Source organism: Sorex fumeus, unplaced genomic scaffold (assembly GCF_029834395.1).
Source record: "Sorex fumeus unplaced genomic scaffold, SorFum_2.1 ptg000072l, whole genome shotgun sequence".
Lineage (NCBI taxonomy): Eukaryota > Metazoa > Chordata > Mammalia > Eulipotyphla > Soricidae > Sorex > Sorex fumeus.
Genome location: NW_026606129.1, coordinates 36,255,445 through 36,832,160, shown reverse-complemented (window position 1 = coordinate 36,832,160; position 576,716 = coordinate 36,255,445). Strand labels below are relative to the sequence as shown.

Here is a 576,716-nt window from a genome sequence, read left to right as displayed (position 1 = left end):
ACCATCCATTTAACAATTCAAGAAAATGTCCTAGCACTGAAAGATTTGCATTTTCTCTTGCACTAAGTACTTTGTAAATATTTCAAAGTGAAACACAGATCTTTCAGGAGAAGAAAATTGAAGCAATGGCCAATGAGACAGAGAATTCCAAGAATAAATTCATACAACAGTAGAAGAATTTTAAGTTAAAACAAAAAAATGTCTGGGGCCAGAGAGATAATACAGAGATATTCCCCATGCACTGCCAGGAGTGATTCCTGGGTGCTGAACCAGAAGTAACTGCCGAGCATCACAGGTGTGGCCCAAAAACAAAAGCAAAAGACCCAAACTGTAATTTCTAGGCAGATCTCCCTCTTATCACTGGGATTCGGTGGACTTGGGCCGCTCCCCCACCTGGGGTGGCCCATGCCATGGGCAGATGAAGGAGGAAACAAGGGTCACGCTGGTTGATGATCAGTTGCCTTTTATTCCATTCTCCCCACGTGCCTATCCCAGTCTCTCTAAACTCTCCATTCTAGTCTCACACCGCCCCTCATTCCCATCTCCTCCTGTTTCTCCAGCTCATCTCTCCATTTTCCTCTCGCAGCCTTCCCTAGTCTCTCCACGCACCTGCACCTGCATTCTTTCCCTACAGTCTTCTCCCTCTGTCCCCCTGGCTAATCTCTCAGTGCTCCATCTTGCTGCCCTGGTCTCTCTTTCCTCTCTCCAACTCCCCATTCGGGGTAGACACCACACACCTTCCTTAGCAAAATCAACATAAGAAAGCCCTTCCTTTGCTCACAGGCAAAATACCACTTAAGGTGTTTTTCTCCTTTCTTTAGTCCAACAACTTAATTAACATCTTAATTCTACTTCTTAATATTAGTTATTAGTATGAAAACAGTAAGAGATACATTGAGCTTGTAGGGTGACTCTCCTGGGGACATCTTGCCACAGACTCAGACTACAGTGTTCAGGCCTGATTAATCTTTCCTAACTCTAGCAGAGTCCAAATCTAGTTATTACTTTTTGAATCATGACAGAATTTGTCCATTACCATGCTCTTAACTTATAGTTAAGTGTTATGGCACTTTGGCCAGCCCATTTTGATGCCAGGATAGCTCACTGCTTGCCCTGGGTCCATCCAGTCCCTCATTGGGACCCTGCTTTCAGGGTGCTAGGAAGTAAGGGTAACTGAGGCTTAAGTCAAGAGAACAGAAGCCCTGGAGTGAATATCATTCGGAGTCAATTAACTCCAAGTTACAAAAGATAGCATTAACTGTCTTCCTGTGTCCATACAAAAAAGGACATTGCTCTGAATTAACTATGCAACGGACTTAAGGAGAAGAGAAAAACTATTTACAAGGCAACAGAGCACAAAAGAAGAGATTACAAATAAACACAGAGGAATGGGAGTATTGTGATGGGAGTAACCCAGTAAACCTAAACTCCCTGTGGCAAGGCAGAAAGAACAAACCAATGTTATCCTACACCAAACAAAAAAAAAAAAAGAACTTTCAGTTGAATTGGTGATAAAAATACATATATATATAATTTTTTAATTATACACTGCTGGTGATTCTTCACTGGTATAGAATTTAGGAGGTAAAACTTGCAGTGTTTAGTGAATCTAAATAATTTTCATATTTTGAAAGCCACCATTCTCACTTATGATGAACACAGTCTTGCGAAGTTCTCACTGGGAGGCACATCTACAGTATTATCTGTGGTGGTAAATAATTCCAAACAGTTTGTATAATCACAAATTAAGAAATGGATTAAATGTGGAAATATGCAGGATGAAATTTTATGCAGCAAGCACAATAAATGAACTAGAAACATATAGAAATATGAATGTATCTCCAAACTTAAGTTGAATAAAAAATGTTGAGAACAGAGTAGATCTATAACACTGGTAAGTTTAGGAAGGGGTAGGAAAGGGTAATATTATCAAAATGGCATGAGCTTCAAAGGAGCACATTTCATGGGCAGGAGAGAAAATATCTAGGAGAAGTACACACCTACTCCCCATCCTGACTTTTAGACAGTTAGTGTGCAAGTTTAAAAAAAAAAACAGTCTTCGTTTAGGACAATCCAAGGATAATCAGGTTTCAATTAGAGAAAAGGGACAGAAATTTTCAGGAAAGAAAGTAGAGATGAGTCCCCTAATGACACTGCCAGAGGGCATAATGGAAGCTAGTGAACATTATATTGGAGTAGCAGTTTTCAATCAGAATCAATGTCCCTTCAGAAACATAACAGAAATTGTCTGGAGACATTTTTGGTGGTCATAACTAAAAGCCTATTAATGGCAGCCAAAGGTAAAGTCCAGAGAGATTGCTAAATAGAAACTCAATAGCCCCCTATAACAAAGAGTTCTCTAAGCTGGAAATGTCAGTAGTGCCAGAAACTCTGTTGAGAAATCCTGAGATAGAGGAAAATCAGAACCAGAGGGGATAAAAGTCTAATTTAAGATAGAATGTCAGAGAGTTTAGATATTTAGAAGCCACTGAAACAAACTAGGTGATGAGATAAGTTCTGATGACTGTTGGGATGGAAATGGGAATCCACACCTGAGATTCTATTTGAATTCTGCATGGATCATGGTATATCAGTGTCCCAAGGCAGCTCCCTCTCGTGCCATGGAGATCCTGGGCAGCAGCTTCTCTAAACTAGTCTAGTGTAGTGCACTGCTCAGGGGGAAGATCATGGATATTTGACTTGACCAGTTTCTCAGAATTCTCCAGATTGAAATAACTGAGCATCCTGTTCTGGGAACTGAGAAATCCTTGAACAACACTAATGTTCAATATGACTTGGGCCCTCTTAGTTGCCATATTGTTTACATCATTTCTTCTGTCACTTCTTTTGTAGTTTTGTTTTTGTTTAGAGCAGAGAGGGAGGGTGTTATACCTGGATATGCTCAGGATAACTTCTGTCTCTACACTCAGGAATTATGCCTGGTAAGGTTCAGAGTAAAATATGGGATATGAGGTGCTGAGGATCTATCACTTGCCAAGAGCCAAATGCCCTACCTGCTATACTCTTTCTCTTTCTCTCTCTCTCTCTCTCTCTCTCTCTCTCTCTCTCTCTCTCTTTCTCTCACTCACTCTCTCTCACCACTTCTGTTATTCTTTTAACAAAATGTCAATATAGTAAAGTCATAGCATTCTTGACTTTAAACTATCTTCCTTAAGGATATATATCAATGAAGCACACAACTAACATGTATAGAACACTTTAGGTATCTGGTATTGTACAGGACATATAAAAGCCCTATGGGTAAGGGATTTGGAAACCACTTATAGAGACAAGAAATATAAGACTTCAGAGATTTGTGAGCTTTGAAGATTGTGCAACATAAATTAATTGTCAGGTCAATGTGATATTAAAGTCTGAGATTTCCACCCTGATATGTGGCTCTAAGTACCATACCTGGCATGTGTAGGCATAGTAAATATTGGATGGATGGATGGATGGATGGATGGATGGATGGATGGATGGATAGGTTGACAGGTATGTAGGTGGATGATATGTAAAAGGATCAAGAGACTGTTGATAGTCAAATCACCTGCATGGTTCATTTGCATTGTTTTCCTGCTATATTGTTCCTAGTAGTGGATTTTGGGTTTGCTTTGTCTTGCATTTTTTAATGATCAATCTCTGATTGCCCAAGATAATAGAAGAGATAGATAATATCAATAATTAAAAACAGAATATAAAATAGAAATAATTTTAATTTAGTCTGGGGATTTTATTCATGCACTTTTGAACAACAGATTTACCAACCTAATTATATTTTACCTTGCCAAATATTAAAATTATTTTTCATTCCTTAAACACACACCAACTGGTGATAAGTAAGGTAAAACTAGACTCAAGTTAGACAGCAGAAAAAGGCAGGCCAGGATATGTAACTTCAGAGAAGATTATAATGCAGCTTTACTACCTTTGAGTGAGTGAAAAATTTATTCATAACCTCAAAAGAAGCCCTTTAACTTTCCTAAGAAATAATGAGTCATTTCTCTCTGGATGTTTTTCTATAGTATAAGCAGTAAAGATAACCTATTCAGGATCTCTTTAGAAAGATTTTTACTTTCCTGTTTCTTTCATACTAGGTCTTAGTTCAATCTTTGGGTGAACATATAAGATTATGAAAGGAGTCAAGTTATCTTTTGGGTCTACTGGTCAATCTTATTTAAGCAAGCCTCCTGCTGACATTTCCACTTTCCCTCACTCTGTAGTTCAAGTTTGAAGTCTCTCCACTTTCCTAAATGAAAAGCCAGTAAAATGCAGTAAGATCTAGAAGACAAAAGCTAGAATATCTTCCTCTTTGTGGACAGACTCTATGGATAGTTGTGCAGAAGCCCTCAAGTGTACTTAAGTAATGCTATAAATGAGGTGCAGTATGATGGAATTGAAAGGCTGGAAGGCAGACAAATGAACCACCAGTGCTAAGGAACTGTAATCCCTGAAAAAGCAGTGAGGCTCATCCTCTAGAACAAGGCAGATGATGCTGATCTGGGTTCTGAAGGTTGCTGTAAAGTCCAGAAGGCAGAGTAGTCACTGCTCTATTGTCCACACTACCCCAGAGAACTCTCACAATTTCTTTCCCAGCACCTCTGCTTGAAACATGGAAAATTCCGTGTTACATACTCTACTTTTGTGACTGCTTTGGATGTGATCCCTGGCAGAAATGAGCTAATGGGACCCACGGGAGAGGATTTTGGTCTTGAAGGTGAGATACTCCCTAATTTATTCTCCAGTAAATGGAGGAAGGGAGAACCTGCAAGCTCCCAGAGGCAGGCAGTTACGCTCTGGTAAAGTAAGCCTAGAGAGAACCATTATAAGGGCTTGGGAACTCCAAGAGGCCCAGGGAATAAACAGAGGTAGAGAGAGACCACAGAGAATTTAACATTTCAGTCAAACAGGAAGGAGGATATACACCAATATGATAGTTAATCCTGTTACTTTCCAGATCTCTTGCAGCAAAATCTGCCTCTTACCAGGAACAGCAATTCTGAGGGTTATTGATGGCAAAACAGTGACCATCACCCTATCCAGCAGCCATCCCTTAGTAAAATAGATGCTTCATTGAAAGAAAGGTAACAGACAAAAATGAGGCCAGCTCCACCCAGAAATGGACTGTTGATATCATCATCCACATTGGCACTTGTGTTTCAAGCCCCACAATCCCTAGATCACTTGTTTGTCTTATTTTTCAGGATGGTAGAAGAGTCCAACACATCCATATTCCTGCTTTATTTGGATCCTTGTTTCTCTAAATGTGTCACTTCTTCCACTGGCTTCTCTGATGCTTCCCCTTTCATCATGACCTGAGTTTAAGTAACACAGTCCCGAGTGTGACTGCCCCATAAAAGGGGCAGGACAAAGGGATCCTTCTGAAGATGACTCTGTGGGGAGTCAGCATGGAGGCAGGGCAGGAGTGAAAATTTAGAGTTGGAAGATCTATATTAGATTCTCCCATATGCTGGCTCTGTGAACCTGGAAAATCCCTGTGCTGACTTCTTGAGGCCTTGTTTCCTTATTTGTAAACTGGAGATAATAATGCCCAGGAGCAGGTAACATCCTGCAGGCACCTGAAAGGCTGGACTGAATTATAAAACCAATAAATAATGTATGAGGTCAGTTGTATAAATGGCACCTCTGAGACAAAAAAAAATTTCCTGTGCCATCTGCAAAAAGAAAAACAAATTAACTTCATTTGTGTCTGTGGCATTAATTCAGAGCATCAACGACATCAACAAAAGAAGCAGCAATCAGGAGGGAGAGTGAGCTCCACTTAGAATCTAGAAGTGACAGAGAGCAACCTCCAACAGCCCTCTTCACAACAAACCAGGGGACACTGACCCAAATTGCTTCCCGGTCCAGCTGTGACCCAGCAAACATTAGCAGCTCCATCCTGCTCCTCACAAATGTATTTAATTTCTAGAATTTCATCTTGCATGGTTCTTGCCCTGTCTCCTAATATGTCCCTATGCACTGTGTATGATGTTGAACCAGGGTCAGGAAGAGCGAACAGTAGGACCCTTCTGAGTTTATCAGACCCCTTCCTTCCCCTGACTTCCTTCCCATCATTTTCTCCTAACTTACTTTCCAAAATAGTCATATAAACCTAGCCTGAGTGTAAGATGTTTGGGGGTGGAGCAAGGGGCAGACAATAAGTTCACCAGCTTCTCAGGTTGTTAGCACCTGAATAACCCTGTTTCTCTTGCACCAACTCATCTCATATATTGGTTTTCAACTGGTGAATACCTAAACTTGGATTAGTTATCACAATGACTGCACTTCTATTGGGGTCTCAGTAGCTGGCCTTAGACTTTGACTTAATTCCCTGCCCCTCAAAGAAAGAGCCAGCCCTGTTTACAGGGGTCCAGGGACTTGCTCCAGTACTCCACATATGTAGTCACTCCGGTTAAGGATGAGGGATATAACAGTTACCATCTACCTGAACTAATACACCTGGCCCTGAAAGCAGGACATGTAAATCATTAACTAACATCTGTATAGAGCCTGACAAGGTAAATGTGATACATGCGTGGAGTGCCCCCTGAAATAGATGTATAAAAACCCCTGTGTGAGAGCTAATAAACAGATTGCTGCTTGACCACCAGCATTCCCCCGCTCTGCGTGGTTCTTTGTCGGTGGTGGCAGGAGTCTGCAGTGTGCGGAGGGCCAGGGCAGAGGTTTCTTTCTTTCCCACTCCCTCTCCTATAGGGAGTAAGTCTGGCGCCAGGGGGATCATACTCCAGAGTGCCGGGGTCGACTGGCTGAACCCCGACACACTTCTATTCCCCTTACATCATTAGACACTAGAACTGTGGTCCAAGGTTACTAGGAAAAACTGGAGTAATGTGATTACCACATGGTTTCAAGTGATCTGTCTGATCTGCCTTGATAATTTCACTCCCAAGATTCATTGTAAGGCACAAATAAAACCCCAGGAGAGAGTCCTTTACAAACTGCCCACTACACTGTGTTGCCTTAACATCCTATTTCACTGTTTACAATCCACTTAGTGGCTGCTTCACCAAGCCACTGTAACAACTGTGACTACCAGGTTTATCTATCAGCAGGATATCAGGGCCCAATCAACTTGTTCCTATAGAAAGCCAAGCGCCACAGTGAATCCTGATAGTCAAGAAATGCAGAAGAAAGTTGGTGAGTCAAGTTCTTCTGGACACAAGAAATGTCATCTCTACCCACCTTTCCTGTTTACCCCATGTCATTCTCTCTCTCTCTCTGTGTCTGTCTCTCTCTCACTCTCTCTCTTTCCCTCCCTCCCTCCCTCTCCTCTCCTCTTTCTAGCTCTCTCACCCTTTCTTTGCTTTGTGTATCTCTCTCTCTCTGACTCTGTTTTTCTGTCAATCAGGTAAAGTTGGTTTACAAGACTGTAAATGTTTATGGTTCGGGGGTATGTAACCTTACACTATTTCCACCTAAATGCCGTTTTTCTTCAACCACAAGTCATTAAACCCCTGCTCCCAGCTCTTTCTGCCTCCTTTACAATTTTGGCAACTCTAGTTCTGTAGTCAGAATCGAAAACTGAGTTTTTGTTTGCCCATGCTCTCCTAATCCATTATGACAATGGCACAGTCAGTCCATCTCCCCTTGAGTTAGTCCTTGCCTGTAGCTTTAGTTCCATTCTTCTCTATGAAACAGAAGTCTGATTAAAAATTCTGCCAACAGCTACCTTTCTACCTTATAAATGCTATTTAAGTATTTTCTCAAGTGTGTAGAAGACTCTCTTACAACTCTATAATCTTTCTTCCTAGGTTCTGGCATTCTCATTTTGTAGACATCCTTTTGAAGTAATAAAATCTGCTTTGTAGTCTATGAAAACAATTGACAAAATTCCATATCTTCTTTTTTTTCTTTGCTTTTTGGGTTACACCCAGTGATGCACAGGGTTACTGCTGGATCTGCACTCAGGAATTACTCCTGGTGGTGCTCAGGGGACCATATGGGATGCTGGGAATCGAACCTGGGTCAGTCACGTGAAAGGCAAAAGCCCTATCCACTGTGCTATCGCTCCAACCCCCAGCTCCATATCTTCTTTTTGGGCATGTGTCTAACTTCTTTATCTCTCTTCCATGATTAAATATAATTCAGCCTTATTTAACCACATGGTAATATATTTATTAATATATTCTGTGACTCAGATAAACCTTGCTTAGATTCCTCACCCATGGGAACCACAAATTATCCTAAGTATATTTATTGCTTAGAGCTGAGGCAAGACTCAAGCTTTATCGTGAGTCTGTTCGTTTGTTCATTTAGCTCTTATTCAATCCCTACTATGCTCTTATGCATTAAACCTGTGCTAAACTGTAAGAACAAATACATGAGGATGTGATCTCTTATCATAAGATTTTAGAGCCTGTTAACCAGGACCCAAATCCTATTAGTGATGGGCCTTCTATGTCTCTATTTAGTTAACATTTCTCAGCCTCAGAATGGATATGAAAACATTATCTCTGCAATAATAGCTGTATGGGAAAGGTCTTATCAAAGTGCCTGCTACATAGTATACACTCAGTAAATGTCAACCATAAATACCATTTGTGCTCAACAGTTTCTGATCGGAGTCCTGGGGTCGTCTTCTCTTAGTAATCATGACCTTGTGTACCTTTATCCCTTTGGAACATGTTGTCCTTACGACTTATCATAACCAACAGAAACAGCAAAAAAAGGTGATAGGATGTCATTTTTGTGGTTCAACTTCAAAGGAACTATCATGTTCTCTTCCGACAAGTTCTTTTCCTCACTCTCAATCCACTTTCTCAGTCTTATTTCCTGTTCTCTTTGACCAGAGGTCCATGAGACAAGGAACTGAAGACAATCTCTTAGTCCAAGAGCCAACAAAGAGCTGAATCCAAGAGTGAACCATAACTGTCAAACAACCACATGGATGAGCTCAGATGTAGGTCAGTTGAACCTTGAGGTCATCACAATTTCTGCCAACATCTTGATTATTGTCTTGCAATAGGACAGATCCAGAGCAAAGTATAAAGGGAAAAATTTTAAAAAAAGGTTTAAAACAATGGTGGAGGGAAACAAACACTCTAGTGGAAATGTGGTGTTGATTCAAATGTTATATATGCACAAAACCCTCTTATTAGCAATATTGTAAATGATGGTGCCACCAATAAAATGTTAAATAAAGAAAAGAAAAGGTCTGGAAAAGATGAGACTTCAGCAGTTAGTTTCCTCTTAGATATTTGGAACTTCTCCAAGAGACAATAAGAAATAATAAAATGTTCTGTAAGCAAAATGGAATGCTATTTCTTCTTAAATAATAAGACAAGTAGAGAATCAGAAACAAAATAACTTTCACAAGATTGAGTCAAAAATGACTTCTTGAACACACATATTATTCAAAAATAATATTATAAAACTTCCAAAGAACTGAGTTTTTTTTATTTTTAGCTTTTCAGCTATTAGACAAGTCAGTTTGGGATTCATATCACCAAGTTTAATGGTGAAGAAAAGAAATGAAAGTGAAGTTACTGAAATAAACAATTTCATTAACTTCAAAATCAGTGAGTTCAAAATCAATTAAATTTGTAATACCCTTATTGAGGACACAAGTAGTGAATTAATAACAGTGAAAATTAGTTTTTAGACATACAAAAGGAGTGAGACTTTTATAAATAACTTTTGACATTATAGTTTGCTAAATCAATGAAGATACAAAATATTTTTCAAGCACACCTCTTTTCAAGTATTCAAGAATTTTCATATACTCTTGGACTGGTCCCATAAATCAGTTTGAATTTGACCCAGTTTTTGCACATGGGCCATAATCGCCATATATCTAGGTCTTGTAATGACAAGGTACTGAAATTAAAATATGATTTATAAAATAAATTCAAGAAAATATTTCTGAATCATTTAAAGAACTACTCAAAATCAAAGAAGAAGGAACAGGGAATAAGGAATTTGGTATAGAAGAACTACTACTAATGAGATCCACAGACGAATCTTGGGTATGACTATTAGAAGACCCTAGAAGAATTATCTCATATAATTTCATATTCATTTCCTTAACTCACATTTGTTGAGCATCTACTATGTGCTGGTTTCAGATAACTTCCTAATTAACACTGGTATTAGAAATCTATAGATCTTTATTTTCATTTCCATTGAAGGTACAAATAGATCTAGTAGAGGAGGAAACAGTTAAAAGTGATCTGCCTAACTATTAATTTGCCAAATTGTTCAGTTCATCTCACCATCTAGAATGAAGTTAGAATTGACTACCTATAAAATTGTCTTTAAAATTTCAGAATCATTAACCTCATGAATATTTTTATTCAGCTCATTCTCAAACTGCAAGAAAAGCCTAGGGAGTTCAAGACTGAAAAAAAAAAAAGCTCTCTAGCTCACCATCTTCAAGCCTGCTTTTTAAAAAAGTGAATAACAATATCTCCAGGAGCATTCTGAATATGTTCTCTCACCAATGTTTGGCACTGCTCAAGTAATCTCATAAGCTTCTTGCTCAGTCCAGCTGCTGATAGAGAAAACACTTGTAAGTGGAGGATCCAAAACCAGAAGAGAAACTCCCTACTCTAATCTAAAGACAAGTTAAGTGTCTTGGATCCAAGGATCCAAGGATCCAAGGACCCAAGGATCATGGACCTATACCAGTGGATCTGCCTTCAGTCATTTCAATCACAGGCTTGACTTTCCATCATATCCCTGATCTAGGCTTGACCTAAAACATCTCTCAAGATAATGCCATATCTGATGACTACACCACCTAACAAATGGAGTCAATATTCAACAAAATGTCAATATTCCAGAACCATGAAAATTTAGTATCTACAAACTACTTGCTCCTTCTTACTTCACAGAAAGGAAAATCAAGTTCATGGGAGTCAATTTATGGGATATGCAACAACATATCAAGAGCAGGAATGCAGTACTCAGTCCATGACTACTGTCTTCCAAATCTTGATCATCCCAGAGTCATCTACTGAGTGCCCCTTATGTGCCCAATGTGATTCTGGTGCTACAACCAAACTTAGACCAAGATACTGAGATGAAACCTCTCATTCTGTTTAACAGCTAGTCTGGAAGAATCCAGCCCATGCTCTAAAACTGACTCTCAGAAAATTTCCAGTGGGAAATCTGAATAGTGAGAGAAAATGACAATAACAAAAGGCCACATCTATTCCTTTTATATCCCAAGTAATAATTTCCAAAAGTTGAAGACTCCTTATCCTAGGTTTTAGCTTTATCCTTCAAGTATTTTTTCATAGCAACAGGTCAAATTTAATCTCAGAAGATTCATCCAAGGGAAGTAGCTGAAGAGAAGAGTAATATCAGCTGATGAGCTAAAATTAGTTAAACTGATTCCTTGGGTGTGTAGTGAACCTTACTAAATCATAGATAATTAATTCCATGGAGAGGACATGGAGGGAAGGGGGAAATAAGTACACAGACCAAATAGACTTCAAGGAAGGCAAGGGAAATTCAAAGAAAGCTTACCTTAGAAACAGTCTCTTGCAGTGACTGGACAAAGAGGAATACCAGGCTTCAAGACTTCCCTAACTGACAGAAGTCTCTCCTGACTATTCTCTCTACTCACATCTCCTACACCCTTGCAAAGACTTTTAGCACAACTAAATGTCTCACTAGTATCAGCATTAGATGCAGTCCGTAGAAAAGCCCCACTTTACAAAGGGAGCAAGGACTAGGTTACTGACAAGTCATTTGTCTGTTATATTCCCTGTAGTTATTTATTACTGTGAGTGATTAGAACTGCTCTGTCTCAGAAAATACTGGAGAGGAGAGCATGTGCTGAGTGACCTCAAGAGGAAACTTTGAAATACCAATATGGTAATATTGAAGTTGTAAATTCTTCAACAGACAGTAAAGAATTCTCTCTTCTACTTGAAGAGAAACCACACTGGGGATTCATTGCTAGTGAACCAATTAGGGAAGAAACAATGCCATGTGGTTTCAGAGGGAAGGTCTTAAAAAGCGTGTCTTCCACTAGGCTTCCACTCTTAGGCTAGTTCTGGGAGTAGCCAGTTACCATGTCTCAGGGACACAAGCAGCCTGTGCAAACAGAGGTCCACCTGGGGAGGATGTCACTTCCCACCAAGAGCGAGCACCATCTTGCCAGACAGATACACCTTAGAGATGAATTTACAGCCTTGATGTAACCTCAGCCTCAGAAAACAACTAATAGATACTTCATAGAAAGCCCTGGTCTGGAACTCTCCACCTTGACCACTCCTCAATGCCTGAACCACAGGAAATCATAAAAGATAAAAAATGTTGTAGGATGACATTGCTTTGTCCTTTCTCCCTTTCTCCACAAGGAGTTTAGGTTTATCAGGTTAACCCATCACAGTGCTCCCAAGTCACTCTCATTCCTTCATTTATCTGTAACCACTTCTCTATGCTCTCTTTCCCAACCAGTTACTCAGCTTCCACCCCCCCTAATCAGTATCTGTTCATTTGTAAGGTCAGATCCTTCTAGGACACTGTAATTGTATTGTAAGTTTATATTGCCTTTCTCCTCTCCTTATGTCTTTTGAATAGTTTACATTAAAGCAAAGCTTTTTAAAAGCATGCCCTTTTTATATAGATACAGAGAGACTGTTAACATTATGCTTTGTACCTTAGGATTTAATTGGCTTTGAATATTATTCACTCCTGGGCATCGACTTAAGCCTCAGTTGCCCTTAGTTCCTAACACCCCAAAAGCAGGGTCCCGACGAGGGACTGAATGGACCCAGGGCAAGCAGTGAGCTACCCTAGCATTGAAATAGGCCAGGTCAAATTGCCAAGATTGTTAACTATAAGTTAAGAGCTTGATCATAGACAAATGCTGTAATGATTTATAAGTAACGATGAGAGTAGGACCCTTCTAGGGATAGGAAAGACTATCTGGCCTGAGCACTGTAGTCTGAGATAGAGATGGCCCTAGGAGAGCAATTCTATAAGTTTAAGGCATTTCTTACTGTATCCATACAAAATGACTTATATTATGAATGCTTATATGTTTGTTGGACAAAGAGAGGAGTGTAGGATAACACTGTTCTGTCCTTCCTGCATAACCTCAGGAATAGTTGATAGTTTATTGGACTGAGGAAAAGAGAAAAACACCTTAAGAGGTATCTTGCCCTTGAGCAGTCAGGAAGGGCTTTCTTATATTGATTTGGCTACCTGACTGGTTTGAGTGTCAGCCCAGACTAGAAGGGAGCTGAAGGAGAGAGCAGGGCTGAAAAGATGGACTACCGAGAGACTAGCAAGGGGAACATGTGCTTGAGAGAACCTAGGCCCTCCATAACATAAGTTCTTCTATGGGATAAACTTCCTTGTAATAAACTGCCACTAGGATCAACCGGCCTGGCCCTTGTCTCTTCCTTCGTCTGCCCTTGGCCAAGAGCCATTCCGATCCAGGCCACACACAGCGGCTCTAGAGCACCGAACGTGGGAAGTGAGATAGAGCCGTCCAGAGAGCCCATGAACACACAACCTTCAGCGTGCATAGTTTTCTACAGAGGAGAATCACACCCATGGGATTCCACTCTAGGGTGGGTCGTCCTGCTGAGAGACTACCTGTCCTGAAGTGGCTTTCCCCGAGGGAAAGAATTTTACCCCAATTGATTGTGACCACACCTATGTGTAATTGTTAGTTACCCCAACCCCTCATGCTTTGGGATTTAACTGTACTGTAAGAGTGAGCTGGGGGATCAGAATCGAGACTCCAGAGAAGAAGAAAGGGGATCAGAATCCAGACTCCAGAAGTAGGAGAAGGGGGATCAAGAAGGGGAATGAAGTAGCATGGGGGAGGAAGAAGCAGGAGAGGCAGAGGAGAGAGACAGGAATGAATGGAGAGAGGATTGGAATAAACTGCAACTAAGACCAACCAGCCTGGCCCTCGTTTCCTTCCTTCGCCTGCCCATCGCCACCGACCTCCCCGGGGTGGGGGTGAGACTACTGAACGCAGGCGATGGGAGAGATAGAGCCACCACTGCTGCTGTCTTTTTTGAGTTTACACAAAATGTGTATTATTAGGTCACAAATTTTGTGAATTATTTTCTCAGAGCAATAGACAATTAATACAGTAGATTGACCTGACTCATTCACAACTTAGGAAGGGGTCACATGTAAGATGAGCAAAGAATCAAGAGAGGTTTGGGTATAAAATATAAGTAGAAGAGTCGGGGAAATAGTCCAAGTGGTAGAGCGCACACCTGGTAGTTGCAAGTCTTGAATTCAATTCACTGCCTCATGGGCCTTTCAGTATCACCTGGTATAGCTCTGATAACTCCTAAACACTGAAGAACAGGGCCCTGATGATCCCCAAGCACAACCATTACCAGAGTACCACTGGCCCATGCCAGCTCTCATTCTGCTAGGTGTGTCCTCAGGTTCCCCAAAACTGCTGGGCATGGTCCTTATAAAAATAATAAAACAGACCAGAGAGATGGCACAGAGATTACGGCACTTATCTTGCATACATTCAACCCTGGTTCTATCCCAAGAACCTCATATGGTCTCCCAAGCTCCACCAAGACTAAGATCCCTGAACACAGAGACAAAAGTAAGATCTGAACACCATCAGGTAGGGCCCAATAAATAATGTAAAGGGCTGGATAGATAATAAATAAGGTAAGGCACTTGCCTTCCCATTGCCAAGCATTCCTGAGTACAGAACCAGGAATAGTTCCTGAGCACCACTGAGTGTTGTCCCAAATCCAAACAAATATAAAATATATATATATAATTAAATGCATAAATATACAATAAATATTAATCAATATGTAAATAGTATATAAAGTATTCATATATAAAAATGAGGAAAGAGAAAATATGAAAAAGCAAGGAGAGAGGAAGAAAAGGTGTATCTTCAATATCTTTTCCTTCTCTGAATTTCTGTCCCTTCCATGAAGCTATGATCTTGCAGATTACCATGTGTACAAGTTTTCTCTCATCATCTAGAAACTGCCTTCTTAAGCAGAGCTCATAGTTCTTCTATGTTGCTCATAATGCCCATTGTTGTCTTGTTCAAAGTGGATCAAGGCAAAGGGATAAAACTGATAAGACCATTCTGACTCAGTATCAGTATCAAAAGGTAGGACATTCTGATAGAGTTTGGCAAGAAGGTGGTGGTGAAAAATTTCAGATGGGGGTTGTGCCATGAACCATATTTCGTTTACTATTGTTGCAAAGCAGATTCTCAGAGTAGGTAGAAAACTGCTACTTTCACTTCGGAGGCTCCCAATATTTACGTTTTTGCATAACCCCATACCACAATATCTCTGAAACATGTGACTACTTTTGTCTATTGGATGTTAGCAAACCTGGGAGAATACAGGCTTGATAAGTACTTGGTAATTCAGGTTTCATATTAGAATCCAGATGCCAAACTGTGAAGAAGCCATGTAGAGAGGCCCACATAAAAAAGAACCAAAGGATCCTGAACCCCAACTGATCTTTTAATAAAGAGGCAACACCAATTCTCAGCCAATCTTAGTGACACCATTTGGAACCTAATCACCACCATCATTCTAGTTAACAGCATATTAGCTTATACTATATGGAAAAAGAACAACTGCCTTGGCTACACAGCAATGGATAACCAAAACAAAGATACTTGCTCAGATGTGACTCAAAATAACCCCAAACAAGAATGTGCCTACTTAAAAAACTTAATTCTTCTGATCTATTCACTGCTTCTGAAATCATTGAATATTAAAAAGTTTTGCAAATTGCAAAGTGCCCTGCAGACTCACTGGTCCAGATATCAAGAGTTGATATTGTGTTGTTAATGTTTCTGCCTCTAACTTTTATATTGTCTTGCCTTTTTTCTTCTATTTCTCCATCTCCCTTGCTAAGATACCTCAACTTCCAAATGCACTTACCAGAATCATTAAAGATTGAAGCTGTCTTCTTACCCAAGCTTGATTTCTGAGCTCCAGGAATAACCATAATAACCATAGTCTTGGGAAAAGTTACTCTCTCCCAACTATAGTCTAAGAATCACAATCTGCCTTGGGCCTTGGGTGAGTCTTGATATTTCAAGAAAAATGATAGCAAGCACAACCAACAACTGGGCATAGGCTAACTAGATAGGATTTCTTACCGCTCCTCCTATTCTCCTTTAGCTAATTATCTATGAAGCATTTCTCCTTACTAGTACCTCTACCAAACAAGACTCAATCAGCTCAAATCTCCTCACTGAACCAAGAAACAAGAAAGCTTTAACTCTAGATAAAATAAAATTTGAAGTTTTGTTGTGAATTTAGATAATAAACCACTCTATTATAATACTAGGTCCTCTCCTCTTTCCAGAAAAAAAAGGTATTCATTTTCCAGGCCTCCAGAACACAAGTAAACAGAAATTCCCTTTCACTCAAAAGACAGAAGATCTTTTGTGATAAAATAATAATGAGAGAAGAGAAAGATGCAACTAATAAGAAATGTATTCATAATAATCTATATTATGAATATATATGTATATTTATATCTCAGCAGGCCTTGCAGAGTTACAGATGAGCTAATTAAAATACTTATGCTTTTAACAATGATGTTTATTGAAATCATTTCATAACCATCGAAACTGAGGTTTGTTTTCAGCTGTAATGTATGCTACCTGGTATATTCTAACCTAAATTATTTATGCACCTAAGAATAGATTGCCTCTCATTACTGACTTTGTGGGTTTATCTCAGGATGTAAAATTTTTGGTGAGCTAAATGACTCCTACAAGCTTTCCCTGCCTCTTTTGTGCCTACTAAGATAGGGGCCACTCAGACAAGTACAGGAAGAAGGCCTGGAAAGGGACATGCACCATGCTGAATTAACACTCTGGGAATAGTAGGAACTGTTTGGATGTTCCAGAATATAAAAGAACTATTGGCAACACAATAGAAATTTAAATTGATAAGGTTCTTTCTGGATTGAGAGTCTCAACCTTGAATTTGTCCCCTTCCCTCTGTCCCCACTATAGAAGCGGCATATCTCTCCTGGACTTCTAAGAAGTCCTCTAAGCAGTGCTACTTCCATTTTGTACCTCTAGTCTAGTCTCCAAACTGCAGTTAGAGAATTCATTTTACTTCCAGGTTTAAAACTTTGAAAGACAGCACACTTTGGTCAAACCCAACACCCTACATCTTAAGGTTCATCATAATCTGGTCTCTGCTTCCCTCTTCCATCTCATCAACGGATAACTCCACTGAACTCTCTAGGCTCCTTTAGATTAAGGTCAAACTTATTTTGGTCATATGGTCTTCACACATGTCGTTTCCTTCAGTTGGGAAGCTTTTCCTGCTTCCACTCCTCTCTCTCTCTCTCTCTCTCTCTCTCTCTCTCTCTCTCTCTCTCTATTATAACTCCTTTTCATCCGTCAAGTCTTAGCTTAAACCATCACCTTTTGCATGGCCAGCTGCCTGCATTAGCTTCATGTATATTATTTTTTATGGTGTTTGTTCTTTGCCTTTATAGTTCCTATTATAGCTATATCCAGCTCCTGTGTTTGGCTCTGATCCTCTGACTGAAATCTTCAAACCAGATTAGGATTTGTGTTAGTTGTTTGCTAGAGTCAGTTTACAAGAGTTCATTGTGTGGCATTCAATAACTTTAATAGCTTGAAATCTGCCAAGATGAAAATATTTATGCCACATATTAGAGACTTTCTTCTTGGAAAACCAGTTTACCAGTTCACTCTCTGTGTATTCCTTAGGCTCGATATGGAGGGGGAAAAAGGAGTTAATTATCAATTATTTTTAAGTGAGTAATATTTACTGTTATTGATATTGGGTTTTTAGAGTAATTGTGTAATATAAAGTGGGAATTTTCCAATCCTAAATTTACAAATGATTAAACTGATGTTCAAGTTTCCCAAAGTCACCTATATAAACACAATGCTTAGGTTATAACTAAACCTAAATATATATAACAGATTGATTCATAATTTAGTACTGTTTCATTATACCTTACTAAAACAAATGCATGAATATGTTGGAAATGCAAAAATAAGAAATCCTAGGGTTACAGAAACATGTCTTGAGAAGAAAGCAGATTCCTTAAACCCAGCTGATAAATAATATTTCTATGGTCTACACAAAAGTCAGATCAAAATAGATTAAAGACCTCAACATCAGACTAGAATCCATAAGGTACATTGAAGAAAAGGTTGGCAAAACCCGCCACAACATTGAAGCTAAAGGAGTCTTCAAAGATGAAATGCCACTGACCAAGCAAGTGGAAGCAGAAATAAACAAAGGGGACTATCTTAAACTAAAAAGCTTCTGCACCTCAAAAGAAACAGTGACCAGGATACAAAGACAGCCTGTGGAATGGGAAACGATATTCCCAATACTCTTCTGATAAGAAAGAGTATATAAGGATATAGAAGGAGCTATATAAATGTATAGAAGGCTCTAGTTGAACTCTACAAGAAGAAAACATCCAATCCCATCAGAAAAGGGGGAGATGAAATAAACAGAAATTCTCTCAAAGGAGAAATTCGAATAGCCAAAAGGCACATGAAAAAATGCTCTTCATCACTAATCAGGGAGATGCAAATCAAAATAACAATGAGATATCGTCTCACACCACAGAGACTGGCACATATCCAAAAGAATAAAAGTAACCATTGTTGGAGTGGATGTGGGGGGAAAAGGGACTCTCCTTCATTGTTAGTGGGAATGATGACTGGTCTAGCCTTTTTGGAAAACAATATGGACGTTTCTCAAAAAACTAGGATGGGGGTGGGAGGGATACTGGGACCCGTGGTGGTGGAAAATGGGCACTGGTGGAGGGATGGGTATTTGATCATTGTATAATTGAAATCCAAGCACAAAAATTTGTAAGTCTACAACTGTACCTCATGGTGTTTCACTAATAAAAATTAATTTTAAAAAAACTAGAACTTGAGTTTTCATTTGACCCAAAAATACTACTTCTGGGAATATATCTCAAGGGTGCAAAAATGCACAGATAGAGAAGGGATCACTAAATCAATGATGGTTGGAGGGATGGCTCGGGATGGGAGATGTGTGCTGAAAGTAGATAAAGGATCAAACATGATGGCCTCTTACTATCTGTATTGCAAACCATAATGCCCATAAGTAGAGGGATAGTAAGAGGGAAATTGTCTACCATAGAGGCAGGGGGAGGGGTGGGACGAGGTGAGGGGAAGGGATACTTGGGGCATAGGTTGTGGAAAATGTTCACTGGTGGAGGTCCAAGTGAAAGTTTTGTAACTGTAGCTCACACGTGATTCAATTTAAAAAAATTGTTTTAACTAAAAAAGGATTTCTATGGTCACCACATAACCATTTCATATTTTACACCAAACTTTTTGCCAAAAATTTTGGTGTTGCTATTGTGTTAAGCTTTTAAAAAGTCACGATCACGATCATCCTGTTGTTTGTCAATTGCCTCGAGCATGCACCAGTAACATCTCCTTCTCCTAGCCCTGAGATTTTAAAGTGCCATATTCAAGGCTATTTCAGGGTTAGGAGAATGAGACCCATCTTTGTTACTGGTATTTGGCATATTGGGTACACCATGGGGAGTTTGCCAGACTCTGCCGTGTGGGCAGGTTACATTCGGTAGGTAAGATAAGACATCTTATTATCTTATTATCTCATTCTGACTTTGGACAGCCTGAAAGGCTGCCAAACTTTTAAAAATTCTTCTAAAATTACTGAAAAACCAGGATACAACAACTATGGAGTGAAATACAGTAACTCATTACATTGATTCTCTATTAATTCATAGAAAGAACTCTTCATGCTATGCCTAAAAATCAGTCTACATTTAAAGATGCAGAAACCCTTAGACATTTCAAAGCTGAAACACATTTAATGTGTTGCATTTGAGTCACTTAACAAACATCATAAGAGCTGGAGAGTCAGAGACTGCAAGGATACCACAAAACCACTGAGGTCAATGACATACCACTGAAAGAGATACTCAAAGATCAGGAAGCTACTGCTGCCACCTTCACTTATCCTGCCTTTAAAAGATACCGAAATACTGAGTCCAACTGCCATAAATGACTCTAAGTAAGCATAAATTTATGGCCCTTATTGCCAGAAACCATAACAATAGAAAATTAACTCTGAATCACTTTCAACTTGGAAGGGTTCAGTGAATTTCCAGATGCTGAAAAACATGAAGTGAAATGGTAAGAAGGGAACCAATTCACTGTTACCCACCTTAGTATATATCACCCAAGTACACCATTCTATAATATAATAATAACAGTTTTTAAAAAAAAAACATGCATTTCTATGTTCAATTCAGTGCTATTTTCAACAGTAAAATTTGGAAACAACATTAAGTGTCCACTGATGGACAAATGGTTAAATGCTGTATATGTGCACAAAGGAGTATTACTCAGCTATGTAAAATAGTCATGAGATGTTGGCATTTGCAACAATATGGATGGGTCTTAAGATACTATACAACTTAAACTAAATAAAAGTATACAAATACTTATTGATTTTACTCCTATATGGTAGACAACTAAATGAAACAAATATCATTGAAATATTATATGCCTAAAATTCAACTATTGATAACTTTGTAAATCTCAGTTCTTTAATAAATAATCACTTAATCACTTAATCACTTAATCCCCGTTATTCATCGATTTATTCGAGCGAGTGCCAGTAACGTCTCCATTCATCCCGGTTGCGTGCTAGCGTAGCCCAATGGTATCTGTTCATTTTAGGAACATGTAGAGCCTCAAACCGATCATTTAGGGTCTTGACAAAGAAGTCTGACCATCTTATAGGTGGGCGTCCACGTGATCTTTTGATGTCTCGTGGAATCCAATCAGTAATGGCTCTAGTCCAGCGGTTGTCTGTAAACCTCATTATGTGTCCAGCCCATCTGATTTTTGATGTCTTGGCAAATGAGACAGCGTCCCTGATTCTTGAGCGTTGATGAAGATCAGAACTCCGGATTCTATCTCTCATTTGAGTGAATCGTGATATTCCAAGCATAGTTCTTTCGATTCCTCTTTGAGAGACCCGAATAGTGTTCTCATCCTGTTTTCGTAGGGTCCAGGTCTCTGAGGCATATGTTAATGCAGGAAGAATAGTGGAATCAAAGAGATGTGCTCGTAGCTGGAGTTTCTTTGTCCTTTTAGTTATTTCTTCAATGCTCTTGAAGGCATTCCAAGCCGCTCTCTTCCTCCTGCTCAACTCAGGTGCCAGGTCATTCATCATGTTGATTTCTCGACCTAGGTATATATAACTGTTGCATTCAGAGATGGTGGATCCGTTGAGAGCGAATGGAGCGTCAGGAACAAGGCTGTTTCTCATAAACATTGTCTTCGCAAGATTTAGCTGTAGTCCGACCTTTCCACATTCACGGTCAAAGTCGTTCAGCATTTGTGCCGCTTGGTTGATGTTTGGTGTTATTAGAACGATGTCATCAGCAAAGCGGAGGTGGTGTAGTTGCCGACCATCTATCTTCACTCCCATGTTTTCCCATTCCAGCCGTCGCATGATGTTCTCGAGGGTGGCACTGAAAAGTTTTGGTGAAATGGTATCACCCTGCCGAACCCCTCTCTTGATATGGATGATTACTTCTTTGTAGAATGGTGAGATCTTGGTAGTGAATCCGCAATAGAGCTCACGAAGGATCCTGATGTATTGAGTTTGTACGCCCTGATTGGCTAGGGCTTCTATGACCGTTTCCGTCTCAACAGAATCAAAGGCCTTCTTTAAATCAATGAACGTTAGACAGAGTGGCATCTTGAACTACCGAGATACCTCAATGAGCTTGGTTACTGTGTGGATATGGTCGATGGTACTGAATCCTTTTTGGAATCCAGCTTGTTCACATGGTTGTCCTTCATCTAGTGTTCTGTTAATCCTATTCAGGATGACTCGAGTGAATAGTTTGTAGATGACAGACAATAGGCAGATTGGGCGATAGTTGCCAATGTCGTGGATGTCTCCTTTCTTGTATAGTAGTACAGTCTTGCTGGTTTTCCATTGGGATGGAACCTTGCATTCAGACAGGTAGCGTGTGAAGAGTCGAGCCAATGTATTGATGAGTACTGATGGTAAGTTCTTCAGGTGTTCAGGTCTGATCTTGTCTGGGCCAGGTGCTCTTTGTTTCTTTACCGACGAGATGGCATGTTGGATTTCGGAAGGGAGAACATTGGGAACGACATATCCATCATGTGGTATGTGGTATGTGGGCAAGTGGATGTGGCTATTAAAGAGATCTGAGTAGAAGTCATGAATAATCTTCTCCATTGCCCTTCTGGAAGATGTGATAGATCCATCATGATGTCGGAGGGCAGTCATCTTGGTTTTGTAGTTGGTGAAGGACAGGCGGGCATTACGAATGTTTTTCCCAGCTTCTGCTGCATCTACCAGTACTGCTGCTCTCCTGTTTTTGAGGTCATCCTTGATGGCTTCTCTGCACTGTTTTGCCAGTTCGGACGTTTGCTTGTGGTTGCCTGAGGCACGTGCCAAGCCACGTTGGCGAATAAGTTCAAGAGTGTTTGAAGAAAGACGGTTTTTTGTGGTTATCTCTCTCTTGGCATTCCTTGCACAATCATGGAGGTGCTGAATCATTCGATCGTATTCCTCATCAATGTTGTCAATGACGGCATCTTCCCATGTTGCCGCAACAGAGCCAAAGAGTTCCCAGTTGGTGGTTGTTCTGGGAGTCCTCTTCTTAAACCTTGCATTCTTTTCTCCTCGTTCTGTGAGGTAGAATTTTGTACGAAGAAGACGGTGGTCTGATCCCGTTTGGAATTTTGGGACAACAGCAACATTGGTTAGGCAAAACCGCCGATTGAATATGATGTGGTCTATTTCATTGTGGAACCGTCCATCGGGAGACTCCCATGTCCAACGTTTAGATTCAGCCTTTTGGAACTGTGAGTTACCATGGAAGGTTTTGGTTGACATGATGAACTCAGACAGTCTGTCACCCTGTTCGTTCCATTCCAGGCCATGGGTTCCAATGTGGAGTTCATCGACTGATCTTCTTGGTCCTATCTTGGCATTAAAATCACCGACAATGATCTTGTAGAAGGTGTGATCTTCTTTATAGAATTTCTCCAGCTCCATGTAGAATTTCTCAGTTTCTCTTTCACCATAACTGGATGTTGGTGCATAGACAACAAAGATAGAAACTGCTGGTAGTGAGCCACATTTATTCAAGTGTAATCGTCCGATTCGGGTTGTTAGGCATTCAAATGAATCAATGCTCGTGACTAAGTTTGTGTTGACAAGGATACCGACACCACCGACGCCTCTTTTATCACATGTTCCAAGGAACAGTTCTTCTCCAGTGTCGAAAATAGCATGATGGAATTGATGTCTTCTCGTTTCGGTCAGACCAATGATGTCGTACTTGATCTTTCGTGCTTGTACCATAAGGTCTTCAATGGATGCAGCAGATGCCAGGGTACGAGCATTAAAAGTACAGACAATCATTTTTGTTTTTCTGCGTTTTGGTAGCCTATGTCTGCCTTGGTGTTTTATCAGCCTCTCCTTCCATATCCTTCTCGACTCTGCATATTCAGGGTTAGGGAAATGAGATCCATTTATTACTGGATTTGGCATATCAATTTGGTCTATTTGGCATAGACCATGGATAGCTTGCCAGGCTCTGCCATGCGGGTTGGATATTTAAGGATATTTAAGGTACCCTGAAAATAAAAAAAAAAATTTGACTTTAATAAATAAATTTTTAAAAATAGAAACTTCAAAAAATGAAAAGAACAACCTCAATAAAAACTAACTCTTGGACTGTAAGTACATAATAGTGTCTGCCAAGAGGAAAGAAGAGATCTGGGTAAATCCAGTGACAGGGCTCAATTGAAATTGGAGAATGAAAAGTTGATTTTTGATGGCAATCTCTATACACAGGTATCAGAAACCAACATCATATTATAAACCAATGTTACTGTACTTTCTAAATTAATTCAGGTTTGCTCTTCAAGCCCGTGTTCTCCCTTGAGCATATATCTCATACGCATCACACTTGCTTGTCTCTATGCCTCTTTGATTGCTTTTTCCACTCTGGGGAAGCCTGTGTTCACTCTTGAACAAGTACTTACTCTTTTTCTCTCTCCTCACATAGTTCTATGTAAGTTTTGTTCAATAAAACTATTTCGCTTCACACACACACAAAAAACTAATTTAGAACACCAGCACTGGCCAGAGAGCTAGAACAGAACATAAGGAACTCGCCTTGCACAGTCAACTCCAGTTCTCTCCTTGGTACCATATATGGTCCCTCAAACCCTGATCTTTGAGCACCACTGGGCATGGCCATAAAAATAAATCAAACAAATAAGCAGACAAAAAGTGAAAACCAGCATTGACTCTAGTAGGTTATTTTCAACCAGACAGAAAAAGGAAATAAAAGATTAAGGTCTCTATACCATGACTGATATAGACAGCTGACTGCTTGCAAATTCACCAAGGAAGCAACTGTCTACAAAATTCATTTATAAGAGTGTGTCCTCTATTGGAAGAAACCTTACTTTTACCAGCTCAGGAATACCACACTCCAGGAAATTAGGTATTAGCAGAAGCTTAGAAAACTCTGACTCAAATTTTCCTTTCAGCATGTGGTGTGAAAACTTGCTCAGGGACTTCAAAAATTATCTGTATTTTCAGAACTCTGCTATTATGTTTTTGCAGTAAAAAAGTGAGTTTTGTATGGTTGACCATATTGAAGACACCAATCTGTGTGTTATTTAGACAAATGTGTAATGATTGTACCAAAAGACATCCAGTTAGCACACCAATAACTATAGAACCTGACTAAGAATCTACCCTGGATGCTCTTAGACATTTTGGTGGCAATGGAGGCACAGTAACTTTGTACAACAAAACCATAAACGCCAATACTATTTTAACCATGTTACCTAAACTATAATTTAATATAATATAATTTTTAAAAGGAATCTTGGGAGCTAATGAGATAGTACAGAGGACAAGGCTCTCGCCCTGTATGTGCAGACTTGGGTTTGATTCCTGGCACCCAAGCATCTCCAGGAGTGACCTCTGAGCACAGAGCCAGGAGTAAGTCCTGAAAACAGCTAGGTGTGGCCCAAAAAATACACACACACACACACATACACACATACACACAAATAATCTACTTGATGGGAAACACCGCATTCTAAAAAATGGGAATAGGGTTAAGCTTAGGAAATGAAAATAAAGAAATAAAATTCTTTCTGTTATTAGTTGCTCAAACTTTAGGTATTTTATCATAGAATCAAATGTGCCTAAATTGAAAGCAAATAGAAAAATAGGAGAAAGAGTATCAAAAATAGACAATTTTCCCATTTTCATGTATATGAATTTATAATATGAATGTAGAAACAAATATTAAAAAATCTTTTGTTTTTTAATTAAAGCTTAAAAATAAAGCAAGTCAAAATATTTCAGTGGACAAGTTTCAGCAGTTCAACTTCATAGCAATTATAAATAAACCAATTAAATTTCTAGACAATTCTTGCATTTGCATTTTTAAAAGCAAGAAAATTTCTTATAGATAACAACACTAAATGGTGTTTGTAGCATTTTTATCATATAGCAGAGTTCTTTCATTCACTCTTCTTATCTAAGTTGTTTTATATGCCCATTTTTAATTTTTATTTATTTTTATTTTTTTATTGAATCACTGTGAGAGAGACCCTTACAAAGCTGTTCATAATTAGGTTTCAGTCATACAGTGTTCCAACACCCATCCTTCCATCAGTGTATATTTCCCAGCACCAGTGTCCCCAGTTCCCTCCCATTACCCCTCACCCTACACCCTCCAACCTGCCTCTCTGTCTATCTCTCTGTCTCTCTGTATCTCTGTCTCTGTCTCTGTATCCCTCCCCTTCCTCCCCACATCTCACTCCTTACCATTAGGGCATTGTGGCTTGCAATACAAATACTGAAAGCTTATCAGGAATATTTCTTTACCTACTTTTAACACTCAGTTCTTGTCCAACAGGATCATTTCCGGCTATTATTGTCATACTGCTGCATTCTCTATCTTACCTACCCTCTGCCCACACACACTTGTGGTTGATTCTAACCAATGACCAGTCCTCCTAGCCCCTGTTTTTCCTGGCCATGGATATTAGTCTTCATAGATAGATAGATAGATAGATAGATAGAGATAGAGATATAGATATCACAAATGATTGCATTATAAATGCAGTCATTCTATATCTGTCCCTCTCCTTCTGATTCATTTCACTCAGCAAATATACCCTCAGGGTATATTTCAGAAGTGGTCAAATGGGAGCTCAATTTCTAGTTTTTTGAGGAATATCCATATTGTTTTCCCAAAAAGCTTGACTAGTCAGCATTCCCACCAACAATGAAGGAAAGCCCCTTTCTCCCCACATCCATGCCAGCACTGGTTGATCTGTGATATGAGGTGACATCTCATAGTTGTTCTGACTTGCATCTCCCTGATGATTAGTGATGACAAGCATTTTCTCATGTGTCTTTTAGCCGTTCAACTTTCTTTTTTTTTGAGAAAGTTTTTGTTCATTTTATTGTCCCATTTTTTGATGGGGTTGAATTTTTTTTCTTGTAGAGCTCAACCAGTACCTTGTGTATTTTGATATTAATTCCTTATCAGAAGGGTATTGGGTAAATAACCTTCCCATTTTGTAGGCTGTCTTTGTATCTTGGTCACTGTTTCTTTTGAGGACATACAATTGTTTTTAATGTTGTCTGTACTCTATGCTATTCCTGTCAGTGTGTTATGAAATATAGTAAAATTAAAATAACAAAATATATTAGATCTATTTTTTAAATCAATAAACATTAGACAGAGTGGCATCTTGAACTCCCGAGAAACCTCAATGAGCTTGGTTATCATGTGGATATGGTCGATGGTGCTAAATCCTTTTCAGAAACTGGCTTGCTCGCATGGTTTTCCTTCATCTAGTGTTCTGCCAATCCTATTCAGGATGACTCGAGTGAACAGCTTGTAGATGACAGACAACAGGCAGATCAGGAAATAGTTGCCAATGTCGTGGATGTCTACCTTCTTGTACAGTAGTACAGTCCTACTGGTTTTCCATTGGGATGGAAACTTGCATTCAGACAGGTAGCGTGTGAAAAGCCGAGCCAGTGTATTGATGAGTACTGATGGCAAGTTCTCCGGGTGTTCGGGTCTGACCTTGTCTTTACTGACGAAATGGTGTGTCAGATTTTAGAAGGGAGAACTTTGGGAACGACATATCCATCCTGTGAAATTTGGTATGTGACAACTGGAATGGGAAGGAATGGGACATGACTATCGAAGAGATCCAAGTAGAAGTCATGGATAATCTTCTCCATTGCCCTTCTGGAAGATGTGATAGATCCATCAGGACGTCAGAGGGCAGTCATCTTGGTCTTGTAGTTGGTGAAAGACTGGCGGGCATTGCAAATGCTTTTCCCAGCTTCTGCCGCATCTGCCAGCACTGCTGCTCTTCTTTCTTTGAGGTCTTCTTTTATCGCTTCTCTGCACTGCTTTGTGAGCTCAGACATTCACTTGTGGCTGCCTGAGGCTTCCACCAAGCCATGTTGGCGAATGAGCTCAAGAGTTTTCAAAGTTAGGCGTCTTTTTGTGGCTATCTCTCTCTCGGCATTCTTCACACAATCATGAAGGTGCTGAACCAGTCGATCATATTCCTCGTCAATGTTTTCAACGATGGAATCTTCCCATGTTGCTGCAATAATGCCAAAGAACTCCCAGTTGGTGGTTGTTCTGAGAGTTCTCTTCTTAAACTTTGCAGCCCTTTCTCCCCGCTCTGTAAAGTAGAATTATGCATGAAGGAGACGGTGGTCCGATCCCATTTGGAATTTTGGGACAACAGCAACATCAGTCAGGCAAAACTGTCGATTGAATATGATGTGATCAATTTCACTGTGGAACTGTCCACTGGGAGACTCCCATGTCGAACGTTTAGATTCGGCCTTCTGGAATTGTGAGTTACCATGGATGATCTTGGTTGACATGACGAACTCGGACAGTGTCTCACCCTGTTCGTTCCATTCTAGGTCATGGGTCCCAATGTGGAGTTCTTTGGCTGATCTTCTCGGTCCTGTCTTGGCATTAAAAACACTGACAATGATCTTGTAGAAGGTGTGGTCTTCTTTATAGAACTTCTCCAGCTCCATATAGAACTTCTCAAGTTCTTCTTCATCATAATTGGCTGTTGGCTGCGTGCAAGGCAAACACCCTACCGCTGTGCTATTGCTCCAGCTGTTAAGGGCTGGAGCGACAGCATAGCAATAGGGTGTTTGCCTTGCACGCAGCCAACATGGCCAACTCGAGTTCGATTCCTCCGCCCCTCTTGGAGAGCCTGGCAAGCTCCCCGTGTCGTATTCAATATGCCAGACACAGTAACAACAAAGTCTCCAATGGAGACGTTACTGGGCCCGCTCGAGCAAATCGATGATCAACGGGAGGGCCTTTACTTTACTTTTACTTTACTTATAATTGGCTGTTGGTGCATAGACAACAAAGATAGAAACTGCTGGCAGTGAGCCACATCTATTCAAGTATAATCGTCCGATTTGGGTTGTTAGGCATTCGAATGAATCAATGTTTATGGCCAAGTTCGTGTTGACAAGGACACAGACACCACTGATGCCTCTCTTATCGCATGTTCTGAGGAAGAGTTCTTCCCCACTGTCAAAAATGGCATGATGTGATTGATGCCTTCTGTCAGACCAATGATATATGTCATACTTGATCTTTTGTGCTTGCACAATCAAGTCCTCAATGGATGCATCCAATACCAGCGTACATGCATTTAAAGAAGGCCTTTGATTCTATTGAGACTGAAGTGGTTATTGAGGCCCTAGCCAAACAGGGCGTTCAATGTCAATACATCAGGATCCTCCGTGAGCTATATTGTGGATTCACTTCCAGGATCTCACCATTCTACAGGGAGGTGATCATTGACGTCAAGAGAGGAGTTCGAGAGGGTGATACCATTTCACCAAACCTCTTCAGTTCCACCCTCAAGAACGTCATGCAACAACTGGAATGGGAAGGAATGGGAGTGAAGATAGATGGTCGGCAACTACACCACCTCCACTTTGCTGATGACATCGTTCTTATAACACCAAACATCAGCCAAGCAGCACAAATGCTGGCCAACTTCAACAGTGAGTGTGGGGGTCGTATTACAGCTGAATCTCACAAAGACAATGTTTATGAGAAACAGTCTTGTTCCTGACGTTCCATTCACTCTCAACAGGACAAACATCTCTGAATGCAACAGTTATGTGTACGTAAGTCTAGAAGTCAACATGAAGAATGACCTGGCTCCTGAGTTGTGCAGGAGGAAGAGAGTGGCTTGGAACACCTTCAAGAACGTCGAAGAAATAGCTAAGAGGACGAAGAACCTCCAGCTCCAGGCACATCTCTTCGATTCCACTGTTCTTCCTGCATTAACATATGCCTCAGAGACCTGGGCTCTACAAAAACAGGATGAGAACACTATTCAGTTCTCCCAAAGAGAAATCGAAAGAGTTATGCTTGGAGTATCACACTTCACTCAAATGAAAGAAAGAATCTAGAGTTCTGACCTTCATCGACGATCAAGAATCAGGGACACTGTCTCGTTTGCCAAGGCATCGAAAATCAGATGGGCTGGACACGTAATGAAATTTGGAGACAACCGCTGGACTAGAGCCATTACCAACTGGATTCCATGGGACGTCAAAGGATCATGTGGCTGCCCACCTATGAGATCGTCAGACTTCTTCGTTAAGACCCTGAATGATCGGTTTGAGGGTCTTTGTGTTCCTAGAACAAGCAGACATCATTGGGCTACATTAGCACACGACAGGGATGAATGGAGATGTTACTGGCACCCGTTCGAACAAATTAATAAGTAACAGGATGTCAAGTGATCAAATCTATTTTTAATGTGACCTTCTAAACATGTCTAAGCTTACTAGCACCAATAAACATTACTTAGCTTACTAGTGACAATAAACATTAGCAACTATCATACAAACAGAAACATTTCACCTCTCCAAAAAGGAAAGACCCTAAATCTCACAAGTTATGGACAGATTTTCATTCATCCTCCAGTTCTGCAACATTCATACTTTGGAAGACTATAATCAAATGATAAAATAGCACAATGGAACACTACTTGACATCTTGAAATAATAAAGGGGGAAGTAAAAAGTGCATTAATTTCCACATATAAATATATCCATAAGAGAGCAAAAAATTATAATAGAGGATGCTGAGATAATCTTGTACCTACAACTGTTCATAAAATCAGAGACGAACTTTTAACTTCTTTCCTGCTCTCTCTAGCCCATGTTTTCTTCAATTTAAGTCAGACCAGTTGCTTTATCTGCTGTGATGGCTCTATTGCAAAATATAAATAAAATGTATGTGCAGGGGCTGGAGCAATAGCACAGCAGATAGGGTGTTTGCCTTGCATGTGGCCAACCCAAGTTTGATTCCCAGTATCCCATATGGTCCCCAGAGCATCTCCAGGAGTAATCCTGAGTGCATGAGCCAGGAGTAACCTCATGAGCATCGCTGAGGGTGACCCAAAAAGAAAAAAGAAAAGAAAAAGAAAGAAAAAATACATGTGCACATACATATGCATACATGCTTACATATGTAATATTACATATAGGCATAAAATGTTTTCTTTATCTGTTATGTGCATGTTTTAATGTATTAATCTCTGGACCAAAATACTACAAAGTCCCTCTCCCCCAAGAATATCCTAGGACAAGACAGAGCATATCTGTCCTGTCCCCATTAGGTAGCGACAATGTTGCACACCCCCCAAAAAAAAAACTGAACCAAACATCTGTCACTCTACTTTCTTAATTTTTGAACTATTTTTAAAAGAGTTTATCAAACTCACCTTCTTGCAGCTAGGCAAGTGGAACAGTAGGGGTTTAAGGGCTGCATGGAATGTAGGCTCTCTTGTGATACCTGAAATTCTGCCATTAGGAAACAGCTTTTTTTAAGTCCTTAGTCATAAACTTTTCAACATAAACAGCTTCTAAAAAAGAATGGCTTTGTAACCACAGGGATCCTTCAAACTACTGGGTCCAAACCTAGGAATGGCTTTCCACTGCTACCCAGGAGAATGCAGAGTACAGTTGGATGTCCTTTGGGGCAGAAGCCCATGAGTGGAATAATAGATGTCAAGAGTGTATAAGGGCATAAGAAATCCTTCTCTTTATTTCCCTGGAGACAGCAGCTCAGAAGCCTGGAATTAAAGGTGACAAATCCAGGTGTCAGGTGGCAGATTAGCTTTGTTCGAGGCATCCAGCAGGACTAAGGGATTTACACAGAATGACAGTTCGTAAGCAGTGACTGGTACCACATGCTCCCTAGAGCTTTCGCTATCTTAAAGGCAAACTCCAGGGAAAAACCTGCAGCAGGAAGACTGGACAACAATAATGACCATCATCATAAATTATAGTAGAGTAGGTCTCCTGTGAGTCCCTCATGTTTGGAAAGCTTATCATACATTCACAGTCTGAACAGAAATGCCAATTCCACTGGCCAAAGTCACTTTTCAACCAAATCCTCAAAACCTGAAAATTATTTCCTGATTAAGATTTTGTTTGGCAGATGCAATTCACTGACATCTTAGTGAGAAAGGTGACAGTCCTGGTCAACTTATCATATGTAGAGATTCATTTATCATATGTAGAGAATATAACCAACAGGTTCACTTTCTCTCTTGGTCCCTTGCCCAATTATTCTCTTGCCAAGGGAAACAGAAACTGTCCTGCATGTCATGATAAGCGGAGCTTCACAATGCCTACAAAGCTTTTATTGCTAACTGTAGCTGGCCCAGGTTCTGCTAGGCACTCTGCACTAGATCAACACTCCAACACAACCCTACCTTTCTGGACTGTAAAGCAAAAGTGCAAAGCAGAGCTGAACCACTTCCATAATTCTACATTTTATTGAAGTATCTCCATACATATTCTCAATGCCCCTTCCCTCACAAGGTATATTCATCTATCCTCCCTTCTAAAAACATGTTATCTGACCCTTTCAGAAACATAACATAGGAGAAGATCCATACTTAAATCTGGTAAGCTTCTTACCTTTGGCAAAGTTAATATGAGAAATAGTCCATGGCAGCAAATTAGGGCACTACTTAATGGCCTGGAATTCCAATTAAAGGAAGGCGCTTTTATGAGGCTGCCTGACAGTGGGGAGGAGTGTATGACCTAATCTTGGTTCCCAGAAAGACCACCTTAAGAGAGAAAGCAATTGCCCATCAGATTTGCTGTGGATGAACGGAAGTCATAAACTACAGGGAGACTGGACTCGTTAAAATGGTAATGCTCCTGTCTCTACCATGAAATCACTCCCTGGACACCTTGAGAAATGAAATTTGGAACAATCAGAACACCAAGCATTTCCTCCTCTCATCCAATCTAATTATTACCATTTTATGTATCAATGTGCAATGAGGTCCATTAAATCTGAACTCAACATTTCAGAGTGCCTGTCACACTTCACAGGTACCTGCAGGAAAACAAAAGACCTAGAATCTCAGACTATAAGCAATTAGGTGTTAGTGTCAGAGAGTTATCAACAGATCTTATTCCAGCTGACACTATCTTGTCGTTCATCTGAGAAGAGCCTGAAACATCAGCCACTACAGTAAAACCAAACTATGTGTTCTGGGTGGCAAAGAGAATAGTCAGGGTATGAAAAGAGGGCATAGAATTAAGGTTAAGAAGAAAGCATGGAATCAGCAATAAATATATATATATATAGATGAGAAACCTATATGCCTAAATTCATCATTTTTCCCACAATGTCCATTATCTAATCAATATCCAAGATCAGAATTGTGATAGTCACTCTGGGTTTATTTTGTCTGGCACTGTTTGTGTCTCCTGGATCATGAACAAACATCCCTTACCAGTTTGGGAAAGTGCTTAGGTATTATTTATTCCACCAACAGTTTTTCACCTTGCTCTCCTTTCTTTCTAGAACTACTCTGATGTGGAGGTTGTTCCTCTTGAGTTGTAAAAATATATCTCTTAAATTTTATATGTTTTAAAATCCCTTTTCTATAACTTCTTTATTGTATGTCTTGTCTTCGAGGCCACTGATTTTATTTTTTAGTCTTTTCCTTTCTGCTGCTGAATCCTACTACTGTGTTCTTTTGCTCCTTCATTTCTGTTTGACTCCATTCTTCCATTTTTTCCATCCATATTCTCCATCCATGTCCTCAACCTCCCTTTCCTCACAAGGTATATTCATCTATTATCCCTTCTAAAAATATGTATCTGACCCTTTTAGGAACATAACATAGGAGAAGATGCATGCTTAAATCTGATATTCAACAATTTTTTTCAAATGTATTGATTACTCTTTCAATGATTTCCTCAGCTTCCATCAGGAAGAATTGATTCTTCCATCAGGAGAAGTGATGCTCTGAGTCATCCCTGGGCAGTTTTTTTTTAATTCTGATGTAATTGGGGATTTTCCTGGGCTTCCATCCCAATCCATCTATATGAGTGAATTTCTTCATTTTTTCACTGTTCCTGGTGGTTCGTGGAAGAAAGAGTGAAGTTCCACGTTCTAGTTGATATGAGCAGTGACCCAGTGTGCCTGTTCAAAATATTACTTTGCTACCTGTAACTACTGATTTCTGGCAGCCACAGTTTCCTCATGAGAACTTCTCAGATATTTACAAGTTGAATTGGTGGCACTGTCTTGTATACATCTGGAAGACTACAAGAGTGTTGTGTCCCTATAACCACTAGGTACCAAGATCCATCTGGCCTGGCCTATGGCCCAGGGGTCACAGATGCAAGTATCTGGTAGTTGATGCAGCCTCACAATGCAATTTGGGCAATGACTAGAGAGTGTGGTCACAGGAACCCAATCATATCTGTTCAGCAAGCTAATCTTTGTAACTATCAGGGAATTTTTTACTTACTTTTTGGATCACACCCAGCGATGCTAAGGGGTTACTCCTGGCTCTGCACTCAGGAATTATTCCTGGATGTGTTTGGGGGACCACATAGAGTGCCAGCGATTAAACCCAGGTCGACCACGTGCAGGGCAAATGGCCTCCCTGCTTACTATCACTCCAATCCCTATCGGGATTTTTGCAACTGCTAGTACCATTTGGGGGATGGGTGCTTTGAGCCACAGACAAATGAATGAGGCTCCATTCTACGATGTCTGTACCTGTTGTAGCCTCTAGAATGCCAGCTCTCGACTACGGTCTCAGAAATAACTGCTCCATCTGTGTCCTGGGAACAACTGTATACTGTTTGTGTCAGGTACTACCAATTCATGGTCTTCTTTCTTCCTCTCCTTTCTTTCATTCTTTTTTTATTTGTTTGTTTTGTTTTGTTTTGGTGCCATGTTTGGAAATACTCAGGGCTTCCTCCTAGCTCTCCCTACTCAACAATCACTCCTAGCAGTTCAGAGGACCATATGGAATGCTATGGATCGAACCCAGGTTAGCTATATATAAGGCAAATACTTGCTGTACTTTCTGTCACTCTAGTCCCTCTCTGTCTCTTTCTGACACAGTAGGTGTGAGCACAGAGACTTTCTGTAGAGACTTTGTGCTCAGTGCCTTCTTTCTTAGATTAAAGATTAAGTCTGGTGTACTGAGCACTGGGTAGCTACTCCCAGTACACACCAGGAGCAGCCACTCACTGTACTGGAATCAATAAGACCTGAGGATGTTTTCAAATCAGCAAATGAAACTCTAGTACAAAGCTATAGTCCAGTAAATCTTTTCCATGTATACATTCAGCACCCTTTCATCTTAGTTTCAGGTCCGGTACCAATTTGCCGGTTTTTTACTTTCAGTCTCTGCTTCTCCCCTATGCCCAACCAGGGAAAGTGCTTCTTAGCTCTGAACTTCTCCACAATTTTGTGTTCTGCAGCATCACATCTCCTTGAAATTGTGGTTTTGTTGTCCAGTGAATTTTCTCAGTGAGGTCTCACATGGGAATTTGAATTCTGTTTTTATGTGTTCTTTCTGCTGGTGCCATAAGAACATTACAGAACTATTTCTTTTGGTCCTCTTCCTCTAGTAGTCACCCTTGATGTTTTCAATGTTTTTATTCACTCATTCATTCATTCATTACTCAAAAAGTATTCACTGATCACTCATCATGTGCCAGCCACTGTACAAAACAACGACAGAGGTAAGGACAGAAGGGAAGTGACAAAAGTTAACATTCCTCTCTGTTCTGTATACAGATCCCATTGATATCAGCCTTATATTGGGTTCTCAGAATTATATTCTTAAGTAGTTGCATACAAAAGATTTACCAAGGACAACTGTCCAGAAATACACCTAAAAGGAGGGGGGGTGACAGCATTTGGCAGAGAGAGAAGCTGACCCACAACACAGTTGCAACTGTGGCCTCAGCAAATCCCACTTGAAGTTTTTGAATCGTACTTCAATAATATCCTAAACAGAGATCTTTGTATTCCCCCCATCACCAGTCATTAGCCATGAGGGGATCCTAAACATGGGTATAATCTTTGGAAAAGTAGTTTTCTATTACTAAGGGTAATTCCTCGAGGACACAGCTGAGAACCATGAATACTAGATATGCCTGGAAGATACACAACTTAGGGGTGGTAGAGCACCAACATAGTCCCTAAAATGCCCACAGCCTTCCCCCTGAGCATAATCACTATTGATCTTTAAGTATATGCTATATCCAACTTCTCATTCCACTCTGCCCTTAGTCTGGTCCTTCTCGTGGTGATCATCCAGTCTTGTCATTTGAATTACCCTAAATACCCGAAACACTTTTCTGGATAATATTTGACTTTCCAGATGGACACTATGGTGGTCTTTAGACAAAGTTAAACTTCAAAATCTTTCTAACAATATTTCTTTCTTTTTAATGACATTTATTTTCCAAACATAATTATATTCCTGGATCATCTGTATTTCCACTTTAAAACCAAGGACTGTCCTGAAATTTTAGTGCCCATATTTTCATGATGCCTTGGGGCCAAATGAAGGTTGAAGTACTTCACATCACTTCTCAAATTAAGGGTTTTTTCCATGTTAAATAGGGGGGAAAATGTGAATGGTTGAGTCACTTCAGATACATAATACAAGTAGGTCAAATTCATAATAATCTACCTGGTAGCTCTGTCACTGTAATTTAGAGTAGCAATTTTGGTTCCCAATATAACTTGATCTGAGTCAATTATTATTCAATTCTGCTTTATGTTCATATTGCAGTTTCTTTGAATACAATTTATAAATTTGCTTTGGTTTCATAATTGTCTGAGGGATATATCTATTTGACACTAGTCAAATATCTATATATTTGACATTAGTGAGTGTTACAGTTATATATATTCAAATAAAATTGTAATGAAATCATTTAAGTCAACACCAAGAGGTTCTGAGAAGTCTATATCAAAAGATAAAGTTGGCAAGTGCCATAAATTACTCAAGTCAAAAACACTATCTAAAGTCTTTCATAAGCCTCTGTGGCTTTTCATGGTCTGGTCCAAGCTTACCTATGAAACATCTTTCTCTTCACAACATTTTCACAGATAGAAAAGAAATAAAATTGTTTATAATTACCTAAATTGATTCAGCCATGGGAGGGGGCAAACAAGAGCAGCATTCATTATAAAATAAAGAACGAGGGATTTATTCTATCTATCCCAGTTCACCAAAATGAAAGCTAGGAAATAATGGAAAGGATTATAATTTCAAAGAACTTCCTATATCTTTTTTTCATAAGTTAGATTTCAATAACAGGCTACTGATTTCCTAGAGAAGACCTGATAATACAGTATGGCCACGTAGCTTTTATTCTTTCATTCTAGTAATATGGCACATCACATTAATCAATTTGCATAAACTGAACCATCCTTGAATCTTAGAGATGAATACCACTTGATCATAGTGAATATGCTATTTAATAAGCTGTTGGATTCAGTTTCCTAATATTTTGTTGTGAATTTATATCTCTATTCAGCAGGCATATTGGCTCATGACCGGCTGTGATAACAGTGGGTGTTAAAAGTTTCCTATTATGTTGCTAATAGATGACATCCTTTAGCTCTGTCTGTCATTGCTTTATATATTTGATGCGCCTTCATTCCTTCATTGTTGCATATATATATATATATATATATAAATGAATGGTGTCTTCTCAATGAACTGATTCTTTGATCTTACAAGAAAACTGTCTCTATCTCTGTTTCTTTTTTTTATTTATTTTTTTTTTTGCTTTTTTGGGTCACATCTGGCATTGCACAGGGGTTACTCCTGGCTCTGCACTCAGGAATTACTCCTGATTATTTCTGGCTGTGCTCAGGGGACCATATGGGGAGCTGAAAATCGAACCCGGGTTGGCCGCGTGCAAGGCAAATGCGCTACCCGCTGTGCTATCACTCAAGCCCCTGTCCCTGTTTCTTGATACCATATTTTAGCTTTAAGTCTATTTTTATCTAATATATATTAGATATATACATCTCTAATATATATGATTGTTTCAATAAGTTTTGGTATTGTTTATTTGGGGAAAAGGGAGGTATGATTCATACCTGGCAGTATGCTCAGGGTTTACTCCTGACTCTGCATTCAGAGATTACTCCTGTTGGGCTCAGTGTACCATATGTGGTGCTGGGAATCAAATTCAGGTCAGCTGAATGCAAGGCAAGCACCTTACCTGTTGAACTATCACTCCCACTCCTGTTCCTGCATTTTTAAGCTACTATTCTCTTATAGAATTGTTTTTCCAACCTTCTATTTTAAACCTGTTTACCTTTGTATTTCATGTTTTTCTAGTAGAAAGCAAAATGTTGGAGTATGTCTTTTGATCTAACCAGCTACTCTGGTTTTTCTCTTTTTATTTGTGTGTTGAGTTCATTGATATTTAAGGAAGATTGTTGATATAAAGTTGGGGGGGGGTAGGAGGAATACTGGGACCATGGTGGTGGAAAATGGGCACTGGTGGAGGGATGGGTATTTGATTATTGTATAATCGAAACCCAAGCACAAAAATTTGTAAGTCTACAACTGTACCTCATGGTGTTTCACTAATAAAAATTAAATTAAAAAATTATCTATTAAACTTTGACTATTAAACACTTACGTTAAGTTTCTTATACATATGTTCTTGTGTATTCTCTCAAACCTATCTTTGTGTGATGTTTTGATTCTATTTTTTTCTTCATTTTTGCTGTTTCTAAAAGTTTTTTGTTTGTTTGTTTGTGTCACACCAAGCAATGCTCAGGGCATACCTCTGAATCTGCTCAGGAATCACTCTTGATGGGCTCAAGGGATGATATGGGATTTCAGGGATCAAACTTGGGACTTCTAGGCATTTTTGTTGTGAAATACATCTTCAGGTTTACACAGAAAGTTCTAGGTCTATTACTTATTTAAAATTGAAAGCAAGTTGATGCCAGTCTCACTCTAAGAATCACCATTATTACTCTCCTCTTCCTCCTCTTTATCTCATGTTTGAAAACTGAAGTGTCACTTCTGGGAAGGGTTTTGTTTCGTTCTACTGAAGGTAGTTCAGTGGAAATGAATTTCTTTTAACTGACATTTGTCTTTAAAGTTCTTTATCACCCACTAAACCCTGGAAGATAACCCAGCTGAGAACAATATTCTTGGCCACAAATCTTTTTCATTCAGTATTTTGAATACATCATGCCATTCTCTACTGACTGTGGAGTTTATACTGAGAAATCTGCTAAAAGTCTTATGGGAATTTCTAGATATGTGACTGCATTTCTCTTGTTGCTTCTTGGCTTTATTTTTATCTTTGATTTTTGACATTTTAGTTATATCTTAGAGTACAACTGTTAGTATTTATTTTATTTATAATGCTTTGAGCCTCTCAAAGAGATTTACATAAGTTTGCCTCCCCATTTTGGTTTAGCTTTATGTTAATATTTCCTCTAAATAAGGTTTCTGTCCCCCTCTTTCTCTTTTCCTTTTAGAATCCCTATAGAGCAGATGTTATTTCTCTTAATTATATCCCATAAGTCTCTTACATTCTTATGTTATCTTTTATTTCTTTTGTTGTTTTTTTTTTTACACTTTCAGGGGTCAAACCCATGGCTCACATATCCAAGGCAGATGCTCTACAACTGAACTACATTCCCCATCAGTGGCACTTCTTTTTAAAAACTTCTTCTTCAGAAACCTGAATGCCCAAGAACAGATGACTGGTTAAAGAAACTTTGGTACATCTACACAATGGAGTACTATGTAGCTCTTAGAAAAGATGAAGTCATGAAATTTACATACAAGTGGTACAATATGGAAAGTATCATGCTAAGCGAAATGAGTCAGAAAGAGAGGGATAGACATAGAAAGATTGCATTCATCTGGGGGATATAAAGTAACAAAGTATGAGATTAATACCCAAGAATAGCTGAGATCAGCACCAGGAGGATTACTCCATAACTTAGAGGCCAGCCGGGTATCCTAGAGGAAAGGGCTATTCAGATAGAGAAGGGAGCACCAAATAAAGGATGTTTGGAGGATCCTCCCAGGAGGGGAGATGCATGTCGAAAGTAGACTATGGACTGAACATGTTTGCCACTCAATGCCTCTTTTGCAGACCACAACACCCAAAAGGAGAGAGAGAACACAGGGGATTGCCCTGCCACAGAGACGGGGGGATGGGGGGATGGGGGTGGGAGGGATATTATCCATGGTGGTGGAAAATGGGCACTGGTGGAGGGATGGGTATCTGATCATTGTATAATTGAAACCAAAGCACAAAAAATTGTAAATCTAAACTTTAAAAAAAATAAAATAAAATAAAGGGGAAAAAAAAAAACAAAAAAAAAAAACAAAACAAAAAAAAAACTTCTTCTTCATTTTAGATGGTTTGGGGGATGCTTCCTATTATCCTATCTTTCAGTTCGCTTGTTAGCTTTTTACCTTTGGCCAGTCTCTCATAGATTTCTTCTATTGTGTTTTTAAGTTCTACTAGTATAGTCTTTATCTCTGAACTTTTATCATATTTTACCTATCCTGTTGAAGGTCTCATTTTGTTCAACCTTTGTCTTCGAATTTCAGTGAGCATCTGTGTAACTGTTGCTTTGGAGTCTTTAAATTGCTTAAGTTATACTACATTAGAACCATTTCCCAACATTTTGTCTTGATCCATAAATTGGACTGAATGTTTCTGTCTCCTCATTATATTTGGTGCTCCTTTTTATTTCTGTAAATAGAATCAATAGTTTTCCTTCTCTGACATAAGTTCTGACATAAATAGTCTTGTTTTGGAGGTGACGGCTGCAAGGAATTGGTCTAAAGTGTTGATCTTGGATGCTGTGTTTTCTGTTTTTGTAAAGACCAAACCACATGTCACCCTATATAATAACTGTAGATTCTATATAATCACCCTATAGAATAAAATTCTGGAACCTGTGCAGTTTAACAACCCAACTGGCCTACCTGTATAGATGAGGACCGCAGAGATGAGACACAAGGGGATTCCTGCTCCAGACTGTCTATGGAACAGAGATTACCTAGGGATTATGACTGCTTAACCTGAGGTGGGTTTTGTCTTCACTATCTGCTCAGGAACAGACTCAGCAAGCTGAGTTTTCACATATGTCTCAGGCTGCATCTGATCCCTTGGTTGCAATCTAACTCTGAACTAATCAGGTTTTGTACATAGAACTTCCCCTATGACCAGGTTCAAGGGAAGCAACAGAGAAGCCATCAGGTACCACTGACAACTGCAGACCTGGTACAATCTGAGTAGCCCTCAAACACTCTAGTCTTCACCAGCTATGGAGTGGACATTTTTTGGGTTCTTGGGGTTCTACTAAGAGAACCGCCAGGTGAGAGTTTTTGCTTCCACCTGCTCTTAGCAGGTTTCCAGCCCTTCCTGAGGCTAGAGGTAATCTGGAAGGCCAACAGTGCCCAGAGTAGAAGGAGCAGGGTTTGCTTGGAACCAAAGTCATCACTGGCTGAAATCTGCTTCACCCCATGAGGACAGAGAAGAAACAGATATTCCAAGCTGAGAGAAAATCCATGGGATGCTGCCATCACCGCTACTGGCTTTCCCCAGCTTCCACAGAATGATAATTCACTGCTTTGGTTTCTCCTGTGGCATCTTTGGAGCAAGCACCCCAGACAGACCATGAGCACACAACTGGACAGGGAAATGGCAGATAATTCTCTGAACCTCGGGTTAGACCCTGGGTATGTATTATGGTAGATGTCTCCAGAGGCATTGTGGTGTTTTGCCCTCTCCTCCAGCTAACTATAGTCATCTGCCCAGAAAGAAACAGTGTGGGAGTGGCTGTGTCCCCCACATCGTGTTGAGCCTAAAAGAATGTCCTAGCCCTGCACCCCGCACTGGGAGGCCGCACCTTCCTTCTGCTCTGACCATCAATGCACTAACTGTCCAACTCTTTAGTGTCCCTGTGCCCCTTTTGTGCTGCTTTCTAGTGTAAATTGCCTGTTTTTCCCATGCCCCATTGTGCCTTATCCCCTCTCCAGTGCCCCTCAAGCACTGGTATGTCTAACTCAGGGATAAAGCCCTGTAACTCTGAGCAATTCATGTCCTGAGATGGGATTGTGCTTTGGTCATTCCTATACTTCTGGATATTTTCTGTCACTCCCTTCTATGGACTCTAAATCTATTAGAAAAGGAATAAAGCCCAATAAAGACTAAAGACACCAGTGGTTTTCCTTTGTGAAGAGAGACTGGGGTCTAAATAAGTCTCCATCTTGTGCATGCTCTGGGCTTTTATTTGTTGAAAGATTTCTTGACTCATTAATCACTGGAGCGATAGCACAGCGGGTAGGGCGTTCGCCTTACACGCGGCCAACATGGCCGACCTGAGTTCGATTCCTCCGCCCCTCTCGGAGAGCCCGGCAAGCTACCAAGAGTATTCGATATGCCAGACACAGTAACAACAAAGTCTCCAATGAAGACGTTACTGGGCCCGCTCGAGCAAATCGACGATCAACGGGAGGGCCTTTACCTTTTACCTTATTAATCACTAATAAAGTTCTCAAAAGTAATCTCCTTGGTCATTAGTGGTAGATAGAAATTTTCTATTTATTTTTAATTTTGAATACTGGTTTTGGCATATTGAATATGCCATGGACAGCTTGCCAGGCTCTGCCATGTGGGCAGGATACTCTCGGTAGCTTGCCATGCTCTCCAAGAGGGATAGAGGCTTTTAGGGCAGCATCCAATCTCCCTTGCAGGTGTTCCCATGGTTCAAACCATATTTGAACCCTATCAAATATGGTGCTGTAAACCTACAAGATGGGTATTAAATGTCTTATGATGTGTTGCACAGACGTTTCATGGCTGCGCAGTCTGGAAAGTGTCCTGGAGCATGGCGGTGGCTGGGTAGTGGAGGTAGTGAAGGTAGTGGAGGTCTGCCAGTGAGTATTTATCTGGTACTGGTAGGGTGGTTCTTCTGTGTGGAAACCCTGGGTCATGGTTGGTGGAAGCAGACAAGGCAGGGTAGGGTGGGGCTCCTGATTTTAATCCCTTAGTCACCTGAGATTGGTTGTTGACTGGGCTCTTCACACACTACCTGTCTGAATGTAAGGTTCCATCCCGATGGAAAACCAGCAGGACTGTACTACTGTACAAGAAGGGAGACATCCATGACATTGGCAACTATCGCCTGATCTGCCTATTGTCTGTCATCTACAAACTGTTCACTAGAGTCATCCTGAATAGGATTGGCAGAACACTAGACGAAAGGACAACCATGCGAGCAAGCTGGGTTCCGAAAAGGATTCAGCACCATCGACCATATCCACATGATAACCAAGCTCATTGAGGTTTCTCAGGAGTTCAAGATGCCACTCTACCTAACGTTCATTTATTTACAGAAGGCCTTTGATTCTGTTGAGAAAGAAGCAGTCATCAAAGCCCTAACCAAACATGGTGTTCAAACTCAATACATCAGGATCCTCCATGAGCTGTATTACAGATTCACTACCAGGATCTCACCATTCTACAGGAAAGTGATCATTGAGTCAAGAGAGGGGTTCAGCAGGGCAATACCATTTCATTGAAACTCTTCAGTGCCACCCTCGAGAACGTCATGAGATGACTAGAATGAGAAGGAATGGGAGTGAAGATAGATGGTCAGCAACTACACCACCTCCGCTTCACTGATGACATCATTCTAATAACACCAAATATTAGCCAAGCAGCACAAATGCTGGCCGCCTTTGACCGTGAGTGTGGAAAGGTCGGAACTACATCTTAATCTCACGAAGACAATGTTTATGAGAAATAGTTTCATTCCTGACGTTCCATTCACTCTCAATGGAACGAGCATCTCTGAATGCAACAGTTATGTGTACGTAGGTCTAGAAGTCAACATGAAGAATGACCTGGCACCTGAGTTGCGCAAGAGGAAGAGAGTGGCTTGGAATTCCTTCAAGAACGTTGAAGAAATAGCTAAGAACCTCCGGCTCCAGGCACATCTCTTCGATTCCACTGTTCTTCCTGCATTAACATACACCTCAGAGACCTGGGCCCCACAAAAACAGGATGAGAACACTATTCAGGTCTCCCAAAGAGGAATAGAAAGAGCTATGCTTGGAGTATCACGTTTCACTCAAATGAGAGAAAGAATCCGGAGTTTTGAACTCTATCAACGGTCAAGAATCAGGGACGCTGTCTCATTTGCCAAGGTGTCGAAAATCAGATGGGCTGGACACATAATGAAATTTGGAGACGATGACTGGACTAAAGCCGTTACCAAATGGATTCCACAGGATGTCAAAAGATCGCGTGGCCTCCCACCCATGAGATAGACTTCTTCTTCAAGACTGTGAACGATCAGTTTGAGGCTCTTCATGTTCCTAGAATGAGCAGACGCCATTGAGCTACACTAGCATGCGACAGGGACAAATGAAGACGTTACTGGTACCCACTCAAGCAAGTCAATGAATAACGGGGTGTCAAGTGATCAAGTGATTTTTAATTTCATAAAAGCACTGTGAAATTTTTCTATTTATTTTTTCAGGATTCAGTTGTGATAGACTTTATAATTCCTGAAATGCATTCATTTCTTCTAGGTTATCCAACTTTTTATGTAAAATCATAGTGGTCTCAATTCATGGTAGTCTGATGATTCAGTTTTATTCATTTGGTTTCTGTTTAATGTTTCCTCTGTCTTTATGTTTTATATATTTAGAAGTCATTTTGAACAACCACTGCTGACATGGATGCAGGGAAAAGGGCACCCTCATTCACCACTGGTGGGAATGTTGACTGGTCCAACCTTTATGGAAACTGATATAGACATGACCACATCTGGGGCCAGGAAGATGGTATAGTGGTTAGGCACTTGCCTTGCACACAGCTGAACTGGGTTCAATCCCTGGAATTCTATATGGTCACCTGGGCTCAACAGAAATGATCCCTGAGCACAGAGCCAGGAGTAAGGCTTGAACACTGTCAAGTGGGCTAAAAAACAAAGCAAAATACTGACCACATCTAATTTATAAAGCAAATATTAACAAATACCAAGGAATAATTATCTTTCTAATGATTCCTGACAACAGTTTAATAAAATTAGAAAACAGAAGCCAAATATAAAAAAAAACTACTAGAAATTTTTAAATGTCATCTATTATATGGATGACACCCTATCAGTAACATTTTTTTAAACCATAGCTCCCCAAAAAAGAAAAAAGAAAAAATACCCTGCCATAGAATAGAGGCAGGTAGGAGTCAAGAGGGAGGAAAACTGGGGCATTGGTACAGTAATAAAAATAAATGATAATTTAAATTATAAAATACTTAGAAATTAATAATAATAAAGTATTATTTACAAATTAATGAATTGAAAATAAAGTCAGAGGTAGAAACAAATTCATTGCCATGTATCTAATTGAAGGCAGAATTATTTTACTCAATCCTAGTTACACGTATATATATGGTTCAGTTACATACTTTAGAAACCTTTCACATTTCAGTCAAATTCTCTATATGCTATGTGTCCCTACACTGAAATATAAAGAATGTGAGATTAAATGTTGCTGTTTTCCCATTTGTTTTCCAATAAGTAATGCTGTAGTGCCAACACATAGTTAGCACTCAATTCATATTTGTTCATTGAAAGTAAAGACAGACATTAGATTAAAGTCATTTGTTAGTTCCTGGAAAAGATAGATATTCCAAGACAACACAAAGAATTCATGACAAAAAAAGTATTATCAAGATACTTTTTACTGATATTATCAACAGAAGTAATACCATTATAAAGCTACAATGAGACACACAGACAAATAGAAAACAGCTTCCTTTTATTCCCCCACACACACTTATTTTTTTGCTTTTGGGTCACACCCGGCAAGCACAGGGGTTACTCCTGGCTCATGCACTCCGAAATTACTCCTGATGGTTCTTGGGGGACCATATGGGATTCTGAGAATCAACCCAGGGTCGGCCACTTGTAAGGCAAATGCCCTACCTGCTATGCTATCGCTCCAGCCCCTTATTTCCCTTTAAAGTCACTAAAGTCCTCTATAGTGGAGATAAGAGAGTGCCAAGAGTCTGACTGACATTCAAAAACACAACTCTTTTTTATTTTGGAGAGGGGGGCATATATTATTTTAGTCATTTTAATTCAATACTGTCAATGGTAAGGTTTCATGCGTACAACATTCCAATACCATACTTACCTCCAGAGTACCTGTTTTCCTCCACCAGTTTCTCAGGGTCACTCATCCCACCCCACCTCCACCCAAGTCTCTACAAAGTCAAGGAAATTTCCCTACTAGGACAATAGACTGTGAAATCCTTAGAGGAAGCAAGGCCCCTTCTGATCCTGGTTGTTCTTCTTCCTCCACTTGGGACAACAAGCAGTCTACCCATGTCCTATCTATAGTTACAAGTTGATCCATGAACTCATTGACCCTCCTTAATAAAATCTAAACTTTCACCTTAATTACTGTTGACGTTGGTCTTGCTCTTTTTATCATCTTTCTTTACTCCAATGTCAGACTCTGGGCTGTTTACCTGGTTTGTTTTTTTAACCTTTTTGGACAGGCTGTTTAACCACCTGTCCACTGGGGTTTTTTAACTAGGAAGCAAGTATCAAGAACCCCAAGGGACTGCTCAAGTTGCCTCTCTCAGTCTCCCCACACTCACTCTCACCCAGAGGAGTGGGAAAATGCCAGAGTATTCATCATCTCTCTTCACAGATATTATCTCACTCAACTTTTGTAAAATGCAATCATGTTTTATTCTCAAGCTGAGGGTTGATTAAGGATTATAACACCGATTCCCAATTACCTCCTTCACAACACCGCATAGGTGGTCTAGCACCTCATTTCATAAAGTAGGTATGCATCTATTACTCTGTGATTAGATTTTGCAGCCGCCACTGAAACTAAGATAGAACGAATGCTATTTTAACACCCTGTTAGCAGAAGTGTAAATTCTATAAAACCTGGGTAGAAATTGAGTAACAGAAGGCCAACCTCTATAATTAAATAGCAGATGATTTCAGAAGACCTAAGATCCCTTGCTTTAACTCAAGATGAGAATTGTTTCTAGGAGAACATGAGTGTGTATCATGAACTGTCAGCATAAGGACTGCATCAGATCATCTGGAAAAAGAAAATTATACTAACTGATGGTGGGATGGTGAATGGAAAAGGGATCATTTGAGCAGAAGGTAATTTGCTACTGAGCTGAAAAGGAGGCACCAATATGGCATATAGGCAACAAGATCTCAACATATAAGCAGTACTTCTACATACAAAGTGGCTTCTAATTATGCAAAAAAAAGTGTAGAACGAGATTTATAGAAAAGTTTGGGGTAAAGAAATAAAAATAAGCTTGGAAAAGTATGTTCACTATATCCTAAAGGAACAAGTTTAAACAACAGATGTTCTTCTGCACAATAAATAAAATAAAATAAAGAAATTGAACTTTATATGATCACTAGCACACAACCTTACCCACTGGAATAAACAAAACTTGAATTTCTTGGACTATTCATATTTTATTAATGAATATATTGTAAATATGTTCATTAATGAAAACTTTCCACAGTTCCCAGGAACTATTCAGATTTATTTTTGAGAGTCATCACACACAAACTTGTGTGTGATCAAATCTGAATTTCAAAGTTCAAGAACAGGAGCAAAAGACATTTATCTTCATTTTCTCTATTTCTGATTGATTTTTTTCATTGATGTTACAGGAATTATATTTCCAGTAAGACACTTTTGTTCAATTCTTTATGTTTTCAAAAAGAGACAGGAGTTTCACTAAAACTAATGGATGCTTTTATCAAAGAATTGTAAACTAGCCAGAATCTGAGAATTGTAGCTCAGTTCTCATCATTTTGTAATTTAGATCATCATATCATTTTATAAGCCATAAAAAAGTGACTTATCCAGGAATATAACCTCTTTGCATACCAAATTTGCCTTGGGTGGTTTTTTTGTTTGGCTGGCTGGGTTTTTTGTTTGTTTGGTTGGTTGGTTGGTTTGGGGTTTTTTTTTTTGTTTGGTGGGGTGGAGGGGCGACAAAGAGTAAAAATGCCTGCTTAAAACAACTCCATCTTTTCCTGTGTTTCTCTTATAGCAGCAGAAAGATAAAAGAGGATGCAAAGTTTATACACTTGGCCCTGCTATTGTGTGGTGCCTGAAAGTGACACACATAATTTCTATAAATTCACTTAGGATAGAACTGGTGAAGTTAGGTTTACAAATATAACAAGGACTGAGACAAGAATTTATGTCCAAATGATTCATTGCATTTAAAAGAAACAGAAGAAATCAGAATTAAGATGAGGCAGAAATTCAGTAAGAATGAGACATCCTTAAGTCACCTCAAATCGGTCAGAAAGGCATAAATGGTACTTCCAAAGACTGTCCTATCTTTAAGACAAAAGAAAGGGGATTTGTTTTTGAATGCTTGGGCTGTTCCCAAATTTGGCCTATTGTGAATAGTGATGTAACAAACATATGAGTGTAAATGTCTGTTTTGGAAAGAGTTTTTGAGCCATTGAGATAAATACCAAGATGCAGAATTGCTGGATCATATGGGAGATCGATTACTAGTTTTTTTTGAGAAGTGCCCACATCTTTTTCCAAAAAGTCTGGACCAGTCAACATTCCCACATGGTGGAAGGAAGCTGACACTCTGGTGGAGGGTGTAGTATTGGCACATTCTTTTCATGAGTGTTTTTTTTCTTTCCCTGCCAGTCTCAGTGTTATAAATAACAGTGCCAAATTATTGTTTTTTTAATTTTTAAAAAGAACCCTCCACCAACCCCCAACAGAATGTCATTTCTGCATGCTGCCCTAGCATATAGTGCATATAATTCCACTGCATTGCTGGTGAGACTCCTGTCAGTTGAAATTCTCTGGGGGAAACTGCTACTGTGAGCCATTAGCAGCTTTACCCAGAACAGCTGGGGATAGGCAAACCAAACTAGTAAAATGGAACTCAGGGAATCTGGAGCAGAAAACCATCTTCATACAGATGAGTGAGTGACTCAACTGTGGGCTAAGAGTGTGTGCCACGGCGCCACTCTCATAAAGAGATCATCAAAAGTCTGTTCATTATTAAGAGAGTCACTAATTTAAAATCCCTATGTCAGATAGACTCACCTCTCTGCTCTTCTTCATATCCAGATAACTACATATGGGTAAGGTCATTCTGACCCTGATATTCCATCCTAATTGCTTAGTTGACAGCGGAGCGCTTTAGATGGGAAATTCAGTGAAAAGTGGGATGAATTTTGCCTGTGGGCAGTCACAGAGGATTAGCCTCTATCGCAGAGCTGTGCTGAGGGATGATATTTTGAGAGAATGCCTTGAATTGATACCTCAAAGGGCTTCTTTCAAAGGAATGATTTATACATCACAAGACAAAGAGGATTTATATTAAAGAAAATGGATTCCTTTTCTGAACTGTTTTGAGGAAGATGGATAGCTTCCTGTAAACTGCAGTTCCATGTCTGTGAGCTGAGTGTTTCCAGAAAATTACTAAGGTAATGCTGCCTCTGGGACCCACTACATTGTCCCTGCCACCACCCACACTGTGAGTGTGTGTGTGTGTGTGTGTGTGTGTGTGTGTGTGTCAGCCATACAAAACTGTTTCCTAACTAACCCTCTAAATAGATGGTCCTTTAGAGAAAACTCATACTATCTGACTTAAACATGAATTGTTGATAGCAATAATGAAGGGAATTTTTAGCCTAGGAGGAAGAGAGTGTTTATTATTGTTGTTTACATATTTGCTCACCCAATTCTTTCTGCAGAAACACTGATCTTTTCTTTGAATAACCTCACTATATGAGCCATTTTCTACATTTTACAAAGCTCTCGTGGATTCTCATATAATTGTAGACCAGCTTTGTGCACATGTGACAGAAAAAAATTCAACTGTCCAAGATCTACCCAAATGTAAGTAAGGTAAAGGTTTATCATTATTTCTAAGGCCTCAGATCTCTGACCACCAGAATAAATGGAGATTCTTAAAAGAGACAAGAGGATCATAAAGGAGCCAGAGATATAATATAGTGGGTTTTGATGCTGGCCTTGCACAGGGCTGAACCAGGTTCAATCCCCAGCATCACATGCGGTCCCCAAGCATTGTTAGGTGTGATTCCTGAGCACAGAGCTAAGAGGAATAAGCCTTGAGCACCACTGGGGATGACCAAAAAAAAATTATAGAGTTAGTGAAAAAAAATTTTTTCCTGAGAATTGAAAACAACTTCATGAGTGACATAAAAATCTATCTGCCATCCAAGTACTAACCAGGCCCGACCCTGCTTAGCTTCCAAGATCAGACGAGATCGGGCACATTCAAGGTGGTATGGCTGTAGACTAAAAATCTATCTGAAGGGCCCTAAAAGCCAAGACACCTGCTTTTAGAAAACAATAACTACAATTACCCTTCATTGAGGACCAAATACAGAGTCTGTGATTTCATTTTACTAAGAGCAACTCTCATCCAGTATAGGTAAGCTAGGTCTGATTGGAGGAGAGAGGAGGAAAAGCTCCAGTTTGAAGTGTGATTGCTGGATTCTGTAGTGTAAATCCTCTTAATACAGTCAATTAGAAGTTACCAACATGATGTCTGTCACTCATCAGGGACTTTAGACCTGACTACTGTGCAACCTGTCCTCATAGGCAAATAAACTGACTCTAGATAAGCACAATGAGAGGCCAAAAATATGGCAAGTTGGACTGAGGAGCTGTATGAAAACATGTGTTCCTGCCTTTGTATCTTTTTTACAGGTATATAAAGTACCAAAAGGAAACATGTTTAAATAAATTGCCTTGTGTACAAAACAGTTGTATCACTACAAGTGGGTTTTTCCAGAATGCATTGAATATAATACACCATATTTGTTTAGCATAGGGAAAAGCTCCTTGAGAGTGGAAGCTATGTGTTATTTAGGTCTGCAAAACTTATTTTTGCTTTGCATTTTATCATTGTTTTCTTCATTTAAAATCTTCAAAATGGTTCGGTTAAGTTATGTATATTTTGACACAATAAAAGGATAAATAAAAAGTGTCTTAGAAGTAGACTTGAACCATCTCAGATTTTCTCCCATAATAACCAAACTTTCATAAAGTTAATATGCTTCTTTAAGATTCTATAAGCATTAATCATACACTAAGTACTCAAAAAATATTATTTTCCTCCACCAATGCTATGCACTTTCTAGTCTCTTTTTTTATTTATTTATTTTTTTTTTATAATTTATTTCTTTATTGAATCACTGTGGGAAAAGTTACAGAGCTTTCGGGTTTAGGTCTCAGTCATGTAAGTATCACACACATTTCCCTTTACCAATACTTATTTTTAACTGTGAACCCCAATAGAACCCCACCTCCCACCCCTCCCAATTCCTGTGAGGCAGATGAGTTCTAGTTAATACTCTATCTACTTTGACTAGATACATTGTTTCGATAGAAGATGCACAATTATTGTTTAGAGTTTACGACCCCCCCCCCAATCAGATATGCTGAAACAGCGTTGTGAAATGATTTGCTTTCTACAGCTTGGTTTAAGAATAAAATGATGTCGCATGGCTGCTATCGAGGCCGCGCGGTTTTGGATTTCTGCTGTTTTACTTATTAACCCTGGAAGTATTTCTATTAAAAGTTAGATAGTTAAGAGATTGGTTTCTGTGCTCTGGAGTCGTGGCCGTGCCGAAGAGCCGCTCGTGGGGGGCAGCTGGTGACCTCGGTCGGGCGTGAAGGATGGCCCAGAACGACCCCCTTCCCATGAGGCCACTGCCGCCCCCCCCCCCCCGCCCCCGGCTCAAACCTGCTGTCCACAAGGCTCCCGTGCAGCCGCCATCTTTCTTTCCAGAGAGGAGCAGGCGAGCGGGACAACACCCTTTCCCCTCCGGGCAGGCATGGTGGCGCGGTTTAACACATAGTCCATTTGCTTTTCTGCTCCAAGCGGGTGGCTCTCTGTGCTAAATCCTTGTGCCTCCGGGGCCGTGGCCGTGCCAGAGAGCCGCTCGTGGCGGGCAGCTGGTCTAGTCTCTTTTTTTAAAGAGAAAAGACCATTGTTTTCCATTTAACTAATTTCTTTCACCACTATTTTCATCAAAATTCTGTAATAATATTAAAATATTTCTGACAACTGTTATCAATCTCCATTTTCTTTCACCACCATAGTCTGAATTCTATATATACCCTCCTAGACCTCTGTGAATATTTTTCTTTGGGTGTATTAATAACAATAGTAGAATTTTTTTTTCCTTTCACTGGGTCACACCCAGCAACACTCAGGGATTACTCCTGTCTCTAAACTCAGGAATTACTCCTGGCAGTGCTTAGGGAACCATATTGGATGCTGGGAATTGAACCTAGGTCAGCCGCATACAAGGCAAATGCCCTACCTGCTGTTCTATCGCTCCGGTTCCCAACAATAGTAGAATCTTTGAAAATTTCTTGGAAAAGGAAAACAACATTATTATTATAGCATCACAGAAGTGAAGTTAAAAGCTCATACTAAGGACTCTTCAAATAAGGAAACAATCTGTGTTATGGGGTAAATTTAAATCTTACCCATCTACTAGCTGGTACAATTATGTGTCTGCTCAACACATTGATCTCACTTGTAACAAAGAAAAACCACCATCATCCATTCAGCATTATATGATATAAAGATGAACCAGCCTGTGTGAAAGCCCTTAGAATATACAGGTACTTAGTACTTGTTCTTAATTCCATGCTATTTTCTGATTCCCTGTTTCCTCTACTGCATACGTTTCCACTTAATCCCAGAATCCCTACTCCAAAGTAGTAAAGAATACTTCTAGCAACCTTCAAAAGACTTCTCTCTAGCCCTCATCTCTTCAGTCTGTCTCTCTCTCAAGCAATAGTTTAATGAGATCTAAAGCCTAGAAGAAACTTCTTAGTGACCTTATTGTTTCCAGCTGTCAGCCAGGATTGTGAGTGTGAGAAGACAGTAGGAGAAGGGGGGGGGGGGGGGCTTAAGCGATCCAAGTATTTCCCTAAAACACTTTTGCTCTCTGCTCTCAAATTCTTCGGTTCCCTAATTCACTGGTTTTATACCTCAATCCATCTTATTTTTTTCTTTTTGAATCACACCCAGTGATTCTCAGGGGTTACTCCTGGCTCCGCACTCAGGAATTATTCCTGGCAGTGCTTTGGGGACTATATGGGATGCCAAGGATCAAACCTGGGTGGGCTGAGTGCAAGGCAAATGCCCTATCCACTGTACTATGGCTCCGACCCCTCAATCCATCATTCCTGAGTCACCCTTCATGTGTAAATTTTATTTTAATCTTGTCTTATTTTTTTCTTAGAAAACTTCATCCTGATGCCTAAAAGTATTAAAAACACTTTTAAGAACTGGAGAGAAAGCTGAAGGGTTAGGGGCACATTTTTGTACTGGAGCCTGATTTTGATCCCAGCACCACATCCCCAAGCCAGAACGGTTGAGTATAGTCCTGGTGGCTACAGAGCATCACCAGACTGGCTTGGTAGTCCCTGGAACCACAGGGTCCTAACATTGAACCAGCCAGCCTGGTTGTTCCACTATACTCAAGAATGGCCACTAGACTCCCTGAGCACTGCTTAGGAAGCCCCCCAAAATACTTTATTTTTTCCACTCACTATCTTTAAGCAAAAACAATAATCATTTTTACCATAATTCCAATAGTTCTGTAGTGACAATGATTTTTAAGCTCCATAATTATTCTCATCTTCTCATCTTTCCAATGACTCCTATCTTTTGTTTGCTTGTATTTTTTTTGTTTGTTTGTTTGGGGGCCATACCCAGAAATGTTCACCTGGCACCCAGGAATTGCTCCTGGCAGTGCTGTGAGGTTCATGTGGGTTGCTGGGATCGAACCTGGGTCAGCCGCTTGCAAGACAAATGCCCGACCCACCATATTGACGTGCTGGCCCCTTTTTCTCATCTTTTTACAGTAAAGTTCAGATGACCTCCCTAGCCTTTATTTTCTTCACCTCTATAACACACTTATTTTTTTTGCACATTACTTTTTTTAAACTTGTCTTATTTTGCAACTAGGTTTTCTTTACGATTGATTAATACTTTATAATTTACTTCTTAGTAACTTCTTAACAACACACATAGCACTACATTTAATATGCCAAATGAAGATATTAAATAAAATGATAATGCTCTTAGATGACTCTATTAATAGAAAACTTGATAAATATCTTAGCAACAATCAGACAACAGATGAATTATAGAAATATAAGATTGGATTCCTCTCAAACACTTAATATTGTTATTCTCATTCTCTTTATAGGTAAACATCAGGGATTTGAATCATTTGATTTCAGTTAATGTTGTGCCTTTCAGAATTTATTGTTAAGGCCTAGTCCCTAATATGATGGTATTTGGATATGGATGCCTTTGGGAATTTCTTAGGTCATAGTCTTTCTAAAAGAAACTCTGGAGAGTTACAAGACTTTTTTTTACCTAAAGGAAAGTCTTGGAGATCTCGGCCCCAGAACCTGTGTGGCTTTGTCCCTCTGCCAGTACCTTCATGTGTGCGGAGAGTGGTCTCAGCATGGTGGTGGCTGGTCCTGGAGGTCTTCGGCTGCCGGAGCCCTGGTCGGGGCGGGGAGGAAAGCTCAACCCGCTTCCCTCCAAGGGGCTCCGGCGAGGAACAGCCAGGCACGTGGGCAGGAGACTGCACTGGTCTCGTATTGGAGTCGAGCATCCTCCACCAAGATCCTCCAAATTCCAGTAGGCGGGGGTCACACCCACCACCTGGCCCCCTGGCGCCGTGTAATCCCATCAACGGCCAAGACTCAGAGACTATAAAATCCAGCTCCCGGAACCGCGAGGCCGCATTCACGGCCACGCGACATCTTATCAGGACATCTTTTTATGACATCTTATTATCTCATTCCTACTTTGGACAAACTTGCAGGCTATCGAATGTTGCCTGCCCACAGGGCAGAGTCTGGCAAAGTCCCCCTGGCGTACTAACATACTTATTTTTATTTTTGATGATGATGATGATGATAATGATGATAATTTAAATAGTTTTTTGATCATATTCTCCCTTCCAGAAAAGCAAAAAAGAATTTGTATGGAAGTTCTTCTGGCCATGAAGCATATTAAAATATATTCAAGGGAACCTGATAGCCATCATTGGAAGGAACAAGCAAAATAGTTGTATTGAGAACAAATTGAGAAGGGCAGTTTAGTTACTAAATTTGGTAAATGTCAGGGGACTAAACCCACCCCAGGAATAACAATATGCCCAAACACAAACATCAAATCAGAACATTCTGTGTCTTTGCATTCTACTATGCATTTTCTTTTTTTTTTTCTTTTTGGGTCACACCTGGCATTGCACAGGGGTTACTCCTGGCTCATGAACTCAGGAATTAATCCTGGCAGCACTTGGGGGACCATATGTATGCTGGGAATCGAACCTGGGTTGGCCACATGCAAGGCAAATGCCCTACCCGCTGTACTATGACGCCAGTCCAACTGCTATTCATCTTCATGTACTATCTCCTTCCATTTCTCTCCCCAAACACTGTATAATCTGATTTTTTACATAAATTTTATAGAAGATAAAACTAAAACTTTTGTTTGTTTTTGTTTGGGGCCACATCCAGCAGTGCTCAGGGCTTACTTCTGGCTCTAAATTCAGGATCACTCCTGGCAAACTTCTGGGAATATATGAGGTGTCAGGGATCAAACACAGGTCAGTTGTGTGCAAGGTGCCTACCTACAGTACTATCACTCTGGTCTTGAGAAAAGTAAAACTTTGAGAAACAAATTAACTTGCCAAGAATGTAATGAACCCAAGACACTAATTCCGGGACTAGAGATGTAGCATAGGGCTTTCACTTTGCACATGGTCAACTGAGTTTGATCCCTGACACTTAATATAGTCTTCCGTGCCTGCCAAAAGTAATACCTGAGCACAGAGCCAGGAGTAAACCCTGAGCACCTCTAAGTATGGACTAAAAACAAGCAAACAAAAAAAGAAAAACACTGCGTCAAATCAAGCTGACTCAAGCCCTCTAGCTCAGTGCACTTTGTAACTACAAATAACCAAGATCTTTCCATAATTTCAGAAATTATTCAGGATTATTCAGGAAAATCAGAAATTTTATAGAAATCTTTTTGCCATTGTAAACTAGTAACTGCAAGTCTCTTACTTGTAGAGAAAAAGAGTAATTTCACCTTATTAGGTGCAAGAATCTGTCAACAAAGCAATTTTGGGTACCAAAAAATGTATTACTGCTGCATCAAAAGAGTTTTTGAATTATAAAATATGACCATTCCAGTTGATATGAAAGTGATGCAAAGATTTAACAGAGTAGATTCTCCAAGAGTAGAATCCATAAAATTTTTATTACTTATTTAAATGCCTCTTCTACCACCATTACCACCCCCAAAAAATAAACAAATAAAGTTGGTTTGTAATCCAGATCAACTAAAATGATAAACAACAAATACCATAAATTTTTCTCCAGGCACTGTAAACTCCTACAGCAAAAGAACTCAGCTTATTCCTGAATACACAGTTATTTTTTTATTATCTGAAACCACACAAGTGTGGGGTCAGGTAGGAAGAATTGACAAGACTATCAACTGTGCTCATGCTCCACAAGGAATTCCTGAGGACAAAAACACAAAAAAGGTATAACTAAGTCACAAACAGCACCAAGATCAAAGGTAGCTTATACTCAGCCAGCCTGGAAATCCTTGCATCCAGCTGTCATTAGGGACACGTAAGTGAAGGAGCACTATCAACTCTATGTCTATCCTTTCTATGCCTCTCCAAACTAAAAGTCATCAGAGTAATGGTGGTGAATATAGGACACATGTCACATTGCCCACTTTGCAATAAAGTTTCTGCTTTGCAATAAAGTTCCTAAAGTGTTTTTATGGGAAATTTCCTTTTTTCCATTGCTTTTCTTTCATCTTCATAATCTCAGTGGTGACATGTTATGAAAGGGCTGGATGCACTGCTAATAAAAGCATAGCTTCTCTGACGTTTGAGTGACTGCAGTTGTCTCCAGGCTGCTGGCGGGTTAATGCGACACAATTCTAACACAGCCTGGGAAAATAACAATAATGTGATTTAGATCTATTGTCATTAAACTTTATTAGCTGAATGATCTCATGAAAATCCATAATTAACTAGAAAAAAACAAGAAGAAAGATGTTTTGCCAGGAAGTTGAGAGACCCTAGTCTTCTGCTAGGTTGTTTTTCTTCCCACCTAAGGGTCGAAGGAAGCAACTACGCATCTCTCTTCCTATCCACCTACCTCTGCCAAACAACATCCCTAATATGACTCATCTATGATGGAGTCATAACCATTTTTTCATAAGGAACTGGAGAAAAAAGGAAATGCAATACCTTTAGGTGTGTTGAAGTTTATCATAGAGAACGTGACGAGCCCTGAAACACAGAACCAGCAGCACAAACCAATTCTTTGTGGCCACTCTGATGTTCCCTGAGCTAGTGGCTCAAAACCAGGGATGATATTGTCACCCTAGTGAATATTTGACAATGTCTGAAGACATTTTTAGTTGTTACATCTGGAGAGAGTGCTACTGTCATCTAGTGGATAGGGGCCAGGGCTGCTACTAAAAATCCCACAATGACCTTGTCGGCGCCGGGGGCAGTTGGTGGGTGTAACGCATCCATACTGGAAGATGGGGGATCTGGGTGGAGAAGGCCCCAGTCCCAATCTGACCACGCTTGGAGATCTACGCCCTGGGTTCCACACACCTGGGTTCCTTTGACAGTTCCTTCATGCTTGAGGCTCGTTGGAATGTGTGGAGAGTGGTCTTAAGCATGGCTGTGGCTGGAACCGGAGGTCTTCAACTGCTGGGGCTCTGTTCAGGGTGGGGAGGGAGACTCAACCCACCCTCCTCCAAGGGACCCCGGTGAGGACAGTCCATCAACGGCCAAGACCTAGAGACTATAAAACCCTGCTCCCAGAAGAGAACAGCACAGAGTCTCCTGCCTCCATGCCTGGCTGTCCTCACCGGGGCCCATTGGAGGAGGGTGGGTTGAATCTCCCTCTCCACCCTGAGCGGAGCCCCAGCAGCTGAAGACCTCCCATTCCAGCCACAGCCATGCTTAAGACCACTCTCCACACATTCAGATGAGCCTCACGCATGAAGGAACCGGCAGAGGAACTCAGGTGTGCGGGACCCGGGGCGTAGATCTCCAAGCCTGCTCGGATTGGGACTGGGGCCTCCTCCACCCAGATCCCCCATCTTCCAGTCTGTAGGCGTTATACCCACCAACTGCCCCCAGCACCATGTAATTCCATCAACGGCCAAGACCCAGAGACTATAAAACCCAGCTCCCAGAAGCATGCAGCCGCGAATGACATCTTATTATCTAGTTCTTACTCTGGAGAACCTGGCAGGCTACCAAAAGTATCCTGCCTACATGGCAGAGTCTGGCAAACTCCTCGTGGTGTATTCAATATGCCAAAAACCAGTAACAATGATGGGTCTCATACTCCTGACCCTGAAAGAGCCTCGAATGTGGCACTTTTGAAAATCTCAGGGCTAGGACAAAGGAGATTTTACTGGGGCCTGCTCGAGGCAATCGATGAACAACAGGATGACAGTGACAGTGACAGTGGCCTGGTAACTTCTCAAGTGGGAACATCCTCTGGTGCAGAGTAGCTGAATCTCCACACCGGGGAGTCTGGTCTCAGGTCCCCACCTCAGCTCTGTGCTGCACATATTGTATTGAGGAGAGAGGGCTAATTTAGAAAAGTAAACAGTATTCAGTAACCCTGAGAAGACCCTAAAAGAGTCCTTACTCTTAGAGAGTTCTAGAAAACATGCATTCAAACTTCAGGTACAGCAGTCCTTGTGGCTGAAAACTCCAAACCTTCTTAGAGTTGGGATGAACAACTTCCCCTAACCTCCCTCTACTTCCAGAAGCCCTGGCAGTTACACCCACATTCCCACCACTGTTGCAGTATAAGCTCATCTACTGGCCCTGTTCGAGAGACTCAAATAAATCTCAAAAGAGAAAAAAAAGAAAAAGAAAATATACTTTCTATGAGAGCCCCTCCTTCTTATGGCCATAGTTATGGAGTCATAACCTCTCCAATAACACCTGCTTAGTTCCTGGGGAACGTGAATTTCCAGCACGTTCTTCCTCTAGCATCTTATTTAGCTCAGGCCATGAAGAGCAAGTGAAGGGCAAGAAACTACAGATCAAATAATAGGAGACTGGGTTCCACTCACAGATTTTTATACAAGTGTTTGATACTAGTAACCTTTAGCACCAAGGTTTCTCACACACACTAAAATAAGGTTGCCTTATAATCTTTCTGTCTCACAGGGACAATTCAGAGAAGTGAGAAGAGAAATAACTTCCAAAACCCTGTTAATATATTAGGTATAATCACACACAATGGCCATTTTTATAGGCTAAACTTGGTGGATCACTGGCATTTTCATTTGATTCAACCTAATTATATCACTCAAGGGTCTCCAGAGAAGCAAAACCAATAGAACACAGGAAAGAGAAAAGAGAAAGAGAAAGAGAAAGAGAAAGAGAAAGAGAAAGAGAAAGAGAAAGATATATTATAGCTCATGTGATTCCCGGGACTGGGAAATCTGGAGAAATTGTTGACCACTGCAAGCTGGAGGCCAAAAGTCTATGATGCAGAGTCAGTCCAAGTCCAAGATAGGAGAATCAAGTGAACCAAGACCCCAAGTCCCAATCCTTTTCTGTAGAGCAGAGAACCAGGAGTCATGTCCCAGAGCATGGTAAAGAGATGTCCCAGCTCAAATAAAGGCAGTTAATTCATGTCTTCCACAGATTATATGACACCCACACACAATGTTACTGAAGAGCCTCTTTATTAGACCTATGCTAATCTCAGAAAACAGACTCACAGATAAGCCCAGAATGACTGTTCAACTAGCTCTCTGGCCATCCCTTAGCCCAGTTAAGTTGACTCACAAAATTAACTGTCACACTGACATTATAATTTTTTGGAGAACATTATGGCACTACGCATTGTCCCTAACTCAGTTCTATGCTACATAGGACTCCAGCCACCCTCTGAGAGACTCATTCACTTCAACTACCATTCTCATTTTATAAATGAGAATGCAGAAACCCGTACAGCATAGTTAGCATGCAGTCGAACTGGGACTCAAACACTGAGACTTCGGATCCTAATTTTTTATACTGGCTGCTGACCCCAAAGCAAGTACACCCCACTCCATCTACTATTTGATGAAACCATTTCACTCTGTGCAAGAAAAGGCTTTACACATGTGACTGGGATAAAAGTCAAGAAGAGTTGACTTTACTCTCCTCTGAGGGCCCTTGCCAAAAGGAAAAAGAGGTCAGGACCAGGTTCATGGGTTCATTCAAAAGTAGCATTAATTAAGAAGAAAAGGGAAGCATAGATTAGCTTTTGAGAGAGAGAGAGAGAGAGAGAGAGAAAGAGAGAGAGAGAGAGCTCTGCAACCAGCAATAGTCTCCTCACTTCCTCAAGCCCTGAAGCCCAACACACTCTCCTTTTCCTGCCGCTCAAACCCACAGATGCACAAACACATTCTTAATGAGCTTGGTGTCAAACAGCAAGCCTCATGGGAGCAGGGTCCTGGTTTCTGATCAATGCGAGCAATATTTAGCATTCCCCCAGCCCTGCCGGTTGCCCTCGCCCGTTCAGCAGTTCTGCAGTGTTATTTTTAGCGTGTTAAGTTAATAGAGATCCCTGGAGTGATGTAGAAAGAGGAAAGTCACTGGAGGAACACTGCTAAATTCATAACCTGAGAGAGGCCTGAAGCTACATGGTTCCTGGAGAAGCCCAGAGTGGATAGGGGAGCTGAGGACAGTGCCCTGTCTGTTTATATCTCCATGGAGGGGGGTTATTTAAGGCTGCTCAGTGCCAGGTGGGAGATCACCCCAATTCTCCTTCTGCCTCAGTGGTCAAGTAAACAAAAGAACAATAAAATGATACTAATGACAGTATTCAGGGAGGAAAATAAGCCAGTGAGTTTATGTTACATTAAAATACATGTTAGGAAATAAAAATCATTCACTCTTAACTGATGTCAAACCTTCGGTTTCATGTTTTAATAACCTCTACACTAACATTCCCTCTGAAAAACTGTCAGTGTAATTAGAACTGTAACAAAGGACATACAGATTTACCAGGAAAGAAAATTATGACAGGCTGGATCAAAATTACCCTATAAATATCACTTTACTGTTTTAACTACCATGTTTTAGTTCTGGGGCCATGAAAATAAGTCATATGCTTCCAAAGTAGCCCCACAGTTAAAATTTGATTCATCCCTTTTAAGATGACCACACATATGGGAGCATCTTACATAGCCCACTGAGAGACTCACCCTGAGATTAATGCACACGAGGTCCCTACTAGGAATGGCCCGTAAATGTGCAAGTTATACTAAACGAAAGCCAGAGGGGAACACAAAAGAAACCAAGAACTTTTTCTCCACCCTCTGCTTACTAACCCATAAACATCGAAGGTGAGCTTTTTTCAGCCACAGAGACAGCTAAGTAAGGAGTCGTTCCCTATCATGGAATAAATCATGATAGCTTTTGCTTTGGGGATTGGTGTTCACCAAATTTGAAAACTACCCAAAAGGAATACAAGTCAATTTGGGGGGAGGAAGGAGGTGAATAAGGGAAGAAAGAGAACAGAAAATACATTCTTCTTGAAACAACAGTTTGGCTAATGAATATTTTCAAATGATGGAGTTTCTATCTTATCATTTTTGTCTTTTATTGAACTTCACTATAAAGGTTGACGTTACAAAGGAAATGTTTTATCAAGAAAAAAATGGCTTATTTTCATCATAAAACAAAATGAAGAAAGCATCCACTAGATTGTTTCATATAAACATGAATCGTTTTTACCTTGTTTCTGAACACTGTCATAGATCACTTCCTCTAGACATGGGAATCAGAGACTATGAACCTATCCATTGAAGCGGGACTTGATTTTGACTGACTTGCCACAGGAAAACATGAAATTTTTCATCTCTCTGCCTCTGGTGCAGAGGGGAGGGATGTTAGACTTTCATAAAAACATTTTGGTTTGTAATGCGATTATTAATCAAATTAAGATGTTTTTAAGATTTCTAATTTCTCACTTATAAATGAATGGACATAGAGAGTATCATGCTGAATGAAATGGATCAGAGAGAGAGATAGAGAGAGACAGACATAGAATGACTGCACTCAAGACTGCACTCATTTGTGGAACATAAAAAACATAGTATGACACTTATACCTGAGAATAGTAGAAACAAGGGCCAGGAGGACTGGTCCACACTTGGAAGCTTGCCACAAGTGGGGTAGGGGAGAACAGTTAGGATACAGAAGTGACCACTATGACTGTGATGTTGGAAATTATCACTCTGGACAAGAATTGAGTCACTCTAGACAAGAACTGAGTGCTGAAAGTAGGTAAAGGGACAAACATGATGACCTTTCAATACCTGTACTGCAAACCATAATGCCCAAAAGGACAGTGGGAGAGAGACAGAGACAGAGACAGAAACAGAGACAGAGAGACAGAGACAGAGAAAGACAAACAGAGACAGAGACAGAGAAGGAAAAAAGAAAAGTGCCTCTATAAAAGCAGGTGGGTGGGGTCGGGGAGCAGTGGTGGGAGGAAATCTGGGGACAGTAGTGAGAAATGTACACTGGTGAAGGGATAGATGTTGAAACATTATATGACTGAAACCCAATCGTGAAAAATTTGTAACTGTGTATCTCAGAGTATTTCAATTTTTAATTTTAATTAAAAAAATAAATAAAAGATTTTTAATTTCTAGAACCACTGGCTCAAAAAATTTTAGAATATGGCAATTCACTTTAAATGTCTTTCAGGTTTATTTTATTTCTACAGAAATCTCCCATTCAATTTCTTGTTATTATGTGTAATTTGGAGATCTTAAGGAACAGACAAGCCAAGTGATTCAGTTCTTGTCCAGAGTGACTCAGTTCTTGTCCAGAGTGATCATTTTCAACATCATTGTCAGACAAGCCAAAAATGTCCCAGAATGCCTTTGTCATGTCCATTCAGCCTCATCAGCTCAGGGAGGAGCTGCTTTTAAAACTGGCTTCCCAAAGGAGGAAGAAAATGCAAGGTGCTATGATAACATTCTCAGGCAAAGATATCGGCTAGAGGCGATTGAACTCTGGCCCTACAGAGACTCCATGGGCAGGACCCTGACCAACATCCTCCATCAGCTGGAATTACAGTCATGCTATGCCTTTGCTCTCACACAGTAGCCAAGCACCAACTCCTACTAGTACTCCCACTAGACTGTCTATCTTCTCTGTTTCCATTATGAAAAGGCATTTTGGTTACTGCCTTTAATTTTTAAAAAGACACTAATTTTTCCCCAATTATCATTTTATCGATCTCATTAGAAACCATATCTGAAGCCCAATAGCTAATGAACACTCATTCTTACAGAATAAAATAGGTAACTGCTTTTATCACTGAGTACTCATTGAGTCCTTTTGCCCCAGTGAAGCCATCTCTCAAGAGAAAAATCTTGAGAATCCATGACTATTCTGGGCTTTTACTAGCCTCTCAGCATCCGTTATGCTCATGTGTCAGTGGGCTATGCTCAAATCCACCCGTGGTGATTTCAAACCTTCCAGGTTCCACTCATCTAATGAGGTCTCATATAACAGGTAGCTTGAATTCTCCCGACTGCAATTTATACCTGGTCCCTCTTGTCCTCTCCTACTTCCCCACTGAACCACAAACACAGAAAATACAACCACAGCTGGTCAGACGATTATCTGACCTTGGGCATTTCATTTTCACATTTCTGTCTAAATCTTCACTCCAACTGAGGGTGGGGGAGAAGCAAGCATTAGATTAATAAGATTCACAGGGAAATAATGATTACCTAATTTAGCAGTGAAGAGAGAATGGGAACAACCTTCAAATGTCATCATCCGAGGCAGTGTTGAAATGCCTCCTTTTTCTGACACAATTCTGTCAATTAGCTGAGCAGAGCAATTACCATTCCTTTCTCTTTTTTATTTGCAAAGAACCAAAACTTTCTAAGGATGATAAATGACTCCCTGGAAAATTCAATGCTAGTTCTGCTAAATTTGCACTTTTGTGTTGTAAGGATTTGGGTGGACTTTTTTTCCTAGTTATTTCTCATAATCAATGGGGTGAATAGGGTGGGGAAAAAAAGAAAACACACCACGTAGAATTCAGCTATGTGGCCCTATGAGCAACTAGATCCACTCAGATCTGTCCAAATGACTAGCAGATGAATACATATCTCAGTGTAATTAGTACAGTTGAGAATGTTGTTAGCCAAATGATGAAGTAAATTTCATTTTAATTGTTTTGAATTCTATCCCCATTCCCTTAAAAAGAAGAAAAGGAAATGTATTCAGATTATGACCTTTGAGAATTCTGGACTCATTAGCGTTTCATATAACACAGAGCAGAATTAAAGCGGGAAATGGATCCACAATGTTCCCCTAACTGCAGCATGTACATCATTAATGGCACGTAATTAAGGAGGTGTCACCATTGGTCCCGGGTCTCCATTGACAATGGTTCACAAACAGCATTTTCAATCCAATATAATAGCCAGCTTATAGTGGCTAAACCAATTCATTTAAAAGGAGAGAGAGAGAAAAAAAGAGACAAAGAACCTAATTTTGTCCCAATGCTAAGATTGGGGACAAAGAGAATGGCAGTGGGCAATGATGCATGCCATAAGCCAGGTTTCAGAATTTTCTGTAAACTTGAGTCTTTCCCCACAGCTATAGCACAGGAAAAGGCAGAAAGGACATGAGGAAAATCAGGCACAGATATATACCATTATAGGAAGGGTGAAAGGGAAAATTAGAAAGGGAGTCATGGAGGAAGAGGAGACAGCATGGGTGACTGTCGGCTGGTGCCACCTGAACCCTGAGACTATCTTCAAGGTTGTCCCCAGGACTATAACTGAAATAAAAGAAAAGGTAGAGTAACAAATAATAATCCTATGGCAGTGTGAATCTAAGACATCTGTTTGGGAAACTCTCCACCAAAGGTCTAAGAATAGCAATATCCACAAACCAACCAAAAGCTTAAGTCAACAACACCCTACGATGTGAGCAGACTGAGATCTGCTTGTGCGGTGACCACAACCAGTGATTTGGGTGGAAACTCAGTTGGGACTGAAAATACCTAGATTATTTCTCATCACATAGGGAGTTGCTCTGTGTGACTTGTCACTGTGAAGTGGTTTTTCATGACCTCCCACAGCATAGCAGCCAGCTTCCAAGAGTACAAACTCTACAGTACAAGCTCTCATCCAACCTCAGTTTGCTTTGGATTTACTGGTGTGTCACTGCAACCTAAGTCACCTGGCCCAGACCAGGGTCAGCCCGAGAGGGATAATCCAGAGGTAAGCGCACCACAGTCCAAGATTCACTGGAGAACACAACAGCACCAACCTTCTTAGAATCAAATTCTTTACTCTTTCTTCTAAGGATACTTTTTGTAGCATTTTCAGTGATTTTTCATAACAAACAAAACAAAATATATTACTTGAGTTCTGCTTTGGTGCAGGGATGGGGGTTCAGGATGGAAACATCCGAAATACAGTGGTGGGAAGGTGTAATGGTGGTGGGATTGGTGCTTGAATATTAAATGTCATCAAATATTATGAACTACTTTATAAAATAAAAAAAAAATTTTAAATAATCGAAGTTTTTTTGACAGGTATTGCTTCTTTCCACAGAGAAGTGGAAGGCACCAAACAGAATAATTCTGCAGAAACTGCAACAGAAATACACACACACATAAACACACACACAAACACAAACACACACACTCCTCCAGTGTTTCTTTACTCTGTGAAATAGTACCACTTCAATTTCAGCGTGCCAGTCAGAACCCTGAGATCTCCTTTGATTCCTAACCATCTTCTCCTCACACCCTCAATGCAGCCTATTAACAGGTCTGTCTATTTGTCATCCCAAATTGCTCTTTTTTCCCCCCAACTTTATTTAAACACCAAAGTTGTTTACAAAGTTGTTAATGATGATTTGTTACAGGCATTTAATATTCCAACACCAATCCCACCACCACTGTCACTTTTTCTCCACCACTGTCACCTTCTCTCCACTGTCTCCATTTTCCTAACTACCTCTCAAGCCTGTTTTCATAGCAGACCCACAATAATTTATTTTATGTTGCTTTTTACCAGTAAATGGCTAACAATGATGAAAACATATTTACGTAGAAGAAAATTTGTCTCTCACCATGGGGACATTAAGTCCTTGTCTGAGGTTTACTGAGCTGTTGCTGCAAGTTAAGCCTTCTGTGTTAATACTTTTGTTAATTGACATTGGTTGGCCTCTATGTTGCATCCCATCCAATTTGGTTTGCTACTACTGGGATGCATTGTTGTAGAGCTTGGAGATGTCACTCCAGAAAACCCAGGATATATCAATGGGCAGTTAGAGGGAGGCTTTGGGGTGTGGGAGTGGCTGCCTGGGCTTTATTTGGGCAGGAGCTGGTCCGACCCACTCCGAGATAGCCCTGGAGATCCCAGCCTGGAACACATGTGTCCAATAGATTTTTTCAGCTAGTTTATCTCTTTGGCTAGTTGATCTCTTTTGATATTTACCAAATAACTCTTGAGCCTGGACTCTTCCCAGCATCTCTCGGCATGCTCGTCAAACAACCACAACCATTTCCTGAGTGGGTTTTTGCCACAAGGCATTTGCCACACTGTGACTGACATGAATACAAATCAATTTTCTAATGCCTTTCTTCCATTTTTCCCCTTCAAAGCTTTTCCACAACTCAAGATAATGAGGAGGGTCCTTGTGCAGCTTACAAAGCTCCAGATCTCCTGGTTCCCTTTATTCTGACTCTGGGATGCTACAACAGAGATCCACAAATGGGGTGTCCTAAAACAAGAGGAATTTCTCTTTCACAGTACAGAAAGCCAAAATCAGGGCAGTCAGCAGAGTTGATTCCTTTTGAGAGCTCAGAATCTATTCTAGACTTTCCTGCAGCTGTGTAATCTGTGATTACCAGAAATCCTTGGGGTTCTTTGGCTTGAAAAGCACCAATCCAAACACTGTGTACACAGAGGTTGTCTTCTCTGTATGTCTTTCTTTCCAAGTCTCTCCTCTTATAAGGACACCAATCCTACTTAATTAAGAGCCCGGCCTACCCCAGTATGACCCATTCTCACTTTATTCTGCAATGACCCCATTTCCAAATTAGCCCATATTTCGACGGTCAGGGAAAAACATCTGTTTGGGGAAGACACTATCCAACACTGTTTGATTCATACTTGGGGTATCAGTCTAAATGGGAGAGTAATGAAGGAACAAATTAGTAAATGAACAGACAAGTACAGGAGGGAACAGTGTTAACAGGTGAACAAGAGGCCATCACTTGCCAAAGCCACCAAGAGACCTTCCAGAGTCACAGGAACAGTGCTATGATCTGGAGAAAGACTGTATCTACCTTAGTGTTCCTAGCCTCTCCATCTGAAAGGAAATTCAAAACAGTTTTATTCAGGGCCAAAGAGATAGGACAGTGGGTAGGGCATTTGCAATGCACACAACCAACTGGGTTCAATCCCCAGCATCCTGTATGGTTCCCAGAGCACCTTCAGGAGTGATCTCTGAGTGCAAAGCCAGGAGTAACTCCTGAGCATTGCCAGGTGTGATCCAAAAACAAACCAAGAAAACATAGTCTTTTTCAAACCTTTCCAGAAAGCATGAAAACAACTCCCAGAGTGAAAAGGCAGCAATGCTAAAATAGTGGACTTCCAGACATCACTGGAGAGTGGGGGGTTCAAAGCAACCAGTATTTCTGACAAGTGACCAACCTTCTGGTGCCTGATACCCCCAAACTTCATTTTCCCAGGCTATAGTTTTTCATAATTAGGTCTGAATCTAGATCCAACCAGCATAATGACAAGTACCCAGAGAGGACAAATCTTATTTCCCTGCACAGCCCTCATTAGAAGTCTCAGCTGATGGGCTGCTGAGTCCTGACACTGCACATTTATTTAGAATTGCAAACACCTGTGCACGAGAAAACCAGGCCAGCAGAATGCCTTGCCTTCTCGTTCCCCTACTGCCATCCCAGCAGCTTCTATTCTCAGGGGCACTCATGGTGATTCATGCAGGGAATGAAGGCAAAGCCCCCTCACCCACACCCTAGGACCCAGAACATTCTCATTAAGCTTTTCCGGAAATGCAATCCCAGTCCACACTAAGGTGCCATCCCACCAAGGGTTAAAGAAATAATTACTGCAGCGCTGGGAAACTCAGTAAATAGCATTAGCCTAAGGAGGAAGCAGATTTCCTGAGCCCAGCTGAGAAATACAATTAAGTTGTAATATTTTGTCAGGGCTTTTTCCTCCTCCTTACTGTTTATCAGTGTTAAGAGACAATTTATACTTTACAATTCTCTGGGATGGTGAGTATACCTCACAGCAGGCAGGTAAGATTAAACTGTCTGTCACCAGGCACTGGCCTTCCCATGTTGCTACATACACACAGCTGAGGAGATTAGAGCCTTGGGCACTGGAGAATCTGCTGACTTCCAACTCAACAACCGGGAGCAGGACACACCATCACCTCCCAGGTCTTAAATGTTGCTGGGAAACTGGGATCTGTGCCAAGAAGATTCCAGAGCCCCATCCACAGCAGGAGTGGAGCAGCCTATGAGACTTTGTGCAACAAAGAAGATGAGATTTCTTTAACTTTTCTCCCAAGCATCTCTTGTCCCCAAACAAGTCAAAATTAGGGTCCTTTGAGAACTCCCCTTGCTACAAGGACATCTGTGACGAAGATAACGGCACCTTAAATAACTCATTTCCTCACACGACCTCCTGTGATGAACAAATGAGATAATGCATTTCAGAGAGCACACAATTACCTCGTCGAATCCAGTCAGGTCTGGAATTCTCTCTCTGCTGTAAAAGGTTTCATCACATTGAATGACTGAAAATCTGTTGACTCTCCTTATCAATGTTTTGCTCACTTAAAAATGAACACTGAGGGCTGGAGCAATAGCACAGCAGGTAGGGTGTTTGCCTTGCACGCGGCCAACCCGAGTTTGATTCCCAGCATCCCATATAGTCCCCTGAGCACCACCAGGGGTAATTCCTGAGTGCAGAGCCAGGAGTAACCTCTGAGCATCGCCAGGTGTGACCCAAAACGCCAAAAAAAAAAAAACTGTGTCTACAAAAAAATACTTGCTCATGAATATTCATTGTCATATTCAAAATAGCCAAAAATTAGTAACAACCTAAATGTCCGTCAACAGTAGAAACAAACTGCATATTCATAAAAATGGAACACCGCTCATTAATGAGGACAAGTCATTAATGAATGCAATGGCATGACTATTCTCACAGGAATATGTTGAGTGGAATAAGTTAGAGCCTAAAAAGTACACAGTCTGATACCATTTGTAGAAAGTACACAATGAAGCAGACCAGTTTTCGTAATACATCAGAATAGTAACTAACTCCAGTACTAACTGGAAGGGTGTTTCAGGGATGATGTAAATGTCCTGCTGATCACATCGATAAATATAAGTATATTTTTTATATTTTTTTAAATATACTTATAAAAAAGTGATCAATCAAGCCATAAGACTTGTCCTTTTAGGGGCCAGAGTGACAGCCCAATGGGCAGGGCACTTGCCTTACATGCTGCTGACCAGGGTTTTATCTTTAGTACCCCAAATTGTCCCCAGAGCCCAGCCAAGAATGCAGTCAGGAGTAAGCCCTGAGTTCTCCCAGGTATGCCTCAAAAATGTACTGTCATTTTACTCCTATATAAAAATTAATCTTGGGTCCAGAGCAACAGTACAGCAGGTAGGGTGTTTGCCTTGCACGTGACCGACCCGGGTTCAATTCCCGGCATCCCATATTGTCCCCAAGCACCACCAGGAGTAATTCCTGAGTGCAGAGCCAGGTGTAACCCCAGAGCATCAATGGGAATGACCCAAAAAGAAAAAAATTAATCCTTGATAAAGAACTTTGAAAATTCATTAATTAGGTCACTTAATTACATTTATATCCCCCATCTTTAGTCTTCCAGACTGTTCCAGACTTCTAGAAAGGTGTTTAAAATAAACTTTAACACTCTTGGGCGGTTGACTCCTGCTCAAGATTTAAACTCCCAGTTTGTTCTAAGGCCCTCCAGTGTTCAAGGGTTCACTAGGTAGTTATCTGAATGACTGGGAGTAGGGATGGAAGAGTTGGGGGTGGGGGGGGATAGATAGTTGGACCAGTAGATGGGTGGGTGGGTGGATGGATGGATGGATGGATGGATGGATGGATGGATGGATGGGAGAGAAACAAGATACATTCACCATGCCTCCAACATAGAAGGAATACCAAAACAATAGAGAATTGTTCTTTTTCAAAAAGTGTTATATCTATTTTCATTCAATCACCCTCCATCACCTCATCTTCTGTGGAATAAATGGTGTTTCAGTACACCTCTGGGAGCAACCAACCAGAGTTAGGTTATGATGATATGACAGACTTAAGCTAATGAGTCCACACGATGATGGGAATATCCATTCCATTTATCTGAGTTACCAAGAATGCCTGCTTGTAAACTGACTAAGGAAAATACTAATTTGGATAACACTAACTGAATCCAGAAATGACCTGCATGAGTCCTGAAAACTGCTACCTACATGTTTAGTTCGAGATTTTCGTACTTGCTAAATAGTTGCAATGAACAGGAAGTACACCAAATTAGCTAAGGAGATTGCAAACTGGGGAAAGACTTTTATAGGCAATTAACAGTTGAGAATCTAGTTGCAGAGCAAATACTGTTACTCTTTAAGTCTCCATTATTGGGACTATTTTGTTTCAAGTAAAACCTGTGTCAGGAATCATGTTTCTGCTTTAAACCAAATATCTGTCTCTATCTTTTTAACTCAGAATGTATGCACAAGATTCTTTCCTCAAAAGGACAAGTCAAAAATCTGGCTATAAAATACATTTTCAATTACTAGAGAAAAGTATGTATATGGCAGGTAGGGGAGGAGGTAGACACTCAGATTCCAAGGGCGGCCACACACAGGGTAGAGACAGTACTCAATTGCTTAAAAGAGAGACTCTATTAACCATTTAGTGATACAAACACTTGAGCAGAAGCAAATTAAGTTTACTAATGTAAAAATAATGTGTTGAAGTTTTAAAGGTTAAAAGTACTCAGATAATATGGAATTTTTTTAAAGACAAACAGTAAACTAAATTTAATACCCATTTCTCTCTACTTCCTTAGTCTGATATTTGGGGTCCAACTAATCAGACTGTCAAAATGATATTTTCCTATATTTTGTAATTTTTGCTTTGTCTTGGGGCCACACCTGGAGTTGCTGAAGGCTTACTCCTGGCTCTATGCACAGGGTTCACTCCTATAGGTGCTCAGGGGACCATCTGGAGTGGTGGACTCAAACCCTAGTCAACTGCATATAAGGCAAGTGCCCTACCTATTATACTATCTCTTACCCTCAAAATTATATTTTTCTTTGAATCCACAAAGCACACATCTGTTGTACATTATGCCATTATACTTCCAGAGCTCTGAGCCTGATGGGCTGTCACATATGATGGTTCATTAGAGTAACCTCCACAGATCACTGTCCTTAAACAGCCAGGGACTCACAGCCTACAGGTGCCAGGGTCAAGCAGGAGATTACGTTAATAATTTTCTTAGACAAAATCAGACACATGTAGAAGAGTATGCACATAAACAAAATCACACACACACATACATACACACACACACACACCACAACACCTTCCCTATCCTACCAGTATCCCATGACAAGGAATGAGAAAGTTCCTACCAGTAGCAGATTCTCTTGGTCTAGTTATCTATCTATCCCACAAAGAGTTTAGGAAAAGAGCTTAAGCTCAGAGCTCCAAACTGCAAGTTCATTTTCTCACAAAGCCTTCTTCCCCACACCAAAATAAAAATAGCCAGAGTCTGTCTCTGTCTTTTGCACAACTACCTAGAAAAACTTCCTGTCCTCAACCTGCATAATATTGGAACCTGAATAATACGGGACCTGAAAAGATCTGAAGCCAATGTTAAGGAACGAAAGTAGTTAGTGTTGTGGTAGCTTTGTGGAGGAAGCTAAGTCCAGTACTAGAAGTGGAAGTTTAGGTGGTGATGGTCCAAAGGAAAAGGAGGCCTAGAGACAGCTCCTGTGGTCAGGGGCATATGATATGAGCTCAAACCCCAGAACGGCATAGTCTCCCGAACTCTAGCAACACCACAGAGTCCAAGTGGGTTCTTCATCCCTGGTCCCATTGGCTGAATATCTTGGGGAATCCCCTGAGCACTGCATGGGAGAACAAAAAATAAATAAATAAAGCTAAATGAAAGCAAAAGGAATGGGACAGGAGAATAAGAAGTCTGGAGTTCCTGGTAAGCCAGAGGAAGAAATCACATTCAAAATGAAAAAAGCCCAAACTAAATTCCTGCGGTTCTGCCTCCTATTGTTTCCTTTGGGGTTGAGAGGGACCTCGCAGATAGTGTTCACAGGCCCCAGGGGTCACTCCTCATGGTATTCAGCCAAATAGGACAGCCATTCAAAGCCTGGCCCAGCAATGCTCAAGAGCCAGGAGGTGTCAGGCATTGAACTTGATGCCCTGCTTTTGTAAGGCATGTACCCCAACCCTGAGCTATCTCGCTGGCCCATCTTCTTTGTCCCATTCATATCTGAAACTGAAAGTGCCAACTTGCTGCCCTGTCCCAGGGCTGCCAGCACTTCATAAACTTGCCCTTCTGCATGTCTTTGTTGTCAGATGCACGCCCACTTCCTCCTCCTCCTCCTCCCCTTGCCAGACCCCTTCCCCAGTCTGCTCCTTCCTGAACAGCAGCTACTTACACTAATAAGGATGATTTTGTTCCCCCTAAGAAATCTATCCTGTTTAAGGTTTCCTAAAAAACCCTCAATGTTTAAGGATTGATGCATGCCTTCTGCGCTCTTGCCAAACATTTGTGGAAGGCAGATAACATAAAAAGAGGAAACACTGAAGGCAGAGATTAGCTGGGAATAAAGAAAACAAGTGGGGGGTGGGGGGGTGGAGGGAATATTGTGATTAAACCACTTCTATATCCTAGTTTCTGCAATTAAAGTTTAGATGACTGAAACTTCCCCAATACCCAGAAACCCTGCACCTTAGCTCACATGTTTCCACCCCATGCATTTCAGAAATATCTTCATGCAGAGAGTGCTAGAAGGTTCCGTAAGGTGTAAGCAGATACCACCTACAACCAGGCTTCAAGAGTTTCTAGACACCCTGGGTTTTCACATTCCCATCTTCACGATCCTCCTTACTATACTTCCCTAATCTACTTTCACTTCACTCCTTTCAGAAGCACAACTTCACCTGTATCCTTATTCTTAATTTCCACTGGGTACATATCTCTGAACTCAGGCAGTTTTTCCTCACTATATTAGAAAAGGAGAGTTTAAACATTCAATTTCACACACACACAAACACAACATACACACACATTAACTGACATAACAGGTGTGGTTATTTAGTTGACCCAGAAAGTTGAAAGTTCCTCTCCATGTCATAAGTGCAATAGTACCACAAATAGCAGAGACAATAAACAACCAAGCAATTTAAAAGTAAAGAGTGGTGGGAGCAAAGGGTGGTAGGAGAAAAGCATAATCATTTGGAAGCATTTAGTGTAAGATGAGTGCAATTTCTCAAAATGGCCCCAAGCGAAGCCATAGGAGACAGAGCTAAACCTCAGAATGATACAGGCTTCATCCTATTCAGACAACAAATGATGTATTACATACTTAAATTCCCTGTTATGTCTCAAATCTTTCTCAAAAATGAGTATTTTCCATTTCTTTGCATCCATTAATAATGACTTCATTTTTAAGGTGGGGGAGAGCAACTACCAAAGCACAATGTAACACTCTATTTATTAGAAATGAAAAACCTGAAATCTCAGTCATCCAGAAACAGCCTTTGAATGATCAAACCAAACACAATAGTAAGAACCAGTGGGGAAGGTATTCTCAAATCCTCTGCAGTCCTACTTTAAGACATAATGTGTGTATATTTTTCCAAACTAAATTTAGGAGACAAATAGGAAGAGTTCTTCTAATTCTTGTAAAGTCAAGGATACAGAGAAGAGAAATTCACTGAAGCAGGGATATAGATTAGACATACTATACATGCACTCACTCACACACACACACACACACACACACACACACACACACATACACACAATTCATGCTGATGACCTTAGGTCAGCATAAATTTGATGAGTTTAAATAAACTCGGTGGAAGTCAGGCATAACCATAAAACAAAGTTGTCAAGAGTTGACTGACTATTGTTGAGGTGGCTACGAGATCCATAAGATTTATTACATGCTTCTTTCCCAATTACATATACTTGAAATGTCCATAATAAAAAATATCTATATTTAGGGATTGGAGATAATGCAGTGGGGAAGGCATTTGCCTTGCATGGCCTCTGAGTTCCATCTACAGCATTCCATATGGTCCCCAAGTCTCACTAAGATTGATGTTTAAGTACAGAGTCAGAAGTAAGTAAGCTCTGACTACTGCCAGGTATGGTCCAAAACCCAAAACAGAATAAACAATACATTTAAAGGTAAATTGATCTTAGGGGCTGGAGCGATAGCACAGCGGATAGGGCATTTGCCTTGCACGCGGCCGACCCAGATTCAATTCCCAGAATCCCATATGGTTCCCTGAGCACCGCCAGGAGTAATTCCTGAGTGCAGAGCCAGGAGTAACCCCTACGCATTCCGGGTGTGACCCAAAAAGCAAAAAATAAATAAATAAGTAAAAAATAAAGGTAAATTGATCTTAGAGAATTTTGGCTTACAAAGATTCTAAAACTGTTTCTTTCAAAACCAGCTCAACATGTTCTCTCTTATACATGGGATATAAAGCTGCACAGTAAAGTGATAAACGGAACTGAGGGGGCAGTGGATGAGAGGGATATCCATTGGCCTATTGATTGAAGGAAAGTGGGCATTCTGCTGGTAGATAAGATGCTTGGACAATGTATGCATAAGACAATGATTAAGAGCTTTGTAAAGCACAGTACCTCAATAAAATGCAGTTTAAAAGGGAGGAACAACTCAACAAAAAAATTTAAAGGTGCTTTCAAGGATAACTCTAGAAATACACACATTTCTTTAAAATACTTCATTTTGGGCAACACCTTCTTTAGGTTGGGGAGGGTACTGTTGTGGGGACAGTGGCAGTATCAAATTTATGTCAAACTCTCTGCCATGACCTAAATCTCTTCCTTCTATACCGATAATGTCTCTTTCTATAAGAACAGCCAACCAAGGAGAGATGCCCTCCCAGGATGCCCCCAGGAGCGTGGAACCTGGTGTCTAGGTGCTGTTAGCTGCCTGGGTTGACTAGTGAATGGAATCCAGATCATGCAGGATGTAGGTTTAGAGATTTAGGCTCAGGCGTCACCATTTGCCCCTTCCTGGAATCTGAAGGATTTCACTTTATCTAAGAAATAACTTTTTTAAATGTTCCTATCAGAGAGGCAGGTTGGGGGCTGGGAGGGAAACTGAGGACATTGATGGAGGAAAGTGGATGTTGGGGAAGGGATTGATGTTGGAATATTGTATGCCTGAAACTCAATCATGAATTACTTTGTAATTCACAGTGATTCCATTTTTTTAATTATCTTACTGATTATAAATCATAAATTTATTTTCAAACAAAGAAATTTTTTAAGTCTGATCCCAATGAAGTCAATACCCCCAGTTTAAGAAACTAGGTTACCGCACAATGTGCTTGCTCAGATTGAAAATAGGTTGTAGGGAAAACAAACAACTGGGTCTGAGCAGGATTCAATCGCTGATTCCAGAGCATGTTAATTTGTTCTTCATTTGTTCACATCAATGGTGTCTCAATGGTTTGAGCCTGACAGCCCAAGGCTGGGGAAAGCAGCCAGCCTTGGCATTTCAGGAAGTGTCCTTTAGAGGATCCAAATTATATTCTGCTTGTGAGCTCTTGGAACTGCCAGCCTTCTCTGTATGTTTCTGTCAAGGACCATTTGAGGTGATTATTCTCGAGAAAACAGTGCGTCAAGATAGTTAATGACTTATGGACAGACAGTCACTCGAGGCTGCAGTGGCCTTTTACTATATGTGAATCTCCATCGAACAAAATGGCATCATAAACTATCTGATTACTCAAAGCAGACCCAGCCCAGAAAATATCCTCTGTGCCATCTCCATTTCCAGTACTCTGATACTTAGATACTTCCCAGTCCATCCAATGTTTACTTTTCCCGACCGTGCCCAAACCTACTCTTACTTCCTTAAGTGTATTGATATCAGAGAAAAAGCTCAAAATGAAACCAATAAAAGGAAGAAGACATCTGCCCTCCAGATAGGAAAGTTTCAGGAGGAACTTGACATACAGAAAATCATTCTCTCCGTCTGTCTCAGCAGCTCGCTCAACCCATGACCCAAATATGGAACCAATAAGACCCAGCATTCCTGAGGGATTGTCCCTGAAAGCCATTCCAAGTGGGAAACAGAAAATCAAAAGTGGAGGTGCCCAGAGAAAGGTTGTGGACCTTAGAGCACCTTCCTTGCAGACGTCCAATTCCGATCCATGTGTCCTGCATGCAGACCTCCAATTCCAATCCATATGTCCTGCATGCACTAAACACCATCTTGGGGCTCTGCTGGTTGAGCTTGGGAAGCACACTGTAGCTATGTGGGTATAAGAAGGCTTTATGCTCCTCACCATAAGGCTACCATTGCCAGGAGGTACCACCGCCAGAAAGCACCATAGCTAAAATGTATGCAAGCACCACAGTCAGGCACGTGAGCCAAACCCAGTTATTGCAACAACATCAACAACAATGAAGGGAAGGAGAGAGAGAGGAGGGATATTAAAAAATAGAAGAAAAAATAAAATCAAAATTTCTATTCCAAGAAGCATGAGCAGGGAATTGGGGAACCCAGTTAAGAATTTAGCATGGGGCCAGAGACACTGAACAGTATGTAAGACATTTGTCTTACACTTGACTGATTCTGAGTTCGATCCCCCACACCACATGATTCCGAGAACACTACCAGAAATTACCCCAAAGCACAAAGCCATGCGCCACCAAGCCAGGTTTATCCCCTAAGCACCACCAAGAAGGACCAAATAGCAACAAAAAGAAGAGGGATTTAATATGGGAGAGCACAGAGGGCTGAACACATGTTTTGCATGGAGGAGACTGGGATTCAGATTCCAGTACTATATAGTCCCATGATTACCAATGAGAGTAACCCCCAAGCACAAAACCATGAATATCCCCTGAGCATCAGTGTAAGTGGGGGAAGGAAGGAAGGAAGGAAGGAAGGAAGGAAGGAAGGAAGGAAGGAAGGAAGGAGAAGGGAAGGGAAGGGAAGGGAAGGGAAGGGAAGGGAAGGGAAGGGAAGGGAAGGGAAGGGAAGGGAAGGGAAGGGGAGGGGAGGGGAGGGGAGGGGGAGGGGGAGGGAGAGAGGGAGGGAGAGAGGGAGAGAGGGAGGGAGGGAGGGAGGGAGGGAGGGAGGGAGAAGGGAGGGAGGGAGGGAGGGAGGGAGGGAGGCAGAGGGGGACTGAATGAGGAAAGATGGGAGGAAGAGAAGGAGTAAGAGAGAGAGGGAGGGAGGTAGGAGGGAGGGAGAGAGGGAGAAACAAATTGGTCCAGGGTTACTGTGATAAAAATAAATTGATAGTTGTATCTTCTAACAAGTCAGGCTGGCTTCATGTGAAACTCATTCCAATCTGTAAGAGACTCTAAATGGTTGTTTTTTGACCTCACCAAAAGCAGAGCTTTGGGGTTTGGTTTGTTCTTTTGTGTTTTGTTTTTGTTTGTTTGTTTTGTTTTGTTTTGTTTTTTCGGTATTTCTCAACATAGGATGAAAAGCCCTTAGCTAGAATCCTCCCCCTTTCCTCCAGGTCCCTCCACTCTGGTCACTAGGACACCTCATCTAATTCCATCATTTCTGAATCCTCAAAGCCCTTGATTTTTTTTTTTTAGCTCTGTAACACAGGCCAAAATGGCAGCCAGAAGGCCAAGAGGAGCACACTCTAGGATATAGGACACTTTTCTCCCTGACCCAGCAGCTCTAGAGCAGTCAAAAACGGGAGGTGGAAGCTGAAGCAGGAATTCCTGATCCATTCTGGAGGAAGGAAACAGAGAGCTAAGCAATGGATCTGTGGGCAAGCCCTTTTCCAGGAAGACCACTCACTCCTGAACTCATGCTCGCTCGCTCCTTTGTTCATCTGTTGCTGTCACATTCCTAGAACGAAACTCGTGGTTGACCAGGCTCCTTTGCTATTTCTTTAGCCCCATTACTTACATCTCTCTTCTTTATCTGGCCTCCTGTCTGTTCTCTATGCAGGGCACATAACCTGGGACCTCAGAACTAGGCACATGTTAGGATGACCCCTTTGGGTCACCTTCCAGCAGGCTGGTTTGGACTCTCTTAGGGGGCAATGAAGCAACATTTCTGTGAGAAAGAGATAAGTCCACATTTCAAGTCCACCTTTCAAGTCCTTGGCCAAGAACTGGCACTTGGTCACATCTGCCACATGCTGCTGACCCAAGCAAGGCACAGGACAAGCCTGGATTCAAGGTATGGGGAACAAGAGCAAATTCTTGACAAGAGATGTTTTTAAGGTCACAGGACAAAGAGGTGTGGCTGGAGAGCAGAAGTAGGACTATGGCCATCTTGGTGACCTACAGTTCAGCACTGCTTTCCTGTAAGCAGACCATGAGGTATCTTAGGGAAGGAAGATAAGCTCTTCATGACTGCTTTCTTATCTCTTTTGAAATTTTAACCCACTGACAATTTTTAAAAATAACTTTGACTAAAAACAAAATTTATTGACAAGTATGAGAGGCTATGAAAACTTTAGCCAAAGAAAATCAGGGATTTCATGATTCCCATTCAAGCTGGTGGATAACCATCTAGGGTTAGTTCTCTATATCCAACAGATCAATTTGTTGACTCTTTAAATGTTAGTCCTCTCTAAAACTTTTTGCTTAAGGTCTGAAGTGGCTGGCAGTGTCACATGATGTTATGCTCCAGTGCCCTGAAGTCACATATCTGTGGGTATGAGGCCTAGTAATGCTGTCTACTGTCTGTTAGATCTCAGGCCACTTGACATCCTGGTGTTACTCCTTCTATGACTTCAATTACTGTTAGAATTTGAGTAAGAATAGGAGGAAAGAGATGCACAATACCTACACAGAGAAAAGTCTCACCCATAATAGAAGCAACAAATGGTAGGTGTACTTAAAATGTAGAAACTTGCATTTCCTTTCCACAAGCCATTTCCTACAGCTAGTGCTCCCACAGGAAACCTGCTAGCCAACCCTGAAAAAAAAAAAAAGGCACAGCAAGCTTCTTATCAGTTATAACTTTCAAAACCCAGATCTACTTACGGTAACGTGTCTGTGTTGATCACTGTCACTTAGAAAGCAAGCCTAAATTTCAATTCATTCAAAGCACCTATCAAAAACTATGAGGTATATTTTTATACCTACCCATGAGTCGGATGTCCAGAAACCCAGAGGCTAAGACCAATCCAGAGAGAAGTAACCTGTCTCTGAATAAAGTGTGGGAGCTGAAAAAAATGACTCTCATTTAGAATTTAAATGGCTAATAAGAGAACAGCATGATGCTGCCTGTTTCAGGAAGCATTCCCATAAACCCCCAAGAAATGAGGTTCAGGTCGACAAGATGCCTCCTAGGATTTGGACAGATAACTGGAATGGATCAAGTGGATTATCACGGCTTTAACTAGGCTGATTGCATCCTTGCCAGCTTAATCACAAAGGCACTTCTCTGGAAGGGCCAGGCTCCACACTTGCTCAGAGCTTAGAAACAGAAAGCTGATGACATCTGGGCAGCGAGGTCAATGCTGCGGGGAAACTAAAGTGGAGCTACACCGCACAGGAAGCCTGCTGGGGGGTTGAAGACTGCAGACATTCGCTTCCCAAAGACCAGCCCCAGCTCACACATTTAGATTTCTTACCCAAACACTGTCTGAGAAGCAAAAATTTTTATGTCTTTGACAAAGAGCATTTTGAACCAGGCATTTACAATGACCACGAAACAACAGAAAGATGTAGTCCTTTGCATCTGAGCAGTGCAGCAGTCTGAGAAATGATTTTCACTGCATTCCTTGAGGGCATTCATCAGAATTACAATGAGAGACTGGAAACTTCCAAATTGGAAGAACTGGGGCTGGCAGAAAGTGAAGAGGTGCTCTTCAGCACTTCCTGCTTGTTCTTTCCTCCCAGAGAACCTGACCCTGGATAAGCCCCTAATTCATCTCTTACCTCCCTGTCTCTCTGTCACTCTCTCCCTTAACTTCTACAGTGACCCTGGGAAATGAACTAATTCTGAATCGGTTCAATTTTCCTGAAAAGAGCTAGACAGTGAAATATTTTAGGCTTTTCAGGGTAGTCTGTTGCCATTGCTCCACCCTTCCACTATGTTGCAAAAATAGCCAAAGGCAACAGGTCAATGAGAGCATAATGTGTTCTATAAACATTTTATTTATGGTCATAGGAATTTGGATTTTGTGTCATTGTCCTGTGCCATGAAACAGTCTTCTTTGATTTTTTTTTTGACGACTAAAAATCAAAAAGAGAAACTGCCATTTGAAACAATCTGGAGAGCCAAGGAATTGTTTAGTAAAATAAATCATATGAAGAAAGAAAAACTATATGACTTACAGAAATGTGGTATATAAAGGGGAAAGATAAGTGAGCTAAAAGAAACAAAAGAAATTTTTAGAATCTGAAACCAAATTAGTGGTTACCAAGAAGGAAGTGGGGCAGAAATAAATTGGGGAAGAAAGTCACTTATTTGGCAAATGATAGAATTGGACTCTTAGTGGTACACTTAATGCTGTATATGCAGATATTTATTTATGGACTAGGACATAGCCCAAAGGGCTGAGTATATGCTTTATAAAAAGGAAGCCCAGGTTCCATTCCTGGCATTGTACGGCTCTCTAAGCACAAGGTGGTGCAGCCCCGAAACAAAATAAAGAGTTATTTATAACAGTACATGCCTGAAACTTATATAGTAATGCAGTGTTACTTCAATTTTGAAAAATAATAAACTAAAATAACAAAGCCAAACAATAACAACAACAAAGCAGTGATAGTGCTTGGGCAAAAGTGTTCTGAGTCCTGATCTCACCTATTCATTTTCTGTAGAGTTAATGACTACTGAGGTGGAAAACCCAGCCTCTTCCAGGATGAGTTGCATATACAGAAATCAAATTAATCTGTTCACTAATGGTTGTTGTTCAACTAAATAGCACAGGGAGTAAGGTGCTTGCCTTGCACACAGCTGACCCAAGTATGGTTCCCCCCACAAGAGAAGTTGTTGAGTACATCCAGATGTGACCCAAAATACAAAATACATAGTTATCAAGTGTCTTTCAGGAGCTCAGCACCATATTGGATGCTGAAGTGCCCTGGGTGATGAAATTTTTTTTTAAATGACCCAATCCCCAAACTCCTATAGTTTGCTGAGAGGTACTTTACTCAATATTCCTTGAACATATAGTTAAGACATGGAAGAGGAGAGTTTAGAATGTCTGGGATAAGACCAGGATGGATAATACCATCACGAAGCCCAAGAGAGAACCTCTGACAAGCACAAAGGCTAAGCAGGTCCAAGAGAGCCCAGCTGTTTCCAGGTGGGCAGCTTTAGGCTACAGAGCTAAGGAAGCTACATCCACTCTGTGCAGTGCCTAAGATTTTGGGGCTCCAACTGCTGGCACATGCAAAAACAGATGTCTTTTGTTGGGATGTTGGCGGGCCTGACAGAGCTAAAGGGACAGAATCAGAGAATTAATAAAATGGCATTACGGCTCAAACCAAAATGATGTTATTAGCATCTGTTTGCAGGCAAATTTACCAATGGAAAGTTAGAACATCACATTTTCAGGTTAAAGAGACTCAAATTTACACAGAGCATTTGAAAATTCTGTTGTTCTCTCTCCCTGGCCTGAGAAGGGCGCAGAATACAATCTGCACTTGCTTATTTTGTATCTAAGCAACTGTCAGATTCCATATCTACTAATAAGAAAGGGTATAATTATACCCTGGTATTTTAATTAGTAGCAGATGCCCGTGTTTGTGAATAAAAATGTAAGATTTTCAAAAAGCCAGAAGCTCGATTCTATGCAAACTTCAGGTGCCTGGTATTGGAGTCTCCAATACTTGCCTTTGGTCAGTAAAGACACAGAGACCCAGACAGGCCGCTACCAGATGGGCCTCTGTAGAGGAACAGGGGTCACGGGGCAGAAAGTTTTCCATGTCACTGCATCTCACTGCCTAATAGGCCCAGAAAATCTCTAGTACTTTTCCAGTTATGGTTGGTAACATCTTTATTTTTAACTCACCATGATGTTGTACTCAGTAATAAACCCTGAGAAAGAAGTGAGGTAAGAACTTGGAGAATTAGGGCAGCCTACTATCAACGATGCTTGGGACAGCCTCAACTACAAGTATTTTTGAGCTTTCTCTATGAGCAGAGGTGTGTTTCCTTAGGCAAAAATGCAGGAGGTTGGCAGGGGGCTTGGGGGGAGCCTTTGGGTTTGCTAGTAAGGTTTATTTTCTTCTCTTAGAACTCAAGGCAAGTTCCTATAAATAAAAAATAAATAAAATGTGCTTCCTCGTGTATGAAAGCACTCTCCCTGGTATTGAGATCTTTGGGGAAGGACAAAATGATCAAGCATGTCCTTGGAGTCCTTAATATTGCAGCTTCCTCACTTCTGCCTGGTACTTACAAAACCCTCGAGGGATTCAAAATCTTCAGAATTGTCTTTTATAAGAAAGAGAAAGAAATGGCAGAAGGTTGGGAGGGAGGGAAAGAGGAAGGGGAAGAAAGAGGCAGGGAGGGAGCAAGGAAGAAGCAAAGACGGGGGGGAAAGAAGATGGGGAGGAAAGTCAGCAGCAAGAGAGAGGAGGAAGGGATGGAATGACAAGGCAGGCATAGAAGGGAGGCGAAGGGGCTAGAGGAGAAAAAGAGGAAGTGATAAGGGTAGGATAGAGGAAGATAGGAAGGAGGGGGAGAATGAGAGAAAGAGGGAGGGAAGGAGCAAGAGAGGAGGGGAGAAGTAGGAGGAAAGCATAAAGAAGAGGAGGGAAGAGGAGGAAGGAGGGAGGAGGGAGAAAAGGCTAGGAGGGAGTGATGAGGGGGGAGAGAGAAAGAGGGAGGAGAAATGAAGAGGAAGAGGGGAGGTGAGAGAGGAGAGGAATAGGGAGGGTGGAAGTGAGGAAGGACAGGAGAAATGAGGAGAGAGTTGAAGAAGGAAGGGAAAGAGGAACCATCCTGTATCTATGTACTTCACTCACCCACGGGGTGAGTTATTAGCAAGGTGATCCATTAATTGATCAGCAATCCATAATAGAGACTGTGTTTCATTTCCTTGCACACCTCAGCCCCTGACAGAGTGCTTGGCACAGAGAAGGCAATCACCAGAGCGTTTCTTATACAGGGAATTCTCTGGGCCTCAATTTTCCCATCTGTCAAGAGAAACAAGACAATCTCCCATCCATTCACTAATTCTACAACCTTGCTAACAAGAGGCTGGACCACCACCACCGGGGTCTGCTCTCTAGTCAGCCCAAATAAATAGTCACAAACGAGCCCTACATGCCATGCTCCTTGAAGAAGAAATCTCTAAAAAGAATGTGTCTGCACCCACCTGACAAGACTCCCCAGCGGTTCCAGAAGGCGTTCCCACCAGACAGCCAGGAAAGCATGGCGGCTTCAGAATGGAGTTCCAGGAAAGTTCCTCATCTGTGGGGTCCACCGACACAATGAGGACGTTCTGCTGGAACCAACCACTCCTGGACGGCAGAGGAAGCATTTTATGAAGTGGTCTCACATATTGGGAGGGTTCATGAGACCCTTTGCTTTGTTCTCTCAGAAGTCAAGTTCCTCAAGTCCAAGATGGACCCCAACCTCTCCAACATGGACATCAAAGAGCTTAGTCCTAGGAAAATTATAGATGATAGGAACCCAGGAAGTTCTGCATATTCTTTTCCCAGGCTGGATTGAACCAAACAACTGGACACAGGGAAGCAGGGCTGAACTCTGATCCAAAGTCTCGCCTTTGACCCTCCAGAGCTGAGCAGATGTGGCCAAAGCCCCCGAGCAGCTCATGGCCCTATGCTGGAACAGGGTGCATGCTGGGAAATGACGCTCTTGTTCCCTGCAGACTGGCTTTACCTCGCCCATGCCGCAGACTGGCTTCAGGGAGCAGACGCAGTAAATTGGGAACTTTGTGCCCACCACGGTTAATTCCCTTCAGCTTCACCATACCCAGCTGCTGACATCCTTTCCATGAGGGGACTGTGTATATTTAACACAGCTCCAGGAAAAGGTGGGGGGAAAAAGCAGCAATTACTCTTGCCCAAATCTTTCCTTCCACAAAACAGACTTGCGGGTGAAGTCTCATTTTCTTTAATATCATCCCAGCAATTTCCTTTCAGGACCCCACTGCATGAAGCAACACCACCCCCTTGCCCTCACGTTTTTATCATCTCCTCCTGACCCTTGGCAGGGCTGGAGCTGAGCGTGCTTCCTGCCAAAGCCCGTCCATCCATTGCCACCTAGTGTCTGCTCAGTGTCAGGTCGCCTAAGTCTCAGGCAGCTGCTGAGAGCCTTTCTTGGTGCATCCTTCCGTCCCCCTGGAAAGCAGTCTTAGGAGAGTGGGTCTGGCTATGTCCCCTTCTTGCTGGGAATTTCCGGTCCTGACACCTCACTCCAACACGGAGCTTCTTTTTGGGAGCTCAGTCCAGCTTCACAATCAAGGAAGCCCCAGACCTAGCTCGCTTTCCTTTCGTTTAGGAAGACAGCAGCGAGCAGGCTGCAACTTCTCAAATTTCACTGCGCCTTCTAGCGCAAGCGAGTCTCGCTAAAATGTAGCTTCAGAAGCAGCCGGAGACTCTGCATGTCTAAGAAGCTTCCAAAGCATGTGGTGCTGTTGTTCCAGAAGCTATACAGGGAAGTAGGGAGGCAAACTGAACATCGGGCTTGCTGGGAACAGTGCACAGAAGGAGCCTCGGGACAAACTCGAATTGCTGGGGCCTCCCCAAACACAGCCCAAGGACACCCCTGCTGGTCCGCGCATACAGAGTCGATGGTCAACTAGCCCCCTGGTGGGCAGATTGGAGATCTGACTCTCCCGGAGAGTATGGCCTGGGAAAGGGCTCTCCACCTTTCTTGTCCCCGGTTTTCTGAGAACCAGATCACCCTTTTCAAAACGATATACATAAAGCAACAATAATGAGCCCCTGGCTTGTGCCAAATGGCTCAATATGCTTCAGTGTTAGAAAATCACCGGGTTCTCTTTCTTGCCGCCCCTCGACTATCATGAATGATAATGAGGAGAGTTAGCAGTTTCCCCAAGGCAAAAGAGCTGACCCAGGTAGGCAGAGAGCTGGGAGGGAGAGAGGAAGGACGTGAGGAGCAGAGGTCATGCCAATTGCCACTTTCTGATTTCTGTCAAAGTCTCTGGAACCTGCCCTGCTAGTTGACTGGGTGAAAACGGCTCCCTGGAGTACCGGAATTCGAGCACAGACTAGCCAGCTCAGGCTGTCACGGGCCTGAGCACACTTTCTGCAGGGTGATGCCTTGTAGTTCTGCACAACTCATCCCACCACGCACAAGGCATGGGGAGAGGCAGGTTGTCAGTCCTTGCCTGGACACTGGCAATCTCTAATGAAGTTAGAAGTGACTCTAATGAAGTTAGAGTCACTCCCAGGACAGGTGAGTGTTGGGCAATCCTTCACAGTTCCCAAACGGAAGCCCCAAATTGTCAACAGTCTGAGGAAGTCAGGAGACTGTGTGTTCTAGATGACCCTGTGGACCAATTAACATCAGATTCTTGCAGTGAGGAGCCCGAAGAAATAGTATAACAAGTAAAGTGCTTGCCTTGCATGTGGCTGACCCAGGTTCAATCCCCGCATTCCATTTGGTCCCCCTAGCACAGGTAGGAGTAATTCCTGAGTGCAGAGCCAGAAATAATCCCTAAGCTTCACCAGGTGTGGCCCCAAAACAAAGAAAAAAGAAAAAAATCTTGCCATGAGAAAAATAACAAACTTGGTTTGGTTATTTTATTGTTGTTTGGTTTTGAAAGGGGTAGGGCCGCAAAGTATAAAGTACATGAAAGTTCAATACACTAAAAATCAAAGAAGGGGCCTATGAAAGGTACTATCAAAGAGTGACAGTATAGTGGGTAGGACATATGCCTTACACATGGCCGACCTGGGTTCAATCCCTGGCACCCCATATGATCCTCTGAGTCTGCCAGGACTAATCTCTGAGCACAGAGTAAGGAGTAAGCTCTGAGAACTGCCAGATATGCCCCTCCAAAAAAAAGTTTAAGAAGAGGACTAGGGCTGGAAAGAAAGATGGCGGCCGCACGGGAGCCTTGTGGATAGCAGGTTTGAGCCGGGGGCGGGGGGCAGCAGGGGCCTCATGGGAAGGGGGGCGTTCTGGGCCGTCCTTCATGCCTGACCGAGGTCACCAGCTGCCCCCCACGAGCGGCTCTCCGGCACGGCCACGACTCCAGAGCACAGAAACCAATCTCTTAACTATCTAACTTCTAATAGAAATACTTCCAGGGTTAATAAGTGAAACAGCAGAAATCCAAAACCATGCAGCCGCGACATCATTTTATTCTTGAACCAAGCTGTAGAAAGCAAATCATTTCACAACACTGTTTCAGCATATCTGATTGGGGGGGGGGGGGTCGTAAACTCTAAACAATAATTGTGCATCTTCTATCGAAACAATGTATCTAGTCAAAGTAGATAGAGTGTTAGCTAGAGCTCATCTGCCTCACAGGAATTGGGGGGGTGGGAGGTGGGGTTCTGGTGGGGTTCACGGTTGGAAATGAGTGTTGGTAAAGGGAAATGTGTTTGATGCTTACATGACTGAGACCTGAGCCCGAAAGCTCTGTAACTTTTCCCACAGTGATTCAATAAAGAAATAAACTATTTAAAAAAAAAAAAAGAAGAAGAGGACTAGGGAGCTAAAGAACTGGAGGGAAACCTTTGCATATAGGAGCCCCAGCCGGAGGTTCCAGCTCCAGACCCTTCTGATTTCCTGAGAACTATCTAGTATAATTACCAACCCAAAAAGTGTTAAATAAGAATTTTTTTTTGCTTTTTGGGTGACACCTGGCGATGCACAGGGGTTACTACTGGCTCATGCACTCAGGAATTACTCCTGGCAGTGCTCAGGGGACCATATGGGATGCTGGGAATCGAACCTGGGTTGGTCACATGCTAGGCAAACGCCCTACCCGCTGTACTATCACTCCAGCTCCTAAATAAGAATTATTTTTTTTTATTAAAAAAATTTTTAATAGTGAGACATCATGAGGTACAGTTGCAGACTTACACATTTTTGTGCTTGGGTGTCAATTATACAATGATCAAATACCCATAAATAAGAATTCTTAATAATGACAAAAGAAATATCATGAGCAGGTCTGCTTAAATTACCATGTGGAGGGACCAAAGAGATAGCACAGGGGTTACGACACAAATGGCCAACTGACTGCACACAGTTCAATACCTGGCACCACATATGTTCTCCTGAGTACTGCCAAGAGTAACAGGTAAGCAGAGCCTGATGTGGCCTCCGGCCCCAAAATTTTAATTATCATGTGGAGTCTAAAGAAGATTATGCCCCAGAGATTTAGACACAGCCAGGATCACTGAGGTCACTTAAAGAAGGACGAGTCAGAGAAAAAAACAAGTTTGAGCCTGAATCTCAGTTTCCCATCCTGTGTAGTACTTTCAAGAGATCTGGGATCCCTCAGAAGAAATGGACAGGTTTCCGAGAAAGGGAAGAAACCCTCTTACCTGAAAGATATTACTCAATCCCGGACAACTTCTGGGGGTTCCCCCTCAAAAACTATGCCCCCACCGCCACTCTCTACAGGGGGGTCTTAGTGATGCATTCAGAGAATGCCAATCACACAGGAACACCAACTGCATGCTCCATGTATGTTTGGTTTCAAGGACCATGAGCTTCCTTTCGCCGATCTGCTTTAGTCCTGACTCTACCAACAGCTGAGCCCCATTGTAAGTTTTCAAACTAAATTAGAGAGCATAGCTAGTGAGCAGACCTGTCTTTTCACTCACTGCTTGGTGTACATCTTGCATTCATAGGTAGCTCTTCCCCGCCCTGCAAGGTTCAATAAGTCACTGCTCGGCATGGCGCTGCTGTGTGGAAGTCTGCAGATTTGAGCAGGCGTCATGCTCAGGGAGGAGGAAGACAATCATCCATTGAAATGTACAGCCACCAAAATAGCGAAATGGTGAGTCATGAAAATGCCAACCCTGAGCATTCTGACAGTGATATCATCATAAAGAAGAAAAAAGACTGAGAGGAAATATGCTCAAGTTCCTCTCCTTAAAAGAGTTGAAATATGAAATGGGTGTGGGAGAGAGCAGTAAATTGCCCTCAGTGATGAACGAGACAGGCTCTTACTTCCTACCAGCTCTCTCATACCCACTTCAGGGGCCAAAGAGGGGCTCCTGCCACCCTAAAGGAAATGTCTGAGATGACTCACTCAGCAGTCTATTTTTTCCTACTTATTCTGTGCCCAAAACTGATATTCCAGTGAGACAAGTCAGCGTCTGACACAAAGTTCAGATCCCCTCAACTCTGACTTCAAAACTTCTGCTAACAATCTTATCTCTTGACTGATTTTTTTCCTAAACCAACGTGAGAATGAGCTATTGTGCGAAAATCACTCCTACTCAACTCAGACTCCAAAACTCATTCATTCCTTGGAAGAATCAGTCACACATCCTGTTCATGACCACACTTCCTTGGAGCTGTGAGGTAAGAGAGTATTCCCCAAACCAGAAGTCTGTAAGCTGGCACAATTCTGCACACTTTGGCAGGCAGTGAGGGGAGTGTACTCCACCTCCACTTCAGCAACCCTCTCCTCAAGGGGTCAAGACAGCAAAAGACAAAACCTGTTGCCACTGTGGAGGCTCTGTAGAGCTAAGAAGTGACCTTTCTCAGGAAGGCAGTCCCCACATCACAACCCACATTCTAGGCTTTAGCTTCCTCTAGATGTTAATCAACTAAATGAATGAATCTAATAAGCCCTTGATGCTTTTTCACTCTCGATCTGTATGTGTGATATTTTGAAAATTATAATTTGACAAATCTAACTGCATTTGACAGTAGCTAACTTCCTGTTTAGGCTTAAGGTCATTTGGAAGATATCTGGCAGTAATCTTTTGTGGAAGAGTGTTGGGGCGAGGGTGACGCAGCTTATATACATGGGGAAGAGGGTCTTGAATAGCAGCAGCCACTCAATAGAGTTAGGGTGTCACACATCAGGTCCTACTAAGCTCCTTTTATTTGTAATTCTTTTTTTTAAATTTCTTCCTCAGCTGCAGCCATCTCAGTGCATTCTCTCTCACAAGAAAACTTCCTGTAAGATCCTGCCCTATTTTCACTAAAGAGAAAGAAGCAACCTTGTTTTCTAGTTGGAGATTTATCCAGAAATCCCAGAAAACAACATTCAACCCCAATATCAATCAAAGCCTCAAACAATGAGATGAATCAGACTGCAAGGCTAAAGCCCGCAGAGTCCTGTCAACCTTCTGGCGAGAAGAGACGGAGGCCGGTGGGGGATGAAGCAGCCAGAGAACCCCACCTGAGGTAACCTGGCCCCTCACTCTGAAGCTGGTGTGCCCCACGCAGTCGCTTCTTTCCCAGGGTCTTTCTCTTCATGGCGATATGAAACTTCTTAAACTTTCTCTGATTCATGGTTTTCAGTCTTTTCTCACCACTTTTCCCTCAGATGCAATGTCAGTGGTGAAAAGTGGGGAGCTGTGAATGTGCTTATTTTAAATAAGCTGAGGACAGCCTTCGTAGGTTGTCAAAGACTAGCAATTAGTAGCTAAGTGTTGTGCCTTCCTCTGTCATTTTCTTCAACTTGGTAACGAATAAGTTGGGTTGCATTAGGATTTTCCTTTTTTCATTTGAAATTGCAAGTAGCTGCAGCTGAAAATGTCACAAATACAAAAATAACATCTCTTTACATTTGGCGGCTTAAAGGCATTTCACAAGAGAACTATATGTTCTGTTTCCCTATGATTGTTTCACTTACATCATTCGTTCCCATCCTTGTGCTACTGGTAAAATCCCAGATTTCTCTCCTGCCTCTGGTTTTGCTTAATTTCTCATTGTGGATCTTTCTTTCACTTGCTCTCTCTCTCTCCTCTCTCTCTCCTCTCTCTCTCTCTCTCTCTCTCTCTCTCAAGTTCCCTCTCTCCTCTAGTTTCTAAACCCAACCATCTATCTCACCCGCACCCATCTCCTGCACAGTGTCTAGCGAAGGACAGTCCACCACCATCTTATACACAGGATCTGGTTTCCTTCCATGACGGTGTCTTTCTTCCTGTGTTTCCTCACTCACCAGGCTAATTCCTGATCTTGGAACTTGGAACAGGTGACTGCCAACCTGATCTCAGCTCCAGTGATATCACTTCTTATTTGACCAATGCCTTTGATAATGATGCTTTATCAATGCAAGGTGAGTGGTGATTGCTCCAGCACTGTAGTGAGGTTGGAGCGGGGGCCAATAAAATGGTTTAGGAGAAAGCTCAAAGGATCTGGAACACACGAAACAGATGAGAACTCTAGTATTCTTTCACCAAATGTCTGGCCATGATTTCTCCCATTTCTCCTGCTGCGTTTTTCTAAGACAATCCATCAAGAAACCTGCTCCCAGAACAGGAAGATAGCCCTGGCTGGCACCTAAAGGACTTAGTCCTCTTAGCAGCTATGGAGTTGGAGCAAATGTTAAATCTGTTTCCCAGCATCTCGGTTTCTTCACATGAGGTAGGGGGTAGCAATTTCACCCACTCTCCTACACAAGTTATCAGGAGGACCAAATGAGCATATTTTTTTGTAATCATAAATTTTATAGAAATCAAAAGTGCTGTCTCTTAATTTGTAAATGACAGAACTGTGCTCGGTTTCTGATCACATTTACATTTTATTCCTCCAGTCTTCCCTTGGAGAAAAAAAATGACTCTTGGAAGGTTTCGCCTAGAAGGTTTATTCATTCATTCATTTATTCATCATATTCAACCAAAAATAATTTCCTGCAATCTGCCAAGATCCTCTGCCAAGTTTAGGACATCGAAATTGAATAGGAGAGAGGACTTGCTAGCAAGGCCATCACCAGTGGGAGAGACAGACAAATGCCAGGTGAGCTTCAGGGAGCTTCAGAAAGCAGGTCAGCTCTGTCAGGGTGATGGGGGGTGGAGGAGGTAGGGGGAGGAGGGGGATGGCGCTGCACCCTTCTCAGTAACTGCTGAGGCATCATCAGTGGACTGTAGAAGGCTCTCACCTGAAAAATTAGGTACTTGAAGTAGAAAAGCTCTTAAATACATAAAAACATCTACTGAAAAATCTTATTTTTAAAGAAAAATTATGAAAAAATAAGGAATTGTAAGCCCTGGGAGTTCTACATGTTTTCATCAAATTTACAGAGTACACAAAAATATTCTCCCTCTCTTCCATTGTTTTTCTCTCTCCCCCTTTCTTTTTTCTCTTCCCCTCTTTCTCCTCCCTTTCTCTCATGCACACACAACATACATACATACGTGAAGGCACAGCCCTCTCAGCACTTTGATGAACTTTGGCACATAAATTGTAACCAGTCAGTCTTCAACTCCCTTACAAACACACACACACACACACACACACACACACACACACACACAAGGTGATGCTGAGAAGCATCACAGAGACTTTCTGGTTGCAACCGGGGCCAATCCAAGCTGCATTCTAGCCTGGCACAGAGCTGCTGAAGTTAAATGGATGACAGAGCAGCTCAGGAGGCAGTTGGAAACTTCTGGAGCTATTTAGAGACGTTTCAATATGCAGGTCTGATGCTTTACACTCTCTGTTTACCCTCAGAGGTTTCACTGTCAGATTAATTTCCCAGTTCCCTGGGGAAGGCTGCCCTTACCTAACCCCATTAGACCATTTTCTTTGGTGGTTCAGTTCTCGGTATGTTTAAAAAAAAATAGATTAAAATCTTACCTGATACTTCTTAAGCCAGGAAAGTGAAAAAAAGTTTCTGAATTCTAAGAATCCTGATAACCCTTCCATAGACACTATTCAGGTCAGACAAACCCCCCTGTGAATATGCAGTTAGGAGAAAGTATCCATGATCCATTGTAAGCGGGGGTTTTACAATGGCAATAGGCATAACTTTATGGAAGTATTTACTTACTGTAATAAAAACTGTAGATGTTACCTATATTTCTAGCTCTCCTCCTCCTCTCTGCATGACCTTTAGGTATAGCTATCACACAACTTATCATGAGGCTCAAATGAACACTTTTTTGCATTCAGAAACTACATGTGCAAAGTAAGACAGTTGAACTAAAACACAGTTGCAAAATATTTAGCATGAAATTTTCTCTTCAAATGAGATTGGACAGGTGTACCGTATATATACTCAATATGTACACATATGTTTGTGCATATATGAATATCGTTTACAAATAGTTTAAAATATGGAATATGTTATATATTGAGCAGCTGTACAATAACATTTTATTATCACATATAGGATATCATATGCTATACGTATGTGTGTACATAAATATATATAAGACATTCTTATATAAATATATATAAGACATTCACTGGAGATGTACCAGTGAACCCTTGTGAATCCCAAATTGCACCCAATTCACCTTTCTTACTCCCACCCTGGGTCCCTCAGGGCTGCTTAAGAAACAACTTGGAACCCCTAACACACAGATTAAAATCCCTTGAACTGTATAAGAGGTGGTTTATTTTATTTTATTTTTTTGCTTTGGGGCCATAGCCAGCTGCCCTCAGGACTTACTACTGGCTCTGTACTCACTCCTCATAGAACTCAGAGGGTTCCTATGAGAGTTACCAGAGAGTGAACCTAAATTGACTGCATAAAAAGCAAGCACCTTTCCCACCGTCCTATCTCTACAGCACCAATTGTGTGAGTTTTCAGTCCTCACCCAAAACCAAGTTGTGTTCTTTACATCGTAGCCTCCACTAACCCAGCCACTATCTTGATGCTGGTGATATCAGAACAGAGAAACCCTCCTGACGCAAACTCAATTCTGCTGGAAGAGAGTACACTTAACTCAGCTCTCTCAATCTCACAGCACTATAGTCTGGGGAGGGAACAACCAAGATATGTTTCCCCACTTCTCAAAAAGATACCAGGAAAGGAGACTGGATGTCGTGATACCTAGAGTGATCATCCAGACCTGCCTGCATCCCACAGACCACATCTCGAGTACATGGGCCCACTTGCCTGCTGCCTACCAGGCACTGGGAAGGAATGCAGACACCACCATTGAAAGATAATCAGCCCTGCATCTGAAGGACCCAATAGGAGCATCACAGCTGAAGAGCAAAGAGCGAATGGCAGACCCTATTCCCCAGGTGGGGAGGACTCACCTAACCCCCATCCAAAAGGCATGGTACATAAAAGGGTACTTCAGGTCCCTGGGGGCTCCTTAACCTCTGGAGAGGAACCACAGATTCCATTGCCCTTGATCAAGAAATTGATTTGGGGGTTACTTGTGTGGGGCCGCTAATGCTGATTCAGGGGAAGTGCTCTTTGGCCTGAACTTACTGTTACTTTTAGATTAGGGTTTTATTGATTCTTGTGTTCATCATTATTTTTGTGAGTTTGGGGTTATGCTGATTGGAGTAGGGGCTAATGGACTATTGGCCCAATGTGTTTGGGTAGCCAGGCTGCCCTTGTGAGAGTTCAATATTGGAGGCCAAGACGTGGGCCCACTGCACAAAGGAAAGGGAGAGTAACTGCGTGGAAGCCACGTCACCCCCGCCATTGGTCTACCTGAAGGGGGAGGGGCCAATCATTGGTGAGGATCCTGGAGTCACAGTCCAATTCCCATTGCTAAATCTGTACTTCTAAAGACACAGGAGTTTTCCCCTCTCACCTAGGCACTTCTCTGGGCACTTGTGGCTGCGTATCATGAGTCAGAAGAATAGAGACAGATAAAGAATAACTGCATTCATTTGTGAGATATAAAAAAATTAAAAAATAGTATGCGATTAATGTTCAAGGACAAGGAAAATAGGGGCCAGGAGGACTGGTCAATGGTTAAAAATTAACATAAGTGTGGGGGGTGGAGGATAGATTAAAAATAGAGGAGGGTCCAATATGACAATAATAGTTGAAAATGATCACTCTGAACAAGAACTGAGTGTTGAAAGTAGGTAAAGGAATATAAATCCTGCACTGCACTGCACTGTCCTCCCATTGTTCATCGATTTGCTCGAGCAGGCACCTGTAACGTCTCCATAGTGAGATTTGTTGTTACTGCTTTTGGCATATCGAATATGTCATGGGTAGCTTTCCAGGTTTTGCCGTGCAGGTGGAATACTCTCGGTAGCTTGTCAGGCTCTCTGAGAGGGGCAGAGGAATGCTCAGCTCAGCTGCATGAAATGCAAACGCCCTACCCGCCCTACCTGCTATGCTAACACTCCAGCCCAAAGGGATATACATAGTAACCAAATTTTTTTTATTTTTAAAAGTGTCTGCAGACACACTGTTCCTCAGGTTCCTTGGGTCTCTCATAGTATCTTATGAGGAAAGAGAGCAACTTGCCCTTTCCCTGGATGTACTGGATGCCTACTATGTGTCCCAAGATGCACCAGCAATAAGATAATAAATGAGACAAATATAAGCCCTGTATAGCCACCAAACCCAACAGACATCTATCCACCTTCGTGTTGTAGAGCTTTCCAGCATCTGACCAATTGAGCTTCCTGTTTTAGGATTGCTTGACTCCCCTGACTTGATGGAAAAAAATTCTCGTTTTTCTACCTTCCTCTCAGGTCTCACTTCTGCCTGTAGGCAGCAAACCTTTGTACCCTTCTCCTCCGCTTGGCTTAAAACTATGTCCTAGTAACCTAAGCACTCTCTTCCTCCCACTCCAGACCAAGTCTCTTAACCTGAAGTCTCCAGACAGGTTCAGTGAACTTAAAAATTAAAAGCATCTATATTTATTTTCTCTTACCTCTTTACTAAAACATAGCAGTACTTTCAATTACGAATGTAGGCAACAAAACTTAGCGATAGGAGCAGGACCTGGCTTGGTCTGCAATTATAGTTCCCTGCACTCTGTGTGTTACAAGATCTTTGTAGACAGCTCAGCAGACTGAGTGGATGCTTTGCAGGCAAGAGCTACAGATTTGAGCTCTGGCACCACATGGCCCTCTGAGCACCACAGGGAGTAACCCTTGAGCACTGAGCTAGGAGTACCCCAGAGCATCGCCAAGTATGGTCCTAAAACCACACGCACATATAGACACACACACACACACACACACACACACATACACTATATATATATATATATATATATACATATATATATGTTGCAGAGGCCTCAAAATCTATATTCATCAGAACTTTAAATTTATAGGAATTGTTGCAAAACTAAAATGAGTAATATAGAAAAAATTATTTTGTACATGAAAAATGTTCATGAGAGGAAGAATAAAGACCCTACAGTCACTGATAACCTGTGAATGTTTTGGCATGCATTCTTTAAGATTTCCTGTGTATATAAAATGACAACTTGAGACAAAACGAAATTTGTCAGTCACAAAAAAAAAAATCCAGGAATCATTAAAACTGTCACTGGGTACAATTTACTTAAAGGGCTAAAAAAGAAACATTATATATTACACAAATTTGATTTTTAATACTTTGATAACATTTCAACTGCTTCAACAACTGCTTCTCATTGTCATACATTTTATGTACACTCTGAAGAACATAAGCAGAGGCATTCCCAAGGTACTAAAAGAATCCAAAGGGGAAAAGAATGATGAAGGGCCACTACCTCCCTGAGGACATTCACGGATGATTATGCACGTAGTTATCACCTGTTCACACATTTGCATCTTGAACTCAAACCTACCCTTGAAATTTCCAAACCCGAATACTCAGTTACCTGCTACTGAAGAATCTTTAATGATCTCAGTTACCTCAAACTTTGCATGTAGGAGTTCATGAAAGCCCCTTTCCAAAATCCTCCATCTGGCAGAGAATTCCCTGTATGATACAGCCCTGCCTGACTCCCAGCCTCACATTGTACTTATTTCCTCCCCATCACCACACTCCCTGCATCCCAACCTCCTCCTCGGGTCCTTAAAATTTCACATTCTTCCTCTCCCCAGGGATCTGCTCCTTCCACACTCTCCACCCTCTGTTCTCAGCTAGTTCACATTTACTTTCCATATCTCAGCTCTCACCAAAGCCTTTCCTGCCCTCCTACTTTTCTGTCTGACCAGAGAACTCACGGCATCCCATAATAAGATGAAGAGTTTCACTGCAACTTTTGTCTTGGTAATGATTTCTATGTTCTCTTTTCCTTTTCCCTTCTCTTTGTTGTTGTTCAAAAATGAGGGATATTACTCTTGGTTATGATGCTCATATATATTTGGTTTCAGGGCACTAAGATCAGAGGACTTTGCTGTGGCACCAGAGACCACCATAACAGTAATTCTGAGATCAAACTTAACATGGGCGAAAAAGTTGGCATGGAATAGGTATCTACTGCAAGACAAGTATTTACTATTGAGCCTGATTCTGAATTCTTAAAGAAAATAACTGGATCTGTTTTTTAACCACTATATTCTCAGCACCTTTGCTGAGAATAATGCCTGGCACATAACTGGCATTCAATAAACATTTGTTAAATATATGGCTAATTAATTAAAGCCTGTGGGATGTATAGTCAAGGAGTAAACATATTAAACAAACATTTAGAATAATTATTATTTCATTTCATCTGTCAAGTGCTACTAAGAAAAAAAGTAATGTGGAAAAAAAAGAGAGGAGTAGAAAATGTAGTCCATTCAGAGTCATCAACAAATGTTCCCAAAGAAACACCATGTGACCCATAAACAAATCTCAAAAGAGATCAAAAGCCACAGTCTTGGACCTGCTCAAGGCTGAGCAGATCAGGGTAAATTGGAGGGGGGGATGGGGCAGGCAGGTTACAGACACCCAAGCAGAGTGCCCGGGAGCCACTCCAAAAATCACCACCAAAATCCAAAATCACCAGCATGACCCCTGCCAGACTCCACCACCTTATGACGAACTTCACCAAGATATAATCTGCTGAAAATGTGGGTGTGTGGGTTTTGTGACTGAGGCTTTCTCGGGGTCTGGAAGGGCTACCTCCCCCCACCTCCCTGTACTTCCAGAAGCCTCAACAGTCACATCCACACCCCAAAGCTGCCACCCAGTTATAAAAAGCTACTCCAGCCTTATCTTCCCTATAAAATGACTGAATGCTCTGAACAAATATGATGACCTCTTAGTACCTCTATTGCAAACCATAATGCACAAACAGAGAGAGAGAAAGAAGAAAAGTGCCTGTCATGAGACAGGCAGTTGATGGGGGCAGTGTTGGGGGATGGTGGGAGAGAAACAAGGGATATTGATTGTGGGAAATATACATTGGTGGAGTGATGGGTTGTTGTATCACTGTATGACTGAAAATCATGAATAGCTCTATCTCATGGATATTCACCAACAGCAATAGCACAGCGGGTAGGGCATTCGCCTTACAAGTGGCCAACATGGCCAACCCGAGTTCGATTCCTCCGCCCCTCTCGGAGAGCCTGGCAAGCTACCGAGAGTATCTTGCCCGTACAGCAGAGCCTGGCAAGCTCCCCGTGATGTATTCGATATGCCAGACACAGTAACAACAAAGTCTCCAATGGAGACGTTACTGGGCCCGCTAGAGCAACAACAACAAAAAAATTCAAAAAAGAAATGGTATGTAAGCTGAAACCTGAAAGATGAGGATAACTGTCTCCCTCTCCCCAGAGAGGTGAGTTGGCAGCAAGGTGGCAGCATTGACCTCAGTGGGCTCAAGGGGATTGAGTGCTGAGGACAGAAGAGCAGGTAGCATGGGATTAACGCTGAAATCAGGGACCAAATAACAAAAAAATCGTTTAGAGACCAGAGTTTGGAACTGTGACATATCACAAAAATGGCTAAGAGTTTCTCTCTCTCTCTCTCTCTCTCTCTCTCTCTCTCTCTCTCTCTCTCTGTCTAACCCATTTCCCTGTCCCTTCCATCTGAGCTGGCCTTATCTCCTGTCTGAGACTAAAGAAATCAGAGGAAATGTTGGGTCTCTTCTGGGTCAGGAGAGACCCTAAATGCTAAATTCCTTTGCTTTCCCTGAGAACTTTTTCCAAATCCTGACTCAGAGACATAAGGTGGAGCACAGCTCAGGCCCCCGCTCACCTCCCAGAATCACAGGGAGACCAAGTCCAAAAGCACCTGGGTGAGTTCAGGCCAAGTTACCAACTAGAGGCCATCGTTGCCCATGACCAATAGAGCCTGAGCTTGGAATATTGTGTTAAACATCAAAGCTGCTGATAATATGGCTTTTTCTTGAGACTCATGGGAGGCCATTCTAGGAAGATCAAAATGACTGAGTAATGGGGGATGATGTGTCTTTGGAAGGATTACTACAACTGCTATGTGAACAATGTGTGTAAGGGGGAGAAGACTAGACCAGAGACAGGTTAGTCGGGATGGCTACTACCAGAGGAGGTGACAGTGGATGTGCTGAGAAGAGGTAAGTCATGGAAGTAATGACAACAGGAGTTGGGGACTCATTCAGTGCTGGGGGTGAAGAGAAGGAGGTATCCATCATGATTCCTCAGTGTCCAGGAAAGCAACATGGGGACTAGTGCTGCCAGTTACTGAGATAGAGAGTCTGGGGCTAAAATGACAAACTCAAAAAGCTCAAGACTCAGAGGGTAGCTGGTGTCTGGTCAAACCCCGGGCACCTGGGGAACCTTAAGCCGGGGCGGGGGCGGGGGGGATGGTTTCTGACACCATTGCAGCTTCTTCCTCATTAACCCAAAGAATGACCTTAGCAACAAATCAGGCACTAAAGACACCCAACAAAGCAGATGGCACAAATAGACATTGATGATCCAGTTGAGGACAAAATGGAATTAGAGGAGAATGGAGCTCCAGGGACAGAGGAGATCTGGGGTTTCCTTTCACAAGCAGCCTCTTAATGCTGCTGGGGAGTTTTTCTAGTAGGATTCTGATGCCATGACCCAGCTGTCTAATTGCCCATGGGCCAGTGCACTGCTTCCAAAACCTTTCAAGGTTGGGAGTCCCTCCTCTACCCACCTGTCAGGACACACCTGTCTGTATCACTCCATCTTTCCAGGAAAGGGGCATGGTTAAGAGCATGGACTTCACCTGAAGGATGGCTGGGAATAAATCTTGAGCCAACAGCTATGACTTCTCTCCTTAGGCTAGACAGTTAACCATTCCCAGCTTCCTCATCTGTGATAGGGTCACAAAACAGGGCAAACTTGCATGTGCTGAGAATTAACTGAAATAATGCCTGGTGTCTAGAGTACAAAAATGTCAACTTTATTGCTATAGCTATTATCTTTTTATCATTTTTTATTTAGCCACTGTGATTCAATATTGTTAATAGCAATGTTTCAGGCATACAGTGTTGCTATTCCATATTTATCACCGGAGTACGAGTGTCCCTCCACCACTATCTCTACAATACCTCTCAACTTCTTCCTCTACCTCTTCCACCTTCTCCTCCTCCTCCTCCTCCCGGCCCTGAGCAACGCAGTTTTACAGGCCCACTCTCATTACAATTGGTCATTGTTTATTCCCAAGCTAAGTTTCTTTATGCATATGACTGCAGTTATTCAGTATTTTTCCTTCTCCCTTTGCCTCTGCTTCACTCAGCATGAGATCTCCACTTTCACCACGTTATTGCTATCATCTTTATCGGTGCTGTGGACTTTAAAGTTCAACTGGCCTACTGCTTAGTAACTGTGAATCTTGGATAAGTCCCTTAATCTCCCTGTGCCCCTGCTCCTGAACTATAAAATGAAACAAGAATAGTTCTGACCTCTCGTGGGTATTGTGAGTACTGGAGGCGACAAGGCAGTGAAAATGCTAAACCCGTTCCCCGGCGCTTGGTAAATAAGCGATACATTTTAGCCTCGAGTAGGGTAGAGGTGAGGCAATTCTCCAAAGACACCATGCTCTGTGGTATCTCTGGTGTGGTACCTGAGCTTATCTGCTCAGAGTACCTTGTTCATCGGCCAAAATCCCACTCCTATTGTGAAGCCTGCCCCTGCCCTAACTCCAATAAGCCCTTCCCAACACCCAGACCCACCCATACTCGCCTCGGCACCACTGCACCCAAGGCTGTGCCACTGACATTGCCTGTGTCACTTCACCTTGAGGGTATTCACTCATGTGCCTGATCCCCATGAGTGGCCTGGACACTGTCCCACATCCATATCAGGAACCCAGCAGGAGTCTATGGAATGCTAATGACGCAGAACCAACCTGCCAAAAGAATACGGGTCTCCTAGGAGGGGTTCTAGCGACCAAGCCAGAGCACCCCCACACTGGCTCCCTGCCGAAGTCACAGGAGAAACTCCGAGAATCAGGACACAAACCCTATGCCCTATCTTCCTCCCACCACCCTGCCCTCCAAACCCCCACCCCCGCTTCCCCTTTTGCTAGAGAGTCAGAGAGAAGCCGTGAAGAAGACCTGCAGGAGGGGCCATGGCCTTGATCTACTTCTCCAGCTAACTGGCACAAGAATGTAGCCTTCCCAAGGCTTGAGCACAGTCTTTAATGAGTTGGGGGGGGTGGGGGGGGGGAAGGTCCTTAGCCCAGTTTGCTGCTCCTGTCTGAGTCCAAAAATGCTAAATGCTAATCTCCCTGCTCTGAAAGGCAGGAAGGTCGGTCTCACTGGACCTGCCAGGGGAGATAACACTCTAGCAGGCAGGAACTCATGTGAACCAGAGGGCATTGAGTCTCTGCCACCCACACTCCAGGTAATTGTCCAGGTCTCACCAAGCAGCCCTGGGCCCACGCTAATGGCCCCCAGAGCCTGGCAGCAGCCTTCTGCACTTTGCCCGGTGCTGTTGCACAGACTCTAGTGTACTCTGCCACCGTTCTAAGTTCCTCATGTCCCCGCCACTGGCAGGAGCTGAGCCTGGAGGCTGAGCCTGCACACCAGCAGCAGCTGCCAATCTTGGAAACTCTCATCACAACTGGGCTGGCACTGATGGAAGGAACGGATGGAGGAATCTGAGAGACGTCCTCCATTTGCCCTTAGAAATCTTGCACAAAATGGAAACTGCATATTCCTTCATGTATTCTTTAGAAAAGAACTACTCTGTGCCCCGTATAAGCTGAGCTCAATGGTAGAGACTAAACTCACCGTGATGAGCAGAAAGACATGGTCCTATACTCTTTCATCTAGGGGGGGAAGGAGAATGGTATTTGGATACAGCAGGAGGAGATGTATTAGTAAGGCTACACTCTGGCCAGAAATGAGTCAAGGAGCGACACTAATAAAAGCTCAACTATTAACCAAATTAATAGTGCTGGCTACCAGAGTGATTTACTATATCGGACTCTAGAATAAGAGGCCCAGACCTAGCCAGAGGCTAGAGATTCGGGGAAGGCAGACTTGACTGAGGGAGGTACCTGGTGCCAAAACAGGAAATGGGCAACAATAACCTGCCAAGGGAGGGGACAGAAAAGGGAAGCATGAGGTGTGGGCAGAGCTCTGTGTTGGGGCAAGCAGAGTCCATGATGGACAGCAGAAGATTCAGAAGGTGGAGAAGAAGATGGGGCACACCCAAGAGATGAGCAGCCCTGAGAAACAACAAATAAAAGGTGAATCTAGACATAATTCACTGCCACCGTGCGCGTGACCTCCATACCCAAAAGGCAGCACGAGGTCACTTCCCAATAGAGACACAAGATCAGCAGAGGCCATGCTCTAGGGTTCTAAGAGGTTTCCCTGCAACCCCTACATGACGCATATGTGTGTATGTACAGACATGTGTGTGTTTGACTGCTAAGCTGGAAGCTAAGGCTAGTTCCAGAACAATCCCCTGGAAATGTGCTAGTAACAGGGGTGTCCACCAGCTTTTGAGGAGAACACCCTCTTTGTCCTAAAAGTGTAAAAAACCAAGCTGTGGAGTACAGAGATGGTGCCACGAAAAATGTGTCTGATGACAATTCCAGTGCCACCAGGCTCTGGGATATAGGACACTCGCAAGTCAGTTCACAAGAGAACCCAGGTGATCTGACAAACTCAAGCCTCTTACCTAAACAGGATGCATGCAGGAGAGAGACACCTCCAAAAATTTGCCTCTAAAATTTTTTACTGTGGCCAAGTAGCAAGCATACAAATACTATTTAGTTAAGTTTTTTCCTTTATAAAAAGAAACATGTATATGGATTAAAGTCTCAGAAGCAATGACTTCTTTTAGTCAGGATAGGAAAAGAGGAGATTTGATTTAATCAGCTAATATTCAATGGGTATTTATAATATTACCAAAAACTGGGGTCATTGCATGAGCATCATGGAATCAGAATCAAACCATACAGCAATAAAAATATGTAAAGTACAGAGACATAACAAAGTAGATGGATTTCACAGATATTATGAGCAAAAAAATACAGACACAAAAGAAAATATACTGTAGGATTCTTTATCAAGGAAATCAAAGAACAAGCAAAACAGGTCGATGGTGATGGACATTCAAACATTGAGGGGAGGAATAGAGACTAGGATGGGTACAGGAGAGGACCCTAGAGAACTGGAAATGCTCTAGATCTTAATACAGACAGGTATTGCACTAGGTATATATTATGTACACTTGAAAAGTGGGAATTCTCTACATTTTAATACATATGGGTATCGCCCTTGTTGTATACTGTGAGCTGTACACTTGGCATTGGTACATCCATATACTGAGTACGTTATACCTCAATTTTAAAAAGATAAGTTAAATTTGATTATTCCTTTCAGGCTTTGCTTGAAACCCAGACTTCAAACCCAGTCTTCAGCTCAGCAGTTTCACTTCCCTACATCCCTCTCCATGGTCAAAACACCAAGAACATGTCGCTATGCCCTGAATCCATGATGTCTTTCTGCCCTATCTCCTCTATTCTGTTCCCCATCTGCAGTTCCACCTTGAAAATTTCATCATTCATTCACTCCACTAATATCTATTGAGTTATGAGTGAATGACTGTCTTTCACATAACTTTGCTCCCAAACTTACTTTAAGACTCCACTCTTTCATCCTTACCTCAGAGAAGTGTCTCCCAACTCTCCGAGATCCAACCCTTTGCAGAAACATCCATGACACCTATTCCAACTTTGTTGCATATGTTTCTGTGGAGATCCTCTCTTTTCCAGACTGATCATCAGTGAGTTTTTCATCTCTGTTTCTCAGTACCTGTCACTGAAGGAGTGTTCACTCTGGGCATGGGTGAGCAACGATTGAGCTCTTGGTAGAGAAATGAACACAGGCACAGATGACAGTAACACAAGGCTGACATATTCCACATAAGATGCCACAAAAGGGCTCAAGACACAGGTTACAGAAGCCACAGAAACCACAATGTCCTTTCTACATTCTAGAAACTATACAAGCTCAGAATTCGAAATTCTTTGCCATCCCTTTCATCCCCAGAGGACTACAGCTTTACAGACCAGGCAGAGCATACCATTAAGGCACAAAAGAAAGGAAAAAAACCACTATGATCCAGTATCACTTGGAAATAGCATTGCAAGAACTCTTAGATATTAAGGAACAGGCTGTAAGAACAAATTAAAAGGTTTCAATGACATTACCAAGTAGAGCTTATTCTAGGAATGCAAATTTTTTATCAATACTTAAAAATTCACAACTATTTAATGATTCTAAAATATATGAATTTAATAAAATTACACACATCCTTGAGGAGCATTCCATTGTTAATATAAATATGAACCATATTATAGAATGTCTTACAGATCTTTAGGAATTTTCCCCTCAGTATTCCTCTTTTTCTTCTACATTAATTGAACATCATTGAATACAATCTAGGTACTAGGATGCCTAGAATCAAAACTACATTTTTCACCGAGGTATGAATAGCTATTGAATTTCAGACAGTAGGATTCAGGAAAAATGATACAAAAAATTCCTGGGCCTATACTTTTATAGGGAGAATGTTCATTGTTTTTTCCATTACAAGAGCGGGAAAATGGTCATGACTCTTGTGCTGGAGCAGTACCTCGGACCACAAATAAGAATCAAGTAACTTCAAAAATGATGGAACAATTCACTCTAACTAAACAGAATTTCATTTGCACTGCTTGGAGAGCCTTAAGTAGCAAAGTATAAATTGTGACACTGTCCAAGTAGAATTTGTGGGAGAGAAGATGGCAAGGATGCAAATGTGACATTTCATCATATCTCTGATGTCTATTTTTTGACATTTTTACATTTCTAAAACTGATTTGCATCTTATAATTGAGTGTTTATAGCCATGGGTCATCTTTTGTATTTTAACATTATTGATGTTAAATGTGTGATATATCATTCACTAATATTTTATATAGAATATGGTCTCTTCCTCCACCTCAAGGATCAGTGCAGGCTCTGGTTCAAATATTGCAAAAACATGTTGGTCAGCTGCGGCAGGTTCTCATTATTGGGATGCATTTTGGTGTAGGAAATAAACGATCGGTTTGAGGCTCTTTGTGTTCCTAGAACGAGCAGATGCCATTGGGCTACACTAGCTTGTGACAGGGACAAACTGGAGACATTACTGGTGCCCACTCGAGCAAATCGATTAGTAATGGGATGTCAAGAGATCAAGTGATCTTTTGGGATCAGGCAGGTGGCTCAAAGAGCTAGAGCTCATGCAGGAGTCCCAGGTTCATTCCCTGGCACCATATGACCCCCAAAGTACTTCAATAAGAAGCATCCAAACACTACCATGTGCAGTCTTTTAAAAGAAGAAAAGATTATGTTCTACTGGAACTAAGGAGATGGCTGAAAGGTCTAGGGTGCATAAGTTGCATGTCTGAGACCTCATATTCATTCCCTGGCATGACAGGATTAGTGGTAAAGCACAAGTTTAGCATGGATAAGTCCCTGAGGTCACTTTTAGCACTAAAAGATAGAGGAAAGATCAGATCAAAGGGAAGTCTATCTTGATCTGATAGAACAATATACCCACAGTGGTCCTGACCTTTGGCCCCCAGATGAGTCCCAGATGGGCTTGCTTTTCGATAAGGAGTGGGGATGAGTATATAGTCCCTAAAGCAAAGATACACACAATTCCAGGGATATAACTTAATGGGAGATAGCATGTGTGAGTCCCTGTATTAGACTCTTCAACATGTAAAAAATAAATGTTTTATCTATATAAATAAGCATCATTTTCTGTAAAGGCTCCATAGCAGAGGTTTCTGTGATTATGGATATTTTCCTAATGTGATAAATTATATATATCCAAGCCTTATTAATCAGCTTTATTTATTTGGGGGGAGCACACCCAGCAGGGTTCAGGGCTTACTGCTGGCTCTGCACCCAGAGATCACTTCTGGCAAGACTCAGGGAACATATGTGCTGCCAAGGATCAAACCTTAATAGGAAAATGCAAGGAGAATTCCTGTTAAAGTCAAGACTGAAACAAAAGTATCCACAATCAGCTTTATTGCTTCACATCATTCTGGAAATATTAACCAATGTCATGAAAAATAAATGTCAAGTACAAAAATGCATTATATAAATAGAAATATAAAGTAAAAACATTGTTTAAGTGGTAGCAAAGTTATCAGTAATTGAACTGGTATGACTGACAACCAATAAAAGTCAAAGAGAATTAAATGAAATTCTATCTCAAACAAAAAATGTTGAATAAATTCAAAATAATTTTGAGAATTTAATAGACAGTTAGAAGGCACTGTGGAAGATAATATCTCACTTGTAATAATCAGAAAAGGTAAAACTTAAACAAATAACCTAAGACATGCAAGATTTATGTGAGAAAAATTAACTAACCCAAAAAGATAGCACAAAAAAGAGACTAGGAATGTTATTACAGTCCTAAATAGAAAATACCTTGTGTGGAAAGACTAAATTTTCCAAGAAAAGTCTGGGGAAGGGGCAGGGAAGGGGTGTCCACACCTGGTGGTGCACCAGGGCCTCTTCTGTGCAAGATACATGCCTCATTCATGTCTTATATCTCCAGACCTAGGAAATGAGCTTTTTTTAAAGCAATATGATGGTACACTCTTCATCTTGAGGATCCCTTTCTGGAAAATATCTCTCCTCTCTCCCTCCCTCCCTCTCTTCTCTCTCTCTGTGTGTGTGTCTCTCTCACACACATTCCCCTCTCTCATTCTCTCTCTGTGTATGTCTCTCTCACACACACTCCTCTCTCTCTTTCTCTCTTTCTGTGTGTCACTCTCTCACACACACCCTTCCCCCACTCTCTCTCTCCTCTCTGTATCTCTTTCTCGCTTTCGCTCTCTCTCTCACTCTTCCCTGTCTCTCACTCTTGCTCACCCTCTCGCCCTCCCACATTCTCATTCTCTCACTGTCTGGCTCTCTAGCTGTCACTGTCACTCTTTCCACCCCTCACTTTCTCTCAAAACTCTCTCACTAGCTTTCTTCCTCTCCATCTTGGTCTCTTGCTCAGTCTTACTCTTTCACTAGCTCTTTTGCTCTCTCCTGCTACCTCAGTCTCTCACTCTTTTATCCACTCACTTTCACTCTCACTCACTCTTACTCTTGCTCTCACTCTCTCCTGTGCCTTGTTTCTAACTCTCCCTTTCTCCTTGTGCCGTGTCTCACTCTATAACTCTCCCATTCTCACTCTTCTCTTGTCCTCTCTCTCACTCTTGTTCTGTCTCTCGCTCTTCTGCTCTTTCTCTCTCTCTCTCTGTTTTTCTCCATCACACTCTTGTCCTTGGTCCCACTCTTGCTCTTCTCACTTTCTCTATCTTGCTCCCTCGCTTGCTCACTTCTCACACTCACTCTTACTCTCACTGTCTCTCCCATTCTCTGTCTTACTCTTTCTTGCTCTCTTTACCTTCTTGCACTCTCACTGTTCACTCTCTCTTGCTCTTACTCTCTGAAAAATAGACAAATAAATAAAAGCAACATGAGAAGGTCAGAGAACAGCTTTAGCAGTTAAACACCTGCCTTATATGTGTGAGGCCCTCAGTTATGTTCCTTATAACCACAAAATAATGAATCAACAAGATAACAGCAATGTGATAGGACTGCCAGATATGAAAATGCATAATAGCACAATGGTAATTAAGATAGAAACTTCCCACCCAAAGGTACAGAATTCCTGTTAAATCGTTCCTATATCAAATGGAATAAAGCAAAGAAACAATTACTTTTATACAAAAAAATGTGTAAAAGGGAAGTGTGGGAGGAGACTGGGTGGGATGGGTGTTGGAACACTGTATGACTGAAACCAAACCATAAATGGTTTTGTATTGGTCTATCTCACAGTGATTAAATACATTTTTTAAAGAAAAAATATTTGAGCAATTTTTTTGTTAGCAAAAACAGGTACTAATATAGGTCTTTCATAAAAGCTAAGTGGTATAGGACTAAATTTGAAAAATGAGGGAGAGAGATAGTAACAGCAAGGGATTAAGGTTCTTGCAGTCCTTCCTGATTCAGTCTCCAGGATCACTTGATTTCCCACGAACTCCCAGGAGCAACTCTCAATGACCAGCTGAGCACCATAGCTGTGGCCTCGAAACCACCCATAGAAAAGAGAATGAAAAGCAGGAGTTACCTGTAGTATGGGACTATCCCTGAAAGCATAGGCAGATCACAGACACAGAGTTTAAGGTCCAAAAAAAATCATGAGTAAAATGTGTGTATAGTGTGTGTGTATCTATGAGTGTGTATACATATATATATATATATATATATATATACGTGTCATATAACGAGGATATTTTTAATCACTAAGAGAAAAATTGCTTCAACAAAATAATGTTGGGAAAATTAAAGAACCCAATAGCAAGGCTACCACATTACAAATACTGTTTCCCAATTTGTTGTTGGTTTTTTTACAAACTGCATATGGTGTTTTTGCTATGCAGGTGTTTCTTTATTTGTTTGGAGTGATAGCACAGCGGTAGGGCGTTTGCCTTGCACGCAGTCAACATGGCCAACCTGAGTTCGATTCCTCCGCCCCTCTCGGAGAGCCCAGCAAGCTACCGAGAGTATCTCGCCCGCCCGCACCGCAGAGTCTGGCAAGCTCCCTGTGATGTATTCGATATGCCAAACACAGTAACAACAAAGTCTCCAATGGAGACGTTACTGGGCCCGCTCGAGCAAATCGATGATCAATGAGAGGGCCTTTACTTTACTTTTACAGAATAAAATATACCTATCTCTTTCACTTCTAGGTTTGTATCACTTAGAAAAGTCATGCTCAATTCGAGATGAACATGATTCTCATCCTTTATACACTTTTTTTTTTTTTGCTTTTTGGGTCACACCTAGCAATGCACAGGAGTTACTCCTGGTTCATGCATTCAGAAATTACTTCTAGCAGTGCTCAGGGGACCATATGCGATGCTGGGAATCGAACCTAGGTCGGCTGCGTGCAAGGCAAAGGCCCTACCCACTGTGCTATTGCTCCAGCCCCTATCCTTTATACACACTTTAACTTTATCTTTTTAATACCTAAATCTTTGACGTAGTTGGACTTCCATCTTGTCGGGAGATATGAGAAAAGACCAATTTTACTTCTCCTAATGTGATTTTACAGGTGTCCTCAGAGAAGGAAAGTGGTTCTTCCTCTGGTTCTGGAAGCTGGGCCCACTCTCAGCTACAGAGAATCAAACAGCCTGCACTGACCACTGTCCCTCTCTCTTCAGAGCCCACACCAAGAATATACACAACATGTAGAATCATCAGTGACCCTGCATAGCCTCCAAGATAAAGAAAAAGTCAGGTTGACAGCATGTAGGACCTGCCCATCTCCCCCCACAATCTCACTGGTTTGCTCTCACCCTCAGGGCACTCGGGTTATCTAGGATAAAATGTCTAGGCTTGCTAGAATCCACTCTTCATCACATTAGTTCCCTGGCTAATTCATTTTACAAATCTATATCCTTTGCCTCGGGGCTGCCTTTTCTTGCACAACACAACACACACATATTTCCCATCCACCTCTTTCCTCTGGACCATAACACCTACCCACAGCCCCTCCAGATATACTACTGCCAAAATAGAAATCATATTCCATAGCAGAGAAGATTGCCTATCTTCCCTGTTGGACTCCACACACATGTATCTACTATTCCTCCACCTAGTACAGAGAGATACTGCATAAATGATTCCTGAATGAGAAACTTCCAATTCTGCTCCACTAGTAAGCATTTCCTAATACTAAGAAATGTTTCTTTCTAACAAACGAACATTCAACCAGTTCTGATATGCAATAGCAATGTTTGTTGGGGGCGGGGGGGGGGGGGGTGGAACGGGTTTTGTTTGCAAAAAAAAAAAAGGCAGTTGTTGGGGCTGGAGCAATGGGACAGCAGGAAGAGCAAATTGTCTTACAAATGGTCAACCCAAGTTCAACCCCCCGCATCCCATATGATCCACTGAACCTGCCAGGAAAAATCCCTGAGCACAGAAACATGAAAAACTCTTGAGCATTGCTGGGTATGGCTCAAAAACAAAACCACAGAATGGCAACAATCAATTTCTCCCTGTATCAATACCTCTCTTTAGTGTGGTTTTTCTGCCCTCCATCCAGAAGTAGAATCTATTTATTTATCCTTGAGTCTCACCTTGGGATTTGCTTCTAGCCTTGCATGCTTTGGTTTGTTTACTTGGAACTTCTCCCAGCCAGGCAAAAAGCCCCTAAACTAGTCCTCTGAATATTATAATACGTATTACCATGACACCACACCACATCCCCCGCATCCCACCAAGTAATCCTGCAATAACTAGAAGCAGATTATATAACTGACCAGTAGCAGAACAACATAGGCCTATGAGCCTAGTCAAGACCAGAATAATCACCCAACTGACTCCTGTGCAAATTCCCAACCCACAAACTCATGTACAAAATATGTCCCCTTTTTAAAAGGTTCTAATCTTGGGGCTGGAGTGATAGCACAGCAGGTAGGGCGTTTGCCTTGCACACGGCGGACCCGGGTTCGATTCCCAGCGTCCCATATGGTCCCCTGAGCATTGCCAGGAGTAACTCCTGTGCATCGCTCAGTGTGACCCAAAAAGTAAAAAAAAAGAAAAAGGTTCTAATCTTATAGGAAAATGATGGGTCCCTTGTGTGCTGATTTTGTAACCTTACACTTTAATGTTTTGGTCTATTATTTCTGAGTTTTATTGTAGAATCTTTGGAACTTTCTTTGTATCATGCCATCTGCATAAACAGAGAATTTAACTTCCTCCTTTCCAATCTGCCACTGTCACTGTTCTCCCATTGCTCATTGATTTGCTCGAGCGGGCCCATGCTATTAATATCTCTTTCTTGCCTAATTGGTATGGCAAGGACTTCCTATATCATGTTGAATAATAGTGGTAAAAGTGGACAACCTTGACTTGTGACTGATTTTAGAGGAAAAGTTTTCAACTTTTCAACTTTTCACCATTGGGTATAATATTTACTGTGGTATTATAATAAATGGCTTTGACTATGCTAAAGAAAGTTTCTTCCATCCCCATTTTATTGGGCACTTTTATCATGAATGCATGTTGGATTTTGCCAACTGCTTATGTGCATACTTACAAAGAGGAAAGTTAAAATTATAAAAGCAAGAAATTGGTGTTTTTATTCTAAGTTATTTTGATGCATAATACAGAAAAACACATTTTTCCAAGTAGAATTTATATTGTAATTTTTTTTATTTTTTGCTTTTTGGCTCACACCCAGAGATGCACAGGGATTACTCCTGGCTCATGCACTCAGGAATTACTCCTGGCGGTGCTCGGGGGACCATATGGGATGCTGGGACTTGAACCCAGGTCAGCTGCATGCAAGGCAAACACCCTACACGCTCCAGCCCTTGTTGTTGTTATTTTGAGGCCATACCTGGTGGTGTTCAGGAATATATATTGTAATTGAGGGATCTTTGCATTGGGTATAATGCATTGGGAAATAATAATATGTTTTCTGAGGGCAATATATCCTGCATGTCTATTTAAATTTCTAGTCTATTAAAGGCAAAAATTTTAGATCAATGTGTTCTAGAATGGATCGTATACTCATTTAGGCAAATATTTTCGATTGTGAATAGCTTTGCTTCATCAACTTCTCTCCATCTCAACATGAAGGGTCCTGTTAAAGCAAATTCATCCCACACACATTTTTCTGATACAACATTTAGAGAGTGAGTATTCAATAGAGCAGAATCTCTCTCTATGCATCGCCATATTCACTGCAGTATTCTTCAAACAGCCAAGAGGTTGAAAGCTAAGCGCCCACCACCAAATGATGAATAAGGAAGATGTAGATGAACATTGCTCAGCTCTAAGACATGGGGCCAGGGCAGTGGCTTAAAGGACTGGAGAGTATGCTCGCATGCCCCAGCCTTGAGTTGGGACCCTAGCACACATATTCCTTACCCCGGTGTCTTTGGGAGGGGTTCCGAAGCAACAATGAGCCCTGCATATATGAAGGACTGTCATTTTCAACAGTATGGATTCGTCCCAGAGGGTCTTATGCTCAGTAAATAAATCAAGGACAAACACCAGATTATTTCACTCATTTGTAGACTAGAGAAACCAAAGAAACAAATATACTAAATAAGACAAAAATCAGCATTCTTATTTGACTGGAAAACAAATTAGAGATTATCAGATGGAAAAGAGAAGGGCTAGAGGATGATGTAAAAGGTTCAGTTGTATGCTGAGGGGTAGGGTCAGTCTTGCAATGGGGAATTATGTATCTACACATGTGATTTTAAAATAATGCGCACCAGAAACTTATATAATCTGTGGGGCAATGTTACTTCTATTTTTCATTTTAATAAATAACTAACATAACATTTTTCTCCATCATTCCATGTATTTTTGTTATTTTTGTGCTCTAACTTGCAGTCTATTCAGAACAACATTTCACTGTGCACTTCTCTCTTCCTGTGCTTCTTGGCTTGTCTCGCTATTGCTCTTGCATAAGACCATTGATTCCCTGGGTTGAAAATATAGTTCAAGAGCTAAAGTGCTTACCTTGCATGCATCAAGCCTCAGTTCTATCCCTGCACATCACAGGGGCATTCCTGAGCACAGAGTCAGTCAGTAAGAGCCCAGGACTCATGTGGGTGTGACTCGCTGCAAACCCACCATCCCCATCACCGCCACAAGTTCTGCATACACACGCACACAAACACACGCACACACACGTAAATATATATAATTTGGGGAGGTTTTTTTTGTTTGGGGGCCACACCTGGCCATGCTCAGGGCTCACTCCTGGCTCTGAGCTCAGAATCACTCCTGGTGTGCTCAGAGGACCCTATTGGGAGAGCAGGGATAGAAGCCGGTGGGTCATATGCAAGACGAACATCCTACCTGCTGTATATCACTCCGACCCCCAACATATTTTTTTCTATTTCTGTAGACACGGGTCTATGTCTCCCCCAGGCTGGAGTTGGTCCCTACATGCGCCAGAAGCCCGTTCCCACTGCAGCCCGCACGGGCAGCTGAGAAATTCCACACACAGCACCAGAGCGTGGACAGCGCCGCCGCCACCCCCGGCCCAGCTCAGGGGGAGGCAGAGGAGGCGTGGGTTCGAGAGCCACGGGGAGCCCAGTGCGGCAGAGCCTACTTGGCATTTTTGCATTTTTGCCTTCTGTGCGTCTCGGAACTTCGCACAGCTGCCTTCCCTGCTGCTCACTCGCGGGGGCTGCCGCTTCCCCTGACAGTCCTGTGTCCCTTTATTGAAAGACCAAGATTGCAACCGCAGGCAAATAACTGGAGCACAAGTTAATGAGCGGATGGCATGGAGATCCTGCACCAGAGGCGAGGAAGGCAGGGTCCCAGGATTTAAATCGCCTCGGTAAAACATCTGGAACCCGGAACCGGACAGACGAAGCTACTAGGGTAGTCACCGCGCGTGATTAGCCGTTTGCAGCAGCAGCCTGGACCAGCTGAGTGCGATCCTCCCTAAAGTTTGCCCCTTGGCTGCTTTTTTTCTTCTTCTTCTTCCTCTTTTTTCTATTTACACACTTTGGGTTGAAGACAAGCTGCCCTGGCCCATTCCCTCACCACCGTGCACACCTGGCAGAGGGATGGCAGGCCCTCATCAAAGGCATTCTGGAAGAATCGACTGCAGCTCTTAGCTTCTGCTCAAACACACTGAATGTGGAGCAAGACAAAACACACACCAAAAAAGATGGGGAGGAAGAGGGGTGGCCCTCACTAGGCAGTGCTCAGGAGTCACCCCTGGGAGTGCTCCAAGATGGATATATGCAGGGCCTGGAATCAACCCTGGGCTGAAGGGATGCAAGGCAAGCACGCTCCCTCCCTATGCCCTGCACGATCTCTCCAGCCCCTGGTGCCAAATATATATATATTTGACAAATATATATATATATATATATATATATATATATATATTTGGACTCCGCGCCAAGCTGTGGGGCGGGTGAGAGCCCTCCCCACCCCAAAGGACCCAGCCCAGGCAGCCGACCTCCACTGCCCAACCATCGTCATGGTCCAGGCCACTTTCTGGACACATTATAAGACACTTCCTGGGGCCAGAGCAATAGTATGGCGGGTAGGGTGTTTGCCTTGCACCCGGCCGACCTGGGTTCAAACCCAGGATCCCATATGGTCCCCCAAGCACATCCAGGAGTAATTCCTGAGTGCAAAGTCAGGAGTAACCCCTGAGCATTGCTGGGTGTGGCTCAAAAAGCAAAAATAAATAAGTAAAAGTAAATAAATAAATAAAAATAAGACACTTCCTACCCATGTATGCCTCTTGGAGAGCCCGGCAAGCTGCCAAGAGTATCCCGTCCACACGGGCAGAGCCTGGCAAGCTCCTTGTGGTGTATTCGATATGCCAAATACAGTAACGACAATAGAGCTCATTCTCCTGATCCTGAAAGAGCCTCCAATCGTTGGGAAAGGATGAGTAAGAAAAATCTCAGGGCTGGGAGGAATAGAGATGTTACTGGCGCCTACTCGAGTAAATCACAGATCAACGGGATGACAGTGATACAGTAATATATATATATATGTATATATATATATATATATAAAATTGTAAATAACCAGAAGCAACAGCTTAGGGTATGGTTGTTTGTGTTTTGTTTTGTTTTTCACTTTTTCCCAGCACACAGTCCCCTCTGTTTCAAACGCAACATCCTGTTCCCTCTCTTGCTCCTGCTCTGCTGCCCCCTCCACTCAGCACCTCCCCTTGCCCCACCAGGACAATTAGGGTCACAGACAAATTCATAGCAGAGAAGGCGCCCAGTATGACTCCCTCCCTGAAAAAGAGAAGAAAGCACTTTTCTTGTCATCTCTTTTTCCAGAGCTGAGGAGAGGTTGAAAGATAACAAAATGGCCTTTTTTTTTTAACCAAAAAAAAAAATTTAATTCCACCAGCTACTGTCAGGATTGTAACTAGATGGTTTCTCAATGGTTTAAGAAACATGTGACCTGGAGAATCACCTCAATTTTGTCACCGGTGAAGCAAGATTCTTTCATCTGACCCTGACATCAAAGGGATGTTATAAGAAACATTTGTACAGTCTCTTTAAAGTGCTCCTGGTTTCTCTGAGAAAGAAATGGAGAATGAGGCGAGACGATAAAAGAAAGTGCAGGCAGGCCCGACAATGAATGAAGTAACTTCTTAGACCACATGCTGAAATTGACTTTCACTTAGAATTCTGGCATAGCTCCGGCTGCTCATGGTCAACGGGGCACATTCAGGGTCCTAAAGAGTAAACTCTGTGACAGAGCATGCTGGAACCAGGGCCACGACTCATTGCTGAAGTTGGCACCAACTCCTAACCTAAGTTCTGGCAAACATGGACTACAAGGAGTGAGAGAAAAGAGCAGGTTCTCTGCCTTCCCGCTGCCAGCACTCACCATCCCACCATGCTGTTCCCCCATCACTGCATCAGCACCAGTCAGGCCGTCAGCAACCACCCTCTACCCCACCAGCACCCATTCATCCTCACCCACCAGTACCCCCCACCCCCTACCCACTAACCACACTACATGCCTGCTCCTTGTCACTCGTTACTGCAGTGTGTCAAGAAAACTGGGTCCAGGAACATGAGACCACTGGTTTATACTAGCTAATCAATTCAAGTCACCCTTTAAATTTGCCACCAGAAAGTCTTTTCAACGCCGCTTAGGGTGATAGCAAGAATATTAATCAGAGGTCATTTTGAGTGCTTCCTAGGTCCCAGGAAAGTGCTTTTCTGATGTGAATGAGCAGCGTTGTGCAAAAGTGCAGCACTCAGACCAGGGCAGCTGTGGCTGAAGGAAGGACGCAGGCTGGACACATGCTTTGCATATGGGTTAAATCCAGGCCACCACATGGTCCATGAGCATCGCCAGGAGTGACCTCAAAACACTGACTCAGTAGTGGCCCCTGAACACCACTAGGTGTGGCTCCCAAAAATACTAAAAACACACCCCTGCGAGGCTTCAGCACAAACAGACTCTGTACCTCTCCAGTCACTGCAAGTCAGACCTGGGATTCCTTAGCTCAGACCTTCCGGAGCCACAGCGGCTCATCCCCTGACCACCTTGTCACACTGTCGCCTCACAAAACAACTATAAACGCACTAAAATTTCCCTTATGGGGGGGTCTGAGGTACCAGCAAGGTCATAAAATGAAGCAGGGTGCTCCAGTAGGCCTCAGTTTGCCTACTCATATTTGCCAGACCCTTACCCCAACCCCATGGACAGGAAAGCATACTATGATGCAGAGCTGGGGCCAGGCCTGTGTCCACTTTGGTTCTTTTCTACCTTAGAAAGGTACTTGTCCCCTTTCATAAATGAGGAAACCGAGGGTAAACTGCTCACCCCACAGTCATGCAGTCAAGCCTTCAGAAGGAGCTCTATTGGAAGAGCCGTGACTGGTGTGGGGGCTCCCCCCGGGTTCTCAGTATCAGGGTTGGAGTCTCTGAGGAGGGCAATGACCAGAGGTGAAGACACTCAAGGGAGGGTGAGCTCCTAATTAAAGCTAAGGACCAACGATCCTTAAGGGCGACGGAAGCCCATAACTTATCAACAAATGCTCATCTTTGAGTCTCTGCTCAGCTGAACTAGCTCCCCGACCCAGGGCGGGGGAGCTGCCCAGCTCACAGACTTTCTGCTGAGCTTCTTTCGGCCTGACCTACTTCTGGGAGCAAGGGTTTGCTGAGCTGTCCCTGGGCTCACTTGGGAAAGTGCTGCTGCCCTTCGCGGACCTCTTCTCTGTGCTCTTAAATATACACAATGACCCGTGTGCTGATGCGAGCAAGGGACACAAGAGAATAAGGAGCCGGGGAAACTGTTCCCATTAAAATCAGCCCTGGGGGGTGCTTCTGCAGGAGCAGAAGCCGGTGGAAGGCCTGGCTTGGTCCTCAGGTTTTCGTTAGAGGACCTTTGCCGCCCTGGAAAGTTCCTATCAGCCTCTCTCCCTCACCACCTCCTGCCTCTTCCCGGTACCCACCACCCCCTCCCCATACACAGGCAGAAAAACACCTTCCAGCAGCCTCTGAATTGATAAAGCAGCTTCAGCTGTTTCTATACTGCAAGAGAGTCTGTTGTTGACCAGAATAGCAAACCGAGAATCCTCTCTGCTTTACAAGGCTGGTATGGGAGCAGGGGGCGTGGGGGGGTGCGGGAGGGGGAGACGTGGGGGGCATGGAGGGGACACTACAAACAAGTTGTGGGAACTGAACTAAAGAGGTGTTAAATTTTTACTCGTAGAGAATCACTTTTTTTGTATCACATCTTCTAGGATTCAGAAGACAAGAATGCTTCCATTCTTGGTTGGGTAGCAGCTATAGAGCTCCATGACAGGGCTGCAATTATACTGCTAGCTGTAAAGAGGAAACTTGAACCAATTTTAGAACAAGAGTTAGGAGAGAATTTTAAAAAAAAAAAAAAAAAACCACCTCGCTAGGCGCTTTTAAAGCCATTAGTTGGAAAACACTGCTCTCTTGTGGTAGATTTAGAAATTGCCGTTCTTACCTAGAAAATTTTCAAATTTAGGTGAGAAAGTTTTTGTGTTACTGACAATAGGATTAAAATTATAAATAACATAAATTATATCTGTTTATTTTAAGTTATTAAGCAATACTGGTGTATCATTATATGTGGTTCTTTAACACAATGTCAAGATCTAGTAGCAAGTCTAATTACCAGAAATAGAGATGAACATAAATGGGATTCTGAGAAACTGTCAACTGTATGATAGGCAAATAACTGGGAAATATGCAATGACAAGGTCACGGATTCTAATAATATGTCATGATTTGACCTTTCGTTGCTATTTGTAATAGCAATAAATTTAGGAAGTCCTAGATTTCTGCTTAAATAAAAAATGAACTATTTAGACTTTAAGACTAATGAGTGGACCCCATAAGGGCAGCAGGCAAGGGTGCAGGGGGCAAAAAGAATCAATTGTATGAAACATAAAACTGGGTTCCCAGTGGGAGCTTAATGTGCTATAGATACATAAATATATACATATATATAATGTTTGTAATGTTATATAAACCTTCGGACTCTGCGCCAGGCTGTGGGGCAGGTGAGAGCCCTCCCCACCCCAAGGGACCCAGCCCCAGCAGCCAACCTCCACTGCCCAATCACCGCCATGCTCCAGGCCGCTTTCTGGACTGCACAGCTGCAAAGCGGCCTCGTGACACATTAAAAGACACTTCCTGCCCATTTATGCCTCTCAGAGAGCCCAGGAAGCTACCAAGAGTATCCTGCCCCCACAGGCAGAGCCTGGCAAGCTCCCCGTGTGGAGTATTGGATATGCCAAATACAGTAACAATAGGTCTCATTCCCCTGACCCTGAAAGAGCCTCCAAATGTTGGGAAAAGAAGAGTAAGAAGAGGCTGCTAAAATCTCAGGACTGGGAGGAATAGAGATGTTACTGGCACCTGCTCGAGTAAATAGAAGATCAAAGGGATGACAGTGATACAGTGATACTTAACCTTAACTTGGCATATATCTAAAACTTTAGTGGTATAATACAACATGACTTCAATAAAATGAAGTGGAAAAGATTATCTAGCTGAGGATACAATTTTTAAATGACAATGAGGTCTAGAGAGATCGTGCATCAGGTAAAGTGCTTGCCTTGTATCTGGCTGACCCTGGTTAACCCCTGGCCCCTGAGCACTTCAAAGAGTTATCCCTGAGCACAAAGCCAGGAGTTAAGACCTGAGAACCACTGGGTGCAGTCAAAATGAAAAATCAAACCCCAAAAATGACAATGAGTTAACTAAAAACTTTTACAAAGAGGGTCATCAGGAAATAGTGCCAAAGGCTGCACATATCCTTGCATACACAAGTTTTATCCCCAGCACTGCATGATCCCTGAGCCAGCTGGGGGGTAGCCTGGAGACTTCCCTTATCCTTCTCCCCCACCAAACCCACCAAAGGGCCCAGTTAGTATCAAGACATCACTGGGCTGAGCCATGACATCTCCAGCCTAGCTGACTAAGTATCAACAGGAGTGACGCCTAGGCTACTGAGCACTGCTTAAAAACTGTCACTGTCACTGTCACTATCCTCCCGTTGTTCATCGATTTGCTCAAGCGGGCCCTGTAATGTCGCCATTGTGACAATTGTTACTGTGTTTGGCATATGGAATACGTCACAGGGAGCTTGCCAGGCTTTGCCATGCAGGCAAGATACTCTCTGTAGCTTGTTGGGCTCTCTGACAGGGGCGAAGGAATCAAACCCAGGTTGGCCTCGTGCAAGGCTAACGCCTTGCCCATTGTGCTATCACGAAAGCACAAAATAATAATAGACACAAAGTTCCAATCTTCTCATTTTAGTACGGTGTCTCCGGAATTCTGTCCATGGGATGGAGCCCTTAGGGGGTCATCCTCTCCTAGTCCACTGCACTCTAACCACTGAGTAGTTCTCCACGGATGGGAAGGAGGGTGTCAACAAACGCTGCACTAGTTCAAGGGTGGGAAAAACTACTTTGAGTGCCAAGGTGCATGACAACTTGACAATCTGGATTTAAAAGGCCAATCAGAGATATTCATTGTCCTGAGGTAACGACTAGGAGTTCACCTCTGCACAGGGGTCTGTAAATCCCATCCTGATGAATAGAAGCAAGTTTCAGCAAGATAAAGTGCACATAAGACTCATGCCACGAGGTCCAGCACACCCTCACCAGTGCCATCTCCCACTGCTGGTGGTGGAGGGGGGTCTCACTTGTTTTGGGGAGCAAGAAGCTGATTCTCCTAGTCAAGGTTTAGCCTGACAAGCCTCCTCGTGTGAAGCCCACAGAGTGAGGGGCAGGCAGGAGAGAGTAAAGCAGTTAGGGCCATGGCTAGCATACAGCTGACCCCAGTAGGACCCCTAGCACCACATAGACACACAAGCACCGGTGCAGCTCTGGGGTGACCGAGATATCCCTGGAACCACAGGGCCTGAGCAGTGTAGCATTTCCGGCCCTTGCCTTGAACCTCCAGCATGGTTGGCTGAGAATCATCAGTGGGCTCCCCGCCCCCAGCCCTCTTGAGCGCTGCTTGAGAATGTCCCCACACACAGGGAAAAATTAAAAAGTTCCTCTAAAGTCACTTCACTTTTATGAAACACTTAAGTTCTCTCAGGTTTCAGAGTCCAAAGGAATCCAGATGTTCACTTGTACAACAAAATTTTTAGACTCTACCTTTTGCTATAAGAGTGAGACAGGGCTCACAAGGGAAACTCGAGATACAGATGCTAGAAAATGTACACTGTGGAGAAATGGGTGTTGGAACACTGTATGACTGAAAGCTAATCACAAACAGCTTTGTAAGGGTCTATCTCACAGTGATTCAATTAAAAAAATTAATTAATAATAAAATACTAACTAGGCCCGACCCTGCTTAGCTTCCGAGATCAGACGAGATCAAGTGTGTTCTGAGTGGTATGTCACTAGCACAGTGAGTAGGGCATTTGCCTTGCACATGGCCAACCCAGGTTCAATTCCTCTGTCCCTCTCAGAGAGCCTGGCAAGCTACTGAGAGTGTCCCGCCCGTATGGCAGAGTCTAGCAAACTCCCCGTGGAGTATTCGATATGCCAAAAACAGTAACAACAAGTCTTACAATGGAGCCGTTACTGGTGTCCGCTCAAGCAAACCGATGAACAGTGGAAGGGCAGTGACAGGACACTGCAATAATAAAATACAATTTAAGGACACAAAAAGAACCCTCTGGTAAAGAATCTGGCAAATTTCCACAAGCCTCTGATCCTCCACCAAGTCCTCTGCTCATCTGAAGGGTTTTTCTCCCTGTGGGATACTCACCTCCGACAGCACCACTCCACCAGGCTCCCAGGCCTCTCACCCACTGCCCTTTCGAGTCTTAGCAGTACCCCACACATGGCATCTATGCAAAGTTCACTGCCAAGCACACAGCAGAAGCTCCTGACTCAACAGAGAGAGGACATTTCTAACCTTCCCATCAACACACAACCAGAAGAAATACCAGTGGCGTCGCATTGGCCATATACCCATCCTGGATTCTTGATCCCCACCAGCCCTCCCTGGTAAATTCTCATGGCTAGAGGACCACTCCTCAGGATCTGTCTCTCTGAGGTACACTTGCCTCTCCCCCAGCTCTACTTTCACTCTCAGAGTCCGAGTGCCACAGCCCAGTCCAAGGCAAGAGACAAACCCCCACGCGTGGGCCTGAGTGATAGACGCTAGGCTGGAGCCTCTCATTCTGCTGTCCAGGCCTAGCCTTTCAAGACCGACTAGCAGAAGGTATGAGGTAAGACCTGTCAGGGACAGGGTAGGCAGCTCATGGATGTGTCCAGATTTGACCCAAAACCCTGAGGAAAGGCCCTCTGCACCCACTGCCCACATCTCGGCTAAGTGTAACTTCCTTTCACGGCAGTCTATGGGCTCAGGTCGGTTGCAATCCCCTCCCCTCCTCCACCACCACCACCACCACCTCCACCCCTCCCCAAAAAAGTCTACCCTGAAGTTCTGAAGGGTTCAGTCCTAGTCACTGAAGTTTCCTTGATGCTGAGAAACCCAAAAGCCTGAGGGCCCACCCTGGGGGTTCATTAACTCACAGGTTCTCAGTGCATAATAGAAGGCGAAAGGGTGGGTAGTGTTTCCAGCATTACCAAACAATGAAATTGGTCTTCAGCACTAATGGGAGCCACAGAGCTACAGAAAGGATGAGGAGGGCCAGAGAAGACAGCACAGGAAGTACTTGCTTCCTTCCACACTGTATTTTCCTTCTGAAAACTCCATGTTGTGAAAGAAAGAAACTGATGTGGAAAGGGACTAACAAAAAGATCCTTTCGAGACAACAAAGTACAAAATAACAAAGTGACTCTGCCTTTAGGAAGTATGTAGTCTCTCACTAAAAGAAAATAGTGAAACCTAGATGTTCTCTGAGGAGTAACCAGCAGAGTACCTTCAGTATAACTGCCTGAGCTGAGCAAGGGGACTATTTAATAAAGCGAATTTTGTAATTCCTTTGCTATTGTTGTCATAAGCTGTCCCAGTGACTTCAAACATCAGATCACCTGACACTTCCGGAGATCAGCTGGGACTCACTGATGTGGTGCAGAGGTGGGGTGCATGCCTTTTGTGTAAATGACTTGAGCAGGGTATTCAGCACCACAAAAATTAAAAAGTGGGGGCGGGGGTTGTCCTAACATCAAGGTTTCCACAGGACTGTGTTCCTTCTGAAGACTAGGCAAGAGACCCAACATACCACCCCTTCTCAGAAAAATCACTCAGCAGTGAAATCCTCCTTTAACCAAAAAACTTGACCCCCAATTGTACCCAAAGCTACCATCTTCCTTGGGCTGTCTGAACTATTTGGGGGACAGTATTGCTCACTTTGAGAAACTGCTTTGTGAAGAAAACTTGCCTTTTACCTACCTCGGCGTATTGAGTTTGAGCAGCCACCCTTCTCCGGCTCATGACCTCATTCTTCCAGTCAGAGCCAACTAGCAGACTAGTCTCTTCTGGCTCTTTCTCCCACTTCAAACACCTCTTCAGATAAACTACTTTAGGTCAGCTGATTTGCAAACTTAATTCTCTTTTGCCACATAACCTGACATAAAGTCACAGAGAACAGGTCAGAGATGTATTGGGGAAGCCATCATTCTGCCTACCATAACGTCAAAATAAAATGTGCCGGTGCTGTTCTCTCTCCTAACTACAATGATTGATTTAATGTTTAAAGTTTTCTTGTTGAAAGAATACTTATCAGTCTGAAGTGTAAATCTAAGACCTATGAAACATGCTCTAGATATTATGGAAAATCATGAAGCATAGCAGAATTAAGAGACCACTTATCAACACATGGTATTAGTGTTAATAATGTCAAGTATACTTGAACTGAAAATAAGTTTACAGCTAAAAATGACGTCTTTGTCCTGGAAAGGTAATAAAGGGATTAGGGCACTTGTTTTATTCACAGCTAACCCCAGCCACTGCATGTAGTCCCCTAAGCAACACCAGGAGTAAACCCTAAGTACTGCTTGGATGTGCCCTCCCCAATTTCAGGACCCCATGCCCTAAAATTGCGATCTTTGGTCTCCAGGAAAGGAAAAACCAGTTTGCTTTTAGATCCAACTGTCATAATTTACTAATCTTTCCACAGATCACAATTCATGTGCTGTTAAAAATTGGTAAGCCTGAATACTTCCTGAATCCTGTGTGTACTGGTTGCAGATAGCTCCAATGGCAGGAACTGGGTCAACACTTTTTGTCACACATTTTCACCTTTTGAAATGCATACCATGTTCACATTTCTTATTCCAAATGTTTAATCCTTTTAAAGAAACTTACTGTGCTGGCTCTAACAGTGGGAAGGGATGGTTGAAAGGTTCTTCCTCCCCTTTCAGGTTCTAGTAGAAGGCATTGGTCCCAGAGGGGGTTTCCCTTCTGGATTCACCAATGCTTAATGGACCAGAGGAGCCCACTGAGCTGGGGACACCAGAGGTTTGATGTACGAGACAGGGACATCAAGCCTTCTGGAGGCTCGAAAGACGCCCCAAGAAGGGAAAAGGAGGCTCAGCTATAATCATTAATTCAGTAATATAAAACTAAATTTAAAAAACTGAAGCAAGGATCAACAATTCCAATTTTAAAAGACCTAATGTTAAGGGCCACAGTGATAGTACAGCAGGTAGGGTATTTGCTTTGCATGTAGCCTACATGAGTTCAATCCCCTGCACCTCCTAGGGTTTCTTAAGTATCACCAGGAGTGATTCCTATGCTCAAAGCCAGGAGTAACACCAGAGCATTGCAGGCGTGGCCCAAAACAAAACAAGTAATAACCAGGTTAGAACTAAACCATATTTTTTAAAACATATTTGTGGGGACTTTGGAGGTGGGTACACTAATAATGGCTGGGGGAAAGTGATATTGGGATTATACACATGTAAAATTATCATTAACAGTACGGTAAATCAGCACAATTCATGAAGATTTTAAATCTTGTGAATAAACAATTTTTTAAAATTGGCTGAGAATTAGAGAAAAATAAAAATATTAATGCTTTCAAGAATTACAGATAATGACTGCTGCTCTAAATAACGACAACAAAAAAAAAACAAAAAACATAATCCAAGCAATGGCAGGACAAAATATTTACATCAGACAAAATGTAAAAAGGTCACATAATTTTAAGTATTTAAATGAAACGTTCCAATTACCACCTCCAAAAATCCAACTGAATCATATCACTAGGTCTACGGTAGAATTAGAAAATTTGCTGGTGCAAAAAAATATAGTAAAATATTAATGACAAATTACAGGGTTAAAAAGAAATAGGTCACTTCATGTCAGAACAAAGAAGTAACTGGCATGAGTCACATGGATTCAAAAGGTATATTTCATCAATTAAAGGTAAAGGTAAAGGTAAATGCCCTCCCGTTGATCGTCGATTTGCTCGAGCGGGCCCAGTAACGTCTCCATTGGAGACCTTGTTGTTACTGTGTCTGGCATATCGAATACTCTCGGTAGCTTGCCGGGCTCTCCGAGAGGGGCGGAGGAATCGAACTCGGGTCGGCCATGTTGGCCGCTTGTAAGGCGAACGCCCTACCGCTGTGCTATCGCTCCAGCCCTTCATCAATTAAAATACAGGAAATTTTTGAAATCAAAATAGACTGAACTTATTTACCTGCATCACTTGCTGCTCACTGAACAACTGAGAATCAAAAACCTGACAGCAATCAAAGTGGACAATTTTGGTATACCCTATAACTTAGCAGCAGCAAGAAGGCAAATGCCCTGACTGACCTGCAGTTCTCTGGTGTGCAGGATCTAGGCAGGTTCAAGCCCACTCCCAGGCACATCCTGAGCCAATTCTACCCTGCTAGATGCTAAAGCAGCCCAAATATACATTTCTTAATCGGTTTCCTGATGACTACAGCAGAATCCCAAGTTCCAGGAAGGTCTCTGATCCCCTCTTTCTCCCATTCTAGACCTACAGCTTCCCAAGTCTCTCAGTATTAAGTCTGTATTCTCCAACCCAGATTTCAAATTAGTGAAAAACATAGATTTAACTGTACCAAATTTATCCTTAAAATATATTAATAGGAATACATTCCAGGAGCTAGCACTTGCAGCTTCAGCAATTTGAAAGACTTACAAAGACAACATACTTTCTGATAGTATTCTGAGCTACATATTTAAACAGCTATACCTGGTCCCAAAATATAGGAGAACTAAGGGGGAAAATCAAGATGAATTTATTTCACCATCTCCACTGCCCCCACCCCAACCAAATAAATAACAGTATTTTCCGAAACACTTCCCAAAAATAATCAAAGAACTGACAATTTCTTTTCAATTTCTTCAAGTGAAGAAACTGAGTTCATCTGGAGAAAAACAAAGGCAAGTTATAATGAAAAATCACTGATGTTACAGAACTGACATTAATAAACACTGTCTGCCTTATAGTCCAATGCATCATGTCCAAGTGGATACTTATTTCCCAGCTTACCATTTGTCAAAGAAACTACAGAAACTAGAAAGCTGAAGGATAAACACTTAAAATAAGAATTCATACTCCAAGTAAGTAAGAATCTTTCAACTTTTATTTCTAGGATACATTCATCTGGAACCTTTTTCTTTACAATTTTCCCCCTAAGATAAATGAATACAATAAAAATATAATCCAACTACCAGCAATGTCTGTAACCAGAAAAGAATCTAAAATCTCTGGTGTGATAATATAGGAATTTTTAAAAAATATAAACTTCATACCAGAAATAAAGCCTGAATATTCTCTTTTTCTTTAAAAATATAATTTTTCCTTCATTGCTCTTCCATGTAAATCTTATAATCAATCATTTAGTTCTAAAATCTATTTTTAAAGTAGCAATTATAACACTATAGTTCTGGGGTGTTTAGTTTTGTTCCTATTTTGTGTTCCTATTTTGTGTTCTTTACAGTAAATCAACTAATAATTACTGGAGTGTTTTTAAAAATGTGGTATCACTAAATTGTTGCAAGATTCTTCAAGATGTAATTTTTAAAAAAGGGTTTTGTCAGTAGCAAGCTGAAATCCAATTGCATTTTCATGTTATGAAATTAGAAAATGTGTATAAAGCACTTTTGCAAACTATAAAGTTCTAATGAAATACTTTTTTTTAATTTTGGACTAAAAAGGCTGCTGACTGGGAAAGAAACAGGGACATAAGGTAAAATCTTGTTATTCTCTGTACCTACTAAGACTTATGGAGGTGAAAATTTACAAACTGCAAAGAAGTTGGAAGTATTGGTACAGGAATCTCACAAAGATTGGCTGATTTGCAGCAATACCAATTTCTCTTAACTGAAATGAAGACCAAGGGTCTGGTAATCCAATACTTTCTCAGTTTCAGAAGCCAGGTAATTTGTCTCCAGTTCGGAAAAAATTAAGTTAGGTTTGTCCTCACTTCTGAATAGATTCTCCTGACTTTAACTTTAACTGAACAGAACTTCCTGACATTAAGTAGAACTCATTTTAAAATAGCATTCCAAAGCCCAGAATAAATGGTCTGTGAATGCTTCCCTTTCCTGAATTTAGGAAGATAATCAAAAGTCTAACAAAACCATAGGTAAAACAAACCTGAACTGAAGACTACCTCTAAGTAAACAGCATTATACATTACTTTCTAGGTTATTTTGTAGAATGCAGGAAGCAAAGAATTTGTGTTTGATAACAAAATGTTACCAGAAAGGCGTCCTTGTCTGTTAGAAGGCAAAATATACTTGAGAAACTTTTCCACATGAGACACCTTAGTAAAACTAAATTGCCTATAAAGACAGACCCGGCAAGGAAGATTTTATCTGTATCAACAGTATACAGAAGGCAGATGGTCATCTGTACACACAGCTGACCAAAAGAAAGCATACATAATCATCTAGCTAAAGGACAAGTGAACTAACAAGAAGTAATGGGTCTTGGTTGCTGCATGAAAAAAGATTTTGCTAATAGAGCTAACATCAGGCATGCTGAAAGAGGCTGCCAGAAGGAACCATGGGCTTCCTTCCTAGCATTCCTGAACAATCTTCCTATAGCTCTGACAGCAGGCCTGGCTTAGCATGGGGAAAGGGCTAAATGACCTTATCACTACTTTTTTGGCCCTCAGATGCACTTACTCTTTTCTTAGTGTCATATTTCCCCAAGAGAATATTCAGGCCAATTTTTTTGTCTTTTTTTCTGCGTTGGTAAGAATTGTAAGTTAGCAATTCTGGAATATGCCTGAGTATCTTATGCTACTATATGGTATCGTGAGTAATGTGAATGGAAAACTTAAATATCATGTACACAAGAGTCAAATAAGCCCATGTCACACTTTGATGATTCAACATTAAACAACTTAGCTTTCTCTATAAAACCTTCTGTGGAGGTTTTGACTATTAGACTTCAAGCCAATTTCAGTATTCCATGTAAATGGTCATTTATATTAAAGTAACATGCCTTCATGTCTTCTACATACAACAAACTAAGATTTTTTAAAATTATACATATTTTGAACCAATCTACTCCCTTTTTACAATCACACTTTCAGTCCAACATTTAAAGTATTAACCCGAACTGTTAATGAGCTAACAGTTGACCAAGTAACAGCAATTTTAAGTGAAACAATAATGTAAAAGAATTAACTTTAGAAAACACTCGTCATCTGCTCAGATGTTTATGTGTTGAGAAACAAAACACACAGAACAGATCTCACTGTAATATTCCCATTTTCTTACTCCATGATACATGTTCTCATTACTTTTACTCATTTATACAATGATTAGTTATTCTCAACAGCAGAGATTAGTATCGAATACACAACCTATTTCAGAAGTGGCATATGCTCCGTACAACTATTTTGTGTGGTCCCTGAATTATAAATCCAATTTTTTAGGAGCATAAATACAAAAGGGCTAGCTCTACTCATGTACATTGTACATTAAATGTTACGAAGACAGTAAGATGGAAAAAAGAAATGGAGAGTACAGTTTTTTAAAAAACAGTATCATTACATTAGACAATATTGTCAATGACATGTATTTTAACCAGATAATGAAAAAAATTTACCAGAATTTGTACTAATTTCTTGAGGACGCTAATAATAAAACATTACATATACATATTTATTTGTAGATTTATTTGAAGATTCTTTGGTAGCGATTGTGTTTCTTCCACATTACTGGATTTTTCAAAATAAATGTTCAAAATTAATTCACTAATTAGCCAATGAAAGATAAATTATGTTACCATTCTTTTGGCTTTCCTATAAAATTTACTTGAGCCTGACTATTAACTTGCACGAAACATGCACTTAAACACAGTAACCATTTAACTTATATACATATAAAATGAAATTAATAGCAGAAAGAAATTAGACAGTAATGAGAATCAATGACAAAACATAACAATGACAACTGTTCTTAAGTAATTTATTTTTAAATTATAAGATTTACAATGCTTTGATTAAGCAAAATTGCATAATAAAAATTAAACCAAATGAGTAAGCCAAAACAGAAAAAAAAAAAACTTAGCTTTCTTGAGTATCAGTACTTAAACCATCATTAAAAGCATCTGATGTCCACATCTTATGTAGTCATAAGTATAAGTGTTCCAACTTTTTCACTTATGGGTTTAATTTGTTTTCAACTTTTATGAACTGTATGCAATTTATTTAAAATCCTGTATACCTAGAGTTTATACTGCAACAGCAGTAAGTCTCACATGTGCAATCAAATGTAGAACCGGGGAACAGATTTCAGCTTTTAAAACCGCAGACAGAAATTATACAGTGTTTTCAGTACAGCAGAGTACATTATTTAACCAGAAAGTAGAGTTTAGTACACTTATTGCAGGGTTGGTATTTCTTTCCCTTTGAACTGAACCTGATGAACTTCTGAGCTGACATACTACTGCTGTGGATAGTAAGACTGCTGTGGGGGTTGAGGAAAAGGATATGAAGGCTGCTGGGGTCCTGGGTATGGAGCCTGTCCCGGGCTCTGTTGATACATTGGCGGATATTGCATATTATACTGGCCATATGCATAAGGATTAAAACCCATGGGCATAGGCATGTGGCAATACCTAATAAGAAAAAGAATACAAAAGAACTGGATTGGTAAATCAAATACTAGACAAGGAAACAATATTCTAAAACCAAACATTTTCAATAGTCATTTTCCTATTTCTTAGTCTGTCATAAAACAATGGAGAGATAAACAGCTATTTTGAGATTTTTAACCAGAGAAAGGTTGCTATTCTATTTATTAAAATGAAAGAGTATCAAGAGTTTAATGCTGTGCATAAAAGTGATGGGAAATAAGACTAAATAGTCAATCATCAATGGCGATAAAAGGAAGTCTTCATTTTAAAGGGTCACGCTAAGTATACTGCTGTTTTTCAAAATTCGACATTCACTATAATGTACATAAATTTAATGTTTATATGCCATGAATGTGGCCAACCCTGGTTCTATCCCCATCACTGCATATGGTCCTCTGAGTACTGCCAGGAATGATCCCTGAGCACAGAACCAGAACTAAGTCCTGAGCACAGCCAGATATAACCCCCCCAAAAAAAAAAAATATATATATATATATATAGAGAGAGAGAGAGTGTGTGTTTATAAAATGTTAGTATTTGTAGGACTTAATATATTTACTTAAAAAAACTGAGAAAAAAATTGAAGCTTATCTTTTAAAGATTAAACAGCTTAGCAAAGAAAGTTTATCTTTAAGAAGGCTCATTCCACAAAGAGAAAGAATTATATGCAATAGCTCATCAGAACACCAACATTTCAAAGTATAGATATATAAATAAAGTCTTATCAATCTTTTAAGCTCAGAAAAATTTGCTAAATTCTGCTTATTGCCTAACTGGAGATCAAAACATCTTTGGTCTTTATTTCTTCAGTCTTCTGAGTTTGGAATTTAATACAAAAGAGATATAGTTAGTATAAGTCCTCTGTGAAAAGCAAAAAAATAAATAAGCCTGGGAAATAGCTAATTATCAACTACTTAAATAAGCAACATTACTTTAACATATGCATAATCTGACAGTGTAACCTATTCACTTAAGACATTCACCGAAGGAAAAGGAGTGACCCTGTTTTAAAAGTTTACAGAAAGCTACAAACAGTAACCATTCATTGTAATATGTACTTCAGCCTTACCCAGGATATCCTGGATAGGTGGGATAGGGGGGTCCCTGGGCCTGTGGTGGAGGAGCTGAACCAGGAGTTTGTGATGGAGCTGGAAGAGTGCTTGCAGCCCCCACTGCAGCTGGAGCAGTAGCAGGAGCTCTGTTTGCTGGAAGCACTGGAGGTGGAGGCCGGGCAGGGGGCTGGGGTTTAGCAGGCTGTAAGAAAAAAATTTTATTGACTACAAAATGTTTTTTGTTTTCTCAAACTGCAATCAGTTCAATACATGAGGGCATACAAGGAAACTCTAGGAATAAGCAAGTAGATTTCTAATTCCCACTCTTAAAAAGTTGATTATGCTATAAATTATCACAGCTGAGGAAGAAATCTCCAACTTGTAGATACTCCAAAGCCACTGCTTAATCATTTACAGTTCACTACTGTTGCCAGCAATGGCAGGAAATAAGAGGTGGAAAAAAAGAGCAGTTTACCTAATGCTTATTACTGTGAACTAACATTTTCTGGTCCTAACATTTTTATATGAAAATTTTCAATCATGGGCTGGAAAGATACTTCAGTGGGTAGAGTGCCTGCCTTACACACAGCCAACCCAGGTTCAATTCCAAGTATCACATATAGTCCCCACGCACTCGCAGGAGTAATCCTTGAGTGTAGAATCAGCCGTAACCCTTGAGCATTGCGAGGTGTGGCCCAAAAATTTAAAAAAAAAAAGTTTAAAAAGGGAAAATTTCAAACACTAGAAAATTTAAAGACTGTAAAATAAACAATCACGTATTTATCAATTCCATTTAGTAACTACTAACACTTGACCACATTTGCTTTACTATGGCTATAATATTTATTGTCCTATATCTGCAAACGCATTTTTAAGTTGCAAACCTCATCACAATAACTCCAAAGATTTAAGAGCTAATTATTAAAACAAAAACCAAGAAACTTTTTAAGGTACCTTTATGAGCCAAGATTCAAGAATTACATTTGGTTATTAGGAATCTCACCTCTACTTTAATCTAGAATATGCCCTTCCCTATATTTCTTTTACTATGACAACAACCACTTTTGAACAAGAAAAAGACAACCATCTCATAGAATGTCCCAGTTCTCAATTTTTCCAATTATTTCTAGTACAATTTAACCAACTTTATCACTGTTTTTGTTGTAAGGGGTGTGTGGGGAGGGGGGCGGAGGACGGTGATTATAAGGGTTTTGTGTGTGTGTGTGTGTAGGAAGAGATCAAGAGAGTAGACTGGAGAGTATTTTTATTTTTAAAAATAAAAAAATTGATTGGTTGCCAATTAAACATTTTGTGCTTACAAATTATTCTATTTCGCTGAGAGCCAGAGAAATAGTTTGGGGATAATACAATGGCTTACACACAGCAGACCCACATTTAATCCCAAGCACCTAAAACCCACCAGGAGTGATCCCTGAGCACAGAATAGGAAGCATGGTTCCCCCAATCATTGTGAGGAACGACTCCCAAGAATTATTTATTAGTGAAGCACCATGAGGTACAGTTGTAGATTTATAAATCTTTGTGCTTGGGTCAATAATAATTAAAAAAAAAAAAAAAGAGTAGTTCCCCAAGCACCACTAGTAGCACTGTAGCACTGTCCTCCCGTTGTTCATCAATTTGCTTGAGCGGGCACCAGTAATGTCTCCATTATGAGACTTGTGGTTACTGTTTTTGGCATATCAAATACGCCACAGGGAGCTTGTCAGGCTCTGCCGTGCGGGCGGGATACTCTCGGTAGCTTGCTGGGCTGTCTGAGAGGGGCGAAGGAATCAAACCTGGGTTGGCTGCTTACAAGGCAAATGCCCTACCCACTGTGCTATTGCTCCGCCCAAGCACCACTAATATGACCCAAAAACCAAAATTAAAAATAAAAAATTAGTTGGTTGCCAATTAAACATTTTGTGCTTACAAATTATTCATACTGCGAAATATCAGACTGGTCACCTAACAATCATGATCATCAAACTTTTTCAATGTAAAGTTTATCATTTACAGCAGCAAGCAAGCTGTCACTAAGCTACATCTTTTTTTTTTTTTTAAATGTTTCTGCAGGCAGAGAGATCGTACTGAAGTTTAGGCACTTGCCTTGTAAACTTGCCAACCCTGGTTCAAATGCCTGGCACCACATACCAGGAGTAATCCCTGAACATCACTGGGTAAGGCTAACAAATAAATGAATCACTACTTTTGCTTACTGACCGGTATGGTTCTTGGTGCTGGAGTAGGAGGAGCTGGCGTATGGCCCCCTGAAGGAGCGGACTGATAGGCAGGCGTAGGAATTGAAGGAGCGCTAGGTTCTCTTGCAATGCTTTGCTGCAAGTCTCTATATTAAAGACAAAACATTAAAAATTAACAAAGAAAGCGAACACTGAAAATACTAGTTTTTTTATTTTCCTTCACATATTTAACAAAAATAAAGACTCAACCCAGGTTCAATCCCCAGCTACCCATGTGGTTCCCATGAGCACTGTCAAGAGTGACCCCCAAGCACAGAGCCATGAGCATTATCAGATACAGACCAAAAACAAACAGAAAGAGAATGGGAATTTCTTCATTAGCTAGAGTTAGTAACACATCAAAATGGGCAAATGCTCCAAAAAAAAAAAAATCACCTACTCTTAATAGGAGCTTGTTCACAGTGTGAAATTCCTAACATAAAAACCTATCTAAAAGTTATCAGAAAACTGCAACTGCTCATAGTCATCTAGCTAGTATTTTAATTACTATATACTTATAGAAAACAAAGTAACAGAAAAGCTAATCTGTTAAAAAAAAAACATTACATAAACTTCTTTATTTAAAGCTTTTTGAAGATACTCCAGAAATGGAGCACTGGGAGTTCATACTGAAACCTGTCTCACAATCTATTACTAAATTAACAGGCAGGAATCACCACTGCCTTACACTTGACTGTGGTTTTACTGACACAACAGCAGCACTGGTGTCAATGTGTTACTGAGAAACAGATAAAAAGAGGATTAAAACACAGCCATAAAATTAGGAATCTAGGGGCTGGAGCGATAGCACAATGGGTAGGGCGTCTGCCTTGCAATCAAGGCCAATTAATTTATATTCTTCTTAGAGAATGTCAGGTTTCCCTGGCAACACCCTGGTTCCCAGATGCACTCCCAGCGACCTCCAGTGGTCCAAGGGTTGTGCCAGGGAGAACTCCCACAGAAGGGGACAGGTCAGTCCAATAGCCACCCAAACAGAGCCCCAACAGCTGCCTGCTCACACTCCAAAATCACTGCCATGCCTCCAGCTGGAGTCCATCATCTCAGGACAAACCTCACCAACAAATTAACCTGTCGAAAATTCAGGTATTTGGGTCTCTGTCACTGAGATCTCCAGGCTTTCTCCAAGTCAGGATGAGCTACCTCTCCCTACCTCCCTGTACTTCCAGAAGCCCTGGCAGTCAAGTCCACAACCCAAAGCCACAGCCTAGCTAAAACTTTAACTTCAGTTGTACCATCTAGTTAAAAATTCTGAATTTCCTTGGTCATCTTCAAACTATACAACACTGATAATCCAGTAGTAGCACACCAGATTGGATGGGATTTAACAAAGTAACAAATCTTGACTAACAAAACATAAAGAAGGCTTAACCTGTAACAACATATTAGTAATCCCTCATACAAGGACTTAATGTCTCCATGGTGAGGTACGACAATTTACACAAATTTTCTTCTTAGGAAATAGTTTTTGATCATTCTGTCAGCAAATTATTAATAACAAGCAATATAAAATAAATTATTATGAGCCTGCTACAGAGGTAGGCTTGAGGGGTATCTGGGAAAACTGGACACAATGGTGAAGGGAAGGTGATAATGGTGGTGGGATTGGGGCTGGAATATTGAATGCCTATAAGAAATCATCTTGAACAACATTGTCAGCCACATTGTTTGTAGAAAGTACAGGGGGAAAATTTTAGATATGCTTACCTTTTTCATGTAAACTCCAAAATATATTAGCACAAAATTTCTTTGAAAGTTTTATTAATGACAGGTAAAACACAATTATTATCATAATAAGAGCCAAGTATAAAAAATGCAACCTACTTTAAATTCCAAAGTTGAAAACTTATTTTTGCAATGAGAACCGGCATTTTATTATATTATTTTAATTTTCTTATTTACATAAGTTAAAATCATATAGCAACCACAAATTAGCTCTTACTGATCACTGTAAAATAGCCAAAAGGAAGGAAATTGCTATGTCATATTACAGTAAACTGCAAAAGGTGCATGTGATTTTTTTAAATTATTTCCGCTAAGGGCTAAAGGATCAAAGGGTGCATGCTCTACTTGCACAAGAAGGTGAAATCAATTCCCAGCACCATAAAACACCCCATCCCAGCACTTCCATATGGAGTACTGGCTGCCCCCAAGAACTGCAAAGGTGACTGTGGTTGTCCATGGCACATGCCAGGATAAGGGAATTACTTTAAATAAGACGCACGCACGCGCGCGCGCGCGCGCACACACACACACACACACACACACACACATATATCAAAAACCAAAAAACAAACTTACTTTAACAGTTCATCTCTTTCTGTTTTCCGTGCAAACACTATATCACTGCATTTATTCTGGAATCTGACTAGGATTTCTGTCAGCTCATTGTAAAACTATAAGCAAAGAGCAAATATTAACACTTATCTAAAGCACAATTGTCAACATGGTTATACCCAAAGAATTAAAATCCTCTGCAAAAGATCGTCATACTATTTAAGTCCAAGAGTGTAATAGTAAATATGACCTATATTAGCTTCTTAAAAAAAAAAAAAACTTTAAAATCATTTTCAGAGAACAATGTCACCAAATTTAGTTATTTAAGAGTTTCAGGCTGGAGAAATTAATACAGTAAGTAAGGCTCTTGCCTTATATGCAGCAGATTCAATCCCAAGTACCACACAGGGTCCCCAAAGCCCAGTCAGGAGTAAGCCTTTATTACCGCCAGGTGTGGCCCAAAAACAAAAACAAAATTGAAAGTTTTAAGCTCTCTAATATGTACCCAACGTCCAGAGGAAAGTCACTATTTAATAAAGATACTGAACCTATTTCTTTGCAAGGATTAGACTTGCACATTCACTTCAGAAATGAAAGCATCATTTTAGAAACCTTTCAAACAATTTCCAAAAGCTCTCAGGAGAGTTTTCTCAACTTAATCTCCTTCAACAAAACAATTTAAACCAAATTAAAACACTATTTTACTCTGCTTTTTATTTGGAGGCTTTCCAGTATTTATACCCACTCTTCAGAGGGTTTTATATTAAAACCTACTATATTACACCAAGAAACTTTGTTCAGGAACCAAAGAGACAGTGCGGAAGGCAGGGCACTTGCCTTGTACTCAACTAACCCATGTTCCATCTCCAGCACCCCAAGTCCACCTGGAGCCCACCCAGAGTGATCCTGTGCACAGAGCCAGGAGTAGTCCTGAGCACTGCTAGGTGTGACCCAAAAACTTGAAAAAGAAAGAAAATTTTATATATTATTATGTGTGTAAAGTACCAAAAGGAATCATGCATCTGAAAAATTTATCACCATCAAACCATCATCACAGAAGATACAAGCCAGACCCTCCCACTCCTCACTACAGAACAGCTTGGACCGTTCCTGTTGCCACTTGATTCATGTAAGTTGGTTAACTTCAATGTCACAGAATTCTGACATCTTTTAGTTCCTGCTACCTGGAATGCATAGTAGATGCATCCAGTCTGGTGAAATCTATAATTCACCATTCAAAATTCTCCTAAGCACTGTCACCTTCTTTAAGTTGTCTTCCTCTTGTACCAAACCTTTCAAAAGGCATTAAAATAACTAAAAATTCAACATGAAAATAATTTGGTCCAAAGCACAGATTAATCCCCAACTATATTTTCACAACTTTACTGCCTGCTTATTGTTTCTTTCATGTATCATACCTTTGTGCCCTCTTTCAAATTAGCTACAAGTTCAACAAAGTTGTCATAGGCAGTAGCTAAATTCTTCAAAACTTCTTCTCTTAAATTAGCTTCATTGTTACTTTGTTTCATTTTTGAAAATTCCTGGTGCGAGACCTTGTTAAAAGAAAAATTTATTTACATTTACCAAAGTAGTATCTCAGCATTTTTATACCTACTTTTCCAACTAAGAAACTCATATAACACTATATACATTTAGGAATAACTTGAAATTTAATTGGTATTTCTTTGGGAGTAGAATTTAAAGCTTTCCTTAAGTAATAATCCCACTTTCAGTAGGTGGCAAACAATAATATTTATAAATTTCTAAAAATATATAACACTTGTAAATATCACAATCCTAAATAGACAAATATCTAGTCCAAGTTTTTCCTTTTTGTGATTTTTCTTAAAAACACAAGTAGTATTACAGTATATACACTTCACCTGTATATTTTTAAGAAGTCCTTCTTGTTTCTTTAAAGATTCTTGAACTTTAGTAGTAAGACCTCCATAGATTCGATCCAATTCAGTAACAGAAAGAGCTTCTTCATTTATCACACCATCCTGAGCCAATGCAGTCAAAAATTTGCTTGTCATATCAAAGCTCACTGATTTCAGGTCATTCTCCAGACCCTCTCTTTCCTTCTTTACTTCATCAAGACTTGCCAATAAAGATTTTAAGACATTTACAACCTAAATAATTTTAAACAGAAACACACAAGAATAAAGAAAATACTTGTTTAACTGCTCAAGGCAATAGGAAGGAATTGTAAACAATAGTTCATCCACTGTCAGGTACACATAATTTCTCAAAGAGCAATGTTTAAATTGTGTGTCAGGATTATTTAGTAGACATTTTATCTTTAAGTGAACTTAGACTTTAAGAGAAAGTAGCAATAATAACCGTAGGAAGATCTTTAATGTACTGAATACTCACTATGTATCAGGCACTATCCTGAATACTTAACATATATAAATATAAATCTTAAATAACCCATGAGGTATATATTTTATTGCCATAATTCTACAGATAGGGAAACTGAGTCTCAGTGACATTAGGTAACATCCAAACCTAATTTCTTAAGCACTACACTGCCTCCATCAGACTTTGAGGTAAGAGGTTAGGTTTTTGTCAAGTAAATACTGTTTTGCCAATATAGAGTGAGAGTCTATATATAAATACACACACACACACACACACACACACACACACACACACACACACACACCCATAACAGAAAAAAATTATGAGATAATATTCAGAAAGGAAAGCCACAAATAGTTTATTTTTCACACTGGAAGAGAAAGAGGGAGCTGGGTCTTACGCTTCTCTTTCTATTCTTTCTTAAGTTTGACTACGCTGAGCACCGCTGGTGTGACCCAAAAAGCAAAAATAATAATAATAATAAAACTAAGAAGAAATTGCCTAGCCCTGAAGTAGCCTAAAGGTATGAGGGATACACCCCTTTGAGATGCAAATACTGAGTTTGGTGCAAATGTAGAAACTGAGGGTGGGCCCTCTCAAAAAAGGACAGTCTATAGGGAAATCTAAGGGTCCTAATAAAAATATAAAAGGATTCAGAGTCAAGGTCTGAGTCCAGAGAGATAGTACAGCAGGTCAGGCCCTTGCCTTGCACTCAACTGACCTCTATTTGATTCCCAGCATTCCATAAGGTTCCTGGAGTTGACTAAGAGTGATCACTAAGTGAAGGGTCAGGAGTAATCCTTGAGCACTAGCAGGTGTGGCTTAAAAACAAATAAGAGTCCAAAGTACTTACCCTTTGACAACCCCTAAGTTCCCTGTGTAAAATTTCTGCTTTAGGGTGAAGAAAGGTAGGCCACATCTGGCAAAGCTCATGACGTACTCCTGCCCTGCACTCAAGAATCACTCCTGGCAGGGCTCAGGGACATGCAGAGCACCTGGGATCAAAACTGAGTGGGTGAACTTAGGCAGGGAAAGGTGTAACTGCCTTACCCTCTATACTTTCGCTCTGACCCCACTTGCTCATTGTATTGTGCACTACTCTGTTCTTCCAATGTCTTACTTCTGGACCGATATATAGTACAAGAGATAAGGTATCTTACATGTAGCCAATTTGGGTCAGTCCTGGCACCACGTAATAGAAGTGATTCCAGAAATGATTCCTGAGCACACAACCTGGGGTAAGCCTTGAGCACAGGAGTGTGGTTCAAAAACAATGGATTAATTCTTAGGAAACTTTCTACGGTCCAGGAAGATAGCTCCAGGAACTGGAGCACTTATTTCACAAGAAAGAGGACTAGGTTCTATCCTTGGCATTGACCCTGGACACCACACTGCCCCCTTCCCCACTCCTACTCCCTCAGTAGAGTGATCACTGAACAGGAAGGCAGAAGTAGGCTCTGAGTACTATTGGGGTAGACAAAACGAAGAGGAACTTGAAAGAGAAACTCCAGAATGCTGAATGTAAATATTTAACAATCTGAATCCTCACAGCACACAGCAAAATTATTATTTTCTACACTATACTAGTTATCCTTGGATGTAAAATCTTTCATACTGGGTTATCAATTAAAGGCAATGACTGTGTATATAATTACTTTGTTAAAGATTCAAAGTACCTAAGTAAAGAGATTTTCACAGAGTAAGTCTTAGACTAATAAGTATTCCTATGGAGAGATAAATATGGAACACACTAGAAATTCTTGAGACCTATTATCAGGAAATTTACCTTTTCAAGAATGTTTCAGTGACATATCACCTGGCTTGTTTTCCTGTGCTTCTATTTTACCTGATATATCACCCTATCCCACAGTCAAATTATCCTTGTCCTTTCTCCTCTTCGAGGACTTTTCAAATAAAACGCTATTATTTTCTCCTTTCTGACACCAATAAAAATGCCATGTTGCTGCTATCTTTTTATAAACACGCAGACCTTATCAATATTCGCTCAGAGTTCATGCCAATGGACTATGGAATAACATAGAGTACAGAATAATGTAAGAAACAGACTCTGTGGTCAAAAGAGTATCTACCCAAACCTCTATCTTTTACTTCAGCTAAGTTTCTGTATTTCCAAGCCACCTTCTTTTATGAGTTAAATACTGTAAACATATAAAGTACCTTCATTCAGTATAATCACCTATTATAGTTTATTTATACCACTTTAAATATAAAACCCTTAGTTTCCTTCCATACCTCTAAAAGGATACCAATCTGAAAGGGATTGACAATTCATCACAAACAATGGTATGAATATTATCTTCATAAGCAAATAAACACACTGGCAAGCATCTCTCACCTCACTGCCCTGCATGGTCTTTGCTGGGTTAGCAGAAGGGATGGCAGCATTCAGTTCAGGCTCTGGTCTACATAGAAGTGCAATGGTGTCACGATGAGAATGATAACGTTCTTTCACTTGTCCATCTGCTTGCACTGCTTTATCCAAAACTGTTCTGAAGTTGTTTCCCTCTGGGGAGCAAAAAAACATTACCAGTAATAGTTACAGGAGAGCAATACTTTTAGTTCTGTTCTACTACTTTATTTCTCCCTTCAATAAATGCCAATTTACTAAGCATAAAAGCTCAACTCTTATGCATCTTTTCCCCTCTGTGATGCTGGGGATCAAATCCAGGTCTTCCACACACAAGTCATGAGGTTCACCACTGTGCCACACCCCTGCCTTACTTGCCTATGAACACTGTGTTAGACAGATAGCTCAACAGACAAAAACGAATGCTGTGCATGTGGAAGGCCTGAGTTTGATCTGGGTGTATGGCTCCCCCAAGCACTGGAAGCAACTCTCCAAGCACAGACCCAGTAGTCCCCAAGAACCACCAGAAATGACACACACACAAAAAAATCATTAAAACTTACAAAAATAAACATAGATTACCTCATTTTTTTTAATCTTACAGCAAATTAAGGAAAACATTTGGGTCTTATTAAGGAAAAAATGATACTCTTTGACAGTCTCAGAAAGGAGTCAGTTGTATTAATGAGAACCAAGAGTCAACCTAACTGCCACAGGAAAGTGGACTCAACTGGTCAGTAGAGTTTTCTGATCAGCTCCAATGAGATAATCTTTCCAATTTCCAAAAGGAAACACAAAGTCTTTACACAATCTTTTTCCATTCCCCACAAGCTAAATTGCGTAAGTCTGAAACAACTATTTTTCATTTATATATTCCTTGTGCTAACTCAAGGGATTTTCTGTACCCCCTTGGTGATCTCTCCCCTTGCTGGGAGGGGTTATGTATAATTCATGAATCATTTAATACAGCCAATCATATCCTTAAAATTTACTCATTTGGATTTTCATTATGTAAATTTTCATAATAGTTTCAGTATTTAACAAAGGTTTACAAACAACGCTAATTTAATCAAGCAAAATTATGTCTTCAAATTGAAAATTTATTAGCATAAAAATAATTCATGCATATTTTTACCTGCTCTTAAAGGCTTATAGAGTTCATTGGATGGTGTTCTTTGCCAGCGTTCTTTGAATTTTGCTCTTAAATCATTGTCAGTGGCTTCCTCTTCATCCAAAAATCGTAATGACTTTTTTAAAAGGCAATGCAACAAAGAGATATTACTCCTGGTCTACAACACTTTCATTATTTTTACATGGCTATAGCTATATAAATGAGCATTAGTGAAACTGAAATATGTCTATATTACCAGTAAGAATATAAACTGATTTATTTGTTGCAGAAACATAAGTTACAATGCAGTCAAAAGGACTTGGAAGATTTAATGCTAGGTTAGTCATTACCTTCTCAGTAAAATTAGAAAGAAAAAATGAGACGCCAGAGAGGTAGTATTGGGGTGCCTGCCTTGCACGTAGCTAACCCTGGCTCATTTCCTAAAACCACATAAGGTTCACTAAGCACTGCCAAAAAAGTGTCTCAAGCCCAGTGCCAGGAGTAAACCCCAAGTACTGCTGGTTGTAACCCTATAAAACAAAGCAATGAGAGTAACATCCATATGAAAATACTAAACAAAGACATTTTTAAACACTGAGATAAACTTTAAGCCCTTAAAACTAGAAACAAAACTTATCACTGACAACAAAGAATAGAGATCTATAAACTTTCCTGGCAAACACCAGAGTAAATATTTCAGTCTTTGTGGGCACATACAATTTGTTATCTATTCATTTTCTGTTTAAAACCCTCTAAAAGTATAAAACTTTTCACCTCTAAAAATGGTTACATACTGGGATTGGTGGGGGTGGAGAATGGGCACTGGTGGTGGGATGGGTACTTGATAATTGTATAACTGAAACCCAAGCACAACAACTTGTAAGTCTACAACTGTACCTCATGGTGTTTCACTAATAAAAAAATAATAAAAAATAAAAATGGTTACAATCATCACTTACTAGTGAATCATACAAAAATATCCTCCCAAAACCAGAATTGGACCGCTTAATTAATCACTATTGGCTTAGAAAATAAATCTAACAGAACATGACAACTAATCAAGAGTAAGCATTCTTCCAAAAGGCACTATCCTCCCCCGAACAGGGACATATTCTAATGAGCAACATGCAGTACACACAAATAGCAACATTATTTAAAAGAGTTGAAAAGTAGAGATCACCCAATAGCTTTCACTGATGAATGCATAGACAAAATGTAGTCTATCCATACAGTAAAGTGTAACTGAGTTGTAAAAAATATTGTTACATGCTACAAAATGGATGAACATGAGAAAAAAAATGCTAAATGAAAAGAAGCCCAACTCAATACAGTATTAGTAGGAATATAAAATGGTGAGGCTAGTCTGGAACACAGTTGAATAGCTAAGTAATGAGTTGGAAGGCTGGGTGGAGAAAATATCCCAAAAAGAACAAGAAAGAGACATGTAAGAAGTATAAAGAACCAATTCAGAGCAGTCATACCCACATCCCATAGCCGCTTTCACGTAACAGATTCACAACTAATCTTGGAAGACATACTAAGACAACACAGGTCTTTGGGCTGAAAACTCTGGGGTCTCTCAGGGAAGGGAAGGGGGCAAGCCAAGTTCCTGCCCTGCCAAAACCCCAGAAGCCATCCCACATCCTATAGCCCCCACCATACAAACGGTCCAACTTCTACTTCACAACTTATCTCTAATCTCTGAAGAAATGCCAAGCCAATGAAACTCCCAGGAACCCAGCTTTTAAGCTGAAAACTCTGGGGTCGCCTCAGAGGGGGGGCAGCTAGTCCCCCCATCCCCATACTATCAGAAACTCCAGAAGCTACACCCAACAGCTCACAGCTGCTGCCATGTAAATGACCCAGCTTCACAATCTCAGAAGAGAGGCCAAGTCAAGCCGATGAAACTCACAGCTACACCAGTCTTCAGGCTGAAACTCTGGGGCTTTCAGGAAGGAGATAGGCTCATACTTAACACAATTCTACATCTGGGCACTTCTGGAGCACACAGCCACATGTGCCAAATTTCACAATACTGATAGCCCAGTACTGGCACAACTGTGGCACTGTACTGTCCTCCCGTTGTTCATCGATTTGCTCAAGCAAGCCCAGTAACGTCTCCATTGTGAGACTTCTTGTTACTGTTTTTGGCATATCAAATATGCCCAAGGGTAGCTTGCTTTATGATAATTCCACTTACCAACTTCCTGTAATAAGCAATATAAAATAGATTATTTTATGCCTGCTAAGGGGGCAGGCTTGGGGAATGGATGGGAAACTGGGGACAATGGTGGAGGGAAGGTAATACTGATGGTGGAACTGGTGTTAGAACACTGAAAACCTGAAATAACTGCAACATAAACTTGGTAAAACAGTACTAAAAAAAATTTTTTTAAATGATCTGTCTTTAGCACCCCTTCATTATAACCCCATCCATGAAATTATAAAAGAGATCATAAAGGCCCAGGAATATGGCTCAAAGGTAAAGCACCTGTGTCTCAGATATGAGGCCAAGTGGTAAATTCCCAACACCACCTCACATACCAAATGCAAAAAGCTAAGAAAGAAGCCAGATCCCAGCAATACTACACTGTGATCTCCAGTGCCAAAACAAAGCGTGCAATCTCACATACATAATCAAAAGGTACAAGCACTAGAACCAAGTGTATGATCCTCCCATCCAACACTTACTGTGAGCACCAAAGCTAAGTGTACAAGCACTGGAACTTTGTTAATCCACACTCTAGTCACCGCAACAACAAAAAAAAGGAAGGAAAGGAAGGAAAAAGATAACTGAGATCATAAAGAACAGGAATAAAAAGGAAGAACTTAAGTCTGTAAGAAAAGAACTAAAGACTAAAAGTATCCAAGATACCAAGTAGAATAAATTTACTATTTTTAAAAAGTGAGTATCTTAAAAGTTAAAACCCTCCCCCAAGCATACGAGCATCTAATCTTCGATAAGGGGGCAAGAAAAGTGAAGTGGAGCAGGGAAAGCCTCTTTAACAAATTTTGCTGGCAAAACTGGACGGCTATATGCAAAAAAATGGGCTCAGATCTCTGCCTAACTCCATGTACAAAAGTAAGATCTAAGTGGATTAAAGACCTCAACATCAGACCGGAATCTATAAGATACATTGAGGAAAATGTTGGCAAAACCCTTCATGACATAGAAGCTAATAGTGTCTTCAAAGATGTCACATGCTGGCCAAGCAAGTGAAAACAGAGATAGATAAATGGGACTATCTTAAACTAAGAAGCTTCTGCACCTCAAAAGAAACAGTGACCAAAATACAAAGACAGTCAACTGAATGGGAAAGGATATTCGCCAACTACACATCTGATGGGTTAATTTCAAGGATATACAAAATACTGGTTCAACTCCACAAAAAGAAAACATTCAACCCCATCAAAAAAAATGGGGAGATGAAATGAATAGAAACTTTGACAAAGAAGAAATTCGAATGGCTAAAAGACACATGAGAAAATGTTCCACATCATTAATCATCAGGGAGATGCAGATCAAAACCACAATGAGGTATCACCTCACAGCACAGAGACTGGCCCATATCCACAAGAACAAAAGCAACCGGTGCTGGCGCGGATGTGGTGAGAAAGGGACACTCCTTCACTGTTGGTGGGAATGCCAACTGGTTCAGCCCTTTTGGAAAACAGTATGGATGATTCTCAAGAAATTAGAAATTGAGCTCCCATTTGACCCAGCAATACCACTCCTGGGAATATATCCCAGAGAGGCAAAAAAGTATAGCCGAAGTGACATCTGCAATTGTCTGTTTATTGCAGCACTCTTTACAATAGCCAGAATCTGGAAAAAACCTGAGTGCCTGAGAACAGATGACTGGTTGAAGAAACTCTGGCACATTTACACAATGGAGTACTATGTAGCTGTTAGAAAAGACGAAGTCATGAAGTTTACATACAAGTGGTACTACATGGAAAGTATCATGTTAAGCGAAATGGCTCAGAAAGAAAGGGATAGACATAGAAAGATTGAATGCATCTGGGGAACATAAAGTAACAAAATAGGAAACTAACACTCAAGTATGGCAGAGATTAGTACCAGGAATTTTACTCAATGACCCGGAGGACAACCACACATGTTAGGGGAAGGGGGAGCTCAGAAAGAGAAGGGAACACCAAATAAAGGGTGTTGGGAGGATCCGCCCACGATGGGAGAGCATGCTGAGGGTAGACTGTCGACCAAGCATGATTGCCACTCAATGCCTCTTTTGCAGACATGGCACTCAAAAGGAGAGAGAGGGAAGTGCCCTGCCACAGAGGCAGGGTGGGATGGGGGCTGGGGGGGGAGGGGATGCTGGGATCCGTGGTGGTGGGAAATGCGCACTGGTGGAGGGATGGGTGTTTGATCATTGTATAATCGAAACCCAAGCACAAAAATGTGTAAGTCTACAACTGTACCTCATGGTGCCTCACTATTAAAAAATAAATAAATTTAAAAAAAAAAGACCAAATACACAAATATTAATTCATTTTTAATTTAATATAAAAAAAGATAGTTTTTATTGAAATGTATTTCAAAAGGTCTGAGGGGAGAGAAAAGAAAAAGTATGAGTTTGAGAGAGAATGCAGGCTTCTCCAGAGTGGAAATAATCAAGCAAAGAACCCTGGAGACAGCAAGTGAGAACATGGGCTTGAAGAGCCATATTTAGGATATCTTATGTAATTCAGAGATGGTGCACATATCCCTGTGCTTAATTTCACAGAATAATGTTAACATTTCCCATTATTTCTACATGAATAAATTATAACTTAATCCATTAAAAAAAAAGTTAAAACCAAAACTAAATTGCTAAAATCTACCGAAGAGAAACATTCCAAAAGATGAACTTATAAATTAGTATTAATAAGTGACAATAAAAATGACTAATTCACAAGGTTATAAAGACAGACAAAAGTACTTTATAGGGGCTGGACACAAAGCCTAACAGACTGGTGCATGCTTGGCTTGCATTAGGCCTGGTTCAATTCCCAGTACAACATGGTTCCCCAATACTGCTGGAAGCAATCCCCAAGCAAAGCTGAGAATTGAACAAGCTGGGTATAGTCCAAAACAAAAAAAAAGTATCTCACACTAAGACAGGGAAACAACAAACATTTCATTCATGCTAATTATGCCAGTATTTTCTTAATTAAAAAAACAATTCTAGTGTCCATTCCAATTATGAAATAAAAATTTATTTTACTCTCTACTGAAAAACATATACAGTAAACTTGCAGAACATTTGCTGACCTAATTTCCTTCATCTAATCCCAAAGAAACCCAATCTTCCATAGAAAGATAAATATGATAAATTATTATACTTAACAGTTTGTGACAATAATTTCTTACAGTATACAAGTTTTATGCAATGTTCTGTAAGTTTCATTAATGTGCAATACTCTATCCTTTAGACATGAGGGCATTACATTCTCACAAAATCAAGATTTCTCTTGAGACAAAAAAAAAGTGCGCGCATGCGCGCGCACACACTAAATTCACCACAATGGGGAATCCGATGGTCAGAATTCTGCAGTCCTAATTTCATATAAAAACAAAAGAGTCAAAGTATTTTTATTTGTAAAGCAAAGCACTTAGAACAAACCTCATCTAGGATTTCTCTATTTCTTTGCAGTAGTTCAGGTAGTTCTTTGATCAACTGGTCAACAGTCTGGATGCCTCCCTGTTCAATTACTGATGTGGATTTTGTTAATATAGACTGAGGTACAGTATCTCCAGATACATCTTCAATAGCTGCTGGAAGATTAAGGGATGCTAACACCCTGAAATAAAATAAGACACTGTATAATCTAGAAGTCTAAGTCACCTTAAAAACATTAATGACCTATATTCAAAACAAGACCATCAGAATTGGAAGGTCAAAATTATGGTAAGTCCTATCAATAGAAAAACAAAGAATAAAACAGAAAGGCAATGATTAAAACTATAACAAATCAACTAGAACAATTTAGGTTTACAGTTTAAAATTTAAAAAAACTTGAAAAACTTAGGTTCAGACTTCAAAGATGCCTCTCAAGATGGCAGGGTAGGGCTAGAAATGGGGAGGGAAGAGGGAATCAGAGAACACTGATGGAGGGAAAGTGACACTAGTGGTAGATCAGTAATGGAACTCTATGTCAAAAGCCAAACTATGAATAACAGTGCAACTCAATAAAATAAAATTTGGGGAGAAAAAATCTTACAAGGCTACCCTTGTAAGATAACAAATAAAACTAACTTCTTTCAAAGTAATTTAAAATCAAGAATTCTAGATAATGCATATATACACATCTATATGCGCACGCACACACACACAAATGCACAAACACACACTCAGGACTCCAACACCTCATGCCCCCAGAACACCATCAGAAACAACACTCCACCACAAGCAGCACTCAGTCAAAAGTAGCTCCTGAACATCACAGGATAAGGCCCCAAAATTTGAAAAAAAGAAAAATTTTTAGAAGATAAATGGTCAATAAACACCTGGAATTGTTCAACATCATTAGTAATTAGGAGAATATAATTAAACCACAAAAAGATGCTGTTAAGTATACAGTAAAATGGTGAAAATTAAAAGGACCGGCAATACTGAGCAGTAATGAGGATACACAGCAACTGCATTTCTCAAACAATGCAGGTTGGAATATATGCTGCAACATCCACTTCAAGAAATGAAACAATCTTTTTCATGTGACATTAAAATATATACTAATCATACAACTCAGCAGTTCCACTCCTGGGCATTTCCTCAAGAAAGTAAAACATACAATAATTTGTACACAGCTACTGAAAAGCCAATTATCATGTGAATAATTAAAAACTGCTATTGTATCAATACAAATATCAAAAATACAGTACACAGTGTAACATCTATCTATATTGCTCTAGCTGGCCCAGTAACGTCTCCATTGGAGACTTTGTTGTTACTGTGTCTGGCAACTCGGTAGCTTGCTGCGGGCTCTCCGAGAGGGGTGGAGGAATCGAACTCGGGTCGGCCATGTTGGCTGCGTGCAAGGCAGATGCCCTACCCGCTGTGCTATCGATTAAACTATATAAAATGTCCAACAGGCGGATAAAGAGAAAGCGCAAAGTGATGAAGCACAAAATGTTTTGCATGCTGGAGGCCCAGATTCAATTTCTAACACCACATGGTCCCCCAAGCATTAAGCAGGGAGCAGCACCTAAGCAGTGTGGTTCCAAAAGAGAAAAAAGAGGAAAGGGGTGAAAAGTGAAGAAAGGAGGGAAATGAAAGGGGAAGAGGGGGACAGAGACAAAAGAAAAATGTTAAGTCAAGCTTATAGTCATAGGGAAAAAAAATAGGCAATGGTTAAGAAGTCAGGTGAAGAAATACTAAAGGGAAAGAGGCATCAAAGACTTTTTCAGTGATGGGAATGCTCTCTGTAATAGTGGTGGTATTTTACAAGGGTATACACATTTATCAAAAAATTAAGCTATGGGGGCTGGAGAAATAAGGTAGGGCATTTGCCTTGCACGCGACTGACCCGATTTTGATTCCCAGCATCCCATATGGTCCCTTGAGCACCACCAGGAGTAATTCCTGAGTGCAGAGCCAAGAGTTAACCCCCCAGCATTGCCAGGTATGACCCAAAAAGAAAAAAAAATGAAGTTATGCACACCACAGACACTAGCACAGAAAACAATCTCAGAAAACAAAAATGTACATCAAACTACTTAAAGAACAAATCAAACAGATAACAACCAATCTTAACAAGTAAATTTCTGACCTTGTGTGTGTTTGTGTGTGTGTGTGTCCGTACACACATATTTAGTTTTATTTTTAAGCACTACCTACCCATTTGCCAAAGTGGTAGCTTCTCTCATTTGAGCAATTGATCTGTTAACTAAATCAGCCTTCCTCTGATTATAAGCAGCCAAAGCCTGCTGCACTGACACAGGAACCATTTTCTCAAACAGATCTAAAATTAGAGGTAGAAATTTTGGCAAAATGTTAAAACAAATATTCAACTATGAAGAATTTTCTATTTTTCCCAATGTACATGTAAAAACACTGTAAATATTTAAATCAGAATTAAATCAGTACTAAAAGCACAAGAGTCTCTTAGGTTATTACATTAACAGTAACAACAAAAAATATTTTTCCTTTGAACTTAGTTTTCATAATTTTTTAAAATGGATGTCAAATTAAAGAATCTTTGATGAAGAGAATACACAGCCAAAGTTCACTGTTGACTAAAATAGTATCAGGATTTGATTTTCAGCTGCGTCACTGCCTAGCTGCTCACTTGGTCAAATTTCAATACATCAGTATCTTTGTGACTCAAATGGAGCTAATAATAGCACCTATTTCCTTGGGTTTTAGAAATAACTGAGCTATACCAGAGGATAGGGCGTTTGCCTTGCACGCGGCCGACCCGGGTTCGATCCCCGGCATCCCAAATGGTCCCCCAAAGTACCACCAGGAGTAATTCCTGAGTGCAAAGCCAGGAGTAACCCCGAGCATTGCTGGGTGTAACCCAAAAAAGAAAAAAATAAATAAATTGGCTTAAGAAAGAAAGAAAAGAAAGAAAGAAAGAAAGAAAGAAAGAAAGAAAGAAAGAAAGAAAGGGAGAAGAGAAGAGAAGAGAAGAGAAGAGAAGAGAAGAGAAGAGAAGAGAAGAGAAGAGAAGAGAAGAGAAGAGAAGAGAAGAGAAGAGAAGAGAAGAGAAAAGAAAAAAGAAGTAACAGTGCTGGGGACCAGAGACAGTATAGCGCTATAGCTGGGGACCAGAGAGATAGTACAGCAAGTACACAGGCAGGGTGCTTGCCCTGCATGTGGCTAATCTGCACCCCATCTGGTCCCTCATCTACCAGAAATGGTCCCTGAGCATGAAACCAGAAGTATGGAGCCTGAGTATAGCCAGGTGTTGACTACCCCAGCACAAAAAAAAAAGTAAGAACCCAATATTTGTAAAGGCACATGGTAGGCGCTTTGTGTTGGCTAAATAGAAATAAGTAGTTAACCTTTCCCAATAAGGTTAAGATTATCCTTGAAATATCAGGCAACCACGTATTTCACATATTTACAATATCCAAGCATATCGTATCATTTTTCTAAGAACATTTCAAAGTTTACCTTTGTATAATGTTTATGTGTTTAGTTTTAATGACAGTCTAATAAATGTGAACAAAATAAGTGCTTATTTAAAATTTTCATCAAATTTGAAGCTTTGTCTTTTGCTTATGCTTTATTACCATTTACTTCCCTTCTTCAAAATATTATATAGTAAACTATATATTTTTATTCTCATGTTCATTACAAACAAGAATACACTATTTTAAAACATATAGTAGTAACTATATAAGCACAGCTTTAAATAAACATTAAACTGGACGAAAGAGGAGTAAGATTAAAGTGCAACTGAATACAAGACATACCAGTGAATTTCTGACTGATAGGTACATTAACTGGGGTAGACTTCACAAGTGTGGCTTTGCCAATAGGATCTAGATCTTTAAGATCTGGCACTCGATCATGATAAATGAAGTCATTATCCTTCTTTGCCGCAGTTAGAGCACGATTGATTTTGTCAGAAAAGTCCTTCACACTGACATATTCATCATAGCGAGAGGCCACTGTTTTAATTAATTCTGCTGCATGCTAAAAAGAAAAATGTGAAGACAGTAGTAACGTTTTCTTTTACTCAACCAAGCAACTAAATACTTTTTAAAAAATGAAAAAGTTTTGAGAACTTACCTTTCCAACAATGCAGTTGACAATAAACTAACCTAGAAACTTTTCCATCATAAAAGGAGTACTTCCAGAATGAAGATTAATACAAGCTAATAAGCAAATAAATTGACAGAGAAGAAGGTTGGCTTTTCAGGTATTTCTGTAACTCAAAGGATCTATTTGACTCTAATAGTTTCAGAAATCACATAAAATTAACACTAAACTTCTGGTAGTTTTAAATTTGCTAACCTGAAAGAAATCTAGCCACAGAAATGCCTTTCAATTCAAGTAATTAAACAAAATAGAGGTACTCGTCAGGAATTTTGTCTTCACCTTTAAAGGACGTATTTCTCAGATTTTGTCAGTCTGAAGTTTAATACAGGTATACATTTACTTTGGGGGGGGGGGGGGGAGAGGGTATATCCCCCAGGGGCCACATCTTCCACTGTGCAAAAGATCTATAGTTGGCTTTGTGCTCAGGGACACTCTGGGCAGTGTTTGGGAGACCGAACATGGTGATAGGAATTAAACCAGGGTAAGCTGCATACAAGACAAATAAAAATATTTATTCTTTTTTTTTAAAAAAAAGAAAAAGATGAGAGATCACATGTCCTGCTCTCCCATAAGGAGCATAATGTGACACTCGCCATAACCATGCCACTGGACCCGGAGCCAGGATGTTTCACTCAGGGTGCCCCAGAGGGGGGGCGGTTGAAACCTCTACCTGCTCCAAGGGACGCAGCCCCGGCAGTTGAAAACCTCCAGAACTCAATCACTGCCACGTGCATGGCCATTCTCCACATGCTCACCCACGAGTGAATCCCCAGAAAACCCAGGTATGTAGGACTTTGTAACTGAGAACCCTGGGTTCAACGGGACAGGGAAAGGGAATCCTCCACCCATATCCCTTGTCTCCTGCAACTCAGTAGTCACGCCCATAAGCCACCTCTGGCTGGTGCCAGATAATCTCATCACTGGCCACCATCCAGATCGCATGTCCTTCTCTCCTGGGAGGGAGCATAACATGACACACACACACAAAAAAAAAAAAACCAAAAAATAATTAAAACTTCTAAAATTAAACATAGATTACCTTTTATTTCATTTAAACATAGATTACCTTGTTTAATTTTACAATAAATTAAGGGAAAATATTTGGGTCTTAGGGAAAAAATGACACTCTTTGACAGTCTCAGAATGGAATTAATTGTATTAATGAGAACCTATTCCTGGATCGTGCAACACTTCATACCACACACCCTACTCATATTCCAAGAGCACCGCAACACATTTGGTGCGGTTCAAAGTAGGAAGCATCCAATCTTAGAGGGAAATATCTTTTTTTTACAGATATACATATAAAAGCACACAAGCTCAACCTTTAACAACATGTTAGTGATCTCTTATAGAAGGGCTTAATGGCCCCTGTGTGAAATACAACATTCTTCACATCCTTCCCTTTAAGGATACTTTTTTGTAGCATTTTCAGTGTTTTTTTTTATAACACTGTAGCACTGTCCTCCCATTGTTCATCAATTTGCTCCAGCAGGCACCAGTAACATCTCACAACAAATTGTGAGACTTGCTGTTACTGTTTTTGGCATACATCAGGTAGCTTGCCCTGCTTTGCCATGCCGCTCAGTAGCTTGCCGGGCTCTCCAAGAGGGGCGGAGGAATCAAATCTGGGTCCGCGGTGTGCAAGGCAAACGCCCTACCTGCTGTGCTATCGTTCCAGCCCTTTTTATAACACACAATACAAAATACATTATTTCGGTTCTGCTTTGGGCAGGGATTTAGATTCAAGATGGAAACATCTAAAATATGGCATGCGGAAGGTGTGATGGTGGTGGGATTGGTGTTTGAATATTAAATGTAATCAAATATTGTGAAGTACTTTATAAAATATTTTTTTTAAAAAAAAGGATTTCTCAAGAAGACTACTGTGAATTTCCTAAGTGATACTACCACAGCAATTTCTAATACCCAGTCCATATTACAATTTCCTTAATTCTCTTCCTACCCTCTGATCATACAATACAAACAATTCATATAAAAAGCTCTTGGTCCTGCTGAAAATTGTATGTATTGGTTTACCACAGCAAATGTACAAGTTAAAAAATGTACACTGTCCTGGGGTATGATCATTTAGACCTCTTTATGTAATAACCGATATGGATAAATAGGAAAACAGTGCCAACTTGGCATAATTTTTAAATATAAAACACAACACTTCAAAAGCACTTAGTAAATCTTAAAGATAAAAACAAACTGGAAGGGGATATGGTGCTGCCAGCAGGTCAACCTGTACTTGTGAGGTGAGTGCATCAACAGCCTTATGATGCCTTCAGACTTCCAAATAGCCCAAAATTGCTGCTGTGCCTTTGGCTAGACTCCAACAACTTGGGGCCAAGTTTACCAAGAAATTAAACGGCCAAAAATTAGGTATGTGGGAGACACACCCACAAACCACCTCTGGCTCAGCTATATAAGCTCATTTATTGGCCTTATTTCAGAGACCCATAAATCTCAAAAGAGATCAAAAGATGCAGTTAGGGCCCATAGCGCGGAGATAGGCGCGAACCCATGGCAGACATCTCCAGGCCCACTTCGATCAAGACAGGGCCTCCTCCCCCCAGATCCCCAGTTTTCCAGTAGCTTGGCAGTCACACCACAAACTGCCCCCGGCGCCATGTAATCTCATCAACAGCCAAGACCCAGGTCCTATAAACTAAAGCTCCAGGTAGACCAGAGAATGTCCTGATCCCGCACCAGGCTGTCTTCACAGGGGAATCTCAGAGCTGGGTGGGTTGAGTTTTCCTCCCAACCCCAAACAGAACCCCAAAAGCCGAAAACTTCTAGAACCCAAACGCCGCCATGCTTACAGCCACTCTCCACATGCCCGGACGAGCCTCTCCCAAGAGGGGATGAGCCTCACCCAAGACAGGATGAACCTCACCAAAAAGCAGATCAGCAGGAAAACCCAAGTATATGGGAACTCATGACTGAGATCTCCAAGCCCACTTGGATCGGGACTGGCCCTCCTCCCGCCAGGTCCCCAGTTTTCCAGAAGATTGGCAGTCACACCCACAACTTGCCCCCAGCACCATGTAATCTCATCAATAGCCAAGACCCAGAGACTATAAACTAAAGCTTCCAGAAGAGATTGACACAAAATATTCTGGACATTATATTCTATCCATAACAAGCAATACAAAACAAATTGTCTAGTATTGCCTTTTCGGCAGGTTTAAGTGGTGATGGGACTGGTATCGAAATATCGAATGCAACCATTTTTATTTTTTGCAATTTTTACAGATTCTATTTTCATAAAGTAGTTCACAATATTACAGATAATATTCAAATACCCACCCCACCAGCAAGCATCTTCCCACCACAATAAGAGGAAAGTATGTGAAGGTTGTTGTATTTCATTCTGGAGCCATTTAAGCCCATATAAAAGAGAATACAAGCAATATGTTAAAACCAAACAAATGTGTGCTACTTTTAAGTACATCAGTGGCTCTAGAGTATAAGAGGTCATGCAGCGGGCCACACACTCCAAGCAATACTGCAATCTTCCGGGAGCTTTAGTTTATATATAGTCTCTGGGTCTTGGCTATTGATGAAATTACATAGCACCAGGGGCGGTTTGTGGGTGTGACTGCCAAGTTACTGGGAAACTGGGGAGCTGGGTGGAGGAGGCCCAGTCTCTATCTGAGCAGGCTTGGAGTTCTCAGCCACGGGTCTCGCATACCTAGGTTCCTCTGTCAGTTCCCTGACAGGTGAGGTTCATCCAAGTGTGCAGAGAGCAGCCTTGAGCATGGCTGTGGATGGGTTCTGGGGGTTTTTGGCTGCCGGAGTTCTGCTTGGGACCGGGAGGGAAACTCAACACCGCCCCCCACAACCCCGAGATGCCCTGGTGAAGACAGCCTGTTGCAAGGTCAAGATATTCTGCCCTAATGTAACCAAAGTAGAGAAAGAGTAATGGGGAAACTGTCTGCCACTCCAGCAGGGGAAGGGTTGGAACAGAGGTGGTGGGGGGAATACTGGGGATTTTGGTGGTAGAAAATGTGCACTAGTGAAGGGATGAGTGTTTGATGATTATATGACCAAAGCTCAGACATGAAAGCTTTGTAACTATTCTCGCAGTGAATCAAAAAATAAGGGGGGGGGGGGGGGGGACAATAAAATAATAAAATTAACATTATGAATTTAAAAAGTAATGTGGACTTCATGCCCAATTCAATCAGCTTAATCAATGGCTGAATAAATAGCAGTACTTCTATATTATTTAAAAAAAAAAAACTGGAAAGAATACACTGGGGTAACATGTTTGTCTTGCATGTGGCCAACCCCAGCACTACTTACTGTCCACCAAGCACTATAAGAATTACTCTTGAATATAAAGCTATTGTGACACAAAAACAAAACAAAACAAGAAGACAAAAACAATCACTTGTCGATATCAATGAAGACAATGAAAAATTTTTAGAAACTAATTTGGGAATCTCACTAAGAAAATAAAAAGATATTTATTTCCAAGAGACTCACCTGTAACCTTGCAATCTCTTCTCCAAATTTCTTCTGCTGCTTTGCCAGGATAGACTGATGGTACTCAGCATTGGCCTGCATGATACAGTGCTTTGCAGCCAAGACAGGAAACACCTCCTGGAAATAAAAATACTGACCAGGGGAGAGTCCAACCACACAAACCACCACAGACAACATGGGATGCAGGAAGAAAAAGGAAAAGGAGACAGAAATTAGAATCACCCCATTAATGGTTTAGAGATAGGTTAGTCATCAGGTGTAAACAGAAAAGACCACATGATTTTGTGTGAACTGGACTGAATGAATTCAATTTTTTCCAATTAAAATGAAGGTTTTATAAAACTTGTAAGTGAAGCCAATTTAAGTTTTAATAGTTTACTGTAGAAGATTCATGAAGTCAACATTTTGTTTACAAAGAAGAAAGAATAGCATGCATTAGAAAGAAGTAGAAAGGACATTCAGAGGAATACTAAGCACAGGGCTTTAGAAGCTTTCTTATGAGCCCTTACCCAGCCCCTGGAGTTAACTAAACCATCATTACTCACATATACTAATGAAATTGCTCTATAGTTGTTTCATCATGTTTAAAAGACAAAAGACAGTAAAGTAAGTTCCCACTTAAGTGTATATCCTATGAAAGATGATTTTTGCCATATACACACTACGATATAAACACTAATGTCTCAATATTGCATACACAAAACAATTAGCAAATAGAAAATTACACTAAATCAATGACTGATATAACTGTGTGGTTTTGAACAAATTTTTGAAAAAAAATCCCATCAAAATTAATTTTAAAAGATGCAAAAATATGAGCCAGAAAAGCAATTACACATTGGTAGTGGTTCTTGCAAAATATCAAGTTTTAGCCTGCCATCTTTTGATTTTTACAAAATACATGCCATATAAAATCCATGAAATAGTAGGCAACCACTGTCTAGAACACACAAAAAAAAATAAGAAATCAAAAACTGAATTACTACCTTGTGTGCTTTCCTGTCTCCCAGTGAATTATTTCCTAGCTTCCTGGATCACTACTTGCAGATATTCCAGTTTTATAACTAGAATATGAAAATACCTTATGAGCTTTATTAGTAAAAAGGCAAAAATAAAAGACATCTAAATCTCAAATTGCACTCATGCCATTTCTCAAGATAAGGCTAGAGCAACTTGGTACTTAAACAGGAGATTTTCAAAGAATACCAGGAACGTTGCAGAGGTAGTTTCCAAGTCTTTGTAGGTGACATTCTTCTCTCCGTGACAGGACTGAACTAATGGCCCAACAGGAGGTAACGGTACACTTTGCAGTTGAACATGAACTCTTTCAGATGAGAAAAAGGTGAGAGGAGATCCCAAGTCTCTTTATAAGAGTAACACTATTAATACTCAGGAGTCCTGGGCAAACCCAAATTCCTACCTATCTCGTGCCATACTTTAAATCTCTAGGCATCTTCACAATAAATCCTTAAAATTTTTTAATAATATGTACAACGGATGCACTTACTTGCTTTATTTTTTAAACTTTACCACCAAAAAGTCTCAACTTTATAATTTACAAAGCTTCCTGAACGACTTGTGAATAATTTTGCTTCCAACATGGAAATAAATTTTGAAAAATTATGTAACCAACACTATATAGATGAAGCTAATTACATGAACATTTCTAATAACTGAAATGTACACACCAATCTATTAATTTTCTTTACCAACCATCCTAAATTTTAATGTAATTTGTTATCTTCACTAACAAGTAATCAGCACTGATTTTTTTTTCCCCAAAAAAGTTTATATTAAAACAATACTTCTTGGTTTAAGATGGTTTTCCTTAGCTATCAATAGCAGACCAATTTTCTATCCCTGTTGAAAAAAATTTTAAAGTACTGCGTTTGTTATTTTTCTTTTCCTTTTTTTCCTTACGTCTGTTTTGCACTGTCAGACTCATCTTTAAGAGAACAGGACAATAATTAAAGTGTGAAAAATCAACACTTTTAAATATTCATGCTTGCACTAAATCACCGATTCAGAAATAATCATGCTGTAAGTTTAAAAAATTGTTCAGAGATGTTCAAAAATGTCCAGAAATATTTTTAGCTTTAATAAAGTGAGTTCAGTGAAGAGCAGAGGCAAAGACACCCCTAAATAGAAAATAAATTTTCATGCAACTTAAATAAAATGTATTTCTGTATCTTCTTCAAATGCCACTTCTAAAACTTCAAATTCCTTTATGAAAAACTATCTTCAACTTGTCTCCCATACACAAAATATTCAAATAGTTCAACATGCAAAATATGTTTACAAGAACAATAACTAACCTTGGGGAGGGTATCTTTATACTGACACTGTTTGAAAGCATCACCAAAATAATCTGCAGCCTGGTTAGCCAATTTTGCTATGATGGCATCTTTCATTTTATCTGAAACAAAATGTGAAATAAATTATTATAAATAAAAATGAGAAAAATAAAAATGAGTTGGTTCAGCATAGACAATGAGATCACAAACTTGTACATTCCTCTAAAAAATAATCTTACTGAAAAAACAATTCTGCATAAAATTTATTTTATATGAAAATTCAAAGAATTTGAAAATACATTAATGGTTGTCAGGGATTGAGAGAAAAGTAACATGAAGAGTGACTGCTAGTAAAAACAGGACTTCTTTTTAAGATGAAAATATTCATAAGACAGAAGGGAAATTGAAGATAGTAATGATTGCGAAACTTTATATATTAAAAGCCAAAGAACTGTACACCTTAAAAGGGTAATTTGGGGCCAGAGAAAGAGTTCAAAGGGCTAGATTGAATTTCTTGTATGAGCAAGACCAAAAGTTCAATCCCCAGCACCACATGTAGCCCTGCTAGTCCTCATTACCATCACACTGAGTATAGCTGGGAAGGTTCAAGAAAATAAAAATATAAATTTCATAGTGTATGAATTCTATCTCAATATAAGCTATTTTGCTTTAAGGAAAAATACTTCAACTGTTGTTTCTACATGTTGTGTTCCTTTTTTCCATTTCTTAGCACTTACAAACTTGACTATATTTAAATCTAACTTACATGTCTTGCAATAACTGTTTTTATACCTCACTCATAAGGCCAGCGACAGCTCCATCTTATCAATTAGGCCTAATTAAAACAAGACCTCAAAGAAATTCTTCTTGACTAACAAATCTAAAATTAGCACGAATCCCAGCATCCTTACTCCACATTCAGACCACTAGTCATTATCATATAACCCATCTTATTTTCTTTATAGCAATTATTCTTTTTAAAATTACCTTCATTAATTTATTACTGTCATCTCCCTCATCCTAAACATTCGGTCACGGTCACGGTCCTCCCGTTGTTCATCGATTTGCTCGAGCAGGCCCAGTAACGTCTCCATTGGAGACTTTGTTGTTACTGTGTTTGGCATACGAATACATCACGGGTAGCTTGCCAGGCTCTGCCGTGCGGGCGAGATACTCTCGGTAGCTTGCTGGGCTCTCCGAGAGGGGCAGAGGAATCCAACTCGGGTCGGCTATGTTGGCTACCTGCAAGGCAAACGCCCTACCGCTGTGCTATTTAGGACAGGAAATGAAAAGACTGTCCTAAACATTAGTTTTCTGAAAATAGAAAGCTTGTTTATCTTCCAATTCTATTTTTCAAGAACCTAAAAAAGTAAATAGCACACTATAGGTAACCACACATAAATGCTATTCCATAGTTTTGCATTTGGGCCAGAGAGATAGTAGAGGAGATAAGGCGCTAGACTTGCACACAGTCAACCCAAATTCTATTCCCAGCATCCCCCATATAATTCCCAGAACACCATCAGGAGTGATTCCTGAGTACAGAGTCAAGAGTAATCACTAAACATTGCCAAAGTATGGCTCAAAAACAAAATAACCAAAAAACAAAAAACAAAACAAAAAATTTTTTTTTCTAAATGTTCTGGTGACCAGGTACAGTCACATTTGAACCCAGGGCCTTTACCATTTGAGTTGCATCCCTGGTCCCATAATCAATACAGGTTTTGATCCTTACCTACCCAACAATGCCTGGTACAATTCCCAGCAGTGGTCATGGGACCATGCAGTGCCCAGGAATTGAGGTCAAGCCTTCAGCCAGAAAAAGCAAGCATTCCAGCCCTCAGCGTCATCTCCCTAATCCCAGCCAACATTCTCAACTGTGTATTTGTACCATCTTAAATTCACAAAAGGAAAGCTTAAATTTTTCATTAATCCATGTGTCAAGTTATAACAGGTATGCTCTACAATATGTGATAATAATCATCTTAAAAACCTATGATTTCTTTTCACATTCGAGAAAACAAAACAAATTAAAATTACCTCTTGTGGCTTTTAAAAAAAATACTTCTTGAGCTTGCGCCAGCATTATAAGACTGAGGGTCCCAACAGTATCAGGAGAGATGTCCACAGTAGGCTCTCGACTTAAGGCAGATAGAACCGTCTCTTTAATATGTAAAAAGGCACCACTAGCAAACTGGAAGGAAGTAAAAAACAGTTTCTTTAAACTCTACAGGAACTTGAATAAGATTTAAATTTTCTGTTACAGGCAAAATCAGTTCAAATGTTAATCCAGTTGAAGCTAAATAAATATAAAATATTTATCACTGTATTACTGTCATCCTGTTCATCCATTTGCTCAAGTGAGCACCAGTAACGTCTCCATTCGTCCCAGCCCTGAGATTTTAGCAGCCTCTCCTTACTCGTCCTTCCCAACGGTGCCATATTGGAGGCTCTTTCAGGGTCAGGGGAATGAGACGCATTATTGTTACTGTTTTTGGCATATCAAATATGCCACGGGAAGCTTGCCAGGCTCTGGCATGCAGGCGGGATATTCTCGGTAGCTTGCCGGGCTCTCCGAGAGGGACGGAGAATGTATATAAGAGAATACAAGCAAGTATGATAAAATATTTATAGTACACAAAATGCACAAGGCAAATATATTACGTTTGTGGTCATGAAGTCCTGTTGAACTAGAATACCTCCAAGCTGACCTTGATTAGTAAACTAACAGAAACAGAGACTAGAAAAATAAGGAATACAGTCTCTAAAGCACAAATATAGAAGTGGAGACCTAAGAAGTAAATAATTTACCCAAAGGCACACAGCTTTTTGGTGACAGTCTAACTAAAGACATAGAAACTCCCAAGCTGAGTCAACCAACCCCTTTCAGAAAAAAATAACTCAGCAACTACTGAAAATCTACCTTCTTTTTAAGTGTGAACAGAAAGTGCCCCCAATAGCACTTGAGGCTACTACTGCCTACTGGATGATCCCAGTTCAATCCCAGGTGCCACATGATCCCCCAAGTACTACATGCTTCCCCAGCACCATCAGGAGAAACTCCTAAGCACAGAGCCAGTAGTAGCCTCCAAGCACCACTGGGTATGGTATAATATTCCCCCAAAATCTTGCCCATATAAAAAAACTGCAAGAAACAAATTAGAGCACAGAGTTTCTTCAAACATATTTCCGACTGGGAACAAGGAGACTGTACAACAAGCAGGGTGCTTGTCTTGCAAGCAGCCAACCTAGGTTTGATCTCTAGTACCCTATTTGGTCCCCCAAACAGTCCAGGAATGATTACTCAGTGCAGAACCAGAAGTAACCCTTAAGAACTACAGATGCGGCTAAAACCCCCAAAAAAAGAAGTAAAAAAATGTGTTTTATACACACACACACACACACATATGTATACACACATAGAGAAAGAGTGCAAGCACACCTCTTCTTCCTTAAACAAAATAAACCAGTTCTAAAACAAACTCCACATCCACAGAAAACAATGGAAACACATAGAATTCCATAAAATTTGGAATCAGAACATCTGATATTCCCAATTAGAACATAAATAATGCTTAAGACATTATCTTTAAAATAAGAATGACATTATATAACATGCACCTCAAGACTTATCTGAAAGTTAAATAGACATCAAAAAGCACTTCATAAGTTATAAAATATTTCAAATCCTGAAAACATGATTATTTCATTTACTGATAGACTAAAGCAAAAAGTAAAAAATTACTGCAAATTAAAATGCTCTATTAGTAAATGTTAGTATCTAAAAATTATAAGACAACTTGAGAACATTATAGATCTGAGACAAGTCTCAAGTGGTAAATTTTTCTGGCCAACAAGTTTTAATTTTTGAGGGGCCAAAACAATACTACAGTAAGTAGGGTGCTTGTCTTATATACAGCCAAGCCAGGTTTGATCTCCAGCACCTCATCTGGTCCTCCACACCCCACCAAGAGTGATCCCTAAGCACTACTGCATGTGGCCCAAAATTTGGGAAAAAAACCTTTAATTTTTGCAACACTTGATAAAATGTTGGATGTATCTCCTACTAAGAAAAAATATATAAAATCAAAGGGGGATAGGGAGAGAAACTAAGAACAGAGGTGGAGTGAAGGTCACACTGATGATGGGATTGGTGTTGAAACACTGTTTGCATGAAACAACTATTATAAATAGCTTCATAAATCACGGTGATTTAATAAACATAAATTTTTAAATAATTCTTAAAAATATATAAAACTAATGTACACGTTTCATACCGTCATTAATTTAAAAGGGATTTACCAAGAATTTCATCTGCCACATCAAAATTACTGAGCCTTTACTATGTCAGACACTGTGCCAGGGGTATGTATAAATAGTTGGGGGGGAGGGGCTGTTCTGTAGGTAATTTACCTACAGGCTTCAAAAATATGAGACAATTAAAAAAAAAAGCATTATTATTTTCAAAAATATGCACATAGAAAGATCCAGAAACTTCATCACAAATTATTTTTAATTTAATGCAACTTACTGTCGATAATTACCTAGTAACTACTGTTCGCATACCTGATAATGTTTAGCAGCAATTTTCAATCCTTCATCATTATCCAGGTTCTGTTCTGCTGCAATCTGGCTGGCTAAAGCTGCGCAATTGAACAGCACACAGCTCTTTTCATACCCTAAGCTTGCAAGAGCTGTAAAAAATTAAGAAAGGAAATATGTATCAGATTTTTTTTCCCTAAGGTTAATGTTTCTAAGAGAATATAATGACCTCTATTCCACTGGTTCAACAAAAACAAGCTTCCAGACTTTTTTTTTCCACACAACTATGTTCAAATGTTTCTAGCTATGCTATCAAGCATTTTTCCCCAAGACAATGGCTATAACCTAAAAATCAAAAGAACTATTAAAAAATATAAAATTATTTCCTTTCCTTTACATTCACTATACTAGTCACACTCAATTAAGTCATTCTGACATGACTTAAATTCAAATACTTTCTTTTCACTTCTCCATCATCTCTTTCAAAAGTTATTATCAGGGAAGGCACCACTATGACAATGATAAAGAGAAGTGATCACTACAGATGATGACTGTGCTGAAAGGGAGGTCAAGTGATATGCATGACACTCTTAGTAACAGTACTGTAAACCAGTGTGCCTAGCAGAGAAAAGAAACATCACACTATGGGAGCAGGAGGGAAACCAGGGACACTGATGGGGCAAAGTGGACACTGAAAAAGGCATTTGTCCTAGAACATTGTATGCCTAAAATTCAATCATGAATAATTCTAACTGTGTAATCCACAGTGACCCAGAAAAAAAAGTAATAAAGCTTTTAAATTATTCTCTTCCTATCACGCAGCCAACATGGCCGACCCGAGTTCGATTCCTCCGCCCCTCTCGGAGAGCCCGGCAAGCTACCGAGAGTATTCGATATGCCAGACACAGTAACAACAAAGTCTCCAATGGAGACGTTACTGGGCCCGCTCGAGCAAATCGATGATCAACAGGAGGGCCTTTACTTTACTTTACTTTACAGTTAACTTATCTAACTGAAGTAAGTTCTCTTGTCATCTGCTCCTCACTTTGTTTACCAATTCACTTGTCACAGCAGCACTATAAGTCCTTTCCTGACCTTGCCTCCCTCCTCTGAGCATAATGCTCCCTTTGTTCCCAAACATTTATTGCAAATATTCTGAAATGGATAACCTATATTTGCTGTTTCCATTTCCCCACTTCTAACACATCTCCTCAGTCAGCAAAGATGCAATCTGGCTTCTTCAGCATACCCTTGAGACACATCTCTCATTGCCAAATCCAGCAATTTCCCCAACCTTACATGTCTTGACCTCAACCACATTGACTATCACATGATGTTCTAAGCTGGATGAACAGTTTGATATATTTTTTCTTTTTTACTCTCTGGTTTTTGTTGTTTTGTTTTTTGGTCTATACCCAGTGGCACTGGGGACCAAACCCAGGCCTCCTACACACAAAGCATGGACTTAACTGATTGAACACTCTCTTTAACCCCTAGAGGTATTTTCAAAATACTAATCCCAGTGTCCTATTTGGCATTCTGTACCTTTAACATTTGCCCCAAGTAATTCTAATGCATAGGAAGGTCTGGCATCAATGGCCTACATGATCCATGAAATTCTTCTGCCATTAACGCCATTTCTTTATTTTCCTAATTTTCTCCAGTAGCTGAAATATTTCTCTGAACCTCATTCCCATAAACTTCTTCCTCTATTTTTCCTGATTGTTATATTCCCTAGTTTTGGCTTTCACACTTTTCCCAATCTACAGAGGGGATAAATTTATTATAATTTAATTATCTCTACCTCGTGAGCTTTACATCCATTATTTCCAAATGTTACCCAGAAATTTATACCCAGACACAATGAAGTCAAACTCAGTCTACTGCTAGGAATTAATTTAATAGGCCAAACCAAGTTACACATTTTGAACAATCCCCAGCTTCTATTCATCTTTCAGATACAGTTAACAGATAAGTCAATTTTACTCTGAAATCTCTCTCAAACCAATTCCTTTTCCTATGATTCATATATACTCTTTATATTCCTTGTCTAATTGCATCTCACATCAGTTTCCTAAGTAATCTACTTCTCTCTAGTATTCTGAATTAAGTTTTCTGGATTCCTATCTGACTTCATTAAATCTTTGCCTTATACTAAGAAATTGCTCAAATACAGTAGTGCCTTTCCTCACTGGGCTACCAGGGAATTCAGTAAGATAGTAATACTATGCAGCTGTTAGAAAAGATGAAGTCATGAAATTTTCATATAGGTGGATCAACATGGAAAGTATCTGTTAAGTGAAATGAGTCAGAAAGAGAAGAACAGGCACAGAAAGACTGCACTCATTTGTGGAATATAAAATAACTGAATGGGAGACTAACACCCAAGAATAGTAGAGAGAAGTACCAGGAGGATTACTCCACAGCACAGAAGTCAGCCTCGAATCCTGGGGGAAAAAGCAGCTCAAACAGAAAAGGGACCACCAAGTAAAGGGTGCTAGGACGGCCCGCTCGGGATGGGAGATGCAGGCTGAAAGTAGACTATAGACCGAACATGATGGCCACCTAATACCTCTATTACAAACCACAACACCCAAAAGGAGAGAGAGACCAAAAGGGAATGCCCTGCCACAGAGGCGGGGTAGGGTGAAGGGGACGGAGTGGGGATGGTGGGAGGGATGCTGGGACCATTGGTGGTGGAAAATGGGCACTGGTGGAGGGATGGGTACTCGAACATTGTATGACTGAAATGCAAGCACAAAAGTTTATAAGTCTGTAATTGTACCTAACGGTGATTCACTAATAAAAAACAAAAATAAATAAATAAAAGCATGTGTAAAGCCCTTTCACAATGTCTTACTGGACAACAGTCCTCTCTCATCTGCAGATGTATTCATGGGGAGGCCTGCAAGGTAAATCTTCTTACACCTGCAAAATAAATCTACTTTCAAATGTCTTGTCCCATCATAATCCCAATGCAACCTAAAGCTTCAAATCTTAAAAAAAAAAATTAGTGTGTATGATACATAATTTACCTGTATAGTACTTTATAATCCATAACACACATATACAATGAACTACAATAATGATTACAAATATTATTCACTGTGGCTAATATTTATTGAAGTCTTTTAAGGATTTAATATATTTTTCGCTTAATTTAATTCACACAAAAACCCAACGGGAGGAATAGTATTAGGGATACTAGTACTTTGGTAGGGGGAATGTGGAGTAACATTGTATGCCTACACTATTAATACTATTGTGAAAGATGATACCTCAATTTTTTTACATTAATGATTAAAAAAAGATAAACAGTACTTCAAAATACTATTCCTCACTTTCTATAGGTGAGAAAATTAACTTTCAAAACAGGTAGATCAGAAGATTTCAATCTTCTCACCTTGTAATAATGCTATTTTCTACCAGCAAAAAGCATTCTTCCTTCTTAGTCTAACGCAGACACTGCTTGCTTTCAACTGGCAGAATTAACATCTTCTCTTCCCTTAAGTCTGCTCATATATTAATTTACTATCTACTATATTTTAAAATAATTAGGTCTTCCCAGACAAACACTGTAGCATTGTCCTCCCACTGTCCATCGATTGTCTCGAGTGGGCACCAGTAACGTCTCCATTGTGAGACTTGTTGTTACTGTTTTTGGCATATTGAATATGCCACGGGGAGCTTGCCAAGCTCTGCCATGCGGGTGGGATAGTCTTGGTAGCTTGCCAGGCTCTCCGAGAGGGATGGAGGAATCGAACCTGGGTCAGCTGCATGCAAGGCAAATGCCTTACCCACTGTGCTATCGCTCCTTCGCAGACAAGAGTACAACAATATTACTCATTTTTATAAGTAGAACAGAAACTGGCAAAGCATAGGTTCTCTACAATCATTTGGAAACTGCACTAAAAACTGAAGCTTAAAAAATAAAATGAAGGGGCTGAAGAGAGTACAGCAGGTAGGTTGCCTGTCTTGTATACAGCTGACCCAGGTTCAATCCCTAGCACCCCATGGGGCCTCCGAGCTCAAAAGGAGTGCAATCTCTAAGTGAAGAGCCAGAAGTAAGCCCTAAGCCTGCCAGGCGTTTTCCACAAAACAAACAAAAATTAAATGACTTTTTTTTTAACAATAAAATGTAAAAATTGTCGTCAGTGTAGTTGCTGAATTTGGGTAACTTCTGGCAGTATCCAGGTTGAAGATGCAGTACCAGGGACCAAACCTCTCTACCAAACACAACTCTTTTAAATCAGTTCCCCGATCAAAAAGATCTTTACTATACACAATAAATAGTTAGAAGAGCAATTTTTAAGACCTGAACAACAAGTTTCCTTTCAGTTTTATAAATAAATTACATACCCAATTTTACTGATCCTCCAAATAGTGAACCTTTGTCAAAAGCATCTTTCCAGGTAAATGTCAGGCAGATCTTGAAAGAGAGAAAGTAAAAAATTATTACTTACTGTACCTTGAGCAAAGGATGAAAATTTGAAACTGCCTAAAACATTACTTTTCTCCAATCACTCAACTCCTTTCTGTTCCAGGACCATAACTATTTTTAAATAAAATACTGGCAGTGTATTTCAAATATCATCTGACTCTGTAACTATACAAATGTAATTTTCTCCAGAAAATACTGTACCTTTACAAATAGGTACTTAGTAGATAATTATCACACAGGACAGGAGAAGCAAGAGCAACAAAATACTATCGCTTTTAAGAAGATAAAATATAAAATTGTTCTATCATGACAAACGTAGAAAAGTCACCTCTGAATAATGGATTGAGACTTATTTCTTGAATTGGTTACTGATTATACAAGTATATATTCACTGTGAAGATCAGCTATATGTGAGATATGGAGCAATAGCACAGCAAGCAGGGCGTTTCCTCTGCACGCAGCCAACCCAGGTTTGATTCCTCCGCCCCTCTCGGAGAGTCTGGTAAGCTACCGAGAGTATCTAGTCTGCACAGCAAAGCCTGGCAAGCTACCTGTGACGTATTCGATATGCCAAACATAGTAACAAGTGTCACAATGGAGACATTACTGGGCCCACTTGAGCAAATCGATGAACAACGAAAGAACAGTGACAGTAACAGTTCACTTTATAAGACACATTACATGACACTTTCGACCCATTTTCCACAATTACTACACCTTATCTGATGGGATTCAGACAGTAGGCAACAAATCATAGAGAGAAATATATAAATATTTGCCTCTCGGATATATAAATATATGCCTCTCAGAGAGCCCGGCAAGCTACTGAGAGTATCCCGCAGGCATGGGCAGAGCCTGGCAAGCTCCCCGTGGCATATTAAATATGCCAAATTCACTAACGACAACAGGTCTCATTCCCCTGACCCTGAAAGAGCCTCCAATCATTGGGAAAAGAGGAGTAAGAAGCTGCTGCTGAAATCTCAGGGCTGGGAGGAATAGAGACATTGCTGGCGCCCGCTCGAGGAATTCAAAAATCAACGGAGTGACAGTGACAATAGTGATGTTCACTTTTATATATATGTTATAAATAGTACAGCAGCACTGTAACACTGCCCTACCGTTGTTCATCGATTTGCTCGAGCAGGCACCAGTAGGCTCCACTGTGATACTTCGTTACTGTTTTTGGCACATCGAATATGCCACAGGGAGCTTGCCAGGCTCTGCCATGTGGGCGGGATACCCTCAGTAGCTTGCCTGGCTTTCCGAGAGAGACGGAGGAATCAAACCCGGGTCGGCCACGTGCAAGGCAGACGCCCTACCCGCTGTGCTATTGCTCCAAGTATGTAATAAATATCCAAGTATGTTATAAATAAGCATTCATAATTTTAAAAAAAAGTCTCTTGGGGCTGGAGAGACAGTACAGCGGACAGGATGCTCGCCTTGCACATAGCCAACCTGGGTTCAATCCTGGGCATCACAAATGTTCTCCAGAGACCATCAGGAGTGATTCCTAGCTGCAGAGCCAGAAGCCTAGTACCACTGGGTATGGTACAAGAATAAACAAAAATAACTGCATCTTAACTCTGCTTCTAAAATATCCACATTAGAGGGTTGAAAAGAACTTAGCCTTTTTAAAATTACATACTGCAATCCAACTTTAAAAAAAAAAAACTTTTTTAATGCTGTATTACAAAAATTCTCTAAAGACAAAAAAATACTAATAATAATATAATGAAGCTCCATATACCTCATATGACCAATTTATTATGTTTGTCTTTCTCGGTTTATCCACTACCCATCTTACACTCCCTCCCACACCTTTTTCCAGGTTGGGGAGGGGAACTTCAGACACACATAGCAATATTAGGGACTATTCCTGGTTCTGTCTCAGTGGTCACTCCTTCTGGGGCTGAGAAGACCAAATACAGTGACATGAATAGAATCTATGTCAATCATATGGAAGGCAAGTAATTCTTCTTGTACCATTTCTCTAGCCACCACACATTTTTTTTCCTGGCGTATTTTTAAGCAAATCTTACTATGTAAAGATAAGACTTTATAGATAAAATATTACATATAAAAGCTTCAGTAAAGAAATGTTTGAAGTGTTCTTCATAGTTCAACTATTTTAAAATTATTAGAAACTTTTAACAAGTCTCCCTAGTAAAAGTACAAAATCTTACCAGTATTTTCAATATCTAGCATCTGCTTTATATAATTTGAGCCAGTAATTCTAAAATTTTCTGAATTATACAACTTTCCTAGCTCTCTGAGCGCTACATGGAAGAAAACCACAGTGTACATCAGTCAATAAATCATATTAATAAAAATATGCAGTTTAAAATACTGAATGCCAATGCTGCATATGAACTACATAAAGTGACAAAAATTACAATTCCAGGGACTTCAAAAGAATACTGATTTACATAAAATGGGACAGAAAGCTTCCATTTGTATAAAATCTCATGAAAACCTGAAACAGGCCAGAGAGAACAGGGATTAAGATGCTCCCCCAGGGGTTGGAGAGATAGCACAGCAGGTAGGGCATTTGCCTTGCACACAGCCGACCCAGGTTCGATTCCCAGCATCCCATATGGTCCCCTGTGCACCACCCGGAATAATTCCTGAGTGCATGAGCCAGGAGTAACCCCTGAGCAACACCAGGTGTGAAAAAGGATGCTTGCCCGGGGGGCTAAAGCCATATTATAGCAGGTAGGGTGCTTGCCCTGACGCAGTCGGCTATGGGTTTGATCACTGGCACTCCATATGTTCCCCCCAATCTTGCCAGAGTGATCCGTCAGCACAGAGCCATCTCCACCAGGTGTGGCCCAAAAACAAAACAAAAAACAAAACAAGAAATTTAAAAAGATGCTTGTCTTGCATTGACAACACCCCAGCACCACATATGGTCCTCTGAGCATGGCTAAGGGAAGCCCCAGAACACACCAACTGTCACCCAAAATACCAAACCCCTCCAAATAAACAAATACCTAAAGAAAGCAAAGACTATTTTATTTTATTTTAAAGAACAAAAGCAACCGGTGCTGGCGTGGTGGGAATGCTGAATGGTTCAGCCCTTCTGGAAAACAGTATGGACGTTTCTCAAAAAATTAGAAATTGAGCTACCACTTGACCTAGCAATACCACTTCTGGGAATATACCCCAGAGATGAAAAAAAGTATAGTAGAGATGACATCTGCACTCATAAGTTCATTGCAGTGCTGTTTACAACAGCCAGAATCTGAAAAAAACCCGAGTGCCCGAGTACAGATAACTGGCTATAAAGAAATTTTGGTACATCTACACAATGGAATACTATGCAGCTGTTAGAAAAGATGAAGTCATGAAATTTGCATATAAGTAGATTAATATGGAGATTATCATGCTAAATGAAATGAGCCAGAAAGAGGGGAACAGACATAGGAAGACTGCACTCATTTTGGAATACAAAGTAACAAAATAGGAGACTAACATCCAAGGATAGTAGAGAAAAGGACCAGGAGGATTGCTCCACAGCTGGAAGCCGGCCTCACAGAAAAGGCAGCTCAGATACAGAAGGGACCACCAAGTAAAGGATGCTTGGAGGACCCGCTTGGGATGAGAGATGTGAGCTGAAAGTAGATTATAGACCAAACATGATGGCCACTTAACGCCTTCATTGCAGACCACAATACCCTAAAGGAGAGAGAGAGTAAAAGGGAATCTGCCTGCCACAGTGGGGGAGGAGGAGGGGGAGGAATTCTAGGAACAATTGTGGTAGAGAATGGACACTGGTGGAGGGATGGGGACTGGATCATTGTATGACTGAAACGTAAGCACTAAAGTTTGTAAGTCTGTATCTCACAGTGATTCATTAAAGAATATTTTTTTTAGAAAAAGACTATTTTACTTAATAAAATAATACCATGGGTGGAAGGAAATGTATGATTTACCATTATCATATAAATTTTAAACAAATTGAAAGTAATGACTTACCTGATTTTCAGAAAATGGAAATTTGGGTTCAATGGAACAGATCTGATCATAATATCTAAAAAATGGGGGAAAAAAGTTAAAATTATCAGACCAAAATATTACACATATCTATATAAATATAAAACACATACTAAAATTATTTATACTTGCTTTGATGGGCCCAAAAGTCAAGTTAAATCTTTTTTTTTTCTTTTTGGGTCACACCCAGCAATGCACAGAGGTTACTCCTGGCTTTGCACTCAGGAATTATTCCTGGCGGTGCTCAGGGGACCATCTGGGATGCTGGGAATTGAACCCGTGTTGGCCACATGCAAGACAAACGCCCTACCCACTGTGCTATTGCTCCAGCCCCAAGTTAAATGATTTTAAAGTAAATAAACAGGCTGTAAAGGTATAAACTATTAAAATGCATACCACTATGCTGCCTGAGCATATGTGTTGCTGAGCATATATATGTGTCACCCGCATCTCCCCTCCTAAGATATGTACTTCTCAAATCCAATGCTGGGATGTATACTGGGACTCTCTCCACCTTTGGAGAAGCCCACAATCTCTTTTCAGTGCATTACTCTGTCGTCCTCTCTCTCCCTCCCCTTCCTTAAAATTTTTTTGCTTTATTTATTTATTTATACATTTTACTGGTTTTGGGATCAAAACCTGGTGTTACTCCTGGCTCTATGCTCTGTGCTCAGAAATTATGCCTGGCAGTCTTCAGGGACCATATGAGATGAAAGGCAAATGCCCAACCCACTATACTGTATCCGGGCCCCCTTTCTCAAATTTTCTAAATAAACTTGTTTTTACTTCAAAAGAAAAAAAAGATACCACAAGTACTAAGGGGTATATAAAATATATATATAGTAGAAGAATATCCATGGCCAGGGAAACAGAGTTTAGAAGGACTGGTCAATGGTTGAAACTAACCACAAGTGTGTGGGGGGCTGAGAGTAGGTAAGATAGAAGAAAGACTGCTATGACAATAGCTGCGCATCATCACACTGGACATGATCTGAGGGTTAATAGTAGGTAAGGGATATTCCTGATAACCTTTCAGTGTCAATATTGCCAATATTGCAAACCACAATGTCCAAAAGGGGAGAGAAAGGGAGGGGGGAGAGAGAGCGAGAGAGCGAGAAAGAGCGAGAGAGCAAGAAAGAGCGAGAGAGAGCGAGAGAGAGCACGAGAGAGAGAGAGAGAGAGAGAGAGAGAGAGAGAGAGAAGCGCAAGGGAGGGGGAGGTGATGGGAGGGAACCTGAGGGCACTGGTGCTGGGAAATGTACACTGGTGGAGAGATGGGTGTTGGAATACTGTATGACTGAAATCCAATCATGAACAGCTTTGTAATGGTCAATCTCACAGTGATTCAATAAAAAAAAAAACTGTTAAACAAAAGTACTAAGGAAAAACTAATACTTATCACCAAAGAAAAGTATTTATTCACTATTTTTTAACAGTAAACTAACATCTCCCCAGAAAACCACAGTTTTTTTAGTTGGTTGGCTTTGGAACCAAACCTGGTAATGATGGGAGGTTGCTCTCAGCGGTGCTTCTGGAACATAAGGGTACCATGGACTGAACCCAGGGCTTCCACATGCAAAGCATGGACTCCAGTCCTTTGGACTCCCCAGTGTTCTTGGGTATAGGACTGGTGAATGTGGTATCCTGGTATCCTGGCAGCATCACAAGCTTGGGCCCTTGAGCTTAAGCAACTGCCCAGTTGGCCAAAAAACCCCAGCAGAGGGCCGAAGAGATAGTGTAGCAGGTAGGGTGCTTGCTTTGCACAAGGCCAACCCAGGTTCAATTCCCAGCATCCAGCATGGTGCCTGAACATCCCAGGAGTAAATCTTGAGTGCAGAGTTAGGAGTAACTCCCGGAAATCACCAGGTTACTCCAGGAGCATCTCCTCCACCCCCCAAAAAAAGAAAAAGAAAAGAATTCCTAGAGGGATCCCAAGACCACTTTAGCACTGCTAGGGAGATCTCCCCAGATGACAATTGTCTACAGTCACTAGACAAATTATATCTCTGGCAAAATATTGGTTTAAACAGGTTTACCAGGGCTGGAACGATACTATAGCAGGTAGTGTGTTTGCCTTATACGCGGCTGACCCGGGTATAATTCCCAGCATCCCAGATGGTACCCTGAGCACCGCCAGGAGTAATTCCTGAGTGCAAAGTCAGGAGTAACCCCTCTGCATTGCCAGGTGTGACCCAAAAAGCCAAAATAAATAAATAAATAAAACAGGTTTATCATGGCTGAAGCAATTAGTACAGTGTGTAGACTGCCTTGCATACCATCAACGCAGGTTCAATACCCAGCATCACAATTCATCCCTTGGGCCCACCAGGAATAATTCCAAACAGCAAAGTCAGGAGTAAACCATGAGCATCACCAGGCGTGCCCCAAAATACAAAAAAAAAAAAAAAACAGGTTTACCAGCTTCACATTGAGAATACAGCAGATAGGGTGCTTGCCTTGCATATGGTCAACCCAGGTTCAATCCTTGAGCACTACATGACTGCGTAAGCACTGCCAGAAATGCTCCCTGAGCACAAAGTCAGGAGTAAACCCTTAGGTAATACCAGGAATGACTCCAAAAGCAAAAATAAAAAATAAAAACAGATATACCAACTTTTTAGTGTGTTAACGTCTCTCTCCAACACAACTAGTTTCTCAAGGCTGTCTGTCATCCTCTCTCTCAAACAATCCAAATTTCCAAATCAAGCTCCTTGTCTTCATTTCTCCTTCACTTTTCTATCTATCATCCATACAGCAGCCAGAATGATCACTGAAAAGCAGTCTACCCTCTCACCAGGCTGAACTTAAGGCTAGCAAGGGATGGATATAAGCATGTGTGTGTTTCATACGTGGAGCACCCAGAAGCTTAACACCTCAGTAGCAATAAGCACACCTAATGCTCAGATCAACATTGGTTCTGTATCAGAAAGAAGCAGAGCTCCTTCAAGAAATTGCTGACTCCATAGCTGAACTGAAACAATTCAAGATTTAAGTCTGAACCATCCAGATAAGCATTTGAGGGGCAGGAGCAAGTAGAGTGTTTACCTTGCACACAGACAGGAATAAGCACTGAGCACCAGCAGGTATTACCCAAAAATAAGGAAAACCAGAAAGCACATGAAAATGTGGACATATCAAAAAGAAAACAGAAACTAGTTTTATAGAGTTCCTACTAGGCATGTCAAGAACAATAAGTAGGGGCTGGAGCAATAGCACGGCGGGTAAGGCATCTGTCTTGCATGCGGTCAACCCGGGTTTGACTGATTCCCAGCATCCCAGATGGTCCCCTGAGCACCACTAAGAGCAATTCCTAAATGCAGAGCCAGGAGTAACCCCTGTGCATCACCAGGTGTGACCCCAAATGAAAAAAAAGTAAATAAGTTACAAATCCAAATCTACTGAGTAAAATAAGAAACAAAGTAACAAGAAAAACAGGGCTCCACCATACCTTAAATTGCAAACTAGTACACAGGAATAGGAAAAACCACATTTTGTCAAAGTGCATTATCAGATTCAAGAAAGATACATAAGCAATAACAAAAATTAAAAAATTGATGGAATAGGATATTATATATTCTCAAATATTTCCTCACAAAACACTAATACATTAGTCAATTACAAAGAAACCTGTCAGATAACATCTTAACCAACTATAAGTGATAACACTACCACCAATGGGATGAATTAACATATTCTTTCTCACAGGTGCTAAAATAAAGAACACAGCAATTCATCTGGTAGTACTACTGGCACAAGACATCACAGGAAAACAAACCCTCACTGAAGAAGATTCTACAAAGCAACTAGCTTGTACTCTCCAAAATGTCCAGGGCTGGGAGGCTAGCTCCAGCGGCAGAGTGCATGCCAAGCATACACAAAGCTCTAAATCTGATTCCTGATAGGTACATCATGGTGCCCTGAACTCTGACATGAAGAGCCCCCATGGCTTCTATGCAATGCAGGGTGTGTCCTGAGTGACTTCCAAGCACCACCAGCCTAAGCAGCACCAGGTCTGACTCTGCTGGTTGGTGCCAGGCTCTCAGAGAAGTGTGGCAGCTATGTTGTTGTTGTTGTTGTTGTTGTTCAATGATCAGGCCACAGAAGACAAGAATATTTGAGGGAACAGAGTTCAGGCTTTTAAGTCAGACAACCCTTAATCTGAATCCACTCCCACCCCAATACAGTGTAGCCCAAAATACAAATAAAAATTTAATATATTGTGGTATACTTATAAGCTTACCCTAATCCCACTAGAAAAGTGCAGAGAGAGAGAGAGAAAGTTGTATGTTCTAAGAGAGGATAAAACAGATGATTAAAGATATATGGTTGGTTTCTGAATCACAGATTGAAGTTTGGGGTACAGACAATCTCTTCAACAGCCTGAGTTCCCAGAACAGTTTTCCCATTTATGCCTAAGGAAACAGGAAACGAACAAGTAAATGAAGTTCAAAAGTCCACGGCAGAACACCATCAGAATCACACCCCACTTGTCTATGTGCCCTGTGGTGGCATTTATTAAAGTGGGTTCGTTCTAAATAACAACTGAGTATTCCTAGATTAGCCTCAAAAGAGGTTTATAATGAGTATCAAACTAATCAGCACTGCAATTTGGGGGCTGAGAGGTAGTACAGCGGGGAGAGTGTTTGCCTTGCACACGGACGACTGGGGTTCGATCCCCAGCTTCCCAAATGAAGCACCGCCAGAGTAATTCCTTAGCTCAGAGCCTGGAGTAACCCCTGAGCATCTCCAAGTGTGACCCAAAAAAAAGCAGAAAGTAAATTTAAAAAAAAAAAATCGTTGCAACCCATTTCACCTAAACGAATCTTGACATCAAGGGGGTCGAGGCTGGAGCAATAGCACAGCAGGTTGGGCGTTTGCCTTGCATGCGGCCGACCCAGGTTCGATTCCCAGCATCCCATATGGTCACTGAGCACCGCCAGGGGTGATTCCTGAGTGCACAGCCAGAAGTAACCCCTGTGCATTGCCAGGTGTGATCCAGAAAGAAAAAAAAAAAAGACATCAAGGGGGTCATTCATCAACCTAGTAAAGGGTTGCAGGGCCCTTGTTTGTGGGGAATCAACCCTTGTTGTGCTCTCTGGGGGGCGTGTGTGGGGAGGGGGCAGGGGGGAGAAGTGGATGGAAAAGTTAAAAGTCAGCGAAGTCACTCACACCAGGCCCCATTTCTCTCCTCCACCAACGGCAAGAGGCCAGCGGGAATCAGAGCCCTGCCCATGGGCCTTGCCCCAGCTCCAGGAAGAAAACGCCCTCGAGCGAGCCAGGTTCCCGGAGCAGGATCCCCTGAGCAGTGCCGCCGCCAGGGTCCACCCCCCTCCCGCGAGGCAAGAGTCCAGCCTTGACACCCTGGCAAAATAGGCGGGTCTCCACTGACCCGCTCCTAGGAAAGGGGTGCAAAACTCTCTCGAGCAGCCTAGGACTCCCCCGCCCCCCACCCCGGCTAATGAAGAGACCCCGTAGGAGGAAACGGGGCCCCTCCCTCCCTCGGGGCGCACGGGGTGTGGGGGGTGGGGAGTCACCCGGGAATGCACTCAGGTGTCCTTGCGGCCTCCGCCCCTCGCTCTCCCCGCCCCCGCCCCGTCATTACACCAAACGGGCGCTCAGGAAGCCGACGCTGGGGGCCCCCGTTGGGTGAAACGTAGACACGCGCGACGCCGACGCCCCCCCCCCCCCCCGCCCCACCAAACCCCGACGGCTCCCTGGGGCGTCGCTCGCCCAGTCCTGCGAGCTCGGCAACTTCGGAAGGTGACTCAGGGCCGGGCCCACACGGCCCCGGACGGCAGTTCCGGGACCACACACTCACACCCACGCCCACACACACACACACACTCCTTCTCTCTCTCCCTCACCCAGCCGCTCCCTCCGCAGGGGGTGGGGAAGGTCCTGCGGCAGCGCCGGGGCGGGGGCGACCCGGGTGGGCAGGGCCGGCGGGCGGGCGGCAGGCGCCCTCTCCCCGCAGCCCTGCCCGGCCGGCCACACCTACGCGCCCGGCCGACTCAGGGCGGCGGCGGCCCCGGGGTGTGGGTGCGGGGACGGTACCGGGGCACGCCGCACCCCCCCCCCCGCAACACACACACACACACACAGACACACACACCCGGCCCGCGCCCACCTCAGCAGCGTCTCTAGCGCGCCCTCGTGCTTGTCCAGCGGCCGGCCGAGCGCGGCGCGGCGCAGCTTGCTGAGCTCCTCGGCCGCGCGGCAGTACTGGGCCTGCTCCTCCCCGCCGCTCGGGTAGGTCTGCTGGATGAACTTCACCAGCGGCTTGGCCAGGTCCACCTCCGACGTCTTCTTCAGCTGGACCGAGATGAACGTCGCCATGGCGAGCGCCGCAGACGGGGGGACCCCCGCTTCGGGCCCGAGGAGACGGCGGGACGGCGACGAGAACCCGGACGGCGCGCCGGTGCCGGGGGTGGGGGAGTGCGGGGGGGGAGGGGGAGCGCGCTGACTAAACCCGCGGACCGGCGGACCGACGGGCTGACGGACGTGGACTCTTGCCTGCGCTCTCTGTCCGGTCACTTCCGGGAGCTCCTGCGCAGGCGCCCCGGCCGCCCGGCGCACGCGCGGCCCGGCGTCACGTGACGGGGCGGGGCGCCGAGCGGCTCACCTTGTTGCGGCCCGGCCAGCCCCTGCAGGCTGCCTGGCTGCGGACATCTCCCGGGCATCCTGTCGTGTGGACCAATTGCTCTCCGATCAAAGTTAACTATTTACCCCATTCGAACGACTTGCTCGTGGAGTATATTTTTCCGTCCCCAGCAAGGGTTTGCGGGCATCTGGCAAGACCGTGCTGCCGGAGTATTACGTCCTATGGCTTTTTTGCAACTGACCGCGGTGTTCAGTTACTGGTGCCCAGTGAGCCCGGCAGGCACTGTCCGTGTGTCTTTGTGCGGTTTACAGCCAGGTAAGAACAGGGATACGAAGATGCACAGGAAAAGTAGAATGGTGAAGAAGAAAATAACTGGGTGCTTGGGATGTCGGTTATTACAACCGGTTGGGGAAAAAAAACCTCAGATAAGGTTCTTTTCTACGAAGATGAACTTAAAATGTTACCTGCGAATTGAGAAAATTACATAGAAAAGTGGAAAAGGGGGAACTTCTCAAACATGGGTAGCAGGTGCCTGGCGCTTAGAGTGAAGTATGTCTCATGCTCAGGGAGTTAAAACAGTGGTACAGAACAAGTACAGCAGTGAAATTAAACTTGGAAGAGTAAGCAGACATCGGATCATTCAGAATCTTGGGAAATCAAGTTAAAGAATAGTGTTGAGCAACTCCAAGTGAAGCTATAAATGGCACCTGAGCATTACTGACATGATAAAATCAGTCTGGTCCAAAATCTTGATGGGATGAGGTATGAAATATGCATTATCTTTTGCGATATGTCCCAGCCCAAAAAAATAAAATTAAAAACACAAAAAAGTTTTACTTGATCTGAAACTGGCAAGCAGGTGGTTTCCTTAATAATGAATTTCAACTGAATTTTTAAAAGAAAATTAAAAATCAGTAGGCTCAAGCCCATCAAGGCACACTAAGGGGAGATCCAGCCACCCTTCCTTAACACTCCAGCAATGGACCAAAGGCAGAATCAACTTGGAAAAGCCCTAAAAGACCAGCTTCGGGGAAGCATGGCAGTGTCCTCCATCCTGCGTGGGAGCTGCCCTCACCTTCTCTGTTTCCCTTTTTATATGACACACATTTCATCTTGGAAGTATCCCACAGTCCACTACTCAGGGTGTGTCTTCTTTGTCTCTAAGTTTATGGGGTGCATTCTATTCCTGGGAGTGGCCTGCATGCCAGCTTAATGTGTGAAACTGCTTTGAGGTACTTCTTTTTCTCTTTCTCCTCTCCTTTCTCCCTCTCCCTCTCCCCCATCTCTCTGTCTTTGTCTCTGTCTCTGTCTGTCTGTCTCTCTCTCTCTCTCTCTCTCTTCCTCCTTCCCTCCTTTCCTCTCTCTCCCCTGAAATAAAATGTCTTTACTTCACTACTAGTCTTCCCTGAAATTCTTAACTGCAAAAATAGACAGCAAGCCAGTACTGGGTGGAGACCAGGATTTACTGTCTACACAGGCACAGAGCCCCAGCAGGCTTCTGTGAGTCCTGACCTCACCATGCACCACACCAGTGAGCATAGCAGGAAGGTGTTCGTAGCATAGTCTCAGCACCTTACTTTCTCACTTTGTGGCACCCCAAGCACCTACTGGCAATAAATTGTCAAATTTTTGCATCTCACACAATTTCTAAGAAATGTGGGAGCTAGAGAAGGAAATTAAATGATACAGGAAGAAATAACCAAGCAAATCCAGAAAGGGGAGTGTTTTGTAGAAAAATGGGTATTATCTCTTCAACAGTTTGTTTGAGGGTTTTTTAGGGGATGGAACACACACAGTCCATGCAAGAGGCCCAAAGTCAGTCATCCTCAACACCAAATGATTCCCAAGAGCCCTTGTTTACTGCCAAGTGTGCCACCTCCACTAGCCACCCAATAAAAAAGGTCACTACTCTATGAAAGGAAACTTAAGGGACAGACATGATAGCATAAGTAATGGGGTTTATTCCTGGCTTGAACAAACCTGTGAAATGCCTTTTCAGGGACTAGAGCTCTAGTACAGTGGGTTTGGGGTTTTAGTTTTGGTTTTTGCTTTGCATGCAGCTGACCCATGTTTGATCCCCAGCACCACATCTGATCCCCCAAAGCCTGCCAGGAGTTATCCCTGAGCACAAAGACAGAAGCAAGCCCTAAGCAATTGGCAATTGGGTGTGGCCAGAAAATAGAAACTAAAATGTGTTTTTAGGGACCCAAAATGGCTGTGGCAAGAAGTGCCTGCTTTGTAGCAATGAGACCTTGAGTTCCCAGACCCGGGGGGGGGGGGGGGGGGGGGCGGGGAAGGGGGGAATGTAGATTAACTCACAAAGGAAAACCTAAACGTGATAAATTATATAGATTGTTCCTTTCCATCTATGACTTTTCAGTATGTAGATCTTCCCATCAAATGCTGGAGTCTATTTTGTTCACCCCTTTAGTCTGATTTGTTGATATAAATTGTTTTGGTCAATGGGAAATTAGCAACTCTGTGACAAGCAGACACTTCACTTATCAGAGCTTGTCACCTCTTGCTGCACTGGAAACTCACGAAAGACATGTAGTCAAGTCATTCCCCTAATCCTAGCCAATAGCCAACTAATTGTTAAGCCCCCAATTGATGTATAACACCTGAATAAATTCATCAAAGATCATATGCACCAGTCCAAACCACAAATGCCTAGCCAACCAACAGAACCATGAGCAAAGTGATTGACTCAAGTATAAGGAGGTAGTACAGGGGGTAAGGCACTTGTATTGCATGCAGTCAACTCTAGTACCACACAGTTGTTTTTCCAAGCACCACCAGGTATGACCCATACATTCCCACTCCAAATAATAAAATAAATGGTTCTTGTTTAAACAACTACATACTGGTGTGGTTGGTTATGCAACAAAAACAAAATGCCAACATTGCACACACGCCCAATATACCCAAAAATGATTTTTATACCAGACAAGTGAAAACAATAAGAATGGAGAGGTAAGAGAGGGATAGACAAAGAAAGATTGCATTCATCTGGGGAACATAAAGTAACAAAATAGGAGACTAACACCCAAGAGTGGCCGGGATTAGTACCAGGAGGTTTGCTCCATGGCTTGGAGGCCAACCACACATGCTAGGGGAAAAGGGAGCTCAGATAGAGAAAGGAGCACCAAATAAAGGATGTTGGGAGGATCCTCCCAGGATGGGAGAAGTATGCTGAAAGTAGACTATAGACCAAACATGATTGCCGCCCATTGCCTCTTTCGCAAACCACAACACCCAATAAGAGAGAACAAAAGGGAATGCCCTGCCACAGAGGCACGGTGGGATGGGGGGGATGAGGGGTGGGAGGGATACTAGGATTCGTGGTGGTGGGAAATGGGCACTGGTGGAGGGATGGGTATTTGATCATTGTATAATTGAAACCCAAGCACAAAAATTTGTAAGTCTACAACTGTACCTCATGGTGTCTCAATAATAAAAATTTTTAAAAAAAGAATAGAGAGGTGGTTTCATTGATATCAAACAATTCAAGCCCAAAAGATTTAAATATGATTAATGATACATCATAATGCTGTAGCACTGTAACACTGTTCTCCCGTTGTTCATCGATTTGCCCGAGCGGGCCCAGTAACGTCTCCATTTTGAGACTTCTTGTTGTTACTGTGATTGGCATATTGACTATGTCCCAGGTAGCTTGCCAGGCTTTGCCATGCAGGCGAGATACTCTCAGTAGCTTGCCGGGCTCTCCAAGAGGGGCAAAGAAATTGAAACTGGCTCAGCCGCGCTGGCTGCGCGCAAGGCAAACGCCCTACCGCTGTGCTATCACTCTATCCAGAAAGGGCCAGGGATATGGCTCAGTGGTAGAATATATATCTTGCTTGTATTGGTCCTGGGTTTGAGCCCCAATATTGCCCCCAAAAAAATATACTGAAAAAAAATGTAACTACTTGCTAAAATTAAATTTTTTGAGGGCCTGAGAGACAGCTCAGGTATCAGAGGTACATCTTACATGGGCAAAGGTGGGGGTTTGATCCCCAACACCACACCACCAGTCCTAGCATTAAACCTGGCTAGCAGAATATCACAGGGAGTGGCTCCATGCCCCCCCATGAGTACTACTTGGGAGACCTTCCCCAAAAATAACATTTTGAGATCTATGTATTGGCTAACCCAAAATATCTATGCAGCAAATAATCTCAATCTCTCTCTCTCTCTCTCTCTCTCTCTCTCTCTCTCTCTCTCTCTCTCTCTCTCTCACACACACACACACACACACACACACTACAGGATTAAATGTCCAAGTAATAACTTCAGATCTTTAATCACACCTATGAGTAGCTAAAAGAGTAAAAAGGAATATTGCTCAGGGATGATCCAAGATGATACATTTGGAAACAAGGTAGTTAGATTAAGTCTGCTGTGTATAATAATGATGTGTAAAACTAACATCATTCTCAGAGGTGTAGCCTCTTGCAAATTATAGGGCAGATGAAAGTGTAGCTGTCTTCCATTTTGTGGTTAGACTATACTCTAGGAAAATTAATACTTGCCTTAGGGAGTTGGTGATTCAACAGCCAACTGTAGCCCCAGTAATAGAACAGGGAGCCATTAACATAGTAGATGTGGTGAGCTTCTTCATCTCCCTTGTAATTTTTGAGGGACCTGGACAGTCAAGAGTCCCCTACTTTGAGTTTGAGAGGATTCCACTGTCCTTACCCACCATACTCTCCCCCACAGTATTCATCTAACCCTGTGATTCTTAACCAGTGATAATTTTGCTCCTAGGAGATAGTTAGCAATGTCTGGAAATACTGTTGATTGTTGCAACTTACGGGAGGGAGGAATGGGACTAGGTACTAGTCTCTAGAAGGAAGGAGCATAAGGCTTCTCCCCACAATAGCAACTTGTGGCTCTCCAAAATGTCAATAAAGGATGAGATTCACTCTTTTTTTTTTTCATGTTTTATAATTTTATTTATTGAATCACGGTGAGAGCAGTTACAAAGCTTTCGGGTCTAAGTCTCGGTCATACAATGAAACAGCCATACCTTCACCAGTGCCCATTCTCCACCACCAAAAACCTCAGTATACCCCCATCCCACACCCACCCTCTACCTGTGGGGCAGATGATTTCCACATTTCTCTCTCTCTCTCTCTCTCTCTCTCTCTCTCTCTCTCTCTCTCTCTCTATTTTGATCACATTCAATATTTTGACACCAGACACACCATTATTATTTGAGATTTTACCCCAACACTCAGATCTGCTGAAAAGACAACAGTAGACAATTTGTGTTCTATTGCTGGTTATGAATAATATATGATGTTGCGTGGCTGCAGTAGGGCCATATGATTTTGAAATTCCAAAATTTTCACACTTAAATCTGAGAGATTTCTGCCAAAAGCCACTGGGTTTCGAGATTTGTTCCTAAGTCTCTGGGATCATGGCCGTTGAGCAACTTGATCAGGAGCCAGAGAGGCCATTCATGGGCAATGACTTGGGGTCTCGTTGGGGTGGGGAGGATAATCCCTGCTCCACCCCCATCCAATGAGGCCCTGTGTGTCTCATTACTGGGGACCCAAACTTGACTGTCTAGTGGCCTCTGAAGGATGGCAGCCACTGGGCCGCCGGGGGAAACAGGCCAAGGCACAAAACCTATTCCCACCTGGGTTGGCCCAGCACAGGTAACCTACTGCAGGGACCAGACACAATTCTGCCAAAGGCTGCTGGGTTTCGAGATTCGTTTCTGAGTCTGTGGGATCATGGCCATTAAGCAGTTCAATCAGGAACAAGAGAGGCCATGCCTCCAATTATATACCTGAGCCGAGGTGGTTTGTGGGTATGTTTTCCATGTATCTAACTTTTGGCTGTTTACTTTCTTGGTAAACTTTGCTCCAAGTTTTTGGGGTCTGGCCAAAGGCACAGCAGCAATTTTGGGGTATCTGGAAGTCTGAAGGCACCATCAGGCTGCTGATGCACTCGCCTCACAGGTACAGATTGACCTGCTGGTGGCACCAAGATTCACTCTTGAGAAGCACACTGCTCAGAATTGTTTCCAAATTTAAGAGGCAGGGCTTGGGAGGGATGGAAGGGCAGAGCAGACCAGGGGACAGTCTAATACTTTGGAGGAGTTGTTACAAAAAATGATAGGTGAGATGGAAGCATTGTTGCCAAGAGATCTTTAATGCCTCCAAAAAGAAAGAGTGGGGCTGGAGCGATAGCACAGCAGGTAGGGCTTTCGCCTTGCACAGGGCCGACCCAGGTTCAATTCCCAGCATCCCATATCGTCCCCTGAGCACTGCCAGGAGTAATTCCTGAGTGCAGACTCAGGAGTAACCCCTGTTCATCGCTGGTATGACCCAAAAAGCAAAAAATTTTAAAAAAATAGAGCAAGATTAGAAATTACAAGAAGGATTCAATTTCTGGAGAATTTTTCCACAAACTAAGATAAAAATCATTGCTCAGCCCTTATTAAAGGAATCACAGTCATGGTCATGGTCCTCCCGTTGTTCATCGATTTGCTAGAGCAGGCCCAGTAACGTCTCCATTGGAGATTTTGTTGTTACTGTGTTTGGCATATCGAATACATCACAGGTGGCTTGCCAGGCTTTGCCGTGCAGGCGAGGTACTCTCAGTAGCTTGCCGGGCTCTCCGAGAGGGGCGGAGGAATCGAACTCGAGTCAGCCATGTTGGCTGCGTGCAAGGCAAACACCCTACCGCTGTGCTATCTATGAAAGAACAAAGCAGAGAATATGACTGACCCCACATTCAAACCTCTACTGACCCCATAGTTATGAAATTTATCCTGAGGACTGGCCAGTGGATCCAAGTAGTGAGCAACAGCAGCATGTGGTGGTTAATGCAGAAATGGGAACAATGAAGTCACGGTCCTCCCGTTGTTCATCGATTTGCTCAAGCGGGCCCAGTAATGTCTCCATCATGAGACTTGTTGTTACTGTGTTTGGCATATCAAATACATCACGGGTAGCTTGCTAGGCTCTGCCATGCGGGCGAGATACTCTCGGTAGCTTGCCGGGCTCTCCAAGAGGGGCAGAGGAATCGAACTCGAGTCAGCCATGTTGGCTGCGTGCAAGGCAAACGCCCTACCGCTGTGCTATCGCTCTAGCCCGGGAACAATGAAAATGAATACAAATGTGAAGAGCAAGTCAGTTACTCTGCCGTCTTATTACCCCCCATATACCCATGCGCATCCACATCCTAATCCTCACCATGGGGTCCCCAGTGTGTTCTCTTTGGTCTGTCTTAACCTTAAAGGATGTGGTTTAGGCTTTAAATCATGTGTAGTTCCATCAGCAAGCCACTCAGGGGTGGGATTTGAGTGGAATGTGACACCATCCTGGCTATTAAAATACAAAAAAAGGTTTGCTTGCTAGAGGTCTCAGAAAAGAAAATTATTTTGCCCTTTTTGGAGAATTTCTAGAGGTGATCTTTCTTTGCCTGGATTTGGACAGGAAAATATAATGTCAGACTTCTTACTAGTGCACAATTGAAATGAGTTATATGTAATTTGAACGGGAGTGGGAGGGGCAGAGAAACATTGAAGAGAATGAGGGAGTTTACAGAATCTCTTGGAAAGGCCAGAGATCTGGCTGCAGAACCACACAACAGAATATATCCTATAACATCAGATGGAATGTCTCTCCTACACCACTAAACACAAGCACCCCATTGGCAAAGAGCACAGGATGCTTGTGCTTCTCTACCTGAATCTCTGCATTTAGCTGCCTGGATTAACTAATTAATTAACTGCTCCTGCAAGTAGTACTGCCACCCTGCCTGAAGACTGAGTGTCTCTGCAAGAGAAACAAGTTTCTGAATTCCACACTGGTGAAGGAAAGACTCATAAGAGGAGAATTGTGGGTTGGAGCAGTCATACAGCAGGTAGGGCACTTGCCATGCACGCAGCTGACCCAGGTTGGATGACCATCTTTTATGGTCTCCTGAGCAGAGCAAGGAGTAATTTCTGAGTGCCAAGCCAGCATGACCCCTGAACATTGCCCGGTTCTGGCCCCCCAAAACCCAAAACAAATGGAGATTTTCCCTTAGCCCTCCACTGGCCACAAATGTTTTCAAAGCTGCCTTGGGTTCATTTGCATATGTCCTCCACACTAGGCAGCTGTTCGCAGCCTTCTTGACATTAACCAGAATTCTTTAAACTTCAGTCCAAACTTTCATGCCAGAGGCAGAGAAAAAGAAAGAAACAAAGATATTGATGATATCAGTGCCAAGCTGATTCAAACCAGAGCTGAAAACTACCTTGTTTCCGCTATCAGGGTCAGTGGCCAAATACATCTTTGCTGTTTGCACATGTTTGAATTGGATTTTCTGTTACTTACGAATGAATACATTTGGAATGACACAATATATGAAAACCCAATTCTTTAGACACACCTTCGTTTCCCTTGTTGTTTTAGCCATGACCAGGATTCAACACACTTTGTGGCAGTGCTCAGGGTTGTGGTCCTCTCAGGGATACACTAAAGATTTTACACTTTGTCACTGCACAACCCTTGGGATCACAAATAACAGTGTTGCTGGGATCGCAATCTGCAAGTGAGGCAGTGCCAATGACCAGTTGCAGCCTGCCACCTGCATGACAAATGCTCACCTACTGAGCTGTCCTCGGGTCCCCAAAAGCAAAATTCTTAAAAGTGAAATTACTAGGTTTCTTGGCATACACTTTAAATTTAGATAAATGAAATAGTACAGGAGAAATAGTACAGGAGGTTAAGGCACTTGTCTTGCATGCTACCTAACCCAGTTAGATTCCCCAGCACTGCACATGGTCCCAAGCATCACCAAAAGTTATCCCTGAAACAGGCTCAGAAATAAGCCCTGAGCATTGTCAAAAACTTAAAAAATTTTAATTTTTAATTTTAATTTCCTAAAAATTTAAAACTAAATAAAAACTTAGGTAAATTTTATTAAAATTACTTTCCAAATTTTACAGTGTATTTTTTCTGTTTGGGCTAGAGCAATAGCACGGCGGGTAGGGTGTTTGCCTTGCATGTGGCCAACCCAGCCAACCCAGGTTCAATTCCTTCGTCCCTCTCCGAGAGCCCGGCAAGCTACCGAGAGTATCTTGCCCACACGGCAAAGCCTGGCAAGCTACCCGTGATGTATTCGATATCCCAAATACAGTAACAACAAGTCTCACAACAGAGACATTACTGGGCCCGCTCGAACAAATTGATGAACAATGGGAAGACAGTGCTACAATGCCGTGCTATTTTTTCTGCTTATAGTTTATGAAAACTTCTTCACTAACCTCCTTATTATCACTAATTTTTCCTAGCTTTTAATATTTATGTTTCAAATGAAAATGGCTTATTGTGCTTCTAATTTTGTGTCCAATAAATGAAAAAATTGTGAATTAAACCAAAATTCTTTTTAAATGTTTATATTTGTGTCTTAATTGCTTATTTTTATCTTTTGGTCATTTTCTAGTGTATAACTCTTCTGTTTTTTTCTTCCTGATTTATATGTATTTTTTCTTAAGATAGTCATTCTTTTATTGTATATTTTGCATTACCATTTTGCTATTTATCTTTTGGTGTTTTTTTTTAAACATTCATATTAAATATCTGCCTCTGGCCATACAAACCCTAATGTACCTGTCCTCCAAAGCTAAATATAATCACTTTTATTTGGATTAAAAACACACACACACACACATAAGCACACACCTAGTACTGGAGGCTGTATGTGTGTATAGAAAATAGGTGTATGCAGTGCATCATAAATATTGCACATTTTTGTAATGTCATAGGCTCAGAAAGACTTCAAAGAACCAATCTTTCTTATGACACATAATTTACTTAGCAAAATCAGTTCCATATGTATTCCCTAACATAAACAACTGGAAAGGAAAATTAATAAAATGGTCCCAGGAACTCAGGTGGCTTAGTGGCTCAAAGTGCCTGCCTCTTAAGCATGGGACTGTGAGTTCTGGCCCTGTGCTGTGACATCCACACCCTGGTCCTGAAGTGCTGCTGTGTGTACCTCACAGTTCTGCTATTCCTGATCCCCAGCACTGCAGTGATGTCCAGCCCCTGCACAGCCAGATGTCTGCCAGCACTGTAACGAAAGGGTGCAGTGGCCCCAGGTGAGCACCACAAATGGAAAAACGGTGTACGTGTGTTGCAACCAGGAATATGAAACCTGGCAAGGAACTGTGTGAGCATCCCATGGACCCCTGAGGAACACTTACTATTAGAATGTGCTAGAGCAATGCAGCAATAAGAGCACAACCCCTGCAATCACCAAGGTGAGCAAAATGGGTAAGCCAAGCAAACTGATGCGCAGCCCCTGGTGAGAGCCACAACTAAGTGTGCACAACTAAGCACATGTGTAATCCCTAGTCATTTAAACAACAACATTGAGAGAGGGGAAAGGGAAGCCCACTCACAGTAACAAAGTACTAACAAAGTACTTGGAGGGCCAGGAGATACCTCAAAAGACTAAAGGATATGATTTGCATGCAGGAGCTCAGGGTTTGATCCCCAGCTCCACCTGGTTTCCTGATCACCATGGGGATGACACCCCAAAATAAATCAGTGATCAATTTAACTGAGGGGATACAAGATCTGTCTCTACATTAAAAACTAAAGCATCAATATAAGAAATTGAAAAAAAAAACCAGAGATGCAAAGAATTTTTGATGTTAACATTGCTAAAATGTCCGTAGTACCTAAAGTGATCTGCAGATTCTATGCAATCCCTATGAAATTTTTAATTAAAATTTCCTATAGTTTCTGTAGTTGGAGTGATAGCACAATAAGAGGAGCATTTATCTTGCATGTGATCAACCCAGGTTTGAACCCTGGCATTCCATATGATCCCCCCAAACCTGCCAGGAGTGTTCCCTGAGCACAGAGCCAGGAGTAAGCCCTGAGCACCGCTGGCTGTGCCCAAAAGCCTAAATTTTTTAAAAGATTTAAGTAGTTTCCAAGGAATTTCCAAAAGTCAAACGTGAATAAACCTCAAATCCTTAAAACATAGAGAGAGAGAGAGAGAGAGAGAGAGAGAGAGAGAGAGAGAATTCAAGTGACAAAGAACAAAACTGGAGACATCTCAGTGTCAGATTTCAAGCTAATATCAACATTATAGTACTGGAAAAAGGTAAATACATTTATTAATGAAACAGGACAGAAAGTCCTGAAATTGACCCATGAATTCAAATAAGCCTCTGTGATTTTTATTTAGTTTTGGCTTTTGTGTCTCACCCAGTAGACTCAAAAAGGCTTGTGGGTCCCTCCTGACTGAGCTTGTGGAACCGTGTGGTGCCAAGGGTCAAACCTGGTCCTCCTTCACAGAAATCACGTGATCTAACCCACTGAGCAATCTTTATGGCCCATGCAGTTAATTTTTAACAAAGGATCCAGAAGTATACAATCAGTAAGGACAACTCTCCAATAGATGGTGCTGGAGAAATGGTATATCCACATCCAAAGAAAAAAACTGCATGCCTATTTTACACTTACACAGCATGTAAGTGTAATGAATTGCAGACCTGAAATATATCCTCTGGACCATAATGCTCTTAGAAGAAAACGTGCTGAGTAAGTGCTTTACCGTTGGTATTGATAATGATTTTTTTCAAATAAATTCCAAAGGTAAAAATAAGGAGTCTGAATAGGTAGTACAGCAATAAGGTGCTTGTCTTGCCTGCAACTGATCCAGGCTCAATCCCCTGCCACTTCATTTTGCCTCCTAAGCGTTGAATGATCCCTGTTTGTAGAACAAGGAGTAAGCCCTGAGTACAGTGATGGCTATAAACAAACAAAAAATATTTCCTTTACTCAAAAGTAGAAAAGGAAAGAAAGCCTCTGGAGCTACATCAAACAAAGAAATGAAAGAAAGAGAGAAAGACGAAAGGAGAAAGGAAGGAAGGCAGAGAGGAAGGGAGAGAGGGAGGAAGGAAGAAAATAAGACAAGTCAATCTATGGGACTGGGAGAAGATATTTACAAAATGCAGTCGGTAATGAGTTAATATCCAAAATATATAAGGAACTCATACAACTCAAAAGCAAAAACAAGTAACCCAATTTTTGTTACTTGTTTTTGGCAGTAGAAAAAAGGATAGTACAAACTGTTAGGACATTTTGCAGTTGTCCATGGTTTGATCCCTGCCACCCCGGCATGCAACCTTCAAGAACTCCTGGATGTGTCTCAACGTCTACCCCACCACCACCACCAAAAAAAAAAAAAATGGACCAAAGACCTAAAAAAGACATTTTTCCAAAGAAGACACACAAAAGACCAACAGGTAACTGAAGACATCCTCATTAATTGCTAGGAAAATGCACATCAAAACCACAGTGAGAGGAGCTAGGGAAATGACACAAAGGGCTGGAGCACATGCCTTGCATGTGCTAGTCACCAAGTTCAATCTAGAGTATTGCATGCCCCCCACCCCAAAACTGCTCAGGTGCCAGACAGAGCAATGAACTGTTCGGCACACACAGCCAGGTGGAGTCTCACCAGGTGTGGCCACCGGCCCCATTGAGGGGGCATCAAAATCAAAGAGCAAAGCAGCACTGAGTTCCTACCTCATGCCTGTTAGAACAACTGTTTATGTAAAAGGCAGGAAGTAACAAATGCTGGGAAGTGGGTAAGTAGGGAAAAGAGTACAGTGATACATTGCTGGTAGGGATGAAAACTGGTACGGCCATGATGGAAAATATTATGGAGGTTTCCTTAAGAAATTTAAAAAATGGAGCAGAGCAAAAGTACTGCAAGTAGGGCTCTTGCATTGCATGTAGCTGACCTGCGTTCGATCCCTGGCTCCCATATGTTTCCTCAAGCCCAGTGAGAAGTGACATCTGAATGCAGTACCAGGAGCACCTGAACACCACTGAGGGAGACCCAAAAAACAAAAACATAAAATAGGGGCCAGAGTGACAGTATAGCGGGTAGGGCAATTGCCTTGCACACAACCGACCCGGGTTCAATCTCCAGCATTCCATATGGTTCCCCAAGCACTACCAGGAATGATTCCTGAGTGCAGAGCCAGGAGTAACCCCTGAGCATCGCCAGGTGTGATTGTTGTGCCCAAGTTTCAGATCCTCAATTGCAGAGAGACCCAGTTCCACACATGATAATGCAAAAGCAAAGGAACTTTATTACTAACTTGAGCCAGCGCTAGCCCAACTTGGACCCCACTAGGGTCCAAGTCTCATCTAACGCAGTGAAGTCTTTTTTTGTTTTTTGTGGGTCACACCTGGCAATGCACAGGGGTTATTCCTGGCTCTGCACTCAGAAATTACTCCTGGCAGTACTCGGGGTACCATATGGGATGCTGGGAATCGAACCAGGTCGGCCGCGTGCAAGGCAAATGCCCTATCTGCTGTGCTATCACTCCAGCCCCCCAATGCAGTGGAGTCTTGACAGGACTCCGACTCCAAATCACAAGCAGTTTATATAGGGTTCAGAGTTAAGAAGCAATTTATATACTGGTCTATTTTTAGCATAGGCCCTATTACAATGGTGGTCAGCAATTAGGCAATAGTTGGTAACAGTTTCTAAGGAGGGTACAGTAACCCTTCATGACTGGCCAGACCCAACTGCCCAATTCCTTATCTCGGTAAATTACTCAGCTGGGAGTTTACCAGCAACTACAAGTCCTGCTTTGAGGAAACAGAAACTGAGGCCTAGCTGAGACTTAATGTTAGCTGCAGCTTGTTATGGCATCGGTTTTGCCCTCACATGATCCCTCCCAAAAGGCCACCAAAAAAAAATCCATAAAATAAAACACAAAAACCAAAACTACAGTATGATCCAGCAGTCCTGTTCTTAGTTAGGTATATAGCTAAAAGAAATAAAATCACTATCTCAGAGAGATTTCTCTTTTATCCGTATTACCATGCTCTCTCCAGCATTAAACTGCAGTATCAAGTCATGGAAACAACCTAAACGGTGATCATGATAAGTTGGATAAAGAAAAGGAGAAAAGGAGAATAAAAGAATAGCATTATTCGTGTTATTACTATTATCATATGGTTCGTGGGCCACACCCTGTGGGACCAGGAAATACCCCTGGCACAGTGCTGGGACCTCTCCTGGAGGTGGTTGGAGGAGCAGGTGGTACCAGAGACTCAGTCGGAGCTCCCACATTCAAAGCACACTGCAGTCCACTAGGTCCTGGCCCTAATAATGGAATACTGCACTGTAATCCTGTCCTCCCGATGTTCATTGATTTGCTCGAGCGGGCACTAGTTACGTCTCACAACAAATTGTGAGACTTGTTGTTACTGTTTTTTGGCATATCGGATACATCACGGGGAGCTTGCAAGGCTTTGCCGTGTGGGCGAGATACTCTTGGTAGCTTGCCGGGCTCTCCAAGAGGGGCAGAGGAATTGAACCCTGGTCAGCCGCGTGCAAGGCAAATGCCCTACCCACTGTGCTATAGCTCCAGCCCATTGGAATACTAATACATATGTCAGAGTATTACTCACCTCTATAAATAAGGAGATACTGCCATTTGCAATGGCATAAATGTGCCTGGAAAGTACTATCACTCTCACTGTATCACTGTCATCCCGTTGTTCATTGATTTACTCCAGCGGGCACCAATAACGTCTCAATTCCTCCCAGCTCTGAGATTTTAGCAGCCTCTCCTTACTTGTCTTCCCATGATTGGAGGCTCTTTCAGGGTCAGGAGAATGATACCTGTAATTGTTACTGTTTTCGGCATATCAAATACGCCACAGGGAGCTTGCCAGGCTCTGCCTGTGCAGGTGGTATACTCTCGGTAGCTTGCAAGGCTCTCTGAGTGGTTTGTAGCCTAATGTCTGAACCCCATCAAATGTGGTGTGGTAATTATGGAAAATGGGTAGGAAGTGTCCTACGATGTGTTCAGAAAGCAGCCTGGAGCGTGGCGGCAGTTAGGTAGTAGAGGTTGGCTGCCTGGGCTGGGTCCCTTGGGGTGGGGAGGGCTCTCACCCACCATCCTCTGGGGCACCCCAAGTGGAAACAGCCTGGCGCGGAGTCCGGTGGCATGGTTATGGGAGCCTCATTTTATGCTCCCTTTTAGGAAAAGCAGCCAATGAGTTCTGCAGGGTGGCCAATGAGGAGATATTTGGTGCCGGCAGATAGTGGCTTATGGGTGTGACCCTTGAGTCGCAGGAGACTGGGGCAAGCAGGCAGAGAATCTCTGCTACCAGGTCTCATTGAGCCCAGAGTCTAAGGTCACAAAGTTCCACATTATTTGGGTCCCGCGGGACTTCATTCATGCTTGAGGCTCTGGCGGAGTGTCCGGCAAGCAGCCTGGAGCATGGCGGCCCTTGGGTTGAGGAAGTCAGCTGCCGGGGCTGGGTCCCTTGGGGCAGGGAGGGCTCTCACCTGCCCCCCTCTGGGGTGCCCTGAGTGAAAACAGCCTGGCATGGAGTCCGGTGGTATGGTTACGGGAGCCTCAAGGTACTATGCTAAGAGAAATAAACCACACAGAAAGACGAATCACTCCTATAAAGAACACTGTAAAAAAAAGACGTTGACTTCTCAGAAACAGAATAAAATGATGGTTTTCAGGACTGGAGTAAATACGAGATTTCAATTATCACTTAATCACTTAACTTCCCGTTAGTCGTCGATTTGCTCGAGCGGGCGCCAGTAACGTCTCCATTTGTCCCTGTCGCGTGCTAGTGTAGCCCAATGGCATCTCTTCGCTCCGGGAACATGAAGGGCCTCAAACCGATCGTTCATGACCTTGACAAAGAAGTCTGACCATCTGGTAGGTGGGCGGCTACGCGGTCTCTTGACATCCCGTGGAATCCAATCAGTAACAGCTCTAGTCCAACGGTCGTCTTTAAATCTCATTACGTGACCAGCCCATCTGATTTTCGACACCTTGGCAAATGAGACAGCGTCCCTGATCCTTGATCGTTGACGGATGTCAGAACTCCGGATTCGTTCTCTCATTTGAGTGAAACGTGATATTCCAAGCATAGCTCTTTCTATTCTTCTTTGGGAGACCTGAATGGCGTTCTCATCTTGTTTGCGTAGGGCCCAGGTCTCTGAGGCATATGTTAATGCAGGAAGAACAGTGGAATCAAAGAGATGTGCCCGGAGCCGGAGGTTCTTCGTCCTCTTAGCTATTTCTTCGACGTTCTTGAAGGCGTTCCAAGCCGCTCTCTTCCTCCTGCGCAGCTCGGGTGCCAGGTCATTTGTCATGTTGACCTCTCGACCTAGGTACACATAGCTGTTGCATTCGGAGATGGTCGTTCCATTGAGAGCGAATGGGGCGTCAGGAACAAGGCTGTTTCTCATAAACATTGTCTTCATAAGATTCAGCTGTAGTCCTACCTTTCCACACTCACGGCCAAAGTCGGCCAGCATTTGTGCCGCTTGGCTGATGTTTGGTGTTATTAAAACAATGTCATCAGCAAAGCGGAGGTGGTGTAGTTGCCGACCATCTATCTTCACTCCCATTCCTTCCCATTCCAGTCGTCGCATGATGTTCTCGAGGGTGGCACTGAAGAGTTTTGGTGAAATGGTATCACCCTGCCGCACCCCTCTCTTGACATCAACGATCACTTCTTTGTAGAATGGTGAGATCCTGGTAGTGAATCCGCAATACAGCTCACGGAGGATCCTGATGTATTGGGCTTGAATGCCCTGATTGGCTAGGGCTTCAATGACCGCTTCCGTCTCAACAGAATCAAAGGCCTTCTTTAAATCAATGAACGTTAAGCAGAGCGGCATCTTGAACTCCCGAGAAACCTCAATGAGTTTGGTTATCGTGTGGATATGGTCGATGGTGCTGAATCCTTTGCGGAACCCTGCTTGCTCACATGGTTGTCCTTCATCTAGTGTTCTGCCAATCCTATTCAGGATGACTCGAGTGAACAACTTGTAGATGACAGACAATAGGCAGATCGGGCGATAGTTGCCAATGTCATGGATGTCTCCCTTCTTGAACAGTAGTACAGTCCTGCTGGTTTTCCATTGAGATGGAACCTTGCATTCAGACAGGTAGCGAGTGAAGAGCCGAGCCAGTGTATTGATGAGTACTGACGGCAGGTTCTTCAGGTGTTCAGGTCTGACCTTGTCTGGGCCGGGTGCTGTTTGCTTCTTTACTGACGAAATGGCGTGTCGGATTTCGGAAGGGAGAATGTTGGGAACGACATACCCATCCTGTGGAATTTGGTATGTCGGCAAGTGGACATGGCTATCGAAGAGATTTGAGTAGAAGTCATGGATAATCTTCTCCATTGCCGTTCTGGAGGATGTGATGGATCCATCAGGACGTCGGAGGGCAGTCATCTTGGTCTTATAGTTGGCGAAGGACAGGCGGGCGTTACGAATACTTTTCCCGGCTTCTGCCGCATCTACCATTACTTCTGCTCTTCTCTCTTTGAGGTCTTCCTTGATCGCATCTCTGCACTGCTTTGCAAGCTCGGACGTTAGCTTGCGGTTGCCTGAGGCATGCGCCAAACCACGCTGGCGAATTAGCTCAAGAGTTTTCGAAGATAGGCGACTTTTTGTGGCTATCTCTCTCTTGGCGTTCCTCGCACATTCATGGAGGTGCTGAACCAGTCGATCGTATTCCTCGTCAATGTTGTCAACAATGGCATCTTCCCATGTTGCCGCAATAGTACCAAAGAGTTCCCAGTTGGTGGTCGTTCTGGGAGTTCTCTTTTTGAACTTTGCAGCCCTTTCTCCCCGCTCTGTGAAGTAGAATTTTGCACGAAGGAGACGGTGGTCCGATCCCGTTCGAAATTTTGGGACAACAGCGACATTGGTCAGGCAAAACCGTCGATTGAATATGATGTGGTCTATTTCGTTGTGGAATCGTCCACCGGGAGACTCCCATGTCCATCGTTTAGATTCTGCCTTCTGGAACTGTGAGTTACCATGAATGGTCTTGGTCGACATGATGAACTCAGACAGTCTCTCACCCTGTTCGTTCCATTCTAGGCCATGGGTTCCGATGTGAAGTTCTTCAGCTGATCTTCTCGGTCCTATCTTGGCATTAAAATCACCCACAATGATCTTGTAGAAGGTGTGGTCTTCTTTATAGAACTTCTCTAGCTCCATGTAGAACTTCTCAATTTCTCTTTCATCATAATGAGATGTTGGTGCGTAGACAACGAAGATAGAAACTGCCGGCAGTGAGCCACATCTATTCAAATGTAAACGTCTGATTCGGGTTGTTAAGCATTCAAATGAATCAATGCTCTTGGCCAAGTTTGTGTTGACAAGGACACCGACGCCTCCAACACCTCTTTTATCGCATGTTCCAAGGAACAATTCTTCTCCAGTGTCGAAAACGGCATGGTGAGATTCGTGTCTTCTTGTCTCGGTCAGACCAATGATGTCGTACTTGATCATTCGCGCTTGTACCATCAGGTCCTCGATGGATGCATCTGATGCTAGCATACGTGCATTGAAAGTACAGACGATCATTTTTGTCTTCCTTCGTTGTGGCAGCCTAGGTCGGCCTTGAGATTTTGTCGGCCTCTCCTTTCTCATCCTTCTCAGTGCTGCCATGTCGGTGAAGCCTTCAGGGTCAGGTGAATGAGACCAGTTGTAGTTACTGGTTTTGGCATATCGAATACACAGCGGATAGCTTGCCAGGCTCTTCCGTGCGGGCAGAATACTCTCGGTAGCTTGCCAGTCTTTCCGAGAGGTATAGAGGCTTTTGGGGTGACCTCTAATCACCCTTGTAGGTGTTACCATATTTGAACCCTATCAAATATGGTACGACAATTCCAGAAGATGGGTATTTAGTGTCTTATGATGTGTCGCGCGGCCGCTTGCGGCCGCGCGGGTCCGGAAAGCGTCCTGGAGTGTGGCGACGGCTGGGTAGTGGAAGTAGTGTCGAGAGTGGAAGTCTGCCAGTGGGATATTTATCTGGGTAGGGTGGGTCTCCTGTGCACAATTCGATCCCTGGGTGGTTGATGGAAGCAGACAGGGCAGGGTAGGGTGGGGCTCCTAATTAGAATCCCTTTGTCACCTGTGGTGGTGGGAGCAAGCAGAGAAGCTCTGTCCCTGGGTCCGCCGAGCCTGGAGTCCAAGGTCTCAGAGAGTTCCGCTTACCTTGTTCTGTGGGTCTTCAGTTGTGCGTGGGTCTCGGCCGGAGCTGCCGCGCGGGTCCGGAAAGCGTCCTGGAGTGTGGCGACGGCTGGGTAGTGGAAGTAGTGTCAATTATAAAAAGAATAATATCTGAGAATCTGGTGTGCAGCCTGGTGGCTATAGTTAATAATATAGTATTGAACATTAGGAGCACATGCACCCAAAAAGGCAAGGAATATTAATTAGCCATTTAAAATAATTAAAAATTAAAGTTATAATTAAAATAAATTTAAGGTAATAATAAGCCACCAAGTTAATTAACAACATATATACTAATACGTTAATAACATATAAATACATTAAATCTGTACAGTAGGGCTAGAGAGATAGTACAGCGGGCAGGACTTGCCTTGTACGCCGCTGACATAGTTTCAATCCCCAGCACATATGATCTACCCCCACCAGTCCGTGATGAATCATCCCTGAGTACAGAGCCAGGAGTAAGCTCTGAGTACCTCCAGGTGTGGCCCAAAAAACAAAAAAATCTTTATATTGTATACTTTAAATACATTATAATCTCATTAGTCAAGTGTTCTTCAATAAAGTTGGAAAAATGAAAGAAACTTGGAAAACTGTTCCTGTAGTGGCCCCAAAAGGTTTGTCTATTGCAGAACCAGAAAACTGCCACAAGGTGGCACTGTTAAAACTGACAGTCTGAAGTTCCGGTGTTACAAAGGGTTCCAGGACTGGGATGCACCAGAAATATTGATGAGCAGGATGCTAGAACCTTGCCCTTCCAGGCAGCAATGTAAAGCCAGGTAAGCAGCTGGGGCTCCCCTCTCCTGGGTTTCTGCATCGTAAACATTGCTGGCTCAAGTCGGGACCACTTCGGAGATGTAGCCATGCTAATATCTTGAAGAAAGTGGCCAGGATATCTAGAAAAAAATTGATTATTCTCCCAGCAATCTTCCAACCCCTTATACAAAGGACACCACGATGAGGAGAGTAGCATATACAACTCCAAAGTGGCCAGCTGTCTACACCCTTGCCCTGGCAGTCTTACATCCAGTTAGCGAAAACTATTTCCCCCTTTAGAACAGGATTATTGGAAGACCTCAATTAACAGATGCAGTTAACAAATTTTAAAGGTAGTTTCTCTGCTAATAGACTTTTTTAAAATTAAAAATATGTTGCTTGGGGGGGTGGAGCAACAGCACAGCGGGTAAGGCGTTTGCCTTGCACGCAGCCGACCCGGGTTCCATTCCCAGCATCCCATATGGTCCCCTGAGCACCACCAGGAGGGATTCCTGAGTGCAAAATCAGGAGTAACCCCTGAGCATCGCCGGGTGTGACCCAAAAAGCAAAAAAAAAATGTTGCTTGTGATGGATAGTATAGCATGTATGTTGCTTGGGATGGATAGTATAGCATGTAGAGCGCTTGCCTTTCATGCAGCTGACCTGGTTTCAATCCACAGCATCCCATACGGTCCCTTGAGCACCATCAGGAGTGATTCCTGAGTACGGAGCCAGGAATAAGCCCTGAGCATTTCCAGGTGTGACTCAAGGGAAAAAGTATGTTGCTGAATGACTTCTTATGTACAAAATTGGAATTTTATCACACACATTGTTTAAATTTTTGTTTTCTTTTGAAAAATTGTTTAAATATTTACTTATTCATATTGTTAATAATTATGCTTTTAGTGTGCAAAGTTATGCACTCCACCACCCCTGCCAACTAATGTATTAGAAACCGTATCCACCGTCCTCATGGCACCCCACCCCTGCCCCTCTCCCTACTCTCCTTGGCAACCTCAGTCCTGTTGTCAGAAGCTTTATTTGCTTCTTTATATACTACATATAGTGAGATCATCTGGTTCTCCTTCTCCTATTTTTCTTCTTATTTTACTTAGTATGACATCCTCCAGCTCCACAAAGAGTTATGACAAAGGATTTCATCTTTTCATAGATCTGAGTAATACGTCATTGTATATATGGACCACAGTTTGTGTGTGTGTGTGTGTGGTTTTTGTGCCATACACATGTCATTCTTGGAAGCTACTCCAAGCTCTGTGCTCACTGGTTGCTCCCAGTTATGGTTGGGAGCCATGTGGCATCAAGGACCTCCTGCATGCAGAGCACTGTGTTCTCTCCAACCCCAATACCACAGTTTGTTTATATCCACTCACTTATCTGAACAGTTGGGTTATTTACAGATTTTGATTATTGTATTTAATACTATAATGAACATTGATGTGCAAAAACTTTTTTAAACTAATGTTTTTATATTCTTGGGGTAGATGCAGGGGATTGGAGTCACTGGGTCACATGGCCGTTCTACTTTGTAGTTTTTTTTGAGACATCGCCCTACTGTTTTCCACAGAGACTGAACCGATGAAAGGGTTCCTTTTTCACCCCACCCCTTCCAGTGCTGGTTGTTCCCAGGCTCTCTGATAAATACCATTCTCACTGGTTATGTCATTGTTCTTTTGATATTGTCATCTTTATTTCTTCTTTGAGAACTTGTCTGTTCAGTACTCTCTCTCTCAGTTTTGTTTTGGGGTCACACTGGGAGAAACTCAAGATCACTCCCAGCTAAATATTTAAGTATCACTTCCATTCGGTGCCAGGAATTGTACCCAGGCCTCCACCCTGTAAAGCATAGGCTTCAGTTCATTGAACTTTTCTCTGGACCTGCCTCTCTCAAATTTTCATGGCGCTGTTAATTTTTTTTATTGCCCAGTTTTGTGAGGGCCTTGTTTCTTGAATATTAATCCTCTGGTTATAAAGTGTGCAAGTATTTTCTCCCATTTAGCAGAATATCTATTTTATCTGTTCATTTATTTTGCAATACACAAATTTTATTTATTTTTTTGTAGATTTTAAAAATTTTTTTATTAGTGAAACACCATGAGGTACAGTTGTAGACTTACAAATTTTTGTGCTTGGGTTTCAATTATACAATGATCAAACACCCATCCCTCCACCAGTGCCCATTTTCCACCACCACAGGTCCCAGTATCCCTCCCACCCCCCATCCCCCCATCCCACCCTTCCTCTGTGGCAGAGTATTCCCTTTTGTTCTCTCTCTCCTTTTGGGTGCTGTGGTTTTCAAAACAGGCATTGAGTGGCAATCATGTTCGGTCTATAGTCTACTTTCAGCATGCTTCTTCCATTCTGGGAGGATCCTCCCAACACCCTTTATTTGGTGCTCCTTTCTCTATCTGAGCTCCCTTTTCCCCTAGAATGACAATACACAAATTTTACACTTGAGTTTGCCATAGTCATAATTTGGGGTTTATTTTTATTAGTCTAACTTTGGGGTTTATTTTTCCCTTTTGAGGTCACACCTGGCAATGCTAAGGGATTATTTCTGGCTCTGCACTCAGGAATTCTTCTGCTCCTGGTGATGTTCAGGGGACCATATGAGATTCCGAGAATCGAAGCAAGGTGGATCGAATGCAAGACAAATGCCCTATCCACTGAACTATCATTCCAGCCCCCAATTTTGCTTTTGTTTTCTTTGCCAATAGAATTAAATCACTGGAGTCACCTCTAAAGTCAATACCATCTAGGGCTCTATAAAATTTGTTTTCAGCCAGAGCTGTAGTATAGCAGGTAGGGCATTTGCCTTGTTAGAGGCCAACCCAGGTTTGATCCTCAGCATCCCATATGGTTCCCCAGAGAACCACCCTGAGCATTGCCGGGTAGCACCATAACACTGTCCTCCATTGTTCATCGATTTGTTCGAGTGGGCACCAGTAATGTCTCCATTGTGAGACTTTTTGTTACTGTTTTTGGCATATCGAATACCCCACGGGGAGCTTGCCAGGCTCTGCTGTGCGGGCAGGGTACTCTCGGTAGCTTGCTGGGCTCTCTGAGAGGGATGGAGGAATCGAACCCAGGTCAGCCACATGCAAGGCAAACGCCCTACCCACTGTGCTATCCAAAAAGCCAAATAATAATTAATAATAATAAGAAGAAGAATAAAGAAAAATTTGTTTTCTTATTTAGGCAGTTAATTTCAGTGGGAAAAAATGCCTGGAATCCCAGCATCTTACTCTGCTCAAGCTGCTATTAGAAAAAAAAATTTCACCAACTGCTTTAAACCAGTTTTACAATATTTGTTTATTTTTTAGTAACACCAGCTGTGCTCAGGGGTTACTCCTGGCTCTATGCTCAAGGATCACTCCTAGTGGTGTTTAGGAGACCTATAGAGTGCCAGAGATTGAGCCTGAGTTGTCCACATGGAAGAAAGGTGTAACTTGAAAATGATTCTATTCAATGTACGTGGTACTAAGTAAAATTCAAGCCAAATGATGCTAGGAGATTTGTCTTAGTACATATTGAAGATACAGTAATTAAAACATATCAGTACTTTTTTAAAAAGGCAATTGCTTAGAACAAAGGGCTTAAAATATATCCAAATATACAGTTCTTACTCTGGAGAACATGGCAGGCTACCAAAAGTATCCTGCCCGCACGGCAGTGTCTGGTAAACTCCTCGTGGTGTATTCAATATGCCAAAAACCAGTAACAATGATGGGTCTCATTCTCCTGACCCTGAAAGAGCCTCGAATGTGGAACTTTTTAAAATCTCAGGGCTAGGACGAAGGAGACGTTACTGGGGCCTGCTCAAGGCAATCGATGAACAACAGGATGACAGTGATACAGTGATACAGAGAGTTGATTTTATAGTAAAGTGACACCCCAACTTTATGGGGAATGAGAGCTCATTTTGCAGGGATTGTGGTGTCAAAACAACCAGTGAACCTTGGAAATTACTAGGAGGAGAACAAAAAATGCTTACCTCATTCCTTAAACCAAAATAAGTTGCACAGGGAGGAGAGATATTATTTAACAAATGAAAAGCAAAAACGTTTAGAAGAAAGCATGGGAACATATATTTATCACCGTAGACTAGGAAAGTCTTTCTAAGTAGTAATCAAAATCATAAACTAAATCAAAGCGTAAAGATTAAGAGAAGCATTCCAACGCAGTTGTCAGACTAATTTCCATACTTTACAAACAGGTCATAAACCAGTAAGATTAAAATTAGTCAAAGGATTCACACAGAGTTCAGAGAAAAAGAAACACCAAAGACCAATAAACTCATAAAGAAACTTAACTTCATAGTTAATAAAATGTAAGTTTATAAGTGGAAGAATTTTCATCTCCTGGATTGACAAAATGTAGAGGTGAGGTATTATCTAAATCTAACAACAGTATGGACTGACAGGAAACTCATATTAAGTGAATTTGGTAATCATTGCCCATGTAGAAGGCACATATTCTTGGCATATCATACTACTACCCCAAATACCCCCTATAGCTGAACTTGCAGAAGTTCACCAAGAACAGGCGTATAGAGATACTCAATGAAGCTTTACTTGAAGAGCATAACAAAAAGAAAGAAAATTAAAGACAAATTACCAATTAATAAACAGCATAGTGGATTCATAACTAATATGCAGTACTCTGACTCATTTTTTAAGTGTGAAGGTAATTCATTTGTACTGAAATATGAGTATTTTGGGGGAGGCCATCTAGCAGTACTTGGGAAGTACTCCTGACTCAGTGCTTGAAGGATCATGAGCTACTGGGGATGGAACTCCTGGCTCCAGCATGCAGAGTGTGTCATCCAGTCCTTTGAATCATCTCACCCCATCATGAGACAGAATTTTGTGAACCATGGGATATGTGGTTTAACAACTTGTTCCTCTATTAAAGAATTACAATATTCACCATTCACAGATAAGAATAACAATGAAATGTATATATGACATTGAATTTATCTAATTAAGTCTTTCCAGTTCATTGTTCTGCCTCAACTTTGTCATCATCATCAAGTATTTCATAATGGCAAATCAGATGCCCATTACAGATTTGGGTTGTGGGGGTGGGGAGGAATACAGGGAGTAGACAGGATAGCACAGTAATTAAAAACTCGGGCTATAACTAGAAAGATAACTCAAAGTGTTTGGGCGGCCTTTGCAAAGGGAAGACCCTGTTTCCATCCTGAAACTGAGCACTGCTGGAAGTAACCTCTGAGCACCATCAGGTGTGGTCACCTAAACGAGAAAAAGAAATCATGCTATGCTAACTGTATATAGCTACATAACAAAGTACCTCAAACTATAGTATCTTAACCAATAAATACTTGTTATCTCATTGTTCCCAAGGTTAGACATCTGGGAATGGCTTGGTAGGGTGTCTCTGGATCAGGGTCTCTTGTGCAGTGACACTTAGCTGTGAGCTCTGTTGCATTCATGGCAAAACTCCAGCAGGACCAGAGAAGCTGAATCCCAGCTCTCATGTGGTTGTAGCCAAGCCTCAGTTCCTCCTTAGCTGAGGACTGGAGGTTTCATTTTCGATTATCACATGGAATTGATTCCCTGTGGGACTGCAGTGCAAGGCATCTGACTTTCCCCTATAAGAACATTAGCGAGTTGGCAGCCATGACTGAAGGCTCAGCCTAAATCCAGAATTGGCTTGTTGTTTCTTCTCAGAGACCTACTCTGGAAGAATTGTTTGAGAGCACTAACAGATATGAATACCAGGAGGCAAAGAGCCATGACCATTCCAGAGATAGGCAACCCCACAGATCTGCAGCCAGACTCCAGACTTTGAATCATTTCATTGTATTTGCTTCAGTTTCTACCAATGTAAAATGAGAATACTACCAGAATCTACTCTTTTGTTTTTTTTTAATGGATTTCTTTTTTTTTTCATGTTTTATTTTTATTTATTTATTTATTTTAATAGTTTATTTCTTTATTGAATCATTGTGGGAAAAGTTACAGAGCTTTCGGGTTTAGGTCTCAGTCATGTAAGTATCAAACACATTTCCCTTTACCAATACTTATTTTTAACCGTGAACCCCAATAGAACCCCACCTCCCACACCTCCCAACTCCTGTGAGGCAGATGAGTTCTAGTTAATACTCTATCTACTTTGACTAGATACATTGTTTTGATAGAAGATACACAATTATTGTTTAGAGTTTACGACCCCCCCCCCCAATCAGATATGCTGAAACAGTGTTGTGAAATGATTTGCTTTCTACAGCTTGGTTTAAGAATAAAATGATGTCGCGCGGCCGCTATTGCTATTGCGGCCGCGGAGTTTTGGATTTCTGCTGTTTCACTTATTAACCCTGGAAGTATTTCTATTAGAAGTTAGATAGTTAAGAGATTGGTTTCTGTGCTCTGGAGTCGTGGCCGTGCCGGAGAGCCGCTCGTGGGGGGCAGCTGGTGACCTCGGTCGGGCGTGAAGGACGGCCCAGAACGCCCCCCTTCCCATGAGGCCCCTGCTGCCCCCCGCCCCCGGCTCAAACCTGCTGTCCACAAGGCTCCCGTGCGGCTGCCATCTTTCTTTCCAGAGAGGTGAGAATCTACTCTTTTGTTTGTTTCTGGGCCACCCCTAGAGGTGCTCAGGGTTTACTCCTGACTCTGTTCTCAGGGAGAGCTTCTGCCATTGCTTGGAGGACCATAATCGGTGCTGGGAACCAAATTCACATCTGCCACATTGGAGGAAAGCGCCCTGCCTGCTGAACTATCTCTCTGGCCCCTCAGAACTGACTTTTGTTGTGAAAACTAATATAACTAATATATTCTTAAAGTTTGTAAATCACAATATTTTTGAAGAGTTTTGTGAGTAAATTATAAGACATCTGGCATTTTCTTTTAAAACTCCAGGAAGAAAAGGTAAGAGGTGCAAGGAGAAATGATGGCAGTAGATAAAAGCCACATGGCAAAATGTGAAAATAGTGATGATGATTGAAAGGGGCCACTGCATACCTAGAGGTTCTTTTATGCTCTTTACTCCTCATGTTTAAAATGTTCCATAATTAAAATTCCATGTTCTGGGCCAGAGCGATAACTCAATGCACTGAGAGCATGCTTTGTATGTAGGAAGCCCGGTTCAATCCTCAGCACCTCATGGTCCTTCAAGCACTTCTGGCAGTAACCTCCGAGCATAGAACTTGAAGTAACTCCCAAACGCAACCAGGTATGGCCCAAATCCAAACTAAGTAAAACTACATTCTTTACATAATACTTTACAGCAGTACCTGAAATAGAGCAAATTTTCAGTAAAGGTTAACTACTGTTTTGTTTTTTTTCAGTGTTTTGTTTGGGAGGATTAAACCCAGGTCCTCACATATGGCTCATACATCATTGAGTGTATCCTGGGGCATGCTATTACTTTTGGAATGATGAATAAGCCCAATTCAACTATTATAATTTTCTTATATACTGGATCTTTATGCATGCATAATTCTGAATTGGTTTATCTTGGCTCTTGATAATTTTTTTTTAATTAGTGATGTTTAGGGCAATGAACAGGCAGATGACTAGAGGCGACATCAGAACATCTGTAGAGGGTCTTAGGGCATTTTGATGGTGAGACGCAGTAATTTTGCACATTAATTCATAAGCGTCAACACAATTGTAACCATGTTCACGATCACGATCACGACCATCCTGTTGTTCGTCAATTGCCGCGATCAGGTCCCAGTAACGTCTCCTTCGTCCTAGCCCTGAGATTTTTTTTTTTAAAGTGCCATATTAAAGGCTCTTTCAGGATTAGGAGAATGAGACCCACCATTGTTCCTGGTATTTGGCATATTGGGTACACCACGGGGAGTTTGCCAGACTCTGCCATGTGGGCAGGTTACATCTGGTAACCTGCCATTTTGTCCAAAGTAAGAATGAGGGCTGGAGCGATAGCACAGAGGATAGGGCATTTGCCTTGCACGCAGCGAACATGGCCGACCCGAGTACAAGTCCTCCGCCCCTCTTGGCGAGCCCGGCAAGCTACCGAGAGTATCTCACCCGCAGGGCAGAGCCTGGCAAGCCCCCCGTGACGTATTCGATATGCCAAACACAGTAACAACAAAGTCTCACGATGGAGACGTTACTGGGCCCGCTCAAGCAAATCGATGAACAACGGGAGGACCGTGACTGTGACCCATAAGAATGAGATAATAAGATGTCTCCGGGAGCTGAGTTTTATAGTCTCTGGGTCTTGGCCGTTATTGAGATTACACAGCGCTGGTGGGGGGTGGGGGGGGGCGGCAATTGGTGGGTGTGACCGCTGCCTACTGGAATATGGAGGATCTGGGTGGAGGATGCTCAGCCCTGATCTGAGCAGGCTTAGAGATCTCAGTCCCGGGACCCGCATGCCTTTGTTCCTCTGCCAGTACCTTCATGTGTGTGGAGAGTGGTCTCAGCATAGTGGTGGCTGATTCTGGAGGCCTTCGACTGCTGGAGCCCTGGTCGCGGCGGGAAGGGAAACTCAACCCACTTCCCTCCAAGGGGCCCCAGCGAGGACAGCCAAGCGCGGGGGGCAGGAGACTCTGCACTTTTCTCTTCTGGGAGCTGGGTTTTATAGTCTCTGGGTCTTGTCCGTGTTATGTAACTATAATAATTTTTAAATGTTGATCCTTTCCCCTATAGTCATCTTTTTTACAAATGCCCAAATAACCTTTACATGTGCAAAAATGTGGACATATCTTCCTCTAACTTGTATAGACTAGTGATATCCTATGAACCACCAGAGGGAGCCCACGTCCAGAAACTACTGAACATGATGACCACGTTGCATTGCCAAGCAGGGCGGTTCATTGTGCACTCCCCATAAACAAGCCCATCAGCTGTCTCCAATAGAGGGACCTTCAATGGAGGGACCAACACTGTTTTAAATACCTCTTGTGAAAGCAAAGCATAAGTGAAATCTTAATGGTACTAAGGGATAAGGTGGCTATCTTGTGAGTGGTGCGAACAGAAGATTGGGCATACATGTGGCTGGGCCTGTGTTTGTTAGCTACCTTGCAGCAGCTGGTAATAGAACCAGATTCAGAGGAGAGCAGTCTTTTAAGGCAAGACTTGCAATATTTCAGGGATACCTGAAAGGTTAATGTACGTAATAGCTATTTCTTGTCTTTTTTTGAGCCAGACCTAATGGGGCTGCTGGTTGCTCCCAGAGTAAGTGGAGGACATATGGCTCTGGGGACGGAGCTGGGGCCTCCTGCATAAACAACATGAACTCGAGTCCTTTGAGTCACTTTCATGTACCAATTTCTTATGCCAACTTGTTCTCTTGTTTGAAATTTCTTTCATTAGGAAGATTCACTCCCTTATAAATTAAGCATGCTTAAAATGCACTTAATCTGTAATTGTGAAAGTAAAGGTAAAGGTAAAGGCCCTCCCGTTGATCGTCGATTTGCTCGAGCGGGCCCAGTAACGTCTCCATTGGAGACTTTGTTGTTACTGTGTCTGGCATATCCAATACTCTCGGTAGCTTGCCGGGCTCTCCGAGAGGGGCGGAGGAATCGAACTCGGGTCGGCCATGTTGGCCGCTTGTAAGGCAAACGCCCTACCACTGTGCTATCACTCCAGTGTGAAAAATCTCTCCAAAAGACACTGCTTATAATAGTTTTAAAACCTGCTATTTGTTTCATTTTTATTATCTAGGACTCAAGTGCATCTGTTTTTTAGCTTTGTGGCCATTCTGAATGGAAACTGAAATCCACCCAGGCTTGGCTCTTTTCAAATAAATGTTACACTTTTATTTCTCCTGATACGAAAACATTTCTGTCTTAAGTAAATTCTGCTTTCAACTACAAGGTTATGGACTTAAGTGCTCCTTCTAGGACGCAATATTCCTCTTAATAAGTAGAAAATTTTCCAATTTGTAAATTCGGGTCTAATGTTGGTTTCATTAGAGCTTTTTGTTGAAAATAATTAGCATATCACGAACCAACCACAGTGCACAATTGAACACATAAGATAGATATTAAATCTCTCTGCAATGTCAGCACCATTTATATTTAATGGAAATTTAGTGAGAGCAGATTATGGGAGACCGAGATATAGAAAAACAGTGATCCTATGGCTTGCCCATAAAGGTCAGGCAAGTGACATTTCTGGTCTACATCTCCTCTCCTCAAGCTTTTCCTTTGGAGAGGAAGGAACAGTTATAACTAACTCAATTTACATGAACTTTGGGAATATTTCCTCCTCCTCCACATTTTATCTATATCATTCTTTAATTTCTTGGGAAAAAACATCATAGTGTTGGTATGTTCTCCTAAAAGTTACCAGGTAAGATGGACTTTTATCCAAGTGACCAAACTCATTTAATATTTGGTCTCAGCCTGCCTGATACTTAGATGTTGTCAACAAGTTCCTTTTCCTAATCCAATAAAATAAGACTAACACTGTTATTAAAGCCCTTAAAGGTGGCTTATGCACGATTCATCCAGAACAGGAGGGATGGGATTAGTAAGAGTGATGGTAAGGTATAGAGAGGCTCAAGGCTGAGGGAGTCCTAGATGAGGTTAGTAGAGTGGCCTGTGCTTTAACGCTCTTAAAAGCTGCTTTAAAGCTTCAGGGAACGGTGACAAGCTTAACTGTGAAATTTCATGGCAACCCTCTACCTTAGAACCCTGAATGGGGCAACTGGCTAGAGACTCTGGAATTGACCCTTTGTTTGGTATTACATTTGGTCTGACTTCCTTAAGCTGTCTCTAAGGAGGGATTCACTGTGTAGTCTAATGAATCATTTTATTTTTATTTTATTTTTTTAATTTTTATTATTAATTTTTATTAGTTATTTAAATTTTTTGCTTTTTGGGTCACACCCAGCGATGCACAGAGGTTACTCCTGGCTCTGCACCCAGGAATCACTCCTGGCGGTGCTCAGGGGACCATATGGGATGCTGGGAATCGAACCCGGGTTGGCCACGTGCAAGGCAAATGCCCTACCCACTGTGCTATTGCTCCAGCCCCTAATGTATCATTTTAAAGCAAGCTGCACTGTAGGTGCTAAGTTTACACCATGTTAAGTTATAATAAAAAAGTAAACTGAGCAAATGGCAAAGTTTTATTTAACTCAATAATGGAACATTCAAAGAGAAAATTGCTTGATGAGGATATGATAAACTGGGATATATGTCTGATACAAGAGGAATTTTAAAATCAGACTGTTGAGTCTTTATATGAGGTTTATCTATACCTTACAGCACAATAAAACCATAACCTCTGGGTTATCTTACCCATCAGTTAAAGGGAAAAATCATACATTACCAGTTTCCATTAATTAACACCTAACATTGCAGAATTATGATACATCTAGATCTTAGGCAAGCGTTAGCCAAGGAAATGTATATTTCCTGAAAGATATGACATTCAGGTAATCTATTAGAAATGTTCTGATGGTAAAATACAACTTGATCGTATTTTTTGCCATTATCACATTATATTTTTTTAAAAATTTTATTGAGGCACCACAATTTAGAAAATTATTCATGACTGAGATTCAGGCATGCCACAAGTTTCAATACCAGCCCCATCACCAGTGTTCACTTCCCTCCACCAACATCCTGTTTCCCTCCCTTCTCAAGCCTACCTCATAACTGACACTTTTCTTTTCTTTCTTTTTTTTTTAAGGCAGTTTGGTTTACAATATGGTTACTGATGATAGGGTTTCATGCATAACACATTTACCACCTTCTATCATCACCTCAAAGACAATGGTAGGATGTTTGTTTTTAAAAAAGCAAAAACAAAACAAAACAATTTCTGGAGTGGAGGGGCATTTTGTCTTTGTTGTTGTTGTTGTTGTTGTTTTAATTGAAACACCGTGAGATACAGTTACTTTTATGATTGAGTTTCAGTCATACAATGATGGAACACCTCTCCTTCCACCAGTGTGCTTTTTCCACCATCAATGTCCCCAGTATCCCTCCCACCACCCCCACCCCATCCCACAATATGTCTCCGTGGTAGGCACCTTCTTTCTTGCTCTCTCTCTACTTTTGAGCATCATGGTTTGCAATTCAGATACTGAGAGGCCGTCATGTTTGATCCTTACTCTACTTTAAGCACACATCTCCCATCCCGAGTGATCCCTCCAACCATCATTGACTTAGTGGTCCCTTCTCCATCCCAGCTGCCTTCTCCCCCAACACATGAGGCAGGCTTCCAAATCATGGAGCAATCTTCCTGGTCATTGACTCTACTGTCCTTAGGTGTTAGTCTCAGATTATGTTATTTTATATTCCACAAATGAGTGAAGTCATTCTATGTTTGTCTCTTTCTTTTTTTTCATTTTTTATAATGTTATTTATTGAATCACCATGAGAGCAGTTACAAAGTTTTTAGGTCTAAGTCTCGGTCATACAATGAAACACCCATACCTTCACCAGTGCCCATTCTCCACCACCAAAATCCCCAGTATACCCCCATCCCACACCCTCCCCCTACCTGTGGGGCAGATGATTTCCACATTACTCTCTCTCTACTTTGATCACGTTCAATATTTCAACACCAGACCCACCATTATTATTTGAGATTTTACCCCAACACTTAGATCTGCTGAAAAGGCAACAATAGACAATTTGTGTTCTATTGCTGGTTATGAATAACATATGATGTCGCGTGGCTGCAGTAGGGCCATGTGATTTTGAAACTCCGAAATTTTAACACTTAAATCTGGAGGGAGTTCTGCCAAAAGCCACTGGGTTTCGAGATCTGCTCCTGAGTCTCTGGGATCATGGCCGTTGAGCAGCTTGATCAGGAGCCAGAGAGGCCGTTCATGGGTGATGACTTGGGGTCTCATTGGGGTGGGGAGGACAGGCCCGGCTCCACCCCATCCTGTGAGGCCCAACAAGTTTTGTCACTGCGGGCCCAAGCCTGACTGTCCAATGGCCTCTGGAGGATGATGGCCACCAAGCCGCCAAGAGGGAGCAGGCGGAGGGACAACACCCTTTCCTCCATAGGGTGGCCCGGCGACAGTAGTGTACTGTGGGGTCCGGACGCATTTCTGCCAAAAGCCACTGGGTTTTGAGATTTGTTTCTGAGTTTCTGGGATCATGGCCGTTAAGCAGCTTGATAGGAGCCAGAGAGGCCATTCGTGGGCAATAACTTGGGGTCTCGTTGGGGTGGGGAGGACAAGCCCAGCTCCACTCCATCCTGTGAGGCCCTGTGTGTTTCGTCACTGGAGGCCCAAATGTGACTATCCAGTGGCCTCTGAAGGATGGCGGCCACTGGGCCGCCAGGGGGAACAGGCCAAGGCACGAAACCTACTCCCACCTGGGTTGGCCCAGCACTGGTAGCCTACTGCAGGGCCTGGACGCATTTCTACCTAAAGCTGCTGGGTTCCGAGATTCGTTTCTGAGTCTCTGAGATCATGGCCATTAAGCAGTTCAATCAGGAACCAAAGAGACCTTGCCTCCAATTATATAGCTGAGCCAGAGGTGGTTTGTGGGTGTGTTTCCCACATACCTAACTTTTGGCCGTTTACTTTCTTGGTAAACTTTGCCCTAAGTTTTTGGGGTCTGGCAAAATGCACAGCAGCAATTTTGGGGTATCTGGAAGTCTGAAGGTGCCATGAGGCTGCTGATGCACTCACCTCACAGGTGCAGATTGACCTGCTGGCGGCACCATACCCCCAACGTTCTTTTTGACTCATTTTCACTTAGCATGATACTCTCCAAGTCCTTCCACTTATAAGCGAATTTTATGACTTCATCTTTTCTAACAGCTGTATAGTATTTCATTGTGTGGATGTACCGTAGTTCCTTTAACCAGTCTTCTGTTTTTGGACACTCAGAGTAGTTTCCAGATTCTGGCTATTGTGAACAGTGCTGCAATGAACATAAAGGTATTAATGCCATTTTTACTGTGCTTTTTTGCATTTCCAGGATATAGACCCAGAAGTGGTATTGCTGGGTCATATAGAAGCTCAATTTCTAGTTGTTTGAGGAATATCTGTGTAGTTTTCCAAAAAGGCTGAACCAATTGGCATTCCCACTAACAATGAATGAGAGTCCCTTTCCCCCCATGGTTCATGCACTCAGGAATCTCTCCTGGTGGTGCTCAGGAGACCATATGGGATGCTGGGAATCGAACCTGGGTCTGCCGCGTGCAAGGCGAACGCCCTACCCGCTGTGCTATTGCTCCAGCCCCCTGGTTGTTCTTTTTAATGTGTGCCATTATCTGTGGTGTGAGATGATATCTCACTGTTGTTTTGATTTGCATCCCCCTGATGATTAGAGATGTAGAGCATTTTTTCATGTGCATTTTAGCCATTTATATTTCTCTTTTGTGGAAGTTTCTGTACATTTCTTATCCCCATATTTTGATGGGGTTGTTCTTTTTTTTTAATTCCAAACTCAGTGCTCAAGAGTCCATGTAATACTAGGATTGAGGACCAGGGGGTCCTAAATGCAAAGTATGTGCTCCAGCCCTTTGAGCTAGCTCCCTCGTCCCTGTGTACAACATGACCATAACTACATGTATAGTTTCATAATATGACATGGAAAAAATAAGGGAAAAGATCAGAACAACTAGTCACCTTAAACCCCTTACTACTATATTCTTAATAAGCCTGGCACAGGAGATAAAAATCTATCCTTTCTACAGTTCCGTTCTGTTCCTGAGGATCCTTATCAATGAATGTAAGACCAGTGTACAAAGATGAAACTTTTAAAAACAGAAGGCCACCTAAATATAAGCCAACAATTTTATTTGGTGCTCATCCAAAAAAACACAGTGTGCTCCAAGAGTGGTGGAAAAATTCAACATGTGACCCCAAATGGAACGTTTGCAGGGAATTTCTAAGGCAAACTTGTTTTGTTTTAAATTTTGACATTCTTGCTAAAATTAGAATCTAGACAAACCATGAAAAGAAATGCTTGCATAACAGAATTTCTTTTTTAATTACTAAATATACATTCTACAGATTTCAAAAAGTACAGAGAGGTGATAATAGACCATCATCAGACCAGAATTTTTTTCCTGATCTAGTTTCTCAGCTGGAGATTGGGGAGAACTCAGAACTTCCCCTTTGGAACAGCCTTCAGGAACACTTCTGAGAGACCCTCTTCTCTTTTTAAGACAAATCATCAAAAAAATAATGACAATGTACCATGGGGGTAAAAACTTCTTTGTCTCAAGGTAGCACCCACCCTTCTACACAATCCACATTCCACAGCTCCTCAAGAAGCTAGACTCCAGACAGGTTCACTCAAGGATCACATTCTTCATCAGTTTTTATTTAAAAAGAAATCCTCTTGAATCCTCTTTAAATCCTCTTTAAATCTTCCACTTCCCCACGCCAGTGTGCAGGTTTGAACCCAGGGTCTCACATATGCAAGACCAAGTAACCTACCACTAAGTCATATTCCAGTTCCTCTTTCTGGTGGGGATGGGGGACCGGGGGACGGGGACATGCAATAGTGTTCAGGGCTTATCCCTGCCTCTGTAGTAAGGGTACGCCATCTCTGGTGGTGTTCAGGGGACCATGCCAGGAATTGAACCAAGGTCATCTATGTGCAAGACATGTGCCTTACCTGCTGTTCTCTCTCTCTCTCTCTCTCTCTCTCTCTCTCTCTCTCTCTCTCTCTCTCTCTTTTCTCTGGATTAATTTTTTGACCCTTCTCTAATCAGCTTACCTCACAATCCTTCTCCATAGAGCACACTCAAGAGTCCCTCTCTTTCAGACTGGGGAGATGGCTTAAAGGGCTGGAGTACATGCTTTGCATGCAGAAGGCTTAGCTTCACTCCCTCTAAGCAGTATGTGTGGAGAAGTGAGAAGTGTCAAAACAAAAACAAAACCAGAAAACAACAGAATACTCCTCTCAAACTTGATTTTATTCAGAATAAAAGGTAAGTTTCCTCCTGATATACCTTTCTTTCGGGAGTGCTCACTTCGAGCAAGGCTGCCAGGATTGCCAGTGTCTTGAGTAAATTGAAAGAGATTAATAAAATTTATTTAAAATGCAAATACTTGGGGGATATAATGAGACTATAAGAATGGGCAAGGGGATGCAGAGGACAGAGACAGAAGTGGATGGACAGAGGATTGGAATAAACTGCAACTAAGACCAAAAAAAAAAAAATGCAAGTACTATATGTGTGTTTTGCATACATTATCTTTATTTTATATACTCAAAATACAGCTTTCACCTTTCACCGTTTCATTGGATAAATATCTTAGAGATGGTTCCTTAAAATCAGGATTGTGTTTCTCTGGAAAAGCTGAATATGCAGATATGCAGTGGTGTGTATTTACTGAAATAGGAAAGTTGATTCTTTTACATGAACATGGAGGCTGTTCTAATGTTTGGCTATTAAATAGACATACATAACAATGTAGTGAAAAATCTATGCTTGTGTGTAATATAAATTATGAATATATTATAGGATAAATGCCCACTAATGGAATTTCTGGCTGAAAGAATACATACATTTATGTCCTGATAATGCTAAATCAATTTTCACTGACACCAAAAATAAACAAAGATGGCTATTTCTCCAACATTTACCAGCATAACGGGTAGCCACACTATTTTGTCTGGTTTGGGGTCTTGGACTACACTTGGTGGTGTTCAGGGGCTCTTGGCTCAGTGCTCTGAAGTTACTCTCAGCACTGCGTGGGGAATCATGTGGTGCCAGAAATCAAATCCAGACCATCTGCACACCAGACCATCTGCACACAAACATGGGCTCAGCCCATTGCACTGTGTCTGCAACTCCCACTCATGCTTTCTTATTTTGTGTATTAATGACTTGACTTCCTTGACCTTCATTAAATTAACTTTTTTTTTTTAAGAATTGGTCTTTACATGTATTTCTCAGATCTGTCTTTTTTCCTTTCTTTTTTTTTCTGGGGGATGGGGGGGGTGGGGACACACTTAGCAATGCTCAGGGTTTATTCCTGGCTCCATGTTCAGGGGTCACTCCTTGAAGTACTCTGGTCCCATAGGTGATGCTGAGGATAGAATGTGGGTCTGTGCATGCAAGGCAAGTATCCTATCTGCTGTACTATTATTGCTCTGGCCCTTTTTTCAAAGTTTCAAATTTCTGCTTTTCATCTTTATTAAATTGTTATTGTTTATGTTACTGGACCTATTTTTCTTACTTATTTGTTTTGTTTTCTTTCCTGTTCTTTGGGATGGCCACAACCAGCAGTGCTCAGGGCTTATTCTTGGTTCTGTGCTTAGGGATCATGCCTGGCAGGGGTCAGGAGACCATATGGGATGCTAGGGATTGAACCTGGGTCAACTGCATGCAAGGCAAGAACCTTACCCCTGCACTATATAGACTCCATTATTTTTCTAATTTATTGATCTAAATATTTAATTATTTTCTAGTTCTTTTTCCTTTTTCAAAATAAATATTAATATTAGGACTTTGTTTTTCCCTCCAGTCCCTGCTTTGTTTGTATCTCAGATGTTTTATTCTACGTTTATAATTTCTTCTTTCATCCAAAAATGTATACCTATTGTGGCCGAAGTGATAATATAGCTACTATGGCATTTGCCTTGAATGCAGATGACCTGAGTTCAATCCCCAGCTTCCCATATGGTATGCCCAGCACCACCAAGAGTAATTCCTGAGTGCAGAGCCAGAAGTAACCCAAAAAGCCCCCCAAAAAGTTTATATTTTGTTGGCATACATTTTAAAAAATTTTTATTAGTGAAACACCATGAGGTACAGTTGTAGACTTACAAATTTTTGTGCTTGGGTTTCAGTTATACAATGATCAAACACCCATCCTCCACCAGTGCCCATTCTCCACCACCACGAATCCCAGTATCTCTCCCATCCCCCATCCCCCTCATCCCACCCTGCCTCTGTAGCAGGGCACTCCCTTTTGTTCTCTCTCTCCTTTTGGGCACTGTGGTTTGCAAACGAGGCATTGAGTGGCATTCCTGTTCGGTCTATAGTCTACTTTCAGCATGCATCTCCCATCCTGGGCGGGATCTTCCCAGTACCCTTTATTTGGTGCTCCCTTCTCTATCTGAGCTGCCTTTACCCCTAGAGTGTGCGGCTGGCCTCCAAGCCATGGAGTAAACCCCCTGGTACTAATCTCGGCTATTCTTGGGTGTTATCTCCTATTTTGTTACTTCATGTTCCCCAGATGGCTGCAGTCTTTCTATGTCTGTCCCTCTCTTTCTGACTCATTTCGCTTAGCATGTTGGCATACTTTTAATATTAATTTCTAAGTACAAACTACTGTTGGCAAAACCTAATGTTGTCATTTTATTCTTTTATCCCCCTATTCTTATGTTTCTCTATTCCTAATGTATTTATCTTGGGGCTGGAGAGAAAGCACAAAGGACTGGAACATATACTTTGCATATGGAAGATCAGGGCTTGATCCCTGGCACCACCAAGAATGACCCTGATTGCCAAGCTGGAAGTAGCCCCAGAGCACTGACAGATGGGTCCCAAAACAAAACAAAAATGAAATGTATTGATTTTTGAGGGAGGTGGAGGACTTCGAACACACCTAATGGAAACAGGGTCAATCATGTGCAAGGCAAGCACATTGACCCCTTTTCTATCTCTCTAGAGCCAAGAAATGCATCATTTTTTGAAAAAAAAATCATTTTTCTGATTATTTCTTGGAAGCATATAAAGAAGACATTTGGAGAATACAGAATTCTAGGAACCAGAGCTATTGGATCAATTATTCCTTAAGATGTTTGAACTGGTGGAACAACAGAAAAAAATTATTTTTTTGAAAGATGGCTTTAATAGTCTTTTGTTGTAGACTGTCCCTAGTGTTATAGAAAAGAGAAATTTGTTGTTTAAAATTTATAGCTGTAATTTTTGTGTTTTGCTCTTAAGTTTGTAAGAGCTATATCTCCAGGGCAAGTACTTTCAAGTTTTCTTTTAAATTTTTTAAAATTTTACTTATTTTTGTGGGGAAGGACACCTAACTCTAGCTCCTGAATTTATGCTCAGGGTTCACACTTGGAAGTGCTCAGGGGACCATAAGTTTTGCCAGGAATTGAACATGCAAGGTTAGTGCCTTAGCCCCTGTACTATTTCTGCAGTTCCCTTTACTGTGTGTTTTTTCCCCCAGTACCTAGAATTGGCCCCAGGAGTTTTGGGGTTTTTGTTTTTTTAATTGAATCACCATGAATCACAGTTACAAAGTTGTTCGTGCTTGGGTTTCAGTCATGCAATGGTCCAACATCTGTTCCTTCACCCGTGTACCTTTCTTTTTCTTTCTTTCTTTCTTTCTTTCTTTCTTTCTTTCTTGTTTTCTTTTATGTTTTCTTGCTTTCTATAAAGTTAAGCAAGTACTTCATTATCAATAGCATTATAAAGCACAGAATCTCAATTTAAAAAGTTAAATATTCTCTTATATCATGCTAAAACTAGACACACCTGCTGTAGGCACTTTGGGGGCCACTTAGATTTCTATGAACACTTAAGGCAGCATGGGGAGCTTCAAATATTTGGAGCAGTTATGATATAGAAATGATCACTGGCAGAAAAGAAATCTCATTTTCGCACTGAGGATTGATTCTGAACTGAAAGTGTCATGTAACAGAGTGGTTGGTTTCCAATGCGGATTCATTCTGGAGTGGTCTTGCAATGTCTTCTCCCAGAATAGAGTAGATATAGCACAGAGCCTTCCCAGGAGAAACGGGACCTGCTAAGACATGAATTGACTCAATCTGTCCAGTAGATATGTCTTGCCTTTTTTTTTTTCTTTTTGGGTCACACCTGGCAATGTACAGGGATTACTCCTGGCTTTGCACTCAGGAATTACTCTTGGCGGTGCTCAGGGGACCATATGGGATCCTGGGAATCGAACCCGGGTCAGCCGCGTGCAAGACAAATTGCTATTGCCTATGTGCTATTCCTCCAGTCCCCAGATATGTCTTATCTTTATTGAACATTTCCTATGTGCCTCCCACTGACCATGGACTGAGAGTGTGTGTGTGTGTGTGTGTGTGTGTGCCTTTCTTGGTATTTATTTCTTGTATACTTGCAATGCAGGAGATGGCACTTAGGGCCTTGCTTAGGCTTGATCTATGCTCTACCATAGAAGCCACACCCCAGGCCCCTCTCCCTATCCCCTTCATCTTCTTCATCTTCATTACAACCACCCCTCCCCCAGCAATGTTAAATGACACACTAAGTTTCTGAGGTTGGTCCCCTCCCCGCCCCCAGCCCCTACAGCTGTGTGCTGGAGACGCTAACAACTCCCAAATGCCAGCAGATGTGGGAGGGGAAAGGGAAAAGAAAAAAAAAAAAAAAGCTAGGCACAACCTGTTCTTTCTAGCCGAAGGACAGGAAAGGGTCAGCCTAGCGAAGCTGAACACTTCGAGACAATAATGGTCCTAGTGCTGCCAAATGCCACCGGAAAGGCCGAGGCCCCACCCCCACCGGGTCACAGCGACTGCGTGGGGAGCCCAGATTCCCACCCGGGCCCAGCTGGAATGAGTCACGCCGCCTCCCAGCCGCTCCCCGCACTGGGATGATGTCAGTCCGAGCAGGCCGAGCCAGGAGGCAGGACTAATGAGTCAGTCTCAGGCGCCCACGTCTGCAAACGTCTCCACGGCGACCACACAAACAGCTGGGAGGGTCACTCCCTGTCGCTGCCCAGGGCATCACCTTTCCCCCAGGGGCCGTGTCTGCAAAATACCCGGGGTTTCAGCAAGACCCTGGGCTGAATACTGAAACTCATGGAAGAAATGTCATTCCCCGTCCCCAAGAAACGGGGAGATCTCAGCCAGAATGAGTGAGGAAAAGACCATCAAAAAAGATCAGACAGATGCGGCCTGGATCAGAGAAAGGCTTCAGTGAGAAATTTTCAGCTGCAAGAAGTGAAGAAAGAAGGGGGGGGGGGGGGGAGGGAGGCGGGGAGAAGGGGGAAGGCGGAGATCAGAATGTTTTTGGCAAGGAAATGGAAACTCTGAAGAAGGGCCAAATGAAAGGTTTAGAACTGAAAAAGACACTAAAATGGAAAAATTCACTGAATGGGCTCAAGAGGTGACTGGGGGAGCTGGGTGGGGTGAAGCTTAAAGTTGTGAGCCTGAGGTTAGAGCAACACAGTTACATAGTTCGAATTAGAGAGAAAATTTTTCTGAAGGAGGAAAAATGAACAGAGCCTCAGGTACCTGTGAGATTCTTATGTGTGATGAGAGAGGAGAAAGAGCATCTCACAAAATAATGATTGACATTTTCCTAAATTTGACATAATTTGCAGTTTTATAGATTCAAGAGCCTTGAAACCCCCAAAAGGATAAGCACAAAGAAATAACCTGCCCCCGAAAGAAAGAAAGAAGGAAGGAAAGAAGGAAGGAAGGAAGGAAGGAAGGAAGGAAGGAAGGAAGGAAGGAAAGAACCTGCCAAACAATATAGTAATCAAATTTATGAAAATTCTAAAGACAAGCTATCTTGATGGAGCTGGAGTGATAGTACAAGGGGTAGGGCATTTGCCTTGCACGTGGCCAACCCAGGTTTGAGTCCCAGCATCCCATATGGTCCCCTGAGCACCACCAGGAGTAATTCCTGAGTGCAAAGCCAGGAGTAACCCCTGTGCATTGCTGGGTGTGACCCAAAAATCTAAATAAATAAATAATAAAGGCAAGCTACCTTGAATGCAATAGAGAAATACCATGTCTTACCTGTACAGAAAAACTATTCAAACTAAAGCAGATTTCTCCACAAATATCATGGGACTCTAAAGAAAGTGCCACACTATTTCTTAAATGTCTACATAAAAGACAGATGAGTTGAGGACTTTGATAAGCAAAGGGGAAAAAAAGTAACCAGCAAAGTGAAATGACTCGTTAAATTTCTTAGCTTGGTCCCCTCCCCTCCCTCAACCCCACAGATGTGTGCTGGAGAAGCTAACAATTCCCATTATAGATCCAATGAGAATATTCTTCAGGAATGAAGGAGAAAACAAAGACAATTTTGATGTTTCTGTTTTGTTTTGATTTGATTTGGTTCAGGCAGGGGCTTGGGGTTGTGTGTGTCACACCTGGTGGTGTTTAGTGGCTATTCCCTGCCCAGTGCTTCATGGTAGTACTTGAACTCCTATCTGCTTTGAGTGCAAAACATGCACATCAGCCCTTTGAGCTGTCTCCCAAACCAACAAAGCCAATTTTATATAAAGAAAACTGAAAGATTTTGTCACCAGCAGGCCAACCCTAAAATACTAGTGAAAGGACCTAAAAAGAAAAAGATAAGTGAAGGACTCTTGGAACATAAAAATAAATAAATAAATAAATAAATAAACAATAGAAAGTGAAAATATGAATGAAAGCAATAGACATCTCTACTTGAGTTTTCTGAATTGTTTGATTGTTGATTATAACACTGTCTGGGACTGGAGCAATAGCATAGCTGATAGAGCACTTGCCTTGCACACAGCCGACCTGGGTTCAATCTCCAGAACCCCGTACATTCCCCCAAGTCCAGCCAGGAGAGATCCTTTGACCACAGAGCCAAGAGTAAGTCCTGAGCATCGCTGGGTGTGCCTCCCCCCAACGTATAATACTATCTGCTATGATTCTCAATATATATTTTTGGAGAAAAGATTTACGACAGAGATAAGCGTAGGGAAAGGCTTCAGTGAAAAATTCTGAACTGTCTGAACAAGCAAAGAAAGAAAGGGGGAAAAGTGAAGTAAAGTATGCCAAAGGTACTTTACTTCACTGAAACTGGTAAAATACACACACACACACACACACACACACACACACACAAAATTCAAAGGTCTGGGCATATAGTTCAGTGGTAGAGCCTTGTATATGTGAGGCCCCAGGCTCGAACCCCAGCGCAGAAAAATAAATAAGTACATACCAAAAACAAAAGAATATAGGAAGTGTTCTCCTTAAAATATTATTTTAAAGGTAAAGATAAATTATGCTAGTTCTACAAGAAAAAAGTAAACTAAAGAGCTTCATTTTAAGTGGTGGTGTAAAAGCATTCATGTTACTACACATTATTAGACTGATATAGAATCGGCAAATTTTGTCCATGCTTGAAAGCAACTCTTTAGAAGTTGTCTTCTATGACTGATGAATAGTGCAGAGTGTGTGTGTGAGAGAGAGAAGCAGTGACAAAGAAGTACTTATGGCTCAACCAATTTTCACGATTGACGTGATGAGACTACTTCAGGATGTGCTGACGTTATGCTCGTGCATTTACAGAGGTCATTATTCCACCACTATGAGAACCTGTGTGGCCCTGTCAGAGGAAACTAAAAGAAGTATAGCTTCAGCTTACTTTTAAATTTAATATAATTTATGTACATAGGGTATGTCATTCGTTCTTGGCATTTCTAAGATGTCCCTTGTCTTCAGCTCTACATAGCTAAGCCACTTTCATTGAAAGCATTTCTAAGAATTCTAAAAAGAAAATTTTAAATCCAATTTTTAACTGGCTGTATTCATTATCTAAAAGATTTTTGCTGTTTGAAAATGGTTCCTTCTTGCCAACTAGACTCTCCCAAGATGTAAATTTTATTTTCAACTTGGTTGAAACTAATATGACTTTTGTTTGAATTGAAAGAGGGCTGATAATTATATTTGTCTTAAAATCATGTTTTAAAATGTTTCGTTCAGGGGCTGGAGAGATAACACAGTGGGTAGGGCATTTGCCTTGCATGAGTCCGACCCGGGTTTGATTCCCAGCATCCCATATGGTTCCCTGAGCACCGCCAGGAGTAACTCCTGAGTGTAGAGCCAGGAGTAACCCCTGTGCATCACCAGGTGTGACCCAAAAAAAGCAATAAATAAATAAACAAATAAATAAAAATAAAATGTTTCATTCAGTCTTTATGATTGCATTGGTTGGAAATCTTTTGGTGATTAAAAACCATCACTTAGGGCTGGAGCAATAGCACAGTGGGTAGGGCGTTTGCCTTGCATGCGGCCGACCCGGGTTTGATTCCCAGCATCCCATATGGTCCCTGAGTACCACCAGGGGTAATTCCTGAGTGCAGAGCCAGGAGTAAACCCTGTGCATCGCCAGGTGTGACCCAAAAAGCAAAAAACAAAAAAAACAACAAAAAAAAAACCATCACTTGTTAGCTCAACAGAAATGAACCATGGCTACTTTCAGTCACAGCTAAATTTGTGGGGTTGGGGTGGGGGGCTCAAATACAGTTCTTTAGGACCTCAAGTTCTGTGATCACTGGCTGTTGTCTCCATATAAGAAAAGTCTTCCAAATAAACAAGAAAAGTCTTAGAGAGGACTATAATTGGATCAGCTTAGTTCCTTGACTTGTTTTGGAATCTATCACTGTTCCTAGGGAAATGAATAGCCCTGCCTTGTAACCTGTGAGTAAATAAACCTTGAGTAGCACCAGAGATCCTCATGAAATAACTTCCCGCTCAAGAGGTATCAGAGTTAGAGACAAGAAATGCAAGCCATATTCAAAATGATAGGTAACCAATGGATACCTCACTCTTGTGCCTGGCACTATCCCAAAAGGCTCACTTAGTTTCTGCCTTTTCCATTTCTGATTCCTTTAATCATTTAGAAAAACTCTTTAATCTAATTTGTGAGGTCCTATTCCAGGCTGGAACCTTCTGGTTTCTATTTTTAAAATTTCGAGATCTGGGAATTTCTGCATTGAATTACACAAGAAAAGTTCCTGATCACTTTGGACCTCTCCCATTTACTACTGGAACAAAAACATTTTTTATTTATTTTGGGGCCACACCCGGCAGTGCTCAGGAGCTACTCACAGCCCAGTGTTTAGGGTCAAACTTGGGCATTCCACCTGCAAAGCATGCACTTTAGCTCATTGAGATATCTCTCTGGCCTCTTGAATTTTTTTTTTTTTTACTCTTTGGTTCTTGGGGCTCACACCTAGCTATACACAAGGGCTGCTCCAAGTTATCTGCTCAGAAATCACTCCCGTCAAAGCTTGAGAGACCATCCAGTGACAGGGATTAAACCCAGATCTTCTGCATGCAAAGCATAAACCCAGCCTGCCGAGCTCTCTTTCTGGCTCTATTTTAAATCAAAAGTATGATTCATCTCCTGTGGATGTCGATAAAATATAATTGATCAAATTAGAACCACCTTTTATTTAAAAAACTAATGTGTGATAAATGCAGTTCTGAGGAAAAGAATTTCCATCTAGATCCACCAATCATGCCATAGGTGCGCCTCTGATGTATCTGTACTTGCCCTGGGCATACATTGCATGTGTGCCTCATTCATGCTCACTCCACCCAACCCTGGAACTTGTAGTCAAATGTTTTTCAGAATTTACTAAGGCATGAATAAGGATTGAACTAAGGGCTAAGGGAAGGGAGCATATAGAAAACACCAAACGTTAGGACTCACTACATAACTTACCTGCCTTTTTAATCTTTAAGATAACCATCTATGGCTGATGAAGTTATCAAGAAGAAAATAAAACTCAAATGATTGCTTAGTCTATTCCCTTGCTTCAGGGACAGATCTGTACCTGATTTAACTGACGAATTAATCCTGAGGCAATAGCATTCCAATCATCTTCGGTAATTCTTTGCATTGTGGCCCGTCCCTGGTTCCTACCCCAGAATTAGGTTTAGTTGGGAACAAGATGAGGCATAAATGAATGAGAGTACATCTGAACATCTGAGCAACAAAGAGAAAGAGAACAAACAAAATGTTTGAAAGTGCTTTTCTGCGGTCAGAACTGGACCTTTTTCAAAGTTATGTGATTGGATTTCAAGCTGAACACGGTGGAGGAGGGCTGGGGAGATAGCTCAAAGGACTAGGACGCATATTTTGCATAGGAAGGGCTGGATTTACTCTTCCCCCAAAACCACCAGATGTGGCTCAAAAATAATAAACAAACAAAATCCTAGTGGAAGGATCACATCATTTCTTCTCTCTATCCTGAATCTCCACAAATAACTAGAGTTAGTTTTTTTTTTTTTTTTGCTTTTTGGGTCTCACCTGGCGATGCTCAGGGGTGACTCCTGGTTCATGCACTCAGGAATTACTCCTGGCGGTGCTCGGGGGACCATATGGGATGCTGGAAATTGAACTCGGGTCGGCAGCGTGTAAGGCAAATGTCCTACCCGCTGTGCTATTGCTCCAGCCCCTAGAGTTAATTTTTAAAATTAATATATAACTGACATAAAACATTCTATTGTCTCAGATACATAAGATTATGATTGATTTGAATCAGATACAGAAGATTATGATTTCACATATTGTGAAATGATCACATACCTCTAGTTAACATTCATCATTATACTCACTTAATTTTTTTTTCTTGTACAAGAGTCAGGGAGATAGTACAGTGGATAGCATGCTTGTCTGGCACATTGCTGACCCAGTTCAAATTCACCACATCTCATATGGTCAGGGGTTATTCCTGAGTGCAGAGCCAGAATCCCTGAGCACAACTGAATGTGGCCCTAAACAAATAAACAACCCCCACAAAAAAATTCTAAATATAATATTTTCTTTTAAATACATACTATAGTAATATTAAAGTCACCTTGTTATGCATTATATTCCTATGTCTTTTTTACTTTTAATTAAAAGTTTATATCTTTTCGGCACCCTCTACACACTTTACCCACTTCTCCAACTCCAAGAGTTGAATTTTTAACTTTATTGAAGAAAATTTGACATAAAATAGACTATACATGCTTGAAGAGTGCAGTTTTATATTTATATGTATGTGTGTTATGTGTGTGTATTACATATATGTATACACTCACCTTGACATTAACATAGTTAAGATAATGATCATATGCATCATCCAAAAAAAAAGTTTCTTTGTGTTCCTTTGTAAAATCTACTTCCAGCTTCTCCCATCCTATACTTATTCTCAGACAAACCTTTATCTGTTTTCTGGTCAGTCACTTACACATTAGTTTGAATTTCCAATAATTTTATAAAAATAAAATAATTTATTTATCACATAGGTAAGTGATTTTTAAGTCTAGTTTCCTTTACTTAGCATAACTATGTTGAGATTTATTATGTTATAGAATATACCAATAGTTCATGTCACTTATTTTTATAAATGAGTGCTATTTCATTATTTGAATACCACATTCTATATATTCATTAATTGTGATGAACATCTGTTATTTCTTTCTGGGGTGCTTACATAAAGTTTCTGTATTAAGCACACTCAGAAATCAATAATGGGAAAATAGATAAAACTTAAAATATGAGACACTTGCCCCCAACCCCCACCCAAATCTATGGATAAAAATACATTTGATTAACATCACTAGTCATTAGGGAAACACAAATTAAAATCAGAATGACATATTGTTACACAACTATTTCTGACTTCTGAAAGTTCTTTATCTGAATTCCCTCCTTTGAAAACATTTTTCTGAGTCTGTGGTTTGCTTAATTCTAAAAATCTCTCTCTCTCTTTTTTTTTTTTTGCTTTTTTTTGGGGGTCACACCTGGTGATACTCAGGGATTACTCCTAGCAGTGCTCAGGGGACCATATGGGATATCAGGAATCAAACCCAGATCAGCTGCGTGCCAGGTAGATTCCCTACCTTCTATACTATTGCTCCGGCCCCTAACAATATTTCTCAAGAGCATTCATTAAAACTTTTAAGGTGTTTATCAGTTTCTTCCTTTTGGATTTGCTATGGGCAAATAGCTAAGAAATCATGCTTAACCCAAAGTCACAAGAAATTTTCCTCCTATGTTTTCTTCTATCAAAGTTTTCTAAGTGTAAGCTTTACACTTAGATCCATGACACATCTGGAGTTGAATTTTGCATAAGGTGTGAATTGTTGTTTATTTATGCATTTACAACTTTTTCCTGTAGAAGTAACTGGTTTTTGTTTGGGGAGTTGACCTAGCTGTGCTCCAGGGTCTAGAAGAGGCCAAGGATCAAACCCAAGGCTCCTGTATGTGAATAGGCATGAGCTTCAGCTCTTTGAGCTGTCTCCTGGTCTCTCCTATAGAAATCTTTGCTTTAAAGATAATCTGTTTGCCTCTGTTTGCTTTTGCACACTATGGAATAATCAGTTGTGCATTTATGTGTGGTTCTGTTTCTCCTCTCTCTTTTCCTTTGCTGTCTCTCTTCATCCCACTCTTACAGTAACTTGATTTCTCTAGCTCTATTAGTCTTGAAATATAGGGGTGCCAACTCTTAAATTAGTTCTTCTTTATAAAAAATTATTTACTATTATAAAATCTTTGTAATTTTATTGGAATTTTTAGAGTGACTCCATCAATTTCTACATGAAAGATTTGCTGGGATTTTGATTGGAATTGTACTGAACTCAAATCAGTTTTTTAAACAGTAGCCTTTCAACCCACACACCCAATATATCATTAATTTTGGTCTTTTAACATTTTTTCAGCAATGTTTTGTAGCTTTCAAATGACATTATAGAGATTTGTACAAGTCTTTTACATCATTTGTCAGATTTCTCTTTACATTTCTATTTGAGCCCGGCAAGCTACCGAGAGTATCTCACCCACACGGCAAAGCCTGGCAAGCTACCCGTGATGTATTCGATATGCCAAACACAGTAACAAGTCTCACAATGTTCTTGGGCCCGCTCGAGCAAATCGATGAACAACAGGAGGACAGTGACAGTGACAGTGACATTATCATAAAGGTAAAGGCCCTCCCGTTGATCATCAATTTGCTCGAGCAGGCCCAGTAACGTCTCCATTGGAGACTTTGTTGTTACTGTGTTTGGCATATCGAATACATCACGGGGAGCTTGCCAGGCTCTGCCGTGCGGGCGAGATACTCTCGGTAGCTTGCCGGGCTCTCCGAGAGGGGCGGAGGAATCGAACTCGGGTTGGCCATGTTGGCTGCGTGCAAGGCAAACGCCCTACCGGCTGGGCTGGACATTATTATAATTTATATTTTTCTAAAATTTCAATTTTATATTATCTTTGCTAACATAAAAATAAATCAAATTTTTGTAGATTGACCTTATAGATTATAACCTTGCTAAACTAATTTATTAATTTTATAAACTTTAGTACATTCTATTGGATATTCTGTACAAACAAGCACATAGCCTAGAAATTCAGTTTTTACTGTTTCCCTTCTAATATGGGTTAAAATTTTTTTATTTGATTACACTGGCAAGAACCTTCACAAAAAGTGGTGAGAGTGAAAATATTTGTTTTATTAACTAATGACTTTAGGGGACAAGCGTCCAACCATTAGCCATTAAATACTTTGTTAACTGAAGGATTTTTTCTAGATCAGGTTGACCAAGCTGTCTGCTACTCCTGCCCTGCTGACTAATAGATTCTCCAAGAGACTGATGTGGCTGGATTTCCCTGTACCCTGCTTGATTGAGTACATCTGTTAATCTGCCCCTTCCTGAATGAAAAAAGCAAGGGTGATTTTTTAAAAAGATATGGTAGCATAAAAATAAAAACCAGAGGTCAAAATACTGGTAGATAAACATGCACGTGAAGGAGTGAAAACTAATTTAATTGCCCTGAAAAGAGTCAAGGACACCTGTAACTTTCGATTGTGAAGGAAGCAAAGTTAGAACAAACCAATACAGGGAGGCAAAAGAACCTGAAAAGACTTGAGCTGAGCAGGACCAAGAACCTCCAGAGGGGAGGTGCAAGGTGGGAAATTGGGCCATTAATATAAATAGCAAATAAGCAAATAAACAAACAAAAGTCCCAACGCAATAAGGAAAAGATAGCACATAGTTCTAAAAATCAAAATACGAAAAAAAAAACCCACAGCAGTTCAGAACAAGGGACCTCTCTCCCCACTCTCCTGTCAGGCTGTCTTCTCTCTGCTGCATCAAAACCAAAGCGGATCCAAGGCAGAGCTGAGAATAAGGTGAAGTGCATTAATAGAATTAGTAGAAGTCTAGACACTAGATGACAAAACCCTTGTCACCCTTTCCTTGCTGATTCCTAGAATATTGAACACCAGACTCAGGCAGCTGAGTGCTACAAACAAGGCGGCTTTGAACAGATATTTATTATCCCAAAGGTCCAGAGGGCAAAAATTAAGATGTTGGCCAGACCAGGCTCTCAGGAGCTTGGGAGATACGTCCTTGCTTCTTACAGCTTCTGGTAACCAAAGATATACTATGAAGTATAGATGCAGCACTTCAATCCTCTGCCTCCATTCTCACATGGGGTGTTGTGTGTGAGTGTGTGTGTGTGTGTGTGTGCCTGTATGTGTGTGTCTGTGTGTGAGAGAGACACACATACACACAGATAGACAGAGACAGTGACAGAGAGGAAACCAGTGTAGGAGTGTGTGTGAGAGAGAATACATGTATGAGTGAGTGTCCGTGGGGGTGTATGTGTAAGTGTCTCTGTGTGTGTGTTAGTATCCTTCTTATAAAGACACCTTATAAGATGAGTCTCTTCTAATGACAACTCATTCTACTCCCCTATGACATCATCTCAACCAGCATTAGCCATGATCCTATTTCCAAATAAGGCCACATTCTGAAATTCTGCAGGTGAGAACGTCAACATATCTTGGTGGAGATGTAGGTTGGGGAGAGGAGTGTTTAAGCCATAATCACGTGTATAACCCATAACCACATCCAAGGCAGGAGACTAGAGGGTCATTCATTCTCTGTGGAAACTGACCATTCAAGACAAGAGAGGCACCTCAAGGACCCAACATTTGGAGCCCCTATTATATGCACAGGTCTTTGTGCCATCATTCCTTAGTGAGATCACTGCACAAAGCTCCATACAACTCCTAATAATTTTTTGTTGTCTTCCTTTTAAACAAACTGATTTTTGTAAACATGAATAAAAGAGATATTTAAAATGAAGTTTGAGTAAACATAAAATGCAAGGAATAAGGAGACATCTGTAGGAAACTTTGAAGAGATAGCAGAGAGAGCTATGAAACAAGAACCTTGTTATTTTTTTTCCCTCTTTTCTCTCTTTCCTCTGGACTAGTAGAAAAGGGCCACACCCTGTGGTGCTCAGGGCTTACTCCTGGCTCTGTGCTCAAGAATCATTCTTGGCTCAGAGGATTGTACGATGATCTGTTCTAAGTTTTATAGAACCACGCTTGGCAGTGCTCTGGGGCTACTCCCAGCTCAGCTGAGTACAGGCAGTACTGGGGACAGTGTGAAACAGGCAGTACGGGGATGGAAACTGGGTCTCCCATGTGCAAAATATGCATCTAGACCTGCATTGAAGGCTCTCCTGGCCACAAGAACCTCTTTCTTAAAAGTACATTAACATGCAGCTGGTCTTATAAGAGAGTTTGAAAACACTCTTGGAAATAAAAACATGGCATCCAAAACCATTTTTTAAAATTCAGGGGCTGGAGTGATAGCACAGCGGGTAGGGCGTTCGCCTTGCATGTGGCCAACCCGGGTTGATTCCCAGCATCCCATATGGTTCCCTGAGCACCTCCAGGTGAGTGCAGAGCCAGGAGTAACCCCTGTGCAATGCTGGGTGTGACCCAAAAAGCAAACTAAATAAATAAATAAAATAAAATTCAATAGACAGGTTGGAAACTAAAATAGAAGAATTCACCTAGAAAGTAATGCAGAAATTAAAGAAATTGGAAATGAGGGGAATGCATGGAAATTATTGAGTGCAACTAATCAAGAAAGTCAAATATCAAACAAAAGAGTTGAGGTGGGGAAGCAAAAGTATAGAGGTAAGAAAGTTTTCAAAGGAAAAAAAAAAAGACAAAACTTTTTCAAGCCAAGGACATCCATTTCTCATCTGTGATGGTTCACACATTGCTTAGCAAAATAAATTATAAAGAACCACACTAAGACACATCAACCTGAAATTTCAATACAGTTGAAATAAATGCATTATAAAGTTTCTTAACAAAAATGTGAAACTCAGAGGAGCTTTGAGCAATGCCTTCCAGAGTATAAAATTATTTATAACCTAGAATTTTATAACTAAATCATTTAAGTATGAGGGCAGATTAAAAACACAATCTGAAATGACAGGTCTCCTTTCATCCTTCAGTGAAGTAGGTACTTTATAAGGTCAGGGCATAAAGTAAGACAATCATGGGGGGCATGACACAAGAAACAAAAGAATTCCTTATACTGGGGTTAAATAAATTTTCATGAAAACTATGAACCCATCTAGGTTATTACAAGCTAGAGGAATGCAGGAACTATTCCTTTAAATGAAACAGTGAGCTAATTGACTAGTGTGTGTATGTAGGCATTGAGAGGAGTTTTACGAATCTCACAAAGATTTTGAAGATGAATTAATGATAGGAACATAAACTATCAGTTAAACAAGAAGTCAATTTTATACAGATAAATTAAAAAAATTAAAGTCCCACAAGAAAGGAGAAATAATAATAGTTTTTCTGTGATTTGGTGGCAAATAATATTCTCCTTTTTTTTATTATGAATAACACTGCTATAAAATTGGGGCATATACAAGTTTTTGTGTATTTTCACTTCTCTTGGGCATTCTTTAGAGAAGGATTATTTGATATATTACTATTAGATATCTGTCACTGTCACTGTTCTCCCGTTGCGAGCGGGTCCAGTAACCTCTCCATTGTGACACTTGTTACCGTGTTTGGCATATTGAATATGTCACGGGTAGCTTGCCAGGCTTTGCTGTGGGGGGAGATACTCTTGGTAGCTTGCAGGGGTTTCCGAGAGGAGCAGAGGAATAGAAGTGGGATAGCCAGGTCGGCTGCGTGCAAGGCAAACGCCCTACCCGCTGTGCTATTGCTCCAGTCCCATAACAAGCAATTCAGAATAAATTGTCTAGCTTCTACCTGTGGCTTGAGTGGTGGTGGGAAACTTTGAAATAGTGGTGGTGGGAACATGTAATGGTGGTGGGATTGGTGTTGAAATATTGAATGTGCTCAATTATTGGGAACATAATAAAATTTTTTAAAAAAGAAAAGAAAACCTGTGCACTCTAGCCTGGTCTTCACACGGGCCATCCCTGGTGAGGCTGCGTCTGGTGGGCATCACGGGGCCTATTCTGCAGCGGGTTCCAGCAGCCTCCACCCTGCCCTCACACCAACCATAGCTTTGCCTGACCTGCCAGCTGCCCCACCGGACAGACATACTCAGTAGGTGACACGATGCTCACAGCTGTCCTTCCTATCCTTTGGCGAGGACAGGCAGAATCAAGAGAGTCTCTGTCAGCCTTGGCATCTTCCAGAAGGGTAACCACGAATACCCAGTGCAGCAAAAACACGCGAAAGCAACGGGGAAAACACGTAGACACCCCACCAAGTTCAATGACTGAAAACAGCGTCACTGAAGACAAAACCAACAACCAGCCAAGGAAATTTGCAGACAGTGTCTGTAGTGACACCATGATGCGTTGATCAGTGAGCGCAAAGAAACGACGGCACCGGGAGTTGGCTAAGCACAAGACAGTATGAAAACTCCACAACCAGAAATGAAGAGTGCGGTAGATGATACGATTAACCGAATTAGATCTAATAGTAAATTAGATATAGTAATATCTATATTACTATATATAGTAGTTACTATACATAGTAATACTATATACTATATAGTATAGTAATATATATACTATATACTATACTATATACTATATATACTATACTATATACTATATATAATACTATAATAATATGAGTAATACTATATGTATAGTAATTACTACATATAGTAATTACTATATATAGTAACCTATATTACTATATAAATTAGATATAGTATTACTATATCTAAGTTACTATTAGATATAGTAAATCTATGTTTAACCTTTGAACTGTTGTCATATTGTTTTGGCATAATTTTTAAAAATAAAATTTCTTCAAATTATCTTGAAAGTATTAAATGTTCCACTTGTTACAGTAAATTGCTATTTATTTTTCTAAAGAAATGCTCAGGTACCTTTAAAAGTAGGCTTTTTTAAATTAAAGAACCATGATTTACAAAGTTACTGATAGTTTTACACATATGATGTTCTAACACCAATCCCACCAGCAGTGTCAACTTCACTCCAACTGAATTCCCCCCAGCCTACCACCTTGACAGGCACATTTTTTTTTTCACGGAAACCTTTTATTTTATTTATTTATTTATTTTTAGTGAAACACTATGAGGTACAGTTGTAGACTTACAAATTTTTGTAAGTTTCAGTTTCAGTTATACAGCTTGAGTTTCAGTTGTACAATGATCAAATACCCATCCCTCCACCAGTGCCCATTTTCCTCCACCACGGGTCCCAGTATCCCTCCCACCCCCCATCTCGCCATCTCACCCTGCCTCTGTGGCAGGGCATTTCCCTCTGTTCTCTCTCTCCTTTTGGGGCCTGTGGTTTGCAAAAGAGGCATTGAGTGGCAATCATGTTTGGTCTATAGTCTACTTTCAGCATGCTTCTCCCATCCTGGGAGGATCCTCCCAACACCCTTTATTTGGTGCTCCCTTCTTTATCTGAGCTCCCTTTTCCCCTAGCATGTGTGGCTGGCCTCCAAGCCATGGAGCAAAATTCCTGGTACTAATCTCGGCCACTCTTGGGTGTTAGTCTCCTATTTTGTTACTTTATATTTCCCAGATGAATGCAATCTTTCTCTGTCTATCCCTCTCTTTCTGACTCATTTCACTTAACATGATACTTTCCATGTAGTACCACTTGTATGTAAATTTCATGACTTCATCTTTTCTAACAGCTACATAGTACTCCATTGTGTAAATGTACCAAAGTTTCTTTAACCAGTCATCTGTTCTCGGGCACTCAGGTTTTTTCCAGATTTTGGCTATTGTAAGCAATGCTGCAATGAACAAACAAGTGTAGATGTCACTCCGACTATACTTTTTTGACAGGTACATTTTAAAGTTCAGTAGTTGTAGTTATTATTGTTTGTTTTCTGTGTTGTTAACTCTGTGGTTTGGAGACTTAGCTAAACCACTCCTTCACATTACCTGAGCTCAGCAGGCCCTTGACCCCTGCTTCCCCACACTTCCCTTCCTAATCTTTTTTTACTTCCTCCTTAATTTAGAAATGTCCAAATATCTTTATGCATTTTCTCAATAGCAGCAAATAGCTGTCTTCAAATTTTAACTTTTATTTTTATCCTATCCCTCTCTCAAGAGAAAAACTTTGATTTAGGATGGTAAAGGGACTTGAAACATTTAAGAAGTGGATTTTTTAAAAAGAGTCTCATCAGTTGTCACAGATCTTTAGTATAAATATAAACTGGAGATACATATACAGGGGAATGAAAAAATACATTTATATTGCTACAATTTCATCTGGGACACCCACAGGTTCATAATTCATGAAAATATAAATGCAAAGGGAAAGTGGAAAGGAGCCATAGGAAGTTTTTTAGGTGTTTTAGAAACATGAAGTTGGTTTTCTTAGCCACAAACAAGTGAATCTACAGGAAACATGATCTTGTAGACATCAGGGCAATGGGTTTTATTCCAAAAGGAATACCCAGGAGTAGAGAGAGGGCTCAATACAATAGACACATACTTTGCATGCAGGAGGCCTGGATTCAATCCCCAGCACTACATGGTCGTCCTAGTACTGCCAGAAACAAACCCTAAGCATAAAGCCAAGAGTAGACCCCAGAACTGTTCTAAACAAAAAAAAGCAAACAAACACACAAAGAAATGCCCTGCAAATGTTACACTGGCAACACTCATCTACAAGTTGCCTAGCGTGAAATTGGCATTGCTGTAAACAAAGGGCATGATTCTTACCAAGAGGATTAATGTTCATATTGAACATATTAAGGACTCTCGGAGCCAAAATAGCTCCCAGACATTTGAGAAAAAAGAGGATCAGGAAAAGAAGGAAGCTAAAATGAAAGGTAACTGAGTTAAATTCAAGTGTTAGCCTGTTCTACTGAAACCGAGTCCTTACAAATTCACAGTATGAGAACTGTAAGAAAAAGAATTCTGAGCTGTTAACATAGTTCTCTTAATTGAGTGGAAGTGTGGTGCCCCCTACCCCAATATTTAAAGAAAAAAATCTATGACTACAAATTATAATTATGACCAGCTGATCTTTTTGGCTGGAACTCAGTCAGCCCCATTGGCAAAATATTCTGTTTCAGGGGGCCAGAGCAATAGCATAGCGGGTAGGGCGTTTGCCTTGCACAAAGCTGACCTAGGTTCGATCCCTGGAACCCCATATGGTCCCCCAAGCACTGCCAGGAGTAATTCCTGAGTGCAGAGCCAGGAATAACCCCTGAGCATCGCTGGGTATGACCCAAAAAGAAAAAAACATTCTGTTTCAAGACTTGGTCAATGGCTGGTGTCGGTTCATCAAAATGTTTTCTGGAATGAAGTAATGACCTTGCTCATAAAAATATATTGGTTATTTCAAACTATTATCATGCTGGATAAGAACTGAGTGTTAAAAGTAGGTAAAGGGATATAGAGGACAACCTTTCAGTATCTCTATTGCAAACCACAATGCTCAAAAGGAGAGAGAGATAGAGATAGACAGACGGACAGAGAGACAGAGAGAAACAGAGAGAGACAGAGATAAGTGCCTGCCATAGAGGCAGGTTAGGGTTGGGGTGGGAGGTGATGGGAGGGAAATTGGGGACGCTGGCACTGGGAAATGTACACTGGTGGAGGGATGGGCGTTGGAACACTGAATGACTGAAACCCAATGAACAGCTTTGTAGGGGTCTATCTCACAGTGATCCAACTAAAAAAAATTGATTATGTGTTCTTAAGTTAGTACAAAATTGTGACTTCCAGGAATATGAAGAGACCTTTTCTAGAAAAACAAAAGGTAGGGAGGGATGGGAGGAATAGGGGGTGGGAGGGATACTGGGATCAGTGGTGGTGGAGAATGGGCACTGGTGGAGGGATGGGTATTCGATCATTGTATAACTAAAACCCAAGCACAAAAATTTATGTCTACAACTGTACCTCATGGTGTCTCACTAATAAAAATTTAAGGAAAAAAAATAAAATAAAATAAATAAAATTTTAAGGAAAAAAAAATTTTAAAAATCTTTACCCATCTTAGGATTGGAGTGACAGCATGTGAAGTCTGGATTTCTGACAGTTTAAAAAAAATGAAAGAGAAAAATCCACGCCCTTTTCCAGATAACTTAATTTTTTTTTTTTTTGCTTTTGGGGTTACACCCGGTGATGCACAGGGGTTACTCCTGGCTCATGCACTCAGGAACTACTCCTGGCAGCGCTCAGGGGACCATATGGGATGCTGGGAATCGAACCTAATTTGGCCGCATGCAAGGCAAACACTCTACCTACTCCAGCCCCCAGCCCCAAGATAACTTAATTTTTAATCTTTCCCCCTGAAACTCTTCCTAAATGTTTTTCCCAATAAATCTCCTTAAGTGCTCCATCAACTCTTTATACATCTTTTATTCTCACCTGAGAAGTGACATTCTAGGTAGCAAGGACAGTGGACCACACCATGCAACCATATAGCTATGTAATCTGTTTTCATTCAAGATCTACATTCCCCTGGGTCAGATCTTAACTCTTGTCTCACTAACCTTTTTGACTCTAAAAGGGTAGAAAGTAAGCTATCTGTTCAGACCCCTAAGTATCCTTTTGATCAAAAATATTCATCTAATTCTACTGGTTTGATTAATTATTTTTTAGATGATCTTGAAGATTAAATCCAGTGCCTCACACATGCAAAACACCTCTCTCTTCCTCTAGACATTATTATGGGGATGGAGGTCAAGCCTAGGGTCACACCTGGTGATTCTTGGGGAACTCCCCAGCACTAGGAATCAAACCTAACCCTCCAATACACAACGAACATGTTCAGACCTTTGAGCTGCTTCTCTGACTCCCAAACTCTATATTTTTCCACTAAATATTTTACAAAATATATTTCACCAAACGTTTCCAAATATAGACTACTATGTGATTGTATGTGTTTCCATTGATTGTCTTTAGTACAGGTACTACATATCAAATATTTACTTATTAGCTATCTGAATAAATATTTTAAATCAAATAAAAGTTGATTTCGCCCTTAATGTTAATTATTATGTGTAACAATATTAATAATAATAATAGCCTTTGTGTCAGTATTGCTGGGATATGATCTATATACAGGCCATCAATCAATACTCCAACATGAAATAAATAAGGTCACTGATTACCACTCCATGTACCACATAAATCACTGTTTCAGACTGCTTAAGTGGGGGAACAATATGCTATTTGACCATGATTATAAATATTATATAATATTTATTATAATTATATGTATATAATTATATATAATATAAAATATAATTTATAATTATAATATACAAAAGATTATAAAAACCTAAAAAGAAACCCATTTCTTACATTGCTGTTGTGGGGTGATCAGAATTCATTCCCATAGTGCTCAGGAGACCATGCAATGCCAGGAATCAAACCCAGGCCTCCTGCATGCCAAACATTTGCTCTAGCTTGTTGTGCTACATCTCTGGCCCCTTGTCGATGAAATTATATAGAAAGAAATCAGAAAAATTAAAAGCTGAAGTCACAAGGGACTACGTCTGGGGCACACAGTGCTTCACATGTGGGACCCCCCACACACACCTCAACACTATTGTAAGGTGCAGATCTCTCAGCTGCTCAGGGTTTAGTGAAAGACACAAGACCACAGACAGACAACGCTTCTGGATTTGACACAAACGCATTTTGCTTTGTGTTTTGGGCTTCACCTAAACACCAGACATATGGGGGGGGGGGTTGTGAAAGGGTGTTTTAGTGGTATTCACCTTAAATGACCTGTTTTATTTGTTTTTGTTTTGGGGCCTCACCCGGTGACGTTCATTGATTATTCCTGGCTCTGAACTCAGGAATCACTCCTTATGGTGCTCCAGAAACCACATGGGATGCCAGGTATTGAACCTAAGTTATCTGTATGCAAGGCAAACACCCTACCCACTGTACAAAAAGAGAGGCAAAATAATATAAAGAACTCCCATAATTTCTTCATCTCAATGCACTATTTATTAACATCAGGACATTTTTAAAAATTTTTTATTTATTTACTGAATCACTGTGGGAAAAGTTACAAAGATTTCAGGTTTAAGTCTCGGTCATGCAAATATCAAACACATTTCCCTTTACCAATACTTATTTTTTACCATGAAGAACCCCAATAAACCCCCCCCAACCCTCCCAATGCCTGTGAAGCAGATGAATTCAACATCAGGACATTTTTACTTTCTTAACTTCTCTGTTTATATACACACATATCTAATTATTATTATTATTTTTTTTTTTTGCTTTTTGGGTGACACCCGGCAATGCTCAGGGGTTACTCCTGGTCCTGCACTCAGGAGTTACACCTGGCAGTGCTCAGGGGACCATATGGGATGCTGGGAATCGAACCTGGGATAGCCGCGTACAAGGCAAATGCCCTACTCGCTGTGCTATCACTCCAGCCCAGTATTATTTTTTAATCTCTCATGAATAAAATGCTAATGTTATATTCCTTTACTTCTAAATGGTTCTCATTTTTCAAGAAGAGAAAAAAATTGCCCTCTTCTTTTAGATATCCTTCAGTGAAGAAAAATATTGACTTTTATATACTATCATTGTTACAATCAGGGTTAATTTCTTATGTGGTAAAGACAAAAGATTATAAAAACCTAAAAAGAAGCCCATTTTTCTCAATTTTATATTTTTATCTAGTATCTATGTATTAATAACATATTATGCCATATTTTAAGCATCTTTAGGCCAGATTATTTATTTTCAGCTATTGAGTGGGATAAAAAAAAAAGAAAGGGTGGATTATTGAATGAAGTAAAAAAATGTCAAACAGATGTTTTTAAAATCTTGGGAGCTTAATTTTAAATCTGTTGAAAGTTAGAAACTTTAAATTTTCTTGTGATATCTAGCCTACAGAAAACTTTTAAGATTAGTAAAAAGATTTTTCGTATACCTTTTACCTGTTTTATTTACATTTCCCTTCATTAACTTCATCATTTTCCCTATATATAAATATATTTTTCATGTATACATATATATTATGCTAACTATAGTTTTGTTTGTTTGCTTGTTTAGAGGCCACATGGGGAAGTATTCAGGGCTTACTCCAGGCTCTATTCTCAGGGATCACTCCTGGCAGGGGATTTGAATCAGGGTTGGCCACATGCAAAACAGGTACCTTAACCCCTAAACTATTGCTTTGGCCCCTGATAGTTTTAAAAAGAAAGTTGACAACAGCATGTCCCTCTACCAGTTATTTCCCAAAAAAGAGTCATAGCTAAGACCAAAAAACAAGCAAAATACACAACTTAGATCCTTCCAAAAAGTCATCAAGATTAATCAAAAGAAATAGAACTGATTCACAGTACTAAATGCAAAATATAAAAGCTTCAGTTGCCTAGAAGATAACATAGGAGAAAAATATAGATGACTGAGGTTGTCTTTTTTTTTTCTTTTAGAATTATTCCAAAAGCACAATCCAGGAAGAAATCTGACTAACTGTATTTTATTAAAATTCAAAACTTCTGGGAGATACATAGACAAGGGAACGATGGTACCAAGGATGTGGCTCAAGCAGTGGAGCAAATACTTGCATATGTGAAGCTCTGGGCTCAATCCCTGATATATATCACCCAAGCACCACTGGGGGTCTTCCCAATACCACTGACTGTGGTTCCCACAATAAGAACAGTAAGAAAGAGAATGAGAAGATATTTTCACAGGTTAGGTGAAAATATTTGCAAAAGACATTCCTGTTACAAGATTGTTATGCAAAAAAGCAAAGAACTCATAATTGAACACAAAGTTCAATAATAACTCTAAGTTTAATAAGAAAAAAAGTACAACCTGTTTTTAAAGATAAGCAAAATAATTTTTTTAATGCTGGGGGTCAAACCCAGGTCTCGTGCATGCAAGATACAAACTTTACCAATGAGCCACCTCCACATACCTCACAGATGACAATCAACCATATGAAAAGATATCCACATAGTATGTTGTTAGGCAATGCACATTAAAACAATGAGATACCAACCACTACACGTCTTTTAGAGTGATTAAGACCTAAACTCTAAGAACTAGAGAAGATGTAGAATAGTAGAACTCTCTATCATTGCTCGTGGAAATGCAAAATACAAGCTCACTTTGGAAGACAACCTACTGAGTTCATATAAAACCAAACTTATTCTTACTAAGTGATAGAGCAACTGTATTCCTTGATATCTTCTTAAATGAGATATCCACACAAAAACCTACACACAGACTTTATAGTAGTTTTATCTACGATTGCTGAAACTTGGAAGTAATAAAGATATCTTTCAGTAAGTAAATGTATAATAAAGTGTAGTCCAATGGATAGCATTTAGTGGCAAAAGAAATTACTTTGAAAAGACATAAAGGAAGGAAGGAGGTAACACAAAGGGTTGGAGCACATGATTTGCATGTGGGCCTGGGCTCAATCCTGGCAATGCGTTTTCTTCCAAACTCTATCAGTTATGATCCCTGACACAACCAAAACTAAACCAAACCAAACAAACATAAAGGAATGTTAAATGTATGTTACTACTAAGTAGAAGAAAACAGTTAGAAAAATCATTACTGTCCATGAGTCCAATTGCATAGCTCTTTGGAAAAAACAAAATCATAGAGAAGTTTGGTGGTTGTCAAACTGGTCAGAGGAAGGGAGATGTAAACAGGATTTTCAGGTCAATAAAACTATTGTGTATTATACTGTAAGAGTAGCTCCCTTCTGTGGTGTTTTGTTTTGTTTTGTTTTTGGTTTTGCCTTTTTGGCTTACACCCGGGCATTGCTCAGGGGTTACACCTGACTCTGAGCTCAGGAATTATCCTGACGGTTCTTTGGGGATTATTTGGAATGCTGGGATTGAACCCTGATCACACTCTACCTGCTGTACTATCGCTTCAGCCTAATATGTTTTTATCCAACCTATAAAAAGTTCAACAAGAGTGGTGCACAAAATTTAAGAGGCACTTGTTTTCCAGGATACTGTAAAGTTAAAATTTATATGACCATTGAGTATAAGAACTTACTTAGGTTTTGTTTTATAAGCACTTATTTGCCTCATTCTGATCCTTTTCCTATTTCTATTATTTCTCCCCACACTGTCCCACCCCCACTTCAAGCTATGAGAGAAGAAAACAGGATGTGATCTCCTCACTTGTAATTTTAACATTCTTTAAGAACTAGAAGGGCCAGAGCAATAGTACGACAGATAGGGCTTTTTTGTCTTGAATGTACCTGCCTAGGGTTGGATTCCGCTCACAACCTATGGTTCCCAAAGCACTGTCAGGATTGATTCCTGTCAAGAGCCAGGAGAAAGCCCTGAGCACTGCCAGGTGTGACCCCAAAAAACATAAATAAATAAATTGTATTTAGAATATATAAATATATTTATAATAGATATATTATGACATTTATAACATATAAATAAAATAAATACAGAAAATTAAATAATTGGAAGGGTAAAAGTGAGATAGTGTAGGAGCTGATGCTTTTTATAAAAAGTGATTCTACAAATAGAGAGGAACAGAAATAGAGTGAAAACAGGAAGAAGAGAGGTGAGTTAATTTGGCCTTGTTCACCCCTGAGATGACCCCAGGAACTGACCTTCCAAAACACACCTAGTTCCCCTATAGTGTGGGGCAGAACAGAAAGAGTCACAAGACCTGAAGTTGTTTTAAGGATAGGAGTGAAGAACAATTCATCTGTGGTGTCAGAAGCCTCAAGGCTGGCGAGGATTAGGGGAAATTACCAAATTTCCCCACAGGCTCCTGAAACCTACATGCAATTTGAAGAAGAAGGAATGATAAGGGGACACAGTATTCAACTAAGATTGACTTCTCACCACCTTTAATGAAACACAGGTTTACCAGATCAGTTACACAGAGGAGTGGGAAAGCTGCAAAGCTTTTCAACATTCCTATGTGTTAATCCAGAGCACATACAAAATTCCTCTCTGACCTGCATCCTATCCCATGTCTATGAAATGTAAGTGAGTGGCATTGCTCAGAGAGGAGGCAATATGGTAGTTCAGTCTTTCAGAAGATGAAGAAGATTATTATATAAATCTTAAAATCATAGAGTTATATATAGATTTTAAGTATATAAATATTTTAAATTTTATTTTATTTTTATAAAATTGTTAATAATAATTTGCTACATTTAATATTCCAACACCAACTCCACCACCATTACACCTACCCACAACCATATTTAGAATGTTTCCACCCCGATTCCCAAACCTTGCCCTCAAAGCAGGACCTAAATAATTTATTGTGTATTGCTTGTGATAAATAATCCACTAAAAATGATCCCAAAAAAGTTCCTTAGAGGAAAGTATTTTGTGAAACTTGTTGTATTTCATCCTGGAACCATTAAGCCCTTGTATAAGATGAGACGTCACATGGTCGTGAATGCAGCCATGCGCTCCAGGAATTCTAAAATTTTAAATGTTGTTATACAGATGAAATTAATTTAATTTTTTTAATTGGTTGGTGACTTTGGGGTGCCGAGACATCTCTATGGCATATGGCTCTGTGTTGTTCTCTTCTGAGAGATTTATTTGTGGGAGTCTTTGAATCTTGGCTGTTAATGAGCTTAGATGGCACCAGAGACAGTTCCTGGACATGACTGTCAAGCTACTGGAAATACAGGAAGTGGGGAAAGGTCACCATTTCGGACTCTGTGCAAGCCTGGAGATTTCAGTCACAAGTCCCACATACCTGGGTTTTTTAGCAGATTTGCTCATGGGTGAGGCTTGTGCGAGCCTGTGGAGATTAGCCAGGAGTATGGTGGCAATTGAGTTCTGGAGGATTTCAGCTGCCCGTACTCTGCTGGGGTCGGGGGAGAGGAATTCAGCCACCCTGCTCTGGGTTACCCCTGATGAGACTATCTGGTACAGGGCTCAGAGGGATCTCTGTGGCATATTGTTCTATGCTCTCTTCTAATAGATTTATTTATAACTATAAATTTAAGATTTATATAATGTTAACTATAATATAAATCTTAAATGTCACGGTCACGGTCCTCCCGTTTTTTCATCAATTTGCTCAAGCGGGCCCAGTAACGTCTCCATCATGAGACTTGTTGTTACTGTGTTTGACATAGCAAACACGTCACGGATAGCTTGCCAGGGTTTGCCATGCAGGCGAGATACTCTCAGTAGCTTGCCGGGCTCTCTGAGAGGGGTGGAGGAATCGAACCCAGCTTGGCCGGGCCGGCTGTGCGCAAGGCAAACGCCCTACCTCTGTGCTATTGCTCTAGCCCAAATCTTAAATGTATAATTAATTATAAATTCTTGATAATTTAATTATAAATTGAGAATTTATAATTCTCAAAAACCTACTTGACACTGATTTCCTTTATCTTTCCAACCTCATATGCAGAACTACCTTTAATATTTTCCCTGGTTTGGGGCCAGAGTGATAGTACAGTGGGAAGGGTGTTTGCCTTGCATGCAACTGACCCTGATTCAATCCCCGGAACCCTATACAGTTCCTTCAGCACCACCAGCAGTAATTCCTGAGTGTAGAGACAGGAATCTGGGTGAGCACACCTGAGCAGCGCTGGTTGTGGCCCCAAAAAGCAAAAAACAAACAAATATAATATTTTCCCTGTTTAATATGCTTTCCATCACCAAAGTTTTGGTTAGATGTCTCTGTGACCTCCAAATCCCAGCATATAAGACCATAAAGTCATAAGCACTCCTCCAAGCTCCTTGATAATTCCATCATGTATACACAGAGAATATTCAATAATTTCTGCCTAAATAAATAATTTCCCTGGCTCTCTGCTCAGGGACCACTCCTGGCGTTGCTCAGGGAACAGAATTGAAGCCAAGTCAGTCACATGCAAGGCAAAACCCCTGTACTATCTCTTTGACACCTTGTTTGTTTCTTTCTTTTCTTTTCTTTTCTTTTCTTCTGAAAGGACAAGCACAGAAGAAAGTGAAGTGAACATGGAAACAGGAAGTGTAGCTAAAGCTAAAAAGCTTTTGAGAAAAAGGATCTCTGATGGTTGATTTTTAGGTGCTTAGGATTTGGCTCCAACTCCCTACACTTTAGCTATATCCTCAAAACCTTAGGGGAATATATGCTGTTGGAGGTCTGAAAGCCAAATTTAATGGATTGAGGATGGGGCAAGAAAGAAGCAGCCTTGTTGCATCAAGCAGAAAAGAATTTGGGGCAGCAGTTGGAGCCAGCAAGGCCCTGGAACCAAGACTCCACAGGGAATTCCGAGAACTTGGCAGGCGTCTGGGTTTCCTTTTCCCCAAGGCATGGAATATGAACATTCAGGCTAATCTTATCTAGATCCTTCTGATAACTGGACTGCTGGACTGCTCGAAGGAAGTAAAAAGCCCTTCAAAAGCTGTCTGTGAGGTCCTTTCATAAAATAATATGCAATCTTAACAGGGAGAAGTTATGTAAGTTATGGAGAGACAAAAATAGTTAAAGGCTCAGAGAATAAAGTTCTTGATCGAGTCTTATCCTGTTCTTTATTATTGCTTCTGATAGCAATCTGCAACAGGAGACAGAGTTACTGACTCCACCCGAGGCTTCTCTGAAGGCCTTAATAACAAAATAGAGAGTCTTAAAAATGGGTTCGTTTAAATCTCCTCTGAGTCATACCTGTCTGGAGCTGTTTGCCCATTCACACGGGCTCTGATCCAAGGTGCTGTGCAGGTTGGTTAATGTTTCTATTTGTCAATGTGTTACATTTCTTCTTCTCCAATCATCTTTTTAAACTCTAACAAGCTTTGATATTAAGAAAAAATGGGTTCTTTCTTAACTTGAAAATTTTTTTAAAAGACGGAGTAAAATTTTTGAGATTGGAGAATTGCTGTATACAGTATGAAAGGGTTTGGAGTTTCTGGGAAACAACAATTAATTCCCTCTGATTAAGGATGCAATTAATGTGTATGAAGGCAGAAGATCATTGTCACTGAATTTTTTTTATAGGATGTGGGATCCACCCTAATCCATGGTTATTCTATCTTGATATCCTTAATTCTATCTTCAAATCATTTCCCCAAGGGTGTTTGCCTTCATGCTGCTGACCTGGGTTCAATTCCTAATATTTTATATGGTCCCATGAGCACTGCCAGGAGTGATTTCTGAGTGCAGAGCCAGGAATAGACCAGGTATAACCCAAAAAATTGAAGAAAAAAAAAAAGAAAAAAATTCTTTCTCCAAATACTATCTTATTCCTAGATTCTAGGGGTTAGGACAGGTTGTATATCTTTTAGGAAGCAGCAAATAAATTTGCCATATTGCATTAAAAGTGACTCAAAGTGAATAAAAAATAATTTTTACACTAATAAATTAATGAAGGGAGAGAAGCAGGTTTGTTCTGAAGCTGGGTGTGGACACTGAGATCCATCAAGACTGACCAGTGAATTGAGCCAATGTGAACCCTAAGAGGACCAGCTGAGGTTGAGGCCAGCCAGCTCCTGTTGAGGGGAGACAGTCTTCTTTAAAGTAGCCTGAAAGCCAGCATCACAGAACTTATTACCAGAGTCTGGTGTTCACAAGAATTAACTCTTGAGAGGGTCATGGTTGCATGCTGGGTCTGTTTTCCTGATAGGAGGTTTTGAGGACCTGGTATATATGATACTTTGCAAGTTTTTGTCCTAAACCAGGAAGATGAGAGTGTCCCCTTTGAGAATGGCAACCAGCTCTTAGAATGTGTAGACAAGCAGAGCCTGGAACATGGGGTGCATGCTTGTGATTTGTCTTAGCCTGGGTTTTCCCAAAGGCAAGGATTTGGATGCAAGTACATAATTCTTCCCTGGAATGACAGTGGGAGAAAGGCTGTGAAATCTGGAAGGAAGAAAGTCAGAAATGGTGGGAATTAATAGGGGATGAGCTTCATTCAAGACGGAATGAACCTCACTGGAAAGCGGACCAGCAGGAAAACCCAGGTATGTGGGAATTCGTGACTGAAATCTCCAAGCCTGCTTGGATTGGGACTGGATCTCTATCACCCAGCTCTCCAGTTTTCCAGTAGCTTGGTAGTCACATCCATAAACTGCCCCCAGTCCATGTAATCTCATCAATGGCCAAGACCCAGAGACTATAAACTAAAGCTTCCAGAAGAGAGTGCCACAGAATTTGCAGAGTGTGTGCCCACAAATGCAGCCACATGACCTCTTATACTCTACCTCACTTACTTATCAGAAGTATCACACATTCGTTTGGTTTCTAACATACTTGCTTGTATTCTCTTGTATTTTGGCTTACATGGCTCCAGAATGCAATATAACAACTCTCACACACTTACCTTTTATTGTGGTGGGGAGGTGCTCAGTGGTGGGATTGGTGTTTTGGTGTTATCTGTAATGAACTATTATGAACTACTTTTATGAAAATAAAATATATAAATAATACATAAGAAAAGTAAAGGGGGAATTAGTGAGTGAGATAATCTAGGCACAACTGGGCCTTGATCCTACTGGGATTGTGTAGGATACTTAGAATTATATTACAGAGACTTAAGGAAGCTTGAGTATTTATCACTAATTTCTGACTCTCTTTATTTGAAGGTTGCTCATGGCTGACTCCCAAGCAAGAAAAACCATCAGGGAGAGAAATGAAAGAATGTAATATATCAAACTGTCTCTAGGTAGGGGCACGTTAGGGATATTGAGAGTTCTGAGTCTCTTTGTTTATTAGTTATGTGACACCTGTTTCCTATAATTCAACTCAGCTCAGTGATAATAATCTCAGAACAGTGATAATAATCTAAGTTTTCAGAGTGTTTATGACACTCAACTAAAACACACACCCAAAAATGGTGTATTAGATGCTTAGAAAATTCCCAGAGTAGACTAAAATATTATGATTATTATATAATCTCTATAATCTACAATTCATTGAATTACAGTTAACTCTCACTTTAGAAAAGTGATTATTTTGGATTAGTTACATTTAAAAAGCAATCTAGTGGGATTTTTTCTTAAACAGATTGTCAGTCTTACTAGTACTTATATTTGTGAGTTTCTCTCCATAATTCATAGATATTATTTACCTACCTGGACTAATTTTTAAAATTGTTTTTTATGGCATATCCAGCAGTGCTCAGAGCTTACTCCAGGCTCTGTACTCAAGGATCACTCCTGGCAGTGCTCAGGGTCTAATTTTTAAACTAACTTGACTTCAGCTGTGTAGAACTCAAAAAAAAAAAAAAAAAGAAAGGAAAGAAGAAAGAAAGAAAGAGAAAGAAAAATTTTTACACTTATTGCCTTCAAGAAAATTATCAAAATATTTTCCTTTCTTCTTCCCTGCTTAATTGATGTGAGCTATCGTGTCAAGTACATCACTTTCAGATCAAATCAGACAAGCTAGCAGAGACCCGACAACTATCAGGCAACTTCTTTTTGCTGGTGGTGTCACAATATTTCTAGAATCCAGGAGTTAAATGTGTGGATATAATTTGTTCTACTGCTTTAGAAGCTCTGGGATAATCATTTAAGTAAAGATGCCCTGATTGCTCACATAGAGGTAGAGCAGTACAGCATTTGCCAATGACTGTTCACAATACATTTTCATGTTTACAAATTGCAAAGGTCAGGGTTTGTATGGTTGCAAAAAACACAGAAATTCAACTCCGACCAACTGAAAGCAAGAACGCTGTCACTTAGTAATTCTGAACTTCAGGCTTCATTGTGGGGTCAAATAACCAGGGCTTTGATGACACATTTTCAGGGCCCAACCTCTCCACAGGGCAATCAAGATGCTAGGTGTGGTCAATTATTCATATTAAGAAAAAAAAACCTCATTAGCTTTATCTTTATTAGAAAAATACTGCAGATGGAATTGCTTTGATTAGACCCATCTAAATCACTGCGATCAAGCAGGGAGGATGCAAAGGTTGGGCACATTCTACCTCTTTAAGTGGGGAAGGAAGAAGCAGTTTTTAGAGTGAGCTCTTGGGGCTGGGAGAGATCATACAGTGGATTGGACACTTCTCTTGCACACAGCAGCAGCATTGGGTTCAATCCCCAGCACCCCAAATGATCCCCTGAGCCCTACCAGGAGAGATTCCTCAATGCAGAGCTAAGAATAAACCCACCCTTTCTCCCTCCTTTTTTCCCTCCCTCTTTCCCTCCCTCCCTCCCTCCCTCCCTCCCTCCCTTCCTTCCTTCCTTCCTTCCTTCCTTCCTTCCTTCCTTCCTTCCTTCCTTCCCCCTTCCTTTCTTCCTCCTTCCTGCCTTCTAGGGATCAAATTCAAAGCACAACAATGCAAGGCGAGTGCCCTGTTTCTGTTAAGCTACATTCTGACCCTGCATATAGCCCTTTGAGTGAGAAGACGGACAGAGAGACTCTGTACCACACATGGTCCCCTGAATACTGCTAGGGTTTAGGCCTGAGAAAAGAGCCAGGAATAGCTCATTCTATGCACTGCAGTATGACTCCATCTCCCTGTCTCAAATAAATCAAATGCAAATTAAGTCAACTTTGTGAGGCACTTGTATTAATAATGTAGACACATTTCAAGTGTAATCATTTAACCTGTACCCATTGTCATGACTTCTTTATTTTTTTCTAAAGAAAATAACAACTGAATCTAAAATTAAAAAATGACCATTAGCGAGGACTGGTATAATAGAACGGAGGATAGGCATTTGCCTTGATGTGGCCAACCAGGGTTTGATACTACCATTCCATGTGGTTCCCCAAGTCCTGCCAGGAGTAACTCCTTAGCACAGAATCAGGAGTAAGCCCTAAGCACTTTTGGTGTGGCCCAAAAGTTAGGGGGAAAAATTCCCATTAGCTATTCCTGGCTAAGTCATCGTACATCTTAATAGTAAAGCAAGCTTTCAAAATCAACATTGGCAGTATACATTACACACACACACACACACACACACAAACCACTTATTTAAAGCAAAGTTTACTTCTTCACTAGACCTCTGAGAGTATTTAAGGACAAATTATCTGCATTAGTGTTCTTGGATCAGAAGATTTGATGTGAGCACTTTTGAATTTCTGTCATACATTTGGTTTCATCTCCGCTTCCCTTATATTTTGTTTCCAGAAAATGATGTTGGATAAATTTTGAATATTTGTTTGAAAATATTTTTACCAGAGCTATTTTATAATTGTCTTCATACTCATCTCAATTACAAATTTAACAGACATTCTGCTAGACAAAAATAGGTGGGCCCTATTTTTTTAATTAATTTTTAAATTTTATTTTCATAAGGTTGTTCACATTAATTGATTACATTCAATATTTCAACAACAATCCCACCACTATTATGACCTTCTCACTACCATTATTTTGGATTTTCCCACCACTATTCAAGCCTACTTGCCATAGGTAGATGCTAGATATTTATTTTCTATTTCTTATTGTGAATATCATGAGAGAAATTCTAAAATTGTAAATGATTGGGATCCGAAGACATCTTTGTAAAATGGTGATTATAATGCATAACAAAACTGCCTAAAAGATTATAGGTAGTAATTATGTGATAGTCAGTAACCTCAGTATTTTCAAGTTTCTCTGAAATTATTCTCTTCTTACTGTTTCAGGTTTAGATAATTTATTCATTTTAATTAACTCCTGTTCTCATTTGAAAATGCAGTTTAGGGGCTGGAGAGATAGTACAGTGAGTAAAGAGCTTGCTTTGTACAGGACTAACCCAGGTTTGATCCCTGTCAGCCCATATGGTCCCCTGAGCCTGCCAGGAGTGATCCCAGTGTGCAAAGCCAAGAGTGAGCCCTGAGTACTGCCAGGTGTGACCCCCACCCCTTCCTGTCCACCAAAAAAAAAAAGTGAAAATATCATGTAAAGATGAAAACTAGCACTTTACTGAAGCTTGGACATAACCAGGAGGAATTATGTTAGGTGAAATTATTCAGAGAAAGGAGGACAAACATTGGATGATCTCACTCATCTATGTTATATAAAGAAACAAAACTGGGGAACAGACAGTGTGCAATGATGACAAATCCTTGGCCTTGGATTACAAAACTCAGATTACCAAGAGGGGGGTCAGGGAAAGGGGCCTGTGTGGGAGTGGGATTGGAGACAAGAAATAACAGAAAAAATAACAGAAAGACATTGGTGTCGTGTGCTGGTCCTTATCATGTACTTTGGTGGCAGTAAAGTAAAGCAAATGTGTGTATTAAAACTGCAAATGTTAACACTAGTGTAAACACCAACTAAACTATAATAGTAATAAAAGGAAATCCGTATTGAAAAAGTATTACAGTTAAAGATATTATGCTGGCCACTGTCCAAAATGGTCATCAGCTTTACCCTAATCCTCTCCATACGTCAGTGTAAGACTGACCTGTGTAAATTAGAGTGTAGTGAAAATGAAACCGCCTGTCTTCTGAGACCAGGTCATAAAAGCATGATTCCCCCCTTGGCCCTGGATCACTCACTGCGAAGGAAGTCTGTTGGCCTGTCATGAAGGTAGTCAAGCAGATTACGAAGAGATCCATGAGGTGAGAACCGAGGACTTCTGCCAGCACCCGTGGGAGTGAGCCTTCTTGAAAAGAAATCCTCCAACTCCCGTCTGGCCCCCGCAGATACTGGACTGCGGTTTCATACTAGGACCTGAGCCAAAGCAGTGTAGCTAGTCTACTCTCCAACTTCTGGCCCACCAAAACCTGAGGCCATAAATACATATATTAGGATGTTTTCAACCATAACTATTGAATTAATTTGCTGCTGATAACTAATACAGAGAATAAGAAACAAATGTTTCAAAACAAACTTTTTAGTACTTTTTCTTATCAGAAAACACACTGCCAAACGAAATGGAAAGAGTCATTTGGAACAAATCGAGCATTTATAGGAAACTGGGTATGAATTGACTTTATGAGAGTTAATGGCTAATTTTTGTGAAAGGAAAAAATTAAAAACACCTTCTCATGAGGTGGGAAGTTTACTTTTGGAAATACTAGTTGGGTGGATAGTTGTCTAGGCAATAAATCTCTTGGTAATGTAATGGTGTTGATATTTTATTGTTTTTCATCACACTCTAACTCATCTTTGACATTTTTGACAGAAAAACATCACTAGACTCCCTCAATAATATCAAAAGACTGAATTTTCCAGGGCTGGAGCAATAGTACAATGAGTAGGGCACTTGCAATGGGTACACACCGCTGACAGAGGTTCAATTCCTGGCACCACATGAGCACAGCCAGGAGTGGTTCCTGAGTGCAGAGCCAAGAGTAAGCCCTGAATATAGCAGCTTAAAGCAAAAAACAAGACACTGCATTTTCCTATCATTCACTGCACATAAAATTTTTTGTCTCAGGGCTGCAGAGATAATATAAGCAGGCATGGCATTTGCCTTGAATGTGGCGGACCCAAGTTCAATCCTTAGCACCACATATGGTCCCCCAAGCCCACCAGGAGTGATCCTTGAGTACAGAGCCAGGAGTAAGCCCTGAGCAGAGCTGGAGGGATCCTAAAAAAAATTCTGTCTTTACAGGCGTTTTTTGGAAATAAGATGTTGGCTGCCATGGAAAAAGTAATATATTATTTATTTTCTTTATTGAGTGCATGTGCCAAAATTTTTAAGGGCTTAAAATTTTTGACAAGAATTCCCCCATATGGGTTCCAGGAACCAGCTGACCTGGAATGGCCCCAGTTATTAATTTCAGCCTGACATTTTCTCTGCGTCCTGACTTTTTCTTATCCCTGGGATTCCTGTTATGACTCTCCTCACTGAAGTCATGTCTGTGCTCCCATTTACTGTGTTTGCTCCTATGTTAGGAAATACCTATTGAATCAGCCATGTTAATCCACCTTGGAACGTGTCCGTTTATGATCATTCTACATTGAATATCATGATACATACTTTTTTTGGAGTGCAAGAAAAATATATATCTCCAAGAAAAAAAATCAAGATTTGAGCTACCCTTTAGAATTTAATTAATTTTTTTTCCTTTTTGGGTCATACCCAGCAATGCTCAGGGGTTACTCCTGGCCCTACACTCAGGAATTACTCCTGGTGGTGCTTGGGGGACCATATGAGATACTGGGGATCGAACCAGGATCGGCCGCATGCAAGGCAAATGCCCTATCCACTGTACTATCCCTCCAGCCTCTTGATTCAGATTCTTAAACATGGTAAATAGGGAGTGAGGGAAGTAGCTCAAATGGTAGAGCACAGCATAGCATATGTGAGTCCCTGAGGTCATCCCTTTTAGCACTGCATGGCACCCCTTTTCCAGCCCATCATGGGGAGCCCTGGTGGCCTCCAGCACTGTCAGTTATCAACCTGGTGGCATCTGAGCACAACCGGGTTGATCTCTGTCAGGGCTGACCCTTTGCTCCAAGCCTGCCAGGTTTGGCTCCTATAAAAATAATGGTAAGAGACCCAATACATTTCCCATTTGAAGGGTCACACAAATAAATCTTTCTGCATCCCTCAGGGACTTATCAACCTTCTAAAAGGCATGGTTAAAGAATCACCATGGAAATCTGCATTCTCAATCTGATGCCTCTTTTCTCTCTTAGCCCCTTTCTTCAACAAATCACTCATTGGTAACACATCTTTGACTGCACTACATTAAACATCAATGAGAAAATATTTATGTGCAGAGTAATTTTACAACAGACTTTGCTGAGACAGGTCCAATTCATCTTTTATTAATTTCCAGAGCAATCTGTGAAGACTTGCTTGACATTTTTGAGGCTAATATTCCTTCCCTGTGCTTCATTTGTTTAGTTTTTAACACCAAATATTGTTTTTGAAATATGTTGACGTCATATTTATGAAGCCATTTTGTATGTTTGACCATATCCAGTAGTGCTTCGTGGCTACCCCCAGCAAAGTGCAGTCCTGGCATTAACCCCAGGCCTTCAGCTTGCAAAGCATATACACCAGCCCTGTGAATCTATATCAAGTCTTTTCTCTCTGAGAGAATTAATTTGATCTTTTTGTCTTGCTTTGCTTACAAATGAATAATGTGGTCTGGGACTATCTCGCAGATGCTAACAGAAGACTCAGAAGACTGAGTCAAAAAGCAAGAACTTTTTTTTTATACATAATCCTTTATAATTTTTTGACACATACATTACATTTGTTTCATATATACAACTTAATCGGCTGGAGCAACAGCACAGTGGGTAGGGTGTTTGCCTTACACACGGCCAACCTGGGCCAACCTGTGTTTGATTCCCCCATCCCTCTCGGAGCGCCCAGCAAGCTACCGAGAGTATCCTGCTCGCACGGCAGAGGCTGGAAAGCTCCCCTTGATGTATTCAATATGCCAAAAACAGTAACAAGTCTCACAATGGGGATGCTACTGCTGCAAATCAATGAACAATGGGAGAACAGTGCTACAGTGCATACAACTTAGTAATTTTGTTAGTTATATATCCAAATGTTCATCACTTCTAGCTAAGAATTATTACATATAGTTTATACATTTCTCCTTGTTATAAGAACTTTTAAGTATCTCTTAGCAACTTTATAATTTAAGAGTATTGACCATAGCCACCATGTTGTACATTATATCTCCATGAATAGTTTATTTTACATCTGAAAGCCTGTACATTTTGATTATCCCACATTTCACACCCCTCCCTCCCAACTCCCCCAGTAAACTATCACACGCCAGTATGTTTGCTGCATCTAGTTTATATTTTAGTTTCCTTTTTTTTAAGGTAACATATAATTGATATTGTGGTATATTTCTTTATCTTTCTCATTTATTTCATTTTGCATAATGTCCTCAAGGTGCTCCCTCTTGATGCAAATGGCACTATTTCCTAAATATTGACTGAATAATTTTCCAGTGTGTATATACACACATATAATTATGTATCCCATTTCCTTTATTCATCCACTGATGGTTATCTAGGTTGTTCCCATGTGTTGGGTATTGTTCATTAATTAATCAATTGTTGCTTGGGGCCACAACTGGTTGTACTCAGGGTTTTCTCTTGTCTCTGTGCTCCGGGATAGCTCCTGGTAGTGATCTAGGGACTTTATGTGGTGCTAGGGACCAAACCCACGTCAGCTACAAACAAGGCAAGTTCACTGCCCATTGTACTATCTGTTTGTCTCCAATTACACAAAATTTTAACTCATAGCACTGCAAACAGTATGAACTTCAGCTTGTATTTGTTCTTCTTTGAGTCTTAAAATTTCAATGAACTTGTGACTGGAGTGATAGTACAGCGGGTAGGGTGTTTGCCTTGCACTTGGCTGACCCGGGTTTGAGTCCCAACATCCCATATGGTCCCCTGAGCACCACCAGGAGTTATTCCTGAGTGCAAAGCCAGGAGTAACCCCTGTGCATTGCCAGATGTGACCCCCAAAAAAGGGGAAAAGAATTTCAAGGAACTTATGTTACAGGAGAGAAACTCTAAGGCCAGGGAATCTTCTGCTTTACAACAAATTATGTGTGTGTAAGAAAGTGTGTCTGTCGTGTGTGTAAGAAAGTGTGTGTGTGTGTGTGTGTGTGTGTATGTGTGTGCTGAAGAAAGGTGATACTTTCTCTTTTAAGGTTGCTTGCTGCAGACTTAACTCAGAGTTAACTGTGAGCCCCAATCAAGTGTACAGGGTCTTGCAGCATGGGCATAGTCAGCAAGATGCATGCAAGCCTGATGGAGGAGTATCTCTCCCAACAATCCCTGGTGGTGCTGGGAACCATCAGGAGTATAGCTAGCAATGTTCAGGAGTCCATGTGGTACTGGGCAGCCAACCTGGGGCCTCATGCATGTTAGGCATGTGCTCTAGCCTTGTGCTATTTCCCCAGTTCCTTCAAATACTTTTTAATTTTTTAAATTTCAATTTTATGTTAATTTACTCTGGGCTGGGGCGATATCTCAGCCGGTAAGGCATTTGCCTTGCATGTAGCCAACCTGGGTTCGATTCCTCCACTCCCCTCAGAGAGCCCGGTAAGCTACCAAGAGTATCTCACCCTCACAGCAAAGCCTGGCAAGCTCCCTGTGACATATTCGATATGCCAAAAACAGTAACAACAAGTCTCACAATTTGTCGTGAGACGTTACTGGTGCCCGCTCGAGGAAATTGATGAACAACGGGAGGACAGTGCTTCAGTGCTACACTGGAAGTAATGATGATAGAACTGGAGTTTCTTACTCTAAATTGGCACTATTTTCAACAGACCAGCACAATGTGCTATGTAGATAATTTTATTAATAATACTAATTGGGAGTAAGGAATTTGCTCAAAGGATTGGAGCACATGCTTTGTATGGGGGAGCCCTACCTTCGATCGCTGGCAGTGCCTGGTCCCCTAAAAACTGCCAGAACACCAGTCAGGAAGTAGCTCCCCCCCCAATGTTTATCATTTTTATCACAGGTTTAAAAAATAATTTTGATATTGTAGCACTGTAGCACTGTCCTCCCATTGTTCATCGATTTGCTCGAGCAGGCCCAGTAACGTTTCCATTGTGAGACTTGTTGTTACTGTGTTTGGCATATCGAATATGTCACGGTAGCTTGCCAGGCTCTGCCGTGAGGGCGAGATACTCTTGGTAGCTTGCCGGGCTCTCCGAGAGGGGCGGAGGAATCAAACTTGGGTTGGCCTGGTCAACTGCATGCAAGGCAAATGCTCTAAATATTATTAACTATAATAAAAACAAAATTATTAAGGTAACATTTAGCAAAGTATCTATGTAAAGTACCTAATAAAATCATCTATGATTTTATTAAGCGTACTTAAAAATATTAAATAAAATATACAACCAAATTTATATATTACTAACTATAACTCTAGCTACTTTTTTTTTTTACTTTTTAGGATGTGGTTACTAAAACACTAAGATGTGACTACTCAAAATTTTATTATATATTTTATATGTAAACATATACATTTCCACTGGATATCCCAGAAATCCCAGAAACACATTTCCCTTTACCAATACTTATTTTTCACCACGAAGAACCCCAATAAACCCCCACTCCGCACCCCTCCCAATGCCTGTGAGGCAGATGAATTCTAGTTAACACTCTATCTACTTTGACTAGATTCATTGTTTCGATAAAAGATGCACCATTATTATTTAGAGTTTATCCCCCCCAAATCAGTCATGCTGAAAAAGCATTGTGAAATGATTTGCTTTCTACAGCTGGGTTAAATGATGTCTTTGGTTTTGGATTTCTGCTATTTTACTTATTAACCCTGGAAGTATTTCTACTGAGAGTCAAATAATTAAGAGATTGGTTTCTGTGCTCTGGAGTCGTGGCCGTACCGGAGAGCCGCTCGTGGGGGGCAACTGGTGACCACGGTAGGGCGTGAAGGACGAGCCGGGAACGATCCCCTTTTCAAGAGGTTTTAGTCGCCCCGTCACCACCGGCTCATACCTGGCTTTCCACGAGGCTCCCAAGCGGCTGCCATCTTTCTCTGTAGACATTTTTTAAGTCCAGTTTTGAATTAACAGTGTGCCGATATGTTTCTTATTTGTTTAATTCTTGTGTTGGCCTGGGGTCTAATGCAAGACCCTGTGTTTGCCAGACATGAGCTCCAGCTTTTTGAACTCTCTCCCCAGCCCTGTCTGAGAGCCTTTATATGAAAGAAAGTCATATCAGAACAAAGTCTACTCAAAGTTTCCACTATTATCACAAATAATGAGCAAATAGGTCAGGAAGTCAGCTCCTGTTAAATGATGTATTTCAGTCTTGTTGCCAGTCTTAAAATTAGACTGGTGTTCCAGATGCATTTTAGTGACTGGTTACAAAAGAATATCAATATTTTTATTGGAGGGGGTGGAACACACTCTGCGGTACTCCAGGCTCACTCCTGGGAGTCGGGGACCGCATGTGGTGCTGGGGAATGAACTAAGGTTGACTGTACGAAAGGCAAGTGCCTTACTCTCAGAGGATGTAGATGTTTTTAATACTAACATTCATATTATTACACAATTCCGTCATTCACTTATATTTTAATTTTTAACAGAAATTCTAAGTGAAAACATATATTCAAAGAAAGGTTGTTATATGAAAAGCATTATTATTTGGTATATAAATACACCAAACACTCTCTACCCCATTTTCTCTTCTTTAGGTAATCTGTTTGGAACTTGTCTGAAAGAAGTAGGCTTTGGGGAGAGAGGGAAACTGAGGACATTGGTGGGGGAAAAGTCAGTGGTGAGGGAAAGGGTGTTGAAACACTCTATGACAGAAAAATGAAGAATAATTTTGAAATTCATGGTGATTCAATAAAATTTGTTTTTTTAAGTGATGATCTGTTTGGAAGGTCGCAGAAGCTAGGTTATCTGAGTTTGATCCCCACAGCTACGGTGTGACACTGCTCTGGGACCCATGGCACTAAAACAGAGTGATGTCTCCAGCACTGCATGTATATGTGGGCACTACAACTAAAACTACTGGAGCACTAAGGCCAGGTATGACACCCAAGCAGCCCATATCTCAAGCACGGAAGTTCTACAGAGACCTGTGGTGAGCACTGTACTTTGTGTGTGCTCACTTGTTAAATGAGTTCAACCTGCATGTAAGAATCACTACAAAGTGTGTCTGAGCCCCAGTCACTGCAAAAAAAAGGGGGAACAAAGGGGTCAGGAAAGTAAGCATGAACAAAAATTAATGTGTAATAAGATGAAGATGAGAGTATTTGGTCTGATTCCAAGTTCTGAGAAATGGCACAGTGAGCAAGAGGTGCAAACATCCTACTCAGAATGTAGGATACATCAGGGCTGGAGAGAGAGTACAGTGTGTAAGGCACTTGTTTTGCATGCAGTCAACCTGGGCTCAATCCCTGGCACCTCATATGATCTCCCGAGTCCCATAAGGAGTGACCCCGAGCACAGTGCCAGGAGTAAACCCTGAACACAGCTACCCCCCAAAGAAAAGAAAAATGAACTGTGGATATTTAATCACGTTCACGGTCCTCCCATTGTTCATCGATTTGCTCGAGCGGGCCCAGTAACGTTGTGAGACTTGTTACTGTGTTTAGCATATAGAATACATCACGGGGAGCTTGCCAGGCTTTGCCGTGCTGGCGAGATACTCTCAGTAGCTTGCCGGGCTCTCCGAGAGGGGCGGAGGAATCGAACTTGGGTCAGCCATTTTGGCTGTGTGTAAGGAAAACACCTTAACCGCTGTGCTTTTGCTCCAGCCCAGTATATTTAAAATAATGAAGTGAAGAAAAAAAAACACGTTTCCTTACTCTTAGCATTTTTTTTCACTTACTGAGATATTAGGGAATAATACACATTAAATTGTTTAGATCTTACTGTGGTTAAACTGAGGCATTTCTTTTGGGTTAGGGATATGTGAAAAGAAATGACTAATTACTAAGAAACAATGACTGTGGGGCCAGTGAGATAATCCAGTGGTGCAGGGTTCTTATCTTGCATGCAGCTAACCTGGGTTCCATTTCCAGCACCCCTTATGGTTCCCTGAGCACTGTCAGGCGTGATCTCTGAGTGTAGAACCAGGATTAAGCCCTGAGTACCACTATGTGTGGCCCCCAAACAAACAAAAATCAAACAAACAAAACAAAACAACCATAAGCTAGAAATTTGGAGAACTTTCTATTCTAACAATGTTTAACCTAAAACATAATAACAGTGATATAAAGATGTAGATTTTGTAGTAAGATACTGATGAAAAATGTTAAATTATAATATACAATGTTCTATCTTGTAGCTATAGAAGCTTTCTCTGGAAAAATCTTTTCTTTAATTAGCTAACTTTCTTGTAGCCTCAATATTCCATTTGAATATAACCTCTTCTCAGCCTGGTCCAAAGGGCTAGAACACACACACCTTGCATGCTAGCGGTGCATATTTGATCCCTGGTTTACCATCGTCCCCTGAGTGCCCTGGGTGTGACTCTCTCCCCACTGCCTCAAACAGACATAATAATCTCTTCCAAGAAGCCTTCTCTGATTTGAAACTCTCCTATCCTTGTTCTCAATAATAGCTAGATAAGAAACTTCTCATCTAGTTTTCCCCAAAGACTCTCTTATCTGACAGCATGCTGGAAATGTTGATTTTTCTCGTCTCTATTTGTGTTTTGTTGTGAGTGGAGACCAGACCTAAATGGGCTTTGTGTCTATGGAGCCTGGCACCATTTCTAGCACATAACAAATGCTTGAAGGTATTTGTTGATAAAACACACAGAGGATTGACTATAGTAGCCGGTGCTTACAAAGCATTTCATAGGTATGGACATTTCATAGTTCCAGGGTTACTCAAATGCTACCATATTATCTTATATTTGATAACATAAGGACTATTTAGTTTTTTTATAACTAGAAGACTGTCTAATATGATTCGTAAGTTGACTAAATTTAGGAGGGTGAAAGCAGGCAAAAGAAGACTGAGTAGCAGTTCCTTTTTATAATAGGGGCAGATGGATCTGAACTGAGAATTGAGGACTTCAGTATATATTTTTACTTGTTGTGTGTGTGTCATATCTGAAAATGCTCAGGAATATGAGGGACACTTCAGAGGACCGTGGGATGTTGGAGATCAAACCAAGGGCTTCATGCTTACCAGGCCTGTGTTCGACCACTTCAGCCACAAACCCAACCCCAGTAGTTTTTCCTACATCACATAGTGCATCTGGTTATGGGCAGTTTGAATGTCAACTTTTTGTGCACAGAGTTCTCCAGTTATGTTCACTTACAACCCTTTCAGAAGAGAATCTTTAGACATCCCAACCATAGCTTTCATGATAGTTGGCTAGTTCCAATGAAATTAAAATCAATAAAAGAAGGAAACTTTACAACACAGTACAATGAAAACATAGCATTGTAGCACTGTCCTCCCGTTGTTCATAGAGTTGCTCGAGTGGGCACCAGTAATGTCTCACAACAATTTGTGAGACTTGTTGTTACTGTTTTCGGCATATCAAATACACCACGAGTAGCTTGCTGGGCTCTGCCGTGCAGGCGAGATACTCTTGGTAGCTTGCTGGGCTCTCCGAGACGGGTAGAGGAATTGAACCCGGGTCAGTCACGTGCAAGGCATAGAGATTCTAAAAAAAAACCTCTTCAGGATAAATACAGAACACAAGTTTCCTTCAACTTAACTACTAGCAGTAACTATTTTGACTTTGTAAACATTTCAAATCTCAATTTCCAGTAAATGCAGTCACTTGTCCTATTTAAACTGATGAATACCTTATTTCCCAGAACTATCCCAGTAAAAATACAAAGGGGCTTGAAGCTTTTTGTATAGTAGAGGTGGCTGATTTAGGGAGCCAAAGAGATTTGACAGTGGTTAAGTCACTTGCTTTGTATTCTGCTGACCCTAAATCTCTGATACCATGTATGGTTCTCCCAGAACTGCTAGGGGTCATTCCTGAGCATAGAGCCAGGAATAGCCCCTGAGCACTGCTGGGTGTGGCCTCCAAACCCAAAACCCAAGGAAACAAAAAGAAGAAAATCCAAGTAACTATCGTGATTAAAATTTTGCAGGGTGATGAAGCGTGCATTTAGTTTTTATTATAGATCACATCCACTTACAAGACAAAACTAATAACCCTAACAAACTGAGTATTGTGGAACAATTGGGGGCAATTGGAATTCTCACACCTTGAAGGCAAATGGTCAGTCCAGGCTACTTTATAACTTTGGGGCGGAGATCATATCTAATGGTGCTCATGGCCAACAAGTGGGGTTGTATGAGGGACCAAGAAGGTGGTGATATCAAACCCGGCCTCTGCTTTGCCCTTTGAGTCATCTCCCCTGGATCCAGCTACTTTGGAAAACACTTTGGCTGTTTCTTCTAAGTTAAACGTGTATTTATCATAAGAACGAGTAATTCCAGTTCTTGGTATTGACCCAAGAGAAATGAAAATATATGCCCACACATGACTGTACACTAACGGTTGTAGCAGCTGTATCCGTACGTAGAAAACCTGGGAAACAACACAAAATACCCATTCCCACGTGAATGGGTCAGCAGTGCTTGGGCGTGCCAGAATACTAGACGGGCAATCTAGACGGATGCGGAGAACCCAGAGCATCGGTTGCCTCAAAACCGAGAACCAGCCTCAGAGAGCACAGCCAGAGATGTGACGCTTTCCCCTCCCCACCAGCAGGGAAACCCGAGATAGGGACGGAAATCGGCACGTCACTGGCTCGGAACTTACAGCACTGGCTCGTTCCAAGGCCACACGAGCCGCAACTCCGGGCCTGCCAGACTTCAAAATCTGTGCGTTTTACTCTGAGCCAATGAAACTCCCATTCAAGATAAAGATACTAGACAAAGACTAATGCTTTTTACTCGTTCCACCCAGGAAGAGGACGCTGCACTGGATCCCGGGGGTGGGGGGCGGGGGAGTCTGGGAGAGAAAGGGGGGAATTCCAAGGAGCAGAAACTTCCCCCAAAAGTTTTGACCGAAGTTGTGTGTGTGTGTGTGTGTGTGTGTGTGTGTGTGTGCGCGTGCAGGGAGCGGGGATTCGGTATTGTGTGTGTTGGGCGTTGGGGAGGGGGGTGTGGACTCGGTATTTAACAGGGCCAGGGAGAGAAAGAGGGAAGTGTGTGTGTGTGTGTGTGTGTGTGTGTGTGTGTGTGTGTGTGTGTGCGCGCATGTTGGGCGTGGGGGGCTGTGACAAGGCCAGGGCACCGTGAAGCCAGGCCGGGTGACGCAGCCCCATCGACCAGCCCAGGGTGTTCCCCCTCCACCCAATCCCGCCCCGGAGCCCAGCCCCCCGATTCCACTCCGCGCGGGGTCTACCGCCGGGGGCCCCGCCGCGGTTTCCGCCGCCGCCGCCGCCGCCGCCTCGCCGGGCCTCGCCGGCGTCGCGCTGACGTCACGCACGTGCTGACGTCGCCGGCGGCCGCGGCCTCTGAAGCGGGCTGGGGCTCGGGGGGCGCCGAGTTTGACTCGTTTGGGGGCTGCCGGGCGCCGGGCCGCTGCTCCCGCTCCGCTGCGCGCCCCGGGAGTCGAGCGGCGGCCGGCTCGGGCGCGGCCCGCCCGGTGCCCGCGGGAGCCCGCCCTGGCGGCGGGGCGGCGCTGGGTGCAAGTTGGCCGCTCGCGGGCGGGCGGGCGGCCGCGGCCATGGAGCCCCGCAGCATGGAGTATTTCAGCGGCCAGGTGCTGCAGAAGGACGTGGGCGGCCGGTTGCAGGCCGGCCAGGAGCTGCTGCTCTGCCTGCGCGCGCCGGGAGCCATCCCCGACCTGGAGGAGGACCTGGGCCGCCTCGGCCGGACGGTGGACGCGCTCACCGGCTGGGTGGGCTCGAGCAACTACCGGGTAAGCGGCGGCGGCGGCGGCGGCCGGGCACGCCCTCCCCGGGCAGCCCTTTAATCCCGGACGTGCGCGTCGGGGCCGGCGGGCAGCTGGTGCGAGGGAACGTTCCCCCCACCCCACCCCTTCCCAGCACACACACACACACACACACACACACACACACACCCCGGACCCGGGGAACCACGCCGGACTTGCAGTCCACGGGTGCGATCGGTGGTGGTGGGGCTGCGCCTCTCGCCAGGACCGAAGTTTTCCAAAGCTGCTAAGGAGCAAGCGTCCGGTGCAGCGGTTCTGTCTCCCGGGGTGCCCAAGTCACTTGGCACCAGGGCGCGGTGCGGAGTCACCCCACTTGCAAACTCTTTGGATGACCCTCCTCTGGCACACGCGCAGGACTCGGAGGTTTTTTCTCGCGTTCGCGTTTGTTGCGTGCTCATGCAGACAACACGCCGAGCACAGACCTTGGCTGGGTCTCTTTTCATCGTCTCGGATGCAAAGAGACGGCCACGTGAACTCTTGGTGATGAGTGATTTTTAAGACTGTTTAGTCTCCAGTGTCTTGTTCCTGTTAACGTGGTGGTGGTGTGTGTGTGTGGTGTGTGTGTGTGTCGGTGCGTGTCGGTGCGTCCGTGCGCCTCGTGGCTAAGGCATCTTTAGGGCTTCATCAGGTGTCTGCTGAGTTCAGTTCACCTTTGAAGTTAAGGAAAAGGCATGGAGCTGCATCTTAGTATTGGCTTTTCATTTGTCAACGGAAATCGTTGACTGCGCAGTCAAGCTGTCTTGCCGCATTTAGGAGCTGACTTAGATTGCAGGTTAGTGCTGCAAAAAAAAAAAATTTTTTTTAAAAGTGTATATGTATATGATGGGGTGCAAGAAGAGTTTGCGATCATGGGCAGGTATAACGCAGACACGTTGGGAGATCGTGTTCGGTAATTAGCCGGCGCTGTAGTTCTTTGCAGCTATGTTTCTTTCTAGTCTTCTGGTGGCAGTGTTGCTTCTAAAATGCTGACCCAAACTTCTGCCCGGAGTGAGTTTCCTTCACTCAGTGATGTTAACTTAAAACCCAGCGAATAAGCTAGTACTCAGCACTGCCCTCCTAGAGAAGAGGTAAACTCTAGAATTACTATGCATACAAAATGGTGTCACATACATGTTTTTTAGATGGGTTTGGATTTTTGACTTGGAAACAGATTAAGAATTAGTTATATCTGCACTCCCCCCACCTCATGCCGGGATGGAGTTATTGCCCTATGTTCTCAGAGTAGGGGTTCGTGGCTCTGTTGTCCGGGACTACTTCTTACTGTAAGCGTGCCATTTCTGGGGCACTGCAGCTGAGGGTGGGGGCAGGGTGAGCACTGCAGCTAATTGTGGGGAACCCCCTAAAACCAGCACTGGGCAAGGTGTGCACCATATCCTGAAACACCATCTAAAGAGATTTGACCCCTCATGGTGTCTCACTAATAAAAATTAAAAAAAAAAACTTGTAACGTTAACAACTATACCACATGGTGTTTCACTAATAAAAATAAATAAATAAAGACATTGACCCCCTACCAGCATGTGTGTATACACCAGGACCAAAAATATGGGTGAGCCCCACAACCAGCTATGTGTGTGACCCCCCCCCCCCTTGCAGTAATAAGTAATCACAGTGAAGAGAGGTGGGGAAGGGTGGGAAGGGAACAAACAGAAATTTACCAGTTTCGTGTTCCAGTTCATACTCTTAAATTTCCATTTATTTTTATTTTATTTGCTTATTTTGGTTCTGGAGGTCACACCCGGCTGTACACTTAAGGATCATTACTAGAGGGACCCTGGGGGTAGTGCCAAGGGTTGAACTCAGCTGCACTATGTGCAGGGCAAATGCCTTAACCACTGTATTATCCCTCCAGCCCATAAAACTGGGGAAAATGAATATTTAATAATGTGTCAGTGCTGTTTGGGGGCATACACGGGAACTGCACTTGGCGCACTCAGGGTGGGTGATGTTGTATCTCAATGTGGGCTATTGTGGGAAATGTGCTTTGGTGATATGTGAGCGGGCGGCCTCTTTCTCTGCCAGCCCTGGTGAATGGGCCTGTGCCCGTCCCTCTCATCCGAAGTACCATTAGTGAAGAGGCAGAAAGCTCCATCTCGCGCACAGTATCCTCTTGGCTTCTGTGGTAGCACGAGAAGCCCCGTTTTTCTTGATATCGCTAAGCACTACTTCCACTCACACTCGTCTCTCCTGTAATTGTCCCTACTTAAGTTCTCTCTCTGCACATTCTCCCTGCTCCTCGCAGACCCTGCTATCAGAAGAAAACTGCCGCCCGTTTGCAGAGTCTCTCCTGTGTAATCTTTGCAGCGGTGCTCAGACGCAGTCTACCTTCTTCTCTGCGATGGTGCATGTGCGTAGACCTGCTCTCCGCAGGCACGCTGGATCCCACGCCTTCTTGCCCCCTCAGAGTTATTCATTGGTCAGTTCTTGCTAAATGCATGGTTCTTCCTCCTGTAGAAAAGCTTTCCAGAAATCATTTTCTGCTGTCATTCCAAGAGAGGGCATCCTAGTCGTCTGTGATTGTTTTAATCCCAATCCCGTAGGCCCTGATGATGGGGCTGCCATGTCCTCGATGCTCCCCGAGGTTTACACTCCTTACATGGGGGTCTCACACATGGTTAGACTGCACATGCTCTCTCAGTTCAGTCACACCAGTTGTGTCTGTGGTGCTTGCTGGGGTTCACTGTGGTGCTCACACTTGTGTGCTCACTAGAAGCTGTACTTCCTGGCCGTGGCACTCGCACATTTTTTTTGTTGTTGTTGTTGTGGTTCACACCCCCATGTGGTGCTCACACACACTTGGCTGCCAGAATTTTCAAGTGATTTGTGATTCAGAAGTGATTTCACTTATGCTTTGGGAATTTACAGCAGAGCTCTGAGTCTCAGAATAACAGGACTACCAGGATTGTGCCCTGCACATGTGAGACGCCAGGGATTTGAACTTGTGCCCAAATGCTTGCAAGGCAGGCAAAGCTACTGTACCATTCCTGTATCCTTGATCTGGTTTTATAAACTTAAATATATCAAAATAGATCAGCATTCTTTTATTCAGCATGCAATAAAACATCAAGTTCCTTTGAATATTTGTATCCTACTTTTTTTAAACAAATAGAATTATGCTTAAATATTAAATTATGCTGAATAAAACATATTTCTTTGGCTTTGATAGTACTTTAGAATATGCGTGCCTGGATTATATGCCAATTATTGTTTGAGATTTTGACTGATGATCTAACTGTGAACAAGATAGACAAGTCTCATTCCATCAGACTCATTTGACTATTTATTGAGGGCACACCATGTGCAGGCACTCACTTGTCTAAGCTCTAGTTTGGGGGAGGGGTGGGCAGAGGAATAAACAAGGCCTATAACTAAAATCTATAGTTTGGGGTAGGAGGATTGTACAGGGATTACAGTGCTTGCCTTGCATCTGGCTGACTCCATTCAATCCCTGGCACCACAGCGACAATCCCAGAGCACAGAGCCAGCGTAACCCCCAAACAAAAAACAAAGTCAAATCAAAGCTGTAGTACAGGGAATAGTTAAATATGGGCAGGTGCTTTAGGAAGAAAGCAGTAATGGAAACAGGGTGTGCTAGGTAGGGTATAGATGTTGAGATTTCACATCGCTGGTCTCTGAAGACCAACTGTGAGTATAGAGATGAGTGGAGGGTCAGTGCCCTTCTGTCAGGGAGTCCTTTTAGAAGGAGGAAGGCAGGCACATTCTCTCTCTCTCTCTCTTTCTCTCTCTCTCTCTCTCTCTCTCTCTGTCTCTCTCCTTTTGGGTATTATGGTTTGCAATACAGTTAGTAAAGGACCATCATGTTTGGTCTATAGTCTACTTTCAGCACTCATCTTCCATCCTGAGCGAGCTCTCCAAGCATCATTCACTTAGTGGTCCCTTCTCTATCCCAGCTGCCGTTTCCCCCAGCATGTGAGGCTGCTTCCAAGCCGTGGAACGGTCCTCCGGGCCCTTATCTCTATTATCCTTGGGTGTTAGCCTCCGCTTCTGTTACTTTATAGTCCAGAAGGAGAGAGAGAGCAAAAGGGAATGTACCTGCCACAGAGACAGGTGGGAGGGATATTGGGAACATTGGTGGTGGAGAATGGGCGCTGGTGGAGGGATGGGTACTTGATCATTATATGACTGAAAACATAATCATGAAAGTTTGTAAGTCTAACTGTATCTCACGGTGAGTCATTAAAAATATATATTAAAAGAAAAAGATGTGATGCTAAAAACAGAATAATAAAAATATGAACAGAGAAAAAAGAAAGAGGAAGGCAGCGGTATAGGATTAGATACTTCCAAGTAACTGCTGCTTTTACAAGTCAAACGAGAGTATCCCACCAGCACGGCAGAGCCTGGCAAGCTTCCTGTGGCGTATCTGATATGCCAGAAACAGTAACAAGTCGTCTCACAATGGAGATGTTACTGGCGCCCGCCCGAGCAAATCAATGAACAACAGTGCTACAGTGCTACATATGAGTGAAGAATGAGGATATGACTGTTTTGGATAGTCAGGGAAATGAGGTTGAACTTGGGAGTACTGATATGAAAGAAATACAGGAATGAAGAATTATTCGGGCATAATAATTCTACACACTGAGCTGGTTATGTTCAGCAACTTAATAAAGGTCTTCGTGGCTGGAGCATACAGTTGAGTGAGGTGTTAAGAAAAGGGAAGTTGGTAGGCAGGTCAAAAGAGCTTTATAATTTATTATTCTAGCGGCTGGAGCCGTAGTATAGCAGTTAGGGTGCTTGACTTGCATGCAGCCAACCTGGGTTTGGTCCCCAGCTTTTCATGTGGTCCACGGAGTGATTACTGAGTGCAGAGCCAGGAGTAATCTCTGAGTTGATCACTGGGTGTGCTCCCCCGCCCCCCAAAACAAAGCGTTTATTATTTTAAATCAGTAAAAGGTTTTATGTTAAGTATGACTGCTTGGTGGAGAGAGATTGTAAAGGAGCAACAGAAGCAGCAAGGAGACAAGGGTGGCTAAGACTGGTTTGGTGATATTAATACTGTGAGAAGTGGAAAATTTGAGATACAATTTGGTGGTAGAGCCAAGAGAGCCCCCAGCTGGGTTGAGTCAGAGAGAAGTTCAAGATACTTGCTCTATGCTATTCTTGCATCCGTTTGCTCATATGCTGAGTGTGTGTGTTCCCAGGCTTGAGTTTGTCTGTATGTGTGTTCCCATAAATCTCTAGTAATTCCTAACTAGAGAAGCAGCATTACAGAGCCCTCATATTATGAACAGTACTGACTATTTTCCCTCTTTCCCCTATGGTGGAAAAAGGAGAACACCATGATTGTGAATTAAGCTTAGGTTCTTTCTAGATTTCAAGAACTTTTGTCAGGTTTTCTGATGTTTCCCTGGAAGGGTCTTAGTTGTGTCTCTTAAATTGGAAGTAGTTGCTCGTAACTTCTCGCTCTTGCTGGTTGGCAGCATTTCTTATGTAAGTTACTTGAAGGATGATGGCAAGGGGTATATAGCTCAGTGAGCCAGAGAGCATGTGGGACCTGGGTTCCACCTCTATACAGCCCCATCACCAAAAGAAATAAGCTTCATACAGAGGAGAAATGGTAGCCAAGGCAACTGCAGAGTTTGCATGAGTTTACTGATATCAAATTACTCAAATATGCTCAACCATTTGTAGTTCCGAGCTATAAGGAAACAGCCTATCTGCAGAAAGGAAAGGAAAATGGCAATATGGGCTCTGGGACTTGCCGGCATAATAACATTCTGTTACATATGTTAAACTTTCAGTTTTATGACCTAAAAGCACCTAAAATTTAAGCTTAATTTTAACTGCAAATTTAGCTTTTGAAGTTTTCATTTTCTACCTGTTAATGTTAGTTTCTTCCTCCTTTCTTTCTTTCTTTCTTTCTTTCTTTCTTTCTTTCTTTCTTTCTTTCTTTCTTTCTGATGGAGGGGGAGCACTTGATAGTCTGCTAAAAGGATTTTTAGCCAAGATCAAGATGTAGGCTAAACTGAAAGATGTCCAAATGAGAACCCTGCAGTTATTTGTTGCTCCATGGTAAATTTATTTTTTCCTTCTTCCGCTTGCAGTGCTGGTGTTCAAACCCAGCTCTCATTATGCAAGGCACCGAGCCATATCCCTGACCCTTCCGTGGTCATCTCGGTGTTTGCTGTGTTTCATCTAATTACACAAAAATCGATTAGTCATATTCTTTAGGAATGTTGGCTGAATATCGTGTTCTTTATTACCCCAGGTGAATTTTTGAATCAGCTAACAAGGTTACGGCAGAAAATTGGGGTTTTCCCTCCTCAGCACTGTCGGGTATCCCCAGTGGAGGCTGGTGCTGCAGAGCCTGTGCAGTGCTGTCTCCTGGGCCCTAGCATTCGGTTGAGCAGCCTGTTGGCTGAGAATCCCCAGAAGCAGCACTGGGCCCTCCCAAACAGCAGCTGGGAGGTCCTCGAACACACGGATCACGCCGATTGGTACTTTTTGTTGACACTACATTCGTCATCATTTTTGACAGGGTAGGCTGTGACTTGCAATGGTGCCTTCTTTTATTCATGAGAATTGTTTCAGTTTAGAGCTTCTCTTTAATGTCTTCTTTCCAGTTCTTTCATTTTGCTTGGTTTTATGATGCATTTCCTAGACCCCTTAAGACGAAATTAGAGGAAAGATTAGGCATCCTTGAATTGTTCCTAAATTTTAAGGGTAGGTTTTAACATTTCAACATTAGATGTCAAGTGAATTTTTCTTTGAATTTCATTGTGGAATTTTTGATAAGGAAGGTGAAGATTTGAACCACTTGATTTGTGTGCTTTCGTATAGGGTTTTCAGGATCAAGTAAATAGTGTACCATTTTGCCACCTTCTCATAAGTCCTCTTAAGGGAGGGGCCCAACTTGTTTTTATTTAATTTAGTGAGATATATTGGAGATACTGTATAGCAAAAATTAAGGTACTTCTCATTTCAATTTTAAAGTGTCATTATACCCTATAGTATGGATGCTTTATTAATTCTGTCTTTTGTTGATGAACCTGTAGGTAGTTTTTAGTCTTTTACAATGAATAATTTTGGGTGTGCTCTTTGATAATTTTGCTTGCATATTTTAGAGGTAGATTTCTAAGTGAGACTATATAAAGAGTACATGTATTGTTGATTTGAGCCATTGTCATCTATTAAATTTTATATTTGAGTGTTTCTGGATATGAATTGATATAATTCATATTTTTTTTTGGAGTATAGCTCTTTAATAAAAGTGCAGAAATCTTCAACTGTTAACAGATAGGTTTAGCACAGAGAAAAGATTCTATACCATGTTCAAGAGGAATATATCTCAAGAACGAGTGGTTAATAAAATATCTAAAAATTTACTAATTAATCCACCTACTAATTACCCTTAATCTTTAAATCATATAATCATGTCCATGAACGTAGTTGCATGACAAATATAATTCATATTTTAAAAAAATTTACCTTTTTTTGTTTTTGGACTGAGGCCTGATTAAGTTCTGCATTTTATTGTATTTTATACAATAAAAATAGTTATTATATTGTGAATGATAATACAGCATTACTCACTATTATAAAAGATGGGGAAAGTCTAAATTCTTCAATGAATGGATTCATCAACTAACAAAATGGATAAACAAAATGTGGGTAATGCTTTTGTGAAATATTACTTAGCCCTGAGCATATGCAGCAGTGTTCAGGGCTTAATCCTAGTTTTGCACTCAGGGATAACTCCTGGCAGGACTCAGGGACCAAACAGGGTACCGAGAATCAAACCCTGCTCAGCCACATACAAGGAAAGCACCGTACCCATTGTACGATCTCTTTGGCTCAAAGTTTATTAATTTTTATTATTTTCATAGTCTTCACAACCATCACAACAATCATATTTAGAATGTTTTCATTATCTGAAAAAGAGAAACCTGAACCAGTTATCTCTATCCTCCGCATCTCTTAGTCCTAAGCAAGAAACCCTATCCACTTTCTAAAAAATATTTTTGTATGGGCACTAGTGGAGGGATGGGTATTTGAGCATTGCATAATTGAAACCCAAGCACAAAATTTGTAAGTCTACAACTATACCTCATGGTGTCTCACTAATAAAAATTAAAAAAAAATATTTTTGTGCATATTATAAATTGAATCATACAACATGTGGTCCTTTGAGACTGGCTTTCTAACAGTATTTTCTTTTTAAAAAAATTTTTTTTTAATTTAAAAAAAAATTTATTACTGAAACACCATGAGGTACAGTTGTAGACTTAGAAATTTTTGTGCTTGGGTTTCAGTTATACAATGATTGAGTACCCATCCCTCCACCAGTGCCCATTCTCTACCACCACTAATCCCAGTATCCCTCCCACCCCCATCCCCCCACCCACCTTGGCTCTGTTTCCAAACATTTAAAGGGGACCTATTGCCAGTTCTTCTCAAGCTTTTCCAGGAAATTGAAAAAACGGAAACTCTCCCAAACAGTTTCTATGAAGCCCACATCTCTCTAATACCAAAAGGAAACAAAGACACCACAAGAAAAGAAAACTACAGGCCGATATCCCTGATGAACACGGATGCGAAGATTCTCAACAAAATACTAGCCAATAGAATTCAACAACTCATCAAAAAGATCATACATCATGACCAAGTAGGATTCATCCCAGGGATGCAAGGATGGTTCAATATTCGGAAATCAATCAACATAATCCATCATATCAACAGAAGTAAAGATAAAAATCATATGATCATATCAATAGATGCTGAGAAAGCATTTGACAAGATCCAGCACCCATTCATGATGAAAACCCTTGCCAGAATGGGGATAGAGGGGACTTTCCTCAATGTAGTTAAAGCCATCTACCACAAACCTACAGCAAACATCATCCTCAATGGGGAAAAACTGAGAGCCTTCCCCCTAAGGTCAGGGACGAGACAAGGATGCCTACTCTCTCCACTGCTGTTCAATATAGTACTGGAAGTACTTGCAATAGCGATTAGGCAAGAAAAAGATATTAAGGGCATCCAGGTAGGAAAGGAAGAAATCAAGCTCTCACTATTTGCAGATGATATGATACTATACTTAGAGAACCCTAAAACCTCTACCAAGAAACTCCTAGAAACAATAGGCTTGTATAGTAAAGTTGCAGGCTATAAAATCAACACCCAAAAATCCATGGCTTTCCTATATGCAAATAGTGAAAGAGAAGAAAGTGACATGAAGAAAACAATTCCATTCACAATTGTGCCCCAGAAAATCAAGTACCTAGCAATCGCCTTAACTAAGGAAGTAAAGGATCTGTACAAAGAAAACTACAAAACGCTACTTCAGGAAATAAAAGAGGACACGAGGAAATGGAAAAATATCCCCTGTTCATGGATGGGGAGAATCAACATTGTCAAAATGGGAATACTTACCAAGGCACTGTACAAATTCAATGCAATCCCTATAAGGATACCCATGACATTCTTCAAAGAAATGGAGCAAACACTCCTGAAATTTATATGGAACAATAAGCCCCCACGAATAGCTAAAGCAATTCTTGGGAAAAAGAAAATGGGAGGAATCAACCTACCTAACTTCAAGCTCTACTACAAAGCAGTAATAATCAAAACAGCATGGTACTGGAACAAAGGCAGAGTTGCAGACCAATGGAACAGAGTTGAATATACTGACATCTCCTCCCAAACATATAATCATCTAATCTTCGATAAGGGGGCAAGAAAAGTGAAATGGAGCAGGGAAAGCCTCTTTAATAAATTGTGCTGGCAAAACTGGACGGCTACATGCAAAAAAGTGGGCTCAGATCTGTGCCTAACGCCATGCACAAAAGTAAGATCAAAATGGATTTATGACCTCAACATCAGACCGGAATCCATAACGTTTATTGAAGACAAAGTTGGCAAAACTCTCCATGATATTGAAGTTAATGGTATCTTCAAAGATGTCACGCCACTGGCAGAGCAAGTGAAAACAGAGATAAACAAATGGGACTATCTTAAACTAAGAAGCTTCTGCACCTCCAAAGAAAGTGACCAAAATACAAAGACAGCCTACAGAATGGGAAAGAATATTCACCAAATACACATCCGACAAGGGGTTGATATCAAGGATATACAAGGTACTGGTTAAACTACACAGGAAGAATTCACCCAACCCCATCAAAAAATGGGGCGAGGAAATGAACAGAAACTTTCGCAAAGAAGAAATCCGAATGGCAAAAAGGCACATGAGAAAATGCTCTACATCACTAATCATCAGAGAGATGCAGATCAAAACAACAATGAGATATCATTTCACACCACAGAGACTGGCCCACATCCACAAAAGCAACAGGTGCTGGCGCGGATGTGGCGAGAAAGGGACCCTCCTTCACTGCTGGTGGGAATGTAGGCTGGTCTAACCCTTTTGGAAAACAGTATGGACGATTCTCAAAAAATTAGAATTTGATCTCCCGTTTGACCCAGCTATAGCACTCCTGGGAAAATATCCCAGTACCCAAAAGGTATAGTCGAAGTGACATCTGCAATTGTTTGTTCATTGCAGCACTCTTTACAATAGCCAGAATCTGGAAAAAACCTGAGTGCCCGAGAACAGATGACTGGTTAAAGAAACTTTGGTATACTTACACAATGGAGTACTATGTAGCTGTTAGAAAAGATGAAGTTATGAAATTTACATACAAGTGGTACTACATGGAAAGTATCATGTTAAGCGAAATGAGTCAGAAAGAGCGGGATAGACACAGAAACATTGCATTCATCTGGGGAACATAAAGCAACAGGAATGGCTGAAATTAGTACCAGGAATTTTGCTCCATGACTTGAAGGCCAGCCACATGTGCTAGGTGAAAAGGAAGCTCAGATAGAGAAGAGAGCACCAAATAAAGGGTGCTGTGAAGACCCTCCCAGGGTGGGAGAGACATGCTAAAAGTAGTCTATAGACCAAACATGATTGCCACTCAATGCCTCTCTTGCAAAACACAGTACCCAAAAGAAGAGAGAGAGAACAAGGGGGAATGTCCTGCTACAGCGGCAGGGTGGGACGGGGGGGGGGGGGGGGGGAGGGGGGGATGGGGGGTGGGAGGGATGCTAGGACCCGTGGTGGGGGAGGATGGGCACTGGTGGAGGGATGGGTACTTGATCATTGTATAACTGAAACCCAAGCACAAAAATTTATAAGTCTACAACTGTACCTCATGGTGTTTCACTAATAAAAAAAATGATAAATAAAAAAATTAAAAAAATAATAATAGCACCTTTAATTGCAAAATAAAAATTTAAAATTAATAAAATAAAAATAAATTCTCTTCCCTAAAAAAAAAATTATTACTGAAACACCATGAGGTACAGTTGTAGACTTAGAAATTTTTGTGCTTGGGTTTCAGTTATACAATGATTGAGTACCCATCCCTCCACCAGTGCCCATTCTCCACCACCACTAATCCCAGTATCCCTCCCACCCCCATCCCCCCACCCACCCTGGCTCTGTGGCAGGGCACTCCCTTTTGTTCCCTCTCTCCTTTTGGGTGCTGTGGTTTGCAAAAGAGGAATTGAGTGGCAATCATGACTAACAGTATTTTCAAGATTCCTCCATATTGAAACATCTATCAGTTTCCTATTAATGGCCAAGTAATCACTGTCACTGTATCATTGTCATCCTGTTGTTCATCGATTGCCTCGAGCAGGCCCCAGTCTCCTTCGCCCTAGCCCTGAGATTTAAAAAAAAAATGCCACATTAGAGGCTCTTTCAGGTCAGGAAAATGAGACCCATCATTGTTACTGGTTTTTGGCATATTGAATACGCCACGGGGAGTTTGCCAGACTCTGCCGTGTGGGCAGGGTACTTTTGGTAGCCTTCCAGGTTCTCAAGAGTAAGAACTAGTTAATAAGTTCTAGGGAGCAGGGTTTTATAGTCTCTGGGTCTTGGCTGTTGATGGGATTACATGGTGCCGGGGGCAGTTGGTGGGTGTAACGCCTACATACTGGAAGATGGGGGATCTGGGTGGAGGAGGCCCCAGTCCCAATCCAAGCAGGCTTGGAGGTCTATGCTCTGGGTCCCGCACACCTGGGTTCCTCTGCCGTTTCCTTCATGTGTGAAGGCTAAGTAATATTCCACTGAATTATTACCCACATTTTGTTTATCCATTTACTGATTAATCCAATCATTGATGAACTTAGACTTTCCTCATCTTTTATATAGTGAATAATGCTGTATTAATGATCATTCACAATATATAATAACTTTTTATTATATAAAATACAATAAAGTGCAGAACTTAATCAGGCCTCAGTTCTGCCTCTAAAGAGAGCTCAACCTTCATGCTTTGGGACTGGTCAAAGGGCCCTACAACCTGGGAGGGTCCTCAGGGCTTTCTTCAAGGGAGCCAAGTACACATAGGGAGACCAGACATGGAGTCAGCTGAGAGAGAGAAGAGAGAGAGAGAGAGAAAGAGAGAGAGAGAGAGAGAGAGGAGAAGAAGAAGAAGAAGAAAGAAGAAGAAGAAGAAGAAGAAGAGAAGAGAGAGAATGCTTCAGTGAACAAGAGCATGAGAGAGGGAGGAAGGGAGGCAGGCAGAGAGAGATTTGTTCAGGGGGAACATGGGTTTCCAAAGCTGGGAAGCCCCCTGCCTGGTTTGAAGAGTGGTGGCTTACGTTTCTTTACCTGTTTCTTTGGTCCACCAGTTTCAGCCGTAGGGATTCTTTTTGTTTCTGAATTTTGTGAGGAAAGTTTTATCCAAGATCCTGCCCTCACTGAGCTGGAGGTATTTAATCATGTGAGCCCGCAGTGGTTTTCTGAGACTACTGCCTGTGTCCTAGGGTACTTTGAGAGGAGAGGATCGGAGGAGAAGAGACTTTGATTTCACTTTCCTTTGTCTGACACATGCAGCCTCGTGCTTAGGTCCTCTGTCTGTGCCCACAGCTTAGGTTGGTTAGTTATTTTACAGCCATTTATTACAAGAATATAGATTAGGTATCGTATAGATTATTCAGTTATTTGGCTTTTTCTTGTTATGTGGGAATGATTTTTTTCTTTCCAGTTTTTCCTTCCTAGACAAAAGTTGGAATTCTTCTTTAATTAAAGGCACTCTTTTACAGCAATTTCATTTTCAAAATGTTTCAAGTATACTGAACTGTGTACTCTCCACCCATTTTACCAGTTAATATCTGTCACATAAAGCTTTATTACTGTCTTCCTGCATATTTAAATATACATTATTGATATTGCTGTTAAACCATTTGTGACTAGGGCACCTAAATTCATGACTGTTCACCCTGAATACTGTAGTCTCTTTGTTTAAAAAAAAATTACTTGATAATCTATGCAAATCTTCATATCACAAAAGTTAGATACTAATATAATGTATTCAAGAAATTTATATTCATTGAAATTTGTTTCTTCCTATAGGTATCATTAATGGGATTGGAAATTTTAAGTGCCTTTGTGGACAGATTATCAACACGATTTAAATCCTATGTAGCGATGGGTAAGTAAACCTCATTTTAAAATAACCATAGTGGTAGGCATACCTACTTTTTTTTCCTAACTTTTATTTAGTAAAGATTCTGTAAGTGCAAAAATATTATTTGTGCAATCAAGGTCTGCTACTTAAAATTTTAATTTGCCAAATCACAAATGGTTTTAAAATATATTTTCATTCAAAATTAAAAGGCAGAATTTTTGCTAAACATACTTCCAAATAACTTTTGTGTTTTTATTTTAAAATTTCTCACTGTATTTAACAATATTTTAAAAATTTATAATATAACATACACACTTTTTTTTGAAGAGGCTGCTCTTTTATTGCTAATCTGTTGCACGCCAATATATTATAAAATACAATAAACAAATGACAACAATATGAAAAAAACTACAAGGTCCACATGTGTTTAACAAGTACAAAATGACTTTGGTCAGATTGCTTCACATACTTTGTTTTATAAATTCTCACTTTCTTGCCATAGTTTTTATTTATTTATTTATTTGCTTTTTGGGGTCACACCCGGCGATGCACAGGGGTTACTCCTGGCTCTGCACTCAGGAATTAACCCTGGCGGTGCTCCGGGGACCATATGGGATGCTGGGAATTGAACCTGGGTCGGCTGCGTGCAAGGCAAACGCCCTACCCTCTGTGCTATCACTCCAAACCCCATCTTGCCATAGTTTTTAGACTTCCTGTGTTGCCAGCCCTGTTTGGAGCAGCACTCACAGTGTGTTTGCAGTACAGTGCCATACAGTAGTGGTGTTCATTGTTGTCTATTAGTTTTGATTAGAAAGTTATCTTTGTCCTATTTTTAATTTTACTGTATTTTGCGGGGGACAAGGGTAGAACTCAGGGCTCATGCATTCAAGGCATGCACTTTGCCACTGAGCTTATGTACATCTCTGATCTTGTCCTGTTTTTTAATTTTTAAAAATGTATTATTATTATTAATACTATCGCTGTAGCGATAGCACAGTGGGTAGGAAATTGGCCTTGCACGTGGCTGACCTGGGTTCGATTCCTCCTTCCCTTTTGGAGAGCCCGGCAAGCTATTGAGAATATCCGTCCACACGGCAAAGCCTTGCAAGCTACCGTGACGTGTTCAATATGCCAAAAGAAGTAACGACAAGTCTTACAATGGAGACATTACTGGTTCCCGCTCGAGCAAATTGATGAACAATGGGAGGACAGTGCAGTTTAGGGGCTGTACCTGACAGTTCTCAGGGTTTATTTCTGGCTCTGCACCCAGGAATCACTCCTGGCAATGCTTGGAAATCGGATGGGAAGCCAGGGATTGAACCCGGATTGGACATGTGCAAAACAAGTACCTAACCCGATGTACTATTGCTCTGTCCCTGACCAGTTTTTAATTTTTTAATTTTTTAATTTTGCATTATGAAAATTCTTTTTTTTTAATTTTTAAAAAAATTTTTATTAGTGAAATACCATGAGGTACAGTTGTGGACTTACACATTTTTGTGCTTGGGTTTCAATTATAAGGTAAAGGTAAAGGCCCTCCCGTTGATCGTCGATTTGCTCGAGCGGGCCCAGTAACGTCTCCATTGGAGACTTTGTTGTTACTGTGTCTGGCATATCGAATACTCTCGGTAGCTTGCTGGGCTCTCCGAGAGGGGCGGAGGAATCGAACTCGGGTCGGCCATGTTGGCCGCTTGTAAGGCGAACACTCTACCCGCTGTGCTATTGCTCCAGCCCAGGGTTTCAATTATACAATGATCAAATACTCATCCCACCACCAGTGCCCATTCTTCACCACCAGTGATCCCAGTATCCCTCCCCGCTCCCTCCCCCATCCCACCCTGCCTCTGTGGCAGGGCATTCTCTTTTGTTTTTTTTTTCTCCTTTTGGATGCTGTAGTTTGCAAAAGAGGCATTGAGTGGCAATCCTGTTTGGTCTATAGTCTACTTTCAGCATGCATCTCCCATCCTGGGAGGATCCTCCCAACACCCTTTACTTGGTGCTCCCTTCTCTATCTGCACTGCCTTTTCCTTTAGCATGTGCAGCTGGCCTCCAAGCCATGGAGTGAACCTCCTGGTACTTACCTCAACTATTCTTGGGTGTTAGTCTCCTATTTTGTTACTCTATATTCCCCAGATGAATGCAGTCTTTCTATGTCTGTCCCTCTCTTTCTGACTCATTTCACTTAGCATGTTACTTTCCATGTAGTACCACTTGTATGTAAATTTCATGACTTCATCTTTTCTAACAGCTGCATAGTACTTCATTGTGTAGATGTACCCAAAGTTTCTTTAGCCAGCCTGACCATTTTTTTAAAAAATCGTTTTTGACCTTCATCTGCTTTTTGGTATATTTAGATGAGTGGATTAGGATCTGTTTTATTAAGAGCATATATAGAGATAAATCTTAGATGGCCATGATTTTCTTTTATGAATTAAGATAATATCTTAGAATGCATGACACTTATTTTTAATCAGCTGTTTTCTTTATATTTGATATACTGCTAAATTCTGCCTGGTTTCCTTTTATTTATTTTACTGTACAGTTATTTTTTCAACAAGAACATCTCACTAGGTTTTTTTTTCTTCATTATGCTCTCCCCATTTTTTTGGGGCAGTGTTGGAAGTTGAACTTGGGGCCTCATACATGCTACATCCCCAGCCCTATTAGCATTTTAAGATCAATACCCAATTCAGGTTCATTCTCTGAATGAATCAGAAAAGATGGTTTCATATTTTACTTCGTCAGTATCTTTTTTTGGGGGGGGAGGGTGGTCACACCTGGCGATGCACAGGGCTTTCTCTTGGCTCACGCACTCAGGAATTACTCCTGGTGGTGCTCGGGGGACCATATGGCATGCTGGGAATCGAACCCGGGTCGGCCATGTGCAAAGCTGCTATCACTCCACCCCCAAATATCTTATTTTTAAAATTTTGTAGTAAATACCAAAAACTGCTATGCGAACATTATGTATTTCCATAAAACATTTTGAGTCATTGTTAAAATTAGGAAGTCACATAAACATTATTGCTTAATTTTTATCATAAAAATACTTGTGACTTGGGGCCAGGGTAGCTCAGAGGTCTGGAGCACAGGTTTTGCATGCGGAAGCACTGAGTTCTGTTCCTGGCACCACATGGTCCCACCAACCCTCCAAACACCCACCCCTCCACAGAAGAATAAAAAGAAATGTTGCGTCTTGTTATGAAAGTGGGCCAATCTGAGTGTTCTAGACCTATTCCCATGTGTAGTAGTTGGCTGACACTGTGTAGTAGCGGCCCTTTTGTCTGGGCCAGGAGCTTCCCAATTCATAAATTCCTCCCATTCTCTTTTGCCGCCTCATAACTGAGAATATTAGTTACAGGGCAGCAAGGCTGCGGTCCTGTGGCTTGTAGATAGACCTGTTTCATTTGGCGTTTCCCATGCCTCCCTGACCTGCAGGCTGTGATGGGAACCGCTTACTTTAGTAGCTAGCTTCCTATTATTCATTGTTACAGTCGGTATCTTAAGCATGAGAGTAATTCTGGGCATTGCATATCATTTATTTTTCAGACCAAGATGGGCCAGGCTGGGGCTTGGTGTACTGACCGCTCATATTGAGGCAGAAGTTTGGGAACCAGAGTCCTAGTCTGTTGCTGCCTAGAGCTGTCCTCCTTCCCGAGCATGCTTCTGTTTTGCTCTCCTTGAGGTTCCAGTTCTCTTACCATGTATGTGTCCTTTTCCACCTTAGTAGCCTTGTGTGTTTGTGATCTTTGACCAAGGGCTCTCCTCACGCTAGCTCTCAGAAACTTGTGTACTCATCTGTTAGTTGTGGCTTAGCTTATTTCTGCCTCTACTGGGTGAGCAATTATAATTCTTTTGGAAATTCTCTTCTCTTCCCCATACACATCTCTCTCTCCCTCTTCCTCCCTCCCCCCCCCCGTTATCTCTCCCCCCCCCCGCCTCCCCCTCCCCTCAGGGGGCATAGAAGAGGGTGGGTACTCCCAAACAGAACTGAGGCCTTGGGGGGTCACTTTCAGTGTTGCTGGGGCCCAGTGATGGAGGTAGTGCTGCAGTGATGCTAAGGATCCTGGTGGCGCTCAGGGGGCAGAACAGGTAGTACTGAGTAGCATGCAGGACATGCACTTCAGTCCCTGTTCTCTTTAAGAAATTCACTTCAGATTTTAATATTGAAGCTCTTCAGATTAACTGCACACCGAATTTTTCCTTAACCCATGATTCTTATAGCATTCAGTTGCTTAAATACTTTCAGTTCCTTTGTTGGTTTAGTGTTTTACATATTTTCCCCAAATCTACGTATACTTATGCCTCTTTTTTTTTTTTAAGTCTTTGAACCACAGACTCTAGTTGTTATTCTTGTACCGTTGCTGTTAGTTAATACTGCTTCCACTTTGAACCTCAAGTGCTCATCATTGTCATTAGTGAAATTTGAACTTGTTATTACCTGAGAGCCAATGCAGTATAATAGGAAACTTTGAACACAAAATTGCAGCCATTTATTAAATTTTGTCTGTTGAGCTTGTCTACCTGCATGAAAAATCATCTTCATGTTTCTACTTTGTATAACTATGTAAAACGGGCAGTATTTTTGTGTAATTTTAAAGACTCCATCTGAAGAGGAACAGGAAAATCCATATGTTTTTTCTGAAAGAGGTACACCGCCAGCCTAAGACTCTCAGGGATCACGGTATGGTTTTACCAGTGGTTTAACCACACCACATAGAAGCCTTTGCATAAAGAGAAGCACTTGAATTAAATTACATGTTTAAGATTCTATTTTTAATAATTTAATCTTCAAAATATGTTACTTAATCTGATATTTTCTTTTAGTGCCTTTAGGCTGTAAACTAGCATTACAGAGTTCCATCTTTTTTATATTAAAAAGCAAAGTGATGGGACAATAGCACAGCTGGTTGGGCCTTGCATGCAGTTGATTCCCAGCATCCCACATGGTCCCTCGAGCACCACCAGGAGTAATTCCTGAGTGCAGAGCCAGGAGTAACCCCTGTGCATTGCTGGGTGTGACCCAAAAAAAAGGGAAAAAAAAGAAGTAAAGTGATGTTTTAGCAAAATTGAGTTTCATTTATATGTGTTTGTGTGTGTGTATATATTTTTTTTGTTTGTTTGTTTTTCTTTTTGGCCACACCCAGCTGTGCTCTGGGCTTTCTCCTGGCTCTGTGCTCAGGGATCACATTCTAGCTGGGCTTGGGCAATCATATGTGGTGCCTTGTACTAAGCAAGCCACCTTATCCCCAAATTATCTCTCCACCCAAAATTGAGATTCATTGTTTCAGATAAAGTTTCAAAAAGAACCTGAGATAGATCATTGTCTTCCAAAGTGAGTGATACCTCTACCTGGGTGCCCAAGGAATAGTAGTCGCATCTGGTACAGTGGTGGTGTGGGTGTGGGAGGAATACTTTCTGTTGTTTAAGGGGAATTTTCAGGAACAACATTGAATTTTTTTTTCCCCTGAAAAGTGTGCAGTAGACCATATATGTTTAGGAATCTCAATTATAATAATACAGTTTATTATTTATTTATTTAGCCACACCTGGGAGTGCCCAGGGCTTAGTCTTGGCTCTGAGCTCAGGGATCACTCCCAATGAGGCTCGGATCACTCCCACATGGGGTCTCTATGGGGTGCTGGGGTTTGAATCCGGGTTGTCCGTGTGCAAGGCAAGCAAGCACCCTATGCACTGTACTAGTTGCTCTAATGTAGTTTAACATATTAAAAAAATTTTGTGTGTGATCACATGTCCTGTGGGAACAAAACTTTCAGACAAAATATTATTCACTAGCCCAGGTTTTGTAACTAAATATGATAAAGGAGCTCATGTTTCACAACTTTTAAACAAGAGTTTTAATACAGAATGAAATAATAGAACATTAACAGAATAGTCAGGATGCGTGGGTCAGCAGTTTTGCGTGTTGGAAAATGGTTTGTCTGTTGCACAGAAAGGAATGAAAAAAAGCTAAGACTATGCTTTTTTCATGTTACTGTCCCAGTTCCAGTTTCTGATAGAGTTACTCTTGTTGAAATAGTTTTATTGAGAGTCCATAGAGTGGAAAGCTGTTTTGAATTCCTTGTCATTAGGTGTTGAGTGTTCATTAGATTCAGTGTCAGTTCAGTGGCCTTTACATTGTACATAGATCTTTAGGAAGGAGCGCCGACACTTCTGAATATCTACTGTGGTCTTGGCACAAGGCGCTTTTTAAATTTTACTATTTCAAAATCGGTTTTACACTTTATCCCTCACCAGCCAGATGAGGTATAAGCAGCTGTGAATTCCCTCAGATTTTATAGATGAGGAAACTGAAGTTCAGAGACACTTTACTACTTCACATAATTAATGACTAGTAGGGCTTGAAATAAAATCATTGTTTAAAAACTCCAGGAAGCTATGGTTATAGTGAAGACTTTATTTTCTTACACAGTAATTTTCTTGATTAAGCTGTAATTGTTTGGATACCATTTCATTTATTTGTAGGCTACTAACCCTAGTTAATTTCTTCCAGAATGTCTCCCCCCCCTTTTATGTTGCTCATTGTTATGTATCTGTTCTGGTTGTTGTATTGTAGATAATATTATTGTAGAATATACTGGCATCAAGTTACATATATATTTAAACCACTGGTTTTGCTGTGGTGTTTGGCCCATTCCCTGTGCTATTCAGGATTTACTACTGCAGGCTCTGTGCTCCTCAGGGGTCACTCTTGGCGATGCTCAGGGGTCTGTATAATGTGCTGAGATCAGATTAGGGTGGGCTGCATGCAAAACAAGCATCTTGCCTGTGGACTGTCTCTCCAACACTGCCTTTTTGGGTCTCATTTCTTCCTCCTCCACTTGTTTAAACCAGGCATCTGCCTCCATAGACTAAGGATAAGGAAGGCTATATCTGTAAAGCTATGCCTTCAAGGCAAAAGTAACACAAATGTGGGACTTGCTTGTTTTTGAGCATGTAGGATGATGAAATTGATGGCAATAGTATTAAATTCCTGAGTATTTCTTGACCTCTTTTGCTTCACTCTCTGGGTTGCTTATGTCTATTATCATTCAATTTTCAGTAACCTTTGAGGGAAATATTGCTATAGATACCTCTAGGTTGAGGAAATGAAGACGGTGTTTAAAACATTGTGGTAGTGTATCCTGTAAATACCAGACAAATTGTTCATTATAACTTAAGATATCATAAAATGACAAGTTTGACTATGTTCTATTTTGCCACTTTAGGCTAACTTTAGACTCTATACCCTCCCGAATTCTATCCTCAGTGGGTCCAATTTCTTTGTGGAACTTTGATTTTTCGTTATGAAACCTTTTTTTTTTTGAATCACCATGAGATCTAGTTACAAAGTTTTCATGTTTGAGTTGTTTCAGTCATACAGCGATCAAACACCCATCCCTCCGCCAGTGCACGTTTTCCACCACCAATGTCCCCGTTATCCCCTCCACCCCATCCCACCCTTCCCCCTGCTTCTATGGCAAACAATTTCCCCCATACTCTCTCTACTTTGGGGCATTATGGTTTGCAATGAGAGGCTATCACGTTTGGTCTTTTGTCTACTTTCAGAGCATACATCTCCCATTCCGAACAATTCCTCCAACCATCATTGACTTAGTGATCTCTTCTCTATCCCAGCTGCCTTCTCCCCTAGCTCATGAGGCAGCTACCAACCACGGACCAATATTCTTGGCCCTGTCTCTACTGTCCTTGGGTGTTACTCTCATATTATGTTATTTTATATTCCACAAATGAGTGCAGTCATTCTATGTCTGTCCCTTTCTTTGTGACACATTTCACTTAGCATGATACTCTCCATGACCATCCATTAATAAGCAAATTTGTGAAACTGTTTTGTTTTCATTCATTTATTTTTATTGTTTAGGTGGGTGTCTTCCAGTCAGTGGTAAGAGGCCCCAGGACCTCTCCAGTTGGTCCTCAACCAACCAGACTGGCAGTTAATGTGAGAGCCGAGAGACCACAGTGCTGGGGGGGTGGGGGGGGCAGGAAGGACAGGAATGAGGGGGAGCATCAGGGCCAACATAGCACTACTCAGGGGCCTCCAGGGCTACACACGACAGTGCCAGGTTCTGAATTCATATCCCAAGTTGTCTTCCTACCCCTGCAAAAAAAAATCTTATTAATAAAAAACCCCAAGAATGGGCTCTTAATTTGCCTTTCATGCTTTCTTTTGGAAAATAGTATAAAGTCTCAACATAATAAAGATAGACCCTTAATCCCCGTCCAGGACTGTTTTTGTCATTCCCAGACAGAAAATACATATCAAATATGGACAGTTTAAAGAATAATTATAAATAACCACCCCTGTATGTCTAGGTCCAGAAACTTGAACTTTTCTGATTCCTTGTTTCCTCTGCATTTTCTAATGATCTATAACCTTCCTCCTAGTAAATGCAACCTCTGCATGGTTTTGGGGATAATTCTCTTTGCTATTCTCTAGAGCTTGATCATCTGTACATGTCTTTATGTTGAGTGACATTTAGTTCACTTGTTTGACATTGTTATTATAACTTCATGTTATACTGTGTTCTCTTTTGAAGTTTGATTCTCAGTTATTTTTTATTGGGCTCATGAATAAAGAACTTAAAGCAATTTGCTTATCTTGTAAACTTTTATAGAAAGAATCCTTATTTGTGATTTTGTGAACTATAACTTATAATGGAGGTAAATTAAAACTATTTACTTTTTTCCCCTTTTTTTCCTAGTTATTGTAGCTTTAATAGACAGAATGGGAGATGCCAAAGACAAAGTTCGGGATGAAGCTCAGACTCTGATACTGAAGTTGATGGATCAAGTAGCACCACCAATGGTAGGCACATCTTTTAACAGTCGGGGTTTTGCTAATCAGTACTGTACTATCTCTCCAATCCTGAAAATTATAATTAAACAAAAAACAAATAAATCTAATGACTTAAAATTGAAATTTAAGATAAAAAGGCCCTCCCGTTGATCGTCGATTTGCTCGAGCGGGCCCAGTAACGTCTCCATTGGAGACTTTGTTGTTACTGTGTCTGGCATATCGAATACTCTCGGTAGCTTGCCGGGCTCTCCGAAAATTTAAGATAAATTAAAGTGAAATTGTATTTTTGTGGGTGGGGGAGGGGTTGGCCATACCCACAGTCCAACAATGCTCAGGGGTTATTCCTGGCTCTGCATCAGGAATTACTCCTGACAATGCTGGGGGACCATACAGGATGCCAGGGATCAAGACCGGGTTGGCCCTGTGCCCTACCTACTGTACTATCGCTCCAGCCCTGTCTATAGTACTTTTGCATGCTGCACATCATGCCCTGGCCCTCACTCAGTGCACATGAGCTCTGCCCTCTACCCATGAGCCGTATCTCCCACCCCTTTTGTATCTTTTGAAAAGGCTTAACTCAGATTTAAGTGATGTGACAATATACTAATTTATTTTTTTTGAACTTTTTGTCATAGTTCAATGAGAAAGCTTATTTTGAGGATTACTCTATTAATTGAGAAAGCTATATTAATTTTTACAACCTGTACAAAGATAGGGAGAAATTTTTTGTTTTAATCAGTATTTAATGATATGGGGCATAATATTCAATGACAGCAACGTGCCTTTTTTTTTTTTTTTTTTTTTGCTTTGGTGGGGGTGAGTTTGGGCCATACCCAGCAGTGCTCAGGGCCTACACCTAGCTTGGTGCTATGGGGAAGGAGACACGTAGTACCAGGGATCAAAACTAAGTCTCTTGTACACAAAGCATATGTTCAGCATAGTGAGCTTTCCCTCCAGCTCAATAATTTGTGCATTATGACTATAGTAGGGAAAAATTGCCCTTATGTTTTGATAAAATTGCAAAAATAAATAGTCATGTAGGGCTGGAGATTGACTCAAGTGATAGGGCACGGGCCTTGCACTTGTGAGACTCTGGGGTGTGAATTTTTACACATGAAAATAAGTTTTAAAGAGTAGCTCATGTTATATGGAAAAAGCAATAATTCACAGTGTGCATAATGATATATGTTGTCAATTATAAGTTTAAAATGATGCATATCTTTGACAAATGCAGAGAATGTTAAATTATAAAAATAATTGTTTTTCCAGATAGTTTATATCTTAGAATTGAACCCTTATTACTATTTTGTTGCATATCTTTCAATATTTATTTATTCAGATTTTAACTTGTGTTTGGTGTACTTTTATAGGATTAAAGGTAACATTTTGTACATATCTCTGAACATAAAAAGAAATATGTATGTAGGGTAGAGGCCCTGGGTTGATATTGCCAACTGAGGTAACTCGTTTGAATTACTAATTTGAAATATTTGTTTTGGTAAACTTTCAAGTAACCTTCCAGATAGCTTAGCAGAATATGGTGTCCAGGTAGAATACAGAATCTGGGGCGACGGCAGCAGGATGTGTGGGTGTGGGGAGAGAGAGCAAGAGAAAGTAACAGTGTGTATATACACACATGAATTTTGTAAATGGTACAGGCTTGCCTGCATTTATAAGAGCAAACTTAGGTAGCAATAAATGAGTTGTTCAAATTGGCTTCTGTATTTGGATACTGTCTTAAAAGGAGAGAAGCCTGAATTATATAAATATTGAAAAACCATGTGACTTAATAGTTGCTAGGCAACACTGGGCCTTTTAAATGCTTACTGGGTTAGTGGGCTTAGAATGGTTGCATTGTTGTTGAAGGTTTCTGAAGCTCAGAAGAGGTTTTGTGTCCTTGGGAATTCTAAGGCTTTTAGGTATTGGACAGAGTTTTTCAGAGGATAATTAAAAGTTAAAGTGAAACTTAAAAAAAAGAAAACAAAAACCCAAAGTGGTTAAGATATTAAAATGGGTAAAAACAGCATCAGTGTAAACTTCGAACAACTTGTAGAAAAGCAGATGATTTGTTGGGAAAATTCAGTTAGCATCTGGTTGGTAGGGAAGATATAAAAGGTTTTAACAGATGAGTAATTTAATTTTTTGTGTTTACTTTTCTTTTAAATAGTACATTTGGGAACAGTTGGTTTCTGGTTTTAAGCACAAGAATTTTCGATCTCGAGAAGGCATGTGTCTGTGTCTTATTGAAACCTTAAGCATGTAAGTTTTATGACACTGAAAACTGCTTTTTGTTGTTTAATTTTTCTTTAAAAAAAAGTCCATTTCATAAAGTTTAAGAAAAATTATGAAAATTACACATTTTGAATAGTTGTTAGTTGACCTCTGGTATAAAATATTTTATTTGATAACTTTATCAGATTTTTGTGCATGCATTATCTTTCATGTTACTAATTTTAAGCTGTTAAAAGAAGATAAGGAATTTTTCTCAGTATGTTAGTAATTGTCACCCAGAACAGATGATCGTATAACACATAGCAGATAACTTAGTATCTGTTTTCTGTACCCAGCTTAGAATTAATTGGAGTTGTCGGTATTTCTGATAGCTGTTTCTCCTGTGCCTCCTTTGTGTTGGCTCTAGACTTTCTGAAGTGTGGGTGACTCCTAAAATCATAGACTGAACAAGTGAATCCGAGTACTGACCCACTGGGTAGCACAGAGTGCAAGTCTTCCTTCTGCAGGAATTTGTAAATTGGGGCCTTTGTGCTCTTTCTGAATTACTTTTTCATGTTCTGTGAGACAAGATATATAATAGCTTTGATCTTTTCCTGTAGTGTTATTTCCTCTTCTCTAACTATACCTTCATTTTATTCTCCTCTACTCCTCTATGGCCCTTTCTGCCATCTAGAGCTTGTAAGTGACAGTCTGCACAACTGTCGTGGTTTTTGGCTAGCCTGTCATTTGTTTTCAACCCATGACCTCATCAAAGTATAACATGAAGAAAGATCTTTGAATTTTCTTAACTTATTGGAATACAGATTTATTTGATACTCAGTCTCAACGAGTACTGTTTCAAAACAAAAGAACTCAAATTTTCTTGAATGATTGATAGGTGACTAGGTTAAAGAGTGCCATTGGTTGAACCTTTTGCTTTGTTAGATCTTTGTTGACAGTTCTCATTGTCAGTCATGATTATACAAGTTTCTGTATTTCACATGTAGAATTAGTTACTGTTTGTGTCTCGTGTTCTCCATGTTTTAATGATTTGTGCCCGTGTTCTCCACCATATTTATCTGATTGAATATATTTTAAAAAGCAATGGTTATTTGGTTTACTATTTGATTAAAATCAAATTCTCTATTTTTCTCCCTAAATTGTATTTAGTTTTGGGGCTCAATCACTAGTCCTCAGCAAGTTGGTACCACATTTGTGTATCCTATTTGGAGATTCCAACAGTCAGGTAAAAGTTTACTTATATTTAAACATTAACTACTCTTGTTTTATTATATCGTTTAAAGTGTTCTTTTTCTGTTTTAAAAGAAGAGCAAGAATCCTTGTTTTAGGGGCTGGAGGATAGCATGCGGCCAACCCGGGTTCAATTCCCAGCATCCCATATCATCCCTCAAGCACTGCCAGGAGTAATTCCTGAGTGCATGAGCCAGGAGTAACACTTCTGCATCGACGGGTGTAACCCAAAAAGAAAAAAAAATTTGTTTTAAAAGAAGCGGGGAGTTAAAATCAGTTTCACCTCATTTTTTATGTTTTAAAGACATAATATCAACATAATTTAGTTTGTCAGGTTTTTGACTAGTAGGAAAGATAAGGATCTTAAAAAACAAATGGCAATGACTTTGGTTTGTCTTCTAGGTCCTCCTCTATGATAATTGTGGGGATCATTTGTCAACTTCTCTTATCTTTTTGGTTTTTGATTTTGGACCAACACCCAAGAGTGATCAGGACCTACTCCTGGCTCTCTGCTCATGGGTTACTTGTGGTGATACCATACATGGTGCTGGGTATCAAACTCCGGTCAGTGGCATACAAGGCAAGCGTCCTACCCACTCTACTATCTCTCCAGCCCAGCTTCCTTTCCTTATTCCAGAAAGTGTTTGTATAAGAGTCTCCTACAACAGTCTTAACTCTGTTTAACATAGGGAATTTGTGGTATCTCATGGTTTTAGATAATTCTTTACCTGAGCTTCATGTATTGTTGGCATACCAGAGGGCTATGTTCTGAATTTGGTCCATCCTCATAGTGCTGAGTCTTGGCCGTAACCTTTTTTGGTACAGCCTGAGCATTTGAAGTAACTCCAAGATAGACCACATATGGGGGCACAAAACATATCTTCATGAAATTAAGAGGATAGAAATTATATCAGCTGTCTTTTCAGACCATGCTGTACTGAAAATAGAAGTGAATCACACACAGAAACGAAGAATTAAATCAAATACCTGGAAATTAGACAGCTCATTACTGAAATAACTCTGGATAAAGTTTCTTATGCTCTTGCCATTGCTCTGCCTCTCAACTTACATAGAGTTATACTGTCCCTTCGTATTTTTTTGACAGTGCAAGGGGACCAGAGCTATTTTTTCCCCCTATCTTTAGGCCACACTTAATCCTGGCGGAGCATACAAAGGAAGTTAGGAGTCTAAGCATTTTGAAGCATACAGTTCATTGGTGTCAAGTCCCTTCACATGGTTACTCAGCCCTCACCACCCCATCTCAAGAACTTCCTTATCTTTGAAACTGTCCCATGGTAGAGGGGAAAAGTGCCTGCCAAGGAGGCAGGCAGGAGGGGTGGTGGAAAGGAAACTGGGGACACTGGTGGAGGGAAGTCGACACTAGTGAAGAGATTAGTGTAGGAGCATTGTTTGCCAGAACCTTAATCATGAATAACCTTGTGAAGTTGTAATTCATGGTGATTCAATTTAAAAAAAGAAAGAAAGAAAGAAAGAAAAGAGAAGAAAACTCTGGCTCCCTTTAAACAGTGATTTCTCGTTACTCCCAACTCCTGTCAGCCACATTTCACTTTTTCTCATTTGATTTTTGGGCCATACACAAGAGTCCGGAGGTTAGTCCTGACTCTGCATTCAGGGATCACTCCTGGCAGACTCTGAGGACCATATGGGATGCCCGGAGATCGAACCTGGGTTGACTATGTGCAAGGCAAGTGCCCTGCCCATTATACTATTGGCGCTCTGGTTCCTTTGTCGTACGTATGTGAGTTTTTTCGAGGATTCTCATTTAAGTGGAATCATGTATTTTTCCTTTTGTAATCGACATGTTTCTCTTACATTATATCATTAGAGTTCATCTGTATTATAGCATGTGTCAGAATATTTTTCCTTTCCTTTTTGAGCTGCAATATTCCACTACATGTTTATTCATTCATGGATGGACATTTTGGTTTTTACCACCTTTTAACTATTGTGGATGGTTATGCTAAGAAATGTTTGGTGTATATATGAATGAGTTCAGTTCAGACCATGTTCTTGAAAGTTAGTTTTATTCCAGGAAAATATATTAGCCATGGTGGTCATTTGTATTTTTATAATTATTGACACAGTCTTCACCCATTTTATTTTCATTTAGTTTTTGTTTGTTGTTTTGTTTCGTGGGGGACTACACTCATCAGTGCTCAGAGGCTGGTCCTAGCTCTTTTCTCAGGGATCACTCCTGCTAGTGCTTGGGTCCCCACATATATGGTGCCCATTCAAGCCAGGGTATGTGTGTGTGGTGGGGGGGGGTAAAATGCAAATCAAGTACCTCAATTCCTGCCCAAATTAGAGGATTTTTAAAAGTAGTAATGGCGGGGGGGATGGGCGGGTGGGAGGGATGCTGGGACCCGTGGTGGTGGAGGATGGGCACTGGTGGAGGGATGGATACTTGATTATTGTATAACTGAAACCCAAGCACAAAAATGTATAAGTCTATAACTGTACCTCATGGTGTTTCACTAATAAAAAAATAAATAAAAATAAAATAAAATTAAAAAAAAAACAAAAAAAATAAAAGTAGTAATAGCAGTTTTCATTACATGTTTCTTAGATATTCATAAAACCTTTGAAGATTTCTCTCAAGGTTTCTTCTAAGGTTCCTTTGTTTCATTAATGGCCTGCTATATTCTCTTGGGTTTAGAGGCACACCTACCAATCTTAACCTTGAAGTAGTGCTTGGAGGTGAAGTATTTTATTATATCTCATGGAAGTTTTATTTGTAAGTTTTAAATTCTTTGGCAGGTGAGAGATGCTGCAATATTGGCTATAGTGGAGATTTATAGACATGTGGGAGACCGAGTAAGAGTGGACCTTTCTAAGAGAGGACTTCCCCCTGCGAGGTAAGTCTTGCTAACTCTGCTACTTTCTCTGCCACTAGTTTAAAAAGTTTTTATTTGATATGTTTTTATTATTTTAGAGATTTGGGGGGTCACTCAGTGGTGCTCAGGGATTCTAGGGGACCGTATGCTCTGGTAGGGATCGAATCAGGATTGACCAGGGTCAGCTGCATGTAAGGCAAGCGCTTTATTTTATTCCCCCTGTATTGTCTCTCTAACCTCTCCACCCCCTTGTTTTGGGGGAAGGGGTGGGCAAAGTATAGTTGGGCCAAGTATTTATTTAAAATGAATTCTTTTTTCTGAAGTGTTTCAAAAATCAGGGCCAGAGTGTGGGCTGGCAAGAGTGAGAGCTGAGAGAGCTTTGCAAGCAGAAGATGCAGGTTTGACCCCAGGTACCCTGTCGTCCCCTGAGCAACGCTGAGTGTGACCCCTAGACGAATTAAATTAATAGAGCTCAAGAGATATTAAAAGATACGTAGCTTTTCTGGAATTGCTTCCAGTAGAATTCGATTCGGGCTCCAGGAGCTGGCACTGCTGGGTCCAGCACAGTGCCCATCACAGGAGCTGCCGCTGGGGCATCCTTCCCGCACAGCACCAGGGAAGAGGACATCCAGCGAGTGTGGGAGCTGAGTGTGGGCCTGTAGCAGCCCCGAATGGTGGTCTGCTGAGGCCGAGCCTGGGCTCTGCAGCTGGTGCTGAGGTTCCTAATGCACCAACTGAGCCTAAAAGGGGCTAAAGATATAACTCTGTTTATTTAACTTCGGTTTGTAAGGCATATTAGTTGTTAAAAGATTTTTTTTTTATGCTTTTTGGGTCACACATGGTGATGCACAGGGGTTACTCCTGGCTCCCGCACTCAGTAATTACTCCTGGTGGTGCTCGAGGACCATATGGGATGCTGGGAATCGAACCTGGGTCAGCCACATGCAAGACAAATGCCCTACCCGCTATGCTATTGCTCCAGCCCCTGATTGTTAAAAGATTTAATTTTTAGAAAATTTTTCTCTTATTTCATTTTCCTCTTCTTATTTAATTTTAAATTTTTCCCCCTCTACCTTAGAATCAACTTTATAGTGGTTTTATCATAAGTGGATACTTTAAGGTTTTTAGTGAACTGTGCCATTGACTTCTTAACTCTGTCCAGTTATAGTTATGATTCCTTCCTCCTGCAAGTGACTAGCCAGCCACTTTGCAAATGTGGATCCTGAGGCCAAGTGCTGTGCTAGTTGTTTAAGAAGCTGAAGGCTTGATTGAGAGACTCACAAATGAATCTCAAAATGGATTAGCCCTCTACAGAGATGTCTCCAGACCCCAATCATTTACAATTTTAGAATTCCAGGAGCATGAGACCACTTTTGCAGCCACGTTTATATGATATTCATAATAAGCAATAGAAAATAAATTATCTAGCATCTGCCTGTGGTCGGCAGGCTTGAATGGTTGTGGGAAGGTGAAATGCTGGTGGGGTTGGTGTTGAAATATTTAATGTAATCAATTGTGAACAACCTTATGAAAATAAAATTTAAAGATTAAAAATAAATAAACAAAAATCTATCAGACAAAAAAAAGGAAGAAGCTGAAGGCTTTCTGACTGTGCTCTGTTATTCTTCTCTGTGATAGTTCGCAGCAAAGAGTGGGAAGTTGGCACAAAACACAGAGTTATATGAGATGCGGCAGTATTTGCTTTTATAAACATGTAGAGGGATTTTTTTTTTTTGCAAATGACTTCATTATTCTTTAGGTAATATTTGGAATCTTCAAAGTACTGAATGAATTTATATTAAAGAATTCTAAACTTTTATTAAGTATGAATGAGTTTCGATTTACCCATTCCACTAAAATTTCTTCTTCCCAGTAGTGTTAATTCTCAAGTGAACTATACTGAATATTACATGTAATGTTGACTGTTTTAAAAAATAATTGTTTTAACCTAGTGGTCATATCTTAACTTTAGGTTTTAGAAAGGGAATTTCTGTCTCTTAAATATTGTTTTTTTTTTTTTTGGTGTGGTTTTCAAGTTTCTTGTTGGAAATACTCTAAGATTAGAATTCTCTTTCACCCACTCTTATATTTACATCCCAAATATTCTTCTTCAATAAACAAACATATAAAACATTCTTACTTTGGACAGCCTGGCAGGCTACCGAATGTAACCTGCCCACATGGCAGTCTGGCAAACTCCCCGTGGCATACCCAATATGCCAAATACCAGTAACAATGATGGGTCTCATTCTCCTAACCCTGAAAGAGCCTTGAATGTGGCACTTTTTAGAATCTCAGGGCTAGGACGAAGGAGATGTTACTGGTGCCTGCTGGAGGCAATTGACGAACAACAGGATGATCATGATCGTGATAAAACAAACAAATATAATTCATAAGATCATTTAAATCAGTTTTAAAATACTTGTTAAAATGTTTTTCTCTAAAAGTTTTTTTTTTTAAGATGAGCTCTGACAATGTGACATATTGATATAAGGCTAGACATGTAGTTCAGTGGGAAAGAATCAAGATAAACACATCTGTGGTTCATTGGTATTTGTTTAAAGTGTCAGGATAACTCAATGGGAAAAGAATAATCTTTTCAACAAAAATGGCTTAAAAACTGAATTTCCATCTGCAAAAGAATAATGTTAGATCTCTTCCTAATGACACACCCCAAAACTAACTCATAATGGAACATAAAACTAAAGGTCTCACATGATAAAAATTTTAGAAAGTGCTGACCAGTGGTTTCTTATATCAAAAACCAAAGGCATAATCAAAAGGGAAAAAGTAGGTGAATGTATTATACTTCATCAGAACTCAAATTTGTTCCTTTGAAAGGCACCATCAAGTAAGCAAAAGGGGGCTGGAGCAATAATAGTTCAGTGGGTAGGGCGTTTGCCTTGCATGCGGCTGACCCCGGTTCGATTCCCAGACTCCAGTATGGTCCTCTGAGCACCACCAGGTGTGGTTCTTGAGTGCAAAGCCAGGAATAATCCTTGAGCAGCATCACTTGGTGTGATCCAAAAAGAAAAAAAAAAAAGTCAAAGGGACTGGGAGATGGCTTAATGGGACTGCCTGTAAGCCTTAGGCTGTGAATTTGTTCCCCGGTGTTATGGAGCATGACCCTGACTAGCATCACTAGTGATTTCTGGCTATACTGCAGCCATGTGTGAGAGCAAGCAACTGAACTGTGTAATCTTTGGCAGACTGTGATCAGAATGTGGAAGCACCACAGCTAAGGACACCCCTGCTAGTGTGTCCAAGCACAATTAATTGATTAAAAGACAGAAATAAAACCTACACTTGGGGGAGACATTTGCAAATAATATATACAAAGAATAAAGAACTATACGACATTATAGTAAAATAACTAGTGAAAAAAAATAACCAAGAAATAAGAGTTCCCGAAAGAACTAGTGAAAGGTAACCCAATTTCAGGAGGGGAAGTATTTGAGTGATTCCCCTCCAGCCTCCTTTGGCCACACCTAGGAGTGCTCAGGACAATGCATTGTCAGTGATTGAACTGAGGGCTCATGCATGCAAAGCATGAACTAGCCCTGAATGCATGTTGTTGTTTTTTTTTTAAAAAAAGATATATAAATGACCAACAGACATACAAAGAGTATAATTGCTAACCATCTGAAAAGCATTGTGAATAGACAGTTATACCTAGGATGACTAAAATTAAAAAGACAGACAATAACAAGTGTTGATGAGGATATGCAGCAGTTGGAACACTTGGAGTGCTGGGGTGAATGGGCAATGGTGTAGCAACGTTAGCAAACCATTTGTAGTTTTTCAGAATGTTAGACATTCAATTACCGTGTAGCACCGTAGCACTGTCCTCCCATTGTTCATCGATTTACTCAAGAGGGCACCAGTAATGTCTCTATTGTGAGACATGTTACTGTTTTTGGCATATCAAATAACGCCACGGAGACCTTGCCAGGCTCTGGTGTGCATGTGGGATACTCTCGGTAGCTTGCCGGGTTCTCCGAGAGGGGCGGAAGAATCGAACCCAAGTCGGCCACATGCAAGGAAACACCCTACCCACTGTGCTAATGCAACCAGCCCTCTACGGCCATACCACTCTGAACATGCCCGATCTCAATTACCATATGACCCAGAAATACCTACCACTCCTAGTTGTATACTCAAGAGATATGAAAACATGTTCCTGCAGAAATTCTGTATGAATAGCATTATGCATATCCATAATAGCTCAAGAGCAGAAATCCGTATCTTGACGAGTAGATAATGTTCCATCTCCAAATGATGAAGCAGTGACTAATACATGCTACCACATAGATGAGCCTTGAAAACATTGTAGTAAAAGAAGCCTATCACAAAATGCTGCATATCATGATTTTCTTTTTGTGAAATGAGCACCTTTGTCAAGTTATAGGAAAGAAAAGTTGTGCTGACTGAGGAAATTGGGAGAGTCGGGAATGATGGCTAATGGTTTTCTTGCTATGCTGGTGTTCTGAAATTGGGACTTTGGTTACATAACCCAGGGTATTCTAAAAACTGTGGAACTGTACACTTTAAAGCGATAAACTGTAGGGTTTGCCAAATAAAGCTATTAGTCACAGAAAGATAATCTCAGAGATAACTCTCTTTCACATTATACTTGTGAATTATTTTTCTGACCCTGCCAAGAGTCACTTTTCCATTTCCATCTTAAAGCACTTTTTTTTATTAGCCTCTACTCTTACCCAGAGGCAAAACTGTACTAGAACTTTACTAACCTCTGTTTTTACCTTCTAAAATATGCTAATCATATTTTTGACCCTTTGGACTCTGTTGTATTTTTAATATTTTTTCCCAAATTAATTTAAAAATTGACGTCTTTTTTGTTTTGGCAGTGGGGGGCTAGGGTGCTCCTGGCATTTCTCAGCCACCCAGGCTGGTAATCAGCGCAGGGAGTTGAAAATGTGGTGGTTTTGGGGCTTTAAGGTGTCAGGGGTCATCCACACTAGTGGCAGTTCTCAGGGACCTCCAGGGCTATACCTGATAATGCCAGGGGTTGGGGAGGCATGTGGTCCTGGGGACCCAGGGGGAGGGGGTGGTGGCTAGAGTATGCACTCTTAACTCCTTGTACTCAGTCTCTCCAGTCCCCCTGGTCTCCTTTTGGGTGCTATTTCAGCTATTCTCTCATTCTGCCAGTTTATATACGTAATGGTTCTCTGTTACGAGAGCTAAGGGTGATCCGCGAGGGCTACTTAGAACTAAAACTAGACTGCATTTATAAAAAGCAGTGAAGTTACTCTTCATTCAGTTGGAAATGGGACTGAAGTCTCTCAGTTATGCGAGATAAATACCAGGCTCTGTTTCACATAAAGTTGGTAAAATGAAGACGCGTTAAAAGAAAGGGAACCCTAGCGGAGAGAACCAGGAAGTTGTCCTAAGTGTATACAGAGCAAAGTGAGCAGCTGACAGCAGGGTGAAGTGGAGGTGAACATTGGCTATAGTCCACCCTGGTCCCAAATGATCTTCACTTTGTTGCCTCCCCATCATCTCTTCCTCTTCTTGTCTTTTATTTCGGTTTTCTCATCTTTCCATCAGAGTTGTATTTATTTTATCTGGGTCATCTCGATTTTCCTCACCAAGCTTGCTTGCTCGCTTCCTTCCTTCCTCCCTCCCTCCCTCCCTCCCTCCCTCCTTCCCTCCCTTCCTCCCTTCCTCCTTCCTCCTTCTCCCTCCCTCTTCCCCCCACCCCCACCCCCGGCCTTGCTCCTGGCTCTGCACTCAGGAATTATTCCTGGCAGTGCTCAGGGGACCATATGGGATGCCAGGAATCAAACCAATCAAACCCAGGTTGGCTGCATGCAAGGCCTTACCTGCTGTACTATTTCTCCAGCCCCACGTTCTCTTTCTGCTCTCGCTTCTCTGGTCTTCATTTGGTGGTCCATCTTTCATTTCCACTGTTCCCTCCCTGAATTCATCTTGTTCACATCTTGTCTCTGGGCTGTCTGCCTAGTGTCTGCTCTGTAGGGTGACGGGACGTGTATCTTTTGACTGAAGTACTTTCAAATGTGGGAATATTTTTGTTGAATTTAGTGGGGGGAGAAGGGGTGAGGTTAAAGTTTAGAAATTTCATTTTAATAAATTCCTGAAGGATTTCAACTAAAAAAAAATTTTTTTTGAAACCTCTAAACCTAAAGGTATTCTCAGTTTCAATAGGAAATGATGACAGGCTTAGCTTTGGCTTTAGAAGTGAATTTGTGATAGATACATAAGGGCAATTCAGAAAGTCATTTGTCAACGTGCTAATGATCCTCTTTCCTTCCCCAAATCTCTCAATCATATTTTTGAGAATAAATCATAGCATGTTACCATGGAAAGTAAAGAAAAACAAAAATGTGCTGTCAATATGATTCCATTTTGAGCTGGAGAAAAAAGTGCATATAAATATGTCATCATTAGTAGTGAATGTGGGTCATCATCATTCTCTTCCTCTCCCCCCACCCCCGCCACCTTACTTCCTTATTTTCTTTTATAGTAAGCATACATTGCTTTTGTAATAAGAAGGACTTTTTGTTTTGTTTTGCGAGCCATACCTGGCAGTACGCAGGGATCACTTTTGGAGGGCTCAGAGGACCATATGAAGTGCCAGGGATTGAGCCTGGTTCAGACACATGCAAGACAGCTTTACCTGTTGTTCTATCACTCTGGCCCCAGGAAGCACATTTATTTTAGGGTGTTTTTTTTTTCTGGGTCACACGGGCATGCTGTGTTTACTTCTGGCTCTGCACTTAGGAATTACTCCTGGCCATGCTCAGGGAACCAAATGGAATGCTGGGGATCCAACCTAGGTCAACTGCACGCAAAGCAAACATCCTACCCACTGTACTACTACTCTGGCCCAGGAAGCAAATTCTAAATTAAAAGTGTTTGCATGGGCCCAGGATACAATACAGCAGGTGGTGCATTTGCCTTGCACATGACCAACCTGGGTTCAATCCTCAGCATCTCATATGGTCCCCCATGCACCTTTAGGAGTAACCCCTGAGTATTGCTGGGTATGGCCCAAGACCAAAAATAGATAAATGAATAATGGCAGAAGTATAGGAAACAATTACTTTGAATATAAAATCCGAAGTATACCAGAGTTGATACCTGAGCAAAATTCAACAGGGAGAAAATCAGAATATCAATTATAACTGTTACTTCAGTCTACTAAATTTTATAATTATTGTTTTTGTTTGCTTTTAAGTTTCATCACTGTTTTTTTTAAAAATGGCTTAGTAACCAAATGGATTTAATGTTAGAACTCAAATATTTTTGATAGACTTGGAGAAATAATTTTATGATAAAATGGTTTTGTTATCTTCACAGATATACTTGGAGTTATAGAGAATGCTACCTGAATATGACTTTACTCAACCAAAGCTGATGGATTTTATATCTTTTTTTCAGTGAGAGAGTGGTTTAAAAAAAGAAAATGTTGAATCTCTGGAATTATTTTTTCTCAGGGAGATGGTGAAGGAATTACATACTGTTTTTAAAGCAAATGAAATTTATTCTTTACTCCTAGGTTAGAAGTTATTTTTGCCAGATTTGATGAAGTGCAAAATTCGGGCGGTATGATTTTGAATGTCTGCAAAGGTAAGAATAAATTATTCCAGTGCATGATCATTTCTACGATTCTTTAACAAACTTATATAGATATATTATGTATTTTTAAATAAATGATGTTATTTATTCAGCCTATGTGATGTTGTGACCTGAAACTTAGGACATATTAAAAATAAAAATAAAAACCTACTATGTTCTGGTTGCAACCAGGTCCTGGTTGAGAAATGCTGGTGTACACCAGCATTCTTCTACCTTTTTACACCTGTGGACCCAGCGCCTATCTGCTCACCTGTGCATAGTGTGGCAGTTATAAGCACTACTGTAGACCTTTAGTCTTCTACTTCTACACTTGTGGGTCAGCTCCAGCCCTCAGATGGGAGGTTGAGGACCACTGGTGTATACTGTTAGAGATAGTGGTGATGAAGAGACACAGATGTAGGAACCTAACCTACATAATCATTTTTGACTCTTAATTGGAATGAAATCAGTAGTGGAATTCAAAGAGATGTATTAGTATCTGGCTTTCTTTTTTGTGGTTGCTTTCTTTCCCCCCTCCCCCACTGCACCCCCCTTTGAGATTGAGTCCACACCGGCTGTTGCCTGCAGTTATTTTGGCACTGTGCTCATTCCTAGCAGTGTTTGGGTGATCATATGTGGTGCCAGGGATCTAAACCAGAGTCAGCTGCATGCAAGGCCAGCGCCTTAACCTGGCACCATCTATTCAGCCCATGGCTGCTTTTCTTTTTGTAAGATTGCTCAATCGAATTTGGTTTCACTGAATATAATATTAAGCTGGAATTTAGTCTTTTATTATTAATTAGCCATGTACGGCTGACCCGAGTTCGATTCCTCTGTCCCTCTCGGAGAGCCCGGCAAGCTACCGAGAGTATCTCGCCTGCACGGCAAAGCCTGGCAAGCTACCCGTGACGTATTTGATATGCCACACGCAGTAACAAGTCTCACAGTGTTATTGGACCTGCTCAAGCAAATCGATGAACAATGGGAGGACAGTGGCAGTGATAGTAGAATATGTATACATATATATGTATGTATATATATTCTATTTCCAAAGATAGTATAGGTGACCTAGCAAAATAACTTCATGGGGCCAGTGTGATAGTATAGTGGGTAGGGGGCTTGCGTTGCATGTGGCTGGCCTGGGTTTGATCTCTGGCACCCTCTATGATCCCCCAAGCCCTGCCAGCAGTGATCCCTGAGCCGAGAGCCAGAAATAAGCCCTGGGCTTCCTCCCCATCCCTCCCCCCCCAAAAAAAAAGAAAGGAGAGAGAATGGTTGGGGCTGGAGAGATAATATAGGGTTAAGGCATTTGCTTGCCTGCAGCGGATGCTGGCTTAGTCCCTAGCTCCACACGGTTTCCCTGGCATCACCAGGCGCAGTGTTGGAAGCCTTCCCGAGCACCACGGGGCCTGAGGAGCACCACTGTTCAGCCTAGCATTGAACTGCTGCCCTGATTGGCTCAGAATCTTTGGGAATGGCTTCCCAGCCCTCTGAGCTTGGGACATGTGTATCCCCCTCCCACCTCCAAATAAAAACGATCCAGAAAGGGGGAAGTTTGCCTTCCTTCCTCTGTTCTGTGTGGTTAGCTTAGCAATGCAAATGATGTTGGAGAAGAAAATGCCTCATTCGTTATATAGTTAAATAGTACGATGCCAGACACTTATTTAACGTTGCTCTTTTCCCCTGGATTAAACCAAGACTAAGCCCTGTATGGTAGCAAGATAGATGGAGGGCAGATTCATTGTTAGAAAAATATTTGTCTATGCTAATCTATTTTCTAAAAGAGGCTTTTGGACTGAGATTTCGTGTTTTACAATACTGTTAATGGTGGTCTATCATGCACATAGATAGTTCCAACCCACACCCATCACCAGTGTACCCACCTCCCTCTCCCATGGTCCTAACACCCCTCTCTCTTAACCCCTCTCTACGCTAATCTAAACTTAGGTCCAGAAACATAAATTTAGTTGAGAGATACCAGTCCTCTCTCTGACTGCCAGCTGTTTCTCACCCCTATTCTTTGAATAGAAGGTGTTTTAAGTGTCTTATTTTTCTAGCAGTTCCTCTGTCCATTTCCATAGAAACCAGAATCAGCAGGGAAATAGTTGTTAAAATTTTTTGAATTGAGATTTGTGCATGTTTATATCACTTACAGTGCATTCTCATTTGTGTATCACAGGATACGTAGTTAGAGTTTCAAGGAAGAAATGTGTGTTACAAATCTAGGTATGCATTACTTGCATGGGGTCCACTTTTTTTAAGGAGGATAGGGAGCCACTCTTAGGTACTCAGGGGTCTGGCTGGCAATTCCTGGCCATCAGGGCCATCAATTCATTGAGAGGGTCCTGTTTTCTGGGGATCACCTGCCAGACCCTGATGGTACTTGAAGGCCCAGTGCTGCCCCTGGCCATGCTTACCATGTGTTTTCAGGGTTCAGACCAGGCATATGTAAGGCAAGTGCCTTAACCCACTACTACCATCTGTATGCCCTGCCCCCTACCCCTCCTGCTCCCATTTTTTAAAGCTCTTATCTCCATTAAGGTTAGTTATCTGGCATTTGCTTATCTTTGAGGGCATCCTAAGAAGCTTTTCTGTATTGGAGATTATGATCTGAATGAGTGTGGTCAGATATGGGCATTAAAATCTTTCTTTCCTCCCTCTGTCTTCCCCGCCTTTCTCCCTTCCCTCTTAATCTCTTACCTGGTTCAGGCCAAAGAATTTAAATGATAACTGTTTGCCAAGGATACCTACGTGTGACATTCTAGTTCTCACTCATCTCTTCCTTATGCTCTAGCCTGTGTGTGTGTGTGTGTGTGTGTGTGTGTGTGTGTGTGTGTGTGTCTTTGATATTTCTATTTGGATGCCAATCAGATATTTCAGGCATAAACACACCCATAAGTAAAACTATTTATTTCTTTATTTCCCTCAAATTTGTTTCTTCTGCTGTTTACCTAGTCACTGGCTCATATTAGGAGCCTGAACAGATCATCCCACATTCTTATTCTCATTTCTACCTTGAAAATCCTGGTATATCCCAGAATGCTATTTTTTCTCCATTTTTTGCTAAAACTCTTTCCCGAGTCTCTTAACTTTTGCCACCGAAATAGGTTTCTGTTCCATTTTTGCGCCTGAAATCTATTTTCTACCTATTTTCTTTCTATTCTAAGACCAAGAATGATCTTAAAATGTAAATTAGATCATGTCACAGTAAAAATTAAAGTTTCTACTTAAAGATTGAACGTCCCAGACTAGAGAGATGGTACAGCGAGTAAGGCACTTAACCTTGCACATGGTTGACTTGGGCTTGATTCCTGGTGCCACATTTGGTCTTTTGAGCACTACCAGGAGTGTTTCCTGAGCACAGAGGCCAGGAGTAAGTTCTGAGCACTGCTGTATGTGACCATATCTCCCCCCACCCCCTCCCAAAATATTGCATGTATTCCTACTGAGGAAGAAAAATCAGAAGCAAGTAAACAAAGGGAAATATAAAGTGATTTTGTTACTATTATTGATATTAAGTGATTAGTTGGTATTGGAATAAAAGTACCCATGATTGAATGTAATAAAATTAAGTTATTCCTTGTGGACAAAGAGGTCACTGTCACTATCCTCCTGTTGTTTATCGATTTTCTTGAGCGGGCCCAGTAATGTCTCCATTGTGAGACTTTTTTGTTACTGTGTTTAGCATGTCGAATATGTCACGGGTAGTTTGCCAGGCTTTGCCATGCGGGCGAGATACTCTCGGTAGCTTGCCGGGCTCTCTGAGAGAGGCGGGGGAATCGAACTCGGGTCAGCCATGTTGGCTGCATGCAAGGCAAATGCCCTACCTGCTGTGCTGTCACTCCGGCTCGGACAAAGAGGTAGCTCAGAGGATTGAGCACATGCTGCTTCGTATATATGAGCACTGGGTTTGATGGTGCCCCAAGCTTGGAGTATCCCTGAGCATGCTGGATGTCACCCCCAAACCAGAAGTAAATGATTAAGTGAATAACTCTTCACATTCTTATTATGAAGTGAAATGAATGAAATTGATTCCATAAAAAATAGAATATGTTTTTTATGCCATCCAGAATATCTGAATGGTTTTCATAGGTATGAAAAATACATTAAAAAGGGACTGGATGCCATCGGGCACCATGGAAGACTGTTTCATTCTGGGCGCCCCTGAGGGGATGGGTGAGGCCCTCCCCAGCTCCAAGGGACCCAGCCCCCCAGCCAAAAACCTCCAGAACTCAACTGCTGCCATGCTTACGGCCGCTCTCCACATGCTCAGCCGAGCCTCACCCACAGATAAACCTATTCATGGATTGCACGACCCCAACAACTCATACCTCACACCACCTATATTCCAAGAGTACCCCACCACATTTGATGGGGTTTAAAGTAGGAGGCAATTAATCTTAGAAATATTTTTTCTTACAAATATATATATATATATATATATATATATAGGCTGGAGCAATAGCACAGCGGTAAGGGCGTTTGCCTTGCATGTGGCCCACCCGAGTTCGATCCCTCCGGCCCTCTCGGAGAGCCTGGCAAGCTACCGAGAGTATCTCACCTGCACAGGCAAAGCCTGGCAAGCTACCCATTACGTATTTGATATGCCAAAAACAGTAACAAGTCTCACAATTTGTTGTCAGATGTTACTGGTGCCCGCTTGAGCAAAATCGATGAACAATGGGAGGACAGTGCTACAGTGCTATACACACACACACACACACACACACACACACACACACACACACAAAACTCAACCCTTAACCACATGTTAGTGATCTCATATAAGAATTTAATGGCCCTGAGTGAAATACTACAATTTTCACACTTTTTCCTCTAAGGAAACTTTTTTGTAACATTTTCAGTGGTTTTTCATAACAAACAGTACAAATTAAATTATTTTTGTTCTGCTTTGGGGCAGGGTTGGAGTTCAAGATGGAAACATTTGAAATATGATGGTGGGGAGGTGTAATGGTGGTGGGATTGGTATTTGAATATTAAATGTAATCAAATATTGTGAACTACTTTATAAAATTTTTAAAAATTTTAAAAAGTGGGGGTGGGAGAGTGAACAGTGAAAACCAGTTTTTAAGTATCAATTTTAAGGGAGATTGTTTATATAATGAAGGTTTATTTAACTCTTTTAAAGCTTCTGCACAATTTCCTCCCCACACCTTGTCAGCCTTTTACCTGCCCATTGTAATGCATTCAGACTAAATCTTAAATAAAGCTACAGTACAGGAAAACATTTTAGGGCCTAATAAAGATTCAGCATGAAAACCTGTGAAAATGGTTTAGGCACAACCGATTAAAGAGCCATTAAAGATTCTACTACAATCCTCATTGGTGTACACATGCAGAAAAAATGAGAGTTCATCCAAACATGGCAAGCAATTCAGATGTGTTCTGAAGAATATTCAGTGACTAGAAATTATTATAGTAGTAAAATATTTTAATGTGCCTTTACCTAAAACCATAATACTAAAATATCACTCTTTTTAAAGTAGAGTGTTTTAGAATGCAAATGCCGTTTACTAAGAAGAGACACACCCCGCTCCGCAAAAAAAAAAAAAGTGAACAATTTTTTTTGTAAAGGTGGTGTAAATTCTGGAGCCATTATAGCTAAAAAGTTGTCATCTGAACTGCTATTAAGTGACTGAGGGTAAGGAGATGGTTATTATTTGAGAGTTGACATATATGACCTGACAAATGAGAATGAGCAAGTGATGTAGGGAAACCGTTCTGGGCAGGGAAAATGTGACGTGAAATTGCAGAAATGGAAAGCTATCGTTTGGTGCACTGAGAAACTGGAGGGGAGCCAGAAGTGGCAACGCAGGAGGCTCAGGGTGGGTTGGAAGGCAGACCAGTGGGAATTAGTCAGAAATCTAAGCAGGAACCGTAGCTGGGGTCCCAGATGAGAGCAGTTCTCTAGACTGCTGAGAATCGGAAGTGTTTTATAAACTGGAGAGGGATGTAACACGCTCTAACAACATGTTATTTATTTTTTTTTTTTTTAAAAAAAGACCCGAGTTCAATTCCCAGCATCCCATATGGTACTCCTAGCTCTGCCGGAAGTAATTCCTGAGTGGCATGAGCCAAGAGTAACTCTTGTGCATCGCTGGGTATGTCCCAAAAAGCAGAAAAAAAAAACCAGTTGCTTTATATATATTTTTCTCCTTAGTCTTCCACCATCCTGAGACAACTTTTTATTTTAGGCTTTGTTCAGAATTCTTTTTCCTAATTGCTGTACCCAAGGACTTTTAAGTTTTCATTACGTTCTTTGACTTGATTTTCTAGAGTGTTACCTCAGGGCATTCAGGAAGATAAATTATATCATCCGAGGGTTGAGTATATCATTTTGCTTAGTAATAATAAGAAAAGTGCGGTTGTGGTTTATTTATTTATTTTGTCCTGAGAATTTCTCAAACCTGACTTTCATTCTCATATTACAGAGTTGGGCAGACTCCCTTCGTGCTGTTGGAATGGGCTCTGCTCTCAGAAGGAAACTGGGTTTAAAATTAATCAGATTGTGATAGAAAGAGGTCAGTACCAGGCCTGTAAGGAGGGAAAGATTGCAGCCCCCTGAGATTATGGCAGGGCCTGTTGTCATCGTGGAGCTTTCTAGACTGTCTCCTACGCCAGCGGGGATGTAAACACTAATAGTGTTGGTGGCTGTAACTGAAAGAAAGTCTTTTTTTCTCTTTCACTGGAAAAAAAAAAAAACTACGCATGATTCTGATTTGTCTACTGTGTATGTGGGACCTACTCTAGTCCTGGTGTGTAATCGTTCTAAAAATATTCTCCAGCTTCTCTGAAGCACTTGCTGGAAAGAGAATTTCTTCAGGAAGCGTGGAATAAAACAAAGCCGAGAAATGAGGCTTTGAAATTACCTTAGTACCTGACTTCCAAGCGACCATAAAGTCACCTGCAGCCTGGAGCTTTATTTGCATGTAATATAAATCCTGGGCAAAAAGCAAAGCAGCCCTCCCCCCCTCTTCGTTCCCCCAACCCCCTCACCCGCAGTGCTGGGGATTTTTTTTGTTTTTGTCAGATTAGATTTCTAGGCTGATTTTTTAGAACATTTCTGTTTATGGCCAGAAGCCCCAGGCCTTCCCCGAGTCTGGTGATGTGCTGGTGGTTGTGTGTCCCTGCAGCTGCGCAGTGGTGGGGTTCTATCTCCCACCCCTCCACCCCACCCGAAGCAAGCTTTGTTCCGCGTTAGCCTGCTGTCCACTCACAGAGCAGTCTTTGATGGGCTGCCTTTGACGTGATTTGTTTACGGGCAGCCAGAAATGCTTCCTGCATAATGAGCCCAGTTAATCATGGAAACCGGGCTGTTCCTGTTTATACACTTCTAATAATCTTCTGTTGTGATTTTTTTTAAAGAGAATGACAAAAGGATGAAAACCTTTTTTTAAAAATTTTTTTTCTAAAAAAAAATAATAAGGTGCAAATCAGTGAATCCATCTGATCATGTGATTATTCCTGATTACACAGATATCTTTAGGGAAGCAGAAAATGATTGCTGAACACATGCCTTGTGTTTTGATGATTGCATTAAAAGTCCCCCCGTGGGATGGCGTGTCTTGGCTCCTAGGGCTTTCCATAGATTAAATTTTAGGCAGCCGGTCCAAGGAGCAACATCATAACCTGCACCTCACCGCGAATGTGCTGTTAAAGAATAATCTTGATCAAGCTCCGCGCGGCTCGGCTCAATAAACCAGGGCTTTCAGCAAGACCCCAGACTTTTATTTTGAAGTGGAGCAGCAGCTGTTGGCTATTGCGGTGCAGCGCTGCAGCGCGGCCTGGGTCACACAGTGCTCCGGGTGTCTGCAGGCTTCAGGCCGAGCCCAGTGGCGCAGGCACTGAGCTGCATTTATTTGCCGTGCTGTTTTGACCTCTTGGCTTGAAAGGGCTCCCTGGACCATCTGAATGGCTATGGGAGATGGTGAGTAAGATTTATAATTAATTTCTTCTTTCGCTTGTGGCTCCACACTTCCTTTCTTTTTTTTTTTTTTAAAGTGACGATCCTTTGCTGTGTGTGTTAAGAAACGAATTTCTCCCTAAAGAATGAAGGACACAGCGTGGTGGGGGTGGTGGGAGGGTGGCTGCACAGTGGTGTGCATGTATGCACTTGTGCTTACTTGTCACTAAGTATCTTTTTCTACTTGATAGGTTTGTGTTGTAGGATCCGGCAAACATTTGGTGGTAATTTGCCTGGAGCCCAAGGAAGTCGGCAGGGTCAGGTGTTGGCTCTGAGGGCTATATTGGTAGAAACGTGGAATGAATATATGCAGAAGCTCTGGTGCGAGAACAGTAGCCTTTGGGAGAATGGCAGATTTGGGCATGATTTGGTTAGCCAAGCTTGACATCTTCCCTGTTGATTTGACAACAAGTAGAATTCTGGTGATAAAGAAGCAAAATGGCTTGCCATGAACACTGTTTTAATTAATATCCTGAGATTTGGCAGTGATCCTGCTGGCTAATTTTCTTAAAAATCCTAAATAAATTCTATACAGAGTACAATTTGTTTGGAAATTAATTTTTCCAGTATTTTATCATGGTGGTTTTTAAAACACTCCAATAGTACTTTATAGTTTTTAGAAGCACTTTACATTAACTCCTCAGGTACACTTAACTATGAAGTGCACAAAATATTTTGTCATTTCCATTTTACGTCCTGGGAAACTGAGGCTTGCTGACATTATAGATTCCCAGATCCCGGGCGCAGAGTAGAAACCAAAACCAAGTCCAGAGTCTCAAGTGTGCATTCGGTATTATTTTTCGTAATGCTTAATGCGTGAGCTTTGTTTTCAGTATTAAGTCTTTTGTTATGATGTTTATTGGTATACTTTATAACTGCATCAATACCAGAGTTATAGGTGAAGGAGAATTAAGAGTTTCTAATGAAGAAATGAAGAATTATATTTTTGCATTAGGACCTCTTGGATGAACGGTGGGGGGAGGGCTCCCAAGCAGTGCTCAGGGGGCTCCTGGTGACCCTCAGCCAATCAGACCAGAAGGTTCAGTTCTAGGGCCTGAGAATGTGCTGCTGCTGAAGCCCCGTGGTGCCAGGAGCCGCCAGTCCTGCCCTGTTGGTGCTTGGGGCTCAAGGACTACGCTTGTCAGTATTGGGGGGCCCCCGGGGCTACATCTCGTTACACTGGTGGTTAGCATGGAATACTGGGGATCAGACCAGGGTCCTGCTCATGCGCCCTCAGCTTCGGCTCTTTTCCTTGGCTCCTGCACTGAGTTCTTCAGGGACACCAGTCTGTTTTGAGACCCAGTTCTTTGAACGGTTTCGGCTTTCCTTGAGCATTTAGTAGCTGAAGGAGTCTGTTCCTTTGGGACTTGGAGAAGTAGTATAGAAACTTAACAGAATAACAATATTGGTCGGTAAGTCCTTTAAGCTACATGTTAATGGAAATCACTTTAAATTTGGTTTTGTGTCGAGGTATGATTTGTTTTAAGAATTAATGTGACTTTCATATGCCTTTATAAAAACATTTATTTAAAATACAAATTTTAAGGCAAAAGCTATTAATTAAATTAATATTTGGTCATATACCTAAAAGAGCATTGCCAGGTTTCTTTTGGGGTGAGGGCAGGGTTGTTGAACCTTACTAAACAGGCAACTCTAAATGTTATATTTGATTTGGACCTATTAAGATTTAATTTTTTTCCAAACATTGACAGTTTAATGATTGTAGTGTACATTTACTTACTTTAAATTTTTTTCTAGTAACTAATAAATACCTTCAGACTGGGGACATGTTAATTTTTGAAAAATTAAAATACCACTTATAAAGCTCTGAAGATAACTTTCTTGCCCATTCTCTTCTTTAAAACATTACAGTTTATTGCCTTTTAAAATAATAAAGCTAATTAATGATGATTAAAGTGAAATACCTTTTTTTAAAAAATGAAAGTTTTACATAATAAAAGTGTGTATATGTAATATGTTATCTTGGTGTGTGTAGTTCCAAAAGTTTCATATATTCTCTGTATATCATTCTTTCTCACATACATTACGCTGTTGTCATGTGACAATATATAACATGGATTACTATGTTTATAGCCTATGTCATTTCCTAGTCTTTCATTTTAAATTACAGTCTCAATAAATATTATCTTCTTTTCAAATTTCAAACAGGCTAGTGTGATAGCACAACGGTAGGGCGTTTGCCTTGCACGCAGCCAACATGGCCAACCCGAGTTCGATTCCTCCGCCCCTCTCAGAGAGCCCGGCAAGCTACCGAGAGTATCTCGCCCGCACGGCAGAGCCTGGCAAGCTCCCTGTGACATATTCGATATGCCAAACACAGTAACAACAAAGTCTCCAATGGAGATGTTACTGGGCCCGCTCGAGCAAATCGATGATCAACGGGAGGGCCTTTACTTACTTTACCTTTACTCAAATTTCAAACAATACATATAAAGCAAAAATACCTTTATGAGCTTCTCTAAGTCCTAAACCTGGGTTTAATCAGAGATGAAGCATTTTTATTAGTGTGAGTTAATTTTTTCATACCTTTTGCTATGTCTTACTTGCATACTAAATATAAAACATAATGGTTTTTGTTTGATTGTATTTGCATAAATGATATCTTTCTGAATATACTTTTAGCATTTGCTCTGTCTACTAAGTATTGCATAGAGATTTTAATTATCATTCATCATGGCTAATTATCTCATTTGTTTGAGCTGTTGCATAGTATTCCATAGTATGGGTGAAGCATAATTATTGCATCTTTTATGGCAGTTTAGATGGTTTTATTGTATATAATTTTTTTCTGAAGTAAACACCTTTGTACAAGTACTTATGTATTGATATGCGTACATATATTTTATTAAATAGTTTAGAAGTTGAATTTCTGAATTAAATATTTTAGTCATTTTGTGTGTCAGGAATAGCCAGTTTCCTCCAAAAGATTGTTTATTACTTACACTCCCACCAATAATGCCTCTTATCCTGCAGTCTTTTTAGTTCTCATTATTAGTCTTTTAAAATTGCCTGGGGGCTATAGTGATAGCACAGTGGGTAGGGCATTTGCCTTGCACTGCCAACCAGGGTTCGAAGCAACCCCTGTGCATCGCCAAAAGCAAAATAAATAAAATTGCTCGTCTGATGGTTGAAAAGTATCTCATCTTTTTTAAAGCATTCCTGCTTACTAATAAGGTTGATCACCATTCTATGTTTTGTTTTTGTTTTTGTTTTTTTCTTTTTGGATCACAACTGGTAATGCATAGGAGCTACTCCTGGCATTGCTCAGGAGACCATATGGGATGCTGGGGATCAAACCCAGATCAGCCACATACAAGCCAAGTATCTTCCCCACTGTATTATTGCTCTGCCTCCTTCTATGTTTTACTATTTCTTTTTCTGTGGATTGACTTCTGGAATACTTAGCTTTAGTTATTTGACTTCTTTGTTGCTTATTTATAATTGTTCTCTAATATAATCTGGTTGGTTTGTTATCTGTATATTATTTTCTAAGGCCACATGAATGATTTTATTACTTTCATTTCTAGGCAAATGCTTGTGAAGTCCTATCATGATTATCAATTGAATTTCAGGTGGTTTTCAGGTGCTTTTCTGCTTGCTTTTGTCTTTATCTACAAATATAAAACCAAGCAGTCATGGGGCCGGAATGATCGTACAGCGGGTAGGGCGCTTGGGTTGCGCATGGCTGACCTGGGTTCAATCTCTGGCTCCTTGTATGGTCAGCTGAGCCCTGCCGAGTGATCCCTGAGCAGAGAGCTAGGAATAAGCCTTGAGCACAGCCAGGTGTGACCCAGAAGCCAAAGACAAACAAACAAACAAACAAAAAAGACCCAGGCAGTCAGATGAGAGTGAGATGGCTTTGTGCAGTCAGAACAAATAGAGTTGAAAACCTGTAGGATTATTGTGTGGCTCAAAAATCACACAGTAGGAATTTGGCCTTTTGTTGTTATGCTGAGGAGTGGCAGAGAGAAAATAGATTGTTTCTAAATTTCTACATTTTTAACAGTTTGTTATTCCAACACAAATCTTTTAAAATACATATATATATATACACATATATATATACACATATATATACTGTGCTCTATGACCTTGATTTTCTAGAATGAGCCTTCTGATATATCAGATAACATGTCAGAAAACCAGTATATCAAGTAATAACATTATATGTTACATGCCAATTGCTGTATTATTTTTGGGAGAAGGAAACAGTAATAAAAGACTAACACTGACTAGATTATTCCTCTTCCATATCTTGGAATATTCCATGTAGTATGTTAAGATTATTATTAATACAGATCACTGAAATAAAGCAATCCATGAACTGATTTGCGGATGAGCAAGTTTTTTCCTAGGAACAGTGATAAGAAGTAGGGAGAGGGAGAGGAAAGGTCTGTAAGGAGAAAACATAAATTACAAGAGACAAAAGCTTGGACATATAGCAGCAATATTGGCACTGTGTGGTGAGTACTGAAATGGAGAATCTTGGCCTTCACACAGACCAGTTTATCCATCTAGGTGCAAGAGTTTGGGACCAAAAACACCATATACTCGAAGATCATGTTGCCATTGAGCCTAAATCTCCAAGAAAAGATTTACATCTTATCTTCGTATGTGTAAAATAGTGTAGTTGATGACATCTGTTAGGATCTACTTGTAGCTATCATGAAAATGTAACTATCTGAAATGGGTAGGTGAAGGTTCTAAACCCGCTTATAATGAGCCTCATTACTAGTTTGGTTTCTCCTTATGGGATATCATTGGTTATTACAGGCTTTGCCATTATTTGATTTTGAACTGTTGAACATCATTGAACTATGAAGGAAGGGTTTTAATTTTAGGACTACTTTAAAGGAAAGGGTAAAAGTCTTCAAATATTTCTGTAACTGAATCAGTACTAGGGCCTGAGAGATAGCTCAGCTGACTGGAGTGCATGCTTCTCACACAAGAGGCCCTCTTCAGTCCCCAGCACTGCTCAGGGTCCCCCAAACCTCAGAACCACCAGGAGTGAGACCTTAGCACTGAACCAGGAAGAGCTCTGGGAACCACCAGATATGGCTCCAGAACTAATAAAAGCAGCAACAACAATGATCATTGTCACTGTCACTGCCTTCCTGTTGTTCATCCATTTGCTCGAGCGGGCACCAGTCACGTCTCCATTGTGAGACTTGTTGTTACTGTTTTTTGGCATATCGAATATGTCACAGGTAGCTTGCCAGACTTTGCCGTGCGGACGGAATACTCTGGGTAGCTTGTCGGGCTCTCCAAGAGGGGTGAAGAGATCAAACCCAGGTTGGCCACGTGCAAGGCAAATGCCCTACCTGCCATGCTATCGCTCCGGCCTCAACAATAATAACTAAATTAGCATCTATATCAAATTTTAAACCATATCAAGTTTGTTGGCCTCATTAAAACTATGAAATAGGCTTTATTTTTAATAAATAAAATAGTTAATTTAAGCTTACCTACTGCTAATTGCATAGCACTTCATGTGAATGTTAAAATTCAACATTGTTTTGTTTAGTGCACTGAATTTCGATAGCACAGCATTAGGGCGTTTGCCTTGCACACAGCCAACTTGACTGACCCAAGTTCTATTCCTCCGCCCCTTTTGGAGAGCCCAGCAAGCTACCAAGAGTATCTCGCCCACACGGCAAAGCCTGGCAAGCTACCCGTGATATATTCGATATGCCAAACACAGTAACAACCAAGTCTCACAATGGAGACGTTACTGGACCCGCTCGAGAAAATAGATGAACAGGACAGTGACAGATTACTTTTATAGAACAGTTTTCTTTTACTTTAAACTGATGATATTTTAAATTCTCACTGTTTGATTATTTTCTGAAAAATTATGATTTTTCTTTGTTGTTTTCTTTTTTGGCCAGCAGTGCTGATCATTCTCAGTGGGTGTTTTGGAGGACCGGTCCAGGGGATTGAAATGCAGTCAACTGCATAGAGGAACTTTAACCTCTGTACTGCCTGGTTTTCTTTTTTTCTTTTATCTTTTTGTTTCTTTTATGTTTGGGGGGGATCCACACCCAGCAAGACTCAGGGCTTTCTCCAGGTTCTGCACTCAGGAATCACTCCTGACAGAGCTCAAGTAGACCATATGGAGTGCCTGGGATAGAACTCAGATTGGCCACGTGCAAAGCAGCACCCTACCTGCTGTACTATTGTTCCAGCCCCACTCTCCCTGTTTTTCTTTAGCTCTGAGAAATTTCCTTCTTTCTATCCTTCCCTCTCCTTCCTTCTCTCCTGTTCTGGGAACTATTATATGGTCCTGGGGACCAAATTCAGGTTTCCTGCTGACAATGCAGATGCTCTAGCTCATTGCGCTCTTTATCTAATCCTCTTCCTTTCTTCCTTCTTCTCTGCTTCCCTCCCTTCTACCTGTTTTCACCTGTTTCTTAACTTTGGTTTTTCCTTATGGGATTGTTAGTAGATGTTGAACTGTGTAGCTTGATTTACCTCTGCCTTTTACGTATATTTTCTCCCAGGTTTTTCCATCTTTCTGTTCAGCTCTTCATTCTGTGAGGCTTCCTTAATTTTCTCATCCAAGCCATCTATTAAATTTGTTTCAGTAAACAGTTTAAGTAGCTCCAAGAATTTCCTTTTCCCTTTTCAGGTGGTCTGTTTTTATGAGCATGCACAAGAATACACATACTTTGTATGCACACACTTCTGTGTTAGGTATTGAGTTCTGAGTCGAGGTGGGAAGAGTTTAATAATGAAATGATTCCATAGATAACTGAATTGATCCTTGTTAGTCATATCTATACCTGCTTGTTAGAAACGTTCACTTCTCTATCATTCTACAAGGTCGATCAGTTTTCTCTGCCTTTTTCAGCTAGCATTGAGAATTTCAAGTTGCAGCTTTGATATAGTGTTATTCTTCAAAAAGCCTTCTACCCGTTTTCATGTGCATCATGCAAGAATTTATTGCTATCGAGGTACCGATTCACATATTCACTGCTCTGCCTCATTTTCTTTGCTCTTATGTTGCTTATCACTTTATTGGGGTTTTGTTGCAGGGTTTTAAGCAAGAAAGTACAAGAATTCCAATTATAATTTTTTAAGAAAATTTTAAACATACTCCTCAACAGGGAATATTGTACTAACAACCCCCCCCATCATCATCAGCCTGCAAGAAATTATCCCTGTCTCCCTATCTCCCCCTGAATCTGAATTATGACTCAGTGTGTTAACATGTGCATGTGCACTACTCAAACACATACATACAAGAAAATGAAATGTCTCTGTAGAAAGATATTTACAGGTTTGAGAGAGGATACAGTGGGAGGGTGCTTGTCTTGCATGTGGCATGTGACCGACCCCAGTTTGATACCTGGCACAGTATATATGGTCCCCTGGCACTGCCAGGAGTGATTCCTGTGCACAGAGGAATCCCTGAAACGGATATATATATATACACGTGTAGGGCTGGAGTGATAGCACATTGGTAGGGCGTTTGCCTTGCGCGCAGCCAGCCCGACCAAGCCGGATTCAATTCCTCCGCCCCTCTCGAAGAGCCTGGCAAGCTACCGAGAGTATTCAATATGCCAAACACAGTAACAAGAAGTCTCACAATGGAGACGTTACTGGGCCCACTTGAGCAAATCGATGAACAATGGGAGGACAGCAGTATATACGTGTGTGTGTGTGTATACACACATACTATATGTAGTATATAATATACGCAGTGTATATGTATATATACACACGCTAATATATACTAATATATATAACCTATATATAAAGTAGGTTCTTTATAAATATATTTATAAATATATATAGTAATACTATATATGGTCTCATTCCCCTGACCCTGAAAGAGTCTCCAATGTGGCACTTGCTAAAATCTCAGGGCTAGGACGAATGGAGACGTTACTGGTGCCTGCTCGAAGAAATAAGTGAGCAACAGGATGACAGTGATACGGTGATAGTAATACTGAATAGTAGGTTCAAATATTTTCAGCCTAATACATTCTTTTTATGACAGTTTCCTGCCAGTTAGTTACTGAATTAATCCTAATTACTAGTCTACTTTTGTGGTTGGGAAGGTCAAGGAAAGACAGGTAAAGAAAGTGTAGCAGCGTGAGCAGAAGTGATGCAGGTCTTGTCTTTAGTAGTAAGGACAGAGGTATAGCAAAAACAGGTCAGTTTTAAATATAACTTGGAATTTTATACAACCGTTTGAAGGGCAGAGGAGTGCTTGGGTTTTTGTTAGTTTTGTTTGCTTGTTTTCTTTTTGGGTCACGCTGGGTGGTACTCAGGAGTTATTCCTGGTTCTTCACTCAGGAGTTACTCCTGGTCGTACATGGGAACCATATGGGATGGAACTCAGGTTGACTGAGTGCAAGACAAGCACCCTACCCACTGTACTGTCATGTGGAGGAGTAGTTGGAATGGGGGTTCCTGTGCTGTGCACTATACAGCTGAATAGGTGGATGGTGATGTCATTTACTGGGGTGAGGAAACACTTAGGAAGAACACATTTGGAGACAGAGTTCATGTTAGGCTACCTGTGCCAAATTAGAGATGGCTTTGGAGCATCATTGGTGAGATGTTGAATACATGGTTGAATATGTAGGTCTGAAATTCAGAGAAGGTTTTAGGTTAGAGGTAAACACTTGGGAGTTGTCAGCATATGGAGGATATCAAAGGATTGAGAATACAGGAAGCCATTAAGTAAGTGTATAGTCTGGACATGCAGGAATGTAACACAGTTAAAAAAACCCAAGATCTTGTTGCTTGTTGTTTTAATTAGAATAAGGAAGTATATAGTTTCAAGAGAAAAGAGGAACTTTGTATAAGAGGTTACTTAATACGAAACATTGTATTTTGTCCATGAAGGTATGTGTTGATGTGGGCTCTTTCTGAACTAGTTGGTTTACCAAAGAAAATCCACATAAAATGAATTCTATGAGTAGTATAAAGTTTTGGCATACTTTTTCGTTTGCTCTGTAAGATGTTGATTTTTAATCTTTTATATAAGCTTGAATAAACTGACGAACAACGGGATGATGGTGATACAGTGATATAAATTCAGAAGCAGAATTTTTAAGTTTTGTAATATGTATACTTATTAAAATGGAAGTTTCTATTTAAATATTTGGCTCTCCTTTGAAGTAAAAAAAATTAAGGGAAGGGATTCAATCATGGCATATTATTATAAATTTATAATTCTGTTTGTGAAAACTTGGGGACCAGTTATATTTTATAATTCAAAATATGTCAGGTTTAAAAAGCACTTATGGTCATATATCATAAAAATTTTAGCTGGCTTAAAAAATATTTAGCTGGCTTATGGGTAGCATCTTGTTACCAAGCACATTAGTATTTTATAATTTAATATATTCAAATTAATGTTGAGTGGAATATAATGAATATGTCAGTTTACATTGTATTTTTCCATAATTTGTGTTTATATAAGTTCAGATCTTACCACCTATTTTTCAAAAGACTACACAAAGCAACGAGAACTAGATTTTTAGAACTTTCTGGCTCTCAGGGATGCAGATACGGAATGTGGGCCTCTAGTATCTAGCACTTGGTGGGTACAGTTTGCAAATACTGTATCAAAGCAGCAAAAGAGAAAACCTTACTCTACTTGGTTTCTTTTTCTTGCCTCTGCGCCCCCCCGCCCCCCCTCATTACAATTCCACTCCCTTCTCTTACCCCTACCTCCATCATTCTAATCCAGATTTTCCTGTTTTCATCTTCTTCACCTCTCATTTCCTCATTTCTGTCTTCCAGTTTCTATCATCTTTGTAACCCTCTTCCTCCTCTTCTTTGTCCAGCATGTCTTTCTGTTGCTCTCAGCTCCTCTCCTTTTTCTTACCAGTTGTTTTTTTGTGGGAAGTGGGGGTGAGGGAGGGCGACAAACCTGGCTGCACGGTTTACTCCTGGTGGGATCCAAGGAACCTATATGGGGTGCCACAGATTGAACCTGTTGGCTGTGTGCAAGGCAAGTGCCCCACCTGCTGTACTATCTCTCCAAACCTTGCTGTATGTCCATAATAAATACGGCCTCCACCCCCTGCTCCTGTTAATACTGTATATTCTTTAATGCGTTTTTTTGCCCAGGGAGTGTGGGGAGGATAAACCCAGAAGTTCTTATGACCTATTCCTAGCTTTGTACTCAGGAGTGTCCACTGTCAGTGCTCAAGGGATATGTGGTGCCAGGGATTGAGCCGGGGTCAGCTGCTTGTAAGGCAAGCTCTTTACCTCCTGCCCAGTCTCCCCAGCCTGATCCTGTAGTGCTTTTCAGTATGTTCACGTTGTTCAGTTTCTGTGTTCACTTTTGGCTTTTGACTTTTTGAGCATTGGAGAAAGAAACAATTCACAGTCATGATCATATGGGTTGTTTTCGTATTTTATCCTTTTTCACTTATTCATAGATATTATATGTATGTACGTATATATGTATCGTACATGATTTTTTGGTTCATTTATAGAGTTTTTCACAATAAATTATTACACTCTGTATTCCAGCACCAATCCCACCACCATTACACCTTCCCACTACCATTATTTTGCATTTTCCCACCACCACCCAAGACTGCCCCAAATGCAGATCCTACATAGTTTGTTCCGTACTGCTTGTTATGAATAATCCGTTAAAAATGATCCCCGAAACTTTTTCCTTAGAGGAAAGTGTATGAAGATTGTTATATCTCACCCTGAAGACAGTAAACTCTCCTGCATGATTTTTTTTATTATGTATTATTGTTTTTAAAAGTTGGTTGTTTTAAGAAACCTATTCCTCTCTATTCTCTCTGTCTCTGTCTCTCTGTCTCTGTCTTTCTCTCTCTCTCTCTCTCTCTCTCTCTCTCTCTCTCTCACACACACACACACACACACACACACACACACACGTATATGCCAGATACAGAGCATAAAATGTCCAAATGTGGACTTTTTTTTTTCAGTCTGTACTTGATAATTCTAGAAGTTGAAGTGGGCCTGTTACCATTGTCTCTCTGTATTTATTCTTCCTCATGGTATCTTGTTTTTCTATTAGGTCAAAAATAAAAAACTTCTCAGTGTCAGGAAGATGTCTTACAGAGAGCATGTGTGGGCTCTAGGTTTGATTCCCATTACAACATGGTCCATCAAGTACTGCAGGGGGCACCCCCCATGCCAGGGGTAGCCCCCAAGCATGGCAGGGTATGGCTCAGTACCCATCCCCACTTCCACCTCATTAAAAAAGACCTGTGGAAAATTCAAATAATTTGAAACCAAAGACTTCCAGTAAATTTTTGCATTCCCTTTAATTGGTTTTTGGGAATACCGCTAGAATGAACTTACTGAATGTGCTATCTGCTTGGGTACCAGAACATAGTGAAATACTCCACTTGATTTACTATTTCATTTCTCTTCCTTAAGAGAAGTTAGTAATGTATGAAAGAATGTAGAAAGGTAAGACCTTCTGACAGCTCACTTTAACCTTGGGATATAATTAATGCATATAGTCAAGCATTGTGTACCAGCTGTTGATAGGAAGGGCCTCTTATGAGACTCTGTATCTTTGCTACTCTACTCCTTGTGGTACTGGGGGAGGAGGGGGGTGGGGAGTTTCTTTGGTGCTGGGATCAAACCCAGGTCTCCTCCGTGAAAAGCATGCCGTTCAGCCCTTTAAGCTATCTCCCCAGACCCATAGACTTGGCTTCTGTGGTTATTGAGTTCTGTTTCCTTTGTTCTGCGAGGCCTTTGAAGTTCAAATGTACTGGTTTTATTTTTGTGGGTTATTTTTTTAAAAACAATTTTATGAGATATTTATTGTTTTTAAGAATTTTCTTTGAACTCTTTATTTTATCCAGTATTTATAGTTGTTTGCTTTGGGAGTTTTGTTTCAAAAGATTGCAAGTCTCATTGCTGCGGAATGTATCGTTCTGGCTATGTGCAATATAGGCAGAAGTGCTCACCCTGATAATACATTTCATGGCGGGGGACAGACGATGAATAACAAAAATTAAATTATATGACATTAGTTCCTAGGGAGGTTGGGGTAGATCAGAAGTATCAGATTATGGGAAGAGATTACAATATTAGTATCCAGAGGCAGCCACATTAAGAAATTGATGTGTGTGTGTGTGTGTGTGTGTGTGTGTGTGTGTGTGTGTGTGTGGTCCTAACCCCTTCCTCTACAAAAAAGATAGTTGGGAAAAAAAAATCATGCCTCCAGCAGAGGAGTGAACTATGTGGCCTTGGAGAGAAAAGCATTCATGTTGTTACTTGCTTGTTTTTAGCTTTCCAAGCAGGCGTCTGGAGGCCTGGGGACCCTCCCTCCTGGTGATTCTTGACAACTGGGTCAAAGCTTCAATGTGAGACCCAAGGATGTAGTGCTACAAGGGTGTTTGATGCTGGAGTTGGTTGCCCAGGCCACCCAAGCAATGCTTGGAGGTGTCCAGAGCTGCTCTGGACCATGTGGTGCTGGGGATCCAAGTGGGTGTGGCCACATGGAATCATATGTCTTAACCGCTGTGCTGCCTGGCCATCCGTGCAGTGGAAGAGTTTTCTGAGCAGAGAGAAGTGCCGAGGCTGTAATATGAGTCCCATCTAGAACTAGATTGGAGAGCAAGTTGGCGAATGAGCCAATGAGGTTAAAGACAGACATATGGTACCTAAGGTCTGTACATCTTAAGAGTCCTGGTCGGCCTTTTTATGAAGTCATAGGAGGATTTTGAACAATAACCTGAAGGGATTTTATTCAATCTGGGACATTAATTATGTTGAGAGTGAACTTTAATGAGGGAAAGATGGGAAACAGAAAAGAGTTAATGTTTTTGGCAGTTTCCTTTTTTTTTTTTTTTTAAATCTTGGTAAGGTAAAGTAAAGTAAAGTAAAGGCCCTCCCGTTGATCATCGATTTGCTCGAGCGGGCCCAGTAACGTCTCCATTGGAGACTTTGTTGTTACTGTGTCTGGCATATCAAATACATCACGGGGAGCTTGCCAGGCTCTGCCGTGTGGGCGAGATACTCTCGGTAGCTTGCCGGGCTATCTTGGTATTATGAAATAAAAAGATAGCATTCCTGCCCACTTTTAGTCCATTTTCTAGTTCTTTGATCAAAGTATTACTTCAGGGGGTCAGAGCAGTAGTATAGCAGGTATCGTGTGCGTGTTTGTCTTGCACACTGCCAAGCTGGGTTCAATTCCCAGCAACACATTTGGTCCCCAAGCCCCACCAGGAGTGATCCCTGAATACAGAGCTAGGGGTAAGCCCGGAGCTCCAAAATAAATAAGAGTATTATTTCGGAATGTTATGGTGCTTTGAAAAAATATAATTGATTTGTTATTAGAAAAATTTCAACCATGTAATGTTATATAAATTATAGAACCTTTTATAGTTAGGGCTTGTAATGATCAATTACTTTTATGAAAAATTTTCAGTTATGGCAAAAAAAAAACCCAAGACCCTTATACTGGCAGTGAGTTAAGATTTACTTTTACCTGTGTTTTATTTATTTATTATCTTTTTTTGGTGTTTGGGTCACACCCAGCAATGCTCAGGGGTTACTCCTGGCTCTACAGTCAGGAATTACTCCTGGCGGTGCTTGGGGGATCATATGGGATACCAGGGATCAAATCCAGGCTGACTGTATGCAAGGCAAACGCCCTACCTGCTGTACTATTGCCCCGGCCCCCTCGATCAGTGTTTTAGATTAGTTTATTTTCCCTTTTAATTTTTCATGTTTTGCTTTATGTATCTGAAGCTGTGTTACTTGATCCCTACGTATTTAGGGTTCTGATTTTTTTCCCTGTCAGATTATATGCTTTATCTTTATTTAGATCTATAATAATGCTTTTTAAAGCTGTTTTGCTTAAAATTAGTAAAGTTACTCCAAGTTTCTTTCTTTTGGTCTGTGTTTGTCTGTGTTTGGTCTGTGTTTCTTTCTTTGCCATGGTCTGTGTTCGTCAGTTCACTTTTATGTGACTCATATATGAAGGTCATTTAAGTGACCTTTAAAAAGTTAAGTGTTTGGGGGCCAGAAAGATAGTACAGGGACAAAAGCTCTTGCATTGCGTGCAGCTGACCCTGGTTCAATCCCAGTTACTGCCAGGAGTGGTCCCTGAGCACTGCTGAGCTTGGTCCCAAAGGCCAAAAAGAAAAATCATTTTTAATGTTGGCCTTTTACTTGGAACAGTTATTTTATTTGCATTTAAGGTAGTGATATATTTGGATTTATTTTGTCACATTATCTTTTATTTTGATCTTGCTCACTGGTGGCTTTTATTTATTTATGTTTTTTAAGGCTTGGGAATCTTTCCTAGCAGTACTCTGCTACTCGGGTTTGACAGTACATTGCTCAGGTCCAGGAGTGGGAAGAGCGAACAGGGCTCAGGCCATGGGTGCCTGGGGATGAAATTCTGGGCTCCCTGTGCTGCAGCCCTCAGCCATCTCTGCTGCCCTCTGTCCCTGGTGTTTGCTCACTTCCTTTAATCTTTTTTTCTGTCATTTCTAATTAATCAAATGCTATTTTTAATTTTATTTTCCTTCCATTAGTTCTGTACACATTTACTCTTGTTTTAGTCGATACCCTTGATCAGACATGGGCAAACTCTAGCTTACAGGCCAGATCCAGCCAGTCTGTTTTACTGTTTTCTGCAATTAAAATTTTGCTGAAGCTGCCACCCCCATTTGTTTGCATATTATGTATCACTACTTCAGCACAACTGAATAAACCCACAGACTATACTGAATGTATACCCTATGTATTGACTACGTGACTTCAGGAGAAACATGCTCACCAATTCCTGAAGTAGGGTCATGGTTCTAAACTTTGGTTGTGCATGCTTCAAGGAGGACTGGTTAATATACTTATGTTCTAGACCCCAGTCTCCATATTTTCTGACTCATTGGGTTTGGGTTGGGCCTCAAGAATCTGCAATTGTAACACTTGGCAAATACTGTTCAACTGCTGGTCTAGGAACCTGATTTTGGTTACTACTGACCTGGAGGTCACAGTATACCTTTGGTTTAATATAAGTAAAATAAATGACTACATTTACTATTTCCATAATAATGTTAAGAATTTGAAAGGGTTTGTTGTTGTTGCAATGCACAGGGGTTACTCCTGGCCCTGCACTCAGGCGGTGCTCAGGGGACCATATGGGATGCTGGGAATCAACCCTGGTTGGCCGTGTGCAAGGCAAATACCCTACCCGCTTGCTATCATTCCAGCCCCAAGAATTTAACTGCTTAACAGTACTTTTTTTTTTTTTAATTTGTTTGTTTGTTGCAGTTCATCACTTTCATTGGGCTGGAGCGATAGCACAGTGGGTAGGGTGTTTCCTTGCACGCAGCCAGGCTGCCGAGCCAGGTTTGATACCTCTGCCCCTCTTGAAGAGTCCAGCAAGCTACTGAGAGTATCTCACCCGCATGGTAAAGCCTGGCAAGCTACCCGTGCCGTATTCAATATGCCACACACAGTGACAAGTCTCACAGTGTTACTGGGCGTGCTTAAGCAAATCGATGAACAACAGGAGGACAGTACTACAGTGCTACAGTTTGTTATTTGATTTTTGTATTTTTTTTCCTTTTGGGTCCTACCTGGCGATGCACAGAAGTTACTCCTGGCTCTGCACGCAGGAATTACTCCTGGTGGTGCTCAGAGGACCATATGGGATGCTGGGGATTGAACCTGGTTCGGCCTCATTGAAGGCGAACGCCCTGCCTGCTGCACAGATAGCTCCAGCCCAACAGTACTATTTTGTAATCTCAAACTGGCAACAACTCAGATGCCCATCAATGATTATATATTACTTAGAAAACTATAGGCAATGACGAGTTTTTTTTAAATCATAGTGAATGAAAAGATGCGAGTTAGTAGAATACATATTTTGTGAAAGTTAAAAAGTGTGAAAAACAGACGATGCTGTGAGAAATTAAGATTAGTTGGCTTTTTAAAGTTCTTGTATACAAAGGAATATATGTTGGTTTGTGAGCCCACTCTGTGTCTCTTAACTTTGAAGTGGTGGTATCAAAAGAAACTTAATTTGTAGCTGTATTAGTATTTTTAACATAAGTGTAGTTTGGTATTTGGAAGGAAAGAGTCGTATTTTGGGCCACGCCTAGCTGTGCTCAATGACTACTTCTAGTTTTGTGCTCAGTAGTCCTAGCGGTGCTTGGGATCATAAGTGATACCAGGGATAAAACAGGATGGCCAGAGATAAGTACCAGGAGGTTCACTCCATGGCTTCGAGGTCAGCTGTACATGCTGAGGGAGAAGGCAGAAGGCAGCTCAGATAGAAAGGGGGGCACCAAGTAAAGGGTATTGGGAGGACCCTCCCAGGATGAGAGATGCATGTTGAAAATAGACTATAGACTGAACATGATAGCTGCTCAATGCCTCATTTGCAAACCACAGCGCCCAAAAGGAGAGAGAAAACAAAAGGGAATGCCCTGCCACAGGGGTGTGGTGGGATGGAGGTGGCAGGGATGCTGGGAGCATTAGAGGTGGGGAATGGGCACTGGTAGAGGGATGGGTACTCAATCATCATATAACTGAAACCCAAGCACAAAAATTTCTAAGGTCAAAAACTGTACCACATGGAGTTTCACTAATAAAAAAATAAATAAATCATTCATAGCCTTTACGTATTTTTCTATTTACCTATGTAACAAACAGGATCAAGAGGAAAGCATTAGCTACTAATGTTATAGACAGTACTGACTTTTTATTTTGGTGGGGTTTTTAATATGTTTTATTAAATTATGGATCAGTTTTAGTAAAAAAATAAAATACAGAGGATGGCCATATGCAAGGCAAAAGCACCTTAATCCCTGTACTCTCTTGCCTTACTCCCTGTACTCTCTCTTCTGTCAGGCAGTGTGTTTCACACATAGATTTTAATTTCTCCAACATGGCTTCTTAATGAGATTGTGATGAAAGTATATTTTAACTAGATTTCTTTTTTACCTGCAAGTTTTGTTATTTGAGAAAAATACTTGCTGAAATAGAATATGGCTTTACATTAGGATCTCTAAAAATTTTTTCCAATACATTAAACAGTCTTAATTAAGACTTAGTGTATTTGAAATTTGTTTGATGATTGGACTTGAAATATTCTCACGTAGGGTATCATTGTGGTTGATTTGGGTATTAGCAGACGTAAAGGACACAGGTTGAAATGAAAAGACTGTCATATTGATCTGAAGCCTGTGATAAAGCTGCTTTTCTGCCTCGCCCATCTTGTTTGCCCTGGTTGGTTTGTGCAGGGTCCTAGAGAAAACCATCTTCTCAGATGAGTAAAATGCATGCATCTTGTGAAAATGGTGGGGGGGTGTGCTGGTGGGGAGGGAGGTGTTTTCCTTTTACATAGGGAGATGATACCTGTGTGGTGATTCAGAGATGTTCTGGAAGGAGTTTTGTAGAATATATAGAATTGTTCATATTATAATTGTTGATCAAATTGTGCAATCTGGTTTCTATGGCCTAAATAAACAGCAAATTGTAAGATTACAGAGTTAATTATGTTCAGTAATGAGCACTCTGATATTCCATGTCTTACTGATGCAATAATAAGCACCACAGCTGAATGAATACTGCATAAAATTGTATATGCTATTTGTATCATTTTATGTGAATCAAATGAAGTCAATTTGGTCTATTAACCTTTAGTATTAAATGCCTTTGAAATTTTAATATAGAATAAGAATCGCAGCTGCATTGAAAACTGTTCAAATAGATGGAGAATTTTTACCTTTCATCTGGCAGTAGCTGCCATAAGATGATGTCACCTTGTAGCTGATTGGCTGTTACAGCACCTAGGGCAGGGAAGAGAAAGAAAAATGCCGGCACAAACCTCAGTGGTGGTTCTGTGGTTGTTTCTGTCTATTTTTGATAGAATCTTTGATTAGTATAGAATCTACTGTATTTGGCCATGTGAACTACTGGGAGCATCCTAGGGTGAGGGGAATTAAGAGCTCTCAGAGGAATGAGGCGACTGATTTGCAAACGGATCTGTGATTGTAAGTTGCAGAAGCTGGGTATAAGGAATAAGACAGGGTGTGCTAGAAGATGCACTATGGGAGGAGCTGGCAGAAAATGCTCATCTGAGTAGCAAAAAAGAAAATGCTTTTTACTATTCTTTAAGTTAATGTGTTTGATTTTATATTTTAACTTAATGTATATAGATAGGAAATAGGACATTGGAATCTTATTTTAGTTTACACATGATTATTTTATATGTACCGGCAGCCAATGTGTAGATTCTTATTCAAAGGAGCTTTATGTTATAATTTTATGTTTCACAAAGCTTTATATGTAGCTTTATTTAATTTTTTTTTGTTTTATGGAAAATGAGACAAGGCTTGATTCTCTTCAAAATACATCTTTCTAACGTTTTATTCAGATAAAAGCTTTGATGATGAAGAATCAGTGGATGGAAATAGGCCATCATCAGCTGCTTCAGCCTTCAAGGTTCCTGCACCTAAAACAGCCGGAAATCCTGTCAACAGTGCAAGGAAGCCTGGTTCAGCAGGTGGCCCTAAGGTTGGAGGTAATGTAAATCCATTTCAAATCTGATGTGCATGGATCGTGCCCTTGCTCTGGCTACACATACTCAGAACGACAGAGGATTATGTTTATTCATGACTGCAGCATGGTTGCAGATCTGGAGAGGCCGTTGCAACACATAGGAGAATGTGCTGTCTTTTTGAAAACGTTCAAGATACTGTCTATATTTCCTATCAGAACATAGGTGAATTTTGTGTTTTCTTGAAAGTAGTTAATTTTCAGGAGACATTTAAAGGAGTTTGGGGAAGAGGTAGGGATTTTTTTTTTTTGTAAAGAAAGAGTAGTTTTGTTAGAATTTGGTTATTTTCAGGTTCTATAATTTTTTCAAAATAATAATTTAGATAATGGCTTTACACATTTTACCTGGGTAGTAAGTCATAAATGCTCCAAAATCGAAAAGATGGTTGTAGATGCTAAGACTCGAATCATTTGTCACAATAGGAAATGGGTGGTGGTCAAGTAAAACTGCTTCAAAAATGGTTTCTGAATTAGATAACAATAAGAAGGTTTTATGCAGTTATGTAGGACATATCAAATTCTTGGATCATATTAGAACTATTTATACTATATGGTTTATCTTTTAAATTTTTATGTTTTTTTTTCCATGCACTAATTAGAAAGCCAGGAGTACTTTTCAGGTGCTAGTTTCTGCTGGATTTTCTGACAGTTGAATTCTGTAACAATAAGGATAAATATTTAATGATAAATGGCAGTAGTATTTTTCCCTTTATCTCTCTTTCCCTTTTTTTGTCTATCAGTTTCTAGTTTAGTTATGTGGGGAAACACCTTTCCATGGTTTTTGGGAACTGATGAGAAAATTATGGTCTTCAGAATTTTTGTTTTTTCTTTCTTTCTTTTTTTTTTTACTAGAAACAAAAAGGAAAGGAAAATGCAAACTGTATTTTAACCAGGTTCTATAAGTTTGAAGTATGATAACTCTTAACCGTAATGTGTCTTATAACCAGCCAGATGAAATGCATGTATGTACATATATTTATATACATACTTACATGAATAAACAGATAAATAAAACATTCTGAAATAGAAATCTATGTCTCACAGATTTCCATGTATGTTTTGAGTAATTTGCACTATAGTGTTTTCATTATTTTCTTTTTGTTTTGCAATGTTATATTCTAGTATATGAAATTTTCTGCTAGGTATTCTTATCTGTGGTAAAAGGTGTATGATATTCTTTGGTTTCTTCCTTTGGTAACAAATAACTACTTTTAGTCATTACAAGGCAATTATTATTTTTGCTATAGATTTCTCATGACTTTTATAATTTCATGGAAATGTCTTTGATTTTAATGGATTAATATTCCAAATATGTATAACAATATTTAACATTTGTGAATGCATGTCAGTGGTTTATAACCCACACTGATTTTCATGTTTGACTTTTTCTTAGAATTGAAATTTCCGTCTACCTACTTTAAAATTACCACTTAATGTTGATGTTAATCCAATAAATAAAAATCGTATATTCTTTTTAAAGGGAGATCTTTTTAGTACCTCCTAGATTTACAGTCCTACTAAATATATTAGGCAGCTTTTATGACTAATGAAATCTCATACAGATTATATCATTCAGCTAGGCACCAACCCTTTTAAGAATAATAAAGAAAAGATCATCATTTCTTCTTCCTCCTCTTTTGACAATTATGGATTTATTCTGTAATTTTTCGGTTTCCTTTGTTTGCTACAGCGTTTAGGCTTGCTTCCCACTTCTATCTAAGAAGAGTCCTTACTAGCCAGAGGGTATAAATCTTGCTTCAGAAATCAATGCCATTCTTGGCTGTCAGTCCTTCTTTCAGAATCTAGCCTTACATACTCTTTCTTGGCAGAGGCTTATTGATTTTTAAATTAGTTGTAGAAAGTTTTCTTAGAGTTTCATAATCTAATAGAAAAGGAGGCTGGGAATCTAAGCATTTAATTTACTATTTAGGCATAGCAGTTCTTTCCATAGTATTCCTGATTATTCAGAGTCTAATAAAATTAATTTGCTTCACCAGGAGCAACCCCCCAGCACTGTTTGAGTGGTGGGACCCTAAAAACGAAAGATAAAATTAATGTGCTCAAAATTAAAAAATCTTGCATGACTTCTACATGTAGATATAATCTACTGGTAAATTATAATGTAACTTTCCTGAATTTCATTTATAATAATGACCTATGTACTTTAAACATACATATATTTTTCTCAAAAGCATAAAATTGGCACTATTGATTATGTAGTTTTATATTCTTATTTAAAATATACTTAATATTTTGCCTGGAGTAATTTCTTGCCTTAAAAAACTATTTATGGAAGCTGAAAACATAGTACAGGGGTTATTGCAGATGCCTTACACATAGCTGACCACAGTTCTATCCCTGGCGTCACATATGTCTCCTAGCACTGCATATGGTCCCCTGAACATTAAGTATGCAAATTTTAGAAATGACCCCTGAGCACAGAGCCAGGGATCTGTGCCAGCAATAAGCCTTGAGCACTGCCATGTGTGACCTGTGACCCTCAAACAAAAGTAATAAAACAAAAAACCCTATTTATGGGCATATAACATCTAAGTTACTCTTAGTACTTTCTGTTTGTATAAGCTGTGTCATAATGTTTTTTTAACTTACCATTCTCTAACATTTCACTGGAGTAAATTTCTAAAGGTTCAGGAATTTCTATGTTCTTTAGTTGAGCTTATTCTCCAGAAAAGTTATAATTAAAAGGTTCAAGAGTTTCTTAGTTCTCTTAGTTGAACTTTGTGTTCTCCAGAAAGATTATAAGACCATTTCAGTTCTGGATTAATTTATTATATCTTATATTGCTTGCCTTAAAATTAGAGTACTTTTAACTTCAGCAGGGAAAATAAATTATTTGTTCCACAATACTTTTAATTTCTTGAAGGTTTTCCGATCTTGCTTTATAAGTATAGTTTTCCAACCTATACTCATAAGCTTATCTAGCGGGATGGTGATTCATTTTAGATATTTTATTTACTACTTTTAGCTGTGTGGTAAACAAGTAGGTATGATTAGTTCCGAACATAGTAGCTAGGAGTGTCTGATAGTAGTATAGACTGAGCTTAGCAAATTTCTTTTCAGGTAAAATCTCCCAGATAAAAATAACTCATCTTTTGATTGCAGAGTGATAGCAGAGTGAGTAGGAACTTACATTTCATTAGGCCAACCCAGGTTTGATCCCTGGTACTCCACATACAGTCCCCCGAACCACTAGTAGTGATACCTAAGCCCAGAGCTAGGAGGAAGACCTGAGCACTGCTGGGCGTGGCCAAAAGACATAAAAGTGAAAAGTCTGCGGAATCTTGACTGAGTCTACTTTTGAAGTTTTGTGGATTCCTATACTTCCCCCCAAAAATGTATGTCAAGATTAAAGAGAGTGCTATTTTTGGCAAGGTATCCACTCCAATTAATTAAAGCCAGTAAGATCTGTGTTTAATCTTTAGTGGGTTTCTTCTGCACTATTTTTTGGCAGTGTGTCGGCCTGTTCTGCTTAGACTGTGATGGTGTGTTCGCAAGCCAGGAGAATCAGAGTCTGTCTTACGGGGTTGCTCCAGACAATTTCAGTCAAACAGATGCTATGGTGCTAGCAAAAGTTTTCGCTTTGTACATTGCTAGTTAGAATAAAGATAACATGAATTTAAGGCATTTTCTGAGTGACACTTGTAACTTCATAATAGGCATTTAGGTAAGCACATTTTTCTTTTTTAAATTAAGTGCTTGGAATTCAATTTAAAAGGTACTATGGTTGTTTAAAATATTTGTATCTCAATAGTATTTTAGGTAATTTAAAAATTCTTAAGCATATATTCTCTGATACAACCTCAGAACTTTTGAGTTAGATATTTTAAATTGTTCTGGGCTTTACTGATAGCAAATCAAAATTTAGAAAAGTATTACTTTTTTTAAGACCATGCAGCCTAGTCAGTGGGCAGAGCACCGAAAACACTTTCTCTAGAGTCATTGACACTAACCTTATTGTATTCTGTAATTCTAAGATTATAAATCAAGTGTGTGATTCCTAGCAAAATAGGTGATTTGGAAATGAACAAACTTATACTTTTTATATTATAAATTGAAATGAAGTTATATTTTTGTTGTTACTGAAATTACCTTTATAAAACTCTGATTTATAATATCCCCATTCCTATACCAGTTATATTGGCTACTTTTTAAAAAAATTGAATTAAATGATTACATAGTTGTTATTATTTGTAGTTAGTACCAGATTTTGTGGTATTGATTTGTCATAGAGGATAGAGGCTTATGTGTAATTGCTAAGACTCATCAGTGGCCAAATCATGAATTCCCAAAATTTGTTTTTTCTCTCATTTGCTTATTCAATTGGACAGAATATCTTCTCTGTTTTCCCAATCTGAACAGCTGTTTTTGAAATTATTTTTGTTTATGTTGTTCTTTTGGGGGTACACATGGTAGTGGTGGCGGTGTGAGGGACAGCCATGTGGTCCTGGGGACTGAACCTGGGCCTCCTGCATGCAGAGCCTGCTTAGCACAGTGAGCTGTCTGTAGCCCTAGCAGATGATTTTCATTTTAATTCAAAGGTCATTATAACCCTTTTTAATTTCAGTAATATTTGCTCTTTTTTTAATTTTAGAGTATATATTTATTTTTTATCATTAGCATCTGACACAAGTTTTTATTAAAGACTGTTCAAATACATATTTTCAACAAGTTTCACTCATTATTTTGTTTTTTTTTACCATTAGACAGAAACCAAAGTAGTTGACTCTTATTTTTTATTAATTTATTTACTGACTCGCTGTGAGATACAGAGTTACAAAATTGTTCATGGTTGGGCTTCAGTTATACACTATCCAACCCCACCCCTTCACTAGTGTACATTTCCCACCACCAATGTACCTAGTTTTCTCCCAGCACCCTCAGCCTGCCTCTATAGTATTCTCTAGTATTCTCTCTCTCTCTCTCTCTCTCTCTCTCTCTCTCTCTCTCTCTCTCTCTCTCTCTCTCTCTCTCCCTCTCTCCCCTTTTTCCCTCCCCGTCCTCCTTTTGGGCATTTTGGTTATCATATATATCCTTTTGCCTCTTTTCAGTCCTCAGTTCTTGTTCAGAGTGATCATTTCCAACTGTCATTGAGTGTGTAAACTCAAAAAGACCCGAGCGGCTCTATCTCTCCCACCACCCATGTTTGTTAGCCTTGGGCCACTTCCCCCACCCCGGGGAGGTTGATGGCGATGGGCATGCAAAGGAAGGAAACAAGGGCCAGGCTGGTTAGTGTCAGTTGCAGTTTATTCTTTTTCCATCTCCATTTCCTCTGATTCTCCTCCTGCTTCTTCCTCTCCCATGCTGCTTCATTCTCCTCCTCTTTTTTTTTTCTTTTTGGGTTACACCTGGCGATGCACAGGGGTTACTCCTGGCTTTGCACTCAGGAATTACTCCTGGCAGTCTCGGCAGGACCATGTGGGATGCTGGGAATCGAACCCGGGTCGGCCACATGCAAGGCAAACGCCCTACCTGCTGTGCTATTGCTCCAGCCCCACATTCTCCTCCTCTATGCCCCTTCATTCTCCTTCTGCAATCTGGACTCTGGATCCCCCAGCCCCTCCTACAGTCTAGTTAAATCCCAATGCATGAGGGGTTGGGGCTTACACATAGGTGTGGTCGCAATCAATAGGGGTAAAGTTCTTTCTCTCAGGGGGTACTTCTAGGACAGATACTCTCTCAGCAGGACGACCCACCCAAGAGCGGAATCCTATGGGTGTGTTTCTCCTCTCCTTGTCCAACAAACATATAAGGATTCATAATATTAATCATTTTGTATGGACACAGTAAGAAATACATTAAGCTTATAGAATTGCTCTTCTAGGGCCATCTTGATCTCAGACTACAGTGCTCAGGCCAGATAGTCTTTCCTATTCCTAGCAGGATAGTCGTTACTATCCCTAGTCTCGTCGTTACTTTTGGATCATTACAGCATTTGTCCATGATCAAGCTCTTAACTTATAGTTAAGAATCGTGGCACTCAGCACCCAAAAGGAGAGAGAGAACAAAAGGGAGTGCCCTGCCACAGAGGCAGGGGGAGATGGGGGATAGGGAGTGGGAAGGATACTGGGATCAGTGGTATTGGAAAATGGGCACTGGTGGAGGGATGGGTACTTGATCATTGTATAATTGAAACCCAACCACAAAAATTTGTAAAGTCTACAACTGTACCTCATGGTGTTTCACTAATAAAAGTTAAAAAAATAAAAAATTGTGGCACTTTGGCCTGGCCCATTTTGATGCCAGGGTAGCTCACAACTTGCCCTGGGTCCATTCAGTCCCTCATCAGGACCCTGCTTTTGGGGTGCTAGGAAGTAAGGCAACTGAGACTTAAGTCTAGAAAGCAGATGCCAGGGAATGAATAATATTTGAAGCCAATTAAATCCCAAGTTACAAAAGCATAATATTAACTGTCTTCCTGTATCTATATAAAAAGGACATTAAGACATAAGAAGAGGAAAAAGGCAATATTAACTTATAAGTTCAGTGTCCTAGAAGGATCTGACCTTACAAATTAACAGAGTCTGATTAGGGGGAAAAGCAGATTAACTGGTTGGGGAAGAGATCATAGAATAGTGGTTACAGATAAACAAAGGAATGGGAGTGACTCGGGAGCACTGTGATGGGTGTAACTTGATAAACTGAAGCTCCTTGTGGCAAGGAAGAAAGGACAAATCAGTTGTTATTCTACAATTGAGTAGTTGACTTTTTGAAAATAAAGATTCTAGTAATTATATAATATTCCACCAGTATCCATGAAAAATTCGCTCCAGGGCCCCTGAAAATACCAAAATTTATAGATGTTCAATCCCTTTTATAAGCTATATAGAGTTATGTATTCACATGTAACTTGTGTACATACCCTCATTTATTCTAAATCAGAATATCTCAACCAGAGTCCTCATAGCCCATTGTAAGAGGCTGAGGGATAAAACAGGGTAAGGTGCTTGCCTTGCATGCAGCTGACCAGGGTTCATTCCCTGGCACCCTGTATAGTTCCCTAAGCCCCCCCAGAAGTGATACCCTAAGTGCAGAACCAGGAATTTGCCTCGAGCCTGCTGTTGTCACCCAAGGACCAATCTTCTCTGCCTATTCCCAGTCCCCCATGCTAATAAAAGCTCACTGCCAGGAGCTTCTTGGATCATCTGTGGGTCATCTCCCAACTAATATTGTATGTGATAATATTCTTTTTATCACATGAAGCAAAAACATCCAAATTTGGAGTTTAGGGACTGACCAGTACACCATTCTGTCTAAAATTGTTGTAAATTCCTTATCTTTGACCCTCTGTCGTAAGATGCCCTATTGCTATCTTAACTTTCATTTTAAGGTAAACATGATTTAAGTAATTAACAGATAAGTAAGGGTGAATTAATTAATTGCTAATTATGTATAAAATGATGTGTTTTGCTATGGTTATTTTCTTTTTTTTAATATTTAATTTTTTATTTTTAAATGAATCACCATAGGGTACAGTTACAGATTTACAAACTTTTTTGCTTACATTTCAGACATACAATGTTCGAGTACCCATTCCTCCACCGGTGCCCATTCTCCACCACCAATGATCCCAGTATCCCTCCCACCACCCCCACCTTATCCCCCCCCCTCCTCTGTAGCAGGGCATTCCCTTTTGCTCTCTCTCTCTCGTTCTCCTTTTGGGTGTTGTGGTTTGCAATATAGGTATTGAGTGGCCATCATGTTCGATCTATAGACTACTTTCAGCTCACATCTCCCATAGCCAGTGGTTATTTTCTTTGACCTTCATTTTGTTACTTCTTGTATAAAGCCTAGTGATAAAATGTAATGGGATTAGGTTTGTTTTGCTTGACGGATTCAGAATGTTTAAGAGACTGGAGTAAGTAATATAGACACCAGCCTATTCTGATGAAAATTAATAGGCAAACTGAAAGCCTAGTCTTTCCACATATCTTTTATTGTCTTATCTACAGCTGCTCCTGAACCTAGCATATACACAGCTTCAGATTAGACATTGAGAAGATTTTTTGTAACATTCAGAGTCACTCCAATTAACAAATGTAACTAGAGTATCTGTTCATGCTATTTACTCCATCAACCAGTGGTAATACTGTTAGCATTTGACATCCTCTCCACATCATTATTCTATACTTTTTGATTGAGGTGGCATGTTATCGAATTATAGTCTTGGGGCTGGGGCAATAGTGCAAAGGGCTCGTACATAGGCCCTGTACGCTGGAGGCCTGAGTTGATCTGTATCGCCTGGTCCCCTCAGCATCAACAGGTGTGACCCTCCCCCAGATAAAAGAAGAAAATTACAGTGTCCTATAGAAAAGCATATTGACTCAAGGTTTGTTTCAGGAAATTATGAAATATCATAAATATAGATGGTATGCATGACGAATTTTCCAGCCTAATGTTTATTATAGGGATTGTAATGTAATTGATGAGGAACAGTACTTTTACAGTGGGCATGTTGTGAATTTAAACTAAATTTTTTTCATTAACTGGACATTTTTGTAAAACTAAGTGATGCTTTTCTTACTAATGAAAAAAACTGAAATGACTAATTGATTTTTTTTTTTTAATAAGAGGTAGGCTCATTGTCACAAGTCAAACAATAGATAGTTGAAAAACAGCTTGAGTGTCTTGCCTTTCTAATCCCATTGCCTTGAAATAGTATGTGTGAAGAATGATGTGTGTCTCCCACCTCTTGCCCCAGGTTTATTATGTAGCTGCAGAGCTGATTTTCCCCAGGGCTGTACCCGACACTATGCAGCAGGTTACATACTGCCAGGGAGCAAATTCAGGCTCTTAGATCCGTGAGGCATTTGCACTTTTTAGGCATTTGAGCACAGGAATGATGGAGGAGAGGATGGTAGTAACCTCTGGTGCAATGGGAAGGTTCTTAAAGAGAGCCAAGTAAAAAGATTTGGAGTCTGTTTATAGAAAGTAAGTTTGGGAGCCTCAGCACTAGTCCTTTAATTTTGTACAAATATGGTCTTTTTTTTTTTCTAACTTTTTGCATCACACCCAGCAATCCTCAGAGGTTACTCCTGGCTCAGCACTCAGGAATTTCTCCTGACAGTACTCAGGGAACCATATGGGATGCCGGGGATCGAACCCAGTTCAGCCATGTGGAAGACAAATGCCCTCCCTCCCTGCTGTACTATCACTCTGGCCTCGTAAATATGTTCTAAACTATATGCTGAATCTTTATGTACCTCTGTTTTATAGTCAAATGTCTTCCTATGTCCTAAAATGCGACTTATGAGTGATTTCATAGGAGCAAGAAGAAAAACTCTCTCAATTTCTTAGTTTAAGAATGCCCTCTTCTGTCAGTATGGTGAAATGTAGCTTCTTTACTAAACCTAATGTAGTTTCTTTACAAAATTTCTTTACCTCACTCTTTCACGTTAGATTTTGTGATTTTTATTTCAGCAGAGCATTTACCTTCTCCTCTTTTCCTTTCATCAGACCTTGAAGGATACTTCTTGTAGGTGTCACTTAATGTCTGATTGGTCTATGTCTCTGTACCACTCTATCAGTATCCTCTTCTTTCATACATTTCTTTTCTGATTTTTTTTTCCAGTGAGGACTCTGGTTGACATTTCTAGTCTTAGGTACTTACTTTACTTGCCCCTGAAGTTTGAAATATAACTTGTCTCCTAGTTGTGTTACAGATACATGATTTGGGTGACTTCATTTGGTATTTTTGTGTCTGTGTGTTTTAGGAGTATTTAGTTGAACCTTTGGTTTTAGTTTGGATGCCTGTTGTTTTCCAGTGGAAATCAATATATTAAATTTGTCACATTTAGTCTTTTGTAGGAAATAGCTTTTTTAATCTAGATATTTTTTATTATCAACACTTAATTTAAATTTAGGATATTTTTAATGAATTGTTCCTCCTTTCCCTATTTATCTATTTCTTTGCCTTGTTTCAAGGTTTCATTTCTTTCTGGGTTTATTTTTGTTTCATGGGGAGTTGGGGGTGTTGAGGATCACACACCAGTGGTGTTTCAGGGTCTGCCCCGGTCGCTTGCTGGATTGCTCACGGCCGTGATTTCGTAGAGCAGCGTGGTGCTGGAGAGCAAACCCAGGCCATATGCTCGTTCTCTGGTTTTGAACTCTGTATTTCATTCATGCAATTTAATCTATACCTGTACTGAAACCTAATTGTCATAATTAGCTTGGTACTCTTTGATATTTTCTTTTTCTCTTTTATTCTTTTTTTTTTTTGAAGTAAAATGGTTTTATTTGGAGGGTTTTGGAGGGGGAGAGAGTGAGGGAGAGAGTAACGCGCTCAAGAGAGAACATGGGTTTCTCCAGGGGCAGAGAGAGCCCCTATACACACTCTAGCATTAGACAGGAAAGCATGAAGTACACATCTCAAGAGGGGAGATGCAGGGCCGTAGCGATAGCACAGTGGAGAAGGCATTTGCCTTGCACACAACCTACCTGGGTTCGATCCCCGGCTTCCCATATGGTACCCCAAGCATCGCCAGGAGTCATTCCAGAGTGCAGAGCCAGGAGTAACCCCTGAGCATCACAGGGTGTGACCCAAAAAGGAAAAAAAGAGAGGGGAGATGCAGGCAACATGGGCTCGGGCAGCATATGCACCTCTTTGGTATTTTCTAAGGTATGTGTCTCTGCGTACTCTGTATATCCCAGTGAGAATATCTCAGTAGGTCCTGGCCATTGCTCTTCCAAATTGATTTTAGAATTGGTCTTACAGGTTTCACAAGAAATCTTTCTGGAGGCTTGATTATTACTGCATTGTTTTATGAAGATAGAACAGCTTTATAATGTGATCATGGAACTCTTTCTCTATTTGTCTCATTAAAATTTACAATTTTCTGGAGGCACTTGAAAAATCACCTGTGGCTTTGACCCTGTGTGGGTGAGACTTGGTACCCAGAGCCAGCCTCAGCCAGATGCCCACTTTCTGGTTGGGGGGAGGTGTTGTGAAACCCAGGTGCCTACAAGTCACAGCACTACCTGATTGCTCCTCACAGTCTCTGATTTCAGCCCCTTGTTCTGGAGACCTTGCCTGAAATTTCCGTCCCGGACACTTTGGGGAGGGGGCATGTCACCATCCCCCTTTCCAGTTAAGTTGTTCATCAAGTTTTGTTACTTTTGTTTTGTTTTGTTTGGTTTAACATTTGATTATTGATATCTCCAAGTATTATTAAACATGGTATTCTTTTAAATTAAAATTTTGACTTGGAGCCAGAGTGATAGTACTGAGGGTATGGCGTTTGCCTTGCACATGGCCGACCTGGGTTCAGTCCCTCAGCATCCCATGCACCATCAGGAGTAATTCCTGAGTGCAGAGCTAGGAGTAACCCCTGAGCATCTAGGTATGACCCAAAAAGCAAAATGTGTATGTGTTTATGTGTTTGTGTGTGTGTGTGTGTGTGTGTCGATTTTGGTGTGTACCAATGAAAGATTTTGATATATTGATTTTATAACTACTCACTAAGCTAGTTTTAATTTTTTTTATTATTTTACAGTATTATTTTGGATTTTCTTTCTATACCAGGCTTTGGCCGACTTTAGCCAGTACTTCTTTTGAAATGCAGTCATACCCATTCATTTATGAAAAGTTGAGTAGTTGCACTAGAGATCATTGGGCCCATTCAAGCCTCAAATTACCTGACCCTTTACCCCCCAAAAAAAAATTCAGCCCCAGTTTTCAGCCCCAATTTCAACAGCCAGTCCATCTTAAAATAAATAGCAGTTTCACTTTCTTCTGCTGGACAGTTTTAGATTTGATGGTATTTTGTTCTTTCAAAACTTGAAAGATACTGACGTTGCTCTCTCTGATGCCTGCTATTTTAAGACTGTAGTCCTAGATCTTAGGTTTCTAAACTCCCTTGGCCTAGTGCCCCCTTTTCAGGAAAAAGCCTCTAATCCTCACCCCACCCCCCCAGGAAATCAACCTACTTTAAGTGACAAATGGAAAGAAAACAGCCCGACCTCCAGTTGTAGCCCAGGATTTTACTGCACTCCTGGATTGATCTGGAGATCCCTGAGGGATACTGTACACTCCAGGAAGCAATAACCTACGGTATCTCTTCTTCCTCTGATGACTGTCTCTTTGGTGCTTTGCAGCGTGTCACACAGATCTGGACATGGATTTCATTTACTTTCTCTGCTTGGCTATGTGGTGTAGATTCCTGGTTTTAGTGAAGCTAGAATGTTCACAACCATTGTTTTAAAATATTTTCAGCCATTTTCCCTATTCTATTTGAAGCACTTCAATTAGATGTATGTTAGATTTCATGCTGTCTTCAGATTATCTTTATAAATTACTATTTTTCTTCTTTTCAGTCAAGTTTTTCTTAATTTGAACAGTTGCGCTATGCAGTTCAAATCCTTCTAAATTTCCCTTCTAAATTCATCTCTTTATTCCTAAGCATTTTGTTATTCCTGGAATTATTTCTTAGAACATTATATTCACATCCATACTCCATAATTCTACTGTCTACAATTCTGAATTCTTCGACTGTTTCCTGTGACTTTTAGTTCATGAGGAATTCCCTGAGTATGTATTTGAATTTTGATTGTGAATATTATGCTTGGATGCAATTGGTGGTTCTTCTGGGTCTAAAGTGGGGGATTAGCAAAGAACTAAACCAAACAATTTTGATACTTGTCTCTTTTGCAATGTTTCTCGTCCTGGAACCATAGAAGCTCTGTTTGGGTGACAATCACATAAACTGAGGGGAAGCAAGGTTGGAAGCGGGGTACAGGCAGGAAAAAACACAGCGAGAAGCACTGAGTTCAGGGGCTGGAGCAATAGCACAACGGGTAAGGCGTTTGCCTTGCACGCAGCCAACATGGCCTACCCGGGTTCGATTCCCAGCATCCCATATGGTTCCCCGAGCAGCGCCAGGAGTAATTCCTGAGTACATGAGCCAGGAATAACCCCTGAGCATTGCCGGGTGTGACCCAAAAAGAAAAAAAAAAAAGAAACACTGAGTTCAGCTAATATTTGGAGATTCTTCAGTGTGCCTGGGCTAGCCCGTCCAGCATATTGGACGCTGTGGTGACTCCCAATGGACTGTGCCCTCTCATCCTCCCCACCACACCCCAGTCTTGATTATCAGTTTAGAATGAATTCCAGAGCAAGAGTTAGCAAACAGTAAAGCACGAGCAAAGTCAAGCCAACAATCTATTTTTGTCTTGCCCATGAACTAGGAATGTATCTTACATTTTTATATTATTTTTTTAAATACACATTTTCACTAATAATGTGGGCTGGAGAGAGCTCAGTGGGCTGAGTGTGCACCATGCATGCAGGAGTCCTGGGCCTGATCCCTAGCACTGCTGGGAAAACCCTCGCCCCCAACACTGCTGGAAGTAGCCCCCCCAGCACTACTGAGTTTGGCCTAACACCCTTGCCCCACCTTTCCCCACCAAAAGAATAATAATTAGTGTGGCATGTAAAAACTTGATGAAATTTGCGATTCAGTGCCCTTTAATAAAACTTTGTTGGATACAGACTTGCTCATTCATTCACATACTTTCTGTGGGTGCTGCCACACTGCTAATGCTGGGTTGAATAATTACAACAGAAATCATACGCCACGGGTCTAAAATGTTTACTCTCTGCAGCAAAGACAGCTGGGCAGACATTTGCCCTTTCTCTTCCCACCCCCATTCCCATTTTAGTCCTTTACTGTGTCCAGGTGTTCTTTTAAAAGAGATTGATACTGGGCCACAATGATCGGACAGTGTGGAGGGCATATTTGCCTTGCGCACGGCCTGCCCCGGGTTTGAACCCTGGCATCCCATATGGTCCCCTGAGCTCTGCCAGGAGTAATTTCTGAGTGCAGAGCCAGGAGTAATCCCTGAGCAGCACCGGGTGTGACCCAAAGAGCCTAATTAAATAAATAATAAAAGGGAATGATAGTAGTATAGGGGACTGCAGGGACTGGAACACCCAGAGGTGCTCAGGGCATGCTCCCGGCAATGTGCTCCGAGGATCGTTGGGTGCTGATGCTCAAACCAGGATCGGCCACCGGCAAGACAGGTGCCTCGACACCTATATTGTGTCTGTGGCTTTGATGTTAAGTGTTTTAAATCCAGTTTTGAGGTGCTAATACTTCCTTCGGCAGATGCACAACTGTAGTTAGGGAGATAGTTTAAGTCTGTTTTTTCACTTGGCTCTGTTGACGATGTTACCTGCTAGCGGTGCGGTGACTGGGATTCGGTGACTGGGATTCATGTGCACTTGGTAGGATGCTAGCACTCTTGCAGGCGGTGTCACTTGCCAGCGGTGCCACACTGCCCTGTATGGCTCATTCACACTTGAGTTGCAGCACTTTGTGGCGGTGGTTATCCACCAGAGGCCTCACACTGGAGTTGTGCCCATACACGCTTTGCTCGCAGTGCTCACACATGGGGCTGTGGTGTCCACCAGAAGATACGCATTTTAAATAACAATGTGGCCTGGAGAGAGAGAGAGTTCAATGGGCAGAGTGAGCGCTTCGCAGTGCAGGAGTACTGGGCCCAATCCCTAGCACTCTCGCCCCCAACACTCTTGCAAGTAGCCCCCCCCCCCCCCAGCACTGCTGTGTTTGACTGTCACACTGGAGATGAGCCCCTGCACGTTTTGCTTTGCTTGTGTGCACACGCGTCGGCTAGGTTGTGCTGGAGGTGGCTAATGGCAGAGATTGCACTCTGCACGTGCCGGGATCATGCTTGTGGCTGGTGCGTTGTTCCCAGGCTCCAATTTCGCTTTTCAGTTGGAGAGATTTGTGTCGAGTCAGTTGTGCCTTTGACTCCGCACCTTGTACCATTGAGATTTATTTCCACGGTTTGAATTCTTACCATAAAGAAATAGGTGATACAGACAGAGTTTTAAGTACCTCCTCTATCGGCCAGTCGGAAGGCAGAAACCACAATTTAATTTTTAAAAAGAGAATTTAAAGAATTATTAAGTGAATGCTGAAACCTTAAGAAAACAAACAAACAAAAGAAACCAACTCCAAACCACTAAAGGAGTGCTTTTCAGCCATTGAAGCCTTTAGACAGGCTCTCAAAAAATGACTATGTACCTCATGATGTTTCACTAATAAAAAAAATTAAAATTTAAAAAAAAAAAAAGAAAAGAAAGAACCTTCCAAGCTGCAGAGAAACTCAGTATAAGACTAAGGCTGGGGCCGGAGTGATAGCACCGCAGGGAGGGCATTTGCCTTGTATGTGGCCAAACCAGGTTCAATTTCCCAGCATTCCATATGGTCCACAGAGCACTACCAGGAGTGATTTCTGGAGCAATAGCACAGCGGGTAGGACATTTGCCTTGCACGCAGCTGACCCAGGTTTCGATTCCTAGCATCCCATATGGTCCCCTGAGCACCACCAGGAGTAATTCCTGAGTGCAGAGCCAGGAGTAACCCCTGTGCATCGCTGGGTATGACCCAAAAAGCGAGGGGGTGGGGGTGGGGGGAAACTGCTATAAAGTGTCATGGTGAGGGCTGGAGAGAGAGAGAGCACTTGCCCCGCATGGGGCCACCTGGACTTCATATCAAGCATCCCATGTGGTGCCCCGGGCCTACCAGGTATAATTCCTTAGTGCAGGGCCAGAATTGAATCTTGTGTATCTGTAGGCGTGTGTTCCCTCCTACCCCCCCCCCCCCAAAAAAACCCCCACTGCTCTAAAGTGTCATGGAAGAGGGGGGCTAGAAATACAGTATATCGGTCGGGTGGGGCACTTGCACTGTATGTGGTGGACCCAATTTTCAGTCCCCCAGCATCCCATATAGGCCCCCGAGCCCCTCTAGGAGTGATTCCTGAATGTAAAGCCAGGAATAACCCCCATGTATCACCAAGGTGTAGCCAGTCACCACCCCCCAAACCCCCAGGAAAAAAAGAAAAATGTTTGTTTCATCCTAGACCCATTACAGGAAGGATTACTGACTCTTACTAAATAGTAATTGCCTTTTAAGTTTACCTTTTATTGTCTATGTGCAATAAAGAAGTTGTTGTTTGCATGTTTAATTTTAAATTCAAGACTTTTGTTTTAGTGTCATTTAAAATTCCCATTCAACTTTCTTTTTTCTTTCTTTTTTCTTTTCTTCTTTTTTTTTTTTTTTTGGTGTGTTTGTTTGTTTGTTTGTTTTTTAAGACACACCCAGCAATGATCAGGGGCTCATTCCTGGTTCTGCACTCAGTAACTACTCCTGGTAATGCTCGGGGTGCCATATGGGATGCCAGGGATTTAACCCAGGTTGGCCACATGCAAGACAAATGTCCTCCCCACTGTACTATGGCTCTGACCCAACATTCAGCTTTCTTAATGTTGCCCTTTCACCTGTGTTTTTGTCCGTGATTACATTGAGTGAAAGGTACTCCATTCATATAGTTTAGATTTTACTGCTAGCTTAGCTTAGTGCTGACACACAGTTAGTAGACTATTATCAAATAGCTTGACTTTTATAAAACATATGTTAATGTTCTCCTATAAAACAAGATTCTCCCCAAATTATATCTTTGTTGATATCAAAAGTTAAATTTTTTTCATGTGTCCTTTGTGCTAAAGTGCTTAAAAAATAAATTTTGATGATTTAACAGGTGCTTCAAAGGAAGGAGGTGCTGGAGCAGTTGATGAAGATGATTTTATAAAAGCTTTTACTGATGTCCCTTCTATTCAGGTAAGATGCTAATAGTCTGATATTCCCCATGCATATTGCTCTGTACCTCTTTGTGTTACCAAGCTATTAATATTCAGTATGTTAGACATTTAAGGGATTCTTAAATAAGACTGAAGTGCTTTTTGTTTTCTGTCTTGTTTGGGGCCTCCCAGCATTGTGGGAGCACAGGATTACACTCTTGGAGGCTCAGGAAGCCACATGGCATTGGGATTGAACCCAGGGGGTGCTGGGGATTAAACCAGCTTCATATATATGCCAGCCCTTTGAGCTGTCTCCCCAACTCCTAAAATATTATTAGATCATATTAAAATTGTAATGCCCAATTACACATACTTTTTTTTAAAAAAAAGTGATTATGATAAAACAAAAATTCTTCTTTGCTGCTTCTTTATTTACTTCATCTATGTAGTGAAATCCCTTTCTTCTTAGTCACTTCCTTTAAACCCATGACTTCAGTTGCTGCTGGTTTTACTTCTGTGCCAGGCCTCTCTCGAGTGCCAAAAATAATACCACTGATTGTTTATTTCACATCTCCTTTTAGATGCCTTTAAAGCATCTCAGACGCAACCTGTTCAGAACTGGCCTTAGGATCTTCCTGTACAAACCTACTCCTCTAGTCTTTTTGTGTTGAAAATACTTGCAGTTTCTTGTGCAACAGATTCCTAACATCGTGGGAATCAAAACTCTGCCTGGATGAACTCTGAAAATGTTTCTTTTCAACCTTTTACTGACAGAAGCTCCCTCTGACTTTGTTCCCTTGCTGTAGCTTCTCTGTTGTTTGGGTAGACCCCCTAATCTCCTGCTGCCATGTCTCTCTCTCCCCTCTCCCCCCCCCCTTATGCAGTTCTTAGCTGTGGCCTTTTGTAATAATTAGGGGCGACCCACAGCGAGCCATGCGGCCCCTTCCTGAGAATCACTGGTCTCACACAGTGCTTCCCAAAGTGGGATGCTGTCCCGGATTGAGAGCATGGCAAAGATCTGAGAGCTGGCCATACGCTCAGTTGTAGTCGAGGGCACTTTTCTGAAAATGGGGTTGTAAGGTCAAATAAATTTGGTAACTTCTGGTCTAGAGCATCACTTCATAAAAGATAAGATGCGGGTGAGGAAGAACCTGCCTGCCTTTAAAATTTTGGCAATCTCTTGGCAGCTTGGGGGATTGGGCGAGGTGGAGGATGGGTTGGAGGGCAGGAAGAAAGAATCAGAAGCCCCTAGAATCTTTCTCTTGTGTTTTTAGCTTTATCTCATGCCTTGATTTTTTCTTTTAACCAGAAAGTTCTTTATTTATTTTGCTTTTTTGGTCACACCCAGCAATGCTCAGGGGTTACTCCTGGCTCTGCACTCAGGAATTATTCCTGGAGGTGTTTGGGGACCATATGGGATGCCAGGGATTGAACCCTGGTCAGCCACGTGCAAGGCAAATACCCTACCTGCTGTACTATTGCTCCAGCCCCAAGTAGAGCTGTTTTGGTGATGTTGTTTGACACTACTCGTATAGTAACATTAGAACTCTGGCTTTGTCTGTCTCTCATTTCTGATTCTTCCCTCAGAGGCGACACTGTAGCTTCAGCTGCTCTCGCCTCAGACTTTTATTACGTCCTGCTTCTTTTCTGGTGCTGCTCTGAAGCTTGTCCTGTTGACTCTGAACTCATGTGTACTCGTGCTCATGGCTGTGCACTGGTTGGCAAGGCAGTGACTCCACCCTTCATCTCCTTTGCACTCTTTGTTTCTTGTAATCCTGTATACACACTTGAAGAGCTCATCTCTCTCTTTTCTGCTTTTACTCTCTCTTGCTCCCTGCCCTTTGCCTGCTGGTATTCTGTCAAGCTTCAAGCATAACTTTCGTGATTGGGTCAACTTTTAGATAGATTTTCGTGGCATGGAATAACTCTCATTGTTTTTTGGGTTTTTTTTTTTTTTTGGTTTTTTTTTCTTTCCACAGCTAGATTATAAACTGTAAAAAGGTAAAGGTAAAGGTCCTCCCGTTGTTCATCGATTTGCTCGAGCGGGCCCAGTAACGTCTCCATTGGAGACTTTATTGTTACTGTGTCTGGCATATCGAATACATCACAGGGAGCTTGCCAGGCTCTGCCATGCGGGCGAGATACTCTCGATAGCTTGCCGGGCTCTCCGAGAGGGGCGGAGGAATCAAACTCGGGTCGGCCATGTTGGCTGCGTGCAAGGCAAACGCCCTACCGCTGTGCTATGTAAGGCAGAAAAAAGCCCCTGCCCATTCTTGGGGATTCCCCACATTTTCTTTAGTGCCCACCATAGTAGATTATGTGACTTAGTTAAGCGAATAAAAGGATAGGGGTGCTTGGCAAGTGATTGACTCCAGAGGAAGCAAAGCCTTTAGCTCTTCTGGGATCAGCCTAGCTAAAATTGTTGGCATAGGGATGGGAAACTAGGGAGTCACTTTAAAATAGAACCCTTGGAAATATTGTGTGGTAAGTATATGAAGTCCATAACTCCATGTGTTATATGTCATTCTGAGAAATTAAATCTTTTTATTAACCCTTATGATGTTTGCATCTTTATTTCAGTTAGAGGAGAGACACACCTGGTGGTGTTCATGGCTTACTCCTGACTTTGTGCTCACTCCTGGAGGGTTTCAGGGAACCATATATAGTGCTGGGGATCAAACCAATGTCAGCAAGGCACCTTAACCTCTGTACTAGCTCTCCAGCTGCATATGATTTTTTTTTTAATAACTAACCAAATCTATAGAATTTTACTAGTAATCTGACCAGACTAAGACAGCTATTTTCACATCCTCAGAAAGATTCCCAGACAATCACAAAACACCTTGCTTTTGCTTTTTTTTTTTAAATTGAATTACTGTGAGATACACAGTTGCAAAGTTGTTCATTATTGGGTTTCAGTCATTACATTGTTCCAGCACCCAACCACACATACTATTTTTAAGTGGTAGTATCCTAAATGACTCATGAGTTGGAAAAATAGTATATGAGGTGAGGAAGAAAAATCAAAACATTCTATTTTATAATGGTCTGTAATCTCTGTTAAGAATATCTGTTAAGAATGTTGCTAACCAGGGGGCTGGAGCGATAGCACAGTGGGTAGGGCGTTTGCCTTGCACACGGCCGACCCGGGTTTGATTCCCATATGGTCCCCTGAGCACCATCAGGAGTAATTCTTGAGTGCAGAGCCAGGAGTAACCCCTGTGCACCACCGGATGTGACCCAAAAATTTAAAAAAAAATGTTGCTAATCAGGCTGAGCATATATGACCCCGTTGGTAGAGTGCATGCCCAGAATGTGTGAGACCCTGAATTTAGTCCCACATGACCCATGACCCTCCCGCCTCTAGGACTTGAAGTGAAGTGCTCGTTGCTCCTAAGCAGCCAGGTGTAACCCCTATTTTTTAAAAATTACTTCGGGGTGGGGGAGTCAGAGAGATAGCACAATGGGCAGGGTTCTTGCCTTGCACATAGATAACCTGGGTTCAATGCCCAGCACCCTATACAGTGCCCCGAGCTCTGCCATGGGTGAGCCCTGAGCACTGCTAGGTATAGTCCCCAAACAAAACAAAACAAAAATGCTGCTATAATGGAATGGGCCTTTCAGACAAAATCGGGCCTGAATGATAGTACAGCGGGAAGGGTGCTTACCTTGCACGTGACTGACCTGAGTTTGATCCCCAGCATCTCCTGTGGTTCCCCAAGCAGCACCAGGAGTAATTCCCAGAGTGCAGAGCCAAGAAAAATCCCTGAACATTGCTGGGTGTGGCCTAAAAACCAAAAAAGAAAGTCAGACCATAATTTTTAGTTTGCTTAATGGCAACAAAAACTGATACCATAATTTTGAACTTTTTCTTTAATAAGATATATTCCAGTCGAGAACTTGAAGAAACACTAAATAAAATCAGGGAAATTTTGTCAGATGACAAACATGACTGGGATCAGCGTGCCAATGCAGTGAGTATTTTAAATTTTATTTTCTTACCTCTCTTATTTCTCTCAGTGTTTTTGCAAGATTCTTCTCCCAAACTTATATGCCCATTTTATAAAATAAATGAGATCGTATTTGATATCTTCATTAGTTTTTTTATTCACTTAATAAATCCCAGCTATTCAATACATTTGGCATTGTCTAAATATCAGGAGTTTAAGAGTTGCTCTGAGATCTATTAGGTGTGAGTCACTATAAGGATATATTCCTTTAATTAAGGGTTACCGTGTGAGATATGCCATTTCCCAGTTGATGAACTTAGAGTTGTTTTTTACTTTTCAGCTATTTTAACCATATTGCAAAGACATCTTTTCACACATTTATAATAGTGGTGTTCTTATTTCTTGAAGTGGGGTTGTTTGGTAAAGAATAGATCCAATTTTATTTTAGTGGATGTTGTAAAAATATTTTGAGCAAAGCTTTAGTCATTTATAATCTTTAAATAATAAGAGCATCTGTTTTCTCTCTAGTACTGGATACAGTCTGGGCTTTAGTTTTTACCACTCGGATGGCAAAGATTGTTTTGTGTGTTGTAATTGGCTTATCACCAGTAAGATTGGCCACATTGAAACATTGGGTTACTTGTCTTTTTCTCATCTTATATTTATGTTTTGTGTGATGTTCTAACACACTGAGAGTGTTTTTTCCCTACCAAATTTCAACAAATTTAATTTGGTTTTTGGTTAACCTTGTTTAGCTAAGTCTTCTAATTTCTTATGATAGTTTACCTTCCTCAAATGCCTTATACCACTTAAATTTTTTCTAATATTTGTAGTATGTTGTAATGTTTTCATCTTTGATTCATTTGATTTCACTTAAAGGATTGCTTTGTTTTAAGAAACCTCAGAATTTAATAGGAAATTGTATTTGATCGTAAGTATGATAAGTTAGACAATTTCTTACTGTGGAAGCAAAGATTTATGCCTATGGTTATCCCTTCTAGTGTAATTTTATTAGTACAGTGTTGATTTAGAAAATACTTGGCATTTCTGTATCAAAAAGTAATAATCATGGTACAGAAAGAGGAAAAAAACCTATTTCATAAAGTAAAGTATGTCATTGAAATAAAACATAATGATAACTTAATTGTTGGTCCTTTTGACTCTCTAGTTTGGCTTATGGATGAACATATTCCCCAAATTTGGCTCTTTTAAATTTTTCCTTTAAAGTACATGCTTTGCATGTGAATGTTGGGTTTGATTGGGATAGAGAAGTGGCCAGTGCAGAGCAAAGAACCTTCTCTGTTGAACCTAATAATGGCCACACAGCATTTTGAATGTATGTTGAGCCACTCAATTGACTTTAAGGTAGTCACCATGATCACTTTCTGTTAATATATATTTTTCCCGGGAAAAGGGTCCCTTAAAACATTTAGGGGGCCAGGGAGATAGTTCAGGGGTTAAGACATATGCCTTGCTTGAAGCTGACCCTGCTTGATTCCCTGCTGTCATACATGAACATTACTGGTACAGCCCTGGAGGTCCCACCTCTGGGGGTGGCCCAGGTCATCACCAGCACTTGGCCTTCACATTAAATAAACCACTGTTGACCAAGAATTGCAAGGAAATGACCTGGGCTTCCGAGCACTGCTTTGCAGACCACCTCCTTCCCCACCCCTCCAAATGATGGTAACCCTCCCGTGCTCCCTAGTGAGGGGGTCTGTCCATGGCATAGTTCTGGGAAACTCTCACAGTATCCTAAGTCCTCAGTATCCTGCAAATGAAGGAAGAGGATACCCTCAAATCTTTTGCAGCAGGAGCCCACACAGGAGGCAGGAACCTGAACTTCCAGGTGGAGCTGCTCCTGAGAGAAGTGTCCTCTGGCAGCTTGTACCATGGTTGTCATTGAAAAATCCAGCTGAGATCCACAGCATCTTCCAGGAATCCTGGCCAGTGGTCTGAGTGAAAGTTTGTGGCCACTTCACTACCAGGACTTCCACTCTCCAAACCCAGGTCGAGCCGCCTGGTGGTTATTAAACCCAGAGCTCACCACCCCCTGTCTCACGAAGGTGTCTCACGGCTCAGCCTGTCTCCTGTGGCTCTGTGAAACATAGACCGTCCTCTGCGTTATGTGGGCATCACCATCCTTCAGTGTGGGCAGGCGCTCGCTCAGCCGGTCTCTATGGACAGGGCTGGCCCGGGCTTCTGCGCGTGCGAGGCACTGTCTCCGGGGAGCACCTTGAGAGATCGTGCCTGCCGGCATCTACTTCTACTGAGATTCCAGGTGGTGGACAAGGACGGAGCAGGCTGCCACTGAAGAGGCTCTGACCGAGGAGGGATTTCAGAGAGAAAGGGAGAAAGGACTGCCCCTGTTGCCGTTCCCGAGTTCCCTGCAGCCCAGCCTCATGGCTGGTACTGGCGTGCCTGCTTAGTGTCTGCTTTCTCCAAACAGGAGCTCCTGGCTGGCCCCAGAGTACTGGCCCCGGCTCTGCTGCCCAGCCACTGAAAGGGTTAGAGCACCCCCTCTTAAAAAACAGGAACTGGAAATAAGGTTGATGGAAAATGAAGCGTTTCTAAAAACTAAAAAGATTAAGAATTCATTTACTAATACGTGCTCCGAATCTATAATGTGGTGGGTTTTTTTAATTTTTAACTTGTAAGGTATATGTAAATGCTTCGTATAAATGCCTGCATATACTTATGTTAATATTATCTTACTTTTATAAGTGAATAAAGCTGTGAAGTGTATAAGTTTTCTTTGTACTGCCATTTTTTTTAATGTCAGTAATGAAACTTCTCTATTTCAGCTTAAGAAAATTCGATCTTTGCTTGTTGCTGGAGCTGCACAATACGACTGCTTTTTCCAACACTTACGCTTGTTGGATGGAGCGCTTAAACTTTCAGCTAAAGATCTTAGATCCCAGGTGGTTAGAGAAGCTTGCATTACTGTAGCGTAAGTATATTCTTTTTCTAATGAGTGCTTGTTTTGTGCGTGTTTGTGTGTGTGTGTGTGTGTGTGTGTGTGTGAATTCATAGTAGCAGGATATGCCCAAGTAAGCATGCATATTACCAAAAAAAAAAATTTCTCTACTGTGAATAAGGATTCAATATATCTGATTTTCATGTGGGGTGTGGGGAGCTATGTTTGAATCACACCCATTGGTGCTCAAGGCGTCCTCGTGACTCTGAAGAAGTGGTGTTTGGGGGGACCATTTATGGTGCTGAGGCGTGAACTTCTGTACACCACATTTGAGACAAGCACCTTAGTTACTGTACCGTCTCTCCAGGCTATAATTTTTTTTTAAGTTTTCTTAATTTTATATGTTAACTTTAAAATGTGTACATTTAAAGCCTACTGGTAGATTTTGTGTGTGTGTGTGTGTGTTTTAATCACAAAGTCTTAAAAGTAAGAAAAAAATGATTTGACCTAAGAAGTGTCTATAGGATTCAGTGTCCTTTTTACTAGCTTGCTTCTTTGTTAAGCTTTCTATTTGTGGTATTTTAGCAGTCACCTTGGAATTGTAACATGTGTCATTCACTTACCAAGATCTAAACATATTTCTCCACGTATTTCTCCAAAACTTGAGGAAGCTTAAGGTCGTCCTTTTACCAAAAATTTTGACGTGGATACTGTCACTATACACATTGTTGTAAAATTGTTCCTACATGGTCCCCCCGAGCACCACCAGGAGTAGTTCCTGAGTTCAAAGCCAGGAATAACCCCTGAGCATTACTGGCTATCTTTTTTTTTTGCCACCCCCCCCCCTCCAAAAAAATCCACAGATAGAACCTTGAAAAATATTCCATCATGAGAATTGTATTTGTGTCAAAATGTGAAAGCCAACAATTTACAAATAAGGAACAGCAGACAAAGCTGCACTGTGATTCTTGAAAGAAACAAGTGAGTTGAGAAGTAGTATCAGCACATAGTTCACTCTGGAGGTGCTTTCTGGCTGCAGAGAAGGAAGAGAGAGTCAAAGCAAAGCAAGACAACATTCTCAGTGAGTTGAAGAAGAAACAGAGATTGGATTATTGGGTTGCTGAAGTGGCTAAAACTTGTAGTGCAGAATACCATAGAGAAGAGAGAGATAAAGACATGCTGCAGTCAGCTGAGGGCGTCAACTCTGTATGTGAAAGATGCGGCTCCCTCGGGAGGAGAAGGAACTGCTGGTAAACAGCAATTCCCAGAGCTCACCCAGGCCCAGAGAGGTTTAATTTCTGATGAACCTGAGCAGAGAAAACTTGCTGAATGTTACCCATAATATTTGGTAGATTAGATAACGCGGGGGGGGGGGGGGGGCCACTTTATAGAAAGAGTAATTAACAAGTAAGGTCTCTAGCATGAAACGACTCTGGGCCCAGGGTGTCGCTTGGTGACTAAATGGGCCTTCCTTGCAAGTGTGGGGCCTTGGGTTCCCACTTGGCTGCCGTTGTGATCCCTGCAGCTCTGTTGTTTGGGCCGCCCAGCAGCAGCTATGATCTCTAGTCAACCGCCGAGGAGAGTGCAAGTACCAGCACCATGAGTATGACCCAGTTAGCAATGCAACGTTGTGTGCATCCCGCAGTGAACACCCAAACCAAGTGTGTGAGCTCCACAGCCAAGCGCGTGTGTGGCTCCCACTCATTGCAGTGGCAATAAGGAAAGGCAAAAATAGACAGACAGATGGGAGCATGAACCTCTGGTCTGTGCTTCTCCCCACAGGCTCATACAAATCAAGGGCCAGAGATACTGTAAGAGAGTCAGGCACTTTCCTTTCATACCAGCTGACCCTGGTTTGCTTCCCCCCCCCCCCCCCCATGGTCCCTCAGCACTGATAGAAGTCATCCCCGAGCACAGAGCCAGGAGTAATATCTTACTACAGCCAAGTGTGACCCGACCCCCCCCCCCCCGGCCCCCAAATCATGCTGACTCCTAAGTATGTTACTTGCCTACTATGACAAACTCCCTCTCCAGAGGAGGACCACAAAAATGGCACCTTCGTGCTTCTGAGTTTCCCTTTCTTGTGAGTTTTGACACTAGAAGACAAAATACAACTGAATTTTAGAAAATAGGTTTGAGTTTGAGTATCTCTTTGAATCAGAAATCTGAAATTTTAAACTGCCTGTCCCATATGTTTTAAGTAAGATATGAGTATGTAGGGCTGAAGCAATAGCACAGCGAGTAGGGCGTTTGCCCTGCACACAGCTGACCCGGGATCGGTTCCTTTGTCCCTCTCAGAGAGCCGGGCAAGCTACTGAGAGTATCCCACCTGCATGGCAGAGCCTGGCAAGCTCCCTGTGGCGTATTCGATATGACAAAAACAGTAACAAGCCTCACAATGGAGATGTGAAGGTGCTTTCTGGGAGTGTGGGGGAATTCCCGGTCATTCTTGGCTACCCAGGCCAGTAGTTCCCTACTGGGTCCTAAGGATACGGTTGGTGCTGCTCAGGCTCTGAGGTCCTGGGGCCTCCTGCGGTACCTGGGGCTATAATTCACAATATTGGGAAAAGAATCACCAGCCAGATTAGTGATTAAATTCAGAGGTCAGATGACTTTGCCAGATCCATTACAGAAATAAATAAATAAGTGCTAAATATGAACTAGACAGAGAATGGGAAGAGGAAGAAAATAATATTTTACTTTTGTTTTTCAGCCTTTAGAACTGATTAAAATCTAAATTAGAGGGAGGGAGGTAAGGGGGGTGAGGAAGAAGGAAGTGCAGCGGAGGAGAGTTGAGTTAGTGGGGAGTCGGAGGGAAACTGGGGACGTTGGTGCTGGGAAACGTACACTGGTGGAAGGATGGGTGTTGGTATACTGTATGACAGAAACCAAATCATGAACAGCTTTGTAAAGTCTATGTCACAGTGATTCAATGTTTTAAATTTTTTTTTTAAATTATTGGGGTCTGGAGAGATAGTAGAGTGGGTAGGGCACATCAGATGATCCCCGAGTACCACCAAGAATGATCCCTGAGTGTAGAGCCAGGAATAAGCCCTGAACACAGCTGGGTGTGGTTCCTAATACAGAACAAAAAATTTACCAGTTCTGAAAATATTTTAAATTCTATGATTCTACCTATGTTTAATGTTTAGCTCTCTTTAAAAGGAAAAAAAAATTTTTTTTTTTTGTCTGCCTTTGTAGCCACCTTTCAACAGTTTTGGGAAACAAGTTTGATCATGGTGCCGAAGCCATTGTACCTACACTTTTTAATCTCGTCCCCAATAGCGCAAAAGTCATGGCAACTTCTGGATGTGCTGCAATCCGCTTCATCATTCGGGTAGATACTTGTATTTATTATTTGGATAGACTCTTCTATTCATTGTCTTCTCTCTTTCCTCTTCTCCCTCCCTTACCTCTCTCTCTCTCTTCTCCCCTGCCCTCTTAGTGTACTTTGTATTGGCATTTTTTTTAACGACCTCTTTTTTTTAATGTCATTTTTTTTAACCCCTATGGAAAAATAACTCTTGAGTTTTTTTCTAATAATAAAAGCAATATATGCTTGACATAATATTTTAGAGCTTTTACATAATACAGAGGATTTCGAAGCAAACCCTTGTACACAGAAGATAATACATGCATGTAACATAGTACATATATGCATGTATATGATCCTGTTACAGGCAGATGTGAAACTATGGAAATGAAAGAAGCAAGGTAAAAGGTGACAATTTTTTTAATATTTCGGAACATTTGTAATTTGACAGTGTGCAGAATATCCATATTTTAGAATACATATCTCCTTCCTTGGATTCTGCTACAAGTGATCATTCTAGTTATTTAATTTCCAAACTTCTGTGTTGGCCTTTATAAACTATATTACCCATAAAATGTAACATAGTTATAAATGTAAAGAAGTTTTTATTTTATGTATGTATTTTACGTGTATATTTTTTATTGTGGGCTGGAGCGATAGCACAGCAGGTAGGATGTTTGCCTTGCACACAGCCAACCTGGGTTTGATTCCTTCACCCCTCTCGGAGAGCCCGGCAAACTGCTGAGAGTATCCCGTCCACATGGCAGAGCCTGGCAAGCTCCCCGTGGAATATTCTATATGCCAAAATCAGTAACAAGTCTCACAGTGAAGATGTTACTGGTGTCTGCTGGAGTAAATCGATGAACAACAGGAGGACAGTGCTACAGTGTATATATATACCATTAATAGATATAATTATATTCAGTATTTTTTCACTTGCTTTTTTAAAACTTGTGTGCTTAGGCGGCGGACCAAGGAAGGTCCACACATTTTATTCTCTTTAATATTAATATCAGTTCCTGTTAATGGGTACAGCAGTAATTTGGTTGAGTTGTGTGTGCCATACCGTCCTACACGACATTTTCCTCGGGTGAAAGTCTTGTTGCCAGATCATTGGCAGATAGCCTCAGCTGCCTCTCTCCAGAGACTGCCTCAACTGGGAGAGCTGCCTCTCCCAGAATCTTTCCTTCCCCCACTACCACCCACATCCAGTGATTCAGTGATGTCTTTGTAGAAAGACATCTTTGTGGACCACTTCAAAACCTTTGGTGGACCACTTCAAAACTTCTCTGAAGGGCTAGTTAACTCCAGCACTCCATAATGGATCTGGATGAAGGTATCCTTGGGCCTTACCACAACTGTATTTTTTTCTCTACCTAGTCATACTTCCTTCTCCATTCCACAGATGTGATCCCAGGGGCACCCTTAATATTGCATACCTTTATCCCAGAGCCTGCTGCCTACATAACCCAGCCTGTACCATTAGCTCCAAAGAAAAAAATAGACCTCAAATATGGATGCCTAGATTACAGTTTTATTCTTATGGCTATTGTGTATTTTCTAACATTTGCTTGACTAGAGAAGAACAGAATTACAAATAGAAATTGGATGATTTTATCTATTGAACTTTACCTGAATTCTAGAATGCTTTGATTCACCCAGATTGAAAATTCACTTCATTTTTTATTACTTCTAGTTAGGGATGTATATCCACTCTTGTTACCTGTTATAATGGCATTGTAGGTCATTTCTTCTAGCAGAAGCTATGTACATTAGAAATATAAGTCAGTTTCTGTTAGGACGCCCTCCCCAAACCTAAATAGTTTTCTAATTTTCTTCCCACTATACAGTTAATCTGTCTTTAAAAACACACCTGTCCTTCTGAAATTATTTCATCCTTACTATTTGGGAAAGCATTTTGTCTGGTTTTAATTTATTTCAAAATCTGATTATGTCCTGAGTCTGTATCCTGTTTTACTAAATACATGATTATAAGGCAAGTGAGTAAAGAGTGTATGAGAAATACACAGGATTTTTCAACGTCTTCTGAAACATCTTTTTCAGCATACTCATGTGCCCAGACTAATACCTTTAATAACAAGCAATTGTACATCCAAATCAGTCCCTGTCAGGAGGTAAGTTTTGTGGAAAATTTTTTTAGTATAATTTGATTGTTGTTATCTGTTTCATTCCTGGAATGATGTAAAAATTAAAATTGTAATTAATTTCTTTCTTTCTCGCAACTTTATATAAGGAACAAGGAATATAGTGGTTACTCTACCCACCCAGGTTTCTTGGCTTAATCATACTAAGGTTTGTCTTCCTTGGGCCACAACTTATTTGGATTTCATAAATTATGGAGTCTAGAGTCAGATCTTGGTGAATGACCTAGAAGTACTGATTGTGGGGCAGTAACTTACCCACTCAGGACTCAGTGTCTGCCTGTCAGTGGGGAAATCAGTATTGCCACCCCTTTCCAATTATTGTGAGAATTAAATAAAATATATACTGGTAAAATTTCACGTAGTATTTAGAATACAGTTATCATTCAGTCTCGTGCTGTTTCGTTCCCTCCCTCCCCTCAGTTTCTTCCCTTCCCATCTCTCTTCATGGTTTCTGAAAGTAAATGTCATACTATTAAACACTGTCAATAATTGAAATATAAAAAAAGATTTGATGTTCAAGAAAATTGTACATTTGATGTTCAAGAAAATTATAAAGAAATCTTTTCATATATAACTTTAACGCATATATGTGTGTGGATATATATACATATATATAATTTGTTTAAATATTTTGAATGTAAGAAAGAAGAAGATAATACATTATTACTTTTAAGTGATTTTGAAGTTTGGCAACAGCTTTTTAAACACCTTCATTTGGGGGTACAAATGTGGCCCACTAGCCTGTTTTTGTACAATTCACAATGTGTTTCTTATATTTTTGAAGGGCGCTTAAAGCGGGGAAAGGTCTTGAGGTAGAAATGGTATGTGGTTCATAAAGGTCTGAAATATGTATTATCTGACCCTTTCAGAAAAGGTTTACCAATCTCTATTGGAGGAAAATGGAGATTAGAGGAAAAGAAATGTGACTTGGAGGAGGGGGTCTGGAGATACATCACAGAATTCCCTTCAGGGGAGCTATTCTATACCTTTAGGGGAGAGGAGTGGGATGTAGGGTGAGCAGAGTAGTCATTCCACACAATTTCCAGCCATTCAGCTGCTGCTGAGGCCAGAACACATGATAAATGGAAAGTTCCAATAGGCTTGAGGGTTATGTTCGGGTTAGAATATACAGGGCTTTGAATGTCATCGAGGGCAATTTTGACATTGCTTCATACTCTGACAGTTTTTGGTGAGAAGGCAGTGTCATTCATAGTAGTTTCTATTCCAGTTTTGGATTATAATTTTAAAGGACATAGATTGGCCTAAGTAAAACTGGAAATTCATTTAGCCATTTAAGGAAGAGGTGATCGTCTAAAGTAGAGGCATTAGTGATAATAAGTGCTTGAGGGAGATTTTGTTTAATAAATAACTTGCTTAGAATCAGGACGTGATAATTGTAGCCAAATGGGGAAGGTGATGGCAAGTGTGTCAGTGCAGACTCCCAGGCGAGCCTGTGTTAGCTCCCGGCTCTTGGAAAACACTTCCTTTAACGTCCGTATTCCTCACTTCCTGGTTTGTAAAATAGAAGCTAAAAGAGTGGATTTGAGAGGATAAGAATTAATTTGTTCTTTCACGTATAGTTTCTGGGTTGGCCGTCGTACACTGCTGTATAGATATGTCCACAAGCTGGTTAAAACTATCTCAACATGAGGCTGGAGAGATCGTACAGTGGGTAGGGTGCTTGCCTTGTGGTCGACCCAGGTTTGATCTCCAACATCCCATATGGTCCCCCGTGTACCATGAGTAATTCTGAGGGCAGAGCCAGGTGTAATGTCTGAGCATTGCCAGGTGTGACCCCTCTCAACACCCCCTACGGCCCCCAAAAAAGAAGAAGAAGAAGAAACTATCTTAGCAGGGTGCGAGCAGTAATACAGCCGGCAGGGTGCTTGCCATGCACAGGGCTGGCTTGGGTTCAGTTCCCAACACCCCATATGATCTCCCAAAGGGTCTCCAAGACTGATTAAAATCCCTGAGCTCAGAGCCAGGTGTAAGCCCTCAGCACAGCCAGGTGTGGCCCTGAAAACAAAAAAAGAAACTGTCTCAACAGCCAAATAAGGAATCAGTGTTGGAGAGACAGGATTAGGTGTGAGAAGCCAAAGTGATAATCAGAGCTAAAGGGTGAGGTAATGTTACCCAAGTAAAAATTATGAGAGAGAGAGAGAGAGAGAGAGAGAGAGAGAGAGAGAGAGAGAGAGAGAGAGAAAGAGAGAGAGAGAGACTGAGGTAGGCGCCAGCTAGGTGAGCATGTATTAAATGTGGGTGGAAGAAAGTATTCTTTTTTTTTTTGAAGTAAATAGATTTTATTTGGAGGATTTTTAGGTATGGAGGGAGGGAGAGAGAGTGAGAGAGTAAAGTTAGACACGAAAGCATGAAAGTACACATCTCAAGAGGGGAGATGCGGGCGACACATGTGCTCGGGAACCACATGTGCTCGGCCACGTGGGCGCAAGCAGCACATGGGCTCGGGCAGCAAATGCGCTGGAAGAAAGTATTCTTGAGGAAAGAGAAACCCAGGAGAATTAAAGTCATTAAATGCCAAAAAAGATGATGTGCTCAGGATGAGGCAGTTGAAGAAATTGAAAACTGTAAGACTTAGGGGTCAGAGCTATAGTACAACGGGTAAGGCATTTGCCTTGCATACAGAAGGCCCAGGTTTGATCCCCAACATTCTATATGGTCCCCTGAGAACTGAGCACCAAGAATAATTCCTGAGTGTGGAGCTAGGAGTAACATCTGAGCATTTCTGGGTGTGGCCCAAAACAAAAAAGCTCTAAGACTTAGGAGAATTTATTCATATGCTTGAATAAAAATATATACTTAAGGAAACGTAGAAATTTGAAGATTTATCACATCTTACTTAGTCATCATTGTGTATCATCAATTTCTAATGTATAGAAGTATTTGATAAGGGTCAGAGTCATAGTATAGCAGGTAGGACACTTGCCTTGTATGTAGCTGACCCAGGTTTGCTCTCTGGCACCCAATTTGGTCCCCCAAGTATGGGTAGGAATGACCCCTGAGCACAGAGCCAGGAATAAGTCCTGAGCACAGGGCCAGGAATAAGTCCTGAGCACTATTAGGTGTGGACCCAAAACCCAAAAAAAGGTATTTATAATTTTTTTAATGAACAGTAAATTTTACACATGACAGACGTTTTAAGTTGAAGCATAGGAAATTTAAAAACTTTGATATATCTATTATAGAAATGGCTGGGACTGTTAACTACTTGACCATAAAGCTCTCCTAAAACATGCCATACTTTTCAGGGAAGGAATAGACTATAATAGAAGAATATTCATTGAAGTTTAGTTGTAAAAATGATATGACTAAATAAAATATTAAAACACTGATATACAATATAACCTTTTTCAGGCGTTCATTTGAATTTTTGGATTTATTGTTGCAAGAGTGGCAAACGCACTCACTGGAAAGGTATGCATCACCCCCACCCTGTCTCTTCACTTTGCACCATCCGTCTCCTTGGCCCCTAGAATTGGTTGATTTTGCAGGCAGGATAGGAAGTTTTCTTTATGGAATTTAGTCAGACCATGACTGATGATGCTGTTGGCAAATCATTTTCTTCATTGGTAGGCTAGTGCAGAACCTACACACGGTACATTTCTTTAAAAAGTAAGTTTCAGTATTATATATGTGTAAGTTATCTGGATTCTGTATAAATTTTTTTTCAAGTTAGAGAGACAGTACAGGAATTGAGCGTGTAACGTGTGATCCCTGGCACCATCTGACCCCCAGGCACTGCTGCAGCAGCCCTACAGATACCCTGAGTACTGTGGGGCTGAGCAGCACCATATTCTCAAAGCCAACTTTTAGACCAGCGCTTCAGAATTGGCTGAGAATCATTAGAAGGGACCCAGGGCCCCCTGAACTCCACTTGGAGGGCCTCCCCCCAAATTATTATTAGACCTATACTGATACTGTTTGTCTTGTCAGAAGCAAACCATATGGTAACGAAATATAAGGTGTAGATAATTAGAAATTTTTTGCAAGGTTAGGCATCATATTGCACCTCTTCTCCTTTGTAATTCATGAGTAACCTTAGCAGAATCATTTGTGTTGAAATGTAGAGCTTTGCACGTGAATCTAAAGATGTTTTTTGCTTTATAGACATGCAGCTGTCTTGGTTGAAACTATTAAGAAGGGAATTCATGATGCTGATGCAGAGGCCAGAGTGGAGGCAAGAAAGTGAGTCTAGGGTGTACTTCTTGGTGTCCATCTAATCATCCTGTGGTCTTTCCTTCAAAGGGTACTGCATTGAAAGAATGAAAATAGAACTGGTGTCCCAGGTATTCTCCTTGGCTAGCTCTTGAGTAAAATTTCGGTTAGTAACAATTTACTTCAGATTGTCATTTTGTATAATAGTTATTCCTGACTCACCATGACAAACAATTTCATTGTGAAAAAAAAAGAGTAGCTATCATTTTATTTTATTGAGTATTTTTGGTATACCTGTTGCAATGTGGATTTTTTTTTTTATATTATTTGTCATCCTTAAAATGATCCTGCAAAAGTACTATTTTCATAGATTGGCAGGTGAAGTTTGGAGATTTGGGGACTTATTTCAAGTCGCAGAGACCTCACAAATCACTGCCAGGTTGTAAACTGACCTGCTTTTCTTAAAAGCCTATCATCTTGCCATGAAAACATCAAAGTTAGAAGTATTCCATTGACTTCGTAGATGTGTGAATACCTTCCGGTTTATCTTCATTCTTCTTGAATGTACATATCTTGCTGTTAATGTCTACTCAGGTCTAACTATTATTTGATAGGCTCTTTCCCCTTGTTTTACAGGACATATATGGGTCTTAGGAACCACTTCCCTGGTGAAGCTGAGACATTGTATAATTCCCTTGAACCGTCTTATCAGAAGAGTCTTCAGACTTACTTAAAGAGTTCTGGAAGTGTAGCATCTCTCCCACAGTCAGACAGATCCTCATCTAGCTCACAGGAAAGTCTCAAGTAAGGTCACACAGATGATAATTGGTCACTTTTTCTTCGCCACAGCTTCCTCGAAGTTCCTTAAAATGAGTGATTGTATATCTGCTTGCTTTTACCTAATATCTTAACTGAACAGTTGCCCCCCTATATCCATGGGTTCAAAGTTGCTGATTGAAAACATGTAAACTGGTTCTAAAGACAGAGAAATAGTACAGCAGGTAGAGTGCTTGCCTTGCACATATCTGACCTGAGTTCAATCCCAGCACCTCATATGGTTCCCTGAGCCAGCCAGGAATGATCCCTGAGCATTGCCTCGCATGGCCCCTTTAAACAAACCAGATCAAAAATGTAAGCAGATTCTCAAATAATGTTACTTTGTTCAACATTCATGATAAGGGGAAAAGTGATTTCCCAACCAGGACAACTGTCTTTGGAGTTTGAACATCCTTCTCATTTCTGCCTAACTTTTCTCCAGGTATCCTCCATGTCCTAGAGTTGTACACTTTTAAGTTAATTGGCATAATCTAAATTGTTTCAGTCTGAATATGCTTTGTAGCACCACATCCTCAGGCACCAAATAGCACTGAATTGCTGGCCCAGTTGATCCAGAATGGCTGGGGGGGGGTGGGGGGGGGAAGGGTCCATAACCCTTCCTCTCCTCCCCCCCCCCCCCCCGCCCCGCAACATTGCTTGGGGGACTAAATAATATTGTAAACTTTCCAGATCCTCATTTCATAGTAAGATATATATGTCTGGGCCACAAAGTGTCGGTATAGTTTAAAATAATTAAGGAAGATGGTGCATTCTTTGAGATTCAACATGTTTTGCTTTCTAATACTACATGTTATCCTCAGCAAAGGTTTGTATCCCTATATCTAGTTGTCCCAAGCAGAAACACTCCTCAGTGGTGCTATTATGGTAACGTGAATCCTATTTGATAGCTACATGAATTGCCATTGGCCATAGCTTAGGATGTAAGTGAGAAACTGGTTATGCATAAATTCTCTATGTGCTAGTGGTAGTACAGGTAATAGTTACTGTTACTCATAGTAATAGTAGCAGTTCCTCTGTTGGTAAATAAACTATCAGAATGTAAGTGTTGGAGAGTGCTGCCATTGTGTCCTCTATGGTGAGCACAGGAATGTGTGAGGATCAGAGTGACCAGTAGACTCCTGGTCCACGTCTCTTACTACCTTTTTCATTTCTTCCTTTATTGCATACTGTGATACCATTGGTATGTGACAACATCTTAAATGATTTGCAAACATAAAACAAAATTAGAAGTACTTACCAGCTCTTTAAAACACTATTATTTCGTGAATTGTTAGCAGCAAAATGATAAGTTCCATTTTTTTTCTCAAAGTATGTCTGTTTTTCTTGCAGTCGCCCCTTTTCTTCCAAATGGTCTACAGCAAACCCATCAGCTGTGGCTGGCAGAGGTAAATTTCTTTATTAAGTAAGAGTTATAGTATATTTCACTTAGTAAATAAAGAGTAAGTTTCTCTGTAAAACTTTATTTCTGTGGACCCCATAATGCTTAAAAGGTTTTTTTTTTAATTGTTTCAAACTTTTAAACTTGATGTGAGGAACCAGAGTAAGTAAACATTTTATGTAGTATATCCGTAAGTGATGTATTTGGCTACACATATACATTTTACTTACCTGTATATAATGCTTACTATACATAAGATAGGACAATGTAGTGAGTAGAATATGCATTAACAATATAATATACTGTATTGCTATATCATGTGCAAATAATATAATTTAGTTTAAATTTCTGTGATGCACTTTTACGCTTCCTTGTGTACTCTGTATATTGATTCATTTTCTAAAACGTAGTTCATTTTGTTTGTTTGGGGGAGGGCCACGCTCAGCGATGCTCTGGGGTTACTCCTGGCTCTGCACTCAGGAATCACCCCTTATGATGCTCAGAAGACCATATAGGATGCCAGAGATTGAGCCTGGGTCAGATGCGTGCCAGGCAAGCACCCTAACCGCAATACTATCACTCCAGCCCAGCCTTCTGTTCGTCTTTTACAATGCATCGTGAATCAGGCATCAGTATTTTCATCACCAGTCCTATGACTTTTATAGAAGTACAGTTATTTTTATGTGTACTTTACAGAAGAGAAAAATGAAGAAAAAATACTGAGCAAACAAATCCTGAGAAAATAGTCCAAGAAAATGTAGTTGTGCCAAGATAAAACGGAGGCATCGACTCTAAAATACAAAATCTGTTCTGGTGTTCACTGGTCACCACTTCCTTTTTCTACCATTTGCCATTATGGATTAGTTCGCAGGGATTCCAGGTTTAAACAGGATCCGTGCTCTGTGCGCTGACTTAAGTAACGTGGGCTTACCTTTCTTTGCTCTTAGTATCTGCAGGCAGCAGCAAAACCACTTCTCTTCCAGGAAGCCTGCAGCGTTCACGGAGCGACATCGATGTGAATGCTGCTGCTGGTGCCAAGGCACACCATGCTGCAGGGCAGTCTGTGAGAAGCGGGCGCTTAGGCGCAGGTGCCCTCAATCCGGGCTCCTATGCCTCCCTAGGTAAGACCATGCCTTCTCTCTGGCCTTAGTGTGGCAGGGTGCCAAATGATACCTTAATCATTTCATTTCGGCTTTGCTCATTAAGGAAAATTGGTATGTTTTAATATGATTCGTACGTGGGAGTGTAGTTCTAAGGCATCTACGTTGCCTTGTTCCTTTCTGATGTCATCAATTCTTAAAATTCATCATGTTTAATCTAAGAAGCAGTTCTTGACCTCATGACTTGTAGATAGAATTTTTTTACCCCTCTGCACTACTGCCACTTCGAGCTACTGGTTAAGGTAGCTTGGAAAGAGCATTGGTTTGGTGTCTTGCCTCTTTGATCACTTTCTCTTAAATCTGTTTGAAGTTAAAGCCTTTGTGGACTCGAGAGAATTTCAAAGCTTAAGCATGTATTCCCAGAACTAATTCAAAGTTTGTATTTTTAGGTCCATCACCTTTTTTCCTAGGTCCATCAACGTTTGAGCTCAATTTTCTGTATTGCTCATCTGTCTGTGCTTCACTTTTCTTCACTTTTGGTTTATACCAGAACAGTAAGCAGGCAGACCACTGATGCATGGTGGGAACGGTTCTTTGACTTAATACAAGAATCAGGACTGGGGATTTGCCCTGATTGGTTGCATACATGCCCAGTATGTAGGAGACCCTGTGTTTGAATTCCAGCACTGCTTTGACCTGCCAGCAGCCCCAGAAGTAGGCCCAGGTCCTCAGGCACCACAGGGTATGGTCCCTATTTAAAAAGAAAAGAGAAACTGCAAATGTTTTTGGTATACTTGTTCCAGGAACCTAGGGCAAAGATCAGTGCAGAAATAAATATATATGTGTGTGTGTATACACATATATACACATATATATGTATGTATCATATACATTTCACACTTGTCCACTGAAAACTATGAATTGTTAAATGCAATGAAAGAAAGTCTTAATAAATGTTAAGATACAAAGTTACCCAAATTCATGGATCTTAAAGACTGTGAGCGTGGCAAATTTATCCATAGATTCAATAAAAACCTTATCACAACCTCAGTTGTCTTTTAATAGAACTTGGCACACTGAGGGCAGCAGAGATAGTACAGTAGAGCAAGTGGGACACTTGCCTTACACATGGCCTACCCAGGTTCAATCTCTGGCACCCCACAAAGTTCCCTGAGCACCACCAGTAGTAATTCCTGAGTGAATAGCTAGCCAGAGCATTGTCAGGTGTAATCCCAAAACAAAACAAAGAAAAAGAAAAGAAGAGAGAAAAGAAAAAGAGTCACACTGATCCAGAAATCCATATGAAAACATAAGGAATCAAGAATAGATTAAACCCTCTTGTAAAAGACCAGTGAAGTTGGTTCATTTCCCAGTTTCAAAACTTAAAGCTATAGTAATTAAGTCTGTGTGGCACTGCCATGAGGATAGTGATGTCAACCAATGTATTAAATTTTAAAATAGACCCATATATTTATGGTCAATTGATTTTTCAGTCAGGGGCAGGTCATTCGGTGGGAAAGGAATTCTTTCCAGTAATTCACTCTGCTAAATAATTGCTACATTGCCAAGGAGTGGTTTTGGGCCCCTTCCTTATACTGTACTCCAAAAAATTAACTCAAAGTGAATTAAATGCCCAATTGTAAGATTTAAAACTGGGGGACTACACCTGTCAGTGCTCAGGTGATGCTTATTCCAACTCAGTGCTTGGAAGTTGCTTCCATTGGTGCTCATATAACCATGTGATGCTATAGACTGACCAGGCCTTCTGCATGCAAAACATGTGCTCTGGCCCATTGAGCTCTCTCTCTGCACCCCAACTATGAGCTCTTGAAAGAAATCATAGGTTGAAGAGTTTAGGTTTAATACTACATGAAACACAGAGCATCCGATACTAAATTAGATTTCCTCAAAATTAAATGTTCTCATGCTTTAAGGAGCACCATTAAGGAAATGGAAAGACAGCATTAGGGCAGTGGTCTTCAAGCACCAGGCCACGGACCCGTGCCAGCCACAGATATTCACAACATTCCATAATAGCCCCAAAGTGGAAATAGCCCAAAAAACAATGAATGGTGAATGTGTCCATACAGTGGAATGAAGTCTTACTGAGCCATTAAAAAAAAAGGAAAGTACATTATTAGAAATGTAGTACTAATACATGCTACAGAAATGGTGAGCCATGAGAACATTATTAAGTCACACTTAGGCACCCACAGATTGTATGATGCCTTTTATTTGAAATGGCTGAAATAGCCAGATCCACAGAGCCAGAAAGCTATTGCCAGAGCTTAGGAATTAGGAGAATAGTAGTGATCTAAGTAACTCCGAATGGGGAGCTTCTTTTGAGGTATTGAAAATATTCTGCAGTTAGGTAATGGTGAGTGATTGTATTAATGGTGAATGATTGTCAGTTTAACTACAGTTGGATATGGGGATAATTATTGTATGAAAACTCGGAGTTGTATATTATAAAAGAATTTTATAGTACAAGAATTATATTTCAATTTGGGAACAGGGCTGGGACCATTTGGAAACAGGCCCAGGGACTATTTCTGGCAGTACAGGACCAGCAAGGCTGGACTCAGTGCTAGGGCCCAAGGATGTGGTATTGCATGGACCCTGCAGTGCCGATGACCACCAGGGCCACGCCCTCATGCTCAGCAGCATTCTGGGGGCCACGCAGAACCTCGGCTCGAACTTGGCTTCTGTGCATGAAGGCATGTGCCCCGGCCCCTGCGCTTTTTTCCCTGCTACAGCATCTTCTGTATTTTTTAAGGGGGGCAAAAAAAAAAAAACCTCGGGAAAAAAAAATAAGCCCATTCACTTCTATTTAATATCTATGATTTTTATTACCAGAAAAAATGCTATATTTAAATTTTTAATGTGACCTACAAAAACAGTTTACGACCTTTTTTCCTAGGAATGTTTATAATGAGGCTGTGAGAGTGACTTCATTTGTTTCTCTTGCTCTTTCAATTTTAAAGTGCTTATTTGCTTTATTTTTGTTTTTTTTTTTTAAAAAAAACATGGGTGGGGAAGTGATTCTCTTTCCTCTTCCCTTCCTCTGGCCAGGATTGATGCCTAGCGGTGAGGAGCTGGCGAGTTGGCCCTTGCCAGGAGTTGCTGGCTCAGTTTCCCTCTCCTCCCTCACCCTTCTCGCACACTCGTGGTTGATGTGCTCGCTGTGTTTTCTTCTACTTGGAGCCATACTCTTAACTGAGCACTTCCCATTCATAGCATTCCATTACTTTTTCAATAAACCCTTAATGAGCACTTAGTTTTTGCCTGCTAAGTTCTGGGTGCTGGCAAAAATGTAAGTGCTCATAAAGTACACTTAGATCCAGACATATGCTTTAGCACTCAACGAGTTTCTCATTCTGTTGGTGGATTATTAAACAACAAACATCTCAAAGCTTGTTGAGTTTGGGGCTAGAGTGATAGAACCGCGGGTAAGACGTTTGCCTTGCACGCGGCCGATCGGGTTTGATTCCCAGCATCCCATATTGTCCCCTGAGCACCTCCAGGTGTAATTCCTGAGTGCAAAACCAGGAGTAACCCCTGAGCATTGCCAGGTGTGACCCAAAAAGCAAAATAATAAATAAATAAAAGCTTGTTGAGTTTTATGTATTTTGAGTTTAAAGTTACTGTGAGACATAAGATTGAGGTATTCAGGAGGCTTAGGGATGGGTATGAGATACAGGTACAAGTTACAGATAAAGTTGCATGGAGGTGTAATGGTATGGAACTCAAGAGATAGAGACCAGTGCTTAGAGATTAGATTTAGAAATCATGAGTTATAGTGCCATACTCTCTCATTCCTTCGCGTCAAACTCAGTATAATCCTTAAAGCATTTGCTTAAAACACTGGGTTGACCCTCCCACCCCACCCTACACACACACACACACACACACACACACACACAGAGTCTTTTAGCAACAGGAATATCATGTGTTTAGAAGTTTTCCCTTTAAAATTTTATCCAAAAAAAGGTTTTTGTGGCAGGAAAAAAGAATTCACGTTAAGGAAACCTTGATGTCTGTGAGTTTTCATGAATTTCCTAAACACAACTGACTGTGAAGTTGCTTAAGAAGTGTATCAGTGATATCACATGGAAAGATGTCAAATTTCAGTTGATTGAGGAAGAAGCTGGAAGAAGAATCTGTACAAATACTTATATGACTAAGGTGTTAGGATAAATAGAGGAAAGCTATAAATTTGTAAGAATGAGAGATCATTTATGACCAAAGTAACTAAGAAAAGAATAGCATTGTGACATATACGGCTTAGCCAGGGTTGAGCCTTAAACAGGGAAGAAGTATGTGTTTCACTTTGGCAAAAGGAAGTGAGAAGATAGACTCAGAAATATACTTGGGAGGGTGAACATTAGAGAAATGATATCAAGGAGGCTGTGACTTTTCTGTCTGAGGAGCCAGAGTTGGGTTCATACGTGAATCCATAAAATTTCAATGAAGTTTGTTTTCTTAAAGAGTGCCATTGAAATTTTGATAAGGATTGCATAAACTCTGTTTAATTCGTAAGCCAAGATGGTCATTTTAACTATGTCAATTTTCCAATCCATGAGCGTGAGATCCCTTTCTACAGTATATTCTACTTAATCCTGATTTATGGTTTTCAGTGTATAACTTTCACTTTCTTTGTTAAGTTTATTCCTAGGTACACGTTTTTGCAGTGCTTATAAATAATCTTGTTTTTTCTTGAGTTTTTCTCTTCTAGTTTGTTGCTTGCATGTAGAAATGCAACAGAGTTTTGTGTATTGCTTTTGTAGAGTAGACCCTTCTCAAGAGCAACATCAGATCGGCTACGTTAACATTTTCTGCACTGACACGAAAGGCCAGTGCAAATAATTTTCCAGTTAGTGGTAGTGCCAGTATGCATGGCACCACCGTTATATCGTTTTCTCCGTTGGAGCACTTCAAGTAATAAAGTAGAGAAATTGGGTTGCTCAGTTTATCCGGGATTTAAGGTTTTGTAGGAACTGAAAGTTCTGAGAGAGTGGTGGAAAAGCAACAAAGCAATAGAAAAAATATAAGGATGAGATTGCTATCTGGTAGAATCTAGAACTAAACTACAAACTATAAAGGTAGTAAAAAAAAACACAAGGCTGGACCAGAGAGAGATAGGACAGTGGGTACGGCACTTGCCTTGCACACAGCCCACCCTGGTTCATTTCCTGTCACCACGTGGTATACAAGCCCTGCCTAAGTGCAGAGTTGGGAATAAGCTCTGAGCACAGCCAGGTGTGATCAAAAACAAAAAGAGAGGACAAGAAACAGGACAAGGTGATTGATTTGGAGAAACCCAGTCACTGTCACTGTCCTCCCGTTGTTCATCAATTTTCTCGAGCGGGCACCAGTAACGTCTCCATCGTGAGACTTGTTGTTACTGTTTTGGGCATATCGAATACGTCACAGGGAGCTTGCCAGACTTTGCCATGTAGGCGTAATACCCTCGGTAACTTGCCGGGCTCTCCAAGAGAGGAAAACTCAGTAGTTCAAAATAAAGGATTTGCTTGATAACATGGCAAGAGATCCAAGGTTGGGATATGGGATCCACTAACTTTTCTTTATGCGTATGTGAAATAAGAGTTGTTGGTTGGTTTGGTGTAGGTAACACCTCTGGTGCTCCAGGCTACTCTTGGTGGTGCTGGTGGGCAGAAAGGTGGAGGTAGAGGGGAACATTTGCTTCTGAAAAACTAGGGCTGCAGCTTCCAAAGTATGTACTCCAGTGAACCAAAATAAACACACACACACACATACACCACACTTTATCATTGAACACATCACTTCCCTCCTCTCCCTTTATTGGCCTCCCATATGAAATCTGTATATCACTGCTGGGGCTAGAGAGATAGTACAGGGGGTATGGTCCTCTAAGCACCACCAGGAGTGATGCCTGAGCACAGCTGGGTGTGGCACAGACCCCCTCACCACCCCCATTATGTTACCTGTTACTACTGTAAATTTCGTCTTCTTAAATATAAGATTTTCTCGCAGTTATTACTTATTTTTCCTAATATACTAAGTTTTCCTCTGTTCTCTGCTTGCTCTTTCATCAAAGAGGATACTTCTGACAAGATGGATGGTAAGAACTTCCTTTTCTAATTCTATAAGTAAAGACTTTCATTACCCCTGGATTCTGTTTGATATCTTTGTTCATTCTGGAGGTTTTTGGGAGTTTTTTTGAAAATACAATTCTTATTTAGTAGCAATCAGAAAATGGCTACATAATTTTCTCAAGTTTTTGTTGTTGTTGGGGTTATATTCTTCATCTTGGGGTTTTCCAGTCTACTCAAATATTAGGTTACTATTTATCATTGTAGCACTGTAGCACTGTCCTCCAGTTGTTCATCGATTTGCTCGAGCAGGCACCAGTAACATCTGCATTGTGAGACTTGTTGTTACTGTTTTTGGCATACCAAATATGTCACGGGGAGCTTGCCAGGCTCTTCCGTGCGGGCGGGATACTCTTGGTAGCTTGCCAGGCTCTCCGAGAGGGACAGAGGAATCTAACCCGGGTCAGTCGCATGCAAGGCAAATGCCCTACCCGCTGTGCTATATTCTTTATGTCTTGTCTTCTGAAATACTGCATCAAGGAAAGAGGATAGAAATCTTACCATTTAGTTCATTCAACTCTTTAATTGGTCAACAGTAATTATAGAGAAAAAATAACATTTTTTATATTTTTATTTTAAGAAATGAAATGCACGTTGCAGATACTTAAGAGTGGGTTCTTTAAAGTTTAGTCAAACTGAATTTACTTTAATCTTTGCCTTTTTAGTTTCAGTATCCATGTAACTAGTTTGCTTGATTTCATTATAGTATTTTTATCTAAGATATTTTTGTCTTTTGATAAACAGTGTGTTGTCCTCAGTCTTCCTTCACATTAGATACCATAATATTACCTATTTTGAGCTGTTTTTAAGAATTTACAAGAAGATTTTCAACCTATAAATCACAATATGAGACTAGGAAAAATGGAAAACTGTATGTTTTCTGTCAGGTATTATGTAAAACTCTTAAATTGGTACTCTTTTATTCCAGTGAGATGAAACATTTGTTTAATTTTGGTCTGGGTACATGAATATTACTTAAATATTCGTCTTTGTTTATTCAATATATTTAATGTTTAATATATGATCACAACTAAAACCAGTTATTGAATGAAGTTAAAATTCATTAAAAGATCATTTCTGTATTTCAAACCCTTAGATATCACAATAACACTAAAATTCTGAACCTTTAAAAGCCAATTATTCTTTCTTTCTAGATGAAATGTTTCTCTGGTTTGACCCAAAAAACATCAGCCTATTTGAGGAATGTGTTATATCATATTCCTGATGTTCAGTCCTGTGTTCAAAATATGGATATACATACTCAGAACGTGTTACATTTAAACTTGGTCATTTCTCCAAGTTTTCATTTATATTTTAGGGAGTACACGTAGTGTTAGTTGATGGGTTGAAGGTCTTCTGTAGTGCTTTGGTGAAAATACTGGATTAATGAGGCCTAGTTCATATATTTGATTCTAGTATTTGTTATTTAGCTTTTTGAAATTATAGGGTATTTTTTATGTTTGATTTTTTGTTTGTTTTGTATTTTTTGGAAATGCACCAAGAATTATTCTTTCCTTGGAAAGATTTATAAGGATCTTCATATTAGAAAAATTAATTATAGAATTATCTAATTTTCCCATTTCAAATTTTAAGTATGAAATAGAGCAGATAAAATGTACATTTTGGATCTTCACCATTTTCCTTTGGTTTTAGACTTATTTGTATTGTGGATCATTAGATTACCCCAATTTTTTTTCTCAAATGAACTATTTAAAAATTTATTGAAGGTTGTCAGACCTAAGATGTGTTTTGTTTTCACCCTTTTTATTTTTCCTCTGGGCGGGAGGCAGAAAGACTCAACTTCATCATTGACATAATTGGTTAAAATGTTTTATTGTTGAAATGTTGTTTCATTTCTCTTATTTAGGAACAGCATCTGAAGATGGTAAGAAATTACATCTTTTGTCAGTAACATAAAAACATCTACATTAATATTTTCATTAACAGGAACTTTATATTCAAAACTAAAATGGGCTAATTTATTCGCAAATTTGCCAACTGTGGTAGCTTCTACATTGTATGTTTGGTTGTTTTTGTTATGTACGTAGATTTTTTAATTCTTCATCCTAGAATTTTGCTTTTCATCTCATGCTGGAAAAACCTGATTGCTTAACATATTTGTATTATTTGGTATAAAGTTAGTACTCAGTTTCTTTTTTATGTGGTGTCATTAATTGTTTCTGTTTTTTAATTCATGCCAATTCATTTATACTTTGGGTGAAGCATGTACCATTGCTTTATCATTGGGGTTTAAATATCATCAGTATTTAAATGCTTTTATTTAGTTTGCTTTTAAATGTATCTGATTTTGAGTCAGTGAGTAGAGAATTGTACATAATTTGAATTTGGGACAAATGTTGATGCAGCAAACTTGGAGACAGAGAGTTTTATCAAGTAGTTTCCTTAAAATAATAAGTTATGGCTTTTGAAAGGGAAAAATCAAAGTATTATATTTATGCTGCTTGAATATGATCTTATTAGACCCCTGATTTGAAATGCACTTTTTTCCTTCAAAGTTCTCTGTGAATGACATTTTCTTGTGACAGAAACCAAATAGATTTAATTTTGGAGGAGAGGTCTCATAAATACTCAACATATTTGAAATATTTTTATACCTTTTAAATTGGGGTACTCTGAAAATGATCTCAGACACTACGGCATTGCAATTTAGCATGGTGGTTTCAAAATAGTAAGCATTCTGATTTCTTCACTATGTGCAATAAATAGATTCCCGATTTTAGAGTAAAAAATTATTTTGTCTTTGTATTTTTCATTTTAGGAGATTATTATATTCTGTTCTCGATAGGCTATAAAAGGACAAAAGACCTAGACTCTGAGCTTATTAGGGTTTTGAACAAGTCAGTAAAATGCTAGAACTCTACCAAGTATAGTTCTTGTTTTTGCTTGTTTTTATTCCTTGTTCTTAATCATCCTTCCCTCATTTCTTATTTTTTTAATTTTTCCTTGTGCTTCTGTAAAATTTCTTTTATACAGCCAATTAGGTTAGCCAGCATTTTGCAGTTGCCCTACAAATTAAATTGTTCTTTTTAACAAAAATGGATTATGATGGGCATTGCAGTTGAGTGTTAGAGCACTTATCTTGTATGTGTAAGGACTAGAACTGGTCCTTGGCAGTACCCTCCCCATATCAGGGGGGAATTCTGAGTCTTAATGACTGTGTCTTGTGTTGATCCTGATTTGTGAGTGGTTAAGACTGTTGTTTGAGAATATCTAAGGATTTGTCAGCAGTATATTTTTGTTTTTGTTAATGACAACTTCCTTAAATACACAGTAAACAAGATCTTCAAGAACTTTAGAAATGGTTGTAGAGTGGTAATGGCAATAAGGCGTGCTGCTGGGAGGTAGAGAAAGAAATGACTGAGAAAAGCACCCAGCTTTTATGTCAGATATTTTCTCAAATCATCTTATAAATGATATTGGTTGTTTGGGGGGAAATAATAGTAAATGTCCCATATACATCTGTAGTACTCTCATATTCGGTACAGGACAGAAATAGGAAGTATTTTTCCTAATATTATCTCCTCTTAGAAGTTTTCCCCCATATTTTTTTTCATTTTTGTTTTTGGCCCAGACCTAGTGGTGTCCAAGGGCTTCTCCCAGCTTCGTGCTCCGGTTCACTCCTGACAGTGCCTGGGGACCATGCAACACTGAGGATCCAGCCTGGCTTTCTGTGGGCAGAGTTTGAGCATGCAGCCCTTTGACCTAATTCCTGGGTCAAGACTGCTGTAGAAGTAAATTTTCAGTCAAGGGGACAGATTTTCAATCAAGGGGACAGATTTTGGATTTTCTTTTTCCTTAAGGGTCAGGCTATTTTGAAGGTCATATGTAAAACTGGATTTGAAAATAAGCTAAGTTTCATGGAAATAAAATTTTAGAATTGGCACCACCAGTTGAAAAACAAGTGGCATGCCAGAATGACAGTCTTTTAGTTTTATTCTTACCCTTAGTGGAAAGGTAGCTTGTGGTGGTGCAGCTTTTGAAAAACCATATATATATATTTTTTTTAATTTTTGAGAGAACTATAATCTGTAGGTGACAGTTATATTATTATGGAACTTAGTAGTGCATTAGGAGCACAACCAGTTGGAAAATCAAGATTTTACTTCCCTCATTACTACGCATTATTTTAAAATGTCCTTACTTATCATCAATATTTTTTTTTCCTTAGGCCGGATTAGAGCAAAGCTTTCAGCACCCCTTGCTGGCATGGGAAATGCCAAGACAGATTCTAGAGGAAGAAGTCGAACAAAAATGGTGTCCCAGTCACAGCGTATGTATTGCCTATTAGTTCTTGTGTACTTACAGTGTTAGGATGAGTATGTAGCTTGTATATTACTGTATTAAAAAATTGACCAGTGGATAAAGACAAAGCTAATTTCAAAAACGACAAGCCACATACTGAGTTCTTGTTCTGTACTTTAGGTTCATCATCACCTGACAAAAATGAAGGTATTTTTTTTTAATGTTTTGGGTCAGTTGTCGTGCATGTTTGGAGTTTTTTTGGAGTGGGTGTTGTCTTGTCTTCGGTGTGTTCTTAGGACTGCATCACTGATATCTGCCACTGAACCAGAATAACTTCATCTACTGTACAGACCTTTGCATGGAGATATTTTATTAGCACAAATCTCTTAGCATTAAGATTTTTCATAGTCTACTCAGAAACTTGCAAATGTGAAAAATTGTGCTTTTTAGAGACAAAATAATCACCACATTAGTAGAATCAAAATTTGATTGCCTGGCTAATGCTATTCACAGGTATGTGATATCTTTGTAGTCTTCAGAATCTGTTGGGATACAGTTAGCATTTTTGATATATGCATACTGATTCATAGTAGAAGATGTAAATGGAAATTACCAGCTTGTTTTATTCCTTAAGCAATATTAAAATATTAAGATTTTTTTTGCCATTTTATTGGAAGTCGAATTGCTCACAGCATAGTTATTAAAAAGCACAATTTTGAGGTATAGAAAAAAATGAATGAACCATTTCTACACATTCAAAATGGCATTATTAATTGAAGAGTTTATTCCCATTCTTTTTCTTATTTGGGGGCCACGTTGGGCGACCACACCATGCCATGCCCAGTATTGCACCGTGGCTCCCACAGTAAAGCATGTGCTCCAGCCCTTTGAGCCATCTCCCTGGCCCTACATCCCTTGTTTGACAAGAGATTTTCATGAGCCCAGCTTAGAAATTTTTTCTAGGGAAATCATTTTAGAGTTATTTATATTCTTGGCCTATTTTGGAAGGAAACAATTCTAACTTATTTCTGCAATGCCCAGGATTGAACCCAGAGCCTCCTCACACTTGAACCCATATCCTCCTCACTATGCCACTGAACTTCTCCCTACCCCCTTAGATTTAACCGAGTCCGACTGGTGTTTGGGTATTTTATCTGGATTTATCATTTCTTCCCCTTTTTCAGCTAGGCCTAGGCAAGGCACTCGCTGACCTATGAGCTACATTCCTCGTCGAATTTAACAAGATTTAAGTACCATCTTTACTTATTTTTGAGTTTGGGCCATACCCATTGGTGCTGAGGGCCTTCCCCTGGCTCTGTGCACAGGTATCACTCCTGGTGGAATTTGGGGACCATATTGTAGTGCTGGGGATCAAAACCAAGCCTGCTGACCTCATGCAAGGCAAGCACTCTACGTGCTATACTATCTCTCCAGCACCACTTTCTATTTGGGTTTTTTAAATTTATTTTTATCAATGGGGGTAGTAGTAGGGTTTGGGTCCAGGCATGACTATGTGGTGCTGGACATTGAACTAGGTTTGGCTGAGTTCAAGACAAGCACCTTGCCCTTGTACTATTTCTCTGATCTCAATTCCTGATTTTTTTAATTAAAGAAAGTTGCTGGCTTGGAGGTGTCCAGAGTGGGAATTATACAGGTCTGACATAGCAGAATCTGTGTATGTAGTCACTGTCTCCACTGTCACAGCAAATCCTGGCAGAATAATAATAGAAGCAAACAATGGGGTCTTTAAAAAAAACAAAACAAAACAAAACCCAAAAAGCAGCAGAAATACTCAGTAACATTGATTTTGCAAATCGAGCATTGAATTAACTCCTGATGGTGCTCAGAGGACTATGTCGGATGCTGGGAATCAAACCCAGGTCAGTCACATGCAAGGCAAGCACCTTACCGGCTATACAGCCCCAAATACTATATACTGTAACTGATAAAATTTTCCAAAGTATTCTTTACCTAATATCAACTGAATTTTTTTACTCCTGTTGTGTTTTTTCCATGCCTTGTAACTCTTATGACCTTCAGGAAATGTAGAATCAGTGGTAAAGAAAATGTATACCATGGAAATGGTAACCAGAAACACTTCGTATACAGTAGCTTGACATGTTGATTCTGGCGCATAGCACTGGTGGCTCACAGTTGGATGTAACTTAATACAAATTGCATCACTGGTGTCAATGTGTTAAGGATAAAAATTTTGTTTTTATGGATAATGAATTTTTTATTATAGAGCCAGAGAGATGGCTTAAGAGGCTGGAACTCTTCCTTTCTGTACAGGTTCAATCCTCAGTACCATAGGAGTGACTCCAAGCACTGCCAGGAGTGATCCAACACTAACAGACTGGTAGAAAACACACACACACACACACACACAGAAAGAGAGAGAGGCAGAGAGAATAAAACTGAGCCCTCGGGGCAAAAATTTAAGTGCTTTGTGTATAGCTTTTTTAATGTATTAAGGACCTCTGTGTTAGATGTATTAATGACTACTGATCCCTTCAGGAGAATAATTTTTTTTGTAATTTTTTGCTTAGACATTGTTTTTTTCACTCTAAAACCCAACCCTGAGTATTTCACATTCTTACCTAAAATGTACTTTTAAAGTGTACTAGGTTTTATAGGACCTGCTAGGTTTTTTAAGATCAAATGAATTTCCCAATATAAAACCACCTAGATTTAAAATCAGACGGGATTTCTGTTTGCTTGCTTATTTCAGTGACTTTATCTGCTACTCCAAATTCTGTTGAAAAAGATATTGTGGCTTTATGTAAGCTGATGCAAGTTTCTTTATAACACACTTTAAAAGAAGTAGCACTGTGGTCTACATTTCACTTTATTGTAAAGTAATTCATTAGGGCTTGCATGGTTCTTTCCATATTTTTATTTTACCACTTAAAAAAAAATTCTTGGCCCTGAGTCAAGATATATTCTGATAGCCAACCAAAAAAATAAATAAAAACAAACTCACTAGACAGACTTCCAGATTTTTGTTTTTGTAAAAGTTGTGCCTTTTGTTGTTGATGTTGTTGTTGTTGCCAGTGGTGACTGGTTGTGTGTTAAATGACTGTACAGACCTTCAAACTTGGTCTCCCCACCCAACTCCTCCACACACACCCCTTTGGTTTCCTTTGTGTCTTAAAGGAAAAAAGTGTAGCTTTTTATGTCACTTTTCTTCAGCTATAAGATGTGGTAATTCCTTACCTGTAGTTTTAAATTAAATGTTTAAATAATAAAAACTTAAACATTTAATTATTCAGATTGTAGGGTCTCTGTAGAAGAAAAGCTGAAGAATTTGCTTTTACCTTTGCTGCTGCATTTCATCTGCTCTGTACATAAATGTGTAATTTGAGTTTATCAACTGTAAAATGGCTAAATGTACTGCTTTTGCTACAGACATCTCTGATTTAGGATGTCTGCTTTTATGCTTCAAGGTATTTTATTTGCAAAGATCTGACTAAAGCTTTTTTATTTCATCCCATCCATTTAAAATCTGCTCCTCCCCTCTCCATGGATTATAATCCTTACCCTAATTCTGCCTTTATACTTGTTCAGGATCACAATCAGCTAATACCATTGGTGGTAAGAATATATAGATTTTATGTGTGCATCTACTGTTTGATCATCTATTTTTCATTATCAAAAATGGGTTCTATTCAGCAGAAATTCCTACCATGCAGTATTTTATAAACCTACTGGGGGAAAATATTGCCAGTTATGAATTTTGTGTGGCCTGCCTCTATTTCATTACAGTAATCCTGTATTTTGAGAATTACGTAAGTAGAGGGCCGAGGGAGATAGAACAGGGGTTAAGGCCCCTGACATGTGGCTAACCCATATTGTACCCAAAGCACCAGAAGTAAGCCCTGAGCCCATCCAAGTGTAGGGTCTCTCAAAAAAACAAAAAGCTTATCAAAGTAGTACCCTCAGGTGTAAATATTTGAAAGTAAAAGAACATTAGAAGTGCCTATAAAAATTCAGGCCGGAGAGCCAGAGCAATAGTACAGTGGGTAGGGGCATTTGCCTTGCACATGCTGACCTGGGTTCAGTCCCTGACACCCCATCCAGTCCCCCAAACCTGCCAGTAGTGATCCCTGAGCTCAGAGCCAGGAGTATGCCCTGAACACCACTGTGTGTAGCCCCAAAACAAAGAAAGAAAAGAGGGTGAAGAGATAGTACAGCAGGTAGGACACTTGCCTTGTACACAGACAACCCAGGTTCAATCCCCAGCATCCCATATGGTCCCCCAAGCTGGGTGAGGCCCAAAAAACAAACAAAAACCCTCACAGGAAAATACAGTGGGGCCAAAGAGATAGTACAGCAAGTGCGGCAATGCCTTCCTTGTGGCCAGTCTAGGTTCAGTTGCTGGCACCCCATATAGTCCTCAGAGCCCACCAGGAGTGATCCCTGATCACAGAGTCAGCTATAAGGCCTGCCTGTCACCATTGTGGCCTAGAAACCAAAAGAGCCATGCTATAGCATGGCTGGGCCAGATTGGAGAGGTGGTTGGGAAAACGGAGACAGTGGTGGAGAGATGGTGACGGCACAAAAATTTGTAAATCTAGAACAAATAAAAATCTAAAAAGAATAGAGGGGCTGGAGATATAGCACAGCGGGTAGGGCATTTGCCTTGCACGCGGCCGACCCGGGTTCAATTCCCAGCATCCCATATGGTCCCCTCAGCACCGCCAGGAGTAACTCCTGAGTGCAGAGCCAGGAGTAACCCCTGTGCATCACTGTGACCCAAAAAAGCAAAAAAAAAATAAAAATAGAAAAATTCTAATAAAGGATAAGCATTTGATAAAAAAAAAAAAAACTAGAAGAAGAAAAGAAAAGAATGCCTGTAACAAATCATCTTGAACAGCTTTGTAAACTGTGGCATTTAGTAAAGCTGGAGAGGGAAAGATGTATAGCAAGTATGCTGGAACCCAGATTTTATCACAGCCCCAGTCAGCAGTTCCCTAAGCACGAATGGAGTCAGCTTCCCAAGTATAGAGCCGGGAGCATCCCTGAGCACCACGGGCTATGGCTATCAAAGAAAGATAAATCATAAAATGAAGTTTGTTTGTTTTAGTATCAAATGTTAGTTTGAAAACTGGCTAGGAAGAGAGAAATTAGTTATTCAAATTAGGGCATTTTCTAGTAGCATCTTATTTCGTAGTTACATAATGCCCTAATGCATTTTAGCTCTCTGCTGAATAGACCCACAGTTCAAGGAATTTTCCAGTCTCCTAACACCACCTCCACCCCTTAGTTTATATTTTAACAAAATACCCATAGTGTGTGTTCAGTTTATTATTTATCATTTTTATATTGTTGCAAGTGTTCCCACAAGTATTCCATTGGCTTATCTTGCATTGTGAGTTTGTGGCATGTTGGGTGTTTGGATGTTTTTGGTGTGTGTGTTTAGTTTAGGCACTGCATGGAGAATATGGGTGCCTTATGGGTATTCTTAAGGTTATGATGGAAAGAAACTGGATTTAAACTGAATTTACCTGAAACATCATGAAATAATTCAGATGAACCATCATTTCAAATGATTTGAATAATTTCCCCCTCACTGATTTAGAATTCCTTTTACTCAAATACTAAATGGCTAACATCTTTGGAAACACTAATTTGTATTGGACTATTGCTGTTATCAGTAGAAGAGAAGTTTCATTTTATGTACTGACAATTAAGCAGGAGTATTAATTGCTATCAATAAGACCATCTCAAGACAGGTCTGCATGGATACCCTTGGACCACATTCAGCCTGCCTCAATTCACACATTATATAGCATCCTAAAAATCGGGACATTTCAACACTTGAATTTTTAAAAATTCCCCAAACCTGGCCAGTATTCCCTTAAATCAGAGCTGGCTAGAACAAAAGTTGCCAATCCTGGCCTTACACTCACAGATCCTTCTTTATTAACAACTCCTGCTTGGATTTGAGTCTTTAACCTCGATGAAATGAAGCTGCTTGGGTAAGTTTATAGAGGGTCATCAGTGACTGACTTACTGGTGAGGAGATGAGGAAAAAATGGTATCCAATAAAGGAGAAAAGGTGTTTTTATGAATATGTATTTAAAGGCATCTTTAACTTTATGATAATGTGCTGGTCAGAATCTAGAGTTAGAGTCTATCTAAATCATCTTCCAATTCAGTGCAGACAAAATGTTTTGACTGAAGAAGCTCTTCCCCTTTAAAGTTAGCATGTGTAATTCTAGGTTAAAATACTGGCTCTTAACTTCTTCAAGCCCTATCTGTGCAGTTTCTTCTAGCTCCTGCTCTGCATCATCTTGACCACACACTGTCCACTTTCCAACCTGAAAATTATTTTGTTTTGCTTTTTGGTTTTTTGCTTTTTGGGTCACACTAGGCAATGCACAGGAGTTCCTCCTGGCTCATGCACTCAGGAATCACTCCTGGCAGTGCTCGGGGGACCATATAGGATGCTGGGAATCGAATCCAGGTTGGCCACGTGAAGGCAAATGCCCTACCCACTATACTATCACTCCAGTCCCTGAAAAAGGGTCTCTAACTTATCTGACATTTACCCAGTAGCCTCAGTACTTCTGCATCTGTTTCCTAGTCTGAGGCCATCCAAGAATTCCTTTGAATGTCTTTTTGTTGTTTTTGTTGTTGTTTGGGGGCCACACCCGGCAGTTCTCAATGTTTAGTCCTGGCTCTGCACTTAAGTATCACTCCTGGTAGAGTCCAGGGGATACTATGTGGGATGCTGGGAATTGAACCTGGATCAATCGTGTCCAAGGCAAATGCTGTACCTGCTGTACCATTGCTCCAGCCTTCCTTTGCTATCTGAAGGCTTAATAGCAAAAAGCAAGTTCTGTTTTCATCTGGCCCAATTTTATCAACATTTAAATTTAAATTTTGTAAGACTTTTCAGATATGCATTGATAAGTAACCTTGTTAGACCCACACAGAGATTATCTCTGTAGACAAACTGTTTTAACTTGAAGCAAATTTTGTTTTTTCTTAACAAAATATGATAGAATTACAGGGTTGTTTGTTGTTGTTGTTGTTTTTCAATATATAGCATTTTCACATAAAACATTTTAGCCAGAAAATGTGTTGTCAGAGAAGTTGTATCTTTAGAAACCTTTTTCACTTTTTGTGTCTAAAAATCAGAATTTTTTTTTTTTTCTTTTTGGGTCATACCTGGCAATGCACAGGGGTTACTCCTGGCTCTGCACTCAGGAGTTACTCCTGGCGGTGCTCAGGGGACCATATGGGATGCTGGAAATCGAACCCAGGTCGACCGCGTGCAAGGCAAACGCCCTACCCACTGTGCTATCTCTCCAGCCCCAAAAAATCAGAAATGTTGCCTTTATTAAACATAGCTTCTTTTTCCTCCCCCAAAATTTAAAACATCTTTTACATGACTTGCTTTTCAGTCCTGGTAAATGTAGTAAAACCATTATTATTCTCAGCTTATAATTAAATGTATATCTTCCCTTGCCCATTTTCTTTAAACTCAGAATGTACCTTATTATCATCATTTTCTCGGATGCAGTTCTTGAAGTGTTAGCCCTGCAGCAAGTTCTCTTGGGGTTCATGTGTTAACACTTGTGTGTATGTTTGGTGTTCAGCTGGCAGCAGATCCGGGTCTCCGGGGAGAGTCCTGACCACAACTACCCTCTCCACTGTGAGCTCTGGTGTCCAGCGAGTTCTGGTCAACTCAGCCTCCGCACAGAAGAGAAGCAAGATTCCCCGGAGCCAGGGCTGTAGCAGAGAGGCTAGTCCTTCAAGGCTCTCAGTAGGTAAGATTTTCATGTCAGGGCCGGAGGCGTGCAGCAGGCAGGGAACTTGTTTTGCACAAGGCTCCGCCAGGTACCCTACGTGGTTCTCCAAGCCCCACCAGAGGTGATCCCTGAGCTCAGAGCAGAAAGCCCTGAACAAAGCCAGGTATGGTCTAGAACAAAAATGAAACAAAACAAAAAAGAATTTCATGGGAGAGTTGGGACATTTTTCAGAATTTGATAGCTTTGAAATTGGAGAATTGGAATCTAGGTTAGAAAAAAATTAAAAAACATTATCTTGCACATATAATGCTATGGGTTTTTTTTAAAGTCTTATTATTTTGATAAGGTATCTTATCCTTTTCATTGCATACAACTAGACGGCTATATTCAAGAAGTTTAACTGTATTACTAATAATGCTTCATCAATAACTTTAACCTTAGACAAACTTAAGCTGTTGATCAGCTATTGTATTTTTTGATATTTTTATTGTAGTTTGATTAACATGGTTACAGTTTATAAATCTAAATCTATCGGTCAGCTTCTGATCAGTTTTTAAGAAGGGAAAATAAAGTTATACAAAGATGCAAATCAACCACAGCACTCAAAAGGAGAGATAACAAAAGGGAATGCCCTGCCACAGAGGTAGGGTGGGATGGGGGAAGGGGGGTGGGAGGGACACTGGGACTGGTGGTGGTGGAGAATGGGCACTGGTGGAGGGATGGGTATTCGATCATTGTATACCTGAAACACAAGCAGAAAAATTTGTAAGTCTACAACCGTACCTCATGGTGTTTCACTAATAAAAATTTAAGGAAAAAAATTGTAAATTCTGGGGTCATAGAAAGAGTACAAAGATTAAATTACTCGCCGGCCAGATGTGGCCCCCCTGAGCACTGCCTGCTCTATGTGGCCCCCCAAAAATAACAAGAAGAGAGATGTGAATCCTGTCTTTTGTTTTCCTCCTTTTCTCCACCGACCTTGCTTGTACCAGCCCGAAGCAGCCGTATCCCTCGACCAAGCGTGAGTCAAGGGTGCAGCCGGGAAGCCAGTCGGGAGAGCAGCAGAGACACAAGCCCCGTTCGATCTTTCCAGCCCCTGGGTAAGTGCTGGGCCCGTGGGCAATGCTTTGCTCTCCCCTCTTGTCAGCAGCACTGGGAACCTCACTCGCCCTGGACCTAGTTCCTCTTCAGCCGTGTATTTGTCTCGCTTTCTATCTTCTTGAGGAAAGAGAAGGAAATTTTTTTTTTTAAGAGAAGGAAATTTTTTATGTTGGGAGAAGTCCTTTGATATTTTCTCACCTCGAATGGGCAAAGTTTATTGATAACTTTGTGTAAAGAAATGCCACACGAATTTAAACAATGTTCGATCAAGATTTTTCTCAATATATAAGCATATAAAATTAAAACCTCAAAGAATGACGTGAAAATATTTACTCTCAAATGCTTTTAATGAAATACAGACCACTAGATTAAATTATTTTGTCTTTTTCAGAAGAAAGACTGACATTTCAACTTGGGTGACTAGTTTCTCAAATTTACCATGTGAACTATTTATCAAAATGGGAACGATTAATAGTTGGTCATTTTATAGTTAATTATTTCTCATTCACTCATGTCATGTAACTGCTCTAAATATGTCCCTGATTTTTATAATTATGTCTTGACTATATATTTACTTCAATTACAAAAATAATGATATTTTAAACCTTTAATATTTTTAAACTATTAAAAACCAGATGTTTTATATTAAAATCTCCCAAATTTGGGGCTAGGGCGGTAGCACAGCATGGAGGTCGTTTGCCTTGCACGCAACTGACCCGGGTTCAGTCCTTGGCATCCCATATGGTCCCCTAAGCACAGCCAGGAGTAACCCTTAAGCATTGCCAGATGTGAGCAAAAAAGCCCTCCAAAATAAAATAAATAAAATTTTCCAAATTTATGCTCAGTCCTTCAGCGTTTCAGCCTGTACCTTGTAGCCATGATTGCAGTGCTGACCATACTGTTCTTGAAACTTTGTGACACACACATAGAACATAATCCTGTCCGTTGCCATTTAAAGCTACAGATTCCTCAGATAGACATGTTAGTATAGGGTTATGGATAAAAATTTCTATTCTGGGCCAGTTGCCTCAGATTTACCATTCTACTGGTCTATACTATGCTAGAAAACCCCATTGAACTGAGAGCACAGGCAGGGAAGTGCTTAACTCTGGTCTGTGTTTCAGTCCCAGCTGCCAGAGGTTGTTATTTTTTTTTAACACTTTGCTGGAGATATTTCTAGTTCACTTCGTGTCTGTATCCATTAATACAGTTATGTACACATACATACAGACACATAAAAAATTGTACGTAAGTTCTCATATATATTTTTTGAAAATGGAAGAAATCCTACACATTTGCATAAAACGAGCATACCATCTTGAAGGGTCGAAGGAAGTGGCTTGAATATGAGATAGTGTGAGAGCTCATGTTCTAGGGTCAGACATCTCATGGGTTCAGTTCCAGCTTTGTATTGTCCATGCCTTGGTTTTCATTTCTGTAAAACAGGGATAAGAACAGCATGTGCTTCTGGGGATTGTTTTGAAGCTGCAAAAAAAGAGAAAATATATGAACAAAACTCCCTCTGAAGAGTACCTTCTTTCCCCCCCCCCCTTTTTTTTGGGGGGCGGGAGGGGCTGTCACACCTGGCGATGCACAGGGGTTGCTCCTGGCTCTGCATTCAGGTATTGCTCCTGGCAGTGCTCGGAGGACCATACAGGATTCTGGGAATCAAACCCGGGCCGTGTGCAAGGCAAACGCCCTACCCGCTGTGCTATCACTCCAGTCCCAAGAGTATCTTCTAACAGTGAGCACTTCCCGGGGTCCTCATCACTGCCCACATGTATTACTGTTACACCTCCCTGCAGCCCTTGTCCCCCGAAACCCTAATTACTTACCTTAGTAGATTTGTTTTGCTTTAGTGACAAAGATCACTTAATCACTTAACTTCCCGTTAGTCGTCGATTTGCTCGAGCGGGCGCCAGTAACGTCTCCATTTGTCCCTGTCGCGTGCTAGTGTAGCCCAATGGCATCTCTTCGCTCCGGGAACATGAAGGGCCTCAAACTGATCGTTCATGATCTTGACGAAGAAGTCTGACCATCTGGTAGGTGGGCGGCCACGCGGTCTCTTGACATCCCGTGGAATCCAATCAGTAACAGCTCTAGTCCAACGGTCATCTTTAAATCTCATTACGTGACCAGCCCATCTGATTTTTGACACTTTGGCAAATGAGACAGCGTCCCTGATCCTTGATCATTGACGGATGTCAGAACTCCGGATTCGTTCTCTCATTTGAGTGAAACGTGATATTCCAAGCATAGCTCTTTCTATTCTTCTTTGGGAGACCTGAATGGCGTTCTCATCTTGTTTGCATAGGGCCCAGGTCTCTGAGGCATATGTTAGTGCAGGAAGAACAGTGGAATCAAAGAGATGTGCCCAGAGCCAGAGGTTCTTCGTCCTCTTAGCTATTTCTTCGACGTTCTTGAAGGCGTACCAAGCCGCTCTCTTCCTCCTGCGCAGCTCGGGTGCCAGGTCATTTGTCATGTTGACCTCTCGACCTAGGTAGACATAGCTGTTGCATTCGGAGATGGTCGTTCCATTGAGAGCGAATGGGGCGTCAGGAACAAGGCTGTTTCTCATAAACATTGTCTTCGTAAGATTCAGCTGTAGTCCTACCTTTCCACACTCACGGTCAAAGTCGGCCAGCATTTGTGCCGCTTGGCTGATGCTTGGTGTTATTAAAACAATGTCATCAGCAAAGCGGAGGTGGTGTAATTGCCGACCATCTATCTTCACTCCCATTCCTTCCCATTCCAGTCGTCGCATGATGTTCTCGAGGGTGGCACTGAAGAGTTTCGGTGAAATGGTATCACCCTGCCGCACCCCTCTCTTGACATCAACGATCACTTCTTTGTAGAATGGTGAGATCCTGGTAGTGAATCCGCAATAGAGCTCACGGAGGATCCTGATGTATTGGGCTTGAATGCCCTGATTGGCTAGGGCTTCAATGACCGCTTCCGTCTCAATAGAATCAAAGGCCTTCTTTAAATCAATGAACGTTAAGCAGAGCGGCATCTTGAACTCCCGAGAAACTTCAATGAGCTTGGTTATCATGTGGATATGGTCGATGGTGCTGAATCCTTTGCGGAACCCGGCTTGCTTGCATGGTTGTCCTTCATCTAATGTTCTGCCAATCCTATTCAGGATGACTCGAGTGAACAACTTGTAGATGACAGACAATAGGCAGATCGGGCGATAGTTGCCAATGTCATGGATGTCTCCCTTCTTGAACAGTAGTACGGTCCTGCTGGTTTTCCATTGGGACAGAACCTTGCATTCAGACAGGTAGCGAGTGAAGAGCCGAGCCAGTGTATTGATGAGTACTGATGGCAGGTTCTTCAGGTGTTCAGGTCTGACCTTGTCTGGGCCGGGTGCTGTTTGTTTCTTTACCGACGAAATGGCGTGTCGGATTTCGGAGGGGAGAACGTTGGGAACAACATACCCATCCTGTGGAATTTGGTATGTTGGCAAGTGGACATGGCTATCGAAGAGATTTGAGTAGAAGTCATGGATAATCTTCTCCATTGCCGTTCTGGAGGATGTGATGGATCCATCAGGACGTCGGAGGGCAGTCATCTTGGTCTTATAGTTGGCGAAGGACAGGCCGGCCTTACGAATACTTTTCCCGGCTTCTGCCGCATCTACCAGTACTTCTGCTCTTCTCTCTTTGAGGTCTTCCTTGATCGCATCTCTGGACTGCTTTGCGAGCTCGGACGTTAGCTTGCGGTTGCCTGAGGCATGCGCCAAACCACGCTGGCGAATTAGCTCAAGAGTTTTCGAAGATAGGCGACTTTTTGTGGCTATCTCTCTCTTGGCGTTCCTCGCACATTCATGGAGGTGCTGAACCAGTCGATCGTATTCCTCGTCAATGTTGTCAACAATGGCATCTTCCCATGTTGCCGCAATAGTACCAAAGAGTTCCCAGTTGGTGGTCATTCTGGGAGTTCTCTTTTTGAACTTTGCAGCCCTTTCTCCCCGCTCTGTGAAGTGAATTTTGCACGAAGGAGACGGTGGTCCGATCCCGTTCTTGGCCAAGAGCATTGATTCATTCGAATGCCTAACAACCCGAATCGGACGTTTACATTTGACAAAAATCAGAGTTATTATTTTTTTTAATGGTCTAACACCTGCTTTTGTGTAGTGCTAATACTACAAAATTGGTTAAAAAAAAAAAGTGGGTTATCAAGAAAACCAATAGGGCCAGAGACGTAATATAGTGGGTGTGACACTTGCTTTTCATGCAGGTGACCCAGGTTCAATCCCTCGCGCTACATATTGATCCACGGGCACTGCAAAGAGTGATCCTTGAGTTCAGTTGGGTGTGACCAAAAAAAAAAACAAAGAGTTGAGGAAGGATGGGCAAGAGAAAGAACCAGAAAGATAGTACAGGGGTTAAATCTCTTATTTTGCACCTGGCCAACTTCAGTTTAATTCCTGGCACCACATATGGTCCCCTGAGCACAGAACCAGAAGTAAACTCTGAGTACCACCTGGTGTGGACTGAATAACCTCTCTTCTGCCAAAAAACAAAAGAAGAAATAAAGAGCTGGAGAGATGTCCCAGAGGTCTAGAGCATGTGCTTTATAGGTGGGAGTGTCAAATTCAATCTTGGCATCACGTGGTCCCCTAAGCACCAACAGATGTGGCCTCAAATAAAAGAAGAAAATAAATGTTTCTGGTTTTAACTTGAAGCCCTTATAATAGAATTCAAGGAAATTTATTTGAATTAAACATTGCCTGTGTATCCGTATTTCAAGAAATTCTGTCTAGCCATTCATTTTCTAGATTTACTTCAAAGCCTCTATCTGATTCCAGTAAAAACATCCTATTTGAACTGAAGATAATTAAACCCTTTTTTTTTCCTTTGAGGCGTACATTCTACCCTGAACTACAGCCCCAGCCTCTGATTAGATCATTTAAAAATTTGTTTTATAATCCTGTTATTTTCATATAAATAGTAGCAGATGAGCCTTTTTTTTTTCTCACACAAGGATGGAAGGGAGACCAGAGATCAGAATGTGCTTCGTGTACACATTGTTGGCCCTATTTGAATGCGTTCTGCTATTATTATTGGGGCTGGAGCAATAGCACAGCGGTAGGGCGTTTGCCTTGTGTGCAGCTGGCCTGGCCAAGCCAGGTTCGATTCCTCTGCCCCTCTTGGAGAGCCTGGCAAGCTACCGAGAGTATCTCGCCCGAACGGCAAATCCTGGCAAGCTACCCGTGACATATTCAACATGCCAAACACAGTAACAACAAGTCTTCACGATGGAGACATTACTGGGCCCGCTCGAGCAAATTGATGAACAACAGGAGGACCGTGAAAATGACAGTGACAGTGCTGTTGTTACTTTTTTATGTGTGTGCGATCTTTGTCACTCCTGACTGGTATATTGCCATCCAGCAGATGAATCCCATCGCTTGCCCTCCATTCCTTGTGGCATAAGGCTGGAATTGGAACTATAACAGCAGAAACGTTATCTTTGAGCAGTATTTGAGCAAAACTGAATGTCACTGAAACTTCTCCCCTTGTTTCCAATTATATCTGGAGCCAAGATTCATAAAAAAAAGATTTTTACTCCTATCTCTAAGTCATTTTAAAAGAATAATAATTTTCTTAGTTTTAAAAAAATAAATTTCTTAGGTTTTTTTTAGGGTCTTGTGGAAAAGATTGATTTATGTAATTAAAGTATTTTAACTGTTCTGATATCTAAGGAAGAGTTATAAATTAAGAGCAGTATAATTCATTAAATATTAAAATGAATACTCCGCTTATTTCCATATATATAAGGAAAGTGATCACATACTGTTATGAAAACAGGATTTTGAAATCTAAAATTCTAAGCATGTTCAATTTAAACTTAGAGAGCCATGTCATACAGGGAAATGTCAAATATTTCTAGCTTCTTAAAATTAGTGTTGGAGCTGGAGCGATAGTACAGTGGGTAGGGCATTTGCCTTGCACGCAGCTGACCCGGGTTTGATTCCCAACTTCCTATATGGTCCCCCAAGCACTGCCAGGAGTAATTCCTAAATGCAGAGCCAGGAGTAATCCCTAGCATCGCTGGGCATGACCAAAAAAAAAAAATTAGTGTTATACTTTTTTTATGTTTAAATGTACTCTGGTATCCAGAGAAATTACTTCTGACTATATAATTTATATAAGCCATTATGAAAATTGTATTATTTAACATTAAAGAACTATAATGTTTTAAACAACATAAAGCGGTATGTGGACTGTTTGAGAGCTTAGACTTTGAAAGTGTGTAGACAGTAAAGTATCACTAACTAATAATGTAGTGTCAGTATAGTTAATTATCCTCTTTTCTTGCTTTCATTTACTTATCTATAAAAAAGAATAGTAATAACTGCCTCATTGGATTCAGGATGAGAAGAGATTATTATTGGTGACTAGTTACCATAGTGGTTTTTTTTTTTTTTTTTAATCTACGGTGTTCGTTTTTTTGTTTCATGCTTGTGCCTTTGACATTTCCTTCCATTTGAATACTCGCATTTTTTTGTCTCCTGTGGGCCTATGTCTGTCCTCTAAGGTGTAAGATCTGTTGTGTGTCGAGGATGATGTTGTAATACAAATGTTCGAATGCCCTACTTGGCACTATCGTGACCCTTAACTATTAATAGTAGTACCCATGCTGATAACTCTCCTTGCCTGACTGTAGTGCTGCCACTATTCCTTGTTACTATAGTAATAGATGAGGTTTGTATGGTCCTGTTATTCCAGCCTCCAGACACCATTCCAGATCTACTGGTGCCCTCTACGCCCCTGATGTGTATGGGGCCTCAGGTGAAGGATGAGTACATTTTCATTCACTATCATCTCTACATTCATCTCAGAGGTTTATTTTTTCTTCTTAGTTTCCATTGAATAATCTAAATTTTCTTGTTTTTATTTAAATTTAAGTTATTATAAAATAGACCATTTATGATTTTTTTTTGCCACAAGTAACTTCTTCCCCTCCAATCACATTATTTGATCATTTTCCTCACTGACAGATGGAATTTTTCTTTTTTCTTTTGTGTAACCTAAGTTATGTCACTTCTTAATATAGAATTGTTTTATGTTCTGTTATGTATTTCATCTTTGTGCATATGTTTGAGAAAAAAAAACCAAAATGGTGGATGAAGTGTTTTAATTGTAAATAATGATAAAGAAAGTAGTTTTGAGGGGGAGAATTCATTTTTGTTTGTCTTTACATACCTTAGAATGTAGATGCTTGACAAACAGCAAATGATGTCTTAGGTCCAGAGTGATATCAACCTATCCTGAAGGAGGAGAGAGAACTTAAATTGGAGGGTTTTTCCTTTGTAAATTTTGCTGTAGTGCCACCGAACTCCCTAATCCGTATTGTTTTGAGGGTTACTGTTCTGGGTTACTCTGGGACTCGCCCATATGGATGAGATATGCTTGTCTAATATATGTGGATTAACTGCGGGCTATAGACTTTCAAGCCCTTAGCTAGTCTTGTTTTTTTTTTCCTATCTTAATGGTCATAAATGTATTGTTGCTCCTATTGTCTCCATTTATTTTCCATACAATGACTGTACTGTGAATTGCATTTACATTTACTCTTTCATTTGACTGAAAATTAAATGTACCCAGAAAATACAAGATTGCTCTTAAAATGCTTTGCCCCATTGGTTTTTTTTTAAACCCCCTTCAAGAATACTAAAAGTTCCCAACAAACTGTTATTTGTATGACTCATAGAGATGTTTTCCTTCTTTCGATGATTTAGGTCCAGGATATGGGATCAGCCAATCAAGTCGACTGTCATCGTCTGTCAGTGCCATGAGAGTCCTGAACACAGGTTCTGACGTGGAGGAGGCGGTAGCAGATGCCTTGGTACTTTTCTCCATTTGCTTATCATGATAGACGTTGCACCATGAAGCTAATGTATGAGGACCCGGTCCACCAGTGTGGGAAAGGAAATGGGAGCATTCTTTGAATTGAATCTAGGAAGATGTGCACAAAGTAAAAAGAAGTGCAATATAATCAACAGTCAGAATTCTAAGCCAGGGCCCATAGTTGTTGATGACTGGATGTCAGGAATATTTATAACTTTATTAATATGATGATGTCTTTGTACACTGGAGTATTAGGGCAGATAGATAATATAAAAATATGTACACTACAAGCACATGATTTCAAAGTTAGATTTACCTTAAGTGTTAGATTAACCTTAAGTGTATTTTCATTTCCATAGGATTTTGCTTTTATTATTTCTGCTTTCTCAGCTGAAAGGAAGTACATCTTCCAGATGAATTATAATTCAGATATTTGGGGCCAAGGAGATAGTTTAAGTGGTAAAACACGTGGTAGCATGTGCAGGGGCCATTGGTTTGATACCCAGAAATGCATGGCTTTCCAGACACTGCCAGAGCCAGGCATCATTCTGCCAGGGTTACCCCTGTTTAAAAAAAAATAAAAGGATATGTAAAAAAAAAAGGACATGTCTTTCTGGCTCTTCATGCCTGACACATTAAATTGTCAGTTTAAAAACATAGTCTGAACTTAATCCTATACTAAGTTCCTTCTAACTGGGGAGTTTCTCTTCTCTTCTTTACAATACTTTTATATATATATAAGATATTGATACATAGGTTATATGTTAATATATTAATATTTTATATACAATGTATATTAAGATATATAGATAATAAGATCTCAAAATGCATGATACAAGAGTGTTGTACATACATCAGTATTATTTTTCTTACTTAAAATTATAAACTATCTTTATAATTGACTTTTGTCAGTTTCCCAAGTCAGTTCAGTATTGCACCAAAATTACAATACTTATCCCTTTTTAAAGAAACATAATTTCTTACCCAGAACGTATTAAAGGTCTCTTCTTTGTTTTAACATAATAGTACTCTAGCACTGTCCTCTCATTGTTCGATTTCCTCGAGCAGACACCAGTAACGTCTCCATTTTGAGACTTGTTACTGTTTTTGGCATACGACACGGGGAGCTTGCCAAGCTCTAGCATGCGGGCAGGATACTTTAGTAGCTTGCTGGGCTCTCAGAGAGGGGGCGGAGGAATCGAACCTGGGTCGGCCCTGTGCAAGACATACGCCCTACCTGCTATGCTATCACTCCAGCCCTTGTTTAACATAATATCAAAAAATATAATGCCTGAAAAACTATATTTTTAGGCATTATCACATATTAGCCTGTATTAGTATAATACAATTTTTGCCACATAGATTTGAAAAAAAAGTTTTTGCAGTGATTGGGATGGAGAGATAGTTCAGCAGACTGGAGCTCATAGTTTGTGTATGGAAGGCCCATTTTCAATCCCTAGCACTTAGTTAGGAATAGTCAGAGAGCTGGGTGTGGCCCAAAAACAAAGCAAACAAACCAAAAATGGAAGTAAAATTGGTGGACAAAGCAAACTAGTGAACAGTGACAGCAAACTGAGGTGATGGACAGGAAGAGGGAAGAATTCTGAAAAATTCTGGAAAAATTTTGAAAAAGATAAAATCTCTGTTGAAAATTAAAAATACATTGTTACAGATGTAGTTCTGCTTTAACAGTCTGTGTGTGCTGTATTTTTCCCCTTTACCTCAGCCATTTGGTTATTTTTTATAAGTTAATGTAATTATATGGAAGCTCTCTACTCTTAGGCATGGGATATATTGATCACATCATGTTCTGATAATATTAAGTCAGTCATGTTTTAAATCAGTTATTCCTCATGATGTGTTTCTCAAATCATGTTTAATACTAAGACGTGTTCACCCTACCCATACTCCCAAGAGTACCGCACCACATTTGATGGGCTTCAAAGTAGGAGGCACCCAATCTTAGAGGGAAATATTTTTTTTACAAATACATACATACATACATTTGTGTGTGTGTATACATACACACACACACACACACACACACACACATATATATAAGCACACAAGGCTTAACCTTTAACAACATGTTAGTAGTCATCTCTTATAGACGGGCTTAATGGCCCCTGGGTGAAATACAATAATCTTCACACTCTTCTTCTGAGGGAACTTTTTTGTAGTATTTTCAGCGGTTTTTATAACAAACAATACAAAATATATTATTTTGGTTCTGTTTTGGGGCAGGTGTTTGGGTTTGGGATGGAAACATCCAAAATATGGTGATGGAAAGTTGTAATGGTGGTGGGATTGATATTTGAATATTAAATGTAATCAACTACTGTGAACTACTTTATAAAATTTTAAAAAATTTTAAAAAACTAAGGTGTGTTTAGATTATATGAAGAATATTTAATCTCAGCTTAATCTAGTAATTTGATTCTGTCACTGTCACTGTCCTCTCGTTGTTCATCGATTTTCTCGAGCGGGCCCAGTAACGTCTCCATCGGAGACTTTGTTGTTACTGTGTTTGGTATACCGAATATGTCACGGGGAGCTTGCCAGGCTCTGCTATGGGGGCGAGATACTCTCGGCAGCTTGCCGGGCTCTCCAAGAGGGGCGGAGGAATCGAACTCGGGTCGGCCATGTTGGCTGCATGCAAGGCAAACGCCCTACCTCTGTGCTATCGCTCCAGCCCAGTTTGATTCTACTTGCGTTCTTTGCATTTTGAATATAACTACTGGTTTAGCTGTTGGCTTAAAGACACCAATTTTGGGGGGGAAAACTTTCTAATTACTATGCCTGATTTGGACCTCAGGAAAATCATAGGAATAAAATTAACTTTGAAAGTAATAAAAAAAATATATAAGTAGGAAGATGACTTGAGATATATTTCTACTTTGGGAAAATTAGTGATGGGAAAATATTTGTAGTTTAGATATTTCTCTGTAATAAGTTAAATTGATAGGATTAAAGATATAGCCTGCTAATAAGCAGTTCTTATATCTCTATATCAAAATAGTTAATGTTCTGGTTATAGGCATTGTATATACCTACATTGCTGTATTGCGTAGCAACATGTTCTTCATTGTTCTCAATTTTTCTCTTTAAAAATTTACTGCTCTCAGCTCTTAGGAGACATACGGACTAAGGTATAGATATTGCTATTTTCTGACATCTTACGATACTATAACTTTTTACCTTTTGATTCATCAGATAATGTTCCTATATAAAAAGTAAAATATTAGAGGTAGTAAAATCCGTTGATAGACATCCTTTTTTAATGCATGTATATAATGAAAGTTTTAAGATAGTGTCTTTTTTTTAGAGTGTTTTTGGAGCCCTACACAGGAAATACTATATTATTTCTATTCCAAATCAAGTTGTTCTCTAAATCAGTATGAGACATTTAACATAGGAACATTTATCAAGCTCATGTTACATTTATTTTAAAGTTTGGAAAATTTATAACAACCTGAAACTGTTCTAAATTATTGTGTATAGTATGTTGCATAGACATGTTTTCTTCACTCTTCAGCCTAAATCCAAATGTCAGATTACATAAAGATTTGTTTCAGATTCTCCCATGGAAATCTGAGATAAGCAATGTACTTGCTTTTCATTTTTAGAAGTTAAGGTATGGTTATCAGTTTTATATATTAATAAGTTAGAGGCTTTAGCTGTGAAGAAATCTGAAAATACTTGCTACTTCATTGAAATAGCAGTGTTGGGAAAAACATGGAGAACTGTTGGAGAAATTAACTTCTGAAAATAATAGTACCCAGGCCAGAAAGGCAGCATAAGAAACATAGTGCAAGCACATCCCTTGCATGCAGCCAGCCCTAATTCAGTCCCAGACACCACTATCATCAGCCAGGTAATCCCCAGTACCACGGGGCCTGAGCAACTCGCATCTTCATGCCCTCGTGTTGTACTGCCTGCCCACCGAGATTCACCAGGAGGGTCCCAGCCACCATCCTCAGCAGGACTTGGAAGGCTTCCCCACAAGTCCTTTTTATTTTGTAAACAGAACAGTTTTTGCATCATTCTTTACATGCATTTTCCTTTTCTAGACTTGAGGGTAGATATAAAATGTGTAACCAAGGGCTTAGACAGAAAACAAGGGATGGACAAGGTAGACAGGAGAGAATAGAACTTCACTGGAAGGAAAGCTGCTTTTTCTCATTCAGTTGCTTATTTTCTGATTGCTTCCACCCTTTAAAAATATACTATTGCACCAACAAGAGCGCTCCGTGTATTGGAGCATGCAGGAGGCCCAAGTTCCACTCCAGGAACCTCGGGACCCCAGTGAGCACCACTGGGTGTGACCCAGATAAACTATAACAGCAAAATCAAATAAAAACCAAAAAGGTTTGATTTGCATCTTACCAACTCAACTTGCTAGTGACTTTCTGTTCATCTAGTTCTTTGTTTTCCATGAAAAGGAGGAAAGAAAGGGGAGCAGGGGGGACCACATTTTCGGAACTTCACCCTTCACATAGCAACACTTCCTTTTCAGTCGAACTTACTCTGTTTCTACCACTTCCCATAGTCTAAGAGTTTTTCATCTCCTACCTTAGAAAGCCTGAGTGTCGATATTTACTATGGTGATCAGCAGCATGCTATGCTATGCATTGGTCTACAATGGTTTGTTTTTTTTTTTTGTTTTTTATTTTTTTCCTTTCTGTGGGTAGTAGAAACTGAGATGTATTATTTCAGCTCTTACTAATTAGAGTCTTCATGTACAATAGAAAAAGCCCGCTCGAAGGAGATACGAATCGTACGGGATGCATTCAGATGACGATGCCAACAGCGACGCCTCCAGTGCATGTTCTGAACGCTCCTACAGTTCTAGAAATGGCAGTATCCCCACCTACATGAGGCAGACCGAAGACGTGGCAGAAGTTCTCAATCGCTGTGCTAGTTCCAATTGGTCAGAAAGGAAAGAAGGCCTCCTGGGTCTGCAAAACTTACTAAAAAATCAAAGAACACTGAGGTGAGTTATATTGTCCTGAAATAACTATCAGGTTAGCACTTTCTGACTTGACTTTGTTTCCGTAACACATTTAGATCCCAGTATTGGTTGGAACAGACTTGTTCTCAGTTCAGGTGGTGGTTTTGAAAGTTCTTCTCTCTGCCCAGAGAGATCGTACAGGGGTAGGGCTATTGGTTTTCTTTTCCTCCTCTATTCTTTTTTGCTTGGATCTATGTAATGTTTTAAATATCTATGGTCCTCCCCTTTAAGGTTCAAGTTTCAGGGCTGGAGAAAGAGTACAGGGCTTAAAGTACATGCTTTGCCTGCAGTCAACCCTGGTTTGATTCCTGGCACCACAGGGTCCCCTGAGAATCTCTGGATTGCAGAGGTAGACTTGGTAATACCCAGCACTGCAGAGTCCAAACAGCACCAAACTTCGGTCTCACATTGAACCACCTGTCTGGTTGACCAAGAGCTACAGGGAGGGACCCATAGCCTTCTGTGTGCTACTTGTAGAGGCTCTCTCAGAATAAATTATTTTCTCAAAATCTAGGATTTTGGGGGCTGGAGCAACAGCACAGCAGGTAGGGCGTTTGCCTTGCACGCAGCCAACATGGCCGACCCTGGTTCGATTCTCAGCATCCCATATGGTCCCCCGAGTACCGCCAGGAGTAATTTCTGAGTGCATGAGCCAGGAGTAACCCCTGAGCATCGCCAGGTGTGACTCAAAAAGAAAAAAAAAATAATCTAGGGTTTTGTTTTTGTTTTTCAATTTTTTTTATTTTATAAGATAGTTCACAGTATTTAATTACATTTAATATTGAAACACCAATCCCATCACCATTACACCTTCCCCTCACCAAATTTGGGATGTTTCCTTCCCAAGCCCCAATCCCTGTCCCAAAGCACAACCGAAATAACATATTTTGTATTGTCTGTTATGAAAAACAGCTGAAAATGCTTAAAAAAAAATTCATGGAGGAAATAGTATGAAAACTGTTCTCTTTTGTCAGAAGTCATTAATACATTTTTTAGGATATCACTAACATGTTGTTGAAGGTTGAGTGATGTGAGCTTTTGTGTGTATATATATATACATATGTATATATGTGTGTGTGTATATATATATATCTGAAAATATGTATATATGCATATATGTATATATTTCCCTCTATGATTTGTTGCCTACTATTTAAACCCCATCAAATGTAGTGTGGTTCTTATGGAGAATGGGTAGAGAGTGTTTTACAATGTGTCGCATGGCCTCAAATGCAGCCATGCAGCCTAGGAATACGTTCACTCGTATGTGACACTTGGCCCAAGTGTGTGGGGAGCAGCCTTGAGGGAGGCACCAGTTGGGTTGTGAGGTTTTCAGCTGCCAGGGCTGGGTGCCTTGGGGCAGGAAAGGCTCTCACCCCCCCCCCCCCGGGGCACCCCGAGTGAAACAACCTCGTGCGGAGTCCAGAGGCATGGCTATGGCAGGTGTCACATGGCTCCCTTCTGGGGAGAAAAAGTCATGCGAGGGGCTGGAGCAATAGCACAGTGGGTAGGGTGTTTGCCTTGCATGCGGCCAACCCGGGTTCAATTCCCAGCATCCCATATGGTCCCCTGAGCACCACCAGGAGTAATTCCTGAGTGCAGAGCCAGGAGTAGCCCTGTGCATCATGAGGTGTGACCCTAAAAGCCAAAAAAAAAAAAATCATGTGATCTCTCAAATTCTAGTTTGAGTGTAGGAGAGATAACACAGAGGTTGTCATGTGGCCACCCTACTTTGATCCCTGGCACCCTAAGCATCTTGGATGCAATATTGGAGGCTCCCAGAGCACCTCAAAAGTAGCGTTCTCCCCCCCAAGAACATTTGGAAGTGCGTGTCCCCACATTGACGCCTCTCCTGCACAAAAATATAAGGGTCTAATTTTTCCATGTGATTGAATGTTTTAGAAAATAAAGGATTGCTTTCCGACTTAACCTGAGTTCGGGGTTTAATATTTTGAATCTTTTTATTTTGAGAAGCATTTGAACTGTATAAATCAAAAGAATTCTTATATACTGCCTAATAAATTTTAATAACATTCATTGCACATTTCATGAGTCCCTGAAAAAAAAATCATCATCATGTTTTTCCCAATCTTACTGAGATTAGATTAGTATCAGGGTCAGTATGTCACTGAAAATGTCAAGAGTGTAGGCATAGGCATAGTTTAGAAAGCTTTTGCTCCACACGGTGATGTGTATTTCTTTTTGTGTGTGTGACTGCCAACAGAATTACTGTTGTATCTTTAAAAAATCATTTAGGTTTGATTACTAGACTCACAGATTTCTCAACTGTGAGACTTTTCTTTTTGCCTCTCTTTTTTAAAGAAACCCATTATATGAGGTTATTTTTAAATGACTTTCAACATCGAGATAGTCATTAACCATATTATTATTTTGACAGTCGAGTGGAATTGAAAAGATTATGCGAAATTTTCACAAGAATGTTTGCTGATCCTCATGGCAAGGTATGTTTTAGTATTTTAAGATTATTTGCTCATAGCTATCACCAAAAAAAAAAAAAAAGGGAAGTAATGGGGAGGTAGGTGAGCCATTTATGTGTCACTGTTGCCCTAAATAGTAATGATCTTTTCAAACAAAATTAAAATTAAATGTTTTATGTCATACATAATTCAGTAATTGGTCTTTATAGCCATTTAAACTTCTCCATTAGAATAGCTAAGACTGTGAAGCCCTGAATGATATAGTAAACAGCGAAACTCTTACGTAACTAATCAGGGTGACCAAATTTGTATTACCCAGAGTACTTTATTCTTTCTAAAGGAAATAATTGGGGTAAGTTAAAAAATATTCTTTTTATTTAGTTTCCTTCTATGATTACATTAATGTGTGTGTATATACATATGTGTGTATACATATATATATATATTTCTCTTTAAAAAGTTCCTATTTTTAAAGTGCTTGTCATGATATAGCACAAAGTATGGCTTTAGTCATTGTGTATTAATATAACAGAAGTATTTTATATGTTTAGTTACTTAAAATTTTCAGAACATTTAATTTTTAATGTTGATTAATATATATATATGTACTCAGCTAAATCTGCATGCGAACTACACAATTTGTTTTAAATTTAAGATAGTATTGTTGTTAAGTGAATTCATTTATTGTAATTTTCGCAGTGTGTTTAACAGTTGTGACACTTGATAAAGTTTCTTCTTTTAGGACACCAAGTGTCTTCATGAGAATTTCTAACCTAAGTGAAGGGAAATGTGGAAGGGAATCTATGAGAAAAATATTCATCAAATATCACTTGACTTTTCTTTATTGTCTGCAGTTTATTTTTACATTTATTATTTCCTCATTATTTCAGTATTTTATTATTTGCAACAGTTCTTAAAGATATAAAAATCCCATTTTGTGCATAAACTAAAATTCCTCTAAAAGATAAGTTTCTTATACTTTAAATCAGTATTTGTCAAAGTTCATCAGAAACTTACCTTAATTTTATCCAAGAATGAGAGAGCATAAAAGGCTAAACTTGAGTTGTTAAATGTCTTCAATAAATTCCTTTACTCTTTCCTACCTGAAGATAAAAAATCTGGACTGGATTACTTTAGTGGTGTCAGGGGTCAAACCCATGGCCTCAAATAGGCAAGCAAGCACTCTTATCACTGAGCTACATCCTCAGCCCAGCTTGAGCAAGGTTTATTCCCCAGCTCTGCAGTTCATGTGTCCTTATGGCCATAAGACATGATCTCGGACGCTGCTTTTTCTTTCCTAGTTCAGCATTCCTGCATCTTTGCTTGGATTGCTCTTTTTCCTCAGGCCTACCTTGCTGTCCACAATGAATTGGAATCACCTATCTGTAACTATCCTGAGAATTATGGGGCAGGAATTATTTGAAGCCCTGCTTCCAAGTGGGCCATGGTGTTTGGAAGATACTCCCTGAACGTGGATGGATGGGTTGTTCCATGTCCTTTTATGTTGAAATTAACCAGTCAGCCTTTTTCTCTTCTTCTGTCTTCTTTTCTTTTCTTCCCCACCCCCCCCTTTTTATTGAGGTACCATGATTCACAATACTGTTAATGCTACTTTACATGCCTGCATTACCACAACCACCACCACTGTCTGCTTCCCTCCATCAATGTCCCAGGGGCTACTCCCAGCCGCTCTACTCCCTTCTGAAAGGAAAAAAGGAAGAAATGCTTTTTCTAAAAAAAAAAAATTATTTTATTGAATCACCGTGAAATAGAGCATTACAAAGCTGTTCATGATCGGGTTTGTCATTCAGTGAGAAACAAATGCTTTAGATACTGTGCTTTGGAGCGAATATTCGCTCAGTTCAGAAAGTGGTTGTGGGTCTTATATTCTTTCCAGAAACCAAGCCTCAGAGATACTAGATTCTGGGGAAAAAAATTGTTTATTTTGCTTTTTTCATTTCTTTGATAAGGAGATGAGAGGAAAGCATAGGAAAATTCTGTTCTTCTTCCATACTACTCATTGAACTCTTGTTTTTAAAACTATTTTGAGTTTATCATAAAACTTCAAAAAACATGTCACATTTGTTTTCTAAGTGTTTTTCTTCCCTACAGGAACTTTGCATTGATGGCGACTAATTTGTGTGTTTTTCTTTTTTCTTTTTTTTTTTTTCTTTTTGCATGCTGTCCCCTGTGTTGGAACTCTCAATAGAGAGTAAGTTGGTTCAATATTTGTTGGAAACCTAACTTTGCTGCATGACTGTGCAATTAACCCTTTTTCTCTATTTTCTCTCCCAAAGAGTTCATGCAGTGTTGGACCCTTTGCAATCCACGAAACGCTATTTGCAGTTTTGCAGACTATCATTCTGTTTGGAGATGTGCTTTTAATCTACTAATTAATCTAATTTGATTATGTTCTTCTGTTCTGTATTTGATGGCTGGCACACCTAAGATAGAAGTGAGTTTAGAAAAGCTGCTTGGGCTGGACAGAGAGTTGAATGGGATGCACAAAGGCACCTTGGCACCTTCTGTTCCTCTGAGCAGTTGTGGTCCCCCCAAAAAATAAAAGACTGCCTCGATTGAATGACATATTATTATTATTATTTCAATAGATTAGCTGTGATATTATGAGATTAAAGACTGATTACACTGAAAACTGATTCTGTTGAATTATTTAAAAACTCATTCCCAGGTTGCAGTTGTTTTTATTTAATCTCAACTTCCCCGTAAATACTTTTAATAGTCTTACTAAGCTATCCAAGAAAAGCAAACAAGACAGTTTACAGAGCAGCAATTCTCAAGTTTTTCTTCTAAAAATGAATTTTTGGCACTTGTTTCATAGAAGCATGTTAACTTTCCACTTTATATATAAGATACAAATATATATATCTTACATATGCACATACCTTTTTTGGGGGTGTGCCACAAAGATCATATATAAGTATTTGGAAAAAAACATAATTTTATAGGTAGAGCAAAATGACATCTACATTTTGATTCACTTAGATTCACATTATATTGAATTGAAAGATACTTGAGCTTAGGGGACTCATATGACTCCTTGAAGGAAATAAATTCAGATCTTGACAAGATCATAAGCAAATTTTGGTTTCGTCAAGCACCAGACGCTGTTGAATTATAATTCTGCTAGAGAAAATGCTTCATTTCTGAGGAAGATTTCTCCTAGGAGAAAACATGGGATTAATGTACTACTGTATAAAGAAAATTTAGAGGAAATATATTGAGAACAAAACTCTTCTCAAATACTCTGAGATTATTAGCTCTTTCCCCATTTATGCCTTTCGGGACTGCACATGGGGCTTGATGGAGATGAATTGGGGCTTCTACAGGTGAACCTACTGCTCCAGCTTCTTGAGTTAACTCCCAAACCTAATTGTTAACCTTTGATCATCTCTTGTGATTATCAACTAGCATCACACAATGGAACAGCCATTATTTGAGGATTTTTTCTTTATTCTCTTTAGTTAGAAATGTTACTCTGGTGTTGAGTTTCTTATAAAAAGATAGAATGTTAATATGGGTCCCTTTTCATGTGTATTTTAATGAGATACACAACTCATTAAAATTAGCATCCCTTCCCTAAAAATATTTTTCACCTTTTCCGAACAAGTAGATTATTATTGGAACCAAGTATGAAATCTGTCAGGAGAAATGGAGACTTTGTGTCAGTCTAGAACTTTTTAGAAATTCCTCAAAACTGAATGTAGTTTTATATCCTGGATTTATTTTCTTTTCTTTACAGCTGTAGTTATCCTGGATTATTTAAAATTACTTTGGCAAAAATAAATAAAATTACTTTCGGGCAGTTTTTGTAAATATATCATATCCCCAGAAATTGTGACATCTGGCATTTTGAGAAATCTAAGGCATCTTGATAAGCCTATCACACCAGCAGATCATATACCTTAAGGTGCTGTAGAGTTACCTTAAGGTCACTGTCACATGGTCACCCTCCATGCCATTCTTCCAAATTGCTTCCAAATTGCTCATCAGTTTGTACCTATTTCAAATAAAATGGATTTCAGTTTAGCTAGTTAAAGCTGGGACATCATTGACACCATTAGGTGTGCCAGCCATTATGGCAAAAATTTCTTTACCAAGTGATGCTGCATGGAATAGCTAATTGTCGAACTTCAGCAGAAGTTGGATAACAGTTCAAATGTACTCTTGTTATCACAGAGTCCAATGAAAAGCAAGAGAGATTGTTTTTCCGCTTGGCTGCCAATCGCTGTGCCTCTGATTCCTGTATTCCCTTCTCTTTTGGTTGTGAATTGATCATAGAGGTCAATATGTCCTCCTTTTTCTTCCCCCTTGCCCCATTTATCAACTGTAGGTGTTCAGCATGTTTTTGGAAACACTAGTGGACTTCATTCAAGTCCACAAAGACGATCTTCAAGATTGGTTGTTTGTTCTTCTGACACAGCTACTAAAAAAAATGGGTGCTGATTTGCTTGGGTCTGTTCAGGCAAAGGTTCAGAAAGCCCTTGATGTTACAAGGTAATATTTTCTTTATCCAATTCAAGTTTACGTGATAATGATCAGAATAATCAGTTTCTATGTTAAATACCCAGATTTCTAAACTCTTTGGAATCATTTAGACTAAATGAATTCCATCTGAAAATTGTTCATGATGCCCATTCACATAGCATATTTAATATGCATTGGCCTTAAATCAACACTATTTGTTTTATAAAATTTTATTAGCATTATTTAAATAATTCAAGCAGTATTTTATCTTAAGATGTACCTGTAAAATTGAAGATTTTATTCCATCTAACAAGAAAATAAAAACATTTCCTAAGTATAAAAATGTTTTATTATGCATTAAATTATTCAGAATCTTTTTAAGAAGATTTTGAACCAATGATATATTTCTACTTTCTTATGTAGATGAGTTCAAGTGACTTATTTCAAATATTCTCTTACTAAGCTGAGGTGAGTCTAGAACTCGGATCTCAGGTGTGGGGAAGTATCTCTGATAACTTTTTGCTGAAAACGTTTTTCTGTTTGAATCTGTAGTTCTGGCAAGACAGACTCTTTACTCCATATTGTTTTGTTTGTTTGTTTTTAATTCCCCACACTGTTTAAATTCAAATGTTGATTCTTCTGGGGTGGTCAGAGAGATATTACAGCAGGTAGGCTCCTTGCCTTGTACTCAGGTGACCTGAGTTCAATCCCTGACACCACAAATGGCCCCCTGAGCCCACATGATCCATGAGCACATAGCCAGGAATAAGCCCTGAGCTCAGCAGACTGTGGCACACACACCCCAAACCCCCTCAAAAAAGATTCTTCTGGGAATAGCTTTTATTGTGGACTGTACCACATAAACTATACCAGATTCGGAGATGATGCCAAGCATGTTTGTTGAATGACATGTTTTAGCTTTTAAGCATAATCTTCTGTTTAATTTTGCTGAATACTTGCTGACTTAATTTTTGTTTTCTTTTACTTTCTACTTTCAGAGAATCTTTTCCAAATGATCTTCAGTTTAATATTCTAATGAGATTTACAGTTGATCAGACCCAAACACCAAGCTTAAAGGTAAAAATAAAAATAAAATCTTTTGAAGACATTGTAAGGAATTGAAATATTTTACTACTAAAGTTATATTGATATTTATATTTCTGTCACATGAGAAATTGTTCAATCAGTGGATCTTGTTTTTATAAACTTTCAGACAGCCAAGCCAGCAGTTCGGGACCAGCTTCACTCTTTTTGGAGCTCCAAGGTTTTTTGTTTTTGATTTAATCTGCATTCTTTCTTTTCTTAACTTTCTTTACAAACTCTGCAGTGTTTCAGATTATGTTTGTATGCATCTATTCAACTACTAACCTTTATAAGCCTTTTAAGCATGCACAGATTTTATTTTAAATGTTACACAAATGCCAGACTATGCCTTGGAGAAACTTAATGGGGATATATATTTAAAAGGCAATACAAGTATGGCCATCTAACCCTTGGCTGGTATGCAAACTTGCTCTATAAAGTCTTATCTAATTTATGTTTGTGATTTCCCAACACTTTTTTTTTTTTAAATTTAGGAAGATAAATAGCCATATTCGGCAAAGTGTTACTTTTACCAAAAGTAAATATATATTTACTTTAGTAAATATTTTTAAGTTTCACTTCAGTTTCATTCTTCACTTTTCTGTACTGAAATAGTAACTTTTTGTTTTTCAAATATGATTTTTTTTATGTGTGCATGAAATTTAAAGTTAGAATTTCTTAATGGTTGTTAGCACACATCTTCCACTTAATTTATATAAAAAAATAGGTAGAATCTAATTTGTTTTCAAACGATTTTAAGTCTTAACTTGATTTAAAACAATGATTAAGTTCAGCATAAAGGAAAAATAATATAAAAGTATACCTGAATTCTTTACTAAAGATATCTTTTTAGTGTTTTTTTTAATGAAATTAAAGTCAGGGAAATAACAAGCATATATGCATTTATAAACCTCATATTTTTCTGCTCTGTTTTGCACGAAATGTATTTTCATAAGCATTACTGCCCAGAATTAAAGTTTCTGAATATGATTTTGTCTTAAATTCATAATTATATTTCTTACGAGGATTGACTTATATTCAACAAAATGTTTTCTGATTCGTTTTGTCAAAGTATCCTATCTGTTTAAATTGTGAAAAGTAATCTGAAGGAGGAAAATAATTTACTTGATAGCATTTATAATACTTTTTAACTCATTATATATGCAAGCCATTGTGCAAAGCATTTCTAGGAGTTTAAATATAATTTTATCATTGTTATCTATAATATACAATAAATTATAAATGTAATAAGGATTACATTTTAAGTACCAATGATATTGGTATTCAAGTGATGTGGAAAATATATGTGGAGATATTTTATGGGCCTTTGAAAATGGAAGTCTACATTAAACCATTAGCTTAAGGCATGTAGGTGGGAGATGAGTTAATTGTAAGTATAGAGTTGCTGAAGGTCAAAAGAGAATGGGAAAGGGAAATAGGAAGTAGATTAATGTAAAATTAACTTTCCTGCTTTAAGCATTATCCTCAAGACTGGTATCATGGACCGTTCCTGTGTTGCCTACACACATGTTGTGTAGAAATGTTCATGCACAGGGTTGAAGAGGAAAATCTTGAATTTATGTTTTACTATGGCAAGAAAAAATAATGTTGAGGCCATCCCTTATACAATAAGAAGTGTCTTTCAGATGGATGACAGGAGAAAGTATAAAGAACTGAGTCAGGGAGATTGGAATCAAAGGACTAGAGCACCTGCTATGCATGTGAAAGGTTTGAGTTCAGTTCCCAGTCCTTCACAGTCCCCTGGACATAGGAAGATTGCCCTAAAACCAAAACAGTAATGATACAAGAATGATAATAATAATGTTTTGGTTTTGTTTTGGGGCCACATCAAGCTCTGTGCTCAGGGGTCACACCTGGCAGGGCTCAGGAGACTAGTTAGTGTCATGGATCAAACCTGAGTTAGCCATATGCAAGGCAAGCATCTTACCCAGGATGCGACTCGGTGATGGGGTTTAGTCTTCAGCACTAAAAAAAAAAGAGAGAGAGAGAGAAAGGAAGCAAAGAAAAAGTTTTAAGTGCTAGTCCGGAACAATAGCACAGGAAGTAGGGTGCCTTGCACATGACTGGCCAGGGTCCAAACCCCAACATTCATTCCATATGGTTCCCTCAGTCCCGCCAGGAGTGATTCCTGAGTGCAGACATAGGAGTAACCCCTGCGTACCACTGGATATGACAAACGAAACATAAAGCTTAAATGCTTCTTGGATTAAGGATGTGGCTCAGCAGTAGAGCACTTGCCTTGCATGTTTGTGGCTGGATTTAATTTCCAGACCCAATGACCCCTGAGCACCACTGGGAGTACCCCCAGAAAGCACTAAGCCTGTAGTAGGCCCTGAGCCCTGAGGCTGTGATCCAAAAAGAGAAAGAAAAAAAAAGAATTTGTGGGGGGTTGAGGGAATTGGCCATACCTGGCTGTACTCGGGACTTAATCCTGGCTCTGCTCTCAGGAGTCAGTCCTGGCATGCTCAGGGAACCTTGTGTGATACAGGAGATCAAACCGGGGTAGGCCGTATAGACGGCCTTAATCCTGCTACTTTCTCTCTATCCTCTCAAGATTTTTTAATTTAAAAAATAAAAACAAGGAATTATAGAGTATATGGTATATTAAAATTACTTATTTAAAGTTTATGTATCTTTGAGAAAATATGCATATTTGGATAAAATTTTGTATCTCCCACAGAGTATCATGTGTTTAAATGTCATAAAGGAAGCAATAGAATAGGTGGAAAGGGCATTGCAGAATGATTTTATTTGAGTGAGTAATATTCTTTAAAATGATATTTTTGTTAATTTATTTTTCTCCACTTGGCAAACATGTTGTAGAATTATACACAGTTTAGCAATTAGATTATTTTTTATCTCTGAAGAATGCCTATTTGTGTTACTAAAACTGTATGCACATATTCTTGTAAAAGATCCTACTAAAATGTAAACTTTCAAATGTGATTTTTGTGTGCATTGTGGTTATTTTACCTATTGGTTTGATGAACGTATGTCGTCTTTAAAACCCTTTGAAACCTTTGCATTGCCTCCATAAATTACCTAGACACTGCACTCACTCAAACTCAGGTAGTGGAATTCCTGATGGTGACAAGTTGAAAACAATATATTGATGTATATTCTTTGATTTAGTTACCTTCAGCTATTCACACCCAGAGGAAGTGACATGATTTCAACTACCTCAAATAGTATGTACTGTTATAAGTTAGTTGCGGCTACTACTGCCAAGTTAACCATAACCCCTCCACTCTGCATTTTACACAGGATAGTGAAAGTTTAACTCTGGTTTTGTTTCAAAGTTAGGATTCTTAAGATGCGTTTATTATGAAATGAATTATACAACTTGATCCCCTGTTGGTTTTTGTTCTTTTTTTTTTTCTTAAACTGGAAGCAAAAAGGGGGGAAATATACAAGAATCAGACTCCCAGTTTATTATTTTCCTTTGTGTATATTAACTCATCATGCTTCCTTCCCCATAGGTAAAAGTTGCTATCCTTAAGTATATAGAAACTCTGGCAAAACAGATGGATCCAGGAGATTTTGTCAATTCCAGTGAAACTCGCCTGGCAGTGTCTCGGGTTATCACTTGGACAACAGAACCCAAAAGTTCTGATGTCAGGAAGGTACGTGGCTTTTTGGTTTAGTTTTTTGTTGCTCAGGGGCAATTCCCATCTGAGTGTTTAGGGAATTATGTAGTTCTAAGGATCAAATCCACTATATCACAGCCAAGTACGAGCACCGTAGTTGTGAGTGCATCCCCAGTGAGCACTGCAGTCTGGAGGTACAGCTTCCACACCTAACGGGTTTCAAGCCACAGCAAGCACCACAGCCATGTGTGTGTGTGTGTGTGTATGTGTGTGTGTGTGTGAGAGAGAGAGAGAGAGAGAGACCGACCCAGGGTCATTTCAACAAAAGCATAAAGAGGAGGAGAAAGGAAATTTTATTCACATATTTTTGGAAATTACTAGAAACTGTCATAATCTCATCGAGAAATAATTGTAAACACCATAACTAACTACCTGTCAGAAAAACCAAGCACTGTGTAGAGGAATGCTCTGGAGAATTAGACGGTTAAGAATTATAAAATCTTTTCTAAAATGGTTTAATTTTTCAAAATTGATGTGCGTGTTTTCTTTTTATTTGAAGACTTGCAGAAATATTGGGGGTGGGGTGGGAGGGGGTGCACCATGCAGAATGGTTTAAGGTCCGCTCTGGGGAGTGCCTTGGGACATGAGTTCTTCATCAGGGTGTCTTCTCAGGTCATGAGGAAATGACATATTCAGTTTGCCAATGGTTTGAGAAGAGTTGGATTATTTGTGTCAAGGAGCAAAATAGAACTGAATCTCATACAGTAAACTCCAGATAGAATAAAATATACTTCAACAATCATGTATTTCAACAAACAAAATATACATCAAACAATTCATCTGCTCAAATTAACTTGGGGTTCTCTCAAGAGTATAGTGCCCCTCTTCTCCCCTAGGACCCCCAAAAAACTCAAAGGATCCTGATGCTCTGTTTCACAGTGGAGCAGCTTTATGTAGGCACTGTTACCATATTGGAGCACACCATGTATGTTGATGCCAGTGAGGTAGTAAGGGGGTATTCTTCCTTAAGCAGTGTACGATAGACCTCTCGCTGGCATTCTGTGTCCCAGCTACATCAGTTTCTAAGCTGTGTTGTGTCATATGTCCATTCCTCCTTCTGGACATAATTGATCCATAGCCCTATTTTTTCAAATGCCATAAGCATAGTTCGCTTAAATTTTCATTGAGTGGAGGAAGGCGAGGTCCAAGAACATCATGATAGTGAACCATGTAGGTTTCTTTTTCTTTCTCTCTGTTAACATTGCAGTGACCAGGGATCGCACTGGTTGTGGCGCTTGCCGAGGGTCAAAACATGTTGATGTAGGCATGTGCCACTGGTGTCTCACACTTAGATGTGTTTAAACTTGAACAGTAATTTTTACAACATCAGCATGTTACATGCTTGTGGGGCAGTGAGGGGCTGCACACATTCACACTTCCTGGCTGTCCTTGCTTTCCGCTCCAGTGGCGGGGGGAGGGGGTGAACAGTGGCAGTGCCATGCTTAGCACACTCTCATCAAGACTTTTTTAACTGTGGGCAGTGTTCGTGCACTCTCTAGTTGTGGTGTTTGTAGGGCGTGTCACACCTGGCCAGGTGCTCACACATCCATTTAGTTGTACTTGCTGGGGTTTACACCCTTTTGTTGAAGTGCTTGCAGATCCCCTACTGTGGTGCAGCCAGAAATCACTTGCAGTGCTGGAACCGCAGCAGAACTGCCAGGACTAATCTTGGCACCTGTGGGCAGCAGGGGGCACCAAACGTACATCCTTATTCTTGCAGAGTAGCCTTCTTCTGGTCACTTCAGTTAAGTTTTCACCTATTCTGAATTTCAAACTTTCACTTCTAATTCAGTTTGCTGAAGAAGGAAGGAATTTGTGTGTTTTCTTAACTGACTGGAGTAAGCTTTGTTTCATTCCCATTTCCTCAATAAATTAGAAGTTTATTCGATTCATTGTGTAGCTATCTTAACATTAGTTACTTGAGAGGCTAGATTTGACTGATTTAAGAATTCCATTCTGATGGGGCTGGAGCAGTAGTATAGTACTTGCCTTGCATGCAGCCGATCTGGGTTCAATCCCCAGAATGTGATGTGGTCCTCTGAGCATATGAGGAATGATTCCTAAGCACAGAACCAGCAGAACTAGGAGTTGAGTAATGCCAGATATGCCTCCTCCCGCACTCCAAAGAAAAAAGAAGAATTGCATTCTTAGAAATAGAGAGTAAGGGGAGCTGGAGTGATAGCACAGCGGGTAGGGCATTTGCCTTGCACGCGGCCAACCCGGGTTTGATTCCCAGCATCCCATATGGTTCCCTGGGCACCGCCAGGAGTAATTCTTAAGTGCGGAGCCAGGAGTAACCCCTATGTATCGCTGGGTGTGACCCAAAAAGAAAAAAAGAGTAAAGTATTGACTTGCTCCTTTTATGTGGCACAAGGATAATACTTCTGTATATCCATTCATCTTTCTTCTTATAACATATGACAAGGTAAGCCTAGAAACTGGTTGACTTTTCCCATTGATGATTAGGTGATTCTTGCAGTATTTTTTATAATCCTTCTGGGAGGCGGGGCCTCCCAAGCAATGCTCAGTTGACTCCAGAACCATTCCTGTAGGACTCAGCTCAGTTCTGCGGGCTATGTGGACAAGAACCATGTGGTCTCTAGCCCTTTGAGCTTTTCTCAAAGTCTCTATATTCCCTTCTAAACTTCATAAAATAAGTCACTGTCACTGTCCTCCCATTGTTCATCGGTTTGCTCAAGCAGGCCCAGTAATGTCTCCTTTTTGAGACTTGTTGTTACTGTGTTTGGCATATCGAATGCATCATGGGTAGCTTGTCAGGCTTTGCTGTGCGGGCGAGATACTCTCGGTAGCTTGCCAGGCTCTCCGAGAGGGGCGGAGGAATCGAACCCAGCTCGGCCAGGCTGGCTGTGCGCAAGGCAAACACCCTAACGCTGTGCTATGGCTCCAGCCCATAAAATAAGTAAAGGTAAAGGTAAAGGCCCTCCCGTTGATCGTCGATTTGCTTGAGCGGTAGTACAGTGGGTACAGGGCATTTATCCTGTGCACAGCTGACCTGGGGCTGCCCTTATGGTACCTCCAGCACCGCCAGGAGTAATCCTTGAGTACAGAGCCAAGAGTAAGCTCTGAGCACTGCCAGATGTGACCCAAAAACAAAATTTAAAAAAAGGAAAAAAAAATTTTTTTCAACAAAACTTTGGAAACATAAAACATCTTTTTCCTGTACTCATTTGATTAGATAAACACAAATCAAAACAACAATGAGATGCCGTCTGACACCAGTGAGAATAGTACATATCCAAAAGTCCAGAAATGGCCAGTGTTGGGTGAGGTTTTGGTGAGAAAGGAGCCCTCATTCACTTTGTTAGGAATGTCATCTGGTTCAGTCTTTATGGAAAACACTATTGAGATTTCTATCCAAAAAAAAAAAAAATAGGACTAGAACTACCATACAATCCAGCAATGTCACTTCTTGCCATCTATACCCAAAACATTTGTTCAAAAGGAGATATACACGCCTGTGTTCATCACATTACAATAGCCAAGACATGGAAGTAGCTCAAATGCCTAAATATGAATGAGTGACTCAAGAAGTTATGATAGATAGATGAATATAGAGAGATAGATATATGAATAGATAGACACATGATGGAATACTATGCAGCTCTAGAAAACCAAAATCATTCAGTTTGCAGCAACATGGGTGAAGCTAGAGGATATGCTGAGTAAGGTCATTGAGAAAGAAAGGAAAAGATACAGAATGATCTCTCACGTGCGGGACTTAAAGATAGACAGTAGCAGCAAAGGACCTAAGGCAACATAGCAGGAGAACTGATCCACACAAGTAGTGAAGGGGGCATGGAAAAGGAGGGCCGTTAGGGAGGTACACTGGTGATGGGTGTGCTGTTGACAGAAACCATTAGTAGCACTATTGTAAATCACAGAATCTATAATTTTAAAAATAAATAAAATGCCTTTTCTGGGGTCAGGGTGTGGAGATGAAAATTCTAAAAACTACACTAAGAGCAAAAAGTCTTTTCCCCAATATTGTGCTGTTGAGCAGAAACATTAAATGAAAAAAGTTTTTTCCTTTCTCTAACCGAAATATATTCCTGGCCTCCTTCTGTTTTCCAGGCAGCACAGTCAGTGCTGATTTCCTTATTTGAACTCAATACCCCCGAGTTCACAATGTTATTAGGAGCTTTACCAAAAACTTTTCAGGATGGTGCTACCAAGCTTCTTCATAATCACCTCCGCAATACTGGCAATGGAACCCAGGTATTTTTCACTTATTTTCTGGCTACTGTACGATGTAGTTAACAAGAACTGTTTCGTGTGAAAGTAAATATTCGATGCTAATTATGTAGATTTTGCAGCTGCATTGGTCAGCGTTTCCTGATGTGAGACATTGACCTGGACAGGATAGAATGCTTAGACCTGTGTTTCTATTGTAATTTGGTGTATTGCTGGGTGGTGCTGATAAGGCTGTATTACAAGTAAGGAAAGCAAAACGAGCAGAACTCAACTGGGGGATCTTCTTTGAAAGCCATTAGAATTTTTATATGCTCTTTAGATGAGCAAATCTTATTTGAGTTCTAACAGCAGTTACTTACTCTAGAACCAATAAATAGGGCCCAAAAAAGGTAATACTTAAAAAGGCGTGTTCACATATAATGATGCAAATGATTGGTTCACAGGATAGATGGTATTTGTTTAGGGAAAATAAGGCATAAATAAAACATTGAGTGTACATTGTATATTTAGAGAGAATCATTTGTGTAATTTGCCTAAGGAACTGAACTTAATTATTTAACTTCTTTCTCCCAGGGTTCCATGGGAAGTCCTTTGACAAGACCAACACCACGTTCACCAGCCAATTGGTCCAGTCCTCTTACTTCACCTACCAATACATCACAGAATACTTTATCTCCAAGGTAATATAAATATGATTTTTTTCCCATTGTGCCTTTATATTTACCGATTCCCATTTTAGGAAGATATATATAATTCCACTTGGCCTGAAAGATTTTATCTACATAGAAACATACACATAGAAACTCAGCAGATTCAAAATTTCTCAGTTTATTCCAAACCAAACTGTCTCTCATTTAAGCCAATCTGTATAAATGGTGAGGTCAGATTCAGATGATGGATATTTAGATCTAATTGGCCAACCACCTCTAAAAGTGGGGGCTTATTCTTCAAGCCCATGTTCTCCCTTGAAACCATATTTCACTTGTTCGTTTGTGTCTTTGCTGGCTTATTTCCACTTTGGAGAAGCCTGTGTTCTCTCTTCAACACATATTTCTCCTCTCAAGTCACTAGTTCACCTCCTGAATTTCTCTTCTGTGAGGGAAGGCAGCAGACCCAGAACACTTGGGCCAGGGTGAGGATTGACTTTCCCTTCTGCAAAAACAGCTCCTCCCTCAAGCCTGAGCTCACTGCTCCCCAAGAAATCCAGTGGCGGGGATCATGGTCTTACACACCAGGCAGAACAAAGGGACTTCGGGCACATGGGGCTGGCGGGATGTGAGTGTCATCTAATTGCTGGTGGCAGGCTTTACCAGTCCTGACCCAAACCAGGCATTTCCCTGAGCCCTGGCGGCTGAGGTGGGTTGAACAGAGAGGTGGAAGCACTCCTTTCTCGAGGCTTCCTCCCTTGCACTGTATGGAGCCATTGGTAAAACCGCCACATTCTGTGCTGTGGATGAGCTCAGCAGCCGGCAGCAGATCCATTCTGGAGACCCAGGGTCCCAGAGTGTGGTCTGGCCCGAGCAGCCTGCGCATGGCTGCGCTGTGTGCCCCTAGCAGACCGTGCCTGGGGGATCATTAGACGCTGTAAGGGAGCTTCCAGCTGCAGCGGCCAAGAGCAGGTTTAGGGGAGGTAGAGTAGCTGGCTGGGAAACTGCTGTGTCATGGAAAGCCTGCAAACACACAAGGTGAGGCCCTTCAGGAGTCTGCTGAAAGACTGCCAGAAAAATGCTCCAGCACAAGTGCAAAGTTCCTTGCTTCTCGGACTTCCGCCACATTAATGGGCAGATGTCACAAGGAAAACTTCAGTAACCCCGGGGGGGGGGGAGTGATTTCACAGGCAGTAGCCTGCAAGGAACAGAGCTGGAAGGAGAATCACCTGCCGCTGGGATTCTGGGCCTCTCCAGAGACCAGCTCAGCCACTCTCTTTCATGTCCTGCATGTGTGAGAATTTTCAGAGCTCAATTCTAGTCTCAGAGAGTTTGATAATAGAATCATACAATAATAATATTTATATTCAGTGTTACAAATTCTCTGGCTTATAAATTCGCCCTATACATTGATGTCTGCAGACAATATGATTACTGTGAGTTAAGTTACAGATATTAACAAACCTTCTGTTCAGAGCTTAATGCTAAATATTTTAGGCTTTCCAGGCCTTGTCACTTCTGCTTAATGCTGCCGTCAGAATGTGAAAATAGCCATAGATGATAAATAGCTAAATTAATGAGCATTGCTGTGTTGCAGTACAGTTTTATTTAGGTACACTTATGAGCGTTTGCATTTTATGTAATTGTTATGTGTGAGCCAATTAAAAGTGTAGAAAACATTCTAAATTTTCAGAGGTCGTAGTGTGCTGACCATTGGTTTGTCAGAGCATTTTTGAATGTCAAAAGACAAACCAATGGCTAAGGGTTGTGCATTCTGGAGTCATAACAGCAAGGAGAACAAGTACGAAACGGATGTGGACTTCATAACCTGCCAGTTTTGTTTTGCTAATTAATTATGCTCTGGGGGGAATGTGTATTCACTTATTCTTCCTTCCTATAAATTCTGCATAATCCCCTCAAATATGTTTGTATTTTAAAACCACACATAAATAAAATTAGATGTTGTCTTTTTCATAGTGCATTTGATTATGACACAGAAAACATGAACTCTGAAGATATTTATAGTTCTCTTAGAGGTGTTACTGAAGCAATTCAGAATTTCAGCTTCCGTAGTCAAGAAGATATGAATGAGCCATTGAAAAGGGATTCTAAAAAAGATGATGGTGATTCGGTGAGTATTTGAATAATATTACATTGCAGACTCTTTGATTAAGACTGTTTCAAAGTCAGAGATCAAGTCCATGGCCTTAAATGTGAGGCACGTTCTCTAACTTGAGCTACATCCCTGAGCACTGCTGGGTAAGCAGAAGGGAGGAAAAAAAAAATTGAAACTGATACAAAGCAAATTTTAAAAACAGAACAGGGGCACTGGAGTGGGTAGGGCACTTACCTCCATGTAGCCAACTGGGGTTCCATCCCCAGTACCCCGTATTAATCAACCCCTGAGCATCACTAGGCGTGGCTCCAAAACAACAACCCCCCCCCCCCCCCCCCAAAAAAAGAGAGACAAAACTAGGACCAGGAATTCCCAGCTCTGTGTTCAGAGATCACTCCTGGATCATAGGACCATATGAAAATAAAGTGCCCCCCAGAAAAATCTGCCTTCGTTAAGTAAATAAAGAGTAAGTACCAGTCATCATCCCACAGTCCATCTTCCTCCACATGCCTATTTATTAATACAATACTCACTTTGTTACGTCTGTCAGTTATGCAAAGAGGAGTTACCACATTGTCTTAAGACTTTTCTAGAAACAAGCAGTCAAGCAGTCCCACCACTTCCTCTTGGCTCTGGTTTCTCTGTTTACACAGCAGCAGAGCCTGGGGCTGGAGTTGTAGTACAGCAGGCAGGGTGCTTGCTTTGTACGTGAGCAAGCATTAGGTTTGAGCCCCAGCACCCCATAAGATCCCGCTATGCTGTCACTCCAGCCGGCTAATAAACTCCAAAAAAGTTCCCGTTCAGAATTAAAAAAAAAAAAAAAGTCTACCTAATAGACCTTTCCCCACTTTTCTCTCTGGACTCAGCTTACACTACTTAGTCCTCTTCATTCTGCTCTGGCCACACAGGCCTCTGCTCTCCTGTGAACAAAACTAGACTTGCTCTAGCCTCAGAGCCTCTGTCTTGGCTGTTCCACACCCTCTGCTGAAACATTCTTCCTCCAGGTAACCCCAGGGCCCTCCCTCATCAGAACTCATAATTCCTTTTTTTTTTTTTTTTTTTTGGTGTAAACATCAAATATTTATAGAATAGTTAAAATATGGACAAATCATGTGTGTGCTTTCTATTGAAATAAGCCCAGCTCGGCTTTGTTTTGTGCGGTGATTCTGCATTTTCGTGGCTCATTTTATCAGTGTGAAGACAGTCTTGTGCAAACCCCCACACGGGGCGGGGGGGCGGAGGGGGGGGGTGCTGCGCTCCAGCCCAAGATAGCCAGCTCCAGGCGCTTTCAGTTGGTGACACAGGCCTCGGGTGTGAGCTGCAGATTCCGAGTTGGAGCATTGTGCCAGGGTACAGGCACTTGTCGGCAGGCTCATGTCAGCATATGACCGGTTGTATCCTTCTCTCGCCCCACTGTGGGCAGGCATGAGTGTGCTGCTGTGCCTCAGTGTCAGACATGGGACTGACCCCGACTCCGGTCTGCAAGGGTCTCCCTGCTCCTGGCCTCTGTCATTAGCCTCTCACCTGACCTGAGTGAGACCTTCGATGCAGAAGGCAGGCGCAGCGACCCTGGCCTGGTTCTGAGAGCACGGAAGCCTTTGTTTAGTTTCAGTTGGCAGTTCTCATCTCCCAACAATTCCTAATGGCTGCTAAGACTAAAACGTTTGACATGCCACACTGGCTTGGACCTTGGCACGTCAGCAGCAGCCGGCAGTGACTTTGTGTAATGTGGTAGCACTGTTTGCTGTTGTTTCAGAGGCAGTCATCGCTCTGCGATGGAATAAGACAGTGTCAGGGTGTAAGATCCCCTACTTGGCAGGACGTCGGTAAATGCATAGCTACTAAGGTCGGGAAAGATCAGAACTCACAATTTTCCTTATTTCTTCTCTCACACAAAATCCTTTCTCCTAGCGCTCATTCAAGAACCATGATTGGGTCTCAGGATAGATGCAATTCCTTATCAAGAATGTGGGAACAAGGAGCTGGAGTGATAACACAGCAGGTGGGGCGTTTGCCTTGCACGCGGCCGACCCAGATTCGATTCCCAGCATTCCGTATGGTCCCCCAAGCACTGTCAGGAGTAATTCCTGAGTGCAGAGCCAGGAGTAACCCCTGAGCATCGCTGGGTGTGACCCAAAAAGCAAAAAAAGAAAAGAAAAGAAAAAAAGAATGTGGGAACAAGCCTTTGAAACAGTCTGAACTCCAAGCTGACCACGAGAAGCAGTTGTTTCGCTTCCCTTGGAAGAGCTTGCTGTAGATGTTTGTAAATTGGTGGTTTGTAATGAGAGGTACATTATTCCACTCCCCCATAGAAATATTTATTTGAAAATTTATAACAAAATTAATCTGTGGGCCGTGGTAGTAATTCACTAAAAGCTGGCTAAGTTAGCAAGAAAACTGATTGTACATGACCATGTGCTGTATGTGTGGAACAGCTATTTGAGTACTTGACCTTGTTCTTTGTATGTATGTGTTGGAAGAGGTGACATCTAATCCCAGCCCCTGGCTGGCTGCACTCCCCCAGCGGTGAGGATACAGGGAGCACTGGAGTAGGGGTCAGGGAAGTAGGAAGGGAAAAGGGAGATTGGGGGGGGGGGGCTTTCAAGAATTTTCTTTTAATTTCTTAACTCTATGAGAACCAAACAGTGCCCTGGGTGTCGACTGGATGTGCTGTGAAACCAAGGCCAGGCTGTTTCTGGCTCAGTACTGGCATGGCTATTTGTTGTCTTACCTGAATAAAGTATTTGCGTCCCTCGAATCCCTTGCCGTTGCTTCATTAGACACCAAGCACGAGCTTTGGAAGGTTTCTCGACCCCACCGTGGTGGGAAACAGCTTACGAAAACCCTCATCCTTTCCTGCTGGACTTCCCTGCCTCCTGTCTCGCCCCAGCCCCTTTCCCGGGAAGCCTGGGAGACACGCAGGGCCTCACAGGATAGGGGTGGAGCCTGTCCTGTCCTCCCCATCCCAACGAGACCCCAAGTCATTGTCTATGAAGGGCCTCTCTGGCTCCTGATCAAGCTACTTAACAGCCGTGATCCCAGAGATTTAGAAACAAATCTCGAAACCCAGTGGCTTTTGGCAGAAATGCGTCCAGACCCCGCAGTAGGTTACTGTTGCCGGGCGGCCCCAGGGGGGAAAGGGTGTTGTCCCTCTGCCTGCTCCCCCTTGGCGGCTCGGTGGCCATCATCCCCCAGAGGCCATTGGACAGTCAGGTCTGGTCCCGCAGTGACGAAACTTGTTGGGCCTCACGGGATGGGGTGGAGCCGGTCCTGGTCTCCCCATCCCAACGAGACCCCAAGTCATCGCCCATGAATGGCCTCTCTGGCTCCTGATCAAGCTGCTCAACGGCCATGGTCCCAGAGACTCAGGAGCAAACCTCGAAACCCAGTGGCTTTTGGCAGAAATCCCTCCAGATTTAAGTGTTAAAATTTCGGAATTTCAAAATCACATGGCCCTACTGCAGCCACGCGACATCCATATGTTATTCATAACCAGCAATAGAACACAAATTGTCTACTGTTGCCTTTTCAGCAAATCTGAGTGTTGGGGTAAAATCTCAAATAATAATGGTGGGTCTGGTGTCGAAATATTGAATGTGATCAAAGTAGAGAGAGAGAGCAATGTGGAAATCATCTGCCCCACAGGTAGGGGAAGGGTGTAGAATGGGGGTATATTGGGGGTTTTGGTGGTGGAGAATGGGCACTGGTGAAGGTACGGGTGTTTCATTGTATGACCGAGAAGTAGACCCTAAAGCTTTGTAACTGCTCTCACGGTGATTTAATAAATAAAATTTTTAAAAAAAGAATGCAGTCCCGGTGCTGGAGTGATAGCACAGCAGGTAGGGCGTTTGCCTTACACGTGGCCGACCCAAGTTCAATTCCCAGCATCCCATATGGTCCTCTGAGCACCGCCAGGGATAATTAATTCCTGAGTGCAGAGCCAGGAGTGACCCCTGTGCATCGCCTGATGTGACCCAAAAAGTAAAAAAAAAAAGAAGAATGCAATCCGGTAGCCTTTAGTTCTCTGTTGCTAATGAAAATCCTTCGGTTTTATTCACTGGCGCACAGACATGGTAGCTAATCACACCATGTGTATATCATTTGTTCAAGTCATTGTCACGGGATCTGTCAGAAGCATTAGAACAGTGTGCTTTGATGCTCCCTATCTGCCCTTAGCACTGTGCTTTCTCTAGGGTGGGGGGTGCTCTTTAGTGGTACCCAAGGACCACTATGGACTGTTGGGGCCTTGCAGTACTTGGCCCAAGAATGTGTTGCTGCTCAGACCCAGTGGTGCTGAGGGCCACCAGGGCTGCCCCCTGCAGTGCTGGGGGGAGAGCGGTGTTCCTGCGTGCTCACCCTTTGTGCTCTCTCTCCAGCCCTACCTGTGTCTTCTTTGCCTCTCCAAGCTTCGGCATTTTGAATGTCTTCATTTTTCCTGTTGATTGCTATTAATTTTTAAGCTGGTTTTTGTTACCTTTTCTTAAATAGCTTTTAGTCAATAGGAAAACCTCTGTTTAAAATTTTGAAGCGAGGTGCTAGAGCAATAGCACAGCGGGTAGGGTGTTTGTCTTGCACGCGGCCAACCCAGGTTCAGTTCCCATATGGTCCCCCGAGCACCGCCAGGAGTAATTCCTGAGTGCAGAGACAGGAGTAACCTCTGTGCATCGCTGGATGTGACCCAAAAAGAAAAAAACAAAAACAATAAAAATAATAGTTTTTGAAGCGATTGTTTTTAATGAATTTATCTCTCCACTCTTCCCATATTAGATGTGTGGCGGTCCTGGGATGCCTGACCCACGCGCAGGAGGTGATTCTACTGACTCAAGCCAGACAGCTCTTGATAATAAAGCTTCATTGCTCCATTCAATGCCTGCTCACTCCTCCCCACGCTCTCGAGATTATAATCCGTACAACTATTCAGACGGCATCAGCCCCTTCAATAAATCTGCCCTCAAAGAAGCCATGTTTGATGATGATGCGGACCAGTTTCCTGATGGTATGTTTTGGGTCCTCCTGCTACTGCCTGTGTTTTGGAGGACTGGCAATCAACCAAACTCAAGTATTATGTCCTGTTACTCTTACTCCCTAAACGGAAAGCTACTTGGGATGAGAATAATTTATTTTCGACTTCAGGGTGTTCCATCTGTTGTCTAGTCATTTGATAAATTTTCTTCTCTAAACTGAGAAATAGGATACTCCTCCTGAGCTCATGCTTGAAATCTAGAAAAACTTAATGAAGTCCCAGAAACAGCTAAAACCACTGATAACTTATAAACTTTGGATTATCTCTTAAGTACTGTGCATTCAGTCATTCATTTTTATGTCATAGTGATACTGCTCTTTGAAGATGTGCCATTCTTTGTAAATGTACTTTTTTAAGTATGAAGTCATAAACAAACTTTAAAGATGTATTGAGGGGGCTGGAGCGATAGCACAGCGGGTAGGGCATTTGCCTTGCACGCGGCCAACCTGGGTTCGAATCCCAGCATCCCATATGGTTCCCTGAGCACCACCAGGAGTAATTCCTGAGTGCATGAGCCAGCAGTAACCCCTGAGCATTGCTGAGTGTGACCCAAAAAGAAAAAAAAAAAAAAAGATGTACTGAAGTGGCTGGATGATAGTACAGTGGATAGGGCATTTGCCTTGCATGCAGTTCACCCAGATTCAACCTCAGTCTTCCATGAGGTCTCCTGACTGCAGAGCCAGGACAAGCTCTGAGCACTGCTAAGTGTGATCCCAGAATCAAAACTAAGTAAAAAAATAATTTTTTAAGACCCTTTAAAAATAAGGGGCTGGAGCAATAGCACAGAGGTAGGGTATGTGGCCAACCCGTTCGATTCCCAGCATCCCATATGGCCCCCTGAGCACCGCCAGGAGTGACTCCTGAGTGCAAAGCAAGAAGTAACCCCTGTGCATTGCCAGGTGTAACCCAAAAAGCAAAAAAAAAAAAACTTTCAAAAATAAATATTTATTGAATGGATATAGGGGAACACTGCCATTTGGATTAGGAATCGTCTCAGATGTAAGCCTATCATTTTTCTCAGCTGCATAGTCTGCCTCGTTGGTTTATCTTCCTGAGAATCACGTGTTGCCTCTAAAAGAGGATGGAGATATCGTTCCTATTCCTCTTATCACAATAAAGTTCAAATAAGAGGGCTTGGTGGCATAGTACAGCAGGTAGGGCACTTGTCTTGCACACTGCCAACCTTCATTCAGTCTCTGGCATCCATATGGTGCCTTGAGCACTGCTGGGTGTGGCCCAAAACCTCAAAAGAAAAAAATGTTCAAGAGGTATAAAAAAAAACTGTAGGACATACATACTGCCTGAGCCCATGTGCCACCTGTGCCATGCTCTCAAGCACATGTGGTACCCAAGTATGTGTGTCACCCACACACATCTCTGTTGAGATGTGCACTGTCATACTTTCATGTCTAAATCTGGGATGTGTACTGGGACTTCCTCTCCACTCTGGAGAAGTCCTCATTTGCTCACTTGCTCACTCTCTCTCTCCCTTTCTCTCTCCCCCTTTCCCTCTGCCCCCCTCTGCCCCATCCCTCCCTCCTCCCTCTCTCCCCGCTCTCTTCCCCTCTCTCCCAGCTCTCTCCCCCCTCCCCATCTCTATCCCCCTCTTTCTTTTCCCACCTCTCCCTCTCTCCTTTCTCGCCCCTCTTTCCTTCTCTGTCTTTCTCTCTCCTCTCTCTCCTCTCTCTCCTCTCTCTCCTCTCTCTCCTCTCTTCTCTCTCTCTCTCTCTCTCTCTCTCTCTCTCTCTCTCTCTCTCTCTCCCCCTTTCTATCTATCCCCTCCTTTTCACCCTTTCTCCCCCCTCCTCCACCTGGAGATGCCTGTGTTCTCTCTCGCAGTCTCTCATTCTCTCACCCCTCCCTCAAAACTCCCAAATAAAATCTATTATACTTCAACCAAAAGAATTGTAAAGAACAAAAACATTACAAATATTTTAGGTCTTTTAGGGAGGGCCTGGAGTGGTGTGAGCAGGTTTGGGTCACACCCAGCGATACTCAGGGATTACTTCTGTCTCTACACATAGAAATTACTCCTGGAGGACCATATGGGATGCCGGCGACTGAACCTGGTCTGTCACATGCAAGGCGAGCACCCTACCCTTTATATCTCTCTGATTCTAACACATGTTTTAGTTTCAACAAGGAATTGCATTTTCTTCTATAAATTGAAAGCTTCACTTTTTATTAAAGAGCCATGTCATTTATAGGGGTCAGAGCAACAATACAGTGGAAAATATGTGACCCGAACCCAGGATGTGGCTAACCTGAGTTTTATCCCTGGAATTCCATAGGTTCCCTGTACACCATCAGGAACAATTCCTGAGTGCAAAGCCAGGAGTAACCCCTGAGCATCGCCAGGTGTGGCCTCAAAACAAACAAAAACAACAACAAAAGATTCCTGTAATATACAATAATATATGTAGATGAACTTGTAGTACTGCTTATGATTCTGTATTTAGGTAGTTTCTAGTTTTCCTTTATTTCCCCTAAATTGCTGTTAGCAAACATTTATCCATAAAATTTTCTACACATATAATGATAGAATTGCTCAAAGGATATGTGAATTGGAGTATAAAATTACCAGCTCAGAATACTTGTCCAGTGTAACTAGTATACTAATTTCATCATCGGCACAAAAGGTTTAAGGTTTGTTTTTGTTTTATTGAGCCCTACTCAGTATTGTTCAGGGTTTACTCCTGGCTCTGTGCTCAGGATCTCTCCTGGCAAGGCTCATGGAACTGTATGGTGCCAGGGATTGGCCACGTGCAAGACTATTACCTCTCTCTAGCCTCTATGTCTTCTGTTTATTCTGATGCTCAAATTTCCCTTGATACGAGCAGCAGGATCCTATAGAGGCTAGTTTGTTTTGTTTTGTTTTGTTTTTGTTTTGCTTTTTGGGTAACACAGTGCACAGGGGTTACTCCTGGCTCTGCACTCAGGAATCACTCCTGGTGGTGCTCAGGGGACCACAGGGGATGCTGGGAATCGAACCCGGGTCAGCCGCGTACAACGCAAACACCCTTCCAACTGTGCTATCACTCTAGCCCCTCGGGCTGGTTTTTGTACTTTTTGACATGCCAAAGTCATGTCAAGTTACATTCTTTTTTATGGTGAGGTAAAAATGTCCTGAGCCTGCTTTTGTCCCAAAGGCAACCATTTCTTCAAGTACCCTTGTTTCTTTTCATAGCAAATGGCTTTTGACTGGGGATATAGCTCAGCTGTAGAGTACTCATGTTGTGAGACACTGGATTGAATTCCCAATACTGGGGAAGGAAGAGAAGGGGAAAAAAAGTGATTTCTAAATGTTAAAGTTTGGGGCATTGCTAATAGACATACTGCTTTCCAGACCTCTCAGTGACCAGAGCTAAGGAATATTTTTCCATGATTATACACAGAATTGTTTATCAGTCTGTGTATTGATAACATTGATTTCAATTCCACCTTAGTACCAGGAGATTCATTCTTTCCTCCTTTTCCATGTTGATCATCCTTTTTTTCCTGATGTTTTGCTTCTTTTAACTTTTGGGGGGGGTGGTCTTTTTGGGTCACACTCAGCAGTACTCGGGTTATTCCTGGATCTGCACTTAGAAATTACTCCTGGCGGTACTTGGAGGACCATATGGGATGCTGGGGATTGAAACCAGGTTGGCCGCATCAAGGCAAAGGCCCTACCTGCTGTACTATTGCTCTGGCCTCCTTTTTTTTTTTTTTTTTTTTTTGCTGTTTTTTGTTTTTTGTTTTTTTTTTGGTCACACCTGGCAATGCACAGAGGTTACTCCTGGCTCTGCACTGAGGAATTACTCCTGGCGGTGCTCGGGGGACCACATGGATTGCTGGGAAGGCAAACACAAGGCAAACGCCAGGCAAACGCCCTACCCACTATGCTATCACTCCAGCCCCAGGCCTCCTTTTAACTTTTACGTATTTGCTTATTTGATGAGTCCTGTATGCAGCCAGTTTTCCATGTCCACCATTACAATGTTTCTTGTTTTAAAGTTGCCATAGTGTTATAAAGTTGCCCTCTGCATACCTCCCATACAGAACTGCTACCTTGCCTTTTGACAGATCTTTCCTTAGACCATTCTGACCTGGTCGCGGAGTTGCTGAAGGAGTTGTCTAATCATAATGAACGTGTAGAAGAAAGAAAAATTGCCCTCTATGAACTCATGAAACTGACACAGGAAGAATCTTTCAGTGTTTGGGATGAACATTTCAAAACAATACTACTTTTATTGCTTGAAACCCTTGGGGACAAGGAGGTAAGAGGCAGAATATGTGAACAATTTTTTTCACATGATCTTCTGGTTTTCTGGTTTTCCTGTCTTCAGTTGCCCACTGATCACAACCACGTAAAATTGAAAATTGAGACGATAAGTCATCTGCTACTGCTCTTTTGCATGACATTTTCAAAATAAAGCACTTTTTCTTCTAAACAAAGTACCTCAGCAACTTCGAATAGTCAACAATGAGAAAAATGAATGGACACTGAGAAATTTTATAAGGCCAATGCAGATACTTATACAGTACATTTAAGTTAGTGGTTCAGAGTAAAGCTTTCTTTTTAATAATTAGAATAGAGTTGCTTCTCCATTTCTTTCTTAAAAACATAGTAAGTGTGGGGTCGAAGCTCTACAATAGGTAGAGCGTTTGCCTTGTACATGGCAGACCCACACACACGTATAAGAAGTGTGATCTATCGAATTTTTCAACTCAAATTGTGAAGACTAAATTATAGACTGTGCCACATAATTTGTGTAGTTTTCTCAGTTTCCTCCTCAACATTAAAATGCTTAAGTTATAGAAATTAAAACTGCAAAGAATATTCTCCAAATTACTAAAATCATTAAAATGTTTTTTCTTAGCCTACAATCAGGGCTTTGGCTTTAAAGGTTTTAAGAGAAATCCTAAGACACCAACCAGCAAGATTCAAAAACTATGCAGAACTGACTGTCATGAAGACATTGGAAGCACACAAAGATCCGCATAAGGAGGTGAGCTATTTGACAGTTACATTTTATTCTCAATACTTTCAATAGAGTGTGGAAGAGAGAAGCATTGCTTTAAGTGTACCCTTACCAGTAATTTCTTAGTTAACATTTCCCTTGATGTCCAGGATGATGCCTGATAGACATGCCTGGATCCTTTCCTATGAGATGGATTGTGACGTCCTGGTTACCTCATTTCACTTTTTGTTATCTTCACTTTCCATTTACCAGTGAGTGCTTGATGGTTTGTTTGTTTATTTTTAAATAACAATGGATCATTAATAATAGAATAGTAATAGAATCATTGTTTTGGGGTTTTTTTTTTCTGGATGGAGGGAGTTGGGGCCCCATCTGGTGGTGCTCTCCCAAATTTGTGCTTGGGAGCCTGCAGAGCTGGGATGAAACCAGGCATCCCACATGCACAGACTGCATTCCATCAGGGAGTGCTATCTCTGGCCAAAATTCTTGCTATTTTAAAGTGGTAAGTTGCCTCTAGGATCCAGATGTCTATTAAATGTTTTTTGTTTTTTGTTTTTTGTTTTTTTTTCACAAAGTAGTGAGGACAGCTTTCATGAAAATGTTTTGTGAATTTGGGGCCAGAGAGATAGTACAGCAGGTAGGGTGTTTTTTGCCTTGCTCATTGCCAGCACAGGTTGTATCCTTGGTATCCCATATGGTCCCTGGAACATGCCAGGAGTGATCCCTGAGTGCACCACCTCCAGGTGTAGCTCAAAAACAAAAATAAAAAATGTTTTGTAATATATTTTGTTTCTTAGTAGTCATGATATTCCCATCACTACCAGTTGCATTGATTAATCCTAAAAATTCTTATTAAAATCTCTAAGTCTTCTAAGATAATTCAGAAATGAAGCTTCAAATAGCAGTTCTCAGAGAAGCACCAGAGCACTATACGGATCTCTGTACAGCCAAGTCAAAAGTGTGGTGAGACAAAATAGATCCAGACTGAGTATGAGACATAAAACTCTCAAAAGAAATTACCCATGTAAATCCAAGTTGCCTTGCATTAGATAGTAGTTTCTTGGATCAAACCAAAGGCAAAAGTAATCAACAGTAAAATGAATGTATATGACATAATCAGAATTCAAATTTTTCTGTTTCAAAGGGCTCTATCAAAAACTTGGAAGACAACCCATAGGATAAGAGAAAAAGTTTTTTCATATCTAAGAACCACGGCTCTGAGGTCTAGGATGCTACATGCTTTGCATGTAGGCCTCGAGATTCTACCATATTCCATGAACACTACCAGGGGGAGCAGTTCTAAGCACCTAGTTAGTCATGACCCCCAAGCATTGCCAGGTATGATCCTCCACCCCAATTGATAACTGTTATTGGGGCTGGAGCGATAGAACAGCAGGTAGGATGCTTGCTTTGCACACAGCCGACCTAGGTTCAATCCCCGGCATCCCATATGGTCCCCCAAACCCATCTAGCAATGATTACTGAGTGCAGAGCGAGGAGTAACCTCTCGCCACTGCCAGGTGTGCCCCCCCCCCAAAAAATGAAAAATACCAAAACCATCTTTAGAAATTACAGATTACAACCATTCTTTTTTCCTCATTGCAAAGTCAAGATCTTATCCTCACCGAGCTTGATATAGAAGAAAACCATTTTGAACAAACGGTAAAATACTACATTCACCTTCATTTGTTTGTTTGAGGTCTACATGGACAGTGCTCAGGGGTCTTCCAGCTCAGTCTGCTGGGGTCACTCCTAGCAGTGCTCGGGCAACCTTGTAGTGCTAGGATCAAACTGGAGCCTCATGCATGCAAAGCATGTAGCCCCTTGAGCTCTCTCCCCAATCCTTGATAGCACTTCAATGAAATTATTTTTATTCTATTTTGCAATAATTTGAGAAGGACACATGTGCCAGATAATAGGTGATAGTAATGATCACACAACTGGTGCAGAGGGTGCATTCACATTAGGTCAGAAGATCAGCCCACTTCCCAGCACAGCAAGAATACATTATGTTTGGGTTTTTTGTTTGGTTTTTGTTTTTTTTGGGGGGTCACACCTGTTGGTGTTCAGGGGTATTCCTGTATCTGCACCCAGGAATTACCCCTAATGGTGTTCGGGGAACCATTTGGGATAACAGGGATCAAACACCATCAGCCACATGCAAGGCAAGTGCCCTACCCTCTATACTATCACTCGAGCCCCTAGAATACATTCTAATAGATGGTTTTTAGCTAACATTAAGGGAATGAAAAATAAGGTAAAATTATTTAATAAACCCCAGGGATCCATCTTGTGACTTCAGCAGTTACAGATGTTTTGCCAGTTATTTTATCTCACCCTCACTTTTTGTTTACTGTAGTAGTGTTTCTAAAGTAAATACTGGGTACTGTGTCTTTGACATATTTCATAAAGTTTATGCCTCCAGAACAGAACACAGGGCAACATTCTTAGAATAACATGCCAAGAGCCCAAAGGCGTGGCTCAGTGATACAGCACCTGCCTTGCATGTGTGAGGCCACGAGTTTTATCTCCAGCCATTAAAGTGTGGTTCCCCTCCCTGGGCACCAGTTACACAGCTCTCAGGCAGTACAGTAAAGGGAGTTAAACAGGTACATACACACTTGGACAACGACACGAAGAACTTCTCAGCTCCATTTCCTGCTTGCGGTGGTCACACATACACACACACACACACACACACGCACACACACGTGGACATCCACATGAACTTCCCAGCTCCATTTCCTGTTTCAGGTGGTTAGGTCGGCGGAGGAGGCTGCGTCAGTGCTGGCCACGTCCATCACTCCCGAGCAGTGCATCAAAGTGCTTTGTCCGATCATCCAAACTGCAGACTACCCCATTAATCTGGCAGCTATCAAAATGCAAACAAAAGTGATTGAGAGAGTGTCCAAGGAGACACTTAACATGCTTTTGCCAGAGATTATGCCAGGCCTCATCCAGGTAAGTGATGAGCTGTGATCTATTTGAGAGTTCTGACAGCACTCGGTGTCTTGAATGTGCAGAGCTAAGGCTCCATCACCAGCTCTGTGTGTGTTTGTGTCTCTGTGAAAGTGTGGTAAAATCGATAAAACTTAAAATTCACCATCCAGCCATTTTTAAGTGTACAATTATTTACCCATTAGTAAATAATTCCCCATTCTCTTATCTTCCAATTACTGATAATCTCTGGTTTACTTTCTGTTGTCTGTTGTATTTTTTTAGGTTCCTCATAAAAGGGGAATTGGACAGTATTTGTCCTTTTGTAGCCGATATATTTGATTTAGCGTAATGTTTTATGGGTTTGTCTATATTTTAGCATTTATTAGAATTACACTCCTCAGGGCTGGAGCGATAGCACAGCAGGTAGGGCGTTTGCCTTGCACGTGGACGACCCAGGTTCGATTCCCAGCATCCCATATGGTCCCCTGAGCACCGCCAGGAGTAATTCCTGGGTGCAGAGCCAGGAGTGGCCCCTGTGCATTGCCGGGTGTGACCCAAAAAGAAAAAAAAGAGAGAATTACACTCCTCATATGGTGAAATAACAACCCACTTGCATATCATAATTTGCTTATCCCTTTACCTTTTGATAGAAATATGGATATTTCCAGTTTTATATTAATATAAATACTGCGATAAATCCTTTGCACTGTCTTCTTATATGTCCCAAAATAAAATCTCTAGGTGTTATCTGATTTCTCTAAAAAGTGGTAATATAAATTTATAGTAATAGCTGTCATGTAGTTGTTGCAGTGCATGCAATCTATCCATATAAACCGTCACTGTTACTGTCCTCCCGTTCATCGATTTGCTCAAGCAGGCACCAGTAACATTTCCATTGTGAGACTTGTATAAACAGTTTATAAAAGTAGGATATTTTATAAAATGCTTTGCTTGGTATTTTCAGTGATTGTGAGCTTTTGTGTATGTTTAGTTAATAATATTTTGATGGCTTACCAATATTACATAGCGTATATATTAATGCTCTGGTAAGAATTTAATCTAGATGTACAGAGATATTTGTGGCATTATATTTATGACACCCATCTCAGCCTGATTTTTCTTTTCTTTTTTTTTTTCCTTTTTGGGTCACACCCAGTGATGCTCAGGGGTTACTCCTGGCTCTGCACTCAGGAATTACTTCTGGCAGTGCTTGGGGGACCATGTAGGATGCCAGGGATTGAACCTGGGTCAGCCACATGCCAGGCAAACGCCCTACCTGCTGTACTATTGCTCCGGCCCCAAGCCTGATATTTCTGAATAAATTGTGAGGATGTTGAAAATAAGGTCCAAATCTCTCTCTACATTGATTCAGTAATGACCACATATATGTTATGAGTCAAAAGTGCTACACTGTATGGTGTGTGTCTTAAGCTATGCCATGCAGCCTGCATCATTCCATTCTATCACTGGCACCCAGAGAAAAAGCAACCTAATATTGTTTCTCAGAAGATATCTTAATTATTAAAAAATAAATGACTGTGGGGCTGGAGTGATAGCACCGCGGGTACGACATTTGCCTTGCATGCGGCCAACCTGGGTTCAATTCCCAGCATCCCACATGGTCCCTTGAGCACTGCCAGGAGTAATTCCTGAGTGCAGAGCCAAGAGTAACCCCTGTGCATTTCTGGGTGTGACCCAAAAAGCAAAAAAAAAAAAAAAAAGACTGTAAATCACAGAATCTCAATCAATAAAAAATAGCACTATAGCACTATCCTCCCGTTGTTCATCCATTTGCTCAAGCGGGCCCAGTCTCCATTGTGAAACTTGTTGTAACTGTGTTTGGCATATCAAATACACCATGGGGAGCTTGCCAGTCTTTGCCATGTGGGCGAGATACTCTCGGTAGCTTGCTGGGCTCTCTGAGAGGGGCAGAAGAATCTTAACTCAGGTCGTGCAAGGCAAACGCCCTACTGGCTGTGCTATCGCTCCAGCCCCAATAAAAAATAAAGAGGAATGAAAGAAAGAGACACAACTGTAAATGTTTACCGAGTGTATAGCTTAGATTAATGGTAGGGATGGGTCAGATGTCAAACTTGGTTAAGGGACCGGAGCAATAGTAGAGAGGGCATTTGCCTTGCACACAGCCAACCTGGCTTCGATCCCTAGCATCCCATATGGTCCCCTGAGCTCCACCAGAAGTCATTGCTGAGTGCAGAGCCAGGACTAACCCTTGTGCATGGCCCAGTGTGACCCAAAAAGTTAAAAAAAAAAAATTAAAAAAAAAAAAACCCTTGGTTCAGCTGGGTTTACAGGACTACTTTCACTACCAGGAGTGTGGTTTCTGGTCATGAATGAGGAGCTATTGCATTCCCTTAAACTGAATGATTTGAATGCTTTAGGAAGGTTAATCTGGGGGCTTTGCAGGGTGGTATATATACAAGGGACTTTTCTCTCATCCGTCAGGGGTGCTAACAACAGCTTTTGTCTCTAGGGTTATGATAATTCAGAGAGCAGTGTTCGGAAAGCGTGTGTCTTCTGCCTGGTGGCTGTTCATGCAGTAATTGGTGATGAACTCAAACCACACCTCAGTCAGCTAACTGGCAGTAAGGTAAGTCATGCTGGTTTTATCTAAGGATGGTGGCTATGGTACATTCTTCATAGTTTAGTTCTTTATGCGTGTTAAAGTGTAAATGTGTTGCTTGGTGTATGACCTATGTCAGCCCCTGGACACCTGACCTCCTTTCTCCTGTTCCTTGCTCTTTGGCTGTTTCTAATTCTCAGAAAAGTAGCAATGTTTGGTAGGATTATTGATAAATTTCTGTGAAAGAAATCCTTCAGTTTCTGGTTACAATGTCAACTGGCTTCTTTCTTTTCTTTCTCATGTCCTGCCCCCTGCCCCGCCTTTTTTCTGATTTTTGGTTTTAGAGCCAAATACAGCAGTGTTTTTGAGCTGCACTGCCAGGGATCAATACATATAATAAATTTTACCCTACTGCCAAAGAAATAGTGAACATGTGAATCCTCTGGACACCTGCTAAAATTTTTGGATCAGAGGCTAGAGAGATGGTATTGTGAGCAGGGTACTTGCCTTGCACATAGCCAGACTGGGTTCAATCCCTAGCACCACTTATGGTCTCCCAAGCCCTGCCAGGAGTGATCCCCAAGAACAGAGTCAAGGTTAAAGCTCTGAGTACAACCAGGTGTCTGGGTGTGTGTTGTGGGAGTTGGGGCGGGGTGGGGGGAGTTTTGGGGGGCCAAATTCAAAGACAGTGTAAAAAAACAAACTTTGAACAATAAACTTATTTTTCACAGGAAAAAATATTCCAACTTTCATAATAAGTTTGTTGATCTTAATAATCCAGTTGTCTGAAGAATTAAAAAATCAAAAAAATAAATAAAACTTTCATTTTATGAGAATACAAGGCCACCAGTAGTAATGTTGCATGTGAAGACATTAGTTGAGTGAGAAAGTAAGTGATATTCAATAGAGTAGAACTGATGGAGAGATAGTACAGGGGTTAAAGCAATTTCCTCACATGAGCCAACCTTTGTTCAATCCTGGCACATTATAAGGTCCCCAGGGCATCATATGCAGCCCTGGCAGCCTCTGAACACTGCCACACATGACCTACAGACCCCCAAGTACAGGCTGGCATCTTGAACTGAAGGCCCCATTGGTCAAGAACACAAAATTGTATAAGCATTAATTAGAGATGTCTTAAAAAGTGACCTCTTTTAGTAAAGATTGCATTATAACATGGAAAACTCCAAATGACTCTGATTAGCGGGATATTGGCGTAGTGTCTAGGATTTTAGTTCCTGAAACCTACATGCCTACATGCCTCCCTGGCCTCCTGCTTCTTCCTCTCCCCTGGGCCCAAAGGTATAGTGATTATATGTTCTGTTTCTGTTTCCCAAGTTCTACCTCTTTAAATTCTGTGAATATAAAATGAATCTGAGCTGGGGAGGTGGGTCAAAAAGCTGGAATATATGCTTTATATGCCAGAGCTCTGAGTTCAAACCTCAACACTGCGTTGTCCCCTGCGTACCCAGGCCTGACAGAAAGCCAGGAACAGCCCCCATGCAGTGCTGAGTGTGGACCACTAACAAACCAAAAAGAAAAGTATCAAGAAGTTAGTGTGTGGGTGTGTGTGATTTTTTTTTTAATTTATTATGCTTTGTGGCCTTATCCAGCTGTGCTCTGGGCTTACTCCTGACTGTGTTCAGGGATCACTCCTGGCAGGTCTCAAGAGTAGCTGGGGATCGAACTGGGTTCAGCATGTACAAGGCAGGCAAGCAGGTATTCTATCAATACCTACTAGTATAGCCTATCCACTATACTATTTCTCTAATAAATTGACTTTTTGTTGTGTTTTTGTTTTGGGGCCACATCCAGTGATGCACAGGGCTTACTCCTGACTCTGCATTCAGGGAACACTCCAGGTGGGCTCAGGGACCGTATGGAGTGCTGGGAATCAACCCCAAGTTGGCCGCGTGTAAGGCAAGCACCATACCTTGCTTTAGTATCCGTCTGGCCTTCCTTGACATTTTTTTTACTCTGTTTTGGTTTTGATTGTTAGGCCACACTCAACAGTGCTCAGGTCTTACTCCTGGCTCTGTGCTCAAGGATTGCTCCTGGTGGTGCTCGGGGGGACCATATGGGGTGTCAGGGATTAAACTGAGGTCCACTGTGTGCAAGGCAAACATTTTACCCACTATGCTATCTCTCCAGCACCTTGACTTCTCTTTTTTTTGCATTCATTTTAAGTTTTATATATTATCACAACTTTTTTAAAAATTGGAGCCACACCTGGTGTTGCTCAAGACTTACTTTGGCGGACTGGAGCGATAGCATAGCGGGTAGGGCATTTGCCTTGCACGCGGCTGACCCGGGTTTGATTCCCAGCATCCCATATGGTCCCCCGAGCACCACCAGGAGTAATTGCTGAGTGTATGAGCCAGGAGTAACCCCTGTGCATCGCTGTGTGTGACTCAAAAAGCAAAAAAAAAAAAAAGACTTACTTTGACTTTGAAGTTGGGATTCATTTCTCATGGTGTGGGGAACCACACATGGTGCCAGGGATTGAACTACTGAGATTGGTCATGTGCATGGTAAATGTCCTCCCTGCTGTATTATCTATAATTATAATCAATAATGACCTGAGCATTATAATTCCTCAATCTAAAATCTTCTATTTTAAGACTCACATATGTGTTTGTAATTCAGGATTGGGGGCCAGAGGGCCTGGGGCTACACCTGACTGTGCTCAGGGCTTACTCCTGGCTGTATCCTTTGAATCACTCCTGGAGGTGCTTATAGGACACTACGGGGTACCAGAGATCAAACCCAGGTTGACCACATCCAAGGCAAGCTCTGTACCCGCTACACTTTCTCTGGCCCCTGTTTGTACTTTTTGAATGACAGGCTTCCTCTTATTTATAGCTGTCCTCCTCAAATGATATGTTTGACTTGACTCTGCAGATGAAGCTGCTCAATCTTTACATCAAACGTGCACAGACAGGTTCTGGAGGAGCTGATCCCACAACAGATGTTTCTGGACAAAGTTAGTGAAGCTCATCGCAGTGAACCAGGTCTCTCAAAGAAAGGACAGACAGACCATCCTCATCACTGAAAGGACATTTTCGTAGACATCTTTTGGAACTTACCATCGTTTCCCAGTTTTAGTTTTTTGTTTTGTTTTGTACTTCTGTAACAGCTACCCTCAGTCTGCATGTAACTTTTATGATAGTTATTCCAAATTCAAGAAGAAGCAGTATTAACATCATTTGATCAATACAAGGTAATTTTTAATCCAGTTCATCATTTCACATGTTTGTACTTCTTTGTCTTCCCATTAACCTTTGCCAGTGTTATGATTGTATAAATTTTTTTAAATGCTGGTTAAACAGGAATGCTTAAAGCTTTAAAAGTTTAACAGTCTAAAACTTTTATTTTGATTTTGTTCAAATGCAGGATATTTTTATTGCTATTTTGAGTTTTGTTCCGTATCATGTCCTATGCTAGAAATACTGAAATGATGGGAAACAAAGCAGGACTAATTTGAACTACAGCTGGGCTCTGTTGGTGTAATAGTGATCCATGTCATGAGTTGCAACTTCTTTGGGGTGATCTGTAGTTTAAAGCTAAGACCTCAAAGAGAAATGTTACAGAATCAGCCAGTTCTGTAATACTAAGACTGTTTGTCGGTTATTGATCTTGCCATCTTTATTTAAAACCATGTCCCTTCTCTCATCCCTGAAGAAAGCTGCACCAAATCATCTGCCTATTTTTTTTTCTTGATACTTATTAAAAAGAAGGTTTCATTGCAGGGATTTTTGTTTTTGTTTTGGTTTGTTTATCTTTGTTGTGAATGATGCTTTTTTATTTATTAATATCAAATTCACTTATGAATAAACTTGATAACGGAAGCAGACAAAAAAAATCAAGTGCATGTGTGTCCTTGACTGTCTTCTGTTTCTCATTAATAAACAAACTAATTATTGAGACATGGAAGTCAACCAGCACCTTTTCTTTAAATGGTGGAACCTGGTTTCCTTTTACGTGAGTTTGTCTTACTTGAAAACGTTGATCCTGATGAGAGAGAAGATGGTGCCAAGGCTGTTATCTATGTATAATAGGCTCAAATTCTCTACCTCTTCAGGGCTAATACTTTTAACTGAGCTGCTGCCTATCGTGTCTTTTGGAAAACTACTAAAGGGTGATTTTCTGTTACTTTTCAACAAATCGCAATCACCTTTTCCTACACCTATTCTTTTCATGTGCAGCCAATTTTCAAAAATGACCAGTTTTGGGGGAAGGCAAATTAGATCACATGGAACCAGGATACTAATGATTTCTCATCTTGACTTTTTTTTTTTTTAAACCCTAACATAAAGTGAATTTGACTGGAAAGGCAAATAGCTATTAGCAAAGCTATTTGCTATCGTTACAGACTTATCTGTACTTTCTTTGCTCAATTGAAGAAATGTAGAAATGTATGTAAAGAATTTAAGAGAAGAGTACTGAATGGATGATTTGTCATAGGCTTTACCTTTGTTTCTGTTCTAGCAGCAGGAAAATAGTTTCTCTATATCCCCTCCCCGTTCCCTGTAACAATTTTGTTTTCTACTGTTAATTACATTGTGTATTTATAGTTCTATGCTTACTGTTGTGCATATACTGGCAATAAAACTGTACATAACATTACTTGAAAAAATTAACAACATATATCAGGGGTTTTTTTTGTCTCCCGTGTGACAAATCACTTCAATTCATCTTTTTAAAAACCCTTCTACAAGGCGTTATATTTGTGATACTGTCATGAACTTTTTAAATGCATGTGGGAAGAAAATACCTGGAGTAGCAACCACAACAAATTTATTTAGTTTTATATATTGCAACTTATCTTAATAGGTGTTATATATAAACATTGAATCTTAATGATGTTTCATGTTTCATGATCTTTGGTATGTTGTATGACCATTTTAAGTCCAAACACTGATTTATTTTTTCTCACTGATCTTACATGTGTAAAACCCTGCAATAATTCTTGTTAGCAGTTACAGTGGGTGTGGGGGTGAGGGTGTGGGTATGGGTGGGTGGTTTCGGGGTCACACCTGGTGGTGCTCAGGGCTTACTCTTGTATCAGCACTCACGAATCACTCCTGGCGCTGCTCAGAGGACAATATGGGGTGCCAGGGATTGACCCAGGTCTGGCACATGCAAGGGTTTTACCTGCTATACCATGGCTTATAACTCTGCACCCTGGAATTTCTTAACACCAAGTACTTAAGCTTGTCCTCTAAAAACCTGCCCTCTGAAGTACTTGTCCTCTGGGGACCAGAGCTGTAATACAGCAGGTAGGGCATTTGCCTTGCACGCAGCCAACCCAGATTCAATCCCCAGCATCCCGTATGGTCCCCCAAGTATCACCAGGAGTAACCCCTGAGCATTGCATGTGACCCAAAAAGCAAAAATAAATATAAAAATAAATAAAATGCTTGTCCTCAGGACCTCACCAAGATATTAATCTGCTGAAAATTCAGATATGAGAATTTTGTGACTGAAATCTCCAGGCTATCTCAGAGTCAAGATGGGCTAGCACCCACCCCCCACACACACACCTACCTGTACTTCCAGAAGTCTAAACAGTCATGGCTACAACTCAAAACCATTACCCAGTTGCAAACCATAATGCACAAAAGGAGAGAGAGGGGGAGAGAGAAGAAAGGTGCCTGCCACAGAGGCAGACAGGTGGCGGCGGGTTGGGCAAGGGTGAGGGGAAGGACTAGGAATGTTGGTGGTGAGAAATGTACACTGGTAGAGGGATGTGTATTGGAAGATCATTGTATGACTGAAACCCAATCATGAGTAGCTTTGTGATGGTCTATCTCACAGTGATTCAATTTAAAAAGTAATAATAAAAAAACAGTAATAAAGATGGTCATCAGAAAAAGAATAAGTATCTGTCCTCTAAAGACAGGCACCCTAGAAAAAAGTAGACACATGGAATGACCATCAGTTCTAGACTAGATGTCCACTGCTCAGGATAGTGGTTAAATAATGGTGCTAATGTGACTAAAAGCTAAAATATAAAAGCATGAAAAATGTCGTGTTTAAAATTCTATTACTTCAAAAAAAATAAAATTCTATTACTTCAGTTGACATAACTATAAAACTTATTAGTGACTTCAGATTGCTATATAAATGTGCTCTTAATCTGTTTATTCCACAAACACTGGTTTCAACTATTAAAGAATTGTGATAAACAGCTAAGATTACATTAAATTTATTCTTCCTTCATTTCTTCCCCAAGCTAATTATTGATGTCATCTATTTACTGTGCTGCTCAATGCTAGTTCTACAAGCATGAGGTTGTACATCTAGAGATAGTACAGGGGTGACAGCACTTACATTGAATCTAAGCCAAATTCAATCCCCAGTGCCCACTCTGAGTACCAGCAAGTGTGGCCAAAAATTCCACCCCCCCCCAAAAAAAAAGACATGACAATAAATCATGTAATTTAAGATGATGAGTGGTGAGATACACTCATTTCTTCTGGGTTTTCAAAATGTACAGTATAGAATGTGTACAATAACATTTTCTAGTAAAGTGTGGCTTGAACTTGTGGTTTCAACTGTAAGATAAATTTGTTGTATTTATGTTTTACACTTCCCCCCTGTGTTTCCTGATGATGTTGCAGTTATGGGGGTAGTTGGTTGGGGTGCACACTTCAGCTCTAGACCCCAATGTTTGTTGCCATCACATGCTTTAGTGGCCAGGTCTGCACACATGGGGCCAAGCGCAAAATCTGTCTTCCATCTCTGGGACCGCAGAGCCATAGTCTAGCATTCAGTGCCTGCAGGTGGCATCATATCAAGGCTTTACACAAAGCAGGTGCCGTTAGCCTCTGAGCCACACCAAGGCCCCCTCTTTTTTGTTTGTGTTTTTTGGGTCACACCCAGTGATTCTCCACCTATGCCTGGCTCTGCACTCAAGAATTACTCCTGGCGGTGCTCAGGGGACCATATGGGATGTCAGGGATCAAACCTGGGTCAGACACGTACAAGGCAAACTTCCCTACCCACTGTACTATTTCTCCAGCCCCATCCCTCACTTAATTCTTAAAAACATTAGGTCAAAATGAGTTCACCAGGTTAATAAGATTAGTAAAAGACTGGACTAATAATAATTAGGGAGATAATTCAAGAGATCCGAGCACTGGCTTTGCACTGCAGGAGTTTGGTTTAACCCCCTACATTCAGGTGTGACCTCAGAACCAAAGACTGAATTGAAGCAAACCAGGCATTCTTAGGGTTAATTTACAGCAAATGGAAAGGAAGATTCCTATAGTCTATAAATACAAGAAAGTTTTTTTTTTTTAACCAAATCTTTGATGGCCTTACTTCCTGCATTTTTCTGTTCATTTGTTATCATTGGTACAATTTTAACATTATACAAAAGAAAGGTCTAGAAGATAGAAAGAACTTTTAGTTTTAAAATAGCTATTTATACATTATGGAATTCTTAGAAATAATAAAAAAAATCTTGAAGAAAAAAATTACCTCTAATAAGCACCAGTTGAGATAATCTTGTGCCAATTTGTGGAGTACTGAGATAATTAATTTGAGTTAACATTGAAAACTATTAGGGAACATTAAAATTTGTTAGCCAGAAGAGTGACAAGAATAGAATTAGCTAACATTTTGGATATATTAATCCTCTTTGTTCTTCTGCAAAATGACTTTTAATGTCAGCAAAGTATTCCTTTGTGTGTATGCAGCATAATTCTGAATTGTTCTTCACTGAGTATTCTTAGGACAAATAGCTAAATTTTAGGCACCTCTCCAATTATTTCATACTAAGCAGCTTTATAGATGGCTTGAGTATAGAAATTGCTAAACATAGAAACATTTTTTTTAAAGATATACTAGTTGCTTAAACAACTGGGTTTAAGATCTTGTAGCAATAATAGAATAGGAAAATAAAACCCAAGTATCTATATGTACTTGATATTTCAAATTTATACTCATCAGCAATAGGGTGGATGGTTTATGTGTGTGAGGCCATGGGTTTACTTCTTGGAACCACTTAACACATTCTGATAACAAACTCTGATATCAGCACCAGATGAATCCTGGAGTTCAGGGCTGCCCACGGGGCATGCTGCTCATCTGATCACACAGCAGTGCCTCTGAGCACTTTCCTAACAGCAGTTACAGGCCAGCCTCTCCTGCCCACTTCTACACCACGCCCAAATTTCTTCCTTTGGATTTGGGTTATTCCGGTGGTGCTCAGGAGTTATTCCTAGTGCTTTGGGGACCATCGGGTATCAAGGATTAACCTGGGGCTCTGTCATGTACTCATGCACTCTAGGGGGCTGGAGCCATAGTACAGTGTGTAGGTCACTTACCTTGCATGTGGCTGACCCAGGTTCAACTCCATCTAGTCCCAAGCCCACCAGGAGTTTTCCCTGAGTGTAGAACCAGGAATGACCCCAGAACAACTCTGGGTATAGCCCAGAAAACAAAAAAAGCACAAACCTGCCCCGTTAGCCATTTTCCCAGCCCATCTCTCAAAGCACATTAGTGTGTTTCTCCCATTACCAGTACTAGGAAATATTTATAGTAGATTTTAGGGGTGTCATATTTAGAAGTGTCCCTGGAACCAGGTTCATAAAGGCTAACGTCTTCAGAATTAAAGTCTAAAGACATCTCACTTCAGATTCTTCAGATTATATAAAAGTGAGATTTGTCATGTTAATTTTTTAGGTTATTCTATTCTGCTTAAACCAGTGGACTTCTTAGTCCACTTAGATTACATTTTAGAATACATACCTTGGAATGTCTGAGTCTAGCTTAGGTTATTTCCTTATTGGCTAGCCCAAGCTCCTCCTAAAGCAAGCCGTGTAACCCTGGACATTTGGAGACAGGTTCAACATGTCCAAACTATCTACAAAAGAACACAGCATATTTTAACACTTGTCTTATAAGTGAATAGCTAACCAAAGAGGTAGTACAGTGGGTAAGACACTTGCCTTGTGGTGGATGACCCAGCACTGCATATAATCCCCTGAGCACCGTCAGCAGGGACCCCTGAGCATAGAGCCAGCAATAAACTCAGCATAGCCAAGTGCTTAGGTTCAATTCCTAACATCCCATATAGTCCTTCTAAGCCCCAACACAAGTGATCCCTAAGTGCAGAGCCAGGAGTAAGCCCTGAGCGGTGGCAGCTATGACACAAAAAGCAAAAATAAAATCTAATTCCATATTCTCAGTTGTATTGGAAGCACTGATAAAATAAGGCTTTATAAATTTGAGTAAGTTTATGGAGAATGGTTGGAGACAGACTGGAAAGCTGCCAAGGCGACAGTGACAAGCTTCCCAGAAACAGACCAACAAAAGAGAGGGGCACAGACAGACAGAGGGACAGATGAGATGGACAAAGAGACGAGAGCAAAATAGCAGGGCTAAGAGGCCCAGAACCAACCGCTGAGGCTGCAAATCCAGCTGGGCCCTGGGAACCTGTGAAGTGAGCAGGCGGCGGGGTCCACAGCGGGGCCTTTTTGCAGGTGGAGCCCAGAACCGTTGCAGGCAGGAAGCAGAGGGGAGAAGACTCTGGGGGCTCTCTGAGTTGGTGGAGGGCATGAAGGGTGTGAGGTTAGCAGCAGTGTTGGGGGGAGTCTGATCAAGCACTAGGCATCAGAGTGGGACTTCCCTCAGCAGGGCTCTTGTGTGCAGGGCATGCGCTCTACCCAGCCCACCACACCAACATGGTGCAACAAATAGTTTCCCAAAAAAGCACTTCGTTTAGGAGATGCCTAATTACGCAAAAGTGTGGCTAAGCAACGCAACAGGAGCTACAGTCAGGCTGACACTATTAATACTTCTGATTACATCACCTCAGCCTCGGGCTGCCAGGCAATCGCCCTCAGGAGGGTAACAAACAGATTAGGCTCCAGAAGGGGTATCTCCAAGGGAAATAGAAGGAGAAAGAATGAGATTGCCCTGATAAGCAAATATCTTGACCAGTTTTTCTCAGACTCTGGGAGTGACCTTATGGATGTCATTTAGAAGTTAAATGGAATGCAAATTATGTATGATGATATACTATGCCCTTATCTGTTTTGTAAATATTCATAAGTTTAACAATGGAATTTGATGTAACCAAGAAGTCATGATGGGTGTGATGAGACAGGAAGGTCTAGCGATTGTTCAGTCCTCAACTTTCATTGTAAGAATCTAGAGATGCCTCCTAGAACTGAAAGTCAGAAGAAACTGCTGTTTGAAAGGAACTTGGGAATTCGCAATTACAGGACAAAAGAGAGGAGAGCAGGGAACTGTTTTATTATATAAGTTTAGTAGGACTGGTGGATGTTTTTAAATACGTACTTTTGGGGCTAGAGCGATAGCACAGCAGGTAGTGTGTTTGCCTTGCATGGGGTGACTAGGGTTCGTTTCCCAGCATCCCATATGGTCCCATGATCACCGTAATTCCTGAGTGCAGAGTTAGGAGTAACCCCTGTGCATTGCCAGGTGTGACCCAAAAAGAAAACAAACTGTCAAACAAACACTGTCCTCCCATTATTCATCATTTTGTTAGAGCCTCCCAGTAATGGCTCCACTTTGAGACTTTTTGTTACTGTTTTGGCATAGTAAGGCTCCATTTTGAGACATTTTGTTACTGTGTTTGGCATAGTAATGTCTCCATTTTGAGACTTTTTGTTACTGTATTTGGCATATTGAACTTGCTGGGCTCTTCAAAAGGGGCGGAGGAATCGAACCTGGCTTAGCCCAGATGGCTGCATGCAAGGCAAACGCCCTACTGCTGTGCCATCACTCCAGACCCAAAAACAAGAAAAAAAAAGATACATACTTTTCTCACTTTAATTTTATAAAAAAAAATAAATTACAGCTATACTTACAGATAATGTACTTTGCAAAGTAGCCAAACCCATTCAGGAAAAATTAAAAAATAAAAAACACTAACAAAGCTCACTGTCACTGTCACTGTCCCTCATTGTTCAATGTTTTGCTTGAGCAGGCACCAGTAACGTCTCACAACAAATTGTGAGACTTGTTGTTACTGTTTTTGGCATATTGAATACATCACAGGTAGCTTGCCAGGCTTTGCTGTGCAGGCGAGATACTGTTCGTACTTTGCCAGGCTCTCCGAGAGGGGCGGAGGAATCAAACCCGGGTCGGCCGCGTGCAAGGCAGATGCCCTGCCCTCTGTGCGATCGCTCCAGCCCTAACAAATGTAGGTGTGATATATATTTGGAAGGCCCCAAGAAATTCGGGGTCAGAGAAATAGTTCAATGGGTAGGGCACTTGTGTTGTATGCAGCTGACCCAGGTTCAAACCCTGGCCCTCCTTATGGTCCCCGGAGCCCGCCTAGGTGATCTGTGAGTGTGAGCCAGGAGTAAACCCTGAGCACCATTGGGTGTGACCCAAAAAACAAAACCAAACGTTTGGAAAGAAAAATAACACACTCAGGGGAGTGGAGGTGGGGAGATAGCTCAAAGGGCTAAAGTTCTTGCTCTGCATGCCAGAGGACTGGGCTTCATCCCTGGCATCCTTGGACACTACTAGGTGTGGCATAATGAAAGGAAGAAGGGAAGACACACATTCAGGATGCAGACAAGGAACATGGAGGTAGAGATTTTGAGAAAGAGTTAAGAAAGACTATTTGAGGGCTGGAGCGATAGCACAGCGGGTAGGGCATTTGCCTTGCTCGCAGTTGACCTGAGTTCGATTCCCAGCATCCCATATGGCCCCCTGAGCACCACCAAGAGTAATTCCTGAGTGCAAAGCCAGGATTAACCCCTGTGCATCTCCGGGTGTGACCCAAAAAGAAAGAAAGACTATTTGAGAGGCCAGAGCGAACCTGGGTTCAATCCCATGCATCCCCTATGGTCCCCCATGCACCTCCAGGTGTAATTCCTGAGTGCAAATCCAGGAATAACTCCTGAGCGTTGCTGGAGTGGGCCAAAAAAAGACGATATGAGATATATAAATCTATAGCTAGAGTCACATTTCATTTGTAAAAGTATGTATTTGTATATCTTAGAGTACATATCGGAATTAGATTTTTTAATACCGCTTTTTAAAGTCTGACTTCTACCCTTTTCCTCTTGTTTTTTCTTTTTTTTGGCCCAATTTGCTCCCCCACCACCACCATCTCTGGCCACCTCCATGTTTAAATTAACATTTATGTATCACAATTATCAGTCTTAGGTGCATAATGCATGGTTAAAAGAAAGTAATGTTTCAAGCCAGAAAATTCCTTAGCACATCAGTGATCCATACTGGACAGACTAATGCTTGCTACATACATGGATTATTTTTTTCTTTTTGGCGATGCTCAGAGGTTACTTCTGGCTCTGCACTCAGGGATTACTCCTGACAGTGCTCAGGGAACCATATGGGATGCCAGGAATCAAACCCGGGTGGGTTGTGTGCAAGGCAAAAACCCTAGCCACTGTACTATCACTCCGGCCCTTAGATCTTGACTTCTAACACCAAGAATGAAAGTATTACCTTCGAAATTTCTCGAGTTTGTTGAATGGGGCTGCACCTATCAGTGTGACCACATATTTGGTAAAGGCCTTAACCCCTGTATTATCTCTCTAGCCTGGGATTTCTACTTTTAATATGAGGTCAGACCTTGCTTTTCTAAGGCCTACCTGCAGCATCTTTCAGAAACTCATTAATGCAGAGTTCTAGGCCCTACCTTAAACCTACTGAATTAGAATTTACAATTTCTAACAAGTTCCCAGTGACTCATGCATATTATAGTTTATGATTCATGCGATGTTTATTCTGGGAAACACTAATCTGGAGGTAATTATGATCAACAACACTGATGTTATTGATACTGCATGGTACTTAGATTTTAAAATCCTTTTAGTTTAGAAACTGGACTCCACATTGAATGCTTTCCAGTTAGCTGGATTTTTTTTTTATTTTAAGTATACATTCTCACATAAAATCGGTACACAAATGTGCTAACTGTAAAACTGGGAATTCTAGAACTGCATTCTCAAGATTTCAGAGCCTCTGGCCATAAGATAACAAGCTGTGACATGGTGAACTGATAACAAGTTTTATGTGGATATATTGTTTGAGCAATCAATAGTACACAGCAGGGCTAGGGAGGTGCCTCTAGCATGTGAGAGCTCTGGGCTTGATCCTTGGCACTACCTGCCGCCACCCCATACCACCAGGCTACTCCCACGCCAAAATTTGTGTGTTTCAATTTTCCCGGTAATTTTTTACAGTGCCGTATAAAGTGAATACAGGGAGCAAATAGTCATTGAACAGATACATTAACTGCTTTACCAAACATCTCCAAATTGCAGTGGCTTAAACAAGTATTTCCCCTTTGCTGTACTGTGTGAAGCATGTTTGTTGTTTTGTTTGGGGGCCACACCCAGTGGTGGCTCTGCTCTCAGGGACCACTCCTGGCAGGGCCTGGGAGACTATCTGGGACAAGTGTCCTGCCCTCTCTGATATCTCTCTGGCTCCTGCATAAAGCTTTTTGACCAGGAACTCCACTCCAAAGAGACATTTTGGGCGCCAGCTCCCTGGATTCAGGGAGATCTACACAAATGCAACTCATTTTGTATTGGACTTAATTTAGGAAGGAAAAAAAAAAGAGTGTCACAACATGTAATTCTTTTATTATTATTTAGTTGGGGAAAAGGGGTTAGTGGCCACACATGGCTGTGCCCAGGGCTTACTTCTGACTCTGTGCTCAGGGATCACTCTTGGCAGACTCAGAAGACCATATGGGGTACCAGGGATCAAACCCAGATTGGCCACGTGCTAGGCAAACACCCTACCTACTCTACTAGAGTTCCATCCCCCCACAGTGGAGAATTTAAATAAATGGGCCTAAACGAGACAATCACTTCTGCCTGAATTCCTCTATATCTAGATACACCAATCCAGGGCCACCTCTATTACTGCAAGGGAGACTGGGTGCTAGACTTGCTTTATGTGTGTAAACAGCAAAAGCTGTGTAGAAGTACCCATCTGCTATACCTTTCCGACCACCAATTGTCTTTGTTCACCCTTTGTTCTCCATTGTGACCCTTTCTATAAGACACCCCCCTACACACACACACACACACACACACACACACACACACACACACACACAATTCCAGTTAGTACTTCTTCTAAAAGTCCAAAGCCCAGGTCTGGCAGCAAAAGACAGCATCAAGAATATGTTCTAGGCTTGGGGCTGGAGCGATAGTGGGTAGGACATTTTGCCTTGCACGCAGCCGACTTGGGTTCAATTCCCAGCATCCCATATGATCCCCCAAGCACCACTAGGAGTAATTCCTGAGTGCTGTGCCAGGAGTAACCCCTGTGCATTGCTGGGTTTGACCCAAAAAGAAAAAAAAAAAAGAATATGTTCCAGACTAGAGCGATAGTACAGTGGGTAGGGTGCTTGCCTTGCATGCCACCAACCTGGGTTCAATTCCCAGCATCCCATATGGTCCCCCGAGCACCGCCAGGAGTAATTCCTGAGTGCTAAACCAGGAGTAATCCCTATGCATCGCTGGGTGTGACCCCCCCGAAAAAAATAAAAAATAAAAGAATATGTTCTTTCCTCAGAGAGAGTAGAAAGAATGGTGTGAGAATTCTGACCTGGCTAAATATGTAACTCCTACCATTTTTCAGAATTCACGTTGCTATACAAAACTATCATGGAGACTGGAAGATGCAGATTAGTGATTCTCAAGAGAAAAGCTATCTGAGTAGAGGACCAACAAGAGCAAAGGGTAGTAGTTTGGATAACATCTTGATTATCCAAAGGATTTCCTTTGCCTGCAGATTCCTAGCCCAATGTACATTTGTAGCTAATATTTTTATCCAAGGCCAGTTATCGTATTTCATTGGTCCAGGCCTCTCTCAAGCGAATGCAGACCACAGAATACCAAAAGAAAATGCTTACAGATCCAGACAGGTGGAGAGTAGTGAAATCAAATCATTTGAAATGTGTTAGCAAACTCAGATTCTGTTTCACCTCTGCCTTCCCTGATAGCGCTATTGTACATTTCAAGCAGGTTTTTGTAACAGGGAAAGTAAGTGGGGGAGAAGTTAGGAGAAAAGAAGAGGGTAGAGCTTGCCCTAGGCAGGGACCTGAGGTGACACAGCCTCCAGCTAATGCACATAGCTCAAGCCTGAACAAGTTGTTATGTCAAAGGGGAGTGCTTGAACTCCTTTCTGGGAGATCCTTCCCTGCAAGCAGGACCATTTTGTTCCCACTGCCCTGAAAGGTGGCAATGAAAGGAGATCCTTCCTGTGGGGAGAACTTTAGGTGATAAAGTAGCACATGTGCTTTCTGAGGGGAGAAAAGGGACCTGCAATTAGAATATATCAGTCTGTGTGTTATATATATATATGCGCATTTATCTGTGTATATTATACTTATGTAATTTATTTACTTTTAATTTATTATAGTTAAGGTAATGTGTTTACAATGGTGCTGACACTTATGGTCGGGATGTACAAAATAATTCGGTGTTCATGTTATATTTTATGAATAATGTCTATTCCTATAAACTTATTTAGGGACCCTGGGAGCTAGTTCAATGGGCCAAGTGGAGGATTTATGTGCAGGTGGCCTGGTTCCATCCCCAGCACCCAGTGACCGCTGAAGTACCTACATGTGTAGCCCCTCAGCACTGAGCCAGGGACCAACCCCTGAACACTGCCAGCTGTGAACCAAAAACATATACAAAGAAAAGAAAGAAAGGAGGTTTTCTAGAGATGACTTTTGCCTCCCCATAAGGCCTCAACGAGCACCATTGTTCAAGGACTTAACAAATGTCTTAGCTATCAACATGGAGTCCTAAATTCCAGCCCATCAGATAGGAGGAGCACGTCACAGGTACGAGAGCAGGGGGACCTGCTACAGCGCGAAGTGCACTCAGTAGTACAGAAACAGAATCTAGGCCAGGGCAGCTCAAAGGGCTGAGTACATACTTTGCACGTGGGAGAGCTGGATTTGACCCCTAGAACCACTTGATCTCCACGTAACCCTCAATGCACTGAGTTAGGATTAGCACACATACCCCCAATCACTGGGTGTGGCACAAAAAACATAGGTCCAGAGGTGTATATGAGATTTGAGCACATGTTGCTGAGCGAGCACATGTGTTGCCCACATCCCCCCTCTTGAGATGTGTACTTTCATACTCTATACTTTCATACCTTAATGCTGGGATATGTACCGGAGCTCTCTCTCCACTCTGAAACAGCCCATGTTCTCTCTTGAGCACATTCTCTATCTCTTTTCCTTCTCTCTCTCTCACCCCTTCCACAAAACTTCAAAATAAAATCTGTGTTTACATCTAAAAAAACATAGGTCCAGGGGCAACATTCAACCAAACTGATTGAATTTATCTAACATCTCCTTCCATGTTGAAATTTTGTTTCACGACATAGTTTTAATATGTACGCATATGGTGTTAATAATTGTGCTAATACCTGTTAGTAATTATTGTTAATGGGGCTTAAGCTGACCTCAACAGCTTATAAAATCATAAAAATACAAACCAAATGCAGGACCAGGGAGATACTCAATGAGTTGGAGCACATTTGCATGTAAGCAAACAAGATTTGACCCTCTGCACCTTACATTAAAACCTGAGCACTAGCAGGACCGACTCCTGAGTAAGGAGCTAACAATAGCTTCCGGTCAAGGCAGGGTGATACCCTCCCCCCGCCCCCAAAAAAATCTAGCAACAACAAATCACCAAATGTAAAATGTAGCAACAAAGTTGACCAATAAATAAACAATTACTTACCCTAACACAAGGAAAACCTATAGGACCACTCTCCAGGTGGCCAGAGTCCCAGAGAGCAGTCAGTGGTTTTCCATAGACTAAAGCCAGACTACAGAAATTTTCTGCTCCCCGCCCCCCAATAAAGCTACCACAGCTACTCCATTATGTGACCCTGGTATATGTGTTAAGTAGCAATAACTTTTGTTTTGTTTGAGGGCCACACCTGGTGGTGCTTAGGCCTTTCTCTGGTTCTGTGCTCAGAGTTCACTCCTGGTGGGGCTCAGGAAATCTTACTGGGTACCAGCGATCAACCATGTATAAGCCAAGTGCCCTAACAACTACACTATCCTGCTGGCCCATTTAGCATCTTCTTTTCAAAACTATTTTTTAAAAAACCATTGAGGGGGCTGGAGCAAAAGCACAGCGGGGAGGGCATTTGTCTTGCACGCGGCCAACTTGGGTTTCATCCCTGGCATCCCATATGGTCCCCCAAGCACCACCAGGAGTGATTACTGAGTAAAGAGCCAGGATTAACCCCTGAGCACTGCTTGGGTGTGCACCCAAAAGCCAAAAAATCAAAAATTAAAAAAAAATATTGTTATGAATATTCACGCTTATGCCATCATTTTGTTAAATCTTTACTTGAGGGGCCGGAGCGATAGTATAGCGGGTAGGACTGATTGGGGTTCGATCCCCAGCATCCCATATGGTTCCCCGAGCACCTCCAGAAGTCACTCCTGAGTACAGAGCTAGGAGCAACCCCTGATCATTGCTGTGTGTGACCCAAAAAGCAAAAAAAAAAAAAATCTTTACTTGATTCCCATGACATTTCCAAACATGTGGACATTTAATCTATTTAATTTTTGTTTTGTTTGGGGGCCATACTCAGCAGTGTTAATTTTAACCTCCTCCTTTTCATTTTATATTTATAATTTCTTTTTTCTGTTCTAATTATGCTGTCTAGTGCCTTTAGAAAGCTATTGAGTTATGATAATGATGAATGTGACTGTGATGTTTAAAAATATCTCCATAATTTTTTTGACATTCATCTTTTCAGAATGTGACACAACTAGGAATCAACTCCAGAAACTCTTGATCTTTTTGTTTGTTGGGGGTCACCTGTGGTCATGTTCTTCGACTCAGATTGTATCAGATCCCCTTTGAATTGTATCTCCAGCTCTGAGAAGCTCTTGTTTTTTAATTTATTTTTCTATATTACCCCCATTTACAATTCAGCCTGGGCTGAGGTGTATATGGCGTGAGTTTACTGTACCTCCTCTTTCTCTCTCCTTTTTTTTGGGGGGGGGGGTCATACCTGGCAATGCTCAGGGGCTACTCCTGGCTCTGCACTCAGGAATTACTCCTGGTGGTGCTTGGGGGGCCATATGGAATGCCAGGGATCAAACCAGGGTTGGCCACATGCAAGGTAAACTCCCTACCCGCTATACTATTGCTTGGGCCCCTGTACCTTCTCTATCTATACAGCTGGTAAAAAGCACACCCTATAGTAAGCACCAAGCGGCCAACTCTCTTCCTCTTGTTTGGGGACCACACCCAGACATACTCAGAGCTATATCTGGCTCAGTGCTGAGGAGTCCCAAGCTCAGGGGACCGTGCAGAGCTTGAGATCCCAAGCCCAGGCTTCCTGTATGCAAAGCATGTACTCAGTCTATTGAACTCTCTCCTGCCCCAATGCTCCTGTTCTTAAGTAGATACTGGGCTGAGTGACTTGCTTTTATCAAACAGAAATAAAGTGGAAAGGACAATGTGGGCTCTGGAGACTAGGTCATAAAAAAAAAAAAAGACAGCTTCTCTTCACTTGGTTCACTAAGTTGGCAGGTAGAGGGTTAGGGGGGAGGGCATGCCAATTTGTATTGAGCAGGACTCTGGTCAATAGCAAGTTTAGAAGTAGATCTCTTCTTCTAGTAAATTCTTCATAAACTGGAGTCCTCACTGATATCTGACCACAATTTAGAAAAAACAAGTCAGGGACTGGAGTGATAATTCAGCAGGTAGGGCTTTTATCTTGCACTCAGCTAACCTGGGTTTGGTCCCTGGCACCTCCATATGGTCCCCTGATTCCAACTAGGAGTGATCCCTGAGCACCACTGCCAGGTGTGCCCTCTTCCCTGCAAAGAAGAAATCAGGTCAGCCTCATGATGTTGTTGGTGCAGTTTTTGTTCACTGAAGTAGATTACAAATGGATTTAGGGGAAACTTACAAAGTTTTAAAAACAAAGTGTTATGTGCTTGGACAGAAAGGGACAATGACAGTGCTAAATGAAGAGAATATCCAGACACCTCCACACCCCCACCCTAAACAGAACATAGCAGGAAGGAGCTGAGAAAACTACTTAGGCCTAAACAATCTACAGAACTGGAAGGATCACACAGGGGGTGGGACCAAGAGCCCAGAGAATGGAGGCAAGAACCACCAAGTTCTCCCGGGAAAGAATGACTGAGTCCTAATTAAAGAATCAGTAACATCTGCCCAATGGGATTTCAGATTTCTTGGGATCAGTGACTTCAGTGCCTATTATTTCTCCATTTTGTTGCAAGGAAAGTTCTATGTAGCTTCCTAAGCCTCAGCTAGTGTTGCATGAGGTGGCAGTTGAATAGATGATCTGTCTTTAATTCGCAGACGTTCATATGAAGATCTTAAAGAGTTACACTCAAGGAACTGTACCCTCAAATCTTATCAGTCCAAGGACCTCATAAGATATTAGAAGTTGGTGCTCTAACAGGAACTTGCATTCTGAGGAAAGAAGTGAGTATACTTTGCACATTTAAAAAAAAGTTTGTGGTGGGGTGCGTGACAGCACACTGGTAGGGTGTTTGCCTTGCACACAGCCAGCCCGGCCGAGCCGGGTTCGATTCCTCCGCCCCTCTCAGACAGCCTGGCAAGCTACCGAGAGTATTCAATATGCCAAACATAGTGACAAGAAGTCTCACAATGGAGACGTTACTGGGCCCGCTCGAGCAAATCGATGAACAACGGGAGGGCAGTGTGGCCAGATAATAAATTCTGGAAGCTTCAAAACATGCCCTCAATTCTTCTTCTTTTTTTTTCTTCATTTTTGGGCTACACTCGGTGGTGCTCAGGGGTTACTCCTGGCTCTACAATTCAGGGATTACTCCTTGCGAATTCAGCAGATTATATGGGATGCCTTAGATTTAACCTGGATTGGCCATGTGCAGCAAGGCAAGCACCCTACCGCTTGCACATGCTCCAGCTCCGACATTCCCTCAAGTCTTCTCTCATCTGATTCTGAAGCTGCTTGACTAACAGAATACAGTACAGAAAAATGATTCTTAGGGGCAGCGAATGAGGAGGAGTGGGGAGGTGTGGGCACACAATCAGAGGTGAGGGGTAGAGGGTTCTTGTTAACATTGGATGTACATGGATGAACCTAGGAGAAGGTTCAGGAATAGATTAAAGTTCCATCAAGCAAAGAATCTTGGTCAAAAAAATCTGCAAGTTTCCATTCCATTGACCTTTTTTTTTGGGGGGGGAGAAGGGGGGGTTGACAACACTCCCTCTAGGAATGAAGATGCCATTTTCGGAGAAAAGTGGAGGCTACACAGAAAGGTTATCTGAAGGCGTTTTAGCAGCCTCGACTGAGGTCGCAGCAAGACAAGCCAGTATAACGAATAAATTTAAGAATAAATTTAAGTATAAGAATAAATTTAAAAATAAATTTAAGTATAAGAATAAATTTAAGAATCTGCAGCCCTTGAGAAGACAGCTTCCCAGTCATGAAGCCTGCACCCACAGAGATCCTAAGTGAGATCTTAGGAACCCAACGTCTACTGACCACCCCCCCCCCCCCCCACACACACACACCAACCAGCAGGACCAGAAACAATAACAACATGACTGCCGGTTGCTTGGGCCACGGCACCCCAACTTCAAACTCAGGGTGGCCACAAGGCTCCCTCCCCTCCCGCAATCAAGCAATTCCTGGAAGTCTCCAGAGAGCACTTTCACTGGAGCGCTGGTTGGTGGACTCTCACGTCAATCTAGATATATTGCCCAATAAATCTTTCAGTTAAAAAAAAAGCCGAAAGTCTATTGGCTGAAAACTCATCACTCTCTCCATCTATAGTGTGGGCAAAAGTAGCGCTAACGGTGAAGACCACAGAGGGGCAAAGCGCCTCAGGAAGTTGCCTTTAGAATTACTTCCAACGATGCGCTCCAGTGGAGTCTGTCCGGGGCTGCTAATGAAGTACCACTGAGTCCATCCAAAGAGGAAAAAAAATATTTTTTTGACTAATTTTTTTTTTTTAATCCAGGGTGTAGGAGGGAGACTCACGGGAGCCGGGAATCAAGCGCTTAGTCGTGATTGCCCAGTTCGCCCGTCAATCCGCTCGCCCGCTCCGGATGGGCGGGACCGACGGCGCCTCGAGCCCCGCCTCTTCCTGGGCCGGCGCGTCGGGAGGCAGCAAGTGCGCCGGGGCTGGGATCCCGCCTCCGGGGCGGGGCCGCGCCGCCCTGTCCGGACGGTCCGTCGGTCGCCTCGCGGGGAGCGCCTGGAAGCGCGCGGCCGTGCGGGGCGGGCCCCGGCGAGGGGCGAGCGCGGGGGGCGGGGCCGGGGCGGGGCCGGAGAGGCGGAAGCGGCGGCCGCGCTCGAGTGGGAGCCGTAGAGCAGGCAGCGTCCGGGCCGGCGGAGCGGCGTCGGCGGGGTTGGCCGGGGCGGCGGGGCGCTCGAGAGCCGGGGCGGCGGGCGGCGGGCGCGGGGCGGTGCTGCCGGGAGGGTCGAGGCCGGGGGAGCGGGCGACGGGGCGGGCTCGGCCCCCGCGCGGGCTGCGGAGCGGGTTCGACTCCCGCCCCCGCGCAGTCCCGGGGAGGATGCGGCCGGGGGCCCCAGGGCTGGGCGGGCGGCGGCGGCGGCTACTGCAGCCGCGCTAGCGGCGCGGAAGGGTGGGCGGCGGCGGCGGCATGAGGCGCGGGGTCGACGCCCGCGGGAGGGAGGTGCTGCCGGCGGCCCGGCCGCTCCCGCTGCTGCTGCTGCTGCCGCCGCTGCCGCTGCTGCTGCTGCTGCTGCTGCCGCCGCTGCCGCTGCCGTTGCTGCCGCCGCTACTGCCGCTGCTGCCGCCCGCCGGGCTCGCTACGCCCTGCCCGCGGGGCCCCGGCCGCTGTCCTCCGGGCCGCCGCTGGTGACCCGTCGCCGCGCCGCCGGAGCCTTCACCCGCGCCCTCCCCCAGGACGCGCCCGCGGAGCGGCGGCCCCTTCGCGCGGCTTCGCGGAGGCCGCCGGCGCCGGGGCCGGAAGATGGCCTGGGTGCTCAAGATGGACGAGGTGATCGAGTCCGGGCTGGTGCACGACTTCGACGCCAGCCTCTCGGGCATCGGGCAGGAGCTGGGCGCCGGCGCCTACAGCATGAGGTGGGTACCGGGCGCGCGCCTCTGGTCAAGGCCTGAGCGACCCCGGGGGGCCGTCCGCCGGGGCGGGACGCTGGGCCCCCGCGGGGGCCCGGGAGGGTTTGGGGCCCTGCCGCGTGGCCGTTGGGGCCTCGGGTGCCCACCGCGGCGGCGGGCTGGCGGGTGGGTGGGTGGGTGGGCCGGGGACCCCCCCACCCCGGCCTCCTTTTCTGCAAAGGCGCCCCGCTGTGCTTGCCCCCCCCCCACCCCGTGGTAGGGTAAGGGGGTTGCACCCGCCCGCTGGCTGGCCTCGGGGTTACAGTGTCAAGAGTGGCCGGACTCACAGTGGGAGAATTCTCCCCCAGATCTTGCTATCGGTTCCCTCTTCTTTTGCCCTACATTGTAGTCTTTTTCAGGTTGCGATTCATCCTCTATCACTTGATACTTGCAATAATCATTGGAAGGCGAAGTAGCCGCCAAGGAGGTGGGGGTGGGGGTGGGGAGTGGGGAAGCACATGGGCTCGGTTTGAAGGTGTTTAAGTTAGATTGCCCCAGCGTGGAAATGTGCCTGTTGGGGGGATTCGAACTCTCAAGACTGACCCCTGTAGAAGCAGCTTTTAAAATTGCGGTCCACGGGGCAGGGCCCTTAGGGGCAAGGTGGGAACGTTGGCTCCACACTCAGGGATGGTTTTCCAGGTTTTCCAGTAGCTTCGCTTGAGCCCGAGCCTTGGACGTGGAGGGGAGGTTTTCCAGTGTGCCGGGGTCACGCCCGATAGTGCAGCCCGACAGCGCAGCGGTGCGTGAGCGAATTGGAAGGTCCGAACACGCCACCAGGATGACTGTGCTGGGGGCTCCTAGAGATGTGCTCGCTGGCAGCCCAGCAGGTGCTGTTCTCCAGAGTCCCCTGGTTGATGCAGTGAAGTGGTGAAGAACTGGGTCACCGCTTGGCATGTGCACTAGATAGGACAAAACAACTCAAAACAACTCTGCTAACGATTATTGCAAAGGACAGATGGCTTTGACAAAATCGTGCCCCTTGCCTCCCCAAACTAAAGCAGACTGCTGGAGTTTGAAGAATACGTAAAACGAAGTCAATGAGTTGTGCAGTAATTGCACCGCAGACAGTTGTTTGGTCTCTGTACTTTCCCCCAGGAGCCTCTGTTATTTTATTTATGGCTTTGAAGGGTTGGAAGTATCCTGAACTTGGTCCTTATACTGAGAGTGTCGCATTTAAATGATTACCTGGCTGCTGTTTCCTCTACTAATTTTTTATTTTAAGAGCAGTGTTATGGGAATAGTTTATGTACGGCAAGCTTGCCCAATTAAAGTGTGAAGGTCGGTGGTTTGGGAGCGTTTCTGGCTGTGGGAGCTGACGTTTTTCCCAGCATGTGCCGTACTGTGGTGGCCGGTGTCTGAATGCTGACCTGGCCTTGGAGGCTTTGTTCATCTTCCCGGAGCACAGACTTGGGGTGAGGGCCCTGCTTCACTGGTGGGGATGGATTGCCAGGCCCTGCTGACTTTCAGGCCTCCCAGAGAAACTGCGGGTTGTCAAAAGCTCAGACAGATGATGTTCCCTGAGCATTTGCAAGTTGGAAGTGCCCAGCTGCTAACCCTGCTTAGGTCTGTACTGGTCACTGGTCGCCTTGAACTTGGCACTTTCTTTGCAATTGCGCAACCTGAGGGCTGTTGACGAGGTGGCTAGTTCTCTAGAACAACTGTTTTAGCTGGGAAGAAGATTGAGCTATTGAAGTGCACAGGGTTGCCCCTGACATTCATTCCTGGAGGCCTGGTGAAAGTTCTAGGCCTCCCTGAGACACGCCCTCAGGCCTTGGAGAAAATGAGGCAGATTGCCATCTTGCTTCTGAGTCTCCCGGTAAGGTGAATCGGTTTGCTCATTGAGAGTTCTTTGGAACTTTTGCTTGTCTTTTTACTAGAGTTGTGTTTTGGTGATTCAGCCAACTAATTAATAATTTGTTTATGGGTTCTTCTATGAAAAGCCTATAAAATCTCTGCCTGACCTTGTTCCTAACGCAGTGCCTGACGTCTTGTCTGTAGTGTGTTTCCAACACTTTCCATGTGATTATTTTCCCACTCATGTCTTTTGGTTATTTAATCTGAAAGCTAGAATATCTTTGAAAAGAAATGATTTTGCGGGGAGGAGTTACACCCAGTGGTGCTCAGGGCTTACTCTTGGGTCTCTGCTCAAGGATCACTCCTGGCAAGACTCGGGGGAGCCTATGGGATTGTGAGGACTAAACCCAGGCTACATGCAAGGCAAGTGCACTACCTGATGTGGTATGACTCCAGCCCCCAAACAAATGATTTTTAAGGAATTTATGTAGTTACTTTTTCATAATCAGGACCTCAAAAACTTAGAAGGGATTGAGATGATGTGCCTCCTGCTTTGCCATCAAGGCTACTTATTTAAAACCTCAGAACATTCCAGGAACACAGCCTCAAGATGCCTTTGGGATCGTTGTGAATATTCAGTTCCATTTGGGCCCAGAGCTAACCGGGTCTTTTCTTTGCAATGTAGTATTTTCTCTTTTTCTCATCAAGATGTTTGTCTTTTTTCATTTGGAGAACTAAACTGGAGATGCTAAACTTGGAGAGATTGTTGAGAGAGTAACTTCTCGATAAAAATTTTACTTTGTAGGCAGCTTTCCATTTTTCTTATAGATTGAAGTACACTTTCTGTATTTGGATGCATTTTATGTGCGGGGCCTGGATTTGATTCTTATGATGGCCAAAAATATCCCAAACTTTTTTTTGGGGGGGGGGTGCATCATGCCCAGCAGTGCCCAGTGCTTAACTCCTGGCTCTGTGCTCAGAAGTCACTCCTGGCGGGGCTGAAGCAGGGGACCCTTTGGGGTGCTGGAGATTAAACTTGGGTCAGCTGCATGCAAAGCAAGCACCCTACCCACTGTACTATCTCTCCAGCCCCAAAAGATGTATTTTTGATGTATTTCTCTCTGCTTTTTAAAATTTTTTTGTGGGGAGAGGGTTAGGAGGCTTGGGCAACCCATAATATGCTGGAGAAGTTACCTGTTCTGTTAATTGTGGGGATGGTTTGCTCCCTGAGGTGCCAGGGGACAGGGACCTTGCAGTGCTGGAGATAAAACCTGGGGCTGCTGCATACATAGCGCACTGAGCTTTTGCTGGGCACTAACTGTATTTTAGATGCCTTGAAACAAGATTTTCTTTAAAGAAAAGTTTATTCATTTTTGGTCTTTTGGGTCACCCTTGGTGGTGCTCAGGGGTTACACCTCGGTCTGCACCCAGGAATCACTCCATGCAGTGCTCAGGGAACAATATGGGATGCTGGGAATCAAACCCTGGTCGCCACATGCAAGGCAAGAGTCCTCCTGCTGTCCTATCACTCCGGCTCCCCAAGCAAGTTATTTTTTAAAGACTTAGAGAGTGATTTCCTTAATTTTGGGGAAAGTGGCTGGAGAGAAAGATGGTTTTTCTCAATAGTCTTATTTACATTCAGCCTGTAGACTTACAGTTATTGGTATATATAGAGTATATAGAGGCTAATTTTTTATACTATCTGTGCTTTTTTTTTTTTTTGGTACCGGCTCTCAGTGCAGGAGTTTTTGTGTACTGTTATATCACATTTGTATGTGAACTACAGATACTGCTTGAAATAAGGTAGGCTCATATATGGTTTTTCAAATTTTAGGATTCAGGGATGGATAAAGAGATCTTAGAAAACTTCTGGACCAGTACTTTTCCTTTAAGTGAGCAAACTGAGGCTCATGGATCTTAGTGATTGGCCCAAGAAGTTTGCCCATGACTATGTGAATCCAAGGCTGAGTTTCAACAGAGTCTGAAACCTTTTGTAACTTGATATCTGGGCACTTATATTTTGTGAAGTAAGTATATAATCAAATCACTTTTAAAAATAAAACTTTTTAGCAGGGTCTTTGTGGCACCCTGATAATTTTATCTTCTCACCATTTTCATCTGTAACAAGTCAAGTTTCAGGATTTAAGGAATGTCTTTTGTGGTAAATCATTCCCTTCAAAGAGCTCTGAGCCTTGTTAAACTTAGCTATCATGTATCTATATGCCACAGCTAAATTTTGGTATATTTTGAGACAAAAGGTATTTTTTGTATAGTCTAAAGTGGGAGATACAGGGGGCTGGAGCGATAGCACAGCGGGTAGGGCATTTGCCTTGCACATGGCCAACCAAGGTTCGATTCCCAGCATTCCATATAGTCCCCTGAGCACCGCCAGGAGTAATTCCTGAGTGCAGAGCCAGGTGTAACTCTTGTGCATCGCCGAGTGTGACCCAAAAAGCAAAAAAAAAAAAAAAAAAAAAGTGGGGGATGCAACCATAATTTACAAACTGTTAAATCAAAAATTTGTGTTTAACAAATTTCCTGTTAAAAACGTTGGATCCTTCAACGTAATAGGAAAATGTCCAATTTGATTAATGTTTGTTTACTAAGGATATCATTATTATTAATTTTTGCTTTTTGCGTCAATTCCAGCTATGCTCAGGGGTTCCTCCTGGCTCTGCACTCAGGAATTACTCCAGCAGTGCTCGGGAGACTATATGGGATGTTGGGGATTGAACTTGGGTCGGCCACGTACAAGCTAAACACCCTACTCACTGTACTCACTAAGGATATTATTGCATAGCTATTAATGACTGATAATTTTCTTTAGATCTTATGCTAAAACAATATACTTTTGTTGGTGACATGTTTTGAGAGTACAGAAAAAAATTAGAGTCAGCAGAATTTCAGAAATTGGGCCATACCTAGCAGTGCTCAGTGTCTGCTTTGGACTCACTTGAGAATTGTCCAGGTGATGAGCAGCCCGTTGGTGAACTCCTGCCTGTAAAACATGCGCTCCAGTGCCTGGAACTATATCCCTGGCATTTCAAATTTTAGAAACTTTTTTCCTGCATTCTGTCTTGGTTGAAATATTGGAAAGAATTAATAAGTGGTTAATTTAAATACCATTGATCTAAAATTACAGTGTCCATGCTGGTAATTTAAATTTGTTACTTTGTTTTCTGAGTTTTGTGACACACCTGCAGTATTCAGGGACTAATCCTGACTCAGTGCTTGGGGAATCATGTGGTGCCAGGAATCAGACCTGGTCCTCCTGTGATGCCTACAGTGGGTAGGGTGTTTGCCTTGCATGCAACCAACTCAGGTTTGTTCTCTGGCACAACCTGTGGTTCCCAGAGCGTGTCAGGAGTGATCCTTGAGCACAAAGCCAGGAGTAGGTTCTGAGCACTGGGCTTGACTCAAACCCCCCACCCCTCAAAGAATTGATAGACCTTTTCTGTAAAATGTCCATATAGCAGATGTTTTAAACTTTGTAGGGTTTCTTTCACTGTCTTTGTTTTTGTTATTTTAGTGTCTTTTAAAAATAGAAAAAAAACATTAGATCTAAAAACTTTAGTGTGTCTATAAAAATGGGCAGGTTGGATTTGACTCCCGCACTGTAGCTTGCCCATTTCTTTCCTTAAGACTAGAATCTAGTTATTTGCTTTAATTTGCGTTGGGGAAAAAAATTTGCTGAGTTTTAAAGTCTTACATTCAGGAAGTCATTTTTTATAGACTGAAATCCTGATTAATTTGCATATATTCTGTTCTTTGTACATAAATCATTATTGTAACCAGGTATTTTTGTTACTGTTGTTTGTTTTGTTTGGGAGCCATACCTGGAGATGCTCAGGGATTATTCCTGGCTTTGCACTCAGGAATTACCTCAGACAGTGCCTGAGGGACCATATGGGATACTGGAGATTGAACCCAGGTCTACTGCATACAAGGCAAATGCCCTACTATCATTCTGGTCCCTACTGTAACTAGGTATTAATATTATGGTACCTGGGGGACTGGAGCAATAGTACATTGCATGTGGCGGACCCAGGTTTGATCCTCCGCTCTCTCCACACTTTTTGAACTCTTCCTTGTCTTGTCCTTCTTTTGTGACCTATTTCAGAGGTTTGTTTTTATTGTGTATATATATTTTGTAAAATAAAATTTGGTTATTTTCTTAATTTTTATTGTAGTTCCTTGTTCTGGATACCAGCTTTTAATTATACGTGTATATCATAAATTCTCTCTCCTACTATATGACTTGCCTTTCTATCATTTTGGGGGAAGGTAGGGGCCGTACCTTGTTATGCTCTGGGCTTATTCCTCACTCTGTGCTCAGGAATTACTCCTATTAAGATTTACTCATGTGTTGCCAGGATTGAACCATTCCCATCTGCATACAAGAAAAGAGTCTTAACCTCTGTACTCTCTAGCACCTTTTCCCATCATTCCATTGTGGCTTTTGAGCAGACATTCTTAGCCTTTACTCTCTTTTTGTTTGTTTTTTGGGGTCACACCCAGCGGTGGTCAGGATTTATCGCTGGCTCTGTGTTTGGGATCAGTCCTGGTGGGGCTCATGGGACCATATGGGCTGCTGGGGATGGGACCCAGATCAGTCGTACATAAGGCAAACATCCTGTAACTCTAATATCACTCTAGCCCCTACTCCTTTCTTTTTTTACCTTTTTACCTTTTTTTTGGCGGGGGGAGGGGAAGTTGGTACAACTGATGGCACTCATGGCTGTGTGCACAGGAATCAATCATTGCTGGCACTTTCAGGGTCCGTATGGGTGCTGGGGATCAAACCTGGATTGGCTACATGTGCGGCAAATGCCCTTTGTGTCTGCTATACTATTATTGCTCTGGCCCACAATCCCTGTGTTTTTCTAACAGACAAATCACTGTATCACTGTCATCCCGTTGTTCATCGATTTACTTAAGAGGGCACCAGTAATGTTTCCATTTGTTCCAGCCCTGAGATTTCAGCAGCCTCTTCTTACTCATCTTTTCCAACGCTGCTATATTGGAGGCTCTTTCAGGGTCAGGGGAATGAGAGCCTTCCCTGCTTCAAGGGACCCAGCCCCCGGCAGCCGACCTCCTCTACCCAACCACTGCCTCGCTCCACACAGTCGGGCCAAGCCTCACATGTGAATGAACATATTTCTGGACACATCATAAGACACTCCCTACCATTTTCCATAATTACCACACCATATTTGATGGGGTTCAGACAGTAGGCAACGAATCATAGAGGGAAATGATTCATTTCGGAGGCATACATGTCGGGATACTCCGCTAAGCTGCTGAGAGTATCCTGCCCGCACAGCAGAGCCTGGCAAGCGTGTTCGATATGCCAAAAACAGTAACAATAACGGGTCTCATTCCTCTAACCCTGAAAAGACATAGAACTTTACAAATTATTTTTACCTGGTAATCTAGAGATTTTTTTCTTCTTTTTTTGATTAGGCACAACATAGACCAATTGTTATTTTCCCCATGTGCCCATCCCATTTATTATCAGTTACTGAAAAAAAAAAACTTTTTAGCTTTTTTATGGCCATTTCATTTTCAATCAAGTTCCCATAAATATGTTTTCTGAGTCTAGATTCTGTAGTCTCTCATGTTTCTGGGGATACCCAGTTGAATCACAGATTGACAATAAATATGTAGGATTTAGTTTGTCAGTACTTTAATTCAGTATTTTTGCATTTATGGCAAAATGGACTTTTCTTGTTTTGTTTTTTATTTGCCACACCTAGTGGTGTTCAGGGCTTACTCCTGGCTTTGTGTTCAGGGATCACCCCTGGTGGCGTTCAGGGAACCATTTGGGGTGCCTGGCAATGAATCTGGGTCTGCTGTGTGTGCAAGGCAAGTCCCCTACCCACTGAACTAACATTCTGGTCCCTTTTTATTTTCTTTGGAAATTACATTTAATTTTATAAAATTAGGAAGTAGTTCCAGTTTCTGTTATTTTGAAATTTGTGTAAGAGCTGTCTTCGAAAATTTCATAGAACATGCTGGTAAAAACATTCTAAGCCAGGAATTTTGGGGGGCAACCTATTTTTTGTGGAGTGGGGACACACACCCAGTCATGCTCAGTAATTACTCTAGCGTTGCTTAGGAAACCATATGGGATGCTGGGGATGGAACCCAGGTAGGCCATGTGCAAAGCATACACCCTACCCACTAAACTGTCACTCCGGCCCTGAGGCCAAACTCTTTGTAGTGGTACTACTTGGATATCCTCCCAGTGCAGTTGTGTGCAGTTCCCAGTCCAGGGCTGTTCCCACAGGTGCTGGGAGACATTGGATCACAGGATCAAACCTGGAACTCTAGTTTTGCTATGCTCCAGTCCTTTAGCTACCTCTGGGCCCCCGTTTGGGGGCAAATTTTCTGTTGTAGGTACCATGGTTTAGAAGACTGTCCATGGTGAGGTCCATACAAATTCTAGCACCATATCCTCCACCAGAGCAACCACCTCCTCCACCATTTTCCCAGGTCCCCTCCCTATCCCCCACTGTGGCAAGCCTCCTACTGAAGACCACTTCTTAGTTTCTACTGCCAGTGACCATTTGTTATCCCCCTATTATATTTCTTTATATCTCACATGAGAGTAATGTCATGTACTATCGCTTCGGCCTCTCTAGTCATATGTTCTTGAACATGGTTTATTTCCAGATTTTGGCTATTGTAAATAGTGCTGCAGTGAACACAGAAAAGCAAGCAAAGCAGAGTTTGGAGTCTTTGGGATAGATGGATATGAAATTGCTATGTCTGTGGAAACTCAGTTTGGGGTCAAATTTTAACCATAGTACCAGTTTATAAGATTATCCAAAATTTCTTATACACACACACACACATACACACACACACACACATAAAATTCCCAATACAAACAAATCTCTGAAATAAGTCACAGAGTAAGTCACAAAAGATAGAAAAGACAGCTATAATTCAGATCAAGATGGTTCTATTTTGAAGAAAGTTTTGTCACTTTAAGGGAATTATTTATACTCATACCTTGGGATCACTCCCGGTGGGGCTCAGGGAACTGTGTGGGGTATCAAGGATCGAACCTAGGTTGGCTGCATGCAAGGCAAGAGCCCTGCCCACTGTACTGTCTCTCCAGCCCCCATTACATATTTTTTATTCATATTTATTTGTGTAATCTCTTTTTTGACCATTCTCTCTTGACGTCACTGCTTTTTGAAAGCTTATTGTGCCCTTGGTATTTGTGAGGCACTGTGAGTTACAGATTTTCAAGACAGCCTTTGTCTGCCACAAGGGTTTTTGGGGAAAATATTATTCAGTCACTAGAATTAACAAGTTACAAAGTTATTCATGATTTAGTTTCAGCCATACAGTGATCGAGTACCAGTCCCTCACTATTGTTCTCTTCCCTTCACCAGTGTCCCCAGTTTCTCCTACTCTCCCTGGCCTGCATTTTATGAGAGGCACTTTTCCTTTTCTATTTTTCCCTTTAAGGTACTATGGTTTACAGTATAGTTACTGAAAGTGTATCATGCATATCACTTTACCTGCTTTCAGTACCCAGTTCTCATCCAAACTGACCACTTCCCGCTATCAACTATCATTGTAGTAACGGTTCTTCCTTGTCATAACTTTCCCTGCCCTATCCTCGACCCAGGGTTCTAAGCTTCTCTCTTCTGTAGGTTTCTCTACAGTTCCTGAGGTCTTTCTACTTAGTGCTCTGGAATTCTCTCATCCTCAGATCATCCTCTATCCCTTCTATCCAGGATCAATGTTATAGGTTGAGTGTATCTTTAATTGTTCCTCAGAAATTACTTTATTTGGAGATAAGGTCTTTAGAGTTGTAATTCAGGTTTAAAATAAGGTACAAGGGACAGGTGGCCCTGTGGAGGGATCTGTCTATATCGGGACAGGGAGGAACAGATTCTTCCTCCTGGTCCTCAGAAGGAACCCACCCGGCCCACACCTTGATTTAGGAATTTTGCTCCCTAGAACCTTGAGTGAAAACTTCTTTGTTGCTTTACTGTCTTCCTCTTCTTAATTGGCACGAATTTTAGGGCCTTTTGGTGGGGGTGAGAGAGGGAGCCAAAAATGAGGTGGGACCATTGTGTGAAGACTTTGTGTGAAGTCTTAGAAAAATCTGCATATATTTAAAACACTTAATATGTGATATGTCTTTTTGCAAGATTAGGGTGCATGGAATACTTGTGAATGAAAATTGTGTAGACCAAGTTGCTGCACATCATTTCTTTGTGGCAATTTAGTCAACATACCAAGTTGCTGCACATCATTTCTTTGTGGCAATTTAGTCAACATTCCACTGATCTGAAAAAACCAAAGTTAAACTATCATTTATTACTGATACATTTGTGCCTTGCAATTGAAGTACTGCACTCGAGATAAAGTGTACGATAGGTCTAGGTCTGCACCTAGGAAATCTCACTTACTGTGTGGGAGGGCTCTGCTCTCATTGTTTTAGTTACCTCAGAGTTGTCCTTAGCGCCTCTCATGTGGCTGCTTTGTCACTGCCACCAGGTGTCATCTCCAGATTCATCTTGTGCTGTGGAAATTTCTGTCTTGTTGGGAACTTTTGATAGCTTTTCTTTCATGTTGTGTTAAGTCCCGATTTGTAATTGACAACACAGAAAACTGTTCTAAGGACAGGTGCTTCATATCTCCAGCAGACATCAGCTCTCATCCTCCGTTTTTTTTTTTTAGAAATGCTGTTAAGTGATCTTAAAAGAGTCTGTTTAGGTCTGGGGAGACAGCTCAAAGGGCTGAATACATGCTTTGCTTCCAGGAGACCCAGGTTCAGTACCCCAGTACTGCATGACCCTGTGAGCATGGAGCCAGGTGTGGCCACCAAGCCAAAGAAAGGGGCAGGGAAAAGAGGAGTTCCTGCATGCTGGCAGAGCTGGAGAAGACCGTTCACTTGTGGTCTATTTATCTTTCCAGCGGTGTGAGGAACAGAACAGAATCTACTGTGAGACGATGAGATGAAAGATTATAAAACAGTTATGGGACTAAAAAAATTTATTTATTTATTTATTTTAATGTAGGAGTAAGGTAAAAGGCCCTCCCGTTGATCGTCGATTTGCTCGAGCGGGCCCAGTAACGTCTCCATTGAGACTTTGTTGTTACTGTGTCTGGCATATCGAATACTCTCGGTAGCTTGCCGGGCTCTCTGAGAGGGGCGGAGGAATCGAACTCGGGTCGGCCATGTTGGCTGCGTGCAAGGCAGACGCCCTACCCGCTGTGCTATCGCTCCAGCCCAATGTAGGAGTATTTCTGTTTATTCAGCCATTGATTAGGCTGATTGAATTGGGTATAAACTCCACCTTACTTTGTTTTTTTTAAAAATAAATTTATTGAATCACCGTGAGAGCAGATACAAAGCTTTTGGGTTTAAGTCTCAGTCATACAATGATGAAGCACCTGTACCTTCACCAGTGCCCATTCTCCACCATCAAAAAACCCAGTATATCCCTTATCCCACACCCTCCCCCTACCTATGGGGCAGATGATTTCCACATTACTCTTTCTCTACTTTGATTTTATTCAGTATTTCGACACCAGACCCACCATTATTATTTGGGATTTTGCCCCAACACTCAGATCTGCCAAAAAGGTAACTGTAGACAATTTGTTTCATGTGATGTCATGCGGCTGCAGTAGTGGCCACGTGATTTTGGAATTCGAAATTTTAACAATTAAATCTGGAGGGATTTCCGCCAAAACTGTTGGGTTCTGAGATTTGTTCCTGAGTTTCTGGGATCATAGCCGTTAAGCAGCTTGATAAGGAGCCAGAGAGGCGGTTTGTGGGCGGTGACTAGGGATCTCATTTTGTGGGGGGGGGGGGGGAAGGAAGGGCCAGCTCCACCTCCATCTCATGAGGCCCAGTGTGTCTCGTCTCTGCGGGCCCATGCCTGACTGTCCAATAGCCCTGGAGAATGGTGGCCACTGAGCCACCAAGGTGGAGCAGGTGGAGGGACAGCACCCTTTCCCCCCGGGGTGGCCCGGCGACAGTAACCTACTGCGGGGACCGGAAGCCACTGGGTCTCGAGATTTGTTTCTGAGTCTTTGGGATCATGGCCGTTAAGCAGCTTGATCAGGAGCCAGAGAAGCCGTTTATGGGTGGCTACTCAGGGTCTCATTGGGGTGGGGAGGAAAGGGCCAGCTCCACCCCCATCCTGTGAGACCCCACGTGTCTCATCACTGCAGGCCCAAATCTGACTGTCCAGTGGCCTCTGGAGGATGGTGGTCACCAAGCCACCGGGGGAACAGGCCAAGGCACGAAACCTATTCCCACCTGCGGTCCCCAGCACCTGTAACCTACTGCGGGGACTGGACGCATTTCTGCCAAAAGCCTCTGGGTTCCGAGATTTGTTTCTGAGTCTCTGGGATCATGGCTGTTAAGCAGTTTGATCAGGAACCAGAGAGGCCTTGCCTCCAATTATATAGCTGAGCTGGAGGTGATTTGTGGGTATATCTCCCACATGCCTAACTTTTGGCTGTTTACTTTTTTGGTAAACTTGGCCCCAAGTTGTTGGCTTCTGGCCAAAGGCACAGCAGCAATTTTGGGGTATCTAGGAAGTCTGAAGGCAGCATCAGGCTGCTGATGCACTCGCCTCACGGGTATAGATTGACCTGCTGGCGGCACCATACCCCCCAGGTATGAAGTTTAAATAGTCAAATACTGTAAGCTGTTCAGCTTTTTGGTACTTGGTTGCTCCAACCCTGCCACCCTAGGCAACAGTCAGCTTCTCTTAAAGATAGGTCTCTTTACCTCCTTCCATGGGAAACCAGGCTCTCTTCTTCAAGGAGACCTTTCCCCACAACCTTCTCAAACCTGATCATTTATCTCCACGGTGCTGCCACTGCTTCGAGGGTTGGGAAGGTATCCTTGTCATCACTGCTCTCAAGTTGTCCCTTTCTTCTCTATAAGACTCCTCAGCTTTGACTTTCATATGTGATTTTTGTTGTCTTCCTCATTTTAAGTAATTTAGGTCCTGACTGAATCCCCAGCTGCTATTATTGCTGTCTTAATTCTTGGAGAGTTTAGGAGATAATTTACATGACCTGTCCTTTCTGTTACCTCATTACGGTATTACAGCTCACTACAGCTGCTCGCTCATACATTAAATCTTGGCATTACTAATCATTCTAACCCCTCCTCATCTTGAGTTCAGAATGAAATGCTGACAGTCTTATCCTCCCTTTTAGTCTACCTCATCCCCACACTTGTCCCATTCACAATCATTAATCTCTACTCTCAGCTCCATGTCCCTCACAGTCTTGAATTCCTCTTTTCTCCTACAGCCTGCTAATATTTCCAGTCTTTATGATTATTTCCTCTCGATTTTTTCCCCTTGCCCCGATTGGGTGCTTTGCTTCTTTCAAGGTACCCGAGCAGTCAAAAATGGCTCGAGAATCTTTGGTTTGGTCTCACCAAGTCCTAGTTGCCAGCTCTCCAGTGCATCCTTTTTGGCTTCCCACAATGTCCTGCCCATTCGTTCCTTCTCCCCACAGGACTTACTGGTGACTCCTCACCTGTCACTCTCCGTGTCTCCTTTCAGAGTTTCCCTTACATGGTGATTGACTGAGAAAATGTACTTGTACTGTTTGGCCTGTCAGATGAATAGATTTTGTTTTTTTTAGAAAATGTATTTAGATGTGGTTTATTAAATTTTTTTCCATTCATCCCACTTTAGTATTTCTTTCTGGCTTCTTAAATTAGTTAATTGGTGTATGTTACCAGTTTTGGGATTTTCTCAGCCTTCATTTCGAACATTGCCTCTTTTCTCTTCTGAAGTTCAACATGAAATCTTCTTTGTCCTTCTTAATGCCCTATCTTCATTTTTTTCATCATTTTACTTTCTCTGTTGCTTTCTGTTTTCTTTACTTACTCCACATTTCTGTCTGATTGGCTTTTAAACTCCAGTTCTTAATTTTAGAAATTTTATTTTATTTGTTAAAACTCTATTGTTCCTTTCCAATTTTCTTATCCTTAAAATGTCCTATTCATTGCACACCTTTTCAGACGTGTCTCTTTTCTTAAAAGTCAGGGTAAGCATATGGTATGGGTTCAATAATTCTAGCATTTGAAGACTTGGGGCAAGGGGGCTTGGGTGGGATGCCAGTTCTTGTCTCAAGCAAAGAGAAACCATTGAGATGTTTCAAGGGTTTAGTGGAGTCTTTGGTTGCAAAAGGTGCTGGAAGTTTGGTCAGAGGGTGTTCTCTGGTTGCTGCCCTGAACTTCCTGTAGCTTCATTCATACTTGCCTGCCAATGCCCTTTCCTTCTGCTTTTTAACATCCCACCAATGCTTTCTTTTGGAGCAAGCTTTCTTAAACTGTAGGCTGGCAAGAAGTCATATGTGTGTGTATGTGTGTATATATATATATATATATATATTTTTTTTTTTTTTTTTTTTTTTTTTTGGCCTTTAGTTTTCTCCAGTCGACAAAGGCAGAAAAGTGCTGAATACCAGCAGACAGAATCTGGAACTGGGTTTATGCCATCTGTTGTTTTTGCTCTTGGTTCTTGCTCCTAGACTCTTGTTTGTCTTTGTGTGCCTGGTTATTTTTGGATACTGGCATTTCAAAATTACTTGGAATAATTTGAAGGCTTGAGGCTTTTTGTTTGCTTTTAAGATTTCTGGGGACCCTACCTGAGATATGGAATTACAAAAGCAGTTGGATATGAGAACTTGCTTAAAAGTTAGCCTAATAGAAACCATGTTCTTAAATTATCTGGAGACCTAGTTTTCCTTTTTAGTAATGATAATCTAGTTGGTTCCTAGATTCAGCAGTTGCGCTCTTGAGCTCTTGGTTCTACATAGGGGGATTAGTGAAGAGAAAAACATTTTGGGGGTGGCTGTGTATATATATTATTGGAGATACAAACTTAAGTTAAAAAGTGACACGCTTTGTGGATAAACGAAACAGAAAAGGGAAATATGAATTGCAGGTGGCAGGATTGGAGTTGCTGGCAGGGAGGTGACATTGGACTGAAATGAGCCAGTGGGACATTCAGCGGGAACACAGGCCAGCACCAAGGCCTGAAGCAGGCATTAAAGACCTGGGCAGAGGGAGGGAGCAAGAGTGTGTGGAAGAGGGAAGAGCCAGTTGGGTGTGACCTTGTAGGGTCCCTGGTTGAAAGGGAGGTGGCACTTGGATAGGCCACAGGAATGAAGTGCTGTGACTTCAGTTTGAAGATGATGACTCTGACTGCTGTGTTGAGTGGAATGCCTTTCCTTTCTAATTCAGTAAAAATTACTTGAATTTCAGTGGCAGCTGATTTTTACATGTTATTTTTAAAATTAATTCAAGAATCATTTACATCTTCGATTATGATGATATTTTGTGTTGCTATAACCAAGTGAATAAAATGGTGGCATGATTTTTTTGGGCCACACCTAGCCGTGCTTAAGGGTCACTTCTGGATCTTTGCTCAGGGATCACTCCTGGCTCGTTCAGGGACCATATGGGATGTTGGGGATTGAACCTGGGACAGTTTATTTCTAGTCATTCTTATACAGACACTCATGTCTTATTTTGATGACCTGTATTATCAGCCAGTTAGCATTGAAACCTTAAAATTATTCCCAGGCTCACTTTTCAGTATAACTAACTAATACTTCATAGTAATAGCTTTCTTGTTTTCTTTCACCCAGAGAAAGTTTTAAAGGGGAGTAGTGGGAGTTAGAACATGCATTGGGCACAAGATTCAGAAAGTGAGAGTTTTAAATGGAGGAGTGTTGACTCTTCCCCAGTATAAACAAAAGGGTGAATTAGTGTTAATTGAGTCTCTGAATAATTATTCTTAGTGGTTTAGTAAAAATGTTTATGAGGAGGAAGAAATACAGGTTTCCTTCACACTTGCTTTTGCATTTTATTTTTAAAATGAATTTAGTTTAAATGGATTAGCCACCTCTCTGAGAAAGAGAAAATGAGCAATTCAGACAAACATCTGCTATTGCTAGTGATACTCATTCACTTGGTTAAGTTTTATTTAGAGAGAGAGAAAGAGAGAGACAGAGACAGAGGAGACAGGGACAGAGACAGAGAGATGTAGATGTATTAGAGAGAGACCCGGACTTCTTCAAAGAGGAGTGACTCAGTTGAGAGCACACCTCTCAGGTTGATGTGGGCAAATCTCCAAGATAGAGGATGCATTATTTTACTTTTCCATTCAAGAATATATGTAGAAAATTTAAGGATATAAATATACCAGCTCAGTGAATTGTGTCAGAGTAAAGCCACATTAGAAACAGCTTGGCAATTCCTCAGAAATTGATTACTTGACCCACCAATTCTACCTGTTTTATCTGCACAGAAATATAATTGTATATCCAAACAGTGGAATATCATTCAGCCATAAAAGAGGAATGAGGGCCCCGCACAAAAGTACAGTGGGTAGTGTGCTTACCTTGCATGAAGTTGATCTAGGTTTGATCTCCGACATTTCATATGGTCCTGCAAGCACCACCAGGAATAATTCCTGAGTGTAGAGCCAAGAGTAACCTCCCTCCCCCATCCATTCCCACTGCATTGCCAGATACGTCCCAAAAACAGTCAAACAAAAAAGAATGAGGTGACATGGATGCACCTTGAAAACATGTTAAGAAAGAAAAGCCAGGCACAGAAGACCATGTGATTCTGTTTTTATTAACTGTCCAGATTTGCAGACCTACAGAAGCAAAAGTAAATCAGTGGTTGCCAGAATCTGGAGGTGGATGGGTAAAAGGATTAAGTGCTAATGAGTACAAAGTTTTTTTGTTTTTGTTTTCACGCTTGGCTGTGCTTGGTGCATCATGTAGTGGCAGGGATTGAATCTGGAGCTCCTGTATGGAAAGAGTGTGCCCCTGCTCTTGGAACCACCTTTTCAGCACCCACTCCCCACTTTTCTTTTTCTTTTAAACAATGCCAAGGATTGTAAAACCAGGATTTCACATGGAAGGCACGTGCTCTGCCACTGAGCCCCACTACCCCTGAGATTTCTCTTTAGATATGATGAAATGTTTGGAATTAGCTAGTGGTGATCATTGCACAATGCTGTCTATACCTTTGTGTTACAAAGGGTGAATTTTATGGTATTTAAATTGTAGTTCAGCTTTTTCTTTTTCTTTTTTAAAAAAAGAAAAATAAATATCCATGTGTGTTTAGGTAAAGGTAAAGGTAAAGGCCCTCCCGTTGATCGTCGATTTGCTCGAGCAGGCCCAGTAACGTCTCCATTGGAGACTTTGTTGTTACTGTGTTTGGCATATCTAATACTCTCGGTAGCTTGCCGGGCTCTCCGAGAGGGGCGGAGGAATCGAACTCGGGTCGGCCATGTTGGCCACTTGTAAGGCGAACGCCCTACCCGCTGTGCTATCGCTCCAGCCTTTTTTTTTTTGTTTAACAATAGCAAATATAAAGTGTACTTCCCCAATTATTTCTTGTATGTGTTTGTGTGGTGTGTGTATGTGTGTAGGGGTAGGAATCACAGCTGTTTCTGCTGCCACTGTTTACTTCTCAGAGGAATTCATTGTTTTAGACTAACAAGGACTTTGCTCTCTCTGCATTTGCCAGACCTAGTTTTACTAAGTTCTGTTTAATTTACTTAGTTAATTTTCTTTTGGGTGGGGGCCTAGCAGTGCTCAGGGATTACCCCTCTGCTCAGGGATCACTCCTGGCTGTGCTGGGAGAATCATACAGGATACGGGGATCAGAACCCAGTCTGCTGTGTGCAAGGCAGACAAACACCCTACCCCCTGTACTATCACTGTGGCCCCTTAATTTCTGTTTCAGTCACTTCTTTGAGATGCCATATTGCCAGTATGACATACTTTTAGCAGTAGTCATAGTTCTGACTTTTAAATAGGTAGCTGTAAACTCTTAGCTTGCTCTTTCTAAAATAACAATCAGTATAACATTCCTAAAAAATTTTATGGAGTAACTACTTTTTAAGTAATATACATCATTAGCCTGATTTATTTACCAGAGGATGAACTTTGCTATTACTTTTGTTTGTTTGTTTTGTTTTGGTGCCACACCCAGTAGTGCTCAAGATTTACTCTTGGCTCTATGCTCAGAAATTATTTCTGGTGGTATTTGGGGGACCATATGGAATGCCAGGGATCAAACCCAGTTCAGCCATGTGCAAGGCAAACGCCCTACCCTCTGTACTTTTGCTCTGGCCATACTATTAAATAGTTTATCTTTCTTTTCATCATTGCCTCCCTCCCCTCATTAGAACTAGAGAGGTTAGCATTAATAGTTCTTTGTATTGTCCTTATCATTGCTGATCTTCAAAAGAAACCATCCCAAAATGATTTTATATGTTTTTAGATATTTTAAAACTACAGTTAGGTCAAAAGTTTTTGTTTTTGTTTTTGTTTTTTTTTTTATCTTTTTGCCTTTCAGTGATGTCTTGGCATTGCCCATTTTCAAGCAGGAAGACTCCAGCCTTCCATTGGATGGTGAAACCAAGAACCCCCCCTTTCAGTATGTGATGTGCGCTGCGACCTCTCCAGCAGTAAAGCTGCACGATGAGACGCTCACGTACTTGAACCAAGGTCAGTGCGACTGCTGTCTGTCATTATTGGTCATAATGAAAAACTGGGCTCTTAAAGTTTGCAGCCTTAGCTAAAAAATTGTCGCCGTTTTACTGAGCCAGCTTGTATAAAGAAGGGTCTATGGAACAAGATTCTAGGGTATTTTAAGTCCCAGGAGATAGAGAAGGAAGTCAGTTATTTTCAGGAGTAGTGGAGTCAACTTGGAACTTGACAGTGGAACAGAAGTTCAGCTAGTGAGGAATCTAGTCTCAAGCCCAAGGCAGTTTTGTGTTAAAAGCAGGCAATAAAGTGCACCTGGATGGACTCTGGGGCTGAAGTAAACTGTGGAGAATCCTGTCAGCCTAATCTTTATGTGCGAGAGTGGGCAGGGTAGAAGAGGGACATGTAGCAATAAATAGGCCTTTGGGTACTGGAGAGATGCAATAGGGTTTAGGTACTTGTCTTCATCCCACTGACCCCCAGCTCCAATTTCTGACACTACTTACGGTCTTACAAGCAACACCCGGGGCTCTCCTGAGTGAGAGCCACAAAGAACCCCTCAGCACCATGGGGCGTGGCCCAGCCCCCTCCAAAAAAAATCTCCATGTGCATGTGTAAGTATATATGTGAATACACTCATACACACATACACACACACGTGCGCACACACACACCTCTTTGGAAAGTATAGAAATTTTTTTTTGAGGTGCTTAGTGTTTTGGGTATTAAAAGCTGATGGGCAATGTGAAGTATTCATAACAAAAACTAAGTACTTTGTTATGCATGAATTAGTTTCAAAATTCTGAGAGTACATTGATTTTTTTTTTCTTTTTGGGTCACACCCAACAATGCACAGGGGTTACTCCTGACTGCACTCAGGAATTCCTCCTGGCGGTGCTCGGGGGACCATATGGGATGCTGGGAATCGAACCTGGGTCTGCCGCATGCCAGGCAAACGCCCTACCCGCTGTGCTATTACTCCAGCCCCTGATATATTTTTTTAAGTGTTAAAAAGATAGTACCTAGTCATAGGAAAATTGGGGGACATATGGAAGGTTAAAATTGAAAATTAATTGTAGCAGTATCCCACCAGGGTGTTGGAGTTGGCTTTTTGTGGGCATTGCTTTATGTGTATATTTCATTTCAACAAAACTGTAACTATGCATTTATTCTTTTTCTTCTGCATTTTTGAAGCCACACCCAGCAATGTTCAGGGGTCACTCCTGGCAGTGCTTGGGATACTGTGTAGTACTGGGGATTGAACGAGGGTAGACACTTGGAAGGCAAGTGTTTTAACCCTGGTACTGTCATTCAGTCCCTTGATTATTTTCCTTTCATTAAATAGAAACTTTAATTCTGGAACTTTGGGAAAGAGCAATAGATTTTTAGTCTGTTTCCTAAAGCGTGGAAAAAAACCTCTCTCTCTCTCTCTCTCTCTCTCTCGGTGGAGGGGCATGCCTGCTTGTGCTCAGGGCTCATTTCTGGCTCTGTGCTCAAGTTTTTGGGTCACACCCAGCAGTGCTAGGGCTCCTTCTGATTCTGTGCTCAGGGATCACTCCTAGCAGGGGGACAATATGGAATGCCAGGGGATGAATGGGGATCAGCTGTGTGCCAAACAAGTAAACAAGTATCCTATCCACTATGCTTTTTGGCCCCAGGCAAAACTTTTTTTTTTTTGGCTTTTTGGGTCACACCCAGTGATGCACAGGGGTTACTCCTGGACTTGCACTCAGAAATTACTCCTGACAGTGCTCAGGGGACCATATGGGATGCTGGGAATCGAACCTGGGTTGGCCGCGTGCAAGACAAATGCCTTACTCGCTGTACTGTCGCTCCAGCCTCCAGAAAAACTTATTTCTGACTTTGCATTTGACATGAATTTAGAATTTGTGGTTCTACTTTAGACAATTGTACTATCTGTAACACGTGTGGCAATACCCTAAACTTGAATATTGAATACCCTGAATACTTGTATATTAAATAATACTTGTATGTTAATTACCCTATACTTTAGTATTGATTTAGTATTTGTCTGATTAAGCATTCAGTTGAGATTCAAATTTGATGTTTGAAAGAATAATCGGGATTTATTTGATGACCAGAGCTATAGTACAGAGGGTAAGCCACTTGCCTTGCTTATGACCGACCTGGGTTTGATTCCCAGCACTACAAATGATCACGTGGACAGTGCCAAGTATGGCCTCCAAAACAAATAAAAATTTGATTTTATATTTTATATTTTAGATATAAATACCAGAAGAAACAATGTAGAGGTAAAGTAATTACCATGGCTCTTTCTGTGCCTAAAAGGAAATAACCTGAATTTCCCTTCCTTGGGGAATAGATGCTGTGTTATAGAGTGATATAGTGTACACAGCCTTGATTAAGGAATGTGTTGAATATGTGTATCTGTTGACCTGGGGAAATATGTGATTTTTCTTTATTATTAAAGACTGGAAAGATAATACAGTGGGTAAGGCACTTGCCTTACACTAACCAACTTGGGTTTGTTCCCTGGCACCACATATAGTCTCCTGAGCCCCACCAGGAGTGATCTTTGAGCATGGAGCCAAGAGCACAGTCTCCCCAGCCCCACCCATGCCTCCCCACCCTACCAAAATCAGAGCAAGAACTATCTTAGCAAAAGTTTCAGTCCACTCTCTACAGTGACCTTAGTCTGACACTGTTAATGTATGAAATATTGTACTTTTTAGTATTTAGTGTTATTCAGTTGTCACAGTAACTCTAGGGGAAATTTTACTAATTCATTTTAAGAATTAAAGAGTTGGAGGGGCTGCAGTGATAGCACAGTGGGTAGGGCATTTGTCTTGCACACGGCCGACCTGGGTTTGATTCCCAGCATCCCATATGGTCCCCCGAGCACTGCCAGGAGTGGTTCCTGAGTGCAGAGCCAGGAGTAACCCCTGAGCATCGCCGGGTGTGACCCCAAAACAAACAAAGGTAAAAAGAGTTGGAGTGGAGAATAGTTGATTAATTTGCTCAGTGTTGTCTTGGTGAATCTTCAACTTTAAAATACATATTTGGGGGTTGGAGAGATAGTATAGTTATTAGTATTGTTGGTAGGATGCCTGCTTTTTTTTTTTTTTTTTTGTCTTTTTTGAGTCACACCCGTCGATGCTCAGGGGAAACTCTTGGCTCTGCACTCAGGAATTACTCCTGGCAGTGCTCCGGAGACCGTATGGGATGCTGGGGATTGAACCTGGGTTAGCTGCGTGCAAGGCAAATGCCCTACCTGCTGTTCTATCTATCATTCCGGCCAAGACGTTTGCTTTTCACATAGCTGACCCAGGTTTGATCCCCAGCATTGGCTCTAGTGCCCTAATATCATGCACTATATCACTTTGTATGGCAAAGCAAATGGGATATATTGAAAGATATACATTAGTGTGCTTAGTCCAGTGGATTGTTACAGATGATATTCTTTGAAAATTGGTCTCCATGCCCCATATTTCTTGCACTCTCAGCCCTCTGGTTCCAACTTGGCTCCAGCTTGACAGTAATCAGTTATTAAGCTTGGTGGGGAGGGTGGCGTGTGTGTGTGTGTGTGTGTGTGTGCGTGTGTGTGTGTGTGTGTAGGGGCTACAGGAGGCATTCTTGGACTGGATTCTGTGCACTGCAGTATTTAAAAAATTTGTTTTGTATTATTGAATCACCATGAATTACAAAGTTACAAAGTGATTCATGATTGAGTTTCAGCCATACAATGTTCCAATACCCATCCAGGGTACAATGTTAATGTTCTAATACCCATCCCTTCACCCATGCCCTCTTTTCTCCTCCAGTGCCCCAGTTTCTCTCCCACTCCTCCCCCTGCCTGCCTCTATAGTGGGCACTGTTTTCTTTTTTCCTTTTAGGCACTGTGATTTACAGTACTGATACTGAGAGGATATCATGCAGGTCACTTTACCACTTTTCAGCACCCAGTCCTCATCCGTAGTGACCACTCCCCTCTATCATTGTCTGTGATCCCTTCCCTGACCTATCCCTCCCCTGCCACAGCAGTAGCCTGTCTACTGAAGATCATTTCTTCTGCTTTTCTTTTCTGTAACCTTTGGTCATTTGTTATTCTGTTATTTTTCCTTCTGTATCACATACGAGATCTGAGTCTCATTCTGACTCACTTCACTTCACTCAGCATGATACTCTCTAGATCCATCTAAGTAGCAGCAAATTGTATGACTCCCATCTTTTCTTATTCTGAGTAGTATTCCATTGTGTATACACATCATAGTTTCTTTATCCAATTACCTGTTCTTCGCCATATGAGTTGTTTTTTTGGCTCTGGAGTAGACATAGGAGTGCAGGTATCTTTTTTTGTGAATGTGAATGGAGTAGACATAGGAGTGAATGTAGACATAGTAAATGGAGTAGATATAGGAGTGCAGGTATCTTTTTTGCATTGTGCTTTGGGGCCTTGGGATTTATTCCGCCGAGTAGAATTTCTTGGTCACATGTTTCGTTTTGCTTTTGGGCCATAACCCAGCAATGCTCAGGGGTTACTCCTGTCTCTGCATTCAGAAATTACTTCTGGGGGTTCTCAGGGGACCAAATGGGATGCCAGGGAATCGAACCTGGGTTGGCCATGTGCTGGGCAAGTGGCTTACCACAGTGCTATCTCTCCAGCCCCTTCTGGATCATATTGAAGCTCGATTCCTAGTTTTTGAGGAATGTCCATATTGTTGTCCAAAAGGGCTGGACCAGTTGACATTTCTCACTAGCAGTGAATGAGAGTCCCTTTCCCCAGCATCTGTGCCAACATTAGTTGTTGTTCTTTGATGTTTGGTTTGGTTTTGGGTCACACCCAGCAGTATTCAGTCAGGACTTATTCCTGGTTCTGTGCTCAGAGATTAGTCCTGGCAGACTTAGGGAACCATACAGTATGCTGGGGCTAGAACCTGCATTGGATATGTGTGAGGCAATTGCCCTGTCTACTGTATAGGTCCAGCCCCTGTTGCTCTTTTCAATGTCTGCTAGCCTTCCTGGTGTGAGATAATTTCTTGTTGATGGTATTTCCCTAATGGTTAGTGATCCAGAGCACATTTTCATGTATCTTTGGTTATTTGTACTTTTTCTTTGAGGAAGTTTCTGTTTATTTCTTCTTCCCATTTTTTGATGAAGTAGATTTTTTTCTTTTGTAAAATTCTACCAATGTCTTATGTATCTTGAATATCAGATATTTGTCAGATGAGTGATGGGCAACGTATCCCAAAGGATATATAGGCTGCACTAAGAAGTTGAAAGAAGGCGAGGAAATAGATTGTTCCCTAGAGCCTCTTTCTAACAACTTGATTCTAGAGCCCAGTTGAGAATTTTTAGATTTCTGAACTTTAAAATTGTGGATATTTAATTTGTATAGTTTGATTCCATACTAAATTTGAAGTTTCTTGTGACAGCAGTTGGAAACGGATATATCACGCTGTCAGGTAAACCACTGTCCTTGCATGTAACTGACCTAGGTTCAGTCTCTGGCACTGCATATGGTACCCCAAGCTCTGCAGAAGTGATTTTTTTGGGGGGGGGGTCACACCTAGTGATGCACAGGGGCTACTCCTGGCTTATGCACTCAGGAATTACTCCTGGGGGTGCTCAGGAGACCATATGGGATGCTGGGAATTGAAAACCTGTGTCGGCCGCATACAAGGTAAACGCCCTACCTGCTGTGCTATTGCTCCAGCCCCCAGAAGTGATTTCTGAACACAGCCAGGAGTCAACCCTGAGCACCTCCAGGGCTTTGGTTTTTTGGTAGCCCCAAAAACACACAAAGATAACAAAATGCATAAATTAGCCAGGACAAATGTGTACCAGATAGGTCATCTGCTGAGTAGTGCAGGATGAGCTGTTAACTGTAGTTGCATGTATCAGAGCTATTAACACAGCGATATACCTATCACACATCACCTAGCTTTTCTCTGAAAGTCCCTGCTGGATCTTGAAATGAGCATTTGAGAAATCCTGATCCCTCTCTTACATATATATGTAATTTCAAATATATGCACAGTAACTGTATGGGAGCGTCACTGTGTACAATATATATGTAAAGGTACAAGAGTTATCCTAGATTGAAAGATTTATAGTCCTGACAGATGAGTGAAAAACTTTCATATTTTGGGTACTTGAAAAGAATTCATAGACTTAGGTTTATGCTTTTAGCATAGTTAAATAATTTGAAGTGGAAGGACTTTTCAAATTCTACTACCTGTAATAATGTGCCTATAACACTGTCTCAAATGTCACTGTCACTGTCACTGTCCTCCCGTTGTTCATCGATTTTCTCGAGCGGGCCCAGTAACGTCTCCATCGTGAGACTTGTTGTTACTGTGTTTGGCATATCGAATACGTCACGGGGAGCTTGCCAGGCTTTGCCGTGCAGGCGAGATACTCTCGGTAGCTTGCCGGGCTCTTCGAGAGGGGCGGAGGAATCGAACTTGGGTCAGCCACGTTGGCTGCGTGCAAGGCAGACGCCCTACCTGCTGTGCTATCACTCTAGCCCTTGTATGTTGGAAAGATTTAATTATTCTAAACCAAGCCATTTTTTTTCCTTTAGTTCATCTTAACATATCTTGTAGCATTTGTAAAATGTGGAGAAAGGATTGTTTTTTAAAACAAACAAGGGGCTGGAGTGATAGCGGGCAGGGCGTTTGCCTTGCACGCGGCCGACCCGGGTTTGATTCCCAGCATCCCATATGGTCCCCCAGGCACCGCCAGGAGTCATTCCTGAGTGCAAAGCTAGGAGTAACCCCTGAGCATCGCCGGGTGTGACCCAAAAAGGGAAAAAAAAAAACAAAAAAAACTCCCCCTTGCCTGGGCACCTGTCAGAATGGTCATTGGCAATTCAGCTCAGGACCTCACAATTTCTCTGGGCATTTCCTAAGCCACTGAAATATCCCATCTCGTGGGTCCTTTCTAGCTGAAAGCCTCTGAAGCAGAGCGGTCAGGGCTACAGGTCTGTACAGATGACACTTGATTTGAACTTGTAGCCTTCTACTGCAAGTTAAGTATTTCACACCATTGAGTCACCTTCTGTGCCTTCAGATGATTCATTTTTACCAGTTTACCCAGATCTTAATTGAGTATGAGTGTATTCTCAGAGAAGGTTCAGAGTACATTGTATTAGAAAAAGTATTGATTGACTGGGTATTTGTAACTTTGTGTATTCTAAAAAAGGTCCTGAATAGACTGGAGAATTTGTATTCCTGATGTGTTTCCAGGTAGTGCCAATATTGCTGTTTTGTTGTTTTTTTTTTTTAATTTTTATTAGTGAAACACCATGAGGTACAGTTGTAGACTTACAAATTTTTGTGCTTGGATTTCAGTTATACAGTGATCAAATACCCATCCCTCCACCAGTGCCCATTTTCCACCACCACGGGTCCCAGTATCCCTCCCAACCCCCATTCCCCCATCCCACCCTGCCTCTGTGGCAGGGCATTCCCCTTTGTTCTCTCTCTCCTTTTGGGTGTTGTGGTTTGCAAAAGAGAATATTGCTTGTTTAGTTTTCTTCTTTACCTTGAATTTTGGCAGATATGTGAGCTTCTCTTTCAACACTGCCCTATTCCTTTTCGGGAGCAGGGTTTTTTTTTGTTTGTTTGTTTGTTTGTTTTTGGACCATATCTGGTGATAGGGCTTACTTCTGGCTTAGTACTAAGGAATCACTCCTGGTGGGGCTTGGGACCATAGGGGATGCTGGGGGTCAAACCCGGGTTGGCCACATGCAAAACAAAGTGCCCTACCCTCTGTATTACCTGTCCAGCCCATTTATTTTTATTTTCATGATTATTCTAGAGCATCTACTCTCCTGGTTTTTAATATGGAGAAGAGTCCAGAGAACACTGAGATCCTCAACACAGGAGGTCCGAGTAATGTGGCTGACCTTTTTTTTTTTTTTTTTTGCTTTTTGGGTCACACCCGGCAGTGCACAGGGGTTACTCCTGGCTCTGCACTCAGGAATTAGTCCTGGTGGTGCTAGGGGGACCATATCATATGGGATGCTGGAACTCGAACCTGGGTTGGCAAACAACTTACCTGCTGTGCTATTGCTCCAGCCCCTATGGCTGACTTTTTTTGAGCAGTGATCTGTCTAGAATTGATTGTCTTCTGTCCTTAAGCAATAACTTAGTCTTTAATGCTTCCACATCTCTTAATATGTCCAAGACTTCAACTTTTTAATTTTTTATTAAAGAACTGTGATTTCCAAAGTTACTGATAATTGGGTTTTAGGCATGTACTGTTTCAACACCAATCCCACTACCAGTATTCCATAATTCCCTCTCCAACCTCACCCCATCCGCACCTTTCAACTTGCCAGGCACATTACAAAATTTCCGTGATTGTAGCTTAGATCTCATGTCTTCAGTGTTGTTGAGTCTGTGTTTTGGATATATGGCTATACCAGTCACCCATATCACCAGTATAACTGAAACTCTCTTGTCTGTTGACTCATTACTTCCCATTCTCTTCTTCCTCTCTTGATTTCTTTCCTTTTCTGTCCTTCTCCTGACACTGGGGTCAAGGGTAATCTAGGCATCCTGCTTTTACTCCAGTACTCTGACACATCATCCAGTATTCTATATACCACAGATAAGCGAGATCATTCTATGTTTGTAAGACTTCAACCCTGGATTGGTGGATTTGCAAACCACTATTAGCTACTTTGCAAATACAATTTCTTCAGATCCTTTGAAATAGCATTTCTATTGGGTAAAAAAGAATACTGTTAAATGGTAGAGATGACAAAAAAAAAAAGAAAATATGTCTCACATTGTAACAAGTTTCTGTGAAGTGGCATTGGTTCTTGTATAGACTTGAATTCTCTTTTAGGACATTAGGAATAAATTCTTGAGTATAGTGTGCTTAGCATGGGTAGGGTATTATTACATACTGTTCTCTGTGTTGTTCAGGAATTTATTTGAGGGGCTCTGTTTATAGACTTTATAGTCAAAGATGGGTGTGGTCATAAATTTACATTTTTCGACTCTTTGACAGTGCTCTTTGACAGTGCTCTTTTACATTTTCTTTGACAGCTCTTTGACAGTGTTTCTAAACCAAGAAAAATTTCAGAATTTGAAAGGGAAATTCAGAAGATAAGCCTAATGATTATTGCTCTTTACCTGTGTTAATATTATATTTCACTAATAGTGAAATCTTCTTGTGCCCAGAGAGGTAGTTCAGTGGGCTTAATTTACTGTGCATACAGGAGACCTGGATTCGAGCACAGAGTAAGGAAGAGCCTCTGAGCATTGTCCAGTGTGGCCCAAAACCAAGCCAAACAAAACCCAAAACAGTTAAACCTTTATATTTTAATTTAGAACCAAGAATAATATTTCAGAAAGCAGTTATTAAAAAATAATGAAGAATGCTAAGTGAAATGAGTCAGAAAGAGACGGACAGATATAGAATGACTGTACTCATTTGTGGAAAGTAAAATAATATATTATGAGACTAACACCTCAGGAACAGTAGAGACAAAGGCCAGGAAGGTTGCTCCACAGTTGGTAGCCTCACTCGAGAGCTGGGGGAGAAGGCAGCTGAGATAGAGAAGGGTTGGAGGGATCACTCAGGATGGGAGATTTGTGCTGAAAGTAGATTAAGGACCAAACATGATCACCTCTCAGTATCTATATTGCAAACCATAATGCCAAAAGTAGAGAGAAAGAAAGAAACTGTCTGCCTAAGAGGCAGAGGTAGGGTCAGATTGGAGTGGTGGGAGAGATACTGGGGACATTCGTGGTGGAAAATGTACACTGGTGAAGGGATGGATGTTTGACTATTTTATGACTGAAACTCAATCATAAAAGCTTCACAGAGATTCAGTAAAAAAATAATGAAAATTCAAATAGAAGAAGAAATTATAAATCTGGTAGTTTACTAAATGCATAGATACTAAGAAAATTTGTTGGTGTAGAAGGATTTCTAAATAATTGAGTGAGTTGGGGTATAATGATTTTAGGGGACAACAATAAACTGTACTTGATACAGGAGCAACAAATCTTGAGGTGTGTTTGTGGAAACACAGAGCTTTATTGAGCATAATTTCCTTCTTAGGTGGACTAGGAACATTGGGATTTCTTCCTTTGGTACTTTTCCTAAATCCTGGGGGTGTTGAGTTTCTAGGATCTCAAGGTAATCCTGGTGGCAGGTTCCCCCCCTCCCCCGCCCACCTGGCAGGAGAGGCAGAAGGGTCTCCAGGATCCAGTGCACTGCAAACCCTGGTGGTTGTTTATATTCCTCGGTACCACAGAGAGGGGAATTAAAGGGGCCATGGCACTTTTTTCTTTTGTAACACTCCTTAAAGGATTCTGCCTTTAGCTTTATGTAATAACTGCACCTATATTTCAGGCAACTGGAAAAGTCGCTTCCAACTTTCAGTATCTTTTCCTCCTAAGTCCACTTGTTAGTCCACTTGATCATCAATTTAGATAGCCAATAGGTTTGTCAGATTCCATATGTTCAGTTGAATTATTGGTCTCCCTCCCTTTCCTAACTCCTCTTACCCCAATCCCTTGTCCAGAAAATTCCATACCAGGAAATTTATTTGTTGAAATTCTGGAGTAATCTTCAAGTAATCCTCTTCTTCCTCTCTCACTTTATATCCACTTTAAGAGAAAGTATTTGAGCCTTACCTTCATTCTGCCTCCAGAGAGTAGCTGTTTCCCTTTAGCCTTGACCATTCAAATGGATTTATGCTGATTAGATAGATGAAAAGTAAGATGGTAGTTGAGTATCTTTTTTTTAAATGCAGGAGTACTGCTATTTATTCAGCACCGATTAAGCTCAGTAAAGCAAGGATGAACTCCACATTACTTTTTTTTTTTAATATCTGTGAGATAGACCATTACAAAGCTGTTCATGTCAGTCTGTTCAGCCTTGTGTGGGTATGAGATTAACTGCGGCTTTTGATCTCTTCCAAGATTTATTTGTGGGTCTCTGCAGCAAGGCCAATAGAATAGTTTACATGGTGGCACTAGAGTTGATTCATGGGGGTGACTGCCAATGCTTCAGAAGTATAGGGAAGTGGGGTAGGTAGCCCATCTCAACCCTGAGAAAGCCTGGAGGTTTCAGTTACAAAATTTGCATGCCCAAATTTTCAGCAGATTATTTCAGTGAGATGAGGTGTGTCCTGAGACGATGGAGTTCATCCAGGGGTATGGTGGTGATTTTGGATTGTGGAAGCACGCATCTGCCAGGGGCTCTGCTTGGGCAGGCACCAGGCTGACCTGCACCCCCCCACCCCAATTTACCCAGGTCCATTTAGCCTTGTATGGATCTGTTGATTAACTTTTGATCTCTTTTGAGATTCATTTGTGGGTCTCAAGCAAGGCTGATTAATGAGCTTGTATAGCTGAGCCAGAGGTGGTTTGTGGGCATGACTTCCACTTAGCACAGCGGTAGGGCGTTTGCCTTGCATGCAGCCAACATGGCCGACCCGAGTTCGATTCCTCCGCCCCTCTCAGAGAGCCCGGCAAGCTACCGAGAGTATCTCGCCCGCACGGCAGAGCTTGGCAAGCTCCCTGTGACGTATTCGATACGCCAAACACAGTAACAACAAGTCTCATGATGGAGACGTTACTGGGCCCGCTCGAGCAAATCGACGAACAGCGGGAGGGCCTTTACCTTTACCTTTAGTTTCTCAGGAAACTTGGTTCTGAGTTGTTGGGGTCTGAGAAGAGGCCCAGGGACAATTTTGGGGTATCAGGAAGCCTGAAGGCATCATCAGACTACTGGTGGCACCACACCCTGAATGTCTTATTTTTTTGACGGGCTAAAGCGATAGCACAGCGGTAGGGAGTTTGCCTTACAAGCGGCCAACATGGCCAACCCGAGTTTGATTTCTCCACCCCTCTCAGAGCCCGGCAAGCTACCGAGAGTATCTCGCTCACACGGCAGAGCCTGGCAAGCTACCCATGATGTACTTGATATGCCAACCACAGTAACAACAAGTCTCACGATGGAGACGTTACTGGGCCCACTCGAGCAAATCGATGAACAACGGGAGGACCGTGACCTTGTTTTGACATGCTCAGGGAATTTTCTCTCTCTTTTTTTTTCATTTGTCGCTTGTTGGACATGTGTTATTATTTAGCATTGATAGCATTTGATGAGCTTAAAGGATTTTGCATTAGATTGATTAACCATTTGTGTATAGTGTGAGTTGTCGATAATCTTCCTCTTGCACTTTTTTTTTTCACTTTTGATATATCAAAAATTCTTGACTTAGAGAATCTCCTCAGTGAGACTCTATAATCTGGGAGCTTTCATGCCCTCTATTTTGCCTGCCTTTCCCTTCTCTTTAAAAAAGATCCTTTTCAGAATTTGGCCAAAGTAAACAAAAACAAAAACTTTTTTTGTTTTTTTTGTTTGTTTGTTTGCTTTTTAATTTTATTTCAGGGTAGGGTTTGAGGCTCACTTAGCAGTGCTCAGGTCTTACTCCTGGCTCTGTACTCAGAGATCACTCCTGGTGCTTTGAGGATTGAACCCAGGTCACTTGTGTGCACGGGAAATGCCTTACCCTCTACTATCACTCTGTCCCCTTGTTTTTAACAAAAAAGCCTGTTAAGTCAAAGGACACAAAATTCAACTCTTAACAGAATTGCTTTTTAGAAAAGACTTTATGCCAGTCACTACTTCTGAACATTGTATGTTCTTATTATTTTCTTACATCCTTGCCTACTTGATTTTAATTTACTTTTTTTTGTTGTTGTTAGCTTTTGTTTTTGGGCCACACCCAGTAGTACTCAGGGGCTATGCTCTGGGGACCATACGGGATGCCCGGTATCAAACGAAGGTCAACCATGGCAAACACCCTACCTGCTATAGTGTTGTTCTGACGCAAGCTTAATTATTTTTTTGCAGGGTGGGGGTAAGGGGGCGGGTCTCCCAAGCCTTGTTCAGGAAGCCAGGGCCCTTCCTGACTATTCTCAGCCAGTTGGGCCAGCAGTTCCCTAAGAGGACCTACTTAGGCCCTATTCTGTAAGGGTTTACCTGAGCCCACCCTAATGGTGCTCAGGACCTCTGGGACTGCATGAACTGGGATCAGCATGTATAGAATGCGTATGCATGCCCCATGCTCATTTTCCCACCCCTTTTATATCTTAAATTTGCCTTTATTTTTTTTCCCTTCATTTCGTTATGCTGCAGTATCTGGGGGCCACACACTTACGTTGCAAAGCTCACATGGTCACCTCCTAATGTCATGCATGCAGTGCATGTGCTGTACCACTGAGCCTCCTCCCTGCATGGCCTTTCTCTGAAGCCACTTGAAGGAATATTTTCCTTTACCAGCTTTGTAATGATTTGGTGGCATTTTGATTTTTGTTGTTGTCTGACTCTGTAATCTGAGCTCTGTGTATTTTCACTGTGAGCCCCCCATGGGAGTGTGGACAGAAACTGGTAGTTAATTGTAAAGATCCTCAAATTTACCTGGTAGTAAGAGTGCTCTTTAGTCCCTGCTGGTTTTCTAAATATTATACCAGCATTTTATTAACAGCATAGCTAGAAATCATTTGTGTAGGTTTGAAGTAAGTTCTTATCGCACTAGGATTCTATAACATTATTTTTGGTGAAATTGTTGTTCACTTTTATCATAAAATAATTGTAGTAAGCAAAATTTTGGTTCCTACAGGAAAGTCAAGTATGATCAGTTTTATTCAGTCATGTATTAGCCTCTCCTGGCTGCTTGGGTGCAAGATGGGAACGGGCGCCCTTCTTCATAGGGTGCACATACACCCTCACCTTTACACAGACAGGGAGCCTTTAGACACACCAGTGACCCTACAGTGCACCTCTTTAGGCCATAGAATGTGGGTGAGAAGCAGAGTACCTGTCAAACCCACACACATTCATAACATACAGGCAATCATGGCCTGGAATCAATCCCTGGCCCTGGCCCAGCCCCGCCCTGCCTCCCCCAACCATACAATGAAATGAAATACACCTGTTGTATTAGTGTTTAGCAGTAGCTTATTTTTTGAATCACATAGATTGGTTATGTCTCCTAGTAATTTTTTTTTTTTTGCATTTTTTGCTTTTTGGGTCACACCCAGCAATGCTCAGGGGTTACTACTGGCTCTGCACTCAGGAATTACTCTTGGCAGTACTGGGGGACCATATAGGATGCTGGGAATCGAACCCGGGTTGGCAGCATGCAAGGCAAACGCCCTACCCTCTATGCTATCACTCCAGCCCCCTCTTTCTTTTTTTTTTTTAATGGACACTAAATGAGTAATGAGAAAATGTAAGTTGCGTTCATCGGACACAGGGAGACTTCAGGATCAAAACTTAACACTCATAAGCCTGTATACAAATATTTATAGAATCCTTATTTATAATAAACCCCAAATGAAAACAACTCCAGTGTCAACTAAGTAATGAATGGGCTAAGCAAACTGTGGTATGTTATTGCAGTGGAATAGTATTTGGCAGTAAAAACGAATGGAGTGCTGATACATGCTGAGACAGGGATAAATCCTAAAAACTGCAGCAGTGGCAGGTACTCAAAAAAGTCCACTTGTTATATCAGTCTATTCTATGATTAGCCTTGCATGTGTCCTCCCCTGGTTTGATCTCTGGCAGCACATAGGGTTCCCTGACCCCCACCAGGAATGATCCCTGAGTGTACCACTGGTAGTAACTCTGAGCACTGCCGGGTGTGGCACAAACAAAAGATAATGCATTTGTGAATATAACATTTTTGTGTGAGAAAGTAAAGGAAACAAATAGACAAGGCTGTTTGCTTTAGTTTTAAAAAAGGGTAGAACCATTGCAGGGAAAAAGGAATCTGAATTAGCTTCTCTAGCAAGTTAACATTGACAACATATGTTCTGAAGACAGTTGAATTTTTGTGTTAAACAGTGATGTTTCTATGGATTTTTTTTGATACACAACTTTTAAAAACAGGTCAGTCTTATGAAATAAGGATGCTGGATAATCGAAAAATGGGAGACATGCCGGAGATCACTGGAAAGCTGGTAAAGGTAAGGACAAGGCTTTTAAATACTTTCTCCCACCCAATTTTAATTTCTCCCAGTTAATTTATTTTTATTTCCTTCCTTTTACCCCTTCCCATTGTTGTTGGTTTTATTGTTGCTACAGTGAGTCACACACAGATCTGACTGTGGTGCTTGAACACTTTTCAGCCTTGGGGCTTGCATCTCAGCCACATGGTCACAGAGAGTTGGTGGCACTCCTTTAGCTGTACCCACACACAGGTTTTGCCAGGATTTATATACACTTCGTTAAGGCGTGTAACTTAGAGTCACTGTGGTTGCTCACATGTGCTTGCCAGAGGTTACATGTTCTTATTTTGTTTTTGACCACACCTGACTACTGTGCTTAGGGCTGTTTCCTGACTTTGTGCTCAGGGATAACTCCTGGTGTGACTCAGGGGACCATATGTGTTGCCAGGGATTGAATCTGGTCGGCAGAATACGAAGCAAGCACCTTTCCCACTGTGCCATCTCTCTGGCCCAGAAGTCACACATTATGGCCTTTTTGATGTGCTCTTTGTCCTTTTAGGGATGGTATATTTTGGAGGATCACAAAATATACCACACCTCAGTATCTTTTGGTAGTTCTTACCCAGACCTGACTGTGAGGCTGCCTAAAACTGCTCGGACTCTAGGGACAGATACCAGGTTCATGCTTACACACTCCGGCTTTTCCCTTGCATGTGACCCTACACCTGCAAGGCAGGTTCTCTCAGCACCTACACTATTCCTCTAGGTTGAAATGAATTTCTGGTTTCGCGTTCTGACCTGAAATTTATCTTATTTTACGTATTTGTTTTATTATTATTATATATTTTTTTGCAGTGCAAAGGGTTAAACCTAGACACATGCAAGGCAAAAGCCCTACTGCTGAACTACCCCTCCCCACCCCTCATTTACATTCTTAGCAGATATTGCAATGGTTGGAAAGAATCCAGTCTTGCTGCAGGTTTTTTTTTTTTAAGAGTTTTTAATTAAATATTTAATTTCACACGAATGTCTGTTTAAAATTCTCATTTCTGATCTGTATTTACTTAAATCTAAAGTGGGAATTTTAGCAGTTACAAAGTAAACATGAAAATCCTTTGGAAACCAGTACATTAGAAAAATCTGTTGCTGTTCTGGGGAGGAAAAAAAAAAGAACAAAAACTGTTTCTAGGGCTGGAGAGGTAGCTCCATGGGTTGGAGTACATGTTTTGCATACTGGAAGCCAGAAAGTGATCCCTGAGCACCACTGGATGAACCCTCCCCCATCCCCCCCCAAAAAACTAACAACAACTTGAAAGTTAAAGATAATGTGTCTAAAAATGTAAATGTTAATATGAAACTTGAAAGTCCTTTAATTTGGGCCCGAGACGTAGGGTGCTTGCCTTGCACAACCTAGTTCAATGCCTGGTACCACATTTGGTCCTGAGTCCTATCAGGAGTGATCTTTGAGTGCAGAATCAGGTGTTCCCAAAACACAAACAAAAAGTCCTTTAACATCATCTCTCAAAATCTAAAATTAGAAATCTCTCTTCTGTGTGCAAATATATGAAGAAAAGAGTCATTCCAGCATAAGAAGAATAGCCACTGGCTGTCAGCCCAGTTCTTTTAGAGCGATGCTCAGAACCGTGCCTGCCCCTCTAGTGTCATGCAGAGGTGTATCCTTTCAACCACACCTGTACCATGGTTTGTTGAAAGCTCCATAGCACTGTAGGGCAAGGTTTATGGAGAAGTTTAATTGGGAAAACACAAAACTTCACATGGTTGCTCTATGTTAGGAGGGCGTAAGTTCTCTTAATCATCTCATCTTGACATAGAGGCATGCTAGCTAGCCTGTATGAAGCTGCAGTTCCATTTTTGAGTTCCTCCCCTCAGTGGATCTGTCATATTCGTGGGTGATCACGAGGGTGGATACTATTATGGACTATAATTTTGTTTGTCTCTGAGAAAGTCAGTTAGTTGCATAGCACCTTAGGTTCTGGGAGTTCTCTGAGAGTTCTTTTAGCACCTCTCTCATTCCTGGGACAGGAAGCCTATTGGAAAATCCTTTTGGGGAAGTGGGTCTGGTCCCCTCTGGATCAGTGTCTCAACATGAGCTTTCAGTTTGTCCCATCTGCTTCTGGGGTCTCCCAGTATACTTGAGCAGGAGAGAATTGACTCATCTACTCTTTGTCATTAGGTGATCTTATTGTTCTTCCTTTGGGCCGTCTCATCTATAGTAAGCACACACTCACAGTCCTCATTTCCCAGTGTCTAAGAAGCTTAGAAATGTTAAAGATTCTCTTGGCAAGCCCATGTTCCAGATGGTTTGTTGTTAGACAGGCCGCATGGTGCTATTGGCTCAGTTTTGGACAGATCAGCTAATTTTGCCACACCTGGTTGAAATTCAGCCTCGTCTTTCATATATATGTATAAGTTTAAGAGAAGATATACTTGAACTCAGTAAAATTTACTTCTGATGACTTTTTAAACTTTCATTTTAAAACTGTAAAAAACCTTAAACTTCTGGGTTTTTTTTGTTTGTTTGTTTTTGCTTTTTGGGTTACTCCTGGTTCATGCACTCAGGTATTACTCCTGGCGGTGTACAGGGGACCATATGGGATGCTGGGAATCAAACTGGGGTTGGCCGCGTGGAAGGCAAATGCCTTACCCGCTGTGCTATCACTCCAGCCCTGACCTTTTAAACTTTTTTAAAGAATAGCATTAAAAGTTGGAACTTGGTTTTAATACATGTCTTCTTCTAAAAATGGAATAGACCTATTATAGGGCCCATTATTGAGTTCCTTAAGACTGGATTCAAAACTTAGAATACTTTTGTGGACAGCTGGGGGGTAGTGTTCCCGAACAGTGCTCAGGGGCCACCAGGACTACCTCAGTGATCCTTAGGGAGAACTTACCAACATGCACAGGTTAAGAGAGAAAGAAATCATGAGTCATCATGTCTTGAAATCATGTTATTTGGGAGATGGTAGGGCAGGAGCACTAAAGTAGTATTCATACATATTAGGAACGAATTATTTAGGCCAGCTACTGAGAATACAGCCATTTTATTGCATCACAGTCTGAAAAAGTTACTTATAAATATGTTAGGAACACTTGCAAGTGCAAATCTGGCTTTCAAGTGCACTTTGATGGTCTAGAATGAAGTATCAGTTGGTACCTTAGATGTCTGGGAGGAGAAAGGAGGGCAGGAGTGGGTGGAGAGCAGAGAATTAGCTCAGGATTTGTTAGTGGAGTTGGTACTAGAGTGAATGAAATGTGTGTGTGTTCTTTTGCTTATTTTAGGATCACTCCTGACAGGGCTGGGGGGCACATGTGGGGTACTGGATAACAAATCCGGAGTGGTCACATACAAAGCAAACAACCTATATGCTCCAGTCCCAGAAATAGAATTCTTGATCACTAACTTTAGTTTTGATCACTTACTTTAATTTTAACCTTAATTCTTTTTTTTTTTTTTCTCTTTGGGTCACATCCAGTGATGCACAGGGGGTACTCCTGGCTCTGCACTCAGGAGTTACTCCTGGCAGTGCTCAGGGGACCATATGGGATGCTGGGAATCAAAACCAGGTTGGCCGCGTGCAAAGCAAATGCCCTACCCACTGTGCTTTCAAATTTTTTAATAAAAATAATGCCTATATAATGATTTTGTGACTTTCATTTTTGTGTAAATAGAATCCAAGAGTATCTAGATTATCTAAGAGCAAATTAATTCATTTGTAAAATATTTAATTTTGATGACAGTATTTGTTTTCAAAGGTTAACACATAAGAAGTGAAATGCAGGATGTAGCTCAAGTGATACATCACCCTCTGTAAATCTCCTTACTGCTCTCTTCTCTCTCTCTCTCTCTCTCTCTCTCTCTCTCTCTCTCTCTCTCTCTCACACACACACACACACACACACACACACACACACACTACGTCCAGTCATGGCACCACATAACTCTCACCCTGCACATACCCTTACTGGTTTCATCATGGCACCATATAACACCCCCCCCACACACACACACACAACATCCCACACACCATATATATATAGATATATAGCACTGTATCACTGTCCTCCCATTGTTCATCGATTTGCTCGAGCAGGCCCAGTAACGTCTCCATTTTGAGACTTGTTGTTACTGTGTTTGGCATATTAAATACGTCACGGGTAGCTTGCCAGGCTTTGCCGTGCAGGCGAGATACTCTTGGTAGCTTGCTGGGCTCTCCGAGAGGGGCGGAAGAATCGAACCTGGCCTGGCCAGGTGGTGGCGCACAAGGCAAATGCCCTACCGCTGTGCTATCGCTCTAGCATATATATGTGTGTGTGTGTGTGTGTGTGTGTGTGTATATATATATATATATATATATATATATATTCACTTAGGTACTTTATACACACTCTCTGGGTCATGTGCACATACATACCCCTGAACCCCTCCATTGCTGCCATATATGGCTCCAACAACAGAAATGAACTCAATTAAAATGCTTTAATTTTACCTGAGAAAGCTAATTTCCTCCCCGACCCCCCACCCCTCACTTACTTCCTAGAGCATCATCAGAGTTGTGTTCCATGACAGACGGCTACAGTACACAGAGCATCAGCAACTTGAAGGTTGGAAATGGAATCGCCCAGGAGACAGACTTCTTGATTTAGGTACGGGTGGTTGCAGGCTATGAGGAGGAGGAGACCTTTTTGCTGTATTGACTAATATGGTGGCACCACGTATGGATATATGGAAAGGGTTTCAGTGTTAGCAGTTGCCTTGTGTTGTTTAACTGTTCAAAATTGTTACTAGGGTTGGAATGTACCTCTGTGGTATATGGCATGTCTTGCATGCATTAGATGTAAGTCAATCCCTGGCATTTTCCCCCACCCCCAGTGTCTTATAGTTCAAAAGCTTATCTTTGATTCTAAAAGAATCACGACTAAGATATCTATGAGTTTAAAGCCATTTATTTCATTTTCAATGGATACCACTTATCATATTAATATAGTGAAATAGAAACCAGGATGGGAGAAACTAGGATATTCATTAGGTGGATTTTGGATTAACCATGGAAAACAGTGGAGGAAAAAGTGTAGCATGGAGATATTATGACTTTATTAGGCATAGTAAGCCTATAAACATAATGGATGAATTTCTATATAACTTCTTTTTTAAAATATAGATATCCCAATGTCTGTGGGAATAATTGACACCAGGACAAACCCAAGCCAGTTAAATGCAGTTGAATTTCTGTGGGACCCTGCAAAGCGCACGTCTGCTTTCATTCAGGTTTGCATTTTTATATTTATCGAAGCATATTTACTTAGTGATTTAGGTGACCATGGATGGAATTGAATTCTGGACACTTGATCTAGTTTTCTTTAAATGCTTGTTGATGTCTGTAATGCCTTTTGCTGCCTTTCATTCACTGTTAAAATGGAATCATTCTACTATATTTTCATTTATAGACTCATGCAATTTGTTATGCAAAGTATTATTTAAATGTTCCTTTTGCCAAGGATAGCAGCAACAATCAAAGCTTGTATCTATTGTAAAATGCATTTTTGTTGAACAAAAGTGGTGTTTAAAGGATTGGGTTGAGAAACTCTACAGTTTTAAGATCCTCGAATTATTTTAAAGTTTTCTAGTACTGAAATTTTCAAACTGCCACAAAAGTAAGTTGATGACAGTAATAATGATTCCTGTTGTATACTGATGACTTGGATAATTACTTCCTCCATCTTGGTTATTGATGGGATTCTTTTAGCTTCCAGGCATTCTGTTTAAATGCATAATTTTTTATTTGAGGAGGTGGAAGTGAGAGGGGTTTTGGGTCACTTAGTGGTGCTCAGAGGCTGTTCCTGTCTTTGTGCTCTGAAGTGACCCCTGACAGTACTCAGGGCACCATATGCAGTACAGAGATTGAACAGGGGTTGGCTACTTGCAGGGTGCATGTTTAACTTCTCTTTCCAGCTCTTAAGAAATGAAAAATTTTTCCTTCACTAGTTTTTGACCACACCCAACAGTGCTCAAGGCCTACTCTTTCCTCTAAAGTCGGGATTGCACCTGGAGATGCTTGGGGTATTACATATGGCGCCAAGGACCAAACCAGATATGACTGCTGGGGCACTGGAATCATGTAGTGCTGGGGATTGAACCAAGATTGCATGCAGATCAAGCACTATAACCTTTGTAATATTTCTCTAGCTCTAAGAAATAAGTTTTTAAGGCATAAATATTGAGGTCAGATAGCTCAGAGAACTTCAGCACCACTGGGAGTAACCCCTGAGCAAGTGAGCCAGGAGTAGACTTGAACACCATTTGGGCATGACCCAAAACATTAAAAAAAGAAAAAATCCACTAGACATATAAAGGCTAATAAATGTTATTGTATATAGTCAGTTCCCAGTGTAAAATAAACTTAATGTGTTAAAATTTGTAGGTGGTAGAATTAGAGCTAGTACATATTCATTCAGTCTTTGTGTAGGGGAAAAAAAAAACTACTTAATTACTGACCAGCCTAAGTAGACAATGGTTTGTGTAAACTGTATAGAATCTTTAGAATTTTGTGTTTCTCTAGTTTACCCTATATTATACCATATCAACTAACAATCACCATGGACATGGTTCAGATTAGTTGAATAATATTTTTGGCAGGATCACTAGCTATGGGCTGGAGTGATAGCACAGCGGGTAAGGTGTTTGCCTTGCACACAGCCGACCCGGGTTCGATTCCTCTGTCCCTTTTGGAGAGCCTGGCAAGCTACCAAGAGTATTCTGCCCACATGGCAGAGCCCGGCAAGCTACTGTAGCATATTTGATATGCCAAAAACAGTAACAACAAGTCTCACAATGGAGACGTTACTGGTGCCCACTCGAGCAAATCAATGAACAACGGGAGGACAGTGCTACAACTAGCTATATGCAGCGAGTAAAGATTGTGAAAGCTGTTGTATATCTCAGGCAGTGCACAGTCACAGAGGTCATTTGTCATGTTAGTCTTTAAGGAGAGAGAATGAGTAACAGTCAGAGATTCCTAAAGGCTTAAGATTCACTGTGCAGTACTCTAAAGGTGTCATCAGGTTGAAACTAGGAGAGAGGACAGAAGTGGTATTAGATTAATATTGCCCTGGTGGTCTCTGTGAACTTTGAAGGTTTGCTGAAGAATTTAGCAGAGTACAAGTGGGGTAAGTAGTGGTCTTTCTTCTGGACTTTGGAAACTCCTTAAGCCACATTTCACACGTTGCAATATATAAGAACAGTTGATTGTCTCAAGTTGGGTAGTGGCAGCAGAGGGCAGACAGTGGAAGGTGAGGACTGATAAGGTGAGGACTGCTCAGGAGGGAGCCACCCCAGGTCTGAGAAGAGCATTGCATCTTGAGTGGGGATAGAATGTTGTAGCTTTGATATGAATCTTGTAGCTATTTAATTTCCACTAAAGGAGAGGCATTAGAATGGGGAAGAGCTTATTTCCCTCCGAATGTTCAGAAAGGTTTATTTGGATTTTTGTAGTAAAAAATGATAGAAATTCAGGATAGGCATGGGAGCAATATGTAGGAGTTATTTCTAAAGGACCTTGAACTTAAAATGGTGGCAAGACATCCAAGAGGGAATGAACTACAAGAATGAAAGGAGCCATACTTTGAGACCATTTGCATTTAAATTATTTTCTAGGTACACTGCATCAGCACAGAATTTACTCCACGGAAGCATGGAGGTGAAAAGGGAGTGCCTTTTAGAATCCAGGTTGATACCTTTAAGCAGAATGACAATGGAGAATACACAGATCACCTACACTCAGCTAGCTGCCAAATCAAAGTTTTTAAGGTAAGAGGCAGAGAACTGGCTTTCGGTAATAAAGGCTTGCTCTTGCTTGTAAAATTGTGTACTCTAATAAATGAAGTAATCTCCTTTGTTTTTAAGCCGAAAGGTGCAGACAGGAAACAAAAAACTGACAGAGAGAAGATGGAGAAGAGAACTGCTCACGAAAAAGAAAAGTATCAACCCTCCTATGATACCACAATCCTCACAGAGGTAATGCGAGTTGCATCTTGGGTTCTGAGAGGCAGCAGAGGTTTGCTTGTTAGCACTGTCTCTAAAGAGGAGTTTGGCTACAATTGGGTTGGGGAAGATTGGGTAGCAAATTGACAGTCTTCGTTGTGAAATCTGTGGGTATATTAATTTTTTTAATTTGGGGGTTTTAATGAATTAAATTCCTGGGTGGGCTTTTGGATGAAGATGCTGAAATCCCAATCAGGTCTTAGAAACAGACCTTTAAAACTTTGACATTTGGCAGAAAATTAAGTTGGGGCCTAGACCATCTGAATCTTTTTTAAAATCACTGCTGGGGTTTTGCATTTTCTTTAACTTTGAATCTTGCTAGTCATACGTTTATTTAATTGGACTGCAGAGGCATAAAATAGGGTATTAGATCTTTCTTTGTATAATGAAAAGACATTGATCCCAATCTTTGGTGTTTGTCCAGATGAGGCTTGAGCCTATAATTGAAGATGCAGTTGAACATGAGCAGAAAAAGTCCAGCAAGCGGACTTTGCCAGCAGACTACGGTGATTCTCTGGCAAAGCGAGGCAGTGTAAGGGACTTCTGCTTCTCTTTTCATTGTGCAAGAGACCTTGTGCAGTGTTAGATATAGGACCAACCTCCACCGAAAAGTAAAGCCAAATTTGGTTTTGATGTCCTTGTCTTGATTTAATTTGCCTTTGTTTAGACTTCCTGCTTTCTGTTTATTCCTCACTGAGGAAAATTTCCTAAATCTAACACTTTCAAACCAAGCAAAAACAATGTTGACCATAGTGGGTGGTTTTGGACGGAAAAATGACACCCAGAAATATTTGTTCCTTCTCTGCCTCCTTCCCCCTTCCACCCTCCCCTGCGCTTGCACACACATACACACACACACACACACACACACAGAAACACAACTCTCTCTCTCTCTCTCTCTCTCTCTCTCTCTCTCTCTCTCTTTCTCTTTCTCTTTCTCTCCCTCCCTTCAAGAGCACGGAAGTGAATTGGAAATACTTTCAGTACAATGACTACATTTTGTGTAATTAACAAAAATTTTGTTTTCTCCTGTGTATGACAGATAAGAAAATGTCCTGGGTCTCTAACGAAATGGCAGCAGCAAGCTTGGCATTAACATGCATTACTGTGTCACATTTCCCTGCATGTATAAGAATGCGTGTCTGTCTGTGCTTCTAAAAGCCTGTTTGGCAGCACTGGTAGAAACGTCTTTGACTGTTAGCGCTTCCCCATGGCCCACCTACGCTGTGACTGCATGCTGCAGCCTGAACAGTGCACCTTGCTGTCCTGCACTTGGGGCTCTTGGTTAAACATGAACTTTGTCAGCTGGAGTATAGCAAATCTTTGTTTTACATTATTCAAATCTATATACTGCAACTCTTACTCTAGTGGTCCACAAAGGAGTATCTTCTTGTCCCTCCCCTGCCCCATGTACCCCAAATTAATGTAAATACACAGCATTTAAATAACTTTTCACAGACTTTCAAAAAAAGTCTTATGCTTTAGTGTTATTCATCATTATTCATCACTGTAGTGTTTGTGTGATGGAGGTGCCAAAAATGGAGTATTTGCTCTAACTCATGTATCAGTAGACTTTGAAAGTCACATGCATTATTATAAATTCTCATTTTCGAATTAAAGCAGTGAGTGAAAATGTTTTAAGTATTTCTTTATGTAATAAAATTGAAAGTGCACTGGTTTAAGTACCATGGGAACATACATGCTGTACTTCAACTGGGCTTTTAAAAAGTCAAATCAAAACTTGATGGGAACTGGAAAACCTCTTTACCAGAATACTCATTGCTCCAATTTTATGTTTTTATCTTCTTCTGATTTTCCAGCTGAAGATTCACAAATGGGTCTTAGTAAACTTTTGGGGGCAGACCCTGGTAACTCGAACTCTTAGTATGAACTATTTAAAACGAATGGTTTCTTGAAAATTCGTAATTTTTTAAAACCCAGTGATAGCCCAGAACTAAAGATGTTAGAATTATTAATAAATTATAAACGATTCTTAACACAAGTCTAAAGTATGCAAAACGTCAGCAGTTCACTGGCCTGGGATTTCACATCTTCCTGGTGCTTATTGCTCGCACCCACTCAATTACCTTTGATTTGGTCAAGATTGATTTTCTGGGGTGCTAGAGCCCCTCTTTGGAATTCTTTTTTTTTTTAAAGCAAGGGATGGTATATGGCTCAGGTGATGGAGCACAAGCTTTATGTTTGTGAGCCTGAGTGGACCCCGGCACCCATGACCCAGATGCACTGCTGGGTGTGGCCCCACATTTTAATAGAAAGAACGTATTAATCCCGTAAGAAAGTTTGAAGTACTTCATCTATTTTTTTCAGGTGCCTACAAAGACAGGTACTTTTTTGAAGTTATAGTTGGCTTTAGTAGAAAGGGATATTCTAGGGGCCAGAATGATGGATAGTACAATAAGCGGGTAGGACGCTTTCCTTGCACGTGGCCGACCCGGGTTCCATCCCAGGCATCCCAGGAGAAATGCAAGTACAGAGCCAGGAGTAACTCCTGAGCACTGTGCACAGGGTATGGTCGTATAGGGGGCAAGGGGGTAGGAAGAGCGGCCGGGATCGTAGCTTACCTCTGAACAGTGTAAAAGGTATAGGTATGATGTAAAAAGATTATTTTAAAGGGTCCCTGCTATTGATTCTTAGGAGATGCCTCAAAGGAAAACTCTCAGGACGGGTGGGGGGTGGAGGGGAAGTGATGGATGGGGGCAGGGCTGATGCTCAACAGTAGAGCACTTGCCTTGCGTGTGTGAAGCCCTGAATTTGATCCCCAGCACCACAAGAAAAGAAGCCTGTAGTCTGTCCACTGGTCTTTGCCTCCAAGCTGTATATATTGGTTCAGATCAGAAATGCCAATTTCCAGTCTTAAGAGGAGCCATTATTTTTTAATCTCCCTAGGAAAGGACTTTGTTTACATCGTTTACAGTGTAGCAAAAACATGACTGTTGGAGTCCAGGCCAGGCAGTGTTAAGTGAGTTGCCTGGTGTCCTCAGGAATCACAGGCTTTGTTCCATTGCTTTCTTTCAGAGACAGGGAAGAATTATGAGGTAGGAGAAATGTAATAATATTCCTTGGCATGCCTTTACCCTCCTGGGCTGAGACTGCAGAAGAAACCTGTAGAACATATGCAGCCACGTGTTTCACTCAGCTTGACCATTTGAGATCTGGAATCCAAGACTTGCTAAAAGTGTAGGCCAGGCCTCCAGCAGGACCATCTTTCATTGTACACTAGGAATACCAGTTATTTCCCTGTTCTATGAGTTGAGCCTCACTGGGAAATTTATAGATGCCAACTATTAGCAGCCCTACTTTACCACTGCTAAAAAATTCTAGATATGTGAATGTGAAATAGCCATGTGAGTAGAGTTCTGGGGAATTTGGGGCTTACAGCTATATACCGTTCTCTGCCCGTTTCTTCAGCTGAGTAGCTGTCAGTAATCGCCAGAGCGTATGTGGGGAGCCGGGATAGGAAAGTCTGCATTATTTAGATGTTGTGTATCTGGGGAGGTTTATGTGTATAAGGAACCTCTTGCAGGCAGTGGAGGTGACCTTGCACATGTGCTGTCCAAATGACTAGAGCAGCCGTTGGGCTTGCAAGGACTTGGCTTCCTCAAACTGTGTTAGAAGCTACGAAGATGAAACTTTGTAAGAAGGGAGGCAAGACTGAGGCCCCGTTTAAAAGAGTAAGCAATGTGTAAAATATCATTTATAGAGACAGTGGTGTGTCGTGTGGTAAACTGAGCAAAGCCGTCCAACTTGGTTAATTTTTGAAAGTTGATAGTTGAAGCAATAAGCCTGTGATTGTTTCCCCTATATTTGAGGAGATAATGGGTATTTGTGAAGAACATTAAGGTTTCTTGGATTTTGATTTTTTTTTTCTTTTTGGGTCACACCTGGAGATGCACAGGGGTTACTCCTGGCTCTGCACTCAGGAGCCACTCCTGGCGGTGCTCAGGGGACCATATGGGATGCTGGGGATCGAACCCAGGTTGGCTGTGTGCAAGGCAAATGCCCTACCCGCTATGCTATCTCTCCAGCCCAGGATTTTGATTTTTATTACCCTTACATACATTTTTCTGGATGTTATCAGAGATGTTTGAGTCTTCTGTAACCATCCAGCAGATTTTATTTCTGTCCTCGGAGTGTTTCGGTCTCTTTTTTCACTTATATGTTCTTGACACACACTCCTAAGTATTTTTCAAAAATCTCTTGCACATTTTTATTTATCCTATTTTTTATTTTTCTTGCACATTTTTTAGATTTTCATATGAAAAGTTTCATCATAAGTTTGAATAATGACTCAAGTTAAACCTGTTTAATTGTATTTTTAAATAATCTTAGGAAATCTAGTATCATAGAAGTTTGACATCCACTATTGTTTATTTGTTTATTTATTGGCTTTTTGGGTCACCTATGGAGATGGTCAGAGGTTTGTTCCTGGTAGTGCTCCCAATTTGACTATGTGCAACCCTACCGGCTGTGCTATCGCTCTGGTCCCCTTGATATCTTTCTTGATCTCAGATTATCTCTACTACTACCTAAAACAAATTTGTATGAATGTAAATTCTACTTTTTAACGTTTCCAGTGATGTAAGGCTCTTAGCTATTTACAGAACTGTATTATTTTGGTGCCCACTTATTGAAACAACATACCATAGGAATTCTGATGAATAACTGTTAAGTAGGAAAACAAGTTAACAGGATCAGAGCAAATTAGTGCAGCAGTTGCATTGCATGCCGACAACCCAGGTTTGATCCCTGGCGTCCCAGTCCCTCAGTCCCCACCAGAAGTGACCCCTGAGCACAGACCCAGGATTAAGTCCTGAGCATTGCCAGGTGTGGCCCCGAAGAGGGTGGGAGGGGAGGTAGGGTAATAGATGGGCTGGAGAGACAGTGCAGGGGGAATGCATTTACTTTGCAAGAAGTCTACCCAGGTTTGATTCCTGGCACTGCATGTGGAACTGCATGTGTTGCCAAGAGTAATTCATGAGCAGAGCCAGGTTATTGGGAATGCATCTTGGATAGACCATAATTAAATTATGATTTTATCTCTTTCAGTACATAAGAGAAGCTTTTTATATATCTTTATTTTCCTTTCAGCAGTGTCATTTTGATACTGCAATCTTTGTTTTGTTTTGTTTTGTTTTGTTTTCTCTTTTTGGGTCCCACTCGGTGATGCACAGGGGTTACTCCTGGCTCATGCACTCAGGAATAACTCCTGGTGGTGCAAACCTTTTGAAGAGATAGTGCAGAAACTCTTAGTAGTTATTTCAGTATTTCAATTGGCAACAGAACCACCTAATTTTTCTCTTATTTTGGAAAGTAAAACTTTGAAAACTGCTTGCCAGGAGACTTTTTAGTCACTGGAGTTATATATTTTCTTAGTATCTGTCGTAAAAATTTTGAGTGGGTTTTTTTTTTTTTTTTTTTGCATTTTGCATTTTGGGAAGTCTTCTATCCAACAGCCACAGTGAGATATGATACCCTCTTTTGTGTGTAAAGAGAGATTATGAAAGGGGACTTGAAAAATCGAGAGTGTTCTCAGGCTGGTTCTTAGTTTTAGAAAGAATGTGTACCAGGGATAAAGAAAGAATACAAGAGTTAAGGCACTTACCCTGCGTGTGGCTGACTATGGTTCAGTCCCCACATCACATATGCTCCCCTAACCACAGAACCAGGAATAAGCCTCTGAACACTGCCAGATGTATTGCCCTGCCCCACCCCCAGTTTTCCTGCAGTGAAAAAGATCACTATTTTGAGGCCATCTTGCCCTGAAGACTTCAGCTTTTTCAGCTCACCTAATTGTGTTAGTGTCTTTGTATCTTCTCAGTATTTGTTAGAATTGTGATTGAAAAACGATTGAGTCTACAACACCCCAACCGGCAGTATAAATATGAACAGGAACAGGTAGATACCAGCAGAGCAGACACAGCTGATGAATTTTGATGCTGGACCTATCTCTTCTTAGAGCTAAGGAAGCAGCTGGACCTGTGAGGCTGCTCTTTGGGAATGAGGCTTGGACAGAGCCACTGGCCCAGTGATGTTGGGTGTTGCATACGAGCCCCTTCCTTACCTCTGTTGTTCTGAGCCTTGATCAAGGCACCTGTTGGGGATACTGAGGGACGGGGTGGGGGGGCGGGTGGAAGTTTTGAAAAGCAAATTGTACAATAAGTGTTCATTTAAAATGTCTTTGTAAATTTTTGCTGCTATCATCACTTCAGGTCTTCTAAGATAAATCAGTATCTAGACGCAGACAGCAGGTAAAATTTCTCAGTGCCACACCGAAGCAAATTTGGTGTTTCTGTGGGGTTGCTTGGTGAGTGTCAGGTGTCTTCTGTTATAAAATGTTGCATTTGACCGGACTATAGTGTGAATTGGAATAGATCCATGTGCATTTAAGTGTATATTAAATAGTTTTTATTTCTGTCCTCAGTGTTCTCCGTGGCCTGATGTGCCCACAACCTATGTGAATAACAGCCCCTCAACAGCGCCTGCGTTCACCTCCCCACAGCAGACTACTGGCAGCGTCCCAGACAGGTACTGGTGTGTGAGTGTGTGGGGGGGGCATCCCTGCAGCTGCCTGAGACCTGTCCTCCAGCATCTCCCTTTCCCTTTAGAGCAGCTTTCTGAAAAAACATCTCTGAAACCTATTGAAACTTAGCCGCTACCTAAATTTCAGAGGGAAAACATCTCATACCAGTTCCTTTGCTCCTAGCCCGGACCCTTGTGCTGCACACATTCACATCTGGGGAAGTTGTGGTTTTTTTTTTTTCTTAAAACAAATAAACAGAAAGGTGGGGGTCATGCTTAAGAAATAGCCAATGTATTCTTTATGCAGTAAAAATAGCTTCATTGTAGGGGAGAATGAATAGAAAAGGGAGCAGAGGAGATAGTACAGTGGGGAATCCAGGCACTTGCCTTGCACACAGCAGACCTGGTTTAATCCCTGGCACCCCATATGGTCCCCTCAAGCCCTGCCAGGAGTGATCTGTGAGCACTACTGGGTGTGGGTTCCCCACCACCAAAGTAAATTGAATAGAGAGAGGCAGTTGTTTAGATGAATTATTACTTGAACATGTTAAGATTTAATTTAGGGGCTGGAGCAATAGCACAGTGGGTAGGACATTTGCCTTGCATGCTGCCGACCCGGGTTCAATTCCCAACATCCCATACGGTTCCCCAGCCACTGCCAGGAGTACTTCCTGAGTGTATGAGCCAGGAGTAACCCCTGTGCATCGCCGGGTGTGACCTGCCCCCCCAAAAAAATATTTAATTTATCACAAAGAATATCTTTTAATGCATTATGAGAGAGAGAGAGGGAGGGAGGGAGAGGGAGTTTATTTTGTGCCTTTTTCCTCACTCCCAACACTTTCAAAATACAAACTTTGAAGGACTTCCAGTTTCTGAAGATGTTCCGTGGCTTTAGAAATGGGGGTGGGATGGTGAACTTGACCCAGTGTTTGCTTCTGCTCTGGGGGCCTGTCTGTGAAACCCAGATTCAAACTAGGGTCATGTTGCAGCTCCCCAGGCACCTTTCCCCTCCTACCATCTCTTGAGCCCTTTTCTAAGACTTTGAAGAACTGACCCAGGAAAGTCAGACCTGCAATATCCCTGTTGGTTTTCATTTTTATTTTACTCCAGAAACTGGAAGAACGAGTAGGTGGGTGTTGGATCACATTCTACAGTACTCAGGACTTACTCCTGGCTCTGTGTTCTGGGATCACTCCTAGTGGAGTTTAAGGGATCATATGTGGTGCTGGGGATTGAACCTGGGTCTGCCACATGCAAGGCAAGTGCCCTGCTGCTGTACTGTCTCTCCGGCCCCATCAAGGGAGTTTGCTTTCTTCCTCTTATTTTCTTTTCCTTTCACTTGAATTATGCCTTCTTGTACCTCATTTTCATAAAGTAGTTTTTTGTTTTTGCAGGTTTTTTTTTTGGGGGGTAGGCCATACCCAGTGATGCTCAGAGGTTACTCCTAGTTCATGCACTCAGGAATTACCCCTGGCGGTGCTCAGGGGACCATATGCGATGCTGGGAATCGAACCCAGGTCAGGCCGTGTGCAAGGCAAACGCCCTACCCGCTGTGCTATACCTCCAGCCCCTGCAGGAGCTTACTAATTACAAATTAATAAGATAGTTAATTTTTAACTCTCTTACTTGACTTCTTCTTTTCCCCCTAATTAAACTGATATGTGTTCCCTCTTTTCTTGGCACCTCTGAAAGTAATTCTTACTAGAACAGATGGAGGAGGAGGCTCCAATTAAAAAATTGTCTTCTGGGGCTGGAGTAATAGCACAGCAGGTAGGGCATTTGCCTTGCACGGGGCCAACCCGGGTTCAATTCCCAGCATCCCGTATGGTCCCCCGAGCACTGCCAGGAGTAATTCCTGAGTGCAGAGCCAGGAGTAACCTCTGAGCATCGCTGGGTGTGACCCAAAAAGGAAAAAAAATTGTCTTCTGTCCTTATTGCACCATCATATTCACTCCTGACCAGTTCCAGAATTCTTACTGAAAATGTGCTTTTCTTGGAGCCAGTTTTATTTTAAATTTGCCTAATTGAAGTGCCTTTAATATTGTCACTTAAAAATGCACATTCTGGACCCAGGTGGAGGCTCACAGGGCTAGGGTACGTGATTTACTTGCAGAATTCCTGGGTTTGGCTCCCAACGCTGCCTGTTCATTCAGCAAAACCAGTAGTAGCCCTTCAGGACCACTGGGAGTAGCCCAAAAATCAACACAATCTAAACAAAACAGACTCCTATCCTAATCATTCTTTTTCCATTCTTCATAGCAATTCTTCTTCCCCAAATCATCAGGGAGATGGAGTTTCACAGTCCTCTGGTGAAGTAAGTATCTGTTTGCTTTTTGGTGTGTGCATGCCCAGCAGTGCTCAGGGATTACTCCTCGCAGGCTCAGGGGATCATATGGATGCCAGTGTTCCAACCTGGGTTGGCCGCATGCAAGACAAGCGTCCTACCTTCTGTACTATCTTTCCAGCCCGGAAGTCCAGCATTTTTATTATTTTACTCTATATAAGGCAACCCCCATCATTGTGTGGGGGAGGGAGGGACATGGGTGACATTCAGCTGATAATCTGGGCCTGAAGGCTCAGTACTGAGCTTGGAGACTCGGTGCTCTTTGGGCCTAGTGCTTCCCTCAGCTGGCGTGGGGGCCAGAACTGAGGGCCTTGCCAGTGACAAGGTGTGCTCTCTGACGCGAATTATCACCTTGGCCTCCGAGCCTGCGTTTCCAAGACTCTACCAAGGTCTTTAAAAGCACAAACCTTTGTTCTTCTCTGTTACTTTACTTTTAAAACTGTCAGATTTCTGAGTTTTATTTGCATGATCTTAATCACACATCAGTGACTTAGGCCATCTTGAGTAAGTTTGAAGTGTCCCTTTTGTGTAATTACACGCCAGTAACTTGGGCCATCTTGAGGGAGTTTGAATTGTCGCTTTTGTGTGATTACAGCAACTTCAGCCCGCAGCCACCACCCAGGAAACACAGCAGTGGTTGCTCAAGAACAGATTTTCCTCCTACACAAGACTGTTCTCCAATTTTTCAGGTGTGTGTGGTTTTTATTTGTTTTGTGCTTTTATTAACTTTATTTTCAATTTCTGAATAATTATAAGCTCATTGAGAAATGTCCCCCCTCCCCGCCGCTCCTCCGCCTCCCCCCCCCCCCACACACACACGGGGAAGTCCTGTGCTCCTGTCATTCACTTACCCTGATGACATCATCATGCATCCCTGCTGGGTGCTGGTCCAGCAGGACGCTGATTATGACCAGTCAGCGCCTCCTGCACGCTGTGTTTGTCATGGCCACTTTTCATTTGTTAATTTATTATTTTGAAATAATTTTTGCTTTACAGTAAGATGAAAGGATAGTGCAGAGACACTCCATTGTGCCCTTTCCATTTCTCACATCATTGTAGTCCATAGGAAAGCCAACACGTGGACATTGGTGCGGTCAGTGGAATGAAAAGGCGTCATTTTGTCCCATGCATGTCGGCATAGCTGCCATTGAAGTTACAATACAGAATCATTGCCACAAGGCTCTTCCTTGTGTTGCCCACGCCCCTTCTCCTCTCTCCCTATTTCCCTAGCAACCATTCATCTGCTTTTGTCATTTAGAGAATGTTCAGTAATGGAATCATATAATACGTTATGTTTAGAGATGGGCATTTTCCCATTCAGCACAATGGCCTTCAGTCTATTCAAGCTGTTGGATGTACCAGTAGTTGGTTCTTTGTATTGTTGTGTAGTATTGCATGGTATGAATATACTCAGGTCTGGTTTTTATAAACCTCAGTGTAATTATTTTTCTTGCACAGTGAACTCGGTATATTTAGATGGAATTTTAAAAGGTGCAGTGCTTCTGCAGGTGGTACTCTGGAAACCAGTGTCGAGGGTCTGCAGTAGTTAGATGCACCAGGTGGACCAGGGTTGGCAGCACCTCCCAAATATGTTTGGCCCCTGGACCCTTTTCTGCGAACACTGACAAGCACTACTCACCAGGCACATCCTAGGGAATGAGGGGCCACATAAAATTGCTAGTCAGCCTTTTTTCCCATGGTGGGGCCATAGGAACACTGCTTACGCCTTTTTAGAAGAAGAGCACAGGTGTGTGTATCTGGGGCTAAGGAAATCTTATTTGACAAAGACATGGTCTCCTATGAATTGTAGTACTGTGCAGTGATTACTCATTCGTCATGGAGCTTTTTGTCTCTTTAAAATACACTGGATGAGAAAATGGCAGAGAGTACTGCAAGTAGGGTGCTTGTTTTGTCATGTGGCATATGACATGAGCACAGCCAGGAGCAAGCCCTGAAACACCACTTGGTAAATCCCCGAAAAGGAAAAAACAAGCAAAAAAGCTGAGTGAAAGTCATTTGCTAGGTGGTTTCCATTTTTCTTTTTTATATGACTAAGTTTGTAGGGTTGGAGCAATAGCACAGCGGGTAGGGCGTTCACCTTGCACGCAGCCAATATGGCCAACCCGAGTTTGATTCCTCCGCCCCTTGGAGAGCCCGGCAAGCTACCGAAAGTATCTCGACCACTCAGCAAAGCCTGGCAAGCTACCCATGACGTATTCTATATGCCAAACACAGTAATAAGTCTCACAATGTTACTGGGCCCGCTCGAGCAAATCGATGAACAACAGGAGGACAGTGACAGTGATTTGAATATGAATCTTTGGGCTGGAGCGATAGCGCAGCAGTAGGGCGTTTGCCTTGCGCACAGCCAGCCTGGCCGAGCCAGGTTTGATTTCTTTGCCCCTCTCGGAGTGCCCAGCAAGCTGCCGAGAGTATCTCACCCACATGGCAAAGCCTGGCGAGCTACCCGTGACGTATTCAATATGCCAAACACAGTGACAACAAGTCTCAAAATGGAGACGTTACTGGGCCCGCTTGAGCAAATTGATGAGCAACAGGAGGACACTGCAGTGCTAAGTTTGTAATTCCATCAACGGCCAAGACCCAGAGACCATAAAACCAAGCTTCCAGAAGCGCGCGGCCGCATTTGCGTGTATTTGCAGCCACGCGACCTCTTATTGTCTAGTTCTTGCTCTCGGAGAACCCGAGAGTATCCTGCCCGCACAGTAGAGTCTGGCAAGCTCCCCGTGGCGTATTTGATATGCCAAAACCCAGTAACAATGGTGGGTCTCATCCCCCTGACCCTGAAAGAGCCTCCAGTGTGGCACTTGCTAAAATCTCAGGGCTAGGATGAATGGAGACGTTACTGGTGCCTTCTCAAGGAAATCGATGAACAACGAGATGACAATGATACAGTGAAGTTTGTTTTATATGGTAACTAGAAACAGATTTCAGTATTTGGTGCATGGGTGCATCTTGAACCCTTACAGAGAAGACAGATGAAGATGTGGCACGTAGAAAAGATGGCAGTTGGCACTGATGAGTTCCCTAGGTCATGCCTGTTACACCAGCTGGTCACATATTTGCACCTGGAGAGTTCTCAGCATTTCACTGGGCGCCTCTGGCTTGTCTTTATATCGTGTGAGCTTCCCAACAGTCGGAAGGTGTGGAGGCTTCAGGCATCCAGATCAGAGCCTGTGGGCGTTCCATTCACTGTCCGCAAGATTCACCCCCACTCTCTGGGCTAGGTACTTGTATGCACATATCTCTGGTCACTACTGGGAGCCTGTATTCCCAGCTCTGTGGCAGGGCCTAGGAGAACAGCGAACGACAGTATCTTGACTGATGTGGCTCCAAGAAACAATTCTCTTGGTGTTTGCCTTACTAAAGACACGCTTCTCTTGTCTTGTGTATGCATGTGCTGGGGTATGTGTGCTCTCATATTCCATCACTTAGGATCTGAAAACTGTTACTGTTACATATTAGAAAGATACTTTATTTCTTTTAGTCAACCGTGTCTTGGGTGTTAACAAAGGGGTGAAATAAAGACTGTGGCCACACAATGCAATTCTGTGCCATGCTTCTGTTTGGAGCTGCAGTGGTTGCTGAAAGGGGTAGGTCACATGTTTGCCTTCACTTTGCATGTTGCAGTGCAAAGAAGCCTGATCCCAGGTCTCAAAATTACTGAGACTTGGGCAAGTCTTTAAACACTGGCTTTTTGGATTTTCCTTTTGGGGTGACTGAGGGGATGCACACCTTGCTGTGCTCAGGGATCACTCCTGATGGGACTCAGGGGACTGACCATATGTGGGGCTGAGGATCAAACCTGAGTCAGCGCCACACAAGGCATGCACCCTACCTGCTGTACCTCTGAATAGTACAGATTTTCCTTTTTTGGTAAAAGATTGGTCTGGCAGAATCTCACAGTTATTACATAGGTTCAAAATCAGAATTATATTTGTCTGCACATCACCATCTAGTCAAAATAAGGTCAGCAGTGAAAACTGAAACAGACAGCCCTGTCTCGGTGATTAGATTTGTCCATCTCTGGGCTTAAGTTCTTTCTTAAGCCCAGAAGGTAAAGGAAAGCGCTTTCTCGACTCAGAGGGGCAGGTGTGTGGGCAAAAATGCTTGTGTGCTCATGCATATCCCAGGCTGGGTGAGAAAATTCCCTGGGGAGGGCAGCAGAAGCCTTACGTACAACTGGAGGGTGCTTTCTGTTTGCTCAAACAGGGTAGGCCAGTGCTGTGTGATATTAGTCCCCCGGTAGGGGTGCTGTAGGCCACTTATTTTGGGGAACCTCTGTTGTATGTATATGTACTTTGGATTCCTGTGAATTTACTCTGCTTTGCTCTGCAGACTGATGCCCAACAGGACTGCTAGTCGTTTTGTTTCATGTGTTTTGTTAAGAATCTGCTTTTGCTGTTCTCCAGGTGCCGACTTACTAAAGTTGACAAAGGAAGATTTAGTACAAATTTGTGGTGCAGCCGATGGAATTCGGCTCTATAATTCACTGAAGTCAAGGTAAAACATGGTGTTTAAAAGGAACTCTTTCACTTGGAAGAAGAGTGACTCTCTCTTCCGTGGGAAAATCGGGCAGAATGTGTGTCCACGCGAGGTGGGCGTGTGCCTGTGTGCGCGTTGCACAGTGGCAGACCGTGCTCACGAGAAGACTGTTTTGTGTACACCTTCAGGGCAGGACAATATGATGCAGGCACTGATGAGGGCAGAGGTAGACTGTAAGACTGGTAGAAAAATGCACATGGGCAGTACTGATATCTTGAAGACGACTGGGTTTGTTGCCAAGAAAACAAACTTCTCATTTCGGTGAGCAATACAGAATCTATGGTTCTCAAGATCATATGACTACTACTAAATAGTAAAAATGTAAACTTCTGATTGTTAATTAAAATGATAGCATCATAAACTATGCTCCTTTGTAAAGATCATATTCAGTCATTGCTCTTTTTGGATTTGTGATGTGAGAATTCCATTAAAATTGAAGCTTACTGATTTTAAATTGCTAACTTCATCTTGAAATTTAAGTTGACCAACATCTGGCAGATCGTGTCAGTAGTTTACACTCTGATCATCAATGAGTTCACCTCTGATAGTTGGTATGAGGTGTTTTTATATTCATCATTAAATAACTCTGTATGATGAAATAGCACTGTAAAGTTCTCATAAGGAAACAGTGTATATGTGTATCTGTCCACATGTGAGCCAGTTTTCTCGCCCAAGCTCATAAATTCATTTTCTGGTTGCAGGTCGGTCAGGCCCCGCCTGACCATCTACGTCTGCCAGGAACAGCCGGGTGGCACCCCACTGCACGCACAGCAGCAGGGTGCGGGCAGTGGGGGCGACAATGGCAGCGGGACGCCCTATGGTGGGTATCAAGGTCTCTCGGCTTCCTTTCTGACAGCAAGGCCAGGAGACGGGTTCTGGTCACCTTGGCAGTGTTCTTTTCTAATGTCAGGGTGCGACTGCTGAGTGGCAGGGGGAGGGTCACAGCCTCGGGAGACAGGACACCAATGCACGACCTGTGTCAGTACTCTCAGAACCGTGGCTCTTTGTGGCTCTGAATGCCAGGAGTTTTTGCTTTTTGAGCCTCAGATTTATTAAAATGATAAAGGTGTCACGTTGTTAACTTGGCAAGAAAGGAGGATTTTTTAATATTTCCTTTTACTGGCTGAGGTTAAGTACCTAAGATAAGATTTGTACAAAGATGCAGCTATGCGCCTGAGCCAGGTAGGTCTGCTTATCTCAACCTAATCCTACCAGCCTGGAGAGCTTTATGCTGGGCCTGCCTTGGGCTTCAGGCTTGAGAACTCCACTCTCTTCCTATTGAGAATGGGGGTATCTTCCCTTGTAGGAAAGAGAACAAGCAAGAGGGCCATAGCGGTCATACAGAGGGGAGGGCATTTGCCTTGTATGCGGCTGACCTGTGTTCCATCCCTGGCATCCCATATAATCTCCCATGCACTGCTAGGAGTGATTACTGAGTGCAGAGCCCAGAGTAACCCCTGAGCATCATCAGATATGCCCAAAAAAGGGAGGGGGAAAAGAGCACAGGCAAGGCTTCTTCCCTCCTTTCATTGTGGTCCTTCAAGCAAGTTTTATTTTTCCCCCAGAAGTAGTGGTTTTCAGCCATCAGTCTGCAAAAATGTTCCTGCCATTAATACAAGTCGCACCTGGGTAAAGTGTTCACTGACACTAGATTTTAAAATGAATTCATGAAATAGTACTATAACTTTTTAATTTTTGGCCTTTGTGATCCATGAAATATTTCCGTTTTCACTGGCTGACAGGTAGGGAAAAGGTTGAAAACCACTATCTTGAAGCCTCTTTTCTCGGGTGGGAGGTAGGTATATTACCTTTGGTCCCTCGATCTGTTAACAGGATGCTGGCAGCACTGTAGAGGCAGCATGCTGTGGAACTGAGGGAAGCCCTTTCAGTCTAAATGACGCTTTGTGATTTAAATTTTACTCTGAATTCCCAAGAAGAGCCTGGTTGTTGAGAGCTTTTCTTTGCTGGGATCATTTTAGTGTCAGACTTGAATTTTAAGACTAAAAATAGAGGGTTTTTTGTTTTTGTTTTTGCTTTTTGGGTCACACCCAGCGGTGCTCAGGGGTTAGTCCTGGCTCTGCACTCAGGAATTACTCCTGGCGGTGCTGGGGGACCATATGGGATGCTGGGAATCGAACCCAGGTTGGCCGCGTGCAAGGCAGACGTCCTACCTGCTGTGCTATCACTCCAGCCCCTAAAAATAGAGGATTTTAATCTTTGAAGCATAAAATGCTAAGATCTTTTGTACTCATTACATTACATTAGCCCTCTTATGATTAGGACTGTCACACACTAGATTGGTAGCCCAGGACAGGTAAGGGTCAGCAAATTTTTTCTCTAGAAGGCCAGGTTGTAAATATCACTGGCTATGTGGAATGGGGGCCTTTCTCCCACTCATCTCTGCTCTACTAGGGCCCAAACAGCCATGGACAACCTGGAGGTGATGGATGGACTGTTCTGATCAAATACACATGGTTGAGGAGGAGTCTGAGTTTGGCCCACACTGACTGTAGATTCGTCCCCATGCTCTAGGTTTTTAGCTGCTAGTCCACAGAACGTGGAAAAGTTGCTGCCACTTAGCACCACAGAGCCCTGGATCATGCCACAGAGACAGTAACTTTCATGAGAAAATTACCGTGAACCTCTGGGTAGAAACTTTTGCTCATCTCTCTGTGGTCTTAATCTCATAGTTCCAAAATCTAAAACTTTCACTAATGTACAGTTGCCCCATATCCACACCAAAGGAAAACTCTGATTTGGGGAAGCATAGTTCTAACTATTGATACTCCGATTGGTGTCTCACTTGAATCTGTAATTAAGCAGGATCTGTAAGACTCATTCACTGCAGATGTGCCAGGCACCATGCCGACAGTGTCTGCTTACTAAGTTACATTTGTTCCAGAAACACAGAACACTAGGTGGACAGCTGCTGGAACTCCGTAAAGAAGGAGGCTTCACTGACCACATCCTTAGGTTTCCATGTGGTATCTTTTGTATGTGTTTTTAATTCTTGAGGTGGTGGGTAGAGGGGAGAGACAGGCAGCTCTTTTTGTGCCTTTAGATTGTCAGTAGACTGCACAGTGATAGTATAGCAGGTAGGACATTGGCTTGCACAAGGCCAACCTGGGTTCAATCCCAATACTCCATATGGTCCCGAGTGCTACCAGAAGTGATCCATGAGCACAGAGCCAGGAATAAACCCTGAACACCAATTCAACTCTCGCCTCCCCACACCCCCCTCAAAAAAAAAAAGTAGTAACAGAATGATCACTCAGTTTACAAGGGAATACCAACTGGGCAAAGGCAATAGAGATAAAGAGCACAGCTGGTCTTCAGTAGGAAGACTGCCATTGGGGTGGGGCTGGAGGGGGATAAGTTAGGGAAGTAAACACTAGGACAGTAGTGAAGGGGAATATGCCTTCATAGAGATGGGTTGGGGGAAGGGGCTGTGGATGGGAAAGTGGGACACTGGTGGAGGGATTGGTGTTAGAACATTGTATGCCCGAAACTTTGTAACTAATTCACTGTGACCCAATTTTTTAAAAACAAGATTGTTAGTACTAGGATTACTGCTGAACTGGAAACGACCTTTTAGGGGCCCTTTTTATATATTTCTAGAAATAAAGTATTTTTGTTTTGGAGCCACATCTGTGCTTGGGGGACCACGCAGTGCCAGGGAATGAACCTGGGACTCACACATGCAAAGCACAAGCTCCAGTCATCTCCGCAGACGTATTTGTTCATTTAAAAAGCTTTCTTTGGGTATAATTGACGTAACAGAATTCTTCCATTTTAAGTATGCAATTCAAGGATATTTTAGTACCTCTTCAAAGTTGTACAGCATGACTGCAAGCTAGATTAATCTCATTAAGCAAAAAAATGGGATTAAAGCCTATTGGTTATCAGTACTTCTTGGTTTTAAGAAAAAAAATGAAAGCTTCAAGTCCTTTTGTACAGAGGTAACTGATAACATTGAGTTACATGTAAACATAAGTAATTCATTATTGTATTTCAGAGTGGAGTTGGAGATTCTAAGGTAGCAAGGGAAATTAGTTCCTTTTAAAATTTAAAAATGTTTTATTTTTTTAATAGTCTGATCTAAGAGGCAAACTTGGAAACAAAGATGACTGCTAACATGGTTTTTTGTTTTTGTTTTCCAGTTTATCATGCAATCTACTTGGAAGAAATGGTTGCCTCAGAAGTTGCTCGAAAACTTGCGTTGGTGTTTAATATTCCTTTCCACCAAATTCACCAGGTTTACAGACAGGGTCCTACTGGTATTCACATTCTTGTTAGTGATCAGGTAACTTGAACTGGCATATCTATTTGCTTCTGCCTTTTATAATGCTATTTGCTGTGTGTGTGTGTGTGTGTGTGTGTGTGTGTGTGTGTGTGTGTGTGTGTGTGTCTAGATGTATAAATTTCCATTTACCTGCTATTAGTTTGTAAAAACAGAAGTACCGTCTCCCAATCTTTAGAAACAGTCAAAGAGCATTCAGGCATCAAGTGGTCACTGATGCTGGTCTAGTACCAGTCCTGGAGCCTGGGACCAGGCCATTGGTCACTCACCAGAGTCCGGCAGGTAGTGCACCCCTGGGTGAAGCAGGCATGGTGCACACAAAGCTCTGTCATGTAGCTGATGGGAACTTTTATTATCATAACCTGCTGAGTTATCACTGACAGTTGAATTTATTTGTATACCAGTACATACATGAGATTATGACATGTTCCTTTAATAACTTTAATCTTTTTCAGTCAAGAAAGATCATTATACTTATATTCTGTTTTATCCTTCTAGATGGTTCAGAACTTTCAAGATGAGAGTTGTTTTTTATTCTACACAGTAAAAGGTACTTTTTGCATGTATGGTTTTAATGAACATTTCAAATAGTTTTAATGAGCAAATAAAGAAGTCAGTCCTCCTACCTGAGGGAAAGAATTTCCATTCAGTCCCAGTTGTCCTGAGCACCTTGTGTCACTAACCACACTTCTGGTGCTAGAAAGATCTTGAGCAAATAGACTCCATGGAATAGCTGATCGAGCGGGGAAGGTGAACTAGAAGTGGCCAATAGACGTACAGATGATAATGTAGGGCAATGGCGATTTGGGCCATGAGGTACTCAGACCATGTGGTGTGAGGGCCTCATACTTCCAGGTCCTTTGAACAGTCTCTTTGTCCCATATAAATATTTTGAGTGCTGGGGCTGAAGAGTAATCTCAGTGGGTTGAGATTTGCATGGAGGAGGTCTGGGTTTGAGTCCCGGCACTGCACAGCACCCCACTACTCCCACTGCCTTCTGCCCCTGCCAGGAGTGATCCCGTGCACCCTGACTAGGAATGGACACACACACACACACACACCTCTTGCCATGAAGGAGAAAGCAGGCATAGGTGAGGTCCTTGTGGATCAGGGAGCCCTGGATGGGGTCAGAGGCTGTGAGGCAGCACTTTTCTGAGACTTGTGAGAAGCAGGGGACTGTGTGAAGGAAGGGCTCCCAGAGTGGGGTACATGTGTAACTTCTTGTTTTCAGGCCACCCGAGTAGTTCTCAGGGCTTGCTCCTGGCTCTGTGCTCAGACATCACTCCTGGTGATGCCCAGAGGACCATATGGGGTTCAAGGGATAGTGCCTATGTCAGCAGCATGCAGGGCAATGGCCCTATCCACCCTGCCATCACTTTGGTTCCAAGAGTGGCTTCTGAGGAGGGCTGAAAGGTAGCAGAGCACAAGTCCCTATGCGGGTGGGCCTGGGCTGCACGCCATCTGTGAACAAGGCAGTTTGATTTTATTTGAAATGCTCAGGGATGTCAGTGAGTTGAAACAGAGGGAGTGATGTGATTCAGTGTTTCTTAGTCTTGCAGATTTGTAGAGACAGATGAGAAAGTGGGTAAACTAGAGGCAGGAGGCGTCAGGATGCTGCTGGTGTCTCCTTTGGGGAGGGGTACGCAGACCTAGAGGTGCTCGGGGCCACGTGGTGCCAGTGCGTGTAAGGCACTGGGCTCCACACTTGAGGGTGGACGGGAATAGACAGTGATCCCAGTAAAGTGGTAGGTGGTATTGGCAAAAAGCCATCAGGAACTTCATTTGAGGGGTGTAGAAATCCCATGGCCACCGATAGCCCATTTGGGGCTCACAGGAGACGCTTGGGCTTGCGATGAAAATGTGGAAGCCTTCAGCAATCCCCAGTGACTTCAAGTCCTAGGATTAGGGTGAGACTGGAAAAGGGGCCATGGGTGGCTCTGCTGAGTCCAGGGAAAGGCTTAAAGAAGGGATTTCACTACTGCAAAATTGTGTGAGGAAATGATACATTTCAGACTTTAAAATACCTAGTGAGTCAAGATCTAAATCCATTACAAGCCCAGAGTATTGGGGAGCAGGCTGTGACGTATCACCCTCTCAGAAAACCTGATGCTTGCTCAGCCTGACCTCACCGGGGCCTGGCACCCACTCACTTCCCCCCTCCACAGATGCCTTGGGGTTGGTTTTCAGGCCAGCACTTTTCTTTCTTCCATTTCACGCCCCGCCTCCTTCCCCTCCACCCCTACACTCAGGGATCACTCATTGCAGGAAGGACTTGGGGGGCTATATGTGGTGTTGGGGACAAACCCGGTAGGCTGCATGCGAGGCAAGCACCTTAACTATCCTGTACTATCATCTCTCCTGCCCCCAGCATTTTTTTTTAACTGCACTGTGATCCCTTATCTGAAACGGGGACTTCACACTGTCACAATGTGGCTGTATTTTGTGGGACAGCAGCACTGCCAGCTGTAGAAACCACAGGCCAGGCCCTGCACTCAGACTTCTGTCCTCAGGAGAAATTCATCTGGTCCGTGATGTATAGTTTCTCCACATCTCCTGAGAAACCCTATGCCAAAGTGCGATGCAATTTTTTAAATGTTTCAGATATTTCTCAGGGGGAGATAATGAATTATTTATGCATTATTTATTACCAGCTCAGTGTTTGGCCTGTTCCTGCTACTTATAGTGATAATCCCTTTGTGACCCTCACGCCCGTCTACTCACACCACACACATATCAGCATGAGTGCAGGGCAAGGGCACTGATAGAATGAGGGCTAAGCCATCTAAAAGCACAATGTAGGGGCTAGAGCAATAGCACAGAGGGTAGGGCATTTGCCTTGCATGCGGCTGACCCGGGTTCGATTCCCAGCATCCCATATGGTCCCCCGAGCACCACCAGGAGTAATTCCTGAGTGCAGAGGCAGGAATAACCTCTGTGCATCGCCGGGTATGACCCAAAAAGAAAAGAAAAGAAATAAATGAAAGCACAACGTATAAGAAGGGGTATGTGGATATAGTCACCTTAAGGAAGAGGGGATGGAGCCAGTTAACCAGTGATCACCTGCCCCCTAGAATTTAGGGTAAGTTCTAAACTGGAGGTGGGGGTGTAGATTTCTGGGGAGTTTTCTTCCAGAAATAGATTGCTTGACTGAAAAAACTATTTTCACTTTTTTTTGCAGCTGAAAATGGTGGTGGTATCCACATAATTTTGAAGTGACATCCTACATAGTCCGAACTATATTCAGTACCAAATAGCCACGCTTAAAAGTGTGTGAAGACTGAATCCAAGAAGTCTTTGGGATTGGATTTTATCGTATGAAATGTTTCATATTGAAAACACAAGATGACCTTTGTATTGAGCTGGTGAGAGGTGCCTCTGCTCCCTGCCACTGCCAGAGTCCAGCCTCCTGCGGGGTGAGCCGGCCACCAGGCCAGGAGACACAGATCCTCGGAGGAGCCTCTGCTGTCCTCATCCACTGTCTGCGGTTTGGAAGTGAATGTAGAGACGTTCTTGGGCATTTACCTTACTGTGCCAGTGTGGCTCTCACTGCCTGAACCTTCTGCTGGCCTGGGGCAGGGAGAGTGCCCTGAGCTGGGCTGGAGTCAGCACGGACCTGTCTGCGGAGAGAGGCCCCACACCTCCTCACCAGAGATCATGTCTGTGTGTGTGTGTCTGACGAGATCGTGCCCATCTGTCGGGAAAGATCCAAGCCGGGACGGCGGGCTTGAAGCAAACTGCATTATCAAGAGTACCTTGGTGAGAGGATCAGTGTAAATCCTAATAGGTACAAAGACTTGTTTTTTTCTTTGTTGTGGATTTATTGAAAAACTTTGCTTCTTCCATTTTAGCATTTGTTTCTGAGTCTCATCTTTGAAGCCTCATTGCCTTTTTTTCTGTTTTTCCTCCATTTCTGACCATCCTTTCTGTCCCACCCATCTTCCGACAGTGAAAATAGATGACCTAGCAGGGGAAAATAACTTCTGACTTGATGTTAAGGGATTTTCATGGAATTAAAATTATTCATGAAACACTAGATACTATAAAGCATACACTAAACTGTAGCATAAAAATTATTCACACTTCTCAAATTCTGAATGCTAGTACAGTCATGGGTGAGCATTCTGGTGATTATTTAGGGCTTTTTTTTATATACTACACAATAGCTTTTTCAATAGAGTGCCTCTCTCGCAGAACCAAATGCTTGTCTGTCATGTACTTTTAAAGGGAGTCTGTTTCTGCACCCACCTTCCCATCTTTATTACCTCCCTTTCCAAAGTCGCCAGCAAGCATTTCTGTGGTGTAGCACTCGGTTCTTTTAAAAGGCTTTCCATTTTACAGATTGCATACCTACCCAGGTGTTTTAGTTTTGAGTGTATTCCTTGGTCCTTCACATTGTTCGGATAGAAATGAGATAGAGTAATTTTGAGTTTGAAATCTCTTCCAGACTGCAAACTTCTTCCCAGTCCATGAAAGCTTTGAGTTTATGTTTTATTCATCAGGAGGGTTATTTGATACTAAGAAGCTCACTGCCTCTATTTTCATGTGGGGTGTGAAAGCAGCTACTGCTCCAGTGCTTGGGGGATGAGAGCTCGCCTGTCTGTCTCCCCTTGCTTTCCTAAGCCCACAGGTTCCTGTACCAGTATCTTTTGGGAAAGAAATGAACTTCTCTCTTTGTTTTAACAAGTTTTGGTTGTCTTGTCTATTTAGCATTCTTTTTTTTTTTTTGGTCTCATGATTTATGGAACAATAAATGTCATTTAATGCTGTGTGCTATTTTGAATTCCTCATCAGGGTATAGAAGTGGGGGTTAAGTCATTTAAAAGCTCATCAAACTTGACATGATACCAAGGCACTGAATGTTAGTCTGAAACAGGTTAAATCATGGCACCAGCAAATTTGCTACTTTGTTTAACAGTAGGATGTACACATTTCGGTATAATAAATGTTTTCTTTTTTGCAAATGTGTGTCTCATTTAAAATCTAAAATATACCTGGATTTATCAGAGAGAGGGGTTCTGAGTCCACATTGGTCCAAATGTAAGGTGAGTTCAGTATGCCTGGGCCACTCATCATTTTAAAATGGAAATTAATCCCCAGTCACTGAAGCACGTATGCTTTCTGTGTTCTTTTGTTTAAATACATTTCTGAATCATTTTACACATGCCTTTCCCTCATTGGCATAAGTGTGTATTTTAATAACTGCTGGGTCTAACAATTTAAGGCTCGTAAATACTGGGGTAATTCATTAAAGTTCTGATTACTTTATTGTCTTACTCTGACAATCCTGTTAAACTGGTTTCTGCTATTATATGTGTTGTCTAAAAAAGGCAAGGCATTATATCCTAAATGCTTCTAAAACTGGCCATCAAATAGAAATTTTACTGGTTGCTAGTTGTGGGAAAAATACTTTGTTTTTGCTGCTTCCTCTTCTCATGAGCTCTGGAATCTTCAGGTCGAGGAGACCTTTACCACAGAAGTTCACAGATGTGACAGTACAGAATAGGGAGCGTCAGATCAAGATGGCATTAAGGAAGGAAGGTGTGACTTTGGAAAATGGTTGTGCTCAGATTTGTCTGCATTACGAATATAGCAATAAAGCACTGCAATGGTTTATTCATTTTTACAAGTGTAAAACTTTTGAATAGTTCTGGTGTAACTTGATTTATAAGATTTTAAAATAAACTTGGGGAAAAAACTCACACCCATTCTACATGCATCCATTCATTATTTTTAATTGATTATATTACTATATGTAACTAGGCCTTCATTTCCCCCAAATTTTGCGGTATGACAGAATTTCTTTATCTCCTGTAACAACACATTGCTGGCGCTTTCTTCCAACTAGGACCCAGTTACTTTCTTGTGTATGTTTTGGCCCCAAAGGTGATAGCTGCTAGAACCAGTGCAGACCCTGCTCCACCCAGCTCAGTGTCCTCATTTCTTTGGTGTCTTATGAAACCTGTTAACTCACCTTTCACATGAGTGAGTTCTACATATGAAACTATCCGGCAATATCAATTTGCAGTATAGTTACTTCATAAATAAATTTGCTGTTTAGTCTTCAAAGTGGAAACATCCTGCTAATCAAAATGGAATCACTGTGAATTAAAGTTAAGTCGTTGGCTTAAGTATTAGGTAGAAAATAAACAGCTTTTTAGTTTTTCTGCTTAATTTGTGCTAACACTGATGGTCTGTTTGAAGAATGCTGATAGAGCCAAGGAGAGGACTGTTGTGTCTTAGGCAGGTACCCACCTCCTAGAGATCCAAGTTGCTTGATATGTGCTCTTGCCAGTGTGAACTGATACCAGGCTTTGATCTGATGCGTCACAGTAGAATAAAGGTGAGAACTGTCACCAGAGTTATTGCAGTCCTCACATAAGTGCTTTACCTGCAGATGCCTTCCTTTCCCAGTGGACTCAAGAGATTTGGGGGGCGGTGGAGCGAGTCAGACAGACTCCAGTCTTCTCTGAGCAATGGGACAAGTCCAGGTGCCATGGGCCCGGCAGTTGCTGTCAGAGAATGACACAGCACCTGCATAGTCGCTGTCCACTTCCTCCCACTGTTGTCGGTGGGGTGACAGGAGCAAAGTAGGCATGAACTTTGACATGAGGCAGCTGAGCCTGGGCAGAGAGAGAAAGCAGAGGAATCTTGAGTGATTTTTAGGGTCCTAGGCATGAAGGGAGAAAAGCCCTTACACATGTGATCCACTTTACTTTATTATTAAGCGGAAATGCTCTGCTGTGGGCTAGAGCCACAACTGCTGACCTACACCGCCCATAAAATGGCACCTGGTGACAAAAGCGATCCACTGGTTCTGTTATGCAAGCCAGATGTCTTGACAGCCTTACTGCCAAGACCGTGACAGTCCTTTGGGTTGTTTTGGCCACACCCAGCAGGGCAGTAATCAGGGCTTACTCCTGGCTCTGTGCTCAGAGATCACTCGGGCAATGCTCAGGGTACCATATATAGGGTGCCAGGGAGCAAACCTGAATTGGCCGCTTGCAAAGCAAGCACACTACCCATTGTGCAAGCCCTATCCCCTGTATTACTGCTGCAGCAGTAGATGTGGCTACTGGAGTGTAAATGCAAAGTGGCCTAGACTTACAAGTCAAGAAAACAATGTTGGTGCAGTAAAAAGGCTTAGTTAATTCACTCTTACTGGAACATGAACCAAGACCCCTTAAAAGCGAAGGTTGGAATAAAAGTACAGAGCACCAGGGTCCCTACTGACTCGGATGGAACAACCGGACACTGATGTTGGTCCCTGCCACAGACCTGCTGGGGCTGAGCATCCTGCCTCACCTACCCGCATGCGCTTGATGCCGGCCCGCGTGACCTGCTGGCAGTCGTACAGCTCCAGGCGCTCCAGACCCCGGCAGTTCTCCAGGTGCTCCAGCGCCACGTCGGTGATGAGCAGGCAGTTGTCCAGCTCCAGGACACGCAGCCGCTCGTGGCCGCAGGTGCTGTTGCTCAGGTGCAGGATGCCGTCGTCGGTGATGAGCTCACAGTGGGACAGACTCTGAGGGGGAGAAGAGTGGGTGTGGCGGGTGGGCATCACTGCTGGGTAAACACAAGCCCAGGCCACTGCAGTTGGGCATCGGCGCATCTACCTCCCTCCCTTGCTCAATGCAGGAGTAATCAGAACTAAGTGAAATTTCAATTAATAGCACAATGGAGACGTTACTGGTGTCCGCTTGAGCAAATTGAACAACACAGTGCTGCAGCACTGAGCGCGCTTTTAGAGCCCAACTTTCCATTAGAGCGGGGAGCCCAGGGATGAGTCTGATGTCCTTGTTCATTTAGAAAATGGTGCAAACAAATGTGATGATTAAAAAGATTTTAAGCTTGCTCTTCAAGCCTGTGTTCTCCCTTGAACATGTATTTTGTTTGCTTGTATCTTTGCTTGCATTTTCCACTCTGGAGGAGCCCATGTTCTTTTTTGGTTTTTTGTTTTGTTTGGGGGCCACATCCGGCGTGCTCAGGGTTAACACCTGGCTCTGCATTCGGGAATTACTCCTGGCAGTGCTCGGGGACTACGTGGGATGCTGAGATCCAATCTGGGTTGGCTGGAGGAACCCCTGTTCTATCCTAAACACGTATTTCCTCTGTTTTCTCTCACATTTAAGTATCAATAGAAACTATCTTGCTTCAAAAAAAATTTTTTTTTAATCTTAAATCTTGCAGTCTAACATTTGGGGGATAAACAGGGCTGCAGAACATAAATTCAGATTTTACTGTTGTAGGGGCAGTAAAAAACTTCATTTTTGCAACTGAAGTTCTCCACAGCAGTTCTGTAACACCTGACCCATTTCTCCTGATGTATGTAAGGTAAATTCATCACATTATCCAAGTTCAGAGTTGAAAAAGGACTGCATCGAAGATCCAATTACTGGTCTGTTCCTTTAAACAAGTTGCAGCTGTGTCAGATCCTATGTTGTAATGAGTAAATTCTTTCTAATAATACTGGCAGAGCTGAGACTATAATAATGAAATAGTAAAACTGAACCCATGTTCTATCTTGAACATGTATTTCCTCTCTTTCCCCTGACATTTAAATTTGAATAAAAACTGTCTTGCTTCAAAAAAAAAATTCATAAAAAAAATCTTAAATCCTGTGGTCTAACATCACTGGTCAGTGATTTTTTTCCTGACCATGCTCCCCCGACCTCATTTCCTCCCTGTGGTCCCCTTAGGATAACCTGGACACCCACAGGGAGCCATACCACCCCAGCTGAGAACTGCTCTAAGTGATAACTTTTATGATTGGGAGCCTAGAAGAGGACTAGAAGGAGCACACAGGACTTGAAGGGGCAGGAGGAAAACAGCAGAGACTCAGAATGAGAGAACAGAGGTGTGAAACAGGTCAATCAAGAAGCAGTTGGGAGGATAGGGACCATACAACAGAGCTGTATAGATTACAGAAAGGAAATTGACTTTGATTTTAAAGTCACTTAGGAACATTTTTGAGAAGTATAATACCTTAAACTTACTTTTCTAAAGATCATCAGGGAGAATCTAGATCTTCCTCATGGAAATGCATACCGGCATTAACCAAAAGACAGTAATACTATAATATAAGTAAAGTAAAGTAAAGGCCCTCCCGTTGATCGTCGATTTGCTCGAGCGGGCCCAGTAACGTCTCCATTGGAGACTTTGTTGTTACTGTGTCTGGCATATCGAATACTCTCGGTAGCTTGCCGGGCTCTCCGAGAGGGGCGGAGGAATCGAACTCAGGTCGGCCATGTTGGCCGCTTGTAAGGCGAACGCCCTACCCGCTGTGCTATACTATAATATATAAGGCCCAAATTGGAAACCACCCAAATATTCAACAGTAGGAAAAACAAGTCACAACTGTACCGATCTTTCCAGCCATGAGAATAATGGATGCTCAAGTACATGGCAGAGTAGAGATGAGTTTCGCAAAAGTTGACAACAGACAAACCTCTGTTCTCAACCGGCAGAGACAACTGTATAAAGGACTCCATTCTAACCTTCCATAAATAGAAAAAGATTTTTTTTTAAATGCTACTGGAAGCCCCCCAACCCCTCACCCCTCGCCAAGGGGGAAGATGGGGCACTTCTCCCTCTGGAGTGCCCTGCTCACAGACATGCAGGAGGCACTTGTGTAAAAGGCACATTTTGCCACCCACATCTGGAGTCCCCATGTGCCTACAGCTGAGCAAAGCGGGAGCCTAGTGTGGCCACTGGGGAAGGCGACACCTGCTCCTTGGGGTGTCTGACTGCTGGCGGGAGCGGGAAGGTCTGCACAATGAAAACCATCCAAGGCTGACGCATGAAATAGCTGGATGCACACGGGGAAGGAGGAAAATGCTAAATCCTGACCTTGACTGATTCCTCTTTGAGCTGTTTTATCAACAGAATGACTCCTTATGCAATAATGGTATTTCTGTTGTGATAAACTGCTGTTCACTGAATTTCAGCTTTAGAATTGACAGATTGATGAAGCTAGGCCTCTTTCCAGGAGGACGATGTTATTTTTATTTGGGGGCCACCACCCTCCGTGGTGCTCAGGGCTTACTCTTGGCTCTGTGCTCAGGGATAATTTCTGACAGGGCTCAGAGGACCATATAGGAGGCTGAATAGCCAAAGCAGTCCTGAGAAAGCACAAAGTTAGAGGCATAATGCACCTTGGTTTCAAACTGTATTACAAAGTTTGAATTACAAAACAATATGCTACTTGGCATAAAACCACACACCTTTATCAACAGAACAGAACAGAGATCCCAGAATTAAACCCAAGTAAATACGGTCAATTTATAGCAAAATAACCAAGAACACACAATGGGGGAAGGGCATTCTCTTCTATAAGTGGTGCAAAGAAAACTGAGAATAAAACTGGATCACTGTCTTACACCACACACAAAAAAACCCAAAGAGGAACAAGGACTTGAATGTCGCCCCTGAAACTTACCACTTAAAATACAAGGCTGTGAGTTCTTTGATATTGGTCTCGGTTTTGTATTTTTGGATTTGACACCAAATGCAAAATTAGGTGGGACTACATCAATATAAAAGGACATAGACAAAATGGAGACGCAATATGCTGAATGAGAGAAAACATTTGCAAATCATATCTGATAAGGGGTTAACATCCAAAAAATATAAGGAACTCACAAAACTCAGTAGTAAAAAGGAAAAGAAACAAGAGGCTGGAAAGATAGTGCAGGGGTTAAGGCCACCCCCACATATTCTCACGCACCAGCAGGGTGATTCCCTGAGCACAGAACCAGGAGTAAGCCCTAAGGACTGATACTTGTGGCCCCCAAACAAAAAGGTAGAGAATTTGGATATATTTCCACCAAAGACATATATGCTTCGTCAACTGTACATACTACATAAAAGATACCCAGCTTCCCCCACACCACGTGTTCAAGAGACCCTCTTTCCCCAGCTCCGGCTTTAAGAGTGAGATTCAAATGGAATTGTTTCTTCACTAAGTGAAGAAGGTAAGTCTCGAGGGTTGAGGAAATGACCTGATAACTGAAGATAGACTTCAGGCTGGCAGGGAGCTGCTGTCCAAAGCAAACAGACAGCCCACAGCTGGCCAGTCAGCAGGGCCCCCTAGGGGTGCTCCTGTCACTACTGGGTGATTGGGAAAGGGTAAGTCAGCATGAAGGAAACCTGGCAAGGATGGCGTTGGATGTCTTTCCTGTGGGGGCTATTTTCATTCTTCTTTAACATAAAAGACTGTTAAAACTGTGTTTGGATACTTTCCAGTACAGAGTAGTGCATAAAATCTCTCAGTTCCCAATGCAGACTAGCCCTCAGATTGGAGCCCCTCTCCATAATAGAATTTGCTGATGACATCTTTCACAAGCCAAGAACCCAAGTAACAAAGGGGATCACAGCTTTCTTGGAATGCACCAGGAGTCTGCAGGTCCTTCCAGGCCCCCTCCCTCTGGAACCCTTTGAATCTGAACCCCTTGTCCCTGCAAACGGAGATCATCTGTAAACATATTTTCAGTACCCTCAAACAGATCTCCTCCTCAGACTGCCTTCTGCCGTGCATGTATGAGACCAGGCTCAGCTGCCCCAGGATCACAAGAGCACTCTAGAAGGGGTGCGGGACTCACCAGGGCCATGCACGTCTCTCAAGGACAGTCTGAACAAGGGAAGTGTTAGCCACTGGCATGTCACAGCCACTGGCCAGTTCATGCTGGGGGTCTCGTCCCTCAATCACGGATCTTTAGTAAGAGATAAGCTGCACTGTTAGGAAGAATGAAATCATGAAATTTGCTTATAGATGGATTAACATGGAGAGTTGAGTGGAATGAATCAGAAGGAGAGGGAAGGTATAGAATGTCTGCATTCACTTGTGGGATATAAATATATAGTATGAAATATAGCTAAGGGGGGAGTAAACAGGGGCCAGGAGGACAGGTCAACAGTTGGAAGCTTGCTCCAAGAGTGTGTGTGTCGGGGGAGGGGTGTGTGTGAAAGGCACAGGTAAAGGGATATACCTGATAACCTTTCTTATCTGTATTGCAAAACATAAGGTCCAAAAAGAGAGAGAGACAGAAAGAAAGAGAAGGAAAGTGCCTACCATATTAGTGGGGAGGGGGGCAGGGAAAATGGGACCATTGGTTGTGGGAAAAGTAAGCTGGTGAAGGGACAGGTGTTGCAACATTATACATAACTGAAACCCAATGAAATCCAATCATGAACAACTTTGTAACTGTGTACATCATTGTGATTCAATTAAAAAGTAAATGGGGGGGGGAAGTAAATTTTTTAAACAAATAAGCAAAAAAGAGAGATAGCTGGAGAGATAGCACAGCGGTAGGGCGTTCGCCTTACAAGCGGCCAACAAGGCCGACCCAGGTTCGATTCCTCCGCCCCTCTCGGAGAGCCCGGCAAGCTACCGAGAGTATTCGATATGCCAGACACAGTAACAACCAAGTCTCCAATGGAGACGTTACTGGGCCCGCTCGAGCAAATCGACGATCAACGGGAGGGCCTTTACTTTTACTTTAACATGCATTTCAAAACTGCCTCAGGGCTGGAGCAATAGCACAGCTGGTAGGGCATTTCCCTTGCACGCAGCCAACCCGGGTTCGATTCCCAGCATCCCATATGGTCCTCTGAGCACTGCCAGGAGTAATTCCTGAGTGCAGAGCCAGGAATAACCCCTATGCATTCACAGGTGTGACTCAAAAAGCCAAAAATAAACAATCACCTCTGTGCCTCAGGGCACTGCCCTGAAGGCTATGGCCTCCTGTGCTCTGGAGGGCAGGGGCACCTCCCCTGTAGTGACTTCCTTAGGTGGCACTGGGTGGCTCCAAGGCCAACCCTAATCACCCAGAGCTGCCCTTATGTGACTAAAGACTGCCTCTGCACTGTACTGTGGGATCCCAACAAACACCTTGCGGCTCCCTGAGCCTCAGTACCCCTGGAGAGCATGTGCTCCCACTGGGGGCTTCCTGTCAGGTATGTCCATCTCTAAGGGACCATCCCCCTCCTTCTCCAGGTCCCCGGGACACTGCTGATGTTTGTAGAGTTGAGTGAGAGGGTGAGAAATGGCTGTACACACCGTAGCCCAGTTTTCTGTCCAGAACATAAGGAATGTCCAAAGCCAAGTTTTCATTTCAACTGCAGTTGCTTCCCTGCTTTTCTGCTACCTTGGTATGCAGGGAAGAAGGGCTGTTGCCTTGAACCTCTGGTCTTATAACAGCTTATGAAACACTTTGAGAGTAGCTGGTGTTATCATAAAGGACAAGATGGATAATATAATATAATTTTCATAACATAATTTTCAACTGCTATGAATCCCTACTTCGCCGAAATAATTCCTGACACGTCTCTGGGGGTGCACTCTACATTGGGGTGTGTGCAGGAGAAAGGGCAAGGGTTAGGGCACCCACAAAGACCTGGTGGGCTGAGCGGAGCCTCCCTTGGAGATGTCGCAGGGGAGCTCTGCTTTCAGGGACACGGGGATGAAACTCCCGTGAGAACACATCTAGCTCACAGATACGATGGGGTTCAGTCAAGACTAACTTGAAAGCAAGAGAAATCAGAATTACAAAGTGAGGGGCAGTGGGTAGGAAAGGGAACAATTCAGAGTGGATATGGCAAGGTATCATTGACCCTGAATCCTGCCAGGTCCCAGATCTATCCAAGGCCCCACGTACCTGTGCTGGTGTGGAAAAGTTTCCAGGGAGTATGTGGAAATAAGAAAGATCAGTGAAAAGAACAATTCCAGGTCAAAGGAAACTATAAAATTCTAGTCCCAGAGACCAGAGCAAGCTCCAAAGTGGAAAGATCTGCTGCGAAGAGTTCAGGGCGGATCTCCTTAGGAAGCTGATCGAGCTGGGGTGTGAGAGCAGCAGTGTACTCTGGGTCTGCTCCTCACCTACTGAGCCTGTTTTTGCTCACAGAACAGGCTGTGACAGAGCGTGCAGGTGTAGGGAGCAATTCCTCTGCTGGCTCAGTGGACCCGGGCAGAGAGCCAAAGGTGAGATGGCCAGGAGATGGCCGGTGGAGAAAGCATCAGTGACCCTCCTCGGAGCCTCTGATGGGCTCTAACTCCTTTCACCTCTCTAGACAACGTACAGAGCAGATCCAGTGTGTGAATAGGGCCGCGGTCTTCTATTTTAGCATTTTAACCTGCTAACGTGACAGGACAACCATGAATCAGAGAAGGAAGAAGACCTGGGTCCTTACCATCAGGTTCACACCCTCTAATGCAAGCAGGAACATTTTTATATCCCGCCTACCACAAGTCAGTCCATCCAAAGGCTAAGAAACCAACAATGGTGGTGATGAGGAAGGGAGGGAGGGAGGAGACGGAGAGAGGGAGGACAGGTGAGAGGGAGGGAGAGATTGAGGAAGGAGGAGAGGGAAGGAGGAAGGAAAACTGAACAAACAGTTCCTGCAGAGGGAAGAGGCTCAGCACAGGCAAACAGCCTCGGCCCATGTGGACTCACCAGGGCTTGCAGCCTGGGGCAGTGGATGGAGAGCTGGATGAGTGTGCTGTCTGTGATCTGCGGAGAGACACGCTGTGTTAGTTCGATTCCTACCAGAACTCAGCTCCTAATCCTGCTTCTCTGGAACAGGAATGTGCGAAAAAGAAGGGAAAACCCAGCCACAGCACTCAGACTAGAAGCTCCAACAAGCCTCCTCTCTGCCTTCCTGGAGCCGCAGAAAAGCACTCTTTTGCTCTCAACGCTAGTGTCCCAGGGTGTGAGGACGGTAACTGAGCAAGGGTGGTCACCCAAGAATCTCCTCGGCAGTGACCTGGTGACTGAACAGGCAAGCCTACTGCCCCCCCAGTTCTGGGGAAATAAGAGAACTTACTGTTACATCCCCATGGTCTCCGCCCTCCCCTCAGCAGAGGGCTAAAGATGGCCAGGCCAATGCCCTCACTGGCCCTGAAGCCCTGGCTGCCCTGCAGGCAGGGGAGCACTCTCCCTCTCCATGAAGGGGAAGCACTCACTAGGATGCATTCTTCCAGATCCATCTTCTCCAGGTCGTGGCAGTTCTGAAAGAGTACACAGGGCATCCTTTCACCAGGCAGCTGCGGACGGCCTGTCCCTGAGAACCGGCCCCCAGTCCTTGTCCTCTTCCATGGAGGCCAGGCTCTGTTCCTAAGGTGACCAGTGCATGGAGTGGGCACCCTGGAGCTGCATGCTCTTTGGGACTGGGCAGAGGAATGGTTCCTTCTAGGCTGCGGGCCCTTCACTCGCCCCGGAAAGGGAGTGCCTAGATCTGCCAGGATTCCCACGGGCAGCAACATGGCGATTCAGCCATCAGGGGCTGAGCCACCCAGGACAGCCGTTGGGACAGGATGGCCAGGAGGACATAGTTCTCCTCGGCAGGATGGGGCGCCCCACGGGGTCAGCACTACAGAGCCACAGGAAGAGGAGCAGAGAGCTGCAGGTGCAGCCCTGGGCAGAGAAGGTGCTGAGAGGCAGAGCTGGGTGACCAAGTGATTTCTGTCACTGTGCCCCACCCCCGATGCAGAGCCAGTGCTGCGTCCTTGCTCCACCAAGGAAATGAGAAGTGGCCCAAGGGGTCGGCTGTACAGCCCCTCCTTAGGGGGTAAAGGAAGGTAAGTGTGGTTTCCTTCGGAGACTTTGGCCTTACCCGAGCTAGCAGCGTAAAGCCCGAGTCCGTCAGGTGGGAGCAGCGCGCAGCCTCCAGGATCCTGGAGGAGGGCAGGGAGAGCGAGCCTGAACAGCGGAAGGCAGCTCGCCCCCACCGACACGTGCTTCCAGGAATGTTCTCTCGTTCTCTCTCTCTTCCCCTCCTTCCTCCCCGGCCACCGCCACCTCCTACAAGATGCTTCCACATCCCACCCAAACTCGGACAGTGAACCCAGGAATCTTCACACTGAAGATTCACACTGTTGTTTTTCATCTTGAACCATTTGTTTTAGGCCTCCCAAGTGGTGGTCAGCGGTCACTTCTGACAATTCTCGGCCCAACCAGTAAGAAGGGGGCCAGCGCCCTGGTGCAGGCTGTGAACCCTGCCATGCCTTGCAATGCCCCTGAGTTGTGGATATCCAACAGGGGCCCACCACACGCACTCTCTCTCCAGCCCTGCTTTTGTTTTCAAAAAAAATTTTTGGTAGGAGGCACACAGCTGTGCTTAAGGCTTACTCCTGGATCTACGCTGAAGGAATCACTCGTGGCAGGCTCGGGGGACCACGTGGAATGTCGGGGATCAAACCTGAGTCGGCTGTATGCAAGGCAAATGTCCTACCTGTCATATACTATCTCTCTAGCCCCTCAAACATCCTTTTTTTTTTTTTTTTGCTTTTTGGGTCACACCCAGCAATGCTCAGGGGTTCCTCCTGTCTCCGCACTCAGGAATTACTCCTGGTGGTGCTCGGGGGACCATATGGGATGATGGGAATCGAACTCTGGTCAGCTGCATACAAGGCAAATGCCCTATCCACTGTGCCATCACTCCAGCCCCTCTCAAACATTCTTATGTACATTCTTATGTACTGGAATTACTGAAATTTTCAGTTACACTCAAGGAAAAAAAAATTTTTTTTTTTTTTTTTTTGCTTTTTGGGTCACCTGGGGATGCACAGGGGTTACTCCTGGCTTTGAACTCAGGAATTACTCCTGGCGGTGCTCAGGGGATCATATGGGATGTTGGAAATTGAACCTGGGTTGGCCGTGTGCAAAGCAAACACCTTACCTGCTGTACTATCACTCCAGCCCCTCAAAGAAACCTTTAAAGATGTACAGCAGCTGGGGCCAGAGAGACGGCTCCATGAGACAACCCCTGGGTTTTTCTTATATTTAGGAGACTTGGGTTTGACCTTTGGCATGCTCAAAGATCTGAGCACTGAACCAGGAGTGTCCCCGAGCACCAAACCGAAAGTAGCCCCAGAGTGCCAGTGGGTGTGACCGTGAAAACAAAAGATGAATTAATTCTCAATATTCATGCCAGACAAGGATGAATTCCTATGTAAGACTTTTAAGTTAAATATTCCCTAGCTGCAACGATTATGCCTCCCTCTCTGAGCAGTCTGTATCACCCAGATTCCTTTTACTATGCAGAAATATCCAAATTATCTAGAAACTTTAAATAAGAAGTTTTTAAAAATGAGCATGAAGCAGAAATAGGTAATGCTTAAGAGCTATATAACTGTCAAAAGTAGATCGGTTTCACTGAGAAGTCAACCCAAACAAAATTAGTTACATTTCCACTGCTCTTTGCAACAGAGGGAAGCTTGCTGTTCTGAAGTCACACTCTACCAGCTCAATTCTAGCTTTATTCTAGCTTTACTTCATCATGTGACTTGGGAAAATTTATGTGATTTTCTTTGGGTCTCAATCTCTCTACTACAAAACCAGGGAGAATAAGAGTATCCACCTCTGGCACCAGAGTGATAGCACAGCGGTTAGGGCACTTGCCTCGCATGCGGCTGACCCGGGTTCCATCCCTGACATCCCATATGGTCCCCTGAGCACTGCCAGGAGTAATTCCTGAGTGCAAAGCGAGGAGTAACCCCTGAGCATTGCTGGGTGTGACCTAAAAAGGAAAAAAAAATTCCAGAATTTCCAGAAAGAGTATCTACCTCCTAGAAATGTGGTGAGGATGAAAGAAGATAATGCTTATAAAAGGGTCCAGGGCTGAGCGATAGCACAGCGGGTAGGGCATTTGCCTTGCATGCGGCCGACCTGGGTTTGATTCCCAGTGTCCCATGTAGTCCCCTGAGTACCGCCAAGAGTAATTCCTGAGTACGAGCCAGGAGTAACCCCTGTGCATTGCCGCGTATGACCCAAAAAGAAATAAAAAAAACAAAACAAACAATAGGCTCTGGAACTTAGATGAGGTCAACTGATATTAACTATGATTAGTATTGAAACTCTACTATTATCACAGTTTCCATATTCCCATGATTACCTTGGAAACCAGAAAAAAAAATTTGTGAAAACAGATCTTTTCTCCCTGGAAAAAAATGAGAGAGGCCAGCAAGACTGAAACGGGAGTGGCTGAAACATATCACCTATTGTCGTGTGTGAACTTCCTGTTCTGTGCTTTCAGCAGCTGGGTTAGTGGAGAACCTGCTCATATCCGGATGAAAGATAACTATTCTGCTTGTCATCAGATCAAATGCCAAAGTGGCAGGAAGATGTGGTGAGTCTGATAGGTCAGTGTGCAGAATCCATTAAGGAGTGGGGCTGGAGTGATAGCACAGCGGGTAAGGTGTTTGCCTTGCACATGGCCGACCTGGGTTCAATTCCCGGCATCCATGTGGTCCCCTGAGCACTGCCAGGGGTAATTCCTGAGTAAAGAGCCAGGAGTAACCCCTGTGCTTCGCTGGGTGTGACCCCCTCCCCCCCAAAAAAAAAGAATCCATCAAGGAGTCAAGGGTCGGTTTCCCTGGGGGAAGACAGGTCAGTCCCCCCTGGAGCAACCCTAAATGGGCTGCAGCCCATCTTGTCCCATCCCAATCAGTCTGACAGAGCTGACAACAAACCCCCACCTTCACTACCACTTATTCTACCTGCTGGCCGCCTTTCCCCTCCTGCTGAGGCCTTCCTGGTCATCCCAGCCAAGTGCTCTCTGAGCTGCAAAGCAAAAAGCATGCTGCACTCACTGAAGTCTCGGGCAGTTCAGAGCCAGGGCTGTGAGTGAGGCATCCGTGAGGTTGCTGCAGCCGGAAACGCAGAGGGCCTGCAGCTGGTGGCAGCCCCTGCATATCTGCACCACGCCTTCATCCGTGACACGCTGGGAGAGCCAAAGGGAGGGAAAATCAGAGAGGCCAGCAAGACTGAAACAGGAGCGGCAGAAAAATATCACCTATTGTTGGTTGAGAAACTTTGGTTGTGAGTTGACGATATTGTGCTAATAATTTACAGGTATCTTTAGAGGGAGCCCACCCCTACCCTGCAGTGACTGAGACCTGGGACAGCTCCTGGTCCTGGTGACATGTGGCCGGGCAGTGTGGGCCTGATGGCTAGGTTCTCTGGCTTGGAGAAGCTGGACTTGGGACATGGGTCAGGGAATAAACTCAGGCCGCAAGCATGCAAGGCATGTGCTCCAGTCCTTTGAACTATCTCCCTGAACCCTGTCTCCTAATAACCAGCAGCATAAATATTTAATCAAAGGTTAAGTACACTGAGTATATGTATGTGAGAGTCAAACTGCTTTAGAATATTCTGGTATTATCAATGCAGAGAGAAATTTTAAAATTACATTTTTCTCTCCAGAATCATTAATATGTTATAAGCTTGTATTAAAAGCTAGATTAAATAAAGAATTTGCCTAGCATGGAGAAGTTAATTTTGGTTGAATTTATACGATTAATGATTTAGATCTCTACCAAATTAACAATTTACATGTATAATTAAAATAGATCCTAAAATATTTAGAAAGAGTAAAATTAAATCACTAAATCATTGACAAATGACTTAGAATCCTATTAATTTAACAATGAGATTAAAAATAAAATGTTCCTGTAAATGTAATCATTGATGTAGAAATAAGCGCGCACAGCCATATATATTACTCTTTTAGTCATCTGCTGGCCCTCTCCCGCATGCAAACCACAATCTACTACAAAAACAGTCCTGTTTTTGACTTCTGCAGGTTTCTGTGGGCATTACTGGTCTAGAATAGTGTCTTATCTCCCCCATCAGGGACTCTAACGATTCTGATTCATTCACCAAATGCCAAAAGCAAGAGAGTTCTCTTACATTTCTCAAACTTGTTTTCTTTGAGAAGCCCAGGACAATGTAGCCATCCTCCTCAATTACCAATATTTGCCAGGGCAGTGAAGATACAACTCTGGCTCTGTAGTCTAATCTCTGATGGAAATCACATCTTCCTCTTGCCTATGCTCTTTAGTTGCCAAATTGCATTTCATTTTATCCTCTGAGACAATATGAGATGTTGTGTCATCATCCCTGGCTTATAGGTAAAATTTGAAAAAATGACATTGAGGGGGGCAGAGATGTGGGTCTAGTCCTGGATTTGATCTTTAACTTCACATGACTCACGCCACTAGGTATTACTGGACATGGCCCTAGTGGCTCAGACAGAGCTTCCAGCAAAAACAGAGAAAAACAGCAGCAAAAAACATGGAAACCTTCCTTGTCATGTATGTCTCAGGTCTGTAACTATTTCAGTCCTGATATCTTAAAGAATAGTAAGACCCTAGTCTGTCACTTTTTTTTTTTCAGGGAAATGCCCACATTTCCTGTACCCAAGTGTGGTGCCTTTACACCGAGCTGTGTGATTTTCCCTCTAGCACAGAAGGGCACGATCAGACACGAGGCCATGCTCCCCACGCCATGGGGGAGAGCCAGGAGGCAGACACACGACTCACAGAGCAGGACTGGAGGTTGAGGCTCACGAGCTCGTGGCAGTAGTTCTGAATATACTTCAGAGCTTCGTCTTCTAACTGAGGACAAGAGAAAACAAAAGAGAGAGGGCAGCATCTAGGTGAGGGGCTCCCTGCAGACGTGATGTGCCCACACCCAGCATATGCAAGCAGATAGGTACCTGCGTGCAGCCCCGCAGGAGAAGGGCCTTGAGGCCTCGACAGCCTCGCACGAGCGCCTCGATGCCGTCCTTGGTGATCTGATCGCACCACGAGAGGTTGAGGTACTCCAAATTCCGGCAGCCTTCACTGAGAGAACAGGAAATGAGCCTGCCCAGGGTGCTGTCTGCAACACCGAGGCACTTCCCAACTCTGAGCTGGGTAAGTCCCTCACAGTGCAGGAAGACAGAACCTGTGGGACGTCCCCACACTGCCCTTCCCAGCGCCAGCAGGATCCACAGAAAGGTTCTAGACACAGCAGCACGCTCACTGCTCTGGGTGCTTCTCTTACCTGATCCCCTTCAAGGAGCTGTTTGTGATGGAGACACAGGAGGTCAGGTCCAGATGCTTCAGCTTGGAACAGAATCTGCTAAGGCTATAACACGTGCTAAAAAAGAGCAGAGGCACTAAAGGTATTTTCAACCATGTTTCTCTCCTGTCACTTTACCCATGGCCAATACGGAGCCAAACTAAATTTAATGGCTTACCTGTCGGTGATTTTTGTGCACCCATTGAGATTCAAGTGTTCGATGTTCCGACAGTTCTGCGCGAAGGTCCTAAGAGAAAACATTTGTAAAGCACATGCAAATGAATGGACAGCCACTAGAGGGCACCGGCAAGCACTAGCATTTGGAACAATGATTCACAACGAGGAAAGAAATTGTTAGTGTGCAAAGAAAACTTCAGGGATCTGCTCTCAAAAAAAATTTTTTTAAGCATAAAATGTATGAATTGACTGTGAGTGCTGAATCTGCTTAAACTTTTATGTACCCATAATGTACACGTGAGTGGGCTCTTGTGTCAGAGCAGTCTTAACTCTCCTTTATTCAAGCTTCACCAGCATCTGAGAATAGAGGACTGAATTCCTGCCTCCCAACTTGCTAAGAGTTTGAGAGGCATTGGGATTGGCTCCATGGATAAGTGTCTGCCCTGCAAGTTCAATTCCTGGTGCCACCCACCTACCCCAGTGCTACCCCAGCAACTGCTTTTAGGAGCTCCAGCACCACAACAGAACCGGGCATGTGTGAGTACTGCGACTACAATGTGAGATCCCCATGATTTTTCCAGCTATAAAAGGGTGCACAGGTACTGAAACCAGGACTGCAAGCTCTGGCAAACACATATGTGAGTGGCACAGTAAATCCTGAGCGTTGCTACAAGGAAGGAGGGAAGGGAGGGAGGGAGGAAGGGAGGGGAGGGAAGGAGGGAGGGAGGGAGGGAGGGAGGGAGGGAGAAAGGAAGGAAGGGAGAAAGGAAGGAAGGAAGGAAGGAAGGAAGGAAGGAAGGAAGGAAGGAAGGAAGGGAGGGAGGGAGGGAGGGAAGGGAGAAAGGAAGGAAGGAAGAAAGGAAGGAGTAGAAAGGAAGAAGAAAAGAAAGAAAGAAAAAAGAAAGAAAGAAAGAAAGAAAGAGAGAAAGGAGAAAGAAAAAAAGAGAGAGAAAGAAAGATGGAAGGAAGGAAGGAAAGAAAGAAAGAAAGAAAGAAAGAAAGAAAGAAAGAAAGAAAGAAAGAACAATGACCCTTAGTGAGCAGAATAACTAAAGCCACAGTGACTACTGTAGCCAAGTACATCTGCCCAACTCAACCCTCTCAAGTCATAGCAACAACAAAAGGAAGGGGGATAAAAATGTGAACGGAACCAAATCTTTTTTATGACATGCCAAGTTGCCACTGGATCACTCTCCAGTCTTCCTGGAGAACACACTCTAATTATTGGTGTAGCTCAGTACACCAATTCTGGATACTTACCAGTATCCAGAATCAATCATTTACTGGTGAGCACATGCGTGAGCTGAGTCAAACGACTCCCTGGGTCTGCAGGTAGGTGAGAAGGTCAGAAACAGGGTAGCAAACACTCCCTACTTGCCATTTAACTGGGCTCAGGTCATCTTTCTGAAATATATTTCAATATATTTATAGAATTGAGTCCTGATTCTTCCATGCAGTACCCCCACAACATCTCTAAAAGCTACCTCATCTGTTACCCTGATCTCTCTCTGGCCTGCCCTGGTGCAGAGAAGAGGCATGTGCAGGAGCTGAAGCCTCACCACTCCACTGAGTTGAGATGGTCTTGAAATTCTAGGAAGACCAAAAGAGAGGAATCAGAGAATGGGGTGAATATCAAAGATCTCCAGAGATTCAAGAATTTACTGAGTACTAATGTGAGCATGTATATGAGGAAACAACCCAAGTCCAGGAAGAAACCACAAAAAACATGGCGGGGGGGCGTGGTTTGCAACAGACCATGTTTAGTCAAGGCCAGCCTGGTGCCAATATTGAAATATGGGCTACTGAGGCATGAGGGAGAGCACTGAGCAGGATCTTGCTTTATGGGTACGGTTGGCCCTAAACACTAGTTTGGTCCAATCTAACAAAATTTTAAGAAAAAGGTATGATTTGAAAGAAACTGAGCACAAGTAAATCAACTGCACCCCAAAGCAAAAGTCAAGAATAATTATCAGGGAAATGCAGATCAAAATGACAGTGAGCTATTATGACAAGCAGCATAGAATGGTCTGAATGAAAAAGACAGGAGATGCCAACCAGGGATGTGGTGGAAAGGAATTCTCAGAGGCCAGAATGATACTATCTTCCAGGTAAGGCACTCACCTTCCCTGCGGCCAGCCCAAGTTCAATCCCCAGCACCAGCACAGCCCCCAAGCCCTGCCAGGAGTGATTCCTGAGCACAGAGCCAGTAGTAAGTCCTAAAAAAGGACCTGGAGACTTCTCAAAACATTACAAAAATGTTTTCCACATGACTCTGTGATCCCACTCCTGGGAATCTATCCCCAGAACACAAGAACATTAATCTGAAGAGATACACACCTATGTTTATCACAACACTATTTACAACAGCCAAGATCCAAAAAACTGTCCAAGTGTCCAACAGGTGAGTGTATAAAGAGATTGCACACACCAGAATACTACTCAGTTATGAGAAAAGACCAATCTTTTAATTCTGCACTTTGGATGAATGGAAGTGCTAAGTGGAGTGCATCAAAAAGTCAAAGATAAATACCAGATGACCTCATTTACATGCAGCATACAAAGACACAAGGAACAGGATTAGACAATTCCCAGTGGAAACAAACCTTGAGACAAGGTTAATAGAACTGGGAACTCGAACAGCAGGTTAAAGATGATGGGATAATGCTGGGCCAATCTTGAAACACTGGTGTTTCTGCAACTATAAAATACTTAATTTAGTATTCTTGTAAGTTATGGTCCTAAAAAATTAAATTTTAGAGCCTGGGAGGGGCAGCAGCAGTGAGTGGCTGAGCTTGGGGGAGGGAGCATTTGGGTGGCTTGGTTTGGTTTTGTGTTTTTCCTCTTTTCTGGTTGGACAAAGCCAACTGCAGGGCTTGAGAGCTAGGCCAGTGGGGAAAAGGGTTTGCTGTGCATGTACCAGCCCCGGGTTCGAGCCCTTGTGTTCGAGCCCCTTCGAATTATATAAAATAAAAACTAAAATCAAACTTTTAAGTTAGAATAAAATAAAATTTTAAAAAATTTTAAATCCGGGGGGCTGGAGTGATAGCACAGTGGGTAGGGCATTTGCCTTGCACGCGGCCGACCCGGGTTCAATTCCCTGCATCCCATATGGTCCCCTGAGCACCACCAGGAGTAATTCCTGAGTGCAGAGCCAGGAGTAAACCCTGTGCATCACCGGGTGTGACCCAAAAAGCAAAACAAAACAAAACAAAAAAATTTAAATCTGAAACTACTTTACTGATGGGATTAATAGCAGACTAGATACTGAGAGGGGAAAGAATGATGAATTAGAAGATGCATCAATAAAAACCACCCAAAATGAAACACGGAGAGGAAAGGACAGCAAAACTGAACTGTAAGAGAGTTTCGAGTAAGCTGGCATACCTGTGACTAGAGTCCTTAAAAGAGAAAAAGGAAGGGGAAAGGGAAAATATCTGAAGGAAGTCCAAAAATTCTCAAAGTCTATGACAATATATCTCCATGGATCCAGTAAACTCAAAAAAGTCTAATAATAAGAGACAAAAAATACACAAAACATTTCATAACGTAGCTGGTTAAAATTAGTGATAAAGGAAACATTTTGCTATCATTGCTCTTTTATTTGGGGATCACATCCAGTTATTCTCAGGGCTTATGTTAGGCTCTTCACTCGGAAATTACTCTTGGTAGGGTTTGGGGAACCATATGGGATCCCGGGGATCAAATCTGGGTCAGCCATGAGCAAGACAAGCATCCTACATGCTGCACTATCAGTCTGGTTCCAATAAAGGAAATCTTAAAGAAGTTAAAGAAAAATCAAACAGAGAGAGGAACAAAAATAAGGTGACAGATGTCTCTTTGCTATCAAAAAAACAAAAACAAAGCCAAGGAAACAGAAGAACAGCATTCTTATAATACTGAAATAAAAACTGTCAACACAAAAATTAGACAGAAAAAAATCTTTTTTCAAAAATATAAGTTTCCCCCATCCCCCATGATGACACAGAAGCATTGAAAGAACCAATCTGCAGTAAAAGGAATGACGGTGCTACAAGGAAGAAGTGATACAGCAGATGGGAATGTGTCTACACCAAGGAATGAAGACTACTGGAAAGGAAAAGGAGAGGCATTTGGGCATGTAAGCCCAGATCTGTAGATATTTAGGTCCCTAACAATCACTGACTTAGGGCTGGACAGTACAGTGAGTAGGGTGCTTGCCTTGCACATGGCCAACCCAGGCTCGATCCCCAACATTCCTTATGGTCCACTCAGGAGGGATTCATGAGTGCAAAGCAAGAAATAACCCTTGGGCATCACTGGGTATGGTTCAATAGCCTCTCTCACACCTCCCAAATAATAATAATATCTGACTTAAAAATACCAATAATTGAGTGTAGCATTTATATCACATGTAGAATTAAGCTGATAAAGGAACAATGGAAGTGATTCATAATCACAATTTGAAGTTAGTCTATAGGGGCTGGAGCAATAGCACAGCGGGTAGGGAGTTTGCCTTGCACGTGGCCAACCCAGGTTTGATTCCCAGCATCCCATATGGTCCCCCGAGCACTGCCAGGAGTAATTCCTGAGTGCATGAGCCAGGAGTAACCCCTGTGCATCGCCAGGTGTGACCCAAAAAAAGGCAAAAAAAATGAAGTTAGACTATAAAACGTTTAAAGTTTATAGTTACCACCAGGGGTAATTCCTGAGTGCAGAGCCAGAAGTAACCCCTGAGCACTGCCAGTGTGGTCCCCACCAAAAACAAACAAATAAATAATAAATGAAAGGAGATAATAAAGATCAGAGCAGAAATAAATGGTGTATAAAACAAAGAAAAATAACTATCAATAAAATTAATAAAATCCTGGTCAGAGTGATCAAGAAAAAAAGGGACAAGTATTCTCAATGTCAGTAATGAGAAAGGAGTTATCAGTGCAGAGTCTACAGATATAAAAGAAGAGTATAGTGACTTTATCCCAGTAATATCAAGAACTTAGATGAGATTAAATTATTTGAAGAAAATTCCACCAACACTTAAGAAAAAACAAAATCTTATAAGTTCTATGTATATTAAACCAATTTGGGGTCTAAAAAACTGCTCATATGGCCTCAGTGGTAAATTTTACCTCATATTCAATGAATAAGCAATACAAATTTACCTACACTCATTCAGAAAGCTCAAGAGGAAATATTTTCTAATTCATTCATGAGACCAATTTTATCTTGATATTAAATCATCCAAAATCTTCACATGGAAGGAAATGCAGAGGGCTGGGGACAGCTCAGTGGTAAAGTAGCTGCTCACCAAGCACAGGGTGGGGACTGGGCTGGATTCCAGGCCCACTGTAAATATCATTTGCGAATCCTGGTGCCACCACAAGAGTGTGCATTTTCCAGAGCATCACAACAGGTCTGATTCTGTGTCTGAAGAGCAACACCTGTGCTCTTTCTCACACTAATCTGGGCTTCACACACAAAAAAGTATATACATGAATTTCAACTATCAAATTATGATAATCCAACAAATATTCTTAACCCCATAGGTATGTTTATGAGTACCGTAGCACTGCACTGTTCTCCTGTTGTTCATAGATTTTGCTCAAGTGGGCAACAGTAACATCTCACAACAAATTGTGAGACTTGCTGTGACTGTTTTTGGCATATCAAATACGTCACAGGGAGTTTGCCAGGCTTTGCCGTGCGGGCAAGATACTCTCGGTAGCTTGCCAGGTTCTCCGAAAGGGGCAGAAGAATCTAACCTGGTTTGGTTGCATACAACGCAAATGCCCTACCCGCTGTGCTTTATTCAATGCCAAGATACTGCACACTCTCACCTAGATAATATTTAAACCTGCTACAGCCAGGTCTGTTCATGGATCCCAGGGAGCACTTGTTGATAGGACAACCTCAAGCAATATGGAGGCCATAAGGATAAAGATGCAATAAAGGTTCTGGTCCTGTCTTTCTCCAGAAAAGCTTAAAAACACGTCCTTTATTGTGGATCAAAAACATTTCCAAAGAATACTGACTCTCCTGTAAGAAGTGGCAAGAATTTGGCTGAACAAAATATATCACTCTAGCACTGTACTCCCATTGTTCATCAATTTGCTCAAGCAGGCACCAGTAAAGTCTCCACTGTGAGACTTGTTGTTACTGTTTTTGGCATATTGAATACGCCACAGAGAGCTTGCCAGGCTCTGCCATGTGGGCAGGATACCCTCAGTAGCTTGCCAGGCTCTCTGAGAGGGACAGAGGAATCGAACCCAGGTTGGCTGCATGCAAGGCAAATACTCTACCTGCTGTGCTATCATTCCAGCCTTAAATATATCAGTAACTAGAATCAAATCAATGGAATAGTCACATCCCAATATAACCAAAGATCCAGATGGTACTGGAGCTGGAGTGATAGCACAATGGTAGGGCATTTGCCTTGCACACAGCTGGCCCGGCTGAGCCAGGTTCAATTCCTCCGCCCCTCTTGGAGAGCCCGGCAAGCTTCCTGAGAGTATCTCGCCCGCACAGCAAAGCCTGGCAAGCTACCCGTGATGTATTCAATATGCCAAACACAGTAACAACAAGTCTCACGATAGAGACGTTACTGGGCCCGCTCGAGTAAATCGATAAACAATGGGAGGACCGTGACCGTGACCAGGTGGCGCTACAGAAGTCTGAAGAAATCAGTCCGTCCATTGGTATAATCTACATAAAAAGGCAGTCATCACCATGAGGACACAAGGAAGATGGGCAGAGAAAGAGAAAAGAGGTGAATTTCCATCATATCATAATTCCGTGCCAAGCATTTCATTTTTTTTTTTCATGAAAACCCATGCCATCCTTTCCATGGAGGAGCAGACAGAACTTAAGCTCGAGGAGAAATCGTTCTCCTTAAGCTCACATTCCTGACTGAACAACCACGGAGCTCAGTTTCCAGCCCGGGCCCGCTGAGGAAAGGCATGGGGGGGGGGGGGTGAGGGGAGGGTGTGCTTCTCTTGGCACTCCACGCGAATTACCAGAGGAAGACACACTTCGCAGGCTTGGTTTATTTTTGCTGATGCAAATGTCAGCGACAAGCTTCAGTGAGTGCGGATCTGACTTACTTCAAGGAGGAGTCTCCGACTCCAATGCAGCCACGCAAGCTGAGCTTCCTCAGGAATCCACCGCATCGCTTTGATATATTTTCCACCACTCGACCCTGGAATCAAAAAAGGTTGGGAGGGAAAAAAAATCTTTTCTCATGCTGCTTATCGAATAGTATAAAAAAAAATGGACTCAGTTCCAGGAGGCCCAAATTTTAGAACTGCACCTATTTTTCTAGGTGTAATAGAATATATTCAGGAATATTCCTCCAGCATATTTCTTCTAGTACATACAAAGCCTGCAAGCACTGGTAAGTGTTTCCTGTTAAAGTATTAAGTATTCAAAGAAAAAATTTACTGCCTTTTGGGTTTGTATCATTTTGGGGTTTTGCTCTGGGGCCACACTTCATGGTGCTCAGGAGTTATTCCTAGTCTGGAGCTGGGGAGGGGGAAGGGGTGTATGTGCCAGGGATGGTCCCAGGCCCCCTGCATGCAAACCAGGTACTCAGCCACTGAGCTATGCAGCTCTCCCAGCCTGTGCACTGCTTTGTGTACACCTTCCTGGAGACTTGGCGTGAGGCCTGCTCTCTCTAGACCCCAGCATCCCCACCAGTCACAGGGCTTTCTGCAGGTGGCCATGGGAACACTGGCTTTGAGCAGAGCACAAGACAGTGCTACTTTAGAAGAGAAACCACATTTTAGCTAAATGTTAGCAGCCTGAAAGTATGAAAATGTGAAGGCTTGACTTCAGCCTCCTCTGCAATCCTCTAAACATGTTAACTTGTGTGGGACACAGGCACTAGAGGAGAAAAAAAGAAAATGAACATTGATCAAGCCCTTTCACACTTTCAGTCACAATCTGAATACTTTCTTGTACCGTTTACAGCCCATTTAATGTTCATAGCAACTTGGTGAACCATGCTAGTCCAATGGAGGTAAGGGGAAGGTATCCGTAATAGAGGGGGACCTGGGAAGAGCTCCCTTGCCCTCACACAGCAACACACCCATGTGGCAGAGAAGCCAGGCTGTACTGATAACTGCATGGAGGTCTAGATAGTTCCGGAGCAAGGATTCTGGCATTGTAGTTATCACCTCCCACAAGTCAATCCCGGGAAGCCATCTAATGGCATAGACAACACAGGAATAATAGTTTTGGCCACTCGTCAGGGCAAACAATCACAACCAGTTCAGTTGCTTAAATGCATAGAAAATGGCTATAAATACCAACTGTGACCTCAGGACCGGTTGTAGAAATAAAGATGAAACTGTCAGGAATACATCCTATTTTTTTAAATGTGTTTCTGTGTGTATGTAAAGCAATTATATTTGTTTTCCTTCCTCTCTTGTTCCCTGATTATGTAACAGAAGATGGGGTGATTACACCTCAGTCCAACCTATTCATTTCAGTGACAGACATGGAGGATGAGAGAGAGCATCGCCCAAGGCCCTAGCCTCCTCAGGAAGGGGCTGCACATTTTGGGTTGTATGTGGGAAAACTTTCTCCTATTGGAGGAATTATGACTACATTATCATCTTATCTTAGAGATTCAAGTATAGTTTAAGGAGAGAGATAGCACCATAGCACTGTCCTCTCGTTGTTCACCGATTTGCTCAAGCAGGCACCAGTAATGTCTCCATTGTGAGACTTGTTGTTACTGTCTTTAGCAACTGAATACACCACGGGGAGCTTGCCAGGCTCTGTGGTGCCGGCAGGACACTCTCGGTAGCTTGCTGGGCTCTCTGAGAGGGACGGAGGAATTGAACCCGAGTTGACCACATTTAAGGCAAACATCCTACTCACTGTCCAGTGCTTGCTGTCCAGCCCCTCAGATTCCAGGCTGGACAGCAACCACTGGACAGTGAGCAGCTCTCTAAAGTCAAGTGCTGAAACTCACACTGCAAACAGCAAAGAGGTGGGTGCTGTGCTACTGACACCGAGTGAAAAAGCAAAATACAAGCAGAACTTTGATCCTGATTCCTGAAAAGACCTTTCAGGCATTTCCTCTCGATTCTAATCATAAATCTATGGGTAGTTAAATAATAAGGAAAGAGTGAACAATTTACTTTTTATTTTTTTTAAATCTTTGCTCTAAAATAAGGTTGACTTACCTCCACGTCTGTTTGAAAGTTAAAAAGGTCTATTCTTTGCCAGTTGCTTCCATCCAGAGCTAAGACGTTCCAAGCCTGGGAGGGGGAGGGAAGGAGGGGGAGTGGCATGAGCAACACACTGAGAATATTCAAGTGGTCTTCAGGGCATCTCTGTACTTCCAGTCTTTAATCCTCATGAATGTAAAGGTAACAATCAAACTTGAAATCAGAATAACACTGCATGAGGCTCAATGTAAAATATGACATTTTAATTATTCGAACTGAAACTCATCTTCATTCTACTAACATGATGTTTATTGATTAAAAATCTGTTTAATACACTACCTTGGAAATCTGTGCACATCGGCACAGTGTTACTATATCCAAAAAGGAAAATATTCTAGGAAGAAAGAGAAAAAACACAAAAATGAGAGTGTTAACATTTTAGGATATTTGTAACTTGAAAGATAAAATCTAATGTGCCATTCTGGCCATATAATTTCCCCCCCAAGATTTCTCAATTTGCAATATTTAGCGTACTTTAAGTTATGTCACAACTGGAAATGCTTGAGCAATCTGAAGTTGTTTCAGACATACACAAATCTCCTTAAAATAGGACTCATTAAACTTTTCCTTATTCTAAGACATGGTCAAGGGACAGTATACCATAACTAGTTTTGTTCAAAACCAAGTCTTTATTTTAATCTCCCAAGCAGAGCCAGGTGAGAGTTAAATCCTTTTAAATCTCAGTGCAAACTTCTCTTGGTGTTACATGCTCCAAACAAATTCATAAGCCTAAGCTTCAGAGAGTGTAGCCAAGAAAATACCATGACAGAATCCATTTGGTTTGAAGGAATTTGTTCGGAGGGCAAAAAAAAAAAAAAACAAAAACTGGAGCTTGGTGTCTGGCAAGGTCTGTAAGTGACCACTTTGTCCCTGAGCATAAGCCAAGAAGTCAAAGGTGAGAAAGAGGAGAAAAGAAAAGCAGAGAGAAACACACAAAAACGTAATTGACCTGGGCAGTGCCTGGAGAGGAAGCGGGAGCAGTTGGCATGTCTGGGGCCTAGCATGCAGGCCGCACCCGCCAGGAGCTGCAGAGAGCACGGAGCAAAGAGACTCGCTGGGTGCTCCTCAGTGTTGTGCATGGATGGCAGTGAAAACGGGTGGCAGTGTTTTTGTGAGAAGAAGAGTCGATGGAGTTGCGGGAGGGGGTCTCAATTCTCTTAGCCCTGGAAGGCAAGTGTGAGAGTCTCTGCCTATGAGACGGGGAGAAGGGGGAGACGGCAAAGGGCCATCTATAAAGTTGCTCAACATTCTTCAAGGGGTAACGGTGGGGAGCTGATATCCTTGTGCTCAGGGAAGGACAGCTGAGCCAAAACTAAGCCAGTGTCAGCCCTACAACAATGCCCGCACAGGCTCATGACAGCAGAGAGCCATTCTGCAACAGAGGGCCAATCATTTTCTAGAGAAAAGCAAAGGATAGAAGCTTAAGGGCTGTGTGCTAACCTTAAAAACATTTTTTGGGGGGGGAACATTAGTAGCCTCTGCTAGTACTCAGAGGCTACTCCTGGCTCAGTGCTCAAGGGATCATGTGGTGCCATGGATCAGACACAGAGTTCCTACATATGAAGCCTGCACTCAGAGCACTGAATGCTCTCTCCAGCCTGACCTTAAAAATCTCAATGGATTTGTAGTTATAAAAATGCTGGTGGCTAACATACATATATGAATCTTAAAAATATTCCGGTGTCAAATTGTCTGCCATAGAGGCAGGGGGAGGACTGGAAAGCGGGGAGTATACTGGGGACATTGGTGGTGGAGAATGTGCACTGGAGGAGGGATGGGTGTTTGATCATTGTATGACTGAAACTCAAACATGAAAGCTTTGTAACTGTATCTCACAATGATTCAATAATAAAAAAAGAAAAGAAAAAAATATTCCAGTGTCTGCACATCTCTATTGCTTCTATAGGAATATTTTGTCCCACACACAGGTCCTCCTGCCTCCGATGACAGTGTTCTGTACTATATGATCATTATATTAATGAGCTGAAGGTGGATCCTCAGCTCCATCCAAGTAATACACCAAGACTGAGGAATGAGAAGTGGCAACTGAGTTACATGTCCTGTAGGGGCTGGGACCCAAAGCATAAGTTGGAGGTGAAAACAGAGTTAGCCAAGTTTTCCTTGTAGATTTTTTTTTAAAGAATTAACCTCTTTTGGAGAACCATCTGCTTTATCACCTCTCCAGTGATAATGATACTGATGATAAAATAGTTAACACTGATTATGTACTATAGTCTAGCCAAGTCTGTGCTAGTCATTTAATGATCAGAACAGCAATGCAATCAATTTTGTGATATTAGTATCTTCTCTATAGATACAGATTTAGGCATAAAGAAGTTAAAAACCTGCTCAAGTAATTTATTTATGTATATATACATATTATATGTATATATGTATGCATGTATGTACATATATATACATACACACACACACACACACACACATATATATATATGTATATATATATATATATATATATATATATAAGCCACACCCAGGAGTGCTTAAAGACTTATTCCTGGCTCTGTTCTCAGGGATCACTCCTGGCAGGGCTCAGGGAGGACCATAATAGGTGTTGAGGATCAAACTCAGGTAAGCTGTGTGCAAGGCTAGTGTCCTACCCATTGTACTATGGCTCTGGCCATCATATGGACATTTAGAGCAGGGTTAGGATTTGAATCCAGGCAGTCTTGCTTGAGAGCCCTACCCTAGTCCATGTACCCACTACCCATCCTACACTGCCTTGAAAGTCCAGATAGTTGTTTTCCCATGGTATGGAACAGGATACTACTATTCAACTGATGGAGCAGGCCATGTGTAGCAGGAAACTGTATAAAAACAAGGGTGTTTTCAAAGTACATCTTTAAATACTAGATTCACAAACTGAAGCAATAAGCTCATACCTTCAGACACATATGAGAAGAGGCAAAAGAGAAACTTGTGTTTCTCATCTCCTGCTTACTACCCAATTTATGGTTATGGAATGCAAAATGTCACCTTTCATAAGTACACCATTTTCCTTCCCCAGACTGAATACATGTAATTGAATTTGCACAAATCAAGGAGGCATAATACTATCTCAAACTACAACTCAGTCAAACTCCTGAATCATGATGCACTCAATAAACTCCATATCCTGAATAACAGAGCTTCAAATACTGGCAATAGAAATACACAGATGAGTTAAGACTAGTGAGAAAGTTTCTTTCTTTCTTTCTTTCTTTTTTTTTCAGAAACTACTTCCTATCTCAAGTGTGCTAACTTTACCTTCATTAGGAAAGCACTCAATGTGACTTATTTGAAGTGAGCATACACAGAGTGCTATGATAGCTAACATATGATACATTACCTATGGCAATAAAATTCTGTGTGACTGAATCACAAACTTTTTAAAGTACTGATGTGTGGTTTTGTCACTCCTTCAATCTTTTTTGTTTTTATCTATGATCTTGGTTTTTTAGCTATTCTTGGTTTGTAATCTCACGGTCACGGTCCTCCCATTGTTCATCGATTTGCTTGAGCGGGCCCAGTAACGTCTCCATTGGAGACTTTGTTGTTACTGTGTTTGGCATATCGAATACATCACGGGTAGATACTCTCGGTGCGGGCGAGATACTCTCGGTAGCTTGTCAGGCTCTCTGAGAGGGGCGGAGGAATAGAACTCAGGTAGGTCATGTTGGCTGCGTGCAAGGCAAACGCCCTACCGCTGTGCTATCACTCCAGCCCCTTGTAATCTCCACTTACAAATTTTAGAATAAGCATGGTAATTTCCATTAATAAACTTTCTAAACTTTTTAATGAGGATTGCATTGATTTATAGAAATACTGGGGCAGAGATGTTTATAGTATTAGCCTTCCAGTTCACAGACACTGAGACTGCTCCTACTGCAGCTTGGCCATATAACGCAGGCCTGATTGATGGTCCAGTGCATGGGCTAGCAGAGCCGCAGTGGCGATGCTCAGCAATGCTCAGGGATCTTGAGCACACTGCTATCATGCTCATTGCTGCATGGTTGCTAGGCATTTTCTCTATCACTTGGGCTATCTTTCCAGATACGCAGGGGGAAAGTGGGGGGTTTGGGGTGGGCTGGGGAATCACACCTGGCAATACTAAAGGAACACTCCTGGCTTTGTACTCAGGAATCACTACTGGCTGTGCTTGGGGAACCATACGAAATACCAGGGGTCGAACCCAAGTTGGCCACATTCAAAGCAAGTGCCTTACCTGCTATACTATTGCTTCGGCCCCAGCCACTCAAAAATTTTCATAATTTTCCAAACTCTTTAGATTTTGGAAACCTCAAATCTCAAATTTCAAATGTAAAATCTAAAAGTCTCATCCTTAGATATTTTTCTTTTGGGGGGGGTGAAGTGGGGATGTTTGAGCCATACTCAGAAGTTCTCAGGTCTTACTCTTGGCTCTGCACTCAGGAAACACTCCTGGAAGGCTTGAGGGACCATATGGAGTGCCAGAGATTGAATCTGGGTCAACCGTGTGCAAGGTAAATGCTCTACCCACTGAACTATTGCTCTAACCCTCAACTTTAGATTTTTTTCTTGGCTATTTGGTGTTACAATTGAAAAACTGTCATATAGCTGTGTATAAAAAATTAATCTTATATATAGTCACTTTGTATCAATATTTCCAAATTTAGTCTAATTATTTTCTATATAAAAATCAGTTAATTTGTGAATAAATATGATCTTCTTCTTCCTTTCCAACAGTTATTTTTTTTGCCTTACTGAAATGATTCTAATACTCCAGAGTACAACTGAACTATTCATTTTATTTGTTTATGCCTTTTCCAAGATGTCTCAAATATTGGAATCATACACTATGGTTAATAGCTCTTAACATACCTTATTTAACTTAGCAGTATGCATGAAAGCTTCCTCAGAGTCTTTTTCAGTGACCTGATAGCCTACTAACATTTTACTGATGAATAATGCATTGTACCCACATGCCTCATCCATTCATGCATTCATAATCATCTAGAATACATCCAGTTTGGGGTGAGCATGAATAATTCTACTACAGGTAATTGTATGTGAGTTTTTAGGTGGGTATTTATTTTCTACTCCGTTAGAATTATTGTGGTTGTATGAATTTATATTTGACTTTGTAAAGAAACTGCCAAGCTTTCCAATGTGTTTGTGCCATTTTGACTCCCATTAGCAACATATAAGGAGTTCCTGTTGATCTTGATGTTCCTAATATTTAGTATTGTTGGATATTTTTTTTAACTTAGTCATTTTAGTAGGCATGCAGTGACAATTCATGTTTCACTTTTCAATTCTCTGATGACATGAAATCCAGCATCTTTTCATAAGGAGCTCATTTGCTCATATATTTATTTTTTTCTTTTGAGAGGTGTCCTGACATTTCTCTCATTTTTAAACTGATATTGATAGTTTTTAGTATTCTGAACTACAAATATTTTGTCACTCTGCCACCCATGCAAATGTTGCATATTTTAGACATTTGTCTTTTATCATGTTTTTAGCCAACATTTCCCCCAGTTTGTGAAATGTGTTTCCATTCTCTCTTTTTTTTCCCCAACAATTGAGGGGGCCCTATTCATTGTCTTTTTTTTAAAACTTTATTTAAATACTGAAGTTTATAAAGTTGATCCCTAGAAGTAGTCAAAGGACCATATGAAGTGCTGGGGATCAAGCCAGGGTTGTTCGCATGCAAGAGAAACATCTCACATCTTGTACTCTCTCTATGATACCTAGGTTTTTCATTTTAATGAAGTCTGGATAATTGGTTTTGTCCTTTCATGGATCATGATTTTTGTGTGATCTGAAAACTCATGTCAAATCCAAAGTCACCTACATTCTCTCCTATAATTTCTTCTCTAAGATTTTTGTTTTTCTCTGTGAGGAGGTTTGGAGTCATACCTGGCGGTTTGTGGGGTTTGCTGTCAGTGGTGCTCTGAAGACCATGTGCTACTGGAGACTGACCAGGAGCCCCTCCCAGTGATTCATGGTCTGATTGTTCAATTACCTGGAATATCCATATTGTGCTCAGAGATCTTTGGGGCTGCATCCACTTGGCAACGCTTAGAGAACCATGTCGTGTTAGGAATGGGCAACATGCAAAGCACATTCCTTAACCCCTGTACTATCTCTCCAGGTCCTTGAGAGGGCTTTCTTCCCCTTTTTGTCTTTGTTGCTGCAATGTCTGATGATCCCATACTTGGTTGCAATTGTCAACATACTTGGCTATGGTGTTTCTAGGGCAACACTCTTGGGTTATAGTGCTTGCACACTGTTGGCACTGGGTATCACATGACATGGTGTAGGGAGTGGGTGGTTCCAGTGGTGGAGCCTGTAGTCTTGAATATATGGCACGTGTTTGACTACTGAGCTACCTCCTGGATTCCTGAGTAGGCTTTATAGAAAGATCTTTGGACGATCTGTTTCACATGCAGATGTTCAATTTTCCAGCATCATATGTTGAAACGGTCCTCCCGTTGTTCATCGATTTGCTCGAGCGGGCCCAGTAACGTCTCCATCATGAGACTTGTTGTTACTGTGTTTGGCATATCAAGTACGTCACGGGTAGCTTGCCAGGCTCTGCCGTGCGGGCGAGATGCTCTCGGTAGCTTGCCAGGCTCTCCAAGAGGGGCGGAGGAATCGAACTCAAGTAGGCCATGTTGGCTGCGTGCAAGGCAAGCGCCCTACCGCTGTGCTATCGCTCATTTTCTTCACTGCCTTTGCTTCTGTGTCAAAAATGGGTTGATTTTATTTGTGTGGTTTTTATTTCCGGACTACCACCAGATGTTGTCTGATCAATCCAAGCAGCCTAATGCATTTTTGGAAAGGGGTGACCAGAAGTTGTTGGTGGTAGAGACTAGGAATAGGGAGTTAGACTTGCAGATAGCACCTTGGTAAAACTGAGAGCTACAAGCAGTGAAAATCACAGGCCAAGCTGAAGGAGAGACAAGACTCTGATTGAGTCTCCAGATAAGCAAATTCACTAAACTGAAGAAGACACACATGTAGCCGTGAAACTGGGTCCTGTGGCTCAGTCATTTTAGCAGCCAAACCCCGGCAGGCTGGATCTCTTCTGTATCCAGGGAAGTCTGCCTTAAGCAATACACCTGAATACCCTATAGAAAGCTGCCCTACCGCTCAGGCCCAGCAGAGAGTGCCATAGCTGTGTGCTTTGCAGATCAAGTAGGGAAAGAATGGGCTGGAGAGAAAGTACAGGGTTAGGGACCTTGCCTTGTACCCTTATCTTGTATGCAGTGGACTAGGTTTGATCCCTGGCACCAAATATGCTGCCTCATGTACCATCACCAGCCATCTGTGAGCACTGAACTGGGGTAAGCCCTGAGCACTGCTGAAGAGGAGGAGGAGGTGAAGGAAGAGGAGGAAATAAAGGAGGAGGAAGAAGAAGAAAAAAGAGAAAAAGGAGACAAGAGAAAGAAAAGGAGGAAGAGGAGGAAGAAGGAGAGGAAGAAGAAAAGCAGAAAGAGGAGAAAGAGAAGAGTAGAAAGGAGTGTTGAAGAGAGTACAATGGGTAAGGCATTTGCTTTGCATGCACCCAACCCAAGTTCAATCCCTGACAGAGCTTATGGTCTCCTGAGTCCCACCAGGTGTGATCCCTGAGTGCAGAGTCAGGAGTAAGCTTTGAGTAACACCAGATGTGCACACACACCCCCAAAAAAGAGGAAGAAGAAGTAGAAAAGGAGAAGGATGAGGGAGAAGGAAGGAGAAGGAAGAGAAAGAGAAGGGAGGAGAAGGAAAGAGGAGGAAAAGAAAAGAGCCAGAACATTGGGGACATGCAAGTCTCCAGGAGTCCAGAGAACTCTCCAAAGACAAAGAAGGGTCCATGTGGTTACCCAATGCTACCAGATATTAAGACCCAACCAAACATTGAGTCCCAATAAAAATAAATAAAAAAAATTTTTAAATTAAAAATTTTTATTTTTAATTTAATTTTATTTGGAGGGGGTATAGCTGGCAGTGCTCAGAGCTTACTCTGGGCTTTGTGCTCAGAGACCGGTCCTAGTGGTGCTTGGGGGACCACATGGGGTACCAGGGAATCCAGATCAGTCACATGAGAGGCGAACATCCTGCCCATTGTACCATCTCTCCAGCTCCAAGTTCCAGCATTTTTAACAAACAGTGTGGCATGCAGAGCTCATCTCCCTGACAATTTCAGATTCAAGCCACTGCAAGACTCTTGGGATACACTGATTTTCATGATTCCAGAGAACTTCTCCACAAAGGGACAGATTGGCACAGCAGCCTGTTACTGAGTATGGAAACCAGGCACTAAAACCCGGCCATGGGGCAGGAATAGCAGGCACAGGTGGCTGAGGCCCCTGACTCCCTGCTTGGAAATCCAAGATATCTCCTGAGTGAGCCAACAGCACAGATACACGTGGGTGGGCATTCGAGAAGGAATCTGTTTTAGACCAAGAATGGATCCAGTCCCAAGAGAAGAGGGGACAAAGGGGGACTTTATACCCAGGATGGTGCTTGCACCCAGAGCTGGAAATAAATCAGGTAACAGCTTAACCCCTTGTTCCACCCCACTCCCAAGGATCAGAACAGATCACCAGAGCTGTATCACCTCCTTCTGAGAAAACCTAAGTAAATACAAGAGAAAACCTCAATCTTGTGACACAAGGAACAGAATGGAAATGCTACTACAGCAGTGACACTGAATTGCAGATGATCCTTGCCATCTAAATTGCCATTCTCTCAATGGTAAAAAACTAACACTTAAGAATGAACTTGAGGGGCTAGAGCACAGTGGATAGGGCGTTTGCCTTGCACGCGGCTGACCTGGGTTCAATTCCCAGCATCCCATATGGTCCCCTGAGCACTGTCGAGAGTAATTCCTGAATGCATAAGCCAGGAGTAACCCCTGTGCATCGCCAGGTTTGACCCAAAAAGAAAAAAAAAAAAAGAATGAACTTGATAAACTGCGAAGTACCTCTAAGATTCCTAGACTCAGTGAAAACTATGGAAGTTATCAGAGGGAAAGGGGATTGAATAGGAGGAATACCTAGAGGGGTCATTTTAGTGGTGGGATGACACTGGAATTTTGGTGGATAGGTAAGTCTTACGCATATATATATAATATTGCAAACAATGAAAATCAATGAAAAGAACAAACATAAACCAAAATTCTCTGACCTAGTGACTGTGGTGTGACTCATACAAGAGAAAAGAAATAGAATGTACTTGATAAGGCAGAAGCAAATTATCAATTTTATTGAATCTAGACCTTTGTACATTCACCTTTGTAATTTCTGGATGAATAAAAAGTGCACAAAGAATTTCAAGTGGTTTTCTTAGGGAAAAGCATTTATTTGAACTGCAGCTAAACTTAGTTACTTTTTTCAGGAAGCACATTTTCAGTTGAAAGACCAACTGACATAAATTATGGTAATTCAGACAAGGGTACTTGGCAGACAGTTTTGAAAAAATGGATGGAGTGAGCTTTCTGCTAGCAGAAAAAGTATGCCAATGATAAACTCAAAACCTTGAATTAAAATTTAAAATTTGGAAGACTTGTATAAGCTACTGTAAGTCGTCAGTGTTTCAAAATTTGGATTGGGTACACAGGGGCGAGGGATTACGGGAAGGTGGAGCACACCCAGCAGTATTCCAGGCGATGTCTAGCCCTGAGCTCAGAAGGCACTCCTGATGATGCTCAGAATATCATATATCGTGCTAGGGATCAAACTAGGGTTGGCCACAAGCAAGGCAAACCCACTGTACTATCTCTCCAGTCCAATGTTCCTAACCTTAAAGACTTTTCAAATAAGATTAATGGTAATACTAATGAATGCAATAACTCAACATTATGCAACGGAATGTAGGAACAAAACAATGGGATGATTTGCATAACTCAGTGAACACATATTTTCCAAATTATCAATTCATGATAGTCATTATCTACGGTAAAAAATAAATCTAGGCAAAACACAAAGGCAAAGAGAGTTTAATGAAATATAGTATAAAAAGCTCATTACTAAGATTTTAAATTCTAAATTACAACTTATTTTCATTTATAACTTTTTTTTATTGAATCACCGTGAGATACAGTTACAAAGCTTTCGCGATCAGGTTTCAGTTATACAATGTTCCAACACCCATCCTCACATCAGTGTACATTTCCCACCACCAATATCAATATACCTCGTATCCCTCCTGCCACCCACTCCCCACCCCACCCCCACCCCCACCAGTCTGCCCTATGGTGCACTTTCTCTCTCTCTCTCTCTTTCTCTCTCTCTCTCTCTCCTCCTTCCCCCTCCCCCCCTCCTTTTGGGTATTACAGTTTGTAATACAGATACTGAGAGGCCCTCATGTTTGGTCCTTTACCCACTTTTAACACACACCTCCCATCCAGAGCAATCTCTTTCAATCATCTTTGTCATAATGGTTCCTTCTCTATCCCAACAGCATTCTTCCCTAGACAATTACAACTTATTCTTAAGAAACTGCCACCTGAGCATGTCTTGCATGCATAAAACCTGGTTCAATCCCTGAGCCCCCCACACAAAAGAAACTGCCAGTTTCTTTTGAGAAGAATTTGAGACAACACAACAAGAAAAATATCCACAATTACTTGAATATACTATTAAAATACTCCTACATCTTCAAGATGCAGTTTTATAATAGAATATGAATAACATAGTTCATATAATTTGAAAAAGAAACTGTGAACCAAGAAAGTTATACCCAACAAAAGTAACAATCAAGTACAACAGATTAAAAACTCCATCAATGTAGATGGATAGACAGAGATTGTCACTCCCAAGAACCATTCCTGAGAAACCTAAAGAACAAGTATCAAACATAAAAATGAATACATTGGCGCTGGAGCAACTGTACAGTGGGTAGGACATTTGCCGTGCAAGTGGTCAAGCTAAGTTCAATCCCTGTATCCCATATGGTCCCTGCAGGAATGTCAGGAGTAATTCATGAGTGCAGAGCCAGAAGTAACCCCTGAGAATTGCTAGGTGTGACACAAAAAGCAGAAACAAAAAAAAAATGAGAAAGACTGATGGTGAGTTAAATAAGAATAATGAGAGTTGGGGACTGAGAGACAGTATGCAAATAGGTATAATATAGCTGTGTGCAAACCAGATCAACCCCGATTTGATCCCCAGCACCACATATGATCTTTGAACCAAAGTAGTAATCCCTAAGCCCAGAGCCAGGAGTAATACTCTCAGGCTCAGAGCCTGAACATAGTGGCAAGGGGTCCAAAAACAAACAAAAGAATAATGAGAGTAAAAGAAGGGTGTAAAAGAAGTAAAGGTATGCGGTGGCTGTGAGCACAACAATGTGGATTTATAGTACAACCATCAAAAAGCGAGGGCAAAATAAATAGGGAGAACAGATGAAAAGAACTTTTTAATTTTGTTTTTTTTTTGGGTCACACTCCTGGCTCTGCGCTTAGGGATCACTTCTGGTGGTCTTAGGGGACCATATGTTGCACTGGGTGAGCAAAGCAGAGTTGGCTCCATGCAAGAAATGCACCTTATCCTGGTACCATCTTTCTGCCCTGATGCAAAATAATTTTACTGTCTTCAGTAATTACAGTAGTAATAATTGTATTATTGTGATTATTTGAAGGCTAAAATGCTTGTAATGTGGAATAGAGCAAATGGGAGAGGGTATTCTACCTATGACATCAATGATGTCCTATGACAGGACTAGGACTGTCAGTGTAGAAAAAATGAGATATAGATATAAGAAAATAAATATTAAAAAGAAGATATAGCGATAGCACAGTGGTAAGGCGTTTGTCTTGCATACAACCAGCCCAGCTGAGCTGGGTTTGATTCCTCCGCCCCTCTCAGAGAGCCTGGCAAGCTACCGAGAGTATCTCACCCTCACGGCAAAACCTGGCAAGCTACCCGTGACGTATTCAATATGCCAAACACAGTAACAATAAGTCTCAAAATGAAGACATTACTGGGCCAGCTCAAGCAAATCAATAAACAACGGGAGGATAGTGATAGATATAATATTGATGAAAATAAATGGTAACTTAGGGTCCTTAATTTAAAATAATAACAAATACATGAACTCATGGACTTCTAATACATTTATACCAAAAAGTCCAGAAAAAACGCCCAACCCAATAATCACTGATATCTCTAGCAAGCACAATGAAACACTGAAATACTCTTTTTCCCTAAATAGAAATTAATATGTCTTGAGAAAATAGCTAACTAAAGATCTGAGGCAGGGGAAACAGAGGTGTTAAAACTATTAGCATAAACTACTAAGCCAAAGATAAGACCATCTGAACTTCAATACAGGCAATAATTGCAATGAACTAAAATAATCAAATATCTTTAAAATAACAAACTTGGAGCTGGAGAGATAGCACAGCAGATAGGGCGTGCACATGGCCGATCTGGGTTCGATTTCTAGGATCCCATATGGTCCCCCAAGCACCGCCAGGAGTAATTCCTGAGTGCATGATCCAGGAGTAACCCCTGAGCATCGCCAGATGTGACCCAAAAAGAAAAATAAATAAATAAATAAAAATAATAAACTTATAACGTCCGATATTTAGGGTGTAGAACCTTTTTTAGAGGTTATAACTACAAATATGGGGCTGGAGCGATAGCACAGCGGTAGGGCGTGTTTGCCTTACAAGCGGCCAACATGAGTTCGAGTCCTCTGCCCCTCTTGGAGAGCCCGGCAAGCTACCGAGAGTATCTCGCCTGCACGGCAGAGCCTGGCAAGCTACCCGTGACGTATTCGATATGCCAAACACGGTAACAAGTCTCATGATGGAGACGTTACTGGGCCCGCTCGAGCAAATAGATGAACAATGGGAGGACCGTGACGATGACCGTGACCATAACGTTCAAAAAATCTAAATCCCCTTTTGGCTGGAACTGCCAGCACCCAGTAAATCGCAAAAATGACCAACACAAAGGGAAAGCGGAGGGGCACCCGCTATACCTTCTCCAGACCTTTTAGAAAACATGGAGTTGTTCCTTTGGCCACATACACGCGTATATAAAAGAAAGGTGATATTGTAGACATAAAGGGAATGGGCACTGTCCAAAAAGGAATGCCCCACAAATGTTATCATAGCAAAACTAGAAAAGTCTACAATATTACCCAGCATGCTGTTGGCATTGTTGTTAACAAACAAGTCAAGGGTAAGATTCTTGCCAAGAGAATATATGTCCGCATTGAGCATATTAAGCACTCTAAAATTCGAGACAGCTTCCTGAAATGGGTAAAGAAAAACGATCAAAAAAAGAAGGAAGCCAAAGAGAAAGGGACTTGGGTTCAACTGAAGTGCCAGCCTGCTCCACCCAGAGAAGCACACTTCATAAGGACCCATGAAAAAGAGCCTGAGCTGCTGGAGCCCATTCCATATGAGTTCATGGCGTGAGAAGTGTTCCTTTAAGAATAAAGAGATATCTGTACTATAAAATTTTTAAAAATCTATATCAGCTTTAGAAGAAACCAACAAATTTCCATTTTAAAATATTTTTGTATTTACAGAAAAGGCACACTACTAGGACAAAAAAAAGTTATTTAAAATTAAAGTTGGGGGGTATGGTGCCGCCAGCAGCTCAATCTGTACCTGTGAGGTGAGTGCATCAGCTGCCTCATGGCGCCTTCAGACTTCCAGATACCCCCAAAATTGCTGCTGTGCCTTTGCCAGACCCCAAAACCTTGGGACAAATTTTGCCAAGAAAGTAAACGGCCAAAAGTTAGGTATGTGGGAGACACACTGACAAACTACTTCCGGCTCAGCTATATAATTGGAGGCATGCCCTCTCTGGTTCCTGATTGAACTGCTTAATGGCCATGATCCCTGACACTCAAAAAAAAATCTCGAAACCCAGCGGCTTTTGTCATAAATGTGTCTGGACCACGCAGTAGGTTACTGTTGCTGGGCGACCCCAGGGGGGAAAGGGTGCTGTCCCTCTTCCTGCTCCCCCTTGGTGGCCTGGTGGCTGCCATCTTCCAGAGGCCATAGGACAGTCAGGTTTGGGCCCGCAGTGATGAGACATGCAGGGCCTCAGGGGATAGAGGTTGAGGGTGGAGCCAGCCCTTTCCTCCCTGTCCCAACAAGACCCTGTGTTGCTGCCCACCAATGGTCTCTCTGGCTCCTGATCAAGCTGCTTAATGGTTATGATCCCAGAGACTCAGAAACAAATCTCGAAACCCAGCGGCTTTGGGCAGAAATATGTGTGGACCACTCAGTAGGTTACTGTTGCCGGGCCATCCAAGTGGGCAAAGGGTGTTATCCCTCTGCCTGCTCCCCCTAGAAGGCTCAGTGGCTGCCATCTTCCAGAGGTCATTGGACAGTTAGGTTTGGGCCCGCAATGACAAGACACGTGAGGCCTCATGGGATGGGGGTGGAGCCAGCCCTTTCCTCCCCGTCCCAACAAGACCCAGAGTCGCTGTCCACCAACGGCCTCTCTGTCTCCTGATCAAGCTACTTAATGGCCATGATCCCAGAGACTCAGAAACAAATCTCAAAACTCAAAGGCTTTTGGTAGAAATGCGTCTAGTCCCTGCAGTAGGTTACAGGCATTGGGCCACCCCAGGTGGGAATAGGTTTCGTGCCTTGGCTTGTTTCCCCTGGTGGCCCAGTGGCCACCATCCTCCAGAGGCCACTGGAGAGTCAGGTTTGGGTCCTCAGTGACAATACACATGGGACCTCACAGGACAGGGGTGGAGCCGGCCCTTTCCTCCCTATCCCAATGAGGCCCCGAGTCCTCACCCACAAACGGCCTCTCTGGCTCCTCATCAGGCTGCTTAACGAACGGCCATGATCCCAGAGACTCAGAAACAAATCTTGAAACCCAGTGGCTTTTGGCAGAAATGCGCCCAGACCCCGCAGTAGGTTACTGTTGTCGGGACACCCCAGGGGGGAAAGGGTGCTGTCCCTCTGCCTGCTCCCACTTGGCGGTTCAGTGGCCGCCATCCGGCAGAGGCCAATGGACAGTCAGGTTTGGGCCCACAGTGATGAGATACGTGGGGTCTCATGGGATGGGGGTGGAGCCAGCCCTTTCCTCCCCATCCCAACAAGACCCCGAGTCACCACCCACCAACGGACTCTCTGGCTCCTGATCAAGCTGCTTAGTGGCCATGATCCCAGAGACTCAGGAACAAATCTAGGAACCCAGCAGGTTTTGGCAAGAAATCCCTCCAGATTTAATTGTTGAAATTTTGGAATTTCAAAATCGTATGGCCTCTACTGCAACCACATGACATCATATGTTATTCATAACCAGTCATGATCACGGTCACGGTCCTCCTGTTGTTCATTGATTTGCTCGAGCGGGCCCAGTAATGTCTCTATCGTGAGACTTTTTACTGTGTTGTGGCATATCGAATACGTCACGGATACCTTGCCAGGTTTTGCCGTGTGGGCGAGATACTCTCGGTAGCTTGCCAGGCTCTCCAAGAGGGGCGGAGGAATCGAACCCGGCTTGGCCAGACCGGATGAGCACAAGGCAAACGCCCTACCACTGTGCTATCGCTCCAGCCCATATTCATAACCAGTAAAAAAATAATAATGGTGGATGTGGTGTCGAAATGTTGAGTGTATACTATACTATACTATACTATACTATACTATACTATACTATACTCTATACTCTCAAAGTATAGAGAGAGTAATTTGGAAATCTTCTGCCCCACAGGAAGGGGGAGGGTGTGGGATGGGGATATACTGAGGATTTTAGTGGTGAATAGTGGTCACTGGTGAAGGTACGGGTGCTTCATTGTATGACCGAGATTTAAACCCAAAAGCTTTGTAGCTGCTCTCATGGTGATTCAATAAATCAAATTATAAAAAATGGGAAAAAAAAGTAAGGTGGAGTGCATGCACAATTCAATCAGCCTAATCAGTGGCTGAATAAATAGCAGTACACCTACATAAAAAAATTAAATTAAATTAAACTTGAATTCTTTATAAATTAAATTTTAATTTTTGGGCCACACCGAGCAGTGCTCAAGGATTACACCTGGTTCTGTGCTTAGGAATCACTCCAGTTAGGCTCAGCGAACCATATAGGGTGCTAAGGATTGACCCGGGTGGGCCAAGGACAAGGCAAATGCCATACCCACTATACTATCACTCCGGCCCAGACAAAGAATTCTTGTAATTTGAAAAAGAGGCATTGAGTGGCAATCATGTTTGGTCTATAGTCTACTTTGAGCATGCATTTCCCAAAAGGAGAGAGAGCACAAAAAGGAATGCCCTGCCACAGTGACAGGGTGGGTTGGGGGGATGGGGGGTGGGAGGGATACTGACTTCAGTGGTGGTGGAGAATGGGCACTGGTGGAGTAATGGGTACTCAATCATTGTATAACTGTAACCCAAGCACAAAAATTTTTAAGTCTACAACTGTACATCATGGTGTTTCACTAATAAAAATTTTTTAAAAAATTCTTACAAGCCTTCCACTCTCACCCCGGTTTCCCAAATGCTAACATTAAACTTAACACACTATCACTTGGCTCTCTCTATGTGAATACAGACAGACAGACATACACACACACACACACCCACACACACCCACACACACATGCACGCAAGCAAACACACACCATAAATACACAAACACAGTAGTTTTCAGCTGTTGTCCCCTGTAGATCAGAGAAAAGAGGAAAACTAGGTCTGGCGATGTAATTCTAGTGGTAGGGCATGTGTGAGGCCTTAGATTCAATCTCTGGCATCACATGGTACTTCAGTACCACCAGAAGTGATCCCCACAAATAACAAAAATTTAAACAATTTTAGAAGGAAAAAAAATTGGAGAAATATTTCATGGAACATTGGGGAAGAAACAAAATTCATTATGTATAGTATTCAATGTATCAGTTTTTAGATATAACATTATAAAATAAGAATTTTAACCAGGTGTTAAGTGACAATAATGTTTTTGTGGACTGGCAGAAAAACTCTTGAGGGCCAGCAGTTAACAATAACTGCAGTAAAACACACAAACACACATACACACACACACAAACATGAAATTTCTCTTAAATGTTTGAAGACAGACATGAAATTTAATTACCCCTAAATACTTAAATATTTCTTTTTTCTTCATTTTTAGAACTCAAATATTTCTATTTTTTAAAAAAATTTATTAGTAAAACACTATGAGGTACAGTTGTAGAGTGTACAATTTTTGTGCTTGGGTTTCGATTATACAATGATCAAGTACTCATTCCTCCACCACTGATCCCAGTATCCCTCCCACCCCCCTATTCCCTCCAACCCACCCTGCCTCTGTGGCAGGGCATTCCCCTTTGTTTGTTCTCTCTCTCCTTTTGGGTGCTGTGGTTTGCCTTGAGTGGCAATCATATTTGGTCTATAGTCCATTTTCAGCATGCATCTTCCACCCTGGGAGGATCCTCCCAACACCTTCTTTGGTGCTTCCTTCTCTATCTGAGCTGCCTTTCCCCCTAGCATGTGCGGCTGGCCTCCAAGCCATGGAGTGAACCTCCTGGTACTAATCTCGTCCACTCTTGGGTGTTAGTCTCTTATTTTGTTACTTTATGTTCCCCAGATGAATGCAATCTTTCTATGTCTATCACTCTCTTTGTGACTCATTTTGCGTAACTTGATACTTTCCATGTAGTACCACTTGTATGTAAATTTCATGACTTCATCTTTTCTAACTGCTACATAGTACTCCATTGTGTAGATGTACCAGTTTCTTTAACCAGTCATCTGTTCTCCGGCACTCAGGTTTTTTGCAGATTCTGTCTATTGTAAGGAGTGCTGCAATGAACAAACAAGTGCAGATGTCATTACGGCTATACTTTTTTGCCTCTCTGGGATATATTCCCAGGAGTGGTATAGCTGGGTCAAATTGGAGCTCAATTTCTAAAAACTCAAATATTTCTTAACGACAAGGATTCTTCCAGAAACAGTCTAGTTTTAAAAACAAGTAAATTAGCAGTGATACAATTTAGTTAGCAATCTATAGATCATATTCACAATCTGCCAATAGTCCTATAATAACCCTCAAAACAAAAGAAAAACATTTTTTTTGAGTTCAGATTCAATTCCAGGACCACGTATTGCATTTGTTATCTCTTGTGAGTCTCCTTTTATCTTAATTAACCTTAATCTTTCATAGCTTCAACATTTTTTAAAATTACCTGTTCCCTTTATTTGTTGATGATGAGTACATTTAAGATGGATTCTTTGCAAATTTTAAGTGTCAATTATAGTCACCGTACCATACTTTTTCATTAGAACTGGGAGATTTTACTCTTGGACCAGTGGCTTCCCACTTCCCTCAACCAATGCAATCACCAATTTACTCAAATTCTCTGATTTCTTAATCTTTTTTTAAAATTCCATTTTGAAGTAAGATCATCTATATTTGTCTAGCTCCAACATTTTTAAACATTTTTTTAGGATAGCAACTTTGTGTGATGTCTCTCTTTTGTGTGGTTTCTTATGATTACTGTCAGATCTTTTTTTAGGAGTATCACAGAAGCTATACCATGCTCATTTTGTACATCACACCTCAGAAGGCATTAGTGTTGATTTGTCCTATTACTGATGTTAACTTTGGTCATTTAGTTAAAATATGTCTACTAGCCCCATTATAAAATTACTATTTTTCCCTTTATAATTAACACATATCTTTCAGGAGACTATTTGAAACTTTGTAAATATTATGTTTCCCAAATCCTATACCTTCACATCTCATTGTTTTAAAAACTGATAACTAAAGGGAAAGAATCAAGCATTTATATCATCTTCCACATACAAACTGTAGCATTACGTTGCCAAGTAGAAAGAGAAGGAGTGATGCCATAAAATAATTCTAACTAATGTGCGGATAGTGGGGGAAAGAATCAGGGTATCATTTTGCTCCTTCAGTAAATGAATATCAAGGAACAAGCACTAAAAATGCTAGCAAACCCTCATTAGAAAACAACCTTGATAAAATAATATACTACCACAACCTTATCAAAGGAATAGAACTGAGTCTGATCAAGAGTCTGGATCCACTGGCCAATTTCCAAGAAATACAAAAGATATGAGAAACATGTTGAAACTGTACCATGAAAATGCAAGTAGCAAAACTCAGATTGTGGGAAGAGTTCATGAGTCAAATAACTCAAGTTCTTCAACAATGTATAAAATGTGTAGACTAGAAAAAGATGGACAGAAGACCTACTGAATAGCAGAAATTGAAAAGATTTATTTTAAAAACATAATGGACAGGACAAAATTGTGACGTCTAGGGATACAAGAACAGGTAATATATCTGTAGAGAAATTAGACAAGAAATTAGACATGATAGCTATAAAGGTCAAGACCGCATCTACTTCTGGAGAGAAGAAAAGCAGCAATGATTTGGGTGACACATGGTGGTGCTTCCTTGGTCAAAGTTTTATGTACTGACCAAGGTGGTACTACAAGGGGACTGGTTTAATATGATTGTTTTGTCTGGGTCGCTGACTTTATGCTTCATGTTAATTACTTGAAAAAAGAAAAATTACATGAATTTTAAAAGGCAGTGATGAAAATTAAGTACTCAACTGAATCTAAGAGAAACACCAAATCTTAAAATTGTGGAATTCTATAAAGGACAGCTTTTAGTTTATTTCTTTAAGAACTTAGATGAGACTGAAAAATAAGCTAACTATCCAAAGTATGAAGGGAACTTTAAAAAGAACCCAACAATGAATTCAAAGAAGATCGGTGGCAATTTAAGTCTTAAGAAATTGCTAAAATTATAAAAAAGAAATAGAAATACATTCAAAACACTGATCCTCTGAAATAACTAAAACAGGCAAACATCTAATTAATTCTGATCAGATAAGGAATAAGCATTCAGTAAAATTAATGATAATGGAAGTAGAAATGAGTTCATTACAAAAGATATTGCAGTTAATAAAAAAAACTATCAGGACAAATTTTAAAACTCAGATGAAATGCATAAATCCCTAGAAAAAGAAAGTTTACTAAAGTGACTCAAGAAGCAGCTGGGAAAAAATTATATCAAGTTAATATAGTTAAAAATTTTCCAACGAAGTTCTATCAAACTTTTCAAAGGACAGACTCTTAAAAATGTCAGAAAAAGACAATATTCCACAACTCAGTTTTATAAGACTTGTATGAATTTCAAAATCGGATAGGGATGGTATGAGAAAAAAATGCACAGACCTACCCACCCCAATGTTTTCCTTGACTGACAACCTCTCCCACCCCAAACCTGCCAGATAAAGAAAAGCACAGGCCTATCTCTAATCTATCTCTTAGAAACAGATACCTTATGTCACACTGGCACACAGAAAATGAACTCACGGAACAGAATAAACACTCCAGAGATATATCTATTTCTAGATAGAATTTGGAGAAACAATATGGTATTTCTTTGGAGGAAAGGATTATTCAACAAAAATAGATTCCTATCTCATATTATACATGACAATCTATACCAGAGTGTCTGGTTAAAAACTGAAATATCAAAACAAAATTGTTAAACTTGCAAGAAAAAATATGTGCATATCTCTGTCCTCAGGGTAAAGAATATGCTCCTTATTAAAACACACAGAAACTGTCACTGTAGCACTGTCCTCCCGTTGTTCATCGACACAAAGAAAACTATAAAAAAGGCTGTTAAATTTGACTTCATGATAGGTGTCTGTGCATCAATATGTTTTAAAGAATATAAAAACTAATTGCTTGCTGGTGGAAAAAAATGTTGTCAGATAAACATTAATCTCAGTACAAAAATTGTATACTGAGAATATAAAGTACTCCTACAAATCAATTTTTAAAAAGCCAACAGGACAAAAAAAATATACTTCACAGGAGAGGAAATATATGGCTGATAAACATATATTTTCAACACTACTAGAATTTAGATAAATCTAACCACAAGCACAACAGACACTATTTACCCTGACAAAAAATAAACTTCCACAACATTAAATGTTGGAATGGTGTCAATCAAGTCAAAAGCTCCTCTGCACCGACTGTGAATTGATAAGACAATTTTGGTTTAATGTCCCTCACAGGGTCAAAGTTTTATATATCTCATGAACCTCAATTCCACTGCCAGGGACAGTTACAAGGATATTCACAGCAGCAGTACCACCTTATTAACAAAACACTGAAAAAAAACAAGTATTCATGAAAAATTTTATAATTCATAAATTTTTCTATATTCACACAACAGAACATTATATAGCAATAAAAAATATAAATGTGAATCAGTAGCATCATTTTAAGTGAAAAGTATGCCCCAGAATATCCCATATATTTTTAAAAGTTAATAAGTGAAAGCAAACATATTGATTTGTTGAAATATTTCATTTGGCATTATTAATATTAATTTTATTAACATTTAATATAACACTATTAAAACTAAATTAATATTTAGTGATAAGATTAAAATTCATAGTAACATAAATACAAAGTTTATCATAATATCAACATAATGGTAAGTAGGAAATAAGGGCAAAAATGAATCAGTGAGGAAGGGAATCATTAACCAAAAATAATAACACATTTTCAAATATAACTATCAGTAAATTTGTATATATGGAATTTCTAAAAGTGTAGCTGGAGTTTTGAAAAAAAATTTCTGGAAATTTTTCTGGTTAAAAATCTGAAACCACAGACTAACTTCAACAGTTTATATTTCCATTGCTACCATATTTGAGCATCTTATGTTTCAGCTCCTTTCCAAAATCTAATATTATTAAACTTCTAATTTTTATATTCATTATTTGGACTTAACTTAAAGGTAGACCTGAATGAGAATCTTTTAAATAAGTTTACTGGATATCTGTATTTATTCCTTTGTTCATACCTTCTTCACACTGTTTTTCTAATATATTTAAGGCTAATATATTTAATTTTAAATTGTTTTCTTTGCATATTAAAGTTCTTGCTTATAGGCTTTCTAGTTCCCCCATCACTGTCATCTTTTGCCATATATCTTATTCTTCATAGAGTAAAATTTATCAATCTTTTCTGTTGGAATTATTTAATTAACTGTTTTAATCACACGGTCTTCGAGGAAACTTTCCAGACACAAAGCTCCGACCTAGCCTTCTTAACTGTGGAGTTGTACTGATGCTTCATGCCATCTCAATATAGATCAAGAGTCCAAAAGCCTCAATAGAGTTTCAACATATAAGTAGAACATCAATCTGCTAAGGAAAACATCAATCTGCTAAGGAAAACTTATTTCTGCCATGATTTTGGTTTATATGCCAACCCTAAGATATCAATATGAAGGCATACAGAGATAATGAGAAAGAAGGTTCTTAAAGCTTCTGTATCTAATTTCATCACACATTTATTCAAGATTTGATAAATAAATAAATAACACTTCCCCCCTCCAAAAGCTTTTGCAACAAAAAAGAAAAATCTGTGTATGTACTCTCAAAAGAACATCTTACCTGTTAGGCTGCCTTGGAATGAATATATTTAAGGCATCAGAGACAGCAGGAGGTGAAGGCACCCGTCCTTGAAAAAGTCCATGGAGTGCTGAAACCAACCAGCAGGCAGAACACCCACTCAATGATGCCCCAAACAGGAATGAGCCTTTCACTGTGCTCCCCAAAGTCCCATGATTACACACAAACATTGGTCTGTAACTTAATAATTGCAACACAAACACAATTATTTTTACTCATGGAATTGGCTTAGAAGTTTTCGAAAAAGAAAATATGAAAACGTATGAGCTAGTCATTTTATAATTTCCCCTAGTAAACTACTAAAATTGTCAAATTATATGTAATTGTGTAGTTGATTTTATATTGCCCAGGATTATTAGGCTCAGCTTTCTTGTTTGGGGCAATCAAACCTTCCTTCATCAACCAACAAACACTATTAGCACTTAATTTTGTCATGAATCCAAACAAATCCAAAAAGGAACTAAATATAAGTAATGATGGTTTAGATCTTTTTAATGTGTCTAATATGAGGTTCCTTTCATTTCTATTTACTACTAACAAGACTGTCTTTTCAGTGTTTTAAAATATGGATTGGATTGCTCGCATCACTATCTCAGTAGCTTACATGTGTTTTCATTTGATCATTAACATATGAAAGCACAGCCCTAACTGAAATAAAAACATAAGATCTAATTAATATTAAAATTTAGGCCAATTTTTTAGGTCTTAGCCAATACTAGATTCAATAAGACTTCTCTCCTGAGGAATGATTTCTTCTGAAAGACTGCTTTTTTTTCTAATACAAAATGACTGTCAGTTGTCACAATGCCACCACTAATCTGCTCATAATTGTCAGTTTACTATCAGATGGTAGTATGCAATTTCCATTGAGCTTAAATTAGTCCAGGTTGATGAAATGAAGCATTAGGCTACCCACTCTTAACAATCAGGCTTCTACTGAAATATTATTAGCATGAGCATAAGTTAAGATCCATATCAGAAGAGCTTGCTTTTATCAGTTGTTTCCATTAAAATTCACTGCATTGCCAAACATCATTTATTATTCAGACATTCAAAGTTGATGCTAACTAGTGACAATAAAAGCAAATATTTACTTGTATTCATTAAGTTCCAGGAACTCTAAAAGCTATCAAGAACTCCACAAGGTAAGAACTATATCTATTCCTATTATACTGATGGGGAAATTATTAACCAGAGTCTTAAGCAACTTTAAGGTCATACAAATAATAAATGGGGAGAGCTAAAATGCCAATCCCAAATCTGACTCCAAAAGTAATATAAACAGTAACAATGAGGACAATTATATATAAGGACAGCTCAGCTCACTAACAGATACAAAGATTCTAAAATTGAAATATTTCCATTGTTATACACATCATAAAATTTACTCTCCAGAGTAAAATTGTTTAATCAACAAAAAGTCATTTGTTGAGTTGTGTGAGTGAACAGTAAAATATGTGAATACCCGTAACATACAAGTGAAACTGTGCAGGAAAGCAAGATTGTAAAAATCTGTTAAATAACAAACTGAAAATTGATGGCATACGGTATATCTGTGAACTGATAATATTGTTAGTCTTAAAACTAGTAATCAAATAATCAGATGGAAGGAAGAAAACCTCACAGACTTTTCTGAGTGGACTCATAGTGAAATAAAGAGATAAAAAGAAACATCTACCTCTTTTGCAGACCACAACACCCAAAAGGAGAGAGAGAACACAGGGGATTGCCCTGCCACAGAGACGGGGGGATGGGGGGATGGGGGTGGGAGGGATATTATCCATGGTGGTGGAAAATGGGCACTGGTGGAGGGATGGGTATCTGATCATTGTATAATTGAAACCAAAGCACAAAAAATTGTAAATCTACAACTTTAAAAAAAAATAAAATAAAATAAAGGGGGAAAAAAAAAAAAAAAAAAAAAGAAACATCTAATTTCAGGTTCCAATTCTTAATGGTTCCAAAGAAGAAGCTGGGATTTCACTATTGTGATCAGTAGTAGAATCCAGTAGAAAATTTAAGAGTGGTGATAGATAACAGGGAAAAAAGACCTTGGCTGCAAACAAAAGGAATATCATAACCTCAAATGAATTCACATCTACTGATGAAGACTGAAAAATGAACAAGAACAGAACCATCTGCATTGTCAGAAAGAAGTCTGTAATAGGAAGTGAAAAAGTGAGCCAAGATTAGGCCAAAAGGATGAAGATATTTAACTGAGACGAAGTCATCAGAACACTTCAGCCCCTCGAGGCGGGGACTTTAATGCTCTCACTCACTCAGCTGTAGAATTAACTGATGATGAAGTTGAATGCTCTTGTAACCTGGTCTAACCCTTCAAGGTTTGTTTATAAAGGGTAGTTAGGAAAGGAGAGAATTACTATGACTGAGAATAGAAAGAGTAAACTGGCAGACATAATTTAAAGGCTACCAAAAATTAAAATGACATAGTTGGCAAGAGTTAATTTTGAATCTCATGAGTCATAGAAGACCTGTAATGGCAGCACTTTAAACTTTAAATCCCCCTTACACATTCCAAAATAAGAATAGAATTGGGTGCACAAACCTATCAAGAACCATGTTAAAAACATTTGCTATCAAATACAACTCTTTCCGAAAAATGATTTATGCGTCTTGAGGAATAATTTAAAAACTATAATTAGTGATGACTACATCCACGACTCTTAAGAGCATCCTAAGAGATGATCATTTCTAAGACAGGAGTTTGAAAATCATATTGCTACAGGAAATCGTATTTTGTTTTGGTCAACTGATAAAAATTCTTTCTTGACTAAGCAATATGATGGAAATGCTAAATCTGCCAGAAAGGTTAAAGTATTAAATGAACTTGGAGTCACAAGCAGCAGCAGTATTCTTCAGAAGGGTGTTGTTTAATTTCTCTGTGTATAGAATGACTAATATGGGGCTCCTGAAGCTACTTGCGATTCCCCAGAGTATGAATGACATGTTCATAGTAGTTTGTTGCCAGTGCTAGAAAAATGTTCAGACTAAGAATAAAACATTGTGCAACAGTCAGGGACCCCGTCCACTTTGCAGTCTGTGGATGGCATCCTTTAAAGTCATAGAGTGAGAGCTTGTCACACTGGTCAGTCACTTGCTCTACCAACTTCCTTTACTTGATACAAAGACTTTGTGGGTTTATATATTATAAAGTCCTTCCTTGGTTATCTCTTTATAAACCATAAGTTTTCAACCTTTTTGTTTTTGTTTTTGGGCCACACTGGCAGTGTTCAGAGCTTGCTCCTGGTGGGCTTAGGGGACCATATGGGGTGCCAGGGATTGGACTTGGGTCGGCCACATCCAAAGTAAATGCTCTATCCTATCTATATTCAAAGCAGATGCCCTATGCTACCCAAAGCAAATGCCCTACTATCACTCCAGCACTGGCTTTTCCACCTTATACATCTGAAGACCGGCACCAGTCTGTGTACCAGAGATTTAAAGACGTTGGTCTAAAATACCAAGGAACATCATCTTATGCAAATAAGTATTTTATGTACTATTGAATATTTAATGTTCAGTGTAATATAGAATTATTTATTTAAATTTATTAATAATAGTAAGCACTTAATGTTGAAATAAAAATTAAACTGCTATGCATTTTCATGTGATCCTGTCATGAGTCAAATTTTTTCAAATTTATAGAGTAAAATGAACTCACGACATTAGTGCCAAACATCACATGATAACCAATGAAACACCCTTGGAAGCCCCTGAAACATAAACACAGCAAAGAAACTAAATCCAGGCTCCATTTCTGACCCATAAAAAAGAGAATATGACAGACTGAGGCAGCCTAGTCTGTTGCATTTGTAGAGTGACTGTGGTGAATTTCAATAGATAAACAAAACAAGTTCAGATTTATTCCCCTGATGATAAAATGAGATTTTGGACTGCCAGAGAATGGAGTCATTTGGTCAATGTCTTATTGTACGTCATAGTTCTCAAAATATTTCCATAAAATGTTAAATGAGCTCTATGGTCAATAAGTTTGAATTGCCACAACTGCCCATCGAGTAGCATCACCATGAATATTAGCTTGAGAAGTTACACAGTAAAGAAATTGGTTTTTATTAACCCAGTGATTTCCATACTTAATTGATAACAAAATATATTTCATGGAACACCAGAGAGATGAGAAAGATTTTGGGAAATCCATTTAAGTATTAGCATGTTTATATAAATTATTAGTAAATAATTAAAATATTTGATGATTGAAAAGCACTAAACAAAACCACAGTGCCTTAAGTTCAACAAATGTTGGTTCACAGCTTTATTTGGTAAAGTAAGAAGCATAATAAAAGATATGCTTTATAGAATTCACTGTCACTTAGCACATAATTCTAATGATATGGATTAAAAACAGTGATATTTGAGCTGATATTTGGGACTGCAGTTAGATTAATTTTGATATTTGTCTGTGAGTTATGGCTAGGGGACAAATTCAGGGTCTCATGCATAAGACATGTGCTCTACCACTGAGTTGCATCCCTGAATACACATATAAATGTTAGGTTCTCTGAAGAACTTATGTTTTCATTTCATGATCTGCTTAATTTTAATTTTTATTTTATTTTAAACCTGACTTATTAAAAAAACATCTAAACGTTTATGACTTCAGGAGCTCACAACCTTAACAATAACCTCTCTTCATTGTTACTGATGACATTGAGATTATCTACTGATACCAAAACATTGGCACCTACTGAAGATTATTACAATACTTACCACATTACAAAAAGAATCCAGACCAATGCTATGTACATACTTAGTACATTCTGGATTAGACCAAGTAAAATTTAACAACAAGCTGAACAGCATTCTATAAAACAAAAACAAAAAGTCAGTTAGGCTAATTCTGTTTGTCTGTCTATGCTCTGGACTCATAGCGAGAAAGAAGATAGACTTGGAACTTGATGACTGAATCCGAATGATCTTCAGCTTATCTACACTTACCTTAAGAGAAGCTCTTTTGGTAACTTTTTGTTAATAAGGCCTTCATCATTATTTGAGAAAACCTGAAATGGTAAAAGAGAAACTGTTAAGTATTTTTCAGTTAAAGGTACATATATTTTAGAATAAAACAACCCCACTATTCTTTAGTGATGCAAATAATTTCATGAAACCACCAGACTCCAATATGATGAATGTTAATAAAAATAGCAACATACATTACTTAAATATTGTTTAGGAGGTTCTAGTCAAGGTTATTAGGCAAATAAATAAATAAATAAAGGTGTTCTGAGTGTAAAGAGGGAAGAAAAAGAGCCTTAATTTGCAAATAATGTGAACTTATGTAGAGAGAATTCTAATGAACCCATAGAAAAATTTATTGGAACTAATAAAGTAGGTCAGGAAGGCTGCAGGACAATATAAAAATTACATTTATAATGGGCTGGAGCGATAGCACAGCAGGTAGGGTGTTTGCCTTGCACGCAGCCAACATGGCCAACCTGAGTTCGATTCCTCCGCCCCTCTCTGAGAGCCCGGCAAGCTACCGAGAGTATCTCGCCTGCATGGCAAAGCCTGGCAAGCTACCTGTGACGTATTTGATATAACAAATAACAATTTGTAACAATTGTCACAATGGAGATGTTACTGGGCCCACTTGAGCAAATCGATGAACAACCAGAGGACAGTGACAGTGACATTTATAATAAGATAAATGTTAATCCTACGTATTGGCAATGAAGACTGAGAATAAAATTAAGAAAGCAATCTCATTTACAGCAACATTAAAAAGTAAAATAATGGGGGTAGAGCAATAGTACCATGTAAGGTGCTTGCCTTGCACGTGGCCAACCCAGGTTCTTTCCCCAGCACCCAATTTGGTCCCCCAACCATCGCCAGAAGTAAATTCTGATTTTAGAGCCAGAATAACCCCTGATCATTGCCAGGAAAGAAAGGAATTAAGAATGAGAGAGAGAAATAGAGAGAGAGAGAAAGGCAGGCAGGCAGGAAGGCAGGAAAAGAGAGAGGAAGGGAGGGAGAGAGGGAGGGAGAGAGGAAGGGAGGGAGGGAGGGAGAGAGAGAGAAACATTTAGGAATAAATTTGAATATATTGAAAACTTACATAAAACACTGTTGAAAGAAGAATTATACACCTGCACAAAGATAGACTATGTTTATGAACTGAAGATTGGATAGTGTAAAATTAGCTATATTTCCCCAAATAGATCCATATACTTAATAAAATTGTTACAAAAATCAATACCATTTGCCCTTATTCAAAAAACAGAAAAACTGATCCTAAAGTTCATATGAAAATGCAAAAGATCTAGAATAGTCCAAATAACACAGAAAGGAAGTATAAAGTTGGAGGACTCAAATACCCTAACTTTAAAACTTACAACAACTGAATATTGTTGTACTAACATAAAAAGAAGACACATAAATGAATTGAATAGACTTGAAAATTAAAAAATAAACTCTTGGAGTTTGGGTGATAGTCCAGTGGGTAGGTTGCTTGCCTTGCATGTGGCAGATCCCAGTTAGATCCCTGACGCCCCATATGGTCTCCCAAGCCTCGCAAGGAATGGTCCCTGAGCACAGAGCCAATAGGAAGCCCTCAGCACTGCTGGGTGTAACCCTAAAACAAAAAAGATATAAATTCTTACATTTCTAGGCAGCTGAGTTTTTTTATTTGTTGTGGGTGCCATATCTCGAAGGGCTTGGAGGTGGAGAGGGGCCTCGGTGAAACCCAGGGCCTCCACATGCTCTACCACTTGAGCAACATCCCTGGCCCAGCAATTGTTTGGTGGGGAGCAGGGAGTTGAGGCTGATTCATTGCTGTTGTTTTTGAATATTTTGTTTTAGTCAGTGCCAGGAACCAAACACAGAGCTCATAAGTAAGTACTCTATATTACTAAGTATTGCTGAGCTACATTCCCCAGCACTAAAATAATCCAGTGGAAAAGAACAGGTTCTATCTTTTTGTTCAACAAATTGTGCTAGGTCAAGCAAAAACAAAGTCAGATTCTTTCTCATACCAAAGTCCTCAATAAATATAAGATCTGAAATGATATATACCCTTCCTAGCCCTCCAAAGGGCTGCTGACAGCTCAATGAGCTGAACTCATGCTCTGCATACTGAAGACTCAGCTTTGATGATCAGCACCACAAGGTCCTCAAAGCACTACTGGATGTAACATCTGAGCACAGAGCTGGGAGTAGCCCCTGAGTACTGCTGGTTATTACCAAACCCCTCCTCCAGACCATCCCCCCAAAACACAACTATACCCTTTAAAAAATACAAGCATCATCTTGGTGGTGCTGGATAACAACAATTTATTAGATATTACCCCAAAAGTACAAGCAACCTAAGAAACAACAAACTGGTCTTCAACAAAATTAAAAATCTTTGTGTTACAAAGAGCATCACCAACAAAGTCAAAAGAAAATCCACACAATAAGAGATGTTAGCTGAAAATCACACATCTGGGAAGAGAATGTACCTGAATATGTAAAGAATTCTCACAATTTAACAGGAAAAATGACAAAACAGCTTAAACATGGGCAAAGGATTTAAACAGACATTTTTGCATTAAGATATAAGCAAATGGTCAATAAGCTATAAAAACAACTTCAATAGCTTTAGTCATTAGAGAAGAGCAAATCAGAACCATAATGAGATATTTGCAAGCCTCAAGGATGGCTAAAGTCAAATACAAAAATAATAACAAGTAATGATGCGAGTATAAAAACATTGTAATGCTCATACACTGCTGGTGGGAATATAAAATGGTGTAATCATTTTGGAAAACAGCTTGGCAGCTACTCAATGGTTAAATATAGTTACCATATGCACCAACAATTTCAATCATGAGAAATTAAAACAGCTGATCATATAAAAATTAGTCTATCGTTATTCGAAAGAGCCAAAAAAAAAGTGAAAACAATTCAAAAGTCCATCAACTTGGGCAGAAGCAATAGTACAGCAGTTTGGGCATTTGCTTTGCAGGCAGCTGACCCGGGTTTGATCCCCTGCATCCCATATGGTCCCCTGAGAACCGCCAGGAATAATTCCTGAGTGCAGAGCCAGGAGTAACCCCTGTGCATCACTAGGTGTGAATGCTCCCACTAAAACAAATAAGTAAACAGGTAAAATTTTTTTTAAAGTCCATCAACTGATTATTGCACAAACAAAACATAGAATGGCCATGCAATGGAAAATTACTCAGCAAAAAAAATGTTTATGTGTTTTACAATAGGAGTGAGCCTTGAAACACAAAGAACATGCCATGCAGACTGGTGCAGTGACCACTTCTGACCAGCCACTTGCACCAGCTGGACACTCTGTGGCTAAAACCCCCCAGGAGAACAAACTCTCACTCAAGTGACAAGGCAACAAGCGAATCAAAGTTGGGGTGATTTTCAATAGGAGAGAGAGAACAAAAGGGAATGCCCTGCCACAGAGTCAGGGTGGAATGGGGGGTATGGAGGGGGGTGGGAGGAATACTGGGATCCGTGGTGGTGGGAAATGGGCACTGTGGAGGGATGGGTATTTGATCATTGTATAATTGAAACCCAAGCACAAAAATTTGTAAGTCTACAACTGTACCTCATGGTGTCTCACTAATAAAAATTAAAAAAAAAAAGTTGGGATGATTTTTGACCCCGCATCAGTCTGTCTCATCTGAGGCAACCTGGAGAGGGGCGAGTGAGTTCCCCTCCTGAATCCAATTGAGCCCTGTCAGCCAAAAACCTCCAGAATTCAAAGGCTGCCAAGCTCAAGGCTGCTCTCCAAGACTCGGACAGCCTCATTCATGAGTGAATCTGCTGAAAAACCAGGTACGTGGAACTTGTGACTGAAATCTCCAGGACTTTCCCCCATCTCCCTTTGTTTCCAGTAGCCTGGCAGTCACATCCAGGAACTACCTCTGGAGCCATCTAAGCTCATTAATAGCCTCGATCCGGAGACTCAACAAAGGTCCCGGAAGAGTGCAACATAGAATGATACGCCACAGAAATGCCTCTGAACACCAAAGTCACCATCCAGTTTTTTTAAAAAATTAACCTCAGCTGTATAATCATATTTAGAATTTTAGAATTCCTGGAGTGCAGGGCCACAGATATGGCTGTGAAAACATTTTATATGTTGCTAATCTCTTATCCAAGGGCTTACTGGCTCCAGGGTGAGATACAGCAATCTTCACACACTTTCCTATAAGAAAACTTTTTTGGATCAGTTTAAGCGGATTATTCATAACAAGCAATACAAAATATAAATTCTTTAGGTCCTGCTCTGGGGTCAGGGTTTGGGGTTTGGGGTGGAAACATTTGAAATACGATAGTGGGTAGGTGTAATGGTGGTGTGATTGGTGTTGGAATATTAAATGTAACAAGTGATTGTGAACAACTTTTAAAAAATTTTTTTAAAAATTTAAGTTGGGCCCATTTCTCTTTACCTCTCCACAAGAGTCTTCCGCCTCTTCTTATGCTCCTATTTGTGTCTTTTTGCGTGAAATAGCTTATTATTTTCTGGATTTTAATTCATTTAGTTTTCTTGCTCTCCTCAACTCTCTGGTATGCATCTGGAGATCTATGACTTCTCTAGCTTCTCCAGCTTTTTTGTTGGAATAAAAATATGATTCATGTTTTGCAATCTGGAACATCCTAATAGGAAGTGGAAGTTTTTTATTTATTTTATATTATTACTGGAGTTATGGTAGTGGTTGACAACACCTGGTAGTCCTTGGGATCATTCCTGGTGGTGCTTGGGATTTCTTGAAGTTCTAGGAATTGAACCTGGCTCTCCTGCATGCAAAGCATATATTTCAGTCCTTTGAGTTATCACCCTGCCCTTGTTTTAACTTTTAATTAAGATGTTATTGGCTTACTATGGGAGGGAGGGAGGGAAGGAAGGAAGGAAGGAAGGAAGGAAGGAAGGAAGGAAGGAAGGAAGGCAGGCAGGAAGGAAGGAAGGAAGGGAAGGAAGGAGAGAAGGAAGCTCACCAAACCAAATATTTTGTGTCTGGGGGTGTGGCTCATGGGTAAAGCACTTGCCTTGCATGTATGAATTCCTGGGTTCAATTCCTAGAACCACCCAAAAGAAAAAATATTACCATAAACTTATATCAACTCTATGTCTAGAGTTCTGTGCATTTCAAAATAGGTAATAAGTGTTATCTGACTTTGAGCAAGGCATTCAACCTCTCAGTATTTCTAAATTTTTAATGATAGGAGTTACTGGGCAACTCACACTCCTCCTGACCGAATGCCTAAGAGTCAATGAAGTGTTTTTAAAATTTATGCCATCACACTGTTTCTGAAAGTATAACTGTAACCTTAGACTCATAAGTTCAGAGATGTCAAATAAGGATCATAAGATTTTTCAAGTTCAAACCAACTTAAGTTTTCTTCACACCTACCCTGAAGAGCAAGTTTTCTAGTTTTTGTTTGGTCTTGAGGTCACACAGCAGTGCTCAGGGATTATTCCTGGATTTGAACTCAGAAGTTACTCCTGGTTGTGCTCCCGAGACCATATGTGGTGCTAGGAATCGAACCTGGGTCAAGCTGTGTGCAAAGGATATGCCCTACTCACTGTACTATCATTCTGGCCCCAAGTTCCCTAGTTTCTAATCTCATTCAATGACCATTCATTCTTTTTTCTCAGGCTCAAATCACTGAGACTGTCCTCTTTTTCACTTTCCAATTGCATAACCCTCTGGATTCCTGCAACAACGATGCCCAATCTGGGCTCCTCTATTCTGTCCATTCTCTCCCCACTCCTACCACACATGTGTTTTCCACATAGAAGACAGAATGATCCTTTTAATGAAGTCTAAATCATCTTGTGCCATTTATCTTTCTAAACCTTCCTTGTCACTTCTCCTTCCCTCAAAGGAAAAGTTAAATTACTTTAAGTGGCTTAAAGTGTCACATAGCTAACCTCCATGACTTCTCTCCTCTTCCCTCCTACTATGCTCTCTGCTCTATTCCACTCCCAGCCACAGTTTTCCTTGCTGCCCCTACAGCACACCAGGCATGTCTTGCCTGGGAACCTCACCCTTAAGTTCTCCAGACAGTCTCATTACGCATTCTGTTCAAATGTCACTTAACAGAGAAGCCTTCCCTACCTTCTCTACATAAAGCAATTCGTAGCTCTCCTCATCCACTCTCCCACCCTGCCCTTAAACTTCCTTCCTCTCCTACTCTTTTCTTTTTACCAAAGCACACTGTTTGTCCCTTTACCTATCTTCTCATCACTGTAATATAATTTCCATGAGACCAGAGACTTGTTTCATTTCCCAGTACAGTGATTGGCACATGATAAATAATAGCTGGACACACTAACGCAGAAACCCACAGTGCAGAAAGTTTAATGGGAGAGACAAAGAGAACTCATTAGGCTTTCACTGGGTTTTCACTGTGATTCTGATTCCACGACAGCTTTCTCAATGCCTTCCCTGCTCTGCTTCCTTCCACCCTTCAGTTCTACCTCATTTTTTTCAGAGCCATCCTAGAGCTGGCCATGCCAGTGAAAAAGGAGAATTCTGCACAGGGTAGATGTGGGACATAAAATGAGGCAGGGAAGGCAAGAGTGAGGATGTGGTTCAATCTAGGCTGTCCATGTCTGAGTTTTGCTTGTCTACACAGGGGAAAAGAAAAAGGGAAAAATCCCAGAGAACATCATTATGCACCCAAGTCGTCTGTCACAAAATAAAAGCAGCCAGATGATTCAGCTGAGCACCAAGACTCTAAATTTTGAGGCAGCACTCTTCTTTGCTTGGACAGGGGCTGTGATGCCATGATGAAGATGCCAGACTATAGAGACAGACTGGTTGAGTTCAAATCCTGGGTCTACCACTCACCAACTAGGGGACTTCGGTGAAATTGGCTTATCAATCTGGAGCTGTGAAACAGGTAGAATGTCAATCTTGCAAGGTAATTAGGATTACCTAAATGAAATAAATGTGATCAGTCTCAAACCCAGAAGTTTCATGAAATTGTTACAATTACCAAAAATTATGTCCTATCTCCACCCCAGTGCAGACAAAAGAAAATAAACCTCTTATCATGACATACTAATATAGATCTCATGATATATAATTACATAATCTCCCTTAACTATATTCTGTGATAGCAGAGATCAAGACCATCTGTAAACCTTGGATATATTTTATTGTAAAGCTTGTCCCTCCACTGTATGCTTCCTAACATCTAAAGAATATGGGGATGGAGCGATAGCACCGTAGATAGGGTGTTTGCACTGCATGCGGCCGACTCGTTTGATTCCCAGCATCCCATATGGTCCCCCGAGCATTGCCAGGAGTAATTCCTGAGTGTATGAGCCAGGAGTAACTCCTGTGTATTGCCAGGTGTGACCCCCCCCCAAAAAAAGAAATACTCACCAGACAAATAAGCAAAACAAAGTGCTAAAAGAGGGGGAAAGTGCAAGTGAATGAACTGAAATGAAGAAATTGTTAATTTTAAAAAAAGTGAGTAGGATGCTTGCTATGCACATGGTTGACCTGTGTTGAATCCCTGGCACCCCATTATGGTCCCCCATAAGTGATTCCTGAGTGCGGAGTCAGGAGTAAACCCTGAGCACTGGCGGGTGCGGCCACACAAAACAAATAACAAATAAAGGTTCCTACAAGTGACAACATCAACCAGTAACAAAAGCTTGATGATAGGTGTCCCAATGTATATTTTGATCCATGAGAATGAGTGTAAACAATTGTTTGATGTCCCTTCATAAAAATTATATAACATAAAACCAAATGTAAAAATTTACTGTTAGGAAATATATAGGAAAATTACATTTTAATAAAACAATCTTTCCATACACTGGTGGAAAGATGGGTGTTGGAATATTGTATGACTAAAATCCAATCATGAACAGCTTTGAGCTTTGTAATGGTCTATCTCACAGTGATTCAATAAAAATGTTTAAAAAAGATCATTTCATCCCCAAGTCTAAATGGTTTTATCTTAAACACTGGTCACTGTGATCCACAAAAATACAGATGCCAATTTCTGAATACAAACCAAAGGGTAGGATAAACTTTTATTGCTAGTACTGCTCTGAGTATGGCCCTTAGTCTAAACATCGGTCGCCAGTAATTGCTCTTCATCTCATCTTTGAATAATGGGGGAAACAAAAGGAAGGAGAAGGCTGGGCAGGCATGCCTTGAGCACAGCATCTGGAACAGCACCAGGGACAGCAAAATTCAACTATTTGCAAAGGACCCAAAATATCAAAGTCCAAAGAAGAAAATGAATTTCCCTACATAAGTGTCACATACATGATGCAGCATAATTGAGTTATTATAAAGCAGGTTCTGACACAAGCTACCTGGTTTTTGATTTGGCTTGATTCACCTCGCTACGCCTCAATTTCCTTGTCTCTAAAATGAAAAACTTCTCTCTCCCTCGTAGGGTAGCTGTGATGCTTAGAAAATACAGTGTTTATAAAATGTGCTTAGAAAAATGTTTCAAACATAGAAAGTGTACAGTCTAAATGTCAACTGTCAAGATAATAGAGGAAAGAGTAAGGAGTACTTCAAATGAAGAAATTGTTACTGAATATGAAAAATCAAGTATATCAATTGACAGCATTGTCTTCACATTTGGATATAAAGTTAGAATTAGTGCAATCAGTGAATTACTAGTATGTAATTTAGAATAACAGAATTTGGGAGATTATATGGCAGCTACTTTAAGCTCCCTCCTACACCAACTTGTCCCCACTTCCCTTGAAACACAGCCATCAGCTCACTGTTCAACCACCTTCCAGGAGTCAAACACTAAATCCTTGAGCCAGAGAGGCAGCACAAGGATGAACTTGTCTTATTATTATTATTATTTTAATGAATCACCATGAGTTATAGTTACAAGGCTTCCATGATTGGCTTTCAGTCATACAATGATCCAACACCCATCCCTCTACCAGTGTACATTTCCCACCACCAATGTCCCCAGTATCCCTCATGCCACACCCACCCCACCCCATCCCATCCCCTGCCTCTATGGCAGACAATTTCCTTCTTACTTTCTCTCTACTTTTGGGCATTATGGTTTGCAATATGGATACTGAGAGGCCAAGGATGAACTTTTTTTTTCTTTTTGGTCAAACACCGCGTTTCACAGGGGTTACGCCTGGCTCATGAACCCAGGGATTACTTCTGGCAGTGCTCAGGGGACCATATGGGATGCTGGGACTCAAACCTTGGTTGGCCGCGTGCAAGTCAAACGCCCTACCCGCTGTGCTATCGCTCCAGCCCCGATTAACTTGTCTTATGCACACAGTTGACTCTGGTTGGATGCTTAAGAGACTTTCTAGGAGGAATGGTTTCCAGTGTGGCCCCCAACCTTCGCACTCTCCCCCCCCCCCACACATACATTTAAAAATACTCATAAGATACACAAGAAATATTTTCAAGTTTAGTGAAAACAACCACTAGTAGAAAAGTAAAGTGCTTTTATTCTAGAGTAAGTAGACATCTAAAATTTACAATAGCGACCAAGGTCTAGTACAGTCAGGCCCGGCAGGGGCGATTGATTAAAGGCAAAGAAAAAAGGGCAACGGAAGTTCTGAGTGATGTAAAGGCTGAAATTCCGAGAACTTTTCATTTTTCCCTCCTTGCTGTAAGTAGAAGGGCTTTTCTCAAGCTGACATGAAAGGAACCTTCCGTATCTGACACTCTCTCGCCCACCCCGTAACTTTGGCTGTTGAAAACCACTTAGAATCCACAAGCAACATCCACGCCTTGCTCTCTCCAGGCCACAGACCCGACCTCTCCTCTGCTCTTCCCAGGGTAAGTAAGAGCGAGATGCGCGTCCCCGCCTACTCCAAGACCCCGTCTTTCCTAGGGCGCAGAGGGGCGGGTCCCCCAGGGTGGGGCTTGAGGGGAGGTGCCCACTCCCCACCCAGCACCCTCCGCTCCCCAACACTTCCACTAAACACCCCCCTCCATCCCCGCAGACAGGACGCGATCAGCACCCAGCCGCTGGGTGGGGGTGAGAGGGTGACGCCGACGCCGACCTCCTTTTCCCAGCTCGCACCCCGGGGCCCCTCGTCGGCATCTGCACCAGGTGGTCCCCGGAGCCGGCGTCCAGCATCCCTTAGGCTCGGAGACTTCCCGAATCCCCGAGCCGCGGCCCGCGCTGCCCGGTCCCCTTCCCAGGCCCGGCTTGCAGGCAGCAGCAGCGGCGGCGGCGGCGGCGGGGGTCGGGGCGAGGGGGTCGCACGGAACCGGGGGTCGCGCCCGGAGACAGCGCCCCCAGGGCGCGCCCGGGCTCCCGGCCCGCACCTCCCTCGGGGGAACGCTGGCGTTTGGGACTCGGATGAAACCACACCCTGGCGGGGACCACACGCCGACCCCCCGGGCTGCGAGCAAGCCCCTCGGCAGCACAGAACGCCGCGTCGCTGGAGGCCCCAGGGTCCTCCCCGCAGGCCGCGGCTCGGCCTCTCCGCGACCCCCAACGCCACCCGCAGGGCGGCCACGGCGGGGAAGAGCCGGGAAGGGCGGGGCGGGGCGGCCGGGCCGGTGGCGATGGGGTGCAGGGGGGGAACCCCCCAAGACTCACCATGGCCGAAGAGCGGCGAGCGCGCCCACAGCCCCGAGTCACAAGGCGCTGGCAACGCCCGTTGTCCTGGTGACGCCAGCTGGGCGCCCCGCCCCATCCCCAAGGTGGGCTCGGAGACGGCCATTGGCGGTCGGAGAGCACGTGACGGGCAGGGGCGGTGCCCTTTCACCATCTCCCTCCGCCCCCACCTCGGATCTTGGGCGGGGCCTCTTCGCCTCGCCTACTTTGCATGTGGACCCCCACCTCCCCACCCATCACCCTGATCCCCTTGACGTCCCCCACCTGACTAATAAAACTCATCCTGGGAGAGAGCTTGATGAATTTCCCCACACACACCTTTTTAATAAAAAAAAAAAAAAAAGACAGATGGCCCAGGTAAATGCATGGCTGCCGAGGTATTTTAAACTAAAGAGAACAAGAACGAGAAAGAATAAAGCTCAGCATCTAAGGTAACCATCGGTCATATTCTAGTCAGCTTTCAAGCTTCGAATGAAATATGTATAACTGGTTCTATGCTTTGGAAATCAATGCGTATAAATGGAAGAAAGCCATGCACGTTCAATAATCTACTTTTGTCAATTAAATATGATCTATGCATGCCAATTCATGAAGTCGCGTTGTATGTGAACTCTAATGGGTTAAAGCAATTGGAATTTGTTGGGTGTTTTTAAATATGGTTTAAGGATATTTCAGATGCTCCTCAGACCTAGCCCATTAACTCTATGAAGAGAAAGCATATTCAGCAGCCAATCTGACATTTCCTTTGAAAGTCTAACCAGTCATCATAAATTTATTATGGTCCACAAAGACTTTTGATATAAATTTATTACTCTATAATCTGACTTTCTGATCTCTGCAACTGTTCCTACTGTTGGTTGGTTCCAACTTTTGGTTGCTCTGGACAAAACCAGAACATCCTCCTTGATTTCTCTTCCTTCCTCAAGCCTCATGTCCAAAAAAGCCTCATCTCGATAGGTATTCGATCATCGTATAACTGAAACCCAAGCACAAAAATTTGTAAATCTACAACTGTACCTCATGGTGTTTCACTAATAAAAATCTAAAAAAAAAAAAAAGCTTCATCTCTTCTTTCCTCAAGCTTCTTCTGTCCTCACGTTTCATTAACAAAAACTTACTGCTATATTTCAATAAATCCTGGATCTATTCATTTCTCACCATCTCCACCTCACTTCCATCACCATATTCTTGCTTAAGTCCTTATGCCACCCATTTTCCCTCTCACAATGCCCTCTTCCTCCAATAGCAGGACTTCAGCAGCTTTCATGTTATGTAGGAGGGAAAAACCCATGTTCTCAAGGTTTCCATGATGAGGATCTTGCCTACTATACTAACCCTCATATTCTTATCTTCCCTTACTCAGTTCACATGAGTCACACTTTATTTCCTGAGGTTCCTCAAGCATGTCTTATTATTCTAGTTTCAGTAGCAACTGCTTCCTTTCATTTGGAACATTCTTCCCCCAGAACTTCACACAGCTACTTGCTTCACTTAGTATAGGACAGTTGTATCCTCAAATGTCATCTTTTTTAGAAGATGACTAATGAAAAAATATTTCATCCAGATACTTTCTCACATCTTAGAGTCAGTTGTCTCTTATTATTACTGATTTATCATCACTGTCACTGTCCTCCCCTTGTTCATCGATTTGCTCGAGCAGGCCCAGTAACGTCTCCATTGGAGACTTTGTTGTTACTGTGTTTGGCATATTGAATACATCACGGGGAGCTTGCCAGGCTCTGCCATGCGGGCGAGATACTCTCGGTAGCTTGCCGGGCTCTCCGAGAGGGGCGGAGGAATCGAACTCGGGTCGGCCATGTTGGCTGCATGCAAGGCAAAAGCCCTACCGCTGTGCTATCGCTCCAGCTATCATCAGTTTTCAATATAATAGAATTTATGGGGGTTGGCATCATACCCCTTTATGTATATAATACTCAACTCACCTAACCACCAAGTTCCAGTGCCATCCCACCACCAAAAAGTCACCTCTGCACATTCTTCCCATCTCCTCTTCCACCCTTTTTGGTTTGTTCTGTTTTGTTTGGCCACACCCAACTGTACTCAGTGCTTACTCCTGGCCCTGTGCTCAAGGATCTCTGCCTGGCAAAACTTAGGAGAACATATGTGATACCAAGAATGAACCTGGACTGGCCACATGCAAGGAAAGCACCCTACAAGGATATTATTTCTCAGCACTTTCTCTTTCCCTTTCTTCCCCCACCCCACCCCCACAGCCACTGTAGTTTTCACTGAATCTAGGAGTTAGTGTAGTTGTTATTTTACCAGTTTGCTTTAGTAACTCTTATTCCACATGTAGGCAAAATAAGCCTTTTTTAAAATTTAATCTTTTTTTATTTTTTAAAATTTTATTTTATTTTTATAAAGTCGTTCGTAATATTAGATTACATTTAATACTCAGACACCAATCCCACCACCATTACACCTTCCCACCACCATATTTTTTTTTGTATTTTTATCTTTGGTATTGTATTTTTATTTATTTTTTTAATTTTTATTAGTGAGATATCATGAGGTACAGTTATAGACTTACAAATTTTTGTGCTTGGGTTTCAATTATACAATGACCAAATACCCATCCCTCCACCAGTGCCCATTTCCCACCACCACGCATCCCAGTATCCATCCCACCCTCCCATCCCCCCCATCCCACCCTGCCTCTGTGGCAGGGCATTCCCTTTTGTTCTCTCTCTCTTAATGGGTGTTGCCCACCACCATATTTTGGATCTTTCCATCTCAAACCCCAACCCCTGACCCAAAGCTGAATCAAAACAATTTATTTTGTATTGTTTGTTATGAATAAACCACTGAAAATGCTCCAAAAAGTTTTCCTTAGAGGAGAGTGTGTGAAGATTGTTGTATTTCACTCAGGGGCCATTAAGCCTTTCTATAAAAGATTATTAATATGTTGTTAAGGGTTGAGTCTTGTGTGCATATATATATATATATATGTAAAAAGAAGTATTTCCCTCTAAGATTGGTTGCCTTCTACTTTAAACCCCATCAAATGTGGTGCACTACTCTTGGAGTGTGAGTGGTGTGAGGTATGAGATGTCAGTCCAGGGATAGGTTTACT

At 41.5% G+C, this 576,716-nt stretch overlaps 4 protein-coding genes, 1 non-coding gene and 1 pseudogene across 32 annotated transcripts; 4 read left to right on the top strand and 2 right to left on the bottom strand.

The window, feature by feature from the left end:
- Window positions 1-124,710: 124,710 nt before the first annotated feature.
- PDCD6IP (programmed cell death 6 interacting protein) lies at window positions 124,711-175,627 on the bottom strand. Of its 2 annotated transcripts, none has more exons than XM_056128933.1 (18): window positions 175,336-175,627; window positions 169,191-169,245; window positions 165,134-165,203; window positions 160,799-160,926; window positions 158,273-158,426; window positions 156,254-156,354; window positions 153,939-154,070; window positions 149,093-149,315; window positions 147,510-147,633; window positions 145,296-145,473; window positions 139,696-139,807; window positions 138,549-138,718; window positions 135,712-135,960; window positions 135,247-135,381; window positions 133,853-133,947; window positions 131,517-131,640; window positions 129,314-129,498; window positions 124,711-128,226 (listed from the first exon to the last, which is right to left on the bottom strand). In XM_056128933.1, exons 1-18 carry the CDS (start codon window positions 175,542-175,544, stop codon window positions 128,052-128,054), a joined length of 2,619 nt encoding a protein of 872 aa, XP_055984908.1. In that variant the 5' UTR covers window positions 175,545-175,627; the 3' UTR covers window positions 124,711-128,051. The 2 variants fall into 2 exon arrangements, with proteins under 2 accessions (XP_055984908.1, XP_055984909.1); XM_056128934.1 differs by having other exon boundaries at window positions 153,939-154,055.
- Window positions 175,628-258,452: 82,825 nt separating this feature from the next.
- CLASP2 (cytoplasmic linker associated protein 2) lies at window positions 258,453-428,801 on the top strand. 25 transcript variants are annotated; one of them, XM_056128906.1, is made up of 42 exons: window positions 258,453-258,662; window positions 272,083-272,161; window positions 280,864-280,967; window positions 283,126-283,217; window positions 284,340-284,415; window positions 287,199-287,296; window positions 294,816-294,886; window positions 321,241-321,387; window positions 338,001-338,080; window positions 341,922-342,014; window positions 344,795-344,940; window positions 348,109-348,244; window positions 350,285-350,355; window positions 353,758-353,817; window positions 354,511-354,588; window positions 355,195-355,362; window positions 356,725-356,780; window positions 357,721-357,894; window positions 363,953-363,976; window positions 365,875-365,892; window positions 368,197-368,298; window positions 368,451-368,477; window positions 371,838-371,864; window positions 375,878-376,048; window positions 377,023-377,130; window positions 383,869-383,931; window positions 384,882-384,988; window positions 388,116-388,139; window positions 389,739-389,983; window positions 392,400-392,463; window positions 396,791-396,954; window positions 397,923-398,001; window positions 401,508-401,651; window positions 405,768-405,911; window positions 406,461-406,567; window positions 408,512-408,665; window positions 413,418-413,646; window positions 417,739-417,932; window positions 418,536-418,664; window positions 421,392-421,598; window positions 424,069-424,185; window positions 427,060-428,801. In XM_056128906.1, exons 1-42 carry the CDS (start codon window positions 258,468-258,470, stop codon window positions 427,144-427,146), a joined length of 4,659 nt encoding a protein of 1,552 aa, XP_055984881.1. In that variant the 5' UTR covers window positions 258,453-258,467; the 3' UTR covers window positions 427,147-428,801. The 25 variants fall into 25 exon arrangements, with proteins under 25 accessions (XP_055984881.1, XP_055984897.1, XP_055984884.1 ...); XM_056128922.1 differs by lacking the exon at window positions 357,721-357,894; XM_056128909.1 differs by lacking the exon at window positions 363,953-363,976.
- On the top strand, window positions 332,282-332,406 carry LOC130037991 (small nucleolar RNA ACA64). Its single transcript, XR_008794560.1, has one exon. It is a non-coding gene; the product is annotated as a small nucleolar RNA ACA64 (small nucleolar RNA).
- A 16,593-nt stretch (window positions 428,802-445,394) lies between the features above and the next one.
- Window positions 445,395-510,163, top strand: UBP1 (upstream binding protein 1). 2 transcript variants are annotated; one of them, XM_056128935.1, is made up of 17 exons: window positions 445,395-445,561; window positions 446,084-446,263; window positions 464,484-464,635; window positions 479,528-479,604; window positions 484,146-484,251; window positions 484,767-484,873; window positions 487,259-487,411; window positions 487,508-487,618; window positions 488,070-488,177; window positions 494,088-494,191; window positions 496,445-496,499; window positions 497,125-497,218; window positions 500,963-501,053; window positions 501,797-501,915; window positions 505,256-505,398; window positions 505,894-505,945; window positions 508,574-510,163. In XM_056128935.1, the coding sequence occupies exons 2-17, from the start codon at window positions 446,151-446,153 to the stop codon at window positions 508,609-508,611; spliced, it is 1,623 nt and encodes a 540-aa protein (XP_055984910.1). In that variant the 5' UTR covers window positions 445,395-445,561; window positions 446,084-446,150; the 3' UTR covers window positions 508,612-510,163. The 2 variants fall into 2 exon arrangements, with proteins under 2 accessions (XP_055984910.1, XP_055984911.1); XM_056128936.1 differs by lacking the exons at window positions 445,395-445,561; window positions 488,070-488,177 and having other exon boundaries at window positions 445,585-446,263.
- Window positions 510,164-511,144: 981 nt separating this feature from the next.
- FBXL2 (F-box and leucine rich repeat protein 2) lies at window positions 511,145-573,704 on the bottom strand. Of its 2 annotated transcripts, XM_056128937.1 has the most exons (15): window positions 573,605-573,704; window positions 563,027-563,088; window positions 535,895-535,949; window positions 535,571-535,645; window positions 533,483-533,577; window positions 526,408-526,476; window positions 526,212-526,307; window positions 525,883-526,009; window positions 525,707-525,781; window positions 523,976-524,106; window positions 520,999-521,059; window positions 520,349-520,393; window positions 519,840-519,896; window positions 512,702-512,914; window positions 511,145-512,015 (listed from the first exon to the last, which is right to left on the bottom strand). In XM_056128937.1, exons 1-15 carry the CDS (start codon window positions 573,605-573,607, stop codon window positions 511,908-511,910), a joined length of 1,272 nt encoding a protein of 423 aa, XP_055984912.1. In that variant the 5' UTR covers window positions 573,608-573,704; the 3' UTR covers window positions 511,145-511,907. The 2 variants fall into 2 exon arrangements, with proteins under 2 accessions (XP_055984912.1, XP_055984913.1); XM_056128938.1 differs by lacking the exons at window positions 535,571-535,645; window positions 535,895-535,949; window positions 563,027-563,088; window positions 573,605-573,704 and having other exon boundaries at window positions 511,148-512,015; window positions 526,212-526,326.
- On the top strand, window positions 548,532-549,014 carry LOC130037241 (60S ribosomal protein L21-like; annotated as a pseudogene).
- Window positions 573,705-576,716: the final 3,012 nt, after the last annotated feature.

Excerpts from the sequence above, each read along its gene's own strand:
- UBP1 (XM_056128935.1), top strand. The coding sequence starts at position 446,151 with ATGGCCTGGGTGCTCAAGATGGACGAGGTGATCGAGTCCGGGCTGGTG. Across the intron at positions 479,605-484,145 it reads TCACTGGAAAGCTGGTAAAG|AGCATCATCAGAGTTGTGTT; the intron begins GTAAGGACAAGG and ends CTTACTTCCTAG. Across the intron at positions 496,500-497,124 it reads TTTCACAGTCCTCTGGTGAA|CAACTTCAGCCCGCAGCCAC; the intron begins GTAAGTATCTGT and ends GTGTGATTACAG.
- PDCD6IP (XM_056128933.1), bottom strand. The coding sequence starts at position 175,544 with ATGGCGACGTTCATCTCGGTCCAGCTGAAGAAGACGTCGGAGGTGGAC. Across the intron at positions 160,927-165,133 it reads TGGAGGATCAGTAAAATTGG|CTCTTGCAAGCTTAGGGTAT; the intron begins GTATGTAATTTA and ends AATTTTTTACAG. Across the intron at positions 129,499-131,516 it reads CAGCACCAAGAACCATACCG|CCTGCTAAACCCCAGCCCCC; the intron begins GTCAGTAAGCAA and ends TTTTTCTTACAG.
- CLASP2 (XM_056128906.1), top strand. The coding sequence starts at position 258,468 with ATGGAGCCCCGCAGCATGGAGTATTTCAGCGGCCAGGTGCTGCAGAAG. Across the intron at positions 384,989-388,115 it reads AGGCGGTAGCAGATGCCTTG|CTCTTAGGAGACATACGGAC; the intron begins GTACTTTTCTCC and ends TACTGCTCTCAG. Across the intron at positions 406,568-408,511 it reads CAGAATACTTTATCTCCAAG|TGCATTTGATTATGACACAG; the intron begins GTAATATAAATA and ends TCTTTTTCATAG.
- FBXL2 (XM_056128937.1), bottom strand. Across the intron at positions 535,950-563,026 it reads CCAAAAGAGCTTCTCTTAAG|AATATTTTCCTTTTTGGATA; the intron begins GTAAGTGTAGAT and ends CTTTCTTCCTAG. Across the intron at positions 526,477-533,482 it reads GTCGGAGACTCCTCCTTGAA|GACCTTCGCGCAGAACTGTC; the intron begins GTAAGTCAGATC and ends GTTTTCTCTTAG.